The 576,716-nt window shown below is 39.2% G+C and overlaps 3 protein-coding genes and 1 pseudogene across 4 annotated transcripts; 2 read left to right on the top strand and 2 right to left on the bottom strand.

Annotated features, from left to right (window-relative positions):
* Positions 1-139,619: 139,619 nt before the first annotated feature.
* LOC127541490 (THUMP domain-containing protein 1-like) lies at positions 139,620-141,073 on the top strand (annotated as a pseudogene).
* Positions 141,074-143,905: 2,832 nt separating this feature from the next.
* TNKS (tankyrase) lies at positions 143,906-380,241 on the top strand. Of its 2 annotated transcripts, XM_051963916.1 has the most exons (28): positions 143,906-144,698; positions 176,827-177,051; positions 229,791-229,886; positions 273,035-273,071; positions 273,877-273,952; positions 305,147-305,241; positions 305,831-305,897; positions 307,188-307,374; positions 312,316-312,437; positions 313,883-313,974; positions 314,074-314,152; positions 317,580-317,751; positions 322,644-322,723; positions 332,298-332,443; positions 335,712-335,877; positions 337,312-337,531; positions 342,852-342,961; positions 351,998-352,186; positions 353,865-354,102; positions 354,784-354,866; positions 357,613-357,733; positions 359,164-359,358; positions 360,256-360,353; positions 364,629-364,703; positions 366,053-366,158; positions 370,687-370,873; positions 371,731-371,887; positions 374,538-380,241. In XM_051963916.1, exons 1-28 carry the CDS (start codon positions 143,960-143,962, stop codon positions 374,622-374,624), a joined length of 4,245 nt encoding a protein of 1,414 aa, XP_051819876.1. In that variant the 5' UTR covers positions 143,906-143,959; the 3' UTR covers positions 374,625-380,241. The 2 variants fall into 2 exon arrangements, with proteins under 2 accessions (XP_051819876.1, XP_051819877.1); XM_051963917.1 differs by lacking the exon at positions 359,164-359,358 and having other exon boundaries at positions 143,907-144,698.
* A 4,304-nt stretch (positions 380,242-384,545) lies between these two features.
* On the bottom strand, positions 384,546-401,660 carry DUSP4 (dual specificity phosphatase 4). The gene is made up of 4 exons (XM_051965057.1): positions 400,963-401,660; positions 390,568-390,713; positions 389,292-389,511; positions 384,546-387,658 (listed from the first exon to the last, which is right to left on the bottom strand). The coding sequence occupies exons 1-4, from the start codon at positions 401,405-401,407 to the stop codon at positions 387,285-387,287; spliced, it is 1,185 nt and encodes a 394-aa protein (XP_051821017.1). The 5' UTR covers positions 401,408-401,660; the 3' UTR covers positions 384,546-387,284.
* A 151,834-nt stretch (positions 401,661-553,494) lies between these two features.
* Positions 553,495-570,163, bottom strand: SARAF (store-operated calcium entry associated regulatory factor). The gene is made up of 6 exons (XM_051967552.1): positions 569,709-570,163; positions 559,812-559,990; positions 558,618-559,062; positions 557,451-557,580; positions 556,089-556,240; positions 553,495-555,481 (listed from the first exon to the last, which is right to left on the bottom strand). The coding sequence occupies exons 1-6, from the start codon at positions 569,827-569,829 to the stop codon at positions 555,456-555,458; spliced, it is 1,053 nt and encodes a 350-aa protein (XP_051823512.1). The 5' UTR covers positions 569,830-570,163; the 3' UTR covers positions 553,495-555,455.
* Positions 570,164-576,716: the final 6,553 nt, after the last annotated feature.

Here is a 576,716-nt window from a genome sequence, read left to right as displayed (position 1 = left end):
AATCTTTGGATTCCAGGCAGCCCTAAGAAGACTGAGAAGATTGCCACCATGTTGCCAAGTGGTAAGATCATCAGTCCTGGAATCAGGGCACCCATTTGAACTCTTCTTCTGCCATGAATTAAATGACCTTATCAAGTGCCTTAATCTGTACTTTATCTGTACCTCAGTTTCTTCATCTTTAAAATGGAACAAGATATGGACTAGAAGCATCTCTTTAAGAGCTTTGCAAGTCTTCAATGAATATGAGTCAGCACTGTAATATGAGCCTTAATCTATATCTTATCTGTATTTCAGTTTCCTCATCTTTAAAATGGAACAAGATGGACCACAAGCATCTCTTTAAGTGCTTTGTAAGTCTTCAATGAATGTAAGTCAATTTGGAACATCAACTACAAGAATTTGGCTGTGATAGGGAACCCTGATACTTGGGACCAAGTGTCCCAAGTCTCTCATCATAACATAAAGTGCACATCCAAAACTCAGGGATCTTGATTCAGATATTAGTTGCATGGGTTATAATTGTAGATAATAAAATGAATGTTATTTTGAAGGGACAAAAAGAATTAATTGAATGGAAGCAACTTTCCCAAGCTTTCCCAGACAAGGATCATGTGGATTAGAACTAGAAAGTCTTAGATATTGCCTAGTTTAAGGCTTTCATTTTATAGATAGAGAAACTCAGGCCATGAAAGGAGGGAAAGAGCTTCTTCAGGACCTATGGCTGGTCAGGATTTTAACTCAGATCAACTGATTCTTTAGGCCTTTGTTGTCCTTTGAAGTCATGGCCACAGAAGATCGGTGGGGACAGAGCCCTTTGGGGAGGGCTAGTTGGGTAACAGTTTGTGTACACATGGGAGAATATGTCTAGATGTGACTTAGAACGTGGCATGAATATATAACTAGAGTCTTCTGCATCCATTTTTTCCAAGTGAGACTTATCGACTCGTGCCAGGAGAGAAGGCAGGAGGTTGGCACTGGAGAATGGCCATTCTGTGCTTCTTGTAGAGGGACTTAGACCTAGAATCATATCTCTATGTGCTCTTAAATATTGTTAGTCTAGGAGAAATAATTTTTAAGTTCTAGCTGTGCTCTTGATCAAGGGTCCTTAAAGGGAAAGTATCAGTACCTGAAACTATGTATCTATACTATTTCCACAAAGAAACTATATACTTATATTATGTCCATAAAGAAACTATGTACCTATACTCTCTCCACAAAGATTCCCATGTAGTAAACAGCAAATGAACCTATTTATCAAAGCTAAGAAAAACAGAAATCAGAGAAGATATACAGATGAAAATACATACCAGACAAAAGACAGTGATTGAATTTTCCCACTTGGTTCCACCAAGAGAGATCCACTTCTTTTTTTTTTAATTAAGCATTTGCTAATTTTAATAATATTTTTATGTCCAAAATATATGCAAAAGACAACTTTCAACATTCACCCTTGCAAAGCTTTGTTTTCCAAATTGTTTTTCCCTCCCTTCCACCCCTCCCCTCCCCTAGATGGCAAGTAATCCTATATATGTTAAATATATGCAATTCTCCTATATATGATACAATTATCATGCTGTACAAGATATATCAGATCAAAAAAGAAAAAATGAGAAAAAACCCCAAAATGCTAGCAAACAAGAACAAAAAAGTAAAAATACTATATTGTAATCCACACACAGTTCCCACAGTCCTCTCTGTGGGTGCAGATGGCTCTCTTCATCACAAGACAGAAGTAGCCTAAATCAACTTGATGTTGAAAAGAGCCACATCGGTCAGAAATTGGAAACTGAATGGATGCCCATCAATTGGAGAATAGCTGAATAAATTGTGGCATAGGAATATTATGGAATATTATTGTTCTGTAAGAAATGACCAGCAGGATGATTTCAGAGAGGCCTGGAGAGACTTACATGAACCAATGCTGAGTGAAATGAGCAGGACCAGAAGATCATTATATACTTCAACAACAATACTATATGATGATCAATTCTGATGCACGTGGCCCTCTCCAGCAATGAGACAAACCAAATCAGTTCCAATAGAGCAGTAATGAACTGAACCAGCTACACCCAGTGAAAGAACTCTGGGAGATGACTATGAACCACTACATAGAATTCCTAATCCCTTTATTTTTGTCCGCCTGCATTTTGGATTTCTTTCGCAGGCTAATTGTACACTATTTCAGAGTCCGATTCTTTTTGTACAGAAAAAAAACTGTTTGGACATGTATACATATATTGTATTTAATTTATACTTTAACATATAACATGTATTGGTCAACTTGCCATCTGGGGGAAGGGATAGGGGGAAGGAGGGGAAAAATTGGAACAAAAAGTTTGGCAATTGTCAATGCTGAAAAATGACCCATGCATATAACTTGTGAATAAAAATCTATAATTAAAAAAAAAAAAGGAAAAAAAGAGCCACATCACTGTTGTTGTGTACAATGACCTTCTTTTCTTCTCACTTCACTGAGCATCAGTTTCTGTAAGTCTCTCCAGGCCTTTCTGAAATCATCCTGCTGATTGTTTCTTATAGAACAATAATATTTTGTAACATTCATATATCATAGCCTATTAGCCATTCTCCAACTGATGATACCATCTTATTTAACCCGTCATACTTTTCTTTTTGCTTTCCTCCTTTCCCTCCTCTCCAGAGTTTTTATTTTATTTTATTTTTATTAAAGCTTTTTATTTAGAAAACACATGCATGGGTAGTTTTTCCAACATTGATCCTTGCATAACCTTGTATTCCAAATTTTCCCTTCCTTCCCCTTACCCCGAATTCCCCGAAGCCTGTAGTGCAATAAACTGAGGAGAGCGATACTCGTTGAGACTGTGGCTTCTCCCCAGAATCTTTCTCTCCCTTCAGGGATCTCTCCCTGAAAAGAATCTCGAACCATGAGTCTTATCTATTGAAGTTGGAAGTTAGAAGATTCAAGCTCTCTCCTCTTCCAAGTTCTTGCCTAGATTTACAGGGATTTACATTTAACTCGTGGCTGTGTTAAAGTCTTTGAAAGTTTATCATGTGAAAGAGAGATTAGCTTTGTTCTTGGCATCGGTCGGTAACGAAAGCTATGAGTGGAAGCTGTCAGTGACTCAATCAACAATCAATTCTGTTCTGCTCCCTGCTGACTTGTGCCAGGTAATGAGGCTAAAAAAGCAGAAGGTGCAAAGTGCCTGCCCTCAGGGAATCTAAATTCTACAGAGGAAATAACGTGCTACATGTAAGCAGAAGTGTGCTAGAGACAGCTCAACTAGCTCCAGAGGGTTGGTTGTTAAATGTTCAGCAGGAGTATTTATACTTTGGAAATGGGCAAACGCTACAACTCGGAGCTTGACTTGCTGCTTTGTTGACTGTTTAAACTTAAGAAAGTGATAGAAAAAGGTTAATAATGTAAATTAAATTTAGAAGTGTGCTGTAAATATATCTATATGTATATATATACATACACACACACACACACACACACATATATACACACATATATCCACATATATGAAGAGATCTGGTTGTTAAACTTTTACCAGAATATGTGGTATTCTAGATAGACAAAATAAATATGTGGTCACTTAAGGGAGAAGTACCAGCAGCTGAAATGATGACGTTCAACAGGTCATGAAGGTGAGGAGTCATCTGGAATGAATTTACAGACTCAAACCATATTTAGGTCAAGAGGCAAAACTTTATTGTGTGTATTGCTTAACAAGCAGGCAAAATTTCTTAGCAGAACTCTTAATTAATAAGGGCGAAGGTGAGACCTTTTATGGGAAAAAACCCAAAACAAAACTGCTAAGTATGCTAATTGTATACATCAATAAATCAACTGATGATCTTGGTCATCCTGTTTGTGCAACATAGCCTCGGGAGGTGACGTCTATAGCTTAACTTCCAGATTGTATAAGGTAACAGTGAGAAGGCTGTACAAAATAATTCGATGGGGTCAGTTTGCTCCTCACTTGCCCACTTAGATGCTCCCTTACTAAGGGACATGGTCTTTTTTTTTTTTTTTTTTTGGCTGAGGCAATTGGGGTTAAGTGACTTGCCCAGGATCACACAGCCAGGAAGTGTTAAGTTTCTGAGACCAGATTTGAAAACTCAGGTCCTCCTGACTTCAGGGCTGGTGCTCTATCCACTGTGCCACCTAGCTGCCCTCCTTGCATATGTTTTAAAAATAAAAAAAAACTTCAATAAAAATATTTTTAAAAAGAATATCAAGTATAATAAGTAAGGTAAGGAAGTGGGAAAAGGCTGGAAAAAATGATGCCAATTCGTGGAGGGTCTGAGTGTCAAGTTAATGAATTTGATCCTCACTTTGTAGGCAGTTGGGAGCCACTGAACATTCTTGAGCAAAGGAACATCTTTGCCAAGTCTATATGTAAACTAGAGTGACATATTTAACATATATTGAGTTAATTGCTGTCTAGGAAAGGGGGTGGAGAGAAGGGAGGGGAAAAATTAAAACACAAGTTTATTTGAGGGTGAATGTTAAAAACTATCTTTGCATGTATTTTGAAAACAAAAAGCTGTTATCTCCTCAATAGGAAAAGAATGACAGAGGAAAAGGAATCAGTCAGGAAGGCTCCTTAGAAATAACCTAGATGGGGAAGCTGGGTGGTGCAGTGGATAAAGCACCAGCCCTGAAGTTAGGAGGACCTGAGTTCAAATGTGATCTCAGACACTTAACACTTCATAGCAGTGTGTCCCTGGGCTATTCTCTTAACCCCAATTACCTCAACAAAAATAAATAAATAACAATAACAAAAATAATCTAGATGTGTTTAAAATGATTGTATCTGTATAACCTATATCAGATGGTTTGCTGTTTTGAAAAGGGAAGATAAAGGAGAGAGAGAGGGAAAAAAAAACTGGAACACATGAAATTGGAAAAATAAAATACCATTGAAAAATTTTTAAAAAGAAGTCAAAAATAAAGGGTCATGTTTCAGGACATTTTTCTACTTCAGATCTGGTTACATCAAAATTTACTAAAAATTAAGCATTTAAAGAAAATAGTCCAGGTGGTGGTAATACCCTTAGCTTTGAGAGGAGGACCAGGTGAGAGAAGTGTCATAGGAGATTTTCCAAACCTTTGTCAAAGGGAATAACTTAGAGAGAACTCTAGCTCTGAGGTGAAAGGCTATGGGTTCAAATTCTACTTTGGATGCTCCCTTCTGTTGTTAGTTCCCTCTCCACTAAGAGAAGGGGGTTGGACTCCTGTGGCCTCTAAAGTTCCTTCCTCCCATCCTCCAATCTATAGGTTCCAGAAGGCCCCAAAGGCCTTCTCAGTGCTGGGAACCTGGGGCTCTTTCTAGTCCCATCCCTGGGGGACCATTACAGTCACCTTGGGAGAGAACTTCTGTGAGGTGGTTTTGGTTTTTACACGCAAAGAGGAGCAACTGCTACCTGCTGGCTTCCTATTGAGGTCATAACACATCAGGCTTCTAATCCCAAGAGCTTCTTCTCTCCTCCTTGGGCGAGAGGGGCCAGGCAGTGACCAGTGCTCCTGGGCCAGGCTGCTGCAGGTACACACGCTGGCCACCCAGAGCTCTTGCCGAGAGCACACCAGCCCTGAGAAGCGTCCTGGGTGCTGAGGAGAGAGGGCTGGGCAAAGCTGGCCCACTAACCACTTCCAGCGGAAGCCTGGGTCATGGGGAAACCACAAATCAACCACTGTCTGACGCTGCACATCCCACAGCCTCCCTTCTTGTTCTAACACCTTTTTTTCAGGTCCTGGAGGCAAACACGCACCGTCTCCTCTCTCTTAACCCCTTACAATCTAGTCTCATCTTTCCAACAAAACTGTTCTTTCCAAAGTGACTCATGATTTCTTAGTTGCCACATCCAAAGATCTTTTCTCACCCTCATTCTCTTCAATCTTTCAGTAGCCTTTGACAGTATTGGGTGTTTTTGTTTGTTTGTTTTTTGGGGGAATTGATAACTCTTTCCTCCTTGATATCCTCTATGCTCTGTTTTCAAGATACGGCCTTCCTTTCTGGTTCTCCTCATTCTCAATATCTTTTGCAGGACCCTTCCCCAGATCACGCTCCCTAACCATAGGTGTCCCTTGGGTCTCTGTCCTGAGCCCTCTTCCTTTCTCTCCCTCTACCCCTTTACTTGGTGATCCCATCAGCTCCCCTGGACTTAATAACCATCTCCAGTCTCTCCAATCTTGCCTTTCAAAGATAATTTGAATCAGATGTCCAGTGACCTCTTAAACTCATTATGTCCAAAACAGAACTCCTTATGGTTCCCTCCCCACATCTCCTACTTTCCTTACTACTATCAAGGGCAACAGCATCCTCCCAGTCCCCCAAGATTGAAGCCCAGGGATCATATGATACCTCTTTCTCTCTCTGACACTGCCACTCCCTGATGCAGATGCTTCTCATTCACCTTGGACTATTGTGAGGAGATGGGGTGGGGTGTCAAATCTCTCCCCATTCCTGCCCATCCTCCATTCAGCTGCCAAAGTGATCTTCCTAAAATACCAGGTCAAACAAGTCCTTCCCCACTCAATAACATTCACTGGCTCCCTATCACTTCCAGAATCAAATACAAAATGTTCTCTTCCAGGATCAAGGGGCCAGGTGCCCCTTCCTGCCTTTCCAATCTAGCTCCTTACTCTCTCTACCATACTCTCCTTGTTCCAATGACCTCGGCCTCCTGGATCCTCCATAAATAAGCCCTTCTACCTCTCAGCTTCTCTGACTGTCCCCAGGTCTGGAGCCCTCTCTGTTCTTATCTCATCCTTTTGGCCTTCCTGATTGTTTTCATGCCCCAGCTAACATCCCACCTTCTATGGGAAGCCTTTCCCAGGCCTCCTCCTTTATTGCCTGCCTTCTGTCCAGTTAGTCCACGGTCTCCTGCATTAGACTGTGAACTCCTCAGGGCAAGAAACTGAATTTTGGCTTTCTTTGTTTCTTTCTTTTCTCTTTCTCTCTGTCTCTGTCTATCTGTCTCTCTCTCTCTCCCCCCTCCCTCCTTCCCTCCCTCTCCTTTCTTTCTTTCTCTCTCTTTCCTTTTCTTTCTTTCTTTCTTTTTTTTTCTTTCTCTCTTTCCCTCTTTCCTTTTCTTTCTCTCTCTTTCATTTTCTTTCTCTTTCTCTCTTTCCCTCTTTCCTTTTCTTTCTCTTTCTCGCTTCCTTTTCTTTCTTTTTTCTTCCTTCCTTTTCTTTCTTTTTTCTTCCTTCCTTCCTTCCTTTCCCTTCCTTCCTTCCTTCCTTCCTTCCTTTTCTTTCTTTCTTTCTTTCTTTCTTTCTTTCTTTCTTTCTTTCTTTCTTTCTTTCTTTCTTTCTTTCTTTCTTTCTTTCTTTCTTTCTTTCTTTCTTTCTTCTTTCTTTTCTCAAAGAATCCTTTCCCCTGAGCTCTTGGAATCAAATCTTGGCTCTATTACTTATTGACTCTGTGGCACTTGATAAATCACTGTCCCTCTCAGGGTCTCCACCCCAGTTAAAACTATGCCCAAGGCTAGACATAACGAATGGCATGCTGGCTCTGTGACCAGAGCCCTGGGAGAAGCACAGGACATACAGAACAGCCGGGGAAAAGGCTCAGGTGACAGCAGCAGAGATTGAGAGCTGGCCATTCAGTCCAAGCCCTTCATATTTCAGACAAGGAAACTGAGATCAGGGTCACAAGGCCTGTAAGTGTCTGCAGCAGAATTCACACCCAAGTCTTCCTGGCTCCAAATATAGGACTCTTCATCCTTGCTCTGGACTCAGGCTGCCCCAGAGCTCATCTAGGAAGGCTGGGGGGTGGGAGGAACCATCATGAGGGCCACTGTACCCATTCTTCTTTCCCTTTGATTCAACAGCCCAACTATTCAGAACTTGGATGAGCTGGCCATCCGCAGTTCCTTCTAATGAGATGGGCCACCACCAGGCTTTGGGGGTCTGCCCTGTGCTTCCCTGGCACTGACTTTCAATGCACTGATGGACTTCTAAACCTGGCCTATGGAATCCTGAACACTTGTGGCCTTTCTAAAACCCTGCAGATGCCCCTCCTCTTTTATGTCTGTCTAGAGCCCACCATGCCTTACTCGGAAGCCATCTGTACATTGCATAAGCTCAGTTAGCTGAGACAATGGGAGTTGTGGGGATAATAACTACATCTGAGTGGGACCCAGTTGCTGGCTCTTCTGGCATCTGTTCTGGACTAACTGGGGCCAGAGGAGTAACAGAAGTCCCAGAAGCCCTACATGATGAGCAAGCAACAGCCCTCTGGGTGGTCTGCCACTTCAATGGTTGCATAGTCCTCTGTTGTCCCTCATTGTTCTTTGAGATCAATAGAAACAGGTCTTTGAGGGAAGGATGTTCCCTGTCCTCAAACAAAGTCACCTCCTGGTAGCAGCCAAACTTGAGGCTTCCGTGAGTCCTTCCATGCCTGGCGCCCTTTCCAAGGCAGTCCCATTTCCTAGTGTTTACTTCTCTCTCTGGTCTGGTCTGGTCTTCCACTGGAAGAGTCTTCAGGGTTATCTGAAAAGTCAGGATGGGGTAGTGCCCCAAGGAATGAATTTAAGGTTAGAGACAACTGGGTTCAAATGCCTTCTCAGACTCCTGCTAGACAAAAGACCCCAGGCAATTCTTTGTGCCTCAATTTCTTCATCTGTAAAATGCAGGGGCAGGACTCAGTGCCCTTTAAGATCCCTTCAAATCTATGATTTAGTTCAATCTTTCATTTTCAGATGTGGAAACTGAGGTCCAGTGAGACAAGCCTTCTCTCTCTGCAGGAAGAGACATGATTGGAGGGACCTCAGGTGGTTCCGTGCACACCTGGCATGTAACCTTGACCAGCAGTGATGGGGACCAAGAGAGAGGATGTCTGTAGCCGGGCATCCCCTGTCTCCTCTAACATGAGGAGGCAGGGACAGTTTGGGGTAGCCTCTCAAAATGGCTAGGACTTATGTTTGCCCTCCAGGACACCCGAAGAACTTCACTACCTCACTTCCTCTGATTCTCCAAAAGGGCTCTCTGCTTCCAGGAAAGCACTCAGTCTCACAAGGGTGCTGCAGAATAGGTTTTATTATTTAACAAACAGTACCAAAAGGATTCGTATCCAGGCATAAGGATAGATAAAGAAGGAGTGTGTTGCTTTTGATGCATTAGAGTAGTGCTGGGTTGTTCCCTCCCAAATGGGGAAAGAACTTGGGGCTGTTGGGGGTTCAAACAACTTTCTCCACACTTCCTCAAGAACCTATGCCGATAACTGCTTCCATCTGGTGACGTCCCATCCTTGAAGCTGGAGTCTACAATAGCATTTGAAGTATTGTGTTCATTTCTGGACACCACATTTTAGAAAGAATATTGATAAGATTGGAGCATTCAGAGGAGAAAATCAGGATGCTGAGGAGGCTGCTGAGGACACCAAGGATGTTTGGCTTGGAGAAAAGTCTCTGAAGGAAATAATAATTGCCTTTGAGGATTTGAAGGGATAGAAAAAGGATATAGCACTGTTCAGTATGACCCTGGCAGACACAACCAGGAGCTCCAGAGGGAAAGTTGTAGAGGCAGACTTAATTTCAGTAAGAGGAAAGCCCTAGTCTATTTATCTTGGCATTTGAAATCCAGTTTCCAAATAGCCAATGTCCAAAAGCACTCGGGGTCAGTTCTCCCACTGTGGGGTTGCCCCCAAGAGGAAAGGCCTGGTCCCAGCACAGCATGTACAAAGGAAGGTACAGTTAACATAATGCTTTGCCAACTTAGTTTCCCCCCCCCCCAACCTCCCCATCCCATCTGTTTCTCCCTTTCTTTGTTTCTCTGTCTCTGTCTGTCTCTGTTTCTCTCTCCCTCTCTCCCTCCCCCTCTCTAGAGAGGTTACCCTAATGTTCCAGGGCAGTAGGGAATGAGGATTTTGCCATTACAAACTTGCACATTCCTGAAGTCCAAAGGACAGGCCCCAGTCAATAGTGGGCCCTGGCCCAGGTGACCGGAGTCATTTTGGGTGGTAGAAACAGTAGTTATATAAGGTATATTTGGGAGCCTGATTTATTGGGGCCATTGAGCCCTCTGGGCCCTGCCAGCAAAGTAGTCCCTAGGCTTTCTTTCCATTTCCCATGTGTCTCCCCCTGTCCCCATCCCTTATAACAAAGGATAAAAGGAGGGCAAGGGTAGGAACTAACCCAAATATTAGCTGAGTCTGACATTTTTTATAAAATTCCACACCTGTAGTCCCCCACCTCTGCAAAGAAGGGAGGGAGCTAATATCCCTCTCTTCAATAGGACCAGAATTGGTTGTAGCAATTTTGTACCTTCTTGTAATGGGCTGAGGCTTGAGTTGATGCACTGAGGTCCCAAGCACATGAGGCTAAATAGTAATTGGACCATACTCTATTAATATATAAGCTTGGAGAAAGAATGGTCCCCAGCCACTCTTTGTGCAAGTCCTGATGTGTTGTATAGGAAATAACGATTTTGGTGGGTGGAGGCAGGGGAGTGGAAAAGGAAGGGGAAGGAGAGACTGCTGGCTGGCGTCTTGACACAGCTGCTCGCATTGCCGTTGCGACGGCCTGTCAGCTCAGATCTCCCTCTGCTAGCTGGCTTCCTATCGCAATTGCCCACATTGCTATCGCAATCCCCCCTCACCTCTACTGAGATTAAAGATTGAAGATTTTCCCCTTAACCTAAATTCCTGACTCCGGCTGATTTTAAATACGTGGTCATCACACCTTCTCTTCCTATTGTTGGGTCTTGTTTTTTCTGACAAAGTTTCTGTCACTGTATATATTGTTCTCCTGACTCTGCTCACTTTGCTGTCTTCTCATGATTCTCTGAATTCTGCATTGGAGTCAATTACCTTTGTCAAGTAGGAATGCCTCTAAATTCATTGGGTCAAGGGAGCTCCTGACAGGTTCAGAATGATTCAGATTGGGTGGAGGATTTACTTATGCCCTGGGGGTCATCAATTAAATAGCCTTTCCCTCTTCTAGGAAATGGGGATGAGAACCTCCCTTGTGCTTCCTAAGGTTGTGAAGGAAAGTGTTACATAATCCTAAAGGGATCAGATCGATGAAGTATGAACAGGTATGTCCATTATCTATCCTGTGGTGGAAAAGAAAAGGTTCATTTCTGTCTGGGTAAATATTAAGGCAACAGGCAGGTAGGTTAAATCAAAGACAATTCCAATCTCCTCCCTCTCTCTGTCTCTCTCTCACTTTCCCTGTCTTTCTATCTCTATCTCTGTCTCTCACTCTGTCTCTATCTTTCTCTATCTCTGTCTCTATCTCTCTGTGTTTCTGTCTCTCTGTGTATCTCTGTTTCTGTTTTTTTTCTCTCGTTGTCTCTGTCTCTGTCTCTCTCCCCCTTCTATCTCTCTCTATGTGTGGCTCTCTCTTTCTCTCTCTGCTTCTTTCTCTATCTCTGTCTCTCTGTGTATATCTCTGACTTTTTCTCTTTGCCTCTGTCTCTCTCTGTCTCTCTGTCTGTCTCTTTCTCTCTCTGCTTCTTTCTCTATCTCTGTCTCTGTGTGTATATCTCTGTCTCTTTCTCTTTGTCTCTGTCTCTCTCTGTCTCTATCTCTCTCTGTCTCTGTCTCTCTCTCTCTGTCTCTGTCTCTCCTTCTCTCTCTCTCTCTCTCTCTCTCTCTCTCTCTCTCTCTCACACACACACACACACACACACACACACACACACACACCAACATTTCTACTTTATCTACTATGTCCTAAGAGGTTAATACAAGGCAGTTAGGTAGTGCAAAAGATAGAGTGCTATATCTGGAGTCAGAAAGATCTGAGTTCAAATCTGGTCTCACACTTCTTAGCTGTGCAACCTTGGATAAGTCACTTAACTGTTTCCTTCAGTTTCCTCATCTATAAAATGAATTGGAAAAGGAAATGACCAACCACTCCATGTCTTTGCCAAGAAAACACCAAATGGGGTCACAAAGTGTCAGACAGGACTGAAATGACTGAACAATGGCAACAATCCCTAAATTCATAGAATCATATTTGAAACTGGAGGGGACTTTAAAGTCAGAGAGGGGATTGGAACAAAGGATTGGAACTTGTTCTCTGACTTGAGAGCTGTCATCCTTTCTCCAGACCATGCTGCCTTCCTAGGTCTAAGCAAAGAGCCCCAGCTGCAGTATTTCTTTTCCCCCAGCATTTCTTCCTACTTGTATGCCCCCCAGGTCTCCTACTCTTCCATGTTTTGTTTCTCTGTTTCTTCCCATCCTCTTTTATTAGTGGCCATCCTCCCAATTTGCCCAAGAGAGTGTTCTGCTTCAAGAAAGGGAGGGCTCGGGATGGTGATTCTTTTTACATTTAATTGAATTTTTTAATTAACAAATTTATTTTCTCTCATTTGATAAATGATCAAAGGAAATGAAAAGACAACCTGTGAAAGAAGAAATCTAAGCTACCAATAGCCATCAGCAAAAATGCTCTGAATCAGAATCCCAGTTGGTTGGCCATTGTTGGCGAGAAGAAATCCCCAGTGAGTTCCTTGCTGAGGTCTATTTCCAGGAAGCCAAACTCCAATTATCAGAGAATTCTGGATTCAGAGTTGGCTGGATCCTAGGAGGTCAGTGCGTCCAACCACACTCCTTTCTTCCCTATAGTCCCACATTTTACAGATGGGGAAATTGAGGCAGCCCAGAGAGAAGAGCTTTGCCTAATGTTACACAGCCAGCTTGGTAGGATGTTTAGCTTAGTCAGGAGAGAAGTTGCCTTTCTTCTGGGGCTCAAGAAGGAAGGCCAAGCTCAGAACAATGGAAACGATTGAAGAAGGCCAAGTCCTGAGGTAATCTTGGCTCTTCACAAGTTTGCCTGCTGGAATATCCCAGCATGGAAGGGAGCAAAGTGCCCTCCCTCAGACATTCCTCCCTGGCACTCACCACTCACCATGGTGGGCCAGCTTTCAACGCTCCAGTCTATGCATGTCTTCATAATGGCTATTCCGTTCTTTGGTCTTACCAAGAAATTGGTCTCATATGTCAGGACTCCTCTCCTTCTCTTCACTGACCTCCAGAACAGCAGAAAAATATCTTGATGTGAAAGTTCCTACAACTAATTTTTTTCTTTCACCTATAAATAAAATGTCAAATGGGAAGAACTCAGAGGAACATGGAAAAATATATGTGACTGATGCAGAGGGAAGGAAGCAATTCGAGGAGATGTATGGGCCAGCACAGTCAACTGACAAGACTGATTAAGCATTTACTTTATGCCAGGCTCTGTGCTGGGGATACAAAGAAAGGCAAAAAAAAAAAAAAAAAACTCTGGTCCTCCAGAAGGTCCATGTTTAATGAGGGAGACATAATCAGCTGCAAACTTAAAGACTTATATAGGATAACTGAGAGTTGATCTCTCAGGGAAAGGACCAAGAATGAAAGGGAGGAGGGACCAAGAATGATCTCTTGCAGAAGGCTGGGCTTGAGCGGAGATCTGAAGGGAACCAGGAGGCTATGAATTCCAAGCATCCATTTGTCGGGATTATCTTTGAGGTTATTCCTGGGGAGGTAAGGAAAACCTCTCTTGATGTTTGCTCTGAGGGAGCCTCCCCAACTTTTGCACCCCTATAATAAGAGACTTCAACATACATGATAATGATCCCTCAAATTCCTTAAACTTCCAGCTTCTTTACTTACCCATTTCCTATGACTTCCATCTGACTTCAAATAGTCCACATCCTTGATCTTGCCATCACCCATAAATGTCCCACCTCTATGATCACTAGCTCTCACATTTCCTTGTCTGATCAAAATCAATTCTCATTCTGGAAGACTCTTCCAGATCTGAGTCTCTGTGTCCTGGACTGCCCTGTTGTCAGACAGTTCTGAAACAACATAGGATTTAGTCACATGCTGTCAAGATTGCCTCAGTTTCCCCTCAAGGGTCCAAGATTTTTGCTACAAATATTCTGCTTAGTTTTAAGGATTAAATTGATTCCAAGCCCTAGGTTCTACAACCCTTTACCATACCAGTTGGGAAGGAGTTGAACAGGATTCATGGGAGAAAAATAAATCACTATTTATCTAATTTCATCCTACTCATCAATCCATTTTAAAATGGTGGGTCATGGTTCTTGGGAGAGGAAAACTGTATACCTAGATTGTGGCTTGTTGAGCACCAATGACTTCAGGAAATTCTTCTTTTGGTTGTAAATACTGGTGATCCCGTTAATAGGGGGAGAAACAGACAGACAGACAGAGAAACAGAAATAGAGTGACAGAGAGACAGAGACAAAGAAACAGAAACAGAGAGAAATAGAGAGAGACACAGAGAGAAAAAGAGAAAGACACAGAGAAAGAGAGAGAGGTGGAGACAGACAATGAGACACTGAACGAGAGACACAGAGAGAGGCAGAGATGGAAAGAGACAGAGAGATAGAGACAGACAAAAAGACAGAGAGAGACACACACACACAGAACTTGAATTTGTTGAGCTTGTGTAATTGCTTGAGGTTGGATTGGGAGCCAGCCCTCTGTGGCTTGGCACTCATTGAGGAGACTGGGCAGGCCACTGAGCTGCCCTTGCCTTCAACCTCTGCTCCCCTGGCCAAGACTTCAGATGTTTGTTGGTTTTTCATTAAAGATTGATTGGACCTTGCTTATTTCCAGGGTCTTTTTATTTGATGAGTCCATCTCAGCCTGGCAATTATTCAACAGGAAGCCAAGATATGGAATGAAGGGAAAGTGTACCAGAGGGCAGCCCAGGAAGAGCTGGAGGGACCTTAGAAATCATCTCACCCATTTTCTCATTCTGCTCTAATTCTAAGAGGGAGACTGAGATCCAGAGAGGTGGGACCCAGAATCACACAGTCAGGAAGAAGGACTTGGACCAGCTCCTCCAGCTTGAGGCCATTCCGAGCTCTTCCCAGTTTATCCTGCTGCATCCCATATCTTGCTAACAAAATGGTAAACGAATGTAGATGGACTCAGGGGTCAGCTATGAATTCAGGACTATCAGTCTTTGAGGTGATTCCTCAGAAGGTAGGGAAGTCCTCTCTTGCTGTTTGCTCTGAAGAAGTCTCCCCAACTTCTGCCCCCATAATAGACTTCAACATACATGATTGTGATCCCTCAAAAACCCCAAACTTTCAGCTCCTTAACTTACCCATTTCCCATGACTTCCACCTGATTTCAAATGGTCCATACCCTTCACCCACAAAATGTACCATAAATGTAACATTGCTTCTGACATTTTCTTATCTGATCACAATCAACTCTCATTCTCCCTCTCCCTATGCTATGCAACCCCAAGCTCTATTCCTTTTCTTCATTTCAACCTCCAATCCCTCTACCTATCCTTTCTTTTTCAAGTCATCACTCCTTCCCCATTTTGACTCCTCAAATCATCAGTCCAGCCTTACACTGTCCAATTCTCTATAGTCCCTTGCCCCTGATCCATGGAACACCTTGCCCTACAAAGTTTCAACTTTGGATCACTGCCACTCTTCCCTCCTACACTCAAATAGTAGAACAAAGCTAGAAAAAGTCAGGAAACTGCTGACTACATCATCAACAAATCTTCAAAACAAATCATCAAAACAAATTTCAACTGGATCCTGCCTATAGGAAAGCAATCTTGTCATACCCCCTAATTGATTCATTCTCCCACTCACAGAGGTTTCCTAAACTCTTCCTCTTCCCTCAAATCTTCCACAAACTCCTTTCCTCATATTCTCAGATGAAAACTTTGTCTTAGAATTCCCTCTTCTCCCATCCTTCTCAATCATACCATCCAGATTTCTTTTGCTATTGTCTCTTTCTTCACTACTGTCTCGTGTGAAAAGATGACCCTTCCTCTTGTCAAAGCAACCTACGTAGAAATGATCCCATTCAGTCCAATCTCCTCCCATAAACTAGCCCCTTCTCTTCCCAAATGCCTCATTAATTTTCAATCTCTCCCTCTCTACTGACTCTCTTAAACATGCCCATGTCTCCTTCATCTCCAAAAACCCTCACTTCATCCTTCCATCCCCACTAATCCATCCTTTCAGGGCTAAACTCCTTGAGAAGGCTTCTAAGCTTTAGAATGCCTCCATTTCCTCTCCTTTCACTCTCTTCTTAACTCTATAGTCTGACTCCTAACCTTATTATTCCCCCCAAATTGTTCTCTTCAACGTTGTCTGTGATTTGTCAGTTGACAAACATAATGACTTCTCTGCAACCTTGATACTGTCAATCACTCTTTCTTGCTTCTCCTGTCTTTCCAAGATACCCCTCTCTCAGGGTTCCCCCACTTCTCAAATAGAAAACCTTCTGTTTGACTTTTAAAGCCATCCACAATCTGACACCCTCCAACCCTTCCAATGTCCTTTCTTTTCATTTCTCACTATCCAATATTCCACAGTCTCTGTGTTGTCTCTCAAACAAAATAATGCATCTCTTATCTCCAGTTCTGAGATGTCCCCCATACCTGGTACTTTCTCTCCTATCTTTACCTCTTGGCTTTCCTGGCTTCCTTCGAACCCCAGTTAAAAGTTCTCCTCTAGAGGAAGTCTTTCCTGATCCCTCTTAACTTTATGCTTTCTAAAATCAAAAGAACACAGCAACAATAATATGTGATGATCAACTGTAATGGACGAGGCTCTTTTCAACAAAGAGAAGATTCAGGCCAATTCCAACAGATTTGTGACAGAGAGAGCCATCTATAACCAGAACAAGGACTATGTGGATCACAACAGTATTTTCACCTTTTTGTTATTACTGTTGTTTGCTAGCTTGTTTTTATTTCTCTCATTTCCCTTCTTTTTCACCTTTTTTTTTTTTAAATAAAATGCAGCATGGTAAATATGGAAATATATTTAGAAGAAAAAAAAACCTTTATGCTTTCCTTCTTAATTGTCTTCAAATTGTCTTGTATACAGCTTGTTGTTACCTAACTGGGAGCATGGTGTTTCCCCTGTTAGACCTTGAGAGCATTTTGTTTAGTTTTTGTCTTTCCTAGTATACCCTCACCTCCACCTCATGCTTAGCACTGGGCCTGTTACATATGAGGTGATTAATAAATGTTTCTTGACTAATTGACTGAAGAAGGGCTGGTGAGGAGGGCAGATGTCATGGAAAAGCCAGGTAAGGAAAACCAGAGTGCCTCCAAAGGAAATATGGAGAGCAGGCTGGGCAACAGAAACCTCCAGGAGGGATGTTAAGCTACCCAGCTAAGTGATCCAGCAAGGGCATTCTGCTCAGCTTCTTGTCTATGACGAGGTTATCTCCAACAATAAACAGAATGGAATTTTAACTTTTTACCTATTAAATTGTTCAAAATGTCTGTTTAAAAAGCACTGAACCACCGGGGTCAGGACTTCTTGGGGACATGAATTAGGCCTGGCCTGTCTGTATATAAGTGGAGGAGATGGAGAAGAGGTCAGGAAGCAATCTAGAGGTTGTGTGTATATGTATATGTACATGTATATGTATATGTGTGTGTATGTATGTGAATGGAAATGTGTGTATGAGTAAAAATGTGCATATGAGTGTGAATATATAATATATATATGTATATATATATATATCTCAGTGGGAGCATGTTTGATTCTGTGAGTGGGAATGCATTTGAGTGTGTTTGTGTGTATAAGTGTGAATGGAAATATGTGTATGAGTGAGAATATGTGTGAATGTATATTTGTGTATGTATGATAGAGAAAAGAGAAAAAAGAAAGAAAGAAAAAAGAAAGAAAGAAAGAAAGAAAGAAAAAAGGAAAGAAAAAAAGATAAAGAAGAAAGGAAGGAAGGAAGGAAGAAAGAAAGAAAGAAAGAAAGAAAGAAAGAAAGAAAGAAAGAAAGAAAGAAAGAAAGAAAGAAAGAAAGAAAGAGTACGTATTTGTACCGAGTAAAATTATTTTGTGGGATTTTAAGAAAAAGCATAAGCTACTTCTCATGGAATCCTAGTACACTGTAGAAATGGTTGCCCTTATTCTCATTGGAGGGGAGTAAATGAGCTATGTGCCAGAAACTGTGCTTTGCACAAATTCCAAATAAAAGTCAAAATGTGAGCTCCCTTCTAATGGGGGGGGCAGCCTCATGCAAACAAATCTGTACAAAGAAGACATAGCCCCAGAGGGAGGGCACCAACATGAAGGGAGGGGAGAGAAAAGGGTAGACTCTGTGAGAAGCCAAAACTTGGTCTATTGTGGTTTTCAAAATAGTCCTAGCTGGGGCTGGAGCCCATCTCTCCCAGGAAGAGATCTGCCCAGAGAGGTTTGCTAGTAAGGCTCACACCTAAATGTGAAACCCAGAAAGCCTGTAAAGGGGTAAAGGGGCAAAGGGCACTGTACCATTAGGGGTGGGTCAGTTCTATGAAAGCCCCCACAGCAGTGAATCATAACACACTTGAAGGAATTGCAAATCAGCCTTTACTGACGAAGATGTTGCCTGTGAACTGGGAATGAAATAAATTGGAGGGAAGAGGAGGGAGATCAGAGAATGCAATTGTCTCTCAGTCTCCTTGTATCATCATCATCCTCTCACATGAAGGGATCTATTCTGCTGGTCATAGATTCCCCAGCAGCCACTGGCAGGTACTCCCGTGACAGTTTGCTCCCCCCCAGGATTAAGGACACAAAGAGAATCAGTCAAGAAGCATCTATTGAGTGCCTACTGTGTGCCAAGCTCTGTAGTAAGGGCTAAGGAAATAGAGTCAATCAAGAAGCATTCATTGAGTGCCTACTGTGTGCCAGGCTCTGTAGTAGGGCTAAGGAGATAGAATCAATCAAGAAGCATCTATTGAGTGCCTACTGTGTGCCAAGCTCTGTAGTAAGGGCTAAGGAAATAGAGTCAATCAAGAAGCATTCATTGAGTGCCTACTGTGTGCCAGGCTCTGTAGTAGGGCTAAGGAGATAGAATCAATCAAGAAGCATCTATTGAGTGCCTACTGTGTGCCAAGCTCTGTAGTAAGGGCTAAGGAAATAGAGTCAATCAAGAAGCATTCATTGAGTGCTTACTGTGTGCCAGGCTCTGTAGTAGGGCTAAGGAGATAGAATCAATCAAGAAGCATCTATTGAGTGCCTGCTGTGTACCAGGCTTTGTGCTAAGAGCTTAGGACATGAAGAGAATCAGTCAAAAAGCATTTATTGAATGCCTAGTGTATTCTAGGCTTTGTGCTAAGAGCTAAGGAGACAAAGAGAGTCAGTCAAGAAGCATCTATTGAGTGCTAAGTAGATACAACAGAATGTTATTGGGCCTAGGAAAGAGTGTGAAGAACTCCTAGAAACAAGGGAAGAATGAAATTAATGCAGCCAAAAAATGTGAGCAGATCAAGGGAAACAATCTCTCCAGTGTCTACAACCATGTATATGTAAAGAATAAGAAAAAAGTGAAACAACATTGTGTGATTGTGACAGCCAAGCCTGGTCCTGGAGGAGATGAGGAGATCACCTTCCTTCTTTTTATGCAGAGGAGGATGATTTTGGGTGTGAAATTATGCCTCTATTACCAGACACATTGGATGCTTGGGGAAGTTTTGCAGAAATGATTGTTTTTCCTCTTTCTTCTCAAATCCTTGTCACCAGGGATGTTTCCCTGGCTATGGGAGGAGGAAGATGCTCAAAATTAGTGCCATAAAAACGAGTGATATTAATAGATTTATTTTAAAAAAAAAATGCAGCTAAATGGTACTTCAGCCACGGAGATCTGGCTTCCCTTTGGGCCAGGTGAATCTGGGCACTTTGTCCATCAGGTATTAGGGTATAGGTCTGTGCCAAGGTAAGCCAATAGGAGAAAGGACCTGGCCAGCCAATGGTCATCTCTGTATACCAGGGGTTTTAAAAAATTTGATATGGCTCTATGAACTTGATTTTAGATAAGGATGCCACGGTGGCTGATATCCAGGCCAAAGTCTTCCCCCTCATGCAATCTAATCAGATCACCCACAGATTAATCTGAATTTGAGGGGTAAGGGGAGATATCAAACTGGACTTTGGTTAAAAAGCCAAGCGGTACAAATTCCCTTTGGGGAACCCAAACTCAGCAGGGTGAGAGGGAGGGAGGGCTGAGGTGCTAAACATTCAAGCTACAAGACCCTTGAAGAGATTGACTTTCCACTCCCCTCCTTCATTAAGTCATCATCAAACTTCAGGTCTCTGAGAGGGCAATATTCAAGGGCCTGAGCTGGGGGGCCAGGAATGCCAAAGTGAATGAAGGGCAAAACACAGAAATACTGAAAAAATTGTAAGTTGTGGGTCCAGCACGAACTTTGGAGGTCAGTAATTTGATTTTATAAGGAAAGTGAAGGAAGAAAGAAGAGTTGACCTAAAAAAATCCCTGATCAACAGAACCAAAATGTTCACTTAAATCTAGGCTTGGAGCTAAGTCCCCAAATTCAATCCCTGACTCCAAAATTGTCTTCTTTCTCCCCAACCCATAACTTTCGGTCCTCCAAGGCTCATACTCCCAGAGCTTTAATTCTTTTCTTCTTTTTCTCTTTACCTTGCAACTAATTAGCAAGTCTTCTCTATTTAACCCCTATGATGAATTATAATCAATCAGGTTTTTATAAAAGTGCCCTCCCACTCTGTGCCAGGGACATCAGGAATGAATGAATGAATGAATGAAAAAAGCATGTTTAAGGTCCTACTGTACCCCAAACATTATGCTAAATGTTAGAATATTAATAAAAAAGTAAGACAGTTCCTGCTCTTAAGGAGTTTGAGTTTAATTGGAAGAGAGCATCATAAGAAAGAGTTTAGTTGAGGGTGCTTAAGGTGCAGTGACAGGGTATATTCTGGACAACATCCAGAGGTTCCTCATGGTCCATCAGAAGGTTGGATAACAGGGCCTGAGGGTGAGCAGAGGGTTACATCAGAAAGTGATTTAAGAGACCTGGAGAGACTTACACGAACTGATGCTGAGTGAAATGAGCAGGACCAGGAGATCATTATATACTTCAACAACAATACTATATGATGATCAATTCTGATGGACGTGGCCATCTTCAACAATGAGATGAACTAAATCAGTTCCAATGGAGCAGTAATGAACTGAACCAGCTACACCCAGAGAAAGAACTCTGGGAGATGACTATGAACCATTACATAGAATTCCCAATCCCTATATTTTTGCCTGCCTGCATTTTGGATTTCCTTCACAGGCTAATTGTACAATATTTCAGAGTCTGATTCTTTTTGTACAGCAAAACAAAGGTTTGGTCATGTATACTTATTGTGTATCTAATTTATACTTTAATATATTTAACACCTACTGGTCATCCTGCCATCTGGGGGAGGGGAAAAATAGGAACAAAAGTGAGTGCAAGGGATAATGCTGTAAAAAATTACCCTGGCATGGGTTCTGTCAATAAAAAGTTATTTAAAAAACAAACAAACAAACAAACAAAAAGAGGATTTGGCAATTGATTGTGGAGGCCAGGAGGAGGCAGTGAAGTTTACTGAGTATGTATATGTGGGGGGTGTGGGTGGGTGTGTTGGGGAGGGATGCCATGCTTGGATCTGTGTTTTAGGAAAAATCACTTTTGGAAGAAATAGAGGAAAGACTGGAATGGGGAAAGGCTTACGGCAGGTAGACCTCTCCCAACCCCCAACAAAGGTATTACAATGGTGAATTGATGAGGGTCTACAGGGTCTTCACCTCTACAGTAAGGTGAAGTCAGTGTCAGAGGAGAGAAGGGGTACAGGAAGACATCTAGTTTGTAAGCCTGAGGCCCCGGAAGGATGGTGTTGTTCTTTATAGTAATAGGGAAAGTGAGAGGGTGGGAAACATGGACATTTGGTTTGGGCCATGTTAAATTTAAGATGATATTCAGATGATAAACAAGCTGATTTCAGAAAAGCCTGGAAAGACTCAAATGAACTGATGCTGAGTGAATCGAGCAGAACCAGGAGAACGTTGTACACAGCAAGGGTAAGATTGTATGATGATCAATTTTAACAGACTTAGTTCTTCTCAACAATTCAACTATCCAAGACAATTCTAATAAACTTTGGATGAAAATGCCATCCACATCCAGAGAGAGAAAGAGTTATGGAAACTGGTTCTGGATTGAAACATACTATCACCCTTTTAAAATTCTGTTTTTTTTCTTGTAGTTTTTCCCTTTTGTCCTGATTTTTCTCTCCCAATATGACTCATATGGAATCATGTACAAAAAATGAATGTACATGTATAACCTAAAAAATTTAAAAATATTTTTAAAATTTAAAAAGATGATATTCAGTCTAAGATATCCAAAAGGTATTTGAAGATGTGAGATTGGAAGTCAGAAATCTGACTGGGGCAGGAGAGACAAATTTGAAAAATGTCACCATGAAGATGGTCAACAAATCCATGGGAACTGATGTGATAACCAAGTAAAGTAGTATGAAAGATGAAGAGAAAAGGATCCAGGATAGAAATCCTGATGGATGTCTATGGTTAGAGACATCATCTGGAGGAGGAGCCAGCAAAAGAGACAGAGGAGAAGTAGTCAGAAGGGTGGGAGAAGAACCAGGAAAGATGATGTCCTGAAAACCTAGAGAGAATAGAGGGTCGAGAAGGAGAGAGGGATAACAAGAAGGATTAAAAAGAATGAGGACTGAGAACAGGCTTTGGGATTTAGCAACTAAGAGATTCTTTTTTTTTTTATTAATTAAAAATTTTTTTCTGAGGCAGTTGGGGTTAAGTGACTTGCCCAGGGTCACACAGCCAGGAAGTGTTAAGTGTCTGAGGCCAGATTTAAACTCAGGTCCTCCTGACTTCAGGGCTGGTGCTCTATCCACTGCACCACCTAGCTGTCCCCAACTAAGAGATCCTTAATAACTTTGGAGAAAGCCATTTCAAAGAAGTGAAGTCAGAAGCCAGATTGTAAGGGGTTGAGGTTAGTGACAAAGAGCACAAGAGGATGATAGCAGAGATGGAGGATCAAATGAGATCAACTCTCATTTGATCCTCATTTCAGGGTAGGGAACATACAGGAATATTTGTAGGCAGTAGGGAAGGAGCTAGCTGGTACAGAGAGAGAGGTTCGATGAGTGCTGGTAGAGTGAAAATGGTAGATTCCCTTGTAGATCACCATAGTGAAAGAATAAAAAGAATTGAAAACCATTGATTGATCCATGGGATTCTGCCCATTTGAACATAGTTCTGTAGCATTTCTAACCTTTTTCAGGGGCTCAAGGCAAAAATTGTTGATGATCTGACACAAATGGAAGGGCTGACATCTGGGTGAGTTCATCTTTGGAAAGATGTTGGAGGAGCACACTCCAACTGAGGTGCAGAAGCTATCAATCAATAAACTCCCTATCAGCAGAGTCTTCAAGGAACTCTCAGTCTAACGGGGAAAATGGCATGCCACAGAAGAAAGCCATATGCAGGATAAATGAGAAATCATTGAGAGAGAAAGTACAGGAAGTAAGAAGATAGAGTAAGACTTCCAGTAACAGATAGGATTTTTAAATGGAGCTTAAGGAAAGCCAGCGAGATCAGTGATCATAGAAGAGGGGATTATTCCAGGCAGGGGGTGCAGCTGGAGAAAAAAGCAGAAGAGAGAAGCCTCCCAGATCTGACCTGTTTGTTTAGTAAGACTGCAAAAGGTTTTGCAACTGAGAAGCCTGGTGAGTATAACAGGATATTTGAGCATTTGAAATTTCCTGGACTTATTTTTGAACAAAGCCTTTGTGCATTATGCTGGTTGGATAAACATAGTACTTAATGCCTTGTTTGTCCTCCATTCTTAAATAAGAACATCAGGAAAATGATATTACTTGTAAGTGAATTGAATTTAAGTGAGATAGATTTATACAAAGTCACCAGCCTCACTCACTCTCTTCCAGAGGCAAGAAATAAATCAAAATAACTGGAGATGATGCTGTATGCTATGGGGGACAATGGCCTTTTTCACTTAATGTCAGGCATTGGGGTGAATGATGAGGATAGATATTCAAGGGACAATTCCCTCTAAAAATAATAGCAGCTTTTTATTTTTCAACATACATGGAAATATAGTTTTCAACATTCATTGTTGCAAAAACTGGTGTTCCAAATTTTTCTCCCTCCCTTAGACCACAAGTAATCCAATATAGGCTAAATATGTGCAATCGTTTTAAACATATTTCCACATTTATCATGCTGTGCAAGAAAAATCAGATCAAGTGGCAGCCCTTTTGTAATGGCGGGAAACTGAAAACTGAGTGGATGCCCATGAGTTATAGAATAGATGAATAAGTTGTGGTATATGAATGTTATAGAATATTATTGTTCTGTAAGAAACGATCAGCAGGATGGTTTCAGAGAGGCTTGGAAATGAACTGATACTAAGTGAAGTAAGTAGAACCAGGAGATCAACAAGATTATACGATGATCACTTCTAATGGATGTGACTTTTTCAACAATGAGATGGTTCAGGCCATTTCTAATGGTCTTGGGATAGAGAGCCATCTGCATCCAGAGAGAGGACTGTGGGAATTGAGTGTGATCACAACATAGTATTTTTACTCTTTTTATTGTTGTTTGCTTGCGATTTGTTTTCCTTCTCATTTTTTTTCCTTTTTTCCTTTTTCATCTGATTTTTCTTATGCAGCATGATGATTGTGGAAATATGTATAGAAGAATTGCGCATGTTTCACATGTATTGGATCACTTGCTGTCTAGGTGGGGGTGGGGGAAGGGAGGGAAAAATTAGAACATAAGGTTTTGCAAGGGTGAATGTTGAAAATTATGCATGTGTTTTGAAAATAAAAAGCTTTAATAATATTTAAAAAAGAAAAACCAGAGTAAAAGGGAAAATATGAAGGAAAAAACAAGTAAAAACAACAAAAAAGATGAAAATACTATTTTGTGATCCACTTTCAATCTCCATAGGCTTCTCTCTGAATGCCTATGGCTTTTTTCCATCACAAGTCTATTGGAATTGCTCAAGAGGCAATTTCTGCTCCCAAGAAATTTATGCTAAAGGAGGAAGAGGCAATAGAAATAGGAGCATGGAGACCAGGGACCTGGGATGGGATGGGGGGTTGCTGTGGAGCCCCAGGCAGTTAGATGATACATCCTTTCTAAAAGCCATAATGCTGTTGATTACTGTTGCTGGAATAAGAAGTGGAAAGGATTGGGGACTACAGCTACAAGGTGAGGGAGAACAGCAGTAGAAGCTGCTAGGAGATCTGGGAATGGCTAAGCTATGATGCTCTCTCATTAATCATGGCAGAAATATTAAAACTGAGGAGCCTTGCTTCCCCATGGCTTGGTCTCTGGAGGACCAGTCATAAACAACTCAGAGACTCCCATATCTGAATCTCAGTTTCCTTATCTGTAAAATGGGAGTAATAATTATTACCTAACTCTCAGAGTTGATATAAGCCAAGCATTTTGGAGAATGGAAACTGTGATTCTCAGTGGGATCCTTCTTGTGCCTTCAGCATTTCATGGATGAGAGCTTCCCTTCTGCCTTGAGCGCACCTCTCCTGGAGAAATGAATTTAACAGGAGCTTGTCCATCCTTCCTCTGAAAAAAGCTTTCCCTGAGTCTAGGGTGCTGTCAGACTAGACCTGCTTTCCCTCCCCTTCTCAGTCACCAGCACTAAGAGGGAGGAGTTTCACTTCCTTTTAAGAGTTCCCTTTAAGAGCTTCCTTTCTAGTTGCCAGTCCCCAACTTGTGAATGAGAATCAAGCCCACTCTTCTTTCACCATTGGAAGAAGGAATCCCTGAGCTACTATCCTGACCTCCAGTCTTCCCTTTTCCCACCGGTCCACACATAATCTGTCTGAATCAGACTAAGCCCTCCTGGTCACCTCTATCCTATCGTATCCTTTTCTCTCTGGATCTAGCTTTAAATGCCCTCCACTTCCCCTCTCATTCCCCCCATAAATAAATATTTAAGTTCAAGAGCAAGTTATGAAGGGAGTGGGGAACACATTCAGCACAAAAAATCAGAGATGGAGCCCTATGGGAGGCGGGGAGACCAGAGTCCCTCATCTATATCTGCTCTAGCCAGGGTCGATCCTGATTTCTGAGCCCTGGACCAGGGCACAGAATGAAGCACATAATAAGATGAATTTCCAGGGGGCACAGTTTTAGGAAAACACCAAGGGGTGGCCAAGGTTACACATCCAAACAAAGGTGGAGGCTGGGATTCTCCTTGGATCAGCAGCCCTTCTTCCTTTTATGGAATTGAAGCAGAGAAGTTTGACAAGTTCCATCCCTCGCACTTCATCTCTTAGGAAACATATTTGTAGTTAGTCTTTGTGCTGAAGAATTGTTTCATCACCTCTCTAACTTATTATATTTTGCTTCCAGTTTCTTTGACTGTGAATCCAACTTGTAGGCGGCCTGCTCAAGAGTTGCTATTATTCATCCCTCAATGAAAGTGATCTGATCTAGATAAAGTTGAAGTGCTGAATCTTTCTGGTTTAGGTCCTTTAGTTTCTGCTTATATTTAATGCAATATCTTTCATTTCTAGAAATTTCAAGCTGTCGGTTTATTAATATTTTTCCAGAAGTTTATAATCTTCACTGATAACTAACTGTCACCTCTTCCATCATGTATGCACCATTTGAGAGAACATGTATCTCCCTGAGAGTACCGGTTCTGCCATATACCAAATAGCCTGAATTGTATCCCAGTTCAGAGCCAGAAATTTAGGAGGTATCATCCCTAATGAGGTAAATTGAACTAAACTAAATTGAAAGGGCTGGTCTGGGTGGTCCCAGTTCCCTTCCGGAGCTGGATCCCCAGGCTAGGTTATGTTCAGAAATAGTTAATGTACAGAAAAAATTGGGGGGAGGGTCTTTTCTTTAAAAAAAAAAAAAAACTGATATCCTTAGTTTTTGCTTCAACATCTCCCAGTCTCAAGATCTTTTCCAAGCCTACACATTGAGCTTATCCTGGCAGAAGAAATTTTATGTTCACCACTTGGGAGTCACCAGCATGAAAACTGTTAGAATAGTGGTGCTTATGCAAGATGCCCAAGAGTTGCAGCATCCCTGGAGATCAAAGGCATGTGATTTAGAAATGGAAGAAGGCTTCTCCCCTGCTCCCATCAGACCAAGCAAAGCAGTCACTCAAGGCAAGCATCCCCAAGGAAGCTGTCCTGACCCCAATAGGGAGGAAACAAAATGTGAACACAATTCTGAACAGCATTGCATCAGAGACAGGGTCTGACTTGAGGGAATAGATTCAGGGTCACCACAGATGTAGTAAAAATATGAGATGGATATGGGAATAAAAATATTTCCTGAGCTCTAGCTGAGACAGATGGAGGGAGGCTCTTTAGCTATATTTTAATCCATCTCCTTCCCATCAGTCATATATGACATGAAGCTCCCCCAAAGAATCCAGTTTGTCCACAAGTCTGCATTCATGTGGCTCTGGTTACACAGCTAATGGAAATATATGATTTACAAGGCTGGGATGAAGACTGGACTTGTGGTCAGAGACTTGGCTCTGGAATCTGCTAGCTGTGGGACTCTGGAACAGTTCCTTTACCATTGACATTTTGTACTGTGCCCCCATAAACTGTGCTAAAACAAGCACAATGTGTGGGTCAGAAAAGGCATTCAAAAGTGGAAATGCAGGCGAAAAAACAAAGGATACTGAAATACATATACATATATATATATATATATATATAGAGAGAGAGAGAGAGAGAGAGAGAGAGAGAGAGAGACAGAGAGACAGAGACAGAGACATACATTTGCTTATATTTTATATGTATTTACATATTTGTATGTATTTACATATATTTTATATGTAAATTAAAAATATACAATTATATACATTTATCCATTTTTCCACTTATTTATTTATTCATTCATCTATTTTGCAAAAAAAGCCCCAAAATGTTCCCAAATTACCATCATTGATGGATATAATGCTCTCTTTCATTAGTCTTCTCCTGGCTTCCCTGGTCTCTTCAAGACTGAGTTCAAATTCCATTTTTTGCCCGAGGCCTTTCCCCTCTGGAAGGCTTCTTGTTATTTAGACTTCAAAAATATGCCTTATCTATCTTCTCATTTTTTCCCATTTACCCCTGAAGCTTTTTCACCCTAGATCATCCTTCTGCTGTGCTGAATCCTTCTCCAACGGGTGAACCTTACAGGGATCTCCCTTTTGAGGAACAGCTTGACCTAGATACTCTTCCTTCATCTTCCCAGCTGCGCTCCTGCCTTTCTGGACTTTAATACCATCTCCAGATCCAAGTCTCTTTATCTGTCCTCTCCTTTCTAGCTCTCTTATATAGGTAGTTATCCCCCATTAGATTATGAGCTTCTTGGGGAACAGGGACTCTCTTTTTTGGCTTCAATGGGAAACAATAAATACTTGCCTTACATGATCCCTGTATCCTATTCCCCCCAACATTCACAAATGTATATGCAGAATACATACATATATATTTTGTCCATATGTTTGTATATGTACATAATCATTAGCAAGTTCTCTTCACCATTAGAATGTATGCTCCTTGATGACAGGAAAAGTGTCTCAGTTAACCGTACTTGCTTTATATCCCTGTCATTTAGCAGAGTGACTGGCACAAGGAAAAGGCAGACTGGTTGGTTGCTTGTTTGATTGCTTCTCAGAACCTTGGTTTCTTTATATGTAAAATGAGAACAATCTACCCTACAGAGTAGTATTGTGCTGGGGCATGGAAGAGGGAGCCCTCTCACAAAGAACCCTCTCTTTTATCTTGATTCATATAAATCACATTCAGTTCTGGATAGTCTGACCCTAAAGAGTGGAAAGTAGGCTCATTATACTCTCTTCCATTCCAGATTAGAATTTTGGGGACAATTTCTCAAAGGTTGGGCTTGGGCCATGGCTAGGGTCTCCAGAGTAAGAATTAGAGGATCCCTACTTGTTAAAACACTTAAAGAACAAAGAAGTAGGAATATGAGGTATAGGGTGGCTATATTATAGATATTTCCTTCACCCCCCAAAAAATGCTTCACCAATTTACTCAAAGTTCATATCATCTGGCCAGCTGAAAACTTCATCCTCCCTACTTTATGTATCTGATGAAGCTGTGAGCTCTCTCTTATCTATATTTTTGGCCCCAAGCCAAAGAAAGGTGATTGCTTTAAATGTCTCAGGAGAGATACTACAGGTTTTTAAATTGCAATTTAATGTAATCCTTTTCTTAACCTGGGATCTGTGATCTTGTTTTAAAATATACTTTTGATAACAATATTTCAGTGCAATTGATTTCCTTTTTCATTATTTGTATTTTATTTTATGAATCTAAAAGCATTTTTCTGAGAAAGGGTTCACAGGCTTCCTTAGTCTATCCAAGAATTCCCCAAGGTAGTCTGGATTCATGTTTTCTTTCTTCTGAGCCTGCCTTTCACCTTAGATTCTGCTGAGGAGGAAAAATACCTCCTGAATCTTTAAAGAAGAAAAAAAACACTTTTTCTCTTTTCTAGTCTCTACCAGTTCTGCTGCTTTCCTCCAATGCTAAGTTCAATGTCACAAGCAATTGGGAATGTCTGCTTGGCTGCCATGGTTACATCCTGAGTTTCCATGGCAACATCTGTGAGGCCGGCAAGGGGAGGGAGGAGGCAGCAGGTAAAAAGCAAAATAGAAGGCACTAATGATGGACATATAAGAAGTGAAGAATGAGAGTTAAAGGATAAAGAATTCTTCAGAAAGAACTACTGTGATACATTATTTATTGACATTAAGCCATTCAAATGTCAATGGTTGCCAAGCAAATTTAGTTGTTTGCATTGATGTGGTTTCTAATAAAACATTTTCATAGAAAAAACCCTCAGACACACAACCCTTAAAACAGGTGAGTTGGCCCCCTGGGAAAGGAGAATTACAGAGCAGAGCTAGGATGCAGGTGAGGACTGTGATGTAGTAGGCAGAAGACCAGCCTTCTCTAGAAGTGAAGAAGGAAAAGATGGTGGCTATTGGAAGTGCTGCCAGGGAGCAGCAGTAATAGAAATCTGAGCAGAGGAGTTTATATGTGGGAAATCCCAGAACTCAAATGGAGAAGTCATCAATGAGAGCACCAAATCCTACTCAGTTTTGACTCTATGGTTAAAGGTGTATTTTATTTTATTTTGTGTGTATGGTGGGAGAGGTTTAAAACGTAATTGGAGTTAAGTGATTTGCCCCAAGGTCACGTAGCTAATAAGTTTCTGAAGCTGAATTTGACCTCAAATCCTCCTGATTCCAGGACTGGTGCTGTATCCACTATACCATCTAGCTACCCCATAAAGGAGTATTTAATATCTTTTAAAATCCCTTTTTAATACCTTCCTTCCAAGGCAATCCCAATAGACTTTGATTAGAAAATATATCTGTATCCAGAAAAAGAATATGGAAACTGATGTAAATTAACACATGCTATGTTTACTGCTTTTTCCTGTTTCTTTTTCTCCATTAGCTTTTCCCCCTTTGTCCTGATTTTTCTCTCTGAACATGATTCACAAAGAAATGTGTATTTAAAATAACTAAATAAATTTTAAAAGATAAACACCTTCTTTTCAGGGATTTGGGGTAATAGGACACATGGACACAGCAAATTTAAATTTCAGAGCTGGAGAGGACATGGAGGTCAGTCAGTCTTACACTTATATGACTAAGAAACCCTCCTACAGCATCCATGGCTAGTGGACATTCAGTCTCTGCTTGAAGAGCTCCAACAAAGGGATTATAACACCTTAGTACTCTCAGGTCTGCCTTCTAGGTCCATTCAAAGTAAGTAAGTCTGTTCCCTCTTCTCTATAACCTTTGGAATACTTAAAAATAATTATCCTATGTCCCCTGCATTGTCTCTTCTATAGGCTAAAAATCCCAAATTCCTCCAGCCAATCATAAATCATGACCTTGATGTGTTTCCCCATCCTGGTCACCCTCCTCTGGACACTTTTTAGATGAACAATATTCTTCCTGAGATATGATGCTCCCAAATGAGTACAACCCTTCAGATATGGCCCCATGAATGGACAAGGGAATAAAGGGAGGAAAAAAAATTGTTAAACCCTACTCTGTGCTAAGCTTTTTATAGTCTCTATGCTAAGCTTTTTTTATAAATATTATCTAGTTTGATCCCCATAACAGCTGGGAGGGAGGTATTATTATTACTCCCACTTTACAGTTGAGGAAACTAAGGAAAACGGATAAAGTGCCTTGCCCAGAGTTGTACGTCCATTAAGTGCCTGAGGAGTGATTTGAACTCAGCTCTTCAACTTCAGGGCTAGCTTTATGGGTACTCCAACCCCTATCTGCCACCTTTGGCTGTTGTTTAATGTCAGTTGTGGCAACTCCTTCATGATCCCACTTGGAGCAAAGGGACTGGAGAGGTTTACAATTTCTTTCTCCATTTCATTTTATAGATTAGGAACTGAGACAAATGGGGTCACACAGATAGAAAGTGTCTGTGGTCAGATTTGAATTCATAAAGATGAGTCTTCCTGAATGCAAACCCAAAGCTAGCTTCCTCAGTTGCCATCTAGCAGCAACCACCTTCCCCATCCTGGACACTATCTCTCCTATACTGTCTAGGATTGCTTGAGATTTCAGGGCACCCATTATCACACAGTCATTCATATATAGCTCAACATCTATTTTTCACTGATTTCTAATCACGTCTTCCCACCTTGAATTTGCGAAGTCAATTTTCTCATCCCAATGGTAAAATCATAATTTGTCCCTAATGCTTTTTCAATAAGAAGAAATTGGAGTGAGTGATGATTACCATAAGCACAGTAGCTCACTTTCTTTTTCCAGGCTTTGAATCACTGAGACATCTGACAAGCATCCTTCTGCTGTCTCATTGGAATCATTCAGAAAAGGGCTAAATTGGAAGTGTCCAAACCTAGATCTCTGGGTCAGCTTTAGAGAGCTACCCATGAAACACCATTAACTCCAACAGGAGCACTGCTTTTTGGACCTGGACATTCAACTAAGTCTGGATTGCCCTATCTCAACCATCATTGAGCCCCATCTCCCCAGTTTGTCCATGTAGACAGCATGAGCAATATCACCGAGTGCTTTGGTAAAATTGAAATATCTTCCATCTATCTTCTGTAGATTAGGCAAACTCATCTCCCTGTTCTAGAAAGGAAATAAGGTTAGTCTAGCATGGCTATTAATGAATGCTTCCCCTTTATTAAACAACCACAATACATGAACATTATGGAATATTATTGTTCTGTAATAAATGATCAGCAGGATGATTTCAGAAAGGCCTGGAGAGACTTACATGAATTGATGCTGAGTGAAATGAGCAGGACCAGAAGATCATTATATACTTCAACAACAATACTATACGATTATCAATTCTGATTGACACGGCTCTCTTCAGCAACGAGATGAACCAAATCAGTTCCATTTGTTCAATAATGAACAGAACCAACTATACCCAGCAAAAAAACTCTGGGAAATGAGTGTGAACCACTACATAACATTTCCACTCCCTCTGTTTTTGCCCACTTGCATTTATGATTTCTTTCTCAGGTTACTTTTACCTTAAAGTCTGATTTTTCTTGTGCAGCAAAATAACTGTATGGATATGTATACCTTAACATATATTTTAACATATTTAACATGCATTGAACTACCTGCCATCTAGGGGAAGGGATGGGGGAAGGAGGGAAAAAATTGAAAAAGAGGGTTTTGCAAGGGTCAATGCTGAAAAATTACCCATGCATATATTTTGTAAATAAAAAAGCTATTAAAAAACCCACAAACCACACCAGTAGGATGTTGGTAAAGGTTTAAAAATCAGTTTTCTGTCACACTTTCAAGTTTAACTTGCATTCGTAGCATTTTCTCCGTCACTTTCTTACATTCAACACTCAACATACAGACAAAATATAAATCAAGCACTGTTTTTTTTAGTGTTTGCTGCTTTCTGAAGCATGAGTGCTCACTGAAAATTTCCATTTGATTCTTCTGCTGAGCTAGTTCAATGTTTCCAGTCCCGTCCCCCAAATCCCCCTACATTAAGATCTTTCTCAGAGACCAGCTTGTCTGACACCCTGATTTTTAGTGGAGGAAACTAACCCCAGAGAAGCTAAGTGACTTTGGATTCCAGGTCCTTTGATGCTAAATCCATTGGTCCACCCATCCTTAATTGTTTGTCCTAGAATGTAGGCTGCCAGAGAAGTCAGGTGCTCTGAGCTATAACCTGAAGATGCCATGTTTTTAGCCAAATTTGGGATTTCATTGTCCTGAAGGAAGCACTCTGCCCATTGCTTCTGGAAAGGTTGGCCACTGCTTTCCCTATGATTCCTCTACTCAACATCTCTGTGACTACCCAGAAACTCCTTTCCTAGGTCACCCCTCCTCTGTATATCAGATGACTTAGCAGTACCTAGCACATAGTAGGCCCCCTCCCACATCTTCACCTGTTAAGGGAAGCGACCGCTCATTTTTTTTTTTTAATATCCCCAATATTTAGCGCAGGATTTGGCAAGTAGTATATACCTAATAAATGCCATTTCATTCATTCATCTACTATGTTCCAGATACTGTTATCTCATTGGGTATAAAGAGGGGTGGCCTGGGAAGGGGATTTCTTTCTGTGGAGTCACAGAGATGTTGAGTGGAGGAGCTATGGCTCTGCCCTTTCCAGAAGCAATGGAGAAGTTGGTTTGATTACTATTCCAAAACCAGAGGTAGACAAGCAGGCCAGGTGGCGAGGGCCCAAAGTGGGTGGAATGGAGAACATGGTCCTCAGCCAGCTACTGCCATTAGGAGGTCAGTTTGGACTCACTCACTCACTTAACAACTAAGCCAGCTTAGCCAGGAAAAGTTCCAAAAGGGAATGGATGAATCCACTCTGGGAAAGAGGTCTGGCTTCTGGGATTGGGTCAGAAGGGTGAGGGGGCAGATAGGGAAGAAAGCCAAGGTGATCAATAGAGACAATATTTGGGGGCCAACTTAAGAGTAAGAGAACCTTGCTTGGAGACTCCCCAGTCTGGTCAGGAGGGCTTGGGTGTGAATCCAGCCTCAGGCACTTACCAAGGGACGATCCCAGGTGAGTTATTTAATCTTTTCAAGCATTCTGTGCTCAATGGACTACAATCTCTTCTAGCAGTTGGCTTTTTGTTCTATTAAAATTATTATATAGCACATAACTTTAAAAACAAGGTACATGTGACCTCAATTGACTTTCTCAACAACCCTGGGAGGGAGATGCTATTATTACCCCCATTTTGTAGATAAAGAAACTGAGGATAAGAAAGGTAAAAAATCTTGCCTGTGGTCCCACAACTCTGTAAATTGTCTGAAAGAAAATTTGAACTCAGATTTTCCTGACTCCAGAATTTTTATACCCAGATGCTCCAAGATCCCTCTAGAACTGACATATTCAATTCCAACTCTGACATTCTATTACAAGAGTTTTCAGGATCCTTGTGGATTGCTGCCCAAATAAGCCAGCAAGGGCTCCAGATAGGTGACCTGCAGGTGACTGACTGATCGATCCATTCCAGTGAGAAAAACACTACCAAGGAAGTGATGGACATGTGCGTCCCACAACTCCATTTATATAACAGGACCAGTATATTTTTAGCAAAAGAAAAGGGATGCATGAAGACCTTTGGCATGGCTATTTACCCAAATCCAAAGAAAACAGAATCTTCTTATCATTCACTCAGCTAATTAACAATTTGTTAAGCTCCCACTGTGTACTTTATTAGAAAGGGTAAAGACAAGTAGGTGAGCTCTGTTCTGGTTGTTCAGCAGTGTCTGAACCCATTTGGGTTTTTCTTGGCAAAGATTCTGGAGGTGAGCAGTTAAATGACTTCCCTCTAATCACACAGTAAGTGTCTGTGGTCAGATTTAGGATTTTTCTTGATGGAGATACTGGAGTAAGTTTGTCATTTCCTTCTCCGAATGAGGAATTTTTACAAACAAGGAAACTGAGGCACGTAGTATTAAGTGACTTGCCCAGCATCACGTTGCTAGAAAGTGTCTGAAGCTGGATTTGAAATTCCAAAGACTCACCTTTTTGATTCAGGGTCCAGCGCTCTTTCCACTTGCATCCCAGTGAACTCCTAGAACCATTCAGAGTCCTTGTGTGTAAGGACTTGAGTCAATGCTGTGTAATTGTGTAATTATAAGTGATTGTGGGAAGTGAAATACCAAAGGAAACATACAGTATTGCACAGGAAAAAAACATAAAATATCAAAAAACAAATCTCAACAACAGCCCAGTATGCACTGTTCTGTTGTCCTTATCATCTTTTCGTAATGTTCTCAAGTCTATGGTGGAAGGTTTTTTCAGCTCTGACATTCTATGTTCTAGACATTTTAGCTCTAACATTATTTAACAACACTGGCTAATATTTACATAACTCTTAAAACACTTTATGTATGTTATCTCACTTGTTCTTAAAACAACCCTGGAAGATAAGTTATATTGCACAAATGAGGAAAGGGAAGTGTTGAGTAATTTGTTCAGAGATGCACAACTATTAAGTGTCTAAGGCAGAATTTGAATACACATCTTTTTTTTTTTAAATAACTTTTTATTAATAGAACCCATGCCAGGGTAATTTTTTACAGCATTATCCCTTGCACTCACTTCTGTTCCGATTTTTCCCCTCCCTCCCTTCACCCCCTCCCCCAGATGGCAAACAGTCCTTTATATGTTGAATAGGTTACAGTTGAATACAGGTCTTTTTAAGGCTGCCTCCATACCTTTGAAAAGAAAAAAATGAGAAGGAAAAAAAATCTCTGATTTACCTTCCCAGTTCAAAATTCTGTCTAGACCTAAAACTCTTGCTCTCTCCCAGAAGCCTTAGGTTTTGACTTGTCTTGAACTCTTGCTGCAAGAAACTCTTTGTATTTGAGTTCTTTTTATTTCTCAGGTGAATGTCTTCCACCACCCACTTCTGCCACAATATTCTCTCTTCTTTTAGGGACCTTCCCCTGAGTGTTCCATTCTATTTTCTGAGGTCCTCCACAGTCTGTGCTCCAAGGTCTTCATCAGCCTCGACATTCTGCACTCTTTCAGGCCTGACCCTCTCTATTTCTTGTTCTGAGGTCCCTTCTTGCTCCCCCTAGGCCCTTCTTTCTCCACTCTCCCATTCTAAAATCCTCCGAAGAAGCACTGACTGAAGGCAGAGCAGTGGCTCTGCTCCCCCCAAAACAGGGCCCCACAAAGGAACTTTTTCCCTTTCCCAGCCCTCCCAACCTCTACCTGTCATTCCCCAAGTCACCTTGATCCATTAACTCATACCTCAGTTATTAGTCACCACTTGGCTTAGCTCTAGACGACAGGTGATGGAATGGGGCCAAGGTTGAGGTACCTGCAGGATTAGGGGGACAGGGGCCTCTTTCAGGGGAGACCAGGCTTGTGATAAAGAAGTGGGCAGGGCCCTCACTTGACAGTTTTGATTTAGGGTTGACTCTGTCTGCAACCAGTTCTACCGGAATGGTGGGACTCTGCAGTCAGATGAAGAGGAAATCTTCCCATCCCCTGCGATCCCTTTCCCAAAGTGCAGACTTGTTAGACCTGGGCTGGAGGACCATAGGGAGCATCCCCACACTGGCCCTGCATCCCAGGAAAGAAATGCTATGGAGGCGCAGATTACTGGCTCTGTCCAAGCTTCCATACCATTTGGTCCCACCATATCTTACAAAGATGGAAACTGAGGCAGTCCCAAAAGCTAGTAGAAGGGTTAGAATTTGAACCTCTGACTCCCAATTTAGTGCCCTTCCTTCTCTCCTCCATCCATCCAAAAGCATTTCTGAGGACTTGCTATATCCCAGGCACTGAGATACGTCCTGGGGGCACAAATAGAAAAGTGAAGGAGACTCTGACCTGAAAAAGATTTGTCTCTTTGGGGCACAAAGTGGCCCCCACTGTGGGAAGTCTTGGTCTCTGCAGATTAGAGGCCCCAACCCGGCCATCCCTGTGCCCAGATGCTTCTTATTCTCTCTCTGCAAGGAGAGTGGCTCTTTCACAAGTGAACTTGGCCAAAACTCTGAAAGTCTTTAGTTCTCTCATCTGTCCTGCACTCTGCATTTTTCCTTCCTCACACTCTTCTAAACATCCTCATTAGCAGCAGTTTAGTGATCATCTCTATATAGACACCCAGATCTCTTAATCTAGCCCTAGTCTCTGTCTGTGACCTGTCTAGTACTAAAAACTACCTTAGAAAGGGTTGTCCTGCAGGCATTTCAAATTTGACCCAAATTGTCTTCTCCCCACACCAAACCCACCCTTCTTTCAGACTTCTCTATTCCTGTCAAGGGCTCCCCCAAGCTGTCTTTCTGGAGTTCTTACTTTCCCTCACCTCACATATCCAATGAACTGCCAGATCTTGCCATTTTTATCTCTACAAAGTGTCTTGCATCTACCCCCTTCTCCCCATGCTCACAGCCATACCTTTCATTTTCTATTTTTCTATTGGGATGGTGGTGATATAGGAGAAAGGGGAGCTAGAGATGGGGATGTCAAAAAAGGGAAAAGCGCAATTGCTTCAAAGAAGAAAGATCAGAAGGAAATGCAGAGAAGCATGGCAGTTTGGGTAGTTACAAATTGAATTTCTTATATATTTAAATAGAAAAATAAGCTTTCTGTAATAGAGATCTGCAGTTTCATGAGCAATCAATCCTCTTAGGCTGTTCTACTGCATATATAAAAATGCTCATTTTATTTCATGTTTATTAAGAATTAAATTAATCAAATTAATTAAATTAATAAAAATTAAAATTTTAATTAAAAAATATATTTAGAAAAGGAAAAGGAAAAAAATCTAGAATTTGTTGATAATTAATAAATACTTGCTCACTCATTGATTAATCTATGTTATCTGACTCCTGGTCCACAGATCTGGGCTGAACTTTGCGTTCAAGTTAGTTTCACCTTGGAGCCACTGGACCCAAGCAAGATATCCTGGTGTGTAGATGTTAGGCTGGCTCACCTGCCTATATATTCCCTGAGGTAGTCAGCTCCCTTTGGAGCTGCAGAGCTCTGGCTCCTTTCTTTGAAGAGCATCATTGACAGGTCTCCTGGGCAAATCATAAAAGCACACTTACAGAAGCATCCCACGTGTGGGTAAGCACACATACGTACAACATAGGAGGCTTTAATGTTTTTTCTTCCCACAAAAATATTTTATAGGGGAGCCAGAAACAGCACACAAGGCTCTTGGTTCTGTATGTGCCCAGTTAAAGCACCACGTAAGCCATACAGCTTACATCCTTCATCCCTCCATCTTTACCTTTATTTCAGGAAAACTTATGCAATATTATGCATTTCTACAGTCCTGTTAGATAGATAAAGCCCTTTTCACTCACTAAGTTATGGAATTAGAGTGAGATAGGGAGTCTAAGCTTATCATTATGTCCCTTTTATAGAAGAAAAAACTGAGGCACAGATAATTTAAGTGGCTTACATAAACTCATCCATGTAATAGACTTGCAATTTGAACCCGGATCCTTTTATTCTAAATCCAAGCCTCTTTGCCATCTGTATATTATAAATTTAGATATGGAACTTAGATCCAAGTCTCCTGAAAATGACAGGTCTTAGACAACAATAATGGAATGCACAATGATCACTAATAATCATGGAACAGGTGTTGAGAAAACCAGATTTACTGAGCCCAATCCAGCCATGTGATCATGTAGTCTTCCTTACATGATGAACATGTTCATACCTGTGTGGACAGATCCTAGGGAGGAAAAGAGCTTGACTTGGAATCTGCAACAGACTGAATAGGAATCATGATTTCACTCTGATAAAGCTCTTGAAAGTTAAACTCAATGGATTTATGAATCGTGGACTGTTCAGGTTATTTGATTTTCAATCACAAGCCCAGAAACTCTATACCTACCTGATCACGCCAATGATAGTGTTTTCACTATGCTATCTGGAAAAGACACTAATTAATGCAAGAGATAAAATACTGTTTATCATACTTCATATTAATGGAGATTTTATTTAAGCCCCTGAGAGCTTTCTTTGTTGCTCTGAAAAATAAGACGAAGTATATCAAAGACATCTGGGCTTACTTTCCATGACTATACCGAAGGAAAAATTCTTAACCAAATAATGGTAAACATAAACATGAACATAAAAAATAAAATCATTTTGATGACATAAAATTCAAAGATTTCTACATAAACAAAATCAACAAAACTAGAATAAGAAGAAAAACCATTGAATAAAGAAAAAAATCTTTGCATTAAATATCACAGTTAAAAATATCAAAGCCAAAAACACTTATGAAGCTCTTCACAAGCATTAAAGGTCCGTGTAAATGCTAGCTACTATTAGTATACATCTGCTATCTAAGATGTACAGGAAACTGACTCAAATAAATAAGATCAAGAGCCATTCCCCCCAAAAAAAAGTTAAAAAAAAAAAAAAAGATGTCAAGTTTTCAAAAGAAGAGTTGTCAATGACAATCAGAAAAATCCTATAAATCATAAATAATGTAAATTAAATGTAAATTAAAATTACTGAACGTTTCATTCCTCCCTTACAAATTGGCAAAGACAAGCAAATAGGAATACCAAATGTTATAAGGATTATGGGAATTTAAGCACACTAATGAGGACTACGAGGGCATAATATTGTTTTCATTCTCATATAAAGTCAAAGTACAATTTCAAGGTTCATTTATCTACAGCTGGAAAGAATCTTAAAAGTCTTGTACTCTAACATCTTCATTATACAGATGGGAAAACTAAAGTCCAAAGGCCCAATATCATATAGCCAATGAAGGCAAGATCTGGATTTGAAACAAAGTCCTCTGACTCCCAATTGAGAACCTGTTCCATTGCACAATCCTGCAATGTTGTCAAATCTGCAATCTATAGAAATGAACTTGAGACACATATTGAATTGTCTGTACTAACAAGGAAAATTCGATTCAGTGTTTATAGAAATGTGATTTCTATTCATTTAGACATTGTTTTGGTAAGCTTTTTTTTTCCTTTGTTACAAAAGATTGTGCTCTTTAACATATTTAACATGTATTGGTCAACCTGCCATCTGGGAGAGGGGATAGGGGGAAGGAGGGAAAAAGTTGGAACAAAAGGATTTGCAACTGTCAATGCTGAAAAATTACCCACACATATATCTTGCAAATAAAAAGCTATAATAAAAAACAACAACAACAACAAAAAAGTGTGCTAAGGAGTGATAGTAGGGAGCAATGGCATGACTAAAAAATTATGCAAAACAAAAGGCAGCTATAAAATTTATCTTTAAACACTAAACCCAAAACAACAACAAAAGACCTGGTATTTCAGAATTGTAGCCTTTTATGCATATCTAGATATGGAGTAATGTTGAAAAGAAAAAAAACTGACTCACTCCTTCCTCTGGAATGTGGAAGTTGCCAGCTAGATCCAGCCATACTTTCTTGTCCCTTTCCTCCTACCAGGTCCATCCTGTTCTTTAGGGAACTCCCTGGGCTCCTGCATATATGTGGAGGAAATGAGAAGAATGAGAGTGACCATGCATTGTTGCCAATTCTACTATTGCTGCCATTCACTTTTGTGATAAAGAAGAAAGAAAAATTTCCCAGACTATACAGCTTTCTCCCCGCTCCCCCTAACCTCCCCCCACAAAAAATCCATACTCTAAAAAATCCTAGTATGATAGAACTCCATCCCATTCCTTGTTCTCCCTAGTGTTCCCAAACTCATCCTTGTAACAGTAATCCCAGAGATTCCTTCTCTACCCATGAAACTTTAACTCTTATCATGCCATTTCAAAAAGAAAATGCTGGTTATAGAAAGAAGAGCATTCTGGCTTATAAAGTCAAATTATCTTCCTCCAGCTATTTGAGATGCAGTAATTCGAAACCACCTATTTATCCAACAAACATTTGTTTATTGAGTACCTGCTCTGTATAGTGTCTGTACAGAATGGTACTACCACCAAAATTTAAATTTCAATTCAACAAGCATTTATTAGATTCCTTCTTCTTCTTCTCCTCCTCCTCCTCCTCCTCCTCCTCCTCCTCCTCCTCCTCCTCCTCCTTCTCATCCTCCATGGGGTAGAAGAAACCAGGAGAAAGCAAGATCACAAAAGTTCAGATGGAAAAGTATTCAGGAAGAACAGTGCCAGATACAGCAAATAGCTGTAATAAGAAGGTTAAGGACCAAAATGACTATCTGACTTGGCATTTGAGAGATCTGGTAACTATGAGAAGACAAATTTCATCTGAGACTGGGAGAGAAGAGGAGAGAGTGGGAAATGCTGTCAAGGGGTCTTTAGCTGAAGAGAATAGAAGAGAGGTCATTCATGTTGAATAGCCTCAATTTTCTCAGTAAAATAAGAGGCAAGATCACAAGCTGAGGGGGGTGAAAGGGAGGTATGGGAGACTTAAGAAAGAAAGAGAAAGTTTTGAATGGATAGCTTCTATGGGGCATGAGAGAGGGAATCAATTAGGGTGGGATAAAAGGATTGTTTCGAAAACCCAGTTGAGGTTAGATGATGGATGTGATGTACTCGATCATCACAAGGAAAAATAAAGAAAATTGTAGTAATAGACATGAACTCTAGCAAGTGGCAGTAACAGCCTGACAGAGAGGCTATTAATAATCACTTTAGAAGGGAAAAATATTGAGATGCTATGCTCTTTGGCTGAGGGCTTGAATCTTACAACTGGAGTCCCTCCAAAATTTGTACCTGTCCTTCTAATTGGATCATGGGAAAGATCAGCTCAGGCCCATCCAGATTTAATTGCCTTTGCCTCAAAGGTCAATAGCTAAGTGCTTCTCAAGAATTGTCTGTTTGAGATACTGAACGGATGCCGGAAAGATCTTGTGTAGATCAGCTGAATTCACCTACAAATGAAGGGAATGAGGAGATGCCTCCAGATGAAAAGAGTGGGGATTTTATTACAATTCATTCTGTCTGTTTGAAATTGAGTGCTCCAAATTTCCAGGGATTTCACTTTGTTAGGGTCCCAGGAAAGTTTCTGTTGCAAAAGAATGACTTGCTTGGGATAGGAATCTGAGAAAGCTAGGTATGAGTGCTGAAAATTTGCACAGAAGCCCCGGAAGAGCTGCCCAGTCTTGTTCGGGCATCTTCCTTGCCTTCCTAGGTGGGTGGCCCTGAAGGGTGACTTGCACATCCTTCTAAGATAGGGGAGGTAACTCTCCAAAAAGTTGTAGTTGAGAGAGAATGAGGAATGGGGTACTTGTCCCTTCCCTACACGAGTCTACTGATCTACAGGAATCTACCCAGTCTCACTTCAACTCACTGAGACTTCTTACTCACTTGAGAGACACCAGCCACATGTACTCCAGGTTGTTTTTTAATCATCAAAGATTCACTTGGAATCTAAGGTCATTTGAGTTCTAAGTCTGCTTGCTGCCCAGAAATCTGCTTATTTATCTCCAGATAGCTCTCAACCTCACTCTCTCCAAAGGCTGTCCTATTCCTTACTCCTTAAGTTCTTACCCTCTCTTACCTAGCAGTCAATCACACTTCCTACTTTCCTGAGAAAATTGAGACTATCCATTTGGAGCACCTGATCTGTCTTCACAGGTCCAAACATCTCTCCATCTTCACCTTTCCTCTCCTCTCTTACTCTAGGTTCAGGGGTCCTTTCCTCTCTCAAGGCTCTGTTTGTGCTCTTAGGTCCTTTATCACCCATCTTATCACCTTCAAGAGGTTGGTCCATTGATCATTTCCTCTCTCTCTCTTCCTCCCCTCTAACTTCTTCTTATAGTCTTGCAAGAGAAGAGGACCTCTTTAGGAAAAGAATCATCAGAGCAGAGCCTTAGAATGTATGTTGTATCTTGCATTTTTTATTTGATATTGTAGGCAACAAGGAGCCATGGGTATTTTTTGAGTAACAGTAGCTTGGTTTCACATGTGTAATTGATATATTGCTCACCTTATGAAAAGATTGGGTAGGGGCTAGAGGGAGAGAGTGAATTTGAAGCTTATTTATAAAAAAATGAATATCAAAATTAAATAAATGCTGCTCAAGTGGTGAGTTGATAGCTGTGATATTGAGAGAAATTCTTGATTCTCACCAAAAGAGACTCTCAGTTTCTCAAATACAATGTCTTTCTTTTAAAGCTATTTTCCTCCCCTTTTATAAAATATACACAGTAAGACTGAAATGATAAAATACTAGACTATCAGATCTGCAGATATACTGAACGGTCACCCATTTCAGCCACTTGTTTTACTGATGTGGAAATTCAGTCTCAGAGGAGAAGAGCCTTGCCCAAGCCTCTAAGTAGCAGAGCTAAAATCAAGTGGTGACTGTTCTCACAGTCACAAAGTGATTCAACTCTAGACATCCATTGATTCCCCTATGTCAAAATAGCCCCCAAGGATCAAACTTGCCATTTCTTTGAGTCTGCCTCAAGTCCTACTACTAACTACAAAGCCCCAGCATACTTTTAAACTTTAGGCTTATAGAAGAGATTTCTTCTTAGTTTATCCTCCTTATAGCATTCTTAATATAGCACCTTGGACTCCTAAATGATAAACATACACACACACACCCCTGGCTACTCTCCAATGCTATTTAAGGGATATCTAGAGCTCACAAACCCCCATTTCCCTCTATCTCCTTTTTAAAGATTAACCTGCAATACTTTCTCCATCACCATTTTTCTTTTTTTAAATAGGACTTATTTTTCCAATTATAGGGAAAGACAATTTTAACAATTCATTTTTACAAAATTTTGAGTTCCAATTTTTTCTCCCTTCTTCCCTCCAAGTCCTTCTTCCTAAAACAGTAAGCAAATTGATATAGGTTATATATATACAATCAGTAAAACATTTCCATATTAGTCATAGTTGTGAAAAAAAAGACTAAAAGGAAAAAAAAGTAAAAATAGTGTGCAGAGTCCATCAGTTCTTTTTATGAATGTGGACAGGTGGGTGGCCCTGAAGGGTGACTTGCACATCCTTTTAAGGTAGGAGAGGTAATTCTCCTAAAAGGTTGTAGTAGAGAGAGAATGAGGAGTGGGGCACTTGTCTCTTCCCTATACAAGCCTACTGATCCACAGGAATCTACCCAGTCTCACTTCAACTCACTAAGATACTTCTTACTCACTTGAGAGATACCACCTACCTTAACTCCTTTGGAATTATCTTGTATCATCATATTGCTGAGAAGAACAAAGTCATTCTTAGTTGATCATCATACAATGCTGCTGTTACTGTGTACAATGTACTTCTTGTTCTGCTCATTTCATTTTGCATCAGTTCATACAAGTCTTTCTTCTAAAATCCATCTATTCATCATTTCTTATGTGCACAATAGTATCCCATAATATTACAGCTTGTTGAACCATATCCCAATTGATGGGCTCACCATCTCTCCTTGACCAAGCCACGATGAAACATGTGACATCATATCAAGGTGAAGGACATTTGGGTTTTTCTCAACAAAAATACTGGTTTGTCATTTCCTTCTCCAGGATGAGAAAACTGAAGCAAACAGTATTAAGTGACTTGTTCAGGGTCACACAGCTACTAAGTATCTGAGGTTTGAGTAATGGGAGCTTGATTTCACACGTATAATTGATACATTGCTTGCCTTCTCAATAGATGGAGTAGGGGCTAAAGGGAGGGAGTGAATTTGGAGCTTTTTTTTTTTTAAATGAATGTCAAAAATAAATAAATGCTATTAAAGTGATGAGTTGATGGCTGTGACATTAAATTCATGGCTTTCTGACTCCAAACCTGGATCTCTAGCCAAAGTGCCACATAGTTGCCTTGATTTTTTTTTTTTTTTTCTGTAGATTCCCACTACAATATATCTATGAAGGTAGCCTTCTTCTAGACTACTTGAAAATCTGCAGTCTAAAAATTTTGGACGCTGAAGTAGTTTGCAAGCTGGGACTCAAACTCTGACCTCTTGCTCTGAGCCCAGTGCTTTCTTTCCTGTGTTAGGCTTTTCTAATTATAGAACAATGCAGGAAAGAATTAAAATAGGAGAGAAAATTCCAAAGTCCTCTCTGAAGAAGGAAAGGGACTAGCCCTCTTTTCTCAGGGAAAGCTTGATAGACGACCAGAGAACATGGCTCTAGGATCAAGTCCTAACTTTAACACTATCCACATATGTGACTCCAGGAAAGTCACTTGCCTGAACCCCAAGTTCTTCAAATGAAGGGGTTGGATTAGAGGTTCTTTAAGATCTCTTCCAGCTCTAAAGTGATGATATTATGATGATCTGTAAGGGTTCTTCCAACATAAAATATGATCTAGGCATCAGGCTTAGGACAGTGGATTTTTTTTAATAAAAGCTTTTTATTTTTAAAAATACATACAAAGATAGTTTTCAACATTCGCTCTCTTACAAAACCTTGTGTTTCAATTTTTTCTCCTTCTCTTCCCCCTCCTAGACAGCAAACAATCTAAGATAGGTTAAACATGTGCAGTTTTTCTAAACGTATTTTCACATTTATCATACTAAATAAGAAAAACCAGATCAAAAGAGGAAAAAAAAAGAGAGGAAAAAAAAAAAAAACAAGCAAACAAACAAATTTTAGGACAGTGTTGTTAAGGTATCTGCCAGAAGGGAGAATTCACTTCTCTTCCCCTGCCCTCAGTCTTCTCACCATCCTGGGCTAGGGGAATGGTCAAAGCCAAAGGCACAAAGCCAACAAATGGCCCAGAAAGGTCTCAAGTTATTTCAGACTTTCTTGGCAGACCCTTATAGACCTGTCATACAAAAGAGGCAGTGGCTACACGACAAGTCAGAGTCAGAAAATACTACTTATACTTAACCTGAGGGCCGCTGTGCCTCAGGCTTCCTGCCAGTAAAGGGGTCAGCGGTTCACTGGGCAGAAACCAAGCCCCATACTTTCCAAACTCCTGTCCAGCAATGTCACTCTTGGACAGTCTGACCACAAAATGAGAAGAGCTAGCTTTGAGTCTCTCTTTTGTTATCAATTGATTGCACAGAATTTTTGCTCGCAGACAAGAAAAGGAAGATAAATGACACCATTTTTTTTTTATCAGCCAGTGGATGGCAAGTAGTGCCCCAGCTGTGTGAAGGAAGATTGAATTCCACAAGTCAATAAATCTGACACTTCATTTATCACATTCTGAGTGAGAAAAGGGAAAGGCTGCTGTGGTTCGCTTGAAAAAGTATTTCTCTCAGAGAGCCAGGCTCTAGAGTGAAAAACACATCCCACAACTTAGTCTGTGTCATCCAACCTGATTTTAGAGATGCCCAGAAAAGAAAAGAGACACTGGGCAGCTATAAATGCCAGTCAGGATTCAAACCCAGGATCTTTAAGTAAGTTTTATGGCTTATGTCTGAGCCATGGAGGAGGAGGCTTGTGTTATGGGAATTTTAAATTTTCTTTTATTATTTGGAACTCGACTATTTCTCCTGAAAATCTTGATTAAAGAATAGTCTGTTTTAATATTAACCTCACCTAAACAAAACTGTCCTATAAGATATAAAAATTTACTTAATATAAATCTATTAATAATATTTAAATCGGTATTAGATAAGATAGCCAGAGGAAGATAAGAATGAATAGAATAATAATAGAATGATAAGATGAAATATAAGATTAAAAGCCTGAGGAAGAATCCCAACAGTCCCTGATTCCTGGCAATCTGTCAAGCTTCCTCCTCAATCAATTTGTGAATCCTCTAAATGTAGTTTAATCTGAAACCTGGTTTAGTTTTCCTATGGAGTTTTCTGATCAAGTTTTTTTTTTTTTTTTTTTTTTTTTCCCTTAGAGGATGTGTGAGATTATGATTCTGTTTAACTAAATTTAATTCAACTTTTATATTGAAGAAATATGGGATTATGGATCTATCTCTTTTTTCATTTTTATGATATAAGAGGAATGTACAAGATTGTATTATGTAAAAGACTCTTTTCTCTGTCATGCTGATATAATGTTGCCTATGAGAAGCCTGGTTACAATCTTAATGATTATTCTGATTTTCTCTGAGGCCAGAGCCTATGCTTGAGCACAACAAAACCAAGGTTTTTATCTGCATAATTTTGGCATTGTGGACAATATGCAGGCACGATTTAATATCAATCACTCACTGCTGTGAGTTCAGGTTCACTTACTGCTTTGTTCATTGTTCAGGCCTAAGAATATGATGGAGAAAATGTTAATAATCCAGGTTAAATTTACCAGTACTGGTGCTCCACATTTTTAGAGAGTCACTTGTTAAATATTCATAGCACACAATATGAGAAACAGAGAGAGAGTAGAAGAGAGAGAACAGAGAGTGAGAAGGATTTACTGGCCTGAGTAACCAAGATGAAATTTGAACTAAAACTCAAAGGGTCAAGAAAAAAAAAAGCATAAATAAAAATTCTATCAGTATATCCAATTAGTCACCAGATCTTTTTGTTTTTATTTTTTCCCTACCTATTCTAGGTGGTGCAATGGAGAAGACATTGGACTTGGAATCTGGTGCACCTGAATTTGAATCTTGCTTCAGACATTTACTACTGTGGGACCCGATTTTTTTAACTTTCTTAAAATTTTGTTTTATTAAAAAAAAGAATAAGAAAAAAGAAAAACAAAAGGAATATAAAACAAAATGAAACAAAAAACAAAAGAAAATATTGTCATGTGCCTAGAATATCACATCATGGAAGATTCAAAATATATAATAATAAGTTATCAGATCAAGAAAGTATATATATTTAGTAGAAGAAATTATCTTTTCTTTACTTTCTTGTAAATTGTTCTTTTATTCTCTGCTATACCTTATTTACTTTATTCTTTTTCCCCCTTTCATCCTCCTTAACTCTTCCCAGCAGACTATCATTAAGAAAGGATATATTTATGTAGGAATATGTACACACACACACACACACACACACACACACACATACACACACATACATAAATCTTTCCTATCCCTGCTGACACTGCTTTACTTCTGCTTCTAACTTGCCTTATTATTATTAATTAGCCTCCTCCCAGCCATGGGTCCCTCCCTTGTCTTCTTCCCTCACCCTTTGCTTCCTGGTCCATTCATCCCTCCCCCCCTTATTTCTTTATAGATTTTGGAGGGTGCTATGCCCTTCATGGTATAAATGTAGCATTGCTTATTTAACCCATTCGCGTTGTAAGTACATTTTCAAAACTACAAGCCATCTTCTCTTCTCTAATGCCTCTGTGTTTATTTCTCCTCTGGATCTCATTTGTATGACATAATTTCTATTTTTACCTTAACTCTACCCTGATCTTTATTTTGAGCTGTCAATCTTAAAACAAATGCTATACATTCCCCATGTTAAAAAACAAAACAAAACATAAGTAATCTGTCCATGTTGAGTTCCTTCAAAATGGTCTTTTTTTATTGGCTCTTATATGTTAAATTTTCTGTTAAGTTTCTATTAAACTTCTATTAAGTTCATTTGATAAAAAGTCCTGAAAATCTGCAAGTTCATTGAATGTCCATTTTTTTCTCATTCAAAATTATATATAACTTTACTAGATAGTATATTTCTGGCTGCAGGCCTAGTTTTTTTGATTTTTGATAGATATGATTTCAGGACCTGTGGTCTTATATTGTGGCTGCTGATAAATCCCATACAATTTTAATTGTAGCTCCAGCATATTTGGATTTTTTTCTTGTTTCTTGCAAAATATTGTCTTTGATCTGGGGTTTTCAAAATTTGGCAATAATGTTCCTATGTGTTTTCCACTAAGGATCTCTCTGAGGTGGTGATGGATGGATTTTTTTTTCTATTTCTACTTTGTACCTCTCTTATTCTCTCACTCCAGGACAATTTTCCTGGAATATTTCTAGCATTATTGTTAAGGTCCTTTTTTTGGTCACAACTTTCAGGCAGTCCAAATATTGTTTATATTTTCTCTTCTTAATCTATTCTCCAGATCTGTCATTTTTCTCATACGACGTTTTACATTCTGTTCTGTTTTCTTATTTTATATAATCTGTTTTGCTATTTTTGTTCTCTTATAGCTTCACTGGCTTCCCCTTGCCCAATTTGAATTTTAAAAGAGTTATTTTCATCTTTAAGATTCTGTATCCCCTTTTCTAGTTGGTTAATTTTTTTTTCATAATCTTCTTGTTTTCTTGGATGGTTTTTAGTTTTAATTTTAGTTTTTCCTTAATGTCTCTCATTTGTTTTTTAAATTATTTTTTGAGTTCTCTGAATTCTCTCTGGGCAGGAGCCATTTCACATTATTCTTTGGGATAGAAGCTATTTTTACTTTAGTGTCTGCCTTTAAAGATGAACCCTGGCTTTCTCTGTTTCCATAATATATTTCTACATGGGGTTCTTTCTTCTTTGCTGGTTCATTTTTTTTTTTTTAAATGAGAGGTATTAGTGTAAGTACCTCTAATCATGGGGTGGGGAGATGATGCTTCTGGCTTCCCTTCAGCTTTCCTCTCTGACCAGGGAATCCCCCCTCCTTTAAGTGCCCACACCTAGCTAGCCCAAAGGTCCCCACTTAGTGTTTCTACAGAGCTAGTCCAAGATGTTAGCACTTCAGACAGGTTAATGCTCAGCCCCCAGATCTTTCTTCAGATTTTGTCAGGTTATACCAAGAAGATCTCTTTTCTGCCCTAAGTTTTCTTGATTTTTCACCAGCTTTGGTCTCCCTAAGGCACAAATTTGTTCTGGAGAGCTTGAAATTTACCAACCTATTCCACCATCTTGGCAGAATTCTTACCCCTGCCTGCCTCAGTTTCTTCATCTGTAAAATGCGCTGGAGAAGGAAATGGCAAACTAGTGTCTTTGCCAAGAAAATTCTAACTGAGGTCATGAAGAACCACACAAATGACTGAACAACAAAAATTCTTCTTCCCTTGTTTTCTCTTGCAACCAATCCCTTCTCCCCACTCACAAGGTCATCATCACCTTAGTAAGTATTCATCACTTCTTGCTCCTCATTGTCCCCTCATGTCCAGGATCTCTCTACAACCATCCCTCCTCCATACAGCTACCAACATAGTCTTCCTAAAGTACAAGTGTGGCCACATCTTTTCCCTGATCAAGAAGCTGCAGGAGCTCCCTACTGCCCCTAGAACCAAAAAACAGATGCCTTCATTTGGGCTGGAAAGTCCTTCCCAATCAGGCCCCTGCCCCTGCTGCAGGTTTATTCTATTTTAGACACTCCTTGGTTTAGCCAAACCACACTCAGTGGAGGGAGCACTCTTACTAGTGCTCCTGATGGAGAAGACAAGAATCCGACACCAGGGAGAGGCTGAGAGCCTCAGGGAGCATCTTGGAGAAAGGGGTGATTGGACACGGGGGACCTGCCCCTTTTATGAGTAAGGGGGCAGCAAGACCTTCTTTGTCCCTCTCCCAAGTTTCACAGGTGTCTGTCCTAGCAGAAGTGAGTTTGGTTGGAGCAGAACTTGAGGAATCTGCTGAGCATCTGATGCAATCTGGGGGCCCCACCCCTTCCCTGTTCATCGCTAATTTTAACCAGGGCAGAACAAGGAGATCTCTGGAGAAAGGAATGCGGGCAGGCGGGCTCACGAGCCACGAGCTGGTATGGACAGCTGGCCCCAGGGAGTCCTCTGGGGACCTAGGGCTGGGAAAGGTGGGACCCCAGGAGGAGGGGGCTGGGCTTCAGCATCATGTGGGCAAGGAAGAGGGGGCCCTTTCAAACCCAAGGAGGGGGTTGTCAAGTCCGGGTTAGAAAAAAACACAGGGTGGGGGTCAGGCAGGAGAGGGAAGGGTGACCCTGGGGCAGGGAGAGGAATTTCCTTGTGGTCAATCTCTTTGGCCTTGTCTAGGCCATAAAGGGTATGAGGGGTGGGGTCTGGGGAACAGCTTGTGAAAGCCTGTAAGAGGGAATTTGTCTATTTGTCTGCCTGGTGACACTCTCACTATATTTTTGGCTCTGTGACACTCTCTCTCTTTCTCTCTTTCTCTCTCTCTCTCTCTCTCTCTCTGTCTCCATAGCTCTGCCCGTCTATCTCTCCATCTGTCTGTCTCTTTGTTTTCTTTCTGTTTGTCTCTGTCCCTGTTTCTGTCTGCTTGTTTCTCTGTCTCTGCCTCTGGTCTGTCTCTGTTTCTCTGTCTCTCTCTGTGTCTGTCTGTCTCTCTGTGTGTCTCTCTTTTCCTCTCTCTCACTACGCCTTTTTGTCTCTGTCTCTGTGATTATGCCTTTCTTTCTCTCTGTCTCTGTCTCTGTGTTTCTATCTCTCTCTATCTCTCCCTGCTCTCCAATCCCCTAGCTACACTGAACACTAGAATCAGAAGCTCTGACAGTCACTGGGTATCCCCAGACATGTCTAACCTAGTCTATGAGCCTCAGTTTCCTTATCTGCAAAAGTGGACAATGATACATACAGTGCTTGCCTCCTGGGGTTGATGTGAGATTCAAATAAGTTGATGTTTGCATCTTAACGAAGTGAGCTCCTATTATTTCTCCTTTCCACTCCTCCCACCCTCACAGGTTCCCTGTTATTCCCTCCCTCTCCTCTTCCTCGTGGTTTCCCCATCTCTCTCTCCTCACTCCCAACTTCTGTCCCCCAAATCACCTTCTCCCTCCTGGTCCCCCTCCCTGAAGAAGCCCAGGCTCCTTCCTCTGGAGCCCAGCCCAGCTCCTTTCACTCTCCCCCCAACTCTCCAGCCCTCTTCAGGCCTGAAATTTCCTTAATTGTATAAATTGCATCTTCAGGCCACACAGTGTGGAAGGGCTCCCGATAGGAGAGGCCCCTGGAGTCCTGGGCAGACAGACCTGGCTCCTTACACTGGGTCAGTTCCACCTCCCCTCGGCCCTGGGGGCCTCCTCGGTGGGCCGGGCAGAACCTGGCTTCCATTCAAGCCCCAAACCTCGAGTGAGAAGGGGATGATACCCCTCCTTTCAGGCCTGAGATAAGGAAGTCCTCTGTATCCGTGAGTGGGACTGGCAATGGGCATCAGTGTGAGCTCCCTCTGAGAGGGGGCTGGTCAGTATGGCCCCGTGCCCACCACTCACACATGTGCACACACTCACTCACACAGTGTACACATCTTCCCACTCACACACACACATTCTTCCTTCTACCCCTCTTGGTCCACTTTCCCTCGGGTCTCAATAACTTTATGCAGTGGCCAACCTGCACTCAGGAAGCCTTATTTTCAAATCTTGTCCGACACTACTGAAGTCATTTGAGTTTTTAGTTTCCCAGACAGCTCTCAGAGACACTAAATTACTGACTACCAGGGCAGCCCAATCAGCACCAGGGGAGGGGGTTTCCATACCAGGGGTTCCGGACACTAGAGCTGAGCCTTTCCACCCCCCCCCCCACACTTCATGTAGGGTGGCAGCCCTGGATTCGATGCACAAAGGGCCACTTCAGGCCCAAGGCAGAGGGGCTTCTGGTGGTCAGACAGAGAGAACAAGCTCCTTTACAGAACAGCTGCCCGGGCCATTTGGCTCAGGCACAGAGACTCTCTGAGAAAGAGCCCAGTGGTCTGCGGTAGGCAATCCAGCCAAATAACGGGGCCATTCAGTCACATTCTGGGCTCTCCTGGACAAGCCAGGGCGGAGGGAAATGATGTTGCCTGGTGATCCATCACAGAATCCCCTGGTGGGCCAGGGCCCGGGGCTGGGCGGGGGCAGCAGGAGACCCTTGGACTCAGGCCTCCCAAGCGCTACTTGTTGGCCACTTGCAGCCGCCTCCCTGACTCCTCTCAGCCACCAGGTGGTGAAAAACGAGGGAGTGGTGATCAGCATTTGCCCATCCATGGGAGCCCCACTCTCCCCAGTGCAGAGAAGGGGCCAGGGAGAGTGGGCCACTCCCCTGAGGCAGCCCCCTCCCTGTGAAAATCCTCTCCAAATCCTGCCTGGGGCTCGGGCCTGACTCAGAAATGGGCTTGAAGACCCAGGATTCACAAGGACTCATGAGCAGCAAGGGTGATGGGCAGCATTTGAAAATCACTGGCTGAACCCATGCTAAGTCCTCGGTGTCTAGGACTCCCACATTTCATATCGTACCAAACCAGAAGCAGCTGAGGGCTATCCTGGTACACAGATCACAAGGTGTGGAGCCAGGAAGATTCTACCACAGATGCTTTCTAGCTGTATGACTTTAGGCAAATCACTGCATTTCTGGCTGCCTCAGTTTCCTCATCTGTAAAGTTGTGATAATAATAATAGCTCCTATCTCCCAGGGTTTCTGTGAGGACCAAATGAGATATTTATAAAGTGCCTTGTGAACTTAAAGCATTTTATAAATGCTGGCCATCATAAACCCAAGGAGAAGGGCATCTTGGGAAAGCTGGAAGACCTTTGCAGCCTTTTTTGACCCTTTTTGGAGTAAAGGAGAAGTTTACTCCAGTTTTATAGAAGGGGAAACAGAGCAAAATAGGGAATGTGGCCTGACCTGCCTGAGATCACACTAATCACACTGATGACTTTTTGTCTCCCCCATTAGAATGCAGACAAATCATTTTTGACTTTTTTGGGGGTAACTACCACTCAGCACAGAGCTGGTAAATAGTATTTAGGAAATGCCTATTTATCCACTGACTGAAGGGGAAAGATAACTCAGCAAAAGAGAGCCCTGGGTTTGGGTTGGGAATATATATATATTTATAATATGATATAATAATAATAAACTTACATTTATAAACATATTCATTTGCTAAGTGTTTCACATAATACATTATCATCTTATTTCAGCCTCACAACAATCCTGAGAGGTAAGAACTACAGGTGACTTGTTCAACTGATAAGTACCAGGACCAGAATGACAGGTCTTGTGACTCTAAACCTGATAGTCTGTCTAGCCAGTGTCCAGCCCTGCCTCTGACACTTACATGCTGAGTGATGTTAGATAACCCAGAGCTTATCTGTTATTTAAAGATAATGAAGGATACCTGTACTTCAGCCTGACAGGGCTGTTAGAAGGCTCAAACAAAATGGTGGAGAATATTCTCGTGCTCTAGGAATGTCAGTTATTTTTTCTTATTTCAATCAATCAACACATTTCACAGAACCATAGACTTGGGATTTCAGAGACCTCAGTGACCATCTAATCCAACAAATGCAGGAAGAAATTCTCACTATGGCCTCTAAAGAGAGGAAAGCCATGACCTTTGAGGCAGCTTATTCTATCTTGAAAAAACTCCCTTCATGGAAAAGTTTTTCTTGGCATCAAGTCTCAATTTTCCCTTTTGCAAATCTGTCTCCTCCCCCCATTACTTCCTGGTTTTAGCCTCTGAAGCCAAATGGAGCCAGTCCAATTTCTCCTCCACAAGCTAGCCTTTCAGTTACTTGAAGATAGATTTCTTGTTCCCTTCACCCAACCCAGCTTCTCCAAGTCAAATATTCCCAGTTCCATTAAACAATCCGTATATGACGTGGACTCAGTGCCCTTCACTAACATGGTTGCCCTTCTCTGTAGTCGCTTATCAATGCCCTTCTTGAACTAGTACCCAGAACTGAGCACACTAGTCCAGGTGAGTTCTGGTGAGAAAAAAAGCACAGTGGGATAATCTCCTTGTAATCTTGCTTAGATAATCAAAGATGGCATGAGCTTTTGGGACTGGGCCCTAACTCAGAACTACTGATTCATATGGAGTGCAAGAAGTCCACTAGAAGGCTCAGACCTGTTTCACAACAGAAGCTACTTATACTTTAAAAATTGGCTTTTTGTACTCAAGGGCAAGACTTTAATAAGAGTCAGCCAGGTGTAAGATGGATAGAATTCTGGGCTTGGAATTAGGAGGACCTGACTTCAAATCTAGTCTCAGACCCCACTAAGCAAATCATTTAATTCTTGTTTCTCTCAGTTTCTTCTTCTCTAAAGTGAGCTGGAGAAGGAAATAGAAAACCACTCCAGAATTTTTGCCAAAAAAACCCCAAAACAGGTCACCAAGAGTCCAACACAACTAATAGACTAAGCAACAAAAAAAGCAAGACTTCAAATTCATCCTAGTTGAATTTAATTTGATGATCAGATCCAGCTCAGCGTTTCTCTCATCAAGGTTTATTTAATCCTAGCCCTGTCATCCACTGTGTTACTCTCTCCAGCTTGGACATCGATAAACTTGAAGAACATATCAGTTCTGCCTTTGTTGAGTCATTGATAAAAAGTTGCAAACACTCCCTGGAGCCCTTCACTGGGGACTTCCAGTCAAGTTGATGCTGAATTGCTAACAACCAGTTCTGATTCTTTTGAGTGTATTATTGCCTAATTCGTTCCATGTTCCCTAGAGACATACTATGGAGTATTCTATGAAAAGTACTTTTCAGTGTTTTAGGAGTAAGTATTCTTTCAGTGTTTTAGGGGTAAGCGATCCTCATTTATAAGTCAAACCTGAAATGGAAAATGACAATTGCTGGAGAAAATGTGGAAAAACTGGGACACTGATGCTGTAAGTGGAGTTGTGGACTGGTTCAACCATTCTGGAGAATGACCTGGAACTAGACCCAAAGGATTATAAAACTGCACATTCACTGACCTACCCACTAGGTTTATATCTCAAAGAGCGAAGAATATGATATGATGTAAAGGCATGATACTATGGGGACCTGCCTATATCTTACACCTGAGGAGAAGGGTTGTCTCATTGAAGAGCTGAAGGACAAGTCTCTCTGGAGCAACTGAGAGAAAGTTATTCAGAGTGGCCAACATAACATGTTTTTATAGAAGTCAGACTTAGCAAGGGATTATGATGATGGGGTGGGGGAAATGGACTGTTGCTGGATAGTGTGATGATACAAATGTTCATTGTGCTTTTATTATTTTATAATTGAGGGCACTGAGGCAGACAGAGGCTGAGTGATTTATACAGAAACACATTGGTAAGTATCTGAGACTAAATTTGAACTTAGGTTTTGCTGACTCCAGGTGCAGTGATCTGTCTACTGTGGTACTACGTGGTTGCCTGATGATCTTTCCAGGGTGGAGTTAGAAATACGAAATATGGTTTCCTTTGTCCAAATATGATCTGAACTAGATTTTTCTTCAGATAAGTTTATGCAAAAGCCATAGGAGTCAACAGTAGTAGCAGCAGACCTAGAGGTCTTCATTAACAAAAGGAGAGTATTTATAATTTATATGTCAACATATGTATACATATATTCATATATATAATAGAAAATAGTTATACATATTTAGATCACTGATCCATTCAGAATTCATTATAGCATATGATATGAAATCTCATGATGTATTTTAAATTTTTTGCCATTGTTATCTAATAGTTTATCAATTTTATTGGTCTTTCTAAAAAGTCAGATCTTTATTTTATTGATTTCGTTTCAGTAATCTCTTCATTTGTTCTTAATTTGTTAGTATCAATTTGTTGATTTTTATCCTTTTTTTCCTTTTATTGATAAACAGGTAAATAAATTTTTAAAACTGCTTTAATTGCATCCTATACATTTGATATGTTATGTAAGTGTTGTCTTTACCTTTAAATTTTTTTTTATTTTTTTATATAATTTGATCTTTGATACATCTTAAGAAAATTTTTAAAAACTGTATTTAAGCTTGCATCTTTCAATTATATATCTTTTATTTATTGTCACTTTAATAGTCTTATAGTTTGTAAAGGTAGTATTTAAAAGGTCTATTTTCTTGCATTTATTTATGTCTCTTATGCCCTCAAATGCGAGCAGTTTTTATAAATGTTAATTTATAATTAAATTAAAAAATTAAATTGTCTAACAAATCCATACGGTACCCTTTACATAAACTTTGTCAGATTTTCTCACTTTCTTTCAAATTTTTAATCTTTTTCTTATTTTTATTTCTGTTTGACCTACCATATTCTGAAAGTGAAAAGTTGAAATATCCCATATTAATGGTCTTCTAATGTAATTTGCATTTCTATTAATTTTGTCATAAAATGTAGATCAGCATACCAAAAAGATGAGAGAAAAAAGAAAAGAAACCACATATGCAAAAACATATATAGCAGCTTTTTTATGGTAGTCCTTAACTGGAAACTAAGGGAATGCTCACCTATTAGAAAATGGTTAAACAACTTATGCTATGTGATTAAAATGAAATATTATTGTACCACATGAAATGACAAAATGTATAGTTTTAGAAGATACTGGGACAGTGGAGAAAATAAAAATATGATAATGTGTATGACAGCATTATTTTTTTTAAAAATTGAAAAATTTTATAGCTCTGATCAATGCAATGATAAACTACAAGAGGCTGCCAGAAAGGTGATGGATTTAAAATGCAGAATGAGACATACATTTTATTAATGACCAATGTGGAAACTGGTTCTGCTACATTAGATTTATTTGGTATGAAGATTTTCTTTTCTTATTTTTTATTGTTCATTTAATGAAAGAGGGATGATGAGGGAGAAAGAAAATAAATGTTTATAAAAAAAATAAATGTACTTTTAAAGTCAGTTTTCAAAAAAAAATAGAACCACTATGCAATCAGTTTTGTCTATACTGAATATTCAATACTGATAGACTTTCACTATGAATGTTTCCTTAAATTATGAAATATTTACCTTATCTTAGTGTATTATAACTTGAAATTAGATTTATCCAGTCATGACTGTGATTCCTGATTTTCTAGAATTAGCTAATTCATACTTCAATAAATCATGATTACAACTTTTAATTTTTTTTTTTTACAGAGATGATATATAACAAATTTTTGTCTAACTTGCAATTTTAACTTGCAAATGTCTTTTTAGATAGGGTATGTTTCTTGTAGACAATTGATCACTGGGTCTTTGTATCCATTTGGATAGTCTGTTTTGTCTTTACAGATGAATTTTAATTCATCAATTAATTGTGTGTCTCACCCACAGTGTCTCTTCACATATGAGTTTTCTTATTCCAGACATTTGTTTTTTTTTCTCTTTGGGGCAGTTATGTCTCAGTAATATTAGAGACAGTTTGGGAAGGGGGGAAAGAGATAATTTTTATTTTTAATTAATCATTTCAGGTTTTGCTGCTTTTTGAGCATTTTCTCTCTTTTCTTTCCTTTTCAAGTGCTTGTTTTGAAAACATATTACTGTTATTCACTGATATTGTTTCATTCTAATCCCAATTTCTGATAATTGTTTAAGTATATATCTTTTTTAAAAATTTTGTTTTCAACTTTTATGTACCACCTGACATCTTTTAGATTGGCTAAGATGACAAGAAAAGATAATGATAAATGTTGCAGTGCATATGGGAAAACTGGGACATTAATGCATTATTGGTGGAGTTGTGAACTTATCCAGCGCAAAGAGCTATGAGACCATGCACACCCTTTGATCCAGCAGTGTGACTGCTATGCAAAATTTTTGCACTTATGTATAAAAATGTTTGTAGCAGCTCTTTTTGTGGTGGCAAGAAATTGGAAATTGAGTAGATGCCCATCAATTAGGGAATGACTGAATAAGTTATAATATATGAATGTAATGAAATTTTTTTGTTCTACAAGAAATGACAAGGAGACGCATTTCAGAAAAGCCTAGAGAGACTTACATGAACTGATGCTGAGTAGGGTGAATAGAGCCAGGAGAACATTGTTCATAGTAACAGCAAGATTGTGTGATGATATAATGGATTTAGCTCTTCTCAGAAATGAAGTCATCCAGGATAGTTCCAATGGACTTGGGATGTAAAGTAGAGAAAGAACTATGGATACTGAATATGGATTGAAACATAATATTTTCACTTTTTTTGTTTGTTTTTTCTTTCTTTTGGTTTTTTCTTTTTGTTCTGAGTCTTCTTTCACAACACAACTAATATGGAAATATATTTAAAATGAGTGTATGTATGTGGTCTATATCAGATTACTTGTTGTCTTTGGGGAAGGGGGAGATAAGGAAGAAAGGAAGAAAAAAAATTGGAATTCAAAGTCATACCAAAAAATGAATGTTGAAAGTTATCTTTCCATATAATTAAAAAAAATAAAATACTATTAAGTAAAATTATAAAATAAAATAAAATTTGTTTTCCTAAGAAAATTCCTTCTTTCATGAATAATGCATTATATTTCATAGGCTATCCATGAATTATAAGGATTTTTTTTATTCTGTTGGTTATTAATATATAAAACTATGTACTTTTGGCTAAGTTGCTTTTCATTTGCATGTGCTATTGATTTTTGAGTATATCACACTAGACACATGCTATTTGTTGGTATATGTTGTGAAATTATTATTGTCTCTAACCGTAGCAGTAATAAGGGCAATCAACTGAGACTCCTCTCTCCTCCATCAAGTGCTCTAGCAAAAGTTCAGGCAGCCCATGAAGCATGTGTGGAGTTGAATAGAGCTTACCTGGAAACTTCTGGCGATACATTGCTCAAAACTGAAGAATTTATGCCTTTGAGGTGACAAAGCAACCCCCTTATTAGTCAACAGGAAGAGATGGCAACTCAGTAGACTTTAAAAAGAAAGAAATTTTCTATCTTCATTCTCTTCTTCCTGCTCTGGGATATGTGTTCTGGAATGCTCTTTTGGGGACTTCCTGTAGAGTCAGAAGGTCTTCCCTCTTTTACTTGGGCATCTATGGCATTGCACTCACATAGCAGCTAAAGTACAGCTTCATGTGAGCCGGCGTTAGAATTTCACAACCCTGTATGTTTCGCTGGCTTTCTTTCTTTTCTTTTTTTTTTTTTTCTTTTCTTTCTTTCTTTCTTTCTTTTTTTTAACGGTAAGCTTCTTGGTGGCAGGCATGTTTTTTGCCCTTTTTTAATTGAAATTTTTTATTTTCAACACATATGCAAGGATAATTTTTTCAACATCAACCCTTGCAAAACCTTGTGTTCCAATTTTCCCTCTTCCCTCACCCCCTCCCCAGATGGCATGTAATCCAATATATGTTAAATATGGTAAAAAAAAAAATATATATATATATATATATATATGTTAAATACAAAATAGACATACATATTTATAAAATTATCTTGCTGCACAAAGAAAAATCAAATTAAAAAATGAGAAAGAAAATAAAATTCAAGCAAACTACAACAAAAAGAGTGAAACGTTATAATCTTCTCTTGGTTCCCAGTCCTCTCTCTGGTTTATTGGCTTTCTGAACATAAGCAAATAAAGAGCGATCCTGAAATGGATATTTTGAATCTTGGAGGTAACCTCATGAGTTCAAGAAGTCCCTTTTAAAAAAAAAAAAAAAAGTCCCTGAGGCAGTATTGCCTAAACAGTGGAAGGTGCTCCCTGAAGCTATTGCCATACTTCCTGGAGAAAAGGACCATCACAAAAGAGGAGTCCTCACCAGTTCTAAGATAATGGATTTTGTTTAAATCTCTATCAAATGTGATTTTGTGTTTTAAGTCTTTCTTTTGTGTGAAGGAAATAAATAGCTGTCCTATGTCTGATCTACATTGTACAATAAACTCTTTTCTTATTTAAAAAAAAAAAAAAAAACGGTTCCATTCTATTCTCCTTGGGGGAAATCAAATAGACCAAAACCAAGTTGTGATTTTCTCTTATGTTTTGGGGCAGTATTTGAAAAGTCATACCCAGTGGAAAAAGAACCATAACCATCTCATCCTCAGTGCCTCCTGCATGCACCCCATGTGCACAGTTCTAGATGCCATTTTCCCCAGGAGCTCATCTCTCTCTTCTTCTAGGGTAAAGTGCTGCATTTGAAGATGTAACCCTCTGAGAAGGTGCTCTTTCATTGCCCAAGGCTAAACCTATCAGAAGATCCCAATATTTCATCATAAACACAGTGGATGGGAGTGGAACCTTTACACTCCTTTTAGGGTTAGACTCACTCCTGCAATCCCTTGGTCTCATTACATCCCAGCTGCTCCCCCAATAACTCCCTGACCAAGAGACTATAGGAATTTATACCAATCAAACAATCCATAAACATTTATTGTGTGTCATACTATGTGCTAGGGATTAAAGAGACACAAAAGACAATTCTTGCCCTCAAGAAGCTTGTAATATAATGTGGGAGACAACACGCAAATAAACATATGTAAAGCAAACTAGTAAGAAATAGTCAGCAGAAGAATTAAATGGCTTTGGGGAAGGCTTCCAATAAAAGGCGAGAGATGAGTGACTTGCTCAGAATCACCCAGACAAAACCTGTCAGTGACTGGACTTAAGTTCAGGTCTTCTTGACTTGGGATTGTCTCTCGAGCCCCAAGTTATGTTGGTACTCTACTTTAGTCTAATGGCTACAAAAACCTAGGCTGAATTAAAGGCAGAGAATGGTGTGTCCCTTCGGAGAGGATGGGGCTCTTCCCATGTCCCTAAAGAAGAGGATGAGGCTCTTCCCATGTCCCTAAAGAAAAGGATGGGGCTCTTCCCTGTGTCCCTAAAGGAGAGGATGGGGCTCTTCCCATGTCCCTAAAGGAGAGGATGGGGCTCTTCCCATGTCCCTAAAGAAAAGGATGGGACTCTTCCCCGTGTCCCTAAAGGAGAGGATGGGGCTTTTCCCATGTCTCTAAAGGAGAGGATGGGGCTCTTCCCATGGCCCTAAAGGAGAGGATGGGGCTCTTCCCATGTCCCTAAAGAAAAGGATGGGGCTCTTCCCATGTCCCTAAAGGAGAGGATGGGGCTCTTCCCCATGTCCCTTTGGAGAAGATGGGGCTCTTCCCATGTCCCTAAAGGAGAGGATGGGGCTCTTCCCCATGTCCCTTTGGAGAGGATGGGGCTCTTCCCTATGTCCCTTTGGAGAAGATGGGGCTCTTCCCATGTCCCTAAAGGAGAGGATGGGGCTCTTCCCTATATCCCTAAAGGAGAGGATGGGGCTCTTCCCTATATCCCTAAAGGAGAGGATGGGGCTCTTCCCCTGTCCCTAAAGGAGAGGATGGGGCTCTTTCCAAGCATTTTCCCAGTCAGGTCCCATCCAAGGAATGCTTTCTCTACCTGTTTGAAAGAGGTGGGAGAGGAGGTCATGGATATAACCATTGCAGGACAGAGAGACTGTGGCCAGAAAGAGACTCAAAGAACTGACAAGCCATAGAGTGACCCCCTTCACTCTGCTTCCTGTTGGCTTAGAAGGAGACAAAAGAAGGTGGGTTTGTTTGTCTGTTGGGTAACACACAGCCAGACTCTCTTTTAAACATTAACCATCCCATGTAATATGTGTGCTGGGGTCAAGGTCAAGGGGAGCTGAGGTCCATCCAAATGAGAGAAAGGGGAGAGCAAAGCCTTTGCCAGGTCCAGTTGCGGCTTCCATGTGTCATGAGTTGCTAAGAGAGACAAAAACTTCCCAGAGCACTTTAGCTGCACTCTTATTAAGATTCTGGACTTACTCTTTCAACACAGAATATACTCTCCAGAGTATACTCCGGCTCTCCAGGGTCTGGCTATATATTCCCTTCAGAACTATAGAGGTATTCTGAAGCATGATATTTTTTAATGGTTATTCATCTTATTTTTCACATTTCATTATTATTTATTTATTTTTAGCATTCACTAAAAATATTTTTTTAAGTTCTGAATTTTCTCTCTCCCCCTTCTACCCCTCCCCTACCCATTGAGGAGGCAAGCTATATGATACAAATTATGCACGTGAAATATCCAAAATAGGGCAGGGCCAAGATGTTGGATTAAGGTGGCCACCTAACCAAATTCTTCCAACATTCCTCTAAATGTGTTAAAATAATAAAATGTTTTAATTTGATTAAATAAATTTAAGTGTATTAATTAAATTAATTAAGATTAGATTTTTAAAAAAATTAATTAAAATTGAATTTATTGATTAAATTAATTAAAATTAAATTTATTATTTAAAATAATAAAATTTCTCTAAAGGTGCTGAAATAACAAGTCAAATAAAATTCTAGAATAGCAAAAATAACAGGGTGAGAATTTTTTCAGGCAAAGACAATTTAAGAGGTCAGTAGGAGAAGTCTGTGATGCTGGTATGAGAACCCATATGGCAGCAGCCCCATTGATCGGCCTTGGAATCTGTTGGGGTGGCAGTAGCAGCAGTTTTTGGAGCTCTCAGTCCAGAAATGGACAAGTGATCAAAAAGAGATTACAGGGCATCCTTTGCTGGCATTGGGTGCAGCTGCTGTTGATTGCCAATTCTATTGCCCATACGCAATTCTAAGTTACAGTTCCAGGATGGAGAGGAGCACTAGGGTCAGTCACAAAGGAGCAGAGCTATGGTCACACAGTCACATTAGACCTCTGGTAAAGACCAGAATGCAGACAAGGAGAACAGGGACCACATCTCTCTCTGGATCATATCACCTTAGAAGCATCAAAACTTCCTAAAGCTATTTCTGAAAACAGCAGCATACTAAAGCCTGAAGCTTGGGACAGTGCTTCCCCATCTCCAGAGTCAAACTTCAACATAAAATTCAAAGTCAAGAAATAAACTGGAAAAATGAGCAAGCAACAAAAAAAGAACTGAACCATTAAAATTTACTATGATAGCAGGTAAGACAAAGATATAAATTCAGAAGACAATAACATGAAAACAGCTAAAACTAAAGCTTCAAAAAAGATGCTAATTGAATACCAGCCCAATAATAATTTTTAGAACAACTAAACAAAGAGTTAAATAATAGAGAGAAAATTGGGGAAAGAAATGAGAATAATGCAGGAAAATTATGAAAAAAATTAATTTAGTAAAGGAAGCACAAAAAAATACTGAAGAAAGTAATACTTTAAAGTGTTTTAAAGTGGACCAATAATAGAATTGGTCCAATGGTAGAAGTGGCACTTTTGAAATAAAGAATTCCTTAAAATAAAAAATTAGGCTAGAGCAAATGGAAAAGGAGATACAAAAGCTCACTGAAAAAAATAATTCCTCAAAAATTAGAATTGAGCACATGGATTAATCAACAAATAATAAAATAGTCAAAAGAAGAAAAAATAGAAGAAAATGTGAAATCTTATTGGAAAAATAATTCATCTTGAAAAGATATCTGAAAGATAATTTAAGAATTATTGGATTACCTGAAAGCCATTATTAAAAAGAATCTAGATGTCATATTTCAAGAAATTATCAAGGAAAGCTGTTCTATTAGCCCAGATTCAGAGGGTAAAATCGACATTGACAGAATCTACTGATCACTTCTGAAAGAGATTCCAAAATAAAAATTCCCTAGAATATAATAGCTCTCCAAAATTCTAGCTCTCCAAAAATTCAACTATCCCAAAGTCACAGTCAAGATCACACAAGGTTTAGCAATTTACACTTTAAGGGAGAGGAGGACTTGGAACATGATATTCCAGAAAACAAAGCAACTAGAATTACAACCAAGAATAACCTACGCAGCAAAATTGACTATAGTCCTTCAAGGGGGGAAATGAATATTTAATGAAATAGAGAATTTTCATGTATTCCTGATGAAAAGACCAGAGCTGAATAGAAAATCTGACATTCAAATACAAGATTCAGGAGAAACACTAAAAGGTAAACATGAAAGAATAATCTTTAGATACTCAATAAAATTAAACTGTTTACAATCCTATATGGAAAGATGATACTTGTGACTCCTAAGAACTTTATTATTATTAGAGCAATAGAAAGATTGTACATCAAGGGCATCAATGTGAGTCAATTATGTTGAGATGATTTATATATATATATATATATATATATATATATATATATATGTGTGTGTGTGTGTGTATAAATAAGTAAGAAAGAGGGATACACTGGGAGAAGGGGAAAGGAGAGGCAAAAATGGTGGAAATTGTCTCACATGCAAGAGGTGCATAAGGAAGAACTATTAGAGCGGAGAGAAAGTTTTGAGGAGTGATAGATAAGGCTCATTGGAATTAATTAAAAGAGGAAAGAATACAAACATAGGTATATACATATATATGTACATATTTAGATATATAAACACATATACACACACTTATTTGGGTGTAGCAATTAAGAAAAATGTGAAAATTAGTGAGACTATCAAGGCTGGCTAATCAGGCTCCCTCAGGGACAACTTGTGGAGTTGCAGATTTAGGAAAAAGTTGAGGAGCCAGGTACAAGGGATGACACTAGGCAGGTACCAGAACCCTGGATATTCCTTAGGGTCAAACTGGGCTGATCCCAGGAACAGGAGTCAGGAATAGAAGAGCTGGGGACCTCTTCAGGGAGGGCTACTTCTACATAAAAGTGGGGCTGGGTGTTCCTACAAAGCCAACAGTCAAGCCCAAGGTCCCACCCAGAGATATTTACAGCTCAGTAACCAAGCTAAGGACAGATGTTGTTGGAGGGGAAGGAGGTGTTAAAGATTTGGGTGTCCCAGACAAATGAGTGAGAACAGAGACTGAGGGAGGCAGCTGGACAGGGGCTGGGAGTGCTAGTCTGGATAGGGGGCCCATAAGGAAATAGAAAAGCTTCTACCCACCCGGAAAAGGTGCCCACAAAAACCAGGAAATACCTGGAACCTGTTCTGGAGGTTTAACTTCTGTGAAGTCCACCTCCCACCTCTCCCCGAACTGCTGTCCCTTTAATCTAATCCCTAGGTGAGCTGGTAAAGGTGTTTTATCCACTCTCTCCCAACTGCTTCCCGAATGAGGTTCCTCCCATCTGGGAAAATCCACCGATCTTCCTGGCCCCTTATCCCTGCTTTTGCTTTGGCAAAGGAAGGGGTTTTCTACTCTGGTGCTTATCCAACGATCCTTCAAATAATTAGAAAGCAAGCTTTGCCATAACTGAACATCTTTCTTCATCAAAAATTTTTGAGCATTCTCCTTTTGTATTGAACTATATGTATTCTGAAGAGAAAATGTGTTCAATTAAATAATGCAAATATATTCTATAATTTGACAAACATCAAACTGAAGTTAATGTTTACTCCTTTTTCAGTAACATTTACCCAATTCTTAACCCAATGTTTTTCATCCTAAGTCCCAAATACATTGTAACAGGGGATCCTGCTCAGAATTTGGTGTCCATTCACCAACCAGTTCCAGCTCCTCCCCAAATTAATGGGGCCCAAAGTCCTTTGGAGCAGAGGCAATGGTCTCATCTTCTGTAATGGGGGGGTATGGAACCGGATCATCCTATTTTGGGGGATGGTATGCTGGAACTGATTGAAGCATTCAATGGGTCCAGGTCTCTGAAGCTGGTCAATACAGTTATAACTGATCAAAATCTAGAATAAAAACAAATCTAACAAATAGAGGTTAGAATAATCTGAGGGGCAGCTAGGTGGCCCAGGGGATAGAGCACCAGCCCTGAAGTCAGCAGGACCCGAGTTCAAATTTGATCTCAGACACTTAACACTTCCTAGCTGTGTGGTCCTGGGCAAGTCACTTAACCCCAATTGCCTCAGCCAAAAAAAATTAGTCTGAAAAATTGTTCCACAAGAACTACTATAAGATGTAGAGAAGCAGTAGAATTTGGCCAGTATATAAGGAAACATATTTGTGTCACAGAATACACAATACAAACAAATGTTAAAGATGTGTCAGCTTTAGTTCAATGAATAATAAAATAGCAGTTGGGTCTCAGACAATTGTGTCAATTGTTCTTACATTATTTTGGAAACCTTTAAGGACCTTATTTCTTACAGACACAAACACCTAGTAACTGATAGATAGCTAGGTCAAACATTCATTCAACTAATTCTTTAGGATATAGTGACTACATATATTCAGATTGAAAACAGCAAGGTATTACATAATTGAATTGTGCTCATGGCTTCTATTGACAATATGCTCTGATTATAGAAATTTGCTATGGGAGGAAAAAAACAGGGGCATGATTATACTATCAGAACTGGTCCTTGAGGCTTGGGAGCATACACATGATAGGATAAAACATCCTTAGCTCAGTTGGATAACCAGTTATAACAATTCCACCTCATGTCCAGACTCAGGAATAATTAGGTGGGAAATAAGGAAACAGAACTAGGAAACTGAGTCAGAAAGAGCCTACCTTAAGCAGAAGCCAAGGTTATCCTTTTAACTCATGTTTATATAAGACATCTACCCATTACAATTTAAGAATATTAAATATGCATCTAATTAATATTAAATTAAATAACAATCAATGATTAAATATTAATCATTTTCAGAGACCTTGCAGTTCTAACAAACTTCTTTAAAGTTTTTGTATTGCTAAGCAGTTGAATCTTTGATACATCAAAAATGACTTTGCCTTTATGCAAATGACTAATATACCATTTTCTTTTTTTCTTTTTTTTAAGCTTTTTATTTATAAAATATATGCACAGATAATTTTTCAACAATGACCTTTGCATGGCCTTGTGTTTCAGATCTTCCTCTCCTTCCCCCCCGCCCCACCTCCTCCCCTAGGCAAACAATCCAATATATGTTATACATGTTAAAATATATGTTAAATCCAATATGTGTAAACATATTTATATAATTCTCTTGCTGCACAAGAAAAATCAGATCAAAAAGGAAAGAAAATGATAAAGAAAATAAAATGCAAGCAAATAACAACATAGAAAATGAAAATGCTATGTTATAAACCATCCTCAGTTACCACAATTCTCTCTCTGGGTACAGATGACTCTCTTCATCACAAGATCATTGGAACTGGCAGCAATCATCTCATTGTTGAAGAGAGCCATGTCCATCAAAGTTGATTGTCATATAGTCTTGTTGCCATGTACAATAATCTCCTGGTTCTGCTCATTTCACTTAGCACCAGTTCATGTAAGTCTTGCCAGTCCTCTCTGTATTCATCCTGCTAGCCATTTCTTACAGAACAATAATATTCCATAACATTCATATGCTACAATTTATCCAACCATTCTCCAATGGTGGGCATCCTTTCATTTTCCAGCTTCTAGCCACTACAAACAGGGCTGCCACAAACATTTTGGCACATACAGGTCCCTTTCCCTTCTTTAAGCTCTCACTGCTAGATCAAAGGGTATGGGCAGTTTGATAACTTTTAGAACATAGTTCCAAATTGCTCTCCAGAATAGTTGGATCTATTTACAGTTCCACCTAATATATCATATTTAGTTTTCAATTTTAGATTTAGTAATTAACCTAATCGAAAGCCTCCAGAAACCTAAAAAAGGTGAAGTGACTGGAACTCCACACCCAGAACCAAGCTTTTTCCAAACCCGACAAGTTCACAAAGCAGGGACTGAAATTTACTTCCCCTGCCTATTCCACCAGAAATCCCACTACCCCAAAGCCAACCTATGGCTGTTAACACCGTGAAAAGATTGGAAATCTACATCCAGAAGCAAATGCTTTTCTGTTTTTCCCAAAGTTTCCAAACTCTTAAATCTTCTGTTAACAATCAGTTAACAGTGCAAAGAGATTACAATTTGTTTATGCCTTTAGTTTAAAATTACTTTTACTATCATTTCTCAAATAACATATCTTAAGGAAAAATCAAATATGAAACATTTCCAATAAAGCAGTTAACATTCACATAGCATTTATTTTATGCTAAGGGTCCTGGATTCAAATCATCAGCCTAGCCACTAACAAATTGTATGATCTTAGACAAATCCTTTCCATTTCTGGTCCTGTCCTCTTCACTTGCAAAATGAGGGGTTGGATTGGCTGGTCCATAAAGTCCCTTCCAGTTCTGCATACCCTAAGTCATTCTCTGCATAACAGGTGTGCCCTCCCCAAACCATTTAGTTTTCATACCAGTGACATCTACATATATGCCCTGCTGATAGTGTAAACATGTTCTTAGCTGATCCTTACCACAACCCCATGTTGTGGGGTGAGTTCATGAAGATCCGAGGACCAAAAATAACTACAATGACATCTTTGAATCCTACTTTCTAAGTCAAGCAATTTCTGAAATGTCAAAATGTTCCATGGTTCCCTATTGATTAAAGAATAAACTCTAATTTTTCTTAGCTCAGCCCTTGCTTTGAATCAGATTCCCAGAATGCAGAGGAAAGGATGTTTTTTGGGGGGAGGAAATTGGAGTTTATACATGTATTTCATGAGACTTACTGTTTTGTTAAAATTTTAGAGAAGAAAGAAAATGGAAAAGAAAAAGGCACAGAATTTTAATGGTAGGTGGATTTTCATCTGGAGAAGTGGACATGTAGGCTATATCAGTATCCCTGACATGCCTCCCAAGCCCTTGAATCCAGATGGACTATGAGAATGATAACTATAGAGACAGTGGAGTGAGACAGACACTCCTAAGTGTTATCAGCCCCAGTTCAACCACCACTTTGCAGCTATCAGCTCTGGCTGCTGTGGGATTCTTTAATGTCTATTCAGGCCTTTTGAAGTTTGCAGAGTCACCACCTGATTCATTCTCTCTCCAAACATCATTCATCTAGCAACAGGAAAGAATAGACATTGGGGCGAAAGAAACAGTGTTGGAGCCACATGGCCATGGCCACACAGCCATAGGGCAGCCAGGTGGGGAGATGAAGAAGCAGGTCATTGCCATTTTGGATGCTATTTTTTCTCCCTCCACCAGGAGACCTACAACACTTCTTGTCAAATTGGTCACCAGGGAGGGGAGAAAGATCCTTTCCTCAAAACTCTTATATGCACACTCAGTTCTAATTCAGGAGGGAATCAAAAGGCATTTCAGCATCATGCAATAAGCCAATAGGAAAGAGTCAGAGAATAACTGCTAATTATCAGGAGTGGGAGGCGAAGGGTATTTGGAACACCTTCACTTTTGTAAGCAAGTTTGCCTCTAGACTAATTGGCAGCAGGAAGAACAGAATTCTGCTGAAAGGACTGGCCCCTCCTTTGTCACTTGGCCAAACTCATACTGCTGCCATCCATGCAACATAGTATCTACAGGTCTACTTAGACCTCCAGCAACCACTGGCAGGTGGTTCCCATATCACAACATATGGCGCCCAATGTGGGGCATAAGAAACACAGGAAATAAAGAAGCAGCCCTTTCATACTAGGAGATCCATTCTACAGGTCTGAGTTAGACCTCCAGCACCCATTGGCAGGTGGCTCCCGTATCACAACAATGGTGCATCAGACAAACTACTCTCTTTTCCACAGATAAACCTTATTTTCTCCCTCCTCCCATTATTTGCTCTCCCTTGTTCCTTTCCTTGGAACATCCTCTTCTTTTAGCCTCTTCAACCCCTTGCTTGAACATTCTCCCAAGATGCTACTTGCTCCTTGATACTTTCTCTGCACCCACCTCCATGAAATTCTGTGTGTTATAGCTATCTTCAAAGCTGGTGTTTTATGAATGAAGAAAGTAATTATTAAGCACTTAGCACATGCCAGGCACTTCTCTTAAGTGCTAGGAATAAGATAGTTCCTGCCCTCAAAGAGCTTATATTCTAGGAGAGTAGATAGTGTATATAAGGGGAACAGTGGTCAGAGAATAGTATTTTGGAGGAGGACATCAGATAGATTGCAATAGTTGGAACTATTGTATCTCCTGTATCTTCAGGCCTTTGCAGATGTCCTGGCCAGGTGTGAGAGTACTGGCCCCATTATCAATCTGAGAGCCAAGACTAAGAAGAGGAATGGTGGTAGTAGTGTCCTGGGAATATGATGGCAGCTACTAAGTTACATGGTGACAGTAAAATGAGGCAAAACATTTAACAATCAGAGCCCAGCTGGCAAAGCAGGAGAGAATGTGAGTGAATTCTGATTCCAGTTACAGGTGGAAGCTGGAGCATGCACAAGGCCACAGATGGACAAATTACTTAAATTTCTGATATTTATCAAATATAGATAATATCAAGTACTTCCCAGAGTTGTTCTGAGGATCAAATGAGCCAACATATGGAAAGCATTTTGTAAACCCTGACATCAACATTAGCTATTATGACTGTCCAAGTTTGTATCTCCTACCCATAGAACTCTGCACCTAGCTGGTGCTTAATAATTGTTCATATTGTGGGACATAGTAGAGAGTGGGACACTTAGGTTGAATCCCAGCTTGCCACTTACTAGTTATTTCCCCTTGGAGAAGTTCCTCCTCTCTGAGCCCATTTCTCTGTTTAAAAACAAGGACACCCCATGTCTGACCCCCTGATGGTGATATTGTGGAGGTCAGTCACCCCGTAAGTAGCGGGCAGGTTGTACAAAGGTGAGAAATGAGGATGAAGATGAGAAAGACAAGAAATATAAATAAAAATAAAAAGCTTAAAAAAAAGAAGAAGCAGCAAAAGGTGATCAAGACGTGTGAAGAAGAAAGGCCTGGATCAGCCACCACAGGAAACTGGGGCATGAACTTGGCACCGGGCAGGAGTTTGGGCTCCACTGTCCAAAGGCCTTTTAGAAAGGCCTTTTTCTCTGGATGCCTGCTTGTCTGCGTGGGGCTAAAAATACTTGGCCAGATTCCTGCGGGGGCCCAGCCCAGCCTGGCCCAGCTCTGGGATGAAAAGGGCTCATACACCAGGGCTTCCCACCAGATGCTGAGGATGCAGTCATGGAGCCAAAACCCCACGCCAGGCTCTCAGCCAGGGCTCCTGCCGCCACATGCTGGTCCGCTTGACCCCTGTACCTTAAGTGTTTGGGCGAGGGCCGAAGCAAAACTGACCACAGAGGGAGAAATCAAATCAAGGCGTTGCAAGTGGGAGGGAGAGTCTCAGAACTTTCTCATTAGGTAAAGCAGTGTCAGCCCCCAGGAGCCACCTCTGGGCTCCCGGCCAAGGCCCCTCGGACTCCCAAAGAGTGTTTTCTGACACAACAGCCACATAGGGGTCTGGGAAGGACAAAAGCTACCCCAGGCAGCCCCGCTGTGGAGCAGAAAGGAGTCTGCTTTCCCGTCTTTCCTGGAGGTCTGAGACTGGCTGGGTCTTGGGGCATCATTGCCAAAAAGATCTGAGTGAGATACATCATCCAGTCCAGTCTGTGCTGAGAATGTCATTGGCTGACCTCCAGGCCAAGAGGCTCTGGGGACCCGTGGCAGGATGGCCAGCAGGACTGTGTGATGGGGGAGGAGAGGGAAGAAAAGGAAGGGCAGACCCAGAGAGGAAGGAAATCCACTGTGAGGTCTCACTGCCTCAGAGCACCCAACACAGGTCCCAGCTCTTGGAGGACAGGGTGGGAATCCTGATTCTGCCTTTTATTCCTGTGTGACTTTGGAGAAGCTATTTCCCTCTCTAAATATAATATAATATAATATAATATAATATAATATAATATAATATAATATAATATAATATAATATAATATGTTGGTGTGTTTGTGTGTGTGTATAATATATAATATATAAAAATATATAATTTAATATGTGTGTATATAATATATAATGTATACATATATATTTGTATATATAATATAAATGTATGTGTGTGTTTATATTATATATATATAAATTATACATAATATTACACCATATACATTATATATAATGTTGCATTATATAAAAAAGAGAGCCAGGAGAGGACCACATGATTGGATCTGCCTCTATCCAATCACTAGCTACTCCAGGCCAAATTCTGGTTAAAGCAGACAGGGTGGGACCCTGGCCTCCTGTTCTATCCTGACCTAGCCTGCATTGGAAGCAGCCTTAGGGGACAGGAACCACCCATTGTGCATCCAATGAGACTAATCCAGGGAAAATTGTTAAACTGGGAACACTTTGGTGCCTCCCCTGCTAGAAAAAGGGCTTAACAGTGCAAAAATTGGCTGGAAATACATGAAGAAAGACCTAAAGAAAAGGAGAGGAAGAAAGGGAAAGTGTTCTTTTTAATGGGCGAATTTTTTTTCTCCCAACAAATCATATAAATACCACCTGTCTCTGTCATGAACCCCACTTGATTCAATGCTCCCAGATGTTGAAACAGACCTACAGGTCCCAGGACTCCTTGGATAGATAGGCCCTAAGCCCCTGCTTCTTGAAGACATCTCTTGTAATTTGCAACTTTACTTTAATAAGTTGGTGCCCACATTGTCCCGGAGCTTTGAATTTGCCATGCAGCAGCTAGAAAGCAGGAACTGGATATTGCCAGTCAATACAGGAGAAACAGAGCTAACCTACTGTTCTCCTACTTCTCAAAGCAGTCAAGGGGTGAAGCTGACCTGTGCACAAAGCATTATGGTAGACACAATATACTATAACATCTTTATTTTGCTTCTAGGTGTTCATACCCAGATTTGGCTGCAAATCTACATTAAATCTTACAAGTCCCTTTTTTTCCTCTTCTCAATTCTTTTGACTTGTATAATATTCATTATATGACAGATAGCATGATATAATAAAGGAATCAAGATATTCTAAAAAAAGAAAGGAAGAAAAAGAAAGAAAGGAAAGAAGAAAGGAAGGAAGAAAGGAAGGAAGGAAGGAAGGAAGGAAGGAAGGAAGGAAGGAAGGAAGGAAGGAAGGAAGGAAGGAAGGAAGGAAGGAAGGAAGAAAGGAAGAAAGGAAGGAAGGAAGGAAGGAAGGAAGGAAGGAAGGAAGGAAGGAAGGAAGGAAGGAAGGAAGGAAGGAAGGAAGGAAGGAAACAGGAGCTTGTGTGTCTGAATTCTGTTTTAAATTTGATTCTTTTTGCTCTGTGAAAGAATAGAAGAAACCTGTTCAAGTGACATTCCAAATGCTCAGGTCTGACTACATCACATCCTGCTCAGTAGCACCCTGTTGCCTTCAGGATTTAATGCCTCTTTTTGGTATTTAAAGCCTTTCACAATCTGGCTTTAAAGTAACTTTCCAGTCTTATCGGACATATCTCCCCTCCCCAATATCTCCTCAAGGCAAATCATTCCATTATAATTGGCTCCCATTAGGACGGAGTTATTCACTTTATCTCTCCGAGTCCCATTTTCCTCCTCCATAAAATGGGGATAATGATAGTATCTAAGTCACCCAGCAGTTGTGAGGGTCAAGTGAGATAATATATGTAAAATGCTTTGAGACTTGCAGGGCTTATAGAAATGTCTGACATTATCATTATCTCTATTATTATTAGCTCTTTGAGTTGTATCCTTTTACACGTCTCCACCATCTTGTATGGTGTACTTTGGGTGTCTGTAGACTGGAGTGTTGGGATGTTGGAAGGAGAAGATGACTTTCTCTCTTGGTCTTTTGGGTTTCGATAAACTGGAAGAAGTCATTGAAGCTCCGGAGATGGGAAAGCATTCCCTGAGTGTAGTCAATAACTTGTTCCAGTCATTCTGAGGGAGAATTTGTGGGCCGGAGAGGAAGGAATTAGCACCATCTTCTGGAGGTAGCAGGGCAGCCGAGCTGAGGATGGGACCAGGTTCTCATCATCCCTGTGGGTGACAGAGGGCTATAGCAGACTGTTGGCACAGTGACTAGGACTTCTTAAACTTTTCCTACTTATGACCCCTTTTCATCCCAGAAATTTTTACACAGCCTTGGGCATATAGGGTTTATAAAACATATACAAATCAAACATTTACTGATAAATCATAAAGAAATTTATTATTTTTATTTTAGCTTTTTATTTTCAAACATATGCATGAATAATTTTTCAACATTGACCCTTGCAAAATCTTGTATTCCAAATTTTCCCCTCTTTCCCCCCACCCCCTCCCCTAGATGGCAGGTAATCCAATATATGTTAAACATGTTAAAATAAATGTAAACACATTTATACAATTATCTTGCTGCACAACAAAAATCAGATCAAAAAAGGAAAAAAATGAGAAAAGAAACAAAATAGAAGCAAACAACAACAAAAAGTGAAAATGTTATGTTGTGATCCACACTTAGTTCCCACAGTCCTCTCTGTGAGTATAGATGACTTTCTTCATCACAAGATCATTGGAACTGGCCTGAATCTTCTCATGGTTGAAGAGAGCCATGTCCATCAAAACTGATCATCGTATAATCTTGTTGTTGCCGTGTACAGTGATCTCCTGGAAGAAATTTATCTTAAAACAATTCTCTGGTATGCATATAATTTTATCATTTATTAAAGACAAATTAGCCGACTAATGAAATTGACGTGCTTGTTTATTTTTACATAAAAAATTAAATTTTGATACTTTTTAATGTTGTCAAATTTTTCACAACTCTCACATTCAGTTACATGACTTCATGTGGGGTGAGGACCCACAGTTTAAGAAGCTTTGGATTAGAGTATCAATGTAAAAGTGTGAACTATTTCCTTCTTTTAAAAATTAAAGTAATGTCTTTTGGCTTTAACTCACAAATTTGTCTTTGAGCCCCTTCTGCTCCACCTCTCAGAGAACCATCCATTATGTTTTACTGAAGTTTTATGTTTAGTTTCAATCATAAATGTATTTTTCTCTCTATCACCCTATCTACCCCATTAAAACAAAACAAAACAAAAAAATTGCCAGTAGGGCTGTGTCAAAAAAAATAAAAGTCTCATTCTACATGCAGAGTCCATCCCCTTACTATTGGGACATAACAAACATGCTTCTTCATCATTTCTCTGGATAGTCATTGCATTGATCAGAGATTACAGCTTTCTAGATCATTTGTTTTTATAGTATTCTTGTTATTGTATAAATTCTCTTCATTAGTTTACCAATCTTCAGAATTGCTCATTTTTATAATTTTGACATTATTAGTATGAATAGTTCTGCTTTTGCTCAGTTCCCCCACATCCATTCATACAAGTCTTTCCATGTCTCTTTGAAATCATTAATTTCCTCATTTCTTTCAGCACCATAGTACTTTATCTCATTCATCGATCATGGTTGATTAGATTGTTCTCCAATTGATGGGCATCCTCTTAGTTTTCTTTTTCAAAAAAAGTCACCACAGAAAAAGTGGCTATATATAGAATTGTATATATAGGATTTTTGCCTTTTTCTTTGATCTCTCATGTGCCTAGCAGGGATATAGTTGGATCCAAGGGCCCATACTTTGGACTTTGGATATAATTCCAAATTACTTTCTAGAATGGAAAGCTTCACCACCAGTGCATCAATGTGCTTCCCCCTTCCCCCCCCCCAAGTTTCTCCAGCATTTGTTTTTCCTTTTTTAGTCCTCCTTGCCAATTTGATGGGTTTCAGGTAGAATTTCAGAATTGTTTCTATGGTTTCTGGTGATAATTCTTTATGTTCTCTTTATTGTGTAAAAACTGGTGACAGATTTTAAAGACAGTGTTTGACTTGGTATTGAGGGCAGAAGTTTGAAGCAGGACAGAAAGTAGAGAAAAATCATAAGATCTATTAATTTAGAGTTATAAGGGACCTTACAGGTAATTGAGTATAATTCTTTAGCATATAAGAAAACTGAAGTCCTGAATGACTGTAACTTGCCTAGGTTCACACAGTATCTAAAGTAGGATTCAAATTTAGGTTTTCTTGGCTCTGTAACATAGAACAAAGGGAAAATGAGGGGGGTTGAAAATCTTCTTTATTAAGAAACAGCATGGTATGGAAGAAGGATGAGAGTGAGTCAGTGAAGACTCCCAGGTCTACCAGGAATTAATTAACTGTGTGACTATGACCAAATCATCTAATCTTTCTGGGAATTAGCTTCCTTGCTTCTAAAAGCAGAAAATAGCCCTTGATGGGCTCTAAAATCCTTCTAGCTCTGACTTACATGTCTCTTTGACCTAGCTGCAGAGTCCAGTGTTTGTTGGGGACAGGAGGCTTGGGAATGAGTAGAACCATCACTGTAGAGCCATTATCAACCAGACTCCCAGAAGCCTCCAACTTTTCCAGCTTAGTCTTCCCCTTAAATTCAAAAGTGTGGACTCAATTGTCCATAAGGTTCCTTCTGTCTCCAACATTATTTGACCTGTGTTTTAAGGTCTCTCTCAGCTTTTACAACTCATATTATTTTTAATTGACACTGGATCTCCTCATCTCACCCAACCTGAAAGTGCCACGGTTACTTAAGGGATTCATCCCACTGCTGCATGCAGGGAGGCTTCGACCTGGTTGCTCCATTGACAGGTCACAAGCCTGGAGCATTCTATGTGCTGCCCCACTCTACCTTACCATGTTTGTGGCAGACAATGCATACACCCCATTGGCTCGAATCCCACTGTATCTCACAATTCTCAAATTCAAGCAATTGCACTAGTCTCAGCTTCCCCAGTAGCAAAAATTAGGTGTATGACTATGTTCTAAGACCCTTTTCAGTTCTGACATTCCATATTCTAAGCTCTAGGGTGTCTCCTAAGACATTCCACATTCTCGATTCTAAGGTTTCTCCTAGCTAAGAGAGTTTATCTGCTAAATTCTAAGGTATCACCTCAAACATTTCATCTTCTAAGATCCCTTCCAATTCTGACATTCCATGTTCCATGTTCTAAGGCCCTTTCCAGTTCTGACATTCCATATTCTAGGCTCTAAGGTGTCTCCTAAAACATTCCATGTTCTTGATTCCAAGGTTTCTTCTAAGACAGTCAATCTGCTAAGTTCTAAGGTCTCGCCTAAAATATACCATTTTCTAAGATCCCTTCCAATTCTGACATTCCATGTTCCATGTTCTAAGACCTCTTCCAGTTCTGATATTCCATATTCTAGGCTCTAAGGAATCTCCTAAGACATTCTACATTCTAGGTTCTAAGGTTTCTCCTAGCTAAGACACTCAATCTGCTAAATTCTATGGTCTCTCCTAAAATATTCCATCTTCTAAGACCCCTTCCAGTCCTGACATTCCATATTTTAGCTTCTAAGGTTACTTCTATCTCTGACATTCCATCTTCTAAGTTCTAAGGTCTCTCCAAACTAAGACATTCCATGTTCTAGGTTCTAAGGTTTCTTTTAGCTAAGATAATCAATCTGCTAAGTTCTAAGGTCTCTCCCAAGACATTCCATCTTCTAAGCTCCCCTCTAGCTCTGACATTCCATGTTCTAGGTTCTAGCTAAGACAGTCCATCTTGTAAGGTTCCTTCCAATTTTGACATTCCATGTTCCATATTCTAAGATCCGTTCTAGCTCTAACACTTTATGTTATAGGGCTCCTTCCAGCTCTGGGACTCTTTGTTCTAAGGAGCCCACCTTTTCCCACACCCTACACCTCCCTTGGTTCTATGGAGTTCTTTTTCTGCATTCTAAAATTACTTTCAGCCTAGCACTGGTTAGAGACTGTCTTCCTTTTGTTTATATATGTATCCCTAGTGCTTAGCACAATACCCAGTAAGTACTTTAAAAAGTTTCTAGACTTGACTCTTGGTTCTGATGCTCTTTGTTCCAAGGCCTAAGATCCTGTCCAGCTCTACTTCTGAATGAGTCTAAGAGCTTTCTGCCATTTGTTTTAAGCAAAATTGAGCTGTCTCCCACCCCCCAGGCATTTGCACAGAACTTGGAGTGGGGGCTTCTGCTGCTCCCTCTTTCAGCTTCTATTAAATCTATTAAAAGGCAGGGGATTTGGACACAAAAGATTAAATTAAAATGTTCTTTTATAGTTAGAAACTCCATGGAAATTCACTGAGACAGAACATAGTTATCTCCTGAACATCTCACCTAAGCCTAGCTCCAGGGGTGGGGAAGGAGAGGGTCTGCTTACTCAGATTTATCTGATATTCTACAGAGCCCTTTTACCATCTCTAAGCAACCACAAGTTCATGTCCAGGGCAAGAGAAAAGGGGGGAAGGAGGCAGAGTGCTAGCTAAGATTAGCCCTTTTCCTGCTGTCTTACATCAATCAATTTTTAATGTGTTATGGGTAAGGAGTGGAGGACTCAAAAATCACTCCACCATTTCAAGTAAATAATAAAATGCTATAACTTTCAAGCACTTTAGTTAGGGCAAAACAATCAATCCATTTCCATTATAGATTTCAATGTCAATCTATCAGTCATAAACTTTAGACTAGGGGCCCACAATCCACAAGCTTGGATTTTAGTTCAGTACAAGTGGTTTTTTTGGTAATCCTGTAAATTTTATGCATTTAAAGACAATATTTGGAGTGGGAGTCCATAGGTTTTACCAGATAGCATCTCTAAGGGAGCTGGAATACTTTAGACTAAGTGTGAAAAGTCTTTGATGAACTGGAGTAACAACTAAGTTTAGATTGGCTAAGAACCTAGGAGTTACTTCTAAAATACCAAATTACTTTAGAATCAAGTTTATTAGATAAATCTGAGGAACTTTGAGGCAGGCAGATGAATTCCAGCAAAACCACAGAACCAAGGAGAGGGGAGAAAGGTCTTCCTTCCCCCTTCCCTTTGGCTAGCTTTCAAGTTTCCAAGAGTCTGGGGTGAGGGGGGATACTTCTCAATCTAGCATCATCCCCAGAACAGCAGCGTCAGTAACCAAAGATGGATTGGATATTTAGGGAGGGAATGTAGGGAAAAGTAGGACCATAGGTTTAGAGCCAGAAGACACCTTTGAAATCACTGAGTTTTTTCTCTTCTCTATTTGATGAGTGGCCCAAAGTTACACAGGCAGTAAGTGGCAGAGTTGGGATTTGAAACCAGGTCCTGGGACTCCAAATTCACTGTTCTTTTTGTTGCATCTCCTTATATGATGAAGCCTGGAAAGAGCTGCAGGAGCCAGCCTTGTAAAGACTGAAGAGGCAATTCTATAAAGTGATGAGATAGCTCATTATGGGATCTGTCAACAGGCTGATCTGAAGGTCATTCTGAAAGAGCACTTCTAGAAAAAAGTGATAAACCCATTCCAGTAAATTTCCAGCATCCCCAGGGGACTTCCCAGAGAGCATCCCAGGGAGTCTTCCTGTGGATGGACATTTGTCAAGATAACATTCTAGTCACATCTCCTGTTTTAATTGGGGCTCCTATTTATAACCATAACTGGAGAGCTAGAAATGGAAATAGCTAGCTTTCATTAGATTGTGAGACCAGACTCCTAGGAACTCTGTCTGCTGTGTTTAGCTCACTTATTTTAAAAACATAACCTGATGTGTACATGCTTGTCTTCCTCTTGCAGTCTTGCTAAAGTCCTTTATTAGTTTGCATTTTGTCTAGACCATCTCATTTGTAAGACTTTATTCAGGGAGCTAAGGTGGATGTGGGCAGGAGTGAGACTTCTAGGAACAACAACTTCACCATGCTCTCTCATCCCAGGTACCTCCAACATATGATTTTACAGGTATTCCAACACAATTCAATCTCACTTGTCAACTCATTTTTCTGGACTGTTAAAATGCTCTTGAATCCTGATGCTTTCATCCAGCAACCTACCTTGCTTGGTGTTGAAAAGTCAACCATTTCTGTCTCCAGCCATCCAACCAATCAATAAATGAGCTTTTATTAAGAGCTACTATGTGTATGTACTTGGCTAAGCACTGGTGATATAAAGAAAGATCAAAATAATCTTGTCCCTAAGAATTGCCATTCTAATGGGAGAGAAAACATACAAGCAAATATATATGTGTTTACACACATATATAACATATGTATATATACATATATAATATATTTACACATATATACAAAAATACAAATATAATATATATGTATATGTATGCATATATGTGTATGGTTATAGATAGATGGGTATATATGTATATGTATATAAGTATAGTATAAATGGGAAATAATCTCAGAGGGTCAGAATGGGGCTGTCCAAAAAAAAGCCTCCTGTAGAACATAGAATCTGAGCTGAATCATGAAGATAGAAAAAAGGTGAGAGAAAATTGGCAAAAGGGATAGTTAGTACCAAGATATTAAGTCAGGAGATAGTGTCTTGTTCAAGGTAAAGCAAGGAGGGTAGTATTACTGAATCACAGAGTATATGAAGGAAAGGTATAATAAAATGAAAAGTATATAAAAATATTGACGATTACAAGGTTGAAAAGATATCCTTAGGACACACAGTACCAGAACATCAAAACCTATCAACAACCCCTCTTCTGTTCAGTTTATTCAGTCAGTCCCCACTCTGTGTCATGTGGCCCATCTTTTCTACAAAAGCATCTTGAAAGACACAGTCAAATGCTTCAAGATCAAGTAAGAAATGAGAAAGTATTCAATCCCATAAATCTCTAGATTGACAATGAGAAGATCCTGATTTTATTCCAGTTTCTCACTGTATAGAGTTTTTATAAGCTTCAGAGAAGGTGCTAATTGAATTAGGAGAGGGGTTTTCTTCATCTGGGAGTTTCTTTTACTTGATTAATATCTTCCCTATTGTTTTAACTGCCCATGTTTAAAATCTTTAACTGAGTTTCCTTCCAACTAAGATCTTTCTCTTTTTTTTCCTTATCTTTGTCAGTTTTTGACTTCTTTCCCTTTCATGGCATTTCCCTAAGAACTGAACTTCAAAAATGTTTCAGCTTCCTCCTAGACCAAAGAATTCACATTTTACCTGTGACGCCAGCCCCAAGTGACTTTTGGAAAGACAAATCAGCGTCAGATGGATTCTAGTTCCCTTTATCTCAGGCCCAGCAGAGTTCAACTCTCACTAGCATCTTGTCCAGTTCTCTATTTTCTGCAGATCTCTGGCTGAGTACTGTTACAACACAGAGTTCTACCACTTTTCAGTTCCAGCCAGAATAAGCCTATTCATTTTGATTTTTTCATTGCAGAGAGGAAAGGGGATACAGACAGAGGCATTGAGTTCTAATGCAAACTTATGGATCAATTTTGCAGTCTTCTTGCTAGAATATGGTACCTGGTAAAAGAATGAGTGCTGAGTGAGTACATTAGGGGATAGAGATGGATGCCCATCAATTGGAGAATGGCTAAATAAGTTAGGATATATGAATATTATGGAATATTATTGTTTTATAAGAAATAATCAGCAGGAGGATTTCAGAAAAGCCTGGAGAGGCTTACATGAACTGATGGTAAGTAATGTGAGTAGAACCAAAAAAACATTGTATACAGCAACAAGATCACATGATGATCAATTCTGATGGACATGGCTCTTTTCAGCAATAAGGTGATTTACACCAGTTCCAATTGTCTTGTAAGGAAGAGAATCATCTGCACTTAGAGAGAAGACTGGGGGGAATGAGTGTGCATCACAACATAGTATTTTTACTTTTTTGCTGCATTTGCTTGTATTTTGTTTCCTTTCTCATTTTTTTTCCCTTTTTGATCAGATTTTCCTTGTGCAGCATGATAATTGTGGAAATATGTATAGAAGAATTGCATGTGTTTAGCATATATTGGATTACTTGCTGACTAGGGGAGGGGGAAAGGAAGGAAGGGAGAAAAAAAATTTGGACCACAAGATTTGGCACATGTGAATGTTGAAAACTATCTATGCATATGTTTTGAAAATAAAAAGTTTTAAACATAAAGAAGACATTACTCTCCTTTGCTGTTAGTTCTTTTCTTTTTTTTTTTTTTTTAACCTCATTAGGGTTCTTAGTGTCATAAACCATAGAGATAACTGAAATTGTTAGTATATAATTCCTATTTTGGAGAGGTTTGAGAGATTGTGAGAATCACAAAAAAGTGTCTAGTCCTCCAACTTATTAGTTACATCAGATTATGTTAGACAGATAAAATATACCAATTAAATCATATTTCTACTTCCTACATTTATCCTAACTCCTATTAGCATCTATGAGACTGAGTGTGTCACTTGGTTACTCTGAACTTCAATATCCTCTTCTGAATAATGAGAGAGCTGAACTCAATAACTCCTTCCCTCTAATATCCAGTGATTCAATTAAGGTTAGCCCCCTAGATATGTAGACATGTAAAATGACTCGTCTGCAACTTAAAGTAGGCTGTAAATATTATTCACCTAGTGGTTGCCAACCATTGGTAATTAGGAGAAATGTATCCTGACCCAGGAAGGTCCTTCTACATCTAGTGTTGTACTATAGCCAAGAATCACCCTTGCTAGGCCCTTCCCTAAGGGGTTGCCAGAGAGAGCAGCTGTGTTCTACCACTCCCAGATTTATCACTTTTAGAATCTTCCCAGAGGCCTCCCACTCTGGGAACCTGCCCATTCTCCTTGCTTTGTGGAACTGGTCCATTCTTGTTTCTATCTGTCAACAGTCGTCCCATCTATTCAAAGAATAACAGATTAGATAATTGGGGTTATGGAGTGATTCATGAGAGGAACTTATGTCCCGTTCATTGCCTTTTTCTTTCGTTTTCTCTAGTTCCCTTCCCTCTATCTCCAGATTTCTGCTCTTCTCACTGTCCTAACTTGGACTAGATCAGGGTCTCCTAACCTTTTTGTGTGTCATGACCCACCTCACCCCCTTTGTTAGTCTGGTGAACCCTTCTTAATAATAATAAAGAAGGTTCCTTCCAGTTCTTGATCCTCTGACCCTGTGATCTGATGAATATTGGGGCTGGAAGTGGGAAAGAGTAGCTACCAGACATAACTATGTATGAGTTTATTTCATTTCAGTCCAATTCAACAAACATTAAGTATCTACAACATTCAATGTCCTATGCTTGGTGCAGAAAGCACAAAACTAGAAAAGGAAGTTTTGACCCCAAAGAGTCACTCTCAACTGCATACTGGAAGACAGCGGGCCAAGTAAATGGTGAATGGAACTTTAGAGAGGATGATTGAGGCAAAAGAGAGCTAGGCTATGTCCTGGTTGTGATGGAAGAAGAAGAGAGCAAAATCTGGGAGGAAGGAGTCATATGGGTTCAGGAAAAAGTCATATCTGAGGGGAATCATGTAGGCAGGGAAAGGTTTCACTGGAAGAGCTGAAAGTGATGGTGAAGAGGAGTCCTCCATGCCTGGGAGGACATCATAAGCAAAATCATGGATCCAGGAGAGCAATAACATGACTGGGCAACATTAAAAGATTGTAACATGGACCTTTTTTTTTTTTTTAACAATATTTTTTAATAATAGTTTTTTATTTACAAGATATATGCATGGGTAATTTTTCAGCATTGACAGTTGCAAAACCTTTTGTTTCAGTTTTTCCCCTCTTTCCCCCCATCCCTTCCCCCGGATGGCAGGTTGACCAATACATGTTAAATATGTTAAAGTATTAGTTAAATACAATATATGTATACATGTCCATATAGATATTTTACTGCACAAAAAGAATTGGACTTTGAAATAGTATACAATTAGCCTGTGAAGGAAATCAAAAATGCAGACAGACAAAAATAGAGGGATTGGGAATGGTATGTAGTGGTTCATAGTCATCTCCCAGAGTTCTTTCGCTGGGTGTAGCTGCTTCAGTTCATTACTGCTCTATTGGAACTGATTTGGTTCATCTCATTGTTGAAGATGGCCATGTCCATCAGAATTGGTCATCATATATTATTGTTTGTGAAATGTATAATGATCTCCTGGTCCTGCTCATTTCCTTCAGCATCAATTCATGTAAGTCTCTTCAAATCTCTCTGAAGTCATCCTACTGGTCACTTCTTACAGAACAGTAATATCAGGAAAATCTTCTTTCAGAGAAAAGATAATAAATATGTCCTTCCACTCAATCAAAGAGGGCAAGAGCTCTGGTGATAATTGGTACTTTTGCCAATCATCACAGAGGCAGGGTAGGGCTGCTCTTCTGTTCCAGGGGGGTTGGGAAGAAGGTCATGGGTTTAATGATATTAAAAAATCATCATACACTATGACATAAAAAAATCTCCCCAGAGGTGATGAAATCTCAAGAGTGACACTCTAGTCATTGCAACACACACACACACACACACACACACACACACACCCAGAGGGTTTTTTTGGGTTTTTTTTGGCAACATGTCAGTGGGGAGTATGAAGTTTCCCAAATGTTGCAGGACAAGAAGCCAGTGAAAACAGCCTTGATATAAGAAAAAACACTTTAAAAGATGCCAGACCACTGATGAAAGTAAAGGCCAATCAGTCCTTGAGAAGACCAAAGGAGAAGCATTTTCCCAGCCCTTAGCAGAGGGGATAAAACAGAACCATGTTCCTCAACCATGGTTGGGGAGTTTAATTTGCTTCTTTTTCTCTTCACAAGGGAGGAGAAGGAAAGGTGGTTAATAGTTAGGGAGTGATGAAAAACAAGAAGAAAAAAATTAAGAAAGGAGCTGCAATGAAACATGAGAAAATAGCAGAGCAGAGGTTAGAAGGAGAACTGGACAAGCAGAATAGTGTGAGAATCACCATGTTAAATTTAATATATGCTTTAAAAAACAAACTGTCCCAAACAGAACAGGGGACTATGAGTTCACGTTCAATCCTCTTTGCTTTTCTTTGTATATTGAAATATTCATGTTTGTTGATGTGGGTCAAGGTCATAATAAAACAAAATTCAAGGAAAAAGAGGCATTCTTTGTAGATAGTCAGCTGTGTGCTGAAGCTCCCCAAAGTGCTTGGGAGGGGGAGGGGTGTAAAAATGAATGTGATGTTAGAGCCAGGGAAATGAGAGGCCTTCTGTATCACCCTGGGTGGAGAGTGTCCATCAGGGGCAATACTGAGAAGAGTAGAATGACTCTTTTAAAGTAAAGGGAGGATTCTGAGATCATTGTTCAAGGTAATTGTTACCCGATCCAACTGGGAAGGGAGAAGTCATAGGCTGAATGCTTTTAACCAGAAATCAAAAACAAAAAAATGAGTAGTCTAAAAAAGACCTCAATCTTCCAGAAATCAGCCTGAGAGAGAAGAAAGGGAGAAAGAATGAGTCCTGGGCAAAAGAAACCATGCTCCAGAGGCTGGGACTTGGACAAAGGGATGACAACAGGAAGAACTGAGAAATGGCTAGTTAAGATTTCAAACCTGAGATAGGGATTGGAAAGCTCTGCTGATGAGGAATCTCCTCCGCTTTTTAGAACACAGTAGGCTCTTAATAAGTGCTCATTGACTGACTGATCACTGCTGAAGTGACTTCATTCTGTTTGTCATGCAAGGAATGCACCATCATCCATCCAGTCACATAGGTTTGCCACCTCTGAGTCTTCCTCCCTTTTTCTCTCCCATTCATTCCAGATTTTTTGCCATGCTCCACTCAGTTACCAAGTCCTATCATTTCTATCTCTACAACATCTCCCAAATTCATCTGCTCCAATCCATTCTCATAACCAGGACCCTATCACCTCACATCTGGCCTCTTGCAATGGCCTCCTATTCCAAATCTCTGCCTTGGGTCTCTCCCCTCACCATTGCAAACTCAGAGATAATATTCTTAAGACACGCTCTCTAAGTATAATGTAGAGAATTCTTGAGTAAGGAAACTCCTTCTATCAATGAAAACTGGCACTTTCACTTCAACTTGTAACTGTGGCCCTTGAGAGTTGTCTAGAACATTGAGAAATGAAATTATTTACTCGGGACCACACAGACAGGATGTGTAAATGGCAAGATCTGAAACCAGCTCTCTAGCAAGGCTGTCTTTCTATATTTATATAATATAGATGTAAGATGATGTGATTGGTAGATGTCAATATATATACAGATGGCCCATATAAGGCCAGAATCAGATATCTGATATGTGTTACAATTTCTGTCTTTGAGGAGTGCTAAAGGGACTGAACGAGATAAGGTGAGATCTTTCAAGACAGTTGTGAAAATCGAGTAAGGCTTCATCTATTTAAAAGTTTGAGTAGGCCTGAAGGACTTTAAGCAGTAAGTCAAGGGCATACTTAAAGTGTTTCCTCCCTGCTATCTTCTTAAGGACAAAAGCCCCTTCTTGCTATCTTCTTAAAGACAAAAGCCCCTTCCTGCTATCTTCTTAAAGACAAAAGCTCCTTCCTGCTATCTTCTTAAATTCAAAAGCCCCTTCCTGCTATCTTCTTAAAGACATACTAAAAGTCTCCTGCCTGCTATCCCCTCCCTGTCATCCCCCTAAGGGCATACTTAAGCCCCCTTCCTGTTATCCTCCCTATTTCAGCCAAATATGGGCAACTATGTACTTGTTGGTCAAGTTCATTTTTTTTTTTTTTTGGAGTTTTGAACTAGTCTGGTCATTTGTTTTTGTTTTTGTTTTTGTTTTTGTTTTTGTTTTTTAATAATTTTTTATTGATAGAACCCATGCCAGGGTAATTTTTTACAGCATTATCCCTTGCATTCACTTCTGTTCCGATTTTTCCCCTCCCTTCCTCCACCCCCTCCCCCAGATGGGAAGTAGTTCTTTACATGTTAAATAGGTTACAGTATATCCTGGATACAATATACGTGTGCAGAACCAAACAGTTCTCTTGTTGCACAGGGAGAATTGGATTCAGAAGGTATAAATAACCCAGGAAGAAAAACAAAAATGCAAGCAGTTTATATTCATTTCCCAGTGTTCTTTCTTTGGGTGTAGCTGCTTCTGTTCATCTTTGATCAGTTAAAGCTCTCTTTATCGAAGAGATCCACTTCCATCAGAATACATCCTCAAACACTATCATTATTGAGGTATATAATGATCTCCTGGTTCTGCTCATTTCACTCAGCATCAGTTCATGTAAGTCTCACCAGTCCTCTCTGTATTCATCCTGCTGGTCGTTCCTTACAGAACAATAATATTCCATAACATTCATATACCACAATTTACTCAGCCATTCTCCAATTGATGGGCATCCATTCATTTTCCAGTTTTTAGCCACTACAAACAGGGCTGCCACAAACATTTTGGCACATACAGGTCCCTTTCCTTTCTTTAGTATCTCTTTGGGGTATAAGCCCAGTAGAAACACTGCTGGATCAAAGGGTATGCACAGTTTGATAACTTTTTGAGCATAGTTCCAAATTGCTCTCCAGAATGGCTGGATGTGTTCACAATACCACCAACAATGTATCAGTGTCCCTGTTTTCCCACATCCCCTCCAACATTCCCCATTATCTTTCCCTGTCATTCTAGCCAATCTGGCAGGTGTGTAGTGGTATCTCAGAGTTGTCTTAATTTGCATTTCTCTGATTAATAATGATTTGGAGCATATTTTCATATGTCTATAAATAGTTTCAATTTCTTCGTCTGAGAATTGTCTGTTCATATCCTTGGTCAAGTTCAATTTCTTGGATAGTTCCTGCGTTTAGAATGTAAGATCCTCAGCCAATAAGGATGAGGGTCAGTGGTAGGAGGGGGAATTTGCGGTTAGGGATAAAAGCACTGGACCCTGCCCCCTATGGTGCTTCCTCCCCTGGATTGTCTGCTCTAAGGGTGGGACGCCCGTTCTCGAGAGTGTAAATAAACTTTGCTTTGCTTCTAGAGATCTATCCAGTTGTTTTATAAATGGTTTCTGACCCATACAGGACTTGCCTGCATCAACTAGCCTGACCATACAGGTCCATACAATCCAGGACCATGTAGGCTGGGCAGTCTCACTTTCACTTTTATATTCCCCAGAGAAACTTTGGAAGAGAATGATAGCTCTCTACTACACAGCAGAAAGTCTGCTTTATAACTTAAGTATACAATTGGAATTCAGAGCCACAGGACTTCAGAATAAAAACCACCTTTCCTGATCTCTCCCTAGGAGAGAGTACAATTTAGCTTATTCTCACCTGCTTACTTGTTGTTGAGTTATTTTAGTCATGTCCAACTTTTCATGACCCCATCTGGAGTCAGGAAGGCCTGAGTTAAAATTCAGCTTCAGACACTTACTAACTTCATGACTCTGAGCAAGTCTCTTTTGCCGTTTGCCTTAATCTGCTGGAGAAGGAAATGGCAAATCATTCTAGTATCTTTGCCAAGAAAGCCCCATGGCCAGTATTGGCGCTCTTTGGTCCACAGGGTAATGAAGAATCAGACATAACTGAACAACAAGAACAATGAAAATTGGTCATTTCAGTAACTAATCCATTTTTACTATTTTAAATACACAAATTAAAAATAAAGTCAAATTTGACCTCAGCCACTTAATACTTCTTAGCTGTATGACCTGGGCAAGTCACTCAGCCAAAAAAAAAATTAATTAAAAAAATAAAGGACATATGGAGAAAAATATTATCTGCATCCAGAGAAAGAATTGATAAAGAAAAGTATAGAATAATTTTACGCATATAGGTAATATAGCTATTAAATATATATGTGTGTATATATATATGTGTATTTTATACACACACACACACACACACACACACACACACACTTATATGTATCTAATAGTAGCTACCTCTAAGGTGGGGCAAGGGAAAAGGGAAAGAAAAAAAAGAAAAAAAATTACATGATAATTTTATTATATATATAAAAGAAATAGCAAGTTGTACACAATAGATTTACAATTTCATGTGCAGTTATCTTTTTATTATACTACATTGTAGAAATACTTGTTTTATCCCATGAATGAAAAATAAAATAAATTTAATTTTAAAAATTAGGAGCCAGCTTCCCACATGTCCGTGGCTCTGGGAAACTTTCCAGATCTCCAGGGAGACAGAAACAGAGATAGAGATAGAGATAGAAATAAAGATAGAGATTAAATCTGTAACATATCTCCAATTAAGAAGAGCATCCAGGTCAACCTTCCCTTCCTTCCCTACCAACTCAGACTCCTCCAACATCCACTCCACCCCACAGGACACTTCCTCCCTTACTTCAGCTTCCTTTTATGTGTTGTCCTCCCCCAGTAGAATGCAAACTCCTTAAGGGCAGAAACTGTCTTTCTTTTCCATGCATTTATGTTCTCAGTGCTTATCACTGCCAGAAACTTAGTAAGTGCTTAATAAATGCTTGTTGATTCCAATTCAATCTCAATAAATTCTGGATAGAAAATTCCATCTGAAACCAGAAAAAGAACTGTGGAGATTGAATGTAAATCAACCTATGCCATGTTCATTTTTTTCTGTTTTTTTTCCCTCTTCTGTGGTTTTTCCTTTTTGTTCTGATTTTTCTTTCCCAACATGATTCATAAAGTAATGTGTATTAAAAATAAATTTAAAAAATAAAAAATAAAGTAGTTACTTGATCCTATCCTTAATGCAGGGGCAATTAAGAGGCACAGTAGATAGAGGGTCAGGGCCTGAAGTCTGGAAGACTCATCTTCCTGAATTCAAATCTATCCTCAGACACTTACGAGCTATGTAACCCTATTTGTCTCATTTTCCTCATCTGTAAAAATGAATTGGAGAAAGAAATGGCAAACCATGCCAGCATTTTTGCCAAAAAACAAACAAACAAACAAACAAAAAACGCATGAACTGTCAGACATGACTGAAAAACCCACATAAGATAAGGTATTCCCCTTAAGTATGGGGTAAAGGGAGAAGGTATAGACAAATTAAGTCTATAGTATCTTTTCTAAAAGCTTTTCACTGTGTGGATCATAACAAAATGTGGCAAGTGCTTAAAGAGATGGGAGCACTAAATCATCTTATTTGTATTGGGCCAAGAAGAAACAGTTAGAAACAAACATGGAACAACTAATTGGTTTAAGAGTAAAAAGGGAATATAACAAAAAGCTTTACATTGTCATTTTATTTATTTAACTTCTAGGCAGAGTATAACATGTAAAAATCAAAAGGTGGAATTAAGGTTGCCAAGAAAAATATCAACAATCTCAAATATGCTGATGATGTCACTTTAATGACAGAAACTGAAAAAGAATTAAGAAGTCTTTTAACAAAGGTGAAAAAAGCAGAATGTAAAATCTGACTTGAAGTTTTGCATTTTAAAAATCCCTGAGATCTTGCCAATTGGTCCCATCACTTCCTGGCAGAGGGAATTGCTATCAAGAATGCAAAGTGAAGACAGAAATTAGAAAAAAAAAAAAAAAGAAGAAAAAAGAAGGAGGAGGAGGTGGGGGTGAGGAAAGGAAGAGGAGGAAGGGAGGAGGAGGAGGAGGAGGAGGAGGAGGAGGAGGAAGAGGAGGAGGAGGAGGAGGAGGAGGAGGAAGAGGAGTTCCACATGGCTTTTCCAGTTGTGTTCCAATTTGATCTACCCAAAAACCAGACACTTTGGGGCAGCTGAAAAGAATTCAGCCAACCCAGACCCATAGAGTGTTGTTAAGTGGGATCCTTGGGATATTTTGGAGGAAACAAACAAATAGCCAGGGTATGACCAGGTATACAAAAAACTTTTCTTTTTTTTTTTTTTATTAAAGCTTTTTATTTTCAAAATTTATACATGGATAATTTTCAACATTCACCTTTACAATATCTTGTGTTCTAAATTGTTTCCTCCCTTCCCCTAGACAAGTGATTTAATATATGTTAAACACGTGTAATTCTTCTATACATATTTCCAAAAATATCTTGCTGTATAAGAAAAATCAGATCAAAAAGGAAAAAAAAAAGAGAAAGAAAACAAAATGCAAGCAAACGACAGTAAAAAAGTGAAAATACTATGTTGTGATCCACACTCAGTCCCCACAGTCCTCTGCCTGTGTGCAGATGGCTCTCTCCATCACAAGACCATTGGAACTGCCCTGAATCATCTCATTGTTGAAGAAAGCTACGTCAAAGGACTTTTCTAAGTCCAAGTCAGACAGAATGAGATGAGGAAACCTGAAATAAGCTAAAAGTAAAATAGTTGCAAGGGCAATCTCATTTGATGAGATCCCAGTGGCTTTTGTACCTAATTCATGGGTTGCTAATTATTGCTGTTTGTTCTTCATTCTCTGTCTCTCTCTCTCTCTCAAAGAGGACCATGGAGGGGGGTGATGTCATGACATGTAAGTGAAGGTGGGATGAGCAAAGTCACTTGAGTCACTTTCTCCTCCAAGTCAGATTTGGTTTTGCCCTTACACAAAGTTTCAGTTTCTGATATCTAGTAGATACTTAATAAAACTGTAACAAAATGTGGTAAGAACTTAAAGAGATGGGAGCACAAAATCGTCTTATTTGTAGCCAAAAAGAAATAGAGCCAAACATGAAATAATAATAAATACTGATTAAATTAAAATGAATGAAAATAAATAGTTAATCCCAAAGGACTAATGATGAAGCATTTAATTCACCTCCAGAGAAATAACTGGTATTGTTTGAATACAGACTAAAACATATTATTTCTCACTTTTTAAATTTTTTCTTTTATTTAAGTCTTCCTTTATCAAATGACTAATATGAAAACATTTTACATGATTGAACATATATAATCTATATCTGACTATTTGCCACCTCAAGGAGGAGGGAAGAAAGAGAAGGAGGGATAGAATTTGGAGCTCAAAACTTTAAAAAGTGTTTTGCCATAAATGGGGGGAAATTAAATACACTTAAAAATTGTAATAAATAGCTGCTAGATTTCTGCCTCTGGGGAGAAGCTGTCTAGTGCAAGCTGAGAATAGAACATGGCTCAGAGACAGCACATTAGAAAGCCAGCAGATGGCAGCAAAAAGCAACCCAGCTGAGCTATCCAGCATGTCTCAGAGAAGGCAGCTTTTCTAAGGGGAGACCGGCTTCTCTGTCACCTGGGAGTCAGGAGATCTTGATCTTCCCTATATGTGTCCTGTCCCCCAGGGGTCATATGGTAACTGGAAGGGGAATGCACTCTAGAGCATCTTCTACTTGCGACCCTTTTTCACCCCCCCAAAATTTTACACAATCCCAGGAATATAGCCATATAAAATAGGTATACAAATCAAACATTTACTTATAATAAATCATAAGGAAATTTATATTTAAAACAATTGTTTGACATATGTATAATTTTATCATTTATTAAAGGTAAAAGCAAATTTGCATACTAAAAAAGAATGAAAAGAATAAAATCTTGGCAGAATATTTGATACTGTAGGACATAAAGCATCTTCAATGTTTTTCAGAGTTGATCAGTATTTTGGTATTTTGCAACTCCCACATTCAGTTATGCAACCTATAATTTAAGAAGCTATATTCTAGAGTATAATTCAGTCATTTCACTTGTTTGTGACCTCATTTGAGGTTTTCTTGCAAAGATACTGGAGTGGTTCGCCATTTCCTTCTCTAGTTCCTTTTACAGATGGGGAAACTGAAGTAAACAGGTTTAAGTGACTTGCCCAGGGTTACACAACTAATAAGTGTCTGAGGCTGAATTTGAAGTCAGGTATTCCTGACTCCAGGCTCAGCACTCTATTCACTATAACACTTAGCTTCCCCCCTCTATGTGTACAGGGCACACATTTCTTGTCATTTATCTAGCAACACTTTAATTAAATATGTGTTAAACTAATGTGTCCTCTGATAGTATTGCTTACCAAAAGGCTTGAAATATAGCTACTGTGGTGGAAGAGATTACATCCTTGTTACCTACTTCAGCTTATTTCTATACTATTCTATACCCACACATTTACATGGAAAATAGAAGCTTATGTGTCAAAAATAATAATAATATATAAACCCTATAAACTTTAAAACCTAGGGCTTTCTAGTTATTGGACAAATAACTATTGTCTGGCTTATAATGGAACTTTCAGATATTGATTATTGAAAATAACCAATTCTCACCACAAATTTCTGTCTCTGATACAGGATCCAAAGTTACTAGACCAACAAATCCAAAGGAATCCAAGGAAAAGAGGCATTAGCTAAGAAGACTCAGCTTTTTATTCAAAAGCTTTCACTCAGGCTTTTCTTGACTTGTCCCAGAGGCATATTTTTCAATGTTTTTTTGTTTTTTTGTTTTTGCCAAACTCACCGGCTTCTGGAGCTCACCTATTTCATGGAAGTCATTGAGCTTTAAAGTATATATGGATTTAATTTGGAGAGTCTTGTTACTGAGTTATTTGCTGATTCTTTTTGTCTTTTTCAACAATGACTTTCATTAGTATTTTTGCAAATATGTATCGAGGACTCAGCAAGAAAATATGATTAAAATGCCATGAAACAACGGATTTTGTTACATTAAAGCATCTAGTTAAAAAATACTCTTTCATGTATCCTTTCAAGAGGAACATATGAGGCATCCTTGCTCTTAGCTACATTTTCCTTCTAGTTTTGTTATAACAAGAATGTCACGAGTGACACAATCATTTCACTTTCAGTCCATTGGATTATTCTATCACATTTAAAATTAGAACAATGAAGTTAAAACTTAAAGATGGTAATCTCCCTCCTCTAACATCAGGAGACCAGGATATATTTTGAACCAACAGCAGCACCAGACCCAACATGCAACCAGAAAATAGCTGGTGAAGGAGTTAAAAGTTAAAAGAAACTTCTAGATATGCAGGTTGATGAAGCTAATTTATTGACTTGACAAGGACTAATCATTCTTGATGACTCTCCATATGATAAGAGAACTTTCAGAATAAAAATCAATTTCCCAGAAGGCTATCTGTTCAAACCACCTAAGAGCACATTTAAAATAAAGATTTACTACTCTAGCATCAATTTTTTTTTTAAAGGGCAGGTCTGTCTGCCAGTAATTCATGTTGAAAACTTAAAGCCAAGTACCAAAATTAACCTAATCATCATTTCCTCATAGAGCCAGTTAACAACTCCGAACCTGAACTTCAGGCTGATTAAACTGGAAAATACTCTAAGGACTGGAAATAATGCTGAAGAGTTCATACAACAAAATCTTGGGGGAAGAGATGGAGGATTAAAACCTTCCATGATTAATTTTATCAAGGGCTACCACAGATCCAGAGCAGGGGATTTCTAACACCACACAAAGCTGGACTATCTGGAAAATGGCAGATACCATCACTTGGGGATAACTAGTGACAGGTCATCACTTTCCAATTTTCATAATCAAAAATGACCTAAGTGAACTTGTCATAAAAGAATTTGAAACTTAAGATGAATTGTTCCCTAGAGAACTAGTTATCAAGTAGCTAGCCTACTTCCTGGTAGGACTGAGATTCTGTATTTAGTTCATCTGTCATCTGAAAGTAGACTTGGCTTAGAACCTTTCCTGTAGTGCTTCTCTTATTCCCTATGACCTTTAAAAGTCATTTCCATTGGATCGGTGGTCAACCTCATTTGCCACATAGCTCTTTGGTTTCCCTTTTATTATCAATGACTGAAGTCACTTTGGAAGCTAGGTGCTCTCTTGCCATTTCCCTGCTTGTCTTGGATATCAGCTATTCCCCATCAGCCATTTTTTATCTTGTACTTTCCAAAAGACTATAAATTGTTTACTTTGGCAGGGAACCCAGAAGCCAAACAGGAATGGAGCAACTCTACTTTCTCTGTATCTTCCCTTATCATCTTTCCACTCACTTTTCCATTCTCTTTTGTGCTGAACTTCCATCCCTTCTCCTCCCTTTAGCTTTTTTTTTTTTTTAATACTTCTTTTTATTGTCTTCAGCTTGCCTTCAGACTAAACTCTTTCTCTTCTTACAGAAGCATCCCCTACATTCTGTATTTATCCTTCATTACCTGCTCTCAATTTGATATACTGGACATGTCTTATTTATTTATTTAGTATAGCTTTTTATTTACAAAAAATACGCATGGATAATTTTTCAACACTGATCCTTGCAAAACCTTCGGTTCAAATTTTCCCCTCCTTACCCCCATCCCCTTTTCTAGATAGCAAGTAATCCAATACATGTTAAAATATATGTTAAATCTAATATATGTATATATATATATATACACACACACACACACACATATCCATACAGTTAACTTGCTGCACAAGAAAAATCAGATCTAGAAAGGAAAAGAAACCTGAGAAGGAAAACAAAAATGCAAGCAAACAACAACAGAAGAATGGAAATGCTATATTGTGGTCCACACTCAGTTCCCACAGGCCTCTCTCTGGGTGTAGATGGCTCTTTTCATTACTGAACAATTGGAATTGGTCTGAATTAAGTTATTGTTGAAGAGAGCCATGGACCTGTCTTTTTTTAAAGCTGAATTGATTGTTAAAATCTCTGTGCAACCATATTGATTTCTTCACACTCCTCCCCTCACGTTCCTCTTGGAATAATTTCCATTTTTGTATCAGAATTTTATTTTTGAGGGTGGTATTGCAATTTTTATCATCCCCATTTAGTAGAAGATGAAGTAGAGGCTCGGAGAATAGAAATGATTTGTCGCGGGATCCTTAGTTAACAATGGCTAGTTCAAGATTGAAAATTCATTCCCTGGTAAATTGTTTATAAATCCTGTTAGCCCCTATTAGTGGAGCCTAATATATTGTGAGAACCAGACTCCCCCCCACCCCAAACGGTCTATCCAGGTACTACAGGACACAGACGTCTTTAAAATCATTGATAGTCAAGTGTTCTTTGGCATGAAAGCATACAGCAGAAAGAAGGTGTTGTCTCTGATCCCTCTCAATCTGCAATGTTTTTCCATGAACATCCTGTGCGACCTTTGAGAAGTGATTTTCCCTCTATGAGCTGTAGGTTCCATGGTGAGGAGGTGAGACTGGTTGATCTCTAAAGTAGTTCCCACCTCTTCAAATCCCCTGACTTCAAAAGTTTCCCCTTTTCTGGATCAATGCCAGGTGAGTTTCAGCCCCCATCTGCTGCCTGGAGTGGTCCAGGGCCCATACCCAATGATGCCATTCCAATATATCTCTATCCCCTTTGCATGAGGGGACCTCCTCACCTCCTCAAAGGTACAGATAATGAGATTTCTTGTGCAGCTCAATAATTGTGGCAATATATATAGAAGAATTGCACATGGTTAACATATATTGAATTACTTGCCATCTAGGGAAGGGGAGAAAATTGGAGTACAAGGTTATGCAAAAATAAATGCTGAAAATTATCCATGCATATGTTTTGAAAATAAAAAGTCTTAATAAAAAATAAATTATAAAAAAGGTACAGATAAAAGATGTTCAACTGAGCCCCTCCAGGACATACCCCCCAAAAAAGGATGTACTCTCAAGGAGTGTCTTCAGTAAAATTCCATTCCATTCCAGCCAATCTAGAGTAACTTTAGAGTTGCTGTTGGAACTTTTACTGTGAAAAAACACTTAGAATATCATTTCACTTGTGTGAGACTGAGAATACTAAAACTCTAGTCCAGAATTTGGGAACTAGAAATGGATTGGCACTTTGAGCAGACATAAATTCTGATGTAGACAAATGGGCAGGATTTTAATGTGCTTCACAGACTACCCAGAATCACCTTTGCCATATATCTTGAACACTCCTATAGGAAATCCTATAAGATTTCTATGAGGGAATGGCTCATTCTAATGAAGCCTTATTCTATTGCTACTCCCACCCCCACATTTCTGGGGCTCTCCCATGATCTAAGGAGCAAATTGAGAACTGAGACTCTCTTGAGGGGATTTGGGGGAGATAAATGCCCAGTACCCTGCAGGGGTTTTCACACAGTAGGTGTTCGATTCATGCTTGTTGATTGTTTGATTTAGGAATCTTTTTTATTTTTTATATGTGTGTGCAGTGTAGGCTTGCAAAGGATATAAATGATAACTGCAACATTTCATTTGATCCTCGCTGCAATGAGGATATTATTATCCCCTTTTTGCGGATGAGGAAATTGAAGCTGACAGATATAAAGTGACTTACCTGCCCAGGGTCACAGAGGTAGTAAATTTCTGAAGCTAAATTTGAACTCAGACCTTCTGACTTCATACCCAGCTCAATCCACTGAACAGTCTCACTGCCTAAGATATAAATTCCACATCCCTAGAGCCAGGCCCACAGATGCTAGCAGGTTGAATTGAAGTCATTTAACTAAGGTACCAAAGCCCAAGGCAGAGTTAAATCTGACTCAAAGGCTAGTTAGGGTCCCTCTGACTCATGCGGTCCCATCGACTTTTCTTTAAGAATTCAAGGAAGGAGTTTGGGAAAGGAGAGTCAAAGAGGGTTGTTACCTTCCCACTGTTTTCAATCAGATTGCATTCAAGGGTATTGGAAAAGAGGCACCCATCCCACTTTTCTATTCACTTCTCCAAATGAAAAATGACACATGCCATCCCCATCCCCACGATTTACTAGCACTCTCAGCTTTTGCTCTAGAAGGTCAAGCTCAAGGATATCCTTGAGGCATGGTGAGTATAAGGTTGCCAGAATCCTTTTCACTGCTCAGGGTACCCCCAACCAAGGTTTGAGGGCTAGGGTGGGAAGGAAACTCTTTTGGATTTTCTCTGTGCAAACTCTGAGACCCAGCTCTGCCCCTAACTCCCTCTTGATTTTAGATGATACGCTGTCTCTTTCTGAGCCTTTGTAAAATGAGAGAATGGGAAGTCTGTGTCTGGTCGCATTCAGAAGTGGCCGCAGGCATAAATGCCACCTGTTATTTGTCCTACAGGGCTCTAGTCTGCCAATCTCCTTTTGCTCGTTGAGTGCTGAGGTCAGCTCTCACTTAATTTTACAAATGCAATAAAACAGATCAGCAGAAAATTAAATGGACTTGCCTGGTCTTCTTCCACAGGGCTAATGAAAACAGGCAGACAGCAAGGAAGTCAAGAGCTGGGAGGCCTGGAGCCTCAGGCTTCCTTTCTCCCTTGGATCCCCACCACTTGGCAGGCTGCCTTGGGATTCCCAGGGCTCTAACGATCTGATCTGGAAGCCAGACATGGCAATAAATGGAGCCTGAGTTTTAGTGCTTCCCATGTTGGGGGAGAAGTCTGCACTCAGACATTGGGCAAAGTTGCCTTTTTATTTGATATCTTAGAAACTGGATTGGTCCCTGGCAATGTGTCTATGAGCTTGTCTCAATAACACCCTTCCCCATCCATACATTCATCAATAATCCATCATATAACTCACATTTAAATCAGATGTGGATCTCTATCATATTGTACAGATCAGGGAACTGAGGCTCTAAATGTAGGACAGTTAGGGGACCCAGGGGATAGAATGCTGAGCCTGGAGTCTCATCTTCCTCAGTTCAAATCTGATCTCAAACACTTCCTAGCTGTGTGACCCTGGGGGCAAGTCTCTTAACTGTGTTTGCCTCAGTTTCCTTTTCTGTAAAATGAGCTGGAGAAGAAAATGGCAAACCATTCCAGTATCTGCACCAAGAAAACTCCACAAAGGATCAGATATAACTGAACAATAATAAAAAACAAGTCAGTTAAACCCCTACATCCACTAGCATCTATTGACAAAAAGTGGCCAAGCATTTTCGCCAATTAGAGAAAGACATAAGTAAGCACTGGGTTCTTATGAGAAATGATGAGCTTGATGATTTTTTTTTTTTAATGGAAAATTTTGCATAAAATAATGAAGAGTGAAACAAGCAGAACCAAAAGAATGTTGTATATAGTAACAGTAATATAGTTCTAAGGACAACTTTGAACAATTAAATCATTTTAACTATTATAAATATCCCAATAAAATACAAAGGACCTATAAAAGAAGACATTGTCTGCATCCAGAGAAAGAAATGACAAATAAACATATATGTGTATATAGATTTATGCACATACACACATATTTATTTATGTTATATGGTAGTCATGGGGGTGAAGGAAGGGGGAAAAAAGAAAGTTACATGATAATTTTATTATATATTTTAAAAGAAAAGCAAATTGAACATAATAACTTTGCATTTTCATGTGCAATTCTCTTTTTTCTGTTCTACTTTATAATGGAAATGTTTATTTTATTTCTAAAAAAAATAAAAAGTGAAAAAATAAAATTAAAAATTAAAATAAAAGCAGTCACTAGACACACACACAACACACACACACACACACACACAACACACACACACACACACACACACAAAACAGGGGCCATGCCCTGGAAGATAAGGGTCACCACATGGGCTTAGAAATAGCACAAGTAAAAAATTAAGTTCTAATGACAGCAAAGAGTAATGAGCTGGGAGAGGAATATGATCTCAGAACCAAAATGAGTGGAACCCTCTGAGGCTCTAAAGGAAGAGAATGGGGGTAGAAGAAGATATTCTTGGACTAGACAGATACCAGACTACACCCTGAATCAACTTCTCCTCTGAAATCAGCAAGTCCTCTGAAACAAAGATGAATAATGAGAGTAATGTGTCCACTTGAACTAATGATATATCTTTTATGAATATGGTTACTATGTTTTTTATGCTTTCTATGTTTTGGTTAGATATTTTATAATCTATAAGTTTCTCATTTCATTCCAGTCCAAATAGCTTCCCTTCAAAATGAATGGATGCCCATCAATTGGAGAATGGCTGGGTAAATTGTGGTATATGAATGTTTTGGAATATTATTGTTCTGTAAGAAATGACCAGCAGGATGAATACAGAGAGGACTGGCGAGACTTACATGAACTGATGCTAAGTGAAATGAGCAGAACCAGGAGATCATTATACACTTCGACAACGATATTGTATGAGGACATATTTTGATGGAAGTGGATTTCTTTGACAAAGAGACCTGAGTTTCAATTGATAAACGATGGACAAAAGCAGCTACACCCAAAGAAAGAACACTGGGAAACGAATGTGAACTATCTGCATTTTTGTTTTTCTTCCCGGGTTATTTATACCTTCTGAATCCAATTCTCCCTATGCAACAAGAGAACTGTTCAGTTCTGCAAACATATATTGTATCTAGGATATACTGCAACATATCCAACATATAAAGGACTGCTTGCCATCTAGGGGAGGGGGTGGAGGGAGGGAGGGAAAAAAAAATCGGAACAGAAACGAGTGTCAATATAAAGTAATTATTAAATAAAAATTAAAAAAAAAAAACAAATAGCTTCCCTTCAAGATCCCTGCAACTCTTAGATTCTCTCTCTCTCTCTCTCTCTCTCTCTCTCTCTCTCTCTCTCTCTCTCTCTATATATATATATATATATATATATATATATATATATATATTTTCATGCTCAAAATTCCTATAAATGTTACCTCAAAATCAAATAAGGGTGAAATCCAATGAGAGAGAATGGGGGACATTTGGGACACAGATTAATGATCGTTCAATATGATTCTGGCCCACTTGAGCCTGAAAATGTAGAGTAACATTTTCTTTTTGGACTCTTCTAACAACGTACACATGACAACTTGTCTGTTTTGTTCAATTTTTATATGTCTTCTTCTAAGTTCACCTTGGAGAGTTCTCCCAGACATTGGAAGCTTTCCTTAATTTCTGCTGATATAGGATATATGATCTCTGTGGCTCTTTACTCTTGTCCTTCTTCCAAGAAATTCTCCCTCATCAATTCAATGTTGCAGCCTGCTCATGCCTACAATACACCACTCCATTGCCTTCTGGCTGATATTCATTTTAAACTCTTCCAAGATTTGCATGGCATATGTTACATCCAGATAGCATTACCAGTAGAAAATTAGCATTCACCAGAAGCCAGGGGTCATTGTGGGAGTTTTGCCATTTCCTGAAGATGAACCAATCCACTTTCCTCCTCCTGTTCAATTCTGAGTGTCTATCTGTCCTGTTTGTGCTAACACATTCTATAGATGTCTATTTAAGTGCATCTTGAAATCTGAGCACTAGACCTTCATCCACTTTGTCCTTCCCATATGAGTGGTCAGGCTAAACTCTGAGTGATTATGGATTTCTCTCAAGAGGCTTTGTAATGTTCCAAGGCTTGATGCCATCAGCACAAAGTTATCCACCAACAGGAGTGTTTGGAGGGCATTACCATCCACAGACAATCTTTCTTGTGTGATGAATCTCCTCCATCTCAATAATAAATACCTTGAATGAACATCTATCTTCCTATTTTATTCCTTCTTTGGGGGTTATAGTCAGAGGATAATTGGATAGAATGGTTTCTAGTATCATATATTTCAAAGGATAATTATTATGCATAGACAAGAGACACCTTGTGAAAAAAACCTATAAAAATCTATAAAAGAGATGTGTATACAAGTCCCATACCATCTTATAATCAATAAACAATAAGCACAAAAGGATCTACACATCTGAGGGACACCAGAGCACTAGGACTGGAGTCAGAAATATCTGAGTTCAAATCCAGCTTTAAATACTAGGTGTGACCCGGGCAAGGAACGCTGTGCTAACAAATATTTAACTGGTTCTTCAGAGGGAACAAGGTGTATTCTACACAATATTAAGATGAATCTGCATCATTAACACTTTTTTACATCTATACAATCAACAAAACAAGCTTTGATTTGTAGACTTTTTTGATTTCTGAGATGTAAATTCTCCCACTGAAAAATTTAACAATCTGCTCTTTGAATTATCTACAACATGGGCAATTCTGCCTCCATTTCCTCATCTATAAAAATTGAACACCTACATCCCAAGGTTATTGTAAGGATAAAATAGTGTTTATAAAGAGCTTTGCAAATTTCAAAATAATAAATAAATGTGAGCTACTATTATTGTTATTGTTAGCTTATAATGGCACAGATATGGTCCATTGTTCAGTATCACTTTCCTGTCCTCCTTGAAGGCTCCCTCATTCCATGGACAGATGACTTTCATAATGATTTTATATAAATATGAGATCAGCCATATAGGTCAATGGCTCTTGATTTCTCATTCCTTCTTTTTCATTATTAATAAGGTCTAAAGTTTTTCCCTCACATTCAGTATCTTTTTATAGCTATTAAAACTATGTTTATCTCATAAAAGAAGTTTGAGAGGGTAGAAATTTTTCCAGTTTTTGAAAATGAATTTATGTACTGAAGATGTGGGTTTTTCTTTTGTTTTATTCTTTTGCTCTTTAAGCTGTTGATAAAGTTCACCTATACATCTGGGCAAAAAATTTTTTAAAGTCTATGTAGACTGATAGGTCTCCTCACTTTTGAAAGTTTCTTTATGGCCTTTTTTTCCTTACAAAATGAGGGATAGTGGGGTTTAGGCTATCAGGGATTCAATGTAGTGGGGAGTAGAGAGTGGGCAGAGATGCCATTACCACATTACAAGCCTAAAGTTTTCTGGTGTTTGCTTTGTCCAACACACAGTGAGTTAGGAATTATAGGTGAGGCTACTGAGTGGGAGCGCTAAAAACTTAAGAGTTCCTTGATATTGTTTCATGAGATCTTTAGCTTTTGTGATGCCTTTGTCTTGTTATTGTTTGAATTGTGTATCAGTTACTCTCCATGATGTTTATTTTCCTCTTTTTGAGGTTTGTAGTCTGCTGACAGTCACCACTATGCCATCTTTTTTTTTTTTTAATTTTTATTTAATAATTACTTTATATTGACACTCGTTTCTGTTCCAATTTTTTTTTCCCTCCCTCCCTCCACCCCCTCCCCTAGATGGCAAGCAGTCCTTTATATGTTGGATATGTTGCAGTATATCCTAGATACATATATGTTTGCAGAACCGAACAGTTCTCTTGTTGCATAGGGAGAATTGGATTCAGAAGGTATAAATAACCCAGGAAGAAAAACAAAAATGCAGATAGTTCACATTCGTTTCCCAGTGTTCTTTCTTTGGGTGTAGCTGCTTTTGTCTGTCATTTATCAATTGAAACTCAGGTCTCTTTGTCAAAGAAATCCCCTTCCATCAAAATATGTCCTCATACAATATCGTTGTCGAAGTGTATAATGATCTCCTGGTTCTGCTCATTTCACTTAGCATCAGTTCATGTAAGTCTCGCCAGTCCTCTCTGTATTCATCCTGCTGGTCATTTCTTACAGAACAATAATATTCCATAACATTCATATACCATAATTTACCCAGCCATTCTCCAATTGATGGGCATCCATTCATTTTCCAGTTTCTAGCCACTACAAACACCACTATGCTATCTTGACAGTCACATTATTCTCCTCTTTCTTTTTCAGTTTAAAACCCATTTAATTTAGATTTTTGCTGGAAAAAAAATGGGGACTAGACTTGTGACATTCAGGTCATGAGGCCCTAGTAGCCTCTCCAGATCATACTCTGTGAGAATAAAGTTTCTAAATGGGACCATAGCACACAGAGTGCTGGACCTGAATTAAGAAAGATGAGTTCAAATCTACCTCAGTCATTTACTAGATATATGACCCTGGGCAAGTCCCTTAACCTGCTTCAATTTCTTCAACTGTAAAATAGAGATAATAATGGGACTCCTTATTGTTATGAGGAGATAATATTTGTAAAGTACCTTGCAAATCTTGAAGTGATATATAAATGCTAACTTATTATCAGGAATAAATGACCAGAGACAAAAAGGAGCTCCCAGGTGAATACAATACAGTCATCATCTTCTCTGAAACATATAGTACTATTTAGTACATAGAGATGAGGTAGCTTGCCCAGCATCATGGAACCAGTATGGTTCAGAGGCAATACTTGAAAGAAGGTCCTTTTAGCACCAAGGCTAGCTTTCTACCCACTAAAGCCAAGTTGCATCTCCAGAATGATTACTACTAGAGGCAAATGCATTCTTACCAAGCCCTGTCTAGGGTATGCCATATCTGCTCAGGAGTCAGTCATTCCTATATTATTAGTCAAGAAATCTTAATTTTGGTGTGTCTTAAATCTCTTTGGTAGACAGTCTTGAAACCTATGGACCTCTTCTCAGAATCATGTTGTTTATTTTAAACAAATTTGAAGGACATGCTAGATTTTGTTCCCATCCAAGTTCACGGGTTCCCTTGCCCCCATTTTATTCTACTTTATTGCTTTATTAGTATATTATATAATCATACTATATTCAATAACATCACTTTAATATTCCATACTAAAATTGCTCTGGAGGCTCATATCAAGCTCACCAAAATTTACCATTTTCTGAAATTTTTGAATTTGTGATAAATATCATCTTAATGCTCAAAAAATGTCATTCACAGATCCTGCTAAATCCTGTTTTTTATCCTTCCTTCAAACTACTTTCTTTTCCTGCCTCCATTTCAAATCACATCCAGAAAACCCCCACGAGCAAACACCATTTGCTTAATCAGCTGGTTTGTTTCACCTTGAATCCTTTTCTTTGATGGGCATCAATAATGAAAATAGCACCTATGTCCCCACCATCTTCAGTTTCACATCCAGGATTTGATAGCCCTTGATTCCTCCTGGCAGTATCCTTTGGACCCATATGAGTCATCAGAAGCAGGTCATGGCCATCCAGTTTGACTAGTCTTGGGAGGTGTCTGTCCTCTCTTGAATACATGCACCAGGACAATAACCAATTTCTTTTTTTTTTTCTTTTTTTAATTATAGCTTTTTATTTTCAAGATATAAACATGGACTATTTTCAACATTCATCCTTGTGTTTCAAATTTTTTCCTCCCTTCCCCTCACCTCCTTCCCTAGACAGCAAATAATCCAATATATATTAAACATGTGCAATTCTTCTATACATATTTTCAGAGTTATCATGCTGCACAAGAAAAATCACATCAAAAAGGAAAAGATGAGAAAGAAAACAAAATGCAAGCAAACAACAACAAAAAGACTGAAAACACTATGTTATGTTCCACACAGTTCCCACAGTCCTCTCTCTCAGTGCAGATGGCTTTATTCATCACAAGACCACTAGAACTGATCTGAATCACCTTATTGTTGATAAGAGCCATGTCCATCAGAATTGGTCACCACATAATCTTGTATAATGATCTCTTGGTTCTGCTCATTTCATTTAGCATCAGTTCATGTAGGTCTCTCCAGGCCTCTCTGAAATCATCCTGTTGGTCATTTCTTACAGAACAATAATATTCCATAATATTCACGTAACATGACTTATTCAGCCATTCTCCAAATGATGGGCCTCCATTCAGTTTCCACTTTCTTACAAAAAAGGCTGCTACAAACATTTTTGCACATGTTTTCCCTTTCCTTCCTTTATGATCTCTTTAGAATATAAGTCTAGTAGAAACATTGCTGGATCAAAGTTTGATAGCCCTTTGAGCATGGGTCCAAATTGGTCTCCAGAATAGTAACCAATTTCTTTAATGAAATGAGCTTTTATTAACCCTGACTGTGTCTTATATGTACACAGTTTTGTGGATGTTGCCTGTGAGGTCCCTGAGGGCAAGAACTGGTTTTGGTTTTGTTTTGCCTTTTTTATATCTCCAATGCTTAACACAGTGTCTGGTACATAATTGGTGCTTAATTAATACTTACTGACTTGACTTAACCAAGTCAGCAGATGACTGCCTCACTACTCTCAGAGGGAATCAATTACCCACCAGCACTCCTTAACTCCTCTTCTTCTGACCTTAATGAAATGAGTATTCATCAGACAGTATCCAAGGAGCCATATCATCATTCCTGTAATGACAGATGACTGCTTCTTCCCTGGGGTATCCCTTCATCCTTCCTTACTCTTTGGGAAGAGTCTCACATTTTTTTCCCTAGATTACCATGGATTCAAAAGTTCTCTTTCTTCTTCTTCTTCTCCCCTGTATGATATCCTTCTCCCTCCCACCTGATACAAGCCAGAATTTGTCTCTTTTTCTTCAGATGCTTTCATCTTGCTTTCCCAAACTACTGGGGGTATGTGCACACGCGCACGTGTGTGTGTGTTTGTGTGTGTGTGTGTGTGTGTGTGTGTGTGTGTGTGTGTGTACCTTCATTTAATCCTCACGACAACTCTGAAAAATAATGTTCATATTATCCCATTTTACAGATGTAGAAACTGAGGTTAATCCTGCCAGTATAGGAGACAAATAATGCCTAAATTAGTAAATGTTTGAAGCCACATTTCAAATTGAGTCTTTTTGTCTCCAGGACTAGTGCTCTGAGAGCTCCACCTAACATTGAAATAACTTATTCATGGTCTCCTAAGTGGTAAGGAACAGAGCCAGAATTCTAATTCAGACCTTTCGACTCCAAATCAGAGCTGTTTCCAGGACACCTTGTCTAGCATCTTGGGGAAAATCTTATCTATGAATATTTTGAGAAGAGACAGCTAAATGCCCTCATGACTCGTTCTGTGGCTCCCTGAAACATCATGATGAGCTTTTGTTCTTGGAGCTTTAAGATTTGTTTCTTGGGACTTTTCTTACAAGCAGATACAAGGTCACCTTGACATAAAGTGCCATTCTGTTCAGTTTCTAAAGAATAAAGTTTGGGAATAAATGGTTCTAAATTCATTATCTACTTCCTATACTGTCAGGATTAACCTTTAAAAGGGCTGTAATGAGCATCATCTCCATTATCTGCTGAATCATTTTTCAATAGAATTAATATTTCGGAGGCAATTGGGGAGAAATCAATTCTCTCCATAGCTTTTCCCTCACCCCAGATTTACTTCACAAAAGAATAAAATTAACATTACCTGAGGTAAAGGACACATCTACAGCCCTGAGCAATCAATTCCTTGACCAGGTCATTTTTGAATCTTTGTTCCTCCACTCAGGCGAACATGCACAGCATGCTGATGAAAGCTGGGGGACCTCCTCCCTTCACCTTCTCTTGGCAAGGATGGGAGAGATGGCTCTGCAGCGTTGGTTGCCCAGCAGCTATCTGTAACCTCACAAAAGAGGGGTACATATTTCCCTAAAAGGGGTCAGGAAAATGAACTTGGTTCTGAGAATATCACTTATCTGACTGCTTATGTTCTCCTATTAGGGATCAACATGGCCATACTCCCTGGCCTTGCAACCCATCAAGAGGGAGAACTGGGTGTTTGCCCCCATACTCATTTCTACTTTGTTCCCAGGAAGACCTGCTGCCCAAGCTTCCTTTATAAAGCAAGAACTGCCCAACCGAGGAAAACTTCTAGATCTGGCTCTTTTCAAAATTTAAACTCAGCAGAGTGGGCAAGACTTTGGAAAATGGGAAGCTATAAAGGATCTAAAGTGAGAAGAGCTAGGTCCAGTGGAGTCATGGGCCATAGGCTGGAATCTCTTCTTTAAGTCTCAGTTTCTTCCTCTTTGATTTTTGTTTATTTGTTAATTTGTTGGGCAAGTGACATGCCCAGCTAGATTTGAGTATTACTTTGTCACCAAAAAGCATTTTGCTGAACTATTTGGACAAGCATTGATGCTTGAAGGCTGATTCCTAGGAAACCTTCTAATCTAGAACAAGGAAAGTTGGGTCTATGGCTAGCCTGGAATCCCCCCGACCAGCAAAATCTTTTTCCAAATGTAGGAGATAATGGTGTCCACAAACAACCACAATTAGCCATTGTTAGGTTCTCTGGACTGCACTCCTGAAAGGGGAGGTAATACAGACCCTTTACCAGCAAGTGGCTACCTCTAAAGGCTGCCCCAGAGCCAGCCAGTTCTCCAGCAGTCACATAGGTTGGTGGTCCTACCTTTCAGACGAACAAGGTCTCAAAGCAGATATTCTGTTATTCCCAAGGTGATGGGTGCCTTCAAGCACCCTTTCCTGCCCATTCAGCTTGAAGGAAAACCCATGATGAGTAGCCTTGTCCATAAACTGGACAGAAATACTTTCAATCAAACACATGATACCTTGGTCTTGGCAAATCACTTTGCCTCTCTGACCCCACCTCTCTGAAAAATGAGGCTCACAACCATTAAGGGTATGACAAAATCTATAAAGAAATAAGGAAGGAGGAATGGGCAGATGGGGAACCAAAGGATAAGGAAAGAAGACAAGGGATGAGTCTATATATTGGTACTACATATACTATATGTGTGCTGTATATATAGTACTACATATAATAAGTGATATATATATATTATGTGTATATATATGTATATATACATAATATATATGTATATATAAGTATGTATACTAAGTTGTGATAAATTATGGAGCAGAATTAAAGCAAAGAGTCAGCAGGGATAGGAAAGATATGTGTGTATGTGGAGAGCAGAGTTTGTGTGTATGTATGTGTATGCATATATCTACACATGTATACATAAATATATCCTTTCTTAACTATAACCTGCTTGGGGCTTGAGGATTATTGCAATGGCTTCTTGGTAGACTCCCTGCCTCAAGTCTTTCTTACTTCAGTGCATCAGCTACCAAAATGATTTGATACTTATAAAAGATGTATTTTCTGAAGATGAGACTTCTTCTCTAGCCTAAATGACCCTAGTTCTATAACCAATGCTCATGTGATGTGGACTCAAGGTCCTTCTCTATCTTGGCTGTTCCCTTTGGACACCTACCCAATGTGTCATTGTCCGGCCATCATAGTACTGAGGACTGAGAACACTCTCTTGGTGAGGAATGATGAGGGCAGAGGAAGAGTGAGATTATCTCCTCCTTGCTCCTAATACCACCCAAGATGTCATCTTTTTTTTTTTTTTTTACTGCCACACTCATATTAAGTGTGCACTACACTAAAAACCCCTAGATCCTTTTCCTCCCAATTACTATCCCTCTATGACTCCCATAGATGTAACTGATTTATTGTGCCCGGGTACAAAATTTTACATTTATAAGACCGCTGAAACCATTGTCTGACCAAGCTTCCCCTAACCTGTACTTGTGAAGTTTATTTTTTTAAACCCCCAAAGATAATGATCATAATGAGATAATAAAGCCAGGCATTTGGAATACAACAAAAGTGGTTTTCAGAAGAAAATTTATGTCTCTGAAAACTTATAGTCTCAAAATAGGAAAACAGATCAATGAACTGAGCATGTAATTAAAAAGACTAGACATAAACAAATTAGCAAGCTTGTTTTAAGTACCAAAGAATAAATCTTGAAAATTAGAGAAGAAATGGAGAAACTTGAAAATAAAAAGATGATGAAGTGGGAGGTAGCTTTTTGAAAATACTAGCAAAATCAATAAGCCATTTAGCAAAGGAAAATAGAGAGGAAAATGAATGAAGCGAATTTACAACAGTGAACAAATGAAACTAATTATCAGAAATTATGAGACACAGAATGCAATCTCAGAAAAATAAACTGAGCAAGCTTTGAGTAAGTGCCCAAAACCTGAAACAAATATTATTTTTTAAATCAAATACTTAAAAAACAATTCATTTTTTCTAGTTGTTGCATTCTTTTCAACTATTTTAAATTTTATTATTTATTTATTGACACTTTTTAAAAGGTTGAATTCCAAATTTCAAGGAGCAGTTTATAATGATGATACAATAATTGCTATTTAAAAAAAAACATAGAAAGTATTCTACCAAAACACCTTTTATGAGATAAATTTTTTTTTTGTTTTTTTGCAGAGGCAATTGGGGTCAAGTGACTTGCCCAGGGTCACACAGCTAGAAAGTGTTAAGTGTCTGAGATCAGGTTTGATCTCAGGTCCTCCTAACTTCAGGGCTGGTGCTTTATCCACTGCACTACCTAGCTGCCCTCAAATATGGTCTTGATATTTTCCCCAATTAAGAATATTTTTTCCAATTACATATACAATTTTATTTTTTTATTATATCTTTTTTATTTATAAAACATATGCATGTGAATTTTTTTTCAACATTGACCCTTACAAAATCTTCTGTTCCAAATTTTCCCCTCCTTCTCCCCACCCCCTCCCCTAGATGGCAGGTAGTCCAATACATGTTAAATATGTTAAATTAACATATACAAATTTCAACATTCATTTTCTTTTTTGTTCTCAATAGTATTTTATTTTTCCAAGTCCTATGTAATCCTGACCATGGTTTCTTGATATTTGAATTAGTTTTTTTTTTCCTTAGTATTTTGCTTGTAGTATTTTATCTTTGACCTGATAATTCTGGATATTGGATACAATCTGGAATTTGGCTACAATTCCTTGGAGTTTTAATTTTGGAATTTCAGGAGACAATCAGTGAATTCCTTCAATTACTATTTTAATCTCTGATTCTAGGATATCAGGAAAGCTTTCCTTGAAAATTTCTTGAAAGATGCTATCCAAGCTATTTTTACCATGGCTTTCAGGTAGTCCAATATTTCTTAAATTGTCTCTTTTGAATTTATTTTCCAGGTCACTTGTTTTTCCAATGAGGTATTTTACATTTTCTTCTATTTTTTCATTCTTTTGATTTTGTTGAATTCTTGACTTTTCATAAACTTATTAGCTTCCATTTGACCAATTCTAATTTTAAGAAATTATTTTCTTTGGTTAGCCTTTGTACCTTCTTTTCCATTTGGTCAACTCTACCAGGATTTGTTTTCTTCAATGGATTTCCCCAATTGTATTGTATTGACCAATTGTATTTTTTAAGGAATTGTTTTCTTCATTTTTGTCCTTCCTTTTCCAAGCTATTGACTCTTTTACATAACTCTCATTTCTTTTCTCAATTTTTCTTCTACCTCTCTTATTTTATTTTTTAAATCCTTTTTTAGCTTTTTCAAGAAAACTTTTTGGGCTTGAGTCCAATTCATATTCCTCTCTGAGGCTTTGCATGTAGGTATTTTGACATTTTTGTCCTCTTCTGAGATTATATATATCTTGTGACATCTCCATAGTAGCTTCCTATGGTGATGGGTCTTTTCTGTTTTGTTTTGTTTTGAGCCTATCTTATGATTTTTAAAGTTGAGCTTTGCTACTGAGATACTGGGAACATTGCCTCAGCTCCTTTTGCTAGGGGCAGGGGCGTGGTCACTGGCTTTCTGCACTACTCCAGGGCTTGGGGTTTGTCCACTGTGTGGGGATGGCCCAGACTACTCACACTTATTGTGCTAGGGTTCCAGGTCTGAAAGTTTGCAATGGGCTGAAGGCCTCACAGGTCACCTTCTGCATCACTAGCCTGCTAAACCAGACTGCGAGCCCTCAGTTGCTGATCTGTATTACAACGAAAAGTCTCCCACTGGCTTGTCTGAGCACTTCTACACTGGGCTGTGCTACCCTTTTACCCAAATGGGACATACCTTTGCTGAAGTTATTTTAAGTCAGAAAATTGTTTTACTCCATCTTTTTGTAGATTCTATCTACAAAATCTGTTTAGAGGCTTGATTTAACACTGTTTCTGAGAAAAACTAGGGAGAGCTCAGGCAACTTCCAGGCTTCCATCTGCCATTTTCTGGATGGCATTGATGCAATGAACATTGATGCAAAAACTTTAAATAAAATCTTCACAAAGAGACTATATCCAGAAAATGAATCATTCTTCAGTAGCTGAATGGTCAAACACTAGGACCAGACAGTTCTCAAAAGGAAGAAGGCAAGTTATCAACAATCAGATGAAAAAAGCTCCAAATTGTTAATAATAAGGAAAATGAAAATTAAAACAAATCTAAGGTTCTACTTGTCACCCTCAGAAGGGTCAAAAAAAAAGTAAATAAAATGGTAGTTGTCAGGGAAACTATTAGAGCCTGAGCACATTTATTAATGCATTACTGGTGGAACTATGATTTATCTAGTCATTCTGAAAATTAATTTACAATAGAAGTCTCAAAGGCACTAAACTGCTCATACCCTTTGACCCAACCGTACCATTATCAGGTACATGCATAAAAGAAGGCAAAGGTAAGAGGGAAAGGATTCATTTTATAAGGCATATTTATAGTAGCTTTATGAACAAAATAGTCCCTATCCTCAAAGAGTATCCTTTCCTATTAAAAATAAAATGATTCTTACAAAAAGCCATATAATATTTTTATTAATAGAGGATTTTAAAGAGTCATTAGAATTACAGATTTAACACTGCATAAAAGAAGTGTCCCAAAGCCCTAATACTAGCATAATGTATAGAGTGCCATCTTCCTGAATTCAAATCTGGCCTCAGACACTTGCTAGCCATTTAATCCTGTTTGCCAACAAATGTATATATATATTTATTTTTAAAAATATGCATTCAATATTCACCCTTGCAAATCTTGTGTTCCAATTTTTTTTCTCCTTTCCCTAGAGAGCAAGTAATCCAATATATGTCAAACATGTGCAATTTCTCTATACATATTTCCACAATTATCATGCTGCACAAGAAAAATCAGGTCAAAAAGAAAAAAATGAGAAAGAAAACAAAAAGCAAACAAACAATAACCAAAAAAAGTGAAAATGCTATATTGTGATCCACTTTCAGTTCCTCTCTGGGTGCAGATGGCTCTCTCCATCGGAAGACCCTTGGAACTGGCCAGAATCACTTAGTGTTAAAAAGAGCCACATCCAGCAGAAATGATCATCACATAATCTTATTGTTGCTGTGTACGATGTTCTCTCGGTTCTACTCAAAAAATATATTCTTAGAAGCAGGAGCTACCATGTTTTTCAACAGAGAAAGTGTCCCTGTTCAGAGATTTAAATACTCATATTGGCCAATAAATGTGAACATAAAAGCTACATAATCTTTTTAGAAAATATGGATGTAGTAAGTTTTCTCTCTGAGGGCCACTCCCATGGAAGCTGGCACAGAATGTGAGACAGAGAGGGTACATCTCTAGACCACAAATGCCTAATGGACTCCCCTCTTGGGTAAGTCAGTCTCTACATCACTGCAGCTTTCCTGGCAAGAATGGTTTACAAAGAACAGACAGCTTGCTCTCTAGTTGAGGGCCCTGAATACTCATCATTAACCATGCATGATCCTGCTCCCATTCCCATCAGGCTGGGCTCTCATCGTCCCCTGCTTTGATCAAGGACAGCCATGGGTAGGTGGGAGGAAGGGGATCCCAACACTCAGGTGGAAGTCACTCTTATATTGTTGACCAGATGGGAGAAGTAGAATCTGGAGAGACCTGAGTTCCCTTCTCCTCCTCTGTTAGAGGGAACAATCTGTCAGAATGCTTGTGCTCCCTGAGTCCCAGAGCTGTCAGAGGGACTCGGGCAGCAGCCCTTCTGGCTGCTTTACTTTACAAATTCGTTTATCTCACAGGCATTAGGTTTTCCAAATTGTCTTGCCCAATGCCAGTCGTCATGACTGATGAGAAAGAGGATGAGTCCAAATTTGGGAAAACACCCCCAAAATAACTACCATCTTATCCATGGAATCCACAATAGTTGGGGACATACCACAAAATGGCCCAAGAGAGCAGGAACCTTAATTTCTTCAACTGTAAAAGGAGAACATTGGATTGGGGGACTGTGGAGATTTTCTGCAGCTCTAGTTCTATGAGTCTGAATCCTAAAAGATTTCTAGCAGCACTTAATGTGATAGCAAAACAAATCCAAACCAAACGAACAAAAACTGGCAATGAAAGGGATGCCCATGGGTTGAGGAGGGATTGGACCAATGGGAAGGCGAATGGGATGGATCCTGACTAAGTGAGAAGGACCAATAAATATGATGAATTCAGAGAAGCTGGGGAGGGAGGGTGTCTGTAGGTCGATGTAGACTAAAATGAGCAGAATTAGGAGAACAATGGATGACCAACGATATCCAAGGAAATAGCCCTGAAACATCTCAGAACTTCAATCAACATCATGAGCAGCTTAGATTGAGGACTCAAGAGGAAGTTCATTTCCCTACTCTCAGAAGAGAGGTGGTGGACTCAGGTGTGGAAGGAAGTGTATGTTTCCAGGAGTGGTAGCCTTGTTTGACTGGATTTTTGTTCTGTTGTGAGGGGGTTTTGGTGAAATGACAGCCTAGTAGAGAAAACCAGACATAAAACATGAATAAAAAAGATGAGAGCAGGAAAGATACATTATTTTCTTTTTTTTTTTTTTAAAGAATACTTTTTAATAGTGTTTTCCCCAATTACATGTCAAGACAATTTTTAACATTCAGTTTTACAAGGTTTTGAGTTACAATTTTTTTCCTCCTCCCCTTTCTTCCTCTCCATCTAAAATAGTAGACAATTTGATAAAGATTGTATATGTGCTATCAGTATATTCTTTTCCTAAGCAAGCAGGTGGTAGAGTTCTGGGTTTAAAATCAGAAATATCTGTATTCAAATGTAGCTCATTTTACAGCGGGGAAACTGAGGTCAACATGGTTAAGTGCCTTGCTCAGAGTCACACAGCTAGTATGTTTGAAACCAGGAAGATGAGATTTCCTGACCAATTGTGCTCCTTTCAAAGGTCCTCATCAAGTCCTGTTGTAGCAGGCAACATCTTTCCCCTACTAGATCATGAGCTCTCCAGGAGAAGAACCAGATCTTATGTGAGCTGCCAGTTTTTCCCAGTGATGGAGAGATGTAAGGTGAGGCTAATTAAGCTACAGCTTATGAGCAATAAAGAAGACACAATCAGAGAAATGTCCAACTGGAAAGGAGATGAATGAGCTGTGTTATAAGATCAAGGGAAAACAGATGGACAGCTCCCATGTTGCCCTGATACTTACCTGGGATTCCCAGCATAGGAGGGAGGGAGATTTATGGTGAGATTTATAAGAGGATATGGACAGGATAGGTGGGCAGGTATGGATGGGCAGCAATCTGCATTGGTGGAGGAAACATGGACTGCAATATTGAAGTATAAATGGTTCTGGAGAAATCTAAATATGTAGAGGAAATGTACCTGCCCTCAAGGATCTTATAATCTAGCATAGTGTTTAAAGCCCCAAAGAGGGGAAAACATGATTTCTAAGCAAGCAGAGATTACTGTTTATGGGGCACATGAAGGAAGGCTTCATAGATGGGTTGTCCCCTGGAGTTTGCCTTTGAAGGATGGCCAAGGCAAATCAACAAGCATTTATTAAACATCTACTATATACAACAAGCACAGTACCAAATGCTGCAAGTTCCATCTTTCACTGAAGTCCTGCATTACAGGAAGGCTGTTCCATTTCCCTCTCTCTATTCCCAATCTATCAAGCAGAGATGTTTTAGAACTGGAATTCCTGAGGGGCTGTGTGAAGGTTCCTGGGACTGATTTGTGGAGATTTCGGGGAGAAAAACATTAGAAAAAAGCTGACTGGAGAGTTGGAACTCAGAATTCACCCTCCATCTCAGTATCATGTGGGCTTTCCAAAGTAGATCCCTCAGTCTGTTCTCTGAGTTTGTTCTCTTCTGCCTTCCCTATAAAGAGGAGGAGGAGAGAATGGGAAAAGGAGGAAGAGAACTAACACTTGTATAGCCCCTCTGTGTCACAAGTTTTACAAATATCTCCCTTGATCCTCCCAACAACTCTGGTAGGTAATTGAGGAAATTGAAAGAAATATCAATGAAGTGATTTGCTCAGTCACCTGATAGTAAGTGTCTGAAGCTGCATTTGGAGTCTTCCTGACTCCAGGCTCAGTGATCTGTGCACGGCAGTGTTCCCTAGCTACCTCAGACAAAGATTCTGAAAGGTGTTACTAATTTTTGCTGAAGGCAATGGGAATTCACTTGGCATCTCAAGTGGTGAAAATGAGGAGTACCCAATGAATTGTCCCCATAAGGAGTACGTCTCTAGTCTACAGCCTAACCACCCTTCCCAATCCAGTTCCCCAAAGAGGCAAATGGGGCTCCAGCTCCTGAGAAATAAGCCAGCCCAGCCCAGCCTAGAAGGCTCTTCCCTGCTTGACCCAATTCATTTTCTAAGAAGAACCTTGACCTTTGTACTCTCTTTCCATCTCACCTTTCCAAGCTTCTTTGGGGAGGGGTACTTGGATCAACATCATAGACTTCAAACTATGATTTCCAACCTGACAGTCCAGCATTTCTTCCACCTTCACTGAGAGGAACTGTCCACTGCTAACGATAATGATGGAGGGGATTGGACAGTATCCCTGATCAACCGCATGTCCCTACTGCACAATGAAGACAACAAACAAGTGCCAATCAAGCATCAAGCACTGAAGCATTTTTTCTTTGTTTTTTATTTAAAGCTTTTCATTTTAAAAATATGCATAATTTTCAACATTTATCCTTCTAAAACCTTGTGTTCCAAATTTTTCTCTCCTTCTATTCCCTCCATCCCTTCTCTTAAATGGCAAGTAATCCAATAAATATTAAATATGTACAATTCTTCTATATGTATTTCCATAATAATCAAAGCAATTTTTTCTTGTTGAAATTCACTAATAGCAAGTTTTGAAACTGTCCTGTGCCAAGGTATATTTTGAGCTCTAATGGACCCAGGCTTGGGGAGATGATCCAGCTACCCAAATCAGACACAATCTCCTTCTTAGGTGACTATCTAAGGGGGAAGCAGGGACTATTAAATACTCCATTTATCCAGAATTTTGCCCTGACTCTTCACCAAGAAAGGAAGGAGCTAAAGCAAGGTGCAGGGTACAGCACCCAGCATTTACTGGTGACATGAAATGCCAGAATGTGCCCTTCCTCCCACATTCTTTATGAGACATCTATTCCCAATGTGATTTAGAGAAAATAGCAACCACTTCTGATTCTCAGTGTGTGTTAAACTCTAGCAACACCTGAGGAGACTGAGAAGGAATAAGCCTTCTGAGATCCACAGAGGCTCCTGGGGCAGGGGAGAGGGGTTCTCCCAAACAGTCTCCTTAGTCAGCCAAAGGGCGATTTATAGGAGAGAGCTGAGCCATCTCCCCGGGAGGTTTGCGAGTCTCAGATGAAAGAAGACACTACAGAGTTTTGCAAGCCTTAAAGGGATATATAAACACAAGCTGCTGCTGCTGCTGCTGTTAGCATAGAAAGATTAATAACCCAACTGTGAACTAAAAACTCCCAGACGTGAAGATCATTTGTGAGTCAGCCCTGAGCCAGGGAAAGGGGGCTACCTCAAATGGGCCCCAACTTGAGTTCCCATTTGTGGGTGAGTATTTATTGTTGCTTTTGTTCAGTCATATCTGATTATTTGTGACCCCATTTCAGGTTTTCTTGGCAGAGGTACTGGAATGATTTGCCATTTCCTTCTCTAGATCATTTTATAGATAAAGAACTGAGGGTAATAGGGTTTTGCCCAGAGTCACACAGTTAATAAGTGTCTGAGGCCAGATTTGAACTTATGAAGATAAGCCTTCCTGAGTCCCAGCCCCATATACACGTCATTTACTCCATACAGAATTCCCTTTTTAGCAGCTTACAAGTTGGGGAGTATTTTATATGGTTAGAAATGCCCAACTACCATTTCTTCCCCTTTCATATCTATGACTTGTAGAGACTACTTCCCATGAAGTTTAATTCTTCTCAGAGGTGGAGATATTATCATTCTTACTGGAGTATGCTTTAAAAAAAAAAAAAAAAAAAAGGGCACTAAAATGCCTTCCCTCTCTTGACTAAGAGATCCCACTACTAGAAATATAGCTCAAGGGACTTTAAGATAGGAAAAACTATTCTACTTCAATGTGGTAACAAGAACTAGACATAAAATCGACTCCTGTTGATTAGGAAATGAACAAATTCGGGTATATGAGGGTATTATTGCACAGTAGGAAGCAAAGCAGAGAACACGGGAAAGATGCACAGAAATTGGTGTACAACCAAGCCCAACTGCCGTGCCCAGGGATAACAGCTCTGGAAGTGAAGAGTTCAACAGCAGAAACAAAACTGAGGATTAGGTAACTGCAATGATCCATGTTGGCCCTGAAGAGAAGATAAAATTCATGAACCTCCCAGCCTTCTTTACAGAAGTGGGGGCTATAAGAATAGAATACACAGGTCTTCTTAAACTTTTTTCCATTCATGATTCCTTTTTGCCCAAGAAATTTTTATGCGATTAGAGATATATAGGCATATAAAATAGATATAAAAACAAACATTTATTGATAATAAATCACAATTTTGTGACCTTCCCCAAGTTCAGTTACAAAATATTGTAATAGGATCATAACCTATAGTTTAAGAGGCTAGGGAATACATCATGTCCTCCCAGAATAGGTTAAGGTACTATTTCATTATGTTGAAACCCTTTTTTTTCATTCTTAGTCACTCACAGATGATGAAGGCTCACAGACTCACAGGGCAAGGGAAGGGAAAGGAATATGTTTATAACCGAAGGTACTGGTACAACCAAAGATATCAATGCAGTTTTTGAAATAGAAATTGTGTCTTCTCTTTCCTTCAGTCCAGGGGAGGAGGGGCGATGTGAGGCCATTTTTTATTGTAATAACAAACCAAACCCCTGATGCCTTTTATGGCTCCCACTAAGTTTCCTCTTCATTATTATTTCATTTTCTTCTAAGAAACCAAACTTCATAGTTTATGGCTCAACAAGACAGAATGTGCTATTTCCAGTCTTCCAGTAAGTGACTCTACTGATAATTCTCTCTCTCTCTGTGTGTGTGTGTGTGTGTGTGTGTGTGTGTGTGCTCTTTGGAGGAAGGATGTGTACCCATGTGTCCCGAGGGGCACTCATGACCATATTTCACCAGGGACTGGGAAGTACACTCCTGGGCAAGTTTAAACAAAGTCCTGCAAATTCATTTCTTTGGAACATATGCACTGAGAAAGCAAATTCCATCAAAATCAGCCACTCTCTTGACCTGTACTTTCAAGGAAAAAAAGCTCCCTTAGGGAATAGGGAGACAAACCCACCAAATCCCCTCATGGCTTCCTACCTGACAGCATTTCCTATTCTCAAAATGGGGGGGAGCAGACTCCTCTTGGAATATACATTTACTGAATTGATTTTTTTCCTGTGAATTTTATAGACAAAACCTTAAGTACATCAGCTGAGGAAAAATCTTTAATTTGACTGTGAAATCATTATCCATCAGCACAGCCATACTCCTGTGTGCTAAAGTAAAAATGATTCTAGAAATAATGAAGATAATTTCCCCATCATACAGACATGTGTACACATGTCACACGTATACATTTCTTATGTGCTACCAGTCCTGGAGCTAAGCTTGAGTCCCATCACTTCCAAGAAGCCATCCCAGACTCAGGGGCTACCAGCCCACACAAGGTGATTTATTTCTTCTCTAAATTCTTTTTCCCTCAGGGTTTGTACTGTACACTTCCACACTCTCCTTCTTGTACAGAATGCTGCTAGTACACCCATACACCCACAGCCAGCCTCATTCATCCTAGCTTTCCCAGCCCATTATGTCGAGGTACTATATCTCCTACTTCCTTTTGTGGGCCCCATCACACAGGGGATACAGAGGCTGAATCAGACTGATTTGGAAGTGGCAATTGTTAAGTGTTGTGCTTAAGCCTCAGAAATCAGCCAGGGTTACAAATCAATGCTAAGATGATCATTTTATTGTCATCTAGACTTAAGAAAAGGGTGTGGAAAATATTAATAATGCAGGTTAAACTTAAACACGTATCATTGGTACTTTCTTCAAGAGAGATGGTTGTTAAACATTTACTTCCATACCCTAGCACCCAGCACAGGGCCAGGTCCATAGTAGACATTCAACAATCCTTGATTTATAGATAAAAAATTTGGAGATAGAAGGGAATAAAGATCATTTAGATTAACTCCTTCCTTTTACAGAGGGGGAAACTGAGACCCAAAGATTTGTCCAAGATCACACTGGTTAGAGGAAGTTGAGATGGAATTTGAACCTGGATGCTATGTATATAGCTATATGTGTATATATGTATATCTATATATCTATATTCTTACTTGGTGAGCAAGAGAGAATAAGGCTATTGACTCTGAACCACTCTGCCTCACTTAAATCCAATTCACACACCATTGAAGACATCATCCTATGATGTCATTGGACCTCTTTGAAAACAAAGGACAAGCAACAATAACATCATTCTTACTCTTCTATAATAGAGTTCTTTTGTTTTGCAAACCAGTGTTTTTTTTTTTCAAGCCTTTGAAAACTTACCCAACTGAATACCAGAATAACAGAATCAGTATTGACAAGCTTTGGCAGGAACCTTAAGCCTAGAAATCAGATCCTCTTCAGCTCTCTAACTGTAGAGAAACAACTTTCCATGAATCCATCCAAAAGAAAAGTCCCATGGTATTGACTTATTTTACTGGAACTCATCTATTTATTTTGTGAGAAGATGCTTCCTTACAAAAACATGTCATAGTCAATGGGTGGTAAGAGAAATGCTCTCCAAAGCATCACTAAAGTATTTTCAAATACACGAAAAAACAAAACAAAACAAAAAACCAAAACAATAGAGAAGTTTTGTTACTATCTTGCTTAATATCATATCTAGATATAGTTCTTAACATAAACTGTTTAGAAATTCCCAATATCTCAGAATATAAGCTTCTTTCATGTTCTTTGTATGAAGTTTTTTTTCTCATTTTATAGCAGTTTGTTTTTCCAGATACATTCAAAGATAGTTTTCCACATTTACCTTTGCAAAACCTTGTGTTCCAAATTTTTCTCCCTCTATCCTCCCTCCCCCCGTTCTAAGACAGCAAGCAATCTGATTATGAAGATGTTTTGATTGTTAAGTTCAAAATATTAAAAGAATATTTGATAAAAAAGAAAACCTCATTTTAAAGATAAACAGAACCTTAGAATATCAGAACAGGAAGGGACCTTAGAGGTCACCTCATCTAATTCTCTCATTTTAGAGAGAAAATGGCAAGCCTATGAGGTGTTGGTTGAAGATATTAACAGTGAGCATAATGGCTGAGGAGGGATGCTTTTCTGTAGTCAAATGGAAATACAATTTCAGACCCAAATCTCAATTCAATTGGCTCACTCGTTGCCAAGGCACCTTAGCAACCTCTCATGAAGATCTTGGTCCCAAATTGTGTTTCCTTTTAACTACAGAAAAATGAAATTCCAGAAAAAAATGAAATCCTAGTATCATGAAAGTGTCCCCAGATGGGCATTCTTTCTCAAGGAGAAAGGACTGAGATCAGCTGGGGAAAGTTAGTAAGGCAGCTCTCCAACTGAATAGACAGAACATGTGTCATCACTACGCAGTGCCCCTTAAAATAAGCTTTGCATGTTATCTCCCTAGCTGGGCAGAGACCCAGTAATGGTACATTAACTTCACAGTCCCCATCCAGGGGTACAATAGTCAGGGACTTGCATCCAAACACCGAAGGAGGCAGAAAGGAAAACAAACACCATATAATACTTCTCTGCTTGGGAGCTCAAACTTCACTCCCCAGCCTTTTCCCATATGTGGGGGACAGAGATAGATGGTCGTGGGAGTAAGGCTATGTGACTTGACAGCTCAGCCTCCTTCCTAGGCAACAAAATGTCATTCTGACTCATTGGATCTTCAGAGGCAGAAGGAAAATCCAGGATGCAGTTAGATTCTGCCCTTTAGAAAGTTTATCCAAAAATCAATAAATTCAAGCGTAAGATTCTCTTTTAATTTTTCCCCATATCAGCCAGGAGTAAGTCTGGTACTTTTGGAAGATACCTAAACTGTTGCCCTTTCTGTACCTCTCTTTTATAAAACTAAACACAGTTCCTTCCTCCTCCTGCCCATGGTCATGGTTTTATATATATACTTGAATCAAAAAGAGTTAAAATAGATTAAATTTTGGTGCTTAAATTTTTGCATCCTGGTTTTGGCAGACTGATAAGGCTGATAAACTCTTGCTCAGAATCATGATTTAAATGCCTCAAATATTTTTTTTAGTAAAGCTTTTTTAAAAAAACATATACATATATGATTTTCTTTTTTATTATTAAAGTTTTTATTTTCAAAATACATGCATAGATAATTTTCAACATTCATTTTTGCAAAACTTAGTGTTTCAAAATTTTCCCTCCATTCCCCTCATCTCCTTCCCTAGACAGCAAGTAATTCAATATATATTAAACATGTGCAATTCTTATATATATTTATATATGTATATCTACATATATCTCTACAATTATCAAGCTGCACAGAAAAATCAGATCAAAAAGGAAAAGATGAGAAAGAGAACAAAAATACAAGCAAACAACAACAAAAACAATGAAAATATTATATTGTGATCCACATTCAGTCCTCAGAATCCTCTCTCAGGGTGCAAGTGGCTCTTTCCATCACAAGACCTTTGGAACTGACTTGAATCACCTTGCTGTTGAAAAGAGCCAGGTCCATCAGAATTGATCATTTTATAATCTTTTTATTGCTGTGTACAATGCTCTTTTGGTTCTGCTCATTTCACTTAGCATCAGTTCATGTAAGTCACTCTAGGTCTCTCTGGAATCCTCCTTCTGTTCATTTCTTACAGAATAATAATATTCCATAACGTTCACAGACCATAACTTATTCAGCCATTCTCCAATTAATGGGCACCCATTCAGTTTCCAATTTCTTGCCACTACAAAAAGGGCTGCCACAAACATTTTTGCTCATGTGGGTCTCTTTCCCTCCTTTAAGATCTTTTGGGATATAGGCCCTGTAGAAACACTGCTGGGTCAAAGGGTATGCATATTTTTTAGCATAATTCCAAATTACTTTCCAGAATGGCTAGATCCATTCACAATTCCACCAATAATGTATCAGTGTCCCAGTTTCCCCACATCTCCTCCTTTGTCATTATCTTTTCCTGTCATTTTATCCAATTCGGGAAGTATGTAGTGATACTTCAGAGCTGTCTTAATTTGCATTTCTCTGATCAATAGTGATTTAGAGCATTTTTTCATATGACTAGAAATGGTTTTAATTTCTTCATTTGAAAATTGTCTGTTCATATCCTTTGACCATTTATTAATTGGAGAATGACTTGAATTCTTATAAGTTTGAGTTAATTCTCTATATATTTTAGAAATGAGGCCTTTATCAGAACCCTTGAATGTGAAAGTATTTTCCCAGTTTATTGCTTCCTTTCAAATCTTGTCTGCATTAGTTTTGTTTGTATAAAAACTTAGTTTAATATAATCAAAATTATCCATTTTGCATTCCATAATATATTCTAGAATTTCTTTGGCCACAAACTCCTTCCTTCTCCACAGATCTGAAAGGTAGGCTATCCTTTGTTCTTCTAATATGCTTATTAAATGCCTCAAATATCATCTGTAAGGTTACAAAGGAAAATAATTAAAATATAGTTATCCAAATACTTTTTAAAAAATGACAACAAAGTCATGGATCATTTTCTAGAGTGAGTTGGCTTTTAAAACTATTACTGAAGTGAACAGGTATATGATTTTAAGAAACTCAAAATTATACATGCTCCTCTGGAACAGAAAGGGAGAGAAGAAGGAGAAAAGTTATCTTCACTACAAGCTGGATTCTACCCAATATCAGGAACTCCTGTGGCTCTGGTCACATCTGGTTCATCTACTTTGGTGAAGCTGGTACCAGAGGCTCCAGGAGTCCTCATTCTACACAGGCTGTAGAGGGAGAGGGGAGCTCCAAGAGACTAGATCAATGATTCCTTCAAAGGAAGAGAGATTCTGAGGATCTGGAAAATCAGGCTTGAAGTGGGACTGGGAAAGCAGATAGCAAAACAAACCTCCCATGCTGAGGTGAGAAACTGGGCTTATGAGCCCAGAACAGCCCATGTATTTTTAGGTAAATACTTAGGGTTTGCTTAACTGATTTTCTTTATCCAAAAAGGGTTTGGAGGGAGATAATTTTATTGTATAAATCTCCAATAAATGTCAGTCTTCATAGAAATTATTGAATAGTGACTCTGTTGTCAAGACAAAAATCAGTGGGCAGGAGACCAGAGCTTACTCTTTCCATTTCAGTCATTCAGCCTCTCACTGTTCTGACCAATAGGGCATCCTTCCTTTTCCTCTAGGCTCTCACCACTTGAGCTTATTTCCACTTTATTAAATGTGCTGTTCTCCACGGCCCATTTATTGCGTGCTTCTGTATTTAATCTCATCCCCCACTCAACACTCTCCAAATTAATTGTTCTCTTATAAGTCCCTAAACCTCCCTACTCCCAAATCACTGCCGTGAGCATGCACAGGTTTCCCTAAGTTATGACAATAATTAATTTGCTTTAATTAAGGCATTCTTCCTCTCTTTCCTCCCTTAGCACTTCCATTCAGGGCATTTATTTCTCTTCTGCATGCTTGCTGGGGCTTGCTGGAAAAGAGGGACCTGTCCAGGAACACAGAGGAGATCTCTCAGTCCTTCAAGGGTATCATTTCAGGATCCTGCCCTAGATTCTAGCCCATGGGGCCTTTGTAAATTGGCATTCTGGCTTTCTGTCTCCCAGTCTTTTCTTCTAGGAAAGGTGGAACAGGGAGGCCCAACATCTCTAAATAAAGCAAATAAAGTAATATATAACAATTAGGCTAGGATTTTTTTTAACCTGGCTCTGTGAACTTGATTTTATTGCTAACATTTTGATAACTTTATTTCAATAGAATCAGTTTCCTTTTTAATCCAGTGTATTTTATTTTTTGCATTGAAAAATGTAATTTTATGGAGGAGACCGTAGGCTACCAAAGGGATTCAGGCCACAGACATGGAAAGAACCCCTAGATAGAATACTGGGTGGGCCTAGCATGAAAAAGACCTGAGTTCAAATCCAGACACAGATGCTTCCTAATTTCCTCAGGGAAGATAGGGTAGTAGGAGGTATGGAGAGTATGGAGCATATCCAGGGAAAGAGGGACATTCAGTGCTAGAGGAAGTCGTGTATGGGGAAGAGCCAGGAGATCAATGTCCAGGCCAGTGTATTACATAGGGAAAGGACTAAGGTATATGAAGACTAGGAAGGTAAAAAGAGGCAAGATTGTTAAAATGGTGTTATACTAAATAAAGGACTTTATATTTGATCCTGGAGGTAACAGGGAATCACTGGAGCCAGGATGGGCTAAAGTCTGCTCAAACTGGCTTCCAAAAGCCCCTGTTAAAATTTCCGTGTGAGCATTTATACTTTGAAAATCAGCAAATGCTACAAAGGAGGACTTGATTCATTGCTTTGTTATTTGTAGATACTTAAAAAAATGATGGAGAAAATGTTAATAAGACAAGTTAGATATAAAAGGATATTTCCCCCCAAAATTATTTTTTCCTGGAAAGACAGTTGTTAAACATTTACCAGCATACCCTGGCTCTCCAGCTTATCCCTATCCTTTTAAAATGTGGTACCCAGAACTGAACATCCTATCCCAGAAGAAGTCTGACCAGAGTACTTCAGGCCCATCATCACCCTTCCATCAGGCAGCCTAAGACCCATAAACTATGGGGGTCAGATGTCCCACTGTGTCTGACTCATGTGGAGCTTATGGTCCACTGAAACCCCCAAATCATTTTCACTATTCTTCCCCCAGTTAGCATTTGTGAAATGAATAATTCTGAGGTCAAGTGTAGGCTTATCAGATCTATCTTCTCTCTCCCCTGGACACTCTGCAGCTTGTCAGTGTCAAATGTGATTCCAAACTTCTTTTTTTCCCCCTGAGGTAATTGGGACTTGCCCAGGGTCACACACCTAGGAAGTGTTAAGTATCTGAGATCAAATTTGAACTCAGGTCCTCCTGACTTCAGGGCTGATGTTCTATCTAAAGGTTCCAAATGTTTTCAGGTCTGTTTTCCATTATCCCCTGTTACAGACTGTATTTTTCAGGGCACCTGGACCTTGAAGCATCTGTATCCTCCTACCTTCTGTCCTCAGTGTTAACTCTCCAGGATCAGATGTGAGCTCTGAGGGGCTCTCTCCTCAGCCTGGCTACCCCCTTCCTTGGTCCAGCCAAACAGGCCTTCTTGCTGTTCCCCACACATGACACGCTGAGCCCTATTTTCTTGCCTTTGAACCGGCTGTCCCTCATACCTGGAGTGCATACCTTACCTTTGTCCTGGAAATCTGTTTTCTTCAAGACTCGCACTTTCTCCATCTCTGGGGGCTCCTCCTTGCCTGGGTCACTCTGTTCCTGACTTGCCTATGTTTCATGCACCTGTGTGTACAAGCATGTGCATCAGAATGCATGGTCCCTGCCGGCAGGGCTGTTTCGCTTTTGTTCAAAGATCCCTAGCATCTATTCCCCAACAGGTGCATAAGCACTGATTGGTCGAAGGTGTGACAGGGTACCGGCCCCTCCATCTGTGGATCATCAGTGATGCTATTCCCCTTGGGAAGAGGTCAGGAGAGCTGTGCTTCTGAGAGAGCCATGATGATTATGAAAGTGTTTTGGAGATATGGAGCAGAATGCTTCGAAGTCTGTACCCAAGCATCTCTGCTATTGACAGCACTCCTTTACTGACAGCTCTAAAGCAGCCTGGACCCCCTCCCTACAAGGTTGACTTGTGGTCCTAAAAAATGGGCTTCAGTGCTTTGTCTGGCTTGGTATTCATTCTTTTGTTTAGGTGAACAAGATAAATATCTGGTACTTCTAACCTTGTGATTTTTGGAAGGTGAGGAGAGCCTGGAGTCCAGGGGTCTGGGGGTCAGAGTCCATGCTGGGTTTTGCAAACAGTCCAACTCCTCTGCTCCAAGGAATAAGGAGTGACCTTGCCTCAGAATGAATCTTTGGGATGCAGTCCAGTCATCTGCTACAATTAGATGTGAACTTGGCAGGATCACCACGTAGGAACTGTGTTAAGATTAAGCTCATTCTCATCAGCGAGTGAAGGGTATGGGAGACACTGTGCTCCCAAGCTGCTGTGGGGAAATGTTAGCTCTTCAAAGTAAATATCCCTCTCTGAAAGCTAATTGATTTTTAAATTTTAATTTAATTTTTATTTTCAGATTCAAGTTTTCTCCCTCTCTCTAACTATTCTTTTACCCGTTGAGAAAGCAAGAAATACAATACCCATTAGACATATAAAATCATGCAAAACATATTTTTTCATTGAAAGCAAATTAATATTAAATGATTAAATGGAATTGAATCCCTAATCTATCACCATTGGCTAACAGTAGAAAGAACACAACTGAGGGGTGCTTGAACTAATAGCATTAGAGAAGAGACACTTAATGCTCATTAGGGTAAGGGGCATAAAGCCATCTGGGCTCTGAGAGAGTGAGACAAACCCTATCTGCTACAAGAACATCCAGGCAAGGTCTGAACAGCATGATACAATATTAGAAGGGCTTTAAGAGGGGCACAAAGTGATCCAATATGTCCAAAGAAGGGCAACGATCTCTCTTCAATCTGGGGGAGTTACAGGAAGATTTTGAGCTGCTCCCTGGAGGATGGTCACAGTTTGGAACAAGTGAAGTAAAGGGAAGGCAGACAATGGATCACTAGACTGAGGTGTCTGGCCTTTATGAGTAAGTTGGAATAACCAAATAATGTTAGCAGGGAAGTGACATATCAGAGCTGGGTTTTGGGGAATCTACAGTGGCAAACGAATGGTGGAGGGGGACCAACTGGAGATAGGAGTTGGAATAACAGCCTAGGTGGGAGCACCTTATCTGTGAGGGACTCTGAAGTAAAGCAGAGGTGGTGGGCTGGGAAAAAGACAGGTTTCAGAGATCAGGCAGGCAAGGATTCAGGACTCAGCAGCTGGTTTTATCAGGGAGGTGGGGAATGAGGCTGAGGCCCCTTGAAGTCATTTTTGGAGCCAGAGGATGACTCAAGACTGTGAGTCTGGGTGACTGGGAAGGATGGATGGTGATTTTGACAGCAATACAGAAGTTTGGTAGGAGAGATGATTTGGAGGGAAAGATAAGAAGTTCTGTTTTGGATATGAGATTGTCATTGAGATGACTGATAGATTAATCTGGAGGTTACAGGCCAGGAGGGAGATCCCCACTTAGAGATACAATTAGGAGATAAATTTCAGGGAAATGCAAATATCTTGTTTTGCATATTCCAAGATGGTCCCTCAGCCAGGACCACACTTCCCACAAAAGCCAGATGGAAGGTTAAGTCGTCATTGAGGCATGGGGAGCAGTGCTCCTAGACCATCTGGCCCACTGAAGAAGTAAGGGATATTAGTGTCACAGATAATAACAATAACTAATAGTGAATTTGGACTTCAGTTTCCTCATCTATAAAATAAGAGAGGAGTGGAGAGAACACTAGGACCGGAATTGGAAAAACCTGAGTTCATATTTAATTTTCAGTTGAAAGTATTGCATCTGGGTGCAAAAATTAAAAAAAAAAAACCAACTTCAGAAGTTTAATGGAGAAAGGAGATTATTTTGACAGAGACCTTTGGGTCTGAGTGCCCTGCAAGCTCAATAAGAGTCAGCTATGTGACATGGCTACCAACAATGTTAATGGGATTTGGGGGAGGGAACAAACATTTATTAACTACCTATCATGTTCTGGGCACTGGGCTAAGTCCTTTATGAATATTATCTCTTTTGGTTCTCACAACAATTCTGGGAGGGAGATCCTGTCAAGATCACTATTCTAGGGTTTGGGAAGTTAAAATAGATAAGTGGTTTGTTCAGTATCTGACAGCAAGTAAATGCTTAAAGTTGGATTTGAACTCCATTTTTCCTGAGTCTAAGAAAGAAGTGCCATAATGCATAGAGCATTAGACCTGGAGCTGGGAAGACTTCAACCAGGAAATATTTTACTAGCTGTGTGACTTAAGCAAATCACTTAACCCTGTTTACCTCAGTTTCTTCATCTGCAAAATGAGCTGGAGAATGAAAAAGCAAACCGCTCCAGTATCTTTGCCAAGAAAATCCCGAGTTGGACACAACTTCCTGAGACCGGGTGCAGAGCTCTGAATACTGCACCACCTAACTGATTGCCTGAAGAACAGGTGGAAGTCCTTCCAAAAAGCTTGGCAAGCCCAATAAAACTGTCTTGGCAGAAGGGCTAAGCTGGGTTGAGGGCAACTGTCAGGTATCAAACCTAACTGTGAGCTGGCAGTATCTACCCCCAGAGGCAACAATTCCCCTGTGGAATGGGTAGATGAGAACAATTTGTTCCAATGTCCATGAAGGTGGCTGAGGTTGTGGAGGGCATGGAGCTTGGTCAGACCTGGAAGACTCAAGCTCATCCACTGCATCCATGGCCATGACCAGTCATCTCGACTTCTGTCCTGCCACTGGACGTCGCTGACCTTGAAAGAGAGAGAGCGTTGCTGCTGCCTTTGCAAAGCTCTGCCCCTAGAGTGTGTGTTCAGTTCTGGGCAGAAGAAGGAGCTTGATAATCTGGAGAGTCTCTAAGGCAACAAGGATGGTGAATATCTTTAAAATATCAGGATGTCTCTCTCCCCTGGAGTCAGTCAAGGAAATAATTGTTGGAAGGTTCCAGGTAAGGAGGACCTCAACCTAGGGGTTCTTCTTGAGGCCCAAGCCAACATAAAGTTGCCATGGCTGTTTTTCTATCTCATTTTTTTTTTTTTTTTTGGTGAATGAGTATCAGAGATGGAATGAACAGGGCTACAACCCTGAGAGCTTCAAAAGGTCAGAAGCCTACCAGAAAAGTGCAAGAACTGGAGTCCATGCTAGAAGTCATTGGCAACTGAGTCTCAGGGAGGAGCACAGCCCCAAGGTCTTACTGTGGGATTCAGCCCAACAATGCATCCATCCACCAATCAAGGGCCCTCTTCTGCATCAAGGGAGTGATTCCTCTAGCAGATACCTCCTGTGGAAGTGAATTTGAAAGGGCAAATACTCCAAGGACAATTGGGAAATGAGATGGTAGAGGGGATTGGGAGTAATGTGTGTATCCTTCTGTTCTTGTTAGATCTTCTCAGTAAATGTCTCCAATTTATGAGAATTACTTAATGTTATCATAGAGATAAACTGGCTAAATTGATAGAAGGGTCTCATCACTGGCTCAATCAATGATAGAGGAACGATACTGAGTATAATTGGCTATTGGTGGTGAGGAACTGGGGCTTGAGCTGAGGATATTACAGAGAGAACCTACTGCCTCTAAATGTTACCCTTAGGGCCTGAGGGAAATGTCTACCTGTTCACAGGGGATCTGACTCCCAGGACAAGTGGGAGTGAAGGAAGAGATCTGAAAGCCACAGAACTGAACTGTGGGAATGCGATGGCTCACAAAAACCTTACTCAAATTTCTGAATAGCGAGCTCATTTGTCTCTATGGGCAGTTGGCTTTAGCTGACAGATGATAAAATGAGGTGCTGGTAAATGTGCAGCGTGCAGCTCCTTAGCAGATTAATGACCTGCCAACAAACTGACCCAAGTCTGGAGGCTTTTCCAGACATGCTCAACTCAGTTTATAATCAGAAGCCAAGCAAAGTCTTGGTCTCAAATTCATTAGGGAAATTAATGTTCCATGTGGCATTTCTGCTATTGCCTTCCAAATTATGGAGGCTAATTAATAGAAAACGTGTTCTAGTAATAAATGGTATGTTATTAACCTTGTTGCCAGGCCATGTGGAAACCTGGGCCAGGGCTGCATAACAGCTTTTGCCAGTCCCTGGGGGGTGGACCACAGAGGGAAAACTTTTATTTTTCCTCTTTTTTATTATAGATTTAACAAACCCAATGATTTTAATAAAGACATAAAAATCAATGAAAAGACTTGTATATGAAACTGTAAATGTCTCTCTTGTATCTTTAAATATAAATTAAATTGACAGGCCAGTTTTAAAAAAAAATGCCCTTCTGAAGGCCCTGCTGTCTTCGATGTATTTTGTAAAAGGCTGCATTGATTCTCTTTCTTTCCTTCCTTCCTCCCTTCTTTCTTTTCTTTTCTTCTTTCTTTCTTTTCTCCCTCCCTTCCTTCTTTTTCTTCCTCTTTCCCTTCCTTCCTTCTTCCCTTCTTTCCATCCTCCCTTACATCCTTCCTTCCTTTCTCCATGCCTACTTTCCTCCCTCCCTTCCATTCTTTCTTCCTTTTTCCTTCCTTCCTTTTTTCTTTCTTTCCTTCCATCTTCCCTCCCTTCCTCCTTCTCTCCCTCTTTCCTTTCCTCCCTCCCTCCTTCCTTCCCTCACTTCCCTCCCTCTCTCCTTCCTTCCTTCCTTCCCTTTCCTTCCTCCCTTCCCTTTCTTTTCTTCCTTCCTTCCTTTCTTCTCTTCCTTCCTTCCTTCCTTCCTTCTTTTCTTCTCTCTCTCTCTCTCTCTCTCTTTCTTTCTATAAAGTGGAGATCATAATAGCACTATCTTAGGATTATCATAAGAAAAAAATCAGCTAATATTTATAAAGTAAATGCTTGTTTCCTTCTTCTTGGATCATTTTCCAAACAGAAGGTTTTTCCTATAACTAATACCTGGAGACAAGAGCAACCAATCCTCACATTACTTTGTTTGTTGGTTTTTGTCTTTTGGCATCTTTGCCAAGGAGAGGGAAGGCAGATTTCACCATTCCAGTTCAGTTCTGGGGGGAGAGCAGACATCCATCTTGTTTATATTTAACATGAGAACAGAAAGGGGAAATAACTTTCAATTGCTTCTACTGAAACCAGAGAATTTCAAATTTCTCTTTTTCCAGATGAAGAAGATGAGGCCCAGAGAAGATCAGGATTTCTCATCCTGATGCTCAAAATCTCAAAGCTAAGAAAGAACCAGGGTCCCTGGCTCCCAGTCTGGGGTTCTGGGCAGAATGCCACAGGATGCTCCTGCTAGTTGAAGGTTAAACAAGGTCTTGGACCAAAGGTGATCTGGAAGTAGGTGTTGAATGTCTGAGGTTTGGGCTCCTGCCATAGCCAAGCAGCTAAACTGACTGAAAGGCTGGGGTGAGAGAAGCTGATCTGGGTAAAGATGAGCGAAGGCCATGGGGGTGGAGTGTGGAGGCTGAGAACATACTGAGTAGCCCAAGGGAAGCAGAGCAGATAGTCCTCCTATTTTCTATGCAAACTCATTTGGTACAGATTGTGGCAGCCTTTCAGGGCTGGATGACTAGTTATCTGGCATTAGAACATTTTGGCCTGGAAAATTGGGGGGAGGGGAGAAGAAGAGAGGGATGCATTGGAGCTCAGGGGAGAGGATTCTTTGAGAAAGAGAGAGAGAGAGAGAAGGAGGGGAGGAGGAAAGAAGGAAGGAAGGGAGGGAGGAAGGGAGAAAGGAAAAGAAGAGAGAAAGGAAAGGAAGAAAGGAAGGAAAGAAGGAAGGAGGGAAGAAGGAAGGAGGGAAGGAAGGAGAGAAGAAAGGAAGGAAAGGAGGAAGGAAGGAAAGAGAAGAAAGAGAGAGAGGGAGGGAGGAAAGAAGGAAGGAAGAGAGAGAGAGGGAGGTAGGAAGGAAGGAAACAAAGAAGGAAGGAAGGAAGGAAGAAAAAGAAAGAAAGGAAGGAAGGAAGAAAGAAAAAAGAAAGAAAGAAAGAAAGAAAAAGTTCCATCTTTAAAAGCTTATATTGGAGTGGAGGAAGGAGACTTAGGTCTGGGGAGTCCCAAAAAACAGTGAGGGGAAATTTAGGGCAGCTTATTGACAAGCTCTTTCCAGAATAGGTGAAATGTTGATTTGATTATTCTGCCCAAAGATGTTGTAGAAAAAAGGAGTTTAATGCAAAGCAAGTTAACAAGATGTCAGAAGAGAAGTTTTCTCTAGGCCACTTGGGATTAGATGCTCCCAAATGGTGGAGCTCCCAACAGAGAGGCTTGATTCCTGTTAGATATAGTGTCTGGAGGTACTGGTTAAAGGGCACAGTGGCAAGGATACATGCCCTCCTAGGTAAGGAATCACGGAATTATAGAATCCAGAATGGACTTCAAAAATCAGATTCTCTCACCTTATCTGAGAGCTCTGCAGGTTTCTTTGCAAAAATATGAGCCCTGTTTTGCTCTGTGTGGTGGACTCAAGGGTTCAGCCCTGCCTCTTCTCTCCTCTGGTTACTCATTCTTCCTTCTCTTTAGCTCTCTATATGGTTGAGAGCCAGATCTGTACAGTCAGCTCACATATTCCTCCTGAACCCCAGTTCACATCTTTAACTGCCTGCTGGATCTCCCTGCCTGAAGTTCCTACAGGTAGCTCAAATACATGTCCAGAACACAACTAGGTTCTTTCCCCCAAAATGCGGGACAGCACTGGTTCAACCAACTGACTTGGACTAAAATCCCCAGTGCCTTGAAAAGGAATGAAGTCGGCATCCAAGACAGACCAGTTCATTTAGCTGTAGTCTGGGAGAGGGAAAATCTCTACATGTGTGTGTTTTCTTTTCTTTTCTTTCTTTTTTTTTTTTTTTAAAATAGTTTCTTTAGACTATCAAACTGTGCATACCTTTGATCTAGCAGTGTCTCTACTGGGCCTATATTCCAGAGAGATCATAAAAAAGGGGGAAAGACCCACTTGTGCAAAAGTGTTTGTAGCAGCCCTTTTTGTAGTGGCAAGGAACTGGAAACTCAGTTGGGGAATGGCTGAATAAGTTATAATATATAAATGTAGTGGAATTTTAATGTTCCATAAGAAATGATCAGCAGGATAATTTTGGAAAGATCTAGAGCATGAACTGATGCTGAGTGAAGTGAGTAGAACCAAGAGAAGATTGTGTACCCAACAATGAAAGATTATGTGATGTTCAATTCTGATGGACTTGGCTCTTTTCACCAATGAGGTGATTCAGACCAATTCCTATAGACTTGTGATGGAGAGAGCCATCTGCATCCAGAAAGAGGACTATGGGGACTGAATGTAGATCACAACATAGTATTTTCATCTTTTTTGTTGTTGTTTGCTTGCTTTTTTATTTTTCATTTTTTTCCCTTTTTGATCTGATTTTTTTTTTTTGTCTTGAAAAATGACTTTAAATGGCATACTTCATGGTTCAAATCATGATATTAAGGATATAATCATTTCCTAACAGTAAAATTCAGGGTATGTTATACTTTTTTTGTTAAACATTTCATAAAACTTTATTATTGGAAGAACAATTAATATCATTTTTTGCATACATTATTTTATTATACTTAATATTATACTCTAAGATACAGAGGAGGTAGTATGGAACAGTAGATAAAGCTTGATTTACCAATTTTCCCTGTGCAACAAGAGAACTGTTCAGTTCTGCAAATATATATTGTATCTAGGATATACTGCAACATATTTAACATATATAGGACTGCTTGCCATCTAGGGGAGGGGGTGGAGAGAGGGAGGGGAAAAGTCGGAACAGAAGTGAATGCAAAGGATAATGTTGTAAAAAATTACCCTGGCATGGGTTCTGTCAATAAAAAGTTATTATAAAATTTTTTTAAAAAGCTTGATTCACAAAGACTGCTTTCAAATCTTGAATCTGACCCATAATAACTGTGTGATCATTAACAAGTCACTTCATCTCTCTGTGCTCGGAAGATTTATAGCACTAAAATGAATGAATAAATCAATAAGTAAAATGGGAAACACACTGGTATGAGCTCAATATCCACCATGGCAACTAGTAAAAGTGAATCCTTCCCTACCCCACATATACACAAGCATTATCTCTGGGACTCTGAGAAAGTTTTAAGTTGTATCAATGCCGTGTGTTCTGCTCTGGGAATCCTAAGACTCCCCCGCACTAGGACAGGCTGGACACCAGCTCTGAGCACAGATAACCTAGACACAAATAACACAGGAGCTAAAGTGACTGAAATCACTGTTTATTTTAAATGGAATTTGTCCTTCTATCTCTTGCTACTGGACTTTATTGGTAATATACAGAAATGCTAAAGATTTGTGTGGATTTATTTTATATCCTGCAACTATGCTAAAATTAATTATTTCAAGTAGTTTTTTAGTTGATAATTTAGGAATATACCAAATACATCATTTATTAAGTACACCATCATATCATCCACAAGGAGTGATAAGTTTTGTTTCCTCATTGCCTCGACAATTCCTTCAATTTTTTTCTTCTCTTATTGCTAAAACTAACATTTCTAGTACAATATTAAATAATAATTGTGATAATGGGCATCCTTGTTTCCCTCCTGATCTCCTTTGGAATACTTCTAGCTTATCCCCATCATCTTCACATTATTTAACAAACACAGTCCATCCTTCCTTTTCCACTAGCTGGGTCTCCTAGTCAATTCTCCTCAGGGTTTTATTATTCCTTTGGAATTCCTTTATTATTCCTTGGGAATAATCTTCCCCAAGAGATCATTTCAACTCTATTCCTTCCCTGCTCAAAAAGTTTCAGTTTGATTTCCATTGCCAAAAATGGCTTTCTTACTATTCCTAGCAAGCAACACTATGCTCCTCTATTTGTGTTCTCATCACTTAGCACAGTGCTTTACACATACTGCTTAATTTATTCACTCATCTCCTATGTCAGTGCTTTGGCACTGACTCTCCTCCTTGCCTAGAATATATTTCCCTCCTCCACCTTCCTCTGCTTTGTAGAAATCCTTAATTCATTCAAGACTTGTTCCAAGCACTGACTTCTAAATGTAGCCTTTCCTTATCCTCCACTGGCTAGTGCTCTCCCTCCCAAATGTATTTATTCTGTATATACTTATATATGACCATGGGGTCTCCTTCAATAGAATTGTAAATGCCTTTAAGACTGAGACTGTTCCTTGAGGGGAGCTCAGAAGTTGAGGCAAGAGCCCCTATCCATCACCTTTGGCAACATGAGGAAGAAAACTGGGTTTGGGAAATGGACCATTGGTTTCCATGGAGAATGCTAGGTATTCAGTCCTCAATGGTTCGAAAATCACATTTTTCCTTCCAAATCTTTGTGCTGCTTGATTATATCTTAATTATTGACAGGAGTATGCGCAGCAGTCAGAGAACCACTGATTTCAGCCTCTTTAACCAAGGATGCCAAAAAGAGCAGGAATTTGTTCCCATCTACCCACGTTTGGATCCACAGGGTCTGTCTTGGCTTGCCCCCCACCATAGATAGTCAGGTAGGGGCTGAAAGCAAGGCAGCCTCTTCATTGGGTTATGAAAGAAAGAGAATCCGGTTTTGCCATTGTAATGAATTTCATTTGGAGTAAACATTTTGCTGTGAGATGTAAATTGGAAATCTTTTAATAGCCCAGAGACCAACTCAGGGAAATGACTTGACTGCTATTAACCAAAGCCCTAGTGGGAGGACCAGAGAGAGAGCTGCCTCTGTATTTGGCAAGCAAGGGAAGCATATTGAATGGCTTAGACTGCCAGGAAAGCAGAAGTGTATCAGCTCAGGATTCTCTAGGGTGTTTCTAGGACGATCACTCATATATTTCCACCTGTTATACTCCCCCAAAATTAACCAGTTGATTCAACTAGCTTTTACAAAGAGATACTTATTGAAAAGAGGGAGCAAGGACAGAAGTTTATAACTTCGGTTATAAGTTATAACGGTTAGTTTATAACCTGGACATGTACTTTCCCTCTGCATTTATTTTGTCCCCAGGAAAGGTAAGCTCAAACAAGACACAAAGATAAAAAGACACTGACAGGGGGTCTGGGTAGAGCTGGCTCTAGGAATTCTTTTCTTGCCCCCAGCACCCTCTACCAAGGGAGCTTCAGGGAGAGGCACTGGCAGCGAATGAGCCCCTCAGGCCCCGGCTCGGCCTTTTTGTGGGCTGAATTGGGCTGGACTAAGTAGGTCATTCTCAGGGTCACTGTCTCACTGGACTCAATTCCTGTGGCCGCTGGATCGGGTAATGGTGCTGCCAGTCCTGGGCAATATCCTCACTCAAGGCTCTTTTGATCTTTCTAAACTCATGATTGTAACGTATTCTGTTCTTTCTTTGCGCCCTCCTTTACATAAGATCAGAAAAAGGACAGACAGAAGCCAGGCTGTACTCAGGGACACATGGCAGCCAGGAGAGAGATAAGGGAGCCACAGCTCCTCCCTGACCCAGAAGCTCCCAGTAGTTCTGCCCCACTTTAAAGCCACCCGGAAGAGAGAAAAGCAGAGAAAGGGCTGATCCTGCCAGAGGTCAGTTCAGGTCTTTTTCTTTCATTAATACTTCCATCTTTGAAGGCAACCAGGAAACTTTTCCACACTAACATATTAGCTAATTAATTACGGCCAAAAGAAAGCCTCAAGAGTACCCATGCTGGCTTGAAATAAAGCTGGGGATTTTGTGCTTGCTCTGATAGCTGGAAGCTCTCTCCTGTATATAGGAGATCAAGATAGAGCTAGCATGGAAAATATAGGAATATACACATGGATAGACCCCAGATCACTCATTCCAATGCTTTCCAATATGCCATAAAAACTCATTCTTTAGCCTGTTTTCTTCTCTGCAAAATGGAAACAATAAGACCTGTTTAGATTTCATAATAGTTTGATTATGCAGAAAGCACATAGATAAAGCCCTTTGTTTTACACTTCATGCAAAATGGCTCAAAGAGGAGAAGGCCTTGCCTAAGATTATACAGCTAGTAAATGTCAAAGCAGTCATTTAAAATGAGGTCTCTGGACTCCAAGTGCGGGAAAGGGAAAGGGGAGAGACAGACAGAGACAGAGACAGAGAAACAGAAGCAGAGACAAAGAAGAAAGATACAGAGAAAGACAGAGACGTGGAGAGAGGACATTTTATCAAACACTTGCTATAAGGACAGGCAATGCACTTTCCAATTTAAAACAGGGGTTAAAAGGCAAAAAGGAACTAGTATTTTCTTATAGATGCATCAGGGAACCATTGAATATCTCTGAGCATGGAAGAGGCACAGAGAACAGAGTGTTAGATTTGGAATCAGGGTTTTTACCAGCTGTGTGACTGAGGAGTCACTTAAATTAAATATTTGTAAAAGATAGCCAGAAGTTCACAGTAGGTGCTAATCCACCTTGTATCCTTTCTCTCTTTGACCTTTGTCTCAGTTTTTCCCATCTGTAAAATGGGGATGATAATAGTACTCATTTCTCAGGCTTGTGAAGATCAAATAAAATAACATTTATAAAAGGCCAAGTGTTATATACTTGCTACTAGGAAGAGGAATGATTTTTTATCATTTAGTTGAGTAGAGGGTTGGTTCAAGAAGGAATCGTAGAAAGGGAGAGACAGGTAGAAGAGACCAGTGAGATAGAACTACTTTGGTTGTCTGAGGGAAAGGGAATGAGGGATTCAACTGGAATAGTGGCCATTGATTGAGTCAGGTTACCGGGATGGATTGACTACTGAGAAAAAAAAGGGAAAGAGAGAAGCCTTGGACTGATGCTACCACTTATCCCCTGCTCTCTCAGGATGGAAGATGGTTCTGAGAAAAGCTCCTCCATGGCCTAGCAATAGACACCAGTATAATACACTGATTCTTTCGCCAGATATTTTTCCTTACCTAAAATTGGCTTCAGACCAGCATGGATTGACAAAGGAGTATTAGTGTGGGAATAAAAAGACCTGGATTCAAATCCTGAATAGGTGGCATGATCTTGGGAACATTCACTAATTGTTCTGGCTTTTTAGCTTTTCTTTTCTGAAATGGAAGGATTTGGACACAGTGGCCTCTATGCTCTAAGAGTATGATCCCAAGTCCTGGGAGGGACTGGAAGATGGTTTGATTCTGAGGTGTCTGCTTAGAATTGGATTGTAGGACAAGGGAAAGAATACGAGCATTATTAAGCACTATTGTGTGCCAGGTACTGAGATAAATGCTGTACAAATATCTCATTTGAAACCCACAACAACCCTGAGAGGGAGGTGCTGTTATTACCATTCTATGGTTGAAGAAACTGAGGCAGACAGGGATGAAAGTGACTTGCCCAGGATATCACATAGTTAGGAAGTAAATGAGGCAGGATTTGTACTCAGCTCTCCTCTGTCCCTTAGTTGCCTCCTGGAGTGCCCAAAGCAATAATATATTCTAATCCCTAAAATATAGGGGAAACGTCATTTCACTCAAATAAAGGTAAAAATTTATATAGCCATAATTATAAACGTTGATATAAGTTGGGGAACAAGCCAGGGTTAAAAATATTAATAGATGGCATTTATATAGCTTCCACTATGTGCCAGGTGTGCTAAGTGCTTTACAAATATCTCACTTGTTCCTCATTACCACCCCGGGAAGCAGGTGCTATTGTCGTTCCAGTTTAGGAGTTGAGGAAACTCAAATAGAAGTTACATAAATTGCCCCAAATCTCTCAGCTATTAAGTGTCTGAGATCAAATTCGAACTAAATCCTTCCTGATTTTGGGCCCTCTACCCACTTCAGACCCTCCCTTACAGAAGGGAAGCTTTTTTTGGCCTCAACCATAAAAAGACCTGGGGTTAAGAAGAGATAGCTATAAAATGTAAATTAAGGCAGAGAGTTAAACCTCTAAATGTGAGGTGTTTCCTAATACTAGGCTTGAAGAAACTGTAATTGCAGTGTTTATCTAATATAAACTCCCTTAAAGAAGTAAGGAGATGAATTATATGGACCATGATATTGGCTGATGCTTAAAATGAGCTAGTTGTGTAACAAAATGTTTCACTAAATGTATCCCCTACTTATCTCTTAGAATCCCCTTATTTCCTGCAAAATTCTGCTCTGATAACACCTCAGGAAGCCTTATCTGACCTGCCAACTTCTATTATGATTCTCTCTCTGAAGTTACTTTGTATTTCTGTTGTACATATTTATATGCTAGTTTCCCAGTATTTGCCTCTCCTTGTGGAATGTAAATATTCTGAGGGCAAATTTCCTCAAAACAGTTTTTGTGTTTCCAGATGTAAGCATGTAGTAGTGCTTAGTATTTGCTGGCAAAAGCCTGGGGTTTGAATCCTAGCTTTACCACTTCTCTCTTGGGAGGTCTTGGAAAGTCTTTCACCCTCTCAGGGAATCATTTTCTCTCCTCTGCAAAATGAGGTTTTTTGACTAGATGAGCAACACCATATAATGGCTAAATCCCCAGATTTGAGACTGGAAGGCCAGAGTTCAAAAACTGCCTCAGATACTTATTTGACCACAAGCTGTCTCTAAAAGTAGCACCTACCTCACAGGATGGTTGTGAGGATCCAAAGAGATTTGCAAACTACTTTACGCTGTATAAATTTGTCAACCAACATTTATTAAGCCTATTATGTGTAAGGCACAGTGCTAAACAATAGGGACTGGAAGAAAGGCAAAAGATGGATCCTGCTCTCAAGTAGCTTACTCTCTAAAGGGAAGGAGGGAGAGGATCCTGCTCTCAAGTAGCTTACTCTCTAAAGGGAAGGAGGGAGAGGATCCTGCTCTCAAGTAGCTTACTCTCTAAAGGGAAGGAGGGAGAGGATCCTGCTCTCAAGTACCTTACTCTCTAAAGGGAAGGAGGGAGAGGATCCTGCTCTCAAGTAGCTTACTCTCTAAAGGGAAGGAGGGAGAGGATCCTGCTCTCAAGTACCTTACTCTCTAAAGGGAAGGAGGGAGAGATGATATACAAATAAGCTACAGACAGGGCCAATATGAGTGTTATTTCTGTCCCTCCAATTCTAAATTTCTGATTATTGCTGACTTGTCCCAGGTCAGGTCACCTATCTAGTATGAAGTAGAACCGGGACAGTAATGCCTTTTTCTAATTCTGCCTCCTGCCCCAAAGAAAGAGCATGTGGTTTGGAACTTCAGGGCAGCCTCATTACTTCCAATGGGCATGAGCTCCAGTGCATGGAGGCCTTACAGCCTTCTCAACAAGCACGAGGACGGCCTGAGAAGTTTATAGACAAGGATAAGCAACCATCTGGAAGTGAGGAGGAAGATAACGCAAAAGCTGCTTTGAAGAAAGAAGTCCGTGAGATTCAGGCTTCTATGGCTGAGAGGAAGACGATTCCAATCGTTGGAAAGTGGAGCAAATAATGTAGTCTCTGTTAGAGCACTTGGCATAGAACCTGAGAAACTTGTGCATCCTATCCTAAAGGACATGTATACAAGCAAGAAGAAAATGCGGGTTATTCTGCACATGCTGCCCATGTCTGGAACATGCAACGCTTTCTTAGAAGATATGAAAAAATATGCCGAAACTTTCTTGGAATCTTGGTTTGAAGCCCCAGATAAAGGGATATTCCAGATCATTTACAAAGTGCGAAATGATAGTCACAACTGATGCTAAGTGAAATGAGCAGAACCAGGAGATCATTATATAACTCAACAATGATACTGTTTGAGGATGTATTCTGATGGAAGTGGATCTCTTCCATAAAGAGAGCTAATTCAGTTTCAATTGATCAAGGATGGACAGAAGCAGCTACACCCAAAGAAAGAATACTGGGAAATGAATATAAACTGCCTGCATTTTTGTTTTTCTTCCCAGGTTATTTATACCTTCTGAATCCAATTCTCCCTGTGCAACAAGAGAACTGTTCGGTTCTGCACACATATATTGTATCTAGGATATACTGTAACCTATTTAACATGTAAAAGACTGCTTGCCATCTGAGGGAGGGAGGGAAAAAATCGGAACAGAAGTGAATGCAAGGGATAATGCTATAAAAAATTACCCTGGCATGGGTTAAAATTAAAAAAAGAAAAAGGAAAAAAAAAGAAATGATAGTCACAAGAGCAGAGAAGTTATTAAAGAATTAGCAGGCATAGTGGGCTGCCTCAATCCTGAAAATAAAATCGATTTTAGTAATCCCCAGTATACCATGGTGGTAGAAATCATTAAGGCTGTCTGCTGCCTGAGTGTTGTCAAAGATTACATGTTGTTCAGAAAATACAACCTTCAGGAAATGGTCAAAACTAACAAAGAGGGGTTCAGCCAAACCCTGGCCAGGATGCACAAGAAATGGAAACAAGGCAAAATTGGAGTTTGGAGACACACAAAAGGAGAATCTCAAGTCAAACGAAAGTGACTCTGCAGAAGAAAAAATAATCCCCAGGTGATAGTAGAGGGTCGGAAAGAGGAGGAGTCGCTTTCTGAGACCCAGGAGGAAAGTGAGAAAGGGGCCAAATCTGAAAATGGAAGTCAAGTTATGGAAGGTTCTAAATCAAAAGAAAACGATCTGGTCTTGGAGAAAAATTAATCAGTTGAGACAAAAACTAGTAAGAGAAGAGGCATATTCCAAACATGGGAACAAAATAAGTTATCCAAGTTGAGAATGTTATTGTGTAATGAAACTTGCCCTGCAGTGTGTTTAAAGTTTTTCAAAATTATGCAATGCCATATTTCATCAGCAGCACTGTGGGTTGAATCAGTGGACAAAATAGTGTGGTCATCCCCCAATAGGAAGTGATTAATTGGTTAAATTATTTACTCCCCAAAGTATTTTTTTATCATCTAGATTGTTAGTAGTGGGGACATCCTAAAATTCCTAAATGAAAATAGGATTTTAGTTTTGGGACTATTGTTTAAATAGGAAGATTAAACCCATTAGAACTTTTCATATATGATAAAGGTTTAATTTAGAAGTTGTTCAATTCTTAGAATGTCTGCTTTTTCAGGATTTCTGTAGAATAACTTGAAGGAAAAATTTATGCTTATTTAGGAAATAGGGGGGAAATGCTTTTTATATAAAGTTTCAGCTGATTCCCAGCTTCAAGAAAGAAGATATTTTAATGGTGTAGAAAAGATCACTTTCAGGATCCCTTGGAACTTAAAGATCTGAATGTATAAAGACAGCCATATTCATCTAGTCTGTATTATATATATATATGTATAGTATATAAATTTTCATTTTCAATTGTTTTAGTTCTTTCATATTAATTTCTGTCATTTTGGTGCTAACTGAATGCAGCACATTTTTCATAGGCAACTCTTACCTAAGTTAGTCATTGATACTACATCAAGTTTTATTAGTTCATATAAAGTGTTTTCAGTTTTATAAACTGTTTTCCCACATTGACATTTCACTTTTAAATGTTGAAATTCTATGGTGCACATTGGTTCTTTCACTTCATTGATAGGTTCAAATTATTTTATAGAGATATAAAGAACGCATAGAAAAAGTAAACTCTGTGTGTCTTCAGGTCAAGTTTTATTAATGTTAATGCTAACTGTAATTTTTTAAAGTCCTCAAAGCACAATTCATTTCCTTATCAACCTTATCATTAAATACTGGACTGTAACCCATAGCAAGATATTGTTTGTTTTTCATTGATACTTTTTCAGAAATGCAAAAGTAAATTTCCCTTATAGGAAAAAAAAGATTTTCCATTCTGCTACATTTTCTTAAAGATGGACGGGAACTATGGAGAGGGTGGGGAAAGTTTGGTGCAAACAACCATGAGCTCAAGAATTGTTGAGGGGAGTGAGGCTGAGGATGGAGGGCTGGGGGTGAGTAGGACCAAGTAGTGTGGGACTTTGGAAGAGAACGTGATAAAGGACTTGTGGCTCTACGTATCTTTATGACAGAGGTCAATAACTTCCTACTTTATGAGATTCCTTCACACTATCTGGTTCCATCCTGGCCCTCTGGACTAATCTTGGGTTACTGCTCACATTTTGTGCTGCAGGAAAACTGGACCACCATCCATCCTTGCCAGTTTTCTACCTCTGGTCCCTCCAGCCCATCCCTTTAATTGCATATGACCCCTTTTATAGACCCTTGCTCAGACTCCCTTCTCAGGAAACTGCACCAGGATCTCTCCGCCACTGAGGAGGTGTCATTCACCCCTCTTGGACCTCACATGATATCTCTATCACTCTTATGGGTTTTGTGTCTCATCTATATGAGGCGGCATCTTCCCCTACGAACAGCTTCTCTGCATAGCAGAAAACCTTTAGGAAATGTTTGGAGAGTATCAAGTGGCAGTCAGCCTCGGAGGCAGAAGGTGATCCCGACCCGCCCAACCGCCCCATTGCAGGGATAAGGACACAGAGGCCAAAAGAGCAGCAAGGATCGGATTACAATCCCCAGGACTGGGACCCGAGGGTCTTTCCATTCTGGCCCCCGCCCGACGGACAGCCCATCCAGGTGAGCTAGACCTGAGAGTCAAAGTCAAAAAGAAAGGTGGAGCAAGGAGAAACCACCTTGGGAGAGCGGGAGTTCTTGGAAGGCAGAGATCAGCCAACCTTCTAGGAATGAAGACATGGGGGCCTCGAAACAGCAGGGAAGCCAAAGGCTTTGCTGTAATAAATCTGGGCAGGGAGGGAGGCGGTCCTTGCAGCAACAACTCTTTTCCTCCAGCCCCGCCCTCTGGGAAGCTACCTCCCGGACCCCTCCCTCGGGTAATCCCTGGCTCTGGGTCTCTCCCATATTTCAGGGGGCAGCCAACCCCATTCGGTCCTTCAAGGGTTAAGCCCCCTGTTGCCAGAAGTTGGCCTTCTCCAATCTGTCCTTCTTACACAGCTCCTCCCCCGTCTGAGAGGCAGTTCTCCCACTCACTCTGTGGCTCCGCCCCCTGAGCGCTAAGACCCGCCTCCCCAGAGACGGCCTTCCTTTTTCTCTTTCTTGCATGGCTCCTTGCATGGACTAAGCTCCGCCTCCCCTCAGTCTCTGAGAGCTGGTTCTCGCTTTCTTGTTCATTCCTCCGTGACTCTGTCCTCCAAGTCTTAAGTCCCGCCTCCTCGAAGAAAGGGTTCTACTCATTCGGCCCTAGTGGAACGACTTCTTCCAGAGTTGAGCTCCGCCCCCTAATCTTCCCTCCCTCTCCCTTCCTGGAAGGTTCGTCCCACAGGGCTAAGCTCCGCCTCCTAACCGCTCCTATTTTCGAGGAGGAGGTCCTTGTCATTCACTCTCCGTCCTCCTACCCCGGGATCAAACCCGCCTCCTCGGATAGGCAGTCCTCTCCATTCGACTTTTCCTCAATGGCCCCGCCCTCCAGTTCCCGTCAATCCTTGCGGTGGCGGCCGTTGCTTCCCTCGGCGTCCTCGCTTCCGTGGCTGCGGACGCTGATTGGCCCCGCTCGGGCGGAAGTGGGGGTGGGCGCTGGCCCGGTTGCCGCAGTGACCGAGCTGAGGGAGTGGGGAGATGGCGGCGTCGCGTCGCTCTCAGCATCACCACCACAACCACCACGGTGTCCACCACCCGCCACCGCCACCGCCTCCGCTGCCGCCGCCTCTACCATTGCCACTGCCGCTATTGCCTCCGGGTGCCGCTGGAGCGGCCCCGCCGCCGCCGCCCTCGCTGAGCCCCGGGCCCGCGTCTCCCGCGGCCTCCCCGCGCCACGGCAGCCTCTCGGCGCTTCCCGACGCGGACGGGGGAGGAGGCGGCGGGCCCGGGGCCGGAGGTGGGGTTGGGCCCGGGCCTGAGAGGCCGCGTTCCCCCGAACCTGTTGAGAGCAGCGGCTCGGCCTCGGCCTCGGCCTCGGTCCCGGTCCCAGCTTCGGCGGCAGCGGCCCCCGTTCCCGGACCCGTACCCGGTCCCAGTTCCTGCCCCTGCTCGGGGCCCTGTCCGGCGTCTGCCGCCGCCTCTGCCGCCTCTGTATCCTCCTTGTCCTCGTGCTCCTCCTCGGCTTCCTCAACGTCCTCATCCTCATCCTCGGCCTCCTCCGCTTCGTCGTCCCCCGGCTCTCTGGGGCCCAGTCCCTCTGAGAGCCCGCCGGAGGCGGGTCCAGGGCCGGGGCCGGCGGTGAGCGGCGCCCTGCGCGAGCTGCTCGAGGCCTGCCGCAACGGGGACGTGGCCCGAGTGCGGAGGCTCGTGGACGCGGCCAACGTGAACGCCAAGGACCTAGCCGGCCGCAAGTCCTCCCCGCTGCACTTCGCCGCCGGTGAGGCTGGGCTCCGGGCGGGCGGGGAAACTGAGGCAGCCGAGCCGACCTGGCCGGGCTCAGCGGGCCCTCCTCCCCAGTACACACGCCCCTTCCCGATTGTTCCGTGACAGGGGCTGACCCTGATACTCCCGACCCTTACCAAGGTCCCATTCTGCTGGGCTTGTCCCGAGCTGCCCCCCTTAGGGAAGCGCTGATGGTGGAGCTATTTGGGTCTCGCCTTGCTTAGATAGATGGTTATTGATGACATTAGCAAACGTTTTTTAAAGCTCTCACTGTGTGCCAGGCACTGTGCTGAAGCTGGAGAACATAAATGCCCCCCTCTGGTAGCTTACATTCTAATGGGAGAAGATCACTGTAATTGACAGTAAGACGTTTTACACTACACCATTATTAATATGAATGGAATAGAATGAAAATGTGTGTCTTAGGTCTCTGGAGCCACCAAGAATGCTTAAAAAAGCTACAGAAGTTGTCGTTTCAATTGGGAACGATTTTTCATGATTCCATTTGGGCTGTTCTTGGCAGGGACAACTGGATTGGTTTGCCATTTCCTTTTTCAGTTTATTTTACTAATGTGAAAACTGTGTTAAGGGATTTGTCCAGTCATATAGCTAGTAAATATCTGAAGCCTGATTCGAACTCAGGAAATGGAGTCTTCCTGATATTTGTAGTTCAACACTCTATCCACTGTACCAAATATTGTGTTTACTATATCCACTGTTTACTATGTTCAAATCTTGATTTCAAAATTTACCGTAGAATTGTCACCATCCTCTCTCCCTGAGTAAACCTTTTAGTGCTTTACAAAGGTAACCTAATGTGGAGACTAGGAATATAGTTTTTTTTTTTTTTTTCCCCCAAACATTTGCTTTTAGAAAAGGAGAGATAAGATGATGAGATTGGAATTGAGGTGAAGATAGTCATGTGAAGGCTTTTGCCCCCCAAATCTAGGAACCTTGTTGTTTGTAGGCCAAAAGAGGAAGGATCCTGTACATGAGATAATGAACTTCTGAGAGGGGATGATTGGGGGAAATTGTGGGAGTGGGATGAAGGATGCCAGTTGAAGACTGCTGGCCATGTCAAAGACTACTATCTGAAACTAGAGCAAGGAATGAATTTTAAGATGTTGAGTGGGGAAATAGGGAGCAAATAGCCATATTTTTCTCAGTCAAGTATCTGGTGAAAGGGTAGGGGGAAGCAGAGGTGTGTGGGAGGCTTGGAGAGAGAAGATTGGAGCAGCTGCTGTAGGGGGTTTGATAGGAAATCTGTTGGGGAGATTGAAAGAGTTGCATTGTTGCAGTGAAAAAGGATTTATTTCTTTAAAAAAAAAAAGCTCTTTCTCCCATAGCACATTGGCTTCTGCTTTCTAGTTTAGTCTTAGAGAGTTACCTGGACACTGTTAAGTGATTTGATTTGTGAGGGTTTCATAACCCTTAAGTGGCAGAGACCAAACTTAAACTTAGATCTTTCGGGCATGGAGGCCTCCTTTTTATTAACAAAAGCCTTGCCATTTTATCTTGTTAGGAAAAAAATATCCAAGCCAGATTTTATGAATCAGGATTATTTATTTTGGGATTTTACATTGCTATATGCATTCTACACTGTATACTGCTGTTTCTCTTAATACCTTAATTTATTAAAACAACTTAATAGCCCTGCTGAGAAAAAGATACTTCTTTTATTCAAATGACACATTTATTTAGGTTATTATGTAGTCTTGGACTTGTCTTCAAAAATCTATATTTTATCCTTCTTTGATTCTGCAAACATTAAGTACATAGCATACCAGGACTTCTTAAACTTTTTCTACTTGAGCTCCCTTTTTGCCCAAGAAATTATTATGTGACCTTGGGTATATAGGTATATAAAATAGGTATAAAAATAAAATATTTACTGATAATCATAATTTCATGACTTCCACATTGTTATGAGATCCCCAGTTTAAGAAGCTGAGATATATACAATTGTTCCCAAAAACAGGAAAGTAGTAACATTCTAAGAGCCCTCATCCTACTAGGGAGCTTTGAGAGATGTACTATGGACTAAGATAAAGAAGTAGAAAGTAGTTTGCGGTGGAGGGGAGAACATTAAGAATTTTGGGGGATTTACAGAGGAAGTGACATCTCAGTGGAAACTAGTCAGTAAGCATTTAAGCAACTTCATGTATCAGGAACTGGATTTAGGTACCGAGGATACAAACAAAAAAAGGAGGCAGTGCCTGCATTGAGCTTATCCCCATTCAGGGCATAGGATAGGAGGAAGCAAGGAGTGTTCAGAGATTCAGACTGTCTATTATAATTTTGAATGGAGCTTTAGGGAAGTAGATTGTCACACTCTTTCCAAGAGTCATAGTACTGTTGACTTGATTATTGTTCTCTGAGAAAGGTGAAATGCTAGGCATTTGGCGGCTGCAATAGGAAATATGTCTGGATTGAATAATGTATGGTATGGGGTTTGGTTAAATGGGGGACTGAGCATCCACTCAACCCACAATATTGGTAGTTCCAAGAATCCTTAAACTTGAGTAGAGCGGGTTTAAGGGTCATTATTGCTAGTGGATATAAATACACAGTGGTAGAGATGCTCATATGCATCTTGTTGTCTTCTGCTCTATGCTTTTCCTATGTGGTTAGGCCCTGTGCATGGTAGGCCTTGGGATAAAACAAATGTTGGGAAGTCTGAGGCTGGCTAGATGGAGAGCTAAAGTAAGGATTGACTAATAATAATTTTGGCAATTCCATGACTACCAAACCTAAGTGGAAGTTCTTAAATACTAGGCTTCATTAATATTTTATTATAGAAACAATAAATAGGGAATTACTGATTGTTTTTGTTTTAAGCATAATAGTTATGTGGACAGATTAGTGCTTTTAGAGGAATATCATTTTGGCAGCTTTGTGAAGGATGAATTAGAGGGACTGGAAGCCAGGAAACCAATTAGGAGAATTCTATGTAGTAGCCTAGATCAGAAGTTATTGGAGTTGGAATTAGGGTAATAGAAATTTGAGTGAAAGAAGGATTGTATAGACAAGATATGACAAGTTATTGGTAACAGTGAGGCAGTGGGAAGACTCAGAAGTGACTGAGATTAATTTATCTTTGTGATCTGGAGTATGGATGTTAATACCCTTAGTGAAAGGGGGAAGCATGGTGAATTTGGGGTTATGGTAGAAATTTATGAAGTTTAAGATACTAACAGAACAATACTGTGGAAATATCCCATAGGAATTTGTTCAGGAGACAGATGAAGGGTGTGTGTGTGTATATCATATATGTAGTGATGATAGTTAAACAGTGATTTGAGAATTTTAGGAAAAGGCTTGGAAGTACAGGAATGAAGTAGAGTCAATCAGAGAAGAATATAATGATGATGGTTTCGAGTTCAGGTAACATACCATGGTATTTGCATTTGGAAGGTTTTATTGATTTCCAAGTAATGTTCAGCAATTCTATGAGCAAGAACAGAAGGCTCCTGTGGAGATTATGCAAGGTGAGATTCTTTAAGATTCAAGGAGAGTCTCATTAGTTAATGATTAACTATAGACTGGGCAGGAAGGAGGAAGAGTGGAATAGACTATGGTGAAAATGAAGACAAAGTTTAGGAGAAATGAGGCACAGAGTGTTTTTATGATAATTAGGAAAGGAATTTCAGATTTCCAGATCTAGAAGTTTTGGGTGACAGTGAGTCTAAGGTCTGAGCATGTCTGTGGGTGACGGAGAATAAAGGAAGCTATGTGTAGGTTATAATAGTTGAGATTGAACTGGAAGGCTTGAAGTGCTCAGGGAACTGAACTCCATAAGTAGTGTGATCTGGATTAACATTGTCAAACTCAGATCAAAATAAATAAAGATCCCTATGGTCTGCATATTATTTTAGTTTAAAATGTAATCAATATTGCTTATATTTTATTGTGCTTTTATTTATTTTATTAAATATTTCCAATTTATTTTAATCTGATTGTTATATTTGTGGACTATATATTGGATACCTCTGAACTAGAAAGGCAGAAGTGAATCTTAGGAGAAGGGATTGCAAAATGATGGTAATAGAGAAGAGAGAGAGTCTGGAAATAACAAGAGGGCATAGGATGTAGGCTCATTTTTCTTCTTGGATCTAAATTGGTGAGAATGGGAAAGAGTTAAGTGGAAGAAGGAAGGGAAAGAAAGAAGGCACAACTTGAAGTGGCCAGAGGTGAGAGAGCCAGATATCCAAAAACCCAAAACAATGGAAAATGTGACAGATCTCAGTTGTTTGTTAGATTAGGGATTTCAGAGGATAGAGGGGAGGAGATCAGAAGAGAATATGAATTGAAGAGGGACTAGGAGGAACTAGTTCACAGAAACTCAGAGGCTATCTATTTCAATTCATATTGGACCAAGATTCCTCTCTATGATGATATTGACAAGTGGCTAACCAACCTCAGCCCTACAGTGAAGAACCCATTGCACTTTAAGACAGCTCTCAGAGTTAGGAAATCTTTCCTTCCTTGATATCCAGCCAAAATCAACTTTTTCGTTACTTAGATTGTGTTTCTTTTTTCCACATGAAAATCTTTAAATACTTAATGACAGGGTTCATATCTATGAAGTCTTTTCATTTTCAGGGAAGTCAAGTCAATAGACATGTAAAATGTAAGTACCCATCATGTGTCAATCACGAAGCTAAGGCTTATTATCCTGAGTTTTTCCCACGAATCTTCATAAAACAAGGTGTTCAGTCATTCTGGTTGTTCTTTTATAGCCTGTCACCTGTGTCCTTACTAAAATGCTGTGCCTAGAACTCAATACAGCACCAACAAAAGCACAGAGGTCAATAAGTGTTTCTTTAGTTCCTATTGTGCTAAGCATTGGGATTTGAAGACAAGGGAGATAGCCCTCAGAAAGCTGCCAGTTTGTTCGGGAAGTTAACATGCAAATATCTGTGTACAAACTGGATATGGATGGATCCATTGGCAGTTGTTTCAGAGAAGGCACTGGAAAAGGCTTCCTGTAGAAGCAGAGACTTTAGCTGGGACGTCAAGGAAGCTAGGAAGTGGTGGTGAAGAGGGAAAGTATCCTAGGCATGGAGGGCAACTAGAAAAAATTCCTGGAGTAGCAAGTTATGGAATATCTTTTTCTAAGTACAGCAAGGAGACCCTGGATTACAAAGTAAGTGAAAGAGGAAGGGAAAAATAAGATATAACAAGATTGGAAAGGTAGGAAGGGAAAGGCTTAGGAAGGATTTTAAAAGCCAAACAGGATTTTATATTTAATCCTGGAGGCAAAAGAAAAATATTAGTTTATTGATGGGATTTAGGAGTGGAGTGAGGAAGGGTTTGATATCGTCACTCTCATTTTAGAAGATTTAGTTTTACAGCTGAGCAGAAGCTCAGTAGTGAGAGATATTTGGGGGGAGAGCCAGCAATAAACCATTGTAATAGCACAGGTATGAGGTAGTCAGGGCCTATATCAGGGTGGCCAAAGTATAAGAGGAGAGAAAGGGTAAGATATTTGAGAGATACTAAGAAAGTAGAAATGACAGAACTTGGCAACATAAAAAGAATATGAAGGATGAGAGAGAGGAATTGGGGATGACACCTAGATTGGGAGCTTGAGGGACTGGGAGGGTGATGGTACCCGACTATAGTAATAGAAAAAAAGTTTGGAAGGTGAAGAAGAGAGATAATGAGGTCAGCTTTGTACAGATTGAATAGCAAATGTCAAAGATTTTTTTTAATAGATGTCATTCACGATGTCTAATAAGCCATTGGAGATGTGAAAAGAGGTTGGGAGACAGGTTTGGACTGTATAAGTCAATCTGAGAGTCATTTCATAGTGCTGATAAATGAAGGTATAGAGACTGATGAGATCATAGTGAAATATAGTATAGAGGAAGAAGAGAAGAGACTCCAGAACATCCTGGTGTAGATGAAGATCTTTCAAAGGAGACAGGAGAAGTTGTCAATAGAATAAGGAGATTAAAAAAAGAAAACCTAAAAAATAAAAACTTAAAGAGAAGAGCATATCCAAAGAAGAGGGTGGTGAACAATGTTAAAGACTCCAGAGAAGTCAAGAAGCATTAGGCCTGAGAAAAGACACATTAGATTTGACAATTGAGATCATTATTAACTTGCAAAGAGGTAAGTGAAAGAAAAGAAACTGGAGGCACTCATTGTAGATGATCTTAGCCACAAAAGGGAGAAGAAATGTAGGATAATAGCAAGGATGAAGAGACTTAAGTAAAGGATTTTCATCATGAGGGGGAGACAATTATGTTTGTAGATAGAGATTGAAGATAAATTAGAGTGATAGGGGCAATCTATTGGATGAAATGTAATGGAATAAGATCCCTTGTGCATGCAGAGATATTCATTTTCAAGGAGAAGGTTCATCTCCATGTGAAACAAGGTTGAAGGAGGGGTAACTGCACAAGGCATTGGGGTGATATGAAATGAAGGTAAGGAGAGGAGGGAGAGCTCTGTGGCCTCATTTTTCCTCCATGAAAAGATAGGAAAAGGTTCTTAGCTGGAGGTAGGGATGGTTGGGAAGCAATGGAAAATTTGAGGAGGAATGAAAGTGTTTGATAAAGTTGCTGTGGTAAGATAATAAATGAATTAATTAGGAAGATGTGGAAAGATTGCCCTCCTGCATTGAGCGTCTAGCTGAGATTATGAAACACACTTGTGGACTCCGCCAGCACAGAGAAAGCTTTCCTGAGTCATAGAATATGTTATGGGAAGGAGTGAACAAAAAGGTTGGAAAAGTCTTTTGGATCTCATTTTGAAGCACTTTTTAAGTGCCAAGCTAAGTCTTTTGTCTCAGATGCTAGAGGTATAGGGAGCTACTGGAGTTTGACATGATTTAGATTGGCAGCTGGGTGGAGAAGAGAGAGAGGAAGGAGGGAGACCAGTTAAAGAGGCTTCCCAATTATTTGTGTGAGGAGTGATGAGAGACCTGAATTTGGGTGAGAGCTCTGTGAGTGGAGAGAATTGGGTTTTGTTATGGTAGAACTGACAAGATTTGGCAAATGATTGGTTATATGAAGTGAAAAGTAGATGATGATTGAGGTGGCAAACCTAGGTCATTGTAAGGAAAATGATTCATTTAATTGAAATTGAAAAATTCCGAAGAGGTATGGGGTTGTTTGTTATTTTGAGTTCTGTTTTGGACTTTTCAGGTTTGAATTATCTAGGAGACATCTGGCTGGACCAGAGCTTAGTTGGTGGTTGTTCTCCTTCTTTCTCAAGAGGAGCAGCAAGATAAGAGCTTGGAAGGCTCTACCACAGCTCAGGCACAAATAGTCCATGTAAACATTTGGAACTGAAATATCTCTAAAATGTGCATATCTCATGTTTCTTTGAGGTCTTACAAACAGAACACAGCATTTATCTTTGATGCAGTCCTGAGCCTGTCTCTTTTTTCTCACAATTGATTCCAAAGTTGTTGAAAAAGACCTTAAGAGAAGTCCTTTTATCACTTCTGACCTCCATGTGAGCGTTTGTTTGCCTTTGTGATTTCTCTGTAAACTAGTCTTTTAGGCAAACATACATTTGGAATTTGAATGTGACCAGTACATTGCTATTGAGTTCTCTGTAGCAGAGTTTGAATTTTGGCAGTTTAGTTTGAGAAAAGACCTCAGTGTTTGGTACCTTTATCTTGCCAGGTGCCAATGTCAGAATCTTCCTAATATAATTCAAATGAAAGCAATTCATTTTCCCATCATGGGCTGATAGACTATTTAGGTTTCACAGACATATAATAATGAGTTCAGCACAATGGCTTTTTAAACCATCAGTTTGGTCTAAAACTTCTGTCCTACCCTTTCCTTCAGTGCCTTCCAAATATTGAACTTGCTCTAGCAGTGCATGCCTCAACCTCATCATCTGTGTGGACATCCCTGAAAAGATAATTGAACTTAGTTGAAGCTTTCTAAATTTCTTCATTTGTTGTAACTGATGGTTCCACAAAACCATTGTTCATTTTCCAGAACTTGGACGCGCTTGCTACCATGAAATTAATGTATGATACTGATAAACTTCCCTGGGCAACCAAACTTTGCCATGATCTTCCATAGACCCTTACAACTGACAACTAACTGATTGATTATGTCAATGAACATTGTAGACTTCTCTTCTGCTCCTGGCATTCCTTTCTCTTAGAGTTGTTGGGTCACAAACATCATGTCTTCTGTATCTTGATTTTTTTTTAAAGCCAGGTTAACTCTTAAATGACCATCTTTCGGGGAGAGATCAATTGATTAAGTCTTTTGACAAGAATTTTTCCGGAAATGACAGAGAGAGAGAATGAAATCTACCCTCTCCCCACCAACCTGTTTCTTTTTCAAGATTGGTTGTTGGCCGTTCTTCTCAAAGAGGACAAAACGACATCTTTATGTTAGAGTTGAGTTACAGTGTGTCTGATTATGACCGATCAGATCAATATAAGCTTGGAATGCTCTGCCACAGGTTGGACACAAATATTCCCTATGAACATTTGGGGTAGCTTCTTTAACTTTGTACATCTGAGCTAATTCAGTTCTGCTTTGCTCATAGAGCTCACCACCTTTTCTGATAAGGACACGCCATGGTGGATGGTCCTGTGCCAGTGTCTCCTGTGTCATACAATGAATTCTAAAGTTTTTAAGAGAAACCTTCAGAGTGTCCTTATATCACTTTTTCTGACCACCTTGTAAGTACTTACCTTGTGTGAGCTCTCCATATTTTGGCAAGTGGGCATTTGAGCTACGTGGCCAGCCCAAAGGAGTTTGTGCTCTCTGTGATAGAATTGGAATGCTTAGCATTTTAGTTTGAGAGAGGACCTGGTATCTTATCCTGCCAGATGATCTTCAGAATCTTCCTAAAACAATTTAAATGGAAGTGGTTCAATTTCCTGGCATGGCGCTGGTTTACAGTCCAAGTTTCACAGGCATACAACATTGAGGTCAGCACATTGGCTCTGTAGACCTTCAGTTTGGTAGTCTAATAACTCTCCTCCAGAGCCTTCCAAACACTGAGCTGCTGGATGTCAATTCATGATAACATGCTTGTCTGGGTTCTGAACAATGCATAGTGTTCTTGAGCTTTCCTAGTCATCAGTGGAATGAAACAAAGCTGCATGCTTGCTCCCATGTTTTTAGCATTATGTTTTCAGCTACGTTTTAAATGCCTTCATTGAGGACAAATATGGAATCAAAGTTGGCAACCACACTGATGATAAATTCTTCAACTTGTAAAGGCTACAAGCCATAATGAAAATGGAATGTTGGTGCATGATTTTTTTGTTTGCAGATGATAATGCACTAAGTGTACCCACCAAAGCTGAGATGCATCAAAGTATGAATTGATTTTTTTGTGCTTGTGCTAAATTAGACTAACAACACCAAGAAAACCCAGGTACTCCATCAGCCAGCACCATACCATCCATATGTGGAAGCATCAGTTACAGCAAATGAAGTTTTGAATGCTGTGGATAAGTTCACTTTTCCTAGAACTTGGGAGAGACTAGGGCTAGCTAGAGAAGGAGCTCTGATTGATCAACTTGTCCAGACAATTGATTTTACTCATGCTTTGGAAAGGGCAGTGATCAGGTTGGAAATCAGATTGCTAGGGATGGAAGAGTGAATGAGAAGAGGACGTAAAGACAAAGAGCGTAATTAATAATTTCTTCTTGGAGTTTGACTGTGAAAAGGAGGGGAGCTACTTAGGAGCTAGCTGGAGGGGATGGAGAATAAAATGAGGACTGATTTGAAGATGGGGGATCCTAGACATTTGTAGGCATCTGGGAAGGCGTAAGGAGAGGGGGAGAGCTTTGATAGATGGGGTCAGAAACAAGTGATAAGACTTCTTTATCTGGATATTCTTTCATATAGGAATGGGGATTTTGAAAATATGGAAAATATTAACTGGAGAGAGAGGGCATTTGCCTCCTTTGACAATGACTGAACAATAATTAAAAGAGTAAGAAGTGGGACTTTCTTAGTCATGTATTTAGTTTATCTGCAAACATTTATTAAATGCCCACAATGTGTTAGAAAGTACAAAAGTTTCATTGAGGAGGCATGTATCCACACATATGTAATAAGTATATAGAGAATAAATACATACAAGAAATACAAAACACAAATTTAAGGTAGTTGAGGAGGGACAAAGAGTACTAACAGTTAGGGTTGAGGGGGTGGCCCAGAATGGATTTATAGAAGTTAGTAACTTGAGCTTTTTTCTTGAAGAGAGAGGGATTGTGTAACATGAAGATGAGGTGGGATTACAACAGATCTTCAGCTATCAGTAATTTGATATAGGGCCAGACTATTTTGAGTTCTGTGATTTGGGTGGTTATTTGGATATAGGGACAACAATGGATTTACTATGTTGTTCAACAGAGGAGTGTTGAGAAAGGTATAGTTGGAACACACTCATAATAAACTCTAGACCAATGAATACCTGATACTTGGTTCTTCCTTCAAAGACCGTATTGAACTCATTAGGGTTGTCAGCTCCTCTGTGGTTTACAACAGTAGCTTTTTTCAGTGGTGGTCTTTATAGGCCTTTATTGTGAAGACCCTCCCCTTCTCCTTCCCAGTTCTTCTCTCTAGGATGGGGAAAAACGAAGTCAGTTTGAGTTTTATAGTCCATTCCCTGGACTATGTGATAAAGGAGTCCTTTAATCTAAGGAGGGATGCCCTTGAATTCAAATGTACCCCAAAGTCTAATGAATTGAGGACTTTTACCTTCAGCTAGCTTTCTGACACTAATTTGTGTAGGTTAGCAGTGGCAAAAAAAGTCTATTCAGTTAAATGTGATACTTTACTTTTTGGGTCAAGGAAGTGACTCCTTGGATTTATTCTTTTTATTTTATTTTTTTAGGGGATTACTTAAAAAATTTTTTTTTATTAAAGCTTTTTAACTTTCAAAACATATGCATGGATAATTTTTCATCATTAACCCTTGCAAAGCCTTATGTTCCAATTTTTCCCCCATCTCCTTCCCTAGATGGCAAGTAATCCAATATATGTTAAGCATGGTAAAAATATGTTACAATATATTCATACATATTTATACAATTATCTTGCTGTACAAAGAAAGATCAAAAAGGAAAAAAAGGATAAAGAAAATAAAATGCAAGCAAAAAACAACAAAAAGAGTGAAAATGCTGTATTGTGAGCCACACTGTTCGCACAGTCCTCTATCCGGGTGTAGATGACTCTCTTCATCAAAAGATCATTGGAACTGGCCTCAATCATCTCAATATTGAAAAGAACCATGTTCATTAGACATGATCATTGTATAATCTTGTTGCCGTTAACAATGATCTCTCCATTCTTCTCATTTCACTTAGCATCAGTTCATATAAGTCTCTCCAGACCTTTCTGAAATATCCTGCTGATTGTTTCATATAGAACAATAATATTCCATAACTCATTCAGCCATTCTCCAGCTGATGGACATCCACTCCAGTTTCTAGCCACTACAAAAAGAGATGCCACAAAATTTTTGCACATGTGGGTCCCTTTCCCTTCTTTAAGAGCTCTTTGGGATATAAGCCCAATAGAAACACTTTCTGGGTCAAAGGGTATGTACAGTTTGGTAACTTTTGGGGCATAGTTCCAAATTGCTCTCCAGAATGGTTGGATCAGTTCACAGTTCTACCAGCAATATATTAGTGTCTCAGTTTTCATACATCTCCAACATTCGTCATTATCTTTTCCTGTCATCTTAGCCAATCTGACAGGTGTGTAGTGCTATCTCAGAGCTGTCTTAATTTGCATTTCTCTGATCAATAGTGATTTATAGCACCTTGTCTAGAAATGGTTTTAATTTCTTGGTCTGAAAATTGTTCGTATCTTTTAACCATTTATCAGTTGGAGAATGGCTTGAATTTGAATAAATTCTCTACATATTTTAGAAATAAAGCCTTTATTAGAACCCTTGAATGTAAAAATAATTTTCCCAATTTATTGCTTCCCTTCAAATCTTGTCTTCATTAGTTTTGTTTGTACAAAAACTTTTTAACTTTATATAATCAAAATTATCTACTTTTTGTTCAATAATGAATTTCAGTTCTTCTTTGGTCACAAATTCCTTCTCCACAGATCTGAGAGGTAAACTCTTGGATTTATTCTTTCATTACAAATTGGATAGCTAGTTGGGGCTGTGGATAGCATGCTGGAGTTCAAATCTGGGCCTCAGACACTAGCTATGTGATCCCAGATAGGGTTACAAATGGTCGGAATGGTGGAAAAAGGATTGCTCAGATGGCCTAATATTAGAATTGGTTCATAGGTCAGTGAATAAATCATGGGATGATTAGGCTAGGTTAGAGATAGAGACTGAAGGATAGAAATAAGCAGTTGCTTTTAGATGGAAAAATACTGTCTTTTACTGTTCCCTAGGGGATATGTGATATCTTCATATTACATTAATTTTTATCATTTATATCCTTTGCAGCCTTTTAAACCCTTTCCATTTCATAGCTGCAACCAGCTTGCTAGGGGCTTGATAGTTTATTACAAGAGCAGAGGAATGTGGTCAGTACCAGTTTGGGAAATATCCATAAACTAGATAGCCTTTTGATTATATCAGTGAACCCTGAATTTAGGTTTTAGTTTGCCAACTGAGTTGAAAGAATTCTACCCAAACAATTCCTTTGTAACATCCCTGACAAGTTGATTAACCTGAAGTATCCTAGCCCATTTGTGTTCAATTCTGTTAATCTTGGAGAGGTGTTTCTTATCTTGAACCAGATTCTTACCTTTATAGTTTTTATCTACTTACTCCTGCTTAAACATATATCTGAGCTATTTTTAAGTATGAGATAGCTACTGGAGGCAACATGACATAATGGCAGCTACGGGCATGGTAGATTGAACTCTGGGGCCTGGAATCAGGAAGGTCTGTAATAACAGTAACATAACATACATTTTCTTAAAAAAATTTTTTTTTCTTAATTACATAAAATTTTTTTTAATACTTTATTTTTAAAAAAAGTGTTCTAAATTCTTTCCTTCCCTTTTTTCCCTTCTTTCTCCTTGAGAAGGCAAGCAGTTTGATATGGATTATATATGTGTAATTATACAAAGAATTATCTTGGATCATTATATTGCTGAGAATAGTTAAGTCATTCACGGTTTTATAGAGTATTGCTGTTACTATGTATAATGTTCTCCTGATTCTGTTCTCTTGACTTTGCATCAGTTCTTATTAGTCTTCCCAGGTTTATCTGAAAGTTTCCTGCTTATCATTTCTTACAGCACAATAGTATTCCATTACAATCATATACTACAGCTTGTTCAGCCATTCCTCAGTTAAGATATAGCCTTTCAGTTTCCGGTTCTTTGCCACCACCAAAAAAGTCACTATAAATATTTTTGTACATATAAATTCTTTTCCATTAAAAAAAAAATCTCTTTAGGACACAGATCTAGTAGTGGTGTTCTGGGCTCAGAGGATATGCATAGTTATAACCCTTTGGGCATAATTCCTATTGCTCTCCTGAATGGTTAGATTAAGTCACAACTCCAACTACTCCAACTGATTTTTCCATGTTTCTCCCAACACTTGTCATTTTCCTTTTCTGTCACTTAGCCAATCTTACAGGTATGAGATGGTTCCTCAAAGTTTTAATTTGTATTTCTCTAATCATTAGTGATTTAGAGCATTGTTTCATATGGTTATGGACAGCTTTGATTTTTTTCTTCTGAAAACTCAACTATTCATATCCTTTGACTATCATTTGGGGAATTTGTATTCTTATAAATTTAATTCAGTTCTCTTCCTATTAAAGAACTGAGGGAAGTCTTGCATCACACATTTACTAGCTGTATGAGCTTGGGCAAGTCACTTAACTGCTGTCTGCCTCAGTTTCTGTATCTGTAAAATAGGGATAATAATAGCACCTATTTCATTGTGTTGTATATGTATAAGTATATATATGTATATATATGTGTGTGTATATATATTATATATATATAATATATATATACACACACATATACTTATATATAAATACTAGGTATTATTAATATGATAATATTTATAAATACCTTCTTCACAGACTTGTAGATTCAAGTAAGATGTGCTTTGTAAATTTTAAAGGGTATATAATTGCTAGTTACAACCCCTGTTTTTTTTTTCCTTCTGTAAGTCAACAATGTTAGCTCTTTAAATTAATCTTTGCATGGCTACACCCTGATTGCTTAGCCATAAGATATGCTCCATTTTTTAAAATAGCTTTTTATTGACAAAACATGTGCATGGGTAATTTTTCAACATTGACTCTTGCAAAAACTTCTATTCCAACTTTTCCCCTCCTTCCTTCTACCCCCACCCCTAGATGAAGGTAATCCCATACATGTTAATATATTAAAGTATATGTTAAATACAATATATGTATACATATTTATACAGTTATCTTGCTGCACAAGAAAAATCTGATTTAGAAAGAAAGTAAAAATAACCTGGGAAGAAAAACAAAAATGCAAGCAAACAATAAGAGAGTGGAAATGCTATGTTGTGGTCCACACTCATTTCCCAGTGTTCTTTTGCTAGGTGTAGCTGGTTCTGTTCATTATTGATCAATTGGAACTGATTTGGATCCTTTCATTGTTGAAGAGAGCCACATCCATCAGAATTGATCATCATGTAGTATTGTTGTTGAAGTGTATAATGATGTCCTGCTTGTGCTCATTTCACTTAGCATCAGTTCATATAAGTTTCTCCAGGCCTTTCTGAAATGATCCTGCTGGTCATTTCTTACAGAACAATAATATTCTATAACATTCATATACCACAAGTTATTCAGCCATTCTCCAATTGATGGGCATCCATTCAGTTTCCAATTTCTAGCCACTACGAAAAGGGCTGCCACAAACATTTTTGCACATACAGGTCCCTTTCCCTTCTTTAATATCTCTTTGGGATATAAGCCCAGTAGTGATTCTGCTGGATCAAAGGGTATGCACAGTTTGATAATTTTTTGAGCATAGTTCCAAATTGCTTTCCAGAATGGCTGGATGTATTCACATTTCCACCAATCAGTGTCCTAGTTTTCCCACATCCCCTCCAATATTCTGCATTATCTTTTCCTGTCATCTTAGCCAATCTGAGAAGTATATAGTGGTATCTTAGAGTTGTCTTAATTTGCATTTCTTTGATCAGTAATGATTTGGAACACTTTTTCATATGAGTAGAAATAGTTTCCATTTCTTCATCTGAAAATTGTCTGTTTATATCCTTTGACCATGTATCAATTGGAAAGTGACTGGATTTCTTATAAATTAAAGTCAGTTCTCTCTATATATTTTGAAAATGAGGCCTTTATCAGAACCTTTATAACTGTAAAAATGTTTTCCCAATTTATTGCTTCCCTTCCAATCTTGTCTGCATTAGTTTTGTTTGTACAAAAGCTTTTAACTTGATATAATCAAAATTTTCTATTTTGTGATCAATAATGATCTCTAGTTTTTCTTTGGTCACAAATCCCTCCCTCCTTCATAGGTCTGAGAGGTAAACTATCCTTTGTTGTTCTAATTTATTTATAATCTAATTCTTTATGCCTAGATCATTAACCCATTTTGACCTTATCTTGGTGTAAGGTGTTGAGTGTGGGTGCATGCCTAGTTTGCCATACTAATTTCAAATTTTCCCAGCAATTTTTGTCAAATAGTGAATTCTTATCCCAAAATCTGGGGTCTTTGCATTTGTCAAACACTAGATTGCTGTAGTTGACTATTTTGTCCTGTGAACCTCACCTGTTCCACTGATCAACTAATCTATTTCTTAGACAATATCAAATGGTTTTGGTGACCACTGCTTTATAATATAGTTTTAGATCTGGTACAGCTAGGCTACCTTCATTTGATTTTTTTTTTTTTTTTCATTAGTTCCCTTGAAAGTCTTGATCTTTTGTTCTTCCAGATGAATTTTGTTGTTACCTTTTCTAGGTCATTAAAGTAGTTTCTTGGGAGTCTGATTGGTATAGCACTAAATAAATAGATTAGGTAGTATTGTCATTTTTATTATATTCCCTCTACCTATCCAAGAGCACTTAATATTTTTTCCAATTGTTTAGCTCTGACTTTATTTGTGTGGCAAGTGTTTTTTTACTTTTGCTCATATAGTTCCTGACTTTCCCTTGGCAGAGAGATTCCCAAAGATTTTATACTATAAATAGTTATTTTAAATGGAATTTCTCTTTGTATCTCTTGCTGTTGGATTTTGTTAGTGATGTATAAAAATGCTAATGATTTATGTGGATTTATTTTGTATCCTGCAACTTTGCCAAAGTTGTGGGTTATTTCTAATAGCTTTTTTAGTAGAATCTCTGGGGTTCTCTAAATACACCATTATATCATCTGCAAAGAGTGATAATTTGGTTTCCTTATTACCTACTCTAATTCATTTAATCTCTTATTGCCAAAGCTATTATTTCTAATACAGTATTGCATAGTAATGGTGATAGTATGCAACCTTGTTTCACTCCTGATCTTATTGGGAATGGTTCCAGTTTATCCCATTACATATGATGCTTGCTGATGGTTTTAAATAGAGGCTATTGACTGTTTTATGGAAAAGTCCATTTATTCCTATACTCTCTAGTGTTTTTAATAGGAATGAGTGTTGGATTTTGTCATGCTTTTTCTGCATCTATTGAGATGATCATATGGTTTTTGTTAATTTGGTTATTGATATAGTCAATTATGCTAATAGTTTTGCTCCATGTTTTTGAGAATAAACTCTGGTGCTTATAAAGTGAGCATGGTCTTTCTAGGAAGAAATTAGACTGTATTTTATGTAGACAAGCAGGATCTCTGGTAGCTTAGGTTCTCACTGACTGTGATTTTCAAGTTTACCTCTTATCTATTAGACAAGTATTCTGGACATCCAGGACTCTCAAGTCCTATTTAGGGCCTGCTATTTCTTCTATTTTGCCTCCCAGTTAGGTTTCTTCATCCACCTTTGTATCTGCCCTATTTTATATGCTACAGCCTCACAGACAAGCCTAAAAAAGGTAAAGATAAAAGGTAAATTCAGAAATCTGGCAGCCAGAAGAAGTGTTCCTTAATGCCACTTGTGGTAGCATTTTAGGAAGGCAATTAACAAATCTAAAAACCCTGATATGTAGTCATTAATGTTCCAGTACAATTTTTTATTAAAATTATGTATGTGCAAGTAACTGAATTTTCCTAGGTCATAGCCCTGTCCTAGTTTTCATGACTGTTTTGGTTCTGATATGTTTAGATTTGATCTCTGATATCCTAGGGATATGGTTTATTTAGTGCTTCAGAAGATGTTTGTTACTTTTGTGAATAACTTCAAAAAGGAAGTACAGAGTTGATAGATGATTTTAGTGGTGAGATGTCAAACCTTTGGGAATAAAGGGCAGACATCTTTGGAGACAGACAAAGTTCACGTGGAAAAATGCAGGACAATTGCAAGAGAGAGAGGGAAACACTGAGCCTGATTGATTGATAATGTGTGTGGGAGATTTGGAGTCTCATTCTCATCTCTGCTGGGCAAGGTTCTTTAAGTTTTCTAAGGCTAATTCTTTACAAAGTTATTGTGTGATGAGAAAATGTGACAAGTGTATGTATATGTGTAGTATTTGATAAACTCTACAGCAATCTAAGCTGCTATATAATATTATATGTTATGTATTTAACATGTATTGATCATCTTGCCATCTAGGGGAAGGGGTGGGGGGAAGAAGGGGAAAAATTGGAACCGAAGGTTTGGCAATTGTCAGTGCTATAAAATTACCCATCCATATAATTTGTAAATAAAAAGCTATTAAAATAAAAAAAATACTCTAAATTTCAAAAAAAATTATATGTTATATATAACTTATTATAATTTATGATTCTGGAAAAAAGGTCCATAGGAGCTGGAATAGAATGTTGCTAGTAGAATGTCAGTTCATTAAGAGAAGGGACTGTTTTTATTTTTATCTATGCCTTGTCCATGTATAAAAACAGATATCTGTACTATATGATCACAAAACTTTAGAAAGGAGGGAACCTTGGAGAATGTCTGACTTCCTTACTTTACATGAGAGGATTCAGAAGCTGAAAACAATGAGAAAACATAGTGTACTGTTAGTGGAAAGAGAGCAGATTTTGGAGACAAGGGAGCTTGGTTACTCAGGCTAACTCAGGCCTGGCTGAAGTTTCCTGTTCTGTAAAGTAAGAAAGTTGGATTAAGTGACTTTTGAGCTCTGAATCCTTGGTATATTAAAGGATTTCCTTAAAATCAGTCACACAACATGGCAGTTGATAGTAAAATATGCCTACTTGCTGGTCTAAATTTATGATAAATTCAGCAGATATTATCTTGCCCTTGTGCCAAACTATGGTCTCTTTCCCTGCCAAAAGGCAGAGTGAAATGCTGAAGGATTTTTATTGCGAGGCAAGAAGGATAGAATAGGGCTCTAAAGCCTGAAGTGAAGAAAGCTGAAAGAACATGATTGCATTATGAAAAACCATGGGTGTTATTTTTGTGACAGTGAAAAGGTAGCATTCTTCACCAAATCCTCATGAATTAATAGAACTGTTGGCTTTCTTCTGTAGTTTTATTAAGGTGCAAATGAGAATTGAGGTTGGGAATCCCTTCTGGTCGGCACAGGTCCAATGCAAAAGAATTCACAAACCCAAAAAGTCTCTATGGCAAAAGGGAATTTTATTGTTCACTAAGAAGCCAGCCTGTTAGAAAGACAGACTTCTTAGTGGGTAAGGTTCTGTCAGGGAAATAATAAGGAGTTAACACTGAGAAGAGAATAGCTTCACAGTGGGCAAGAGTCCTGGAAGGCAGCTTTGCCAAAAAGAGAACTTCCTTGGCAAGCATAATCCTGTTTGAGACTTCTGCAAAAATTTGGAGTTCAGAGTTGTCTTTTATTATCAGTCTGAGGCTCGGGCTTCCATTCAAAATTGAATGAGATTCCTTCATTGTTATCAATACTCCAGGCTTAGATCTCCAATTGAAAAGAGATACTTATTTTAGAGTTTGAAGGCTTCTTCCTAGAGTCTGGAAATTCCCTGAAGGGGATTCAGGCCACTTCCAAAAGAGCTCAGTTTTAATGGAGAGTGATTTGACTAAGATCTCAGATTGAATGAAGCTACTTAACTTGGGAAAGGTTTGTCTGGAAAAAGTATGTTTTTTCCCAGGGTAGAGCCTGAGATCCCGAATCTTCCTTCTTTTACAGATTAAAGGGGACACAGTTTCAGAGTTCACCCCATCAGTTTTAGTTCAGTTGGAACTAATCTAATGTTTATAAGACCAGTTTGAGATGAATTAAAGAAATCAATGTATTATATGGAAAATAAACCATAATAAATTAATTACTTCCCAAAATGACAGTCACAAGGTTAGTCACACACTGAAGAATACTGGGATGTTGAGTCCTCTCAAACTCAGAATGCCAAAACTAGACTTCGTTGTTGCCTCAGGCCCCCACTTTTTAATTTTCTGGTTTCTTTTGATGGAGAAATCCAGTCATCTAGTTTCACAAATTGGTAGTTTATATGGGTCGGACTAGATAATACTGAGGTCCCTTCCAGTTCTCAAATCTGTGATTCTGAGTTATCCTTGACTCTGCTTTCAATTAGTTACCAAATCCTATCTACCTCCACAGCTTTTCTCCTATTTATTCCCTTCTTCCCAGTCACATGGCTGTCCTCTTAGTTTAAATCTTGTCTGGACTATTGCAAAAGCCTCCTGATGGGCTTGGTGCTTCCTGTCTCTGTTCTTTCATCCATCCTGCATATATTGCTGGCATATTTCAGGTACAAGCCTGAACCTGTTACTTCCCTATTTCAGACTATTCCATGTGGTTCCTTCCTTTTTCCTAAAGCCCTGAACAGTCTGGAGGCTGATTCCTGGTTGGGCTTGTAGTGAATTGTTCTCCTTAATGCCCTCTTTATTCTGGCTTCTCCCTGCCCCAGAAGTGCTTCTTTTAGCTCAATTTCCCTTTACTTTTTGGAGGTTTTGTGTTTACATTTATAAGGATCTTGTTTCCCTCTAGGAAAAGAAAACTCTGGGTAGCAAGCAGGAATTGTTTCCTTTTTGTCTTTGCTTCTCTGTATCTTAGCATAGCCTGGTTCTGAGTAAAGTTGGTGCTTAATAAAAGGCTTTTTTAGTGAATGATCTCTAAACTATTCTGGCAGTTAAAACCTTCCCTTTCCCCCTTCCTCTCTACCCTCCCTAACCTCCCACCCCCTGCCAGTACTACTCTGAGTTTTCTTTTTTGCTTTCTTCCAAATGAATTCCAAGATCTCTCCCAGGTTTCTTTTTTCCCCCTTACCTAGAACTTTTCTTTGCCCTAGTGTCTTTTCAAAATGGAGCAAGGTAAAATTCAGTGAATTGAGTGTCCAGTTTGGACTCAAAAAGAGTCTTCTGGTTTCAGACACTTTCTAGTAATGCCAGAGAAACTGAGGCAAGATAGAGATTAGAGAGTTCTTAATATTTTATTTGGGTTTCTGAGAGGGAGAGATTTTCTGGGACCCAAAGATCTATTTTGGTTCCAGGGCTGATGTTTTAAAGCATTCAGCATTGGATGTGAAATTCCAATGAATTATATATGGCTCCAGAGGTCAGGGAAGACAGAGGCAAGGGCTGGAGTCTGAACATTGTTGAGCTCAGGAATTTCCAGGAACGGACCATCAATTTGGTTCTGACAGGGTGGAGGGTGAGGACCATAAATTCTGATAAATTATGAGGGAACGAGGCAGTTAGTTAGACACAGAAAGTCTGGAACTTAGAGATATGTAAGCATGTCTCTTAGTAAATTATCTGCCTATGGAATGCTAATAGTCGGCACTCCCAGCCCTAATTAACTCAGTCCTAATGGTTAGGAAAAGGGGTTACAACCAGGGGGATTGAGGCAGAACAATTTCCTAAGTTGGGGAGGGAAATAGGCAACGACTGCAATATCTCTGCCAAGAAAATTCCGTACGGAGTCACAAATAATTTGATAACAATTGAAAACAACAAAAATTGTAGGGGGTTGCGGATCATTGTACCACTTATGATGGATATTAGTAGTCCGTAAACTTGAGGTCAGGATCTTTTGTTTTTCATCTTTTTATGTCAGTATCTTTGACCTTGTAAAAAAATTTTTTTTTCAATCAAGTGAAGTATCCAGGCCTCTCCAGTTGCATTCTCTCCTGGAGTATCACCTGCCCCCATAGGCAGAGTTCTGCTACAATGAGCCCAGTTTTCTGACCCAACATGGCATTTCTGAGAAGGTAGCTTGATTTTAGTCAGGAAGACTTGGATTCAAATCTTGCCTTTAAAAACCACTGACTTGTGGGGTTAGTGACTCTCAAATAGCCATGGGGCTTCCAATGTTTTCTTTGGTAGAGAATTTCCTTAAATCAATCAGGTTACATAAGTAACTCCCTCCCCCCAAAAAAAGAAGAAAAGAAAAGAAAAGAAAAACAAAAACATTTTTTAGGATTATAACATTGACATGGTGTGGCTCAGAAATGGTGAGGGGGTCACCATTTAATAAAAAAAAAAAAAAAAAGCTGGAGAGCTAGAAGCAAAGCAAAGTTTATTATACATTCTCGGGTGAAGGGTTCGAGCAGTTAGTGGAAAGAAGGAGCCCCTTCTGGGGCAAGGTTAGCACTTTTAATCCCTAACACAAATACCCCCTCCCACCACTGACCCTCATCCTTATTGGCTGAGGATCTTACATTCTAAACTCGGGAACTACCCAAGAAATTGAACTTGATCAGTAAGTACATAGTTGCCCATATTTGACTGAAATAGGGAGAAAATGATGTCATAGGAGGATAGCAGGAAGGGGACTTAGATATGCCCTTGACTCATCTTTTTTTTTTTTTTTTTTTGTGCCCATTCAATAGTCTGATCTTTTTATTATTGTATATTTAGGAAAGAATTCAATATTTATAGTTTTTCATATCCATGAGACAAGTTATCCCAAATAATCAACCCATTTTGCAGATAAGAAAATTGATTCCCAGAGAGTTAACATAATTTGCTCAACATCACAGAATCACTACATCTCAAAATTATCAATACCATAGAAGTCATCTAGTTTAACCTATACCTCAAGTAATGACCCAACATTTACTCTAAGACCTTTACTAATGACCTCACTTTTTTTTTTCTTGATTCAATCTTCAAAGTCCTTCAGGCCTACTCAAACTCTGAAGTAGATGAAGCCTAAGTCGATTTTCACAGCTGTCTTGAAAGATCTCACATTTTGTTCAACATGACTATAATCTCAGGAATACTATGGGAAAGGGAAATGATGTGATTATAATGCCAAGGATGCTATCATTTAGATTGTCTTAAATATATGCTTTTTGGCTTCAAGATATCTGCTTTAAGTATACAGTATTAGGTTAGCTACAATAGAATGCTGGTTTTATGGACTCAATTGTGCTGGCTCTGGAAGGAAGATGCCTAACTAATGGTAATGAAGGCTCTGAAAAGAAGATGACTAGTTGAATCTTGGAATTGAGCCTTTAGCATATCAGTAGCCTTTATTAAATAAACAAATCAAAGAGTTTCTTTGAAAGTAAGTCAACTCAAAGTTTTGGTCAAGTTAGTACCCTAAAACAAACAAACAAAACAACAGTAATCTAAACAAACTCCCAAACCAGAAAACTTTTTAACCTCTGTAGTTTCCCATTACTTATCTACTTTCCCTCTTACAATTTAGCTTGCTGCTAACTACAAAATAATAAAATCTTTGCCTCTTGAAGTGGAGATGGTCTAAGTGTACAAATTCTTTTTGCAACACCTCAAGACACCAGCCTAGAACCCCAACAATATTTTGGAATTCAGTTTTTAAACCTAAAATTTCTATATGCAAATAGTAAACATACACTTTTTACTGAAATGCTATCTGGATGGCTTGTTTTTTGTTTTTTTCTGAAGGATCCTTTCACTTTTGTTTCAAACATTTGAGTTTTCAAACTAAAGAAAACCAGTGCATTGTAGCATTGGCTTCCTTCTTTCCTTGCCCATTCGTCGTCTTGGCAATTTTCTTTACTCTCACAGTTTGAATCACCACCTTCCATTTCACAAATCTGCATTTCAAATTTTGACCAGTTTTCTCAGCTTCAGGGAATTTCCAACCCCCTACAAGATATATGCACCTAGATGTCCCAGCATTCCCTCAAGCTCCATGTATGAAAACTTTATCTTGGTTTTCCCCCAATCCTTTTTGTTGAGGTTATAGGCTGGTGTCTTGAGGTGCCCCTTAGGCAAGCAGGGAAGGGCACTGATAAGGATCAACTTACTAACCTTATAGGTCCACCCCAGTAAGTCTTGGGTAACCCCACCTTACTGAACTCAACTAGATGTCAAACCCGATGTTAAATTTTCCTTATAAATTTGCTTATTTACGGAAGCCACACCATCTTTGCTGAATCTCCTATTTTTGGTTTAGCCTGCCACTGTGTTCTGCCTCATGGTGCTTTCTCCTCCTCCTACCCCCATGCTTTAAGATACCTTTACCTTTTTACCTTCACCCCCCACCCCAAGCCTCATGGTGTCTTTTGCCTTCTTATAGCTGACTCTTTTAGGGTGCTAAATTCCTTTATAGATTTATGTACACTCCAGGTTCTCTAATCCTCAGGTCCCCAAATTCTTCACTTCTTGGAATGGAACTCATCCTCCAGCTGTCTTCCCCTGCTGAGTTCTTACCTAATTTTAAAGTCCAACCCGAATGCATCCATTTGAAGACTTTATTCAATTCAACAAACATTAAGCAGTTAGTACAGAAGCCACTGTGAAGGTTCATATGAGAGACACTTTGTTGTCATAGAATTCACAACTTATTTGTTACTTTGCATTAAACCCTTTTTCATGAAAGTAAACTATGCTACAATACTTGAAATTGTTTTTGATTGAATTTTTCTTCTAGTGATTTCTCATTTTTGTTGATGGTTCACAATTTTTATTTCTACTTCAATCCTTTGACTTCTTGCTTTTTGGAGGATACTTATATGCTTGAATCTGTATTGTTTATGTCGTGGAAGTCAGTCTCTTACTCCAGATATTTGATGTAAAAGATTTTCTCATTTGACTGTTTCTTCTACTCTTACTGCATTGATTTTGTTTGGACAAAATTTTTTTTAAATTTTTTATTTTTAATACACATTGTTTTGTTTTTGTTTTTGTTTTTTGTTTTTGTATTTTTTTTTAAATTTTTATTTAATAATTACTTTATATTGACAGAATCCAAGCCAGGGTAATTTTTTTTTTTTTTTTTTACAACATTATCCCTTGCACTCTTTTCTGTTCCGATTTTTTTTTTCCCCTCTCTTCCTCCACCCCCTCCCCTAGATGGCAAGCAGTCCTTTATATGTTGGATATGTTGCAGTATATCCTAGATACAATATATGTTTGCAGAACCGAACAGTTCTCTTGTTGCATAGGGAGAATTGGATTCAGAAGGTATAAATAACCCAGGAAGAAAAACAAAAATGCAGATCGTTCACATTCGTTTCCCAGTGTTCTTTCTTTGGGTGTAGCTGCTTTTGTCCATCGTTTATCAATTGAAACTTAGGTCTCTTTGTCAAAGAAATCCACTTCCATCAAAATATGTCTTCATACAATATCGTTGTCGAAGTGTATAATGATCTCCTGGTTCTGCTCATTTCACTTAGCATCAGTTCATGTAAGTCTCGCCAGTCCTCTCTGTATTCATCCTGCTGGTCATTTCTTACAGAACAATAATATTCCATAACATTCATCTACCACAATTTACCCAGCCATTCTCCAATTGATGGGCATCCATTCATTTTCCAGTTTCTAGCCACTACAAATAGGGCTGCTACAAACATTTTGGCACATACAGGTCCCTTTCCCTTCTTTAGTATTTCTTTGGGATATAAGCCCAATAGAAACACTGCTGGATCAAAGGGTATGCACAATTTGATAATTTTTTGGGCATAATTCCAGATTGCTCTCCAGAATGGTTGGATTCGTTCACAACTCCACCAACAATGCATTAGTGTCCCAGTTTTCCCGCATCTCCTCCAACATTCATCATTATTTTTTCCTGTCATCTTAGCCAATCTGACAGGTGAATACACATTGTTTTATGAATTATGTTGGGAGAGAAAAATCAAAGCAAAAGGAAAGAACCACGGAAGAGATCTAAAAAACAGAAAAAAGAAGTGAACATAGCATATGTTTGATTTACATTATCTCCTTAGTGCTTTTTCTGGTTGCAAATGACATTTCTGTCCAAAGTCAATTGGGATTGCTTTGGATCACTGAACTACTGAGAAGAACCAAGCCTTTCATAGTTAATCATCGCACATTCTTGCTGTTATTATGTATGATGTATTCCTGGTTCTGTTTATTTTGCTCAGCATCAGTTCATGTAAATCTTTCCAGGACTTTCTATAAGGCCTGTTTATCATTTTTTATAGAGCAATAATATTCCCTTATCTTAATGTACCACAACTTGTTCAGCCATCCCCCAATTGATGGGAATCCACTCCTTTTATAATTCTTGGACAAAAGCTTTTTAATCATATTTGTCTTTTGTGATCTTTTCTATTTCCTGGTTAATATTTTCCCTCATCCACAGTTATTAAAGACACTTTTTCTCTCTTTCATTGTTACTTTGTCACCTTTAGTATTTAGGTTGCCCCCAAGGAGAGTATAGTCTAATGAGGAAAAGACTACACATAAAGAGCTGAAATTGGATGGGAAGAACTTCTGTTAGGGGACTTGGTATTAAGTTTGAAGAATGAGGGGTGGCTGGTGTGTGCCCTCTCTTGCATGGAGGTTCTGGAAAAAGCCTACCAGTGGGAGAAGAAATCTTCAGGAGCAATATCGGGAGGCAGTAGATTGGAGAATGAGTAAAAGATGTCCTGGGATCCATCCCCAAAATGGAGAAGAGAGTCTTGAAAGGTTGGGTTATGGAAGTTTTTTTTTTTTTTTTAATTTAAACATAGGGTTTCTTTGTTTTTTAATTCTAAAATAAATTGGAGTTTATTGAGTAGGGGAGCTGAAACCATCAGATTTGTACTTAAGAAACTCACTTTGGTAGTATGTGGAGGGTGAACTTTTAAATTGGGAACAGGCAGGACTGCCAAGGAAGAGGCAAAGAGAATTACTTGAACTGTGTTGGAAAAGACAGTTCTGCTATTAAAACTGTCCAGACATCAGTTCATGTTTAAGTCCAGAAGTAACTTTTGATCAATAGATACTATTTTGAATACATGAATGAATGAATGAATGAATGAATGAATGAATGAATGAATGAAAAAACTTTTGGTAAGGGATTATTGTGGGCTAGGTGTTGGGGATTCCAATAGAAAAGCAAAGACATTTTCTCCTTTGAGATGCAATGGAGAGCACTTTGGGCCAAATTGACTAGGCCCCTTTTGTTAAATTATAGAACCATAATTAGGAGGGGGGAAAGAGCCAAGCAGGGAGAAGGCATGTGTAGATGCAAGATAGCTGGTAAGAATATGATAAGAGTAGGGAGTAAAGTTTGTGACCTTGGCCAAGTCACTTAAAATCTGTCAGCTTCAGTTTTCTCAGCTGTAAATCACACCTTTCTCCCTGGAATCTTGCCAGGATCGAATTATTAAAGTTGGGAAAGGAACCCCAAAAGTTTGGGGTCATAGACTGGTGTTGTGAGTGTCTCAAAAGAATTTGCAGGCTTGAACCCATTTACTGGTCAAGGGGCAAAGTTTATTGTAATTGTAAGACCAATTACAGTGGGCTAAGTTCTAAAATAATTTAGAAAAGTGCTGAGAGAAGAGACACCTTTATCCAGCTTTCTATCATTGACATGCCAATTATATGGCCCACAGGTAGGAAGAGGCGTGGTCTCAGGAGTTTGGTCCCTGGGATTATTCTCAGCCCAGAAGCTATCTGACTGCTGTCAATGAATTGAGCAGTGGTCTATTCAGAATCAGACAGATTGTCGCTCTTAAATTGGGTGTGGGAAGTCTCTGAGGCAGACTCCAAAGCCAGAAGATTTAGGATTACTGACTTATTGTTAGAACAGAAACCCTCCCTCCCCCCCCCCCCCCCACAAAATCAGGGGACTTCAAAATCATTGTTCTCTCTACAATGCCTGGCATATATAGTATGAGCTATATAGAGTTGTTGTGTTTGTTTTGTTTTGTTTTGTTTTTTTTAGTGTAGTATGACTAGGTCCTAGAACAGTGGTCCAGGATAGTTCCTCACCAATCTGGATAGTAGAGAGTAGGGAACACAGAAAGATGGGCATTCTAGAGCTGAGTGGGTGAGTCTCAAGGACCCCAGGCCCAAGGCAAAGATAGCTCCTTTGAAGGTGATTGAAGTAATGTCTTCATTTCTTTAAGCCTATCAGGACTAAGATGTGTTCGGCAGGTGCAACAAAAATGAATATTTAACATGTTAACTGAAGAAGTAATGGAGTTTTTGTTTTGGAATTCCATCTCTGCAGATATCTAGTGATAATAAGAATAATTAATAATAATCAACTGGCTGGCTTGCTTTGATGTCACCCTTTGAAATGTTCTAGGGTCTAATTTTTCATATTCTTTGAGTTGATCTCCAGAACTATCTTGTGACTCACTTGTTATTGCTATTTACCTTTTACAGTTTACTGAGAGAATAGGTGATTTACTCCATGGACATCTTTGTAGCCATTTGGAGCCTCTTATTCCTCCCTACCGCCATTCTTTCTTCACCCTTCTTTCCTCTCTCAGCTAAGTCACATTGACTCCTTCCATAGATTTTCTTCCAGCTTTTTACAATCATATGGAGGACCTGAAATGGAATATTTTTCTTCAAATTGATGCTAATGTGGTTGAATAATGGAGAGATGGGCACTGTACATTCGGGTAAATAGAGTTGTGATAAGGTGGGAAGAGTTCTAGTGTCTCAGGACTTGGATTCAGATCTCAGATAAATCTTCCCTCTATGATTTTGGGCAAGTCACTTAATCTCCCTTTCCTCATTGATAAAAGAAAGGATTAGTTAGTTCTTTAACCTAAAATAAGGGCCTTTCCTCTTGAAGGTAGTGGCACTTACATGAACTTGAGCCTTTAGGGAAACCTAGGCTGTCAGAGAGGTAAAAATTAGGAAGAAAAGCATGTTGGGCTTCAGGAACAGTTTTTACAGAGGTGGGAGAGAGGGGATATTATGTACAAGGACTGATATGCACAGAATCTCAGTTGAGGACCTTGTAGTATCTCCCTTAATGCCATAGACTTCCCTCTGAGATATATCCAGTTTATCTTGTCTATATCTTATTTGTACAAAGTTGTTTGCATATTTTCTCTCCCATTAGAATTAGTCTCCTTGAGAGGAAGGAATGTTTTTTTTTTTTTTCTTTTCTTTTTAAATTTCCAGGGCTTAGCACATGCTGTTGTTGAGTAGTTTCAGTTGTGTCCAATTCTTTGTGACCTCATTTGAGATTTTCTTGCCAAAGACACTGAAGTGGTTTGTCATTTTCTTTCTCAGCTCCTTTTTACAGATGAGAAAACTGAGGCAAACAGGGTTAAGTGATTTGCCTGTGGTCACACAGTAAATGTCTAAGGCCTGGCATATAGTAGATGCTTAATAAATGTTTGTTGACTTAATTTATGACTAGTTTGTCTGGTAAGGCAAGCTGGAGGTAGATTCTGAAGGGCTTTAAATACCAAATAAGGAAGCAACAGAGTAGTGTTGAAGTGTCTGAGACAAAGGAGTGACTTGTTAAAGCACTTGTCAAAATTAGAACAGCTGTGGGAAGGGAGGATTGGAGAAGACAGAGACTGTAACTAGAGGAAGCCATTGCAGTAGTCCAAAGGACAGCTGAGAAGGAACTCAGTTGTATGAGTCAAGAGAAAGGGATGCATGTTGAGAAAGTTGGGGAGGTGACTGTAAAAGATAAGTTGATGGGGGCATACAGTCTTCTACCCAACTTCTGTCGTCATACTAAGGGACTTTAACACATTGATATTCCCTCAAACATCTTAATCTTCCAGTTTTTCAACTTCTTATTTCCCATGACCTACTCATTCCTCCAGAGCTATACAAAGTAATAGCCATACCCATGAGTTAATTATATTATGAATTCTGAAGTGCTTTTATCTGATAAATCTGTTATCCCACTCCTCCTGCCGTACAGCCTTTTTTACTATACTTACTCCATTCTTTGTTCAAACCTCCAATCCTTTTAACCCTCAGTTCTTTTCTAAACTATCATCCCTGCTCTGGTTATATATTCTCCCCTTTTCCCATCTTGATCCTTTAGCAAAAGAAAGAACTCTTGTCTGTCTCTCTGTCTCCCCCTTCCTCAGTCTCCTCTGTCCATCCTCTCTATTCCCTTCCTTTCTCTACCCTTTTCTCTTCCTCACCTCCTCTTCCCTCTCCTCCCTGGTTAGATTTTAATTCAGGTCACTAATGATTGAGTTGTCTCCAGTTTTGTCCTGGGCACTTTTTCTCTTCTTCCTCTATACTTTTATACTTGTTGATCTTATTAGCTCCTATTAATTGATGACTCTCAGATCTATTTGTCTAAGAGCCCTAACTTTTCTCTCCTCACCTCCAGTCTCATATCTCCAACTGCATATTGAACCATCTCAAACTGGATGTCCTGTAGACATCTTAAACTCACTATGTCCAAAATTGAATTCTCCCTTTTCTCCCAACTTTATCCTCTCACTGTTAGTGTAGTACACGTCCTAGTTGCCTAAGCTCAACCTAGGTGTCATCCTCAACTCCTCTTTCTTACTCTTTATATACTATTAGTGATTGAGTCCTTTCTTTTTCACTTTTTCACTTTTTTTAAAAAAATATTTCTCTTCTCCATTGACACTATTGCCACCCTATGCAAACCTTAATCTCCTTTTGCTTAGACTGTTGTAATAGTTGCTGCCTGCTTTGAGTTTCTTCTCATTTTCGTCTGTCCACTCAGCTGTCAAAACGATCTTCTTAAATTTGTATCTGACTGACCATGTCACTTTCTGGCATTCTCAGCTCAGGAAATTCCAGTAGTTTCCCTGTCTACCTCCAAGATCACATATAAAATCCCATATTTGGCATCCAAAGACCTTCATTCATGCCTTGGTCCCCATCTGACAGCTCTTCCATCTCTTCCCAGTTACTCTTAGATCCAGGAAGGCTGGCCTCTTCCTTTTCTTTGAACAGGATATTCCACTTCCTGACTTGGAGCATTTTCTCTGGTTTTTCCCCATGCTTGACTTATCTCAGCTTCCTGGCTTCCTCTAAATCCAAACTAAAATCCCGTCTTCTACAAGAGGCTTTCCCAATCACCTTTACTTCTATTGCCTATTCTCTGTAGGTGATTTCCATTTTCTCCTACATATGGCTTGTTTGTAAGTGGTTGTTTGCATGTTGTTTCTACTATTAGAACTCCTTAAGGGTAGGGAACTCTCTTTCGTCTTTCGCCTTTTGTTTTTGTCTAGGTATTGTACTATTTCCCAGTGACTTCAGTTTGACAGTACTTGTACATTTTGAAGCCAGGCTGGCTTTTAGTGAAAACCATTTTCTCATTTTGATATTTGTGAAGTCCTAAGCATTCACAAATATGCTTTAGAATTTGAGCACTAGTTGAAATGTGCTCCAGGAGACAAAACCAAGAGTGGTGGATGGAAATTGGAAAGAAGCAAATGAAAGTTTGAGGCTTTAAAAAAAAAAAAAAAGCTTCCTCATCATTAGAGCTGTCCAGAAGTGGAATGGACTGACTGTCTTAAAAGGTGGAGAATTCTTCCCCTCTGAAAGGTCTTCATAAACAGACTGGATATCTGCCTTTTGGGGGTATATTATAGTGGAGGAATTCCTTTGTGTATAAGTTGGCCTAATGACTACTGGGGTCCCTTTCAGCTTTCAGATTCTGCAATTTCTGGTGTGGCTTGTGTCATCCAGTACTTTTATTGGAAGTCTCTCCAAGATATTGCTGGCCTTTCTATCTCTTAATATACCATGGGAAGCAGTGGAACAAATGGGTTAACAATTATTGATTCTCTTCTGTTATTAGCTCATCTTTTTCTTTTCTTTGCATCAGTTTTCCTGTGAGATTCCTAAAAAAGACCTGCCTTAAAAAAACAACACCCTCTCCCCCCATTAATATACTTTTGAAACTAATGTTTGGCATTGAGTCATGAAATCTACTGTCTGAAGAATTGAAGTCAAGGACAATGTGGTTATCAAAAAACTTGGTGCCAAATGTGTTTTTAGTCAGAAGTTAATTTTTTTTTGGCTGCTTCACAATCTGGTCTAGAAGTTTTCAATATCTGGATTCTCAATGAGTAAAGACAAATTAATTCTGTTTTTTGTTTTTTGTTTTTTCCCCTTAGCTTAATCGTAGCTTAATACAATTGTATTTTGCAAGTTGTCTATTATTTGATTAAGACCAAGTTCATCTCAAGGATGACTAGTTTAAAGTTGTCAGTGTAGTGCTTTATTTCCTTTTTCAGAAACATGACTTAACTACTTTTTAGAAGATTCGATTTGAATGGGAACTCAATCAACAAACATAAATGTCTACTATATGCCACATACTGTTAGATGTTGACTTATAGTTTGTGCCCTCAAGGTACTTAATTACATGGGGGAGATATACTGAGTGTTAGCAGCTGTGGTGCTCACTCCTAGTTCTGTTCCTGGGGAGAATGAGAGCATAGTTTGGTTTCAAGTTCTATTTTGCCACTCTGGTTTGACCTTGTTGACATGGAATTTTCAGACCAAATAAATTCTCTTGCTGATAATCTGTACAGACTAAAAACCTTATTGATGAAATAAAAAGATTGTTCCTTAGGGCCTTTTTAAGACATTTGAGACACTGTGTGTGTGTGTGTGTGTGTGTGTGTGTGTGTGTGTGTATAATGCTTTTTAATTTAAAAAAGACTATATAATATTGAGTGGACCATTTAATTATTTTTTATGGTTCAGATATCTTTCAGATATTAAGTAAAGTTAATATATAGAATTTTCATTGTATTGTGCAATAATATATCACATTAGATGATATCTCTTGGTACAGTATAGCATTGCAATGGAAAAATCAATTTTAATTTTTTTCCATCATGTTTTACTTATGTGAGAAGAATCAATCAGTCATATTTATTTATTTATATATTTTTAAAATTTCCTAAATCTTTTCTTTTTTGAAACAACAAAATCTAGATCACCACTTAAGATTCTTTTTTCTTTGTTTCTAGGTTTTGGAAGGAAGGATGTGGTAGAACACTTACTACAGATGGGCGCCAATGTCCATGCCCGAGATGATGGTGGACTGATTCCTCTCCACAATGCCTGCTCCTTTGGCCATGCTGAAGTTGTGAGCTTGTTGCTGTGCCAAGGGGCAGATCCAAATGCCCGCGACAATTGGAACTACACGCCCCTGCATGAAGCATCTATTAAGGGAAAGATAGACGTGTGCATTGGTGAGTGTGAGCAAGGGCATGCCTTAGGTCTTGCAGGCTGGACATTGTCTTACAAACATTTACTGCCACTCACAACTTATATAGAAAACTGAAATTTTCTCCTGTTCCTAATGTGGAAACCATTTCTCTTTAGAGAACATAGAGGAGAAATTGATTGCTTCTTCCTCTTTGGTTTAAGAAAACATCCTTTTCAGTTAAAAGTCAAATGGGAAGCTGGGAATTTGAAGTTAAAATCAGTATTAACTTTCTAAATACAAGCCAGATTATATCTGGCATGCAACTAAATTCAAATGGATTATAATTATCAGTCCTGTTAAATTTATACTCCTCTCTTCATCCTTGGCAGCCATGAAACCCAGATGTAATTAGACATATTGTTGAATTAGATGGTGTATTTTGGATACTTTTTCATGATGACTGACACGGTAGCTTAAAACGGAAATTCAGTTTTGTTTATTTATAAACATGTATGCTAACACTGAAATTGGTATCCATTTTATTAGTTTTTGGAGCATCTTGAATAAATAGTTCCACTGGAATTGTTGCCAAAGTTAGCTTTATGTTTTCAATATGGTTACTAATTCCAAGCTAGCTACCAGTCCACTTATTAAGCCCTTAACTCTGTATCAGAGCCTATTAACTCTGGAGATACAAATACAGGCCAAGAAGATAGTTGCACTCCAATGGGAAAAATTCTACTTAAAGAAGAACTTATAGGGAGAGAGGAAATAGATTGGAGTGTTGAACCTGCCTTGAGTCATGGTGAGGAGACAGCTGGGAAGTGACCTAGAGCTTGGGGCCTCAGCAGACTTGTGCCATGGCCTAGAGAAAAAGCCATTCCAAACAAAATTGTTCTTTTCAGTCATATTATATGTATCTAGATGATATTATATGGTGTTCAATCAGTGTGTCTTGTTTTAATTCTTTTAATATATTTACATTTTGAATTCTTATTTAGAATCCTTTATTTTAAAAATCTTAAATATAAGCTTCTAGAAGGTAGGGATGGTTTCTTTTAATAACTGCACTGCTTTTTTCACCATGCCTTCAGTAACTTCCTCACTGGCTTCTTTGTCATTCCTGCTTACTTTACTGTCGATATCAAGTTTTACTTTTCTTGGACCAACAGTATTGCTGGACACAGTCATGAAACTGTTGATTGCATTTACTCCGAAGCTGACCTGAAATTGCTTCTGTTGCTTGTGGGGCCTATGGCTTTATCTTCAGTTGGGCATTTGCCAAGTTTAGAATATTCATCTTTTATTGGTCCCCATTTCTTGTTATAATGACCACTCCAAACCTCTCCTGTTTCAGGCACTTAACCTCACCTCTATGGCCACCTCAGTTTTAGTGAGAAATCTCACCAAGAAGAGAAGATTGAGATCCGTCAACACAAGCTGCCCTAACTTCTCCTCTTTTTCATTTCAGAATTAATCTTTTGTCTTTATCTCCCTTTTCTTCTGTGGCTAAGAGTAAAACATCCCCCTTCATTTGCAATGTTATTTCCTCTCCACATGTGCTCTTAAACCTGCCTCTTTTTTGCTTCTTCACAAACGGTATCTCATTTGATCCTTATCTCTCTTTGAAGTGTAGGTAGTTTAGACGTTATATCCCCATTTTTCTGACTTGGGTACTTAGTAATATTATAAAATGAATAGCAAACAGTTTCATTTAAGTGGAACCCATCAGTAACTGACCAGAAATGCTTGTTCTGGGGTCTAATCATATCAGTTGGCAACGGGTCTGTCCTCCTGTGCTTTTAGACCAAGGGTTTGAGTTCTTTGAGGGCAGTAGATGATTGAGCAGGACGAAAGAGAGACTTTCTTGAACCTCAGTTACTCCTTATAATCATTAGTTTATGATGCCAAGAGCAGAGGGGCTCCCTGGCCTGGGTAAGCCTTCTTGTCTGTGAAGCTGTTATTAAAAAAAGAGGGTGAATCCTCTGAACTGCTTTTGGGGATAAAGAAACAAAAGTGGGCACAGGTTTACCCACCAGTCATTTGGGAAGTTTCAGGAGACAGGCCTTGAGAAGTTGTGGCCTTTCAGGAGGAGGCTGATAGCCTTGCAGAATTGCTTATTGGTTTTTCACTTTGCAATTTTACAGGTGAAATACTTACTCAGGTTCTAGAGGGAAGAATACAGAGTAAACTACCTGTATAGAGTTCTTAACAAGGGAGGAAAAAAAAACATCACTTAATATACTGTTGTGAAGTGGATATATCTTTATTTTTATTTTTTGTTTTTTATTTATTTACTTTTTAAATTAAAGCTTTTTATTTACAAAACATATGCATGAGTAATTTTTCAGCAGTGACCCTTTCAAAATCTTCTGTTCCAAATTTTCCCCTCCTTCCCCTCACCTCTTCTAGATGGTAGGTAGTCCAGTACATTAAATATGTTAAATCAAATATATGTGTACATATTTATACAGTTATTTTGCTGCACAAGAAAAATCAGATCAAGCAGGAAGAAAAAATAAAAAAAACAAACAAAATGCAAGTAAACAAAAACAGAGAGTGAGAATCCTATGTTGTGTTCCACACTCTGTTCCCCCGGTTCTTTCTCTAGGTGTAGGTGGCTCTCTTCATCATCGAACAATTGGAACTGGTTTGAATCATCTCATTGTTGAAGAGAGCCACGTCTATCAGAATTGATCATCTTATAGTCTTATTGTTGCTGTGTACAATGATCTGGTTCTGTTCATTTCACTCGGCATCAGTTCATCTAAGTCTCTCCAGGCCTCTCTGAAATCCTCCTGCTGGTCATTTCTTACAGAACAATAATATTCCATAACATTCATATACCATAATTGATGGGCATGAAATCGACATATCTCACAGCTTGCAATGTTAATTTATTTACATGCCTAAGTTAGCCAGTTAACATTTTTATGCAACACTTATATGCCGGGCACATTAAATGCAGGGAGTGAGAGCATTGTGGAAGGAAGTGCTCAGAGAATCATGAGTCAGGCAGTTTATTATATACAGGCATATGGGAGGATGCGGATGGGGTGGGCTACCTTACTCTTGAGTCTGATGGCTTAGTGTGCCTAAAAGGTGGACTGTATATACCCATGGGGAGAACCCAGATCTCCTGGCTTGCTGCCTTGTAACTGTGATTGTTGTTGCTGGGCAGATTCACAGGAAATAAGTAGGAGGTTGACCTAGTGAGTTGTCAGTTAGCCAGCCATTGGTCTGGACCATGATTGAAACCAAGTATACTGTGATTAAGAAAGGTTCCAAGTCTTGCATACCTGGATGGGAGGAAGTTGGCTATCCTAGTAATAGTTGGCAGTTAGATCCTAACTATAGGCCAATTCTCACACTGGACATAGAAGGAAAGGCAGAAAATGATTCCTCTGGGAGTGACAGTGTAATGGAGGAGACAACATAGAAACAATTGTTTACAGAATCATTTGCGGGTATTCTCAGAGTAAACACTAGGAATAAGAATTGGGAAAGACTTGCAGAAGGTAAAACTTCAGCTGAGTCTTGAAGAAAACCAGGAAGTGGAGATAAGGAGGGAGAAAATGCAGGCATGCAGGAAGACCAGCAAAAGTACCTAGAGTTGGAAGCTATGTGAGGAGCATCTAGGAGATCAGTAGTGTCTTCGGATCCGATAATATATGGTATATAAAGTGATACATGGTATATAAAGAGAACTGGAAATGTCTGGTGAAGGGATGTTAGAAGTACTTTTTTCTTGTCCCCACCCTCTTTACCTCCTTGCAGTCTCTCAAATATACTTTTCAGAATCCTGATGGGCCTTTAAAATTCTCCAGCATTTCTGGAAAGCTTCTTACTAGTGTGTGTTCTCTCTTCTCATAGGACTGTTTTGAATTGTTTCCCTATTGTGTCCCTCTGGAAAAGGTTTGAAGACAAGACAACTATTGAATGTCTCATCTTTAGACAAGCATGGTACTTTGTATGGATTAGGGACTTAATGCATTTTAAGCTTCTTCATCTTTTTTTTTTTTTTAAAGATCATCTAAAATTCATCCTTAAAGGTTTCTCTTTTAAGCCATTTCTTTTTTTTTTTTTTTTTTTTAAATTTTATTTTATTTAATAGTAACTTTGTATTGACAGAATCCATGCCAGGATAATTTTTACATGACATTATCCCTTGCAATCACTTATGTTTCGTTTTTTCCCCTCCCTCCCTCCTCCCCCCCCCCCCAAGATGGCAAGCAGTCCTATATATGTTAAATATGTTGCAGTATATCCTAGATACAATACATATTTGCAGAACCGAACAGTTCTCCGCTGCACAGGGAGAATTGGATTCAGAAGGTAAAAATAACTCGGGAAGAAAATCAAAAATGCAAATAGTTCACATTCATTTTCCAGTATTCCTTCTTTGGGTGTAGCTGTTTCTGTTCGTCATTTCTCCAATGAAACTCAGTTAAGTCTCTTTGTCAGAGAAATCCACTTCCATCAGAATACATCCTCATACAATATCGTTGTCGAAGTGTATAATGATCTCCTGGTTCTGCTCATCTCACTTAGCATCAGTCCATGTAGGTCTCTCCAAGCCTCTCTGTATTCATCCTGCTGGTCATTCCTTACAGAGCAATAATATTCCATAACATTCATATACCACAATTTACCCAGCCATTCTCCAATTGATGGGCATCCATTCATTTTCCAGTTTCTAGCCACTACAAACAGGGCTGCTACAAACATTTTGGCACATACAGGTCCCCTTCCCTTTTTTAGTATCTCTTTGGGGTATAAGCCCAATAGAAACACTGCTGGATCAAAGGGTATGCACAGTTTGGTAACTTTTTGGGCATAATTCCAGATCGCTCTCCAGAATGGCTGGATTCGTTCACAACTCCACCAACAATGCATCAGTGTCCCCGTTTTCCCGCATCCCCTCCAACATTCATCATTATTTTTTCCTGTCATCTTAGCCAATCTGACAGGTGTGTAGTGGTATCTCAGAGTTGTCTTAATTTGCATTTCTCTGATCAATAGTGATTTGGAACACTCTTTAATGTGAGTGGTAATAGTTTCAATTTCATCATCTGAAAATTGTCTGTTCATATCCTTTGACCATTTATCAATTGGAGAATGGTCTTAAGCCATTTCTTGGAGGAAAAATTATCATGTTTAAATTTTAAAGAAATAATTTATCCAACAACTAAGGTTTGGGGTAACATCTGAGGTCAGTCTTTAAAAGGCTGGCACTGGGAATTGCTTTTGAACTGGATATATGAATACATTTGCATTTTGATAGAGATACAAAATCCTGCTTTAAACTTAGTTAGATTAATGAATTTGTTACTTAAAGAATTTTGTGTGTCTTCTCTTCATTATGTTTTGGAGGAGAGAGAGAAAAGATAGCTCATCCCAGCATCTGTAGTATGCTTCTCTTTTCTTTGCTGTTTTTGAAGTCTGGTATAATCTTTGTATAACCCATTTGAAATTTGTTAGTTATGCAAATAGCTTTTCACATAAAACAGCTTCTGTCTGACACATTCACACTTTTTTTGGGGTATCATTTTAAATTGTTAATCTGATAGAAATAGAATTGACTTTCTCTTCATTAGTGCTTGGTCCTGGTGTGCTCGTTCAGTATCCCCTTATTCAGAAGCTTAGAATTGGAAGAGAACTCAGCTGCCATCTAAGTGCCCACATATGTAAAAGCTAGGCTGTCCAGGCTCTGCAAACTGCCCTATCCTAAAGGAGACTCTCAGGAGGGGCTTTCTCCTTTGCTCCAGACCTCTCTCTTTCTATATACTCTTCCTCCATCACTCTTGGATTTGCCTCGTGGGCTGACTGAACTGGCTTAATTCGTTACTTTTGCACATGACAACTTCTCGGGTACTTGGAGACAGTTGTCATAGTCCCTTCAGTCTTCTTTTTCTCTAGGCTTAACCAGCATCTGCTCTGTTTAGTCTGCTGTCCCTCTGACACTACACACTCAGCAGGTTTGTCATCTTCATGGAATTCTTTCCGAGATGATGAGAACAGTATTAGACAATTGCTGCTGGCATGGTCTTTTTGGTGACCCAAACTTGGGGATAAAGGGCCGTTCCTGGAAACATTTCCTTTCAGCGTGGCCTAGGTGGTGGCAAGAGCCTTTCAGACCTGGTGCAAATCACCCTGTGAGCACCCACATTCACTCCAGGGCATTCTGGATGACTATAAAATGAGGCAGAATTAAGGGAGCTTTTAAACACTACCTAAGATCTAAATCCTCAAAAATGAAATCAGCTTTTTAAAGACTTTAAAACATTCATGTCAACATCTTAATTTTTCTTTCTTTTTTTGTTTTTTTGTTTTTGGAGTTGTGATATCATTGATGTAGGAAACTCCCTATGAAGAAAATTCTATCTCTGCCAGGTCGCTCTCTTAGGATCTGAGTTGCCAAGAATAAGGGGGAAGGGAAAACAATTGGTCCTGAGTGAGGTGGCCTTTAATGTCAGAGATGGGATTGACTTCAGCCCTTCCTGACTCAGTGTCCCTCTTCTCTTCCACTTTGCCCTTGGGACCTCATATGGGTTCTCTTCTTGTGTGATTGAATAAAATTATTTAAATAAATAAGTCAACGTGATTTCTCTACATCCATTTAAAAGGATGTGTGCATATGTACATAGGCATGTACATTTAGAATTGTACCTTGTAATGTATTTCCATTTGAACTTGTCATTTACTCTCTGGATTTGAAATGTTAGCAGCTATTCTGGTCACGTTGGTGACTGGGCATTTGTCCTGAGTCATTCATTGCAAGAACCACATGAAAATTCCTTAAATATTTTTCTCAAAAACACTAATAATTGACATAGAATTGAACAAAACTGATTTCGGCTCCTGAAGATGTGGCTTACCTTTCACTGGAATCCACATTGAATTGTTGCTAGAGAAGTTCATAGTAATTGTCCAGAATCTTGCCCAGGAAAATTGATAGTGCTGCTGATTGACAAAGTTGTCATCTTTTAAGGCCATTTACCTTTGGACTCCCTTCCTGATGATAGTGGTAGGACAGCTTCCAAGAGGTATTCTATGAGGCCACAAGAAATGAAATTCTTTTATCTCTGGGTACATTTCATTCGTATTTAGTACATTTGCACATAAAGGTACACCAGGAAATTGGCATCTGAGGATGTAGAAAAGCATAGTCTTGGGAGAAGTGAAAGTCACTTTTTCTTTTGCTTATGTCCCAGAGACAGTCTCATTATACCTATGGGAATGTCTTTGGCTGATTTCCCAGTTCAACATGGACACTGCTTGGAGCAGGGGTAAGGGAGAGCAGTAACTTTTAAGGGTCTTGATAATGAATGATGTTTCTAAACTTGTATGAAAGAGGCGGAACCTGTTGGCTCCAGTTCCTTGACCTGTGTAGGAACCTTCAGAAGGGAAACACAAAAGGCCACAGCAAAGAAGAGCAGTGTCTCTATTCTAAGAGAATGTAATAGTTACAGATATTTTCCACGAAGGTCAGGGATGATGTGGTTCCCTGTATTCTTTGGGCTACTGCTATCCTCCTGTATAAGAAGACAATTTTTTTTTTCATCCACAAGATGCTATATATATTATAAGGAGACAGGAACAAGAGAATTCCCAACTATGGCTGCTTGTTATTTGTGTTACCTAGGGCAAGTCATTGGAATTCTCAGGGACTTTCTTTATTTCTAAAATGAGGCCACTAGAATCAATGACCTCTGAAGGCCCTTCCAGCTGAAACCTAAGATTCTCAGAACTCTGATCTGCATTAGGAATGCCTGTTTTCAATCAAGTAAAGAAGACCATGTGCAATTAGGTGACTCAGTAGATATTGTACCTGGAATCAGAAAGACCCAAGTTCAAATCTTCAGACACTTCTTAGTTGTGTGATTATGGGCAAGTCACTTAGTCTTGTTTGCCTCAGTTTCTTTGTCTGTAAAATGAGCTGGAGAATGAAATGACAAATGACAAGCCACTTTAGTATCTTTGCCAAGAAAACCCCAGATGAGGTCAGAAAGAGTTGCACACAACTGAAACTGAACAACAGTAACAAAAGAAGAACATCACCAGTGAAACTAGTGCTTTCTTAAACCCTTATACCTTTGCTTGGCATTCAAACAAGCCTGTTTCCAGTCCATCTTTCTAGGTTTGTTTTACTGAATACCCTTCTTGCACACTATAGTCCAGCACCCTTCTTACTATTTCTCACACATATTATGATAGACAATCTTTAATGGGTCTTTAATTGTAATTAAATCCTCAGTCTTTAGCACATGGTTTGGCACATTTTAGTTTTCTTTCAGTCCGTCTGACCTGAATGCTTAATATAAGCATTTTTATTCATTCCATTTCCTTCCTTGTCTCTTTGCCTTGCCAATAGGCTGTCCCTCAGATCTCTCATTTTTGCTTGACTTCTTCAGACCCCAGGTCAAGCATCACTTTCAATATGGAAAGCTTTCCTGATTACTTTAACTATTAACTATTTTATGAGCTTATTACCTTATTATATAATTTGTCTGGCCTGGTAACTTGAAATCATCAAAACCATTTAGATGCTCTCTTAATATTTCCCGGTTTATCTTGAGTTTCAAGAACTCTATTCACCACCTTTGTTCTGCCCTTTTTCAATCCAAAAGTCAATCTCTTTGGCAGAAATAACACATGCAAACTAATATTTGAGTTTTGCTTTCTGTCCAACATATATGTTGTGATGACCTCACTAAACCTTTCGGCAATCTTTCATCTTTTTTTTTCCTGTGGGATAAAAACAAAAACTTTTTTTAGCCTTACATTCCTTATCAGCCCTGCCTTATTATACTGAGTTTTTATTTCTGGATGGTTTTCTTTAAAAACAATACTCTACATTTTATTTTCACTTTCCATAAACTACTCTTAACTTTATCCATCTTATGTATACATTTCTTTTAAGAATTTAGGCTTGTTACTGAGTTCCATTTTCATTTTTAGTGATCCTTAGAAAATTCTTCCTTTTTCTCTCCATTGGAATTGTTTCTTTTTGTTTTCAGAATTCATTTTTGCAGTCATTTTCTCCCATTTAGACCAACTTTCTAAGTAGGATTTCAGTCCTTTTAAATTCTTTTTTATTTTTCCCCTCCTATTCCCTTGGAATCTACTCTGCACACATGTCTAAATCTTTTTCTCTGTCACAGATTCAAAAAATATAGTGGTCACTCTTTCCTAGAGTTCCCATCAATCCATTCAATCAACCAATTGATGACAATTAGGTCTGTGAAATATTTTATCCTTTTAAAAGAGGAAATGATTTAGTCCCTCTGCCAAGAAACTGAGTTTTGCTCTGCTTTGAGCCTAACAAAAGAAGGCCAGATTTTTGGAAGCCTTCTTTCCTGCCATATTATGTGCCTCTGCCAAGCTGATTTATTTCCCAACTCTACCTGTTTTCTTCTATTGGATATGGTCTTAGTTGAATCCTGAGGTTCTGAGCTATGGCCAAATTTTTTTTTTTTAATTCAGGAGTATTGTGGTGCTTGAAAAGTGATGTTTGTAACAGATGGTATTGAAAGTTAGATAATCCTTTGAGAAAAAGAATAAGGACTGTTGTATGACTGTAGAGGACCTGTTGAGATGAACTAGCAGAGATTTGTGGAAGACCCAGTCAGCTTGGTTGTATGGCTTCCTCAGTTCAGATGTTATGAGGAAAATATAGAAAAGACTGAACTGGTGATCAGATAGATGATATGAATGGGAATGGAAGATAGTGTACATTTGAACTGGTTAATTATAGGGTCAAAATTTTAAAGACTAGAAAGTGAAACCAGAGCAGAGATTTGGAAATGAAGGGTAGAAGTCCAGTGATTGAAGTTTGTGTTGTGGTGCAGCCTAGGTTTTGGACCAGTCTGCCACATGGGAGGTATTTCTGAATTCCATAGATTTTGGAGCTTTGGAGCACTTGTTCTTAATGATCATCAAATGTAGATCCTCCATCACTCTGTGTCCCTCCTTACTCCCTATGTGTTGGACAGATGTGGAAGAACAGCTCCTGGCATGAGAGGTAAGGTAGATTAACTGGGAACCCCTGGTATTGGAGGAAATTGCCCATCTAGACAGTCATAAATTGTTCCATGAATGAGCTAGATGACAGGTATCCCCTTGGTCATTCCTTTGCAGATAGTAGTTGCATACTCAGCCAAGTCTTTTGAATTTAATAACATAGATTTTAATTCCAGTCTCTTCTCATTTCCCATTCCTGCCAAAACATCTCTTTCCTCTTTACCTTAGCCTTTCTCCTATAAACACTGAATAGGGATCTTTTAAAGAGTTCTCACTTCAGTATTTTAGCTAAGTGCTAAGATTCTGTTGGCCAAATGCCCAAAGTGAAGTCTTATAAATGAGTGACCTCATCACAAGTTCTAGGAACCATTCCTCGCTGGAACATTTTCTGCTTACTCTTGAGCAGATCTGGCTTAGGTTGTTTAGTTCTTGTTCAAGAAGGAAGTGTCAGGTAATTTGGGGAACCTCCATAATGACTCATCTTGATAATGGAAATAAATATAAATACGTTGAACTTTAGCATCTTAGTTCATTGAAGTAAGTAGACCTAATTGATGACCTGGAAAATATTTTCTCTATATATTATTCAAACAATGTTTTTATCAAGTGCCAAATATTATCTTTAACCTCAATATAGAGATTTATATATGTGAAAAGAACATGAATGCATTTTTTTATTATAGCTTTTTATTTACAAGATATATGCATGGGTAATTTTTCAGCACTGACCCTTGCAAAACTTTATGTTCCAACTTTTCCCCTTCTTCCCCCCACCCTCTCCCCTAGATGGCAGATAGACCAATACATATTAAATATGTTAAAAGTATATGTTAAACACAATATATATATACATATCCATACATTTATTTTGCTGCATAAGAAAAATCAGACTTAAAAATAAGGTAAAAATAACCTGAGAAGGTAATCAAAAATGCAAGCAGACAAAAACAGGAGGAGTGGAAATGCTATGTAGTGGTTCACACTCATTTCCCAGAGTTCTTTCGCTGGGTGTAACTGGTTCTCTTCATTATTGAACAAATGGAACTGATTTGGTTCATCTCATTGTTGAAGGTGGCCACATCCATCATCAGAATTGATCATCATATAGTATTGTTGTTGAAGTATATAATGATCCTGATCCTGCTCATTTCACTCGGCATCAATTCATGTATGTCTCTCCAGGCCTTTCTGAAATCATCCTGCTGGTCATTTCCTACAGAACAAGAATAATGAATGCATTTTTATTTGATTTGCACTACAGCTGTTGTTGGTTTTTAGTTGAATCTGACTCATGGTGACCACCAAATAGAGGTTTTCTTAGCAAAGACACTGGAGTGGTTGGCCATTTTCTTCTCCAGCCCAGGTAACTGATGAAGAAACAGGCCAACAGGGTTAAGTCACTTTCCCAGAGTCACACAGCTAGGATGTATCTGAGAGTGAATTTGAACTTGGAAGATGAGTTTTCTTGACTCCAGGCCTGGCACTCCATCCGCTATGCCACCTCACTGCATGTGTGTGTACACACACACACACACACATTTATACCTATCTAGAGAAAGAAGCTTTCAAAAAAGTGACCAGTATTTTCTGTTTCTAATTTGTTTTTGATTCTTAGAGATCTGACCCTTTTTCTTTTAAGATTTCTTGAAATAGAATGTATAGACTCTTATGTTCATATGATTTAATGATTTTTACATTTTTTTCTTCTAGGAAAATTTCTAGGTTTTCCAGGTCATTTGTGTTTGTGTTTCTCTGTCTCTCTCTCTCTCTCTCTCTTTTTTTTTTTTTTTTTTTTTTTACGTTTTAACTTTGTTTAACTATTGTAGTCTTATAGGAGACATTGCCATCTTTTTTGTTCCTTTCTAATTTTCAGGAAATTTTTCTTCTACAGTTTTTTCTTCTTCATTTTTTTCTCAAATATTCATTCCATATATAAAAACACTTTTTAATTCTTTCTTGCTTCATCTTTTCCAAGAATTCTAGCTTGAGAATCTACACTGTTTTTCCCAAGATTTTGCTTGTAGATATTTTGGAATCATTCTCTTCTGTATTTGTGTCTTCCAGGGACTTGGTGTGAGGGCTGGGAAGGTCTTCTGAAGGGAAGGTCTAGCTAGTCCTACTGATGCTGCTTTGGGATTTTGATTGTTATGCTATTGCAAGTTCTCAGGGACAGTCTGGGAACCTTCAAGCTTTTGGTGTTCCCATAAGAGTCTGATCCAGGGCAAAGTCTTATTATTGCCCTTTGGTCTGAATAAAAGTAGATACTGCTGGACTCTGTCCCTGTCAGCCAACTGGAAAACTCCAGTGGTTCAGTGACAAAACTGTGGGCTTCCTTTTCTTCTGGGATTCCCATCTAGGATTTGAACTATACTGATGCAGCTGCTGCTACTGCTGGTGGTGTGTTCTGAACTTCTTTTTCCACACACTAGCCCAGGTCTCCCTGCTGGGAATGCTACTCCCCTGCACAGGTCCTCCCTTGATGTGGGATCTGGAATTGGTTCGTGATAAAGCTTTTAGTTTATACCTGTTCTCGTTGCCATGTCCTGTGGGTCTGGAGATGCCCAGGTATAAGCCTGGGACCTCTTCTTTCCCTGGTATCCAGCCTTTCTGTGTGTACAACCCCTATCTCCAGGATCTGCAAACCTCTCTGTCTCCCTGTACTAAGCTGGGCTGTCTAGAAAGACAAACTTTCTAGATGTTCCCATAAGGATTAAGTTTGGTACATTTTCAGTTAAGAGTTTGTGATGAAAGATTCCTCCACAGCTTCCCCTCACTTTACCATCTTGGCTCTGCCTTTTATCTATGCATTTTTACTGAAACTATTCACAACTCCTTTGATTTTATTGACAGTAAATTATTTCTATGTAGCCTGGCTCAGTTCTTTTCTCAGTTAAATTCAAAGCAAGAAATAAACAGGCTGAACGTGATGTATGGATATCTCTATAAAAAGCTGCCCAAATAATAAAACAGATGTTTTACAGGAAACAGAATTAAGGCTAACTAATTTGTGTTCTGGTACAATTTATATACTTTTATGATCCTAAAACTGTGTAATATACTTAATAAAGATTTCTTCATGAAAACAACAAATCTTTCATTTTTATTTTTTAAGTGCATATGCTAGGTTAGTTCTCAAATTTATTTCCTTATTGAATAGGAATGAAGATCATCATCTCATGAGGTATAGCACTGATACCTTGTAAGAATAGGGGCCAGCATTGATAGAGGAAGAATCAATTAATAGATACTTCTTAAGTATTTCCTGCCAAACCTTTGGGGCACAAAGACAAAATCAAACAAAAAGTGATTTTACTTTTTTTTTTAATTAAAAAAATGTTTTTTAGGATGATATTGGTAGCTGAGATGAGTGAGGAAAGGTAGTGTGCATTTATACTTGATAATAATCTTAAAGGAAACTATGGGTCTTAAAAAGCAGAATAGGGAAGAGCCAGAAGATAGGAGTTGCAGAATCCAGTAAAAGGGACAGTATGGCTAGAATGCCTATTAAGATTGAAGAGGTAAGTGTGACTCAGGTTGCCAAACTTTGCCAAAAACCATATTTTTTATTTCAAGGAGTTATTAGAGAGCCCCTGGAATTTATTGAATTAGCTGATTGTTGTAGTCAAACTTGTTCTGTGTTAATGATGAAATCATACCTCTTCCTTAAGTAGCACACACAGTGGCACAGTGGGTAGAGTGCTGGGCCTGGATTCAGGAAGACCAAAGTTCAAATGTGGCCTCAGATCCTGACTAGCTCTGTGACTCTGGACAAGTCACTTCACTCTCTTTGCCTCACTTCCTCATGCACGAAAGGAAATGGCAAACCTCTCCAGTATCTTTGCCAAGCAAAATCCGAATGGGGTCATAAAGAGCTGGACTCAACTCAGCAAAAGCAACAATGTCTTTCTCTTGAATTGTAATTTTACAACTAATTACCTATTGGAATTTCAAATGAGTTATCTTAGAATTGATTTCTTAAATTCATTTTGTCTGAAACAGAACTCATCTTTCCTACCTTACCATCTCATTTTTCAAACGTTTCCTCTTTTCTTGGAGGTGTCATTGTCCTTCCAATCTCCCAAGCTTATCTCTCAGCATTATCCTTAACTTCAGAATTATCTTGGATTTTACTCTTCCTCAGCTTGTATAAGAAATCACTTGCTAGATCTTGGTGTCTTCACCATCATTCACACAACTATCATTTTAGTTCAGGTCCTCGTCATCTTGCATCACCTAGATTATTTCATCAGTCTTCTCATTGGTTTATTTGCTTTAAATTGCTCCCCATTTCCCACCATCTACAGTGGCTTTTAATACATTGTGAATAATCTGACCCCTTTCCAGCCTCACTAGATGTTACTCTTCACTTCACATTCTAAGATGTAGTTTAATTGGCTTTCTACAATGCAATACACATTTATTAAGTACCTGCTGTATGCCTTTGCCCTGAGCCCTGTCTTGGTCTTCTATACTAAATCTTTTCTGCTAGTAGCCACTTAAAACTACTTTGCACAGATTTCTGTTTATTCATGTCATGATCATATATGAAAGGAGCAAGCAAGCATTTATTTAAGTCCTTACTATGTCCCAGGCACTTTACTAAGCAGTTTCCAAATATCTCATTTGATCCTTAAAACAACCCTGGAAGGAAGGCGTGGTTATCCTCCCAATCATACTCTCTCCACCTTCCTTTCCCCCTTCCCCTCTTCCCTGCCCCCTTTCCTCTTCTTTCCTCTCCTCCGCTCTCCTCCCCTCCCCTCTCCTCCGCTCTCCTCCCCTCCCCTCTCCTCCCCACCCCCCATGTTGATAAAACTGACACAGATAAGTTAAATGACTTGTCTAAAGTCAAACAGCTAGTAAGTATCTGAAATGAGATTTGAACTTGAGTCTTTTTAACTTCAGGTATGTGATCTCTGTGCCTTTTAATCTCTTTCCACATATATATGTGTGTGCACGTGCATTGTGCATGTGCACATGTATGTGTAATCTATTATTTCCGCCATGTAAACTCCATGGAAGTAAAGATTTTTTCGTTTACTTAGTCCCTAGAACCCAGCTTAGTGATTGCTCAATAACCTCTTGGGTTTTTTTTTTTTTTTTTTTTTTTGGTATGTTAAGACAATTTTATACAAATCTTGGTTGAGCAAATAATTTGAAAGTAACAAATCTGTTTAATTGCTAAGTTTATGAGAAGGCTCAAAAGGGAAGACCAACTGGTTTAACTGGAGGCGTCCAAAGGAGTTGGATGCAAGGGAAACAAAGGAAAGATATTAGGGTTGCCCACTAACTTCTTATATTATGATAGAACCTTTTCCCCTACCATCTTCATACTAGGGTGCTCACCAACCTCCCACCCCCAGATTGAGACAAAGCCTACTATCTTTAAAGGGAAATTGGGAAAGGAGATGGAAATGATATAAGTAGGTATGCCATCAATGTGTCATGGCAGATTATAGTCCTCCCTGTTCTAGCCTGGACTTGATTCCCCAAATCCAATAGTCTTCCATTAGTCCCCTAGTGGGTTGAGTCAATATTGGTACAAAATGAGATATGTATATATTATTAAACAGTAAGCACAGGAGATTTACTTAGTCCCCATAGGAAAAGAATATTCAGTAGGGAAAAGCATTAAGAATATTTCAAGTTGATTTAACTGAGTGACTGTATTTTGCCTTGCCTAAATTGACTGTATTTTTTTTTTGTTTGTTTGTTTTTTAGTGTATATGTGTATTATTTTATTTTTTTTCTTTTTTTGGGTGGTGGTGGTGGGAGAACAATTGAGATCAAATTAATGACTTGCCTAGGGTCACAGCTAGTAAGTGTGCCCGAGATCACATTTGAACTGAGATCTTCCTGACTTCAGGGCCTGTGCTCTATCCTTTATGCCATCTAGCTTCTCCTGACGATAGTTGTTGTTTTAATTAAAAAAAAAAAAAAAATTTAAACTAGCCAAGCATCAGAGATGGATCTCTAAACTGCTTTGTGTATTAGAGACAACCAAGATGCACTGGCAGTTGCCTGAGCCTTTAATCTCCAGAACCAATCAAGGTTCAAGGTAAGTCTCAATTCCCTTTAAGAGGAAATATTATGACTTCCAGGGACGGAGCCAAGATGGCAGAGAAGGCACACATGACTCTCTAAGCTCCTCTCATTCCTCATAACCAACTATTTAATTCAGCCTCAAAAATAGCTCTTCACTGCTTAAATTCATGAAGATTAGAAGCACTACAATTTATCAGCCAAGTCAATCTGGAAGATCGCCAGAAAAAGTTTGTCCTGAGGGGCCAGGAACAGACTAGCACAGGCAGTGAGAAACTAGCTTCCTGAGCAGACCAGGGGTGGGCGTGATCTCTGTAGCTAGAGAAGTTATAGAGACAACTCTGCTATAGGCTAACTGCTCTGCCTTGACTACAAAGCAGTAAACTGGCAGAGAAATTAAAGCCTAAAACAGAGGGTACTCTAAAAAACGCCAGAACCTAGCGAGATCTGGCTATAACCACTCAAACCTGGAAGTGACTCAGGGAGACTGTAACAGCCCTGCAGCCACATCCTGCAGTTAGGGGCTTTTGTGGGGGCAGTTACTAATCTGCACAGCATGGGGGCACAGCCTGGACAGCCTCTAATCAGCACAGTGGGGGACTCGGCCTGGGGCAATAGCACTTCCCCAGCAGACTGTGATTCCTGGGACAGATACTTCTGGTCCCTGCAAATCCACTCACTGCTCAACTGCTAATATCCACAGCCCCATGGCAGGCTTTGGCTTGGGGGGTGGTGAAACTCTCACTGCTCAGCATCTAGCCCCAGGGCAGTTGTTATCTCACACGGAGGGGGTTCTTTGCAGGCACTTTCCCAGCTCAGCCCTGCAGGCCTGAGTTACTCCGGAGTGGGGAACTCTTTCCCAGAGCACTCCAGTACCTCGCTGTTTTTTGTAGCTGGTTGGCAGGACAGCTACCCGTCCATACACCTTTCACTGCTCCGCAGAGGAAGCTGGTAACCACCTGGCTCTGAAGGCAGACCTTACAGGCTTTAACAAAATGAGTAAAGAAATAAAAAGAACGATTCATAGTTTCTATACAGAAAGAGAACAGCTTTTCAACCCTGAAGAGACTAATAGCAGACAGTCTCCAGACAATTGTTGGTCTCCAATACAAAAGGCTCTCCTAGAAGAGACTATTAAAAACCTTAAAAGAGAACTAGAAGAAAAATGGGGAAAGGAAAGAGAAGTTATGCAAGAGAGCAACAGCTTCCTAAAATATGAATTAGAAAAAGTAAAAAACTCCAAGAAGTGCAGGGAAACAAAATTTGTGAATTGGAAAAAGAAAATAACTCACTAAAAAAAAAAAAAAAAAATTAGTGAAATGGAAAAAAATTCCATAGAGCAAAACAACTCAATTGGACATATACAAAAAGAAGTAAAAAAAGCTAATGAAGAATAACTCACTAAAAATCAGAACTGAACAAATAGAAATGACTGATTCATTGAGACATCAAGAATCAGTCAAGCAAAACCAAAAAAATGAAAGATTGGAAAAAAATGTCAAATATTTACTTGGAAAAACAACAGACCTAGAAAATAGATCTAGGAGAGAGAACCTGAGGATCATCGGACTACCAGAAAATTATGATGAAAAAAAGAGCCTAGATACTATTTTACAGGAAATCATCAAAGAGAACTGCACAGAAGTAATAGAACTTGAAGGAAAAAATAGGCGTTGAAAGAATTCATCGAACACCTTCTGAAAAAGACCCTAAAATAAAAACTCCGAGGAATATTGTAGCCAAACTTCAGAATTTTCAGACTAAAGAAAAAATTTTACAAGCAGCCAGGAAAAACAGTTCAAATACCGCGATGCCACAATAAGGGTCACGTAAGATCTGACTGCCTCAACATTAAAGGATGGAAGGTCCTGGAATCAGATATTCCGAAAGGCAAAAGAGCTTAGAATGCAGCCAAGAATAAACTATCCAGCTAAGCTGAGTATTTTTTTCCATGGAAGAAGATGGACATTTAATGAAATAGAGGAATTCTATTTGTTTCTAAGGAAGAAACCAGATTTAAACAAAAAATTTGATCTCCAACAACAGAACTCAAGAGAAGTAGAAAAAGGTAAAAGGAACTCTTGAGAATTGTATTTCTATTGTGGATATACACAAAAACCACATGTATAATTTGATTTTACCGATATAACATAAAAAAGGGAAGTAGAAACGGAAAGGGGATAGTGTCAGAAAAAGGGAAAAGGGGAGATAAAAAGAGGGAAACTACATGTGACGACGAGGCAAAGGAAACCTATCATATCTGAGGGAACTTAAGAGAGGGGGAGGAACATTGTGTGAATCCTACTCTCATCAGAGTTGGCTCAAAGAGGCAATAATTGACATATAGGTTTTACAGAGATTCTTCTCTCACTTCATTAAAAAGTGGGAGAGGAAAAGGGAAAAGGAAAAAGATAATAAGGGAAGAGTACAAGAAAGGGGAAGGGATTCAAAGGGAGGAGGAAGGGATACTAAAAAGGGAGAGGTGTGTGACGCAAGTGGGACCAGTAAGTTTAATATTAGGGAAGAAGGGAAGGAGGGCAAGAAAAAGAAATGTATGCTGGGGATATTAGGATGGCAGAAATACAGAATTAGTAATTTTAACCATAAATGTGAATGGGATGAACTCTCCCATAAAGAGGAGGCGGATAGCAGACTGGATCAAAAGTCAGAACCCTACAATATGTTGTTTATAGGAAACACATTTAAAACAGGGAGATACATACAGAGTAAAGGTAAAAGGCTGGAGCAGAATCTATTATGCTTCAGATGAAGTCAAAAAAGCAAGGGTAGCCATCCTTAGATCAAGCAAAAGCAAAAATTGATCTAATTAAAAGAGATAAGGAAGGAAACTATATCTTCCTAAAGGATACTATAGACTATGAAGCAATATCAGCATTAAACATATATGCACCAAGTAGTATAACATCTAACTTCCAAGAGGAGAAGTTAAAAGAGTTGCGAGAAGAAATAGACAGCAATACTATAATAGTGGGAGATCTCAGTCTTGCATTCTCAGATTTAGATAAACCAAATCACAAAACAAATAAGAAAGAAATTAAAGAGGTAAATAGAATATTAGAAAAATTAGGTATGATAGATCTCTGGAGAAAACTGAATGGTGACAGAAAGGAATATACTTTCTTCTTAGCAGTTCATGGAACCTACACAAAAATTGACCATATATTAGGACATAAAGACCTCAAAATTAAATGCAGGAAGGCAGAAATAGTAAATGCTTTCTTTTCAGATCACAATGCAATAAAAATTGCATTCAACAAAAAGTTAGGTGTAAATAGACCAAAAAGTAATTGGAAACTAAATAATCTCATCTTAAAGAATGATTGGGTGAAACAGCGAATTATAGACACAATAATTTCACTCAAGATAATGACAGTGGTGAGACATCATACCAAAATTTATGGATGCAGCCAAAGTGGTAATAAGGGGAAATTTTATTTCCTTAGAGGCTTACTTGAATAAAATAGAGAAAGAGAAGATCAATCAATTGGGCCTGCGTCTTAAAAAGCTAGAAAAAGACCAAATTAAAAACCTCCAATCAATTACTAAACTTGAAATTCTAAAATTAAAAGGAGAAATTAATAATATAGAAAGTTAAAAAGCTATTTAGCTAATAAATAAAACTAAGAGTTGGTTATGAAAAAAACAATAAAATAGATAAACCTTTGGTAAATCTGATTAGAAAAAGGAGAGAGGGAAATCAAATTAGTAGTCTTAAAAATGAAAAGAGAGAACTTTCTACCAATGAAGAGGAAACTAAAAAAATAATAAGGGGTTACTTTGCCCAACTTATGCCAATAAATTTGATAACATAAGTGAAATGGATGACTACCTCCAAAATTATAGGCTTCCCATATTATCAGAAGAGGAAGTAAATTGCTTAAATAGTCCCATTTCAGAAAAAGAAATAGAACAAGCTATTAATCAACTCCCTAAAAAAAAAATCCCCAGGACCAGATGGATTTACATGTGAATTCTACCAAACATTCAAAGAACAATTAGACCCAATGCTTTATAAACTATTTGAAAAAATAGGGAATGAAGGAGTCCTACCAAATTCCTTTTATGACACAGACATGGTACTGATACCTAAACTAGGTAGGTTGAAAACAGAGAAAGAAAATTATAGACCAATCTCCCTAATGAATATTGATGCTAAAATCTTAAATAAGATATTAGCAAAAAGACTACAGAAAATAATCCCCAGGATAATACACCACGATCAAGTAGGATTTATACTAGGAATGCAGGGCTGATTCAATATAAGGAAAACTATCAGTATAATTGGCCATATTAATAATCAAATTAACAAAAACCATATGATCATCTCAATGATTGCAGAAAAAGCATTTGATAAAATCCAACATCCATTCCTATTAAAAACTCTTGAGAATATAGGAATAAATGGACTTTTCCTTAAAATAATCAATAGCATCTATTTAAAACCAGCAGTAAGCAATCATATGTAACGGGGACAAACTGCAACCATTCCCAATAAGATCAGGAATGAAACAAGGTTGCCCACTGTCACTGTTACGATTTAATATTATATTAAAAATGCTAGCTTTGGCAATAAGAGTTGAGAAAGAGATTAAAGGAATAAGAATAGGCAATGAGGAAACCAAATTATAACTCTTTGCTGATGATATGATGGTATACTTACCAGAAACTCTACTAAAAAGTTATTAGAAACAATCCACACCTTTAGCAAAGTTGCAGGATACAAAATAAACCCACATAAGTCATTAGCATTCTTATATATCACTAACAAAACCCAACAGTTAGAGTTACAAAGAGAAATTCCATTTAAAGTAACTACTGATTGTATAAAATATTTAGGAATCTATCTGCCAAGGGAAAATCAGAAACTTTATGAGCAAAACTACAAAACACTTTCCACATAAATTAAGTCTGATCTAACCAACTGGAAAAATATTAAATGCTTTTGGATTGGGTGAGCAAATATAATAAAGATGACCATACTACCTAAACTAATCTATTTATTTAGCGCTATACCAATCAGACTCCCAAAAAACTATTTTGATGACCTAGAAAAAGTAACAACAAATTTCATATGGAAAAACAAAAGGTCAAGAATTTCAAGGGAATTAATGAAAAAATAAATCAAATGAAAGTGGCCTAGCTGTATCAGATCTAAAATTATATTATAAAGCAGCAGTTACTAAAACCATCTGGTATTGGCTAAGAAATAGACTAGTTGATCAATGGAATAGGTTAGGTTCAAAGGACAAAACAGCCAATAACTTTAATAATATAGTGTTTGACAAACCCAAAAACCCCAGTTTTGGGGATAAGAACGCATTATTTGACAAAAATTGCTGGGAAAATTGGAAATTAGTATGGCAGAAACTAGGCATTGACCCACACTTAACATCGAACACCAAGATAAGGTCAAAATGGGTTCATGACCTAGGCATAAAGAATGAGATTATAAATAAATTGGAAGAGCATAGGATAGTTTACCTCTCAGACCTGTGGAAGAGAGAGGAATTTATGACCAAAGAAGAACTAGAGATCACTATTGACCACAAAATAGAAATTTTTGATTATATCAAATTGAAAAGTTTTTGTACAAACAAAACAAATGCAGACAAGATTAGAAGGGAAACAATAAACTGGGAAAACATTTTTACAGTCAAAAGTTCTGATAAAGGCCTCATTTCCAAAATATATAGAGAATTGACTCTAATTTATAAGAAATCAAGCCATTCTCCTATTGATAAATGGTCAAAGGATATGAACAGACAATTCTCAGATGAAGAAATTAAAACTATTTGTAGCCATATGAAAATATGCTCCAAATCATTATTAATCAGAGAAATGCAAATTAAGACAACTCTAAGATACCACTACGCTCCTGTCAGATTGGCTAGAATGACAGGGAAAGATAATGGGGAATGTTGGAGGGGATGTGGGAAAACTGGGACACTGATACATTATTGGTGGAATTGTGAACACATCCAGCTATTTTGGAGAGCAGTTTGGAACTATGCTCAAAAAGTTATCAAACTGCATACCCTTTGATCCAGCAGTGTTTCCACTGGGCCAAAGAGATACTAAAGAAGGGAAAGGGACTTGTATGTGCCAAAATGTTTGTGGCAGCCCTGTTTGTAGTGGCTAGAAGCTGGAAAATGAGTGGATACCCATCAATTGGAGAATGGTTGAGTAAATTGTGGTATATGAATGTTATGGAATATTATTGTTCTATAAGAAATGACCAGCAGGATGAATATAGAGAGGACTGGCGAAACTTACATGAACTGATGCTAAGTGAAATGAGCAGAACCAGGAGATCATTATATACCTCAACAACGATACTGTTTGAGAATGTATTCTGATGGAAGTGGATCTCTTCGATAAAGAGAGCTAATTCAGTTTCAATTGATCAAGGATGGACAGAAGCAGTTACACTCAAAGAAAGAATGCTGGGAAATGAATATAAACTGCTTGCATTTTTGTTTTTCTTCCCGGGTTATTTATATCTTCTGAATCCAATTCTCCCTGTGCACCAAGAGAACTGTTCGGTTCTGCACACACATATTGTATCTAGGATATACTGTAATCTATTTAACATGCAAAGGACTGCTTGCCATCTGGGGGAAGGGATGGAGGGAGGGAGGGGAAAAATCGGGACAGAAGTGAGTGCAAGGGATAATATTGTAAAAAATTACCCTGGCATGGATTCTGTCAATAAAAAGTTATTTAAAGGAAAAAAAAAAAAAAAGAGAGAGAGAGAGAGAGAAGGAAATGACAAAAAAAAAAAAAAAAAAAAAAGAAAAGAGCCATGTCTATCGCAATTGATCCTGATGTCAATTTTAAACATATTGTATACATTTCCGTGCCAAAAAACATAAACAATTTGTTCATTAAAAAAAAAAAAAAGAGGAAATATGAGCCTAGTTTACATTGGGGGAAGGATTAGGATATTGCTTTTAACAGTCTCCATCTTTTGGTTGTTAAGTTCTTAAAATCTTCTAAACTTTCCATCAATTAATTGATTTTAGAGTTGTTCCTAGTCAATCTTGACTTTTGTTTTTCAAGAAATCTAACATGGGGATTCCATCAGTTTTTTTCTTTCAAGTGCCTTCTCCAAAGTTTTGCAATAAAGAATAATATCCACATGGCAGAATTGCTGTGGGCCTCTCAAATTCCAAATTAGAAAAATAAACAAAACTCATTCTTCAGCATAGTTGTTAGACAGTTTTGAAATTCTAGAGACCTGCCTTGTTTTGCATCCCCACACTGTTGAGGTCCCTCAGATCATCTCTCAATGCTTAGTTATCTCTTTCTACACAAATTAGGATTTAGGATATGCTGGTTCAGCAGCCTGGCTATTTTTAGAAACTCATTAAAAATCAAATAATTTCTTCCTTGTTCATATATAATATGTACATATGTGATTCCCTTAAACCGAGGAAGGATCTTCTTTTAGTAAGTCTTCAGCTAATCAATTAATAGAACTCTTGACCTAGAATCAAGTTCAAATCCAGCCTCAGGCATTTAGTAGCTTTGTGGCTCTGAACAAGTCATTTAAATTCTATTTACTTCAGTATCTTCAACTGTAAATGGTGATTATGACAGTTTTTTAATTATCTATAAAGTGTTTATCACAGTGTCTGGTTCATCCTTTGTTTCTGAAGAGGACTAATGACCATAAATGATGTCTTGACTTGTGGTGAATTAGTTTTAAGTGAGGCAGAATTGTACATCAATCTCAGTCTGTTCAGTGATAGAGCAATGGGATGTAGTGGTTGACTTTTCTATGAGAAAAAGCAGGTCCTTCAGGCCTCAGCTTGAGAGCACACACATGACAGGGTAAAGCATCCTTAAATCTGTTTGACAGCAATCATGCAGTAATAATTCCACCTCATAACCAGACTTGGGAATAATCAAAACAAAGAAGCAGAACTGAGAAACTGAGTCAGAAGGATCCCACCTTAAAGACAGGCCAAGGTTGTCCTCCCAATTCTTACCCTGATAAGATATTCAGAAAGGCATTTCTCTGAGTGATTGATGGCATTTCTCTGGAATGGGGCTGCTGACTTAATGATCAAGGAGTCAAATTCAAAACTGAAAAGATTATTACAGTCAAGAGATTTTCTCTCTAATAGCAAATTCTACTCATCACAACTTAGGATTAGATACATTATTTTTAAAGTTTACCAGGACTTAAACCCATAGGATATTTTGTTTAACATGTTTGATATGTTTAAGCTTATTCTGATGCAAAGGATCAATCATTAAACAAGTTTACAGATTCTTAGTAAACACAATTTTCATTTAAAAACTATAAATCCTAAAGAGGCTCGTTCTCAGGGCTTGCTTACCCTGAGGTTTCAAGAAAACTGGCACGTTTACAAATTAAGGGGAGTTGACAGAGACTCCAGGGGGCTGAGCTTGTTGTTGCCCACCCCAACTATTCTTAGTGTTTTTGTGGGCTATGCTGTTTGTAAAAAACAACAACAACAAATTTGTAGAGTTTTTTTAAGTACTAGCAAACTGCTTTTCTGTTTTCCTAAAGTTCCCAAACTCTTTTGTTAACACTATCAGTGCAAATAGATTATAATTTACATATTTCTTTAGTGGGTTTTCATTAGAGCTCCTTTAAAATTGTTTTTACTATCATTTCAGACAAATTTCCCAATTACTTTACATACATAGAAATCATTTATCTTTTGGTCACATCTTAAAAACCTATAAAGTTATCAAATATAAATCAATTATATCCAACAAAGTAGTTAACATTTATATAGCACATTTTATGCTGAGTACCTTTGCAATCATGTGATCTTCACAATAACAACTATTATTTCTTTTTACAGTCAGAAAACTGGGCAAAGATAAAACAATTTACCATAAATTACATAGCTAATACATATCCACAATTGAAACAGAGAATGTTGGTCTTACCAAATAGAGGCTAACTGGCCTTCTCATCTCACACTGCCATGCTAGGTGGTGCCAGGGGTAGCTGAATTCTTCCCAGGCAGTTCCTAGACAGAACCTGCTGAAAGGTAGGAGGACTAGTGCTAGGATCTCCTTTTGATGGTTACCAGGGCTCAGGGAAGGTTGACCATTGGGCTTTAACCAAGCCCACTCCATCGCCATTCCCCCAAGCTGGGCTGGGGAGATGTTTGGGCAAGGTTGTGTGGGGTCACCATGGTTTTGCTGCTTTCCCTATTTCTACAGGTGATGCAGAATTTGACTTTCCCTATATTTCTGTGATGAGAGAAGAGTTAGCAAACAGAGGAATTTGGGCTATATTGATCTTAACAATCCTCACAACTGAGACCACTCAGGACCATTCTGGGGAGAGGAGTAGAGAAAGTCCCTTAAACCATTTCTGTGGTTCTTTCTCAGAAGAGGAAAGGAGGCACTCTGGACAAGATAGGAGGCAAGGAAGGGTTAGCGAAAAATTGCTATTTACCTAGTTTTTTTTTTCTTCTTCTTTTTCTTTTCTTTCAGAATGGTATAAATTCCTGGAATTATCCCCAATGTTTTAGGAATTTTTCTTGCTATATTAAAATGACTATTTGCCAAACTTCCTAATCATTGCTTTCAAAAATTTGAGAGTCTGCTATGATATTTAATTTTTAATTAGCTAACTTTATTTCTATAGCTTCCAGCTTGGCCAGAGCTGAAGTCCACAGGAAAAAGTTAGGCTTTTTAAGAAATTTTTCTAGCATTCTAATTACAGCATAGAAGTTTTTTCTTGCTGGTTGTGTTTTAAATCTTTTCCAGGTAGCAAAATCTAGCTCACAGAACGAATGTGACACAGACATTCTGCACAGAGATACAGACACAGACAAAATGACATGAAAGAATACTGTCATAAAATTTTGCCAAAAGGTATTCTATGGCATCCCAGAGAAGGTGAGAGTGTGGCAAAGGTCCCTAGGAACTTTGCTGAAAATTGCAAGAATTTCCCAGTCTGGATGTCCCCAGTCAAGGAAAATTTATTGAGTGTGGAGCTCATGATGACCTAGACAAGCCCAGTGGTTTGGGGTGTCTCAGCTATAGGATTGTGGGAGAAAAAAATGGGGGGGTTACCTTGACAAGAAGGGAATCAAGCCAGAGGAGGCCAGACTCTCCCCATACCAGGCCACCAAATGTTGAGGTTGGGAAGGGCCCCCAAAAGTTTGGAGATTACAGACCGGTATCACGAGCTTTCTCAAAAGAATTTGCAGGCTTGAACTCATCTCCTAGTCAAGGGACAAAGTTTATTGTAATTGTAATGCCAATTTAAGTAGTCTGAATTATAAGAGAATTCAGCAAAGAAAGAGAAGGAAAGAGACAGAAGTAGAGCCCAAAGAGTGGTCTCAGGAATTAGGTTATCACTGACTAACAGACAGTAAGTTTGTTAACAGATTGTTAGAACGATAATAGTATTCTTAGGTTGGGAGTGGGGGACCTTGGAGTCAGAGATTCCAAAGCCAGAGGACTTAGAATCACTGACTTATTGTTAGAACAGAAGCCCCCTACAGTCAAGGGATCTCAAAATTATTGCTGTCTCTAGAAGCTCTATTACATCAGTTCTACTGGGGAGTCTTCACATGCTTGAGGTTAGACATCCTTTTAATTCAGTGATGGGTTTGAGGCCTGTCAATCACCTTCAATCTGATTTATCCCTATCCATCAAGATGGTTTACTGGGATGTCATTGTTAGGTGTGCTCTAGCTTCTTGGAGCCACAGGAAAGAGTTGGGTGAAGAGGGATACCTAAGGTACATATGCAGTCCTGAAAACAGCTCTGTAGCCAGAGATGCTCACTGTCCTTTAAATCACCATATATCCTGGCACATGGATGCTAACTCACTTCCCCCAAATACTATTAAGAAAAGCAAAGGCCCTCAGTTTCAGTAATAACCAGTTTTTGTATAATCAAGTTTTGCAAAGCACTACACGCAATTGTCATTTGGTTCTCATAGCAATTCTTTGAAGAAGGTGCTTTAATTGTCTTTTTTATAGATGAGAAATTTAAGTTGAGTTCCAGTGACCTTCCCAGAGTCACATGTCTATCAAAGTAGATCTGATGTGAGGTAGGATTAGACTTAGGTCATCATGACTTCAAGTTTTGTTGTTCCTTCACTGGGACACCTTGCTGAGCAGAACCACCACAGGGAAGGGAAAATCTCCTAATCCCTCCACCTGAAGTTCCTTCAAACTGCTTTGAAGGTAAACTGAGTATTGCAGAGAGCTCAGAGTAGAGTTTGGAAGAAACTTAGATAACTTGGCAGGAATCCCAGCCCTCCTGGAGAAGAATTCTGAATGACTCAGCATATTCATCTTGATCTTTTCTTGGTGAATGGCCCCAGTTACCCTCTCTTTTCCCAGAACTGGAGTGGAGGTGCTCCCCACAGTTATTGACCCCTCTCTGGAGGCATCACCAAACCACCACTCAGAGTACAAAGGCCAGTTCAGGCTTGTCTTCTACCCATTCTCCATTCTCCAGTTCAAGGAGTGCCTTGTTTTCCAGTCCTGTCCTCCTGCTTCATTTGTTTGGACTAGGCTTGATTCAGACCAGTCTCCTGGCAGTTTGTGTTTAATATTAGAACCAAACGAGATACTTGTGGATCATTCATTGCCGATGGTAAGATATTTATTTACTTAGCCATGAATGAAGGATTTTAGCTATTGTGGACACTGAGGACAAATCAAGTGTTTCAGTTGAGTGAAGCTCAGTTACCTGAGTTGTCCTTGGTTTTCCAGTTTCTAGTATCAGAGAGACCCTAGAACTGTCCATGATAATCAGAAAGTGATGTTGCCATCCTGCCACAAGTATAGCCTCATCTAACTTCCAGAGGTTGGGAGATTGGTAATAGCTGCCATTTTTATGACGTGCTAAGGTTTGTAAAGTGCTTATACCTATCCTCTTACTCCTTCTGCATTCTCAAATCAAAAATGGGAAGTGGAATTCAGTTGTTCTAGGGCTTGAATTCTAGCTTGATGACAGTTCAGATAGTTTCTGGAAGAACTCTAGTGTCCAAGCCACCCTTAGAATCTCAGAACTTCTAATGTGATCAGAAGGAAGGCTCTTGTCATTTGCTTATTACCCCAGAAGTCTAGGTAAGGATTGGCTACCAAAGAAGGACTCCACAAGTATTGTCATGGAATGTCTTCATTTCCAGGTGGGAGCCATGAATAGAGGTTCCAGAGAACAGGACAAGGTAGAAGGAAGGGAGGATGAAATGAGAAGAGGGTCATAGCTAAGGAATAAATAGCATATAGGCTGACAAAAGACAAGGTTAAAAATTTTTTTTTCAAGGACCTAAGTAGCATTAAAAGATGGGACTTTTTCTTCTGGAAGGCAGGGGAATTAGGGTAGAAAGAGCAACTTGTGAGGGAAATAGCCATCCAGGGAAGGGAGGGATTATTTTTAGAAGCCAATATAAAAAGGCACAAAGAAGAGTCATCTTGGAATTTTAGCCCCAAAGAAAAGGATACTCAAGGCTCCACAAAAGAAATATCTTTCTCTTTTACTATAGAAATACTTGGAAAAGAAACTAGAAGAAATTCCACAGCTTTGCACAATGACCGACATATATAATAGATACTTAACAAATGTTTATTGACTGGAAAATAAAGTCTAACTTTAAATTTTAAAAAATAGATTTCAAGATATTTTAAATAAAATAAGTGACATGAGATTATTAATAGCATGAGCTGGCCTGATCAAATTCAGAAAAAACATACGTTCCAATAAGTTATTGTGTCCATTTATCTTCAGTTTTTCTGATTTAGGGCAAATTTCCAGGAAAAGCAAACTACATTAGAATATCTCCGAAGAATGATGGTAGTTCTGAATACTTGACACAGTTTTCAAAATCTCATTGTTTCCACTTGTGACATGCTAAATTACCTTGCAAAGGTAATAGATCAGAATATTGGGAATCCATGAAATCTTGTCTGTTTACTTCTAAGGAAGGATATATAGGAAGAGTAAATAATTAATTACTACAGGAAAAGATAGCTATTCTACCACTTTCCTCCTTAAGTGTAAATTGTGTCCAGTGTAAGCAGATCCTGCTGATTTCACAAATTCCTTCAAACTGCTCATTGCAAAGATCCATTGATTTTGGGTCTCTGAAATCAAAAACAATCTCTTTCAGGGACTCTTGGCACTTCAATTGATGCGCTCTACATTTTAATTATCTTCCTTTATAAGAAAAAAGTTGTAATAAGAAAAGAGTTGAAAATTAGACTCTTACCATGAAGAAATAATGAGAAAAAAACCACAGAAGCAGAGAACATTTAGGCATTAACCTACTAACACATATATAAATCAACTAGAAAATATTCTTTATAGAAATAAAGACCTAAAGATAGATTTATTATTCATAGCAAAACCCTATAAGAAAGACCTTATCAGTCAAAATAATTTTTAAGTGCCTGTGTGCCAGATATTGAATTACCTAAATTACAGATTTAGTGCTATGTTAGTAGATTGTCAAAGGATTACTTAAAGAAATAGACAAAGTATTATTCATTTGGAGGGGCAGTATGATGTAATGCTGGAGAGCTACCCTTGGAGCCAAAGTTCAAATCTCCCCTCTCCCCCAAAATGGTCGAATGACCAGTATCAAGCTTCTCCGTTATTTAACTGAGACAATCCTTTTGTTGTGGCAGCATCCAAGAGCTATGACTCAGGTGACCTTGTGGCTAGAGCATTATTTGGCATCTTGGCCACTTTACCTGTGCACAAGTATCTGGTTTTCTTTTTTAAAAAAAATATAATTTATATATTTAGCATGGCATTTATATATAGCATTAATTTATTTAAATAGCATTTCACAATTTACAGAGCACACAATAATAACTTTGTAGGACAGTGTGAGTTATTCTCCCTAGAATGTCTATGAAGAATGTCTCTTTTAAAAAAAAAATTTCTGGTTATATATATGTATATTAATTTTTAAAATATATATTTCTTCATGAATTATGGTGGGAGTGAAAAATTAGAATAAAAGGGAGAAACCATGAAAGGAGAAAAACCAAAAAAAAGTGAACATAGTTTATGTTGATTTATATTCAATCTTTATAGTTTTCTTTCTGGATGCAGATGGCATTTTCTGTTATAAAGTTTATTGGGATTACCTTGGATCTCTGTACCACTGAGAAGAACCAAATCTTTCATAATTGATCATTGTACAAGCTTGCTATTACTGTATACAATATATCCCTGGTTGTGCTTGTTTCACTCAGCATCAGTTCGTATAAATTTTTCCAGGCTTTTCTAAAATGAGCTTGTTCATCATTTTTTATAGAACAATACTTTCATATACCATAATTTATTCAGCCATTCCCCAATTGATGGGCATTTACTCACTTTCCAATTCTTTGCCACCATAAAAAGAGCTGCTACAAACATTTTTGCACATGTGGGTTCTTTTCTCTCCTTTATGACTTCTTTGGGATACAGACTCAGTAGTGGCACAGTTGGATCAAAGGGTATGCATAGTTTGATAGTTCTTTGAATGGCTGGATAATTTCACAACTTCATCATAACCCATTAATGTCCCAGTTTTCCCATAGCCCCATCAACATTTATCATTCTTTTTCTGTCATCTTAGCCCATCTGAGAGGTATGAAGTGGTACCTCAGAGTTGTTTTACTTTGCATTTCTCCAATCAACAATGACTTAGAACATTTTTATATGACTGTAGATGATGACTTTAATTTCATCATCTGAAAATTGTCTATTCATATCCTTTGACCATTTGTTCATTGTGGAATAACTTGTGTTATAAATTTGACACAGTTTTTTATATAGTTTAGAAATGTAGCCTTTATCTGAAACACTGGCTGTAAAAATTTTCCCCCAGCTTTGTACTTCCCTTTTAATTTTGCTTGCATTGGGTTTTGTGCAAAAGCTTTTTGATTTAATGTAATAAAAATTGTCCATTTTTTGCATTTCATAATGTTCTCTAGTTCTTCTTGGTTATAAATTCCTCCCTACTCCAAAGATCTGATAGGTAAACTATCCCTTGCTCTCCTATTTTGTGTATAGTAATTCCCTTGATACCCAAATCATATACACATTTTGAACTTATTTTGGTCTGGGGTGTGAGATGTAGATCTATGCCAAGTTTCCAGGTTTCCCAGCAATTTTCGTAAAATAGTGAGTTCTTATCCCAGAAGCTAGAGTTTGGGGGTTTATCAAATAGATTACTATAGTCATTGATTATTGTGTCGTGTGTGTGTAATCTATTCTACTGATTCATTATTTGATTTCTTAGTCAGTACCAAATGGTTTTGACAACTGCTTCTTTATAATATAGTGTTAGGTCTGATACTGCTAGGCCACTATCCTTTGTATTTTTTTTTTTTTTCATTCCCTTGGTATTCTTATTTTGTTTCTCCAGATGAATTTTTTTACTATTTTTCCAAGCTCTATAAAATTATTTTTTGGCAGTTTGATTGGTATGGCACTGAACAAGTAGATCAATTTTGGTAGAATTGTCATTTTTAATATATTGACTCGGCCTACCCGTGAGCAATTGATATTCTTCCAATTAGTTAGATTTTATTTGTGTGAGAAGTATTTTGTAATTGTGTTCATACAGTTCCTGGGTTTGTTTTGGCAGGTAGCTACCCAAATATTTTATTTTGCCTACAGTTATTTAAAATGGGATTTCTCTTTCTATCTCTTGCTGCCAGGCTTTGTCAGTAATATATAGAGATGCTGATGATTTATGTGGATTTATTTTATATCTGCAACTTTGCTAAATCTGTTAATTATTTCAAGTAGGTTTTTGGACAATTTTGTAAGATTTTCTAACTATATCATATCTTCTGCAAAGGGTGATAGTTTTATTTTCTCATTGCCTATTCTAATTCCTTTAATTTCTTTTTCTTTTCTTAATGCTAAAGCTGTTTCTAGTACAATATTGAATAATAGTGGTGATAATGGGCTTCCTTGTTTTTTTACCTCTTATCTTATTAGGAATACATCTAGTTTCTTTCCATTACAAATAATGCTTGCTGATGGTTTTAGATAGCATCTGGTTCTTTTGCAAGTTTTCATCTATAATCTGGACCACAATTGTAGCTTTTTGGTGGTGACACACAGAATGCCTTATGCGCCTTTATGAAAAGCTGAAGGGCTATGCAGTTGAGAGGGGAGGGACCCAACCAGAAGAATCACTGATTATTGAAGGATTGTCAGGATGAAGAAAAAGGACTTTTCAAGCAAAGTCCTCAATATTCCAATTTCCTAAACTGATTTGTGACTCCAAGTGGGAAGAGGGGGTTGCAGAATTATATTTTATCATCAATAAATGTTTAATTTATGTAACTATTTTATATACCTATATACCCAAAGCTACATAAAAATCTCTCAGATGAAAAGGGTCACTAGTGGAAAAAGTTTAAGAAGCCCTGCTACAAACCAAAATATAGTGCCTCAGACTACCTTGGCTCCTTTTGACTATGAAATCTCTTCAGGTCCTTGCTTTCATTTCATGGAATAGTTATGTTCTTGAAAAGAAACCCTGATCACTTTGGGCAGAAGGTCACTATTTAGTGGAACATATTATAAGGTTTGTTTTTGTTTTTGTTTTTGTTTTTGTTTTGTAAAATGGAAACCTTTCGCCTTCCTGTCTCCTCTCTCCCCCTTTCCCCCATATCTCCAGTCCATCTGTATTTGTAAATCCAAATTTGGCAATATTTGGCTTGTATTAATACAAATACTATTCAAGCAGGAAAAAACAATCAAAAGTTGTGGGGTATTTTCCTCCCAGAAAAAGCAGGAAAACATCTATCCTCACTCTCATTCTGGTAGTTGCCTGTGCTAGTGAAATCATAGCTTCTGCCCCTGTCCTGATAATAATATTAATAACTGAATCCTTAAGAATGAAGATCATTGGATATACTGTTGCAGCAGGGGCTATCTTGCTTGGGGTGAGGGTGGAGAGTTTCTCTGTGGCACTGAAAATGAAATCACAGGTCCAGTCTCTATTCATATCCTTGAAGGGGCCAAAGTTTATACATTTAAGTGCATTAATGGTAAGAAAAGCTGAAATCATCAGCTATAAGGCTGTGTTTTATTTTTATTTTTTTAAATAACTTTTTATTGATAGAACTCATGCCAGGGTAATTTTTTACAACATTATCCCTTGCATTCACTTCTGTTCCGATTTTTCCCCTCCCTCCCTCCACCCCCTCCCCCAGATGGCAAGCAATCCTTTACATGTTGAATAGGTTACATTACATCCTGGATACAATATACGTGTGCAGAACTGAACAGTTTTCTTGTTGTACAGGGAGAATTGAATTCAGAAGGTATAAATAACCGGGGAAGAAAAACAAAAATGCAAGCAGTTTATATTCATTTCCCAGTGTTCTTTCTTTGAGTGTAGCTGCTTCTGCCCATCTTTGATCAATTAAAACTGAATTAGCTCTCTTTATCGAAGAGATCCACTTCCATCAGAATACATCCTCAAACACAGTATCATTGTTGAGGTATATAATGATCTCCTGGTTCTGCTCATTTCACTTAGCATCAGTTCATGTAAGTCTCACCAATCCTCTCTGTATTCATCCTGCTGGTCATTTCTTACAGAACAATAATATTCCATAACATTCATATACCACAATTTACTCAACCATTCTCCAATTGATGGGTATCCATTCATTTTCCAGCTTCTAGCCACTACAAACAAAGCTGCCACAAACATTTTGGCACATACAGGTCCCTTTCCCTTCTTTAGTATCTCTTTGAGGTATAAGCCCAGTAGAAACACTGCTGGATCAAAGGGTACGCACAGTTTGATAACTTTTTGAGCATAGTTCCAAATTGCTCTCCAGAATGGCTGGATATGTTCACAATTCCACCAACAATGTATCAGTGTTCCTGTTTTCCCACATCCCCTCCAACATTCCACATTATCTTTCCCTGTCACTCTAGCCAATCTGACAGGTGTGTAGTGGTATCTCAGAGTTGTCTTAATTTGCATTTCTCTGATTAATAATGATTTGAAGCATATTTTCATATGTCTATAAATAGTTTCAATTTCTTCATCTGAGAATTGTCTGTTCATATCCTTTGACCACTTATCAATTGGAGAATGGTTTGATTTCTTATAAATTAGAGTCAATTCTCTATATATTTTGGAAATGAGGCCTTTATCAGAACCTTTGATTGTAAAAATGCTTGCCCAGTTTATTGTTTCCCTTCTAATCTTGTCTGCATTTGTTTTGTTTATACAAAAACTTTTCAATTTGATATAATCAAAATTTTCTATTTTGTGGTTAATAGTTTATTTTTATTTTTTTAAATAACTTTTTGTTGATAGAACCCATGCCAGGGTAATTTTTTACAGCATTATCCCTTGCACTCACTTCTGTTCCGATTTTTCCCCTCCCCCAGATGGCAAGCAGTCCTTTACATGTTGAATAGGTTACAATATATCCTAGATAAAATATATGTGGGCAGAACCAAACAATTTTCTTGTTGCACAGGGAGAACTGGATTCAGAAGGTATAAATAACCCGGGAAGAAAAACAAAAATGCAAGCAGTTTATATTCCTTTCCCAATGTTCTTTCTTTGGGTGTAGCTGCTTCTGTCCATCCTTGATCAATTGAAACTGAATTAGCTCTCTTTATGGAAGAGATCCACTTCCATCAGAATACATCCTCATACAGTATCGTTGTTGAGGTATATAATGATCTCCTGGTTCTGCTTATTTCACTTAGCATCAGTTCATGTAAGTCTCGCCAGTCCTCTCTGTATTTATCCTGCTGGTCATTTCTTACAGAACAATAATATTCCATAACGTTCATATACCACAATTTACTCAACCGTTCTCCAATTGATGGACATCCATTCATTTTCCAGCTTCTAGCCACTACAAACAGGGCTTCAGGCTGTGTTTTAAAGAAGTATTTATCAAAATTCTGGTATACTAATGAGAATATAAACTCCTTTTAAATGGGGATTATTTCATTAATGGTATTTGTGTCCACAAGTACAGCAGTGTTTGGCTTAGGATAGGTGTTCAATAAATATTTGTAAGGGTCAAGGAAAGGTCAAGCTCAGTGCTAACAGGCTGTGTAAACAGAGGCTTTGAATCTCTGAGATCCCCATCATGATTTGCCGTGTGCAAATAGGAACCAACTTCATGGGCGGGAACTCTGACCACATTGAGATCTAGTTGTTAATGGGAAGTGTCTCAGTCTGATTGTGTGACCTCATAGACTCTATATAAGCTCTATGGAGGAGGAGCCTCTATCTTTTTTCACCTGGAGCTCTACTTCGAGTAGGAATTAAGAGAATGCAGGAGTTCAATGGACATAGTGTAACATGTGAATAAAGTTCCTGAACTTGTATACAACTGCTCTGGAGTGCTCTATTGTGTTCCGACTATACTCTCGGGTTTGGTCATAGTTTGACCCATAATGTCTCTCTACCTTCTCTTCCAGACGAGAAATTGTTGCGTCTTCCAGAATATTAATTAATTTTTTTGGGTTCTGGCAATTTAATGTGCTAGCCCTCACATCTGGGGATCTTGGGGCTTCAAAGCCTCTATTTACAAACTGTTTGCACTGAGCTTGACCTTTCCTTGCCCTTACAGTTGTTTAACAAAAATAAAAAAGTATTTAACCCTATTAGTAGAAATTAAGTAAATAATGCCCAGAAGTAATATAATGCTGCTGTACAGTTTCTGATAAACTCAAGAATTAAGCTACTTTGGGGAAAAGATTCTTATTTTGTAGAAAGTAGTTTGAGTGAATTAAGCTGATTATTATCTCACCATTTTACAGATAAGGAAATTAAGGCTCAGAGAAAACCTTGCTCAGAGTGAAAGTATTATGTTTGAGGATTTGAATTCAGAGCCTTCTGCCTCTCCAGGGGAGTCTGATGTCCTAGCCTCTATCTAAACCAAGATGCTTTTTAAGGCAACTGTGTGCTAAAGTAGAGAGAGAACTGGACTGAGAGTCAGAAGACCTAAGTTCAAATTTGGCCTCAGAGACTTACTGGTTGTGTTATACCCTAGGCAACTTATTCCATCCCTATCTGCCTCAATTCATCTTTAAAATGGGGATAATAATAGTATCTACCTTCCAGAATTCTTGTAATCAAATTACTGGATATCAGTATCAAATAATCAAATAATATAATATTTGTAAAGTTCTCAACATAATACCTGAAATGTTGTGGGTACTATGTTTCTTTTCCCCCTTCTCTTCCTAAATAAATTGTATGTCATAGTAAACTCCAAGTGAATTCATGACTTAAATATAAAAATGTCATATGAAGTAGAGACTGCTTTTACAAAACTTGGGGAAAATGGATAACCCAAACAAGGGAGAGCCAAATAGACAGTTTGGGCTATAAAAGGTTTTGTATACAAGTCAAAGCAGCTAGGTTGTGCTATAGATAGAGCCTGGAGAGTGACTCTGGGCAAACCACTTAGCCTATTTGCCTTAGTTTCCTCATCTATAAAATGAGCTGGCTGAAGAAATGGCAAACCATTCCATATATTTTTGCCAAGAAAATTCCAAATGGGGCCATGGAGAGTTGAAAACTGAATGACAATAAAAATGAACAAGTCAATGTAGAAAAACAAGCAATTTTGAAACTACTATCAAGATACATATGGATGTGTGTATATCTCTTCTCTTTTCCCTCCCTTTGAGCTACTTTGGTTGTTTGTGTATGTTGTATACTTAATCGGTTTTTCTGATGAACCTTTTTTTTTTTTTTTTTAAACCAATAAACCTGTACCAAATGGTCTTAATGATTACTTTGTTGTAGTACAATAATTGATACTGATAGATCCTTTAACCACCATTCTTCATTATTACCCTGGAGCTTCTTGATCCTTTATTCTTCCATATCAATTTCATTTTCCCCCTATTTCTATAAAATTTTGTTGATAGTTACAGCATGTAGTATGTAAATCAATTTAGATAGTAGTCAAGAATGTAGTTTTTTTTTTTTAAGACTACAAATTCTTTTGTAGCATACAAAGAATACTTGTAAAGTACTAGCCAGAAGTAGTTATATTTGTTTCTCCAGTTATTTAGGTTGACCTTTATTTCTAGGGATGGTGAGAGTGATTTATAATTAGATTCATATGGTTTCCAGATACATCTTGGTACATTTATTTTCAAAAGAACAGTTCCAACCATAGAATAACCACGAGATTGCATCAAAATCACAATGAAAAAAAAAAAAAACCCAAGTTGAAAACCTTCTAACATATGTTTTCACTTTTCAAAAGTGATAAATTATGGAACTATAATTATCATTAGAGAAGATATCCTTTACTGAAACTCATTTAGGGGCTTCTCACAAGAATTAGATTGGTAAATCGCCTAGTTCTTTTTGTGGTGGCAAAGAATTGGAAAATTGGAAAATGCCCGTCAATTGGGATTTTTCCTTTTATTCTGATTTTTCTCTTCCAACGTGATTTATATGGAAATATGTAAAAAATGAGTGCACCAAAAAAAATGTTGTTTTACATGTAACAGGAGTGGGAGTTGGGGGAGAGTACTAGGTCTTGGCTAAGATAAAAGGAAGAGAAAGTGATAGGATTTGGGAAAACTGGGATACAAAAGCAGGCACTACTGGTGGAATTGTGAACTGATCCAACTCTTTTGAAGAGAATTTAGAAGTGCCCAGAAATCTATAACACTGTGCATACCCTTTGATCTAGCAATACCACTGCTAGGTCTGTATCTTAGAAAGATCAAAGAAAAAAAGGGGGGGGGGAGGAGCTATATTACAAAAAATGTTGTAGCAGCTCTTTTTGTGGTGTCAAGGAATTGGAAATTGAAGGGGATGCCCATCAATTGGGGAATGGCTGAATAAAGTTGTGGTATTTGAATGTAATTAAATACTGTTATGCTATTATAAGACATGATGAGCAATCAGATTTCAGAAAAACCTGGAAAAACTTATATGAACTGTTGCTGAAATGAAGGAGCAGAACCAGGAGCATGATGTACACAGTAAGACAACATGTGTTGTGATCAACTATGATACTCTCAGCTCTTGTTAGTACTACAGTGATCCAAGACAATGTCAGTAGACTTATGATGGAAAATATTCTCATCCAGAGAAAGAACTATGAAAACTTAATGCAGATGGAATCATACTATTTTCACCTTTTAAAAAATCTTTTCTTTCTCGTGGTTTTTCTCTTTAATTCTATTTTTTTTTCACAACATGACTAATATGGAATGTTTAAAATGATTGTACATGTATAATCTAAATCACATTGCTTGTTATCTTGGGAAGGGAAAAGGGAACAAAAGGAGGGGAAAAAATTTAGAGCTCAAAATCATATGAAAATGAATGTTGAAAACGATCTTTACAAGTAATTAGAATTTTATTTTATTTTATTTTAATAATGAGGCAATGGGAATAAGTCATTTACCCAGGATCACACAGCCAGGAAGTGTTAAGTATCTGAGACCAGATTTGAACTCAGGTTCTCCTGACTTCAGAGTTGGTGCTCTGTCCACTGCACCCACTAGCTGTCCCAGAAACTTTTTAAAAAAAGATATCAAGAAGTGGGGGAGAGGGGAAGAAAGTAGTTGGTCTGTTTATTTGGTATGCAAAAGGGAAAAGATTGTAAAGTTTATCTGGGGACACCCAAATAGGCGGGGGAATAACAATGGAAGGGTTATAATAAAGGAGCTCACTGACATATCAAGGGATTCTCATTAGGACTAGGATTGACCCCTTTAATGATTTAAAGATGTCCTGATGGACAACCCATTTGCTTCTCTAGACTGGGATAGCTTTGGTACTCTGCTTTCTTAATCTTAAATGTTCGTAGGGATATATAATCTCCAGAATGGGATTGGGTAAGGAGACAACTAGGTCTGTTGTGTAAGAGCCTTGTATACTCTGGTCTTCAGACCACAGCAAAGAGAGGTAGTTTAGGATGTTCTGGGATTCATGGATTTATTATGCTCAAAGGAAGTTCAGATACCTCTGAGATATGAAGGTAACTCCAAAACAGCTTAGGGCCTTCCCATTGTTGATGATCTCATTTTTCTTGTCTATATTTCATTTCTTTTACAGAGTTGTTTACATGTTATTTTGTCTGTTAGACTCTTGAGGGCTGGAGTTGTCTTTTGCCTTTCTTTGTATTCCTATTTTTTTAGTATAGTGCCTGGTACAAAAGAAATAATCTTTAAAACATGCTAGATGACTAACAAGGATTAGGCCCATTCTGTGCTCCTCAGGTATTTTTTCTGTGGAGGAGAAAGGACCCTGCTTAGGACCCTTTTCATCTTCAGGTTATAGGCAGGAAGATACTTTGGAATTTAACTATATTGTAGGATTTTCCATGTTTATTCTATTTGCTCTTATATTGGTCTTTTTTGTTTTCCTATAGGTTGAAGCTTTTTGGAAGGAGGGAATATATCATTTAGTGTATAATAATCCCATGCAGTGTTCAACACAATTCAGGGCAAATCTACTAAGCATTTAGGAATATTGATTGGGGCAGCTTACTGATTGGTTCAGCCTTCCAGAATCAGTAACTGAATTGATTTTACTCCCACAAGTGAGGTAGGTTGTATAGTGGATGGAGCACTGACCTGGAATCAGGACAAGGTGCAAGATCAAATGATCTTAGACACAGTAGTTTTGGGATTCTAAGCAGTCAATTGACCTCTGTCTGCTTCAGTTTGCTCATCTCAAATTGGGATAATAGCATCTATTTTGTAGTTTTGTTGTGAGAATTGAGGCCTGCAAGTTATATCTTGCAACATTTCACAAATATGCTCTATCTTTTCCCTGACACTGTCCTTCATCACCTCCTAAGACTTTTTGCAAAACTCCTGGTGAGGGAAGGGTCTGATCTCCTCTCCCCATTCCAATTCATCTTCCATTCAGCCACTGAAGTGATTTTCCTGAAGTACAGGTTTGATCATAGCATAGCATCTCCTTACTCAATAAACTCCAGTGGTTCCCTCAACCAGGATCAAGTACAAAATGTTCTCTTTGGCGTTCATAGTTCTTTATCACTCTTTCCTTCTTGGTCTTTTATTTTCCACAAACAAAAACCATATGATCATCTCAATAGATGCAGAAAAAGCATTTGATAAAATCCAATATCCATTCCTAATAAAAACACTTGAGAGCATAGGAATAAATGGACTTTTCCTTAAAATAGTCAGGAGCATATATTTAAAACCATCAGTAAGCATCATATGCAATGGGGAAAAACTGGAACCTTTCCCAGTAAGATCTGGAGTGAAGCAAGGTTGCCCACTTTCACCATTATTATTTAATATCGTATTAGAAACACTAGCCTCGGCAATAAGAGTTGAGAAAGATATTAAAGGAATTAGAGTAGGCAATGAGGAAACCAAACTATCATTCTTTGCAGATGATATGATGGTATACATAGAGAACCCCAGAGATTCTACTAAAAAGCTATTAGAAATAATTCATAATTTTAGCAAAGTAGCTGGCTACAAAATAAATCCCCATAAATCCTCAGCATTTTTATACATCACCAACAAAACCCAACAGCAAGAGATACAAAGAGAAATTCCATTCAGAATAACTGTTGATACCATAAAATATTTGGGAATCTATCTACCAAAGGAAAGTCAGGAATTATATGAGCAAAATTATAAAAAAAGTCTCCACACAAATAAAGTCAGACTTAAATAATTGGAAAAATATTAAGTGCTCTTGGATCAGCCGAGCGAACATAATAAAGATGACAATACTCCCTAAACTAATCTATTTATTTAGTGCTATACCAATCAGACTTCCAAGAAAATATTTTATTGATCTAGAAAAAATAACAACAAAATTCATATGGAACAATAAAAAGTCGAGAATCTCAAGGGAATTAATGAAAAAAAAAAATCAAATGAAGGTGGCCTAGCTGTACCTGATCTAAAATTATATTATAAAGCAGCAGTCACCAAAACCATTTGGTATTGGCTAAGAAATAGATTAATGGATCAGTGGAAAAGGTTAGGTTCACAAGACAGAATAGTCAACTATAGCAATCTAGTGTTTGACAAACCCAAAGACCCTAACTTCTGGGAAAAGAATTCATTATTTGATAAAAACTGCTGGGATAATTGGAAATTAGTATGGCAGAAATTAGGCATGGACCCACACTTAACACCATATACCAAGATAAGATCAAAATGGGTCAATGACCTAGGCATAAAGAACGAGATTATAAATAAATTAGAGGAACATAGGATAGTTTATCTCTCAGACTTGTGGAGGAGAAAGAAATTTGTGACCAAAGATGAACTAGAGACCATTATTTTCCTCCCTGACATGTATTTTTTTATTCATTAATACTAACCTATTCCATAAATGAGACTAGCCATCTTTTCCTCCAGCCATTTTCTCTAGCTATCTTCCATGTCTGTAATATTCTCCCTTCTTCTCTCTGCCTTTCTTTAAATTAATACAAAAATTCCATTTTCTACAGCAATCTTTCCCTAACCTTTCTTAATTTTACTGCCTTCTCACTTGTTTTGTTATTCTTTCGAGCTGCTAGAGGGATATGTTAGTGGTTGAATGGAGGATGGAGTGGAGTGGGACAAAACTGAGACAAGCAGACACCCCCAGCATCTATTGGAATAATCCAGACATGAAGTAAAAAGGATCTGGGGAGTAGGTGTAGTGTGAGGACAGTGTCAGAAAAGAGAAGGGGTCATATTTGTGATATCTTGCCAGTGTAAAATTGACATGTCTTGGCAACAACTTGTATATGGAGGATGAAAGGGAGGAATCCAGGATGACTCCTAGGTTGGGAATTCTACAGGAGTGAGAGGATGGCAGTGATCTTGAAAGTTAATTGGGAATGTTGGAGGTGGGGGGAGTTAAGGGGAAAGAGAACGAGAATGAGTTCTGTTTTGGACATTTGAGGATATGTACTATGTACAGGATGTCCAATTCAAAATAGCTAAAAGGCAGTTGGTAGAGCAAGACAAAAAGATCAGAAAGTGAACTGTACTTTTATATTCTAAGTAAATAATATTAAATATATTAATTGTCATAGTATACTAAATAAAATGGCAGATTAATGAACAGGTTACTAATTTCTGTTTTAATATTTCTGAAAATATGTAATAAATATTAAGAACCACAGAGCTCAAACTAGAAAGGACCTTTAGAGGTTGTCTAGTCCAACCCTCACTTAACCTAGTTAAGTAACTTGTCCAAAATCATACACATCTTAAATAACAGGTGATTTGAAACCAGCTGCTCTATATTTGGACTCATATCCAAGGTTTAGCATAAAATAGGAGCTTATTAAATGCTTGTTGACCTGACTTACTGCAAATGAATATTATTTCCCTTTTTTTATATTATATGACGTTTGAGTCCTGCCTGACTGCCTCTTAGGATCCCTATGTGATTTTGGTCAAGGCAAATCCTTAAGAAAGAATCTAATTTCATGAAACCCATATAACATTTAAGTTAGCTGTATATATTTAATATTAGCTATATCTTTTAATATATAGATATTATTCAAATATAGTCTTTATTTTTCTTTTCTTTTCTGTTCTTTCTCTTTTCCCTTCCCCTTCTCTTCCTTTTCCAGATTTCTGGTTTTGTTATTTATTTCAATAGATTTTTTAAATTGATATATCTTGTTTTTGCATAGCCTACATATATCCCTTTTTTTTAAACCACTTCCCTAAGCCTTAGTTTAAAAAAAAAAAAGGAAGAAGAGACTAACAGAAAAATCTTCAGGCAAGCCAATCAACACATTGGAAAAAAATGTACCATGTTCCATATTTACCTTCTCCCTCTCCCCCAAGTAAAAGACCTGAGGGATATATCTTGTTTCTCCTTTTGACAACAGGCTTTTCTGTCACAAGGCTCTTTTGGTTTCCCATCTCTCTCCCTTTCCGTCTGGTTTCCATTGCCTGGGGCATTATTCATATCTCAACCCTACAGTCTTTGGAGTGTATTCCAAGCCTCTATTCTAGAATCTTTTTTATTTTTATTTTTATTCTCTACATTTTTATTGACTTCACTAGCATTCATGTAGTCAATTATTGTCTTTATGATTTCTACACCTAGATAATAGAGTTTAGGCTCCCCTGATGTCCAATCTTGTATAATTTACTGCTGGATATTATGAGCTAGAGGAATCTCAAGCTGAAGGTCTCCAAAATGGAACTCAGTGTTTTCCCTAATTCTCTTCTCATCCAGACTTGCCTTTTTTGGATAAGGGTACCGCCATTCCTTCCATATTTTCAGATCCATAAAAATGGATCTATTAATAACCTGTTTTTAACATCAGTTTCAGTAGATGCTGTCATACTGAATGCTCACTCTACAATGTGTGTAGTAAAAAAAAAAAAAAACTTTCAAAATGCAGAGATCTAATAGAAGAAATCAAAATCATATGGGAATAGTATTAGCTATATATAATATATATTAGCTGTTGTGTAGATGGTGGGGACTGTCTTACTCTCACTGAATTTACTGATGAGCTTATATCTGGATACTTTTATTCACTTACAAAAACACAGTTTACTTGCAGTTTACACAGAATTTTAAATTTAGGAGGATACCTTTTTTTTTCCTCCCCAATAACTACACTGAGCATGATCAGAAAGACTTTCAGTAATAACCCTCTCAGAGCCACATTCATTGTGTGTGTATGTATACATACATATATACATACATACATATATATGGGGGGTATAGATAAGGTAAATCAGCCCCAACTGATTCTACTGTATAGTCAGGACTTGGGGGATTTCATTGGTAGGGAGAAACCCTGGCTCCTGAGAGAGAACTTTTCCTGTGACTTCAAGAGGTGGACATGCTGATGTGGCAGGGAAGACTAACTCTACTTGGAACCTTGTCAGGAGAATCAGCTTTTCTCAGTGAATTGGGACATCTGGAGGGCTCCTTTATGTTTGCCTACCAGAAGATGGCAAGATATAGTGTGACAGAGTGTGCTACTTTCTGGAAGTTTTTAAGTGCAGATTATGCTGATCCCTAATATAGGCAAAGGATAAGTGTGCATGAAATGGACTGAAGATATGACCGCTTTTTAAAAATATTAAATCTTACTGTTTTTAGATAATGAAAATCAACCTTGTCTTTCTCCTGGAATTCATTCAACTTCTTTTTTTTTTTTAATTTTTTATTTAATAATTACTTTATATCAACTTCCTTTAAGAAAGAAACAAAACCCCTAACAAATGTGTATGTAGTCAAACAAAACAAGTTACTGCATCTATCATGTTAAATTTTTTAAAGTGTCTTTGCTGAACTCTGTACCCCTCAGTGAGGAGGTGGGGTAGCATGTTTCATCATGAATTCTCTTGAATCATGCTTGGTCATTACATTGATCAGAGTTCCTAAATTTTTCAAAATTATTTGTCTTTACAGTATTGTTGTTATTGTATAAATGAATTTCCTGGTTCTACTCACTTTACTCTTCAATTAATACAAAACTTCTCACATTTCTCTGAAACCATCTCCTTCATTATTTCTTACAGTATATAATATTTCATCACATTTACACACCATAATTCCCAGTTGATAGGCAGCTCCTCAGTTTCCAATTCTTTTATTGCAAAAAGAAACAGTACAAATATTTGTGTACGTTCTCAAGACTTTGTTTAGGACTAATCTCTCTTTTATTCTCCTTCTCGCTTGCCCATTATATTTGATTGTTTTCCTGTTTAATCAAATGTATTTGTATATGCAAATTGTGTGTGTATTTCCCTTCTTTGACCAGTTTAAATAAGTTAAGTTCAAATGTCAACTGTTTCCCCCTTCCTTTCTAACTTATTTCTCTTTGTTTCCATTTTCATATTCTGATTATGTGAGATAATTTTCTTTAACTTTCCCATTTTCCCCATTCCTTTCTCTTCCCTTTCTATATTTTAAGATCATCAAGTGACTCCCACCCCCATCACCAGTGTTGACAGAATTCTAAGGGGACACATGGATCAGGCTCTCCATATTAGAATATAAATTAATTTTTTTTTTTGGGGGGGGGCAATTTTGTTCATTATTTTTGCCATTTATAATACTATTGACTAGTGTGTTTATACTTCACAGTTTCTATGTTGTGCTGGGCTTTTCATCAGAAATATTTAGAAGTCCTCTATTTAGTTACAGATCCATTTTTTTTTCCTCCTGTAACATTATACTCGGTTTTGTTGGTAATTATTTTTGGTTGTAAGCCTATGTCTTTTGGGTTCTGGAATATTATATTTTAAGCTCTTTGCTCATTGATAGTTGTTGCTCATTCCTTCAGTCATATTCTTCATGATCCCATGGATCATTCTTGCCAGGTCCTTCAGTGTTCTACATTCTTCTGAAGTCTAAGTTCATGTTCATTTGCTTCCATGACCCTCTATCCATCTCATTCTCTGCTGTTTCTGCTTTTGACTTTAGTCTTTCTTTATAGGATCTGTGGTGTTCTCTTCTTTATAATATAATGGTTCTCTCTGGGAGCAGATTTCTCAGGAAGGTTTCCTGGAGGCAGCCTTAGTATCAGTTCAGATCAATAATCACCCCAAATTCAGCCAGGTGTTAAAAGTTCAGATCTTTTGTTGCTTCCTCCAAAATAGCCCTGTTAGTTTTCTTGGAGGCCTATCTCTCTGCGTGGTTCCAAGAGCTCCCTCCGGATGTCTCCAAATCCACAGGTTTGTCCTTCCTCCTCCAGCCAGCACCAAGGTGAAAGTTGGAATGAATCTGACTCCACTTCCAAGAGTGGGCTTGTGAGCTTCCTCCCAGAGTCCTCTGTGTCTGTCCCAGAGTGCTCTCCTCTCTGTCAATCTTCGGAAGGAACTAAGCTGAAGCTCTAAAGAGCTACTTTATATATGATCTCCCAAAGGTTGACTCCTCCTCTGAGGGAGGGATTAAGGGAGGTGTGAATTCACCAAGTTAACTTTGTGAATCTCCCATACTTGTGAACTCCAATGAGTACTTAAATACATTAGTGAGTTAGAGAATTTGCTAAGTACCATGCTAAATTAGATAATTATTGTTTCTATCAATTCTAATGAGTTAACACTTTGTAAGGATTCCAACAAGGAATTCCAGTTGAGTCCCTTCTTTTTATTATGTGGCTGAGTAAATACTCACTATCTCTTCATCCAGTGAGTACTCTTGAATTAATTTAAGTATTGATTTAATTTCTTTGCTGTCCAAGGGATTTTCAGAAGTTTTATTTTAGCACTACAATTTTGAAAGTATTGATTCTGTCTTTGTATAAGGCATATACCATAAGTGGAACAATTGAAGGAAATGAGAATGTTTACTTAGGAAAAGAAGAGTTTGGGAACTTGGAGGTGGGGGCGGGGGATTGATAACTGTCTTCTAGTATAAAAAGGGTTGTCATGATTGGGGAGCAGGGTGACCCTTGAAGAATGAAAAAGGAACAGTGGGTAGAAATTGCAGAGACCAATTTCATTTTGATGTTTAGTAAATGTTTCTAACATTTAGAGATGTCCCAAAAGGAAAAGGGAGAATAATGGCTTTCCTTTCACATTGAGATCTTTTATCAGATTAGTTGGCTTGATTTGAACTATGTCCTTGGGATTTTCTGCTCTTTCAGGTGGGACGAGTTATACTACATGACCTCAAAAGTTCTTTCCAACTTTGAGATACTGTGAAGGATTTAATAGTAGTAAGACCTTAGTCTCTAAATCCTATAAATCTGACCTTCTTTGGTGTCTTAAACATTAACAGGAATTTCACAAGATCTTAGAGGTGCAGTGAGCCTTATAATTGAGCTTCACAGAGATGAAGTGACAGGTTTACAAAGCCTATGGCTAGTTTGTGATAGTTAAGGAATAGAATGTGGACCGATTATAGCAGCTGACGTATTTTTAGGTACCAATGAAGAAAAGTCAGAATAGTTAGCAATTGCTATTCTCTTCCTCTCCAGGCTCAAGACTCTCTTGAGAGTCTAATCAGTGTCTCTGTGTTCTGAATGTACTTAAACAGAAGGCAGGTGCACCTTTCCATCCTCAATGCTTGGCAGGTATCTTGGAGCCTGTGGCCTGCTGCTGTGATAGAGAAGAGTTTGGGCACAATTGACGTATCTTTGACTCTTGAGAAGTAGAAAGAAAGACAGAGTAAGGTTCTTGCAATGTTTCCTCTCAGAAGTTCTAGCTTGATTTTGATTTTGGTTTTAAAATGGTGCTAAAGTGAAACAGGTTTCAGCTTTCTCCTCTGCCTCATTGTAGCATTGATTCTGTGTTGGAAGAGATTAAGGCACGGTGTGTTTTTGTATCAAATTGAGCTGCAGAGACTTTCTTTTTTTTTTTTTTTTAAATTTTTTATTTAATAATTACTTTATATTGACACTCGTTTCTGTTCCGATTTTTTTTCCCCCTCCCTCCCTCCACCCCCTCCCCTGGATGGCAAGCAGTCCTTTATATGTTGGATATGTTGCAGTATATCCTAGATACAATATATGTTTGCAGAACCGAACAGTTCTCTTGTTGCTTAGGGAGAATTGGATTCAGAAGGTATAAATAACCCGGGAAGAAAAACAAAAATGCAGATAGTTTACATTCGTTTCCCAGTGTTCTTTCTTTGGGTGTAGCTGCTTTTGTCCGTCATTTATCAATTGAAACTCAGGTCTCTTTGTCAAAGAAATCCACTTCCATCAAAATATGTCCTCATACAACATCGTTGTCGAAGTGTATAATGATCTCCTGGTTCTGCTCATTTCACTTAGCATCAGTTCATGTAAGTCTCGCCAGTCCTCTCTGTATTCATCCTGCTGGTCATTTCTTACAGAACAATAATATTCCATAACATTCATATACCACAATTTACCCAGCCATTCTCCAATTGATGGGCATCCATTCATTTTCCAGTTTCTAGCCACTACAAACAGGGCTGCTACAAACATTTTGGCACATACAGGTCCCTTTCCTTTCTTTAGTATTTCTTTGGGATATAAGCCCAATAGAAACACTGCTGGATCAAAGGGTATGCACAATTTGATAATTTTTTGGGCATAATTCCAGATTGCTCTCCAGAATGGTTGGATTCGTTCACAACTCCACCAACAATGCATTAGTGTCCCAGTTTTCCCGCATCCCCTCCAACATTCATCATTATTTTTTCCTGTCATCTTAGCCAATCTGACAGGTGTGTAGTGGTATCTCAGAGTTGTCTTAATTTGCATTTCTCTGATCAATAATGATTTGGAACACTCTTTCATATGAGTGGTAATAGTTTCAATCTCATCCTCTGAAAATTGTCTGTTCAAATTTGAGTCAGTTCTCTATATATTTTGGAAATGAGGCCTTTATCAGAACCTTTAACTGTGAAAATGTTTTCCCAGTTTGTTGCTTCCCTTCTAATCTTGTTTGCATTAGTTTTATTTGTACAAAGGCTTTTTAATTTGATGTAATCGAAATTTTCTATTCTGTGATCAGTAATGGTCTCTAGTTCATCTTTGGTCACAAATTTCTTTCTCCTCCACAAGTCTGAGAGATAAACTATTCTATGTTCCTCTAATTTATTTATAATCTCGTTCTTTATGCCTAGGTCATAGACCCATTTTGATCTTATCTTGGTATATGGTGTTAAGTGTGGGTCCATGCCTAATTTCTGCAGAGACTTTCTAGGAGTGTCCTAAGAGCAGGTGTTTTCAGTGAGATTCTTGCCCTTTTGGAGGTAGTGATTTTTAAACAACTGTCCTTGAGGACATACAACACATGGTTGGGAGGGGGACTGTTTCATAGTAGTAAAGTAGTTTGGAGCAGAGTTCAGCATATTGGATAGTGACATTTGCTAAACAGAATAATGGGGTTTCTGTTACTTTCAGAGGAAAAAGTATAAATTGAAAAGGCTTGTTCTTTCTCTCCAACCCATGGCACATATACAGAATTCTAAGAGATGACAAACTCCTTGGATGTTATTCTATTTATTTCCCTGATAAGGAAATGAAAGTTTTTGCAGATTGCTTTGCATCCTGTGCCTTTAATATTATCATCGAATGACAAAATTGGGGAATTAGAGAGAACCTTAGAGCAATTCAATACAACCCATACACAGAGGGATCTCCCTCTTGTTGACAGCATGGGTATGTTGGAGGAGCCCACCACTACCTAAGGCAGTGTAGGCCACATGGAGACAACTTTCATGGTCAGGACATTCTTGCTGGCATCAAACCCATATTAACCTTTCTGTAATCTGCACCTAGTGCTTTTCATTCTGCCTCTAAAGAGCTACAGAACAAATTCAGTTCCTCTTTCTGGACAGTTCTTCAAAAACATGTCATTTTCATGTAGTAAACTACATGAATACAGCTCTCCTATAGGTGCTGAATATGCACAATCCTTTTGATTGGTCCTAATATGGCAGGAACTTAAAGGCTCTTCATCATCATTTTTGCTTGCCTTGATGCCTTCCCACTAATCAGTATCCTTTATTTCATGTTCAAGATATCTAAAACCAAGCTCCAGGCCTCCAGCTGAGGGCCAACAAGGGCAGAACAAAGGAGGAGCTTCCTGTTCCTGGTACCTGTATTTTTCTGTTGTTTCATCGCATGGCTGACTCATTGAACTTGGAGTCCACTCAGACTCCCAGATCCTTTTCACAATAGCTGCTATCCATCCAGATCTTCCCCATCTTACAATTGTAGAGCTGATTTGTTGAACCCAAGTGGTAGATTTGTTAATGATGTTAACTTCAGTATCAGTTTATCCTAATTATATGCATTCTTAGTAGCAAAAGAAAAAATTTGAACACTCAGGCATTTGATATGATTCGGCTAAATAATTCAAAGAACTTCTCTAAGGTTGTTTTTTAAAAACAACAATTTATTTTTAGTTACAAATTCCCCTCCCCCCCTTTTTTACTCCTCTCACACCCACTAGAAGTCACAAAACCTTTCTGCATTAGCTATGTGTAAAGAGAGAACAAGAAAAATAAAAGAAAAAATATGCTTCATTTGGCAATTTTGAGTCCATCAGTTAGTTCTTCATTTGGAAATGGGTAGTCACATTTTTTTTTTTTTTTTTATCATGAACCTTTGGAATTATTGTGATTCATTGTATTGATCAGAGTTACTAGTAAGTCTTTCACAGATTATCATTAAAATATAGCTTTTATTATATTCTTCATTCTTTTGGTTGTACTTACTTCATTTTGTATCATTTCATAGAGGTCTTTCTGTTTTTTTCAGAGAGCATCCTGCTCATCATTTCTTTTCTTTCCCTCCTTCCCTTACTCCCTTCCTGCCTTCCTTCCTTCTTCCTCCCTCCCTCCCTTCCTTCCTTTTTAAATAATAGCTTTTTAGTTTCAAAATATATGCAAAGATAGTTTTCAGCATTCACTTTTTTTTTTTTTTTAATGCTAACACAATTGGGGTTAAGTGACTTGCCTAGGGTTGTGATCTAGGAAGGGTTAAGTGGCTGAGGCTGGATTTGAACTCAGGTCCTCCTGACTTCAGGGTGGGTGCTCTATCCACTGCACCACTTAGCTGCTCCATCAGCATTTATTCTTGCAAAATCTTGTGTTCCAAATTTTTTCTCCCTCCCTTCTCTCCCTTCGCTAAACAGCAAATAATCTAATATATATTAAATATATGCAGTTCTTCTATCCATATTTTCACAATTAAGCAGCACAAGAAAACTCATTAAAAAGAATAAAAAAAAAAGAAAACAAAAAGCAAGCAAACAACAAAAAAAAGGATGAAAATACTATGTTGTGGTCCATATCCACACTCCTCTTTCTGGATACAGATAACTCTCTCTATCACAAGTCTATTAGAATTGACTTGAATCACCTCATTGGTGAAAAGCTACTCATCATTTCTTATGGCACAATCTTATCACAATTATATACCACAAGTTCAGCCATTCCCAAAAAGATGTGCCCTGTCTCCTCAATTATCAGTTCTTTGTCTCCATAAAAGAACTAGGTAATAAAACTATTTTTGTATATATGGGTCCTTTTCCTTTTCCTTTGCTCCTCTAATGGTACAGACTTAGTGCCATAACCTCAAGTTCTTAATTATGTGTTAGGTTTGCTTATATTTCCTATCTGGAGGCTACTGCTATAAAGGAATACTGCTACACTTTGGTAAGAAGTGAGGTGGCATATTTTCCCTGTGCCCCTATTGACTTTTGCTCTCTCATGGGGAATACCAATCAAAGTTATTATGCCAGTGGGTTTCACATCACATACAGGAAGGCTTACTGTCCTAGCTCAACATCCCTCTTCATTTAGGTATAAGAAAAGATGTTTTAGATGAATAGTCATATATTCAAAGACTTAACAATATTTAGGGAGCTCTTATTGTATTTGGGTCTGTCTCTTTACATTCATTGAATCTTGTTGTGTTTAAGGAAAGCAGCTGTTTTTTTTTTTTTTTTTTTTTTTTTTTTTATCAAATCCTTGACATTTGGTAATCCTTGAAGGTTTTCTCTGAATGCCTTTAGAGGGGAGGTGGTGTTTTGGAATGGTGATGTTGATGAAAAACAAAAAATAGAAATACCCCTGGCTCAGTGGTTCTTGGAAATGTTATGAGTAGACCAAAATTTTGTCCTCTTAGTTAATATTCTGCTTTGTTTAAATTTGTTGAGTGAAATTTAGTAGAAATGGTCAATTTTATTTCTCATCCAAAAGACATCCCTGATCATCTTGATTTAACTGACCACAGTGTGGAATAATAAATAGGGTGTGAAATTTGGAATCAACCAGACTTGAGCCTACATTTGATCTTAGATACTTGCCAATTGTGTGACTCTGGGCAACACAAGTATATTCTCAATTTGTTCTGTTGTCTGTAAAATTAGGGAGAAAATTATCTAATCATTGGGGCTGTTGTCAAAATCAAATGAATGTAAGTTAAGTAAGTGCTTGACTGATTTTGAAATATGAGTTATTCTTATTCCTTCTCATAGTAGTATTTTGTCTTCATTTTTCTTCTTTGTAATTGAGTTGTGCACTTCCTAACTTCTTTTCATACAGAAAAAGAATTGTTGCCTGTTGAGGAATAAAAGGATAAATCTGGATTTTACCTAACTTGTGTTTAGAGGAGCTTCCTCATCTAATGGTTTCCCATGGTTGTGTGTGATTGAGATGCAGGCTCTTCTTTAAAATTCTTTATAGTAATTAAATTTCTATATACAAACATTTTTTAAAGAAAAGTATATTTGAGAAGACAACCACCCTTTTGAAGCTAGGCTGCAGGGGGCTTGAGTAGCATCTAGTTTTTTCTCTATTAAACTTCTTGGATACAGGCCAGCACGTTATGTCAAGTTCCATGTGCAAGCCGGGAACCACTAAAAAGCTTGTTCTTCGTTACGGCTGTTCTGTGGGAGGGAGGAAGCGTTTGGAAATTGAACGCTATAGAAGCAGCAGCTTCCACAGAGGTAATAAAAAAGCTAGAGCAGGCTCCCAGAGAGCAGGTTTCACAGCATGAGTCAGGCTAGACAGTGCAGCCTGTCCAGCTTGTAGAGGTGAGAGACCCAAGGTGGGCATAATAACATCTCTTGCCTTGGTGTTTGCCATGGTGAATCACATGATCTTCCCGTATCATAAGTTGCCAACTTAGCTTTACTCCAGAGAGAAATCTTTGCTGCAGTGTTTTTTGTAAAACAGAGAAAGAGAGAGAGAAGAAGATTGTGCAATGTATGTGTTTGCCTACACCATGCCGAGGAGACACTTAACAGTCCATAATGTGTGTCCCCCCGAGGTAAGAGACTGTTTCTGCTTTCCCTGCACAGTTCTGCTGCAGCACGGAGCTGATCCAAACATTCGCAACACTGATGGGAAATCAGCCCTGGACCTGGCAGACCCTTCCGCAAAAGCTGTCCTCACAGGTAAGAGGCTTTAGAACTGCCAGAGGGGCTCTTTGGGGGTGGGGGAAGGTTGCTGGATCCTCGCATCTTTTTGGTTGGATTTCATTTTCTTTCATTGGTAAAACTATACAAAGATAGATCCTTATCTGGTTTTTTATTTATTTTATCTTGTCTGGTTTTTTATTATAATTTTGAAGGGTTACTAGTCATTAATTGCTGTGCTATTGCAGGCACAAATTGCTTCTTCCACTTATTTCTGAGCATTATGGCATTGGGCAACAATGTCATTCGTTATTCACTGCGTTGCCTTCTATGTTTCGGATTTCCATCTGCCTGCCCCTCTTCCTTCTTGATTCTTTTTAAGACCTTCACTATTGAACTAGCAAGGACATTTGTATTAGAGAAAAGTAGTTTTTATGGGAAAACAACCTACTGCCTAGAGTGATTAAAGTAACAAAAAAATGTTGTTATTCACCCAGAGATTCCCTTCCTCCCCACTCATTTATCTGTATGTCTTCTGTACACTTTAGCATTGTCTCTAAACTCTTATTGTAATTCAGGCAGGAGATTATCTTTTGTGCTCCAAGTTAATAAAAATAATAATTTAAACAGCAATAAGAGAAATGGTTAACTAGAGAAGAAAATATGGCTTGAGTTGTATTTCATAATCAAATATAAGTCAGAAAATGAAGCTGTGAGATATTTGAATCTGAGCAGTTGTTTTCCTTCCGAAACTGCTGCATTGGCTCAGTTTTTGTTTTTATTCTTAGCTTCAGAGTCTTTTGCCTTTGCCCTCTTCCACTTGTAGCAGACCTTTTACTTTGGCTCTTGTGCCAATGCAGCGCTTTCCATATTGTTTTATTTAGATGGCATGAAATGAAACAATTTAAATTCCTTCTCAAATTATCCCTTTGGAAGAAAACAAATATTTGTTTTGAAAAGTTGAGCATGGTATATGTGTCCTTAATAGAAATGCTTAGCTGAACTGGCACAAGTCTATGTTCAGAGCTCTGAAAATATATGAGTTGGATGCATTGTATCAAAATCTAGTCTCCTAATGGGATAAAATTAATATAATCTCTTGTAATTTACAGCAGTATCATTTTTCTCAACTAACTAAAGGCTGTGGATTATAAAGTTATTGAATCCATTTTATGCACACTTGAAAATAAGGCTGCTTAATTGTAATAAGATAAACATAATTTAAATAGAAATGTAAAATTTTAAATAGTGAGATTTAAAAACATGCTACCTTAGTCCTACATTAGGTATTGACCTTAAAGAAATCCTGGAGGTTTTGATTGTTGTCTTGCAAAGGGAGAACGATATTCCACACCTATAAAGTCTTGCTGCCAATATTGATCCTGGCTTTCTGCTTTCTTAGACTCAAGTAAGTATCTACATTCTGGCCATTTCTCAGGTCTTAACTTCCACATCCTATTCTCCTTCATCTCCTTCTCCCTTTCCTTTTCCTAACACATGAAATTAAGTTATTCTGGTTTATGCCAGTTCTTTGGAGTTATGCTTGTTTTCACTGAACTTTATGCCTTTTTCTTTCTGATTCCTCATTATGTTATTTTCATAGGGAGAGCAGGGTTGTTGGTAAAGCTAGAATATGCTCTGCTGGGAATATCTTCCAAAGAAGGGCAGCTTATCAAAAGGCAGAAGTCATGTTTCTGAAACTTCTATTACAAAAGCAGAGGTGTCAGACATGCAGGCACAGCCCACAGCACCCTCCAGTATAACTTAAACCAAATAATAATGTTATTGGGAATATTTAACAAAATAAAATAGATAACATGACATTTAAAAAATTTAAGTCAAAATGTGTTCTATAAGGATTCTTATGGATAAATTATTGGAAGTTTGACATCACTATGGAAAAAATTTTATTTTTGGTAATGATGGTAATGCTTAGTCTCCATTGCTCATGTTGTGAAATTTGACTTTTTGGAAATTGGCACTCTTTTTTTTTCCCCCTCCCTTTAGGCCAGTGCAAGGTACCTCATAGAATAGGTTATAGGATGACAGAAATTATATGTATAAACAGAGTTTGTTATAATCAAATGTATAGCAATAATGAGCTGTGTATAATTCCATGACTGATCATGGACTTGTATATAAATAAGTCCAAAATGCTTTAGAATATATCTATATATATATATGTGGTTTCTCTTATCAATCCATCTTTTTTTTTTTTTTTTTTTTGAAAATAGCATTTTTTCTTCTTTATTCTGCATCAGTGAAATTGCTAAGACTAAACAAGAAACTTATAGATATGACTATGCCATCCTATGACTAATATAATTCAGTTTAGGTTTATTTTAGTTTTTTATCTTTAATGTTTTATCATCTTCTTTGATGTAAATCATAGTTCTGGTATTTCTGATTTACAGTGCCAATTTACATTTTAACCTTACCCCTAACCCTCCACTGCAAGCTTACTTAGATGTTTCAAAGACAGCTTCAACTAAAGCAGCTAGATAGAGCTCTGGGACTGGAGTCAAAAAGGACCAGAATTCAAATTCAGCTTCAGACACTTTATTAGTTCTTTAACCTTGGACAAGGCCCTTACCCTTTGTTTGCCTCAGTTTCCTCAACTATAAAATGGGTATGATAATATCATCTATCTCTAAGGATAGAACTCTTCTCTCATGGTCAGCTGGCATTTATTAAGTGCCCGCTATATATCAGGCACTATGCTAATCTTTGGGAATACATAGAAAGATAAAGTTCCTATTCTTAAGGAACTCACATTCTAATGGTGGAATATAACAAGCAAACACCATATACAAATAAGATAGTTATGATAAATTACATTATCTTAAGGGGAAAGCATAAAGATTAAAGGAGTATCTGGAAAGGCTTCCTAGAGAGGGTGGAATTTTAGCTCAGAATGAAAGGGGGGGAAGTATCTCTAGGAATGGAGAAATTTCTCCAAGTCAGATAATGGATTGTTTTATATGAGGAAAAGCAGATTGTACATAGAAAAGAGTATAATAGGAATAAGAAGACCAGAGAGATAGGAGAGGGTACAGTTATGAAGGGATTTACAAATAAAAGATTTATATTTCATCATGGAGATAATAACAGAGAGCTATTGAGATTTATTGAATAGGGTGGTTGATCATTTTGATAGCTGAGTGGAAGATGAACCAGAAACAACAACATCATCATCTTCATCATCATCATCATCATCATCATCACAGTATTGTTTAGAAGGAATCTGAGTAAAGCATTTATGAAATATACCAAACAGAAAGGTATTGCTCTGTTGCTATAATATCCTTAGCTCTTAAACAAAAATTAATATTTAAATGGGACTTCGGTAAAAATCTTCCTGGGTTGCTCATTGACCTTGTTCTTAAAGGTTTTGACAATAGAACATAAGCTTTTAAAGATCATTTCTTGTGGGCATGACATAAAGTGTAGAGGTGGTAAAAGACTTCAGAGGGACTCTCAGAATGCAAATGCTCATCCATCACTTGGTCATGAATTTTTGTCAGTTGCAACCCATGAGACAAAGACATAGGCCAAATGGTCCCCAATCCTGCCTGACTCTTTTGTGCTTCTGCATAATATATATTTTTTAGAAATTGAAAAAAAAATTGATTGTGAAGAATCATTGTTTTGAAACTGTCTAAATCTTCAATTGTTGTTCCTCGTCATGGAAAATATGTATCCGATGAAATAAATGGAAATAAAGAAGTTGATGAAGTTGTTTCTATTTATGCAAAGGCACCAAGAGATACCAATTCATAGAATGCTTGCTAGTTTTATACTTGGTATGAAGTTGATACTTGGTAAACGTTCATTGGAATTGGACTGAATGGGAACAGAACAAACTAAGCAGATGAAAAAAGCCTTCAGGGATCCAAATTAGGATAGCCCTTTGAATGGACAGCCCTTAGAACTAATCCATCTATCTTTGTCTCTAGGAAATATACTTCTGGTTGAAAGTGAATAGGTTCCAAATTTAGTAGGAGGAAGTAAGTGGCCAACATTAGCACAATCTCTCAAATGCATACTTTTCATGATGCTAAGTCAATTTTAGAAAATAACCTTATTCTTCTGGTGATAGTACATGGCTGTGCAATATGGAATGCCACAGCCTCCAAGAAATCAGAATTATAAAGGGCAATAGGAAGTTGTGCCACTTGCCCTCTATAGGTCAAACATACCAACCTAACTGAAACAGTGAGGAGTCCTGAGGAGAAATAGGAAACTAGATGGACCAGGGGAATCAAATCACTACCACCTCAAATCTAAAAGACTGCTAGAACTTGAGCCCAAGAACCTTGGAGATAATAGTACCCCCAGATCACTGGCTTGTTACCATCATAGAGGAAAGCAAGCCCTCTGAAGAAAGGGCTTGTTAATCCTCCTCCTCATCAGCACCAACTGCTTGTTAGCTGCCATGGGCAGATATGTCTTTGTGCCCAAGGTAGAGCAGGACCCTCAAAGCCACTAACTAATTTCCAGCTCAGTTCATATAGTTTCTGACCATCATTCTAGGAAGCAACCCATTTGCTCAAGTGAATTATCTTGGGGTATTGGTGATGCATACCATTTTATATCCTTTGTTGAATAGTCTTTAATTTTATGCCATGGCTGAGTAAATTTCCTTTTTTGTTAAATAATCTAGAAGTTTCTCATTTCATTCAAACCTTGAATATAAACTACCAAAGAACTGACCTGAGTCTTGCCCAGCCAGTTTAGAGCACCTGCAACTTTGATTTTCTGGAGATTTATAGTGCATTATTCAGAGCCACATAGAATCATCAGAACAACAGTGGTGTGTGTGTGTATATATATATATATATATACATATATATATATATATTTAATGGCTTTGTGTTGCAGAGAGAAGCTTCTTGGGATAGAGAGCTAAAAAGGGCATAGATAAAATGCATAAAGCTCTAGATTGTATGGTATCATGGATGTTGCTATGGAAAGATGATCCTTAGTTGTGAGAGGTTTTTGGTAATCATTTAGAGAAAATAGTAGGAAGAAAATCAGAATCATTCTTATGCCCTTAAATAGCCAAAAACTTGTTCCTTGAATATGACTAATAGATTAATTTAAAATTTCAGTCGGGTGGTCACTAATATTATTACAGAAACTAGATAAGAACATATGCTTGAAAACAGTGGCAGAGTAAACGTCATCCAAAAGAGACACAGATCTAAGAGAATAGGAGAGCAAACAGTCCTGAATGTTATAGATGCATTCATCCATAGGATAATGTCTAAAGAGGATGGTAGTGATGGAGTAGAGAGAGGAGATAGTGATATGAGCTAGGGAAAAACTCAAGTATCTTTGTATCTTAATCTCAATATTTATATGTTGGGGCAAGTAGATGGTGCATTAATGGAGTGTCAGGCCTGGAGTCAGAAAGATAACTCTTCCAGAATTCACATCTGGGCAAGTCACTTTACCATGTTTGCCTCAGTTTCCTAATATACAAAATGAGCTGGATAAGGAAATGGTAAATCACACCCACATTTTTATCAAGAAAACCCCAAAAGCGGTCACAAAAAAAATCAGACATGACTAAAATGACTGAATAACATAATTTTAATTGGCTGTTTGTACAGATATTGAGATAGAAAGACAGCTTGAATGCACTCATTTTCCTATTTAAAAAGGAAAATAGTACTAAAGGTTGGAAATGCTATTCAAAATAAGTTTAAAAATTAAGATGATTCTAAGCATTTGGTCATCGTGTTTAAATTATAATCATATGTTGCAGGATGAATCTATTAAATTCTAAATAGAGGCTGGGATAAAAAAAAAAGCTGAACTAGAGATTGTGTAGTATCTTATTTTAATTGCCCTTTTATTAAGAGCAGCATATAAATCATGCAAGCATATTTGCCAGTTGATTCTTTTTTTAAAAAAAGTAGCTTTTTATTTTTCTTACTATTTTTCAAAATACATGCAAAGATAGTTTTCAACATTCACCTTTACAAAACTTGTGTTGCAAAATTTTTTCCTTTTCTCCCTACCTCTCCCTTCCCCCTAGACAGCAAGTAATTCAGTATAGGTTAAATGTATGCAATTCTTCAAACATTTATCGTGCTACACAAGAAAAATCAGATCAAAGGGGAAAAAATGAGAAAGGAAAAACAGGCAAGCAAACAAACAAAAAAGGTGAAAATACCATGTTGTGATCAATATTCAGGCCCTGTATTCCCTTCCTTGAATATACATAGTTCTCTCTCTCACAAGATTATTGGAATTGACCTGAATCATCTCATTATTGAAAAGAGTTTAATCAATTATAGTTGATCATCACGTGATCTTTTTGTTGCTGCTTAAAATATTCTCTTGGTTCCACTCACTTCACTTAGCATCAGTTCGTGTAAAAATTCAAGCCTTTCTGAAATCATCCTACTGTAAGTTTCTTACAGAACAATAATATTCCATTATCTTCGTATATCATAACTTACCCAGCCCTTCCCTAACTGATGGGCATCTGCTCAGTTTCCAGTTCCTTGCCACTATAAAAAGTTGCCAATTGATTTTGGTCAATGTGCAAATAATCCCAGTGAGAGATATGAATGGATTTTGTTATCTATTTTGAAAGTTTATAGTTACAACATTTACTTTTCCATCAACTGTATAAGCTTACATCAAACTAAAGAAATCTTAATGATTCATTAGAAAACTTTCTGTGAAAGTAAAAGATAGTTGGAGTGTCAATTATATTATTGACATTACAAAAAGAATATCTTCATGCTATCCAGAATTTTTTTTTCTAGTAAATTTATTTATTTTTAATGTTCATTGCTTTACAAATCATATTGGGAGAGAAAAATCAGAGCAAAAGGGAAACATCCATGGGAGAGATTAAAAAAACACAGAAAAGAGAAGTGAACATAGTATGTGTTGATTTACATTCAATCTCCTTAGTTCTTTTTCTGGGTGCAGATGGCATTTTCTATCCAAAGTCTAATGGGATTGCTTTGGATCACTTGAACCAATGAGAAGAACCAAGTCATTCACAGTTGATCATCATGCATCCCTACTGTTACTGTGTACAATGTATTCCTGGTTCTGCTGATTTAGCTCAGCATCAGTTCATGTCACTCCAGGCTTTTCTAAAATCAGATTGTTCATCATTTTTTATACAACAATAATATTCTATTACTTTGATATATCGCTTATATTCACCATTCCCCAATTGATGGGTATCCACTCCTTTTCCAATTCTTTGCTACCACAAAAGGAGCTGCTACAAACATTTTTGCACATGTGGGTTCTTTTCCCTCCTTTATGATTTCCTTGGAATATTGACTCAGCACTCAGCAATGACACTGCTGGATCAAAGGGTATGCACAGTTTGATAGTCCTTTGGACATAGTTCCAGATTGTTCTCCAGAATGGTTGGATCATTTCACAATTCCACCAATAATGTTGTATTAGTGTTACAGTTTTCCCACATTCCATTTAACATTTATCATTATCTTTTCCTGTCATCTTAGCCATTATCCAGAAATTTAAAAAAAAAAAAAAAACTTCATTTAAGAAAATGTCCATTTCTAATACCTTTTGCTGAAATAACAATTCCAGGATAAACTTGATTATCTTTTTCTCTATTCATTTCCATTTAGATTTCTTTATGTTTTTTTTTCATAAGCTTTAAAATGTAGGGTTCCAAATGGGGTCTAGGGTCCAATAAAGACTGATTACTTCTCAAATTTTACATTATAGTCCTATTGATATATCCCTTCAGTCATTCTGTGAAATAAGTATATAGATACTAAAGTCAGTAAGAAGATGAGTTCAGATCTTGTCTTTGATAAATTTTTGTAACTAACCAATGTCCCAGGTACCTCTCTTATGACTTCAGTTATAGAATATGCTGGGCTGTATCTGCGGCAGGAGTTGACACACTGGGATCTCTTTCATGCAATGATGTGCATTGTTCTAGAGATTTTAGGGGCAATAAAGCCACAATTCAGGACAGCCTTGTTGTTAAAGAGTGTACACGAGGGTATTCAAGTTCTACTTTTTCTTCATTAAGGAGACTTCTGAGCATGTTGACTCATTTTTCTTTACATGAGGCTTTTCCCATCCTGTATCTATGCAGTTTGCTTTTGGACAATTAAGACATTTCCTTATTTAACACCTCCTTTTAGTTAAGGCTGTTTAATTTATTAAGGCTACTTTTAATTTCCTAATACTCAGAGGAATTTTATTTTGTCTCATTGATTTGGGAATTTCTGCAGCAGTGCCTGTTACAGCCCATGCATCCCTATTCCTGCTTTTCTCCTTTAGTCCATGCTTTACCAGAAATTTTCTATAGGGGTCTGCTGGAAGCCTTCCCTTTTAGGAGTTAGCTAAGGAGTTTCTAGAGCACTAGACTCAAATTGGGAAGATTCTAGGCCTACTGGAGCTCAAATTCAATCTTCCATATTCATTAGTTATGTAAGTTTGGACAGTCACTTAAACTCTACTTCTCTCTTCTCTTCTCTTCTCTTCTCTCTCTTCTCTTCTCTTCTCTTCTCTTCTCTTCCTCTTCTCTTCTCTTCTCTTCTCTTCTCTTCTCTTCTCTTCTCTTCTCTTCTCTTCTCTTCTCTTCTCTTCTCTTCTCTTCTCTTCTCTTCTCTTCTCTTCTCTTCTCTTCTCTTCTCTTCTCTTCTCTTCTCTTCTCTTCTCTTCTCTTCTCTTCTCTTCTCTTCTCTTCTCTTCTCTTCTCTTCTCTTCTCTTCTCTTCTCTTCTCTTCTCTTCTCTTCTCTTCTCTTCTTCTCTTCTCTTCTCTTCTCTTCTCTTCTCTTCTTTTTTTCAACTTTTTATTGATAGAACCCATGCCAGGGTAATTTTTTACAACATTATCCCTTGCATTCACTTCTGTTCCGATTTTTCCCCTCCACCCCCTCCCCAGATGGCAAGCAGTCCCTTACATGTTGAATAGGTTACAATATATCCTAGATACAATATATGTGGGCAGAACTAAATTTTCTTGTTGCACAGGGAGAATTGAATTCAGAAGGTATAAATAACCCAGGAAGAAAAACAAAAATGCAAGCAGTTTATATTCATTTCCCAGTGTTCTTTCTTTGAGTGTAGCTGCTTCTGTCCATCCTTGATCAATTGAAACTGAATTAGCTCTCTTTATCAAAGAGATCCACTTCCATCAGAATACATCCTCAAACAGTATCGTTGTTGAGGTATATAATGATCTCCTGGTTCTGCTCATTACTTCACTTTCTTTAGTTGTGGCATGGTGATAATAATAGCACCTCTCTCTTAGGATTGTTGTAAGGATCAAATGAGATTATAATTTTAAAGTGCTTAGCAGAGTACTGGCACGTAGTAGTGCTGCTATATAAATACCAACAACAATAATATTTATCAATATAATTAAATAATGTTAGTCATTGTATTATATTGATTCACATTAATTTTTAATATTTAAAGATTTAACATTTAATTTTTTTTATTTTTTAAAAATATTTTAAATTTTAGTTTTACTATTTAAATTTAAATATTTTTATTCTTTTGACTGTATTGTGTTGATTGAAATATTAACTTTTAAGACAAATAATTAATTTTAACTATAGTATTAAAATATATATAAAAGTGCTATATAAATTCTGGTAGTTATTATTTTAACTGACCAAAAGTTGTAGGTCAAATACAACTCAGCTCAGTGTTGTGCTTATATTTGCAACAGCGCTGCATGGAGCTCTGGCCACATGACTAAACCCTCTGACACACAATCACTCAATGATATGCATCTTTGTATTTCCCTAATTTGGGAAATTTGGGATGTTTCTTGATTGTACATGGAAGTTGCTTGAGCCTATTGAGCTCTTACCCATTGCCCTTTCTGTTCCCGTCTTTAGTCCTTCCAAGTCAGAGTGTGTGTGTTTGAGGGGTGGGGGGTTGTCCCTGGGCTTAGTGCCTTAAAGAAATATCAGTAAAATATTTGTGTTGAATAGGTATTCTTCTGCTTTTCTGGGAAGTTTGGAATTAGTAAATATAGGAGCTTTTCAATTTCCCCAAACCAGTTCAGCCTCCTCTCCTCTTCCTTGAGACTAACTCGTTAGCTGTCTGTCCAACTTGTGCAGCTTTTCCCTAGGTACACAGACTGTTGCATAAGTTTAGATTTTGTTATAGTCATTATGTATATAAGTATTATGTAAGTCTGACTCTGCTGACTTCACTCTGCATCAGTTCCTGTATAGTTTTTTCATGCTTCTCTGGATTTATCACAGCTGACATTTCTTATAATACATCAGTAATAACTTGCATTCATTCGTTGTCCATTCCTCAATTGTTGCATCTCCACTTTCTTTCCAATCTTTTTGTTGCCACAAAAAGTACTACTATAAATATTTTATTGTGCATGGAGATTTTTAAAAGATTTTTTCTTCTTGTCCATTTCCCATTTTTTTTATTCTCAATTGACTTCTTGTGGAAAACTGAGGAATGAGTCTTAATTGTGAGCTGTATCTTTTTTCATTACAGTTTTTTTTTTCTTCTTTGTCAATTCCCATCTTATCTCTAATCCTTTGATGGACTAGATACCTGATTTTAATTTCCAGGCTTGTAACTTCCACCAAACCTTTCATTTTCTCTTTTAAAAGTTATGTTATTTGGGACTTTTCCTGAAAATGTTCATGATATAGTGATGTTAAGGCTTCTGTGTCTCTTCAAGACTTTTTGCCTCTCCTATTTCTGTATCCTAAACCAGATTTTCTTACATATTTTATCCAGTCTTGTCTTTTCTCACTTTTGTATTGAAGTACTCTGAGTACTCAATACTCAAGAGTATATGGATTTCATTTGTAGGGGCTTATAAATTACTCATGGAATTTATCTACCATTTCATCTTTAACAACTGATATTGGTACATAGTTAGAAATTATTTTGAATTCTTTTCTCCCAGATTATTCATTTTTTTCACCTTAGTGCTGCTAATACGATTTCCAAATAATGGCAGCTCAGGGGTGGTACTTGATAGACTCTTAGCTGGCAGTCTGAAGACTTGATTCAAGTCACTTACTAACAGTGTGACTTTGGGCACATCATGATCTGTGCTTCAGTTTCATTGCCTTTAAAAATATTAAGTTGGATTTAATGGTCCCTAAAAGCCATAGTGTTAAAAATATAGTCTTAGGATTGTGTGACCTAGGATTCTATGACTCCTACATAAAATGGGAGTAATTATGTCTGTATCATCTTTTTTAAATGATTATTTTAAGTCTCCAAAAATGTCATAAATGGAAAGTGCTTTGATTACTTTAAACACTGTGTTGCTGTCATATTCTTCTTTTCTATTCTAGAAATAGTCATCAATTCATCATTATCTTCCCATTCCTTTTCCAAGTCATTGAAAAATATATTTAATTATATTGATTCCAGAGCAAATTGGTTTGTCCCAGACAAAATTTATATGATATATATATATATATATATACATAATCCACATATGCATACTTGTAAATCCTTATATATGCATGTGTATATATACGTTTGCACCCGTGTGCGCACACACATTTGTGTTAATTGACTCTCCTGCCTTGCAAGAGATGTTTCTCACATTCGTAGGATAAATAGCAAAAGACAGAAGATAATGGCCTTCGCTTATTATCAATTACATGTCTGTCTTGGACATTTTTTCATACATGTCTTGGACAAATATTCATTCACTTTGTTTTTTCATTATAAATGATTTCTAGTATAATGTTAATACAAAGCATTTTAATGTATGGACTTATTTATATTATTCTGTTTTATATTTTCCCTTTCTTTGGAATTTTTATTTGTACATTTATTTATTTTTGTTAGGCATTTCCCTGTTTTTATTTTATTTTATTTTGGTGAGGCAGTTGGGATTAAGTGACTTGCCCAGGTCACACAGTAAGGAAGTGTTTTGAATTCAGGTCCTCCTGACTTCAGTGCCAATAATCTATCCACTGTAACATCTAGTTGCCCTTCTTTGGTATTTTTAATCCCAAAATTTCATCAAAGCCTTTTCAAAGATACTGATAAAACAGTCCAATATAACCAGTTGGCTGATTTTTTTTTTGTGAAAAGGGAGACATATTATTATTATTTTTTTAAATTTAAATTTTATTTTATTTAATAATAACTTTGTATTGACAGAATCCATGCCAGGGTAGTTTTTTACAACATTATCCCTTGCACTCACTTATGTTTCGTTTTTTCCCCTCCCTCCCTCCACATCCCCCCCCCCCCCAAGATGGCAAGCAGTCCTATATATGTTAAATATGTTGCAGAATATCCTAGATACAATACATATTTGCAGAACCGAACAGTTCAGGGAGACATATTATTAAGGATATTCAGCATGAGCTAAAATATGGAATAAGTGAACTATCCTTAATGTTTCATTATTATTTCTTTAAAAAGAAAAAGTAGTTTGCCTGTTCATTTACGAATATTTAATCAAATTCAACAGTGAAGTTGCATTTAAGACAGATCTTAGTGGCAGTTTTATTTGCTATACTGGTATATGTGTGTGTGACATAGACAGACAGACACACACACACTCACACACCTTGGAAAGCTTAATAGTGATATTATAAAGATGATAATTATGCCCTGTACATTTTGGAAAACAATGACAATAATTTATGTATTGAGATAGGAAACTTGTTTTTGAACAGTTCATTAGATATTAAATATAGCAACTCCCATTTGTGTCAGAAAATGACATTTTAAAATGTATGCTGATGAAATTAAACTAAAATTAATATGGTTTGTATGTAACTGAGTATCATGCTTCCAGTTTTCAAAGATAGATTGTTGACCTTTGGAAGTATATATGTATTAATTTAAAGTGATTTAGAAATTATCTTTGAAACCTATTTATTTGCTCTTCTCTATCTAGTAAGAATAAGATTTTATTGGAAAAATACTCCCTTGTCCTTGGCCACAGATTTTCTTCTTCACAGTCCATACACATGGAATTTGCTTGTAATTTCCTTCCTATGACAAAGTGACAACAGTGAGAATCACTGTTATGAGCTGGTGAAAAAAGAACTATACGGTATGTTATGAGGCTACAGGAGCTGCTGGGAAAGAGATAAGTACTTCACAGGCAAGTCACTTACAGAGGGTGATTGGCCTCAATGTGGGATCAAGTGGTCCAGTTATATAAATGGATGTGACTCAGATTTGGAGCTAGTAGTATTATCCTTCTTTACTGCTCTTCAGTTTAGAACTTCTAGAGAAGTCAGTGCTTTTGTCAGAGGACCAAAATGTAAGTAAATAAAGGCAAAATTTAAGGGGAAATATGATATGATTTTCTTAATCCTAGATTCAGGAATTAGTAACCTGACTTTCTTGACACATATTAGCTTTTTTGCGGTTGTGGAACTGAACCAGAGATTATCCAACTCCTCCCTCCCCCCCAAAAAAAAAATAAAAAAAACAAAAAAACAACTCTTTGAGAGTGTTGGCATACAGGAGCCACCTGACCGTGGCTGCTGGAGATCCAATCCAGACCTGAAGAATGGATCTCCTCTTTTGAGAGGATGGTACAAGGAGACTGAGAGGCAGATGCTGTTCTCTGACCTCTCTCCTCTTCCCTCTGCCTCCAAGTTATCTCATTCCCAGTCCATAACACCTGTGTCAGCAAAGGCTGCTCTACAACTCCTTCAAATGTTATTAGTTGAATCCACAGATGTGGAGGCTCTCAGAGATTGACCTGTCCCTTAACATGAGAGTTTCTAGTTTCTTTAGTTCTGTTGTATCCAAAATAAACTCAATATTGTGGTTGTTTTCCTTTCTGAGCTTAAAGTATGAGATAATGAAATATTTATTCTTTCCCTTGGCATTGGATTTGCTGAGCACATGGCTTTATCTGAAACTTCCCGGTTTTTTTTTTTTCCCAGTGGGTGACTTTAAAGTCTTGACTCTTCCATATGAGCAACCTGTCTTTACTTCCCTCCTGTCGAATTGTCTGAATCCTGTGCTGAAAATTCCCATATCCCATGTCCATTTTTGTATTGGTTGTCCTTAGTATTTGAATGTACTCCCTCTTCATTTCTGGCAGAAGAAATCATTGGTCTCCCATCTACTCCTTCTAATCAATCTTTCCTTTCACTATTCCAAAGTGACTACATATGTTTTGTGCATACATATACAGATATACACATTTGTACATGTGTGTGTATTGTCATTTCCTGTTATGATCTAAGCTCCTTGAGGGCAAAGACTGTCTTTCCCCCCACTATTTAGCATAGTTCCTGTTTCAGAGTAGGTGCTTAATAAATGCTTCTTAAAGATGCTTCTCTTGGCATAGTCTTGTAGCACAATCAGGTAACTGATGAGTTGGCTGTCTCTAGAGAAGATTCTTGAAGAATATAATGCTTTGGGTATTAATCTTTAAATATTTAGAAAATCTTGGTGTGTCTGTGTGAAATAAACTTAAATGCTTTTTAAACAAATGACTCAGAGGACACAGAGAGGGATAATATTTCTTGTAGATTCTTGGATAAGTAGTTGAAGTTGAATCAACAATCAATATTTATTTGGGTATCTGACTTCTCTTAGGTTCTGTGGTCAGGGTTTTTTATTGGCTGAAGCATGCAGATTTAATTTTCACTTCATCAACTAGCAGGGAAAGTGTTTCCATACCAAGTCCATATTTCTTGGACTGGCTGGTGTCTATATCCTTGGATAGAGGAGAAGGGAGAGGTTGGAGAGAGAGTCATAACATAATTTCTATGGGGATCAAGTAGCCATGATGATACCTGAATGGGCTTGGCCTCAGTGAAGCTCTTAAAGCAGAGGCTTGATAGAAATCCTGATTCAAATGGGTCTTGAATTAAGTTGCATCTTCTAAGTGGAGATTCTATGATCAGAGAAAGAGTAGCTTTGAAACTTTATGAGGTAGGCACCTTTGCTGAAATGTTCCACCCTACTATCCTAATGCCTCTGTTGTCAAACAGTTATTTGGCACTGTGTACCTCCACAGATATATATCTCTTATCACTTTCTTAGAATTTATATTTAATTCTAATTTAAAAGAAAAACATTTATTTTTGGGGTGGTGATTATGGGTGGGCCTACTCGGTTAAAAGAACCTTACCTTGCCCATATGGATGGGATAAGGTACAAGGGAATTTCCTCTGTAATTATCTCTCTTACCCTCCCTTGATCTCTTTTTTTTAAACTTTGAGACTAAATTAAGGCAGGTGTGTAAAGATGCACATAGTAAAAACCAAAGTAAACTAAAAAAGTAGTTTAGTGTCCCTCCAGAAGGAAGAATATGTGCCCTTGAAGACATTTAGAATATGAGAATTTGTGGAACAGAGCATTTTTTTCCTATTTGTCAACAGAGAGCGTTTGCATGAACATAGAATTATTCCTCTTATTCCCCCTCCCTCAATTCCTATCCACAGATGATTGCAGGTGTTCTTTGGTTTGCAATCAGTAGTTTTTTGGCACATTTAATTTCACCAATTAAATGACTTTTTATGAAATTTGCATTATGAAAAATTATTTGTAACTCGCTAGACTTTAGCCAGGTAATTAAATATTGCTGATCTGACCTAATGATTATGTGGTGATAGGAAAGATCCACACAAACTCAGAAGATAAAACTATGTGAAAACAGCTATAAACAAAGGCTTAAAGAAAAATGCTTTGGACCCAACCATAACAAGAATTCCTGGAAGAATTAAAGGAAAAAATAACAGTAATAGAGGAAAAATTGGGAAATGAAATGAATAATGTAAGAAAGTTATGGAAAGAAAATTGATCGTTTAATTAAAAAAAAGAGAGAGAACAAAAAAATTGAAGAAAATAACATTTAAAAAAAAAAAAAACCAGAATTGGCCAAATGTAAAAGAAGCACAAAACTCACTGAAGAACTCCGTCAGAAGCAGAATAGGCCAAATGGAAAAGGAGGGTACAAACACTCACTGAGGTAAATAATTCCTTAAAAATTAAAACTGGGCAAGTAGAAGTTATAATTCCATGCGACATCAAGAAGTAGTAAAACAAAATCAAAAGAAAAAATAAAAGAAAATATGAACTATATCATTGGAAAAACAACTGACCTGGAAAACAGATCAGGAGAGATAATTTAAGGAGGATAATTTCAGGAAAGATAATTTAAGAATTATTGAATGAAATATCTGAAATCCCTGATCAAAGAGAGAGCTACAGAGAGACGGACGAGAAATACTTCCAGAATTGTAAAGGAAAACTACCCTTGATCCTTAGGTTCAGAAGATAAAATAGAAAGTTGAAATAATCTATCCATCATATCCTGAGAGATCATGAAATGAAAACTCCCAGAAAGGTTAAAGCAAAATTCCAGGAGGAATCAAGAAGGAAATATTACAAGCAACCAGATAGAAACTATTCAGGTATTGTAGAACACAGTCCAGATCATATAAGATTTAGTGGCTTCCATGTTAGAGGAGTAGAGGCTTGGAATATGGTATTCTAGAAGGCAAAAGAGTACAGATTAAAACCAAGAATCAGCCTCTCTCAGTAAATCCAAGTGCAGTCATTCAGGGGAAAATGGATATTTCATGAAAAATATTTATAGCAGCTCTTCTTGTGGTGGCAAAGAATTAGACATTGAAAGGATACTCATCAGTTGGGAAATGACTGAACAAGTTCTGTATATAATTGTAATGCAATACTATTTTGTTATAAGAAATGGTGATGAAATTAATTTCTGGAAAACTTGGGAAGACCTATATGAACTGATGCAAAATGAACTGAGCAGAACTAGATCATTGTGTGCATAATAGCAGTACGATCAATTGTGAGAAGTATAACAACTCTGATCAATACGACAATCTAAGACAATTCAGAAAGACTCATGATAAAAATTGCTATCCATTTCCAAAGAGAGAACTGGTAAACTCTTGAGTGCAAATTGAATTGTAATTTTCTCACTTTATTTTTCTTGGTTCTGTAATCTGTTTTCTACAGTTGTCAAGAAATATAAACATAACCAAATAGATAGGCCAGCATTATTCTTACTAATATAAAATAAAAACCTACTGGTAATAAAGTATACCTAAAGACTTATATAATGAGCAAAGAGGGAAGAGGAAAGGAAGAAGAACTCTGTATATGATTAATAAATAAATATTTTCTTGCCCTCCTTCTCTTCTTCCCTATTGGTCCCACTAACGTCACGCAGCTCTCCCTCTTTAGTATTCCTCCCTCCTCCCTTTGAATCCCTTCCCCTTTCTTGTACCCTTCCCTTATTACTCTTTAAATAAATGTTCAGAGACTTGAAATTATGGCATTTTAGCAGTACAAGAGAATTTACCCTTCAAACCATTTCAAAGACAAAGAAGTGATACACAGAAAGTTAGGACTTAGCTGAGGTCATACCAACAGTAACTGTAGCCAGCATGGGAACTCAGGTCTTTTCATTAAATATGTGTTAGAAAGATTCCCATCAAAATTAGTAGAATGGCATTCTAGTGGGAAATGAATAATTTTAATCTTTATTATTGTGGAATCAATCAGCTAGGTGGTGCGATGGATAGACTTGCCAGGGCTGGAGTCAAGAAGACTCCAGTTTTCCTGTGTGATCCTGAGCAAGTCACTTAACCCTGTTTGGTTCAGTTTTCTCATCTTTAAAATGAGCTGCAGAAGGAAAAGGCGAACTACTCCAGTATTTCTGTGAAGAAAATCTCAAATAAGGTCACAAAATATTATGATCAAAAGGACAGAAAAACAACATGGAATCAAGACATACTTAATTCTTTAAAACATACACTGGTATATTTAGGTGAGTGACTAAAAATTCATTTTTTAAAAAATCTTCTCTTTGAAACACTTGAACTTTGCTCTAGAAAGAAGTAATATTTATTATTTCATCCTTTCCATTTATTACTTTTGCACAGTCTCTTGGCCTCTAAAGAACACTTAAAATTTTTTATTATTTTTCTGTACAAACATTAAAAAAGAAGCTCTAGTGATAGTGTAACTGCATGGAAGCAGTTTTCTTTTGAAACTTTTGTTTATCCCTTTTGTTTACATTTGGTATACTTCTTTAAGTGATTACTACTTTAAAGGGATACCACAAAGTATCCTGAAAAGTTGGAGAGCTGACACGGTCTTAAACAGGATATTGGAAGCAGGAAGGGAAATTAGGTTACTGCAATCATTCAGGTGAAAAGATAAGAACCCAAACTTAGTAATGACTGAATAGCTAGAGAGAGACAGGGGGGCAGAGATGTTGTGGAATTAAAGTGGACTGAATTTGGCAATTAACCCTAGAGGTCACCCATATAGCCTCATTTTACAAATTGAGAAAACAGACCCAGGAAAATCACAAGACTTTCTGAAAATATACAGGTATTAGTGGTTCAGTCAGAATTCAAATCCCTTCTTTCCATTCCAAATCCAGCATAATTTCTGCTCCAAATCTCTTTGAATAATTAAACATTGGTTAGGAAGAAGGGTTTTTCTCCTCCAGGCATTGTAGTGAAGGAAGGAGAAGATGAATGAGGATACAGGAACTTAAAAATACCTTCTAAGTTACTACTCAAGATAGAGTAGAAATTACTATTGTCAGCAATATGCAGAGGCTCTAAAGTGAGACAAGTCAAAATACACAGGCAATGTGCAAGCTTGAAACCATCCTTCCCCAGAAGGAGATAGGGCCAAGCCAACCTCCAGGCAGCCAAACTAGAACAATAGTGGAATTCCTGGGAAGCAAAGCAACTTGAATCTTTAGGAGGCCTGCTGCCAAAATAATCTGTAATGTCTGATCGAGCTTGTCCATTGCAAGGGATAGATTGGGAACTATGTAAAAAGAAGTAGACAGAAGGAGAGAAGCTAAAATTTAAATCCAATCAGTCAGTCAATGAGCATTTATTAGGTAACTATTGTGTGCCAGGCACCATGCTAAGCACTGGTGGTACAAAGAAAGGCCAATGACTGAGCCTCAAACCATATGTTCCAGCAAAAGAAAGAGCCTGGTCTTAGCCTACACATCCTGCCTGACTTTCTAAAAGTAAAGGAGAGAACAGAGTTTGACCTATGCTCAGAACCTTGAATCAGAGACTGAGGCAGGGAATATGAATCAATAAGTCTATTTTCTTCAAAATGCCCAACACAATTAAGAAATAGATGTTTTGTTTGTTTGTTTTTTTTTAAAGAGAGACAGACAAGTTTCGGAGACAAAGAATTAACCAGTGCATCAGGCCTACAAAAATAACCAGAAATGTAAAGTAAAATAAGAACTAAGGAGGAAAATAAAATGATATGAAGGAGAATTAATAGTTTAAAGCAGAGGGTAGTAAATATGAACAATAGAATGGGTCAAATAGAAAGTAATTCTGTGAAAACCCTCAACAACATCTGAACTCCCAGAGTTTCCAGATGAAAAAAATTTTTTACTACAGCCAGAAAGAAAGAGTTGAAGTATTATAGAACCAGAGTTGAGATCTCAAGACTTGGCGTTTACCATGAAAGAAAAGAAAATATCTGAATCTGGTAACTAAACCCAGAATAACTGCAAAATTAAGTATACTCCAACGTGAGGGAAAATTTATTTGTAATAGAGTAAAAATGAGTTTCTGGCATCCTTGATGAAGGGTCTGAAACTGAGAGGAAGCTTTGAAATATAAATAAAGTTGTGAAAAGAAAACAATGCTAACAATAGATAGCATTTAGAAGGTGTTTATACATCCTAATGGGGGAGAATAAGCAAGTATCCAAAACTCTAATGTTACAAGGTTAAAAAAGGTTAACAAAAAGTTAAATAAAATTAACAAAAAGATTTGGAAGTAATTTTGTTTTCTTTTGATGGTCTCAAGAGGGAAAGGGAGAGAAAAGGGAATATAGCGAAAAAGAGAAGAAAAGGAAGAAGACCATCTTTAAAAATATATGAGACGAGGGGCAACTAGGTGGTACAGTGAATAGAGTACTGACCTGGAAGTCAGGGGGATCTAAATTCAAATTTGACCTCAGATACTTGACTCTTACTAGCTGTGTGACCCTAGGCAGAGGAAATTCTTTGCCTCGATTGCTACCTAGCCTTAATCATTGAATGGGTACAGCCTCAGTCAGATTGAGACCTATTAAAGACCTTAGTTTAAAAAGGCCAAGATCTCCCATGCATCCAGGACCATCTCCAGTCATCCTGATTTGTGTCTTGCCACTGGACCCAGATGGCCCTGAAAGAGAAAGTGAGGCAGGAGACCTTGCTCAGTCCTCCCTCATTTCAGTCCAATTCATTTGCATGTCATAGCATCAGCTCCCTGATGTTATGGTCCTCTTCAGAACTAAGGACGAAGAAGAACAACAATAATAATGCTGGGAAAATCACTTAATCCTAATTGCCTTGCAAGTAAATAAAAATATGAACATAGAGGAAGAATTGGGGAAATGGATATCCCATGATCATTTTATCTGAACCACACAAAAGAGGATTAAATTCACACATACTTATAAATAGTTTTGTTTAAAAATACATAAAGCCCAATAGGGAAATGGAGGGGATTTAAAAGGGAGAATAGGGTTAGTGAAAAATCAGTTATGAATAAATTACACCAAGCAAGGTTCATGAAGTAGGTATTAGAAGGAATGAAAGAAAAGAAAAAATAATTGGGGGAGGTCAGAGACAAAGAGAAATGGAATATGAAGCAGAAACAGATCTCTTCAATTATAGGTTATTAAAGTTAAGTATTCTCTTTTAGGACCTCCTGGGTTTGGAAAAAACACAAAAGAGAGCAGTTTGTAGGGAAATACATAGTTGACTATCAATTGTGAATTCATCTATAAACTGAAGAGAGTAGCTGAATGTATTAGAAAGCAAATCCAGTTTTAAGTTAGAAGTTTTTTAATAGGTCATTTAGACTAGAACCTTCCTTTATAGGTTAGGAAACAAGAACCTAAAGATCATGACTTAGTAAAAGTCAAATGGGTAGGAAAGCTAGGATTTGAACTTGGTCCATGTAATTTCAGCTCCAGTGCTTTTGCTCTATCAGTTGGTCTTACCAGGTTCTCCTGCCCCTTGTTTCATTCAAGATTATCATTTCATTTTTTAGTTAGTGCAAGATTTGCCTTATTTATTTGTTAACCAGATTGTTTAAACTCGGGACAAAGGGAATATAGATCCAAGTCGATCAAGATCCTTGGGATAATTTTTTTGGTTTTATTTTTTCATTTAATAGTATTTTATTTTTTCCAATTATATGTAAAGATAGTTTTCAGCATTCACTTTTGAAAGATTTTGAGTTCCAAATTTTTCTCCTCTCCCTTTTCTCCCCCTTCCCCAAAACAACAAGCAATGTGATTTAGGTTATACACGTACAATCAGTTATTTTAAACATGTTTTCATATTGGTCATGGTGTGAAAGAAAATTAAAGGGAAAAACCATGAGAAAGAAAAAACAACAACAAAAAAAAGTGAATGGCATTTTCCATCATAAATCTGTTAAAATTGTCTTGGATCATCATTTTACTGAGAAGAGTTTAATTTATCATAGTTGATCATCACACAATATTGCTGTTTCTGTGTGTATTCTTCTAGTTCTACTCATTTTATTCAGCATCAATTCATATGTTTCTTTTGAGATTTTCCTTAAGCCTGCCTATTCATCATTTCTTAGAATAGCATAATAGTATTTCATTACATTCATATGCCATATCTTGTTCAGCCATTCCTCAGTTGATGGATGTCCGTTCAGTTTCCAATTTTTTTTGTCACCACTAAAAGAGCTACTATAAATATTTTTATACACGTGGGCCCTTCCCTCTTTTTTATGATCTCTTTGGGATACAGACTTAATAGAGACACTGCTGGATCAAAGGGTATATGCATAGTTTGGTAGCCTTAGGTGGTATCCTAGAGTTGTTTTAATGTGCTTTTCTCTAACTAATAGTGATTTAGTGCATTTTTTCCACATAACTATAGGTAGCTTTCATTTCTTTATCTGAAAACTGCTCTTCATATCTTTTGACCATTTGTCAGTTGGGGAATGACTTGAATTTTTATTCTTATAAATTTGACTCAGTTCTCTATATATTTTTAGAAATGAAGCCTTTAGAAGAAATACTGTCTATAAAAATTGTTTCCCAACTTTCTGCTTTCCTTCTTGCCTGCACTGGTTTTGTTTGTGCAAAAACTTGTCAGTTTAATGTAATCAAAATTATCCATTTTGGATTTCACACTGTTCTTTAGTTTTTGTTTGGGTATAAATTCCTCTCTTCTCCAAAGATCTGACAAATCTGATAGGTAAATTATCCCTTGCTTTCCTAATTTATTTATAGTATCACCCTTTATATCTAAATCTTAAACTCATTTTTTGGAGGGAGATTTTGGTGCTAGTTATTTTTATTTTCAAAATATTTATTTACAAATTTACAAAATATTATTTACAAAAAGTAAATTTATTTTTAAAACATATGCATGAATATTTTTCAACATTGACCCTTGCAAAACCTTGTGTTCCAGATTTTTCTGGTGGCATATCCTAAGCGTTCTTCTCTTTCTAGGGAAGTGCTTTATATTGATTTTTTTAAGATATGGCCCTAAGTAATAATCTATGTTTCCTTGTAGTACTGTTATTATCTTAGAAAAAACAGCTTGTAGTATTCTACAATCAGATATTCATTTACACCTGATTGGCTGAAGTGCATCCCAAGAAAATTTTCATCTTAGTTAACCCAAAATAGTGTCAAAGCTTTTTCTTTTTTAAAGGTTGTCAGAAGGAGTGGGGAATCCACCTTCCCCTCCTGAAGCCTTGGGTTTCAGATCCCAGTGTCTCTACTGATAACTGCTAGATATGCGACCTCAGGTTGCCATCACTCGTTTTCCTGAGGTTTTAGATTATTCATCTGTAAAAATAAAGGGAAATTCAAGAGTGCAATTCTGATATACTGGATCTATAAACATTGTTTCTAAACTAGTTCTATAAACATGTATTAAATGCCCGCATGTTTTCATGTCTCTGCCTTAGGCACTGAGGATGCAGCAACAAAAGGAAAAACAAAAACCGTGCTACTCTGTTAAACACTTGATGGGAAAGGCAAAGCAGAGCAGTGGAAAAAGGAAAAGGTCTTCCCCTTCTTCCCAGAGGTTTCTACTTTGATTTTTAGATGGAGTATGAGATGCACATGAATTTTTAATAGAAGCTTAGAACAATGACTTTTGAATGTTAGCACCATCTACAGATTGCTAGTACATTTTTTTTATTTAAAAAAGAAAATCCTCAAAACAGCAGTTTTGCAAGCCAGTTTTCAGTCTAGGCATTTATATAAATGATTCATGTAGTATTTTGTAGTAACTGCTCTTATCTATACAGAGAAAATCTTGCCTGCAGTTCTTGCTCTTATCAAGGTATGTAAATCCCTCACTGAATCAGACTACTGAGGCCCTGTTGATCTGTGCAGCCCCTATTTATAGACTGCCAAGTTTCTGAAGGAACCTGCATAGTCCTTAGGATTTTGAGGTTCCCAAAGAACTTCAGATGTGAAAGTATTTTGGATGACTTAATAAGTACTATCTGCTGTTGTTAATATTGTAGTGTTTGTATTCTGTTTTTTATATCTATTACTTTGGATTTATAGAATGTTTTTCTCTGAAAGATGGAATGCCTTTTGGCAATGTGACATCCATGTCCCTAGGCCCTCTTAATTCTTTAGTGATTTGCTACTTGAGTAAGATATGTGAGTTTTTCCACTTAAATTAACCTTTTTGAAATATTTCTGAATTCTGGCTTTGGATTGTCTATAATATTTCAACTACCCTGATCAGTCTTGTCATGAGCAGTATTTTTAATTTTGGCCCTTGTTACTCGAGCTCTTCTGAAGTTGCCTAAGCCAGTTACCATAGGATTGGTTATTCTTTCAACTCTTTGAGAGTCAAGGTGCTTTGGAGGATATAAAGATGAATAAGATTGATACTTGTTCTTCAAGGAGGTTACAGCCATGAGAAAGAATGCCTATACAATGTTTTAGTAAAAATCAATATGCATTAGGTGTCATTAGAAAGATATCTGGTTCTAAGTGTTCAAAGGAGGAAAGTGCCTTTGAAAGGAATCCACTTGAGCTTGAAGGGTGGTCTCTAACAGGAGGCTTCCCAGATTTTTTGGCCCTGGAATAGTGGCATTTTTACCAGGAACCAGATGGAGGTATTTCTGTCATTTATTACACACATCTAGGGTTGGAGGGCTAGCACCCTGAATGATGCTATCAAGCTGACAGGCCAGAATACTGAGTGGAACCACCCTGAACAGATGCAGAGTACTAGTAGCAAAGATCCCATTCTACACTGTATGAGTATGAGAGAGGGCAAGGCCCAAGCTTAGGCAGCAGCTTTTATTCTGAGCTCCCCATTTTGGTAATGCACAGAGCTCTGACCTGGAGTCAGAAGACCTGAGCTTAAGTCCAGCTTCAGACAAACATTTGACACACTGAAGGACCCTAAGCAAGTCTCTTCATCTTCTAGTTCCCCTGACTTTCAACTGGGGAGTTATCCCAGACTCCTCACTCTATCTCACCCCCAAATCCAAGAGGTTACTAAGATGCCTTATTGACTTTACCACAGCAACATCTCAAACATATTCTCTTCCCTCCCTTTGTCACTGCCACCATGCAAATTCGGGCTCCCATTACCTCATTGACTGCAATACTATGCTGGTGGGGCTGCCTCCCTTAAGTCTCTTCCCATTCTAATCCATCCTCCAGATTCAGCCACCAAAGTGATTTTTCCTAAACCACATCCATTCATGTCACATTCCTATTTAATAAACTCCATTGGCTCCTTGTTCCCTCTAGGATCAAATACAAAATATTCCATTCTGTATGCAAAGTCCATAATTTAACCCCCTCTTGCCTTTCCAGTCTTCTTACATCTTATTCTCCCTTTTCTTTGATTCAGTAACACTGGCTTCTAACTCTTCCATTTCTCACTTCAGGCATTTTCTCTGGCTACTTCCATATTTGGAATGTTCTCCATTCTCATTTGTGCTATAGTCTTCTCTGGCTTCCTTCAAGTCCCAACTAAAAGAAGCTTTTCTGAACCTTTCTTTAATCTAGTGACTTCCCCCTGTTAATTTTACTATTTATCCTGCATGGAGCTTACTTTGTACTCGTTTCTTTGTTGGCCCCTCCATTATATTGTAAGCTCCTTGAAGATAGAGACTGTGTTTTGATTTTTTTTTTTTTTTTTTTTTTTGGTATCAGCAGTGTCTAGGGTAATACCTGATCCATGATAGGTACTTAAAAGATTACTGATTGATTTGACTTCACCTCTTTGCTTCTGTTTCCTTAACCTTAAAAATGAAATGAACAATAATTATTAATGGTGCTTAATAATAAGTACCCATGTACTAGGGCTCTGAGATGAGCACATATACATATAATAGGTGCTATATAAATGTTAACTTATTATTTGTGATAGTAGACTAGAATACCCAAAAAAAGCAGTGTGGTATAGGGCAGTGGTGTCAAATTCAAATAGAAAACAATCCTTATTGACTACATGTTAATTTAGAAAACCACAAATTTATTTATCTTGTATTGTATGATGATTTTATGGAATATTTCACAATTACATGGTTGGGTAGCACTTGGTATGGGTCAGGAGTTTGACACTTCTGGTGAAGGAATAAAGAATTGAGAACTCCCACCAGTGTGGCAGCTAGGTTCACAGTGGATAGAGCACCAGCCCTGAAGTCAGGAGGACCCGAGTTCAAATGTAGCCTCAGACACTTATACTTCCTAGCTGTGTGATCCTGTGCAAGTCACTTAACCCCAATTACCTTAGGAAAAAAAAAGAGAGAACTCCCACAGGTTTGTGATTCTGTGTCCCTTTACCTCTCAGTGCCCTTGATAACTCTCTAAAGCCTGTATGTTACAATGGATACAAAAAAGGGGCTAGTTTGTATTGGGGGTAAGATTTTCCATACTGTGGGTCTCTCAGGTAGGTCCAAAGCAGATTGATACCAAATGCAGTATAGGCCAGCAGTACTACTGAGGAACCTGAAAATCTAATGGGATTTGGACTGTGGATCATCCCTGTCCAGAACAAAAAGGTTGCTAGTCCCTGCTTTCCTTTCTTTTGTCAGGAAGCAGGAATAAAATAGACCCTGAAAACATCTTCAAGATCAGAATAAATGTAATCCAGATAATTGTGGTGAGAGGATGAGAAGAAAGGTCTCGTGTAATTCATGAATTACAAAAGAAGCTAGGGCTTTTGAGAAGGGAGATTAGGAGGGAAAATACTCTAGAACCAGAAAAATACCCCATGTCTGCCCTCTCTGTATGGACTATTATTGTATGTAAACGAGAGCACAAGGACCATAAGTGTGGGAGGAGAAGTGATGATTAATAATTTTGGAAAGATAGATTGGAGTTAGATTCTGAAAGGTGTTTTGTACTAAACAGAAGTTTTTTTAAATGTATTCAAGAATGAACAAATAGGGAGCCACTGGAGTTTATTGAGCAGGGGAATGGTATGGCCCAACCTAGGCTGTCAGATGTTGTTTTGGTAACTAGAAGATTTCACAGGAAAAAGTGAAGGACTGGAGCTGAGGGTTCCAATTATGTAACTATTTCAGCAGTCCAATCAAGAAACAAATTGGGATGGTGACTGAGTGGGGAAAAAATAGGTGCTGGGCTATGAGATTATGTCAGAAAGAATCATAATGAAGAAAACATCTGAATTGTAAGTTACTCAGTTGTTGTTGGCTCTGGAGAGGGCAGTTTCTGTTGAGCAATAAGATTAGAAGTCACTCGGTAAAGGATTGAGAAATAGATGAAAGGAGAGAATATGAAAGTCGGGAGAAGTAGGATCAGTTTTGGGGGGAATTAGTGAGAGGAAAGAGAAGGAAGAAATCTTAAGAAGATGGTTGGATCAGGAAAGGGTTTCTTTTTTTTTTTTTTTTCCTATTAAAGTTTTTTTATTTTTTAAAACATACGCATGGACAATTCTTCAATATTAGCCCTTGCAAAAACCCTGTGTTCCTATGCTTCCCCACTTCTTCCACACCCTCCCCTAGATGGGCAAATAGTCCAATAAATGTTAAACATGGTAGAAATATATGTTAAATCCAATTTATGTATATTTATTTTATTTATACAATTTATCATGCTGCACAAGAAAAAAAGAGCAGCAAAATAAGATGCAAGCAAACAACAAAGAAAAGAGTAAAAATACTATGTGGTGGTCCACACTAAGTTCCCACAGGCCTCTCTCTGGGTGTAGATGTCTCTCTTCGTCACTGAACAATTGGAACTGATTTGAATCATCTCATTGTTAAGAGAGCCACGTCCATCAGAATTGATCATTATATAATCTTGTTATTGTCATGTACAATGATCTCCTGGTTTTAATCGTTTCACTCAGCATCAGTTTGTGTAATTCTCTCCAGGACACTCTAAAATCATCCTGATGATTGTTTCTTACGGAACAATAATATTCCATAACATTCATATACCATAATTTATTTAGCCATTCTCTAACTGATGGGCATCCACTCAGTTTCCAGTTTCTTGCCGTTACAAAAAAGGCTGCCACAAACATTTTTGTACATGTAGTTCCAGGAAAAGGTTTCTTAAGGATGAAAATGCTGGGTATATTTAGGCAGCAGGGAAGAAGTCATTAGAAGGGTAAAGATTTCATCTAGTCCAAACCCCTTGTTTTACAGACTAAACTGAAGCTTTGACCAAGGTCACATAGAGAGCATAATAAGCCATATCTCTTCCATATCCATATCCAAACTGAGTCTAAAAACATATACTTTAGACTTTGTAAACTTATCCAGCATCTTAAAGCAATCTTTGAACATTACTTGACAGGGCTTGAAAGTCATGCATGGTATGGTTGGCCAATAAATGCATGGATTTATTCGGTCAGTCCTTAAAGACAATACTGGAAGAAAAACTTTTTTAGTGAACTTAGAAAGTGCTACCAGATGGCGTGATTGAAAGTTCTTGGGACATAAGTAATATGGGGAAGTGGGAGAATTAATTAATGTGAGGGAAAAAATAGATTACAGGGATGGGGTCTTAGCTGATATCACTGAATTGTTTCATTACTCTTTGTCCTTTTTATTAAAAGGGATGGCTCAGAATGTGTGTATTTTGTATATGTTTAGGGCAAGGGAAGAATAGATTTATTCAGAAATGAGGTTGATATAAAAACCACTCAAGATTTTTTTAAAAAAGAGATATTAAATGTTACATGTATGTATATGTAAATGTGGTGGGAGTAATCTGGGATTGAGTTTGGTGAGGCATGTAGATAAGACAAGGGGCCAAGGAATTAGGAGAGAATAGTGTGGAATGAACTGGTTAACTATATTTTTGGGTCAAAATTGGAAAGAAAAGAAAGTTAAAGCAGAAGAGGAGAAAAAAGGAGATGAGATTATGATGAGAATAAAGAATGGTTTAGGGATAATGTGGCATTGGGAGAAATGGAATGTTTGTAGGCTGGCAAAGAAAAGGAATTCATAATGTGTGAGGTGACCACAGATTGGGGAATCATGATACTAGCATATTTGAAGGACATAAACATCATACTCTAATGGCCAGGGTTTGGTGGCACACAGGACTGTAAACTAGGAACATAGGGTGGGCCTGCTAGATAATAGTTACTAGGTTTTGGATTGTGTGGTGTGTTTGAATAAGTGACTCAAAGAAGGAGAGTTGCTAAATTTAGTGAGTGGCAGAGAGAGGATCTGTAAATGGTCATTTGAATAAGGAATTTGTCTATTTCTCAGCCAAGATCATTGTGTTTAAGATATGTTGTTGTTCATATTTAACATATATAGGACTGCTTGCCATCTTGGGGGGGGGGAGGAGGGAGGGAGGAGGAAAAAACGAAACATAAGTGATTGCAAGGGATAATGCTGTGTAAAAATTATCCTGGCATGGATTCTGTCAATACAAAGTTATTATTAAATAAAATTAAATTTAAAAAAAAAAAAGATATGTTGTTGTTTGTGCTTGGTTCTCAAAGAAGTCCAGGACATCAGGGAGATGATGCCATGACATGCACATGAATTGGATTGAAGTGAGGGAGGCTATGTGAGGTCACCTGCCTCACTTTCCCCTCCAGAGCCCTCTGGGTCCAGTGGCCAGACATAGGCAGGACAAGTGGAGATGGTCCTGGGTGCAGAGGGAGACTGGTCTTTTTAAGTTAAGTCTTCAATAGGTATCAGTTTGACTGAGGCTGCACCTATTCCTTGATTAAGGCTTGGTAGCAATTGAAGCAAGGAATTTCCCTATGGTTCTTAAGAAAGAAATCTAGCCAGTACCCCAAGATATCTTGGGAGAGATATGAGGCTAGTATTAGATAGTGGCAAAGGATGACTTAGTATCTTCTGTAGAATCTAGGTGTCAGTGAGTGCCAAAAGGTAGAAGAATTCTAAGTCAAAGGAAGATGGTTTGATTTCAGATGCCACAGGACAAAGCTGGAATAAGAAATGAAAAAGGGAAGGCATGTGCTTGAGGTAGATGGACATGAGGGAATAGGGGCTGGAAGGTGACAGCTGAGACATATGGTAGCCAGGGATTCACCATCACTAGGATGGGGAGAGTTAAGCATTGGTGAGGATTTGTTCATCACAGGAAATGAATTCAAACAGTAGTAACTGGTTCATAATAGCTCTGCAAAGGATAACAGGTACAGAATGCCACATGAAAAGGCTAGGCTTCTCTGGAGTCTGGTTCTCAAGACTTAGAGGCTGCTGCATGTAGCACAGTGCTACATGCTACATGCTACATGCTACAACCTTATTTAAAGCATTGTGTTCAGTTTTCAGTCAATCAGTAAGGATTTATCCAGTACCTCCTACTATCCAGGAGCTTCCATTCTCCATCAGGAAGATATGTGCATATGTAAGTATAGATAAAATGATTCCAGGGTTAAATGTTTTGGTTTGTCATTGTTGGTTTTTGTTGGAAATAAGATGGAATGGGATAGTTGGAGGCATCAGGAAAGACTGGGTAACACCTGAACTGGGAGCTTTAAAAGAAATGAGGAGTGCTAAGAGACAAAGCCTAAAAATGGATATCTTCCAGGCATGGGAAAAGATAGCAAAGGTAGATTGGGTCTGGTTGGTTATAAAAGACATCAGAAGATTTTTGGTTTGATTCTAAAGGCTATAAGGAGCCATTAGAATGTGTTGAGTAGATGAGTAATAGAAAAATCTCTTTAGAGCTGTGTGGAGAGAAAGGGGCGATAATGTAGGCTAGGGGGTCATTGCAGTAGTTCAGGCTACAGGATAGGAGGAAGGGCTTTGATTATCTTGAGAGTTCAGAGGAGATTCATTCAAAATGATAAAGAGTGCTGAGGTCATACCACATTCTTGATTGCCTAGTAAACATTAATAAATGGTATGTATTTCAACAAAGGATTTAAATGGGTGGAACTAGAAGGGGTTATGTGAAGAAGAGAAAACTTCCAAGAAAAACTACACTATCCCTTCTTTAAGTAGTTGAACAATGGAAATGTGCAGAATATGATGATTATTCTTGACTTGAGTATGCCAAGCTAGAAGCAATGGGTACAAGTTGTGACAAGTTAGAATTAGGCCCAATACTGGATAAGAAGGGGAAGGAAGAGACAAACCAACTTCCCAATAATAAATGATAGCTTTCCACACTGGTATGGATTTCCTTAGATCCTCTTTTGGTGGAGCTCTTCAAGCAAATGCTGGATGATGACTCACTGGGAGTACCATAGAAGAGAGTCTTATTCAGGGCAGAGCAGACCTTATGAACTCTGAGGTACAGATATCTTTCCGACTCTTCAAATCTTTGATATAGATCCATGAAATTTGAACTTTTATACATGAGAAAATTGGGGTCCGGGCAGAGATCTCTTTCTCAAGATCAGATAGATAATACTCAAATTACATTCTGAATTCACATCTAGTTTCTCCAAGCACAGCTGATTAAAGCAGGCCTCCTGGAAGAGATGGAAAGGGATGACAACACACAGGGATATATAATGCTGTATAGGAAGAGGGGATAGAATGAGCAAAAGCAAGGAAGGTCTGTGGAAGTACAAGTGACTGGGTTTGATCGAGGCATACAGTTCAGAAGTCAGACTGGAACTAATCCTCTCTTTTTAGAATTGGAGAAATGGAGACTTCCTAATGTGACTTAGCTACAATATCAGAACCAGAATTCAAAACCAATGTATCTACTTCTAATTCCAATGTTCTTTGCATTGTACTTCACTTCAGAGTCACCATATAAGTGATGAACAAGCTATTTATTTTATTACCTGACACATATTGTTGAATGTAAAAAAAATCTCTCTCTAGATGTATTCAATTAAAGATTACTTTGTGGGATTATAGAGTTCAAACAAATGGAAGTGACCTGGGTCATCTCTCAGAGGTTAGGATACCAAAGCCAGGTAAACCACATTTGAAGCCTGTACTTTGTCTTTTGTGCCATGTTGCTTCTGGAAGGTTATAATATTGTGACTTTAAGTTTCTTAATGTCTGTGGGTAAATCCTAAGATAGTTCAGATTCATAGCCAAGTGTTCTTTGGGAATCAGTAAACATTTAAGTGTCTGCTGTAGGCCCAATTTGGCACTTGAATTACAGAGGTGAAAAGATACTGCTTGTCTTTAAGGAGTTTACATTCTAAGGAAGTAGGGAGGAAAATCAGTTGTGAGTACATATGAGAAGATACCACGTATATTTATAGTGCATAAAACAAAATTTTTTTGTGAGGGGAGAACATGACAATTAGTAACTGGAGGGATTAGGAAAAGAATGGAACTTAAGACCAGGGATGTCCTTAAAAGTTCACTGTCCACCATAACTGGAATTATGTTGTTTTTCAGTCATATAGGACTCTTTGTAACTCCATTTAGGATTTTCTTGGCAAAGATGCTGGAGTGGTTGTCATTTTCTTCTCCATTTCATTTTACAAATGAAGAAACTGAGGCAAATGAGGTTAAGTGACTTGCCCAGGATCACACAGCTAGTAAGTTTTTGCGGCCAGATTTGAACTCAGGAAGATGAGTCTTTCTGCTTCCCAGCTTGGCACTTTATCCACTGCATCACCTAGGTGCCATCTGAAAATACAGGTAGTCATTATATTAGTTGTGTTCACTTTGTCACATGTAAGGCACTAAGATGATATGTAAAGCTAACAAGGCTATATGCAAGCTGGGGAAAGGTGAAGCACTGGAGATTTTTGACTTAGTAATATCTATTATGGCCTTTTAGGTTTGCAGTGTTTGCATGTTAACTCATTTGATCTTTGCAACAACCTTAGAAGATAGTACTATTGTTATCTCTTACAGATGACGAAACTGATTCACAGAGTTGTTTAGGGATTTTCCTAGAATCAGTCTGCTATTTAAAGCAGAATTTGAACTCATATTTTCCTGATTGCTGATGGTAAATATTATATGCTCTGAAAAATTCATCGAGCCCCAGAGAGCAAAAGTAATTCAATAACTCCTAAGTCTTGAGTAGACACTTAGAGCATTCATTTATTAAGTGTTTACTCTGTACCAGGTAATTTGCTAAATGTTGGTGACACCTATATTAGGTAGTACTACAAGGGTTTCCATGGTAATGGAGGACATTGACTTCTAAAGGTCCACACTGAAGGTGAAGGATAGGGCAAATCTTGGAGCTGGGAGTCAGAAAATGAAGAGGAAATCTAGTTCTGGCAAAATAAAATGAAAGCTTATTTGCCTGTGACAAACATGAGTGAACAAATCATTCTTATTAAAAATTGTTTTACATTTTTGGATTGGTCAAGTGATGGAGAGAATAGTGGACTGGGTTTCAGAAAGTCCTGAGATCAGATCTTGCCTCTGATACTAGCTATAAAGGGAAGTCTTTTAACCTTTCTGTGCCTCTCTATCTTCACTTGCAAAATAAGGAAGTTGTCATCAATTACTTCCCTCTCTCTTCTAAAACCCATGATCCCATGATCATGATCGATAACCAGTGGGGGACAGTCAGCATCTAAGATCTCTTACCCAGATCTCTGCTTACTAGTTCCAGTTCTTCCTATCTGTGTTGTATTTGTACTTTTTTTCTTTTTCTTTTTTGGCACATCATCTCATTAAAAGAGTTCCTTGAGAGCAGAGGGACTCCCTTGTCTTTCTTTATATGCTCTGCATTTAGCACAATGCTTGGCACTTAATAGGTATTTAATTATTTATTGACTTGATTGCCTAACTTGTTATTACAGCCAAATGAGCTTTCCTAGTTGAAGACTTTTAACTTATATAAACTTGAATCTAGCTGTTGAAACTTTTAGAAGGAAGTAAAAAGCTTTGTGCTTTACATTGGTTGGATGACCATCAGCAATAAACATGTATAAAACACAAATGTGAGATGTGAGATAGCAGACCCCAGTGAATTCTCTTTATTGTAGGTTGTCTACTGTGCTCCCTAGCACTTGCAGCTAATAAAGTTACTAGTGATCTTTTAATTGCCAAATCCAGTAGCCTTTTCTCAGTACTTGCATGTCCTTGACCTCTTTGCAAGCTTTGACATTGTTGACAATCATTCTTTCCTCCTTGATACTCTATTCTCTTTATGTTTTCAAGACACTCCCTTATGAACATCTCTTGGCTACAGACTTTTCCATGTCTGGAACACTTTCCATTCTCATCTACTTGCTGATTTCCCTGCCTTCCTTTAAATCTCAACTTTTATAGAAAGTTTCCAATTCCTGATTCTAGTACCTTCCATCTGAGATTTCCTAATTATCCTGAATGTAATTTGTTTGTTTGTACTTGTATATCTTCTCCATTAAATTGTGAGCTTCTTGAGGACCCAAGACAATTTTTTGCCTCTTTTTATATCCCTAGCATTTAGCACAGTGCCTGATACTTAATAAATATTGATTGATTGATTGAAAAAAAAATCATCACTGTCTATAAGGAGTGTTTTTCTGCTGGTATTTGAATGGTTACTAATGGGCAAGTGGACTATATATGTAGAGCCTAGTGCTGGTCAGATTCTCCAAGTCATTGCCTCATCAGTTGTACCTTCTCTAGATAGTATTAAATGGAGACCTTGAGCTTCCTTAAAAACAGGAAAGCGCCTTCTACTTTCCAAATCTAGAATTCTAAGTCCAAAACATTTCACCCTGTTCTACTGAAACAGCAATATCATTTTTAGTTTTCAATAAATCTCACATTTTTGTTAGATTTTAATATTAAGATAACCCGGAATTCAAACAACCCTCTAAGATAAGGTTAATTCTGTTTTACAGTAATGTACTCAGGATGAGAGAATGAAATTAGGGGTCTGACCTGACTGAGCTTATACATCTGAGTTAGAGCCACTATTTGACCCCATTGTCTACTGATTCTTATGTATAATTTTTTTTTCCCTTCAGAAGAATAATGAAAGATGTTCAAAGAAAAGGCAAAAAAGTCTCAAAAATGAGATCAGTAGTTACATATTCTGTTTCCTGATCTAAGTGTTTATTTGTATTCAGTCTCTTCTGCTTGAGACTTTAAAAATAATATGTAATAAGTTTATTTTAGTGTAATTATTTTGATTTTGACATAGTTAAGGAAATTCAAATTTTAAGTTATTTCTTAAAGGGATTTAATTGATATATTTTTTTACTGTCTTATTTCTGAATATCTCCCACTCCCCTACATACCTCAAAGGGGAGAAACCAATAAAAGGAATAATAAATAAAATTTATATAGTACCTTGAGGCTTGCAAAACTTATTACGTATATTATCTCATTTAAGTCTTACAACGAACCTATTGGAGAGCTGTTATTACTATACCCATTTTTCCAGTTAGGAAACTGAGGATAAGAAGTTAAGTGACTTTCCAGGGTTAACACAAATTGATTGGTAAACATTTGAGGCTGATTTTAAACCAATTTTTTGACTCTGATCACTTTTATCTACATTGTTGGTGGAATTGTGAATACATCCAGCCATTCTGGATTTTTGCTTTACATTGGTTGGATAACCATCAGCAATAAACATGTATAACTATGCTCAAAAAGTTATCAAACTGTGCATACCCTTTGATCCAGCAGTGTTTCTACTGGGCTTATACTCCAAAGAGATACTAAAGAAGGGAAAGAGACCTGTATGTGCCAAAATGTTTGTGGCAGTCCTGTTTGTAGTGGCTAGAAACTGGAAAATGAATGGATGCCCATCAATTGGAGAATGGTTGGGTAAATTGTGGTATATGAATGTTATGGAATATTATTGTTCTATTAGAAATGACCAGCAGGATGAATAGAGAGAGGCTTGGAGAGACTTACATGAACTGATGCTAAGTGAAATGAGCAGAACCAGGAGATCATTATATACCTCAACAATGATACTGTATGGAGGATGTATTCTGAATACCTCCTCTTCCATCCACTTTCATCGGAATAGCATTTCTTCGACAAAGAGATCTAATTCAGTTTCAATTGATCAACGATGGACAGAAGCGGCTGCACCCAAAGAAAGAACACTGGGAAATGAATGTAAACTGTTTGCATTTTTGTTTTTCTTCCCAGGTTATTTTTTACCTTCTGAATCCAATTCTTCCAGAACTTCAGTTCTGCACACATATATTGTATCTAGGATATATGGTGACATATTCAACATGTATAGGACTGCTTGCCATCTGGGGAAGAGGGTGGGGTGAAGGGAGGGAGGGGAAAAGTTGGAACAGAAGTGAGTGCAAGGGATAATGTTGTTAAAAAAAAAGAAAAAAAATCACTTTTATCTGTTGTCCTGTCTCTCACCATGAGCATACATTTTACAGTCCCATAGCAACATTGTCCCTCTCTGCATTTTCTCTTCTCCCTTTGTTGCCAAGCTTAGTCATTGTAATTTCTGAATGTGCAGTTTGTTTTCTGTTTTTTTAAGTTTTTGTTGATATTATGTTTATTACTTTCCTGATTCTGCTTGATTTACTCATCATCATCAATTCTTCATAAGTTTTCTCTTGCCTTTCTGTATTCTTCATATTCATATTTTCTTTTCATGGAACAATATTTCATTAAATTTATTTATCACAGTTTGTGTAGCCATTCCTCACTGAATGGACATCTGTTTTATTTCTAGCTCTTCATTAGGACAGAGAGGACTGAAATACATATAGGAAGGGGGAGTTATTAGGGATTGTTCTTTTTGTCTTTAATTTTCTTGGCATATATGTGTGTCAGTAGGATCTGTGGATTAAAGGGTAAGGATATTTAGCCAGTTTCTTAGAATAATATTTGGGCCAGTTCCATAACTCCAAACAAAAGTGTATTCTGTTTTTTTACCTTTGACAGTATGATCAGTGTTACTGTCAAACCTCCAAGATGTTTTGTACTTTTCTTTTTAGTAATCTGGGATAATCTCTCATGCTTGTTACTAGTTTGTAATGAGAACTGTTCTTTCCTATCCTTTTTAAAAATAATAATAGCTTTTTATTTTTCAAAATACATGCCAAGATAGTTTTCAACATTCACTTTTGCAAAATCTTGTCTTCCAAAATTTTCTCCTTCATGAATATAAACTGCTTGCATTTTTGTTTTTCTTCCCAGGTTATTTATATCTTCTGAATCCAATTCTCCCTGTGCAACAAGAGAATTGTTTGGTTCTGCACACATATATTGGATCTAGGATATACTGTAACCTATTTAACATGTATAGGACTGCTTGCCATCTGGGGGAGGGGGTGGAGGGAGAGAGGGGAAAAATCGGAACAGAAGAGAGTGCAAGGGATAATGTTGTAAAAAATTATCCTGGCATGGGTTCTGTCAATAAAAAGTTATTTTAAAAAAATTCTTCTTTTTTCCCCTTCTATTCCCTTTCCTAGACAGCAAGTAATCCAATATAGATTAAACATATGCAGTGCTTTTAAACATATTTCCACATTTATCATTCTGTACAAGAAAAATCAGATCAAAAGGGGGGGAAAGAAAGAAAAAAAAAAGCAAGTAAACAATAACAAAGGTTAAAATACTATGTTGTGATCCACATTCAGTCCCCATAGTCCTCTCTCTGGATGCACATAGCTCTTTCCATCACAAGTCTATTAGAATTGGTCTGAATCACCTCATTGGTGAAAAGAACCAAGTCCATCACAATACCTTCACATAATCTTATTGTTGCTATGTACAATGTTTTCTTGGTTCTACTCATTTCACTTAGCACCAGTTCATGTAAGTTTCTCCAGACCATTCAGTTTTCAGTTCCTTGCTACTACAGAAAAGGCTGCTGTAGATATTTTTGCACACATAGAACCTTTTCCCTTTTTTATGATCTCTTTGGGCTACAGACTCAGTAGAAACACTGCTGGATCAAAGGAATATGCATAATTTGATAGCCCTTTACCAAATTTCTCTTCAGAATGGTTGGATCAGTTCACAGTTCCACCAACAATGTATCAGTGTCCCAATTTTCCCACATTCCCTCCAACATTTATCATTATCTTTTCCTGTCACCTTAGCCAATCTGACAGGTGTGTAGTGGTATCTCAGAGTTGTCTTAATTTGCATTTCTCTAATCAATAGTGATTTAGAGCATTTTTTCTTATGATTAGAAATGGCTTTAATTTCTTTGTCTGAAAATTGTCTTTTCATGTCCTTTGACCATTTATCCGTTGGAAAATGAATCTTGGTTTTATTTATTCAGATCCAAAAAAACTGGCTGTGTTTACATAATGGTCTCAGTTTTTTTCTGTCTTTGACGTTCATTTTTTATCTCGTTGAACATAAGGCTTCTTTTCTAGGCCCCTTTTTTCCTTTTTAATGATCTTATCAACTCCCATCAGTTCAAATCTGAAAGCCAAATATTATAGGAACTAGACTTATCATTTCATTGACTAGAGTCCTGCCTAGATAAGGAAAGCTGCTTCTACCAATGCAGGCTAGTACTTTCTCTGAAGTTTACAATCCTAGAGAGTTGCTTAGAAGAAGGAGAAGTTACCACAAGGACACAACCACTATATGTGTATCCACTTCTAAAGCTAACTTTCTATTCACTGTGTCATGATGGCTATGGAGAGGATGCTCAGTAGTGTGAGATGTTGCAGAAAGGAAGATTAAGAAAGGGCCATTACAAGAAACTGGAAACTGAGTGGCTGCCCATCATCTGGAGAATGGATGAATAAGTTATGGTATGTGAATGTTGTGGAATATTATTGTTCTATAAGAAATGATTAGGAGGATGATTTCAGAAAGGCCTGGAGAGACTTGTATGAACTGATGTTAAGTTGAATGAGCAGAACCAAGAGACCATTATACATGGTAATAGCAAGATTATACAGTGATTTTGATGGACATGGCTCTCTTCGATAATGAGGTGATTCAGACTAGTTCCAATGATTTTTGTGATGAAGAAAGCCATCTATACCTAGAGAGAGGATTGTGGGAACTGAGTAGCATTCTCACTTTTTGTTGTTTGATCTGATTTTTCTTGTGCAACATGGTATTTGTGGAAATATGTATAGAAGAATTGCACATATTTAACATATTGGAATACTTGCTGTCTAGGGGAGCGGGTAGGAAGGAAGGGAGAAAAAAATTTTGTAGCACACTAGGTTTTACAAGGGAATGTTGAAAATTATCCATGTATATATTTTTAAAATAAAAAGTTTTAATTAAAAATTTTTTAAAGGGCCATCATTAGATTTGAAAATTAGATCATCATTAACTTTGGAGAATATTATTTGTTGAAGTTGGAAGCCATATTGTAAAGGATTTTGTAAGAAGTGATCTTAGGGGGGTAGCTAGGTGGCGCAGTGGATAGAGCACCAGACCTGAAGTAAGGAGGACCTGGATTCAAATTTGGCCTTAGACACTTAACACTTTCTAGTTGTGTGACCCTGAGCAAGTCACTTAACCCCAATTACCTCAGCCAAAAAAAAAAAAAAAAAAAAAGATGTGATCTAAGGAAGAGAAAGTAGAAACAGTGAACATAAAGTATTTCCTAAGAATTTAACGATGATAGGGAGAAGAGTGAGAGAGAATGGTAGCTTATGAGCATGGTAACTTCCCTCTCTTTAAGTGTACTAAAATAATCATAACAATAACTAACATTTCTATATGGATTTAAGATTTGTAGAACACTTTAAAAATATCTCATTCAATCTAACAACCCTGAGAGGTAGGTATTATTATCTTCCTTTTATGGATATGGAAATTGAGGCAGAGATTAACTTATCCAGGGTCACACTGCTTGTCAGTACCTGATGGTGCATGTGACTTCAGGCCCAGAACTCTTATTTACTATGCCACCATCTTTCCCCAATAATTATTCAGGTCACCCTTTACTTTTCCTTATTTCCCTCAAACCTCCATATCCAATGAGTTTCAAATTCTATTGATTACACCTCTGCAGCATCTTGGGCATGCTTCCTTTTCTCTCCCTCATGACCAACATCTTCATTCAGATTCTGATCACCTCTTATATCTAAACTGTTACCCATAATTTGTTTTCTTGTCTCATCCCCAAGGTGGCCTCTATCAGTTGCAAAATTCTCATTCATATATCATATTTGACTATATCACTTCCTTGTGTAAACTTCAGTGGCTCCCAAATGTACATAGAGTCAAAAGAAAATTTTGGCACCTAGTCTTTACAAATCTGTCTTTTATTGTTCATCCTGACTTCTCTTGAACATAGATATGTACATGGACACACATACACATACTACATACACTCTATTCAGGTTGAATAGGTCCACTTTTTCTCTGTGTTTCTTCGCAGCCCACCAGCCTTTTGCTTTGGCTGCCCCTCATTCCTGGAAGACTTTCTTAACTGCCTCCCTACAGTGCCCAGCTCGGGGTCCCTGACCAATAAGTTGTTGTTGTTGGTTTTTTTTTTTTGGTTTTTTGTTTCTTTTTTTTTTTTTTTTTTTTATGTCCCCTGTTAGTATAGTGTTTTCTTTCAGCTTCTTCTTCCCTTCCATTATGTTGCATTTGTTCTATTTACATTGAGTATGCACATCTCTCTGCACATGTTCACACAGAAGAATGGAAACTCCTTGAGGACGGACTGTATGAAATGTAAGATTGTAGAAGAAATAAATATACAGTTTCTTTCACCTCTATTTTGTCATATGTAATGAGCAATAAAAGTAGTTCAAAACTTTTTGGAGAGTTAACATAGGAAATTACACTCTTTTGGGGGGAGGGGGTGCTCATTTTTTAAAATTCCACTTAATTTTTTTAATCAAATAAAAAATATTTTAACCTATTTATTCTCACCATTTCTGGATGCTATTATCTTGACTGTAATTGCAGAGTTTCCTCCCTGGCTGATGTATTGCAAATTTTTATCTGTCTATTATTACAGAATATAAATGCTCCACAGAGCATCATAGCCAGAATATTTTCAGCTCCTTAGCAAACAGGAAAAAGCTGGAGGTTGAATGATTAAAAATAAGTTGCTCAGATTTGTTGTCAGTGTTGTGAGAAGCTTTGAATTCATTATGTTCCTGGTTCGTGAAGGGTTATATGTGAAAAGTAATTCTTGCTGTTTATAGATGGTGGTCCTTGGGCACCAGATAGTGGATGTTAGAATATATTGCAGATACTGATTAAAAACCAGAGCACAGAAGACAATGAACAAAGAGTCATTTTAACACCTATGTCTTTTGTGTGCACACAGTTGTGGATTTCTGTGAAAATTTAGAGGGTTTTTGCTTTCTTATTTAAAAACAACAGCTGTATATGCTGTCATGTACAGTATGTATGTACTGTGTATATATATAGTACTGTACAGTATTTGGTATCTAGGTTGACACATTAGAATGGATGTTTTAGATGGAGCTTCTAGATAAAGTTGTATGAATTAGGAGATCCGGTATCTTAGATGATGCCAGGATTTATAGGTACACACTCTCGTTCCCTCCTATTCATTGTTTGGGACCCATTTCATATCTAATGATGTCATTACTAGCTTAGCTTACAATACAAGTTATGGTAAGCTAAAAGGGATTTTTAAATCTCTTTTTACTGCAAAACAAACACAAGCACTTATAGCATGAAAGTGAATATACTTTGTTGTGTTACTGTATTCATAATTTTGCTGTATTTTATATTAGCATTATTATATCCTTGCAGTTAAGATGGGTTTAGTTGTATCCCTCTAGCATTTGTCTGCTGAAGCCTTCAACTCTTAAAACAGATTTAGGTTGTAGGTTTCAAATAATTACATTTCAGGCCTTATTTAGCTTCATTAAATTTGTGTCTGGTTTTCAAGAAGGATCTTTTAATTTATGCACTTTATAACATTGGGCAAATGAGTTCAAATATTAACATCTTAATACATGTGGTACTTTTTAAGCAGTCCATCTTCCTTTCAGGGATGTCAGGTTCCTTATCTATAGAATGTTGATATTGGGCTGGTTCAAATATTCTTAATTCTCAATCTTTTTTTGTCTTGGACTCTTTTTGCAGTTTGGTGAAATATATGGAACCCTTCCCAGACTTGAGTTTTAAATGCATAAAATAAAACATTATTATTCAGTTATATTGAAACAAAAAATATTTTCCCATTCTAGTTCAAGGACTAACTGAAATCCACCTGTAGACCTACATCAAGACTACATGAACTAGTTTATTGAGTTTTTGTGATCGTGCATTTGTGTCCTTATAACAAAGCTGTTCTGCCTTCTGAACTTAGCTAGTAGGTACTAGTGGCCAGATTTGAAACTTGTGCCATGTTGTTGAAGTGATCTGTCCATCAAGTCTCCTTAATCCATTGTTGAACCTGGATCTGTCTGGGCATACTACATCAAATTGTAAGTTTGGACACCCATTTATTTAAATGTTTTTATACTACTCTTTAAAAAATATGAAAGCCTATAGTTAGGGTTTCTTAATGTTAAATTAATCTTGGTCTGGTGTAACACAGAGCCAGGTGCAGATGTATGCTAGTGATTGATGGGATTTGGCCACACAGGTGAGACTCTATTGCTGTAGTCCCAGAGCAAAACATGGAACAAGTCTGTAGGTAAATGGTTACATATTTTAAACAAACTTCTGTTTGATGTCATTGTTTTTTAGAATAAAACATCCTTTGCTTCTGTTGACTTTTTCTTTTGTAAAGTGAATTTTAAAAATGCTTCCATATATTTACAGTCTTTGGGGAAATCATTTTTGTTTTAATTATGTAACAAACTGAGGCAATGTATTAATGCTGAGTCACAGCTAGTGTTTCTCATTTTTCAAGTGATACATTTTTTAAAATCCTTTGTCCTTCACTTGACATTACAAAAGAAATCTGGTATTTTGAGTCCTTAAACAATTTGGCTATTGAGTTGCTAAAACTATGGTGAATTCAAAAATCCAGTCTTTTATATGTAATAATTAAAAAAACAAAACAAAACTAGACCAGAATCTCTCAACTGGAAGGCTTTGGTTCCTGCCCAGGTGATAGAATACTCTGCTTTCATTTGGATTGAGTTTGTTAAAGGATTGCCCACGCCCATTCCCAGATTGTGCTAAATCCTCTATTAGAACTCTGGAAGGAAAGGACATTTGGTGACATATACCAAGCATTTCCCTGTGTTTGCTGATGTGAGGGAGCGCTGCCTTATAAAAGGGTCATCCCATTCTGTGCATGTTTCCCTGGATTTTTCTCCTACAGACCCATCCTCTCTCTATGAAGGCGAGACTTCTCTGCTTCTTCTATTTGCAGTTTATTTAGGGACTGTGAAGCCCCGGCATGGATACTTACAGAGTAATAACAACCATCTTAAAAACAAACTTTCTTTGTCCTTCTAAATAAATCAGGAGTGTATTTTGGAGGGGGATAAGGAAGGGAGTGTTTCAAAGATGATTATATTTTGTCCCTTTAAAGAGCTGCACTGTGTTTGGCTTTTGGTTCAGAATTGATTATGCTCCACGAGTCTAGTGTGACAGCCTGAATAAGGGAGGGGGGGGAGAAGGAGGGGAAGGGACATTGTCTTCCGCTGGCCTGCTGTTAGTAGAGGGGAATGTGTTTCTGGATCCAAGATTGCACATTCATTGGTTGTCTGAAGCAAGCCATTTCATCGGAGGATTGGACAAGAAGCTGCGTCAATTTGCTGCCGGTCTCCAAGGCACTGGTGATGCTGCCTGCTTCACAAGCTGGCTCACGTCACGGCTCCATCACCCAGCGGGGTGTGGGCTCTTTTTTTTTTTTTTTTTCTCCCGTTCTTCCTCTGTTTAATTCTGTATTTGCTGCCTGCTGCATTTCTTCATCTGTCTTCTGCCAAATGCTAACAGCATGATATTTTGCAATCATCTAGGTGAATACAAGAAGGACGAACTCCTAGAAGCTGCTAGGTAAGTGATTTCATTCAATTTAAATAAGTACAATGCATTTGAAAGAAAGAAGGGGGTGGGGGAACTGTATACATGTTATGCTATCCCTGTCTTGCTTTGACCGTATGAGATAATGTGGTTAGATTGGCCAGTACAGCTCTGAAGATTTTGTCTTTGTTATAAATGGGTAAGGATGTTTAATGAAATTATCTTTAAATATGGTGTTGGTTATAAGCATTATTAATTAGATTGGCTTATAAGATAGTGCCAGGAAGCCTCATACCTCTAAGACACCTAGGTTTTTAGAACTGAATAGTATATTAAGAACATGTTTTTGTCAGTTCCTATGTCTTAAAGCTTTATTATCAGGATGTTTTTCTTTGAGTTTTTTTTTCAAAGAAAGCCTGAGTAGCAAGTATATGGCAAATATTCAGTCAGAAAAAATCTTTCTTTCTCTCTTTTGTTTTTTAGAGCTTTTAAAATTTAACCACTAGCTTTTTCCTTTTCATAGCATTTTATTTATTTTTCCAGCTCTAATGCTATTGGTCACATGATAGCAGTATGAAGTTCATTTTGATCATCAAGAAAATGGCTTTGTGTAGGTCTGTGACGGAGGTGCCCGGAGCCCAAGGCTCTATTAGGACATTCTGGAATAGGAAGAATGAGAGGGATTATTTGGAAAAATACTGATGACATTGGAAAATACTAGTAATCCCGATTCATGTGAAAGAAATAACAGCAAATAGAGATTTTAGTGTAAAAAAATACCAGTATGTGGCCATATGAAACTATTTTTTATGGATTAATGATTGATTTTATTTTTTAGGAGTGGTAATGAAGAGAAACTGATGGCTTTACTGACACCTCTAAATGTGAATTGCCATGCAAGTGATGGGCGGAAGGTAAGTTAGTAAAAATAGAGTATTTTGTTTGTTAAAAAGGAAAACGGCCGTGCACATCCAAATTTGTATCTTTTTTACCACAGTGTTCATTGCTATAAATATTATTGGCAATTATGACCGATTTTTGGAGCTGCCAAAGTAGATTTCAAGGAAATCTTTGAAATGTCAAGCATTGACAACGGTTACTTATCTAAAAGATTTGATTTGTCAGTAATGAAATTCATACTTACACGGTGCTTTTTTCCACATGTGCTAATGGAAATTAGAAAATAAAAGCTGTTGTTTACTTCTTATTAAGTTTTAGTCATCTTCCTATTAATTTTTAGCAGAAGTAGGATTTCTTTTAACATGTTAATATTTTGACTTTTCAAGTTGAGGGGAAATATTTGTAAGATTTTTTTTTTTTTTTGAGATACACAGTTTTCCTGCTTTTTTCTTTGACTAAGATTGAGTATTGATGTGTTGAACTTAATTTTTTAAAAAAAGAACCTAGATTAAGAGGGGGGAGGCAGATAAGTTTACTTGTTATAATTTTAAGGCATTATACATAATGTATAATTAGTTGTTGCCTAGTCTATTATCTTCATGTATTTTTATGATGTTTTACGCTATCATAGTGCTTGGGAACTACATCTGCAAAGTTTTTCTAAGGATTTACAGAGTAGACATTAAGAGCATGGTGCCTTGGACTGTCGGGATTTCAAAAATAACTGATATTTATGTGTCAAAGATTAAAAGAAAGATTTTTCATTGTTAATTTTTATTTATTTTAAAAGAAACATCTTCTACCTGTTAAGGTAAATCATCATGTGCCTTTCCGAGAAATTGCCTAATTTGTGGATAAAATAGTAATAGTGTCTTCTCATTTAGATTTATCTTTTAGATAAATGACATCCAGTTAAAATGATAAAAATAAGGGAATCCTCTTATTTTTAAAAATGCTTTGCCTTGATTTGGCATTTTATAGATTAGACATAGTCTTTCTTGATCACCTTTCAATTAATTCTTATGAAAGCATGTTTTTGGGAGAGTTTCAACTTAAGGAAGCTTCTGAGAGTACAGAAGCAATGTCCTCAGACACTGTTCAGGATCTTTACTTAGTAATATCTGCAATATAGATTAGGATAGAAAGTTCACTGTTCTTTATGACCCACTAGAAGCTGTGAATAGGGGAAAAGGTGGTCTCAACAGCTCAGAAAACAGTTCGTCCTATTTCTGGGAGTTTGAACTGAGGCAGAAGGTTTAGAACTAGAAGGGCACATGAAATCATTTGGTTCAACTCCCTAAGGCTCAGAAAAGTTTGCCAGAACCTCGTGGGCAGTTAAGTGCCAGAACCAGTTGAATGAACACAGCTATACTGATGCCAAGTTGAACATTTTTTCCTCCTGCCCCATTGACACATTTTTATTTCCATCCTAAGAAGCTGCTTGTTGCTCTTCAGTGACTCCTTGGAGGCAAGTTGGCATCTAAACCCTCTCAGACAATTCATGAACTTTATTAATGGCACACACACCCAAGTCTAGGTTCTTGATCCATTTAGAGAACATGTGGTTAAAGTAGACAGGGAGCCCTTGGTTGGAAGTCAATGTCCTGAGTTTTTGAATGCTGCCTCTAACGTAGATTAGGTTTGTGACTCTCAACAAGTCTCCTCCTTTGAGCCTCAGTTTCTGTTCCATAGACTACAAATAATAACAAAGCCTAGAGCTCTTAGTTTATAGAGTTGTTTTGAGGTGTGAATGAGAGACTGGGTAAAGAGCTTTACAAACTCTCAGGGGTCCTGGGAATGGGAATGGTGATAGTGGTGGGTGATTGAACATTTCTTAAGTATCAGCTTTAGGAGAGCATAGTACTATTCTTTGGAGCCTGGGGGAAATGAAAAGTAATTCAGTAAAACATGATCTTTTCCCACATGGAATGTGTAGTATATATAGGAGACAGCTAAGTAGATCAAGGCAGCTGTCATATACAATATCAAAGTGGGCTCAGTCTGGAAGACAAAGATTGAGGAAGCTCTTTACAAATGACTTTGATGTTAAAGGGGAAAAATATTTAGGTAAAGCTTTTGTTTTCAAAGAAAGTCTTCTTCCACCCCACCAAAAAATTAACTTGAGAATTCAAATTCCAGGAGAGGTTTGAGTGACAGATGCTTTCAAGCTCCCTCTGCCCACAAAGCTTTCTCAAGCCAGCTTTGTAGGGCTTCTACCATATATCATCTTATTCTTCCTGTCCTTACCACCATAATGCCTTTTCTCTGTCCTCCTCCTTCCCTCCCTCCCTTATTTTCCCTCTCTCCTTCCCTTCTTCCCTCTCTCCCTTCCTTCGTCCTTCTCCCCCCTCTCTCTTTCTGTCCCTCCTCCCCTCCCCCTCACGCATGTGCGTGCCCACACACGAGCTCTTTCTCACACATACACACACACACACACTCTCTCTCTCTCACTCACATCACACTCACACTCACACTCACTTCCCTATTTCAGGCTTCTCACATCTCTACCAGACTACACTGGTCGGCACTAGTTCAGCCTACCTTGTATCATAGTTACTTGGCTCCCCCTAGGAGATTGGAAACTATTTAGAGATAGAGTTACATTTTACTTTACGTTGTTATCTTCTATATCTGAAGCACTTAGATATTATCAAATGAATAAATTTCCTTTCTAAGAAACAAGAATTGTTAATATGGAAGAAAAGCACTTTTCTTTAAATTTTTTTTATTTCTAATTTAGAGCATTTAGGGAAGAATGTTTTATACTCAGTTATTTTTGACATTTATACCACCGTGAAAAATGGTATGTTTAGTCTGATTTTATAGCATACCTCAAATATTAATACAAAACTAAAGAATGCATAATAAGTTTATGCATACTAGTATAATTCTCCAGACATATACTAAGCTTATCATTTCTCTAAAATTTAAAGTGAATAGGAAACAAAATAAGTTAAATCCAAATATTAACTGAACTTTATTTACTTTTCAGTAAAAAAAAAAAAAGTTTATTTTCAGAAACATCCCTCGATATCTAAAGGCCAAACACTATTTTACAGTTTTAATTGAATAATGTTGACATTTAGAAGCTGATTTGGTTTGTATATTACAATTAAGTCTGTATCATGAAACTTCTACAAAAGCTAGTTGCCAAATTGAGTATCATCCTCCTAGGTCTAACTACAAAGTTATTCTTCCTCCCCCCCGACCCTAATTTAGATTATATAAAGTTAGGAATACAGATTGTGCATTGAAATTAAAAGATGTTTTGCTTAATTTTTTTTTTTTTTCATTTTTTAGGATATGTCATGGAATCCACATGAATGTATGTGTTGATTTTCTGACTTACTGGTGTGAATGTTCTGTTGAGGCCATGCCCACATTTCTTGGCTTCTTCGCTTGACAGCACTGTCACTCTTTCTAGGTTGCTGTCAGGCTCAGAGCTTGATAAATAACAAAGACCTGCATAAATTTCAATTTCTCAGTGGTATAGACCCAAAATGCACCTTCTATATTAAATAGTAGGCAAGAAAATAAGTGGCATTGTGTGGGCTTTTTTGTTTTTCAAATCCCTTTTTATGTAATAAAATGGGATTATATAGTGACAGTACAAGTTTTAAATAGTCTCTCTGTCTTTTCAACTTGGTGATTATCTAATTAGGTAATGCTAACTATTCTACTCTTTGTGCCCCATAGACATTGTTTATCTTACCTTTAATGTTCTAAAGAGAATGACTAAGAACTATTCTTTTCACTTTATGCCATTTATAATGTTTTTCTCAGTAGTCATTCTTCATGAAAAGCACTATATGTACAAAGCAGAGTCAGATCCTGATTTCTTCACTTAAGGCACTTCAGTCCAAATGAAAGTATTATTTTTTATAAATATTCTGTATTTTTTTAAAAATGGGTACCTCTCTTGAAAAGCTGGGCATCACAAACCACAGTTACTTTGTGCCTTCCAATGTTTTCTCCCCACTGACTCTATGGGTCATTTAACCTGGAAGTGGCCTCCATTCTGTTTTTCAGTCTTTCTATCATTGGCTCTAGAATTTTGCTCTTCTGTTTACTGAACTCTGAATTCATATGCTACCCAATGTTAGGGCCTTAAGTTCTTCCGTGTGAGGGTTCCATTTTTCTAACAGGAGTGGAACACAGCTTTTAAGCAAATGAAAAGAAATAATTTGATGAGAGCTTCTTTATGTAGACCCTTAAGTATATCCTTCTCTTTCCTCTCTCCCGATGTACTGTCCCTTGGAGTGGAGGGCCCAAATTCATCTTTGTTTCATTTTAATCTGTTTCAGTTAGTCAATTAACATTTATTTAAATGTCAAGCACTATACTAAGTGCTGAGCATACAAAGAAAGGCTTAAGAAAACACTGCCTTCACAAAGCTCTCAGTCCTTTTTTTTTTTTTTTTTTTGTTATTTATTATAGCTTTTTATTTGCAAAACATATGCATGGGTAATTTTTCAACATTGTTTCTTGCAAAAAATCTTCTGTTTCAAATTTTCCCCTCCTCCTCCCCATCCTAGCTGGCAGGTAGTCCAATACAGGTTAAATATATTAAAATATATGTTAAGTCCAATATATGTATACATATTTATGCAGTTAAATTGCTGCACAAGAAAAATCGATATAGAAAGAAAAAATAAACCTGAGAGGGAAAACAAAAATGCAAGCAGACAATAACAGAAAGAGTAAAAATGCTATGTTGTGGTCCATACTCATTTCCCCACAGTCCTCTCTCTGGGTGTAGATAACTCTTTTCATTACTGAACAATTAGAACTGGTTTGAATCATCTCATTGTTGAAGAGAGCTACAAAGATCAGAATTGATCATCAATAAATCTTGTTGTTGCCATGTACAATGATCTCCTGATTCTAGTCATTACACTGAGCATCAGTTCGTGTAAGTTCATGTAAATCTCTCCAGGTCTCTCTGAAATCATCCTGCTGGTCATTTCTTACAGAACAATAATATTCCATAATATTCATATACCACAATTTATTCAGCCATTCTCTAAGTGATAGGCATCCACTCAGTATCCAGTTTCTAGCCACTACAAAAAGGGCTGCCACAAACATTTTTGCACATATGTGTCCTTTTCCCTCCTTTAAGATCTCTTTGGGATATAAGCCCAGTAGTAACACTGCTGGGTCAAAGGGTATGTACAATTTGATAACTTTTTGAAAGCTCTCAGTCTAATCAGAGAAGACAACACATATAAAAAGATGAAAAGTGGTAGGAGAGGGGAGAAAAGGGAAGTGCTGGAGGAGTAGAAAGGAGAGGAAGTTACCTGGCATGTTTCTACAACCAAGTGGCAAAGCGATCTGAAGAAGTGAATGTATTTCGTCTTATAAAATGATGAGTTTCTGGAGATCGTAAGATCCAGAAAAGCAGCTATGTGAAAAGTGATAAAATACATTCCTGTTGGAATCCTTACTAACTGCTAAGTAATTAGAGTTGATCTAATCTTACAAGAAGTTGTTTTGGCCAGAACCTGAAACTAGGTACTAAGTAGAACTAATCAAGACAAGGCTTGTGTTCCCACCTTTACTCATTGGAGTCCACAAGTATGCTAGCTTCACAAAGTACACTTTCTAACTTCAAGGGAGTCCACACCTTAAAGCTCTCTGGCCCAAAGAGCTTCAAGGGAGGTATGAACTCATTGAACTCCAATGAGTAAAGGTGGGAACACAAGCCTTGTATTGATTAGTTCTACTTAGTACCTAGTTTCAGGTTCTAGCCAAAACATCTTCTTGTAAGATTAGATCAACTCTAATTAGTTAGCAGTTAGTAAGGATTCCAACACATTCCCATACCTTTTGTGAAGAGTTTGTGAAGAACCGCCATCCAGAGGGATGTAGGGGCCTCAGAGCAGGGAGTGCCAAATAACTGTGAGTTTCACACTTGTTTTCATATTATAGAATGATGAGTTTCTGGATATCAGAAAGTTCAAGAAAGTAATTGAGGGAGAAATAGTACAGCAAATAAATACCCAAGGTTCACAATCATGGAGAAAAGACAGAAGAGACATAAGAAGCTTCATCGTTCATTACTTAACATTTGTGCTCTCACGATTTAGCATAGTGCCTGGCACAAAGCAAAAGCTAAATAGATCCTTCTTGCCTTGCCTTCATTACTGTCACTATATCTCCAGAGCCTTGCATCTATGAAGTACTTAATAAATTTTGTTCATGTGAAATTTCTATTTCTAGTCCTTGAAGTCTATGAAGTACTTAATAAATTTTGTTCATGTGAAATTTCTATTTCTAGTCCTTAAAACTTCATTAAATGTAGAACTTACAGATCTTTATGAATGTCATAGCTTTACAGATGATCTAAATTTGAAAGAATATTTTGAAATCAGGAGTTCTTATCTGAGGATCAGTGAAATTATCTATTATTAGTTTCCTTTTTAATCCTTTGCATTTTATTTTCTTAAAAGTCATGATTCTAAGAAGGGGTCTGGAGCCCACAGGCTCACCACCAGGTCCATAACACAGAAAAGAATTCTTGTTTCAAATCATCTGACTATCCAGCTATTTTTGAGATGAGGAAACTAAGACCCAGAAAGTTAAATGAACTTTCTAATGTCATATAGAACTTAATTTCAGAGATAGATCTCAGGTCCATATGCTGGCTTCAATTTCAAAGCCACTTCTTCACTGATCTGAAAAGCTCTGACTTAGACTAAAAAAGCAATAGGAAACTAAAAATTGTGGACTCAGGCCATGAGTCTCTGACTGATGAACCCTATTATACATTTAAGTGCCAAATATTGCTGGACTCCATGTCCCATAGTAGTACATTGTCACTATCAATATCTGTTAATAAGTGGTTTATGTTTATTTTATGTTAGTTGATAGCTATGTCATTTCTGTTTGAATATCTTCTAAGACCCTATATTAGGTACTCTAGATAGAATGAGTCAGGACTTTTTTTCAAAGAGCTTGAAGCAAATCACTATTGATCAGAGAAATGCAAATTAAGACAACTCTGAGATACCACTACACACCTGTCAGATTGGCTAAGATGACAGGAAAAGATAATGACCAGTGTTGGAGGGGATATGGGAAAACTGGAACACTGATACATTGTTGGTGGAACTGTGAACGGATCCAACTATTCTGGAGAGCAGTTTGGAATTATGCTCAAAAAGTTATCAAACTGTGCATATCCTTTGACCCAGCTGTGTTTCTATTGGGCTTGTATCCCAAAGAGATCCTAAAGGAGGGAAAGAGACCCACATGTGCAAAAATGTTTGTGGCAGCCCTTTTTGTAGTGGCTAGAAACTGGAAATTGAGTGGATGCCCATCAGTTGAAGAATGGCTGAATAAGCTATAATATATGCTATGAAATATTATTATTCTATAAGAATAGACCAGCAGGATGACTTCAGAAAGATCTGGAGAGACTTACATGAACTGATACTGAGTGAAATGAGCAGGACCAGGAGATCATTATATATACTTCAACAACAATACTATGTGATGATCAATTCTGGTGGACGTGGCACTCTTCAACATTGAAATGATTCAAACTAGTTCCACTTGTTTAGTGATGAAGAGAGCCATCTACACCAGAGAGGGAACTGTAGGAACTGAGTGTGAAACACAACATAGCATTTTCACTCTCTCTGTTGTTATTTGCTTGCATTTTGTTTTCTTTCTTAGTTTTTTTTTCCCTTCCTTGTTTTTCCTTCTTGATCTGATTTTTCTTGTGCAATAAGATAACTGTATAAATATGTATACATATATTGGATCTAACATGTATTTCAACATATTTAACATGTATGGGACTACCTGCCAGCTAGGGGCGGGGGTGGGGGGAAAGAGGGGAAAATTTGGAACAAAAGGATTGTGCAAGGGTCAATGTTGGAAAAATTACCCATGCATATGCTTTGTAAATATAAAACTTTAATAATAATAAAAAAAACCACAAAATCATATCCAAACAACCAAAAAAACCCAAAACAAAACCCAAAACAAAATCAAAAGAGTTTGGAGCTGACTGGGGGAATTAAGACATAAATAATGTAGTAAATGAAATAAGTAGCCATAATTGCCTTTGGAGTAAGTTTTGCTCTTTATCCAAGAATGTTCCCTTCTCTCTCTTCTCCCACCTCCAAGGTCTCATTAGTAAGTAAGTTAAGGCCTTTAGTTTCTTATGAAGATTCACTGTGTGGTGGTTAGGAAGAAATTGCCAAAGAGCTTATTTTAGAGGCTTAAACTTTAACATTTGTAATTTTTCAGGCTTCTATCTGCTGAGAGTTTTTTTTTTTTTTTTAAACAAGCAAAAAACTACTCATGCTTCTTAAGGGTTGAGAAATAGTGATTACTATATGGAACCTGGCCACAACCATTTATGGTCATCAAATCAGTTACCAGGTACGGAACATCCCTACTAGTCATGAAGAGCTGTTAATTCTGACTCAATCCAGCTGCTTATGTACATTACTTCTCTACCCTTTTCATACACTACTTTATTCAACAAATTATATTCTTACCTCTGAGAGCCAAATAGGTGCTGTTGACTGTCAGTGCTAGTTATGTATTAGGCTCTTTGTAAATTCCTAAATAAAGAACTTAATTCCCTACCTTCAAAGAGTTTAAAATACCAGAAACAGCTTCTTAGGTGAGCCTGTACTATGCATTTCTTTTTCATGTCTTTTTATGAATTCTCCTTCAAGAATCCATCCTACGTCCTAGAGGCCCCCTATTATGATTTGCTTATTATTTCAGGACTGTTGATCCAGCACTTGGTTTCTCTCTCCACTCCCCTCTGTCTATGAGTCTATCTCTCTCTAGTTTCTCTGGCTTTCTCTTCTTCATCCTTCTCTAGGCATTCATATTATCTATGACTACAGTTCTGCTACCTGCTGGGTTATGAAGTTACTGTGCATTTATAATGATTCCTTTGTGTATGATAACAGTGTTAAAATGAAGGTGTTTACACTGACATTTTATAACATCTAACTGGATTTCAAAATATTTCTGCTTGGGAAATTATTATTTGTATGTAATACTCTAAGAAAACCTAACCACCCACCCATCTATAAAGAGAGACACAAAAATGTGAGGATTTATATTTAGATTCACTTGAAAAAGTTATTTTTAAGTGTAAATCTCCTATAGCCTTGGGAATAGTTGTACTCTTTAGACCACCTTTCCTGCCTCCCTTATCTCCTCAGCAGCCACAGCTCCTGAAGATACAGAAAAGAATTTTCTCACCACCACATCAAAGTCCTTATTATTATGAAAATGGCTCAGTGTGAGAAACTGATTTAGTTTTATGAATGGAAATGAAATTAAAGGAAAATGATATGTTACCATCTGCTTTTCAGATATACCTAAGGACCATAGGACCTTTTCATCCACTGTGCCATTAAAATCTCTAATATATGTTGTCTTCCTTGAGAATAGGGTTCTCTCTGCTTTTTTATTTGTATCAAGTGCTTAGTAAATGTTTCTATATATATGGGACTTTTCCCTCTTTCTTTGATCTCTTTGAGGTGTCAAGGATTATAAAAAAGTTGAAGGACTTCTCAACTATGGTTGCTTTCTAGAAGGATTGAATCAATTCAAAGCTCCAATAATGCTCTAATATACCTGTCTTCCCACAGTCCTTTCAACAACTCCTCTTCTCTCTTTCTCCTTCCGTTTTTTTCCTCCCTTGTCTTTGCCTATCTGGTAGATGTGAGATAGAATTTTAGAGACTTTGTGAGATTAGCTTTAATTTGCATTTCTCTAGAGATGATTTCAGATTTTTTGCTATGGTTGGTGATAGCTAGAATTTCTTCCTTTGAGGACTGCCTGTTAATAATCTTTGACCATTTATTGAAGTATATGTCTTATAATGTATTTCTGTCATTTTCTCATAGATTTCAGATTTTTTCCTTCTTAATTTATATAAGCAAAATTGTTCATTTTATTTTCTGTAATCCTCTGTTCTTTGTCAAATTAGGAACTCTTTTCCTATTCATAGTTGCAAAAAGTATTTTCATCTTTGTTTTTCTATTTTGTTAATGATATATGACTTTTGAGATCTAAGCCATGAATCTATTTAGACCTCATCTTGGTATATAGTTGTGAAACATTGGTCTGGTCCTAATTCCTGCCAGCTCTCTTTCTCATTTTCTTAGCAACTTTTGTCAAATTGAGAATCCTTAATATAGGACCTGGAGTCTTTGGGTTTCTTGGGTACTGTGCTACTCTGTTGATTTGCTTCTAGATGTATATGCCAATCTGTTTATGTATGTAGCATTTAAAATAGTGCTTGGAATAACACTGAAGCATTTTAAAGCAACTAACATAATAATTTAACAAGAAGGAAAATAATTAAATGGGATCTAAACCTGAGACATGACAACGTGCTTATGTCTTCTGTGTTTTTTTTTTTTTTAACTTTTACCTTATCTGCTGTTTGTTTATATATATATCGTCATATTTGGACAAACTATCTTGGTCTGAAAATATAAAGACAGACTTTTTAAAAAGGGAAATAGCTTTTAAAATCTTAAGTTATGAAGGACAAAAGGAAATAAAGAATATCTTCTTTCCATTCTCCTCCCTCCCTTCATCATGGATTATTGATAGAGAACTGTAGGAAATCTTCCAGCCTTCTTGTTTACACATAGGGAAACTAAGAGCCATAGTGGGGATGTGTGACTGGTTTTGTTCACACAGGTAGAAAATAGAGTGGGGATTTGAACCTCAAGCCCTATATATTCCAAATTCAACAGTCTTCCCATTCTACCACAGAAAAATTTTGAAGTGAATAATTGGAATAAAATTAAAGACTTGTCCTTAGTGTACATTTGTGGATTGCATTCAATGAAGAGGAAATACTGGGTTAGAAACACACAATAGCTATGATTGTTTCTTAGATTCCCTTTCCTGTCCTGATTTCTCCCCCTCCCATCTTCTCACCCCCAATCACTAGCAATTTGCTTTTTTAGATCTAGGTACAAGAAAAAGCTGTTTATACAAAGAGATACCCACGGTGCTGTGGGCTGCTACAAAACAGAAGTCTCTCTGTTCTTTTCCATGAGACATTATTAAGTGGAGCGTCCCATGGACCAGAAAATGACTTTACTAATTCTAATATCATTTGCTATGCTTATCACATTTACAGATGATCCCAAACTAAGAGGAACTGCTATGATACTGGATGAATCAGTATCCCAAGGAATCTTCTTAGGCTAAAGATTGTATTGCATTTTCTAAGATAAAAAATTTTTTTAAGGATCCATAATGGTGAAATGGGGGAGACCTGAGTGGGAGAATTGCTCTGAAAATGATCTGGAGTTTTTAAGGGACCTATAAATTCAGTATGAGTCAGCTATATGATATAGCAGTCTCCAAAGCTAATATCATCTTGAGCTACATTAGGAAAGATAATTGGTTTTAGTGATAATCCCAATATATTCTGCTTTTAATCACTGAAATCCCTTCAGATTATCAGATTCTGGGATTGTTATTGGTTTGCTTTTTACCTTTAATGAAGGTGTCACTTTCCTTGAAATATTCTGCTTGTGTTGACATACTTCTTTGTACCATTGACCACCTTTCTCTTTTCCTCTATAATGTTTGGTTAAATCACACAACAATTCTGACTGTTTCATAACCTCATCTGGTCCCTTATTGCTGTTAGGCAATCCTATTATACTTTCCTTATCAAATCACTATCCCACTCTCTACTTTGGCTTTTCAGAACCTTCTCATCCCTCCTTAGTTCTCCCTGTACTCTCTTAGCTGAGAATCTTGCTTCATTTTTACAGGAAAAAAAAAAGAGACCATTTAGCATGACCTTTGTCTTTTCCCCTCTTCTTCTTCCTTAACTCAGATTCCTTCTTCCACACTCTCCTTCATTTCTGTTTTACGTGATGAAATGGACTTATTCCTTACCAAGGCTCTCCTCTACCTGTAAAAGCGATCCCATTCAATCCTGTCTCTTTCAATAAATTACTCTCCATTTATCTCCACACTTATTTTTAGTTTCTTCCCTTTTCTTCATAACCCCTTATAATCTGGTTTATGACCTTATCATTCTACTGAAACTGCCCTCTCCAAAGTTAACAGTTATCTCTTAATTGCCAGATTTAGTAACCTTTTCTTAATGTTCATTCTATTCAGCCTCTCTGCAACCTTTGACACTATTAATCACTCTCTTCTCCTTCATACTCTTTTCTGTCTTGGTTTTCAGAACACCACTTTTTCCTGATTCTCTTGTCTATCTGATTACTCATTTGTCTCCTTTGCTACACCCTTATCTAGATCACACCCTCTAATCATAAATGACCCCTCAGAGTTCAATTTGCTTGCTGATTTTAAAAGCTGTGGATTTAATGACTGTCTTTCTACTAATGATTCTCAAATTTTTCAATTCTGCCCTTAACTGTCAGCTGACCTCCAATCTCACATCTCAAACTGGATGTCCAGTAGACATCTTAAACTAACTATATCCGAATCATCTTTCCCCCTAAGCTCCTTACTTTCCTGCCTTCCTTATCATTTTTGAGGCCATTACCATGTTTCTAATCCCTTAATCTTGCAACCTAGGGAGACAGCCTAGATTCTTTACTCTATCTCTGTTTAAATTGTTGTCAAGATCTACTGATTTTTTAACCTTTGCAGCATCACTCAAACATATCTCCTTTTCTCCTCTGACACTGCCCCCAACTGGTACAGGCCCTCATCACCTCACACTTAGACTTTTGAACTCTGGTGGGTAGATCTACCTTAAGTCTTTCCTCACTCCATCTATCCTCCATTCAGCCACTAAAGTGATTTTCCTCAAGCTCGGGGCTATTCCTATCATCCCTCTATTCAATAAATTTCTGTGGCTCCATTTCACTTCCACGTGCAAAAGCAAAATATCCAATCCCTTCCTACCTTTTCAGTCTTCTTACACCTTACTCCCTGATATAATCTCTTGCCTCCAGATAGTTCTTCTGGATATTCCCCAGTACCTGGAATACTCTCCCTCCTTTGCTTGACTCCTGATCTCTCTGACTTCCTTTTAAGTCCCAACTAAAATCCCATTTTATGTAGGAAACTCCCTAGTCTTATTTCCACTATTTCCCCTTTTAATTACTTTCTATTTATCCTCTATATAACTCATTTTGTTGTACATATGTGTATGTTGTCTCCCCCATCAAATTATAAATGTCTTGATGATAGAGACTATTTTGGGCCTCATTGTGTCCCTAGTACTTAGCACAGTGTCTGGCATATAGTAGATACTTGATAGATAGATAGATAGATAGATAGATAGATAGATAGATAGATAGATAGATAGATAGATAGATAGATAGATGTTTGCATGGATGGATGGATGGATGGATAGATGGAAGGAAGGAAAGAAGGAAGGAAGGAAATACCCATTAATTATTATTCCAGCTGTTCTATATGCAGTACTTAATGAATGCATTTCTAAGTTGTTTTTCAGAAAGGATGAACCAGTTCCTATTACTCTCACCAAATTCACTCTTCCTAACTTTTGTACTTCTATTTGTACAAATAATAAAATGTTACGAAATCTCAGATATCAATTATTCCCTCGCCCTTACTACTCATATCTATTTGCTGAGTCTTGACAGTTTGGCCTTCTCTTTAGACACATGGTCACCACCATAGGTGTTTGCAAAACTATTGAATCAGTTCTTCATTTGTCTCTCAGAATCTTTATGTCACTGCTTTTCTCAAAGGTCCCAGTGCCTACTGTTCTGGCTATTTCCAGATTGCGGCAAGCCACTTGATGTTGGAATAAGAGAAGATATTCATTGATCGTTGCCACATTCCCCTTTCTCACCTGGGAGTATCTTTAATACAGAGATGAATATCTTTTGGTTTCTCTTCCTCTTTACTGTTTTATTTACTTTTAAAGCCAAAGGGTTTTGCCTGGAGATTTGTCTTCCAGGCTGCCTAGATTGATTCCCCATTATTGGCAAGTTTATTTATAGTTGCCTTTTTTTAGACACTCCTATATATTGATGTAATTTCAGTGTGAGTAATCATACTGAGCCCAGAACATGACAAAGACTTTAAAACCCGTACAGTACATGGGAAGTTTGTCAGTCAAAACCTTTTATGGAACATCTGCTATGTGCTAGGTGCTATTCTAAGCATTGAGGATATAAAGAAAGACAAAAACCAGACTCTACCTCACAAGAATTCACCATCTAATGGGAGAGAGGACATGCAAATAGCTGTGTATTACAAGTTATATATGCACAAGATAAATTAGAAGTATATAGAGGGATAGCACTATAATTACAAATATTAGGAAAGACTTCTTATACAAGGTGGGATTATTTCCCCAGCAAACATTTATTGAGTGCCTATCATATGCTATCAAAGATATCTGGAAGGAAAAGTAAGGTATAAAAAGACTAGAAAGGCAGAGTGAGAAGAACAGGTTAGAAAAGGCTTTTGTTACCAAATAGAGGATTTTGTTTGATCCTGGAGATATTAGGGAACCACTAGAATTTTTTGAGCAAGAGGATAACATGTTCTGATCTATACTTTACAAAAAATATTTTGATAGGTCATTTGGAAGATGGATTGGATTCAGGAGAAACTTAAGGCAGGCATACCACTAGTAGCTATTGCAATAGTCCAGATGTGAGGTGAAGATGGTTGGTGGAGGGAACTTGTATCAGTTGAGAGGAGACATCTTCAAGAGATCTTATAAAAGCAAAGCCGCAAGGCCTTGGTGATAATTTGGATATGGTGAAAGAGAGTGCTGATTTTAGGCAGACTCACATTGCAAGTCTAATGGACAGAGAGAATGGTGGTGCTCTCAATAGTAAGAGAAAATATTGAGCCAGGGGTTTGGTTAAGTTGTCATTTAACTACCTATACTTCTAAAAAAAGAAATGCAGGTTGCCTAATTTCTAATAGTTAATTGAATTTATATACTTAGATGTCTTTATATATTACTTATATTCACATATGTGTCTTTTTTCAAAATAGCTTTTTATTTTCAAAATATGTGCAAAGATAGTTTTCAACATTCACTCTTTTACAAAACTTTGTGTTCCAAATTTTTTTCTCTCTCTCTTCCCCTACCCCTCTACTAGGCAGCAAGTAATTCAATATATGTTAAAATTTGCAGTTCTATACATATTTCCACAATCATCATGCTATACAAGAAAAATCAGATCAAAAAGGGGGGAAGTGAGAAAGAAAAAAAGCAAACAAACAACAAAGGTGAAAATACTATATTGTGATCCACATTCAGTCCCCACAGTGCTCTCTCTGTGTGCAGATGGCTCTCTCCATCACAAGATCATTGGAATTGGCCTGAATTACCTCACTGTTGAAAATAGCCACATCCATCAGAATTGGTCATCACGTAATCTTGCTGTTGCTGTATACAATGTTTTCTTGGATCTCATTTCACTTAGCATCAGTTCATGTAAGTCACTCCAGGCCTTTCATTACATCCATATATCATAACTTATTCAATCATTCCCCATCTGATGGGCAACCACTCAGTTTCCAGTTCCTTGCCACTTCAAAAAAGAGCTGCTACAAACATTTTTTGCACATGTGGGTCCTTTCCCTTTTTTTATGATCTCTTTGGGATACAAGCCCAGTGGAGACATTGCTGGTTCCAAGGTTATGCACAGTTTGATAGCCCTCTGGATATAGTTCCAAATTGCTTTCCAGAGTGGTCAGATCAATTCACAGTTTCACCAACAATGTATTCATGTCCCAGTTTTCACATATCTTCTCCAGCGTTTATCATTTTCTTTTGCTTTCATTTTAACTAGTCTGAGAGGTGTAAGGTTGTACCCCATAGTTGTTTTAATTTTCATTTCTCTGATAGTGATTTAGAGCATTGTTTCATATGACTATAGATAACTTTCATTTCTTCATCCGAAAATTGCCTGTTCATTTCCTTTGACCATTTATCAATTGGGGAATGATTTGTATAAATTTGATTCAGTTCTCCATCATTATAAAGTTCTTATACATTAATGCCTAAAAATCTTGGTAGTCAAAATCCTAATTAGAGAAAGGAATCTACTTAAAGTTCAGATTATAAGAGTCACTGATTTTTCTCCTAAAATTTGAAATGTTGAATTTTCTTCAGTTGCAGAAATGTAATCTCTCTTAGAAGCACTTAGCAGTTTCTCATTTTAAAGTGTTGCTACAGCTGTAGAGCCTTCTTCCTTCTCATATCAATCCTCTGAGAGTTGAGTAGAAGTCCATATCCCTATCTCCATTTTCACCCTCATGATTTTTTGGTGTTGGCTTAAGTGAATTGCTGGAGCTTGAAGAATCACTCAGGAGCTTCCAAATTGATCATTTTAGTTTAGTCAAAAGCTCACTAGGCATTTGAAACATTATTCTCCCATAGATTTCCTCTGTAGACTTCCCCTTTTTCTTCACTTTTCCTCTCCCTTTATTTGCCCTTGTATTCCCAGTCATTCCCAATAAAAAGATTCCCTTTGTAATTTGTTTGGATAAAAGTACCAACATGTAGGACTTGAATAAATGGCATGTCTCATCAAATGTCATGAATTTCTTCCTGCTCAAAGACTGAGGATTCCTTTTCTGCATCACACCATGTCTACCTTAACTTTAAGAGTCTTCCACCTCTGGTCATCTGTCTTTCTGGAACTGACAACACTATTTGATGAATTTCCAAGTTGTTCACTACAATAAACATTTATTAAGACATTACTCTTTGCAAGGTCCTTTGCTGCTTTGTGTAAAAAGGAAAAAAGTGACCCAGTCCCTATGCTTAAGGTACCAGGTCATTGTAGGGAATTAAACATGAATTTTTGTGATACAATATTAGGAAGTGGATATGCAATTAGTAAAAGGCCCACACAGTGCTCTGGATTTGATCAGTCATTTCAGCTGTGAAAATTGAGGGGGTGGGGGGAAAAGGAAGGAAGCTTGGTAGAGCAGCTAGCACCTGAGCCAAGATTTGAAGGAAAATAAACATTTTACTAGGTGAGATTGAATATTAAGAACATTTCAGGAAGAGGGCATGAGATCACAAATGCATACTCATAAGAGACTTCACAGTATTATCAAGGAGCAATTAGGAGTAATCCATTTTGACTGAAATATCAAGCATGGGAAGGAAAGTCACAGATGAGTGACTTAAGACTGAAAATGTGACTATTGGAGTACATTATTTTCCTGGTTAAGGAATATTTGCATTTTAGCCAATAGGCAGTTAGTTAAACCTTTATATGATGAGTCCTTTTGGCATTTATGACAAGGAAGGATTGGAGAAGAAAATACAAAAATTAAAAAACTAATAACTATAAAAGCTGGAGTTATTGGAGCTAGGGGGGGATAGCAATGATAGAGAAAAGGATAGGGATAATTTTATTTCTTAAAGAACTTCCAGATTGTATCAGCTAGATATTTTGGAAGTGGAATTGATACTTGGTTTCTGATTGGAGTAGCAGTGATTGGCAGCAAGTGGAATCCATTGGGAGAGTTAGATTGCAAACCAGGAAGCTTATTTACCAAGGACCTAGACTAATGACTAGGGAAATTAGATAGAATACCTTTTTTTGCATTTAGTTTGTTGCATGTTAAATATAGGACCTTAAGTAATTTTTTTTTTTAATATTCTCATAAATAGCTCCCAGTTAGATATCCCCAAGAGACTTCATTAAGGCATCCATTTGTTTTCAGGGGCTCTTGCCAAGTTTTATTTATTTCATGAACTCTTAAAACCAGTATTGATTCTCTTTTTTATTCATCCAGACTCAGCTATAAGCATTTTAAATTGACAAACAAGACTACTGTAATATTCATTAACAAATTGGAATGTTCTTTTGTGCTTAAAAAACAAAACAAAACAAACAAACAAAAAAAAAAAAAACCATGGCTCAGTCCTAAAAGGAATTATTTTCTGTATATGAGTTTTCCTTGGGAACTTGAGTTAGTGATTAAAATATTGTTGTAGCTACAAAAGAAAAACATTAGTGGTTTTAAAAAGCTTAACCGTAGGTTGTCACAAGAATAGAGTAGATTAGAAATAGGAAGACTTGGAACAGTGATGGTGAAATTCATAATTCATGTGATTTGAAAATTTTATTGGCAAAATTGAAGGAATGGAGATGTTTTATTGTCGATATAAATATATATATATATATATATATAAGGTGTGAGTGTGTGTGTGTATGTGTGTGTGCGCATTTTCACCCTAGCAAAAACAATTTACTCAGAAGATATTGAATGTGACTTTTTGGTATTCAAAGTCTTCTCTAACCTTCTCTCTCCTCCTTCCAATCTTTTTGCATATTATTTTCCCCTACACAGTGTCATTCAGGGATCCTGACTTCCTTGTGGCTGCTGTCACAAGACCCTCCATCTTCTGCCTTCTGGTTCTCCCTGGCTATTGTTCCTGGTTGCAATTGTCTTCCTTATCACACTCTGGATTCCTTTTAATTAAATCCCAGCTAAAAACCCATTCCTCATTATCTCAGCTCTGGTGCCTTCCTTCCATTGATTATATCTAGTTTGTCCTTGTTTGTACATAGTTGTTTGTTTTTGTTTTTGCTTCCCTTGTTAGACTATGAACTCCTTGAGAGCAAGCAGGATGCCTTGTACCTCTTTGTAACCCAGCACTTAACTCAGTTGTACTTGCTTCTTCACTGATCCTTTGTTAGGCAGCATAGTAAAGAGAACATTAAGTGAATGTTACACAACAGAATTAGGCACTGGGGATACAAAGACAAACAAATAGTTCTTGTTTCTAAGGAGTTTTCAGTCTATCAAGGAAGGCAACATCTTCATCAGAAGTACTTTCATATTCACTAACAGGCAGTTTGAGATAGAAAGGCAGTACGGTTCCATTTAGAAAGTGGTGACTGAACTGGTCTTTGAAGATAAGTATAAGAGGAAGGAGAGAATGCAAAGACAGAGAAACAGATACATTAACATACATAAGAGGCTATATAGTATACTTGTTTGAATGGAAGTAATGTATAAAAATGCTGGAAAAGTAGAATGGAGATATGTTGGGAAGGGCTTTTATGTGATAGAGGTAAAAGAGGGGCCACTGGAATTCATTGAGTTGGGGATACTGTAGTCAAAACTGTGCTTTTTTACTTCAGCAGTGGAGTGGAGGATAGTTTGGAAGAGGGGAGACACTTGAGGCAGAGAGAGACTGGTTGGGAGTTTAGTCACAATATTGGAGAGAAATAATTAGAATCTGAATTAGTCTGGTGAGCATGTGAGTAGAGGGAATGAAGTCAAGAAATAATGGTAGCAGCGACAAGAATTGACAACTGATTGGACATATTGGATGAAGTTGAGTGAGTATAACCCTGAGGTTGCATAGCATGGTGACCAGAAGAATCTCTGGAGGGGAATGATAATGACTGAGTTTGAGTTTGGATACATTGAATCTCAGATGACTATAGTACATGTAGTTTGAACTGTCCAATAAGCAGTTGGTAATGAAAAACTTGTTCTTGTGGAGCGACTCTCTCTCTCGGTAACCTCAGCTCCAAAAGTTTAGTTTTCATCTCATTGCAGATCATACCCACATCAATATTGTCAACTATAGTGTTTCATCGGAGGCACCTAAATGGTTCAGTAGATAGTTCAGTGGACCTAGAGTCAGGACTGGAGTTCAAATGTGGCCTCATCATATACTTACTAGTTGTGTAACCCTAGGAAGTTACTTTACCCTGTTTGCCTGATCAATTAGAGAAGAATGATATACTGTACTTCTGAGGTTTACAGATTGGAAACAATTACCACCTTCCAGTATTTTTTCTGCTACTTTGTTTTAGCTAACCTCAGTTAATTTCAACTGAAGAAATTATCAAATGAGACATATATAACTTTGTCATTATTAGGTGAATCAAATTTTTTTAGAAGGATTTTTTTATTCCCAAAGCAATAGGCAAGTGCTATAGTGAATGGAGCACACTGGGCTTGAAATCAAGAAGACTCATTCTCATGAGTTCAAATCTGGCATCAGATGCTTATTAGCTATACGACCCTGAGCAAGTCACTTAACTCTGTTTGCCACAGTTTCCTCCTCTCTGTAAAATGAGTTGGAGAAGGAAATGGCTAACTCCAGTATCTTTACCAAGAAAACCCCAAATGGGGTCGTGAAGAGTCAGAGATGGCTGAAGTGACTCAACAACTAACCTACTATTTGAGAACAAAGTTTGCTTTTCTCATCCCAGTTGTTGTAACCTGTTCATTCCTTGACGATGTTGATTGCTTATCTTGTAATAGGATCATGAAGACCTGGAAGGGCCATTAGACATTACCTGGTCTAGTAGATCCAGTGATTTGCCAAAGGTTATACAAGCAATAAAAAAAACACCACCTTGATTCAACCCAAGATCTAAATTTAGGGTTTTTTCTTGCTGAGAAGCCAAAATCCTGTTATTTGCTTTGATCCTGTTATACATTGGATTCTTTTATTGGTTAATAGTTTCAAATAGAAACATAAATAGGTACTATTACAGGCTAGATTTTGGAGCTATTTGATATTGAGTTATTTGGATTCAATGTCCATAATAATAGAAAGCCTTGAGAGTATTTTCTTAAGCATGTACAGTTATAATTTAGCAAGGCACTGAGATAGGGAAACTCAGAAACCCAATACATGGACAGGATTTCTATTGACATTTCTATTTATAAAATATTTTGGCTTTCTCCAAAACTATAGATGTACTATACTAAAATCTTAATTTAAAAGTACACTTTCACTGTGTGAGGCATATGGTGAATAAAGCAAATGATCACTATATGGCAAACTATATTTATCAGTGATAAATCACTGATGATACAAACTGAAAAGTCAGTCAGAACCCTAGAAGTTCCCATTTTAATGGGAAAGAAATAATAGGAGGGAGGGTTTCTACTATATGTCAGATAGGAAGTTCCCCTGGTCCTTGGGATGCAACAGCAGAGAAAATGTGGTGCCTCATATTTCATGTCATTTCCACTTACATATTATTATTGATTTTTGATGTTACAAGACCACTGACTTTGGTGCTGTAAGAGTTTTCTTCATTGAGTCTTTGGAAGCTGTGACTGGAACAGTTGTGGCCCTGCCTGAGCAATAGTCAGGTGGCTACATCCACCTCCCTGTGAGCTACTTCTTAGGATGAGGCCTGAGGGCACTAAGCTGCTTGAAGCCTGGCTGCCAGTTCACCAAGGGAGATGGTAGCTAAGGCTGTGGTTTGACTTGGCTGCCCTGTGCTGCCTCCTGCCTCCCTGTCAGGATGTCTGGCTTTTCAGCTAGCCTGAGTTGTGTGCCCTGGAAGTGATAGTTGGTGAGGATGACTGGTCCCTTCTCAACAGAAGCTCTCTCTCCAGATAATGGCTGTGAGGGCTGGGCTGGAAGCAGCGACGGGGGTCTGCCAATGCTTCCACTCCCAGGGTTCCAGTGCCTGTCTGCCTGTTGATGGCAGTTGGTTAGCAGTTATTGCTGGTGGTAATGAGGAAGGTGGGCCCCTTTTCCGTGATAATTTATGGCTATGGGGGGAGGGGGTTGAGTTGGAAGCAGGTCAGTAGACTTTAATTTGGCTCCTTAATATTTCAGGGAAACCAGTGTAACCCATGACCTGTCCATACCTTCTTCCTCACTCTTTATATATTACTGGCCCATCTCCTGTGCTACCACCATGCTTCCAGTTTACACAGGTTTGTAATCTTTGTGGTATCCTTGACTCTTCTTTTTCATTCATTCTACATAGCTAATCACTGAGAGAGTAGTTTTGGTTGAAAGCCTGGTCCTTAAGAAAGAAATCTAACCAGTAAATGCCAACATATCTTGGGCTTCAACCATCCAAAAAAACAAAGTTTTTAAGAGCTTCTATAGATAAGGGTATATGATACCCTATGTGGAAGGAAGGAGTTTCCCAACTGACCAGTTCCAGTTGGGTCACCAGCAGAGCAGCTCTACTCACAGATTGTGGGCTTATGGTTTGTCCTTTGTTCTTGAAGGGGACCATCCATGACATCAGGAAGGCAACATCATGACACGCAAGTGAATTAGATTTAAGTGAGGGAAGATTGGGCACCTGCCTCTCTTCCCCTCTAGGGCCATCTGGGTCCAGTGGCCAGAAATGGATCAGGATGACTGGCCTGACCAAGCTCCAGTTGGTCAATGTTTGAGTCCTAATTGACTCAGTGAATGTAAATAGCAAGAAATTGGTCAGAGACCTTGAAATCTTAACCTCTTCGAATTATTTATATTTTTGGGCATGGTGAAACAGGCCATTCTTTGCCGAAATTGCTACCTGTCCTTAATCACTGAATGGATGCAGCCTCAGTCAAACTGAGACTTGTTAAAAACCTGAGCTTAAAAAAGGCCAGTGTCTCCCACTACATCCAGGGCTGTTTCCAGTCATCCTTATCTATGTCTGGCCACTGGACCTAGATGGCTCTGGAGGGTGACCTTGCACAATTCTCCCTTATTTAATGCAATTCACTTGCCCTGTCCTGGCTGCACCTCCCTGGTGTCATGATCCTCTTCAGTTATGAAGGATGAACAACAACAACATAGCTCATCAGTTATCAGACTTTGCCTGTCTTCACAACTTCTCTCTTTTTGCTCTTGGGGATAAAATTTGATCTATGACAATTCTCATCAGTTGTCATTGAAACAAGACTTTTTTTGTGAATATTTGTTGATAATTCTGAAAATATTAGAAACATTTCTTTTAAAATATAATTAATAATATTAGGATAGCACCGTAGCGACTTCTTAACAATTCTATCTCCCCGGAGGGACAATTAAGAGAAGCTCCAAATGAATTATTAAAATGAAACAACACTGAGCTCCTCTTTTGCATAAACAATGTAACTGAAACAAGGACTGCCCTAGTCCTTCTTTCATTCGATGACAGTGCAAAGAAATTGGGCGAGGGCCAGTGTACCCTGGATCCAGATCAATCTAAAGCAAGAATTAGTTCTAGTAAGTTAATAGAATGTAGATGTTAAAGTGAAAATAGAAAGAATTCACTGTTTGCTACCTGACAAAAGTCTGAAATTAAACACACTGAAAAATGTCCTTGTGTACATTCAGATTTTCATTTATGATAAAATATTACAAAAGACCAGGAAGAAAGAAAAACAAGGGACCAAGGACTGGATTCAGGAATATATAAGACTTAGTAATAGCTAATTTGAAGAAAAGGAAATCTTGTATTGTTGCCAGAAGTCAATTGAAAAAAGGCTTACAAATGAAGGAAACTTAGCTTGTGCCTAATTTTACCCCATTTTGCAAGGGAGAAAATGTACTTTTAATGAAGACTTCAAAGCATTTTTGTTTATGTAGGATTCCATAGAATCTTTGAAATGCAAACTTAATGCATAAGAAAAATTTCAACAGTTAACATTCTTTAAACATTTTGAAAAGTCCAAGGTGCTAAGAATTTACCTCATAATGAAGAGAAAGAAAATCATTCATTATTCCTTGAAAACATACTGGCTTGAAGAACCAAAGAAGCTTGGGATCTACATAAATTTTATGCTGTTATGTTTGATTTAAGAGAATTGAGAAAAAAAGGAAGGGAAAGTAATATTTTAGGAAAGAAATAAGGAAGAAGGTATACCTTAATATTTTTCCTAAATGGGACGTAATAGATCACAATATATGTCTAACATAATTAACTACTATATAACTTAATATTAAAATCAATATAGTAGTATTGAGGATAGGGAGAGAGAAAACTACAGATTGGAGGGAGGATTGTCTTGAGCAAAATAAATAATCTGTGGAGGATGAAAATTTTTTTAAAAAGAAGTTTAGTTCTGGATGGATTGAAGAAGAGAGATAGGACAAAGAAATGAAATCCAAGAAAAATATAGTTAATAATTATAATCATGAATGTGAATTGTTGTATCCATCCCTAAAATGGAAAAAGCAGCCAATAGCCTTTTAAATAATTGGAGATGGTTACCGAGTTTTTATTTTTTCAAACAAAACATCTTCAGATCATTTAACCAATCTGAGCTGAAAGCCCTTCATCTTTCTGATTGCTTTCTTCTGGATCCTTGCCACTTTATCATGTCTTAAACTGTCACACCAATACCTGAACATGATATTCCAGATATTATCTAAACAGGACAGAAAGCAATTGCCTTCTGATTCCTAGAAACTGTTCTTTTTTCATTGTACCTTACAATTTGATAGCTTTTTGCCTGTCACATCATGTTGCTGCCCCATCAAGCTTCAAAACACCCGGTATTTTTCTGAGCAATTACTCTCTTATTGTGCTGTCCCTATCTTATACTTGTAAGGTTGAGTTTTTGTACTCAAGCTTAAAAACTTTATATTTATCTCTGCTTTAGCCCGGAAGTTTTTAATTTGGGAACTGTAAACTTGTGTTTATTTTTGTCTTACATTTTGATAACTTTGTTTCAGTATTATTGTTTTCCTTTGCAATTCTATGTATTTTATTTCATACTTTCAAAAACATTTTTCTGTGAAGGCCTTTATAGGTCTCATCTCTCTGCCAAAGAGGTTCATGAAACAAAAATAGAGTAAGAATCCTAACTCATACCTATCCTTTAGCCTTTAGACTCTCTCATCAGGTGTTAGTGTTGTTCTATCCCTAACACATGTATGTGATCTTCACATTTGATGAGCATGACATTTCTCCACTATTAAAAAATACAGGACCAGGCACAATTCCCCAAGGGACAATCTACAGGAAATTGACATGAATCATTAAGACCTACTCTTTCATCATGGCCATCTAATTTGTATTCTCATCTAATCTGTATTTCTCCATTTTTTTTCATAACAATAGTAGGATATACTTTCTGAAGCTTTGCTCAAATACAGATGAACTACATCTACTAGTTTAATAATAAATAATTCTTTAAGTCATGTGAATTATGAATATAAATAAATTCCAGTTTAAATGGAGATTCAATAACATAATTCTAAGACATTTGTGGGCAAAAGAACAAATTACAGACACAAATAATTTTATCAGAGAACATTATAATAATGAGATAAACTACTAAAACTTAATGGGATGCAAATAAAACTACTTATAGGAAAATTTATATCTAAACACATCTTTAGCAAAAGAGAAGAGATCAATAATCGATGCATTCAGTTTATAAAAGCAATCAGTAATTCAAAAGGTTCCCCAAAATGAATTTGGAAAGTAAGATTAAATTGCAAACAAAAATCTTTGATTTTAAAAATAAAACTATTCAGTTCATTTAAAACCTAACAAAAAAAGAAAAACTATTAGTTAATGTATTTTTTTGAGCTGAGAGTAAATCTTCACCACTAGACTAAAAAAAAATAAAAAACAGATGAAGAGAATGCCAATTAAATTATTAGAAGTTATTTTACCCCAATATATGCCAGCAAAACCATTAACTTCAAGAGTCAGATGAATACTAGATATAAAGAAATTAAGCAGTTTCAAAACAAGAAAGTGAACAGGTTATAAGTTAACTCCCAGTGGAAAAAGCATCACAGACATTTCAAATATTATAATCAATCAGCATTTATTAAGTGATTAATAAATCAGCAAGATAGATTTGCAAGAAACATTGAATATTTTAAAGATGCTTAACTTCAATATTGTACAGATTTGATGGAAAAGCCATTCTATCAAATTCTTTTTATGAAATACATATGATCTGGATATTTACACTGGAGAGATATAAAGCAGAGGAAGAAAACTATATACTGATGAATATTGAAAATTTTGAATAAAATATTTAGTGCTATAGGAACATGTTCAAAAGGTCATTGCATCAGTAATGGTTCAATATTAAAAACAATATGAGTATAATAGATCATATTAATAACAATAAAATTACTTCAATAGATGAAGTCTTTTTTACAAAATTCAGTATTTATGTAAAAAGCACTTAAATAGGAATAAATACACTTTTCTTTAAAAGTATAAACAAAACTTAACAAAGTAATAAAGTTATCTCTAATGGAGAAAGACTAGAGGACTTTTTGGTAGGATCAATAGGAAAGTAAGAATGCCTACTATCATTCAGTAAATATAATATGCTTCTCTTTGTGCTTATTATAGCAATATCTGTGAAAAATAGTTTCAGTGACTATACATTGGCTGTAAAAATCAAATTATTACTATTTGCAGATTACAATGCTTTTACTTAGAGAATCTCACGTTAAACTAAAAATTAGGTAACATAATAAAACTTCATTTAAGGATCAAAATATGAAGTTATTTCATAAAATGATTCATTAGTATTTCTGAATATTTTAAACAAAATCTGGTAGGAAGAGCTAGAAAAAGAAATATCAAGTAATTATTATAACTAATTAGACTATAAAGAACTTGAGGACAGGGGGCTGTCTTCTGACTTTTTATATCCCTAGCTTGGCCTAGTGCTTAGCAATAGTAGGAGTTAATAAATGCTGCTTGATTTATTTATAAAGTATATAAAATGTAGTAGATATGAAATATCTACCAATACATACTTACAACTAGTAGGAATGCAACTGTAAAATAGCAGCTTTTACAAAAATAAAGGAAATAATAATTGGAGATTAAGTAGTTGTTTATGGTGGACCTTTCTAATAAGAATAATTACATTACCTAAATAAACTGATAGATTTGATTTAATTCTAATCATACTATCAAAAAGTTATTTTATATATTTTGATAAAATGGTAAGAATTTATCTAAAAAAACAAAAAGTCAGGAAAGGAAATAATGAGAAAGAAATTAAGGATATTTAGCTATGCAAAATCTCATCAAAATAGTACTACTTAAGAAAAGAAAATTGATCAGTATAAGGTCAAATAAGACTAGAAGTGGTAGAACATAGTAGCATATATAATATTTGATAAAAACACAGGGACACAAAAATCTGTGGTAAGGAATCTGTTTTAATTGTTGGGGGAATGGAAAAAGAGCCTGGGAAAAGTTGTGATTGGAACAGCACTTTATGGCACATACCACATTATTCTCTAAATGGACATATGACTTAAATTAGGAAAAGAGAAAAGGATATAGAAACTGTGAATTCATTGATAATAGGGTTAAATTCTCTGGTGAGATTAAATTTCATTTACCAATGCAGGAACAGCAACTTCTCTACAGTTTATAGCCTTAGAAAGTGCCATTAGAATAGAGCACTAAGAGGTTAATTAACTTTTTCAATTTCTGTCAGAAGCCAGAACTGGACTAAAATCTTTCTGGCTTCGAGGTTAGCTCATTATTCGATAGAATAAAGAGCCAACATTCAAGATTTCTTGGGGTGGAAATTAAACTCCCAACTGAGAGTCTCTGCCTGGGTTCTCATCTCAGCTCTGCTCCAAGAAACTGTGTTTACATCCCAGTTCTGTTCTACGGTGCCTGGATTCTCATCACGTCTCTGCTTCATGTGGCCTGGATTTTCATCTCAGTTCTGTTGCATGCAGCTTGGCTCCTCATCTGAGCTCTGCTTTGTACTACCTGGGTTCCTTTGAGAAATGCAACTCTCTCTGCCAGATGTTAGCAACTGTGTGATGCTCTGTGACTCAACTTGTTTTTTTGGAATCCACAATGACAAACCTGAAATGCCTGTGGATCAGTGATACATGCTATTGGGGGAGAGGTGGACATCAAATATGAAGACCTCTTGGTGGTTCCCTATCATGACTTAACTGACTTTGGACTTAGCAGTGGTTCTGGAAGTCAAGCTGCTTTGTTAAAGCACATTGTGAATGTGCTGCATGTTAACTTGATCAGTTTCCAAGCTAGTGAGTGGAGTAGTCATTTAAATCAGAACATCCCAGATTTAGAGCTCCCTTGAGCCACCCCATTCCAAATTGAGGAACATGCAGATTAAATGATTTGCCAAGTTAACAAGATAGGATTTGAACTCAGGTCTTTTTTCCACCCAACCCAGTACTCTTTCTCTCATGCTGGCTTAGAGCTGAAAAATGGGCATCGATATCATAGAAGGAAAGGGGGATCTAGAGGCTGGTTATGCTCTGAGAAAATAAATTATTATAAAGATTAGATTTGATCAATATGCATACAGAGATCAGCATGGATTATAAATTAGATACATGGTATAAAGTAGGTAAGACCTTGTTGGTATGGAATGCTTTTAACATTTTCATCATACTTTACAAATAAGATCTCATTTTATCCTGGTGATGTTATGTTTGCTTTACATTTGAAGAAATTACGTCTCAGATTAAGCAGATTTCATAAGGCTTCACTGGAGGTTACTTAAAAGGACTAAAAATAAATGCAAAATTTCCTGACTTGCTGCTGCTCAATTATCCCCTTATGGTGGATTATGGTGGAAAGAAAATTCACATTTTTGTCTTAGTAATATTATATATGGTGTTGTAGCAGTTCTTTTGTGTGTTGACCTTAGTTCAAAGAAAATAAATTTGAAAGACTGTACTCATATCATGTCACCAAATTGTGAGGTAGGAATTCTGAAAGAAATAACCTTGAGAAACGAGCAGAAATATGCCTTGCATAAAGTGCTATTATAGTAATTAAATTTTTTCTTAGTAAATGAATGGAGGTGCTGCTGACACAAAGAAGCTTTTAATTAAAAAAAAAAAGTTCTGACATTTTATAAAAAGGGTTTAAAACATTTGATCCTTTTTATTACCCTGCTAATTTTAAGCAGTGAATTCTTTAATAACCTCATTCCAGTGTTACTGTAGGCAGAAATCAGCTTTGACAGAAACTCCCTTTTCCTATTTTATGTATGTTGAACCTGTTGATATAGAAGTACATGAACACTGAATGATATACCATATAGTAAATTTATTTAGAGAGTCTGCCAGTTAACTCCTTGACATAGTGGATGACTTATCATCATCCACATTATCAGCACCCAATCCTCCATACCTAGTTCTTAGGGACTCCTTGTCCCCTCCCTTACCTTCTTTTTGCTACAGTACCTGATACTCCCATGTAAACAGTCCTGTAAACAGGTATGTAGAAGGTGATGTACTTATAAATTTGAGTACTTTTGTTTTTAAGAGGAACTTGTAGGATAAAGTTATCAAAGATGATTTAGTTCAGGATATAGAACTTGAACAATGATTACAATTTCAGCGGAAGGTAAAAGGGTTTTTAGAGTAGGAGAAAAACATGCTCAGAGATGTAATGTATTTTTGAAACAGAGAGAAGACCTAACTAATTCATTAAAGGCTAATAGGAAATATGTAGCTTTGTTTTGCAAAGTCATTTATAAATATCTCATTCGATGTCTCAGAAACCCCATTTTACATTGAGGAGACTGAGGCAAACAGGATCATAGAACCATTAAATAACCGTGGCCAGATTGATCTTCCTGACTCCAGGCTCAGTACTCTTATCTGCTGCACCACCCAGGTGCCTCGTCTTGAAAGCCAACTAGAGGAATTTAGACCTGATGTGGTAGGCTGCTTTATTCCTGAAGTAAAACAATCCCTAGGTCCCTGATCTAGAGTTTTTGAAAGGACCCAATCCAATATCTTATTTAAAAAAGGAGAAAACTGAAAACAAAGAGGTTAAGTGCCACACCCAAATTCACATATGTCTTTAGGATCAAGTGAGGTTTGAATCCTGGTTGTCTGACTCCAGAGAACTTTTTCCAACATACCACCCACTCTCATCAGAACTTTTCCTGAATGGTCCCTTCAGAGAGTTGCACTGAATATAGCAGTAATCTGATACCCTTTTGACATGGGGAATTTTGGAGAATAAGAAAAATTATGCCCCTATCAGAATCATATTCTTCCTCAGGCCATAAGGACAGATTCTCTTAGTCAATCTGTAATATGAGACTCTCCTCCCAGCAGTGAAGTGAGTCTGTTCCACTTGCTTAACCTGATTAGGTCCAGTCATTCTAACATACAAAGGGTTCATTTTGGAAGAGAAGCCCCCAAATGTTCTCCATAGCAGTCAGACTTTGTTTTTCTGATAAAGATTCCACTTCTCAAATATATAGAGAACTTGAGTCAAATTTATTTTTAAGAAAAAAAATTGCTATTCCTTATCGAAAGGATATGAATAGGCAGTTTTCAGACAAAGTAAGCAGAGCTATCTATAATTATATGAAAAAAATGCCCTAAATCACTATTAAAGAAAAGCAAATTAAAGCAACTGAGCTACCACCCTACATGTATCAAATTGGCTAGTATGACAGAAAAAGAAAATGACAAATGTTGGAGTTGGGGGAAAACTAATGCATTATTAGTGAAGCTGTATACTGAGTTAACCATTCTGTAGAGCAAAGGGCTATAAAACCATGCATACCTTTTGACCAAGGAATACCACTACTAGATTTATACTCCAGAGAGATTTGGGGGGTGGGAGGGAAGAGACTTATTTGTACAAAAATATCCATAGCAGCTCTTTAGTGGTAGCAAAGAATTGAAAATTGAGGAATGGTTGAACAAGTTGTATATGATTTTGATGGAATACTATTGTGCTATAAGAAATAATGAGCAGGATGCTCTTAGGAAAAATTTAAGACTTGACTTACAGGAACAATGCAAAGTAAAATGAGCAGAAGCACATGTACATTGTACATGCACATTGTACACAGTAACAGCAATATTGTATGATTTTCAATTGTGAATAATTTAGCTATTCTCAGTAATACAATGATCTGACACAATTCCAAAGGACTCTAGATGAAAAATGCTATTCACTTCCAAAGAACTAATGGAGGCTGAAGATCGGAGCATACTTTTCTTTATTTTTCTTGGGTCTTTTTGTCTTGTTTTCTTTTACAACATGACTAATACGGAAATATGTTTTACGTGACTACATATGTAAACTATATCAAATTGCTTGCCTTTTCAAATGAGAAAGGAGAGAGGCAATAAGAAAAAAAAGATTTGTTTTAAAGGATGCTAAAAATTGTTTTTATATGTAATGGAAAAAATAAATCATTTTAAAAAAAGGAAAATGTGTTTTTAAGACAGCTTTGGTATATTTTGTAAAATTATATCTAGGAAGATATACTACCCACTATTGGAGTGAAAAGATATTTGTTTAAAAGAATAAATAAAACATAGGCTTGACTAGGGAAGGGTTAAGACAAAGAGGATTCATAACTCCAGCAGGTAACACCATCAAAAAGGAAAGAAGAGCTACTAAAATATAAAAATTTTTCTCTTCTTGTTAGCATCCTTATGTCTCAGCAGGTTGACAATCTCATTGTTGTTGGACTTTTGAATGTTTACTTACTGGTACACAGATCTTATTTGTTTTTTTTTTTTCATTTCCCAGTCTACTCCTTTACACCTGGCTGCAGGCTATAATCGTGTCCGGATAGTCCAGCTTCTCCTTCAGCACGGTGCTGATGTACACGCCAAAGACAAAGGGTATGTGATGTGAACCCAGTGTTCATATCCTGAAGATTGTGGGCATAGCTTCCTAGATGGGGCCTCAAAATAGTGGGGGGTGCTATGTTGTGTGGGTGCCATCTCCATGTAATTTCACTAGACTCAAGATTGTTATCCTTATTTCATCTTATCTCCTCTCCCTTATCTAATATGCCTCTGACCAAGAAGCCATCCTCCACACGTACCAAGTGGTCATATAGAGACAGGCTTGCTAGTTGTCATCAAGCCACAAGGAAACTCTTGCCATGTGCCTGGGCACTATGTGGAATAGCACTGAGAGTTCCAAGGGCATTAAAGCAAAGAGACAAAATTTTTAAAAAGAAAATGTCCTTTTTAAGGACTTAAGTATCTTAGGGTACTTCACCAGTAGAGCAGGTTTGAATGGGATTTTTAGCACCTCATTTGATGAATTGTCATTGCCTTAGTGGAATGAACCACAGTGTTTTAAAAACATATTGTGTCTGGTCAGTGTTTGTTTTTCAGATTCCTAACAGAGTGTTTTTGTTTTGTTTTGTTTTTGTTTTTTTGCTCTCTTAATTGTTTTTTGTCATTTGATTTCTTCACTCAGTGGACTTGTGCCTCTGCATAATGCATGTTCATATGGACATTATGAAGTCACTGAATTGCTTTTAAAGGTAAGAGAATTAGAATGCATTGCTACTTTGTCTTTGACAGTTTTAATTAAGAGATGTAAAGTTTGAATAAAGTTAAAAATAACTTGTATATACTATGTCCCCATGTATTTTCTAATGAAATTTTATCACTAGACATTTTGAAGTTCTAACCATTTTTTTAATTAAAAAATTTAAATAAAAAAATTAAAAACATAGCCTCAAATTATTTTGTACTTTATAATTCTTTGGATAAAGTTTTTTTCATTGATTTATTTTCTCTTCTTCCCTGCCTTTCCCCTCTGTTGGGGGGAAAAAAAAAGAAAAGAAAAATAAAACTTGTAACAAATTGCAGTCAGGCTTGCCATTTGGGAGAGGGAGTGGAGGGAGGGACGAGAAAAATTGGAACAGAAGTGAGTGCAAGGGATAATGTAAAAAATTACCCCGGCATGGGTTCTGTCAATAAAAAGTTATTTAAAAAAAAAAATTCAGAGAGAACTGATAGAATTTGGAATACAGGTAAGATAAAGGAGGTACACAGGGAGGAAAGAAAATTTGGAACTCAAAATTTTATATTTATAAAAAAAACATTAAAAGGGTGGTTTTTGTTTGGTGTTTTTTTTTTTTTTTTTCTTTAAGAGCAGTTCAGTCTTGGTTGAATCGGATTTGTACATGAAGTTGTCCTTTTTGGCTTAGCCAGGAAGTACAAATACTTAAATCCAGAATTACTCTATTTTGAAATGACATAGATTAATGGAGAAGAAAAGGTTTCTTCCTTCTTTACCTCTGCTTAACCTCACTCTTTTCCTAGATAATTTAATTTGGATTCTATCCTCCCTTTCTTTCCAACTTAGTAGATCAGAGTCCTAAAACTGTGAAATTGAAGTGAAGGATTGCTGGATAAAGTTGAGCAAAGTTGTTGACAAAACAAAAAGACCCCCTTTTGGAGTCCAGAGATCAAATTAAATGTCTTCTGTTTCAGATATTAGGCTATTTAAAAAGAAAAAAAAAAACAAATTGCAGTCAGACAACATACATTCCCACATTGGCCATGCCCCAAATCTGCCTTCTCTTGGAAAGGTGGCTAGTGTGCTTTGTTATTGCGATTATGGCTTGATCAGAGCCATTTCTGATGGCTGGTTTGATATTTATCAGAGCTTTCAATTTGTCTTTCCTATATTGCCATAATTGTATTAACTATTCTTATTGCAGTAACATTTCACAGTTGTATTTCAGGCTTATCATTTATAGCGAAATAAACTTGTCCCTAAGCTGCTCACTAATCTGCAGCCTCTCTCTCTCTCCCCATTCTAGCACGGAGCTTGTGTCAATGCTATGGATCTCTGGCAGTTCACCCCTCTCCATGAGGCTGCCTCCAAGAATCGTGTGGAAGTTTGTTCTTTGCTGCTTAGTCATGGAGCTGACCCCACATTGGTCAATTGTCATGGCAAAAGTGCTGTGGACATGGCTCCTACACCTGAGTTGCGGGAGAGGCTCACATGTATGTATCTCAGTTCTCTTCAGTTCAGCCTGTATTGGCTCTTGTCACCTCACTTACCTCACTTCTTGTTGGGTATCTATATCCTGAATGGTCCTTCTGATTCTCATCTGTCTAGTTGTTTTATACTTCTTATCACAAGTTTTGGTCCTTATATTCTTCATATTTATTACACTCATGTCTACAGGGAGAGTTTGTGAGCATCTCTGAAAGGGGAACATTTGAAATCCATATATTCAAGATTATATTTTGCACAAGTTTTTGGAGCTTGAGCTCTTGATTTTTAGGCATTTTTAATCTTGACTGTTTACCTTTTGGTCAATGAATGTGGCTATCTTATCAGAAGGTGTTTATTGAAAACAAGTATCTCAGCACATCTTACCCTGACATATTTATGAAGCAAAATATAAGTGGATTACACAGATTATACTGATGGAGTGAATTTATGTGATGGCATTTTGGAATGGTGTGTAAGTATAACTGACTGTGGAGAGTCCTAAATATCATTAGCTTTTCTAAGGCTACAGATTTAGCATTACTCTTAGCCTCCCCTTTTCTCTCCTTCCCTCCATATATTCTCTCCATATTCTATGGTATTTGATGCTATTTTAAACCAGGCATACTTAACTTAGAGGGCTGTGGACTTCAAGGGATGATTTATAGGGGGTTCATGACTTTGAATGGTGGAAGAAAAATACGTCTTTGTTTTTACATTTAACTTTATTTTCATGAACTTCTATTTGAAATATGTAGCACTTCCTTCAGTTACAATTTGGGTTCCCAAGATTCACCAGACTGATGAAGACTTGGGACACAAAAAAGTAGGATCTCTTAACCCTACTTTTTAACTCTATTTTTTGCTAGGTAATTTATATTTTGAAGATTGTGCCATGAGTTAATTGATTTAATTCTTGATCTTTCCTTGAGTTAATTGATTTAATTCTTGATCTTTCCTTGAGTGGCCCATTCCTTTGACTTTTTTACCCGCTATCAAAAAGTACTAATAATTAATAGAACTAGTCCCCCTCTTTTTTTCTATTCTTATTCCAGATCTTTTGTTCCTTCACATGAGTTTGTGTTAACTGTTTTCTCTAGCTTTGTAAAACATTTCTTTGGTAGCTTGATTGTTAAAATATTAAAATTTTAAAAGTTGATAAGGTAGCATTATTTTATTTTTTTATGTTGGCACGATCCATTTTTGAGCACCAGACTTCTAGTCAGTCATAAGACATTCTTTATTCTTGAAACAATGCTTTTTAAGTGGATTTATATAAGCCTCAAATGTGCCTAATCTTGAATGTTTTCTCTGGAAAGTTTTCATTATTTTGAATGGGATCCTCTTTTATGTTATTCTCTCCGGAATTTTGTTTTATTATGTTTAGCTATGCTCCTGATTTTTCAGGATACATTTTGTGTCATGCTACTTTACTGAAACTGTTATTACTAATTGCATCCTCACCAGTAAATAGAGGATAGTTTTGTCCTTTTGCCTATTTTTATAGCTTTTAATTTCTTTTTCTTATGTTTTTTGCTGGTATTTCTATACTTTCATCAAATAGCAGAGGGAAAAGGTGGTATCCTTTCTTTATTTCTGTCTTTATTGCAAAGATTTCTGTTATTTTCCCCTTTGCATATAAGGCTAGCTTTGGATTTTAGATATTTAGATTTTTTTTTTCTGAAACAGAATCTAAATATGCCCATACTTTGTAGGTTTTTCAGAACAAATGACCATTGTGTTTTGTCAAAACCTTCTTCTGTATCAGTTAATACAGGAATTTGGATATATTTGTTTTTAATATGATATTACATGTTAATTGTCAAACTTGTTTCAGCGTGACTTGTTTCTGAGATGTATAAATTGCCTTCTGTGTGTATAAGATCTTAATTGATTATAAATCTTATGGTCAATCTAGTTTCCAGAGAATGAGACTTTTTTTTTTTCAAAAAAACAAAATGGCATGAGAGATTTTGTCAATTACAGGGACACTTTTTGAAATGATCATGGCACCGAAAAAATCAACTCTGTATTTTGACTCTGTAAGGAATTAAGGTATCTCTCCAATCTACTATAGGACAAAGTCTCAAAAAAGCTCTAGTTCCAAGTCCGTATCAGAGTATTAAGGCTCAACATGGAAAACTTTTTCCATGTCTTATTGCAGTAATGACCAAAGTCCCATCAATGAAAAGCCAGCTTTCCAGATGGGCTTCCATGAGTCCCCTCAAGTCTGAGCTCTTCCAAGTCTAGAGCATTAAGGTCAATTTTAAAAAGCCTTTAAAAGCCCTCAGTTTCACCAGTTTGGAATACCTCATTCTGCTTGTACATGTACATAGTCTGTCCTTCCTGATCACCCCTTGGTGTATGGTACCTCACTCAATTTTGTTTCCCCTTCTTTTTGTTCTCTCCTATCTCGTGCTGTTCTGCCTAGCAATAGTGCAGGCCAAGCTGCAACTCAAAGGCCTGTTAGTCTCAGCTTCTTCCCCAGCCTCTCCAGTATCACTTAGGGAAAAATAGCAGGGCTTCATCCTTGACTAAGAGAGTAGGATTTCTCTCCTCCTCTCACCAGACTCCCACCAAGGCTTGCCCTATTCAAGCTTTTTTCTTAGCAACATAAAGAGCAGCTTAAGTGATATGGCCATTTGTCCTGGGGGATTGCCCTTGGGAATCATAACTCTTATTTAACCAATATGTAGACAACTCCTTTTCCCCAGTTTTAGTGACAGCATTATAACCCTTGGTGATTGGGTCCATGTTCCTCCAGGAGCCAATATGATAGTGATTAGAGGGCTGGATTAAAGTTGGGGAGACTTGGGTTCAAATCAACTTCAGACATGAAGTAGCGGTCATAGAGCTCCTGGACAAGTTATTTCACCTTGGTTTGCCTCAATTCCTTACCGGTAAAGTGAGAGGGTTGGAATTATTGACATTTCAGGTCCTTTCCTGATCAGTGAGCCTATGATTGTTAATTGATATCTTTTCTTCACACAAACATTTGCATTGAAACACACAAGGATCACTTCAATATGAGGTTAATAGCCACTTGAACAAGAGCCAAGAGAACAAGCCATCAAGCATTTGTGAAGCATTTGGGCGCCAAGGCTCTGGAATTGTAAAACATGCTATTGGGCCTGCTTTGCCCTCCTACAGGAATTCTTGGATCTTTTCTTTGTGTCCTCAGCACACAAAGGAGTATGATTGGTTCTAGAAGAGAAAATAAGATCCAGACCTGAGAATACAAAATGAAGACATGGAAATGACAAAGTGATCAGAATGGTAGGAGGAGGCACTAATATCTGGGAGGGGGCAGGGATCAAAGGAGATACTAAGAGTTATTGGTGAGGAGGAAGTCTTCCAGATAACTCCCCATTTTCTATCATTATCTCTGCTTGGTTTAGTTTCCATTGCATGGAATGTTATGTCCGTGCCAAGTGTCTGCTGGTGCCCTGCTACTTCTCAGTTTCCTTTTGTGTGTTGTCTTCCCTTTTAGATTATAAGCCTCTTGAGGGCAGGAACTGGCTTTCATTTTCTTATTTCTAATGAATTCTTATTTATTCTCCATTCTTATATGTGGACTAGGCACATAGAAGGTCCTTAAATGATGTTTATTGAACTAAGAGAACCAGACAGGAGGGATGGCCTGAACAAAGGGGCATCAATGGGAGATGGAATGCTGTGTTTGAACTATCAGAAATAGATGAGTTTGCTTATAATATCGTAAATAGATGAAATAATGTAAATAATCCTGAAAGACTGGCTGTGGCTTAATTTTAAAGAACTCAAAATGTCAAGTAAAGGAGTTTGCATTTAGTCCAAGGACACTAGGGAAACCACTGAAGCTTTTTGAGAAGGAGGGCCACAGTCAAACCTGTGAGTGAGCATTAGGAAAAATACTTTGGCTGTTTTGTGAAATTGCAAGGATTGACATGGAGAGAGATGAAATCTAGAGTGATGGGAAGGTCAGTCAGGAGGGTATAGTCCAAACAAAAGAAAGCTGATGAGGGCCTGGGGCAAAAGAGTGGTTGTGTGAGAAGGAAGAAGATTTCAGGGACCCCAAGAAGAAGGTCAAGGAACTTCCCCTCTATGGCTCCAAAGTCTATGCCCTTTTCTCATTTTTGACTAACATCTTGTAGTTCCCTTCTGTGAATAACTGAAATTTGTATGGGATTTTACTTGCAAAGTCATTGGAGAATATGTTGGAACCAAGCGATGCCCTTTTACTGGGAGTCTTGACTGGCAGGCTAAAGCCAGTCCACAGCACAGTAAAAGAATCTTGGGTCTAAAGGTAGAGGCCATAGGTTCAAGTCCTGGCTTTACCATTTACTCCCTTTGTTCTCTTGGCAACAGGGCTCTGTACTGTTTAGTACCAAATCTGGGGAACTTGTCAAATCCTAAAGAGACTAATTTAGGATAAAATTCCTAGGAATTAGAACTTCAGACAGAAAAACTACCCTTGAGGCCAGTAAACACTTTTCATTTGTACTGCTTAGGCAGTAGTTGGTCAGCTATAGATTGTGTTCATTGTATTCCTTAATTTTGCAAGATACTTGAGTGTGTGTGTGTGTGTATACACAGTGGCTTTTTGCTTCTGCTATGGAACTATTTTATTTTCTGGTTCCGTTAATTGTTTTGGAAATGATCAGTTCTATGGAATTGCCCCATACCTCTTAAATTAGAATATTCATGCTTAATTGAAAGTCATCATTTGTCCACTTCGTTTCTACACCTTCCATTCCCCCTTAGAATGTAAACAGTTTTTGAGGAACCAGGATTATTTCATTCTTTGTATCCATATTCCTTCATCTCCCACTCCTAATCCCCATAGCACTGTGCCTGATACAAAGTAGAAGGGGAAAAAGAGGAGTGTTAAATATTTCCTATTTAATTTTAATAATGATAAACAATCTTATGTTCTTTGCTTTAATCTTGCCTGTATGTTTTATTAATAGATGAATTTAAAGGTCACTCTTTACTACAAGCAGCCAGAGAAGCAGACCTGGCCAAAGTAAAAAAAACACTTGCTTTGGAGATCATCAATTTCAAGCAGCCTCAGTCTCATGAGACAGCTCTGGTGAGAGATTTCAACTATTTCATTGCTTTGATAGAACTGGGCTTTCAGAGGTGGTGTATTTGTTTTTGTTTTAAGTCTGAAGTCTACACTTTTTTTTTTTTTTTAAGCACCATTGGGGCACTTCACTAAGCTGCTTTTCAATAACAGACACCTAAGTTTTGCAAACAATTGGCTTTATTGGGCCTTGTTTCCAAGAATTAAAAAGATGCAGTGGACAGCACAGTTGTTAAGCTTTGTCTTTGGGACACTTAGACCTCGGTTTGTATCTAATCTCATTTTAGCTCTTTGTTTATGATCTAGTACTTTATAAATATAAACTTGATTTGCATAGAGGATCCATGTGAATTTTTGAATTAACCAATTTGATTACTTATGCAATAGGTGTCAGGCTGTTTCATCTAACCTGTATAAATTAGTTCTATTTCAATTTTAGTGATTGTTCTTCTTAGTTTTCTTTCCATTCACTCTCAAAATGTATTTGGACATATGTTAACATCATCATCAGCTTCCTGACAATTCATGTCTAATGTCTTTACTAATCAGCACCATATATGGAGAAAAAGGTATAATATAGAAGGCCAGTCAGCCTTCTTGTTCCCAGTGGCACCAATAGCTCAGTAGATGGATGCCCTCCAATAGGCAGGCTTTTGATGAACCCATCCAAAGAATAGTGAAAAAACTGTGAATTAATATAACTTTTGGTCCTGGGCTACAGAAGCTTCCTGATGAGATTTTTGAGCCTTAGCTTTCTCTGGCTTGGGAGTAGAGAAGAGAATTCAGTCTCAAGCTAATTGACAGAATAGACTTTTGCTGGCTGTTTTCTCACAGATACAGAATGGCAGGTCTGCTAGAAATAAGACTATATTGTCTTCATGATTGCTTCTCTGGAAGAAGTAGGCAGCATGTATGGATGTAGAATTAGTATCTGGCTTTCAGTGCTGTCGTGGCCATGGATGCCCACTGCCCTTTGGCCTTGGCCAAATCCTCTAATCTCTTTAGTCTTCATTTTCCTTATAATGAAAAACAAGAAGGTTAGAATGGAAGACCTTTTAAGTTTCCTTCCTGTTCTTAATATAATGACTTCTGAATCTATAACAATTATCTATGCAGTTTATTTTCAGGAGTTAATCTCATATTGTATAGTTCCTAACACCCCAGTTGTTTCATTTGAAAAATGGAAAAAATACATATTTCATAAGCTTGAAGATAGTGGCTAGCCTGGAATCCCTCTTTTAACTTTAAAATCACTGTATTTTGGTTTTAAATCAACCTAAAATTTCATTTATCTCTATTAAGCATTCAAGTACATGGTTTTTATGGCATTTGGAATATGGCCAAGGCTTTTAGCTAAAGACAGAAAGGTAGGGTTCACATATATTTTTAAAAAGATCAGTATTAACCTTGATTCATTCCCCCTCTTTGTTTTATGTTTTTTTGTCTTCCAGCATTGTGCTGTGGCCTCCTTACACCCCAAACGTAAACAAGTGACAGAGCTCTTACTGCGGAAAGGAGCAAATGTGAATGAAAAGAATAAAGAGTATGTTCACTTCATTAAAAACAGTTTTTCAGATTTTAAGCGCTAACCCCCTGCTTTTCTTAGAATGACATTTCATTCTTCCATTTTTTCCCCATTTAGCTTCATGACTCCCTTACATGTTGCAGCAGAAAGAGCTCACAATGATGTCATAGAGGTTCTCCACAAACATGGAGCCAAGGTGAGCTGTACCAACTACAGATATACCATGCTCAAAATTGACAAAATTGAAAGTTTTGTTTGCAGGATTTGGGGTAGTAGGCATTCCCATGACTGATTTGTTCTGCACAAATAATGGTCTTGACTGCCCTCAGATGACATAGGAGCTCAAGAACAAAAACTGGTATAAGGCATGCAGAACCAATTACTGAGCTCTAGCCAAGTCTTAATAGTTACCCATCCTTCTCATCTAGAGAGCTTTATAAGCCTCTCTTCATTTTCAGATTGTCTCCTTTGTCTTCTCTTCATCACTTCTTGTTTCTTTGGTCTTTCCCCCATCTCTCTTCCTACCTATCTCCTTTCCGTTGCTGCATGTACTCATGAGGTTGGACCCTCATGGAGGGTAGGAAAGTGTGGGCACTTTCCCAGTGAAAATCCCAATAGTAAAATGCAGAAATAGAACCCAAGATAAAAAGCTTCATGAAATCCCACTGGAAAACTTCAATGCACAGAGCTCCCCCTCATATAGTCAGTCAGTCAATAAACATTTAAGTACCTACTGTGTACCAGACTCTGTACTACATACTGGGGATTAAAAAAGAAGCCAAAGGCCAATGGGGGATATAATACAACCTACGCTGCATCCCAGGCCCAGAAAGTGCCAACTATATCACTGACTTATGGTTCAAGACTGGCCTCTGTGACCCCTTCCTGATGCCCACAGCACTTCTTTAAACTTAGAGAGCCCAGCACTCTTGGTGATTTAGTGCCCTACTCCTTGATGGCCTTTTCCATAACTTCGCTTGACAGGAGCAATGTTTATCATCTCTTCTGAGTATCAAGTTATGGGATGGGACCTGTCCATATGACCCACAACCTTGTGTCCCTGTTCTTGACTGTGTTGTTCCATGCCCACATACCCCACTTGCACTGAGAGGTGGTCAGGCTTATCATGAAGTTCCACAGCTGTCACGTTCATTAAATATTTATACCCCACGGAGCTCCAGGGAGGCAGATGCACTCAGTCAGGCATGTGTTAAGGGTTTATTGTGTGCCAACCATTCTGATGATGCGGTTATTCTTATATTAGAGTAGATGGGATATAGTCGAAACTTTTTCAATAATTTTTTTTTTGAATATTTCCAATCCAGTTTTGTTAGTGTTCCTTGGGCAGAGGGATTAATTTTAATTTTGTTTCTCTTGAGAGAGAGAGTGGCAGAATGAATAATGAACTGATCTCCAAGCCAAGAATATATGAGTTCAAGTCCTAGCTCATATACATGCTGGCAGTGTGACCCCAGAGAGGCCTTTGCCATCTCAGTGCCCCAGACAACCCTCTAAGACTTGAAGTTGATAGCTTTCCCTGGGCATGCCAGAGGTATATTGGAATGGCTAGTCCTTATGGCTCTCCCTTTTGTTAGATTATACAAATTAACCACTATGCTTTTGTGGCCTTTGAAGCCAAGTCTTCTAACTTGAAGTGCAGTCATTCATCTTTTCCCACAGAAGCAGAATACAGGTTTCTGGAACCTATATATTCCTTCCTGGCTTAAAAAGACAAAGGAAAATTACCTTGGGGTCTCTTGGAGCCCATGGGAAATGAATTTTCATGTGTCAAGTTCCACACTGGAGATAAATTCTTTTTCAGAAGAGCTGAGAGGATCTTTATAAATTCTTGAGTTCAGTATCAGCAGCATTATTGACAGCTCAAAATTTTACTATCTTTTTTACTTTGGTAGCATTGGTGGGGTGTTCTGAGGAATAGCCATACCTGCAAGTTCACAGATTTGGGAAACTCCTAGCACCTACCCAGATAAAGTCACTCATTTTTAGTTTGTTGTCTTGAAGCTTTTCCTGTATCACCCATAGATTAAGTGCCGCCTTCTTGACTCTGGTCTCAGAGCCACTTTGCATCTGAAACAGAATTTGAAACCAAATGTTCCTTATTCCCAAGCTAACCTGCTAACATTCCATGGTTCCTTTTCGGTACCCCAAGGTACATCAATACAAGCATGCTGTAGCTGGTGGGAGAGCACATAGAAAGACTTCACATAGTAGCTATTGCTTGAAATGAGTCTTCAAAGAGGAACAAGATTCTGTCAGGTGAACATGAAGCAGGAGAGCCCTCCAGGTATGGGAGAACCCACCTAGTAACAAAGGCAAAAAGATGAAATAAATGCTGTATGTGAAGAAACAGGGGGAAAAAAAAACACAGAGTGTGAGGAGGATAGTAAGTAATGTCCCGGGACCCAGAAATTTAGCATGGAGCCAGATTATGAAAAGCCTAAAAATTAAACAAAAGAGTTTATGCTTGATCCTGGAGGCAGCAAGGAACTCTAGGAGTTTCTTGAGTTAAAAGAATGTCAGGATGAAAAACTATTGAAGGAATTGTGGATGTGTCCTTTGAAGAAGAAATAGCCTCTGCTGTGTTCCAGCTGTCGTGTGGCACAAGGATGGGCCCATTCTGTTTGTATCTAAAGGTCAGAAAGCACCAGAGTCAGTGTGCCAACATCGTAGAGCCAGCTCAGGTTAAGTGCCAGGAAAGTTTCATGACCACTTGAGTTGTCTATCAGACGAATGGAGTACTTTGGAGGGGGAAGGGTATCCTTTGTCATTGAAGCCTTCAATTGGAGTTTGAAGAACGACTATGTAACTCCAAACCCTGTTTCCTTCTTAGTAACTTGTGCCCTCACAAGCTACTTTGAACAATCCACCTTCTACCCCATTTTGAAAGTTTCCTCATCTCCAAACCCATGGTTTGCCTGCACTTCCTTTTGGGTTTTCAGAAGTCATTAAAATTGGTGAAGGTATTACCTTCTCTGAAGTCTTCAGAAGAGAGAAGATAGGAGAAAGAAGAGAAATCTAAACCTTGGGCCTTAGGATATGAGTCTTATTGTGAAAGATAGTGGGGAAAAGCCATGAGTCAGTCTGGTGCCACTGGAGCAGAAATGACCTTTATGTGGGTTGAGAATTAAACTGAAGGGGGAAGATAGATTTTACAGATAGAATGTGAAGATGATGGCAGGTTCTCATCTTCATCGGTTCTACACAGACTTAAGAAAATGATTCAAATGTCTTAAAATCAGCTAAATAGTTCTCTCCTGGACAATTATTCAGATATTGAATAATGAAACAGCTAATTATTAGTTAGTCGTTTTCAGTCTGTATTTTCATTTTTGCTTTGCTTTTGGGAAAGCATTATGATTGTTCATTATAATTCTCTCATAATGAACAGTAATCTTAGAAACATCAAGTGTTCCCAGGTGGTTAAAGATTAATTGATCTCATTTTCTTTGGCCTGGACATTAGAACTGTAGTTGTTTGTGAAATTATTTCTGTGGTGATTTTTAAAAGAGCCATTGTTATTTCTTTTTAATCATAAAAGGCTCTTTGAAAAGAAAATATAAAGGAGAGAGCATAAGAGATGCTTTATTTCAATGCTTTTTCAGATGAATGCACTGGACACACTTGGTCAGACGGCTTTGCACAGAGCAGCCTTGGCAGGCCACTTGCAGACTTGCCGCCTCCTGCTGAGTTATGGCTCTGATCCTTCCATCATCTCCCTACAAGGTTTTACAGCTGCCCAGATGGGAAATGAAGCCGTGCAGCAGATTCTAAGTGGTGAGTCCCAGGAGTCATTTTTAACTCTACCATTCTCATTTGTGCTACTAATGTCCACCACACTAATGCAATTGGATGGTAATGAGTGCCATAACTGTTTTCCCTACTTTCATTTGGCTTTCTGTTTCTTTTTATTGCCATCTTTAATACCAAGGAAGCAAACAATATGATATTAGCAAGCAGGAGGATAAAGAACACCTTCATTTAAAAAAAAAAAAAAAGATTAACATGAGAATAGCAAGTTCTTTCTGTAATGTGATACCAAGTATGGGAGGCCATAAGTTAATATATAAGATGGAAAAACAGTAGAAGTATTCCCATTAAAACCAGATAAAGAAAATCTTTTATAGAGAAGTTGTCATGTTTATCCTTAGGGATCTTCTTGACCTTGAGGCCATCTTATAATACTGAAGAAATTTGTGCTGATCATTATTATAGTTGTAAACTCTTGGGCCTTTGAACACACATGTGCTGTGCATCTATTTTGATATGCACTATGATCAATATAGATTTCTTCATCAGAGTTCTGTATAATATGTTTTTCCTCTTAATATTAATATTAAAACAGAGAACTTGTGCATGAGTGACTTCTTCCTACCTGAGAATGGGTTCAGATGAAAGTCATCCTTGCAACCTTAGAGATATAGAGTCTTCAATTTGTGTCTTCCTTTTCCTAGGTGCAGCTAAAAACAGGTTGGTTTGTTCAAAAATTCTTCAGACTTTATTCTTAGCCCACTACCCCATGCTTTCTATAGCAATTTACCAAAAACAAATCATCATTGATCATTGATCATCTCAATCCAGCAGAACAGGAGTTGGGATGTATTTCAGAAACATTGGTAGTTCTATGTACAACTATCTGATTTATAAGACAAATAAATGTATTTTAATATAAAAAGTTACTTACAAACTTCAGAAATCAGAGCCACATGCTCATGTTACTTTCAAGTAACACCACTAGAGATTGCCAGAATTTTATGTTTATATAAATATACAGACCATCTTAGATACGGAGAAGTTTCATTCTGCATTAGCAAAAGGAATATCCATTCCCTTGAATTCATAGATCCTTGAAGTATTGTGTGTAGTTATCTACTCTAATAAGTATTATGCTTGGATAAGACTCCTTGAAGTGTCTTTCTATGCATTCTTAATTTGTAATTTCAGTAGGAGCAGACATTTCAAATCAAAGGACACAATGGCTTGTGTATATTTCGTGTGTGTGTGTGTGTGTGTGTGTCTTTTCATACATTGTAGGCTTATGTGACATTTTGCTCAACATCGCTTGAAGTTATTCTAACATCAATATAGAAAAAACCGTTTTGTTCCTCCCCACCTTATTGATTCTCTGTCACACCCCCTTCCTGTCCTCTCTGTTCCTCCCTCTTTCACCTTAGAAAGAGAAATCATTCACTTTGAACTCTCTAGTTCTATTCATCTTAAAATTCCTAGAAGTTATGCTCCTACCCGTTATTCCTTTGAACTCTTCTTCTTTTTCCTCTGGCTAATTTGCCTCTTAGTCATCTGTCTGAAAACTATTCTTTATTCTATTCCTTTCTGCCAACTTCTCTGCTCTAAAAACATGCCCAAGGGTTCATGTTTTGGAAACTTTCACTTAACTCTTGCCATCCTTTCACACTGTTGTTTAGTATCTTTCTTACCTCTCTTCCCAAACTCTTAGAAAAAGTTGTGACTTATGCTTGCCTCCATTTCTCTCACTTCTCAAACCTTAGCAAATCTTCTTTAGCATTATCAATAATCTCTTTATTGCCAGATCTTTTCATGTTGTTTTCAATTTGAATGCTTCTCTATCTTTATAGAATTTGCCACTGTTGCATGCCCCCTCTCTCCCCAACCTTTTCTTTTCAAAGACTTATTCATTTCCTTTCTCTGTGTTTATGACCATTTCTTCTAGTTGTGTTTTTCCTATATGACCATTCCTCAGCCTCCTCTATTGGATCATTATTTATGTATATATGTAACATGCCTTAATTGTGAGTGCATACCAGTACTTTGACCTGGGTTCTCTACTCTCTATATTTTCCTCTCCTGTTGACTTAATTCTCATAGATGTAATTAGCTCTATGAATATCATTCTCCATATCTATATGTCACCCCACCCCCAAGTCTTGCATCACTAGCTACATATTAGACATTTCAAATTGGATGTCCCAAAGGAATTTTTAATTCTTCTTAGAAACACACAGAATTCATTGTTATCTCTCTAAACCGCTCTTCTTTTCTGCTTATGGCATCACTGAAATTATTATATCAATTCCCTGATAAAAATGCTAAAGGAATTTTTCTGTAACTCTGGTCTGAACATATCACAGACTTGCTAAAAAACCTTCTGTGGCTCCCTACTACTTTTAGGATTTATCAGTTAGCAAACACTTATTCTTCAATCTCTATATGTACATTTCTGGGGATTCAAAGAAAAACATGAAACTTGCCAAAATTCTAATGGATGAGATAACAACTCCGTAAATAACTATATACATGATGTAAACAGTACTAGAAGAGTCTTCATAAGTAGTAGGGAAACCAAGCTTCTAAGCCAACTGGGCATTTTAAAAGGCAGAAGGGAGGAGGAAGAGGATTCCAGAACTGTAGCCTTAATGAAAAAAATCTTTAGATTGTAACAGTGTCTTCAATTGATGATGATAGACCTTGAAGGCTAGACATAGTAAATATGAACTCTTTTGGTAGACTGCCAGGCCTCTGCCAGTCTTTTTACCCTCATTTCCAAAATTCATTTCTCTTCATTCGTTCTATGGGTTTAAAGTAAAACTGTTTACCATACATGACACTCCATTTCCCCTTTTTCCTTTTAACCTCTCATCAAAGGTCCATGGATAGTAACCTCCATGAAGCTGTTCCTTGTCCCCATACCCCAGGCTTCTATATTTTCCTCATCAAAATGTTCACTGATGGGTGAACATAATCATCATGGACAATAGACTCCTTAAGCTTTTTTCATGTTTGTTTTTGAACCTCCAGTGCTTTGAATATATAATGTAGGTGATTAATAAATGCTTATTGACTGATTGATTGTAGTCCATCCCCTCTGGGCTCAAACTATAGTTTATGCAATTCCTACCTGTTGGATTCATCCTTCTAGGCTCCATTGCAGCTTCATCTGATATCTAATATTCAAGGATATCTATGCATATAGAGCCTTGAAGGGTATACATCCATCTACCTATCCCTCCCAGGACTGTATCTCCAGCTGTCAGTTTGGATGGCATCTCTGCCAAAAATATCTTAAAACAGACCTAGATATCATTCCTCTGAAGCTTCCCCTTCTCCAAACTGGCCCATTCCTGTTGAGTTCAGCCCCAAACACCAAAGTGCGTAACCTTTTAAGAATTGTCAGTTCTTCAGGTTCTTTTCTGGCTTTCTTTGTGTGACACACACTTCCACCCTGCTCCCCATTACCCCCATCCTCCATCACCGTATCTGAGAAGTGTTGGAATCTTTACAAACTGCTAACTCATTAGAGTTGATAGATTATTGATCTGCTCTTACAAGAAGATGTTTTGGGCCAGAACCTGAAACAAGGTACTAAGTAGAACTAATTGATACAATGCTTGTGTTTGCACCTTTACTCATTGGAGTTCATACATTTGGGAAATTTCAAGGTTTAGTATGAGATATCTGAATTCACACCTCCCTTGAAGCTCTTAGGGCCAGAGAGCACTATGGGAGAAAACCCTTATTCCCATTCTTTCAGAAGAGTCATATATAAGCCAGTGAAGAGTGATTCATTAAAGAATATTTTCCACTTGGCTGGCTGGTGGCGGAAGAAGAGTTTTCAGAAGCAGAAGCTACAAGTCGAGAGTTCAGTGAAGATTGACAAGGCTCTCTCAGAGGAGATTCCCAATTTTGTCAATTCCAATTCTTCATCATCTGTCCCCTTCTCCCTTTGCTACCAAACACAGCCCCCCCAGTGTAGCCCCTCACCATTCCAGCAGCAATGTTCTCATTGGTTTGGGGGCTAGCAGATCACATTTGATTTCCCTTCCTGCACTCCCAGCTCTGACCAAGGGATGATCTTTCTTTGTCCCAGAGATGAGGCTCTACCTCCTGTCTCCCTGCTTTTATAGAGGCTGTGTCCCAGGCCTAAAGGTCTGCTTTTCCTCTTCCTCTCAACTTTGTAAAAATCTGACTCAAATACTATTCTCCTCAAACTGTCTTCCCTGAATTTCCTCACATCATAATACCTTCCCCTAGTCATAGTTGATTTAGTTTTTAAAAATATATTCTACATTTACTTAATCTGTGAATAGGTAACTTTCCTCCAGTAATACATGATCACCCTGAAGGGAAGGATTATCTCACTTCTATATTTCTCTTCCTAGCACCAACCATGCCAAGCCCCCTTCACTGGCTATTGTTAGTAGTGATTTCTCTGCTTTATCATTGAATAATTTGAAAGTGAATGCTAGATAAGGGGTTACACAATAACTCACCATGAAATGTGAATGACAGATTAGTCAGAACTTCAATTAAAACATTCTTGTCCATATTATGTATTACAGATGTAACTTTGAATGATCACAAGGCCACAGCCAGAAAAGTTGAGAGCAGTGGTGATATTGTAAAGGAAGGAGCAAGGGGTTTTGTTTTCCACAGTGTCTGTAATCTTGTATAAAAATATTACCTTGTATAAAAATATAAAAATAAAAATATCACCTTGACTGATGGCTGTATGTGTTGGAAAAATAAGACCCTACTCGTCCCCGGGGCATCACTTTCAAGATCACCATGGGTATTGTGCCTTGCCAAACACTGGTTTGGAATACATATGTCTTTGCTGTCCTCTAACCCTCCTCCTCTCAGTTATCCTGTGCTTTTTCCTTATCTCCAACTTGTCTCAACCTGTTTTGCAGAAAGTACACCTGTGCGCACTTCGGATGTTGACTACCGGCTCCTAGAGGCATCCAAAGCAGGAGACTTAGAAACTGTGAAGGTAAGTCAAAACACTATTAACTTACTCCACCATCATTACCTGCAGGACAGTAGACATCACACTGTATCAGAACATTCTGCAGTTGTTTAACATTGCTCAGTGCCATGATCTTCCAATATTTATGTCATTCTATCTCCTCCTTTCTCAGAGACTTCAGCTGGACACATAGCCATCTTCACTCCAACCTTTTCTCTTAACACGGGGAACTTCAGTATGCACATCTATGTTTCTTCAAACAGATTCCATGGCCTGCTTCCCTCCTGTACTTCCAATGCCCATGGGGTGGTGGGAAATAAGAGTCACTCATAACCCTTCTGGACCTATCTTTCATCCCTTACTGGGACCTGGAACTCCTCCATTCCCCAATACTCTCAAAGCTATCAGCCCTGCTCCGATGACTTCACTTTACTTCCTTCCCAATCTCAAACCTAACTTTGATCAGTTCGATATTCAGTTCCATATTCCTTCATTCTCTGTTCTTAAATCCCTTGCCCTCTTGTCCAGTTGTTGTATGTTTCTTAGAAAACACCAGTATTAGAGGAAATCGAGACCTTGATTATTGGCTTCATGAAGAACAAAAGCATCAGACATGTGGTCTACAATACTACCAAATCAGGCTTGAGTTAGATTAAAATGTATTTGGGAAATATTACAAAAATTAATAAAAATACAATAAAACATAGTTATTACATGATCTAAGTCAATAGGGATCCTTATGTACAGATCATTACTCATTGAAATATTTTCCTTTGAGTTTGACACCTCTGATCGAGAAAGTATGTGAATACTTTGACTTCTCTCTTTTGGTTAACTATCATATCCCCAGTAGCTATCCCAAATCCTTGTACCTTCTTCCCAAGCCTCCCACACTACCACTTTCAGAAGATCTCATTTAGTGAGAAAATAGAAATAATTAACAGTGAGGTCCTTCCTCTTCACTTCTCTAGATCTCAGAACCCCTTAGCATCAGCCCCCAGTCTCTTCATTTGTGCCAGTCTCTGATAAAGAAATGATCTTTCTCCTCGTGAAGATCAACACTTCACTTTGTGCTCTTTTTTCCCCCTCCAAATTTATTAATTTTAACTTGCTTTTCTAAAAATTTTATTTTTAATATTTAATATTAATAATTAAAATAAAGTTTAAATTAAAATTAAAATAATTTAAAAGATTTAAATTTTTAAATTTATAGTTCCAAATTCTCTTGTCATCCCACCCTTCCCCCACCCACTTTGAAGACAAGCAAAATGACATTAACAATATATGTGAAATCATAACAAAATCTCTTTCCATATTGGCCATACTACCAAAAAAAATGAGAAAATTTTACTTCACTTTGCATTCAGTTCTCTCTCTGGTGGCGTATAGCCTTTTTTTTTTTTTTAATCTTTAGTCCTTCAGAATTGTCTTAGTTTATTGTATTGATTAGAGTTGCCAGTTCTTTCACAGCTGATTGTCATTACAACATTACTGTTATATATAGCATCAGTTCATAATAGGTCAAAGATACTGAAGTGGTTTGCATTTTCTTCTCCATTTTACAGATGAAAACTGAGGCAAATTAGGGTGGGAGTTACTTGGCCAGAGTTACACAAGCTGCTAAACATCTGAGTTTGCATTTGCATTCAAGTCCTCTGATTCCAGAGCTAGTGCTCTACTTCACCATCTAACTGCCCCAAACAATATATTAATATGCCCTATTCTTCTCATCCCATCTCCAACATTTATTATTTCTAATAGGTGTGAGGTGATAGTCCAAAGTGGTTTGCATTTCTCTAATGAGCATTGATTTAGGGCATTTTTTTTTTTAGGATTGTAAATATTTTTGATTTCTTCTGAAAACTGCTAGTTCATATTCTTTGACTATCAATTGGACAGTGGTTTTTGTTTTTATAATTTGACTCCATTCCCTGTATATTTGAGAAATGAGACCTTTATCAAAGAAATTTCCTGTAAAAATTCTTAAAAGTACTTTATTGTCTAAGGGATCTTTAAACAAAATGTAGTTTACCTGACTATTTCTTCTAATTAGGTCTATTTTATTTTACTTTTCATTTTTTTGATATTATGATTGCTACCCCTCCATCTTTTAATTCTGCTGAAGCATAATAGATTCTATTCCAACTCTTAATTTTAGCATTGTGTTTGAAATGTGTCTCACATATTTTTGGATTTGGGCTTTTAATTCATTCTCCTATTCCCTTCTCTTTTATGGGTGAGTTCATTACATTTTCAGATTCAGTTATGATTCCTGTGTTTTTCTCTCCATCCTATTTTCTTTTGTTTATCCTTTTCTCTTTTTTATCATTTCTCTCCTCAAAAGTCTGTTTTCCTTCTGACCACTGCCTCCCTTAATCCACCTTTCCTTTTATCATCCCTCCCCCCAGCCCATATGTCTTATTCTTTTCTCCTATTTACCTACTAAGATAGGTATTTCTGTCTATATCCAGTTGAGTGTGTGTGTATATATATTCATATGTGTGTATGTTTTTCCCTCTTTGAACCACTTCATGACATTGCAATTCAAATATTACTTGTCACCCTACCATTTTCTTTTCTTTTCATGCCTTTTTTTAAAATTTCCCCATTCTACATCTCCTCAAGTCCTTTATGAATGTTCCTTCATATTTATCTTTTTGTGTTTCTTGTGAGTCTTGTATTTGAAAATCAGATTTTCTATTCAGTTCTGGTCTTTTCATCAGGAATGCTTCTTTCATTAAATATCTATTTTTTTCCCTTGAAGGATTATACTCAGTTTTGCTGGGTAGGTTATTCTTGATTGTAATTCTAGCTCCTTTCCATTCTAACAAATCATTCTTAAACCCTTCACTTCTTTAATGTGGAAATTGCTAAATCTTGTGTGATCCTTGATTATAAGTTCCATAATATTTGAATTGTTTCTTTCTGGCTTCTTGCAATATTTTTTCTGCGGTGGTATCTCAGAGTTTCTCTAATTTGCATTTCTCTAATGAGCAGTGATTTGGAGCATTTTTTCCGATGAAAGTAAGTAGTTTTGATTTATTTTGAAAACTGCTACTTCATATCCTTTGACTTATGCACTCTGGAATTTGGCTATAAGTTTTGGGGTTTTCATTTTGTCATTTCTTGAAGGAGGTAATCTGTGGATTCTTGCAGTTAAATTTACCCCCTAGAGCTAAGATATTGGGACAGATTTTTCTTTATAATTTCTTGAAATATGATGTCTAGGCTCATTTGTTGATCATGGCTTTCAACTAATTTATTCACAAATTACCTCCTGAATCTGTTTTCCAGATGAATTATTTTCCTAATAAGGTTTTCCATTCTTTTTTGTTTGTTTGTTTCTTGATGTCTCATGAAGTCAATAGCTTCTACTTGCCCAACCCTAATTTTTAAGGATCATTTTCTTAAGTGAATTTTTTGTGCCTCCTTTTCCATTTGGCCTATTCCGCTTTTTTTTTATAAAATATTTTTTCTTCAGTGAATATTTTGTGCATCTTTTTTCCATTTGGTAAGTTCTGCTTTTTAAAGAATTCTACTTTTCAGTGGATTTTTGTGCTTTTGCCAGTTGACCAATACTATTTTTTAAGATGTAATTTTCTTTAGGTTTTTTTTTCTTTTTTAATTGCCTCTTTTACTAAGCTGTTAATTCTCTTTTCATAATCTGTTTGCATTACTCTCATTTCTTTTCCCAATTTTTCTTCTATGGTTCTTATTTTACTATTCTAGGAATTCTTGTTGAGTTTGTCTCCTATTAGCATTTTTCTTCAAGAATTTGATTGTAACTTTTTCACATTGTTGTTGTCTTCCAAGTTTTGTTCTTGGTCTTTCCTGCCTGCTTACTAGCTTTTTAGGATCAAGTTCTTTTTTGGTTATTTCTTCATTTTTCCACTTTATTTTTAAACTTCGAGCCTTATATGTTATTGTCAGTCTGTGCTTACTTGGAATTGGGGAGGCATTGTCCCAAGTTTCAGGAATTTTCTTCCTTCTGTTGTCAATATTAGTTTTGGGGGTCTGCAAGTTTTCTATGTTTCCAAAATGATATGAGCCTGAGAAGGGCTGTGGTTACTGCTCTCCTGGTCTGTGTTCCGGTCTTTACTCAGGAAGGGCCTCTGGTTCCCTGCAACTATAAATGCTTAGAACTTCTCCTGGCCCTGGAACTGTTGTCCCTGCTTTCTTGGAACCAACCTCCAGTGCTCATCTCCACCCTTGAAACTGCAACCTAGAACTTAATATGGGCAGTTGAGTTGCCTATCAGTGCTAGCTGTATTTATTGCCAGTAAATTGAGGTAATCTCCTTCTGACCAATTATCTGATCCCCTCACATGAAACCACACTTCTCTCCAGAGTATTGCCTTTATTTCGTGTCTGATATTTTTCCCCCTACATTTTCAGTTCCAAATTTTTTCTCTGCTTCCAATTCTTCCCCACTCATTGAGAAAAGAAATAAGATACTCATTATACATTTGTCGTCATACGAAATATTTCCTTATTAGACATGTTACTTAAAACAATAAAAAGCAAAAAGAACAAGAAAAAGAAACCAAAAAATGCTTCAATTTGCATTGAGTTCATCAGTTTTCTCTCTTAAGGTGAATAACATTTTTCATCTTGAATATTAGGGAATTGTCTTGTATCATTGTCGTTGTTATTATGTTGCTGTTACTATGTATAGTGTTCAAGTTCTGCTCACTTCACTTTACCTCAGTTCATATACGATTTCTGTTTTTTCTGAAACTATCCCCTTCATCATTTCTAATAGTATTATAGCACAATACATGTATTATATTGGTATATATATGGTAGCATAATAGTATTCCATTGCAGTCATATGCAGAATTTATTTGATGATTCCCCCTACTGATGGGCTTCTCCTCAATTTCCATTTCTTTGCCACTACAAAACAAACTGTTATAAAAATTTTTGTTCAAATAGGTCTTTTTCTCTTTTCTTTGATTTTTTTGGAGATACCTACCTGGTTATAATATTATTGGGTAAAAGGGTATGGTTTTATAGCCCTTTGGGCATTGTTATCGATTGTTTTCCAGAGTCATTAGACCAGTTCACAACTTGTTCCATATCCCCTCAATATTTGTCATTTTCCTTCTCTGTCATGTTAGCTAATATGGTGACTCTGAGTGGTACCTCCATGTTGTTTTAATTTGTATATCTCTAATGAATAGTGATGTGAGGCATTCTTTTTTTTTTTTTTAATATAAGGATAGATAGCTTTGATTTCTGCTTCCAAAAACTACCTATTTTTATCCATGTACCATTTATCAGTTGGGGAATGGCTCTTTTTTTTTTTTTTTAAATTTGGCTCATTTTCCTATATTTGAGAAATGAAGTCTTTATCAGAGAAATTTGCTATAAATTTTTCCTCACAGTTTCCAGTTCTTCATCTTCTAAATGTGCCATTTTTAACTATAAATCAAATCCTATTTACAAACAGTATGGTCCATGTTGTAGTAACAGATGCATCTATACATTCTCCAAAGTTCATATTTTAGAAATCACAATTCCTCCATCAGTATATTTTGTGAAAAGCCAGGCTTTTTTCCAGCTCTTTTCACAGTACCTGGCACATAGGGTTTAATGAAAGTTTATTAATTGTATTAATAGTTGAGTATTTTGTTCTTTTACATATCAGTATTCTTAAGATGGCCCAAAAGTTTATGTGGTATTTACCTGGTCAGTTTTTTTTTTCAAAAATTTCCTTATTCAGTGTCATGAGGATTCAGCCTATGGGTTGCCAGTGACTGGAAATGGCATTCAAAAACTATATCTAGTTACTAAATTCAAAATTGCATCCTTCCAAGTATATCATCACATAGAAAAGGGTCAGTTATTATCATCATCCGAGTTTGCAAAATGGTCTTTAGATGTTATCTCATTTTGACCCTCATAATAATCCTGCAAGGAAACTAAAATGAGAGCTTAAATGACCTACCTATTGCACTTAGCTAGTAAGTACTGGAGACAGCTCTTCTGACTTCTCATTCCATCTTCTGTTCACTCTTCCAGTGAGTTGCTTCTATGCATGTGATTCTCTGTTTTATACATTTAACCCTCTATATATGTGTGTATATCATGTAATACAGTTTTCTTCAGCAGTAAAATGGGATTAATTATAGCACCTCTCTCCCAGAATTTATTAGGAGGATCAAAGGAGACAGTATTTATAGTAAATCACTTAGCACAATGCATTTAGTAGACACTATATAAATGCTTTTTCCCTTCCTCTGCTTTGCCCTTGCATTAAGCTATCTCCTAATTGCCAATCGTGTATTGCCTACTATCTGTTAGACATTTCAAATATAGTTATCTTAAGTTCAAACAAGCCAGAACAGAGCTCACTCATTTTTCCTCCCAAACTGACTCTTTTTTACTGATGGCACCACCATTCCTTCTGTCATTCAGATTCACAAGCTTAATGTCATCCTCACTATCTCCTTCACCTTGCATCTCTATTTAGTTGGCAAGTCTTATCAATCCTGGCAAGTCTTGTCAGTCCTATTTCCATAGTATATCTCATACATATTTTTTCCTACCTTCCCATGGTCACTATCCTAGTTAAGACCCTCTATATCTTTCAACCAAACTTTGATAGTGGCCTGATTCTTATTGGTCTCCTTCCCATTCCTTTATAACCTCCTCACAATTGTTGGTTATCTTCCTAAAATATAGCTTTCACCAGGTAACTCTCCTGCTGAAAGAATTCCAGTGGCTCTCTCTAGCCTTTGGGATAAATACAAACTGATGCATTTGGCATTTAAAGCCTTTTGTAAATGGGTTCCAACCTACTTAATCCATTAATCCCTTTTACATGTACTCTTTGATCTTGCCAAATTAACATTTTGAAAATTCTTCACCCATCCCAGTTACTTGTATTAGGTAGAACCTGAAATGGCTAAGGAAATGAGTTTAAACTTCTGACCATATTCATTTATTATATAGTGCATGCCAATTCAATAATGAGTTAGAACTAGGCCTCCTCGGTCTGGCACTGGATCCTGAATATAGGAAGGAACAGATTTTTATGCATTAAAAGATAATAATGAGCAGACTATAAAGCAGAATATATGAGATTAATTAATCTGGTTTCTAATTGAAGGAAAGAGTAAGGACTTTCTAAGTTGGGAGAGGTAGAGTGAGTAAGTATAGTTTCCTAAAATCAGAAAAAGAAGTGTCCCACTCCCTCCAAATATCTGTATTCAGTCAAAGGAACATGGAAACAGAAACTGACCAGTATGGGGCCAGTTAATGTGTTGTTGAAGATGTCTAATTGCAAGAAAATTACTTGCTGGTTCTGATTGAATTTTTGGTCAGCCTAACCTAAGGATCTCTAGGCATGTAGGGAGAGATGATCTAGCTTCTTGCTTGCAAGCTAAGTTAAAACAATCCCTAGGTTTCTCATAATTCCTGTTATTCAATAAAATTTTCTAACAAGACAAATATTGTACTAGACCCATAATTAAGTAGAAGGGGAACTGAACTAGATTCAGAATTGAGTCCCAAGATGGAGTCACTGTGGGTTACTCAATCTTCCCAATTCCCCCACTTTGATTTCTGGGAAAGGGGCTTCCCCTGTGGCAAGTAGAATCTGAAATGACTCCAAAGACCCCAAATACCTGTTTAGCTAAAAAAATTGTACAATTCTTTCCTCACTTCTTATTGCATACCTTTGTAGTATACTACATGTTACTCTTGTCTGTAATGGATTACACTCGCTTTTCCACCACTTTGGGAAACCTATCAGTTTCCTTCAATATTCATACCAAGTGTCACTACACTCCTTCTTAAGTAAGATCAGTACATCCCAGATTCTTCAGAAGCTTGTGCTCCTCTTCCAATTATCTTATGTTTCATTTGTGTATACTTGTATGCTCAGCTGAGATAATATCTAGCCAGTGCTTCACACAGTACCTGTCACATAGAAAACACTTGATAAATGCTTCTTCTCTTTCCTTTTCCCTTATATGTATTTGAGGCATTAATTTCATTGTTCTTATATGGTTTTTCTTCATTCGTCTTCTCTTTTCCCCTTTAGTCTAAAGTAGAGCACAAAAAATGCAAGCATCCTTCTCCTCTCTCATCCAGCATCAATTTATTGTCCTTTGTCCCTTCCTAATTCTGTTTTTGTGCATCTATCCCAGAATGAGAAAAGCTATTTAGATTGTATAATTTTTATTGATACCTTTTTATTTTTACATTGTCTTTGCCTCCAGATCTATTCATGATTCCTCCTTCCACCCAGGGAGCCATCTTTTATAACAAAGAATAAAAAGGAAAGAAGATTCTTTACAACTATTATATATATATATATATTGTTGACATTGTGTCATCACTTTCCTAATTGGATTTATTGCTTTATTCTTTATCAGTTAGCAATAAGTCTTTTCATGCTTTTCCACATGATTCATAATTAGAATTTCTTACAGTGCATCCCCATTGGTGTACTTGATATACATCTGCTTGATTTCCCTTTCTCTGTAACTACAGAAAGTATTGCTCTGCATATGTAGGAGACTTTCCTTCTATCTTTCATCTCTGACATAGATCCAGCAGTCAGGTCTTGGAGCTACAGTATGGAGACTGTGGTTGCTTTCCAGAGTTGGTGTCAGACACCAGTATTTCTCTACTAATATTTCAATGTGGCTATCTTTTTGCAGCTCATTCAGCATCAACAGTTGACATCTTTTGTTAATTTGCCAGTTTCTCATTCTAAAATAAAATTTGGGGGGCATTTGATTTTCATCTCTTATTATTTTGGTTTTGTAGCCATAATAGTTTGAAATACTTTTGTCATTTCATTTGATCACTTATATGCTTATAAGCTCTCTTGAGTTGCCTGAGTTTTTTTTTTTTTTTATCAGATATATAAGATATAAATATTGTTTTCTGTTTTTAATCCTGGCTATACTGATTTGGTTCTGGGAAAAACTTCTTGATTTCATGCACTTTATCATTTTTGAGTACTATTGTCTCTGTTTCATTAAAGCCCCCGTTGGGGTGGCTAGGTGGTGCAGTGGATAAAGCATCAACCCTGAAGTCAGGAAGACGTCTTCCTGATCTGGCCTCAGACACTACTACTTCCTAGCTGTGTGACCCTGGGCAAGTCACTTAACCGATTGCCTCAGCAGGAAAAAAAAAAAAAAGCCCCCCATTACTTATTTAGGCAAAAAAGTTCCTGCTCAAACTTTGTTCTTAATTTTTTTTTTTTATGACCTGACTTAATATTAAAGTTGCATATCCATTTTAAGTTTATTATTATATCTGGTAAAATAGTTTGGTCCCCGTTTGATTTCTGACAAACTACTTTCCAGTTTTCCCAATAATTCCTGTCAAACACAGAGTTCTTTATGCCTTCAGATTTACTGACCACCATATTATTGGATTCAGTTGTTTCTTGAGTCATGAATCAGTTTTTAAATGTTGAGTTTATTACTTCATTTTTTTTTTTTTGTGGGGAGAAGCATTTGCTAGGAAATATTATAATTCAATCAAAAACTGCAGTATTATAAAGGTAAATCTAAAATTGAAATTAAATGTCACTCTTTTCACATTTCTGCCCCATTTCTCTCCCTTCTTCCTCAAGCAACTTTGTAGCCCGCAGAATGTGAACTGCCGAGATTTAGAAGGCCGCCACTCAACCCCCCTTCATTTTGCTGCTGGCTACAACCGAGTGTCGGTGGTGGAGTTTCTCCTCCATCACGGAGCAGATGTTCATGCCAAAGACAAGGGGTAGGTGTCTCACACACTCACTCTCTCTCTCTCTCTCTCTCTCTCTCTCTCTCTCTCTCTCTCTCTCTCTCTCTCTCTCTCTCTCTCTCTCTCTGCATGAGCCCAGCAAGTGTCCCCTTCTGTGGCCTCTGCCTCACCTGAGCAATTTCCAAATTGGTTTTGGTTCCAGGTCATCATCCCAGAGTGCAAAAAGCAGGACTTTTCTGGTTATCTTTATCTATTTAAAACTATATTCCCACAATTAAATCAGAGGCCAACAGTTGATACAGATTTTATATATATAGGTTTTAAATGTACAGAAATATTGTCATCTTCATAGTGAAAGGGAAGTTATGAAGTTAGACAAGAATGGTGTTGAGGTTTTATCCACTGGGCCAGCTAATCAGTTAATCAGTATTTATTGAGCACATGCTTTATGCTAAGTACTGGAAATACAAAAAGAGGCAAAAGATAATAAAGGGATTTCTTTTTGGAGAAAATGGAGTTTGGGATGAGGCTTAAAAGGAAGCCAGGGAGGTCCAAAAGAGTGCCTGGAGACTTCACCCAGTCGCTCTCTTGCCTCTGAACAATTCTCTCTGGCTGTTCCATGTCTAGGACACATTCCTCTGCCTTTGACTACTGACATCCATGACTTCCTTTCAGTCCAAATAAAATTCCACCTTCTACAAGAAGCCTCCCCTAAACCCCTCTTTCTTCCAGTGTCTTCTGTCCATTATTTTCTAATCATTTTATATAGTTTATTTTGTATATGTTTGTTTACATGTTGTCTCCCACATTTAATTGTGAGCACCTTGAGGGCAGGAACTGTCTTTTGCCTCATTTTGCATTCCCCATACTTAGCTATGCCTTGCACATAGAAGGCATGTAATAAAATGTTTGTTAATTATATGTATATATTTGTTTTCATATTACTTCAATAGGATGCAAGCTTTTTGAGAACAGGAACCATACTTTTGCCTTTCTTTGTATCTCTAGCATTTGGTAGAGTACTTGGAACATTCTAATGATGTGAGGATGATGATGTTAGCAGCTAACCATAGTGCTTACATTGTGCTAAGCAATGTGCAAAGCACTTTACAGATATCTCCATTGATCCTCAAAATAATCTTGGGGGAGGTAGTTGCTATTATTATTGCCATTTTATGGATGAATAACAGACAAATACAGCTGGGGCATGTCTGAGGTCAGATTTAAATTCAAGTCTTATTTTTTAAAAAATAATAATAATAAAGAGGGGGCAGCCAGGTGGCACAGTGGATAGAGCTCCAACTCTGAAGTCAGGAAGACCCGATTTCAAATATTGTCTCAGATACTTAATACTTCCTAACTGTGTGACCCTGGGCAAGTCACTTAACCCCAACTGCCTCAGCGAAAAGCAAAACAAAACAAAAATCAAGTTTTCCTTATTTTAGCCCCAACATGCTTAAGAATTGAATGGCCAAGTGGTCATTCAGCTTCCTCTTAAAGACCTGTAGGGATGGGGGTCACTTCTTCTTGAGCTAGAATTTTCATTTTAAACTTTAAAGGAGATTCCAAATGAGAGAGTCCATTTAAATCGTGAGATTCTCCATATGCATTTGATTGTGAATAACAAGGTCATGTGTTGATTACATGAACCTGGAATATTACAGAGCCTTCCAGATGTGCTAATGTACCTACTTAAAAGAATTCAGCCTTACTGTGAGAGAAAGAATGAAAGGAAAAAGCAGAGCTGGGGTGCTCAGACATCGATCTTCTGGAGCTCATTCATCAGTGCATGTCTCTGGGTAAACTGTCCAAGCCTCTAGCACTCCAGACGCTCAAGGAAAGAGGAGTGGATTATCTTCTCTGAGGGAAATTTTAGAGCTTTCTCAATGACCTTATGTTTCTTATTAAAAGAGGCACCTCTGTTTATCTGGGATCCAGGATAGCAAGTGCTACAATCCAAAGAATTAAGTGGCAGCTCATCCAAACCAAGAGGTCAAGAGGCAGCTGGAGGGTAGGAGTGGAGTATTACACAGTAGCCATTGGATTCTCCAAGAAAAGTGGCAGAAGAAAGCACCAAGAAGTTTGCAAAGTGAAATGGACAGGATGGATGGATTTTAATAACTCAAAAAAACCTTTTTTTTTAACTCAAGTGGAGGGAGTGGACATGGAAGAAATTCTTGGGCCAAAGCACATTGACAAGGTCAAGGAATTGTCTTCTTTTGGTCTGGCTCTTGAACATTTAACCTTCAACACATGTGGCAAACAGTTGGGGTTGTTCCCAGGAGGACAGAAACCTTAGGGGAACAGCTTGTTGGGAAATCATCCCATTTCTGACTTTGGTGCCTGTGGGCAGAACAGAAAGTTCTGTTCTGAGCTAGTGTTGATAATTCTAATAACTTCTAATCATATTCCAGGGAAAAGTCTGCAAAGCATTTGACAATGTCCTTTCATTTGATCCTCACACCAACCTTGGAAGATCCTATTACTTTCCCCATTTTACAGATGAGGAAACTGAAACCAAAGTGATCTGTCCATGATCAGTCATCTAGCTGGGAAGGAAGGGCTAAGAGATAGGTGTGAATGCAAACCTTGCTAACTTGGGTTGTACCGAGTATACCCCATGGACCTAAACTTAATTAAGATGTTTGAGCTTGAGCCAAGATAGCAACAGTCACGTGGAGGATGTATCTTACCGAGTTCCATTGCTGAGTTTATCATTTTTAACAAGAGTAATGATCTTCCCTTGGAAACTTGGAACCAGAGAGGATTTTTTAAATTTTAGTTTTTGAAGTTGATGAATATAATAATAATCTATATTTTGGATTGATTTGAAATAGAAAGAATCAGGAAAAAAGAATCAGAAATAATCCACCCCAGTACAGTGAAAAGAACTCTAGCTTCAGACTGTGGACCAAGATTTAAATCCTGCCTCTGATTCTTAGAAATAACTGTGTGAGGGGCAGCTAGGTGGTGCAGTGAATAGAGCACTAGCCCTGAAGTCAGAAGGACCTGAGTTCAAATCTGACTTCACACACTTAACACTTCCTAGCTGTGTGACCCTGGGCAAGTCACTTAATCCCATTTGCCTCAGCAAAAAAAAAAAAAAGAAAAAAGAAATAACTGTGTGACTTTGGTTAACTTACCTTCCTGTGCCTTTTATTTTCCCTTCTGTAAAATGAGGGGAACAGTTGCTGAAATCCCTTCTGACTCTTCTGTGAATCTGTATATTTTATGTACATAATATTTTAGGAGCTTTCTTTTAGTTATGTGAATTTGAAAATGCTTTTTGTCCCCCAATCAGTGGCTTGGTGCCCCTTCACAATGCCTGTTCCTATGGCCACTATGAGGTAGCAGAGCTCTTAGTGAGACACGGAGCATCTGTCAATGTCGCTGACCTGTGGAAATTTACACCTCTGCATGAAGCAGCCGCTAAAGGAAAATATGAGATCTGTAAGCTTCTCTTAAAGGTATGCTGCACCCCCTCTGCTTCCCCAGAATCATTAGATCAAGTCACTTGCATTCACTTTTGCTCTGCTTTTAGATGCTTGATGTGTATTTTGTTCTCTTCTGAGTTACGGGGTTTTTTTTTTTTTGGTTTGTTTTTGTAAAATTTGCTTTCATTTAAAATTATAGAAGCCGATTTTCCCATGGTTTCATGTTACTTGTAATATCTGCCTTTCAAAATTAGATTTTGAACATGTTTAGATCATTAGGATTCATTAAAGTAAGCTGTAGTCTTAGATTCTTTATCTTCTATGTCTCTAATTGAAATACCCGAAAATTATTTTGTACAGATTAAGAAAAAAGTACCTATAGAAAGTGCCCCCCAAAATCAAATTTTGCTTTTTGTATTGGTTACTTAAATTCTATTATCACTTCATTTTAGGAATCATGATAATTATAAACCACAGATTCTTGTGTATTTTACACAAATTTGTTTTGGAATAAGAAGCTGATAAAATTGGAGTAATGAGTTTCCTAATAAAGTTATTATATGCATTTATTTCAAGAGAAACTCAAAATGAGGTGAATATTCTTTACCTCTCTCAATTCAAAAAAGTGGAACGTGCCTGTAATTTTAGACTTTTTAATTGTAGTTTTATAACATAAACTTTATCATGCCATACCTCCTCCTTCTGTGTTTTGGGGAAAATGTTTACTACTCTTATAAACTAAATGTGAGGGTAGGGAGACTTTTGCACATTTCTTCTTGTTACTAGACAAATTTGCCTGGTTTTTGTCTCTAGCTGTTAAACTGTGTATCTAAAGCTTCTTGGTCAGCTTCTTGTTTCTTTAATGGTCAAGAATCTTGATTTTGTTTGGTCCTTCACTTCATGGGTAGGATGGTAAGGAAAAGACTTGATCAAGGTGCCTGATCATTGATGGGTACCCGACTTCCTTCAATGCTACATGGATTTAAACAAAAATAAAACATAAGAATCTCCATTCAAAGACTTCAATGGAAGAAGTGGCCACTGAGGAAACTCTTAGGCTAAGACATGTCGACATCAAATTAATCAACTAGCCTTGGGAGATCCTGTTATAGTATCCCTATTTGACAGATAAGGAAACTGAAACCAAAGTATTCTGTAGTCAGTCACCCAGCTGGGAAGGAAGGACTAAGAAACAGGTTTGAACTCAGACTTTGCTAACCATTGAATGGACCTAAAATTTAATTAAGATATTTGAACTTGAGCTAAAAGTAGCAGCAGTCACATGGAGGGATCCCCAAGATGATCCTAAGAATACAGAGATTATTGGATTTAAAATGGATGATATCCCCAGTGAGATATGAACAGTATTGGGAGAGAAAAGAGTTTGGGATGAAAGCAAATAAAATAGCAAGAGAGTGTTTGAAGAGGCCAGACTCAGCAGTTTCATGTTTCCCTCTTCCTTGGTAGCATGGAGCAGACCCAACTAAGAAGAACAGAGATGGCAACACGCCTTTAGACTTGGTGAAGGAAGGGGACACCGATATCCAGGACTTGCTCAGAGGAGATGCTGCCTTGTTGGATGCTGCCAAAAAGGGTTGCCTGGCCCGGGTACAGAAGCTGTGCACTCCTGAGAACATCAACTGCAGAGACACACAGGGCAGAAATTCCACTCCACTGCACCTGGCAGGTGAGCTTCCAGCAGGGGCTGGTCCCAGGCCCAGTTGTGCTTTCTCTTTTCCCTGGTCTGGTCAAGGATGGTTGACTTCCATGGAGCAGGTTTGCTGGTTTCTTGCAAGAGAGAGGGGGAGGACAGAGGAAGGAGAAGAGACAGAAAGACAGAGAGAGAGAGACAGCGAGAGTGTGCGCCCGCGCGCATGTGCACACATGTGTGTGTGGTAGCCCATGAGAAAACTGTGTCAGGATGGGCTGGACTTAGCAAACTGCTGCAGGTCCCACCAGGGGAAATGACTAGCCCAGGCAAGGTAACAGTGTCAGACAAAATAGGACTGGACCCCAGAGCTTCCTTCCTACCTCCAAAGCTAGTTCTCTATCCATGATATCTTGCAGCTTCTCAGCAAATACTCAGCAGGCACTTATAGAGGCTCTACTTTTATTTCATATACATCTCTATCCATGATCCTATGCTAAGACCTCCAGCAAGACAAAATGAAACAGCCCTTCTTCAAAGGAAGGCTAGAATTCAGAGAACTCTGAGGGGTATTGGGCCCACTTTCTCAGAGGAGGCCAGGCCAGACTAGACAAGGCACAACCAATGGGGTATGGAATTGGGAAAAGAACTTGGAGGAGCTGCAACACAGTGTATTATAAAAAAGCAAATACTCTTAGGAATAAAGGGGAAGGCGTTTTAGTTCTAGGACATGGAAGTAGGATTTGATTCCAGTAGCAGGGGAATGTTGAAAACTTTTGAGCAGGGAAGTGACTTAGAGCAGTGCCTAAGAAACTTTACTTTGGAAGCTAAGTGGAGGATAAATTGGGAAGTCTAAAGACTAGAAGAGAAATCGTTGAGGAAGCCATTGTAGATGCCCCAAAGCCTTCTCCAAACTAAGCAGCCCATCTTGCAAAGAACACTGATAGCTCTGTGGATGAGCCAGAAAGGGCAACCTGCCCTGCCTTAACACCTCCACCTCCATTTCCAACCACATGAGCTCGTTCTTTAGTGGTTAGTGTATTCCCACTCTCCTTGTGTTCTCTTTCCCTCTCTTCCTATGATTCTAAAGCCTTAGATGCCAAGTTACTAGCCCTTTTTGGCATTGTTTGCTGTGTGCTGCTTTCTCCTATCTTATTTAAACCCTGTCCCAAAATGTCCCTTCATATCTGCTACCCACTCCTTTAATAATGGAGCCCTCTGTAATGTCTGCTCTGTAATTAACAAACTTCCTTTCTTCTCCATCTCTTCCTTTTCTCATCACTTTCATATTCTGGCTCCCTCCTGATGACTCTGTCTTGTTCCATTTTATAGTTGTTCCCACTCAGAGTTTAAGGTTGAAATAAGCATTCTCTTTCTTTTTTTTTTTGGTTGGGGGAAGGGAGGTATTTATTTTTAATTATAACTTTGTATTGATAGAACATATGCATGGGTAATTTTTACATTGCCTTTGCACTCACTTCTGTTCCAACTTTTCCCTTTCCTCCCTCCACTCCCTCCCCTAGATGGCAGGCAGTCTTATATATGTTGAGCATGTTAAAGTTTATCCTAGATACAATACATGTGTGCAGATCCATACAGTTCTCTTGTTGCACAAGAAAAATTGGATTCAGAAAGTAAAAATAACCTTGAAAGAAAGACAAAAATAAAAATGCAAGCAGTCCATACTCATTTCCCAGTGTTCCTTCTCTGGGTATAGCTGCTTCTGTCCATCATTGATCAATTGGAATTGAATTAGATCTTTGTTGAAGATATGCACTTCCATCAGAATACATCCTCATACAGTATTGTTGTTGTCATATATAATGATCTCCTGGTTCTGATCATTTCACTCAGCATCAGTTCATGTAAGTCTCTCCAAGCCTCTCTGTATTCATCCTGCTGGTCGTTTCTTACAGAACAATAATATTCCATAACATTCGTATACCACAATTTGCCCAACCATTCTCCAATTGATGGGCATCCATTCAGTTTCCTTTTGCCATAACAAAGAGGGCTGCCACAAACATTTTTGCACATGTGGTTCCCTTTCTCTTCTTTAATATCTCTCTGGGATATAAGCCCAGTAGTAACACTGCTAGGTCAAAGGATATGCACAGTTTGATAACTTTTTGAACATAGTTCCAAATTGCTTTCCAGAATGGCTGTATCCATTCACAGTTCCACCAACAATGTATTAGTTTTCCCACATCCCCTCCAGCATTCATCATTACCTTTTCATGTCATCTTAGCCAATCTGAGAGATGTAAAGTGTTATTTCAGAGTTGCATGACCATGTTTTTTTAAGTTTTAAAATTTATTTTATATTTCATCATCTGAAAATTGTTCATATCCTTTGACCATTTATCAATTGGAGAATGACTTGATTTCTTATAGAGTTCAATTCTCTTTGTATTTTGGAAATGAGGCATTTATCAGAACCTTTAACTGTAAAAATGTTTCCCAGTTTATTGCTTCCCTTCTAATCTTGTTTGCATTAGTTTTGTTTGTTCAAAAGCTTTTTAATTTGATATAATCAAAATTTTCTATTTTGTAATCAATAATGATCTCTAGTTCTTCTTTGGTCATAAATTCCTTTCTCCACAAATCTGAGAGGTAAACTATCCTATGTTCCTCTAATTTATTTATAATCTTATTCTTTATGCCTAAATCATGAACTCATTTTGATCTTATTTTGGTGTATGGTGTTGTGTGGATCCAAAACATTCTCTTCAGAAAAACACCTTCATAACTGCACATGTTTAACCTATGTTGTATAACTTGCTGTCCACGGGAGAGGGTTGGGGGGAAAGAGGGAGAAAAGTTGGAAACACAAGATTTTTTCAAAGGTAAATGTGGAAAACTATCTTTGCATATAATAAAAATAAAAAGTTTTTTTTTAAAAATGTTTAAATCATATATCCACAGCTCAGGACAGGGAGAAAACTGGGGCACTTAATTACGTTGTTAGAGTTGTGAATTGATCGAACTATTCTGGAGAGTAGTTTGGAACTATCAAACTTCATACTCTTTGATCCATCAGTGTCTTTTGGATCTGTATCCCAGAGAGATCATAAAAGAGGGAAAAGAATTTACATATGCAAAAAATGTTTGTAGCAGCTCTCTTTGTAGTGGCAAGGAACTGGATGCCCATCAATTGGAATAACTGAAAAAATTATGGTATATGAATGAAATGGAATATTATTGTTCTTAAGAAATGATGAGCAGGCTCATTTCAGAGAGGCCTAGAGAGACTTCCATGAACTGATGCTGAATGAAGTGAATAGAACCAAGAGAACACTATACACAGTAACAAGATTATGTGATGAACAGCTATGATAGACTTGACTCTTTTCAACAGTGCGGTGATTCAAGACAATTCCAATAGACTTGTAATTGAGCCATCCACATTCAGGAAGAGAACTGTGGAGACTGTATATCAAAGCATAGTATTTTTTAAAATATTATTTATTTTTCTAGTTATACATGTCCATTAATTTGTTTTAATAGACTTTTCCTTATGAATCATGTTGGAAGAGAAAAGTCAGAACAAAAGGGGAAAAAAGGAATAAAATAGAAGAAAAAGGGAGGAAAAAAGCCAACACAGCATGTGTTGATTTACATTCATATCTCATTTAGCATGAACTCTTTCCCTCTTTACAGATCTGACATATGATTTCTTCCATACTTCCCTAATGTGCTTATGATGTCAAATACCAGATCACCATGGCCATTTATTACTGTATATGTGTACCTAATTAGTTGCGTTGATTAATTATTTTATTTCTTGGCCAATACCAGATTGTTTTGATGATTGCTTCTCACTTCATTGCTCCACTGAAATTGCTCTCTACAGATTTGCCAAAGTTATTTGGCAAATCTCAATCTTCATTCTTTCTGATCTCTTCAACCTCTTAACTTTACTGACTACCTTTTCCTTCTAAATGCTCACTTCCTCTATAGATTTCAAGACACCATTTTTCTCCTAGGTTCTCTTCTTACTTATATGACTGTTCCTTATCAGACTCCTTTGTTTTTCATGTCATACCCATTAACTGTGAATGGTTTCCTAGACTCTATCTTGGGCTCTCTTCTCTTTTCCCTCTATCCTATTTTATTTTGTGATCTCATCAGCTACCATAGATTCAATTATCATCTCTATATAGATGATTCCTAGATCTGCATATTCAGCTCTAATCTCTGCTGAGCTATAGTCATGAACTACCTATCTCATAATACAATTACTCCATAGTTATCTCAAACTCATCATGTCCAAAACAAAAATCATTTCCTTTTGTCTTCCCCCCTTCGGTTTTTTTTAATTACTTTTGAAGATACCACCATCTTCTCAGACACCCAGGTTTACACCCTTTGTGTCATCCTCAACTTTTCATTCCCTATATATTTATTCCTTTGCCAAATCTTATCATCTTTACCTTCATAACATCCCTAGTATATATGACCCCTTATCTCTACCCATTTTCCTAGATCAGGCCCTCATCTTGTCTCCCTTAGAGTAATCCAGCAACGTTCAAATTTGTCTCTCAGCCTCAAATCTTTTCCATTCCAATTTACCTTTCACTAAGTTGCCAAAGGGATTTTCCTCAAGGATAGGTTTTTAGGTCTTCCCATGTTACCTTTCTCCCCTGTTCAATATATACCAACTGATTTCTTTTGACCTCTAGGATCAAATGCAAAGTTATGTTTGGCATTTAAACCTTTGTAACCTGGTCCTTTCTTCCTTTGCATATCTTATACTTTATTTCAACTGCATGATCAGCCTATTCCAATCTCTTATTGTTTCTTACACAAAATGCTCTACAACTCTCCCAAATCTTTGTCTTTGGCTAGGCTTTTCTCCCATGTCTAGAATATTCTCCCTGCTTCTTAGAAGCCTTCAAGACTCAGCTGAAATACCAGCTTCTGTGGGAGGCCTTTACCTATCCCCCCCATTGCTATTCTTATTATCTTCTCTCAACCCTAAGATTTATTTCCCTCCAGCTGTGTGTGCCTTGAACATGTCATCTCCTACTCATTGTGACTGGCATGTGATTCAGTGCTTTGAAAGTAAGTTTTTGTTGACTGATTCCAGAAGAGAGATGATGGGGCCTGAACTAGACCATTAGGATGTTGTGCAAATTGGTGTAGAAGAGAGAATGGTTGTAAGAGATCGATCCAGTTGTATGGGGAAATATGTGATATCATGCCCTCTGATAGTACTGCCTGTCTCAGAATGAAGCAATGTGCTAGGAGACCATAAACACAGAAAGTTCAAACACTTATTCCTTCCTTTAAATGTATCTCCTAGTGCATCATTCCAGTGAAATCTTGCTCTGATATCTTTGCCTTTTTATTCCTACAGCAGGTTATAATAACCTGGAAGTCGCCGAATATCTTTTAGAACACGGAGCAGACGTTAATGCTCAAGACAAAGGAGGCCTTATTCCTTTACATAACGCTGCATCATATGGGGTAAGCATATGAAAGGTCATGGCATGAACTCTCACTGCCATTCCTTACTTGAGTCGTTATTTGTACATGAATGGGCATTTGCCATGATGGGCTAGTTCCTTGAGCTACAGATACAAAAGCAAAAGTGTCTCTACCCTCAAGACCTAGTGGTGGACAGCCAGAAAGAAAGAATGCTTTGGTTTATAAAGTGATAAGATGTTAATGGAGCTATAAGGGATTAGATTGGCACCCTTTCTCTTGGAGCAATGACAGTGGTTTCAAAGATGGGAGATTCTGGAAGGTAAATGTAGACATAGATGGCCAGGCCAGCTGTCTGTGATGGGCCATTTGTTGTTCTGCAAAAAGCACAACTTTATTTTATTCTGGGGCCCATTATGACTCTTGATATTATTCTGTGATTGATTTTTCCCATTTAGAACATAGCATTGTTCATATAAATGTCCAGTCAGTAATTGCTTTCTGTGGGCCAATAATTGCATTAAACAGGGGTATACCAAGAAGGTTTTGTGTGTGTGTGTTATCTCCTCAGAATGTGACCTGATTGTGGGCTGGGACCTGGAGATTTCCTGCTTTCAGGACTCCATGTCTTCCCTAAAGGTCAAGTCCTCTGTACCTTGTGCATCTATGTGTTGAATGAATGGATTTAAATGCTCACTAAATAACTGTTGAAGGCTTTGATTGAGAATAATGATCAATTTGGGCTTTTTATCCTGATGATTTCTCAATCAGGAAGCTATTTCATGCCTTTATCAGTTCAAGTGAGTCATGGATGACATCAAGACATCAGTTATTGCCAGTGATCTCATCACACTATGGATACACTATGGTTGGCAGGCTAAAAATCCATGAAAGTCCAAAATTTCTCTCTCTTTTGTAAGCCAGTAATTTACCAATTGTGGTCATATCTATGAGATGAATGCCTCCTTGCTGATTGCTAGCATTTCCCCATTTTGGCCCTTGTCAGGAAGACCACGATGACATTATTCCCATATATGGGCTATTTCATTCAGGGGCTCAGATGGCTCCCTAAGACTAGAGCTGATGCACAGGTATATTCTGGTGAATGTTCCCTTACAACTCTGAAATCACATATCTTGGGAGGGGAGGAATCTCCCCCAGAAAGTCTGCAACAGGGCCAGCAAAATATTGAAGGCAGGCCAGCTCAGACCTTAAGCAAGGGGAAAACAGGGCTGGGCTTTGCAGGACTATTCTAGGGTAAACAAGAAGGCCCCAGGTGCTGAGCCAGCAGGCAGGGAAGAAGGCATCATGTTGAAACCCAGAGTATTAAAAAAGGCCAGGCTTTTCTTTTGTTAAGACAGATTATTATTGTACTTGCAACATTCTAATGGTATTTAAACATATGCTGCAGAGTTCACATGGAAAACAAGACAAATTCTATACCCTTACAAGCATCATTTACACTTCTCTTTTTAATTTGCCATGAATGAATGAATGAATGAATAAGCATTTGTTATGAAGCATTTATTCTGTGCTAAGCCCTGTGGCAGTTGCTGAGATAGAAGCAGTTTCTGTTGTCAGAAAGTTCTAATTACTGGGGGGAAATACATAAAAGAAAGTTTTGCTAGGGGGATGGCAAGTACCCAGAATCCTCCAGGGTATCAGTGAGGGGGAAGGAAAGGAAGGCCCAGAGGTTACCTCAGGATTTGCCACTGATGATATGGGGTCAGGACAGAAGGCCTTAGGAGACAATGGCAATATAGATTTCACTGACCACATACCTGACCCACCAAGTCGTTCCTAAATGCTTGTTATCAATAGTTACCTAAATAAACACACATCCATCCTATCAGAATTCCTTAAAATGCTGTGTGGGTCTTCTGTCACACAGGTATGTGTATAAATGCTTTGGATACTTGGAAGCTCTCTTTCAAAGCTCTGCTTCTCAGTCTAGTAATAGTATTGCCCACCCCACTTCTTAATTTTTCTACTCATTAATTGAAACTGATTGACTCAAGCAGTAGCCAAACTTTGATTCTGATGATAAGCAGGGTGCCTGATCGTTGTAGAATTACCATTTGTGGCCCGGTCCCAATTATATGATTTATGTACCACTTGTCAACTCGTCAAAGATTAGTTAACTTTGGAAAAAGCCTGAAGCAGAATCCCTTGTGAAATGTTCTTTCTCCTGTCCTTTCATCATTTTTTACCAAAAAGAGAATTTTTGATGAGAAGTGAGTGCCAAGAACTATTAGTCTTGTTCAGCTTATTCCATTCCATGACTGAGCGACTAAGGCTAAAATGTGTTTTTAGCAAATAGTTTTAAATGGACTCTTTGTTTGAAGGCTTCCCCAGTATCAGAGACAAGGACTTATGAAATTCCTGCTCAGGATGAACTGAGGAAGGCTTAGGGAACCAAAAAGGAATGGATTTTTTTAACTATATTGAGGAAGAGAAATAAACCCCCTCTGCTGTGATCTCTGCTGTCAATGTGTCATGAGGTGGTAGACAATAGGGAGAAATTGCTTTTTTTTTTTTTTTAAATAACTCTTTATTGACAGAACCCATGCCAGGGTAATTTTTTACAACATTATCTCTTGCACTCACTTCTGTTCCGATTTTTCCCTTCTCTCCCTCCACTCCCTCCCCGAGATGGCAAGCAATCTTATACATGTTAAATAGGTTACAGTATATCCTAGATACAATATATATGTGCAGAACTGAACAGTTCTCTTGTTGGACAGGGAGAATAGGATTCAGAAGGTATAAATAACCTGGGAAGAAAAACAAAAATGCAAATAGTTTATATTCATTTTCCAGTGTTCTTTCTTTGGGTGTAGCTGCTTCTGTCCATCATTGATCAATTGAAACTGAGTTAGATCTTCTCTTTGTCGAAGAAATCCACTTCCATAGGATACATCCTCATACAGTATCGTTCTTGAGGTATATAATGATCTCCTGGTTCTGCTCATTTCACTTAGCATCAGTTCATGTAAGTCTCTCCAAGCTTCTCTGTATTCATCCTGCTGGTCATTTCTTACAGAACAATAATATGCCATCACATTCATATATCACAATTTACTCAATCATTCTCCAATTGATGGGCATCCATTCATTTTCCAGCTTCTAGCCACTACAAACAGAGCTGCCACAAACATTTTGGCATAAACAGGTCCCTTTCCCTTCTTTAGTATCTCTTTGGGATATAAGCCCAGTAGCAGCACTTCTGGATCAAAGGGTATGCACAGTTTGATAACTTTTTGGGCATAACTCCAGATTGCTCTCCAGAATGGTTGGATTCGTTCACAACTCCATCAACAATGCATCAGTATCCCAGTTTTCCCTCATCCCCTCCAACATTCATCATTATTTTTTTCCTGTCATCTTAGCCAATCTAACAGGTGTGTAGTGGTATCTCAGAGTTGTCTTAATTTGCATTTCTCTGATCAATAGTGATTTGTGCTTTTTTTTTTTCCCTCTGCCAATGAAAATTATTTAAAGATAAGACAAAAATTACTAATGGATTGATCACAGGGGCAAATAAAAAAATAGTTCAACCACACCCAACTCCTCTAGAGTTGGAGCCACCTGGTTGTTGAGCACATCTTTAAAGAAATGGCAAGTATGGTTGCTGGGCCATATCTGTGAACTTGGCAGATCCCGGAGGAGATGTGCTCCATTTGGGGGAAAGGGAGAAAGGAATAATTGAAATGGCAAACTATTTATGGCCCAGGAAACTTGACTTGGATTCCTGGCAATATTCTAAAATCTCATATAGAAGGGATGATTAGAAAACTTGTAGAAAAAGAGTATGATACCCACCAAGTGTGTCATCATCAAATATAGGTCATGCAGAACTATCTAATTTGGTTTTTTTGATGGGGTTACCAGATGGCAATAAATGCTTTAGATAGTTGCTCAAATATCACAGATACCCACCATATGACATCACCATTCTGTGACAAGTCTTTCACATGTTATTCTTATGGACAAGATGGAGAGATGTGCTGTTGGGTTGGCTAGGGTCCCAAGAGTGATTGTTACCTATGAATGGCTAAGTATAACTAGAAAGCCATTCATCTAAACATAGTATTGGCATTCAAGAGGCTTGATAGTAAAGTATGAAACAGCAATGGGGACATGGTTTTCAGCAGTCTTGGACTTGCATAATCCATGGCAGGATGGCCAGATTTGGGGAACTAGCAATTCCACTGTAATCCTTCTGAGTCAAACCACAATGGAAGCATTGAATTAAGAGTACAAAAAGAAGAAAAACTAACAGAAAAAGAACTTAGCTTTGTACCATGTACAGATCAGATAAACCAATTAGGTATCTTTGCTGGTGAGGAGAAAATTTAAGTTGAGAAACCTGAAACAGCTCCTTTTTGTCTAAAATTCCTCTCTTTTGTCCTACTACAGAGCTGACACTTTCTTAGTGCTCATTGACACCAGAGGCCGAACTTAGAACTTGCAAAAAGGCAGAGAGGCAGATTTAGGCTTGAGTTGAGATAGAAAACCACTCTAGCCCTGCCCAACCAAAGTAGAAAAGCTTCCTGAGCAAGAAGTTGTTCCTCTTCATTGGAAGCCTTGAAGCAAAGTATTTTTATTGTGTGGCCAACAACTGGCTATATAGGTTGTGATGAGGATTCTTGGGTGGTTTGGGCTAGATTGTCTTTGAGTGGTCCATCTGCCTATGTGATTCTCTGCTTGCGCTTATAGAATGAGCTAAAAAGATCATTTTTCATCTCTCTAGAGAGATGTACTTTCAGAGCTCTACTTGAAGGAAAGCCAAAGAATTAAGTACCAATATATTAAAAGCCTGAATATAAAGTAAGTCGTCAGGGATGTTTGCTGCAATTCCCTAGGTAGGTTCATGGGGTCCCCTGGGTGCTCATGTTGGCTGCAAATAGATGATATCATGCTGGTTATATCATTACTCAGAACTTTAACTTTGTAGGATAACCACAGTTTTCAGGAGTTTAAGAATTCACATACTAAAGACCAAATGAATGGCATCATTTATTCACGCTATGATTTGTAATCAGACAGACATTCTAAGAGATGGTCTAACAGTATGTTCATCTTGGATAGTCACCGATGATTGCACTAGCTAGACAACTGGGTAAGAGAAAAAAAGCAAATGATAAGTTCAGAGCTAAAAAGAACCTCAAAGTTCCTCTAAGCCCAATCCTCTCATTTTAATGAAACAATTGGGGTTAAGTGACTTGCCCAGGGTTGCACAGCTAGGAAATGTTAAGTGTCTGAAGCCAGATTTGAACTTAGGTCCTCCTGACTTCAGGGCTGGTGCTGTATCCACTGTGCCACCTAGTTGCTCCCAACCCTCTCATTTTACAAAGAAAGTTAAATGACTTGCCTCAGATGACATGGAAAACAATTTGAGTTTAAGCTTTAAAATGACTAAAATGTCATTGCTTTTTTATTAAAGAGATTCTGCTTCTAGGTTTTTATTCCAAAAAGGTAAAAGACAGAAAAGGTAGCACTTGTGATCATACTATATAAACCAGGTACAAGGTTGATGGCCATTATTTGGGCATTATTCTGATCTGGAATTTAATCAATTTTACTCCCACCACACCAGTAGTCACCATTCATGTCTGCGCATGTGTAATTCTTGTCCATGTTTTCCTCTACCTTCATCCACCAGAGAGAATCATCCCCTTTCTCCCCCTCCCCCCCTCCAATGTGCTAAATGAAAACTTTTGTTTCTTTCTGACACTGTAGACCAGGGGTCCTCAAATTTTTTAAATAGGGGGCCAGTTCACTGTCCCTCAGATTGTTGGAGGGCCAGACTATAGTAAAAACAAAAACTTTGTTTTGTGGGCCTTTAAATAAAGAAACTTCATAGCCTGGATGAGGGGGATAAATATCTTCAACTGCTGCATCTAGCCCGCCGGCCGTAGTTTGAGGACTCCTGCTGTAGGGATACCTCTTTACCTGTTGTCCCTTGATCTTGCTATATAATCATCTCATCTTCTCTTCCTCTCATTCATTTCACCTGATGACATTTTTCTAAGCCTAGTCAATACATTCAATAAACATCTGTTAAGTTCCTATATATGCTAAGCACTAAATAGACAGTGAAGATGGACTAGGAGAACAAGGATAGAGAGGGATTTACAGTCATAGTGAGGTAAGGAATTGATCAGATAGAAGGAAAAATGAATGAGTAAAGATTGTGAAGAAAGAAAGTTCTTGCTTCAGGATCCTTGAAGTGCCATAGTTCTGAACGATTGTAGTAAAATGTAGTGTCTCCATTCCTGAGGACTGGAGATTGTGGGAGTGAGAAAGTTAATGAATTGAGAAGCTCAAGTGTTAAAAATTACTTGAAACTGAAATGCATCTTTTCCTCTTCAGTATTATAGGTACCTTATTCCATAACAGCTGGCAATTTGATATAGCTGTTACATCTGACCAGAATAGAATCTCTAAAGAGTAATAGACTAGATTCATTTTAATAAGAAAAATCATTCCTGGCAGATATAGGAATGAGATAGCAGGATGGGATGACAGTGAAACCTTGCATTTATATCCTACCTTTTCCTGCTCCACTGAAGCAGAGTATATCATATCACCTTTCCTAACTTACCACTGAGAAGTTAGGAATGCAAATTTTATTAATTTATTGGAGGACAAAATAGTAATACTATTTCATATTTCTATAACATTCACATTTTTTGAAGGGGGATAAAGAGTATAACATGGTAAGGCCTGGGTTAGGAAAATCATGTTGACAGCTGAGTGGAGGATAGATGTGAGTAGAGAAAGATCTGAGACAGAGACCAACCAGCAGCTTTTGCAGTAATCTAGGCAGGAGGTGATACAAGCTTGCACCAGGGCCATGACACCATCTGTGTAGAGAAGAGAATAAACATATATACCAGACATGTTGCAAAGCTGAAAATTGCTTTAAAACTAATTGGATCTGGGGACTGAGAGAGTATGGGCAGTTTGAAGATGATACCTAGACTGTAATAATTAGAAAGTTGGCACAGAAGTTTGGAAGGAGGGTGGGTTTGAGGGTATATGATAATGAATTCAGTTTTGGACATAATGAGTGTCAGATATCTCCAGGACATCCAGTTCAAGATGTCCAGTAGACAGACATAGACATAAAAGCCAGCAAAGAGGTTAGAACTGGATACATAGATCTGTGAATCATCAGCATAGAGATGACATCAAGTCCACGGTAGCTAATGAAATCACCAAGTGAAATAGTACATAGAGGGAGAAGAGAGCTCAAAACACCTAGTTAGTGATTGGGAACCAACAAAGGAGCCTGAGAAGGAGTATTCAGGAGGTAGGAAAAGCCAGGATAGAGAAATGTCATAGAAAATTAGTGTCCAGGAGTTGGTGATAATGTCGTAGGCTTCAAAGGGGTCGAGAATGATGAGAAAAGGCCATTAGATGGGAAAGTAGTTTTTGCCTCAATGATTAAGTTGGAAGCCAGACTTCAGATTTAAGAACAGAATGAGAGGAAAGAAGTAGAGGCATCTATATCTCTATACAAGACAATAGCTGGCAGAGATAGATGGTCGAATAGGGTAGTGTTTTTGTTTTGAAGATGAAGAAGAAATGGTTAGATGTGTAAGCAGTAAGGAAGCAGCCAGTAAATGGGGAGAGAATGCAGGTGACCAAGACTTGTTCCATTCAGGATTACATAAACGTAGTTGGCCAACACAATCTACCCTCCAACTGCTCGTGGGCAATGCAATATTTTGATAATCTAGTGAACATCTGGATGAAAATCATTTGGAGGAACAAAGGACTCAAGATGGAGGGCAGGGCAGCTGAGAGGGCTGAGGAAAACAGTAAATCATAGGCCTTTATTAAGTCCCTACTATGTTCTAGGCACTGTGATAAGAGCAGAGGATATAGACCAAGTTCTTCTCAAGGATTTGGTATTCATTCTAATATAAGGACACCACAGATACTTCAGAAGTGAAAAAGGCCCTAGATCATTACACTCTGCTGTCTTCTCGCAGCAGCATGCCGATTTTTTTTTTTTTTCTTTTTTTTTTTTTTTTTTTGCCTAATCAAGAGGTGAAAGCCAAGGTGAAGGTTGTTTGCCTGTAGGCATCAGGGAAGGTGTCAGTGCCCCTGATGGGTAAGCTAGGTAGGATGAAGCACAGGCAACAGCTGTCTAAATAAAGGAATGGGGCTACTTTCCTTAGGTAGGGAGGCGGGGTGTAGTCTCTGTAGGCTCAAGTCCAGGGGTTTGCTCTTCTATTGGGATGAGGCGGGCAGCAGCAGGGCAGGTGATAAAATGTCCCTAAAAGGTCCCTGATGTCCTAGTAAATGGCAGGAGTCCAAAACAGGCTTGGTAAAAAGGAAAACTGCCAGTTCTCCCAAAGTGTGATGGACTGCTTTCTGAGGTTTGAGGGCTTTGCCTAAGGGCTGCAGGAGGATTCCTTTTGGTCACAGTAAGGGGGATTCTTGTTCTAGTGTGGAATTCAAGGCACTGACCTTTTCTTATTTCCAAGATTTTGTGTGATTTAGCAACAGAAAGCTGGAGTGTGTATGAGAAGCAGAGCTCATGGACAATTGGCTCATTTCAAGGATTAACTTGTGAAAAGGGGGTTCCCTTAATTCTATTTGATCCCAGAGGGCAGAGCCAGGAGTATGCCAGTGAATAGAAAGGGCTATCTTGAGGAATGAGCCCTCCTTAGAGATCTTTGGGCAACTGCTTATATGTTAGAGTGAGAACTCTTTTCATGAATGGTCTCTTCAACTCTGAGGTCCCTTCAACTTTCAAATACTGTGATTTTTGTGAGTTATAGTTACAAGCAATACCTTCAAAGTGTTCTGGCTTCAAAAGAAAGAAATGATGGACAGGCTATCATTTGTGGGTTGAATTTGTAGGTGAGGAATTAGCCTGAAGATGAGGGAGGCTGAGTGTATTAGAAAGGAAAAGAGCTAGAGTCCATTGGGGAGAGCAGAAGATGGTAAGGGAAGGAGAGAGTCCAGAATATGAGTCAGGAGGTTGAGAGAAAGATGACATACCCAAAGGGGCAAATCAAGGCCATATTGTCACTGGTTTCATTCCTTTTGTCTTTGCAGCATGTGGACATTGCAGCATTGTTGATCAAATACAACACATGTGTGAATGCTACAGATAAATGGGCCTTCACTCCGTTACATGAAGCAGCCCAGAAAGGAAGGACACAGCTGTGTGCCCTGCTTCTAGCCCATGGTGCAGATCCAACCATGAAGAATCAAGAAGGGCAGACTCCTTTAGACCTTGCAACGGCAAGTTCATGTTTCACTGGGTCATCTAGTTAAGAATTGGAAGGGACCTCAGAGATCAAAGTCCAGGTCCCTCGATTTACAAAGGAGAAAACTCGGATCCGTAAGAGGCAAAGTGGCTTGCCAAGAGTCTGATTTAGAGCCCTGAAGCTGATCAGGGCAGGATTCTACCCACTTCAGAGTCTCAAATTGTCTCTCTTCATTTTGGGGTTTCTGAAGGTCTACAATCACAATCCAAGCATTGTGGATTATCTAGGTTTGTTGTTGTTACGGTTTTTAATAGTGGTGATTTAGAACAGAGACCAACTTCCTTGGATCGTTTTTTGGTTAAGGTAAAATTTGTTGGTAAGAACAGTAAACCTATGATTGATATTGATAATTAGAACTCATGGTTCAACTAGAATTTTTATAGAACTTTAATAACTAAGAAAAAAAATCACAAAAGAGGCTACTAACGGTTTTTGTCTCCCCTAAATGTCAATTTATAGCTTGTATCTTGTGATCAGTAGACATTGGGGTAAGTGAAATTTGAAATAACTAAGGCAACGAAGATCTGACTTCCAAGCATATTGATTATCAGGGTATACAGTTGAACCACAAATTGGGGCCAATATCCCCCATCAGGCATTGAACCCAGTAAAGATTTTGTATAATTTTTTTTTACATTATATGAATATAAGATATAATACATACAGATAAAGTACATAATAAATACAGGATATAAATCAGGATGTAACATTAAGTAATGTGATTTTTTATTGTAGGAAGGATTATAGACTTTCTAAGTTGGGAAGAGAGAGCAAGTTTTAGGACTTTTTATCAGATGTGAAACAGGATGTCACTCAGTTTCCATAGCTAGGAGTAAGGTTAGGGAGGGGAGGCTGTAAAAAGTGAAATCCAAGTCTCAAAATGGAATCGGTGTTATAAGATAGAATTTTGTTTCCGCAATTCCCACAGCATTCATTGTCATTTCCCATAAGCATATATTTACAATATAAGCTTGATGATTTGGTAAAGTCACATCACTGACACTGATCCATGCTAAAATCTGCAGACATTAAAGAAAGGCAAAATTAGTTTTGATAACCTACATTTTTACTAAGGCAAAAAAGTACATTCAGGTATTAAACGTTTTAAACAAGTAAATTTTTTAAAGTTTTCTATTGAAAGTCTAATAATGAATCCTGATTTGACCAAAATATACTATTCCCCATGCATATTGATTGATCATTCTCATTCTGCAATCCATGGATCTTCATGGATGTTGACTTGAATGACTAAATCAAACTAATGGTCTTTGAAACTATATTTCCTCTTCAATTTAACAAAGAAACCAAATGAAAAAGCTTGTATTTAAACATCTGGTTTTAATGATACTAAAACTGAAATTGAAAGTCCAAAATTATCATACGTGCCTGCTTTTGAAAAAAAAAATTTGATAGTTATGGGTGGTCTTAACTGTCCAGTGAAAAAAGTGAAGGTTCAGCCCTTAAAATCTGTGATGATCATCAAGATCACCTGGAGAACTTCTCCACAAAAGTAGCACTTCTACTGAAACAAACTGGTAAAGGAAAAGTCAGAAATAAAAAGAAAGAGAGGGGAGGCAAGTGGAACAGACTTGGGCAAGACTTGAGGAAAGAAAAAGAGGCTTCTGAAATCCTGGATGTCCTTTTTGTTGTAGGCTGATGATATCCGGGCTTTGCTGATTGATGCCATGCCTCCAGAGGCTTTGCCGACATGTTTCAAGCCTCAAGCTACTGTTGTGAGTGCCTCTCTCATCTCTCCAGCCTCCACCCCATCCTGTCTTTCTGCTGCAAGCAGCTTAGACAACCTTGCTGGCCCCTTGGCAGAATTAGCAGTAGGAGGGACTTCTAATGCTGGGGATGGAGCAGCAGGGGCGCAAAGGAAAGAAGGGGAAGGTAAGTTGTCATGGGGGGTGAGGGGGCTTGTGAAAATGGCAAGAATGATGTTATAAGGATAAAGAGCCCTGTTTTCCTGGTGAGAATTGTGGGAAGATCACTTGAAGGTGGCCTGTTTGTGAAGAATAGCTGCATATAATACATGCCTAATGAGATGATAATAAGCTGCTTCCTGAACATCTTCAGCTGCTAAGTCTCTTGGAAACTACTCTTCTTAATTATCGCTCTCTTCCAATAATTCAGAGACCAGTCCTGGTAGTTCACTGACCTGCTAAGCAATCTTTGCTGTTTAAAGTTAGCTTAGAGAGGATTGCAGTGATTTATTTGCTGGGTGAGGGGCGGGGGGGGAGGGAGGGGGGGAGGAGCAGAGATGAGAGGCAATTATGAAATTTGTATTTGCTTGCATGATGTAAAAACCAGTAGTTATAGATAAAAAAGTAAATGTACACACCCACCCACCACCCCACCACCACCATTTATAACTGAAGAATTTTCCATGGAATCTTTTATATGGGTTTAGTTCCATAGGACCTGTTAGAATCCACTGTGATTTCTTGACTGGGCAATGTGGATAAGGCAGCCCAAATGTCCAGATTACATACTTTGAATGAAATTACAACATTTACTTGAAATGGCCAAGAATCCTTGCTAAAAGACTTTCCCACATTTGTGTTGTTACAGTGACAGGTCTTGACATGAATATCAGCCAGTTCCTCAAAAGCCTAGGCCTTGAACACCTCCGAGATATATTTGAAACGGAACAGGTAAGAAGGGTCTTTTTAAAACAGTGCAATGTAGGGTTTGATAGAGAATTAGTTCTCCTGTGTGCTCATTCCAGAGATGGCCTCTTCTTTGATTTTGGATTTCCAATCATTCTCTACAAGCAAAATACTAAAGCAAGTAAATGGGCTTCAAGCAATTTTCGGTATATAAACTAATCTTCACAATTATCAGACAAGGAAATTCTATTTTGATTTAAAATGTTGGCAAATGTTTTTAGAAATCAGGATGGTGAGATGATCCCTTCTGAAGGCCTCTTTTTGTGACACCATCTCACCAACCTTCTCATTAGCTTCCTCCAAATGCATTCATTCAGCAGTACTCTATCTGAAAAGTGTGGTACCCAGAACTTGACCCATTAGCACAGACATGCCTCTGAGGAAGATGTCATAGAAGGAGTCCTTTGTAGCACCAGCAAGGAACTTTTTAAGATCAGTTGATAGATGTGAGAAAAGAACCATGATTTCATTATGTGTGCAGTCTTATTTCAACTAGTGTACTATTAACCCTCTTCAGCTTTTTAGTAGGCAATGGACATTGCTTGCTATGGCCAGAAAAGTTTATACTTCGAATCAGGTCTTCTGGTGATGAGAAGTCCTGAACTGAACCATGCATAGGCTGGGTATGATCAGCTTGTATGCCAGCTTGGTATTTACACACAGAATTTATGTGTCATCTCCCAACTATAATGGAGTGCAGTACTAGAGTAGAACTCTAATCTAGAATTGGAGTAGATCACTAATTAACCAATCATATGTCTCTCTAAATGAACCTTAGTTCTCCATCTTGTCTGCAAGAATGTCCTGAATAATTTTGCTGCCTCACATGAGAACTAGGCCAGAGTCACATCTTATCTTAAATTCCTGCTGATTTACACTTTCTTCATCCTATACTATTGATAGGATAATTAGATGTCAGTTCACCAACTCTTAGCTTTTCCTCCTTTTTTGGACATGTAGAGAGTTGCCTTTCTCTAGTCTTTGCATTTCTCCTCTTTTCCATTGTTTTATTAAAAGTGAATGAAAGGGATTGTATAGGGTAACTAAGACGGTGCAGTGGATAGAGCGCTGGCCCTAAAGTCAGAAGGACTTATAAATTCAAATCAGACTTCACTTAACACTTACTAACTATTCTAGCTATGGGTAATTCACTTACCCCAATTGTCTTAAGAAAAATAAGAGTAAGGGGAGTTCCATGATGACATCTGCAAGTATACTTCAGTATCTTAGGAAAGAGTAAGTTTGAACTCTTAACCACATGTTTAAAGGAGTCAGTATGCCATGAAATATTAAATTAACCTTTATGCTCTCCATCTGATTCTTTTGAATCCCTTTGAAATTCAGTCATTTTCATGTTCTTTGTTATGGTCTTCAAAGAGTAGAAAAACTTTAAAAAAAAATTTCTTAATAGCCCTGTCTTACCTTAGCAGTATGAAAGCATTGACTTAATTTTCACTGCTTAATCTTTTCTGCTGTATGCTTTTATCTTTATTGTTTCTTTTGTTTGATGTTTGTCTTACCTGGTTTCCTTTAGAGCAATGTCCCTAAGTTCTTATATCATCTTTTTTTCTTAGTAATCAGCTCAGTTTTGCATGATATATTAACAAATCTGTTTTTGAAGTGGCATATTCTAGTTCTCCTTTGCTTTCTTATTATGAATCAGTGGTCTTGAACAACCTTAGCTAATCACTTTAGCAGCTACATAAATTATGGCTTAAAGAAAGGGAAGGGAATAAGGAGTTCCTTGTGCTGTGCTTTCTACATGATAGCTAAAGGAACCCAGCTCTCATCACAGCAAGAAACCACCAAATGAAAGGAAGTAAGGGAAAAGGACATTTTTAAGGGGAAGGGTGGAAAGAGTGCAGAAATGCCAGTAGAGACAGTAAGTTGGTCAGTAAAAGAGAATCCCTAACATAATGAAGAGATAGGAGCCATCTGTATGCTGCCTCCATTGCCTTCTGAACCCCTCATACTATGGCTCCAGACATAGCCATTTCACTGACCCAGCTCCCTCTGAAACAACCAACTAGTAGTTCATGTTTTTTCCTGCAGACAACCTCCCCTTTACAAGGCAGTTCTTTCCAGTTTTAGAGAGTTCTGATTATCAGATAGCTCTTGAACAGAAGTAATTTCTCTAACTTGCATCCTTTCATCCTGATTCCACCACCTTTCAGGTAGTGAGTGTCAAAACACCTTTCTTTCACCACCTTCTCCTATTAGATCATAGTTTAAATCGTCCTTGCTGGTCATCTTCCTCTAGACCTGTATTGGCTTTGCTCGTGTCATTTCCTAGATGTGATCTGGTGAAAGAGTAACATGGGTACTCTTAGCCCACTTATTGGTGACACGCTTTCTGTGAAGGCACTCTAAAGTCTCCTTGATTGATTGGTCTGCCATGACATGTAGATCTGGACTGAGGTTTTGTGTGCTTTGAATCTTCCCCCACCACCCTTCTCCCAAAGTAAGCTTGGCTTTCTGGCTGGGGCTCCTCTGAATTCTAATTGGGCATTTCATTTTTTTGCTCAAGGACATTCAAAGAAAAAAATGATTGACTACATTTGATATATTTCAGTGCATTTTTTAAAAGGAGTGAATTCTTAATAATCAAAAAGCAAATAGAAGAAAATGGGAACATTCATGGGAACAATTATCAATCATAGACTCTAAAGTTCTGGTGTTTCCTAAATAACTGGTGAAGTCCTAACTACTAATTTTCATTTCAATTTTTCAGATAACCCTAGATGTATTGGCAGATATGGGTCATGAAGAGTTGAAAGAAATAGGCATCAATGCATATGGGCATCGTCACAAATTAATCAAGGGGGTGGAAAGACTTTTAGGAGGGCAGCAAGGTAAGATATTTATGATGTATGAATGCCAAGAACCTATGGCATATTTATTGTTTTTATTACTGAAGAATCAATGGAGAAATCATTCATTAAATAATTAATCTGTGCCCAGCCCTATGCTGCAGAAACCATGGAGGACACAGAACAGTGGGGACACAAAAACAGAAGCGAGACAACCCCTGCGCTTAAGGAGCTCACACTCTCATGGAGGTTGCTGGCCCTGAATTACTATTTTGTTCAGGGAAATCACAGAATCAGTTACTACCCCCTTTCCAGAAGTAGTGATTTGATTTGAATGATGGTTCCCAGAGGAAGAAGCAGAAAGGGGTGGAGGTAGGGGGAGCAAACTAGAAAATTATTTTTCTTGTTATTGATTAGTGTTGGAGTAAGGAAGACTGGAGTTAAGATTCAGCCTCAGATGCAGACTAGCTAGGTGACTCTGGGTGCATGGCTTCTCCCCTGCCAGGGCTCTTGTTAGGAGGATCTTGTGGTTTGGCACATGGACGATGCTTTTCCAGCCTTAGAGAACTTGGGGGAGAAGTGACATGCCAGGCTCACCCAGCTGAGTCAGGTTCTGAGGCTGCATTGAAATTCTGTCCAGCCTTTTTCCCTAACTCGAGGCTCAGGAGCCGCACCCCTGAGTTGCCAGTGGGAGTTAGTTCTCCCATCTAGGAAACGGTGTCAGGGCCCAGCGGAGCACCTGGGGTGGGCTGGCACAGCTCACCGGGGGATGGGGGGAAAGCTCACCGACTGGGGCTCAGGGGCGCTCTGGCCAGGGGCTCCAGTGCTTCTGACCTGTGTGACCTCTTCTAGAAATCGAGGCATGTGGCCCCCTCCTGGGACTCTGAAACCTCTTCTCCACCAGTTGTTGAGAAACCTTAGCTCTTTTCTGTTGCATAACTCATGTTAGCGTGGTGCACTGGAAAGACCCCTGGGTTTGGAGTCTGAGGACCAGGGTTCAAGTTCCGGCTCTGCCATCTACCCCTTGTATGACCTTGGGCAAATCCCTTCCCTGCTCCGGGCCTGAGTCCCCTCCTCTCTAAAGTGAAAAATGAGATGCGTGACCTCCGAGACGCCGCTCTCTAGTCCTAGCCCCTGTATCACAGACCCAGAGACACCGTACGAGGATGGGTCCACAGAATGACTTGGGGGATTTAGAGGGCCTCAGGTTAGATTGTCCTTGGGCTGTGGGTTCCTTGCGTCTCCCTGCAGCTTCTAGTTCGGGGACTCGACCCATGATGTCACTGCCCTGGATGAAGAAGGCGCAGGCCCCAGCTTCTCCTTAGTGCCAGCACATAGGGACCAATTACCTGGTCTGGGTCATTGTCAGAGAGTCTTGTTCAGCCTTTCTCTGGTGTCTCATTGTAATAGTAGGGTCATATCATCCATGTTCTAGAGCTAGAAGGGACCTCAGAGGCCTCTTCATTTTACAGATGAGGAAACTGAGGCCCAGAGGGTGAAAGTGACTTACCCAAGGTCTACCAAGAAGTGGCAGAGCTGGGATTCGCACCCAGGTCCTTTGACTTCAAATCTAGCCCTCTTCCCATTACCTCATCCCGATCAGAGGAGTGAGTGTACCAGCCAGCTAGCTAGCGAAGGAGGAAGCAGCACAGTTGGCAGCGTTTTCAGTGAGTACACACCAAATGGAGAGGAAATAAAGAAAATGATCAGATATCTGAGGAGTGATCAGTCAAGCTTGTTCCGGAGAGACGAGTGGTCAAAGGATATGAACAGATACAAAAAACAAATGCTACTCATATCTGCCTGAACAGTGGTTCAAAATTACTGATAAATCAGGAAAAAAATAACTTAAAACAGCCACATGATATCCTTTTGCAGCCACGAAATAAAGACAGATGGTAAAAGATAGGAAATGAGACATTCTCCTTCCCTACTGGTTCAGTGTTCTGGAGAACATGATGAGACTTTGTCTTTAGGAAAAGTTACATACCCTTTGACCAGAGACTCCATGAGTGGGATTATGGCCCAGAGAAGTAATTTATGATAACCAAAAGCTGGAAAGTGAGAGGATTGTGGACCCTTGTATGTATATTGTTAAACATTGAGAGTGACCAAGAGGCCAGGAGAGTATAGGCAGAGCCAAAGACATGCCCCCTGGGAGGCAGATATAGGGTACTTTCAGAAAGTATTACTTTGGGATACATGGGGGGAAGGGTGGGGAAGGACCACAGGGACTGACCTGTAGAATTTTAAAAAACACAGCCTTTTTCCCTGGGACTAGTGATTGATGGGGGGGATTAATTTTAAACTACATTGTCAGATAATTTCTCCTAACTTTATAAATCAAACAACATCAGTAATTGAACTCTATCCACACTTGCTCTGTCTTATCTTGTTGGAAGTTCACACATTAGGCTATTAATAGCCTGAGCTGCTTTTCTGGGTGTTTGGGGTATAGCTTTTGGTTTTGGGGATATTTTTACTTGACATGTTGGGTTTTGCCTAAAAAATGAGGTATAGTGGTATCAGAACAGTGACGGTCTCTGTTTCTTTTCCCTTTGTAGGCACCAATCCTTATTTGACTTTTCACTGTGTTAATCAGGGAACGATCCTGTTAGACCTTGCTCCGGACGACAAGGAATATCAGTCGGTAGAAGAAGAGGTGATGTATTTCCAAGAATGTGCTAATCAGTCAGTAAGCAAGCATTTCTGTGCCTTGCAAGGATAATGACAAGCTTATAGCAGGGAGCTTGAATTCTTGTGGATTAAGCCACTATGCATTGGGACTTTGTTTAGGTGTGTTCTGTAGGTGCTGCCGATGGGCCCAAGAGAGAACAGAAGGAAAGGTTGGACTACAGTGCTTGTGACTCTGGTTGTTGCAGTTTTTATGAGAAATTCACACTGTGGGTGACCCAGAGAAAAGTGAATTGAACACCTGTGGTGCCCTCAAATAGACTTTCCAGGAAATGGATTCACAAAAAGGGAGGCCATGAGGAAGCTAGAATGACCCAGCTGATGTCTAGGAACTTCACATGATACCCCTGTGGGAAGGGCAAGGTTCTAGAGGAACACCCACATTAGTGAAGGGATAGATCCCTGGAAAGATCTGTACTTTATTAGAATTAATTCTTCTTGTCCTGTGCACATAGGAGAACTTACAGGCTAGGTAATTACTCCTAGACCTCAGAACTCTTCCTCAAAAACGCCAAGAGATTTGAATGAAAATATAATCAAAACCTTGTAAGACCTGACAGGCATAGCTTGGCTTCATGTGGACCATGTGACTAGGGACCACAGAGGTCCTTGGTTTTACATTAAGAATCCTCTCAAATATCTTGAGACAGCCATCTTGGTCTCTAGAATACCTCCAATGACAAGGAAATCATTTTTTGAACCAGTAGAGTCCATTTTTGCACAATTCTCCCTTATAGTGAGCCAAAATCTGCTATCAGTTCTGCCCATTAGTTGCAGTCTCTAGGCCAAGCAATTGACCCTGATCCATATTCTTTGTGGCAGCCTTCTGAGATATATCATGTACCCTGTAAGATAGGTCTTTTACTTGGATTCCATGCATAGATTTCAGGGATCTTTGGATTTGGATAGGGGAAAAATGCCACTTTTTTATCTTCACTAATCTCTAATGGAAATGTTACCTTTCCTTCTATTATTTAAAAACATTCATAAATGGTTCACTGCCAGAAATAGATATCTCTAGCTGGTTGATCCAAGAACTGTGAAATCTTGAAAATCATATCCCCTCCAGACCAGTGAATAAATTGACATCTTTTATTTAAAAAATAAAAAATTCATAAAAGAGATGATCTCTAGGCTTTTCCAGACTACACAAGAATACAGGACAAAACAAAACAGTGTTAAAAGAAAAAACCCCACTTTGAGGCAAGCATCTCTTGTCCAAGCTAATGTCACTTGTCCTCACCTCTTCTAGGTACACTTTCTACAAAGTAATTCCCAGAGCTGACCCCAGCACTTGGGACTAGAACGGGGGACAGCGTGGACAATTTCTTGAATCAGTGAACTTGGACTTATATAAAACATGGGTCCTTTTAACACAAACTACTGTCTGTCCATATCTCTTTTGTCATTTCAGTTTGTCCAATATCAATGCAGCACCTCCTATGGGCAAGGCCCTTTAAGGCACTGGGCAGAAATAAAACCATCCCTGTCCTCAGTCTGTGTCCCGCTGGGGACAAGGGAGGGCACAACATAGAAACACACAGGTTTCTTTGGTAATTTGAGGATAGAGAGATAATGTGAATTCTGATGGGATCCAAACTGCAGAAATGGTAAGCTAGCTATGCCTAGAAGGGAGCCCTCAATATTCTGAAAGTGGGGTAAGAATGACAAGGGAATGGAGAAAAGCACAAAAATGAGGGATGTCATAGCAGATTTGGGGAGCCAGAGTAGTTAGGAAATAGAGCATAATAAAGGAACAAGACAAAATCAAGCTGGAACTGTGGGCAAGAGCCACCAACCAGGTTGTGAAGGACTTTAAATGCCAAGTTGAGTTAAACAGTGACATAATCAGACCTGTGGAATATGGTTTGGAGAGTGGAAAGACGAGTTGTATACTAGTGTGCAGGTCAGAGGACATCCCAGCCAGGGCAGTGTAGAGGGTTGGGGAGAAGAGACAGACAAACATGTGTGTATACATGTATATGTATGTAAATGACTTTATTCTTAAAGCAGCATTAGGATGAAGAGGAAGACTGGGATTAGGATAGATATAATAATATTTAGATTAGGAAAGGGATCTGCAAAGAAGAAGGAATGACTTGAGCTTTTAGATGCTAGAGATTTGGACTAGATGGTAGATAAATGGATGGAGTAAATCTCAGGATGGAACAGTTGCTGTGATTTCAAAGGAACTTTGTTGTAGTGGTGGTGAGGAGCAAAGGTATGTCTGCTCTTCTGTTTTGAGGGCATTAGGAGTAGCTAGATTGTTTTGGTACTGAGCAGTGATTCTTGGACATACCACTTTTCATCTGAAGAAAGAAGCTGAGAAAATGGAATGAAGAACAACTAGAAAGGATGTTAATAAAGAAATCTTACTTTCCTGCCCAAATAATGCCATGGACACATGAATCAGACCATCTTAGGTTCAACTACAAGAAGGGAAACTAGAAAAATACCAGCTATCCATAGCATTTTTTAAAAGAACATTACCTGCACTAGGGATGATGAGAAGAACACAGGTGAAAGTCACAAGAGAGATTGTATGATCCAGAATAAGAAGAATCTAGAGCATTTCACCTGAAAGAGGTCACTGATACAAACAGTCTTAAGGAGGAAGGCAGAGCAAGAAGATCCCGGGTAATGAGAGCTGGAAGGGACATGAGTGGCCATATAAAAGGGAACTGATGCCTACTGAAAGTAAGTGATTTGTTCAGGGTCACCCCAACTAGTATGGGACATAGCCAGGATTGAAACACAGGACTTGCCCCAAATGCAGCGTACTTTGCACTGCACTATGACTTCTGGCATCCATTTATGACACCAAGAATCAAAGATCACAAGAATATCTTCCACAGCCTCAGGAAACAATCACTGCATGTGGAAGAAGGGAGGTGGTAAGTGTTCTCAGGTTTCACCAGATAGAAACAGTCCTGCTTCTGCACAATCCTGATTCTTAAGGATGAATGTGTCCAGGACTTTTGGTTCCCTTGCTTTCCTCTTAAAAATCAGTATTGTGAGTGCTTCAGTTGAGCCATACTCTTTGTGCTTCTGAAAGAATTGTAAAAGTCCCAGCAGCCCGACAGCATTCTGTGCCAACTTTTCCATCATGTGTTCAATCTAGCAAGTTCATAGTGAATTGCAAAAGACCTTCCTATGAGTGACACATTTACAAACCCCAAAATAGCATCATGTGACTGGAAGGAAAGGGGAGAGAATAAGAGGGTGTGGTTTACACAATGAATAGTAGTGCAGCAATTCCACTGAGAGGAGGGACACCAGATGCAAACTCCGAATCAGACCATTTGTGGAAGCAGCATTCACAAAAAAGTCCAACAAGAGCATCATCTCCCCAAATTGCTTCCAGCTGTTTTCATCAGGCATCCACACAAGCTGAAAAGAGAGAATGATGATTGATGGTAAATACCTCTCCTACCCCACTGGCTCTTTTTTTGCACATTAACAGGTGTCCAATCTCACTGTGGGGCCAAGCCACAAAAAAAGAAATTCCACAGAGGGATGTGAGAAACAGGTGCCTCACAGGTGGTTTTTCACAGAGACCTTATACAAGTGATGTAGCAAAGAGTATGGCCATCTGACAGATGGGGTCATAAATTGTCCATCAGATGGTGAGCAGTAAACCTAGGGGATCTGGACAAAGATGGAAGCAGTGGCTGCATTTCTGGCATTGATTTGTGACAAATGACAGCAGACCAATAAAGAAGACATTTCCAGGGAATTGTTTTCTGAAATAAAAAAATGGAATGTGCCAACTATGACAAAATAGCCACATGGATGGAGAGTCTTTTGGTACAATGTGATTTTTATTCTTCTGTTTTTCTCCTTGGAGTCTTTATGACAGTGTCAGCAGAATGTTAGCAATGTTTAAAATTCAAGTATCTCTTCATGACTGCTTTACTCCCTCATTTCCTTACTGCTAGACACTTAGTAAAGTATTTGTAGATAAGTAATTAGTAGAAGAATCTAAATGCTTTTGTGATATTTATCATGTTTAACACCCAAGAAAAAATAGGGTAGAGGTGAAATGTTGAAAGGAACGAGAGGAGAGAGACCAAGTGGTCCAGGAATACATCTTCACACATGAAGCTTTGGCACATAAGACGTGACCAACTGGCTTGGTCTCCCATTTATCTGGCACAGCTCTATAATCCTATCAAGATGCCTCCTAGAATTACTGGTCCTTTTGGCGATGCTGTTACTTTGGCCATTTCATTCTTTTATACAGATGCAGAGTACAATCAGAGAACACAGGGATGGAGGTAATGCTGGAGGTATCTTCAACCGATACAACGTCATTAGGGTAAGTTTGGTAAAAGTCGCACTTGATGGTGCACTCCACATGGGCCGTAAACAGGTTTTCCTACTCTTGGGACTACCTAGAGCCAAGTGTCCCCATTTGGCAATAGACAGGGCCTCCCTTTCCCTCCTCCCGGGCCCTAGTGTGACTGGGAGGGACTTCACCAAGGGTTGGAAGGAGATGGAAGTGTTTTGGGAATATAAGTGCTTACCCACAGGGTGATACTGGCAGGGATGCATGGGTGTCACCCACTGGCACACACCCAGGTTTGTACCAACAATAATGACAAGTGATAGACTGAGGAGTTTAGGCAGGGAAGGCTCCCATGTGAATTCTGATTCTTGTTATGTGTCCTCTCTTGTGGTTTCCTCTCATCTATAGCACGAGTCCAAGTTTCCTACTTTGTTTATACAGGGATGAATAGATAGAGGGTGCATAAAAATTGTGCACCCATTGGGTGGAAAAACAGCTTCTGTAAAGCACATTCCCTTCTTCACTAAGATCCTTCTGCCCCTCCTCGGCTGCCTGGTCGGGGAGTGTCTGTGCTTCTAGCAGGTCCTTCCAAGCAGGAAGGTCTCCAGGGGCAAGCCTGGTAAGAAGCCTGAGGTGCCTACTGAATGTAGGCCAGCCTAGCACCATGGAGAGCGACCGTGACCAGCTTGGCTGCTGCTGGGGGAGGGTGCTGGGAGGACCTCTCTTGTCTGTCTGTCTGTCTGTGTCTGTCTGCTGCCGCTTACAGTAACAGTCTGAGCAGGTCCTTGAAGCAAGGAGGGTGTGCTGTCACCACGACCCAGCAGAGGCAGAGGGAGGAAAAGCTTCCTGGCCCAGCAGTACAAGAGGGCAAGGAACTGCCGACCACAGGGCGTTTGACAGGTTCCCCCCCCTCCTCCCTGGAGCTGTAGAAGCCCCATGGGAGAGCAACTTGTCAGAGGCATGGTGGGCCTCCAGAATGAGACCCTAAAAGCCAGAGGGCAGGACCTGGGGAGGGATCTGGGCATGCATTAGCTGCCATGAGCAGGACTAGGTGTGGGTATTCTCTCCACCAACTAACATAACAGGGGAGGACAAGGGATTTGCTTGAGATATATAGGGGAGTTATGGCTTGCCACTGGTCATACAGCTAATAAGTGTCAGTGGTAGGACTTAGTACCCAGGACTTAGTAGGTCATGCTACCTAACAAAAATCAGAGTGCCGTTACATTTTGACATAAAGATATCTTTTACTGGAACAAAAATGATTCCACTAAGTAGAAAAATGTTAGGTTAATCCTTTCACTTTCTCAGTCTCACAGTGTCAGTTTGAACACATACTTGACTGATGGTCCATGCCTGATATTGTCTCACTGCTGCAGATTCAGAAGGTCGTGAACAAGAAATTACGGGAACGATTCTGTCACAGACAGAAGGAGGTGTCAGAAGAGAACCACAACCATCACAATGAACGCATGCTTTTCCATGGTGAGGAACCTTTCCACCCTGTCTGTCGGACAGATCCCCAAGGTCAAGGGGTTTGCAGTGGGGAAGCTGAGTGGTTCCTGCCTGTTCAAAATCTGGGAGCCCACAGAGGGCAGTGAGAGGTCATGGGAAGTCTCTAGCAACGGCAATGTTTACTTCACTGGATCTCGTTGATCCATTTAAGACAACAGCACAGAAACCAGGAGTTCATCACCTTTGTGAGTCTCTGGTGAAACCTGTGGGTAGACCTTTCTTAAAACTGTAAATGCTTAAGAGAAAGGGTCACAAAGACACAATTCTGTCAAATGTAGTTAATTGTGAAAAGAGTTAAGAAACAAGCTCACAAACCCCAGGTTATGAATCCTGATCTAAATAAACAGTTCATTAAATATACAATATTTGTACATTGTAGTTCTATTCATTTTCTACACAGAAACTAATGATTTGTGGTTTGTTTCCATTTTCTGGGTTTTTTTGGGGTTTTTTTTGATTTTCATATTTTTTTTAAATCAGGGACTTCTAAGCCCCATAAATAGTATTCTAATTTCAGTGATAAAGGAAACCTTAGAGGCCATAGAAACTGCTCCCACTTTTTTGCTAAGTAGAAAAACTGAGGCCCAAAGACATTGTGATTTGCTAAGGTCCCTTAGCTAGTGTCTGAGCTGAGAATTCAGCCAAGCTTATCTTGACTTTAACCAGACCATTCACATCATGTCACATATGCTGATGGAGGCAGAAGCTTCTGGACCAAGCCCTCTTGCTACTGGTATAGTTAGCAACTCATTCATCATCTTCACTCGATAGCCCGATTCTTATCTAAAGAAAATAGTCATCATACTGCAGATCTTTCTTTAGGACCTGGTATCCCAAGCTAATACATGTACTGTCATTTCTTCATACCTCATTCTTTTTAGCACAATAGCAGCTGCCAACTTTTACAGTGTCTTGGTAAAATCTTCATGCCTCCACTTCATGCCACAGCCTTTGAATTACTTGCCTTGGTGTTTGCTTTCAGAATCTTCAGAGATATTATTAGCATTCCATGCAGTAGTGTAACTGGGAAAATATGGGTGTTCCAGAAAGCATCTTGGTTTATTTAAAGGTCTGGGCAGTTTTCCAAGTATAGTCCAACCAACTTTCTTCTTTATGAGCTCTTCTAGGCTCAGCCCATTGGCGTTCTGTAGTATATGCCCAAGAAAAGTACACTCACAGACTCATTCATCCTTAATAAGCCATACTCTTGATTTACTGATTGTAAACCGCTAGTCTTATAATGTTTGTTAGTCTGATCTGTTTTGAATAGCAATCAGTCTGGAGCTTGATATCCTCAGCACAAAGTTATTCACAAATAGAAGTGTCTGGAGTACTTTAGCTTTTCAACGAATCATTCTTCTCTCTTAAAACTTTTTCAATCAGCAAAAAACCAATTTCTTTCCCTCTCACCCAGTCCCCATTCCCCTCCTTTGAGAAAGAAAGATTTGCATCCATAAAATTCTTTTATAAATTTATATTGCCAAACAAAACAAATTTAATTTGTTCAATTATATATAGGCATGCATACATATATTAAATAAATGGATGAATGGATGCAACTCATGTTTCTTTATGAATCCTTTGGAATAATGCTTGGTCATTCCAAATTTTTTCCTCCTCCCTCCCTTACCTCCCCACTTTCCAAGACACCAAGCAATCTGATAGAGGTTATACTAAATGTGCGATCATTTTAACCATATTTTTATATTAGTCATGTTGTGAGAGAAAAATCAACAAAAGGGAAAAACCATGAGGAAAAAACAAAACAAAAAAGGTAAAAACAATATACTTCTACTAGCATTCAGTTATTGTCTTGGATCATTGCATTACTGAGAAGAGCTGAGTCTATCTTAGTTGATCTTCACATAATCTTGTTGTTACTGTGTTAGTCCTCGAATGATGGACAGTCCCTCAACTTCCAATTCTTTGCTACCACAAAGACAACTTCTACAATTGTGAGTCCTTTTCCCTCTTTTTATGATTTCTTTGGGATACAGACCCAGTAGTGACAGTGCTGGATGAAAGGGTATGCAGAGTTTTATAGCCCTTTGGGCATAATTCTTGAATTCTTACTAGATGCTAGCACAATTTTTTTTCCTTTGACCTGAAAACTCTAAATTTGGACTACAATATTCCTGGGAGTTTTATTTTAGGGTTTTTTGTGCCAAATAACTAGTGGGTTTTAGTTCTGCTTTTTTCTCACTTTAGTTATAAAGATCTGAGCAGTTTTCTTTGATCATTTCTTGAAAAATGATGTATCTTGACTATTGTTTTGGTTAAGTTTCTGTGTGCAGGTGGTCCAGTGATGATAAAGTCAGGGACTATCTTTTTCCTCTTATTGTATCTTTAGCACTTAGCAAAGTGCCGGGCACTCAGTAGGTGAGACTCAATAAATATTGAATGATTGATTTTTTAAAATTATTGCTATTCATTCTGTTTTCCATATCAGTTGGTTTTTTGCTATGAGAGATACTTTATCTTTTCTTCTATTTTTCTCAGTATTTTGACTGTTTATATCATTTTTGTGGTCTCATGAAGTCATTGGTTCTGTTTGGTCTGTTCTAATTTTCAGGGAATTTTATTTTTGAACTAAGTTTTATATCTTGAGACATACTATTATATTCCTTTCCAATTCTTTCTTCCTTAACTCTTATTTGTTTGGAATTTTTGCTTTTGTGCTTGTGTTCTTATTTCATTATTCAAACATTTTTGTCTCTGTTAAAAAAAAAAAAAAACCGTGCTTCATCTCTTCTGGGGATTGTAGTTGAAACTGTGCCCGAGTTGTGAAAAGTGCCAAGTTGGTGTGGTGGTAGTGTTTTTAAATGAGGCTCTTTTTACAGATGTTTTGAAGTCATTCTCTTCCTCTGGGCATAAAGGTGTTCTGTGTTGTTTTGTTCTTTGGTGCTCATTTTTCCAGCCTGTTTCCTGGCTTGAGACTTGATATCAAGATTTGGTTCTTCATACTTCTGGAGGGAAATAGCTGGGCTAATTCTACTGCTTTTGCTTTCTTGGGGGTGTTAAATATTGTGTTATTCCAGGATTTTAGACATAACTCAGAATGGGGATTTGTAAGCTTTCAGGGCTCCCAAGGTGATATGATCTAGCATACAGTCTGATCACTAACCCACTGGTCTTGAATTCAGCAAGGTTTGAGAATAGGTTTGTGGACTTGCCCTATTTGTATTTTAGTCACTTTCAACCAGAGTGATAAAATTGCAGTTTTCCATTTGGACTGGAAGCTTTAGATTGGGCTAGGACTTGGAAATGAATCTCTGCCCCACTCTTAAGGTCACATAGCTGTTGCTGCTTCTTGGCTTGCTCAAGACACAATCTAGGACTAAAGACCATTCCTTATCTTGGAATGCCACTCAGTAAAGATCTCTTCCTTAGTCTATCTTGAATCTGGGATCTGGAGCTGGGAAATGAGCTGTCAATTGGAGTTGCAATCAGTTCCTGTACACTGTACAAATATACATCCTTTGTGGTGAATCTGAGTCCTCTTATTGCTCTGATACATAGACACTTTTCCCAGCACTAGAATCATCTGCATGAGATATCTGGCTAGGCCTTGTTCTCATTGTCCACAAGCCTTTCTCTCTTTCTTTGCTACCCTGGACTAGAAAAGAGAGAGAGAGAGAGAGAGAGAGAGAGAGAGAGAGAGAGAGAGAGAGAGAGAGAGAGAGAGAGAGAGAGAGAGTGTGTGTGTGTTTGGATTTCATTCATTCCAAAAAAGAAGGCTTTTTTCTAAATCTGTTTTGGGGTATTTTGGGAGAGCTCTATATTTCTTCTTAAAGTCAGAGTCTGCATAGTGCATCCACCATGAGAGTAGCAAATACCTTTCCCAGATTTGGGTCTCCGCGTATGTACCTAACTAGATATTACCAAACAACTAGCAATTGAGCAAAATTTTGTAAGTAGTTATATCTTTCAAGGAATTTGCATTTCTGAGGGGACACTGATGTACCTATTTGAAGTGGTTCCATCGTCTCCCCAAAGGAAACAATATAGAATGGTACACTTGATCACTACACCTTACATGAACCTCTGGGAATCCAATCAACAAAGATCACTAAAAATAATTTACCTCTAATGGTCTGCAAAAATTAGATAAGATCTTCCAAACCAAACCAATACTTACTGTTTCTACAGTGAGAAGGTAGTAGACATTATTGAACTATGGTTCTGGATTAAGAAATGAAAAAGAATGGGTTGCAATGATCTATATTTGAATATAAGCAGATTGACAAACTATTTTGGGAAGATGCACTCTCAGATGTGTGAGAGATGGGTTTTAAGGTTTGTGAAATCTATATAACAGCTTTCTTTGTCAAGCTTCAAAAAGTCCTTGATGGTGTGAGATTTTCTCCCAGAATTATAATCTCCAAACAGAACATCTTAGGTAAGCCTGCTGCATACAAGGTATGTAAGACCACACAGCCCAAATATTATATAAACAATCAAGGCTCACAATAGCTCCTTTTGTCTCCCTCTGTCCTAGGCTCTCCTTTCATTAATGCCATTATTCACAAAGGATTCGATGAGAGACATGCATATATAGGGGGCATGTTTGGTGCCGGGATTTATTTTGCAGAGAATTCTTCTAAAAGTAACCAGTATGTTTATGGAATTGGAGGTGGTACTGGCTGCCCCACACACAAAGACAGGTCCTGTTACATCTGTCACAGGTGAGCATCTGATGTCATTGCTATCCAAGGGTCAGTGATTTTTCTGAAAAGCTCTGCAGCCACTGCAGGTACTGAACAAGGAAGGGGAAGCAAGAACATCATCTTCAGAAAAGATGTCACAAACTTGGGGAGAGGGGGAGGAGAAGGAGGAGAGTGTGCATGGGACTTAGAGGCAGTAGAGAACTGGGCCCAGATCTCATTTCTGACACTGTCCAGCCCTGGGCACGTTGCCAGCCATCCAAACCCCAGTCAGTGTCTCTACAACCATTCAGTCAGCTAATATTATTAAGAATGTGTGCCAATAATAAAGGTACACAAAAAGCAGAAGACAGTCCCTGCCCTCAAAGAGCTCACAGTCTAATAGAAGAGACAGCATGCAAACAGTTTTGTGCTGACAAGATAGAAACAGGATCAATTGGAGATAATCAAAAGAGGGAAGGCACTGGCATTTAAGGGCCAGGAAAGGCTCCAAAAGCAGCCAGAGAAGCTAGGAGGTAGAAGTAAGGAGAGAGCGTTCTAGGCATGCAGGACAGCCAAAAAAAATGCCTGCGAGTTGAGAATGGAGGGTCTTATAAGAAGGGAGGGGAAGGAGCATTGATAGAGCACCTATCGTGTGACAGGACTAGTTACAAATATGATCTCATTGAATCCTCAAAACAGCCCTCTGTTGTTAGTGCTATTCTGATTCACTTTGGTAGTTGAGCAGCCAAAGCAAGCCATGTGACTCACCTAGGGCCACATAGCTGGGCAGTGTCTGAGACCAGATTTGAACAAAACCCAGTGTTGCATCCATGATGCCATTGTCTGCCTCCTTGATAAAACTAAATGAAACTATATTTTATTCTTCTTGTCCATAGGCAAATGCTTTTCTGTCGAGTGACTCTTGGGAAGTCCTTTCTCCAGTTCAGCACCATGAAAATGGCCCATGCACCCCCTGGCCATCACTCTGTTATTGGTAGACCTAGTGTCAATGGTCTCGCATATGCAGAGTATGTGATCTACAGAGGGGAACAGGTATGTTGGGCAAGCATAGACACAAATGGTCTGACCTGGACTGGGAAACTTAGTTTTCTCTGTAAATGTATGTGTTCAGTTTTATACATTTAGAAGCATTCTCCAGAGAAGAGGCCCCCAGGCTTCATCCTGCCAAAGGGATCCATAACACAGCTCCCCAGGTCAGCTCCTCAGACAAAGATGATGTCTTGACAGCTCAAAATCACGGAGGAAGGACTGGGAACTGGAATTTCCTGATGCCACAGCCAGCCCCTTTTTCACTACAACAGGCTGTCTGTCATAAACAGGCAGAGCCATGAAGAAGAGACAGCTGAAGAGCACTTGGAGGTCACTAGTGTTTTAGGGTATTGTCTGTGTAGACTGAAGAGAGATCAGATGATCCATGCTAGAATTGAGAAGTGGAGACTTCTGCTCTCACAGGAGGCTAGAACAAGTCTGTGATGATAGGTCAACAGAAGCCAGAGTAGGGGTTGAGATTTATTGAATATCTGTCCATTTGGTCTTTTGGAAAGCCATAATTGGTCTAAGTTTATGTTGTAAATATAGAAGAAGAAGAAAATTCACAACATAAGGAGGAAGCTTTTGCTCAAAGTCTCCCAAAGGAAGATAGGAGAGAAGGGAAAAGCTGATTCATTGGGCACCAATCCTAAGCATCTACAGAGACAATGTGTCTGGCAAAGTTCCAGCCAAAGATCATGCTGAAGTCTTGAACCCGATGAAGAGGAAGCTAAAGCACAGAGTAAAAGTCTACACTATAGGCTGTTCAGGTCATGACCCTTCCTTCTTCAAGAATTGCCTGCCGAGAACAGGCTGAGAAATTGAGCTTGATTGTAACCTGAAGAATTTAGGGGAGCTCCAAGAAGAGTTATCTGATGCCAAGAATTCAACACTAAAATGAGTTAAGAAGTATGATAAAATTTCCTGTGGTGGAAGTTTTCCAAAAATGTATTCTATTTTTGTTTTAGAATAGGTTCGGTGTAGCTCTACCTGCCTGAGCTTTCCATTTGAGTAAATTATGTAGATCCTGCGGGTCTTGAAAGATTTATTCATTCAACAAAGATTCATGAAGTGTGCCTCTTTTAACCCTACTGCTCCAGGACACTGGTAGGCCTGGAGAGAGAGAAAAAAGAAAAATGACAAAAGCCTTGCCCTCAAGGAGTTTACTCCCAACTTAATAAAAGTTATCCACAGATGATTATATAAATTGGCCTGTGAAGTTGTTGAGTGTCTACAGAAAGTAAAAAATACTACAAGGGCAACATGGCTGAAGAAAAGGTCACTTCCCAAAGGGAATTTGGCAAAGTTTTATGAATAAGGTTTTATTTGAATTTGACTTTAGAGGATGGGTGACAGCAGAGAGGTAATCATTGAAACAATAGGAATAAAAGGTAAAGAAAATAGGGCTAAGGGACCATTCTCCAACTTAAGGGTGAGAAATTAGAAAGAAAACAAAAACAGCCAAGTTGGGCAAAGGAGGAGCTTCCAAAGAAATAGGAGGCCAAAACATAAAAATGGCCTATTGGGGAAGCCAAGGAAGAGCCAATAGAAGAAAGATGAGGACTAAGATGGAAAAGTTTTTGGAACTGGCAATGGGGAAGGCAGGGATTAGATTGTAGGAGGCTGAATGAGTGGCTGATTAAAAAGTAGGTGATAATTCTTTCTAGAGATGTAGCCATGCTCTTAAAATTCTGCATACCCTTTGGCCCAGGGATACCTATTAGAACTATACTCCAAGGAAGTCAGAGAAAGGTTCCTTAGGGCAAAAACATTTATGGCAGATCTTTTTGTGGTAGCAAGTTATTGGATGCCCATCTATTGGGGAATTGTTGCACAAATTGTGACATATGACTGTTATAGAATACTATTATGCTATAAGAAACAATGAAAGGGGTATGGTTTCAGAAAAGCTTTCCTGGAAGACTTATGTGAACTGATACAAAGTGAAGTGAACAGAGTCAGGAGAACATTGTACAAAGTAACAGCAAGATTTTAAAGGTGATCAACCATGAAAGACTTAGCTACTCTGATTGATACAGTGATCCAAAAGAGTTCCAAAGAACTACATGATGAAAAGTACTATCCAACTCCAGAGATAGAACTGATGGATTCTAGGTGCAGATTGAAGCAATTTCTTTATTTAATGAGGGGATTTGTTTTTTATGATTGTAGATTATACATAATAAGTTTGGAGGGTTTTGCCTTCTTATTTGATGGGGAATGGAGAATTTGGAACTGAGGCAAAAAAGATTTTAAATATCTCTGTAACAGGAAGGGCTTTTAGGAGGGCTATTTGGGAATACTAAAAATGGCCCATGATCTAAAGTAACTGCCATCCTTGGGTGATTGGTTCTAATGAAATTTTACACCCTTCCTGTTCTATAGGTTTCCCTCTATTTCTTCCGTTAAAGTCCAGTCTAGAGCATTAGAGCATCTGATCTACTGATAACAAGTAAAGGCAGCCTAACAAAATAAGGGTGAGGATTAATCAGTAATGATTCTCAAAAGAGAGAGCCAATTTTAACTTAGCTATTAGCTAAGACTACATTGCCTTCGCCATCCTGATTTGTACAGATGTGTCCATTCCTCTGAGAGTATAGTTCTTACCAAGGTATCAGCCACACACCCTTGATGCATCTGTGTTCCTCCTTAGGCGTATCCAGAATATCTCATCACATACCAGATCATGAAGCCTGATGCCCCTGCCCAGACAGCAACAACAGCAGAACAGAAGACCTAGGAAAGCCCGGGCTGAAGCCAAATGGGACTTAAACCTGAGACTGGATTACATGTGATTGTTTCCCAAAACCAAGACACCCTATAAAAATCCTGACAGCCTAGAAACCAGCCGTTTGTCTTTTCTAAAGCATTGCTCAAGTGATGACTCTGGTCAAACTCACTGGTCCCTTTATGGAAACATTGACCAGGGCGGCCTTTTTCCCCTGGCTCAGGCAGGTTCATCCTCCTTGCATGTAGCCAGGTCAATAGAGAACAAGATTGCTTGGGTCTAGACTGAGGGACACTACAAGCAGTAGTGTTCTCAGGGTCAAAACTTCAGACATACCTGCTCGGGCTGTTTCATTTGCATACAAATTACATGAAGCCCATGCCCATGGACCACACATTTTTAAAGATGCATAATCAGCTATTTATTTTTTGGGGGTGGATGAGGGGAATAATATTTGAAAATGAGCCAGGACCTTCTTGAGAATATTTTGCACAGTCCAAATGACTAAAATCCTCAGCAATGCAAAGCAAACTTGTATCCTTACCAAGAAGGGTTTGGGTCCGATTCTTCTCTGGTTTTTGTTTTTATGTTTGTGCTTGGCATAGAATGCTTTGCTGTAAAGAACAAAATGAGCTTTTTCTTTTAAATCTGGCCTGTTTTTCAAGGGAAGGGTATCAAAATATCTAGGGCTTCATGAGCCTGATATAAAGTTTACAGCTGCCCAAGGGCTGGTGAAAAGCAGGTAATTTCCCTCTGCTGTTCAAAGTGCCAGTGTGTCCTCACTGAGTTTGATCCAGGGAGGGAGCTGTCTATCAGTAGAGTAAAGCGCACCGGAGGTGACAGGGTCTGAGGCATGCCAGGGTTTTCAGAGGCAGAGGCCTCCTTGCCAAAAGTAAGTCCATATAGGCAGTCAACAGAGTAGCTGATATCTACATTAACAGGGAGGGAAGTAATACTTAACCTTGTGCTGAAGGTATACCCTTTTTAATCAAGGGACAGAGAAGAAATGAAATGCCAAGTGGAGGAAAAACCTTTCAGCTGTGAAAAGCTCTTTTTGGGAGGACTGGGTGAGTGTGTGAGCACGTGAGGCAAGGCAGGTTTCCTTCCCTTAAGTTTCCTGCCCTTAAGTTTGAGGTTCATCTCAGTTCATTTGTTTAGTTGGTTTCGAATGTTCCCGACATTTTTTTAATCAAAAGTGTGAACATCTCAACCCTTGCTGATATGTTTCAGAAGTATACTCAATGGAGATGTCACTGGTATGAGACAGAATTGGCTTGACTCAGCTTTTCAGTCCATGCATCAGGGTCTTGAGGTGGGGAAGACGGAGCCTCTTCAGCTTCTTCTGGAACCCTCTGGCATTTGATTTAAAGTTTAATTGTCTCTTCCTCATGTTGTGTTTGCCCATGACTTTATTGACCTTGAAGCAGGAATAGCCAACCTTGAATGAGAATGCTAGAGTAGTTGTCTAAAGCAAAGTCTTCTTTTTTTTTTTTTAAGAGCCTGATAGTAAATTCCCCTGATAGTCATCTAAAAACAGCCTAAGGTGTGTCTCAGTCCTGTCCAAAAGGTTGGAGACAATGTACCTAAGTTTCTTTTTTGGATGCTTTCCAAATTAAGCCCCTGCTAGCTACCCTGAGCAGCTAGTCCTAGCTGGGCATTGGGGGCCTCCAGATGTGTCATCAGGAGAGAGCATTAGGGCAGCTTCCTCTAAAGAGACTTCATGTGGGGATCCAACTTGGCTACTCTGGGCCTATTGCATGAAAGTCCCAGTAGCTACATACATAAAAGTTTGACCTTCATTTTCAGTTTTCTGATGTGAATGTTCAACAAATGAGAGGAAATTCTTTTGTCCATAGTAGTTTTCCCTTATTGTGAGAAGTGCCCACTACCTTCCCTCCCTATGTAGGTGTAGTTCTCCATGTTAAATATAGCTATAGACCTCAGTGAAGCAACAGGGTTCCTTAGCATAGTGACTATAGGAAAGGATTCCAGAAGAAAGCCAACTTCTGAGTCTGTGTCTGTCTGTGGTTTCCCCAGTGCCTATGAGATTATTGGGAGTCCTAAATTTGGACTTGCTCCTTAGAAAAAGGAAGTGTGTCTAACCTTGGGCATCTGAAGTGGTGAGAAGAGGGGCAAGTACATGCAGGAAGATGACTTGAACTAGCTCTTATCTGGTGATGCTTGGAGACTGCAGTTGTCCTACAGAAAGTAGGAATAGGAAAGGATTTTGGGGTTGATGAAGTGCATGAGATTACTGTGCTGCAAGGGCAGGTTGAGCAAAACCTCAATGATCTTTCTGAAACTTGCATCACTTTGCCTTCTTGGCCACATAGAAAATATTGATAGAAAACACAAAATTGTTGTGCTTCTAGAGCCTGACTGGTGGATCTGAGAAATGGCCTTCCTAGCATAGATATTTCTCCTTTTGCTCAAACTCCTACATCCTTTGCCCCTCTTCTGCATTCTCCTTTGGCCCTGTTCACCGTCCCCTTTCCTTCCCCTAGAACCAGAAAAAGGATATTGTTCTTGTTCCTACTCTGTGGTACCCTTCAGCTGCAATTAGGTGATTGTCATGTTAGCCCTGCCCCCGGACTCAGCTGCAAATTAGCTAGGTCACTGTATATTACAGCAGACCAACCATAACTCTTCACATTCTCCTACTTCAAATTAAACATTTCCAGACATTTAATCTTTCAAGCAAGCAAAATAGAATAATCACCCTAAGAAGTTTTCTTAGATCAAAAGACCATGTGCAGAAACTACAAATAAATGGGCTTAGCTCTAACTCCATGATAACCAAGGTAAATCTTGAATTCTATCCTTCTCAGAATGACTTTATGCATTGGAACATAGAAGAAAGTGCCTAAAAGAAGGGGAAAAAAAGCAAAAATGGAGGTCCTATTTATTGTCATTACCATTATATTGCTATAGAAAACTGTGCTTAACATTGCCTTCTATTACGTTTCGTTTCCCCATTCCTTTGAACCCTGTGCACACCTTGTATGTAATTTTCATGGTCCCCAGTGTCAAGATTCTTGTAAACTGTCTTTGAAAGCATTCGTGATTTATTCTAAACATTTTTCTCTAGTCTAGCGAGACCCCAGTCCTCTCCAACCAGCCCTACCTTTCTACCTTCCTACCTTCTTTGCTCTTTGCTAAAGAGAGTCTGTGAAAATAGAATCTTTTTAGCAGTCTGGGCTAACTCTCTTGACTGACATAATAGTAGAATTTACCTCATAAATTTACTTTGTAAAACAGTAGTTAGATTTTTCAGATGTCACATTGGTACTAGTATTAGGAAACACTGAAATTTGGGGTGAAATTAATGTGTGGTACTTAAGGTATACCCAACCTTTTAAAATGAATTTCTCAAAATTGTCATCAAATGAAGACGTCCTAAGTTTTTTGCTCATTTCTGAAAGCTGTAAAAGCTCTGATTAGACAGAAACTTTTGTCACTGTGCTCTATTGAGATGAAAATAAATCCATCCATGAGAATATTCCTTCTGCTGGCATACATCAACTTGTCACCCTGATCTCTTCTTGTGCCAATTATTCATTCTTTCTGACCTTATAAAATAGCCACTTTTTATGGCCTAACAAACCAATGGATGCCCTCACCAGGCCTGTTTATTTTAGTACGAATACGAAACTGGATTGTGAGGTAAGCAATAGGTTCATTATCTCCCTTTGCCATATAGTTTGCAGCAGGCCTCCCATTCACTCGGAAGGATGTGAAAACATTTCTTATTGGATATGATTGCTATCTTTCAATATTAAAAGAGAGGGATCATGGGAAAGAGGCAGGAGATATGTTGTGCAGAGTCCATTCCAGAAGGTAGAATGGGTACCAACTGGTAGATATGCCAGGGAAGTTGTTTTCAGCACAATCTAAATGGAAAGAAGCTCTTATGATTGCGACTATCTAGTGAGTTGGCTGTGAGATTGTGAGTTCCCTGTCATATTGAGGGATAACTTGGGGGTGTGGTTGGGACCTCTCTGGTCTTGTCCAAATTGAAGATTCTATTCCAATTACACAACTTCTGATAGATGCCAGTTGGGCATTTTGTGGGAACACATTTCCTTCTGGGGCGGGGCGGGGGGGTGGTGCTTATACTTGTCATCTGCTTCTCTATCTTGCCCTATACTAAAGCCTCCCATTTAATCAACTTCATGTAAGGGTTTGAGAAAATGCTAGGAAAATGGCCAAAATGTCCTGAAGAGGCTACTGTGGGGCATGAAACCCCATAGGATGGAAGTCTTTAATGGACTATCTTTGCTAATTTGAAACAGGTCCCTGAATGAAGTGGAAGGGAAAGTTGCAAGACAGAATTTAGGTGTTGCTAGGGCCAGCAGAGTCATGTGAGGGCCAGGTTGGAAAGAGTTTTCCAGATAGAATCCAATCAGGTGTTTAAACCTTGTCATTCATGAAACATACTTTGGTTGGACTCCAAATGTTTGGGGTTTTGGGATCATCTCCCCAAGACCAAGGGTAGTGTTAGGGTCCTTTTCCTGATTCAAAAGCCTGGATAGATAAAGAGCTATAAGACCAAAAGCAAGAGTCTTCCGATGTACCCCAGGTAGAATTTGGGCTCAATCTGCAAGAAAGACATCCATCTTTTTGCCTCCTGCTTTTGAGACCGGGGCTCTGGAAGCTGAGTTGATGCATAAACAGCCGATATGTGACTGGGCCCCCAGTTTTATCTGTGGGGAAGGAGGGTGCAGGGACAGCTCCCACAAAGGCCCTGCTTCCTCTTGCAGTGCAGCCCCATAGCTGTCTGTTTTCTCAGATGTGAGCCCCCATGCTGATCATGTCTTTCATGCCATTTCTCACTCATATACTAGTTGTCCTTGGTAAAATGTGGTGGGCTGCTTGCCACACATGACAACGCAGGCTTCTCTGTCATTTTGGCTCTTCCAGAACCAGGGGGTGATTGATTCACAGCCATAAAACAGCTTAGGAGATTAGTAATGTCAGAAGATGGGGGTCGGCAGCAGCTGCAGCTGGGTTTCAGAAAAGTGCCGTGAGATTTCTTAAATGGGTTTGTCGTGAAGTCATCTGTCCCTTTGCGCTCTCCTTGGGAGTGCTCAGACCCCACTGCTAGTGCTTTTTTCCCTTTTTGGTGGCCATATTTGTACTTGTTTACCTTTTAGTGAAATGATGTACTCCTAGGAGGAGGTGGTGTGTTAGGAGCTTTTGCGGAGAGCGGCTTTTCCTCAGCAACAGCCGTGGCTGGATGATTCTTTGAGTTGTGTTCTGTGCTGGTGTTTGTCATGTGCCCAGGCCCCAGCCAGGGGGTTTTGTTGTCTGTGTTCAGTCTGTCTGTGACTCCCTTGTAGTTTTGGTTCTGACCCGTTGACCCCTGTCTGCGGATGCCACGGAGGAACGCTTCACAGGCCTGTGAAGTCTTTTGTCCCGTGGAGCTACTGCAGTGACCACCTTTTCTTTGGCTTCCTCCCCAACCCCTTCCTTCCTGCTGTAAGAGGCTATCTCCCAAGGTAACCTCCCTGTCTGGCAGGTTTCTGTTCAGACATGGTCGTGTTGATTTTAACTTGTAACTGCTTTGGCTTTATGTCTAACCTGCAGTACTTGTTACCATTTAATAACCAATAAAGACATTTTTGAAGCAGCTCTGGTGTGTGTGCGGTAAGTGCTGGGTATGGGGGGGGGGAGCAGTGCCGATGTGGTTGCAAAGCAGGGACCTTCACTGGGGCTTCCAATTCTCACTGGACCCTGCTGGTTGTCCTCCACTCACTATAAGCATGTGAGAGGGAGATGGCTATTGGCAGTTCATCTTTATCTTGGGGGGTGTCCCGAACCAGGCACAAAGGACAGAGACATCTGTTTAGGAAGATTCTTTAGACTGAGATAGCACCTGCTGTGGTAGGAGAGATCAGATGGGAGCCGCCGGCCCCCTCCACCTTGTGGCCCGGGACTTCGATGAAGAGTCCAACATGTGCCTGGCTGCCAACATCCAGGCATCCAGCTGAGCCTACCCTAAAAGCAGAGTATTTGTGCCCTGGCCTACTTTGATCCTGTCTTCCTAGCCTTGTTACACCTGACTCCCTTTCTCACACACCAAGGCCCAAAAAATAGTTATACCCTTGTGTCTGCAAGGCTCTGAACAGTTCACACAGGTCCCATCCCCCATTCCGCATTCTCTTCCCTTCCTTTCCTGCTCAGCCACGGCCTTCTCTTTGAAATCCTCTTCAGTTGTCTCATTCCTTCCTAGCACCTTTTGACTGGTTCTTCTTGATTTCTTTATTGTTTTATTTATTTAAGTCTGAGCCATATCCATCCAATAGGCTAGGAGGTCCCTAAGGGACTATCAAATTTTTTAAATTTGTGTTGTCCCAATTCTGACATAGTGGTCAGGCACTTTCAAAAAAATTATTTGAACTGGATCTAATTTCTATGTACCAATTGAATAGAATGATTTTTCCTCTTTGACAGGATTTTATTTAATACTTTTCAATACACATTAGTAATTTTATTATAATAAATCATTTTTATGGTGCCAGTGTATCCACATTGCAGGAGGAATATTGTAGGAGGTGGTTTCCAAGTGACTGAGCCCAGGCACTGGGCCTTCACTGTACAAAGCAAATGGTGGCCTCCACTGGAGAATGTATTGTTTTGAAAAGATGCTCCCTACAATCTCTAGATGCAATTGTGGGCTCATAGAAAACCACCACTGAAGTTAACCCCATGAAATGGTCCAACTTTGTAGTGATTTGAGAATCTGCCAGAGCATCAAAAAGTCCTGCAGCTGAATTTCCTCTCCTTTGCTAAAAATCACTTTCCAGGCCATACAAAATGGCTTGGCCTATATCAGGGGCACCGTAGGGGAATTCATACATTCCACACAATCGTCTCAGCTGGACTGGGCTCCACGGAGATAGAAAGCCGGGATAGAGCAGGACCTTTACCGACTCTGGGTTTGGAGTTGGGGAGCAGTATCTAAGGCTCAGCTCAGCTAGGAGCTGGAGAAAGTGCCCCCCTTTCTCTGGGGTTCTATATAAAGGTTTGTCTTTGATGGAGTTTCAGAGGTACCTCCCCCATCCCAGTTGTCAATATGTTGTTGTGCTATATGAGTATGTCCATATAACAACCTTGGCTTTGAAGCAAGAAAAATTTTCTTCTGAGCCTCCAGAGGGATGATGTAGACCGTACCCTGGAAGGAAACTGGACCTGAATGCTAAGAACAGAAACCTGGCTTCACCAAAGAGGAACAATAGCTAGATATGCTTTAAGAATAAAGCTTTACCTGTTTTTCACAAAGAGCTTTACACATTAGTCACTTGCCCTTCAACAATGCTGGGGGGTAAATACTGCTGTTATTCCCATGTTACAGTTGAGGAAACTGAGGTAAGGAAGAAGTCTTTCTGATTCCAACACTATGCATTGACTCGAGTAGAGCTAGCCTAAATAACTAAAGGGGATGTGGCTGATCCACCATTTGACAAATTGATGTTTGTGAATGGAATGAGAAATCTTTATATTCTCAGTTCTGAGCAGGGCCCAATATTTTCTAAATGTTAAAAACAAATTGGATGATTAAGTATTAAATGAAATTTCTTACTAAAGTAAATTAAAAAGTAAAGTAAGAAAAATTCAGTAAAACTTGAAAAAACATGAAAGCAGTGAAGTGAGCAGAATTAGAAAAACTTTAAATGAGATAGATGGAATAGCTAATTGTTAGTCAATGCAGAGAATTGACATTCAAGCATCCCCTACCTCAGAAGTAAGAACTGGCCCGGAGTCTAGGTTTTGAATGAGACATGTTGCAGCCATGCTCAATATGTGATTTCATTCAGCTTGGCTTCTCAGTTTGCAAAGAATTCCCTTTGGGCTAATGTGGAATAAATCACTTAAAATCGTGGTATTAGAAATAAAATATTTTAAAGGACATTTTCTGTGCCAAAAAATTAAGTGAAAATGCCTTATACGTATAATTTGTAAATAATTGGTTATTCAGCTAGAGTCCTAGGCCTAGTATCAAGAAGATAGGTTCTAATCTAGTCTCAGATACTGTATGACCTTGAACAAGTCACTTAATCCTATTTGCTTCAGTGTATATATGGGGTGGGGAGGGAAAGAGGGACACAGAATCTTGTCTATTCCCTGAAGGAATAAGTAGTTCACAAAGCACCTTACCCTACCTCGTTGTCCTGAACATTCTCAAGCCTGATAGGATACACATTGGAAATATTGCTATCCTGCTTATGATTGAGGAACCAAAGGGTCCAAACCCTTCATTTTCTCAAGAGGGAAACTGAGGCTGACTTGTAGTCAGTGATAGAGCTAGGATTCAAAAATGGATCTTCAGGCTCTAAGCCCCACACTTGTCGCTGGAACAGCAAATGAAGACTGGCCAAGATCATTAGTAACCAGGCCTTCTGACTCCCAGGATCAATTGATCTTCTTGTACATCAGTTAAAGCAGTTATGGGCCAGGACCCTAGAGCACCAGGATAACCAGCCTGGACCTGAATGATCATAGTGCTGAGAGCCAGGGATCAACAACTGTAACCGGTGGAGTCTGCTCAGAGAACATGCCCTGATATTGGAACCCAGGTCTCTCTCCTCCTAGATAGTACTTCCGAGAAGGGATAAGGACCTAGAAGCACAGAACCTTGGGGTGGAAGATAGTAGCCATCCAGGCCAACCTAAGTACTGTCCCAGACTGGACCGGTGGTGGTCATCCTCTGCTTGCAGGCCCCCAAGGAGGGGAGTCCCCCATTCTTCCAGTGCCACGGGAGGACAGCTTCAGTGATTAACATCTTGTTGACACCTTATAGACTGGCCTCTTAGCAACTTCTCCCCTACTCACTGCTTTTGGTTCTGCCCCACCTCTGGAAGCCAAAATCAATCTGGTCCCTCCACCTGGGAGTCTGAAATGCTACAGCCATCATGCCCCCACTCAGCCTTCTCTGTAGCCCATTCCTTCAAGCAGTCCGCCCAGGACACACTCGAGGTTCACCATCCTGGTTGCTGCTCTCTGGACACCGTCCAGTCTTAAACCAGGGCAGACTGACTGCCCCCTCCCTCCTCTAGCAGCTGTCTGCCCTTCCTAAGGTAGCCCCACATCCCAGGACCTCATTTTTGCACCCCACGTTGCCAATTCATTGATTCATCCCTGATGATTTCTACTGGGCTCGTGCTGTCTGTCCTTGACCTATACTTATCCCTATTGCACCTCACCTTATTCTCAGCCTGCCAGAATTCTTGAGGATGCCAGTGTCCATTTGTTAGCTGCCCTTCCCAGCTTAGTCAGCGCGTCTCCTCCCAACAGACTTAGAATCAGGACCAAGTGCAGTCTTCCGTGGGCTGGAAACCCAGGTAGCTCATTCATTGCCGCATCCACACCGGGTTAGGACAAGAGCCGGGGTCGAAATATCAGATTGAAACCACAGAGCCAGTGGGACTGGGGTGCCCATCTGCAATGGAGTCTGACCCTGAGCTTCCCACAAGTTTTCGGAAGATCCTACCTTGTTCCCACTGACAAGGGTCGGACAAGTTATCACAGAGCACAAGGAGAACCAGGCCATGAAGGTCGGCCCCGCCCATGGTCCCCCCCACTTCCCTCTGGGCCATCTGAGGGGGGGAGCTTAGGGATTTACACGTGCACGTGGATAGATTGCCCAACCCCCTCGTTTTATAGTTGAGAAACCTGGAAGTAATGGGAGGGGCTCAGGCCTGAGCTGTCACCAGACTAGAGCACAGAGTTTAGCCTAATAAGCTGCCGAGTAACAAGAACAAACAGGAAGACTCTGTGAGGGTCCAAAGCCATGGACTCTGGAAACGAGATTGAGGAAATGTGTCTAGAGAGCCTACATCCAAAAACGGGTCTCCTAGGCCGGGGTGGGGCGGCTGGTCCTTGGGAAAGGCCCGAAGTGAGGGGAAGGAGTTTGCAGCAGCACCGTTTGTTGAAAATGCATTTATTTTTCTTCAGATGGTCGTCTTCGAGCAATAAATAAAAACCACCAAGGAAACAAGCAGAGAACAAAGCGAAACCCAAACGATACACACCACACAGGCACAGCAGACACAAGACACATCAAGACACAATCTTCCTCTGCAAGAGGAGGGAGGCTATTTACAGAAGGGAGGAGGGGAGTATTGCTTTGCTCCCTCCGCTCTCCAGAAAGGCATTTTCCTTCTTGGTCTCTGGGAGGAAGACCAGTGTGGAGGAGGAGAGGAATTCCCTGGGATAGTCGCCGGGCCCCAGAGTCCCGGTCATCAAGGCTGAGCCCCCAGAGCTTTCTAGCCACGCTGGTTCTCTCCTTTGCTCAGCTCTCAACCTCTAGCCCTTCTTCCCCAGAAACCGGCCCCCCAAACTGTCTTCCCAAATAGGCAAAGAACAAATCCTTTCTGAAACTTGGAGCCATTCCCCTGCCTACCTCTCCCCACCCAGAGAACTAAGGCCTGGTTCCTCCCAGGGAAGGCATCCACTAATACATCTACCCCGGAACTGCCAGGCTTAGGAGAGAAGGTTCCTGGCATTCGTGATCTCACCGGGAGAGGTTCCGTATAAGGAACCATACAAGGTCTGGGAAAGCCCAGAGGAAACGCAGCGGGCAGGATTTCTCCCTAGGATGGACGTCTCCCCACCCCCATGCCCAGGAGCCGGGGGGGAACCTCTTGGCTTGTGACCGAGTAAATTATAGGTGGTGCCCTTTTGTGCCCAGGTTCCGCCTTCTGGTCCCAGGCAGCTGTAACCGGATGTCCGAGGGACCCAAAGGACTCGTCATCCATAAGAACAGTAGTTTGCTAGAGGGCTCCTTTCCGGGAAGACAAATGTTCCAAAGGAATGGAACAACATGGAAGAGAGTTCCTTTTTCACTGGGCATGTTAGTGGCTCGGAGGCTCCTGGTGAGCCAATTTCCAGGTACCGTGCATATACGCCTACAGATTTCTGCACCTACCACAGGTATCTCGAGGCGACAAGGATGCTCAGAGTGTGTGACATGGTGGAGGACTAGTCTTAGTCAACCATTCCTGGATCAAGGCCTGACCCCCATGCCATAGACCGTAATGTGTTTTGCATTTGAGAACTCTTTTACATGACATTTGGGCAGGCAGGAGAGAGATTATCCCCCTTGCCCAGTCAGGTCACACGTGGATGCGAAGGGCGGGGGCAAGAGGGTTACCAGGAGGGCCCTCCCTGGAGGCCGGGTCAGAGCAGGCTGGGAGCTGGGCAGCCCGAGCCAGGCTCAGAGGAGGTTCGGGGAAACCATGACGGTTGTCTTCCAAAATCTCTCCCAGAGAAGAGGTTGGTCTAGTTCTGCTTGACCCCAGAGGGCAGAACCAAGAGGAATTGGTGAAGGGAGTTGTGGAGAAGTGATTTGTTTGCTCAATACTAATAGTAACAGGATCCATTCCAAAAGGGATTGAAGGTCTACAGTTTCATCAAGCAGCATGGCCAGAGTTCCCCCTCAGTGAATGGCCATTTTCGAGAACTGTTCTCAGTTCCCTGAGAATAAGGGATGCATTGTGGGCTTGCTCCTGTTGCTACAAGTCTCAGGTGAATAACTTTCAGGGGCTGCTATCATTTTGAGGAAGGGACAGACGTCACAAGGGACTGTCTCGGCCCCGGGTGTGCGCAGTGAGCGCTGCTGGGCGCGCCTCCCTTTTAGCCAACCCATGAGATAGTCATGGAGAAGATGGAGAGCTGATTCATCCTAACCAAGAGCCTAGGGCCATCAGATAGGGTTTATGGCCCTCATGAAGCTTGGACATCTCAGGGACATAATGTCCCCCGTGCTTGTAAGGGGAGAGCATCTTCATAGGATCAGGGGAACAGAAGCTCCACCCACCAGGTGGGGTCTCCATCCCAGGAGTGTTCTTTCCATTGCCACCAGCACCTGGGAACCCTCTCGGGGGAGACCCCAGCCACCAAGTCCATTCTTGGAAAAAAGCTGCGTGAGGTTCTAAAAGCACCACAGGCCCCGGTGCCCCCCGCGCCCAAGACCTGCTGGACCACACGCCTCCCCCTTGCTGACCCCTGGCCGGCTGCACTTCACACTCTGAGGAAACAGGTTCCTCAACATCTGGGCAGTTTGTTATCCTGACGTGCCCGTCTGTGACTTCTGGAACGAAAACGATTCTTTAGACACAGACGTGACGGCAGCCACCGAAGCCGGCAGGAGCGAGGGAAGGGACCACCAACCCGCCGCCCGTGGGCCCAGGCCTTGGGGCTGCACAAAAAGAGGCTCTTAAGACATTTCTGCTGGAAAAGGGGAAGCTGCCCTTCCCAGTGTCCAGCTGAGACAGGGGGTCCAGTAGCGGCGACGCGCCATTATTGCTGTGTCGGAGCGGCCGTGAGCTTAGTCCCGGTTTGTCCCGGCCGGCCTGTCTGGGGGGCTGGGGCCAGGCAGGAGGAGGAGGAGGCCCGCGGTGGCCCGGGGACGGGAGGAGGGAGGAAGCTGAGCGGCCCCTCGCCGGGCAGCAGGCTCACACCGGGCAGCAGGCTCACACAGGGCCGGCGGCAGAGCCAGGGTTTGAAGGGGAGCTCTGACAGCCCTGCACTTCTCAAGAGCAGTCCGATCAGACCCAGGGTGACTGCAGGGGGGGCCCCAGCGTGGAAGCAAGCTGATGGGGCCCCTACCCACCCCAGGAGGCCCGGGGCTGCAGCCTCAACACGGGGGAGTGAGAGCCCTCCCCGGAGCGTCTAGCAGCTGGGGGAGGTGGTGATGGGACTGGGGAGGTAGGGGAGGCTGCTGGGGGCCGAGACGGGGAAGCTGAAGACAAGCTGGGCCGCCGAGGGGGAGGTCTTGGCCGGCTCCCCCCGAGCCACCGTCACCGAGGGGCTGGCGGCCTCGGCGGCGCAGGACGTGGCCAGCACCTGGGACTCGAACTGCAGCAGCTGCCCCATGAAGCTGAAATTGGGGGAGATGATGCTTCGACGCTGCTTGACAAACTCGAAGGCCGCCTCCAACCGCACCTTCTTCTTCATCATCAGGTAGGCCAGGCAGATGGTGGCCGAGCGCGAGATCCCAGCCTGGCAGTGCACCAGCACCCGCCCCTGGCGGGCTTGGACTGAGTCTGGGGGAAGGAGAGCAGAGGGAAGGGGAGAGGGGAGTGAGGGAGAGGGGGGAGAGAGGGGGGAGAGGGAGGGGAGTGAGGGAGAGGGGCGAGAGAGGGGGGAGAGGGGAGTGAGGAGAGGGGGGAGAGGGGGGAGAGGGGAGTGAGGGAGGGGGGGGGAGAGAGGGGGGAGAGGGGAGAGGGGAGAGAGGGGGGAGAGGGGGAAGAGAGGGAAGGGGAGAGAGAGGGGGGAGAGGAGGAGAGGGGGAAGAGAGGGGGGAGAGGGGAGTGAGGGAGAGGGGGGAGTGAGGGAGGAGAGGGGGAGAGGGGAGTGAGTGAGAGGGAGGAGAGGGGAGTGAGGGAGAGGGGGGAGAGAGGGGGGAGAGAGGGGAGTGAGGGAGAGGGGCGAGAGAGGGGGGAGAGGGGAGTGAGGGAGAGGGGGAGAGAGGGGGGAGAGGGGAGTGAGGGAGGGGGGAGAGGGGGGAGAGGGGAGTGAGGGAGAGGGGGGAGAGAAGGAGGAGAGGGGAGTGAGGGAGAGGGGGAAGAGAGGGGGGAGAGGGGGGAGTGAGGGAGAGGGGGGAGTGAGGGAGGAGAGGGGAGTGAGTGAGAGGGAGGAGAGGGGAGTGAAGGAGAGGGGGAGAGAGGGGGGAGAGGGGAGTGAGGGAGAGGAAGGAGGGAAGAAAGAAGGGGGGAAGGAGGAGGAGGAGAGAGAAAAGGAGAAAGGCAGGAGAAGAGGGAAGAGAGGGAAGGGGAAAGGGAGTAGAAAAGGAAAAAGGAAGAGGGAAGAGGAAGGAATGGGGAAGAAAAGGTAGGAAGCAATGAGGGGAGTATGAGGGAAGAAAAATAAAGGAGGAAAGAAGAGGGGAGAGAGAAAGGAAGAGGAGAAAGGAGAGAATGGATGGGGAAGAAAGGAAGAGAGGAAAGAGAAGGGAGGAAAGAAGAGAGGGAAACAAGAGAAGAAGAGGGAAAAAGGAGAGGAAGAGGAGGTGGAGGGGTGAAGAGAGATAAGGGGGATTTAGCCAAGCTTCAAGCCATCAGCTCCCTCATCAGAGAGGCAATGTGTGCTACTTCTTCCCCACCTCCCACCTCTCCCAGGGAGCTCGTTTCTGCCTTTCTCTGGATCCCTGGCGCCGGCCCAGAGTAACCCGAGCTTGCCACCCACATAGTAATCAATCACTCCATCCTCACTGCAAGGACTGGCCCTATAGGCAATTCTTGGAACAAGCCTGGGGAGCGCCTAGTGTTCTCTGGAAATTTTTCCTGGTTTAAAAAACAGTTTTAGAGGGGCTGCAGGTCACGGTTTGCTAACCTTTGACCTGGGACAATAGAACTGAGAGCTGGCAAAGCCCCAGAGACCTGCCAGTCTGGATCTTGCATTTTGAGGGGAGGAAATCAAGGCCCGAAGGCAGGATGGGAAGCCAGGCCTCTCAATTCTGCCCCAGAGTCCTTTCCTCCAGCCATCCTTGGGCAGCAAAGACAAGGGAACGTGCTCACTGCCCCCTGCCGCCAGTCACCCCCGCGGTGGGGACAGAAGGAAGAGGGCCGCGTCTTGTCCTCGGAGAACAGGTAAAGGGGGCTCTCAGTGGGGGAAAGGGCTCTGTCCTGTGGGGCCCAGATGTCACACACCCCTGTCACCCCTAATCAACCAACGTACCAATGAACTCGATGGCGTCCATGAACCAGGAACCAATGTCTGCCTTGTGATTATCTTCCACGGGGATGCACTTGTACTGGTAATGGGCCTCGAAGTGGTTCGGGCAGTCCAAGGACACATTCAGCAGTGCAGTGATCCCCAGGGCATCCAGGGTGTCCCTCCGGGCTGCGTGCTGGGCACTGCCCAGGTAGAGGAAGGGAAGGATCTCCACGGGCCCGCCCTGCGCAAGGTAGGAGACAGCTCTCAGAGGCCGTGCAGAGGGAGAACAGGGCAGGGGAGGGACAAATGCCAACAGTCAGAGTGGGGAACGGGGCCTTCTCCTACGATGGGAGATTGGGAGCTGAGAATAACCTTGGAAATATTCAACAGGCTTGAGAGGAAGGGAGCAATCTTGCTTTAATTGTTCAGTCAGTTACCTTGCCAATCAATCACTAGCATTTACCCAGTATCAGACACAAAAAGTCATCTTATCTGGCCCATCTCGGACTCATTCCCAGCCACTTTCTGGGAGTACCCTCCCCACCCCACCCCCCATACCTCTCCCCACTCTCCAGTTTTGGGAATGACAATCTGATCCATATGATCCTTCCCAGAAAGGCCAAGCCCTTGCCCCGGCTAGATCCCTCAACACTCAAATCCCAATTTCCCGTTAGATTGTGAACTCCCCGAGGGCAGGAGGTAACAGCTGGCTAGTCCACTACCCTCCCCACGCACAAAGCGCTCGCTGATGGAGTGACCGAAAGATGCCCCAGCACAGGAGCGTCCCCTCGGTGCTCCTTGACCAGCCTGCTGCTCCCCGGCCTTTGCCAGGCTCACTACAGCTGGGGCCCGCACGCCAGTCTTGCCTCCCAGTGAGCCTGCATCCTGGACATCCTGGCCCAAGGACGGCCATCCTGGACCCAACCCAGCCCTCAAAGTCAGCCAGACCTTTTTCCCAAATCCCCCTCCAGGGGCCCAAGGCAGTCAGATGGGTCAGCCCAGAAAGCGTCCTGTTGGCACAGCAGGAGCAGTGGATGGATGCGTGGAAAAGCATCACAGAGAGATTCTCAAGTGAGGTACAGGGACACCACATGCTCCCACAGCAGGAAACCCTTCCCCACTGAGGAAATCCCAGGGCCTTGAATGCACGTTATTTTTGTGGAGACATCTGGGCTGACCCAGAAGCCGGGGGTCCTTAGCTGTTGCCCTCTTGCCAATTCCGATCCCCATTGACCACCTGGGACAGCTGCCTTCACCCACCTTTCTCTCCCATCCCGGGGCCCTTTCCCAAATGTACCTGGTCATGCAGCGGGGTGCCGCAGGAGCTGGAGCCCAGGTCAGGAGGCTCTGGGACGGTGGTGGGGATGGGGGAAGAAACGGTGGCCAGGGACTTGGCTTGGGAACAGAATTCTGGGTACTCAGAGGAAAACTTCTCATAACCACCTGCAAAGGAGAGCCAAGAGTCAGGGTGAGGGCTGGCAGCAGCACATCCAGCCCCCTGGGATGAGAGCCTGTGGCAGACTAACTGGGCCGCCCTCCGCCCCTACTGCCACCCTGCCCTTTCAGTCTGTTCGTGTCGTCCTCTATACCACCTCCCTCCCATCCAACCTCCATCTTCTACGGGATTTCAAGAGCCAATTACACTGAAATAGAGTGACAATAAAGAGATTAAAAGAAGACGGAGATTGGTGCAGTGGAGAGAGCACCAACTCTGGAGCTAGAGCCTAAATTCACATTGAGCCTCAGATACTTGCTGTGACCTGAGTGAGTCACGTCACCCTGTGTGCCTCAGTTTCCCTTTTCTCTAAAAGGAGCCGAAGAAGGGAATGCGAACCACTCCAATACTGTGGCCAAGGAAACCCCAACTGTAGTCACAGACAGTCGGGCACAACTGAAATGCCTTAATAACAACATCAAGGTTACCTGTATCTATTCTATAGACAAAAATGAGCTCCTGAAGCTTCTTGAGCAGGGGAACCCCATAGCCACATCCATAATAACAGACTGGCCACCTGGAGAACTTTCCTGAAAGAACTAGACAGAGACTTCGCAGGCTTCTCCCCTTCTTCTGGCTCCCTTGCTGCCAATACACATCCTCCCAAGCCAACAATAAAAATAGGCCATCTCCCATCATCACCTGCCAGCATCTCCCATCACCTGCCAGCGTCTCCCATCACCTGCCAGCATCTCCCATCACCTGCCAGTGTCTCCCATCACCTGCCAGCATCTCCCATCACCTGCCAGTGTCTCCCATCACCTGCCAGCATCTCCCGCGGTCTCTATAAATACTGAACGGACTAAAACACATTCCAGCAGCACAGGGAGAGGGGATTGGTCCAGGGCCCATGTTCCATAATAGTCGCTAACTAAAAGCAGACCCAGGGGAGCTGGAGGGACCTTAGTGGAAGGGATCCTGGAAAAAGAAAGAGACTAAGATTCGGAGCTAAATGAGAGCGCAGAGGATTTAAGATTAACCTCTCGTTTCACAGACAGAAAACTAAGAATCAAAAAGAGAAGGGTCTTGGCCAGTGTTATCCAGGCCTCTGGCCTCTCTGAGCTTCAGGAAAACATTTGTGGAGAGGAGAGAAGGGAAGGGTGGGATGGAATCTCTTTGGGGACCGTTCAAGCTCTAACCTAGGTACTGAGAGCACCCTCTGGAGACAACGTCTCCTTGTTCTGAGCATATCCTGGCAATCACCATTCTGCTTCTCAAAGCTATCGGTTTAGAGGTACACTGCACTAAGAAACCTGTAACTGAGGATATGTCCTCCCTCACTCTGGGTCTGTTTCCCCACTATGGCCATCAAAACATGTATAAAACATGTACATGTACATGTACAATATTTTTAAACATTAGTCATGTTGTAAAAGAAACTTCAAACCAAAAGAGAAAAAAAAAACCATAAGAAAGAAAAGGCAAACAAATGAAAGGTGAAAATAGTATGTTTCAATCCACAATCAGCCTCCATGGTTCTTACTCTGGATACAGATGGCATTTTCCATCCCAAGTCTACTCACGATCATGACTTTCATAACTTTGGCAAATAACTCACTACATCCCAGATCTCAGGTTTTCCTTATCTGTAAAACACAGGCATTGGACCAGATGACCTCTTAAGTTTCCTTTATATGAAAATGAATCCCAGCTTTTCTTTCCAGCACTGGTCACATTCTCCCCTGATTAACTCAAGGTGGAGGCATAGGAATACTCATTGCTTCCCATTGCTACTTCTATGCTTTCCCTTGACCACCATCATTTCTTCTGTGAGGTTCACACTATACATCCCTCAACCTAGATGCTTGTGGCTATTATCTACCAACCCCTACAACATTCTTCTTCCTTGGGCAATGAGTTCAGTGGCTGGCTCACCATCTTTCTTCTCCACCCCCAAATGATGCACACAAGAGAACTTCACCATACATACCAATTCTTCCTTTAACACCTTTACCTCCCTGTCTCCTCAGTCACACCATATTCTCCCATCACCACCTCTATTTACATATAGGAATGATAACCCCCTTGATTTCTGCTTCCATGATCATCAACTCTGAATTTCCTTTATGATGATGATAATTACTCATAATTCCATTTCTCCTTCCTCACTCCTCCAATACTTTTGGATACTAACAGCAATACTGTATGATGATCAACTGGGAACGATGTCTCTACTCTCAGGAATACAATGATCCAAGACAATTAAGGACTTATGTTATCTACCTCCAAAAAAAAAAAAAAAGAACTAACAAATTCCGAATGCAGATCAAAGCAGGCTTTAAAAAAAAAAAACTTTTTCTTGCTTTTTTTTGGTCTGTCTTTTCTTTCACATGATTAAAATGGAAATATTTTGCATGGTGGCACATGTATAATTTATATCAAATTGCTTGTTTTCTCAATAAAGGAGGGAAAGAAGGGAGAGAATTTGGAACTCAATTTTTTTAAATGATTGTTTAAAAATGTTTTTACATGTAATTGGGGGGAAATCAAACATTAAATGTTTTTAAAATCCTTGAGGTCTTTTTGACTCTGCAAGCTACCTTCCTATATGTAGATCTCTTTTCTTTTTCAGTCAAATTGCTAGGGAAAAAAATCTACATCTGGTAATTCCATTTCCTCTCCTCTCACTGTCTTTTCAAACCCAAATATTTTGAGACCTTTGCAAAGATCTACATTCTAGCTTCTGACCTCCTCAATTGGAATTCCCTCTTCAAAATTACTAGCAATACTACTAGGGCTTATATCCCAAAGAGATACTAAAGACGGGAAAGGGACCTGTATGTGCCAAAATTTTTGTGGCAGCCCTGTTTGTAGTGGCTAGAAACTCGAAAATGAATGGTTGCCCATCAATTGGAGAATGGTTAAGTAAATTATGGTATATGAACGTTATGGAATATTATTGTTCTGTAAGAAATGACCAGTAGGATGAATACAGAGAATCCTGGAGAGACTTACATGAACTGAGTGAAATGAGCAGAACCAGGAGATCATTATATACCTCAACAACAAAACTGTATGAGGATGTATTCTGGTGGAAGTGGATTTCTTCGACAAAGAGAAGACCTAACTCAGTTCCAATTGATAATGGACAGAAGCAGCTACACCCAAAGATAGAACACTGGGAAATGAATGTAAACTGTTTGCATTTTTGTTTTTCTTCCCAGGTTATTTTTACCTTCTGAATCCAATTCTTGTGCAATAAGAGAACTGTTAGATTCTGCACACATATATTTTTTCAAGGATATACTGCGACATATTTAACACATATAGGACTGCTTGCCAGCTAGGGGAGGGGAGTAGAAGGGAAAAATTGGAACAGAAGTGAGTACAAGGGATAATGTTGTAAAAAAATTACCCAGGCATGGGTTTTGTCAATCAAAAGTTATAATTATTTTTTAAATACCAAAAAAAATTACTAGCAATCTCTTAATTCCTAACTCCAAAGGTCTTTTCTCAATCATTATCCTTTCTTAACCTCTTTGCAGGCTTTGATATCATAAATCTTTCATCCTTGATAAATTCTCTTCTCTAGGTTTCCATGACACTGCTCTCTCTCTCGGTTCTCCTCCTATAAGTGTATCTCTGTTCCTCAGTCTCTTTTATAAGATTAGCATTTATATCACATACATTAAACAACAGTATATCACAAGTGTTTTCTTTTACTTGATGACTTAATAAGCTTTTATGGGTTCAATTATTATCAATGCAGATAATTCCAAAATTTATATATTCAGCCCCGGATCTCTCTCTGGAGCTCTACTCCTGCATCACCAACTGCCTCTTGGACATTTTCTTTTTTTTCTTAGACATTTTCAAATGGATTTCCAATAGGCATCTCAAACTCAAGGCATCCCAAACAAAATTCATTATCTTCTCCTTGTCCCCTAATTCACTGCCCCTTTTTGAACTTCTCTATTTCTGTCAAGGAGTAACCATTCTTTTAGATATCCACATTCACAAACATGGTGCCATCCTTGACTCCTCATCATTCTCATTCATTCCACACAGTCACAATCAGTTGTCAAATCTTGTTGTTTCTATCTCTATAATATCTTTTGCATATCATCACTTTCCTGGCACACAGTCACTACTCCAATTCAGTCTCTCACCAACTTTCAATAGTCTCCTAACTGATCTATCCTCTCTGGGGTTTCTCTCCTCTCCAGTCTTTTATATAGGAAAGTGATTTTCCTAAAGTGCAGGTCTGACAGTGTCATTCTCTTTCTCAATAAACTCTAGTAACTCCCTATTACCTCCAAAAAAAGTCCTCTCTGGCATTTAAACCTCTACTATCTGGTCCTTTCTTACCTTTCTAGCCTTCTTACACTTTACACCACTCCACTCATTCTATGATCCAGCCATATTAACCCACTCGGGGATTTTTGCAGAAAGGAGGCCCCATCTCTCATCTCCATGCCATTGTTTAAGCTGCCCCTTACCTTATCTCCAATTCCTGGAATCCCTGGCTTCCTTTAAGATTTAGCTCAAGTTCTACCTTGTGCAGAAGACCTTTCCTGTCCTCCCCTCAATCTATTAGAACTTTCTTTTGTCCAAAGTTCCCTTGTTTTGAATTTGTATCAGTCTTATATATATATCAAAATATCTACATGTTTTTCCCCAATAAAATGTAAGCTCATAAAGATTAAGAACTATTTACTCTTTATCCTTGTATCCCCCCCCCAATGCCTAGAACCCAGTAGACACTTAATGATATATTTACAGACTGAGTCTTCACTTCCTCCTGTCTTTTAAAGGAGACAATAATACCCATATTACCTATCACACTATGTTCTACATAAACATGATACTATATGGAAAGTGCTTTGCAAATCTTAAGAGCTGGTGTATACATCAGATATTCTCATCATCCCTGGGGCCTAAGAAAATTCCATTCACCTCCATGGAGCAGGCTTGGGTTATTTTTTTTAAATGAACAAATAGATGATGGATAGAAATATGGATGAATGATAGATAATGACTTGTGATGAAGATAATAACTTGTATTGAAATAAGGGCACTTTTCATCATGAACTCATTTAGCAATTTCCTAATAAGAGTTTTGTGAAATTGGCAACACCAGTAGGATTGTCCCCATTTGACAGCTGAGGAAATTAACCCTATAGAAAGCAAGTGATCTGTCCACCCAATGTCCAATAAGGAGTGTAGCCATGGTCCAATTCAGCTCTCCCATATGTAGCACTAGTCTAGAGCTCTTGCTTGTATCTTCCAAGATTCCTCTCCCAGATGCTGGTGAATCAGTGAGTATCACTCCATTCCACTACCACTAAAGGCAACTGTTGGTCACAAGCACTATAAAATCAAGAGGCTAAGGAGAATGAGCAGGTGTAGTTCCATCATCACTCCTTCGGATCACAGGCCAGGAGGACTTGCTTGGGATAATAGAGATCCCTGTAAGCTGATGGTGTCTGCTGATCAAATGTCTACTACTTCCACCTAATTTTTTAGGTGACATTTCTAGAAGCTACTCTTCCCAGCCATATTCTATTCTGTCAAGCCTTGTCCAAGTTGATGTTCTTGGAAAGAAATTTTGAGAAATCTATTCTAGCTCTAAAAATATACTGCTCACATGGGCTTCAGTATTCTAAATGGGCACACAGGGCTTTTCTCAGCCCCAAATCCTGTAACTGTAAGCTGCAGTCCAGCAATTCTTAATCTAAGAACCCAGGGTAAAAGAAGTGATCCTTAGAAAAATTTCAGTAGATTCATGAACTTAAATTGGGTAGAAGAATAGAACTGCATCTTAATTTCAATATAATGTTTTATTTGTGATGCTGTATATTCTATTTTAAGCATTTAAAAAACATATTTCCAAGAAAAGATCCACAAGCTTCACTTTCATTGTCAAAGAAGTCCAGGATATAAAAAGATCTAACCCTAATCTATCCCAACAGTAATGGCTTACTGCCCACACCAAGTAGGAAAATACCTATTCCATCCCAGACAGCAGGACAATGACATCAAATATGACATCAAACAAGCTATAGCCAAGTTTTAGCAGAACTGAAACCATATAGAAAGAGGGTACCCTGCCAGATTTATATATAGCCAGCATTCAGTATTCAACAAATAGGCAGCATATTCTTTGTGCCAATACTTATGTTTGTTTTCATTCTGACCATATCTGAGCACAATTGTGACATTCTCATAAGAGTTCTGTCATATTATTTGATGTGCAAACAGGTGGTGTATATACAAAAAGAAGTGCTCATTAAAAGTACTTATGATAGAAAAAAGTGGGCAGGTTAAATAGCAAAAGGAAGAAATAGCAAAGGAATCATATAACTTGCACAGCAAAGCGATCAGCACCTTGGGCAGCTCCCCTTGGGCAATATTCCAGAAGATAGCAAAAGCTTCAGAAACACCTTCTAGAAAATACAGAATCAAAGTTAATTTGGGGGGGAGGGTGGTAATGGACTTGGGTAGGGGGAGGAAGGCTAGATTCAAGACTCCAGCCTGGTCTTTTAAATTTCTATTCTAGCCACTGAAAGAGAGAATTTCTGGGTAATATGGAGACTGCTTTGGATATTAAGTCTCTCCTATGTATATCATTTCTCTGTCATCCTCTCATTTTACAAACCAAGGTAGCTCCAAAGGATCATAGTCAAATGTTACTGAGACTTTCAATAGGGAAAAATCCTCAACAGATGATTAAAGAGATGGTTGGTGAATGTGTAGAATAGGAAGCAGTAATTACAAAGAGATCATCCAGTTTTTAAATCCAGTCATGGCACACCTCATTTCCTTTTTGGTAAGACTACTATATTGGTTAATGAGGGGGCTTTCTATAATTATAGCATACCTTCATTTTAGAACCATGTTTGGAAAAGATTTTACTTCTTGTGGAGAAAAAAAGGAAAAGTGTTAATCCAGAAATACAGTCCCTGACAGAGCAAGACAGCAGCAACCTTTGTGGCCCAAAGTTAAATGGCTCTGTGGCTCCTTGGGATAAAACAGGTAAAATCAGTAGTGGTGAATAAAATTCCAAGAGAAAACTTGGATGGATGGTTTAATACTTCCCAGAGCCTGACCCTGGAGTTGTTCATCCCACCCGTCTACTCTAATTAAGCCTGAAAGAAGGCAGTAAGAGGAACTAAAGGGGGTGATAGAGGGGCAGAAACACAAAAATGTCTATTTTGCAGTCACAGGGGTTTGAGAGACTGCAGTCCCAACCTCTCAAATTGCCAAGGGCTTAGAGACTGACCCTGATTGTCCTATTATTCTCCCTGCTCCATCCCCTTCAGGGGCAGAGGATGCCAGAAAGGTACAGGAAACAAGAGGGAGCCAGAAAGGAAGGTCACTTCTCTTTTCTGGGCCTCAACTTCCTCTGTAAAAAGATGGAAATCGGACTTGGTCTCTGAGGTCCCTTTCCATTTCTAGAGAGAGAATCCATCCTAGGACTGCCAAGTGGTACAATGGATGGGGTCCTGGGCTTGGAGCCAGAAAGTCTCATCTTCTTGAATTCAAATCTGGTTTCAGATACTTCTTAATTGTATGACACTGGACAAGAAGTCACTTAACCCTATTTGCCTCAGTTTCCTCATCTGTAAAATGAGCTGGGGAAAGAAATGGCAAACCCCTCCAGTATCTTTGCCAAGAAAATTTCAAATGGGATCATAAAGAGTCGAATTACAAGGCCTCTGAGGTCCCTTTTCCAGCTAGCTATAAGATCCAGGAGCCTATAAAGTTCTCATCAATAACTTCCAAAGGAAAGAGCCCCTACTAGTGGAACTCTATGGAACTGCTGGCTTCTAAAGGTAGCAAATTCAAATAGAAATAAATGGGGGGTATATGTAAATATACATAAGGTATATATATTTATTTTGCTAAATATTTCCCAATTACATTTTAAAATATGGTTTGAGCCATACGTGGCGGTTTTACAGGCCTGCTGGTGAGACTGAAACTTCCGTTCTAAAACCATCAATGAATCACACATGACTTGGAGCAGCTGTCTCCAGACAAAACTCCAAAGAATACGACATAGTTTGTCTTCTCCCTCTCTCCCTCCTCTCTCTCATGAGCCCTACAACCTTACCAGCAAGAGAGAATACAAATTGCTGGGAATTTTCAACCATGTTACACTGAAAAAAGTAATAATCCACTCCAACTGGACCAAAGCACAGGAAAAAAAAAAATCAAAGAACAGCACTGTCTTCTTCAACCTTTGCTATAGTAACCTGGTGAAGGTAGGGCAGGGATTGCTGTTTCTCACAGGAGTGAAAAAGCTGTTTCTCACTGCTTTTTTAGCCAGCAGATGACCGTCGGTATATATAGCATGAAGGAGTTGGAACGGAGGAACTCCCCTGATTCTGCCACTTCCTGTGTGACTATCTTAGTTACAACTAATCTTTTAGAAAACTAATCTTTTGGAGTTCCTCCTACTTCTATAAGAAGGTCCAACGTGTTTGACATTCCATTTAAGTCAGACACTCTATCTACAATGAATCCTTCTAAGGCCACTCCAGTCCTAACTTCCATTCTAAGGCCCCTTCCACCTCTGACATTTTGTTCTAAGACATGTTCTGTTCTCAGATCCTTTCAGCTCTGATATTCTGTCAGCTCCTTCCCACCTCTGACGTTCCCTGTTCTAGATCCTTTCACAACTCTGATAAAACTCTGTTCTAAACTCCTGCCCACTGATAATCCCTGTTCTAGATCCCTTCACAACTCTGATAAAACTCTGTTCTATGCCACCTTTGATGTTCTCTGTTCTAGATCCTTTCACAACCCTGATAAAACTCTGTTCTAAGCTCCTGCCCACCTCTGATGTTCCCTGTTCTAGATCCTTTCACAACTCTGATAAAACTGTTCTAAGCTCCTGCCCACCTCTGATGTTCCCTGTTCTAGATCCTTTCACAACTCTGATAAAACTCTGTTCTAAGCTCCTGCCCACCTCTGACGTTCCCTGTTCCAAGCCAGTGACACCCTGCCCCCTCCCCATCACCTTCTGTGATTCGGTCAAGGTTGCACAGCCTTCTTTCTTTGGCTTAGTGGCATATGGGGGAATAAGGGAGAATCACGGCTGCAGGAGGTGAAACCACCTCAAAAGAGATGTTAGTTCATCCATAGGTCACTGGCCTTTTTCAACAGCTGATGGGGCAAATGGCCCGGAAGCATGTGTGGTAACCAGAGCCCCTGTGGCTGCAGGGCCACTTGGCTGGGCTAGGAGACTAAGAAATGGCCCGCTGGTCTCCTCCCTGCTTCCCTTCCCCCTCCCCCCCATCTGCGGGGGGAGGGGGTGGGATTTGGGGGCATAAGGAAGCTGGTCTGACGAAAGAGGAAGCAGTGAGGAAGATAGCCCCCTCACTTGGCCTCAAGGTGCAAGCTCCCAAGAAACAGCTGGCCTGGAGATATGGCATGATAGGTGAAAGTTTCCTGGAAAGTGGGGAAGGGGACAGAGGGCTTCATAGAACTGGAAAGGATCCTTAAGAAAATATCTGTTCCCATCCTTCATTTTACAGATGGGAAAACTGAGGCCCAGCGAAAGGACTTGTCCATATTAATCTCAGAATGAGTTGCAGTTGGAAGGGGCTCGCTCATCATTGGACAGGTGGAGAAACCGAGGCCACGAAGGGCCTTGCCCATAGTTTCGGGAGTACTGAGTGTCGGAACACAGAACTCCAAACGCGGTGAGCTTTTTCACACCCCAACACGCTCGCGGAGGAGGCTCAGAGTCTGAATCCCGGTTCTTGGCTCCAGGTCCATCTGGTGCCCACCAGACTTGTGGGTCGGAGAGGACTCAGAGTCGGAAGGACCCTAAGGGATCGCTCGGTCCCAGCCCCGCAGCTGTGCCAGGCTGTGCCAGGCTGGGGACGGTCTGGCCGTGCTTGGCTTTCTGGTCCAACCAGAAACGTGGTCAAACAAAGGGGGCCCAGGAGCACACGGTCCTGCCCCGACGGGGGGATCAGGTGGCAGCCACCTAGCAAGGGGCCCTCGACTCCCCACAGCCAACTCCCCTCCCCCTCCTCCCTCTGGCACTGCGCGCCCCACACCCCTGAACAGCCTGAGCCTGCCTGTCTCCAGACAAGGGTCCGAGAGACCTACCCTCCCCGGCTCCCGGTGGCGACTAGCACGGGCTCACATGCAAACATACGCGGCGCGAAAGGTGCCCTCTGGCAGGGAATGGAGAGCAGGACCCCCACCCCGTCCCGGGCCAGGTACAGCTCCCGCGCTCACCTCGAAGCAGGTAAAGCGGGGCGGGCGCGCGCGGCACGGCCCCTCGCAGCGCGCGCACCACCCAGGCCAGAGCGCCGTCAGGAGCGCGCAGAGCCTCGGCGGCGCGCCGGCTCCGCTGGTCGTACAGCACCACCGCCCCATAGAGACCGGCGCGCAGGCGGCGGCTCCGGGCCTCGGCGTCGGGCCCGTCGGTGGCCGGCAGCAGCTGCTCCAGGCGGCCCGGGCCGTCGGGCGCGCGCCTGCGCGCGATCGTGTGGCAACGCACGGGGAGCGCGCCGCGGATGCTGCCCGTGCTATGGGCCAGGAAGGGCCGGCAGTCCAGCAGCAGGCACGTGCCCTCGCCCGGCCCGACGCCCGAACCGCCGGTGCGCTCGCGCTCGTCCCGGCTCAGGAGCCGCCGCAACGCGCTCCCCTCCAGCTCCCGGAGCTCTCCGGCCGTCACCATGGTCTCGGCAGACCGGTCTCCAGCAGGGCTGCACGCAGTGCCGCCGCCGCGACTGCTGTCTCCCCGTGTCGGCGGCGGGTCCCCCGGGAGACTCTGGCCGCTGCCGCCGTGTCCGCGCACCGCGCCCGTCGCCCCCGCTGCTCCCGGATTTATCCTCTAGCTCCCGGCGGCCTGGGGGAAGGAGGGCGGTGGGGGCCGGCCCCGCCCCCTCCAGGCCCCGCCCCTCCCCCTCGTGAATGGAGCGACGCCGGGATGGGGGCGGGGGGGCGAGGGCTGACGTCACAATGGGCCCGAGGAACCCCGGCTCGCGACCATTCATAAATCGGAGCGAGAGGCCGAGCTGGGACCTGGCTCCACAAAGCGGGCTGGCCTTGGGCCGCGAAGGGGGGCCACCCCCGAGGCATTGTGTGATTAGAGCCGGGGGCCGGAGGGAGAGTGTTGTAGAGCGGATTCTGTCTATTTAGTTCGGGGCTCCCTGTGGACTGTTTAACTACCGTTCCTCTCCCCCACCCGGCTGAGAGAAGCGATCGGTAGCTTGGAGAAGATCCAGGATGGAGACTCAGAGGACACTGTATCTGTCCCTGGGCCCTGGGTCTCTGCTCCTTGAGCGAATTCCATCCCCCTTTGTGAGCCTCGGTTTCCTTTTCTGTACAATGGGGGGGCGGGACTCCTAGATGCTCTCTAAGGGCCCTTCCAGCGCTGAACTCCACGATCTGATGCCCCACGAAAGACGAGCCCCACATTCAGCCAACACAAGGAAGGGCCAGCCCGGGACCCGCGGGCCAGGCACAAATCAGCCGCCGCCCTCCCCCCTCTGTCTCTGAACAAGAGACCTGGGGCACAGGCCGGGCTCTGGGAGGCAAAGAAGCCTCAGACTTCAGAAGCGCTGGAGTTTTTCCTTCGCCCCTACCGGTCTGGGCACCGGTTTGGCGACTGGCTCAACCGGGCAGGTGCCAGGAACCTTCGCCAAGCCCGGGGGAGGGAAGGGGGCAGAACCTAGTTTCTTCGGCTCAGGATTCGTTGGGGCCCGAGGGATTAGAGAGCCCGTGTGCCAGCCCAGCCCCCAGCACCTCTCCCCTACTTCCCCTGCCTCTCCCAGTCGGGTCTGAGCCCTCCTCACTCTTCCCCCCTTGGGTTTTCTCCTGCGTGGGTCAGCCCCTAACTCCACACTGCTGTGGTTTTAAAATCCCACGTAGTCCTTTCCTTCCTGTCCCTCCCCCATCTCTCTGGCCTCTCCTCTCCCTTTCCCCCTCCCTGTGCACCCATAGCTGTTGCAATCTTCCCTTGTGGCCATTTTGGCCCTGACAGACATTGGGGGAAAGATGGGGGAGGAAGCTGCTGTGTAACTCAGTCCAACCGATCTAGACAGTCTTGAAAGAAACTTAGACCTTCCACTTATTTTCCCACTCCCTCAATGGAGGAGGAAGAAGCGTGAACGTCCCTTACCACTTTGTGACCAGAATTTGCCTTGAAAGAGACTTTTGGGGTCACTCACTCCAAGACCAAGGACCCCTTAATATCTCTGACACATGGTCAGCAGCCAGAGCCGGAAGATCTGCTTGAGGGCACACCGCTCCCCCTCCCCCATCTCAACTCCAGACCATTCCACTTTTGGACAGTCCTAACTGGTAGAAAACGTTGACAGAGCCAGAGCCCAAGTCAGCCAATCAATCAACATTTATGAAATACCCAGTGTGTGACCAGGACTGCGTTAGGCCCTTTCTCCAGATTCTCCTTTTAGCTCTTCCCCACAGGGGACACCCCTTCGAACACATAAAACAAGGCTCCTGTCCCCCTTCCTCAGACTTATCCAGGCCCAACACCCCTTTAGCTCATTCATCTATAATCCAAGATCTCTTAACCGTTGGTGGGAGTCTTGCACTTTTTACTCTGAATATGCATAAAAGACATGGGGTTACAGTAGAAGCCAAAGATGTTCCCATCCACAGTCACCAATTCCCTGAATCCATTCAAGGCCCCCCAGGGGTTTAAGAGCCCATGGTCCAGTGTGGCCACTTCATTTCACAGAAGCTCGCCTCCACCCTTAAAGGAGAGAATGTGAAATGAAGTCATTGATTGTGAAAGCAGTAGGGCCCTAAAGGGAGGTGATTCTTGGCCACAGGGACTGGATAGCATCAGGGATAACCCTCTGGAAGTGCTACCTTTGGCTGGCTGACCAGGCAGGGCCATGGTATGGGCTTTACAATGCCTCAGGGTCTGAAAAACCAGCCCAACATCTCCCGGTTTCCTAGAAAAGCACTGCCCAGCCCAGAAATGATGGCGCTGCCAGCTGGCACCCGTGGCACCTACTTTGGGGTTTGTTCCCAACTTTTTCCAATAGAACTTCTGCTAGAAGGGGAGGCCCTAGAAAATCAACAGCTGCCTTGAATGTAAGTTTTCAGGTACATTTGCATTCCTTCCTGCTGCCTGCCTGCTCTCTGGCTGGCATCCTTGCTTCAAGCAGGGTATAGCTAGCCATGGTGGTGGGTGGCCAGCCTGGGCGAGAGGCAGGTGTTTGTCAAATGTGTCCTTGGAGTCTCTATGTGGGCATTGGATCAGAGCCTTGAGGACTGGAAGAAAAGGACTGGCACTGGGTACTTGGCGTCAGGCAGGGAGTAGGGAGGGTGTCTGCCCTGCTGGGGGAGGTCACTCTAAGGCAGTCGGCCACTTGAGCCTGGTTGGTTGATTTTTCTGTCGATGTACTAAAATTTTCTCACCTAGATGAGAGCCTTGGAGCCTATAGGCAAACACTAGGTTTTACTTAAATACCCAGAAGGCACTGAGCACAGTGCCAGGAACAGAGTAAGTGCTTAATAAATGTCCGTTGCCCAACTGACTGAAAGAACTGGGACTTGTCTGTGATTACACAATTAGGGACATGAGAGTATTGGAAGTGCAACCCAGATCAAAGCAGAATGAGCTAGCCCAGACAGGTAGAGAGTCCCTCATCACTGGAAGTATTTTAGTGATACTGGGAGCATCGGATCACCTCCCTGGAGCTGGAAGGGGCTTTCAAGACTCTCATTTTACAAACAAACTGAGACTCAAAGAATAGAACTGACTTACCTGCAGTCACACATAGAAAGAGGCTGGGACAGGATAGCCTCTAACTCTTGAGTCTGAAAGAGGGAAAATTCAATGAATTCAGTCTCTTCCAGCCTAGAGAGACTACATGGCCAGCCCGCGTTCTCAGGCAGCTATGGTGGCAGGGAGCGGCCTTCCTCAGCCTGAAAAGACTGGGCCTGCGGGAGGTGCCGCCTTCCCACAGAGCTTTAGAGTGATGAATGACCCTGACTACCCATGGAAGCTAGTCGCCCTCCCAACTCACTCCCCGTGGCGCCGGGTCAAAGCACAACACATTTGTCTTTGGGGGGTGTAGGGACCAGCCAGAGCAGAGAGCGGCCTCCGCAGTTCCGGATCACCTTGAGGTCCCTCATTCCCCTTTTATCAGTCTCACCGGACAAGGAAACCACAGATAGTGGGACTGGACTCCCAGCAGAGGACAGGTCCTTGGGTGTATGACCTGGGTGACCAGGGATGGGTCCTTCCCTTGGGATTGGACGGGGTGATCTCCAAGGGGTCTTCCAGCACCAGAGCCCAAGCCTGCCCACTGCTCCCGCCATCTTGCCTCCAGACTTACCTGAGCTTGGCAGAGAAGCCTCATGGAGCTGCCTGGAAAAGCAGACCATAAAACCAGATGTTCTCCATCGGGCAGTGATTAACAGTTATTAAGTGCCCAGTAGGTCCCAGGCACTGTGCTGAGGGGGAGAGCTCCCTAGCTAAGGAAGTTGGCTGGTTCTGCTATTTTCTGATCTCCTCTGGTTCTGTCCCGGCCCTGCCAGCTCGGCGTGGTGCCCCAAGAGGCCTGGATCACAGCCCTGGCACACACTCCTATGCATGAGCCCAACTCGGTCCCAAGGCTGCCACCAGCGGGCCCCATATCTGGCTCAAACCCACTCAAGGATCAGTAATGCGCTGGTTTCCATTTGGCAGCAAGAGTCTGTGGCTCTTTAAAGGGGCAAAGCGATTTCCTCCCAACCGCAGGATGTCCCCATTATTATCCTCTGAGGATCCAGAAAAATTACAGAACTCAGGCTCAAAACTTCCTTTCCATTGGGGCACCGTGGCATAGTCAGCTGAGAGCCGGCTTTGATTCCCTCCACCAGAGATCCTGCGGGTGACGAGCCTAATCTACCACAGAGAGAGAGAACCAATCCAGCCTCCGAGGATGACTGGCTGTGTGACCCTGGATAAGTCACTCTGCTCTCCTGCCTCAGCTTCCTTATCTGTAAAACGGGGGTTTACATGTCTCAGGGTTAGTTTGAGAATCCAGTGAAATAAACTATATAAAGTGCTTGGCAAACTTTCAAGCCCTATATAAATGCTTATTAGTATTAACATCATTATCCTGGAAAAGTCACAAAGTTCTGAGTGTCCCAGACCCTCAGTCACAGAGAGGTTTCCTCGCTAGGAGGACCTCTGTCCTTGAAGCATCTGCTCTGGGATTGCTGGCCTTTCTGGCCTCCCTCTGAGACCCCCATCCATGTCGCCTGGCTCAGGACGGTGACCCAGGGCTGTGAGGGAGCATCCATAAGGGAATGGGGGGCTCCAGGATCTCCTGGGAATCCCTGGTTTGGGCAAGGCACAACAAGGACCCCTTGGCTCTGTGAATGTCCAGGGATACAAGAGCTCAGCGGCAAGAGTGCCTGGCTTGGATCCAGAACTCCTGCCATCATGTCCAAGCTGAGGAATCCTGGGAAAGACCTCTTCCTTCCAGATCTCAATATTCTCCTGTGTAGCACGAGTAGCTCTGACAGAGGCAAGGTCCCCTGGGGTCAGAGCCACCCCTTGCACCAAGACCCAGGTAGCCTGGGAGCCCCCTCTCACACACCGGTTCTCCAGGCCCTCCTTCCCCCGGGGAAATCCTGGAGCTGTCAGCACCTGGCTTCCTGTCCCTGGGCTACAGTTCAACCGGATCGAATCCTATCCACTTCAATTCAACAAGCAGATTAAACTCTTCCTCTGTGGGAGGGACTGAGCCTGCTGAGACCCTGCCAATCAAAGAACTCGCTCGGGCTAATCGCTAACCTTGGGAAAGGCCTTACTTACTCAGGGAGAAATCCGCAGGTTTGTGGGTGAGCTGGGCCATGCTGGGAAACGCTCCCCTGCGCCTCAGGAGAGCGGGGTCCGGCCGGGCGGCCTGCCCAGGCTTGCCTGATTCTCCGGTACCAGAGAGGCAGGGCCCAAAGGCTTCCTCCTCAGTATCTGTAATACCAGAGAAACTGAGGCAAGACAGATTGGTTTTTAATCTTTTCATGTGGAGAGTTTTAGACCAGGCCCAGGGGACTCGTGTCCAAAGCCTTCAGCACAGATAAACCGAGGCAGGGGTCTTGTATGGTTTTAGCCAACTAGGGTTTAACAAAGGCAGATAAGGGAGGGGCAAGGACGTTGGGAAGGATGGACAAGCCGGGATTCCAGGAAAGGATCATAACTTAATCCTGATAGGAAGGGTCAAGATAAGAAGGTCCCCAGGGGTGATACTCAAACGGAGGAGGAATCATCCTGGCAAGGATTGAGATAAGCCCCTGGAGTTTGTGACTCAGTGGTATGTAAGGGTGCTCAGAGCGCCAAGGTTTTTCGGTCCTAATGGCAAGGAAGGGGCGGGCATAATTTTTTTATTCAGGATATATCATCACTGCCCTGAGTCTCTCCTCCCTGCCCAAACTCCTTGAATTAATGCCCCTCCTTGATGCTAAATTTCCTTTGCCTCTTTTTCTGATTATGGAATAATACCTACTTTACAGAAGAGGACACTGAGGGACTAACTGTGCTCTTTTTTTTTTTAAATAATTATAACTTTTTATTGATAGAACCCATGCCGGGGTAATTTTTTTACAGCATTATCCCTTGCACTCACTTCTGTTCTGACTTTTCCCCTCCCTCCCTCCATCCCCTCCCCCAGATGGCAAGCAGTTCTTTACATGTTAAATAGGTTACAGTATATTCTAGATACAATATATGTGGGCAGGACTGAACAGTTCTCTTGTTGCACAGGGAGAATTGGATTCAGAAGGTAGAAATAACTCGGAAAGAAAAACAAAAATGCAACTAACTGTGCTCTTAACCACTATGCTACACTTTCTAGTCACTCCATAAAAACTGATTAAAGGAACTGGAGATGTTTAGTCCGGAGAGAAAATGTAGTGGAGGACAGAGGAATTGTGTTTACATGAACAGACACATGGGAGGGAGATGCTCTATGTTCTGCTTAATCCCGGAGGACAAAACTTGGAGCTTTGGGGGCAAACCAGTTAGTCTGAGGTTTGCTGGACTGGCACTATCGGGAAGTGAGCAGATGATCTTAGAAGGGTGACATAGGTCCAGTGGCCTGGGACATCCCAGGGGGCTTCTGGCTAGGAGACAGGTCAGTCTAGCTGGCTGCCGAGATCCCCTATCTTGGGGAGACTTTGGATTTAGAAGCAATGTCCAAATTCCCTCCCCCATTTTTCTCCGCAGAATATGGGGGGGGCAGGCAGGTCTTACGCCCTCCCCAACTGCTTTCCATCCTCCTTCTTCGGGGTCACTCATAGGTCCCGTTCTTCTGGGCCTCTGGGGTGAGACGTGTCCAGAGCTTCCTTACCCTCCTTGCCTCCTCTTGATCACTCGGCATTGAACTCATGGGTGCCTCCCCGTACTGGTGGGGCCCCTGCCCGGCCCAGCAGGGCTAGTGTGTGACCAGCACCCAGGCCCCCACCCCGGGCCGCCCAGCTGCTTCCTCGGAGCTCCAACACAAAGGACATCTCATGGAAGTTTGCTTATGCTGGGAGACAGCTGTTCAGAAATTAACCCAAACTAAAGGGTTCTCAGTACTTCCTGCCTCCAGGCAGCACCAGCACACTCCCCTCCCATTCAAAAGGATTTCTTTCCGTTAGAGAGGAAATGTGATCCTCTCAAAATCCATACATCCAGTCAGGTGGGGGCGGAGAGGAGGAGACCCTGGCCTTATAGACTGAGTTCTGGCTGGGTTCCAACTGCTCTCTGGGCAGTTCCCTTCAGCTCTGAGTCTCAGTTTTCTAATCTGTAGAATGGGGGTGATAAGGCAGCCCCTGATTCACCGAGCTGCATAAATGAGAAGGCATTTAGTAAGCACTGACTGCACTCAACAGTGGGTGCAAAACCCCAGCAAGCCCCTGCCCTCTAGGACACTCTGCCAGCAGGAGATAACACTCACCAAGGGCCAGAGGAAGGGGTCATTTGCACCTAGAGATGGCCATGGTTGCTGTCCTTGGACCTAGAGCTTCAAGGTGGGAGGGGGGGTAAAAGAAAGCGGAGCCCCCGTCCTCAGGACCTCAGCCTGGAGATGGCTGGGAGCTGGTCGGTCCAGGCAGAGTGGGGACTGCTGCCAACCAGAAAGCCAGAGCCTGGGAGTTTGGCTCTCGGGAGGAAAGGCTGGGTCAGGTAGCTCTCCTGGTCCTCAGCCCCATCTTTTGCCTTAGTCTGTGTGACCAGACATGTCCACAGTCCTAGGGGCTGGGAGTCCAGCTTGGCCAGATCCTTCCAGGGCCGGCCCTTCCTGCCTGAAGGTGTGAGTACATGAACAAGCCGTCCCTCAGCTGCCAAAAGCCCTGCTCATCCCGACTAATCCTGGGGCCCCACGAAGTCTGACCCTGAGCCCTCCCCAGGAAGTGTCCCCAGCCAGAGCTCTGGGAGGCCTGCTTAGGACCCTGCTAAGTGATTTTTCTCTCCAGGGTTCTCTCTAACTGAGGGGGCAAGAGGCGATGGTGTCCCGGGGACCCTTGCTCTGCCCCATACCCTGAATTAGGGGAGAATCCCTTTCAAAGGGTGTTGATGGATCCCGCAGCCGATTCTTCTGCTGGCTCTGGTGGCCCAAGAAGGGCCCAGCTCTACTCTGGCTCCTCTGGGGCCACCGCCGCCCTTAGAGAAAGAAACACTTGCCTGGTGAGGGGGAGAAGAGTGACTTTATCGTTGCCTGTGTAACAGCATCCTGCCAGCTTTAGGGAGTCCCAAGAACCCAAAATGTTACAAAGGGAGAGCCCACAGCAGAAGCTCTGGGACTTGGGATGTCAGTAAAGGGGCACCTACGAGGACTCTCAGATACCAGGCATTGTGCTGACCGTGCAAGGCCCCAGTTGTAATGCAGGAGAACCTGAGGCAAGGTAGAGATTGGAGAGTTTTTAATATTTTATTTGAGAGGGAGAGATTGTGCTGGGGGCATGCTGCCCCCAGGTCTGGTGTCTCAAAGCATCCAGCAGCGAATGTGAGTTCTCAATGATTTATATATGGCTCTAAGCTCAGGTGGCTAAACAAAGTGGGGGAGAGACCCAACTCTGGTGAGCAGGAATCTCCAGGCAGGGACCATCCATCCGGTTCTGCAAGTTGGAGGTAGGATCATAAATTCTTACTAATTGGGAGCACTTAGGAGGTGTCCAACTAGAGCCAAAAAATCTAGGACTTAGAGATAGCAATTAGGTATCTGAGATAAGACATCTGGAGTCTTATCTTCTGGAATGTCAGATCTCCCCAGCCCTGATTATCTCAGTTCTAATGAGCAGAAAAAGGGCGAGGGGGGGGGGAGGTTTGAAATCAGGGGAATTGAGGCAGAACAATTTAGAGAAACTGAGGCAGGACAATTAGAGCAGACTGTAGCACAACACAATGTGGGTCACCTTATTCCTCTGGTCTTATTTTCTGAGGGCTTCAAGGAGGTGACTTTCCCAGTTTTCAGATTCCATCCAGGCCTGAGTCACCCATGTACTCAGTCCCATCCATCAAGTACTGGGTCACAGCTAGTCCAATTCTGGCTTTCGGAGAAACTAAACGTAAGCCTTAGACTCTGTCCCACCCAGAGGAGGCGGTCATTTATGGCAGGCCAGCAGACAGGTTGGTGCGGCTCAAATGTATGTTCCCAATCAAAGGGCCCAGTCATGGAGAAGAGTGGAGGCGAGCCCTAGATGACTGATGCCCCAGTGTATGTTCTTTAGCTATTTTCCATTCTATCTATCCCAGGGATAAAGGGAATTTTGGCATTTTGGGCATCTCGTGGGATAGGAGGTTGAGATGTGGGGTGGAAGGCGGAAGGAGAGAAGTTGTTGGAAATATATACTAAACATAGATCATTCAGACAAATTTTGTGAAAGACAATTGTTGGAGAGGATCGTCTGGGGAGAGAGCCAGTTTTTTGCCTCTACAAGGCTAATCCAGAGCTAGAGAAAGGGTCATATGGCCCTGCACGGGCAGCTGTACAGAGTCAGGGGGCATGGAGTGACCATGAGAAAGTTATTTATCTTGAGCCTCCAGATCTGTTTTTCTGGTACTCAGTAAACCAGGAGTCAGAAAGCCTCCCTCATATCAGGGCTTGGTTGCTGTAAGACTCCTCTGTGCAAATCCTAGAAACCACAGGAAAAATCAATTAGATTGTGAGCTCTTCCATTAGATTGTAAACTTAAGGACAGGGACTGTTTTTGACCTCTCTTTGTAAGTATTACACTTGCCATTCACTCCTGTTAAATTTCATCCAAGGCTCAGCCGTCCCCCTTCTAGCCCGGATCTTTTAGAATTTTCAGTCTGTCACCCAGCACAACAGCTATCCCTGCTCCCTTTGCCATCCATCCATTGACAAGAATTCCTGCAGAATCATTGACCAGTTTTGAATGAAGGATTCTTTGTGTCATGTCTGGTTTATTCTAAGCCAAAGCGACCTGGAATAACAACTTCAGTTATCGCAGATAGTTCATAAATGTACTGAAAAGAAGTAAATATCTGAGTCAATGAGTTCTCTTAGATCATGGAGGAGCCCAAGTTCTGGACCTGAAACAGTCCGACCCCAAATGAAACTCCCAGATTCACTTAGACCAAAGTCATCCTAGATGCCCAGTACGGACATCACAAAGGTGAGCCATGAAGATTTCTATTGCAGGTATGCTGCGTCTCTGGGGGTCTCTACTAAATGAGGGGACAGAACCTGGAATTCCCACTCTACTCTTTGATATTCCCCCTCTCCATCCTATCTTCTCCCCACAAAACCCCCAAAGCTACTTTCAAACACGCCAGGTGTAAGGAGTCAGAAGTCCTTACATGGCAACTAGTTCTGGAGGCCATTTTTTTGGATGCTGCTGTAGAAAAATCCAGGAAAGGGCTGTCAAACCAGCATGGAGGAAGGATGACTTGAAGAAAATAGACCCAGAGAAGAGCTGGCTCAGGCAGCATTCTCTTTTTTTTTTTTTTTAATTTTTATTTAATAATTACTTTATATTGACAGAATCCATGCCAGGGTAATTTTTTTTTTTACAACATTATCCCTTGCACTCGTTTCTGTTCTGATTTCCCCCCCCCCCTCCCTCCACCCCCTCCCCTAGATGGCAAGCAGTCCTTTATATGTTGGGTATGTTGCAGTATATCCTAGATACAATATATGTTTGCAGAACCGAACAGTTCTCTTGTTGCATAGGGAGAATTGGATTCAGAAGGTATAAATAACCCGGGAAGAAAAACAAAAATGCAGATAGTTCACATTCGTTTCCCAGTGTTCCTTCTCTGGGTGTAGCTGCTTCTGTCCATCATTTATCAATTGAAACTCAGTTAGGTCTCTTTGTCAAAGAAATCCACTTTCAGGCAGCATTCTCAAAAAGCACCAATGATATCAGCAGGAGGATGGGTTGATGTGCAAGACCACCTTAGCTGCCTGTAAATATTTATAGAGAATCAGGAAGAATTAGAAGCTGCACAGAAGAGTTTGGAGGAGTCAGATTCAGCCTTGAAGTCAACAAAGATTCTTAAAGGGTGCAAATGTACAGCTTTGGCTTTGAGCTCCTCATCCTTGAAGGTATTAGGTCATCTGTAGGCAGGGGATGACTTATGAGAACTCTTCCTGCTAGGATGGAGTGAGGAACAGAATGTTTGTAGCACAGAAAATGGAATGACTGGGAACAGGAGGAACGTGTGTGTGTAATTCCACTGAGGTCCCTGAAGAGTGATTTCCATTCTCGAGTCTCTGTGAAAAAATGTTATGCAGACATAAATGGGGTATTTTTAGCCTCTCTTCAGCATCTCTAGCAGGTGAGTAGGAGGGTGAGTAACAGAGAGGCGGGATAGGCATGAGAAGACAGGAAAGGGAATCAGGAGCCAAAAGGCCATTTAAAAATAGAGATCAGAGAAAGTCAGCTCATTGACTGAATTCTCTCCTTTTATAGAAAGAAACTGAAGCTAGCAGAAACCTGAAGTCAATGAAGAGAGAGAGTGGGGATGCTTCTGTCCAGCTTCCTTTCCTTTCTTACTAATTCTTCATTGAAAAGTTTTCCAGATTGAAGGGTTCCCCAGTTTAGTTGGCCAGGGAGGAGAGGAGAGGGTTAGTTCTTGGACCATATAATTAGTATTTAGGGTCACCTACTCTGTCCCAGGCTTTGTACTAAGAGCTGGGGATTCAAGAAGAGACCTCTGTTCTCAAAGAACTCACAATTTAAAAGGCAAAAACAGAGGGATTACTTTTGAGTTGCCTTATGAATAAAATTATTTCAGAACAGCCCCATTACCTCAGGGATAGAGACAAAACTGAAATGATCTTTGCTCTCAGGAGCTTACATTTTCTGTAAAACTCAAGAAGTACATTGATATATTCAGAGCAACTGCAAATTAATTTGGAAAGGGGATGGACTAAGATCTGGGGAAATCAATGAAAGTTGTATTGGAACTGAGTCTCAAAGAGTGTTCCAAGTGGTAGAGAAAGGTGATGAATTTTGTGGATGAAGAATGTACCACTTTGGATGGAAGGCAGAAGGCATCAAGGAGGCTGCACTGGAGGCAGATTAGGAAAGGAGACCTAATTTCAGTCCCCTGGCCCCAGTATACATACTGGCCACATGACCCTAGGCAGGTGACCATACTCCTCAGTACCCCTGACTCAGAGTTCCCAACTAGGGAGTCTGGGGTATTTCCTGTGAGTATGCTCAGGGATACCTCCCCTCGAGGGGAGAGGCTATGATTGAGCAGAATAGACACCAGACTTTCACCTGATTTCAGTTGTACAAGCGGCTCCCTTGATTTCTGAGGGAAAGGGACTGCTTCTGTTGTGCCACAGTCCTCTTTTATTATCCTGACTCAGTTTCCCTAAATTGTCCTGCCTCGGTTTATCTAACTGTTCTGCTGGATTCTGTTGGCTGGATTCTTGGAGACAATAGTCTCATTCAGCCCTGGGACCAAATTATGGATTCATTTGGTCCCAGTAAATCTCTCCCTTTCAAATAAAATATTAAATACTCTCTCATCTTTTATCTTGCCTCAGTTTCTCCACATTACACTTTCTCCTGATTAACCAAAGGTCTCAGCACAGCAGATGAAGAGGATTTCCTCCCTTCAGTCCTGACCCCTATTTCTGAATTTCTCTTTCTTGTACCACCTGTGATGTAAATTTCCAGAAGCATCAAACACTCACTCGCTAGGACAGCTGTTCTCCTGGGAGGGTGGAGTGCGGCAGGACAGACCACCAAGGGGACCAGCGAACATAGCAGATGATCTTTCCCAAAGACACCGGCCCCTCTAAATTATGTGATGGGCTCGGGGATCCTCTCTGGCCTCAGTTTCCCTCCTAGGAATATTTGGTGGCTGGAGGAGGGCAGAGGGGCAGCAAGTTCAGCCCTTCCCATCTTAGAGCTATGGAAGCTTTAGAGTAGGCAAGTGGGGCCCAGTCTCACACAGCTGATCATTGGGTCATATCAGTGCTTGAATTCAGGTCTTCGGCCTACAAAGCCTTCTTGCTCCCCCTCCACCCCAAGGCCAAGCCTTCTGCCCTAGGTTACACTTACCAGGGCTTTGGGGAAGAGCCCCCCAGCCTGGTCCAGATCCCAGAATGCACTCAGGGTGGGAGGAGGGGGTCAGGGAGGCAGGGAGAGTGAGACAGAGACAGAGAGAGAACTGAGACAGAGACAGAGAGAGAACTGAGACAGAGACAGAGAAAAGCAGAGTCAGAGACAGAGGAGAGACATATTAAGACAAAAGTCAGAGAGAAAGGTATAGAGGGGCAGAGACTGCCAGACAAACAGAGACAAAGAGACAAAAAGAGATCAGAGAGGGATGGGAGACAGAGATAGAGACTGCCAGACAAACGGAGACAAAAAGATCAGAGAGAGGGGAAACAGAGACAGAGACTGCCAGACAAACAGAGACAAAGAGACAAAAAGAGATCAGAGAGGGATGGGAGACACAGAGAGGGGAGACAGAGATAGAGACTGCCAGACAAACAGAGACAAAGAGACAAAAAGAGATCAGAGAGGGATGGGAGACAGAGATAGAGACTGCCAGACAAACAGAGACAAAAAGATCAGAGAGAGAGGGGAAACAGAGACAGAGACTGCCAGACAAACAGAGACAAAGAGACAAAAAGAGATCAGAGAGGGAGGGGAGACACAGAGAGGGGAGACAGAGATAGAGACTGACAGACAAACAGAGACAAAGAGACAAAAAGAGATCAGAGAGGGAGGGGAGACACAGAGAGGGGAGACAGAGATAGAGACTGCCAGACAAACAGAGACAAAGAGACAAAAAGAGATCAGAGAGGGATGGGAGACAGAGATAGAGACTGCCAGACAAACAGAGACAAAAAGATCAGAGAGAGGGGAGACACAGAGAGGGGAAACAGAGATAGAGACTGCCAGACAAACAGAGACAAAGAGACAAAAAGAGATCAGAGAGGGATGGGAGACAGAGATAGAGACTGCCAGACAAACAGAGACAAAGAGACAAAAAGAGATCAGAGAGGGGAGACACAGAGAGGGGAGATAGAAATAGAGACTGCCAGACAAACAGAGACAAAAAGATCAGAGAGAGGGGAAACAGAGACAGAGACTGCCAGACAAACAGAGACAAAAAGATCAGAGAGAGGGGAAACAGAGACAGAGACTGCCAGACAAACAGAGACAAAGAGACAAAAAGAGATCAGAGAGGGAGGGGAGACACAGAGAGGGGAGACAGAGATAGAGACTGCCAGACAAACAGAAACAAAGAGACAAAAAGAGATCAGAGAGGGATGGGAGACAGAGATAGAGACTGCCAGACAGAGACAAAGAGACCAAAAGAGATTAGAGAGGGGAGACACAGAGAGGGGAGATAGAGATAGAGACTGCTAGACAAACAGAGACAAAAAGATCAGAGAGAGGGGAAACAGAGATAGAGACTGCCAGCCAAACAGAGACAAAGAGACAAAAAGAGATTAGAGAGGGGAATCAGAGAGGGGAGACACAGAGAGGGGAGATAGAGATAGAGACTGCCAGACAAACAGAGACAAAAAGATCAGAGAGAGAGGAGACACAGAGAAAGGAGACAGAGATAGATACTGCCAGACAAACAGAGACAAAGACACAAAAAGAGATCAGAGAGAGAGAGAGAGGGGAGACAGAGATAGAGACTGCCAAACAAACAGAGACAAAAAGATCAGAGAGAGGGGAGACACAGACAAGGAGACTGAAAGGAGAGACACACTCATGGCGAGATCGAAGAGCGCCAGGCAGTTCCCTTCCCCCAACAGGAAATAGCTAATGAGATTACTGAGGCTTTGGTTTCTGCCCAGGCCAGGAAAACAAACACAGCAGCTGGGGGAGGGGGCAGTGGGCTAGATGATTCAGGGTGATTAAGATTTCTGGGAGCTGCAGAAATCTAATCCATCACCACTCCTGTTCCATTCCTCCAGCTGCTCACCTTTATGGAAAAAGGAGACTGAGATTTAGCAGAGGGAAGGATGGAGGGCCTGGCACCCAGTGCCTCCAGTTCTAAGTGGGGCACTCTCTGCCCTTTCTGACCCAAAGCCCTCCATCTTCCTCTTCTACCTGGTGGTACAGTGAGTTGCACTCCCTACGATCTGTGTGAGTGAGACAAACCCTTCCCCTTTGGTGGGGTCTGAGGAGGAACTAAGTTCAAATCCCACTGTTGCTATTTATGACTTGACTGACCTCTGGGCCTCAGTTTTCAATTCTATAAAATGAGAAGGTTGGTCATCTCTAATGACCTTTCCGCAGGTCATCTATAATGTGGACAAACTTGACTTCCAGTCTCCTGTGAATGTAAAGTACTTTGAAATCCCTAAATAAAAGTAGCTTCCACTGATAGAGTATTTTACAGATATGATCTCCTTCCAACCCCAGGAAGCATTTATTGAGCGCCTACTGCTTATTAGGGAAGCCAGAGCAATGCCTGCTTTCAAGAAACTCACTAGATTGTGAACTGACATTCAAACTCCATACAAACAAGCCACAGACCATTAACCCTTATTCTGTGCTAAACATTAGAACACAAAGAGAAAGAAGATTCAATTCTGCCTTTAAGGTTGTTTGCTGTTCAGTCATTTCTGATTTGTGGCCCTGTGGACCATTTCATGGCAATGTCATCCAGGGAGTTCTCTTGGCAAAGGTAACGGCGTGGTTTGCCATATTCTTCTCTGGTAGGTTAAAGCAAACAGAGGTAAAGGGATGCCCAGAATCACACACCTAGTAAGGTTACATTTGAACTCAGGTCTCCTTGACTCTGGGCCCAGCTTTCCATCTGTCCCATGAGCCACCTAGCAGCCTACTAGCTACTTCCATGATAATTGGGGAAAAACACACTTAAAAGGGAACCCCAAAGCTTGTGTAGGGTGGGGGGAGAGCCAGATGGCTAGGTAGAGAAATGGCAGCCTGGAGAGGAATCCTATCTGCTTTAAGGGGAATTAGGGAAAAGGTCCCTTAGAGCTGGGACTGGCAGGAAGCCTGGAGGAGGAGGAGAGGCACTTGGAGTTTGGAAATGGAGCGTCTCCTTCGAGGAATGGCCAAGAGGCCAATGCCACTGATTGCTGCACAGTGTGGGAGTGGGGAGAGAGACAAGCTGTAAGGAATCTAGAACGGTAAGAGATCCAGGGAGGATATAATGGGCTCTGACTGCCAAACAGAGCATTCTGTATTTGATCCTGGAAGTGATAGGGAGCTACTGGAGGTGGTTGAGTGGTGGCGTGTGTGACATCAACCTGTGCTTTAGGAAAATCATTGTAGTGGCTGAATGAAGGATGGACTCCAGTAAGGAAGGACTTACCACAGCTAATGACCCGTGGGTTACTGCAATAGTCCAGGTGTGGGGTGATAAGAGCCTGCTTCAGGGTGGAGGCAGGATCAGGGGAGTGGGGAGGCTTATTCTAGAGATTTTATGAAGGTAGAAAAAACAGCAGATTAGCCAGGATTGATCCAGGGAGTTGTAGGGGAGGCCCTCGGAGCAGAGTTTTTGGAGGGGAGAACTGATGTGGCTCTTATTTGCAGCAAGCTGCCAACTGTCGCCTCCGTAGATCTGTCCACATGAAAAGATTCATGCAGAGGGAAATTAAGGCTTTTCACTGGCCAAAATACAACAGGCTTTGCTGCTCACAAACCTATATAATAAACACTAGCAATGTGGGCGAGGGGAATGGCAACCACTGACTTTGCCTCCTCAGGTTACTTTTTCTCCTGATTCAAACTAATTGGTAGCTAAATCAAAGAAGAGCTGGGGGGAGGGGAACCTTCCCCCCTATACATATATGAATGGCTATTCCTAGGTAAAGCGGTCACCTATAACAGATGCCTTTGATGTTGTCACTGTTCCTGGCCAGAAGTGATGGAGGAGTTGCAATCTGCTTCATTGAAAGGAGTTTCGGCAAAAGGTTCTCCATGTGGATGAAATTAGAGGTCCAGATTTCTCCCTGAAACTATCCAGTAGATAATCTATTAAAAAAAAAAAATCTGGAAAAAGAAGGAAAGAAAATGTGATGGAAGAAAAAAACAAAACAACAAAAAAAGAATAGACAGGGAAGGAAGGCTGAGAGAGAAAGAAGGATGTCAAGGAAGGCAGCCTTGACCAAATAAGAGGGCCACAGCATTAAATTTAAGGCATTGAATTTGTGATGGGGCTAAATTGTCTTTTCCCCAGCCAAGGTATGATCTCCTGCCGGCAGAGCCCTGGATGGTTGGCAATGCCTTTTCCTTCCTCTAAATGGGTATTCTCAATTGGAATGGAGCTTGGTGTGGCTACCGGGTAGATAATGGTTCAGCTCTCCCATCTTGCTTTATCCCTTTACAGCTTCCTTTTCCCTTTTAAATACTTATAAAGACATAATTATATTCAATTTTTAATCTGTATATTAGAAATGCATGGAAGCCAGTACTAATCATCCAAAATGCCCATTCCTAAATGGATGACTCTTATACACTCTCACATCTACACCCCAGAGAAAGGAAGTCCAAAGCAGAAATGTAGTTTCTCCTGGGCTGGGATCTAGCTAGGATGACTATTTTCCCTTGAGTTTTTTTTTTTTTCCAGATAACCTCACTTAAGGGTAGATCAGTACATGGGGGGAGTGCCGTTGGACTGAGAGGAACTCAAAGTAGACACCAACTATGCAGGCAGATCTGTCTCCATTCTCCTGGAGCCATCCACACTCCCTTCCACAAGCCCCAAATATTCCTTCAAAATTCCTAGTGCCCTAAAGCCTGTGCTCCTATAGTACTATTTAGTTTCAAGAGCACTGAGCCCATATCCCATAAAAACTATGGCAATCATAGTCCTGCCAAGGCAGTCAGGGGTAGAAAGACCCTGGCTTTCAGAATCAGGCCATCTCTACCTTCTAACCTCTCTCTTAAACCCCTACAATCTCGGCTTCCTCATAAGTTGCACTATCAGCCATATTTACTTAGTCTTCAGATATATACCCCTCTAAAAAATTATGGATGACAGTTGATAAATGGTCAAAGGATATGAACAGACAATTTTCAGATGAAATTAAAACCATAAGATGACAGGAAAAGATAATAATGAACATTAGAGGGGATATGGGAAAACTGGGACACTGATACATTGTTGGTGGAATTGTGAATGGATCCAAACCATTCTGGAGAGCAATTTGGAAATATGCTCAAAAAGTTATGAAACTATGCATACTCTTTGATCCTACAGTGTTTCTATTAAGCCTATATCCCAAAGAGATTTTAAAGGAAGGAAACCTATATTGTTATGCTGGAGAAGCTAAGGCAATATAGAGATTAGAGAGTTTTTTATTTTATTTATTGAAGTATTTTATTTTTTAGAGAGCTTAATTGATTGACTGGATTGGACTCGAGTCTTAAAGTATCCTGTATTGAATGTGAGATTCCAAAGATTTTTATAGGACTTCAGGGAGAAGAGAAACAAAGGCAGAAGGCAGAGAGCAGGAATTTTCAGGGACGGATCACAAATTCGCTTCTGACAGGTTGGGGGTAAGAACTGTAAATTCTTGTGAATTGGGAGTGAAGGAGGTATTCAGCTAGAGACAGGAAGTCTGGAAAAATAAGAGGTAGAGGATGCCAATTAGGTATCTAAGATAGGACATCTGGAGTTTTATCTTTTGGAATGTCAAAGTGTCCAGATCTCCACAGCCCTAATTATTTCAGTCCTATTGAACAGGAAAGGGAGGAGAAGGGGGAGAGAAGCATAGCATACTAACTCAGGGAAATTGAAATATTATAATTCAGGGAAACTAATACAGGGAAGCTAATGCAGGGAAACTGAGGTAGAATAATTCAAGGAGACTATGGAGTAACAACATGTACAAAAATGCTTGTAGCAGCCCTTTTTGTAGTGGCTAGAAACTGGAAATTGAATGGATGCCCATCAATTGGAGAAAGGCTGAGTAAATTATGGTTACTCATGGTACATATGGTTACATATGGTAACATGAATGTTATGGAATATTATTGTTCTGTAAGAAACAACTAGCAGGATGATTTCAGAAAAGCCTGGAGAGACATACATGAACTGATTCTATTGAAATGAGTAGAACCAGGAGATTATTGTATGCGGCAACATTTTTTATAGGAGGATCAACTCTGATGAATGTGACTCTTTCCAATGATCTTGTGATGAAGAGAGCCATCTACACCCAGAGAGAGAGCTGTGGGAATTGAATGTGAACACAACATAATATTCTCACTATTTTTTGTTGTTCATTTGCATTTCATTTTCTTATTCATTTTCTTTCCTTTTTGATCTGATTTTTCTTGTGCAGCAAGAGAATTGTATAAATATGTTTATACATATTGGATTTAACATATATTTTGATATGTTTAATATATATTGGATTGTTTGCTATCTAGAGGAGGGTGTGGGGAGGAGGGAAAAATCTGAAACACAAGGTTATGCAAGGGTCAATTGAAAAATTATCCTTGCATGTGTTTTTAAAATAAAAAGCTTTTAAAAAATGAAATTAAAACCATGTCTAGATGTATGAAAAAATGCTCTAAAACACTATTGATTAGAGAAATGCAAATTAAGACAACTCTGAGGTACTACTTCACACTTCTCAAACTGTCCATATATTCTTTGATCCAGTAGTATCACAACTGGATCTACATCCCAAAGAAATTCCCCCCCCCCAAAAAAAAGGGAAAAGGATCCATGTGTTCATAAATTTTTGTAGTGGCAAGAATCTGGAAATTGAGTGGATGTTCATCAGTTGGAGAATGGTTTAATAAATTAAGGAATATGAATGTGATGGAATATTATTGTTCTATAAGAAATAACCAGGTTAATTTCAGAAAAGCCTGGAAAAATTTAATATGAAATGATGCTGAGTGAAATGAGCAGAACCAAGTGAACTATGGTACAAGATTATGTGATGATCAACTATGATGGATTTGATTCTTCTCAACAATGCAAGAATTCAAAGAATTTCAATAGGCTTGGTATATATAGAAAATTAAGAGAAATATGGAGACTAAATGTGCATCAAAGCATAGTATTTTCACTTTTTTGTTTATTTTTTTTCTCATTTTTTTCCCCTTTAGTCTGATTTTTCTTACACAGCTTGACAAATATGGAAATAGGTTTTAAAAGATTACACACATTTAACCAATATCAGGGGTGAGATTAGGGAGGAAGGCAGAAAAATTTGGAACACAAGATTTTTTTTATTAAAGCTTTTTATTTACAAAATACATGCATGGGTAATTTTTCCAACATTGACCCTTGCATAACCTTTTGTTCTAAATTTTTCCCTTCTCCTCCCACCCTCTCCTCAGCCAGCAGGTAGTCCAATACATGTTAAATATGTTGAAATACATGTTAGGTCCAATATATTATACATATTTATAAAGTTATCTTGTTGCACAAGAAAAACCAGATCAAGAAAGAAGAAAAAGAAAAACTGAGAAAAAAAATAAAATGAAAACCAATAACAGAGAGAGTGAGAATGCTATGTTGTGTGGAACATAATAGCTTACAAAAATGAATGTTGAAAACTATATTTACATGTATTTGGTAAAAAATAAAAATAAAATATTTTTCATTACGAATGAGGTCCAAGTGATCCCCAAGAAATCATTGCTCATCTTGGAGGGAGCAACTCTTCTCAGAGTTGGAAGCCAGTTAATGAGGAGCTCATGAGCAAGTGAGTATTTAACTATTTGGGTGTGAAAGAAGGCAAGAAAAAAGAGAGAAGGTGAGAGTAAATGATTAGGCCAGGACGATCAAGTTTTGAAAAGGCCTGTCCTTATCAGCCACAGTAAGTGTCCTCTCTTTGGTTTTAAGGAATCAGGCAGTGGCATGAAAGCTACAATATTTTCTGTCATTGTTGTTGCTGAGGCACTTAGGGTTAAGTGACTTGCCCAGGGTCACATAGCTAGGATTTGTTGAGTATCTGAAACCAGATTTTAACTCAGGTCCTCCTGATTTTAGGGCTGTGCTCTATCCACTGAGCCACCTAGCTGCTCCAACCTACAATATTCTTGTTGTCAATCTCTGGTACCCAGAGCTGGCATGAACACTTGATTGAAAGTGTTTTTTGTAGCCTCTTAAGGCAACTCCCAGATGCCATTCTCCTAAGCAAAATGACTTTTCCTTCTTTTCCCCAATTCCTGCCCTCATCCTAGGATCCTGCCCCTCAAATACCCAGATCAATCAGTTCCTTAACCTCCTCACCTTCCATGACCTACTTTTCCATTCCACCTCAGCCACATCTAATGATGGTCGTATATACCCTTGATCTTGCCATCACTCAAAAACACTTCACCTCCATATCCAAGAATTCTGAAATGCTAGTATCATCCACAAACTCTTGACTTTTCATCTCTCTCTGACTTCCCTTATATGTGACCTCCAACTCCTTGACCCTCAGTTTTCTCCCTGGTTATTTCCCCTGCAGTCATTTTTTCTCTCCATTTCGATCGCTTAGTGAACCAATTCAACTCTACACAGCCTTACTCTCTTGAATCCCAACCTGCCTCCTCATCATATCACTGGAAATGGTCAGCCAACTCTCAGCTCTGGACACTCCCACCATTTATCATCTTCACTCCTACATACTTCTGAATGAAGAAAAAAAATCATGGAATGTTATGACTAGGTGAACTACAAATTTCTGTTACACAAGCTCAACTGGGCCCTCGTTGCAACCAAACAATACTATTATACCTCCCCTAACTGCTAACTCTCTACCATGATTTTTCTCTCCTTCTTATCCCTACTCAAGTCTCCCATGACTTCCCCTCTTCCCCACTCCCATCTGAGAACCATGTCTCATGTTTTACAGAAAAGACTGAGGTCATTTGCCATGAGCTCCCTCTTCTCTCCTCTTCCTTATCTCCTACCTTTTATCCCTCTCATCTCCTTCACCCCAGTCTTACATGATGAGATGGTCTCACTCCTTATCCTACTTATTCAAGTGATCCCATTCCATCCTGTCTCCTCCAATAGAGTGCCCCATTCTTCGTTTTTACTCTTGTTTAATTTCAGTTTCTCCTTCTCTACTTACTCCTTTCTTATTGCCTGAAAACATGCTCATATCTCACCCATCCTGAAGAATCCTCCTACTCTTCTCTCTCTGCTAACTATCATCCTATATCTTCTCTATCTTTTGTAGCTAAACTTCTCCAAAAGGCCATCTACAATGTGAGCCTTCACTTTCTTCCCATTTTCAAACCCTTACAATTTAGCTTATAACCTTATCATGCCATCAAAACTGCTCTCTCCAGAGTTACCAGTGAGTTCTTAGTTGCCAAATCTAATGGCCTTTCTCTCTCTCTTTTTTAAAATAATGTTTTATTTTTCCAAATATACGCAAAGATATTTTTCATCATTCACCTTTGTAAAACCTAGTGTTCCAAATTTTTCTCCCTCTCCTCCTCCCTTTCTTCTCCTCAAGAAAATAAGCAATCTGATATAGGTTAAACATATGCAGTTCTTCTAAATATATTTCCATATTTGTCATGTTACGCAAAAAAAAAAAATCAGATCAAAAAGGGGGGAAAAAAACATGAGAAAGGAAAAACAACAAAAAACAAGCAAAGAATAACAACACAAAAAGGTGAAAATGTTTATTGATTGGTTTCATTCTATTACACCAACATTGAAAAAATTACTGGTTGTGTTCAGAGTCTGGAGTGGGTGGTAAGTGGGCAGGTGGGCAGAATGGGGCAGAAAGTTTAGGTAAGACTTGGTTGCATCTTCTTGGTTCTCATATTTTGGTGGGTTTGGGATGCAGACAATAAATCACCATTATAGCTAAAACAGTGTGAGAAGCTAGGGGAAATGTGGGTGAAGGGGAAGGGTATGGAACAAAGTATATAAGCAGAAAGAAGGTGGTTCAAACTTTCATAGAGCAGGCTGGGAAAATTCTCACCAAGCCCAGGCTATTGTGTTGAAGTCATGTGTCACTGATGCTCTTTCCCCTGGATGGAGGAATCTGGGTCTTGGAGCAAAAGTGCCCTGAGACCTAATAAGCCTGGTATGAAGGCCTACAAGTCACTGGTTAACATGGAACCAATGTTGGACTTTGTTTCAGACTTTAAAAGCTCTTCTCTTCCCCAACCCCCATGTCCTGGAAGTGGCTTTGGTCTAGAGTTTTGTAACCATGTTATTTAGAAATGAAATAATCTCCAGAAAATCTGGGCAGGTTTAGAGAGAGGATTATCATAAAGCTTTTTCTTTCCCTGGGATCCCATTAAGAGAATCAGTGGGCTGGTCTTTTGACTTTTCTATGCTTATGGTCATAACCCCCCAAAACTCAGGTCTCACTATCTACTCTTTGGGGCAGAACACATAAGGATGAAAGGAGCTTTCTGGAACATTGGCTATATGGGGTAAATGGCTGCCCGGTGGGAAGCATTGTGGGCAATGGGAAGGAGACTTTTCAGTAGGAGTGGGTTATGTGTGAATAGTTCCCAGCAGTAGAAATGATTCTAAGAAAAGGATAGTTTACCTAAGGTGAGGCCATATTTCTGATTCAGGATAGGGGGAAATAGTCTTCATACTTGACAGATCCATTTCTCTTAAATTAAATTCATTTTAATTCAAAAAAACATTCACAAAAGCCCCCTGTGCAGGGCTCACACACTTTGTGGGTTTTAGTGTTCATCAGTGGTTTTAGAATTAGACCTCCTAAGTGAATTGTACAAAGGATAGGGTACAGCTGGCTTTTATGGGGATAGTCAGATCTGGTTTTAAGATGATACTTGGACCTTACTGTTGAAATAATATCAACAAAAGGTGATATTTGACCCCAACTTACTATAACCCATAGTTCATAATCCTCTCAAGGGCTCATCAGATGACATCACGGCAACTTGACTTCAAAGGGTCAACTTCTGTCCTTTGACTCATTGTCCCCACCTGAGTGACGAATGGAAAGTCTCCGACATCAAACACAAATACAGATCTAGAGTGTCTTCCATTATGGATGGTAGAATCCCCTATTGTCATTCAAAATATGTATATCAAGAAGATGCCAAGAGAGGAGAAGGTTTCCTAAGCCTGAATCTGCCTCTCTGTGGCTTCCAAGTCTTGCTCCTGGTTCTATAGTCTGAGACCAAGCTGAACAAGCCCGCTGAGCTCTCTTCTTCATGTCCCACAACTGAATCACTCCTCAAAAGTAGCCAGCGTGTCTTGTTCAAGACCAGGATGCCCAATCCAGTTCCTCATTTGAGAATTTCCTTCTCATCCTGTTTGTTTTCTTACAGACACCCCAGTACATGCATGCACCTCCGCTCTAACTGCCGACGGCTGTCTTCAGCTTTATCTTTTTACCTAGAACTAATCCTTTATGGGAAGGGCTGAAATGGTCTGAAGTAGCCCATTGGAACATTGATTTATTAGCTGCCATAGTTTAAAGTTAATGGCTCTTGAAATCCCTAAGAGCAGAATCTAAATTGAGGGAAGGGGAACACCCAAGTCATCTCCTCAATATGCAGAGAGAATCCAGGGCACCGCTCCCCACCAAGAACAATCCAGGTTGCTGCAGCTGAATGGCTGGTTAATGAATCTTAGATTCAGCAAACTTTTATTTTAGACAGTTGAAAACTGTATCAGTTAAGTTTTCACAAGGACCAAACTCTTTACTTTAGGCACAAAAAATTGTGATGCATTTGGTAGAAGAGAACAGAAATCCAGCCCTTAAAGTGATCAATATTCCTCATTCCAAACAACACAATTTTTCATAAGAGGAAAAGGAGAGGTAAAGATGGAGGAGGACAGGGAAAGACAGACCTTGCTTTTTTGCTGATTCCCTCAATTTTTTTTACCATGATCAGGAAGGTATAACAGTTGATCCATAGAGCTGCTAGAAACAGCCTTGAGGTGAATAGCAGCCTTACACCCACTCTGGGGCAGCTTATTAAAGCAAAGAGAAATTAGGAAAGTCATTCTAACCATTAGAACTATCTCAAAGGGTAATGGGCTAGCTCAGGAGGTCATGGATTTCCTTTCATTTGGGGTAAAGTAAAAAGTGCTTGATCTCTTATCTATTTTGTAGCATGACTGGGACAATAGGCTGCAAGGGCCCTTTCAACTATGAGAGTGATTTCATGAGGTCACCCAAATAAGCTAAAGAAGTAATGACCAAATAAAGAGGAAGGGGCGAGGAGAAAAGTTCATTAGAATCCAGAGGATTTGCCAACTGGCTCAGTGGGGATTGAGGGAATCAGTAGTGTTAAGGATGACTCTAACATCCTGAGTCTGGGTCACTGGAAAGATGATGCGATTGTTGACTGAGAAAAGGAAGTGAGAAAAGGGAACAAGGTCAGAGGGAAAGCTGATGAGTTCAGTCTCTGTCTCCTCTCATTCCCATTCTCCTTCCCCACCTCCCCCCATCTTGCAACATGACTTATTTGCCATTTTTGGAAAATGAGGTACTTCACAGAAATGAAGTTTCCAGAGAACTCATTGGCCAGGGCCAAACTCTTATGACAAATTTAGACTTCTTGATTGGAAATGTTTTTCGTTTTAAGATGATATTCTTCCCGATGTCCTAAAGTAGAGAATAATGAATATAGTTTCCCTTTTCTGGATGACTCTTCACATACATATCTGGGGGGCTTTGTTTCTTTAGCTATAAAATAGTGGACTTGGGCTCCAAGAATTGCTGATGTTATTTCCATTTCCAACATTCAGGGGTCCTGTGTTCAGTTTATCAATCAATCAACAAGCATTTTAAGCACCTATTGTGCTCACCAAGTACCAAGTAATTACTAATGCAGGAAATATAAAGAAAAGCAAAAGATCATTGCCTGTTCCCAAAGACTTCATAGTCTAAAGAAGGAGACAAAATCTAAATGACATGTATGTGTACACATGTTTATAAACAAGTGCATGCATTTGTACATATACATCTATCTATCTATAAACACACATGTAAACTTACCTGTGTATATACACGCATAAATATATACACATATGTTTGCTATATATCGCATATATGTTTATACGTACTCCATCATGCACTCAAGAACCATCAGGAATTTTATTCTAAATGATCTCAGTGTGGCTCTGTTCATTGAGTTCTTGTCTGACCTTCATACTCTTTCTATCTCCTCCTTTGCCATCATTGCATCTTCTTTTTTTCTTTTACTTTTGAATAGTGGTTTATTTTTCTAATTACATGTAAAGATAGTTATCAACATTAATTTTTTTACTATAGCTGTTTAGTGACAGAACATATGCATGGATAATTTTTCAACATTGTCTCTTGCAGTTACTTCGGTTCCAACTTTCCCCTCCCTCCCTCCACTCCCTCCCCTAGATGGCAGGCAGTCTTATATATGTTAAATATGTTGCAGTATATCCTAGATACAATATAGGTGTGCAGATCCGTACAGTTTTCTTGTTGCACAAGAAAAATCGGATTCAGAAGGTAAAAATAACCTGGGAAGAAAAACAAAAATGCAAGTAGTCCACATTCAATTCCCAGTGTTCCTTCTCTGGGTGTAGCTGATTCTGTCCATCATTGATCAATTGGAACTGAATTCAACATTAATTTTTGTAAAACTTTGTTGTCCAATTTTTTTTCCTCCTTCCTTTCCCTCCCTCTCCCCAAGACAGCAAGCAATCTGATATAGGTTATACATGTGCAATCATTTTAAACATATTCCATACATGTCATGTCCTTAAAGAAAAAATCAAAACAAAAGGGGAAAAGTCATGAGAAAGAAAAAGCAAAAAGTTGAAAATAGTATGCTTTGATCCATTTTTAGTTCTCTATAGTTCTCTCTCTGGATGCAGATGATATTTTCCATCCCGAGTCTTTTGGAATTGCCTTGCATCATTCATTGCTGAGAAGAGCTAAGTCTATCATAGTTTATTGTTGGAATCCTTACTAACTGCTAACTAATTAGAGTTGATCTAATCTTACAAGAAGATGTTTTGGCCAGAACCTGAAACTAGGTACTAAGTAGAACTAATCAATACAAGGCTTGTGTTCACACTTTTACTCATTGGAGTTCAATGAGTTCATACCTCCCATGTGCTCATGTAAATTATGTATAATGCCTCCCATATTGATGGATTTATGTGTACCCCCTCAGAAACCCCCTATGTTTTAAAACAAAAGAAAGGGGGAGATGTTGGAATCCTTACTAACTACTAAGTAATTAGAGTTGATCTAATCTTACAAGAAGTTGTTTTGGCCAGAACCTGAAACAAGGTACTAAGTAGAACTAATCAAGACAAGGCTTGTGTTCCCACCTTTACTCATTGGAGTCCACAAGTATGCTAGCTTCACAAAGTACACTTTCTAACTTCAAGAGAGTCCACACCTTAAAGCTCTTTGGGCCAGAGAGCACTATGTGCTTGTAAGATTAGATCAACTCTAATTAGTTAGCAGTTAGTAAGGATTCCAACAGTTTATCATCATATAATCTTGCTGTTTCTGTATACAATGTTCTCCTGATTCTGCTCACTTCACTCAGCATCATTTCATCTAAGTCTTTCCAGGCTTTTCTGAAATCATCCTGCTCATCATTTCTTTTTTTAAATAATAGTTTTTTTATTTTCAAAATATATGCAAAGATAGTTTTTAACATTCACCCTTGTAAAACCTTATGATCCAAATTTTTCTCCCTCCTTCTCCCAGTGCCCTCTCCTAGACAGCAATATATGTTAAATATGTTCAATTCTTCTATACATATTTCCACATTTATCATGCTGTACAAGAAAAATATCAAAAAGGAAAAAATATGGGAAAGAAAAAAAAGCAAGCAAACAGCAACAAAAAATGTGAAAATATATTGTGAGCCATATTCAGTCCTCATAGTCCTTTCTGTGGATGCAGATGGCTTTTTCCATCATAAGACCACTGCAACTGGCCTGAAAAGTACCAAGTCTATCATGATTGATCATCCCATAATCTTGTTGCTGTATATAGTGTTCTCTTGATTCTACTCACTTCACTCAGCATCAATTCATGTAAATCTCTCCAGGTCTCTATAAAATCATCCTGCTTATTGTTTCTTATAGAACAATAATATTCCATAACATTCATATATCATTATTCAGTCATTTCTCAACTGACGGGCAACCACTTAGTTTCTAGTTCCCTGCCACTACAAACAAAAGGCTGCTACAAGCATTTTTTGCACATGTGGGTCCTTTTCCCTTTTTTATGATCTCTTTGGGATATAGACTCAGCAGACACAGCAGTGTCAAAGCAGGATCAAGGGGTTTCACAGTTTGATAGTTCTTTGGGCATAGTTCCAAGTTACTCTCCAAAATGATTGGATCAGTTCACAACCAACCATGTATCAGTGTCCCAGTTTTCCTCCAATCTTCATCATTATCTTTTCCTGTCATCTTAGCCAATTTGACAGGTACCTCACCTTGTACCGCTGTAGTGGTACTTCAGAGTTGTCTTAATTTGCATTTCTCTGATTAATAGTGTTTTAGCTACTCATCATTTCTAATAGAACAATAATATTCCATAACATTCATATACCGCAACTTATTCCTCCATTCCTCAACTGAGGGGCATCCACTCAATTTCAAATTCTTTGCTAGTACAAAAAGAGCAGCTACAAACATTTTTGTATATGTGGGTCCTTTCCCCTCTTCTACATTATATCTTCTTGTATCATACTGTTGTCACTATCAGTTTCTCCTTTTATTTTTCACTTCCTACTAAATCCAATGAGGTGCTTCCAATCTGACAATTGGAATTGTGAATGGATCCAGCAAAAAATTCCCCTCTCCTACTACATTTCATCTTTTTATATGTGTTATCTTCTCTGATTAGACTGAGAGCTTTTAAAAAGTCATCAAACTTTTTTGGTTTGTCCATACCATTTGATCCAGCAGTGTTACTATTGGGCTGATATCCCAAAGAAATCTTAAAGAAGGGAAATATTATTGTTTGTTAGTTGTTCTATTATTGTTCTACAAGAAATAATCAGGAAGATGATTTCAGAAAGTCCTGGAGAGACTTAAATGAACTGATGTTAAGTGAAATGAGCAAAACCAGGAGATCATTATGCACAGCAACAGCAAGATTATACAATGATCAATTCTGTTGGACATGGCTCTCTTCCACAATGAGATGATTCAGGTCAGTTCCAATGATCTTGTGATGAAGAGAGCCACCTGCACTCAGAGAGAGGACTGTGGGAACGGAGGGTGGATTACAACATAGCATTTTCACTCTTTTTGTTGTGGTTTGCTTGAATTTTTTTTTCTATTTGATCTGATTTTTCTTGTGCAGCAAGATAATTGTATAAATATGTATGCCTATATTGGGTTTAACATATATATATATATTTTTTTTTTTTACCATATTTAACATCTATTGGATTATTGCCATCTAGGGGAGGGAGTATGATGAAGGGGGGATAATCTAAAACACAAGGTTTTTCAAGAATCAATGTCAAAAAATTATCCTTGCATATGTTTTGAAAATTAAAAAAAGCTTCAATAAAAAATAACAAATTAGCAAAAAAGAAGGAAAAAAAAGAAAACAATTGCTAGAACTCTGTAAATTTTGAGTGAACAGGCTCTAAATAAGCGCCTATAAGGTCATGTTATAAGTACCATGTTATGCTTGCTTAAAAAAAAAAAAAAACAACCTTGCTTTGTTCAGTGAGTTGAAAATAAAAGCAATTTAAAAATAAGTACATGAATGTAATATTTTGACATTTACTTATTTGTACTATAAAAGGTCATTCCCCACTTTTCTTTGCTCAATATAACAATTATTATAGCTAGTTTTTATACTGCATTTTAAGATTTGTGAAACATTTTATCTATGTTAACTCGTTTGATTCTCACAATTACCCTGGGAGGGCAGTGCTGTTATTGATATTTTACAGAAAAGGAAACTGAGATTGAGCGACAGTGAGACTGAGAAGTGTCCAGGATTATATAGCTAGAAAGACAAGATTTAGGTCTTTTTGACTCCCATGTCTTGGACACGATGCAGGGCAACACACAGCACTTGTTTTATTTAGGAGAATCTTCCTTGAGAGCATCATTTGCGACATTATTTGGGCTGGGGGAATTCACAACTTGTTTCTACATCTCTTGTAATGCTCCCTGGGAATCTGGGACAAGGATGCCAATCATTTTTCCTACTTCCACAAAAGAGATAAGGAAGGGAGCACTGTCCATGCCACGTGATGAGTCTTATTTTGCCTTTTACTCATAAGCCTTCTCATGTGAGTGTGGGAGTGATGGAGACACTTATGACCTCGTGTAGACAGCAGAATGGAAAATCCTTCATAGGACATTCTTCCATGAGCCCACTTTTGCTCATCCCTGGGGGCCAAGTTCTCCATGGCGGGTAACTGATCCCCAAACTTATTCCAGCAAACACGGAACAGATGGACAAAGAGATAGTCTGTCCCATCAGGGGGTGTAGAGTCTTTTTGAGGGAGATGAGAAGGATGCACTCATGTCCATAATGAAGTGACAAGTATAACAATGACATAACAAAGGTTTAGAGAAAGAGCTTTTAAAATTAACCCAAATTCACTGGGAAAAACCCCAAAAGCCTGTGAAGTAAGCACCATGGCAGGATGATAATTCCTATTTTGTGAATGAGAATACTGAGACTCATGGTCACTTAGCTAGGTATTCCTGACTCCCAGGCCGCAGCTAAAACTCTGAATGGAGGAAATGAACCCATCTTAGCCCCCATAGGGGGATGAATGCTATTCAAGGTGCATCATTAAGTGTCACCAGCTGGCAAGGCTGCCAGTCAAATGCCAAGGCAGGAGGAGAAATCCTCAGCACTTCTGATCTTTCTGGCCAGTTCCATGACCCTCCTCTTTGGCTAGTGTAGCAGGTATAATTGCCCTTATTTCCCCTCTGAATGCACTCCTTTCTTGTTCTGAAGCAGCTAACAGACTGGAAGCCTATGAAAGATGGAGACTTTTATTTTTGTCATTTTGTCCTTCCGAGGAGATAGAGCTGGTGGTAATGCATTCAGCAGAGCACCAGACCTAAAGGATGGAAGATCTGAATTCAAATCTAGCCTCAGACCCTTACTAGCTATATGACCTTTTTGTGTCTCAATTTCCCCAGATGTAAAATGGGGATAATAAAAGCACTCACCTTCCAGGATTGTTGTAAGAATCAAATAAAATAATATTTGTAACAGCAAAATAGCTGTTTCCAAACAGTTATTTTGCTGTTACAAATATTATTTTATTTGATTCTTACAACAACAAATATGTTAAAGTATAAGTTAAATACTATATATATATTTAACTTATACTTTAAATACTATATATATATGTATATATAGTATTTAACTTATACTTTAACATATTTAACATGTATTGGTCAACCTGCCATCTAGGGGAAGGGGTGGGGGGAAGGAGGGAAAAAGTTGGAACAAAAGGGGAAAAAAAGAAAAAGAAAAAAAAAAGAAGAAAGGAAGGATGGGGGCTGAAAGTAAAAACAATCAGGAAGTTCTCCTTCCCCAGAGGGTCTCTTCAACAAAATATACCCTCAGCCATTCAGCCAATTAATTTGCAAAGCTGCTTCAGGGTATAGGAAGCACAGGGTACAGGCTATAAAGTTTGACTAGACAAGTTACAGGTATAAGGTGTCAAATTCATAAAGATACAGAATTAAAAAAAAAAAAAGAAACAATATTTGTAAATCACATAGCCCAAGGCCTGGCCCATAATAGGGACTATGTAAATATTCATTTCTTCCCCTTTTACTTCTAGATCATTAGAGAGTACATAATAATAATAACAATACTTAAATATGTGCCATGCACTGGGCTAAGCACTTTAAAAATATTATAACATAACAGGGTAGTGTCTGCCTAAACCCACCAGCTGTTCCCACAGAAACAAGTCCTATGGGACTGTTTGCTCAGGAGTACCCGCAATTATTCGTTCAGGGCTTGAGGGTCAGAGCTGGAGCTGCCCTCAGAGGGCATCCAATCTCACTCCTGGAGGCACCTGTTCAGTCAGACAGGTAGTAAGGGGTAGGAGTTGGACCCTTGTCAAGCTCTGCTGAACTGTGGGTGAGTGACTGAAAAACCTCATGGCAGGGAAGGGAGGGGGACGTAACTTCCAACACCATCATAGAGAAAAACAGGGTCTTCCCCTGGGGTCCCAGTGCAGGGATGATTGCTTGACACTGGGCTAGCAGCAGAGCCTTGTGAATGGTTCGGCTTTCCTCGCCAGTACTGTACCCTGCCAAGTTCGTTGGGAGCCGCTGGAGTTTTAGTTTTGGGGTTTGGGGCCAAAACAATCAATTAGAGTGTCTACTAAGGCTAGTAGAGGGCCCATCCCAAGGTGAGTGCACCTGTCCGCGGAGCCTTGGCAAGTATTTTTCAGTCATGTCGCTTGGGGCCCACTCTTGTGAAGGATACTTAGCATGATATGAAGAGGGTCTCTGGACAAGAGCCCCTCCTGCCCCCATCAGGCATGTAGCAAATACTTGCTGTCTGTAGGTACTGTGTGCTACGTGCTGGGATATGAAGAGAACAGGTGTAATGGCGCACCAGCTTTAATCTTTTGGATGCCATGGGAGGCGTTCATCAGTGTCACTGACCAAGACTTAGTAGTTGGTAACCAGCCGGGAATAAGCCAGGGATCTCACAATAAGTTGTGGTAGAAGGAATGATGGGGAAGGAGAAGGACTTTCAAACATCACATCTCACCTGGGGATTGTCCTGCCCAGGTGTTCCCTCACAGCATCTCAGAGGGATTTGGGGAAGGCCATTGGTCCCACTGGGAGAGCCACCATTACAGCCACTGTCCAAAGCTTAAAAAACCTTCAGGAAAAGACTTACCTCTGTTGTCCTATCTGGAAGCCAAGCATTCTGGCAAGAACCTGACCGTCCTACATCCTCTGTGTTTATAAACAGATCATAGGACAGGGCAATCAGAAAGCAAGCAGAGGTGGGGGAGGGCCTTGTCCACTGGGTGGGGGGCTCAGCTTGGACAGGAGGGGGAGAGACCCCCAGGAAAAGGGTTCGGGCTTCACCAAGGGCCTGTCGGTGGTGACGGAGTCAGGCCCTCAAGGGCAGCAGAGCCTCAGGCCCTCAGCCAAGGAAGGCGCAACTAGTCGCCTGGCACAAACGTCCCCACCACCCCAGTTCCTTTTGCTTTGAGTCAGATGCTCAGGTAAGTGGGCTGTCTTTTCCCCAGGGAAGTGGTTCTTGGCCCTGGATGTAGGGCAGATGATTGATCATGGCAGTCACTTCCAGGCTTCCCAAATCTGGGCTGAGACACACGGCCTGGCTTTCATAAGTGATCTCCAGCCATGTCAGGCCAGCCTGGAGGCAGTTGAAGGAAGTGGGTTTCTTTGCCTTCCATCTGCCTCCCGGGGCTTTTCCCAGAGCAACAGGGAGGGCCAAAACACAGTCTGGGTTTTCGAGGGAAGCGATCTGAGGCTGAGCGTGTGGGCAGAGGCCGCCCAGGTTCCTCTCCTTCCTTCTCTCTGCCTGCTGGGAAGGTGGCATTTTTCTGCCTGGAGATCTTGGTCTTTCCATTTACTCTGTCTCCTCCCTCCAATCCCAGACCCACCAGAATTAAAGTAGCCCAGCTCAGCCCTAGAAAATTCCCTATCATAAAGAGAAGAGACAAAGGATGAGTGGGACAATAGTTTCTACTTACATTCTCCCCCCAAACCTTGAGGGCATTAGTCCTACTCTATAAATAAATAAGCTGAGGCTTGGGGAAGGGCCTTTCTCATTAGGACAAACCAAAGAAGCATTTATTAAGTGCTTAGGCATAGTACAAGTTCTGAGAATAGAGTCAGACCTGGAGTCAGGAAAAGCCGACCTCAGACACTAGTGATATAACTCTGGATGTGTCACTTAACCTTGTTTGCCTCAGCTTCCTCATCTATAAAATGAACGGAGAAGGAAATGGTAAACCACTCTGCCAAGGTAACCCCAAGCATGGTCAAAGGGAGTCAAAGGATGGGGATTGACTGAAAAGACTGAATTACAAAGTCCAAGAATTGTACAAATTCTGTACAAATAGGAAAAAGGTAGTCTCTACCCTCAAAGAATTCATACTCCAAAGGAGGATGACCACTCATTAAAGGGAGCTGAGAAAGGTGGGTAAGCTGAGGCAAGGGCACAGTTGAGAAAATCTAGACTTAGATTTAGTTAGCCATGGCCTCTTCTTCTAAATGGAGGTTCTGAGAAAAGGGAAGGGGAGAAGTAGGGAGGCAAGCAGGTCCTAACCCTGTGGAGGTCTTGGGAAACCCCACCTTCCTGTGTCCAGTCAGAAGGCCAGGTTATGATAGCAAACCCCTGAGGTTAAATTTCCCTGATGGATCTGCCCGGGGTGAGCCCACCAGTCAATGGTGTAATCTTTCCCTTGATAACTAACCCCTTTGTGGTCTGCTAAACTCTTCTATGGATTTAGCTTGCTAGTTAATCGTATACTTCCACTTCATTAATTGACTATCTCTCCAGATAAGAAATCATTGGTTACTCAAATTGGGGTTATTTCTGAATCTTTCCATGATTCTGACAGGATTAACCAATCCTGGTTAATTGTGAGTCCTACTGAGGAACTTGTTTTTTCCCTAGTAATTGTTAAAAACCTCTTTCCTTGCTAATGATAATTTTTCTACTGCTCTCACGATTCTATTTCAGATTTACTTATTTTACCTCTTCATTTTGTCTGTAACCTCATCTCATAAATACATTTTGGCAAAGATTACTCCATTGGGAATTCTCCACATGTGCCTTGTGCCTCATATTCACACTAGGAATTGCTACCCCAACCTCATCATTTGGTGCCCAACGTTATCAGTGGAAGCAGAAGGTGAGGTTCTAGACACCCTGAAACTGCCAGGGAAAAAGCTCAGAGCAGAGAGATGGGGGGTCTTGTTCTAAGCACAGCAAAGGGGCCAGTGTTACACATAGCAGAGTATGTCTACAGCAGTAAGGCTTAAGAAGACCAGGCAAATAGCAAGAGGCCATATTCTGAATAGCTTTAAAAGTCAAATAGTGGGTTGTTATATTTGATAGAGAGCCACCAGAGTTTACTGAATACAAGGGTGACAGGGACAGACCTGAGCTTTAGGAAGATCAGTTTGACAGATTTGTGGCGGATGGATGGGAGTGGGAGAGAGATCTGAGGCAGGCTATGACCAGCAGGTTATTGCAATGGTCCAGGAATGGGATGATGAGGAACCGCACCAGGAGATGGGTGCATAGGGTTAGAGGAGAGAAGGAGACATATTTAAGAGATCTGTGAAGGTAAAAACAGCAGACTTGGTAAAAGAATACACAAAAGCTTATCCAAGAACTAAATGAGCTCTTCCGTTGGAGGCAAGATAAGATCAGCTCAAACAGAGCTGGTTTTCAACCCAGCTCAACCTGATAAATGTGTGTGAAGCATCTCCAGTGCACCTGGCAGTGCCAGGCTCAGGACACCATCCCTGTCCCCTCAGGGGAAACTAGAATAAGTACACAGATCAATCAGTCCAAGACAGTTTAAAGGGGAAAGGACCTTGATAACTAATTTGGGCCATGGGGCATGGAGGTGGAGATAAGGGAGGTGGAGAACAGGAAGCATCTTCTGTTGGAGATGGCATATGAATGAAACCCTGAAGCCAATAAATGATTCTAGGAGGCAGAGGTGAGTAGGATGAGGGAACCCATCTGGGCAGAGGCATGGAGTCAGAGATATCCCCCCTCCCATAGAGTCTTGAGGACCCCCGGGATTGGGAGTGGTGAGGGATGATGCTGCAGGGAGACAGGTGTGGACCGACAAGGAGCCATCTCCCAGAAGATAATGGAGGTATGGTAGGGAGAAGAGGGTGGTTCATAATGCCCCAAGATTCAGAGGAGTCCAGGAGGATGAGGATGAGATTTAGCAGATTTTAAGAGATTCTTGGTTATCCAAAGAGAATAATCGCAATGAAATGGCATGCAGGTAGGTGAACTTCAAGCGGTTGAAAAATGAGGGGGGTGTTAAGGGCACTGGAGGAAATTAGCACAATTTCTGGGATTTTTTCTATGAAAGTAAGAAGATATAGGTTGCTGGTTTGAGAGATTCCAGGATCAAGTGAAGATTTTTAGTTGGTTGGTTGTTTTTTTAAAGCACGGTCTTTTTGTAGGTAGTTGAGGAGATAGAAGAAGATCAAAGAAAACTGAATAAGAAGGATTGATTGTAGCTCTTGAAGATATAAGAAGGAATAGCGTCAAGGACATAAGTAGAGGGAGCATAAAACCATCAAATTGGAGCTAGAAGAGACCTTGAATCCATTGAGTCCAACTCTTCCATTTATAGATGAACAAACTAGGCAGATGACTCATCCAGAGTCGCACAGTTAGTGGATATCTGAGGCAGGGTTCGAATCCTCATCTTCCAAATCTATCCAATGTTCTAGGCTTGGGCCTGGCACAGAAAAGGATACTGAAGAGAGACCAGTTTGAGATCAGAGAACATGAATATGTAAAGACAGATAACAGAGGAAGTGGAGTTTGTGATTCTACAAAACAAATAGTGAATGTTGAGAATGAAGAGACAAAAGATGGTCCTGATTAGGGATCAGAGCTGATGAATTGGGAGACTAAGAGGGATAGAGGGACTAGATGCCGATGTGTGGAAGGCACATTAATTGAGGAAGGGTACGTAAGAGGGAGAGATGCAACGACATGTGATTTTAAGGGAGGGGTGTAGAATAAGAAGCAGAACCATTATGTGAGAGGTTGAGAGTTAAGGTAGGTGAGTTGGAGTGAAGGCCCAAGTCCTGTGAATTTCGGAGATCAATGACTTGGGAGTACAGGGTGATCAAAGGGACGCTGATGAGTAGTTTGGACTTGCCTTGAAAGGGAAAGGAAAAATATGAATGAGAAAATGGGAACTAGGATGGAGAAGTGTAGGGAAGAGGAGGTTGGAAGTGCCTGCAGCAGCAACCTGGACAAGGCCCAGAAATGTAGACAGATGGGTGGAACAGCAACAGGTACTGAATGATGGAGGAAGTGGAAGGGAAGGTTTGGAAGTGGCGGAGAGGAGCAAGAAGCATGTTTCAGGGTGTCAGGAGTATAAGAGGAGGGCTTCTCAATCTCAGAAATGCAGTATTATCTGGAGGAAATCTGGGAAACATCCTGACAAGAGTTACAGGAAAATGGATTAAGCTCAGGATGGGAGACATGCGTGGGGATCTTGGGAAAGGAAGAAGGGAGGAGCTGTTTTAGTTCCTCACTATTACATGGCTTCTAACAGAAAGTGGATGGCCACTCAGTGAGGCAATATGTCTTCCAACTACATTACTCAATTGAAACTGCTTTCACCAATGATCTCTCCATTGGCAAATCTGATGGTCTTTCCTCAGTCCTAATACTTCCTGATCTCTCTGTTGCATTTTTGAAACCATCACCCCCTTCTCTAAATGCTCTTTCTTCTCCAGGTTTTCATGACACTACTCTTTCTTCGTTCTGACTTCTCAGCTTTGTTTGCTGGCGTCTCCATACAGTTACAGCTGGCATTTACATAGCACTTTGGTGTTTGCAAACCCCTTTTACATGGGTTATCTTATTCGAGCTTCACGACAACTTCATGAGGTAGGTGCTATACCCATTTTTACAGATGAGAAAATTGAAGCTAAAAAAGAATTGCCTAGGATCACCCAGCTTGCGTGACACGGGGGATTTAAATCCAGGTCTTCCCATCTCTTGGTTCAAAAATAATAGCTCAAGAGAGAAAGAGCGGGGCTTCCCATCCATTCTCCACAGAGAATCTATTCAGGGAGCTGAAACTCACCTATCTCCCTTTGGGATCTGTGGGTTTCTAAGATGACGGGGCAGGAAGTGGGCCATTCATCTGTCATTCTCCTCTCCCACCACAGGACCAAGCCATTTCCTCTGTGACATTACTTTCACACAAGTCATTGTTGACTGTATGCTCCAGTTCACTTACTCCACAGTAAGAGGAAATTGCCCCATTCCCAATTTTTTTTAATAAATTGAGTATGTTTCTAATTTTAACTATTGTAGTTCAGAACTACTAAAAAAAAATTAATTTAATTGACTATCTCTCCAGATAAGAAATCATTGGTTACTCAAATTGGGGTTATTTCTGAATCTTTCCATGATTCTGACAAATAAAAGGTCCAAAAGATATAATTTTTGGATAATTAACAATTTTATTAATTATGCTAGCAGATAATTAATAAAAAGGGTCAGTGGCACTCTCAAATGCCAAATACCAACATAGAACCCACTTATTACTTATAAGCCTTTAAAAGAGTGGGTGTTTCTGAGAGTAGCAATCAATTCTAAATGGCTAACAATTAATGAGAAGAATAAATATTATAATGAAAGCTGGGCTTATTCTAATAAGGCTAGAAGGCTCAACTCTGATTTCTCATATTGGTCAAAGAGATTTATCTTTTATCCAAACTAACCCTGCCTGGAGCAATGTAGAGAAAGGAGGTCCTCCTCTATTTAGAAATGGCTGACTAAAATACAGTGGGCCAAATTTCACCAGAAATCACCAGAATCTCTTTGTAAGATTTCTTTTGTCAGGAGGGGTAACAACTCCAAATAGATAAGATGGTGTAGGTGAGATAAATTTGGGGTAAGGTCAGAAATCTCCCTGATAATTTGTTACTTAATAATAGTTTCTCTCATTGTTTAGGTCACAAGCAATTTGGATTCTTTTAAAAGAATTTAATTGTTTTCCCTTAAAAGTTTATTTTTTCCTTTTTTCTACCATCCTTGTTGGGAAAAAAAAAAAGAAGAGAACAAAATCCTTGTAACAAATATGCATACTCAAGCACAACAAATTCCCACACTGGCCATGTCCAAAAAGTCTATGTCTCAATTTGAATCCATCATGACATTTGGATTCTTTGGAAACTATGGGTCCTATTCTGTTCAGCCATATGACAGCAACAGAAAAATACTGATATTTTAGAAAATAGTTTTTTATGGCCAAGAATATCTTGGGATTGCATAGTATAACATCTTCAATGTGATTCAGTCTACTTTCTCTTTTCTAGACTTTCTGTATCTTCCCCATTTGGGGATATCTTGAAAATTTATACCTCAGTGTTTTGTGAATTACATCACTGCCAGTAGGTTTGCATAACTTTGCTCTGATCTGGTTTTCATCTTCTTCTCTTCCGTTTTTCTCTTCCTCATTCATCATGTCAGAGACTGAAATATTGAGTACAAAGGGGATGGTTTCACTGTTGTAAAACAAGAGAAATAGTGTGTTGCAGAAATACTGACCTCTTGTCTCCTCCCCTCCCCTTTTCTACCTATAATGGCTATTGGGATGATTTGGTTTATTTAGGATTAGACATTAAGCTCACTATTGATTTGGCTTCCTCTCTACTGATTTCCATTTTGTGTACTAGCAGGGTTCATCACATTTTACCATCCTCTGATGTAAGGTTTGCAGGTAAATTTGTATTTTAAAAAGGTTTTAGCCTTGGAGCCAATGGTTCTTCCTCAAACAAGAAGGTCAAATATTTGCTAAGCTGCCATTTGGGGACTCTTTTGTCTTCTTTACTGTGGTGCCTGGATTTATAATAATTAATTTTTGGTAGAAAATGGTGATAATCCTTGTTCATGTCTCTTCTTCTGCCCATAATCCATTTATCAATAACTTCCTTGAATACATCAGATGGTATTTTCACATGATCTATATTCAGCTTTATCCTTTCTTTTTAACTGGATGGTCTGACTACAGGGCTGATTCAGAAATTAGAAATTAGAAATTATATGGTTAATCAGTCATTTCCTATCTAGGAAAAAGTTGATTTCATTTAAAATTTTTTGTAGTTCTAAACTATAAATTATGAAAAAATACCTAATGTATTTTTTAGAATGGAGGTATGGAGTGTATGTTTGTTTCCTTTTCACAAAAGAAGTATTAAGCAAAAGACATTCACAGTTACTTTTTAAATAGGGGACTAGTTCACTGTCCCTCAGACTGTTGGAGGGCCGGACTATAGTAAAAACAAAAACTTTGTTTTGTGGGCCTTTAAATAAAGAAACTTCATAGCTCTGGGTAAGGGGGATAATCGTCCTCAGCTGCTGCATCTGGCCCGCGGGCCGTAGTTTGAGGACCCCTGTAACACTGACAGAAAGCTAATACAGGACTGAATAACTTAATTTATTACTATAATTATATGGAAAATTGCTACTCAATCTTTATATAAACATACAGTATTTTATGAGACAGCTAAGCAAAAACATTTTACATTTCATTTTGGCTCTATATTTGCCAGCTAAGTGTTAGAATGGAAAGAAAGCTAGACTTGGAGTTAAAAAAAAAAAATCTGAGTTCAAATATGACCTCAATAATTTACTAGCTTTATGATCTTAAACAATTCCAAAGAATCCAAGAATCCAAAATAACTGAGGTGTCTCAGTTTCCTCACCTGTAGAATGGGTATAATAACAGCACCTTCCTCCCAGAGTTGTTGCAAGGATTAAATGAGATAAGAATTGTAAGGTGTTTTATAAACTTTAAATGCTAATTATTTTTATTATTGTCCCCCTTGTGGAAGATGTCTTCTAGAAAGCCAAGGCAAAGTTTGGGCTCTTTGAGTCATCTGCTCCAAGAGCATTAAACTAGTTAGGAAGAGCTCATTCCCTTGCTGTCAGTCAGCTCCAAAATTTCCAGGAGTGCTGAACCTCACTTGCTTATAAGGCAGCCCTCAAGTCTGGACATATCCATGTTGGGATGAATAGGAAAGAAAAACAGAAGGAGCTCCAAATCCAGACTCAGGCTCTCCTGGGCAGGACATGTATTTTAGCTGCCATATGTGTGTGGCCACATGACTGCCAATTTGAAGACTAAAAGTTTTCCTTCCCCCACCCTTCATAGAAAGTGACTCAAAATAATTTTGACGAGACCTTCAGTCAATAAGAAAAAAGAAACTAGCAGTAAGTGGGTCTCTCATTTTTAAAGGTTCACTGAATTATTTCATTTTTGAGCTTGTCAACCCAATGTGAGATTGCTTTGTCATCCTCCAAACACCAAGCTCCCTCAGTACTTAATCACTCATGAAGATGACTGGAAGCATCCAGGGTTTTTTCCTTTTTGTCTGATTTTTCTTGCACAACATGACAAATATGGTTTAAAAGGACTACACATACTTAACATATCAGATTGCTTGCTGTCTTGGGGAGGGGAAGGTAGGGGGAGAGGAAAATGTGGAATACTAAGTTTTATGAAAATGAATGTTGAAAACTATCTTTACATATATTAGGAAAAATAAAATCCTATTGAGAAAAAAATTAGTCACACCCTCTACAGCATCCCCAGTAGGTGGCCTTCACCTGAACATTTCTAGTGATTAGAAGTTCACTATCTTATAAGGAAGCCCATTTTACAATGAAATAGTTCTAATGATTAAGAATTTTTTCCAGAATTTTTTTCTTCCTTCATTCCTTCCCTTCTCCTTTCTGGCCTTTTCTTTGCCATACCTATTTTTCCTACTTTCCCCTTTCCCTTCTTTTTCTTCTCTCAATTCACATCTATCTCCCTACTTTTTCTCTTTCTTTCCCCCTATTCTAAATGTCACTGTGCATAAAGGATTGGTCTTGAAGTTAAGAGAGACCCAAAATAAAATCCAGTCTCAGACACTAGCTGTATAACTCTGGACAAGTAACTTTACCTCTGCCTCAGTTAGCTCAATTGTAAAATGAGAAAAATATCTATTTCCCAAGGTTGTTGAAAGGATCAAATGAACTGATATTTGTTTACTTACAAACTTCAAAGTGCTCTACAAATGCTATTGTTATTTCCTTATTCTGATCAAGCAGATGTTTTCTTTAAAAGTCTGCTTCCTCCTCCTCCTCCTCCTCCTAACCGTTCTTATGTGTGTGTCAGTGAGCATGGGAAACTGTCCTTTAAGGTTCCCACACATCTCTGATGTGTCAATCCCAACTGAAAATTAAACAAATGTGCTGCAGAAAATAGGATTGGGAAACTCTACCCCTAAATGGCAGCCCTTCTCACAGACATGTTCATGGGAAAGGAGGGCATCTGAGAAAACAAAAAAGCTTCCAACCAACTTTCCCCCTGGGTGACACTCTTTCCAGCTGGCCAATCCTGAGAGCCAGCAGTCAGAAGAATGGCACCCTACACATGAGCAGTGTCTGGTAGGAAGTAGGAAGTTGGGTTGGCTTTGGCTGCCCCTGGGTGCAAGCAGTGGGATAGGCAAAGTCGGGACCAGGGTCCAATTGGTGGTCTCTATAACCAGAGAGAGCCCTATGTCTATTGTATGTTTGTCTGTTCTCTGCTTTGGCCAAATCAGAACTGAGGCATTATGCTCTCTCCTAGTAATATTTTGAGAAGGGCAACTCAGACTATCCAGTGAGGAACATCCAAGATGATGAAGGGGAAGGCGTCAAGTCTTTGCCATATGGGGATCAGCTGAAGAAACTGAGCATTTTTAGCCTAAATAAGAGAAAGCTTCAGGAGAATATGACAACTGTCTTTAAATGTTTGAAGAATTGTCCTGTGAAGGAGGAATTCACCTTCCCCTACTGGACCCCAGAGGGTAGAACCTGGAGCAATCCTGGGAGAGGGGCAAATATTAAAAACAGACCAATTTAGGCTTGATATCAGGAAAATCTTCCTTATAATTAGAGACATCCTTGGGAATAATCACTTTTTAAATTTTTTAATTAATATAATAAGCATTTTCATAAAATAGTATAATAAATATGATTGCACATGAAACTGCAAATATATTATATATAGTTCTTAAATACACAACAAAGTTATCATGAAAATTTCTTATTTATTCTCAGAATTCCCTCCCCCTGCCCTAGAGATAGCCACCATTAGACACAAATAGTGTGTGTGTGTATGTGTGTGTGTGTGTGTGTGTGTGTGTACTCTAAATCTTTTATTAATTAGAGAAATGCAGATTAAAACAACCTTGAGATGTTCTTTTACACCTATAAGATTCACTAAAGTTCTTTATAGGGAAGCTCAGTGACTGGACACTTGTCAGAGATTCTGCAGAGGAGACTCCTGCTTGGATTGGGCTGGACTGAATGGGTCCATTGGTCTTGTTGATAGTTCTTTCCAATTCAGAGGCTCAGGGATCTAAGAGTTTCAGAGTTGGATCAGAGCAGGGGATTGACTAGTGTAACCCTTGTCTAAAGCGGGAATCATTGTGTCTATCATGTAATAAATTCCTATTAAGGACTGAGTAGATCTGTGTATATATTTATATAATTATAAATTATAAAGTAAGTTTTGCTAGGTAGGTAGTTCTTGGTTGTAATCCTAGTACCTTTGCCTTTTGTAATATCATATTCCAAGGCCTCTGATCCTTTAATGTAGAAGCTGCTAAATCTTATGTTATTCTGACTTCACAATATTTGAATTGTTTCTTTCTGGCTGCTTGAAATATTTTCTCCTTAACCTGGGACTTCTGGAATTTAGCTAGAATATTTCTGGGAATTTTCCTTTTAAGATCTCAGGACATTATCAGTGAATTATTTCCCTTTCTATTTTGCCCTCTAGTTCCAGAAAATCAGGGCAATTATCTCCATGAAAACTTTTTGAAAGATGATGTCTTGACTGTTTTTTGTAATGGATTTCAGATCATCCAATAATTTTAAATTTTTTCTCCTGGATCTATTTTCCAGATCAATTGTTTTTCCAATAAAATATTTCATGTTGTCTTCTATTTTTTTATTCTTTTAGTTTTGTTTTATTGTTTCTTGATTTCTTGTAATGATTTCTCATTAGCTTCCATCTGCTCAATTCTAATTTTTAAGGAATTGTTTTCTCAATAAGCTTTGTATCTCCTTTTCCACTTGTCCTAATCTACTTTTTAAGAAGTTTTTTTCTTTCAGTGAATTTTGTGTCTTTTTTTTTTTGCTGTATAAAGAGTTTTTCTCTTTAGTGAACTTCTGTATATCTTTTTTTCATTTGGACAATTTTCTTTCCAAGGCATTCTTCTCCGCATTTGATTTTTGTACCTCTTCTACCATTTGGTTTAGTCCTTTTAAGATGTTATTTTCTTCAGCACTTTTGTGCCTTAATACTAAGCTGTTGACTCTTTTTTTCATGATTTTCTTAATTCATTCTTATTTCTTTTCCCACTTTTTTCTCTTTCTCTCTTGATTTTCAAAAATGTTTTTGAGCTCTTGCATGGCCTGAGATCAATTCATATATTTTTTGAAGCTTCGGATGGAGTTTTCACTTTGTTGTCTTCTGAGTGTATGTTTTGATTTTCCTTGTCAGCATAGTAACTCTCTATGGTCAGAATTTTTTTCTGTCATTTGCTCATTTTCCAGCCTTTTTGTTTTAACTCTTTGGTAAAGTCGAGCTTTGCTTCCAGAGTGGAGGCTATAACTGTCCCAAGTTTCAAAGGTTTTGTGCAGCTGTTTTCAGAGATATTTCTAGGGATCTGTAAATTTTCAATTCTTCCAAGATGGTATAATTTAAGGAGAGGTGTTTACTACTCTCCTGGCCTGTACTCCAGTCTGTGAATGACCTTAAGTACTTTTTCTGCCCTAGAACTGTGATGAAGAAACTTTGGTTTTGGTCCTTCTGACCAATTGTTCAACCCCCTTACTTTCTTTGGGCTGAGAGTTCTTGAAGCTGCCGCTGTCACTGATAATTCAATCACTCCCAAGACCTGTTCTTGGTTTGTAAGGGTTCAGTCTGTGCTCGCCTGGCCTGGGCTAAACTGTATTACATTCTTCTCCAGTTTGATAGACATTTCCTGTCAACCATATCAGAGGTCCTCAAACTCTTTAAATAGGGGGCCAGTTCACTGTCCCTCAGACTGTTGGAGGGCCGGACTGTAGTAAAAACAAAAACTTTGTTTTGTGGGCCTTTAAATAAAGAAACTTCATAGCCCTGGGTGAGGAGGATAAATGTCCTCAGCTGCTGCACCTGGCCTGCGGGTTGTAGTTTGAGGACCCCTGAAGTTGTCTTTAACTGGAAAATTATGTTACCCCAATCCTTTTGTAAATTCTACAACTCCAAAATTTGTTTGGGGGCATTATTTAATTTAAAGGTATTCTGAAGGGTTTGGGGCAGAGCTCAGATGAGTCCAGCCTTTAATTTGCCATTTCAGCTCTGCCTGTTTATTCTCAGTAACAGTTAAGAGACATTGGCTTGAGGTAATACATTCAAACAAGTGTTGGAACCTGAAAATCTTATTGGTGAAGACAGGGTTCAGATTTATCAAACAAAGAAAGGCAAATTTTATCACATTCATGAGGGTTTATTTGTGTGAAATACAGTTTTCATATGTAATTGTCATAAAGACAAAATTCTTATCTCTATAAAATGATTAGTTGTAACATGATGGCTAATTTTGTGTTGTTTTGTTTTGTTTTGAAAATCCTTATACCAAAAAAGAAGGAAGGTCATCTGTCTTATTAATATTATTATTATGATTGTTATTTGTGAAATATAACTGTGACAATTATAACTATTATTTTATTATAAATATGTTATAATAAATAAAATACTTTTAAGATATGTTTGTGTGTTCCTATAAAGTTATGTTATATTTTGTCAAAGAATTAACCCAGAACCTTGTGATTATTTGCTTTGTGAGAGCATAGCTTTATTTTTTTATAGTTGGCAGGGAGAAAACATTTGACACAGAGTCAGTGCCAGGAAGAGATTTTTCCCTAAAATGGGAAAGGCTGAACATTTCTATACTCTCTGAAACCAAAAAATCAAATTGTAAAAATCATAGGTAAATAGGATGAATGAAGGTTTACAAAGTTGGTAGATTAATGGAGGTATTTCCAGGGAGATAAGATTATGTGGGAATTCAAAATGAAATCCTTGAGGCTCAGTAACCATGAGACGATCTTCAGAATATTCAGAGAAAAGGGTAAAGCCATAGTGAAGAATTGATTACACCAAGTTGCCCAAGCATGTTTTGCAAGCATGCCCATTGTCCTGCCTGAAGGCATCACAATTTCCCACGGGAAAGTACTTTCCCATAGTCCTTCAACATAACAATATCTAGTTTACCCATAGCCCTTTGCAACAAAGCCAAGGTTCTAAAAGCACATTAAAATTAGGTAGCCTAGAACCTGAATAGATAATGCTCCACTTTTTTAAAAAAATAAAATATAGACAAAAGTCATTTGTGTGTAGATTGTTTTATGGAAATAAGGGAGTGATAATTTTTTTTTTTTTTTTTGTAAATGAGAGTGGGGTATCGCTACATTAAATTTGGAAACGGCTTCCAAGTTCTCTGACTGCCTAGAGTTGCTGCAAGCCAGGATAGAATGGAGGGGAAGCCCTGGCTGGGTGAGTTGGGCAGAATAGGCTAACCACAGATAACAGATACTGTCTTTCTCTGGGTGATCAGGGCTGGTTCCATTTTGACTTGCCTTCCGTTTCTGGTGCGCAGGTCAATGAAGGGACTGTCATTGCCCTTCTTCACACCCACCGGCCACCTTTCTGGTGGTATTCACACCGGGCTTCCTTTCTGAATAAATCTTACTGACTGGGGTTTTCAGATGCAAACAGAAGGGAGAATGGGGCCAGCAAAAGCCTTTATTTTTGTCACCCTCTCTCAGTTTTTTGAACCAAGTTCATCCACTTGGAAGCCTCAAAGACACAGGATCCTGGCATATTTGGGGTTCATAGCACCATCTGACAGGCTGCCCCAGTTTCTTATTTTGTGGAGATTGTTACAAGCTAGTTCTGCAGTCTGAACACAGTCCAGCCCCCCATCCTACCCTCCCTGAAACACTCTTGTCTCCCTTCATCCATCCACATTAGCTTTGTTCACATGGGAGGTGTCCAAGGAGAGTTTTGTTGAATTAGTGAGGGAAGAAAAACAGGAAGGAAGGAAGAAAGAGAGGGAGGAAGGAAAGAAGGAAGGAAGGAAGGAAGGAAGAAAGGAAGGAAGGAAGGAAGGAAGAAAAGAAGGAAGGAAGGGAGAGACGGAGGAAGAAAGGGAGGGAGGAAAGAGGGAGGGAGGGAGGGAGGAAGGAAGAGAGGGAGGAAGGAAGAGAGGGAGGGAGGGAGGAAGGAGGAAGAGAGAAAGGAAGGAGGGAGGAAGGAAGAAAGGAAGGAGGGAGGAAGGAAGAAAGGAAGGAAGGAAAGAAGGAAGGAAGGAAGGAAGAGAGGGAGGAAGGAAGGAAGGAAAGAAGGAAATTAGGAAGGAAGGAAGGAAGAGAGGGAGGAAGGAAGGAAGGAGGAAGGAAGGAAGGAAGAGAGGAAGAGAAGGAAGGAAAGAAGGAAGAAAGAAGGAAGGAAGAAGGAAAGAAAGAAGGAAGGAAGAAGGAAGGAAAGAAGGAAGGAAGAAGGAAGGAAGGAAGGAAGGAAGGAGGAAAGGAAGGAAGAAGGAAAGAAAGAAGGAAGGAAGGAAGGAAGGAAGGAAGGAAGGAAGGAAGGAAGGAAGGAAGAAAGGAAGGAAGGAAGGAAGGAAGAAAGGAAGGAAGGAAGGAAGGAAGAAAGGAGGGAAGGAAGGAAGGAAGAAAGGAAGGAAGGAAGGAAGGAAGAAAGGAAGGAAGGAAGGAAGGAAGGAAGGAAGGAAGGAAGGAAGGAAGGAAGGAAGGAAGGAAGGAAGGAAGAAAGGAAGAGAAGGAAGGAAGGAAGGAAGGAAGGAAGGAAGGAAGGAAGGAAAGAGAGAGGGAAGGAAGGAAGAAAGAAAAAAAGGGAGAGAGAAGGAGGGAAGCAGAGAGGGATCAAGGCAAAGCTGCTGGACAGATCATATTTTCCTCCATCTTTTCTTCTGTCTGTGATAGCAGTGTGTCTCAGTAGAGATCACGGCATATGGAAAATCCATTAGAAATGCAGGAAGTACTTGAGATTTGGATGATAAGGGTGACTCCTATGGAGCAAAAGGCTGGGGACAGGGCATGCTAATGTCATGGGATTCCAAGCCTGAACCTCTTTTCCATGATGATTTTAGGATCTTGCAAGAACCATTTACATTTTGACATTTAGAACTTCCCAAGAAGCCTTTTGTCTGTTGGTCAATCTCTGACATGGCAGATGGGCAATCACAGGGGAAAAATAGAGAGGAACTGGCTTAGTCTGTGTATATGTGAGAAAACACATGGAGCTGTGTGACTCTGGGAACCGGATAAGTCACACATACACTCCCAGGGCCCAGTTTCCTCAGCTATAAAATGATGTGATCCCTAAGGATGTGAGGGAGGGCAGGGAGAGAGAGGGAAGAAGAGAGAGATAGGAGATAAAGACAGAGATAGGGGTAGAAAGGAAAAAGAAAGACCCTAACACATTGAGTGGACCCTGTGTGGCAAACCCTTAGGACAACATAGCTAGTATCAACATGTTGTAATTTGTTTCATTGGAGGGAACCTCTAAATTCATGAGGATTGACGTTTTCTACTAAATTTTTTTTGGCAGATCACTCCCCAGCTCCAATCCTCAGATTCTGGGATCATTTTCCCCAAAGCTCACATGAGAACCAAATTAGACAATATCTGTAAAGTACTTTGCAAACTTGAAATCTGATCTCATTCCTCCTCATGGTCATGCAAGTAAATACTGGCTTGCCCACTATTCCTTCGGTTCAAAATTTCTCTCTTTTTTTTTTTTTCTTTTCCTAGACTCTATATCATCATTTCTGCTTTAATTGATGCCTTCGATTTTAACAATACACTTTTTGCAATCTGACACATTTGGGGTTTTTTTACACATTTTTATTCTGAATCTAAAATACAAAGTGTTTTCCTATAGTCTATAAAACAGATTTCTATAAAGTTTGTTTTTTCTTTTAAGTCTAAAACATATTGCCTAACTTTCAAAGCCACTCTGTTTGTCATGATTACATCTTGCCTTCCTTCTATTCTCTTTTTATTTGGGAGGAAGCACTGAATCCGCATCTCCCTTTTCTTCCTACCTCCTTTTCCCCCCCAAAACTGAAAAAATAAAAGCAAACTCCTTGTAACAAATAATAATAATTTTAAAAACCCAAAGTTTCACATTGGCTGTGTCTTTGTCCAGTGGTAAGTAGCATGTTTCATCACTGATTCTCTGGAACCATGATTAATCATTTTGCTGATAAGAGTTTTTAAGTCTTTCCAGGATTGTTATTTGTACAAATATGACTTTGGTAAAAATGTCTTCATATCTCTGCTCAAGTTCAAGTCAGTCTTCCCAAGTTTTTCCAAAATCACCGCTTTCATTCTTTATTTGGATATAATAGTATTCCATTATATTCATAAACCATAATTTGTATGATCAATCTCCAACTAATAGGTATCCACTAAGTTTTCAATTCTTTGCTACTACAAAAAAGGCTGGTATAAAGACTATTGTACAGATGGATTTTCTTTTCTTTTCTCTTTTTTTTTTTCAAATTCTCTGGGGTTTGAGCCTAGAAGTGGTATTATTGGGTCAAAGAGTATTTATAATTTAGTAACTTTTTGAGTGTTAAGCTCCAAATTGATTCTTAGAATGGTTGCACCAATTCACAGCTCCATCATTGTAGATAACTATAACATATATAACAGTAGATTAATGTGCCTATTTTCCCACAGTTACTCCCAGAATTTGTCATTTTCTTCTTTTTGTCATGTCAGCCAATCTGATAATTTGGAGTATTGAAGTTGCTTTAATTTTCAGTTTTCTAGTTATTAGTTCTTTGGAGAGCTTTTAATATGAAACACAATTTATAAATATACTCTCTTCAGTTCTTAACCAGAAAAGTATCCATTATAAGAAAAATTCATTAAAAAGGCAGAAAAACATTACTTACTAGTCAAAGTCCTGACTTTGTCAGTCTATACAATATTCCATATTCATAGGCCCCCACCTTTACACAGAATGGAATAAAATCCATTTTCTCAACTCTCTTTGGAGCCATGCTTTATCATTGTAAATACACAGTAATTATTTCATCCTCCCTCCCTTCCCAGGCTTTTCTGAATTGATCATTTCTGATAGTACCTATTGTAAGCAGACCTTTTATAATCAAGTGCCATAGTTTGGTTAGTCATCTTCATCATTTTTTAAGGAAAAATACTATGCTTTCATCCACATTCAGTCTCCATAGTTCTTCCTCTGGAATTGGATGGCATTTTCCATCAAAAATTGTTTAGTTATCTTCTAATTAATAAGCATCTACTTAATACATCTTTGACAAATTTTAAGAAAAAATGTTTTTTATTTTAATATATTTAACCTGCCATCTGGGGGCAAGGAGGGGAAATTTTGGAATAGATTTTGCAAAGATCAAAGTTGAAAAATTACCCATGCATATGTTTTGTAAATAAAAAGTTATAATAATAATAAAAAAGAAAAAAAATTTTGTTGTAGTTTTTTTATATTACTATCATTTCCTATGACCACCTACCTCTAATAGAGCCCTTTTTCATAACACATCAACCACACACTAAGCAGTGTGAGCTTTATTCTGCCCCTGTCATTTTCCATCTTGCTACCAAAAAGAGGGAAGTGACAAGTTCTCTGAAAGGACAGGATCATTAGACTATAGATATATATCTCAAGGGACCATTTTACATGTGGCCCAATCTACTCGTTTCACAAATGAGATAACTGAGGCCCAGAAAGTCAAAATCAATCTATTCTGATGTCTTTTAATTCAACAGATATTTTTGCACACACAACCTTCCAATCTTTGTAGAGATAAATAATGTTCATCTTGAATTAGCCCCGTGATTTATCAGTGAAAGATGAACTTTGGGACTCAACATGGTTCTAGTATTAGGTCTATATACTTCATAATGGATTGAAATTATCTCACACACACACACTCACACACACACAAATCCCCAACAGATAGACCCAATGCTCTATGGCAGGGATGCAGCTTTTGGAATCAGCAGCCATGGGTTCCCAGCTCTACCCTTTTTGGGGGCATGTGTGCCTAGGAAAAGTCCCTTTATTCCTGTGAGCCTCAGTTTCCTCAGCTGTACAATGAGTAGGGTTAGGTATCTGCTCCAATGCCTTTCAACTCTAGATCTTTGACTCCATGAACTCAAAACTCAATCAAAGATTTTAAGGATTTTCTGGGAAGTCTTTTTCTTGGCATGTGGCTTGGGGTTGTATATATATATATATATATATATATATATATATATATATAATATATATATATATATATTATATATATATATATATATATATATTTATAAGAGAGAGAGAGAGACAGAGAGAGAGAGAGAGAGAGAGAGAGAGACAGAGAGAGAGAGAGAGAGAGAGAGAGAGAGAGAGAGAAAGAGAGAGAGAGAGAGAGAGACAGAGACAGAGACAGAGACAGAGACAGAGAGAGAGAGAGAGAGAGAGAGAGAGAGAGAGAGAGAGAGGGAGAGGGAGAGAAAGAGTATATACAACTCTGTATCTGTTTAAATCACAAATATTTACGTTATAAATAGCTAGGGAGACATGCCCCCAATCCAAGCCACGTGCCAATCACTGTATGGCTCTCTCTGTTAAGAAGAGCATCCATTCTGTGACTAGAACTGGGATGGAGTCAGAAGGAGCTGGAATGCCTTTGTTTTCCTCCCCCAGATTTCCCAGCCAGCTCACATGCACTCAGGATGGAGAACAGTTGGGAAATCTCAAATGAGCGCGGTGCTCCCCTTTGCTCCAGTCCCAAACCTGCTGCTATCTAAGGTTAATGGGCTCAGCTCTCCAGATTCTGCTTTCTCTCTGAACTGACGAGCAGGCCTGGGAGCTCCGGCCCCCTCCTGCCTCCCAGGCTGCCCTAGGACTGCCTGCTTTCTGGGCTCTGGTGAAAGACTTTCATGGCCCAGGGGTCAGCCTCTTGGCCCCTAGCCCTCTCATACTGGAACCTTCTTTTCCTCCTCCATATACCAGGTCTTGTCCCTCTCTCTACCTCTTGCAGGGGTCCTCAAACTACGGTCTGCGGGCCAGATGCGACAGCTGAGAACGTTTATCCCCCTCACCCAGGGCTATGAATTTTCTTTATTTAAAGGTCCACAAAACAAAGTTTTTGTTTTTAACTATAGTCCGGCCCTCCAACAGTCTGAGGGACAATGAACTGCCCCCCTATTTAAAAAGTTTGAGGACCCCTAATTGGATCAGCTGGCCTGGCTCAGTCTCCTAGGGTCTGTATCTTGGGACCCTTTGTTCATTCACACTTCCTAAGGATCTTTCTCTCCTCCTTCAATTTGCCTTCTTCATCATCTCATTCAATTCAGCCTTCTAGAACACCTGATTGGTGTAGGCCCCTCTCCAGAGCAGAGTGCAGCCCCTTAAAGCTCCAATTTTCTTTATGTAGTTTTCAATAGTCATTTTTGTAAGATTTTGAGTTCCAAATTTTTCTCTCCCTCCCTCCCTTACACAAGACAGCAAGCAATCTGATATAGGTTATAAGTGTATAATACTTTTAAACACTCCAAAGAGATACTAAAGAAGGGAAAGGGACCTGTATGTGCCAAAATGTTTGTGGCAGCTCTCTTTGTAGTGGCCAGAAACTGGAAAATGAAAGGATGTCCATCAATTGGAGAATGGTTGAGTAAATTGTGGTATGTGAATGTTATGGAATATTATTGTTCTGTAAGGAATGACCAGCAGGATGAATACAGAGAGGACTGGAGAGACTTACATGAACTGATGCTGAGTGAAATGAGCAGAACCAGAAGATCATTAGATACCTCAACAATGATACTGTTTGAGGATGTATTCTGATGGAAGTGGATCTCTTCGATAAAGAGACCTAACTCAGTTTCAATTGATCAAAGATGGACAGAAGCAGCTACACCCAGAGAAAGAACACTGGGAAACGAATGTGAACTATCTGCATTTATGTTTTTCCTCCCGGGTTATTTCTACCTTCTGAATCCAATTCTCCCTGTGCAACAAGAAAACTGTTCGGTTCTGCACACGTATATTGTATCTAGGATATCCTGTACCCTATTTAACATGTAAAGGACTACTTGCCATCTGGGGGAGGGAGTGGAGGGAGGAAGGGGAAAAATCAGAACAGAAGTGAATGCAAGGGATAATGCTGTAAAAAATTACCCTGGCATGGGTTCTGTCAATAAAAAGTTTAAATAAATAAATAAATAAAGATTAAAAAAATACTTTTAAAACATATTTATCATGTTGGGAAAAAATCATGAAAGAGGGGGAAAAAAACACAAGATAGAAAAAGCAAGCAAAAAAGGGGGAAATGGTGTGCTTCAACCTGAATTCAGTCTCCATAGTTCCTTGTCTGGGATGCAGATAGCATTTTCCAAACCAAGTCTATTGGAATTGTCTTGGATCATTGTATTGCTGAGAAGAGTCAAGTCTATCATAATTGTTCATTATACCATCTTACTGCTGTTAAATACAATTCACTTCACTCAGCATCAGTTCATGTAAGTCTTTCCAGGCTTTTTTGAAATCCTCCTGCTTATTATTTCTTACAGAACAATAATATTCCATAACATTCATATAACATAACTTATTCAGTCATTCCCCAATTGATGGGCATCCACTCCATTTCCAATTCCTCGCCACCACAAAAAGGGCTGCCACAAACATTTTTGCACACATAGATCTTTTTCCCTTTTTTATGATCTCTTTGGGATACAGACCCAGCAAAGGCACTGCTGGATCAAAGGGTACGCAGTTTGAGAGCCCTTTGGGCATAGTTCCAAATTATTCTCCAGAATGGTTGGATCAATTCACAACTCCACCGACAATGAAGTTCAGTTTTCAATCTACGGGATGTTGTTCCCCCTAAAGGCAAGGCAGTAATGAGTCTCTCTACACTTAATCTGGTCCTTCTATGATGGACACACAGCTATTTCTGAGCCCCACATTTAAAGCCTTTCCAACTCAGTAGGAGCTTTGAAAGAAATATTTCACAAGCACCTTCTTAGAGAGCTCTGCACCCTGAGGAGGCCCTGAAGCTGAAGGCCTGCTAGGTGGTTGGAATGCACTCAGTAGGCCTTTAATAAGCACTTTCACTCCTCAAGTCTATGGAAGGAGAAAGGCTGGGAAGCAAAAGGATTTGTTGTTAACTGCTAAATAGGAGTCAGTTGATCAAATCCATTGCTGGAAAAAAAAAATCAAGGAAATTGAATGGACCACAAGATCAATAAGAGTCAACTGTGAGCCTCAGCAACCCACAAAGAGCATCCAGAGCCTGGAGATAATGGCCCAACTAATCTCTGAACCTGGTGGGGTCTTACCTGGATTCCTTCATCAGTCTGGGGGCCCCAAGTCATTGAGAAGCCGATGAGCATAGAAAGGAGGTCAAGGAAGGAAATTAAAGGCTTCAAGAGCAGATCAGAGGAGGACGAGCTGAAAGAATTGGGCGTGTTTTTTCAGAATTTAGAATTATCCAGAAGAGAAAAGTAAAATAGGATGAAATCCTTTTTCCAGATATTTGGAACTGTTTGGGGAACTGTCCCTGGAAGCAGGATTTGGTTTGTTCTGCTCGCCGGAGGCAGTGGGGGAAGCGGGAGAGAAGCAGCCTCCCCTCCTCCAGCTTCTCCTTCTCTCCCTCTTCTCCTGCCCACTTGACCAGGGGCTGGGCCCTCACAATGGGGTAGAAAGCTTCCACAGACACCCCTTGTTTTTGTTTGTGGCGCTGGACAGGCTCATTTGGGAAGGGGCAGGCAACCTCGGCTCAGAGGCCATCCTCTCTCCCACTTCATGGGCTGCAACTCCAAAGCCAGGGTTCCTACGAGGTCCTGGCCAGGGAGCCCTGATTGTCAGGGCTCCCGGCCAATCGGGCCCTGGTTCATCCACAGGCAGAAGCAGCATGTGTCTCTGCATGCAGGGGGTGGGTGTGCACATTCTAGGTGCCAGGTCCCAGGCTGGATCCCTTTGGCCCACAAATGACTGTCACGCTGCAGGCGATCCCAGTCACTCGGTCAAAGGGAAATCCGGTGCCAGCTGTGTCTCAGGAGCACCCAGGTCTAAAACCCTTCCCCAAACTTCCCAGACCTGAAATTCTGACCAGCACGAAGAAATGCACAGGAGGTGCTTTCTGTCTCAGACTTTCTCTGGGGTCTGAATTAAATATAAAATTTATAAAATTATAAACTAGCAAATAGTAGATATTTAATAAATGTGTGTTTCCTTCCTGACAATGAGAACTGTCCAACATGGAACAGTCTGCCTGGAGAGATGATAAGCTATTTTTCCGTGGAGGGATTCAAGCAAAGTCTGGATGGATAACCATTAGTCTTTTTTAAAAATACCTTTTTATTTACATTATTAAATATTAATTTAATATCAATAATATTAAATTTATATTATATATTATATAAATAAAATTAATTTAATATTAATAATATTAAAGCATATGCATGGGTAATTTTTTTCAACATTGATCCTTGCAAAACCTTTTGTTCCAAATTTTCCCCTCCTTCCCTTCACCCCCACTCCTAAATGGCAGGTAGCCCAATACATGTTAAATATGATAACCATTAGTCTTGATAAAATATAGGAGGATAGGCAGGGTTTCTTAAACTTTTTCCACTTTCTATTCTTTTTTGCTCCAGACTCCAAGCATATTGTAGACTCCAAGCATATTGGCAGATAAAACAGGTATACAAATCGAATATTTACTGATAATAAATCATAAAGAAATTTGTTTTAAAACAATTCTTTGGTGTATATTATATATATTATTTTACCATTTATTAAAGATAAAAGCAAATTTGCACATTAATAAGATGGATGTGCTTGTTTATGTTTACATAGAGAATTAAATCTTTATGAATGCCCATCACTTGGAGAATGGTTGAATAAATTGTGGTATATGAATGTTATGGAATATTATTGTTCTGTAAGGAATGACCAGCAGGATGAATACAGAGAGGCCTGGTGAGACTTACATGAACTGATGCTAAGTGAAATGAGCAGGACCAGGAGATCATTATATACCTCAACAACGATACTGTTTGAGGATGTATTCTGATGGAAGTGTATCTCTTCGATAAAGAGAGCTAATTCAGTTTCAATTGATCAAGGATAGACAGAAGCAGCTACACTCAAAGAAAGAACACTGGGAAATGACTATAAACTGCTTGCATTTTTGTTTTTCTTCCCGGGTTATTTATACCTTCTGAATCCAATTCTCCCTGTGCAACAAGAGAACTGTTTGGTTCTGCACACATATATTGTATCTAGGATATACTGTAACCTATTTAACATGTAAAGGACTGCTTGCCATCTGGGGGAGGGGGTGGAGGGAGGGAGAGGAAAAATCGGAACAGAAGTGAGTGCAAGGGATAATGCTATAAAAAATTACCCTAGCATGGGTTCTGTCAATAAAAAGTTATAAAAAAAAAAAAGAGAGAGAGAGAGAATTAAATCTTTGCAAAATGTTTGATACCTTTTACTGTTGCTAAATTTTTCACCATCCTCATATTCAGGTTGAGACCCACAGTTTAAGAAGCTTTGCTTTGGTGTATGATTTGGACAAGGTGATCCCTGAACTGCTCCCCAGCTCTGAATCATAGGTTTTCATGAGTCTGAAAGCATCTCAGAGCTGGAGAGACTTCAGGGACCGCTTAGTCCAATCCATGTCTGAATAATACTCCTTTATGATGTCCTCATTTTCCAAGTGGGGAAAAAGGAGAGTTCTGGTGGCAGGATCAAGGTCGTCCAAGGTCACCTGAGGACCCCACATGGGCTTGCAGCCCCTTGGTGATGGAGAGCTCACTATCTGTTGAGAGAAGTTCAGCTTGGCTGTTTTTACTGTTTTTGCAACGCCAGATTACCATGCTTGGGGACCTGCTTTGTGCAGCCAGGGAAGCAGGAGTTCTGGAGAATTTTAATACCTTCCCACAGGTCACAGAATTCTTATAGTCTCAGTCATTGGCTGGATGCGATGCTCTTTGGTCAACCACAGCCAAGGAAATCTCCCAGCTAGGGAGAAAGAGCCGGGTGAGTTAAATTAGATGGTCTCTAAGGTCCCCTCTGACCCTCAAATTCTATAATTTGGTGATTCCAAGATCAGGAAACACTAACAGATGCAGGACTGTTTCCGCTCCCCCTCTGCTCCCCTGGCCCGAAGTCCAGAGGGCAGCCTGGGCTGGCAACAGTTTGCCATGCCCAGCTTTTGGTGGGCAGAGAAGGTGAAGGTGTAGGAGTGATGCCCTATCCTACATTTGCATGGACCCTATCACTATTTCTAGGGCAACAGCCACATCATTTGTGCCCCTTGTCCTTTCCAAGGCTGGCTAGTTCCAAGATTGGGATGTAGTCAGGATTTGTCTTGAGTTAAGAGACTGAGAGTGGTGATAGTTACCCTGCCCTGTCCCAGTCATCCTTTTCTCCTCCTATGTGTTCCCATACTTTTGTACCCACTGCCCCATTCAAGTGATCAGTGGAGCATCAACGTGCCCCTGACAGTGTCCCATTGAACAGTCATGGCTGGAAACTGGGATAGGGAAGGAGGCAAGGAGGGAGTGGAAACGCTGGATTAGGGGTCGGATGACTAGGTTTAGCTTTAAAGCTCTTCTCACTCTGGCTACAGACTGGCTTTCCAGATTGATTTCACAAATAGCTCATAGTAACTGAAGGGGCTCCCATCGTCATCTAATTGAGCCCCCCTTCATTTTGCAAATAGGGAAACTGAAACAAAAGTTGGTTAATCAACTAGACCATGGTCACACAAAGAATAAATGTCCAAGCTAGGATTTGAACCTGTGGCTTCACATTTAGACAATCCCAATCTACTTCCTCATTCATGGAAGGGAATAACTTGGGGAAGAGAATGATTAATGAACTCTTCAGCGTAGGGTCCAAGATGGGACATGGTGTCCAAATAAAGGAAGATGAGAAGCTAATGTTCCCCATCCTGGTCCCACCTCCTTCAGAGAACGGTGGTCAGTCCTGGGCACAATGTCTAGGAGAGGGGTTTAAGAACAGGGTCAGAGCAGAGGAGGGCATCCAGGATAGAGATGGAGGCTGTTCCATCTGGGGATCCGATGAAGGAGCCAGGGAGATTTATCCTGGAGAAGAGAAGACTCAGGAGACCCCGACAGAACCTTCATATATCTGGAGGGCTTTCATGCAAGGCAAAGAGGAAGAGATGTGGCTTCTTGACCCCAGAGGATGGAGGCTGATCAGTGTTTGGTATCAGGAGCAATTTTATAACCTTTGAGGACATCTAACAATGGCATGGCTCCCTTTGAAAGGAGCAAGCTTTCCAACCCTGAAGGTTCTGCAGCAGAGGTTGCGGACTCTTTGTGGAGGCTGCTATGAAGTGGGTGCCCAGAATGGATTTGACTGAAAGTCAGGAAGATCTGAATTCAAATCCAGCCGCAGACATTTATAATCAGGCTGTGTGACCCTGGACAAGCTATTTAATCTCTGTTTAATTCAATATCCTCATCTGTATAAATGGGATAACAGCACTTGCAAGGTGGTTGTGAGGATTCAGTGAGATAATATTTGTAAAGAGCTTAATATATTGCCTGGCATATAGTAAGTGTTTAATAAATGCTTCTTTACTTAAATGTCTAACCCTAACCCCCATTTTACACATAAGAAAACTGAGACACATAACAGGATGCACAAGTTCATCTCATTTTCCTTGACACAGACAGTTGTCAATAGAAGGACATTTAATAAGAGAGCCATTCCTAAGATTTTCAGTTGGGGCACTCCCAGACCAGGCTTCTTCCAGGACCTCCCCACTGGGCTTTAGAAAGGCTGACTTGACATAGATTTACAGCAATGCATCCCATATGTCAGCAGGGCTCAAGATGGGACAGTCTGGTTTTTGTCTCTTTTTCTTCAGGCTGAAATTTGACATTTGTGGAGCTGAGCCTGTCTGATCTTATCTGTGGGGAGGGGTTGGCACAGGACAAGAATTTGTTCCAGGTAGAACAAAGCCGGTCTGTGTGGGCTGAAGTTTCCTGGCCCTTTCAGGGGGTCTCCAGAGTGGCTCCCGACCCGAGTGGAGGCTGCACGAGGCTGTAGGAAGTGAGCCTTTGGCAAGCGTTCAGACATCAGCTGTAGGTCTTGTGGCCATGTGGAGAGTGGGTAGGATGGGGGCTGGGGCGAGATGGGGGCTTCTTCACTGACATCCCAGAGCAGACAGAGCCAGCTCTAGGCAGCCTTCGGAGAGCCGTCCCACCCTCCTGTTCCCTCAGTGGGAGGCCCACTCTGCCCCTATGGCCTCTCTTTGGGCCTTTGGTTTTGAGAAGGGTGAGAAGAACTGAAATCCTGGAAGAGATGGGTGGAGGTTGGATCAAGGACTCGAGCAGAGGGGCAGCCTCTGTAAGGAGAAGCCCTGAATCGTCCTCTGAGCCTGGAATAAAGTAAAGAATGAGGCAAATGGAACTGGGGACTTGGGGAAGAGAGGGAGCTCTTGACAGATAGCCTTGGGACCTGGTCCTCTGCAGAGACAAGGAAGAGAGTTGGAGATGGCTTGGAAAGGAGATGATCTGAATCAGATACTGAAAGAAGAACAAAATCAGAAATCAGGAAAATGAGGCTTGCTGGAGTAAGTATTGTAGAAAGGTTGCTGTCAGCCTGGGACTGATGACATTCATGGAGAGCCTTAAAAGTGTTTATAGGTCCCTGTGCCCCCAAACAATTCTTTTGGTCTTCAGTCTGGACCTGTAAATGATTTCTTCATCACAGGGGAGTCTCCTCTGGAAATCTCCTCCACCTGCCACAGATCCTCAATGTGTTTGAAATTTAGGTTCTTAGTGATCTGCCAAGAATACGAAGATGTCAGCAGTATACACTTCATACATGCTAGTGGAATTGGATCGCCTGGGTTGGCAAAAATCCACGGTGAGCCAGGCAGAAAGAACAGCTGCTGGGTTTCCTGACTCATGCAGGTCAAGCAGCCCTTAGAAAGGAGTGGGCTGAGAAAACGTGTGGTAGATTGGCAAATTTGGTTTGTCTTTTGTTTTTTTCCCCCTGCTGAGGTTTATTATAGAAACAAGCATCCCTGTGAGTAACTCCAAGCCCTGATGAGCACTCTCACTGAATCACAACTTGTGAACTAAATATTAAAGTTTTATCTTACGTGAGATGGAAAAGGGGAGAGGTAGGGAGAGTGAAGCAAAGAAAATGTGATTTAGTGCTGCCCAAATCATCCTGTGGTGATGGTCTGCAGTCCTGACAGTGTCTTTAGGGGAAACTGAGTCTTTACAATCATGAAAGTGGGACTGTCTGAGCTCCCACATGCAGGAGGTAGAGTGAGATGGGATGCATTTTTTGGCAGTCCCCTTTTCTCTTGAGAAATCCTTCTGCTTCACTATTTAACTTGGGTCCTGGGACCAGGAAGGGCAAGATGGAGAAGCCCTGGACTTGGTCAGGAAAAGGCCCTGGGACAAAGAGGAAATGGAGATACCAACACTGTTCCTTCTAGAGAAATTCTGGAATCAAAGGGACAGCCAAGATTCAAACTCAAGACTTTTAACTCCAAATCCAGTGCTGTTTCCACTGTCTCTACTGCCTCCCCACATCCTGATAATGAGTCTAGGCAAATATGGTACAGGGTGGGGAAGGAGTAAGGTCTAAATAGAAATGAATCCTCAGAAACCTGTTTCCCTAGGGATGTCCACTTTGGTATGTGAGCCCCTAAAATTAGATCTGAAATTAGATGAGACCAAGGAGGGAGAAGTTTCAGATAAATCATGAAAATCAAACTTAGTTCTGGGTCTAGAAGTAGGTATCAGAGCTCTGGATTAAGGAACTTGAGATGATGGGGATAATTCTAGAATTACAATGTCAAAGCTGGGAAGATTTTGTATGTATGTATCTATGTGTGTATGTGTGTGTGTATATATATATATATATATATATATATACACATATATATATTCCAAACTCTTCATTGAACCAATATAGCCCAGAGAAGGAGAATAATTTGCCAAGGGTCACACAGCTGTCAAATAATGGAGCTGGAATTTGGCTGGGCAAAGCTTTTCTAAGTTTTATGTAACCAAAATTATCCATTTCATTTTCCAAGTTCCTCTTTCTCCTTTGTTTGATGAGGAATTTTTTTTCCTAGACATAGTTCCAAGAGATACTTTCTTCCTTGGTGTTCTAATTTGATTAAGCTATCTCCTTTTACATGTGAATTATGAGGATATTTGGAGCTTATCTTGGTATGTGATATAAGATGTTGGTCTCTACCTAGTTTCTGCCAAACTGCTTTCCAATTTTCCCAGCAGTTTTGATCAAAGATTGAGTCCTTTGTCCAATAACTGGAGACTTTGAGCTATCACACACTAAATTTCTATGTTTACTCTCATCTGCTGTATACCTCATCTATTCATTGACTGACTTATTTCTATTTTAATGCTAACTGCTTTGTAGTATAACTTGAGGTTTGGTCCTGCTAAGTCCTCTTCCTTCCCATTTTTTTCCATTATTTTCTTTGACATTTCTGGCCTTTTGTTCCTCTAGATTTTTCATATTTTTTCCTAGTACCATAAAATAACTCTTTGGCGTTTCAATAGTGTGGCAGTGAATGAGTAAGTTAATTTAGTAGTGCTGTCATTTTTATTATATGTTCGTCCTACCTATGAGCAATTAAGATTTCTCCATTATTTAGATCTGCCTCTGTTACTATAAAGAATGTTTAACAGTTATGTTCATATTTCTGTATGTATCTTGCTAGATGGACTCCCAAATATTTTATATTTTCTGTATTCCTTTCCATCTCTTTCTTCTAACATTTGTTAGTAACATACAGAAAGGGTATATATACAACTTTGCTGAAATTATTGTTTCACGTTCTCTTAGATTTTCATATTACCTAGAAAAAGTAATGGATTTCTTTCTTACTTCTCTAGTTTTATTCCCTTGATTTCTTTTACTTCTTGTCACTCTAGCTAGTATTCCTAGAATTTATCAAATACTACTGGTAGTTAGGTGGTATAATGGATAGATCACTGGGCCTAGAGTCAGAAGACTTGGGTTCATTTACAGTTTCAACCCCTTACTAACTGAATAACCCTGGGTAAGTCACTTAATCTTTCTCTTCCTCGGTTTCCTCAGCTGTAAAATAGGGATAATATTACATTAGGATTGTTGTGAAGATCATATGAGATAATATTGATAAGGCACTTAACATAGTACTTGCATATTAGATAGTTAATAAATGAGAGCTATTATTGTTAATGGACATTATTGCTTTACTCCTTATCTTATTGAAAAGGTCTTTAGTCTTCCTCTAATATATGTAATATTTACTTTTGGTTTTAGATAGATATTTTTTATTATTCAAAGTACCGATATTGCTGTGCTTTCTAGTGCTTCTAACAGAAACAGATGTTGGCTTTGTCAAATACTTTCCCAGCACTTATGGATACAATAATGTGTTTTTTTCTTGGGAATCATATGAAATGATACAAAGAAAAGGAGAGTAATTTATACAGTTAACAGCAATATTATAAAGATAATCAACTGTGAAAGACATAGTAATTCTTGTCAATATAATAATCCATCACAACTCCAAAGATTCATGATGAAAAATGCTATCCACTTCCAAACAGAGGAAGAGGAACAAACTTCCAAGAGAGGAAGTTCAAACACAGAACTGATGGACTCAGAATATGATTAAAGAATTTTTTTCTTTTTCTTTTCTTTTTTTTTTTTTTTAACATGGTCAATGTGGAAATTTGTTTTGCATGACTTTATATTTGAAATTGGTTTTGTATTTCTTGCTTTCCTAATAGGGAAATAGAGAGTTTGGAACTGAAAGCAAAATACGTTTAAGTAGAAAAATTAGTAATGTGGTTTTATTAAAATTTTTGTTATTAAGTGGTTCATTGTGTTAATAGTTTTCCTCTATTTTTCTAACACAAATTCAATCTGGTCATATTGCATGTGTTTTTTCCTTGGTAATCATATGAACTGAACAATATGTACTTTTATATTTCATGATAACATTTCATTTAGCATTTTTGCACCAATGTTCATTGGGGCTACTGGTCTACAGTTTACACTGAATTTGCTTTCCTTGGTTTGTATATCAAGACCATTTTCGAATGATAGAAAAATTATAGAAGAATGCTTTTCTTTCCTATTTTTCCAAATGGTTTCAATAAAATCGAAACTAATTGCTCTGTTAATGTTTGATAGAATTGACTTGTAAAGCCATCTGTTCCTACATTTTTTTCCTTTGAGAGTTGGTTTATGACTTATTTGACTTCTTGTTCTGATATTGGGTTATTTAAATGATCTATTTTAGTTATATCAACATGGACAATTTATTTTTTGTAAATATTTATATATATTATCTAACTTACTAGTTTGGTTGACATATAATTGGACAAAATAGTTTCTGGTAATTTGTTTTTATTTAATCTTCCTTTGTTGTGAATACTCTTTTTTTCTTTTAATGAAGAATTTTTCTCAGTCTTTTTTCATCAGATTATCTAATTATAATTTATTAGTTTCCCCCCTCACCCATCAGTAAACAAAACTTGATACTACTCATATTTATTAATCTTGTTGGGCTTTCTCATTTCAATTTTATTAATCACTTCTTAAATTTTCAAAATGTATTTACTTGATGGTTTTTATTTCTTTTCTAGAATTCTAGAATTGAATTCCCAATTCATTGCTCTGTTCTTTTTCATTTTTGTTGATAAAAAAAGCTTAGAAATATAAATTTCCCCAAAGGACTATTTGAATTGCAGCCCCCCAAAATAGTAAATTTTCTCATTGTAGTTATTTTCTTTGATGAGATTTTCTTTTGTTTTTATCCTTCTTTAACACACTAATTCTTTAGTACTGTTTTTTAGTCTCCAATTAAATTTGTTCCTTTCTTCAAAGGACTTTCATTGAATATAATTTTATTACTTTGTGGTCAATAAAGGATATGTTTAACATACCCACTGTGGTTTCTAGGTTCCAAACCTGCTTCCTTTTTGTGAATGAGTCATTCCAGGAAGAGCTGGGCAGACTCTTTTCTTTCAAATCACATAGTCTCTCCACCCTACTCAGAGAGTCTGTGCCATAGAGGTGACTCAACCTGGAACCTCTACATTGGGAAGTATGGGCAGTGGGGAGGGTGCCATAATGATGTAGTGATGATATTAGCTTCCACAATCCGACTAAATGAAGAAGCCCCGGGAATGACCAAAAAAATCAAGTCACCCTGGCAGGATAAGATGAGCAGTTAAGCACCCAAAGCTCTTTTTCCCCCATTGTTGGAGAGTTAGAATGTCAACCAGCCTCCAATTCCTTAGAAAGCTTCTCTCCCTCTACTATCATAAATCAGCACCAGTCCCCAAGCTCAGGCTCATGTGCCTAATCCAAGAACCCTATAATCTGCCTCCTCACTCCTACCCGTGACTTTGCTGAACTGAGGAGAGTGTACCATCCCCTCCAAAGTTCCATGAAAGCACCCAGTTCCACCTGGGTCCCAAATAGACCTGCCCTATTTGATCATTCTCCCTAACTGTCTTTCACTGTGGAAATTTTCTACAGAAAGCTGACTTGCTTTGCTGTCTGATTCTACATTCCATGTTTCCTGCTTTTGATTTTTGGAATTCTAATCTTTCTTAAGTCTGTGTTAAAACAGTTGGATCCTAGGGACACCAATGACTGACTGAGCCAGATGTTGGGAAGGCATGGGAGCTCTTCAAATTATAGTAACTCTTTACTTTCATTTCTTATTTTTTTTATTAAAACTTTATTTTCAAAACATATACATGGATAATTTTTCAACAATTTGCAAAACCTTGTATTCCAATTTTCCCTCCCATCCCCCACTCCCTCCTATAGATGGCAAGTAATCCAATATGTTAAACATGGTAGAAATATATGTTAACTCCAATATATGCATATATATTTATACAATTATCTTAGTGCACAAGAAAACTCAAATAGGAAAAAATGAGAAAGAAAATAAAATACAAGCAAACAACAACAAAAAGAGTGAAAATGCTATGTTTTTCACTTCTTATTTCATCTGATCTAGGTTTAGGATTATTCTTCACTATTGTCCTGAATAGATGAGTAGTATATTATTATGTGACTTGGAACTAAATAAAGTATTAATATAAAATATGCTGGTTCAAGTATAAGCTGTTGTGTCCAACACTGCAAAATAAGTCTATTAGAGAGGGGCAAATGGAGGGACATTGACTGAGAGTTAGATAGGGCCCCTTATGGTCTGATGACATCTTTCCTGTTGTCATCTTAATTACCTGTTCACACATTTAGGTCTCAGCTCAATGTGCAACTGTAAGAGATTTCCTCTGTTTTTTCATTCCAAATTCTTTGATTCTTGTCACCTTCAAAGTCTGGAAGTTTCCTGAGAAGGAGGGTAGACAGCAGGCAGGTACAGTGTCTCATATCTCTTTGTTTCTTTCCATTCTGCCTTCACCCCAGGATTCTGCCCATAGTGCAAGTCTCTTAAATCTTTTGATCTGATAAGATTCCATATAATTTAGTTCTTACATTAAAATAACCCTTACTGAAGAACACTTTGTTATCAATGGATTTGGAGCTGAAAGAAACCTTATAGATCATCAAGTCCCTTAACTTTACAGAAGAAGAAACTGAAGCAAAGTGACTCACTCCAAATAAGTGGTAACTGGCAGGATTTGAACTGAGATCACTTGACAGTCAAGCTAATGCTCTTTCCTTACCATCTCATATTCTAAAGCTATTCTTCATATATGGTGCTCTATCTCCTACCTCCAGGACCTTATACAGGCTGCCTCATGTTTCTCCCTTTTCATCTCTACCTCTTAAGAATCTTTTACTTCCTTCAAAACTCAGATCATCTACTGCCTTTGGCACTCTATAAGGCAGATGAGGGGGGGGGGGGTCAGCCCAGTGCATTTTGGGATAGTTGTAATTATTAAAAGTTGTTCCTTCTATCCAGCTATAATATACTTCCTGGAAATTACAACCACTAGTCCTAATTTTAGCTCCCCAAGGAAACATTTCAAAGATTTCTAATCCCTTTCCATGAGAAACCCTTTGCCAATATTTGAAAACAACTTCCATTTCCCATAGCCTTCTTTTCTCTTAGAAAGACATTCTAAGCTTTTTCAAATCTGTCCTATGAAATGGTTGCTCTATCGTGGTATTCTTCCACCAGGCATGTACCACATAGAAGTTTTCCTCTGAAATTGCTATTTGATATATATTTGTATTGTGATATGTCATCTCTTCTAATATACCATAAGCTCCTTGAAGGCAACTAAGGTTCAGAGAGGAAAAAGTTTTTGCCTAAATTTATTATAAAAAATGAAAAGGAGTCCTTGCTCTCAAAAAACTTACCTTCTACATAAGGATGGGATGGGAAATATATGCTTTATGACTTCTAGTGACAAGGAATTCACTCTAGGAACAAGGAACTAGAAGAAACTACCTCCGGAGACAATCATTATAAGCAGACTTACCCTTACATCCAGTCTGTAGTCATTCTCTAGTGCTTAGGATTCTTCCTTGTGGGACCAAGAAGAATAGATCAATTCCCTCCTCCTTCTGTAGCCTGATGCTTAAGAAGAGCCATTTTGATTGCTGTTAATATTCTCTTCTCCAATTTCTACATCTGAGGACCTCAAGCTGATGGAAGTCAACCTGTTTTTGGATATTACTCAGGTTATTGTCTGTACAGAGTTGTGGTTACCAAATGCAGTCACTCTCAGTTCTACTCCTTTTTTGCCATGGCTTCTATTGCTTTCTTCCCTCCTCTCAGGTGTGAGAAAAAGAGAGAACACCAATTGGCTATATGGTAATGTAAGAGAAGGGGAAAGAATGTCCAATGAGGTTGGGAAGAAAAGCTGAGACTGGGGTGTGAAGGGCTTCAAAGCCTGGACAGAAGAGTTTTTTTTATATATAATCCTAGAAGCAATAGGATTGCACTAGAATTTTTTTAAGTAGGAGAGTCATTGGTCAGATACACTACCCCTTGACAATACTTGTAGGATGGAATGGAGTGAGGAGAGATTTGAGCAGGGAGACCAAATTGGAGGCTCTTGAGGCAAGAAGGGCCTAAATGAGTATAGTAGCGATGTGGGAGTACAGGAGATGTCAGCTCTGAAAGATGTTTAGGGAAAACAACAAGATTGACAACTGATTAGACATGTGGTAAGTGAGGAAGAATGAACCTGGGACACTATAGGCTAAGCATTATGCCTTGCATATGGTAGATGCTTAATAAATGATTGACTTAATTTCACTAGAAAGATGGTTGCTTCTTTGACAGAAATAGAGAAGAATAGAAGAGAGAAGGAAAAGAGTGCAGGACACATAATAAGGTCAGTTTTAGACTTATAGAGATTTAGATATCCCTATTTGAAATGTCCAGTGTATAATTGGTGATTTGAAATTGAGGCTGAGAGAAAAATTTGGGGCTGGATATAGAGAACTGGGAGTCACTTGCATAAAGATGATAAATCTATGCTTGTTACACTGCATAACTCCAGAAACTCCAGAAAAATATTGAGATAGTAATTTGGTCCATTGGTTCTCAAAGTGGGGAATGAAGAACCCTTGGGGTCCCTGATCTCTTTCAAGAAATCTGGAAGGTCAAAATTCATGTTTTAATTCATAATATGATTAGTAGCAATAGATATAACCCACATAAATAAGCTTTCTTGGAGAGGGATCCTCAATGTTATCTAAGAATTCAAAGAGATTCTGAGAACAAAATATTCAAGAACATCTGCTTTTATCTAGTCTTTGGTTGAGATATGCTCATTAGTTTTTCTTTAAAATAGACCTTTGAAACAATGCCCTGCACAAAATCCTTTTTTCCCCTATCAATAACCTAACCACCTTCTTGGAGAAAATTGAGTTCAAGGACAAACTCTCTCTTCTGTTTCAATAGAATTAAGCTAGTGCAGACAATGGCAAGTACCCTGGCAAAGACAAGGGGAAAAAAGGGTTTAAGTCCCTTAGGGACAGCCTCCTCTTTTCATGTCTCTCTGTAAGAATAAGGATGGTGTTCACAGGAAGAGAAGGAAGGTGTTTTTGAATACTTCAGATAATGGAAGTGTCTCTTGAGTTCATTTTTGACTCTGAGGTCCAGCACTCTTATTGTATAGCCAGGAAACTGAGTCTCGGAGAAGGAAGTGGCTTGCTCAGTATCACAAAGCATGCAGGATAATCTGGATTAGACCCCATGATTCTGATTTTCAGATCCTCATATTGATATGGTCTCCAGCCTTCCCTACCTTCCCCTGGACAAACCTAGGTTTGCAACTTGGAAAAGACCCTAATACTGCATGAGATCTGAGGGGGTAGAAAATAGCAGGATTGAAAATAGAGTCACCTGTATAGATATGACAATTAAGCCCCAGGGAGACTGCACAAGACTTTCCACCCCCTTAATCTGCTCTACATTTGTCTCTGAGACATCATGGTTGGTTTAGTCTTCCATGAAGGGAAAAGGTAGGGGAAGGAGCCCTAAATGATGAATCACAGAATCACAGAGTGAGGACATATAGAGTGTATGTGGTTTAGGGCCCAATCACGTCTCTGGCTAGATTTCCACTCCCACCACCCAAAGGAGGTGATAAGTTATAAATGAAGTGAGAGTTGCAAACATGTTCTGTGATATTTGGAAGGCTGTTGCTATAGAGACCCAAGGTAAGGATGTGAAAAAAAGAGCCATCTCTCTGGGCCACCCACAATGTTACACCCACACTCTGGAATTCAAAGAGATGTTTTTCAGGTAATTCAAATGGAAAGAACTTATCATTGAAGCCCCTCTAGCCTTTAAACGTACTCTTATTTCATGTTCTCCAAATCAGTGATCAGTGGGGCTCTTTGGAAGTCAACAAATTAACTCAAAATACAAGCCCACCAAGCCATCAGCATCACAGTTCCCCAGAACCTCAAAAGGGGTATAGGACAGCTGTGTAAAGTCCAAACTGGATAGCCTAGTAAAAGCTTTGTCAAGTGGTCCTCCAGGAGCAAATATGTGGCCAGTAAGGGACACAAATATAGAGACATAGGTAGCCAGATCACATGTCTAAGAAGGCTATTCTTACTTGCACTAGATTTTGGAAAGATCATTACCTTGGTACACTATGCCATGATACACAGATACATAGAGTTCCTGCTGTTTCATGGTTGGCATTAGGCATTGCCCTACTGGGTACCTAGGACATAGTAGACACCTAACTTTCTTGACTGATTAATTGGGTATATATGACTGGGGCTCCTTTCTGCTTGTCTTCTTTCCTCCTCTGGACAATTCAGCTGAGGTTCCACTTAAGAAGAGTGATAGACTCTACTATCTTTTCCTACTTTGAGACCAAAGGTTTAATCTTTGGTTCTTTAATTGAGTAGGTAGATCCTTTGCAATTCAGTAGCAAATAGGGAAATATTCTTAGCTACTTAGCTCATAAGGCGATGAAATTACTTGTTCTCATGACCTTAGCTGTATATGACTTTCTCCACAAAAAGAGAGTCAACTCTTAAAAGGAAACTGCCCAGATATCTTAGAACAGGAGGCCAAAGTAGTAATGGAAAGTATTCATTGGTCTCTTCCCCAAAGTCAAAATTCCCTGAAGTATTATAGCCCATATTTACAGTTTCTTAGTTAAAGAAAAATGCTACAAGCAGTCAGAAAGAAACAATTCAAGTACCAAGAAATCAAGACCACAATCTGGGTCAAGATCACATAAGCTTAGTAGCTACCACCATAAAGAAACAGAGATCTTGTAATATGATATTCCAGAAGGCAAAGAATATGAAATTGCAGTCAAAAATAATTTTCCTAGAAAAAGTGAGTATAATAATAACCCTATTATCATCAGGGTTCATAGAGGAAATCCAATTAAACAAGATTTTGTTGTGTCTTGATGAGTCTAAGAAAAGAGTAGAAAGAATGGAAGAGGAATGGAGCAAGGTGAGTGAAGGAAGGTTAGGGGAAATTATGTCACATAATGAGGGTGAATTTACACAATAAGGAAACATTTACACAAGCAAGGAGGAGGGAATGATAGAGTGGAGAGGCTAACATCTGAACTTCACTATTATCTGAATTGGTCAAAAGAAGGAAGATATCCACACACACAGTTGGGTACAGAAATACATTTCACTCAGGAAAAATAGAAAGAAAGGAGAGAAGGAAGAAGAAGGAATTAGAGGAAGGGTAAATTAAGGGAGGAATTAGTTCCAAGAAAAACAAACTCCACAGATGTACAAATATATCTGTAGCTCTTTTTTAAGTGCTAAATTTAGAATGAGAACCTGAGAAAAATTGGGGAATGGATGGACAAGTGACCATATGTAAATATGAACTCTTATCAACAGAAGACTAATGATGAAACATAGTTGCAGAATGCATAATGAGACAAAATTTTTTGATATGTCAATGTGGAAGGTTAGTTTGATTGACTATACATATGTAACGGGTTTGGTTTTTTTTTTTTTTTTTTTTTTTTTTTTTGGTATTCTCAATGAGGAGGGGGACAGTGAAAGGTAGTACAAAGCTGATTAAAACAAATAACAGATTTTTTCTTTTTAATTAAATAGTATTTTATTTTTCCCCAGTTACCAATCAAAAAAACTTTTGGCATTCATTTTTGCAAGATCTTTAATTTTTTTCTCCCTCCCTCCCTTTCCTTCTCTATTCTAAAGAGGGTAGGCAGTTTAATATAATTTATACATATGACATCATATAAAACATATTCCATATTAGTCACAGTTATGAAAGAAGAAATGGATCAAAAGTATGAAAAAGAATAAGGTAAGTGAAAAAAATATGCTTCAATCTGCATTCAGAATCCATCAGTTCTTTATTTGGATTTTTCTTCATAAAAACTTTGTACTTGTCTTGGATCATTATGTTGTTCAGAAGAGCTAAATCATCCTAGCTGATCGTGAGACAATGTAACTAAGGCTGTGTACAATGTTTTCCTAGTTCTGCTCATATCACTTTGCATCAGTTCATACAAATCTTTCCAAGTTTTTCTGAAATCTGCACAATAGTATTTCATTGCATTCATATATAAGTTTGTTCAGCCATTCTATAATCTGTGAGCATTCCTTCAATTTCCAATTCTTTGACCCAACAAAAAGGGCTGCTATGAATATTTTTTGCACTTGCAGGGCCTTTCCTCTTTTTTATGATCATTTTGGGATACAGACCTAGTAGTGGTATTGCTGGATCAAAGGGTTTGGTTGCCCTTTGAGCATAGCTCCAAATTGCTCTCCAAAGTGGTTGATCCATTCACAATTCACAGTTCTACCAACAGTGCATTAGTGTTCCAATTTTCCCTTATCCTTTCCAAAATTTATTTTTTTTTTGTCATCTTAGCCGATCTGATAGGTATGAGGTGGTATCTCAGAGTTATTTTAATTTTCATTTCTCTAATCAAAATTGATTTAGAACACTTTTTCATATGCTTATAGATAGCTTTGATCTCTTTATTTGAAAAATGCCTGTTCGCATTCTTTGACCATTTATCAATAGGGGAATGATTTGTATAAATTTTACTCAATTCTCTATTTATATGAGAAATGAGGCCTTTATCAGAGACACAGATTGTAAAGATTGTTTCCCAGCTTTCTGCTTTCCTTCTAATCTAGATTGCATTGATTTTGTTTGTATAAAAGCTTTTAAATTTAATCTAATCAAATGATCTTGCATTTTGTAATGCTCTCTATTTCTTGTCATGAAATTTTCTTTTCCCCATATGTCTCACAGGTAGACTATATCTTGCTCTTCTAATTTGATTATGGTGTCACTCTTTATGTTTAAAACATGCACCTATTTTGACCTTATGTTGGTACATGGTGTGAGATGTTGATATATACTTAGTTTATATCCTATTATTTACCAGTTTTCCTCAGAAGTTTTTATCAAATAATGAGTTCTTAATCCAGAAGCTGGGATCATTGGGTTTATCAAAAACTAAGTTACTAAGATCATTGCTTATGTATCAAATCTATTCTACTGATCTGCCACTCTTATTTCTTGCAAAAGGCCGGAACTCTGGAGAAGTATACTTAAAACAAGGATACTTACAACAAGGTGTTTACTCAGTGTGATTGATGAGATAATGGTTCTCTAGTTCACATATACCTAATATGATATAATGATATAATCTAGTTTGACATAATGATATAATCACTCTAGTTGGCATATACTCAGTATGCTGTAATGATGTAATTGTAATAGTGTATTTAAGGGCTGAGAGAACTGGGGACACAGTCAATCAGAGTGAACAGACTGTGAAGGAGACAGACTGTAACAGACACAAACTGTGAAGGAGATAACACTATGGAGGAAACAATAAAGACTTTAGACTCTATTCCTGATTATCCTAGGATAATCAATCCTCAATGATTCCTTCCTCATTAAGAATGCAAAAAAAAAAAAAAAAACCCAAACCCGTTACATATGTATAGTCAATCAAACTAATCTTCCACATTGACCATATCCTGCTAAGACCAAGGCCATCTGGAGGATCTCCAGAAAGTAGCCCGAATATTGCAATTTCTAAACCATACCAGATAGTTTTGATGATTACTGCTTTAAAACATAGTTTGAGATCTGGTATTGCTAGACTACCTTCCTTTATATATCTTTCATTAATTCCCTTGATATTCTTGGCCTTTGTTCTTCCAGATGAATTTTGTTATTTTTTTCTAACTCTATCAGATAATTTTTGGTAGTTTGAATAGTATGGCATTGTATTAATAAATTATTTTAGGCAGAATTGTCATTTTTATTATATTAGATCAGCCTCCCCAAAATAATTGATATTTTTCCTAATTGTTTAGATGTCTTTATTTGTGCAAAAAGTGTTTTTAATTGTGTTCATATAGTTTCCTTAGTTTGTCTTGGCAGACAGACTCCCAAGTATTTTATATTGTTTATAATTATTTTAAATATAATTTCTCTTTCTATTGCTTGGTGCTGAACTTTATTGATCATATAAAGAAATGCTGATAATTTATGTAGATTTATATTATATCCTGCAACTTTGATAAATTTATTATTTCAAGTACTTTTTTCTAGTTGATGCTCTAGGATTCTAAAGGGATATCATTATATCATATCAAAGATATATCATTACCATATCATCTGCAAAGAATAATAGTTTTATTTTCTCTTTGTCTTTAAATGAATGCTAATTCATTTAATTTCTTCTTTCTTCTTTTATTCTAAAGTTAACATATTTAGTGGCAATAATGGGCATCCTTGTTACACCTCTGATCTTATTGGGAAGGCTTCTATCTTATCTGCATTATAGATAATACTTGCTGATGATTTTAGTTAAATCTTGATTGTCTTTTAAGGAATGCTCCCTTTATTCCTATGCTATCTAATGTTTTAATAGAAATGTGTGCTACATTTTGTCAAAAGCTTTTTCTGTTATCTAGTGAGATAATCATATAGTTTCTGTTAGTTTTCTTATTGATATAGCCAATTATATTGATGGTTTTCCTAATATTGAATTGATCCTGTATTCCTGGTATAAATCCTACCTGGTCATAGTGATCTAATCATAATCCTTATGATAGTTTTGCTAGTGGATTTTTACATTTTTTTGTTAATATTCATTAGGAAAATTGGTTTATCGCAAGATCATTTTTTATAAATTTTTATATTTGATTTTGAAATTTTTATGCCCTATTACATGGTCAGTTTTTGTGTAGATGCCATGTACTGCTAAGAAAAAGGCATTTTCCTTTCTATTCCTATTCAGTTTTTTTCCAAAAGTCTATCATATCTAACATTCCTAATATTCAATTTATCTCCTTAGTTTCTTTCATTTAGTTTTTGGTTGGATTTATTGAGTTCTGACAATTGAACATTTCCCACTGGTAGAGTTTTTCTGTCTATTTCTTCCTGTAGCTCACTTAACTCTCTTTTAAGAATTTGAGTGCTATTTTTTAGTATTACTATTGCTTCAACATCTATAGTACTTTTTAGCAAGATGTAGTTTCCTTTCTTTTCTCATTTAATTAGGTCTATTTTTGTTTTGGATGAAATCAGAATTGCTATCTCTGGTGTTTATTTGTATGTTTTTTTGTATATTCAGCTGAAGCATAATAGTCTGTTCCAGTCCCCTACCTTTTTTCTTTTTGTGTCGCTCTGCTTCATATGTTTCTTGTAAGCAACATATTGTAAGATTGTATTTATTATTCCCTCTTTGAGCCAATACTAATGAGAATATGGTCCAAGCAGTGTTCAACATCCACTCTCCCATCTTCCCTACCATTCTAATAGTTTTTTCATGCTTCTTCATATAAAATAATTTATATCATTTTACCTCTCCCTTCTGCACTAAGTGAACTCCTCTTTTTCATCCCTTAATTTTTTTTATTTCATTCCCATATCTGCTGTCTATGTATATTTCTTCTAGTTGTACTATTAGTGACACAATTATTAAGAATTATAAGTATCGGGGCAGCTAGATGGTATAGTGAATAGAGCACCAGCCCTGAAGTCAGGAAGACCTGAATTAAAATCTGGGCTCAGACGCTCAATACTTCCTAGCTGTGTGACCCTAGGCAAGTCACTTAACCCATGTTTTCTTTTCCCTTTTAACCTGTCTATGCTTTTTTTTTTTCACTGCAACTACCTAGCTGCCCCATCTATGCTTCTTGAGTACTGATATTAGATGTAAAATTTTTGGTTTAGTTCTGGCCTTCTTATAAAAGTTTGAAATCCTTCTATTTCATTAAAAAGCCTTTCCCCCCCTTGAAGTTATTATACTTCATTTCATTAGGTACGTGATCCTTAGTCATATTCCTAGTTCCTTTGCCTTTTGGAATATTTATTATATTCCATAACCTTTAATGTTGCAGCTGTCAAGTTCTATATAATCCTAATTGTGACTCCTTGATATTTGAATTGTTTATTTCTGGCCACTTGTGATATTTTTCCTTGACTTCTGAAATTTGATTATTAATGTTTCTTGAAGCTCAAAACTGAGTGGATGCCCATCAGTTGGAGAATGGTTGAATAAGTTATGGTATATGAATATTATGTAATATTATTGTTCTATAAGAAACGATCAGGAGGATGCTTTCAGAGAGGTCTGGAGAGACTTACATGAACTGATGCTGAGTGAAATGAGCAGAACCAGGATATCATTGTACACAGCAATAGCAAGATTATACAATGAGCAATTCTGATGAACGTGGCTCTTTCCAACAATGAAATGATTGATGTCCATTCCAATGATCTTGTGATAAAGAGAGCCATCTGCACCCAGAGAGAGGACTGTGGGAACTGAATGTAGATAACATTCTCACTCTTTTTGTTGTTATTCATTTGCATTTTGTTTTCTTACTCATTTTCTTTCCTTTTTAATCTGATTTTTCTTGTGCAGTAAGAGAATTGTATAAATATGTTTACACATATTGGATTTAACATATATTTTAACATGTATAACATATTTTGGATTGCTTGCCATCTAGAGGAGGGGGAGGAGAAAGAAGGGGAAAATCTGAAACACAAGGCTATGCAAGGGTCAATGTTGGAAAATTATCCATGCATATGTTTTGAAAATAAAAAGCTTTAAAAATTTTAAAAAATGTTTCTTGAAATTTTTATTTTGGGATGTCTTTCCTGAGATGATCAGTGGGTTCTTTCAGTGACTATTTTGCTCATGATAATTTCTTGAAAAATACTGTCCAAGCCCTCCTTTTGATTACGGCTTTCAGGTATTCCAGTGATTCTGATAGTGTATTCCAGTGATTCTGATATTGTCTCTCTTGGTTCTATTTTCCAGGTCAGTTGTTTTTCCCTTAACATTTTCCCTTTACATTTTCTTCCATTTTTCATTTTTTTGAATGTTTGGTTTATTCTTGATATCTCATAGAGTGGCTTCCACATGGACAATTCTGATTTTTATGTACTTTCCTTTCCATTTGGTTAATTGTACTCTTTAAGAAGTTGTTTTCTTCGGAACAGAAGTGAGTGCAAGGGATAATGTTGTAAAAAATTACCCTGGCATGGGTTCTGTCAATAAAAAGTTATTTTAAAAAAAGATCTATAGGCATAGCAATTCAAGCCACTTAGTGAGAAAAACATGAGATTTTGTAGATCAAGAACCTAGATTCAAATCTAACATACTTGGAATAGGAAATGTAAGACCATAGGTAGAGAATTATTATTGTACTTTTGGTCCTAATTTTTCTTTACTATGGAATGAGGAAGTTGGACTTACTGATTTCTGAGTTCCCTATCAAATTTCAATCCCATAAGTCTAAATAAAGGCAGAATGATCTCTATTTAAAAAAAAGAAGAAGAAAAAGAAGAAGTTGTTTTCTTCAGTGGATTTTTGTATTTCTTTTCCATTTGACCAATTCTATTTTCTGAGAAGTTTTCTAAGCTGTTGTCTCTTTTTTCATAATTCTCTTACATCAGTTTCATTTCTTTTCCCAATTTTTCTTCTACCTCTTTTATATGATTTTAAAGCTCTTTTTTGAAACTTCCATGAATTCTTTCTGGGCTTGAGACCACTTTTCATCAATCTGGGTTTTTACGCATAGATGTTTTGACACTGTTATCTTCTTCTGAGTTTCTGTCTTGTTCTTCCTTGTCACTATAATAACTTTTTATGGTCAGATTCTTTTGTTTTTGTTTTTTGCTTCTCTGTCTCCATTACTGAAAAGTGAATATGGGAGAGTTAAAGTGATTCACCATCTTGGCTCTCAGAAATAGAATCTAAAATATTTTTTAAAATAAAAAGAATTTACTTCTGACAGACTTTTAAGTTTAATCTGCATTATAACATTTTCTTTGTCACTTTCTTCAGTGTAGATTGGGAACTGGCAAACTTCAGTCCATGGACCCAATACATAAAACTACATTTTGCTTCAGGGACACATTAAAAACAGACAGTAAGATGAATTTGGCCCATAGACTAGTTTTCTCCATGTTTAGACAATCAACAAAATAATATATCAAACCTTGGTTTGGAGTATTTGCCAGTTTCTAAGGTATAAATGTTCATACTGAAAATTTTAAAATTGGGCTCCTATAAGGGTTCTATCCTTGGACAATAACCTTCATAACTCTCTATGCTCTGATTCTCTGAATGAAGTTTGAGTACATTTGTGGTTTTGAATATCATATCATAGTGAAATAGGTGAAATTTATGGTCCATTAAAAAAACAGCTTTTTTTTTTCAGATGGACTATTAACTAGCTTACATTTATAGCTATTACAAAAGTAGTCATGACTCCTTGACAGTGTTCACTGTCATGGCCCTAAGCTATTGGAATCTAAAGAGCTATCACCTTTCCCTGTAAATATGTAAAAGGCATATTTACAAATCTTGGCTCTTCTCCCAACACACTTGCTATTAAATAATTAAAACTATAACTTGAGGATATACTTCAGTATTCCATTCATCAGACCTCAAACTCTCCAAGCATATCCAAGAATTATTTTCCACACCCTGAGCTCCCATCTGGCAACTGATTGATGGAACCCAAGGCTGCTTCCAAAGGGGTCTCTTAAGAGCAGCTAGGGTCCCAGGATTGGGAGGCATTTCCTGATGCAAGATAAAAGACCATACATTGAAAAGGAAGCAAAGATTGTAAAGAATGACTGTTGGTACTGGTGTTTATACCCAAACCTCCACTTTCTCAATTCCTGCCTATTTCTCAATCCTACATCCTCTGCTTTTCTCTACAAAGTCACCAAACTTATCAGTTGCTAAATACCAATACTAATGTTCCTTAACCACTCTTCATGGGGTATATCCGCCTTCTCCTTCCTGTTCTGCCTTTGGAGTCTTCTTCCTTGCTTAATCCATTTCTCTTGGACTCCATTGCAGACCTCCATGTGCTATATCCAATGTGTTAGTACAGGGGCAAGAGGTGGGTGGGTCTGATCTGGGTCTTCTCTTCTCTCTCTACATTCTCTCTTGCTAATCTCATCAGCTCCTATGGGTTCGGTTATTGGAATGTACCAGGTGTTCCAGAAGGACTAACACCTCTGGCATAAGCACTTACTCAGTTGGTTCCAAGAAGTTATATCACATATAGTGGCCACACTTCACTATCTCAGTTAGTGGGCTAAACTAGGTTGAGAGTAACCAACAAGTCTCAAACCAGTTGGTAAGTTAAGAGAGATCTCCCTCAAACATCTAAAGACATCCCTCTGTGGAATAGGCAGATGAGAACAATTGGTTTCAATGGCCATGAAGACCAGCTGAAGTAAGGGCTCAGAGTTTGCTCACCAAGGTCCTACACACCATTGCCAGTTATCCTGATTTTTTGTGTCACTGGACTTTGATGACATTGGAACAGACAGTGATGCTGACTCCATTGTGCAATTCTGCCTCACTTAAATCCAGTTTGTACACACATCAAGACATCATCTATAATGTCTCTGGTCCTTTTCACAAATGAAGGATGAACAATAACAACAATAGCCTCAGCTCACATCCCTATGTAGTTAAATGACAGTGTATACTCTTTGAGAATCACACACACCCCTCTTAGAGACTATAGTGCAAGAGAAGGATGCATGGCTCCTATTGAGTCAAAATTCCAAAGAGATCAAAAAAAGGATCCACATGTGCAAAAATGTTTATAGCAGCCCTTTTGGTAGTGGCAAGGAATTGGAAACTGAATGCATGCCCATCGATTGGAGAATGGCTGAATAAGTTGTGGTAGGATGTTATAGAATATTATTGTTCTATAAGAAATGATTTCAACATTTTTTACATTTAAGGGTTTTGATAAAGGCCTCATTTCTAAAATATAGAGGGAATTGACTCAATTCAAGCCATTCTTCAACTGATAAATGTTCAAAGGATAGGAACAATTTTCAGATGAAGAAATTAAAACCACTTCTAGTCATATGAAAAGCTGCTCTAAATCACTATTAATCAGAGAAATGCAAATTAAGACAACTCTGAGATACCACTATACACCTCTCAGATTGGCTAAGATGACAGGAAAAGATAATGATGAATGTTGGAGGACATGTGGGAAAACTGGAACACTGATACATTGTTGATGGAGTTGTGAACTGTTCCAACCATTCTGGAGAGCTATTTGGAACTATGCGCAAAGGGCTATCATAATATACTATGTGCTAGTCTTTGACCCAGCAGTGTTACTACTGGGCTTATATCCCAAAGAGATCTCAAAGAAGGGAAAGGGAACCACATGTGCAAAAATGTTTGTGGCACCTCTTTTTGTAGTGGCTAGAAATTGGAAAATGAATGGATGCCCATCAATTGGAGACTGGCTGAATAAATTGTGGTCTATGAATATTATGGAATATTATTGTTCTGTAAGAAACGATCAGCAGCATGATTTCAGAGATTCCTGGAGAGACTTACATGAACTAAGGCAAAGTGAAATGAGCAGAACTCTTTCCAAACTGAAATGATCAATGCCAGTTCCAATGATCTTGTGATGAAGAGAGTCATCTGCACCCAGAGAGACCTCTGTGGGAACTGAATGTGTATCACAACATAAAATTCTCACTCTTTTCATTGTTGTACACTTGCATTTTGTTTTCTTACTCATTTTCTTTCCTTTTTGATTTGATTTTTCTTGTGCAGTAAGAGAATTGTATAAATACGCAAATATTTTTTCTTTTTGATCTGATTTTTCTTGTGCATCATGATAAATGTGGAAAAATGTTTAGAAGAAAAAAGAAAAGGACACATAATAGATAGGTCATATTCCTGACTCCCAGTGGCTGAGCTGGTGAGCCCATGATTGGTTGTGTTTACATGTTTCAGTTGCTAGCTAGATGAATGCTTTAAAACTCCTCATATTTTATAGTCTAATTATTAACTTACTGGGTTTTTTTTACAAACCTTGAAAGAAAAATCAGTTTTCAATCCCCAGCTGCCACTAACGCATAGCTCATATGACCCTGATGCTTCTGAGCTCTTAAAATTTCCTTAAGTCCTTCCTGAGGAGCTTCTCCTCCTGGCATTCTTCTCCAGGGTGAGCATCTTACTGACAGGGTGAGCATTTTACTGACAGGAAATCCATTGATCAAGCCTCTACGAAACAAGTCAGGCCTTGGAGATATGAACAAAGCCTTATTATTTAACATTTAAATTGACATTGGTACTCTTAATTTTAAAAAATATCCTCTCCCAAATTAAAAATAAATGTGAAACGGAAACAGGAAGATTGTGTGATGATCAACTATATAGACTTTGCTCTTCTCAATAATACAGCGATCCAAGACAATTTCAATAGATTTGGAATGGAAAATCCCATTCACACCCAGATAAAGAACTATGGAGATTTAATGTGGATGGAAGCATATACTATTTTCACTTTTTTGTTATTGTTTCTTTGTGGTTTTCCCTTTTCTGATTTTTTCTTTGCTAACACTCATGTAGAAATGTTAAAAAATTTATTGTACATATATAACTTATATGTTTGCTTAATGACTTGGAGAGGGGGGAGAAACTCAAAATCTTACAAAAATGAATATTGAAAACCATCTTTACTTGTAATTGGAAAATTAATATATCATTAAAATAAAAAAAAATTTAAAGCGTAAAAAGCATGTCAGCCCAGTAAGTTTTTGAATATCTATTTCAATGCTAATAATGCTAATATTGAGGGTCAGTGTTGTGTAATTGTTAAAGAGCTAACCTCAGAGCCAAGAAAGCAGAGATTCAAATATTCTCTCTGATACATAGAGAGTTGTGGACCCTGCCAAGTCAATTCCCCTCATTGTTCCCCCTCTTACCTCCCTCCAGAAGCTCTATAAAAAATTATTAACAATAACAGTTACTTTGTAGCACTTTAATGTTTCCAAAAATCTTTATGTATATTAGTATCTCATCTGTCCCTTATAACAGCCTCAGAGGTTATTACTATCCCCATTTTGATGAGGAAACTGAAGTCCAAGAGTAAAGTGATTTGCCTAAGATCATGGAGCTAATAAATAGCTGTAGCAGGATTTGAATTCTGATCTTCCTGAATCTATTACCCAATCCCTTAAACCACTTTTAACAAACAATAATAAATTGCAGAAAAGGTACTGACCTCTTTTGAGGGAATTTCCTGACCTAGGAGTTCCTTATACAAATGGAATCACAGTTCCAGTCCCTATAATTTTAAAATATTTTTAATTTAATTTAAAATTTTTTTTAATTTCAAATATCCTATATTTTTAAAATATCATTAATTTCATCTTTATTTCCTCTTTTCATTTGTTTTTGATACATGTTTTATGCTATCAGGGATAGCAAACTCAAATAGAACTAGATCCTTGTTTCTCAACTGGTCCATACTCTTCAATCTGCCTGATCACCCTTTCCCCTGTGTATTCCAGTCAAATTGAACTACTTTATTCTCTCTCTTTATCCAATCCATACCTAGAACCCTGTCAGAGGATCCCCAAATCACAAACTAACCTGTTTGGAAAGGACAAACCCAACCCCTACCTGAAAAAACGAGCTTTTTTACCTCACCTGGGGAAGGTAGGTGGTACAGTGGATAGAGTGCTGGACCTGGATCAGGAAGACTCGCCTTCCTGCGTTCAAATTCAGCCTCCACTACTTTCTAACTCTGACCCTGGGAGAATCATGTAATCCTGTTTGCCTCGGTTTCCTATCTGTAAAATCATCTGGAGAAAGAAGCCCCACTGGAGTTACCAAAAGTCAGACACGACTGAAAACGACTGGACAATAGGAAACATAGCTGATGTGTGCTCATGATGCAGCCTTTACTAAGAGAGCTCAGATAAGGGGGCTCCCACCACCTGGGGATCATTCTCATTGCTGAGGAGTTTCTCCCAGTGTCCAGCCTAAATTGGCCTCTTGGAAGCTTCTCCCTTTGAACCTAGCTCTGGCTTCTGGAGCCCAGCAGAATAAAATCCATTCCTTCCTTCAAATACTTCAAGGTGGCTCACAGTTCCCTCCCATCTTCCTTTCTCCATACTAAACATGCTTACTTCCTTTAAATTCACTCTTCTACAACCCCATCACCAACTCTTCCCCCTTGCCCCTTCTCCAGCTTCCCAATGGCTATCCTTAAAAGTGGTGTTGTTAGAACGTGAGTACCAGAAGTATTTCTAAATTCAGGTTGATACAATGCTTTCCATCCTCAATCTCATTCATCCCAGACAGCCAGGTAGATATCATCATCAGATCATCATCATCAACCCCATTTTAGAGATGAGGAAACTGAGATCTAAAGAGGCAATAACTTGCCAATGGGCCAATGGCCATTGAGCTTAGAAAGTCCAGTACTTTTCTATGTGCTTTATGGAAAAAAGATAGATAGAATGTATGGGTGCCAATCGTCATAGCAACAACCACGACATCACAGAGGGAGTCACATTAGCAGCTTGGCTGAGCCAGCCAAGGTTTCTTTAGGTTCTAGTCCCCGGAAGTAGTAGAGGCATGAATTTATGATGGAGCCACAATGAGACTTGTCCTTTCGTGCTTGGAGAAGCAAGGTGAGTCTCTTCTCTGTTCTCTGCCTCAGGTCTCTGTGGACTCTTGGGAACTCAGTCTGTGAAAGGGGGTGCCACAGGAGGCCAGCCCAGCCCAGCCTGACCCAGAGACTGTGTTCCTGGCTCTTTTTTCTTCTCTGGTTTTCTATTTCTTTCTGTGTAGAATAAGGGGTAGGATCAGATCACAGGGGCCATGGATTTGGGGTTGGAAGGGACCTTCCTTAGTGGTCACTCTGGTCATCTCAGAAACAGAGGCTCAGACAGGTTAAATGATTGGCATAAGGCTCCACTTGGATTTCAATCCCATCCCCTGACTCCAAATCCTATTTCCTGAATAAATCAGAGGGACAGACATTAAGCTGGGGACCACCAAGATTTCTCCAAGCAGTTTTCCTGAAGGAGCAAGTGGACACAGACAGCAATGCATAGAGTATGAGGGCTTCCAAGATTTCCAAGTGACCTAAGAATCCTTCAGTGGGCAAGCTGGGTACAAGGAGATATCGATGGGGTTTTAGCTAGGATAAACCACTCCTTTGAACCTCAATTTCCTTTTTGAGCAAAAAGAGTATATTAACACTTGTATTCCCTTGATTTCTAGGATTTGTGCATAACATCCTCAGAGAAATATGACTTGTCATTTTTATTTCCAACTTATACTTCCCTGTGAGAAAGCAAAGTGCTCCAACACTGTTGTTACTTTTTAACAAAAAGTTTGTTGAATGAATACATTTCTGAAGTGCTGAAAGGAAGTTTGGTATAGTGGAAAAGGCACTAAGTCTTAGAAGCAGAGCATCTGAATTGTAATTCTGGTTCTGTCCTTTCCGTTTGTGAGAGGCAACATGGCACAGTGGATCAAGCTTTGGACCCCGCATCAGAAAGACCCAAATTCAAATTCTGCCTCAGAAATATACTATGTATGTGAATCTGGTCACCTATCCTCTCCCAGGCTCATTGTCATGGGACAGTAACAATTGTTATAGAACAGAATGGTTCAAAAAATGAAATGAAATACATAAAAGAAAACTTAGAAATAAATTCAAGGCTGAATCAGAATTGTCAATACAGAATTTCAAAATATAAAGTGCAAAATTGGAAAAATTTTAAACATGCTAGGAATCTCACTAAAGGCTTAGAAGCTGAGAGAAAGAAAGAGCAAATAACATACTAAGACATAAGAATACTAATGTGAAAGAATAATAGAAGAAAATGAAAGTCCTCACAAATTATATCTCTCAGAATAAGAAACAAAAGAAAGAAGGCAGGATATGTGACATGCAAAAATAATACCATTAAAATTGGATAAAAGAGGTAACTCAAACTTGGTTCTCCCCTTGCCTATCAAATCTTTCCCGCAAACTCTTAGGGGAATAGAGGGAATAAGTATAACTCATCAATAAGAGAATAAAACTTAGAATAACTGGAAAGGAAGATACACGGGAAAGGAAGATACAAAAGAGGAAAACTTCTTGAAAAAGGAAACAAAAAGGGGGATCCTGAAATAAGCAATTGGAAGAGAGGAAAGGAAAAATTTTGAAACTCTCATCTAAGTATAAGAGGAGAAAAGGAGATAAAAGAAAGGAGGAGAGATAGATTAATTAAATTTTTTTAGAGTGAAGTGAATAATAGACGACATAAAGGTAATCAAAAGAAAAGATAATTTTGATTACATGGTATTTTTATTATATCCCCCCAATTACATGTAAAAACAATTTTTAACATTCATTTTTTAAAAGTTTTTAATTACAAATTCTCTCCTGCCCTTCCTCCTTTCTTCTCTTCCCTCCCCATTCTCTGAGATGGCAAGCAACCAGATGTAGGTTGTACTATGAACAATGAACAACTATGTAAAACAAATTTGTACATTAGTAATTTTATAGAAGAAAACTTAAACTTCTAAAAAATACAAAACAAAGAAAGTAAAAACAGTCTGCATTCAAACTCCATCAGTACTTTCCCTGGAGGGAGATAATCATCATCAAGAGTCCTTTGAGATTGTATTACCAAGAATAGCTAAGTCATTCACAGTTGTTCATTATATAATATTGCTATAACTGTACACTGATCTACTGATTCTGCTTACTTCACTTTTTTAACAGTTCATATAAGTCTTTCCAGCTTTTTCTGAACTTTACATAAATAGAGGGATGGAGGAATACATGGACATATAACTATGAATTAATATAACTAATATATAACTAAGGACCATTCTTCAATGGAGAAAAGAATAGTAAACTATTGGTAACCATTTGAAAGATTGTTCCAAATCACTAAAAATAGAAATATTAATTTAAAAGCTCTTGAGTTTCAACTTTATATCTAATAAACTGGAAAAATTTTTAAAAGTATATAAGTAGATAATGAAAGAGGGATTATAGAAGGAAAGGCAGAGTAACGCACTCTTGGTAGAAATGCAAATTCTGAAAAACAATTTGAAATTATGCTTTAAAAATTATTAAAATGTCCATACATTTGATCACACTGCTAGATAGATAGATAGATAGATAGATAGATAGATAGATAGATATACAAAAGACAGAAAGAAAGGGTCATTGCATACCAAAACAACACTTTTTGTTGTGGATAGCTGAGATCTGGAAACCAAGTAAATGCCCCTCAGCAGTGAAATAGCAAATCAAATGATGATATATGAACATGATAGAATTTTAGTAGGATATAAATTTAATCCTTGTTCCAAAACCATTAATATGGAATTCTCTCCTGATTGGTGGAAATGAAAGCTCTGGCCTGCATGAGGGGTCGGGTAGAATTGATGAGAAATCTCCAGTCTTCATGAATCCCCTTTTGTGCTCTTCAAGTTCTAGTTCCCTGTGAGATTCATCAGGCTTTAAAGAGAGTTGCTTTGGGCTTAGCTTTCAGAGAGAAAATGGAAGAGCCCAATTTCACTTCAGATTGTTGGAGGAAAAGACCAGGCAGACATTCAAGTTTTAGGCAGTCTCCATCATGTCCCTATATCCAGCTCCCCTAGAGATTTTAGAGAGTTTCTCCTTGGATGAGATCCAGGACATTTTCTTGGTTGAGCTAAGCTATCTCATTCCCAGTGGGAGAGCTCCTTCACTCTATTATCTGGCATATATTCTCCTATGTATACTTTTTTTCATTTGTTTTGTTGCCAATTTAAACATATGGGTTTATTTGCCATTTGTTATATGTATTCATTGTGGAACTGTTATTTGGTGGGAAATAGGGTCAAGTCTAGGATATAGAACTTGAGATCCTCCTTCCCCCTACTAATAATGAGACAAAGTGACCAGAAGTTAGAGTGAATCAGAAATCATATCCCACAAACTAACAACATTTAAAGGAACAGAAAGGTTTACTCTAGATATAACAACAGATAAAATAGCTAAAGACATAATAATAACAATAATATAGATATTATCTAGATATAATTCTAATCCTCCTTCTTAGGAAAGCAGAATGGCCTCCAGCCCCAGCTTTCTGCTTCGTCTCTTAACAGGAATGATAAGTCTCCCTTAGAGAAAGGTGGAGGAAGAAGAGGCTAGAGTTGTCTCTACTGTCTCCCTTCAAGCCCCACAATGACGTGCCTTACCACAAAATGGGACTCATTGTTCCTACATATGGGCCCAGGACCCTCTACATGTGGGGTTCTTCCCTATATAAAAAAATTAAGAATATGAAGAATTCAGAGGAGCATAGAAAGTGCTGATGAGGAATAATGTAAGGGCTAGCGAAAAGACAAGATGCCCAGTGAAAACAATTTAAATGGAAAGGGCAACCGAAAATAGAAACACTAAGAAACTGAGCTCTTTAATTATGGTGTCCTATCTTGGCCAAAAGTGGGAAAAAATGGATACATCTTTCTTCCTTCTTTGTAAATCAAAGGGATGAAATATGGCAAATACTCCCTGACTCAGTTGATCTATCGGGTAGTTTAACTGAACCACTTTTTTCTTATTATTTAATATTTGTAATGAATGTAATTTGTAATATTTGTGAAAGATGGCAAATACTCCCTGACTCAGATGATTTGTTGGGCAGTTTGACTGAACCACTTTTTCTTGTTTCTTATTTAATATTAGTAATGAGGGGAAGAAGACAATTACTGAAAAAATTGTGGTGAGGCAAAAACAAAAGGGATTCATAAAAATATGTTCTGGTTCAATCAAGTTAGACTTGATGAAGGCTTAAAAAGTCCCTGTCTTGGAATGGGCCTCAGTGGCCATCTTGTCCCACTCACACCTGTATGAGAGTCCTCTGGATGATGACCTAGGTTAGTCAGACAGTCTCTGTACAGAGGAATCCAGTGAGGGAGAAGTTACTCCCTCCCAATATTGCCCATTCCAATTTGGAAAAATGCTCTCAAAAATAAAAGAACTCTCACATTTTCTGTTGCCATGGTGTATCCTCCTGTTATCTCCTAGTGCATTCTTCCCCCGAGCTAGGTCACCTGTGATCATCTGCCGAAGTCCACTTGTCTGAGGGACTGCTCAGGAAACGCTACTAAGGTTCACAAGAAGAATAAGCAGCATGACGGCAATCCTGTCCAGTGGGCCTCCAGGTTCCATTTCAGCAACAGCTCCTGTGGAAGTCCTGAGTACTCTGGGGAAGTGATCCCCCACCATCTTGGTCTTCCCAAATCAGACTTCGGCCATTGTGGGCAGGCTTCTTCTTCTTCGGGAAGTTGAATCATCCTTTCTGACAACTGTATTGGAATCCCCAGAGCACTCAGGGACTTCCAGGTTGCTCATCACACAATCACCTGTAACCTGGCTCAGGTGGCTATGAGCTAATGTCAGTGAGCCCAGCAAAACCAGCACTGAACTTTTTGCATGAGTGACAGCTCCTTGCCACTCAATCCACTTCTGAAATATGATAGACATCAGAACCCATTTCTCTGATCCTCCTCCTTTCCCTCTTTCCCCCTTCCCTCTCCTATCCATTCCTTTAGAATAGACAAGCTGCTTAAGTGTAGAAGTAATTGTGTTATATGTGGTTTTTGGTTGTTGTTAAAGGAAAACAAAAGCAAAACACCCAAAAACAAGTAAAAGAAATCACACGATTGTTTCGATCTGAATCTGAATCACTTGTGTGCTTTCCAGCAGCCTCAGTAACTTTGTTCACTTTGTACTCAACAGAATCAAATAAACTTTGAGCAGCCTTTTTAAAAAGTGCTCTTGATCAGAAACTTTTTCACAACATTCCCCCTGAATTTTCCTCTCTTTAATTTCTTCCCCTGATCTTTCATTCCACCTTCAGGCCCTTGAAAAGAGCCCTCCCACCCCCTGACTTCCCTTCTCTGGGCTCATCCTCCCTATTTCAGTCATTCATCATATGACAGGATCTCTCAGGCCTTCACCATGAGAGTCATTCTGGCTAGCGTTTATATATTAAGCATCTCAATGTTCATCTCACTGAGTCCTCTTAACCATATTCTAGAATATAGAGATGAATTATTATTCTCATTTTATAGACAAGGAAACTTAGACTCAGAGAGATTAAACTGTTTGCCTCCAGAATAACCTGTTAAGTTTATCTGAGACAGATTTTAAATCCAGATCTTCTTACTTAAAAATTTAGTTCTCTGTCCACTATGCCAACAGAATTGAAGTACCCTTCTCCTGGGAGTACCCTCTTCCTTGGATCCCTCTTAAACTCTTTCATATCTCTGGCATATCTCTGCAACCAATGAGTCCATTGACTGTATCAAAGGAGCAACTATCCTGTTTTCGGATTTCTCTGATTAATCAAACAAAATCTAGTGAACAAAACTCAGCCTAGAGAGTTGCTTTTTCCAAAGCACCAGAGACAAGTTCCTTGCTACATACTGGAAAGTTCTGCTCAAAAATAAAGAGCAAATGGGACTTGAATCCATCTCATTTGACACAGGAGGAAACTAAGGACTGGATACAAACATGTAAACCAACATTTCCAGTGTACTAAGCCTTCCCCAAAAAGCTCACTTTCTTGAAACTGGAAATCTCAGGGATACCCATCAATTAGGGAATGACTGAACAAGTTGTGGTATGTTATTATGCCGTAAAAATGACAAGGGGGGATTGATTTCAAAAAAAATCTGGGAAGTTCTATATGAACTGACAAAGTGAAGTAAGCCTCTAATCTCTACTCTAATCAAGACAATGATCCAAAACAATTCTGAAGAACTTATTTTGAAAAATGTTTTCCACCACCAGTGAGAGAGCTGATGAATTCTAAGTGCAAAACGAAGCATAATTTTTTTCTCTTTATTATATATTCCTTACAACATGGCTAATATGAAAATATGTTCTGCATGATTTCACATATATAATTAATGTTTCTTATCTTCTCAATGGGTCATAGGGGAGCTAGAACATAGAAAATAATTCAAAACTTTAAAAAATTAATATCAAGAATAAGAAAATCATAAAAGAATAATTCAACTGAGTAAACTATACGAGAGTAGGATGGGATGAGCTCTTCCTCACCAATGAATGGCCTTGTATCAGTTTCTCTCCCTCCTCTGAAGCAGGGTTATATAACTACCTTTGGCTCAATGAAGGTTAAATTTCAGCTTAGTACTTATTTGGGCAGAGAAATTTCTGGCTATGAAAAGTTTAACCCAGTGAGGAAGACAAATTAATTATTTTTATCACTTATAAAATAGAGATAATAACTTTGTACCTTCTTCCTTGCATAATTATTGCAGGAAGCCTTTGCCATTTCAAAGTGCTTCACAGTTTAGGCTAGTAAATAAGGAAAGAAGGAAGGAAGGAAGGAAGGAAGGAAGGAAGGAAGGAAGGAAGGAAGGAAGGGAGGAAGGAAGGAAGGAAGGAAGGAAGGAAGGGAGGAGGGAGGGAGGGAGGGAGGAGGAAGGAAGGAAGGAAGGAAGGAAGGGAGGAAGGAAGGAAGGAAGGAAGGAAGGAAGGAGGGAGGAAGGAAGGAAGGAAGGGAGGAAGGAAGGAGGGAGGGAGGAAGGGAGGGAAGAAGGAAAGAGGGAGAAAAGGGTTTAGTTTAGGCTAGTATTTTTTCTACTATTATTTAAGAATGTAGAAAGGAAAGAAGGAAGGAAGAAAGGAAGAAGAGAAGAAAAAGGTTTAATTTAGGCTAGTATTTTTCTCCTATATTTAAGAATGTAGAAAGGAAGGAAGGAAGTTGGATCACTACCATCTCGAGAGTTTCCTAGGAGGGCTCCACAGACTCTGATTGCATCACAGAGACCCTTGGAGAAATTCTAGAACCACTCTTGTTGGCCAAAGAAGCATTATTAGCTGAAAGAACCAAGGCATTCAGTAGTGGCGTGGAAAAGAGGCCATTGCAGCTGAATGCTAGCTGGAGACCTACCCTATGAGCAGCCCTCTCCACTAGTGGCTTAAGAAACCCCAAGGCTGCCTATGCAGCCAAAGTTAGCCTTTAAATCTTAACTTCCTGCTGAGTCCCCAATGCCCACTCTGGACCCAGCCTTACTAGGGATACAAAACTCACAGATCAGCCCTCATCCCCCATCATCAAGATGGTGACCAGACCTTTCAGCCTTCCCTTTCTCTGTTCAAAGGTTGCCCCAATTTACACCGGAGGGACCAGGCTGAATGCCAGATGTCCGTAGAGACACCTGCGGAAAACTCTCCTGGCATCTGTAAAGCTAACAAGTTCCAAAATGGCCCTTCAAGCCCTCAGAACATTATGACAACCTTCTCTTTCTCCGAGCACGCCCTTTGTGATGGAGGGGTGGTATTCGGTAAGTCCACTGTGTCATGGATTATGTATTTTCTTTTGCACGACTCAAAGCTTATTTGGGCTTCTCCTGCTGGTCTGGTCAAACTCTGACATTCACCAATGGGTCAAGTTTTGGCCCCTATTTCCTGGGAGAAAGCCCCAAGAATGTGGGTGTTCAGGTCACCTCCCCCTCATACCATGGGGTCCTAAGGAGCCATTGAACAGCCAATAAAATTCATCAGTGCCATAATCTCCGGCTCAACCAAGAAGCCATTGCTCACAGAGAACTACCCAAAATAGGAGCTACTTTTTTATACTATGATTGCTCTGGGCATTGACTGAGCCCCAAACTATGTGTTTTTAAAATTGTGAACCCAATCCTTTTTTTTAATCCACTTCATGCACACTAAGAAACAAAATAATATAATGTGGTCCAGTGAATAGGGTCCGGGACTTGGGAAGGAGGACACTTGGTGTCTTCTCTATAGTTAACCCTGATAATCAGGATTCAAGAGGGGAAAAGAACTGCATGCTGGGAAAGAGACCAAGAAAGTGCTTTTTGTTTGCTTTCTAGAGCTTCTCTGCGCACCTGCCAAACGCTGCACGGAGGATTTCTCTAGGACCACCTGTGCCGTGTGCCTCACTTAGTTGGGAAGTCACCTTGGGGATAGGACCTATCTATACCTCCTTCTGACAAAGTAATGAAGTCACCACCAGGAAGAAGAAAAAATTTGTGCTGTAACCGGAGAATGGGGTCCTGAAGGGCCCATAGGATGGCAAGAATTTGAAAAGAAGGGGTTAAGCAACAATTTAGCTTCCTTTGTGTTTGAGTGGTGTTTGATACGGGGGCAAGGAAGAGATGGGGGAGGGGGAGGACTCGTACACTCTGACAACAGGGAGAGGGGTCAGCATACCTGCGAGGTCCAGGGTAAGTACTGAGGCAACTGAGGAAGCGGAGATGGCTTTCTCTCTCTGGGTTTCACAGGAGAGGTATTACAATGGCTTCATAATGGAATGGAGAACTTCAGCAGAGATAGGGGTCCACTCTAAGCTGGCACAGGGTGTAAGCAAAGGCCTGGAGATGGTGGAGAGTTGGGGCAGTTGGACTGGAGAGGAATCCTGTACAGATAATACATGAAGAGGAGTAATCCGAAGTAAGATGTTGCTGAGAGGTTGGGATTCAGATTTGAGTCCAGGTCTTGCTTACTGACTTCCGTTTCAGGTCACTTTCCACTAGGCCACTGGTTATATTTTATAAATGAATTTTATAAAGATATTTGTTTTATAAATGTAAATGCCAGGCTTAGGAAGCATTGGGCAGCCACTGAGTATATAATAGGGCATTAAAGGCCACAGGAAATGGGGATTTTCCATAATTTCATTGGGCTTAATTATCCAAAGGATAATGCTAAGAAATTGTCCTAATGAGCTACTTTTAGTAGATGCAGAAAGGTATAGATGTAGGGGAAGGGAAAAGGGGGGAGGAAGGAGTAAGTGCATACATAAATATGTGTGCATGTAGGTGCGTGTCAGGTCTAGGAGAAAGGCACTGCCAGGCCCCTTCTAGGCACTGCTTCCTCAGAAGCAGTTGGCAGAACTCCAGGGTTTGAGAATTAAACCATGGGGAGAGAACTAAAGACAAAAGAATGGAAGCTCCACCGAGAGCCAGAAAGGAGGAAACAGTGACAGTTTAAGCAGGACCCACCCAGAGCAGTGCCCATCCAAAGCAGTGCCCACCAGGAGCAACACCCACTTAGGGCAGGACCCACCCTGGCCAATGCCTACCTACACTAGTGCCTACTCAGGGCAAAGTCCATCCAGAACTGGACCCAAGCAATTTTTAAATGCCAAAGCCCATTGGAAATACTCCCCTTTTCCTCCCCAACTCAGCATCTTCCCAGATTTTGTCAAGTATCCCAAGAAGAAAGAAGAGAGGGAAAGAGGGAAGAAGGAAGGGAGTTGGATCACCATTTCAAGGGTTTCCTGGAAGGGCTCCACAAATTCTGCATCACAGATTCTTGGAAAAACCTAGACCCACTCTTGTTGGCCAAAAAACCCTTTAGGAAGCTTATTTTCCAGAATTTGGAGCCCTTGACCATTTGTACAGGTCTCTACCTAGACATCCTCCTTGTCTCCCATGCCTATCTTAATGACCATCTCCTGAGTGTTCTGTGTGTGTGCTCTGTGTACATTAATAGCTTATTTTCCATCCTCCCACCTTTCATTAAAAGACAGAGGGGATCTGGCTGATCCAAGGTCCTAATACTGCCTTTTGCCTGTTTCTCAGAGCCTCAGTTTCTTCCTCCAGGCTCCGAGAAGGTTAAAGTTAATCCACCCTGCTCCCCTCTGGTAGAAAGGCAGGGACAGACAGAAGTAGAGAGATCAGGAGGCGCACCTCAGAATATTCCTTCTCTCTGGATGCCCATGGAAGCCAAGATCTTGCTTACTGACTTCCATTTCAGGTCACTTTCCACTAGACCACAGTTTCCATTTTATAAAGATATATTTTATATTTTTATTCCCCTATGATCATCCTGCATTATAGACACTATGAGTGTCTTTATTCCTATTTTGCAGATAGGGAAACTACAAGTCTGAATAAGGGAAATGACATGGCAGGTGAGTAACAGACTGGGGACTCAGAGACAGGTACCCTAATTCTGAATTCCACACTTTCCTCCCAAACCCTCCCCTACCAATGTGAACCTCATGCTCAGAGGTTGGGGGCAGGAGTTAAATATAAGCTGATCTAATAAAAATCCCCTCTATTAATTTGTTTTACAGATTTTAAGGGTTGTGATGGTTTATTTGAGCAGAAATGATCTTGGTTCTGCTTTTCCAATGAGACAGTGAAAGCCTGAAGTCCCTGATGGCACTTCCCCCACCCAAAGTAGAAGTACAACAGGAAGCCTCCAGGTCATAGCCATAGTACAATTGTCCTGGAGACTGCTTCCCTATCTCCAGTGTAGCTCACTCCATGGTGAACCCACTATTTGGGGCTCTTTAATGGGACAACAGTGAAATCCTGGAGAGGGGAGGCAGATCCCAGGCAGCCACTAGGACCTGAGTGTTAAGTATGTGTCCATTCCTCAAAGCCAAGCATGGGTGACCTTATCCACATGGGTCCTGCTGAGCCAGCGAGGGATTCACCCAAACCTGAGCAGGGTAACTTTACACAGGGACAATGTGGTAGAATGGGCAGTGCGCTGCCTTTTCAGTCCTCTGACTTTATGAGCCATGACACTTCGGACCAAGTCATTTTCTCTTTCTGAGCCTTAGTTTCCTAATTTGTCAAATGGGGATAAGAACACTTATTGAAGACACCTGGCGGGGTGGTTGTGAAGTGATAAAGCAATCATGGCAGGAAAGGTTAGAGCTGGGAGCTCTCCAAACTACAGAGTGCTTGAGGAAGTCTAAGGGCTTGGGAGATCCTTCCCCCCTCCCCCTGCTGTTGTCATTCAATGAGCATTTATCCCATCCCTAGTGTGTGCTAGGTGCTAAAGGATCATCCATATATATATGTATGTGATAGATACAAAGACACAGAGACACACAGAGAAACAGACATAGAGACAGAGACAGAGAAAAAACAAGAGTCGAGGATAAATGGGGTGGGCCGAAGGAAAATTAAAGGTCCTCTGAGTGGCAAAAGAAATGCAACCCATCAGGATGGAAGGATTAATTGCTATTTACACTGCGAATACACTTTAATTCAAGGAGTCTCTCCCATGGGAAAACAAGCCATTTGAGGATAAGGACTCTTTCTCTGTATCTCCAAAATCAGTCCCTGGTATGTAGTATACACTAAATAAATGCTTGTCAACTACTTAACTGATACTGGTCCCTTGCCCTCCTCCTACCTGTTTGCACCATCAATTGATTAGTCTACTGCCCTTCTATCTGCCAGTTACTGTGCTGGATACTAGAGATACAAAGTGCTTGACTGGAGGGACCTCACACTCTGTAACCCTTATCCCATATACACAGCATGTGTATGTGTAGCCAAAGCTATAGGCAGGTGGATACACCCAAGCAGCCATGGAGATGTCTACATTTCCTAATTTTTTAGATTACTGCAGACAGCATAGATCTGCTCTTCTCATTGTGGTGGTGGTGGAGTGGTGGTTAATCACCAATGACTCAGAATCATTCTCTATCTGAACAAAAGGATACAGAATCCATCAGCAGAGTAGGGGCTTTAGTTGCTAAGCAGAAATACACAAGGAAAAACAGAAACACGAGGTGAGACAAAGGGGGAAGCGAAGCACGGAGAAAGGGGGCAGAAACAAGGAAAGGGAGAGAGAAAAGAGAAGGAAACTAAAGAAGAATGAAGGAGGAGGAGAAGAGAGACACAAGGCTGAGAAGAAAGGAAAAGGAGCTGGAGGGAGGAAAGAGGCAAAAAGAGACAGGGATGGAGAAAGAAAAAAAAACAGCAAAAGAAAAAAGATTAAAAAGGGACTTAATTGGGAACAAATCCACAGTGCTGGATGCCAACCTGAACAGTGAAAGAAGCATCAATCATACAGTCCAGGCTGATGTGACAAGGGGAAACAATATCCAAAGCAGTGACCTTAAGAGTTTTAGAGATAGAAAGCAGTTCATAAATGAAGGCTTTTGGTATATTATCATCAGAGAGGAGTTTTAGCAATCACAGAGGCCACAGGGATCTAGATCTCCCATTAAGTCTAGATCTGTAGATGAGCAGAGTTAGATCAAAAGTAGGTACAGTAAAACTTGTGGGGGGAAAACTCATCGAGTTCCTAAGCTGCCCTCATGGAGATATCCACAGTGAAACTGAGACAACCAGGGGCTGGTCTGCACTCCTCACTGGATATTCTTAAGGAGTCAGACCCAGAAATCTGCAAAACAGGATGACTAGAGGAGGTCACTCTCTCCCCAGTTACCCCAGACTGTGCCTGTCAGGTCAATGAGGTAAACAAGTCAGTGGTTGGGGAAGACTTCATCTTCTCACCTCTTAAAGGGAAGCAAGGGAAAAGGAGGAAATGTTCTCTCTTTCCCACTACTAGTGGTGGTTTCCAGCAGTTTAGCACATCACCCAGAAAGACTGACTTCATCTAGCTGCTAGAGAGCCAGTTCAAATAACTTCTGAGGAAGCATACAAACAGGAGAGACAGAGATACAGAAGCAGTCACTGAAGACTGGAAAGCACTTCAAAGAAGGAACTTCTGACAGCAAAGAAGGAACCTCTGACAGCAAAGAAGGGAATTAGACACGGACTCATGAGAGGAAACGTGCTATCCCTTGGCAGCTGAGAGTCCTCCGGAGAGGAGAAGATGCTGGCAGTCCAGTTAAAATACTTAACCAAGCAAGTGGTTGCTCCCAGAAGGGAATTTTAGGAGGATTCCACCAAGAGAGAATGGAAGGACATCAAGGCTCTATAGTATAAGAAGTCTTGGTCATACGGGTTCCCTGGCTCACTTCTATTGCATTCATCCTTTTCAGTTTCTACTCTTGCTGAGAAGTCTCTGTAAAAGAATATGGCTCATGGAAACTGAGTGGATGCTCATCAATTGGAGAATGACTGAATAAATTGTGGTATATGAATGTTATCGAATATTATTGTTCAGTAAGAAATGACCAGAAGGATGAATACAGAGAGATTTGGAGAGACTGACATGAACTGATGCTGAGTGAAATGAGCAGAACCAGATCATTATATACTTCAACAACAATACTATATGATGATCGATTCTGATGGACCTGGCCATCTTCAGCAATGAGATGAACCAAATCAGTTCCAATGGAGCAGTAATGAACTGAACCAGCTACACCCAGCAACAGAACTCTGGGAGACGACTATGAACCACTACATAGATTTCCCAATCCCTCTATTTTTGTCCGCCTGCATTTTTTTGTTTCCTTCATAGGCTAATTATGTATTATTTCAGAGTCCGATTCTTTTTGTATAACAAAATAACTGTATGGACATGTATACTTATTTTGTATTTAATATTTTAACATATTTAACATGTATTGGTCAACTTGCCATCTGGGGAGGGGGTGGGGGAAGGAAGGGAAAAATTGGAACAAAAGGTTTGGCAATTGTCAATACTGTAAAATTACCCATGCATATAACTTGTAAATAAAAAGCTATAAGTAAAATTAAATAAAATGTCCAAGAGGATTTCCACAAGGCACAAAATATTTTTTAAAAAGAATATGGTTCAGATTTATTGTGCAAATGTTTTTATAACTACTCACTGTGACATTTCTAGAAATGCCTTTCTTTGAGCAAATTTTATTTATTGGCTCTGTGGTGTCAAACTCCAATAGAAATGATGCCATTAAACTATACATAAATATCTGTTGACTCAGAAAATCACTTACTAACATTATCTGTGATCTATTGCATTTTTATCTATTTTGTGAATATGTCCCAATTATATTTTAATTTGGTTCTGACCCCTCTTCAAAGTGTTACTGCCACAACAATGCCTGTAGCCTGTGTGTTTAAAAACCTCTGCACTAGCTGACTTATTTATATGAAATATGCCAGTAGGGGCTCATAAGCTAAGGTCACAGAAGTGGGTACTCACTTGATCCTAAGGTCGCATTGGCCCTCTTGTGATACAACTTGCATATAGGAGTATGAGTTGTAAAAGTGGTTAGTTCAGTAGCTGCCTTATGATCTTGGGAACAAGAGACACCAAAAGGCTAGGAAATTTTGAAAAGATCAAAATTTATATTCCCTCAGATTTCTGCTGTATTGATTTTTACAATGTAATTGATTGTGTGCTGTATTGATTTTCATAATTGAGTTAGTATCTGCTAGAACTCAGCTTGCTCAGGAATGCAGATTTCTTTCCACCTTAAGACACAATTAAAAACAACAATGTTGTTACTCATACAATTAGCCCCTGGGACAGCTGCTTGTTGTCTGTAAGCTCCAACTAGCTTAACCTGGTACCATCCCTCAAAAAATAGGTCTTCTGTTCTTGAGCATCCAAGGGAGATTCAATTTCCTCCAAGGGGGCTAGTCTGTTAATACTGATCTCCTAGCAAAGATCACAAGAGGCGGATGAGTCTCCAAAACAATTAATATTCTTTAATTGTCAGAGCGGGTGTGATTAGCTTCACTTGAATAACAGTCCACTTTTCTTAATATAGCCAATTGTAATGTTCCATGACTGCCTAGACCTCCTTCTTTCCCAAGTTGGATCACTGGCTTGACTGAGACTGCAAGTCTGTCCCACTTTGTTAATAGTTGAATGCATCACAGTTAATAAACTATTCTCATTTGGAATGTGTACACCAGCGTACTTTTAGTAAATTTGGTGAGACAAAACAATGACTCTGGATCACAAGGTCAATGAGAAATACATCCCTCATTTCAATCACTCTCAGATTTCTCTTGGACATGAATGGTCCTGCTGAAGTCCTGGAATCCTAACAGCAAAAATTCCCATGCCCCAACCCAGTACATCCTGCTTTAAGCTAAAAAGTCACAGCCACACTAAACTCCAGGCTCAGGAAGCTCTCCAATGTCTCCAGCATGTAGAGAACTCATTGGCCTCCACAATGACCTCTTGTGTTTCTACAGTCTTTGCCACCTATTCCAACTGTCTCACTCCCCCTCATACCCAAAGGAGTTGTCTCTGGGGTTTTACAAGATTGTGCACTTACCAGCCAGCTTTTTAGTCCCTCATCACTGCACAGGGAAGGTCTGAGTAAAAGACAAAGACAAAGAGGCTATATCAGAGCAGATAAACTGAGGCAAAGAAGGGTTTTTTCCTAGTCTGAAGTCAATGCAGCACAGAATTTATTAATGGAGAAAATGGGTAACCACCATCTTTGTGTAAGTCTAATTAAGACAGCGTGGAGACCTGCATGAGAACCACCTTTGCCACTTCTTGGCTGGTTAAACATGGTACCCCCTTCCTTTCTCTAGGTCTCAATTTCCTCCTCTAAAAAGTAAAAGTTTTAATTAAATGATCTTTTCTGCTCAGTGATCCTATCTGTGCATTATATTTGGAACCTGTTTCTAGTTCTAGAAAACAAGAGAGTCAAAGTGAAAGCTATTATTGGTTTATTTTTGCTGAAAATCCACTCAACGTAGATGCTAAAAGTAAATAGCCCAAATGCATCCAAGAGGCAGCCCCTTCAGAGGAATGCTTGAACCAGTGGAACTGTCCAATATGTTATGTGCCTCTGAAAGAGTCATTCCTTCTCTCCAAGCACTAGCTGCAAGATCCCTTAGCAGGTGTGTTTAGTTGTTCTCATTTGAGTATGAATTGAATCAGCTCAGTTCCCTTCCAGTTGTGAAATTCTGTGTGAGATAGAAGCAAAGGACCATAGGAGCCTCCTGTTTGCTCCAATGGGTCACATGATTTCACTGATTTCTTTATGCCTTCTGAGTGCTGTATAAAATATCTAGTTATCTAGGATGAGAAGAAAATACAGAAATGGGAGTATTCAGCAGCTACTTAATGTTGATTTACTAAACAATTCTTAGCTGATCATCTTGAGAATGAGTAGTATACCAGTAGAGACTCAAGTCAGTATGAAAAAAATCACTCCTGACTCCTCAGAGGGTTCCTGGAGAAATCTGAGGTCCACCTAGTTCCAAGAATCTGATTCATCAGTGAAAGTGGAAGTTGAATTAAGAATCCTTCTAGCTTCCTAGCACACCAGCTCAGACTTTCCCCGTAAATAGGCTTTTAAGGACTATATATTAGATGGAATTGGATCTGGTCTGTTTAAAGACAGTTGTAATGGAATTGGAAAATAGAACTGATGGATTTTTAACTTACCCCATCTGCTTATGAAATTTGTCTTGTCCACAGAGAGAAAGAGATAAAAATTCTTTAAAATAGTAATTGCTTCTCTCTCCAGGGAAAGGAAACTTCTGTCATGTTTTTAGTATGTGGGTTGGGAAGGTAGAGAACTCACTGGGAAATGGAGAGAGAGAGAAGTAGGAGATACCGACACAAGCTCAAAATAGTATCTGCTGAATAGTACCCGCTGCCTCCTGCCTACCTACGTCATGCCCTGTGCCTTTGAGGTGGGGACCAGATTGCAATGTCATCTTAAAAAGGCACAAAAGCAATGAGTAATTCAGTCCTATATCTGAGTGCGCTCAGTCTTTCTCCTCTTTTTTCTCCTTCTTTGTCACAAGCTGATACTTCTATGTACTACCTCATTTTCTGACAGCCCCAGAATGATTCCCATCATGGAAACTATCTGGCCCACTCTTTGTCATCAGCATTCACAGGCCAGAGACAGGGGTCTCTTTTTCTTGAACACAACTTCTCAGGTGTGGGAGGCCCAGCCCAACCTCCAAGAGATCTGAAGTCTTTCCATCCAGCATCTGTTGGCAAACATCTCATTCTCTATTAGCTGGCATGGATGACAGAACTCCAGACCCTTCTGTCCTTTACTCTTTCCTAAAGTATGTCCAAGCTCATGTTCATTGCTTCCATGACATTCTTTGTTCATTGTAATGACCATGTATTTAAAACCAGCCAGAATCAGGAACTCAGGTTAAGGGGAAAATCTTCAGTCTTTATTGAAGTGAAGAGGTGAAAAAAGATTGCGACAGCAATATGGGCAAAAAGGATTGCAATAGCAATATGGGCAGCTGCGACAGGAAGCCAGCTAGTAGAGAGAGAGAGATCTGAGCTGAAAAGCCGTCGCAGTCACAATCGCAATCGCAAAATGCTAGCAGCAGTCTCTCCTTCCCCTTCCTTTTCCATTCCCCTGCCTCCACCCACCAAAATCGTCATTTCCTATACAACACATCAGGACTTGCACAAAGAGTGGGTGGGGGCCATTCTTTCTCCAAGCTTATATATTAATAGAGTATGGTCCAATTACTATTTAGCCTCATGTGCTTGGGTCCTCAGTGCATCAACTCAAGCCTCAGCCCATTACAGTTCATCTCTCCTCTGTCATTCCCTTCTCCTTTTGCAAAACTTGAATCAAGGTATTTTCCAACGAGTCCTACTTCTCATCACGTGGCCAAAGTATTTAAGTTCCATCTTCAGTATTTGTCCTTCCAATAAATAGTCTGAATTAATTTAGAATTTCAATCAGTGAGGTCATCTAGTATTGAATAACCAGCATTTATATGGTGCTTTAAGGTCTGCAGAGCACTTTACAGATAATGTCTCATTTGATTTTCAGCCGTGAGAAGTGGATGCTATGATTATTCTTATTTTACCTTTGAGGAAATTGAGACATTTGAGGGAGCTCATGTCCAAGGTGAGATTTTAAACCTGGGTGATCTGAGGGTCAAAGCTTAGAAGGCATGGCCAAGAGAGGCACTGCAGTCTAAAACAATGGAAAGGATGGGAAATTTGGAGTGAGAGCACTTGGTGTGACTCTTGCCTTTCACAATTCTTGTATGACTATGGGAAAGTTATTTTACTTCTCTGGACCTCTGTTTATTTTCTGTAAAATGAGAGGAACTTGGTGATTTCTTCTGGTACCAAGTCTATGATATTATAACATCAATAGGGCTTAACAGGAACAAAGAAGGGGGCATGGCTAAGTGGTCCAAAGCTCGCCATCTGCTCCAAGATTGCTACTAGGGATCCTTAGGCTGTTGGGAGAGAAGTCAAAGGGAAAGAGTCAAGCTGAGTTAGGCAACCAGGCATTTGTTCCATGTACCATCTGACTAAGCCTTCATCTCATAAGAAATGGCCTTCATCTCATAAAAGCACACCTTCTAGGCACTTCTAGAGTTCCAGGTAGCTCAGAGGCTACAAGGAATCCCTTACCCATAAATATCCTGGAGCCAGCCAGAGTTTGCTGGCAAGATCTTGTTGTTAAATTTTTAGAGTTTGCTTTACACCTCAGAAATTGGCTATAAATCAGGGCCTGATTAATTGTTTTATTGCATTACTTGCTGTCTTGGGAAGAGGGAACAAGATTTTGCAAAGGTGAATGTTGAAAGCTATCTTTGCATGTATTTGAAAAAATAAAATGCCATTAATTGTTTTATTGCTTTCTAGACTTAAGAAAGTAACGGAGAAATAGTTAACAACACAAGCTAAACCTTAAAGGATGTCCTATATAAAATAATTTTCAGAAAAGCCAGATGTTAAACGTTGACTAGCACTTCCTGCCATGCCCCAACCTTAAACTTGATTTGATTTTTCTCATTAAGACTTGTCTGGCCATATATAGAAAAGGAAATCTGTCTGCTTAGAGTCAAGGATGCTCTTTAATTAAGTCTAGAACTGTTACAGCTTCACAGGGGGTCTCAATCATCACTGCTGGTGGCACGCTTTGAGATAAAATCAGTTGGAGAAACAAAGGCACAGTAAGACAAGGGCCAAATTCCCAGGCAAATAGAATGATCTAGGTGTACTGCCTACCATCACCCCTAGCCATCATCCTACTCAAATTAATCCAGAAATCCACAGGTAAACCCCTGGGCCCCACCTCTCTTTCCAATCATCTCTACCCACTGTGCAGTCTAGCCCTAATATTCTAGTTGCTGTTCCAATTATATGGTGTTCATAAAATGTGAACTATTATCCCAACAATTCCTCTGTGAATCAGTGTTGCTATTGACGATAGGCAGGTTCCTGGACTGGCCTGAAAAAGCCTGTTTAAACCACACAAAAGCTGAACTCATTCTTTCATGAAAATTCCTTCTACATTATAGACTGAAATAGCAGGAATATAATCACCTTTTAATGGAATCCTGGGTATAAAAAAAGGCCCTCCCCACCTCATGAACTGGGCCATTGCATCTGCATAAAGTCCCAGAGATTTCAAGGAAAGATGATGAGAAAGTAAGGTTTCAGAGAATGTAAACAAGGATGGGGAGGGTTTCAGTGTTCCATCCCAAAACATCAAGGAGGTAAGCCCCAACTTATGTCTGGACCATTGTTTCCATGTAGAGATGTCTATAAGCTCAGAAACAAAATTGTATTGGAAAAAATATCGTAGCAACCTTTAATCCAGTTCATACTTGAAAGGAAGTCCCATTAAAACCTACTGAACAATCACTGAGTTTCTGCTTGAAGACCTCCAAGGAGAAGGAATTTACCAACTCGAGTCAAATCATTCCAGCACTGGACAGCTCCAAATGTTAGGAAGTTGTTCCAAATATGCAGCTTAAATCACTTTCTTAAGTCTAGAAATCAATAATTTTTAATTCCCTTCACTGTCACCAGTTGCACCCTCTGACCAAACAGGATCAGTCTAATCCTTCTGGGGGGCAGCCCTTCAAGCAAGCAGTTTCTAAGGGGCTGCTTATATTACAAACCCAGCAACAATATCTTCATTAACACTTTAATATGTCAGTGATTTCATCTCCATGGGTCTTCACACCTGGGCTCAGCATTCACTATCTTTTATCAAACCATGCCCATGCTATCCTAGCAATCTCCCACAGGTCCCCTTTCTCTAAATTTTGTGACACTATGAAGATACTATTAGAGCAGTGGGCAGTCCATTAGTTATCCTGTGTTCTCATTACAAAGCCAGTCTATCTCTTTTCTGGTCATTCATCTCTCTAATGGCATTCTTTATGGGATTTCTTATGAACACAGCTAGATCCCAAAGGAAAGTGTCAAATTATCTGAATTCATGTTGCATATTTCCATTGGACTAAAACCAATGACCATATATAACAAATAGAATGCATGCAGCCATTTTGTGGGGATTCATTATTCACACTAATCAAGATCTAATTATAATTTCTTCTATATAATGTAATGCAGCCAGCCCACATCCACCATGCACCTCTCCATTGACCTTTGGATGATCCCTTTGGAGACTGTGGTAGTCTGTGATTCATAATCATACAAATATCATTGAAAGCTTATTGCATTAAATAGATGTCTGTCTTAAGGGCAGACTTAGAATCATTTTAAGAATGGTACAACCTCCCAAATGCAAGCCAACCCTCCTTCTTCCTTCTGTCCCTTCCATGTGGAAAAACAACCTCGATTCACATGTCTAGAGAGACAGTGATTGTGGAGTCACACAACCTGTATTTAAAGCATGGCTTTGCCACTCACTAATTGATATGAACATGAGAAAAAAATCTTTTTCCCTCTTTGGGAATTAGATTTTTGATCTGTGAAATAAATATAAATAGATTCATGTTAACTTCATTCAAAGATTAAAGTGGGATTGTGGAAGTATGTGGCAAGTCCCAGGCAAACATTTCTTTTTTATCAGCTTTAAATCTAATCCAACCAGAGAGCATTCATGTTGCAGGTCAACTTCTCAAGCTCTTTTTCCATCTCCCATTAAACAGGACTTTTAAGGAGCAACAGCACTGCAGACTTTGTTCCTTTTACCTTGTTTCCTGGGAGCAAACAACAAAAGATCCAGATACTAATAATAAGAATAACAATATTTACATTGTGATTTGAGGTTTACAAAGTATTTTACTCATGTTTTCTCATCTCATCTTCAAAACAACCCTGTAAACAGTAGGTGTTATTATTTCCATTTTACAGATGAGGAAATTGAGTTTGAGAAGGTGACATGACTTACCCAGAACTTAGAGGTGGAGCTGTTCAAGTATCAGAAAGACAGTCATGTAGAAGGATGGGACTGGTCAGCCCCAGGGGGCAGAATTAATCATTTGGTCAATAAATTTCTGAATGGCAGGGGGGCTGGTTTTGAGTTCTGTGGGCACTGGGAACTTTATGATCAATCATGATTGGGTCTCTTACCTTCCCTGGCCACCAATAAAGCAGAAACTATAGGATTCTTATTATTTATAAATAGTAAAAGTGATTGTGCAAAAATCTAATGCTGCTAGCTTAAGTCCCCTTTGATACTCCCTGGTCCCAAAATGATCAGTTGAGAATCATTTAGTCAATCTGCTCTAAATAGCTTTTTTGAAAGGGACATTTACTAATATGGGTACTGACACAAAAATACACAGATGACACAAAACATTACCCCTCCTAAATACTCTGTCCCTTAAGTACATACAGATGAGGAAATTGAGTTTGAGAAGGTGACATGACTTACCCAGAACTTAGAGGGGGAACACTATAGCGCTGTTCAAGTATCAGAAAGGCAGTCATGTAGAAGAAGGATGGGACTGGTCAGCCCTAGGGGGCAGAACTAATCATTTGGTCAATAAACTTCTGAATGGCAGGGGGCTGGTTTTGAGTTCTGTGGGCACTAAATAGGCTCAAGCCATTTAGAGGACACAAAGGGGAAAGTCAAAGCCCCAGGTGACTGAAAATCTTTTGATAAATTCTCTTTAGGAATGGTGTGGTCTCTTTTTTTGAATCCCTTGGAGAATCAAGAATTCAATCTGTCTTCAGCTCTTGATGATATAGATGCTGCAGCCAACCAAACTAGGGGTGCCATTTAGAACTTTGATGAGAAGATGAGAACTACAACATCTTCACAGACCCTTTGGATCTGGAGGATTTGTCTGGTTCCAGATAAGTAGAAGTAGGGGGAAGATTCTACCAGCAAAGCTGCTCTATCTCCTTCTTTCTCTGAAGGAATTTCTCCTCAAGGATGTTCTAGAAAGCCACGTTCTCTCATTTCTGCATTTTCTTTCCATCCTATCCAACTCAATGATTTTAAATGTTAATTTACGAATGAACAAAAGATTTACTAAGCATCTACATAAATTCAAAGCATTGTGCAAAGCAATGGAGATATAGAATAGAAAGACATCCCATGTTCTCTAGGAGAGCATTTTCTGATGTAGGAAACAACACATATGGAAGTTTTCAGCTGCAAGTCAAATGAAAAGATATATACATAAATATAGACTACCCTTTCTAAGAGTTCCATTGTTAAAAAAAAAAAAAAGGGAGGGGGGAGGGCATTATGCCATCATTCAACAAGTGATGGCAAGAATCAAGCGAAGAGGTCGAGGATTCTCATCTAGAAACTACATATAAAGTAAATATGCCCACGGAGTTCAAATCTCTCTTCAGACTTTTACTAGCTGTGTCGCTCTAAGCAAGTCTCTTAAAATCTCTGAGCCTCTGTTTCCTCATCTGTAAATTTAGGGAAATAGCACCATCTCTCTCTCTAGATGGTTTTAAGTGTCAAGGGAGTTAAGATAGGTAATATTTGGGAAGCTTTGGCTACATAAATGGGCTATTAACAGCATGATCATCATCAGCATCCCACACAATAGGTAATCCAGAAAAGAAACGCATGTCTGAAGAAAGATGGCTAAGAAAAATGCCTTCCTCCTCCTCCCCCACAACCTCACAGGTTTATAGAAACAACAAACGACTAAACAAGAAGCGCCCCCTGGTTGGCTTCTCCCCCACTTCTTAACCCCCCACCGCCCCATCTTTTCTCAGCTTTGTTCATAGCCTCCCTCCGACTGAGAATGAAAATCCTTTGAGGATGGGGGGAGGGGAATTTCCTGCTGCTATGGCAATGGTCACCATAGCAACAGCTAATTAATTGTACGCTGATGAAGTGAAGGGGAAAGGCAAGAAAGTCAGCCCGAGGGAGATGATTCCTGGGGAAGTCAAAGTGGGTGGGGATGATGGATAGCCCATTCCGCAAAAGCCCGGAGGCGGAGGTGGGGGGTGGGGTCAGAAATGCAAATGACCCCGGTCCCGTCAGACAAAGACCCCGGGGCACTGGCGCCAGGCCACTGGGGGAGGGGGATAGTGGGGATAGAAGTGAGAGAAGAGCTCACCGGAGATGCCATCTGCTCGTTTCTTAATTTAACTAATTATTCTAGCTTACCGGGTCCTAAGCTCTGTAGTTTCCATCTGCTAAGGGTCTTATACGCTATCTGCATATGGCAGATTCAGCCCCCATGGGGCAAAGCCCAGCGCGTGATGCTTGACTCTCAGCGGAGGGGACCCTCGGCCCGCGCGGAAGGAAATGCTTCGGCGAAGCTGATTCCCCTCCGCGTGGTGCCTTTTCACACATTTATACAGAGCTTTAATGTGAATAGACTTAGAAGCGGCATCCCGTTGCTCCTGCTACAGCCCTCGGAGGTGGGCTCTGCAGGTTATATTATTTTCATTTTGTGGATGAGAAAACAGAGTTTAAAAGAGCCTATGGCCACTGGCATTGGATCTCAGATCTTTCCTGTCTCCAACTCTGATCTTGCCCTTTAATCTCTATTACCTCCTGGTACCAGGAAAGCGCTGTGTGTAAACTCTGCCCGAAATCTCCCCTAGCATCTCTACACCGTTAGCGCTTGCCTTAAATGCTTGCAGAATTAATGAATGGCCCTTTTCCCATGAATGGCTTCCTCCTCTTGCCACTGCCATAAATCAATAGGATAATACAAGCCAGGAGGAAAGTAAAGTCCACATGGGGCAGAAGAGGCCGCGTATCCTCATTGGTGGGATACTGAACATAGCCTTCATTGGATTTTCTGCTCCAGATCACCCATTACTACTCGTGGTTTCGAAAAAGAAAAAGGTGGGGCGAGGAGGGCAAAGATCAATGACCTACTAACGGAACTGGAGACCATCTGGCCTCCCTCGGTTTCCTCCCAGTTCCGGGTGGGCCATATGCCTTCTGTGAAGGCTTCATTTGTTGTAGAAGAATGAGCCGAGAAGGACCCCCAGGGCTAGCTGTGGGGGAGGAAACCTCCAAGGCTTCTCCAATTTTAGGTGATCCTCTGCACCCATGTGGACCCCTCAATGCGTCAGAGTAGCAATAAGCCCCACCACCTTCACAGTATGACTAGCAGACGGAGATGGGAAGCGGTCCCTGGTATACATAAGAGGTACTGTTGCCTCCTCCCTTCCACCAGCTTGTAAACCCAAAGTCCAAAGCTACAGTTCAGATTGGATTGTTTCCTGATCCAACGGTCATCTATTGAGAATTTGTTATATGCAAAGCACTGTACAGTGCCAGAGATACAGAATAGACATGGGGGAAAACAGCATAGACTCTATCCTTAAGCATTTTGAATTCTCAGTAGGGATGAGCATCACCTGCACACAGGCAAATAGAACATGGGACTTTGTAAGAACAAAGAAAAGGATATCTGAGGTAAGATAGATCACTTTCATCTGAACAATCAGGGAGGGCTTCAGTGAAGAGGTGGCAACTGAGTGAAACTGTGAAAAATGAGAATTTCAAGAGGTAGAGAAAAGAGGAAGAAATCATCTCTGTCAGTGGACCAAGGGGAAGAAGGGCAGAATAAAACTAGGGAACAATAGTTATTTAAACTCATTCCTCTTTTTATTCTTCTCATGATGGTATTAGGCTGGGTCCTAGATGATCCCTCAAGTGTCTTCCAGTCAATGATTAACCACTGGCTTTCTGGGGGAAAAATGAAGATGAGACACTTTAATTTAATTGTATTATTAACATTTTTTCCCATTGCTTTCTTAAACTTAGACCATCAATAAAACAAGAAACCAAGGTCTAATTGGTGGTGTTGGTTGATTTCTGAGGTGTAAATGCTCATACAGAAAAATTAACAATCAGCTCCAGCACATCCCTGGTTCAGATCTAGCTGAACCTCTCCTAAGGTCAATACGTCAGTAAATATTTATTAAATGCCTGTTATGTGAAGAGCAGGAGGAAAGTAAAGCCCACACGGGGTGAAGAGCACTAAACTATCATGTACAAGATAACTATCAAATAATCAACAGAAGGAAGGCACTAGAATTAAGAAAGTAGAAAGTAGACTTTTAGCTGGGCCTTAAAGGAAACCAAAGAAACCAGGAGGCAGAGATGAGGAGGGAGAAAATTTCAGGTGTGGGGGACAGCCAGGAAAAATGTCTGAAACCAAAAAATTAGAATGTCCAGTTTGGATAGAAACAGCCCAGTTCTACTGATCATTTCCATAACATATGTTTCTAAAGAGCCCACAATGTTCTAAAACATGCTTTTAAAAAGCATGATATTCTATGTATTTTGACATTTTATGGTCTATGTTTTAAGGTCATTAATACCCCTAATGTTCTGTTATAGGGTCTCTTCTAACTCTGATTTTAGATATTCTAAGATCATTTCCAGCTCCAACACTGTTCCTGTCTAAAAAAGAATTAGAATTTGTACCACCAATCCTATATGTGAATGTATAGGGCATGAATAAGTCAAAGATGGCCCTAGGTTTCCTGGTTTAGCATGAGAGAAAATAAACTGGGAGAAAGAATCTGAGAAAGCTGTGTAAGAAATAAAAAGCCACATCTCTACAATGTTCAACCAGGCTTAACAATGCCTATATTATCAGGAATGTTTGCTCTACTAAGTTGGGCATGAAACTCAAACAAGAATATCAATTGGCATATTGAAACCATTGCCACAGCTTCTTAATTAGCATCATCCTATTTCTGCTCTCTTTTTTCTTCAACCCATCCGCTGCACATCTGCAAAATTTATATTACAAAAGAATCGACTGTATTACTCTTTTGCTCAAGAAGCACCATTGGCTCCCTATTACTTTAAGGATAAACTACAAACTTCTTTTCTGGCATTACAATAGGGCTCCAGTCTATCTTACAAACTGATTTCACATTAATCCCCCTTACCCACTCTATGTTCTAAGCAGATCAGTCTGCTTTCTGTTGCCTGTCCATAACAGTTCATTTTTCTGCCTCCATGGCTTTACACAGATCCCATTTCTGGGATGCTCTCTCCTCATATCTTGCCTCTAAGAATCCCTAGTTTCCTTTAAGACTTAACCTAAGAATTACTTTATATAAGGGAACTTTCCTGATTCCCTCAGTTACTAGTGTAATCTCCAGATTATAGGATCAGGAACAGGATTTGTGATCTCACTTGCCTAGTGAATTCTCTGATGAGGACATTCCCTCTGTCAGTACAGGTAGAATCCTTCTTTGCCAGATAGGGAGTCTTAGAGAGCTACTCAGGCCAGAGGGAGGTGAAGTGATTTGCCAGGTTATGTCAGAAGTAGTGTCCTTGATGGGGGTCCAATTCTTGTTCCCAGGATATCCTCTCTCCAAAAGACAGAAAGGGAAGGAGGAGATGGGTCAGAGCCAATGATCTACTCAAAACTTCATACCTAGTTAAGGAATGTGGAGCAATAAAACCTCTTATCTGTTTCTCCTTATTTGTCCTCCACAAAAAAACCTGTTCTGTCTGATTGACAATACCTTGCTAAAAGACATCCTGTCTCCTCACTTGGATAAAAAGACAACCTGGCTCCTTCTTATCTTTCTTTTTACAATTTACTAACCTTGTAGGCTGTTAGTCTGCTAGCTAAGCCCCAAATTTTCAGTACATAAAGCTCTCTATGAACTATTTATAATTTGCTAGATTTCATTTAGAAACTAGCTCAACTATGATGTAAAAAAACTCTTTTATGACTGTAAGAGAATCTCGTTGAATTTTTTCAAACTATGAACCATAACTCTTCATCCTGACTCCAAGTTAGTTACACACTTTATATTCATATAATCATATATCCCCAAATTTTTACATATATACATATATGTATTCGGAGAGAGACAGAGACAGACACGAGAGGAGAGGAAAGAGAGAGAGTAGAGACAGATAGAAAAAGATAGAGACAGCCACAGAAACAAAGAGAGAGTGAGAGACAGACAAGAAAGAGAAAGGAGGAGAAAGGAAAAGAGAGGGGAGAGAGGAAGAAAAAAAGAAAGACAAAGGAGAGGGAAGGGATAAAGAATGGGGAGAAGGAAAGAAAGAAAGGAGATGAGATCCTGTTGTTATCTCTGTGTGTGAAATTTTCCTCTCACATCTTCCCTTCCATATGATATAAATTATCAAAGTGCAGGGACAAGTATTTTTTTTGTTTCTGCATACTCAATGCCTAGTACAGTGCCTAGCATGTGGATAAAAGCTTTTTGACTCAGCCAGTAGGTTAGTATATTATTACCTTCCCAATAATAAGTTAGCATTTATAAGGTGCTTCTATTGCAAGCACTTTTCTGATATTATCTCATTTCTCATACTATTTTTGCCTTAATATAGGCTGTCCCTTTAAGATGAGGTTTCTTTGAAAGGAAAAAGATATTTTGAACCCCTGTTGTGGGATATTTGCTCCTCTCTTGTTAAAAAAAAAAAAAATGATGGAGTAGATAAGCTCTGCACTTGGAGCCAGAAATGTGTCTCTTGTGCCACCTTAAAAGGTCACCTGCATGACTTTAAGCAATCCTTTCCCCTTTCTGGGTCAAAGTTTTTTACTCCTTTAACAAGGAGATTTGCAAATTCTACCAGGGGGTCAATGGGCTATAGGTGCAGAATGAGACATGTATTTTTGGACATGGAAACTATACAGACTTGATTTGTTTAGCTATGATTATTTATTACAAATATTGTGCTTTTCTTTCTTCATGGAAGGAGATGGATGGGAAGGGAAAATAAAGGAACTGGTGACAATGCTGCTACAAGGAAGAAAGAAAGAGGATGGAGGGAGGGATAGAAGGGGAAGAGGAAAGGGAGGGAGAGAGAGAAAAATGGAGAGACAGAGAGAGATATACACAGAGAGAAAAAGAAAGGGATACAGACAGAGACACAGAGAGAGAGACAGAGAAAGAGAAGAGAGACAGAGACAGATGTGAGGAGATCTATGATGTGGGGTTTGGCACAAAAAGTTGGGGTTCAGTCATGTGAAGAATTCACAATGGCCATTCTCTTTGACAAAAGGTAAATTTATTTAGGGAATAAATTACAGACAAAATGAAGGATACAAAGGACATCAGGAATGGTAAATATGAAATAAGAGTGGGAGAGCATGTGAAAGACAAGTTCTTCAGTGGAATTCACAATTACTCAGTATAAAGGGAGCACCCCATGAGATTAGGGTTAGCTGGCAGGCTAAATCCTGAAAGGGATTTATACCCTAAAAGAATTAGCTATAATGAGGAGAAATGGGGCTGTCCACTCGACATAATGGAAACAGAAGAAATGACACATGGCATGAGGAAGGGGTGAGGAGAAAGATACCATAAGGCCATACCAGACTGACCTTATTTGTCCTCTGGGGGGAAAAAAACATTCTGTTGATTGACAATACTTTGTTAAAAGACATTCTTAGGGAAAACTTAACTTCAGAAACATGACTGGGACTGTTAACAGGACATGGCAAGGTGAGAGTGCTCGAGACACCTACAAAGGGTGGGTCTCAGGGTCTCTCTCCCTAAGAAGGGATCAGACTAGATCACTTCCCTAAGAGGTGGAACCATGGAGCTAAACTGATTTATATCAGAACCTTCTGCCTGCTTGTCTTAGGAATCAATTCTTATTTCTTTTGGTTGAAAACACCAAAGAGGGAGGGAGGAAAAGAGAGAAAGAGGAAGAGAATGAGGAGGAGGAAAGGAGGTAGAAAAGAAGAGAGAAAAAATGGAAGGAAGGAAGCAAAGAAATATCATTGGAGGATTCTTTTTAATACGCAAAAAAGAGCAGAGGAAATTCAGAAAACACACCGATGAGCTTTGAAAGCAATATAATGAATTTATTACATATTTTTAGAAAAGTGATCAGTATATAATAGAGTTTTATAATTTCACACATAATCCTCTTTTTCAACTCTGTTTTGTATTTGGAAATGTTCATTTTCAATGGTATTTAAATGCAGAATTTAAAAAATTAAAGTAGGGTGTTGGATTGAATGATCTCTGGAACCCCTTCCAGATCTAGACCCCCTAACCCTATAAAAGTAATCCAAAAATCCAAAATGGAAATTTTCCAGATAACCCCCGCCCCCCAAAAAATTATATCTAATCAACATAAAAACTTGTATCTCTTGTCCGGGAATGGGATTTGATTTTGTTTTTACACTTATTTCAGTTTAAAGAAAGCTGTTTTCTTTTTATTTATTTATTTTTTGCCATTTCTGCTCTGGGCTATAATCACTCAAATTATTCTCCTCTGCCTAAGGGCCCTGCTATAATACTATACTCCAATCTGTTATAAACCTTGTTGGAAGAAGCCTGTAGTCAAACCAATCTGAGAGTAAGATTATCCACTATCCAGGGTCCTGATGCGTTTTTAACTGACTACAATACAAGGCTCAGGGAGAACATTAGTAATGCAACTGCAGAATCAGCTTCTCTTTTGAATTTTGGTAAGACTAGCAATGCAGGATTGAGGATATTCTGAACCCCACTTCACAACTGCCAAGTATTTCTGTTCAGCTTTGTTCTGCATGCAGCTCTGAGCTATACTGAATTTCCTCAAATACCTATCCTCGACCATATTCCCTATTTGCAGACATCATTCATTTCATTACATGATTTTTCTGTCATGATTTGATTCCCCAATCAAGTTTTGACAGATTTATAGCCCCTCTCTGTACCATCACCACCCCTCCTCCTTCACACTCAATTCAATAAAGCCACTGTAGCTTCATTTCATATCTCCCTTTAATAGAGTTACTCATCTTACTGTTCCCTAAATAGTCATTTCCTGGCCTCCAGCATAATTAGTCACTGAAGAGCTGGAATGGCTCAGTCTTCTAATCTGCAGCCCAATCGTCTCTTCCAGACCCTGGTGAAACATAAACAGATTAAAGTATATCATTATTTCCTGCGCCATTCGAATATGTGACTGCTTATCAGGATTCCCTCCCTTGATGAAACTAAAATTTCTAAGGAGTTTCCTATGATTGTGGATTCACAAACAAATCTAAAGAAGCTCATAGAATTTAGAACTGGAAGAAACTGCAGATGTAGTTTACAAACCCCCTACTTCAACAAATAAAGAAACTGAGTCTCAGAAAGTGAAGTTATTCACTCATATCTTCATCACAAGGTCACTGGAACTCGCATCAGTCATCTCATTGTTGAAAAGAGCCACGTCCATTAGAATTGATCATCCTATAATATTGATGTTTCCACACACAAAGATCTTCTGGTTCTGCTCACTCCACTCAGCATCAGTTCATGTAAGTCTCTCCAGGACTCTCTGAAATCATCCTGCTGGTCATTTCTCATAGAGCAATAATATTCTATAACATTCATATACTATAACTTATTCAGCCATTCTCCAATTGATGGGCATCCACTCAGTTTCCAGTTTCTAGCCACTACAAAGAGGGCTGCCACAAATATTTTTGCACATGTGGGTCCCTGTTCCTCCTTTAAGATCTCTTTAGGATATAAGTCCAGTAGTTACACTGCTGAATCAAAGGGTATACTCAGTTTGATAACTTTTTGAACATAGTTCCAAATTGCTTTCCAGAATGGCTGTATCCGTTCACAGTTCCACCAACAATGTATTAGTTTTCCTACATCCCCTCCAGCATTCATCATTATCTTTTCATGTCATCTTAGCCAATCTGAGAGGTATAAAGTGGTATTTCGAAGTTGCATGATATTGTTTTTTAAATTTTTAAATTATTTTATATTAAAATACAAAATAAGAAAAGAAAAAAATCACTGTCATGTACACAGCAGAACAATATAAAGCAATATATTCAATAGAAAGCAATAAATTTCCATTTCAAGAAAACCCATATAAAAATACTCTTCATTATGTTCAGAACTATCATTCTATGCTTGTTTCCACTTCTCATCTATTTTTTTGGAGGTGGATGGCATCTTCCTTCATAAGCCCAAGTCTTTCCATGTTTTTCTAAATCAGATTATGATTTCCTAAATCACAACAACCCAAGCACATTTTATCAAAAAGATTGTCTATAAAAGTTTTTCCCCATTTTTCTGCATTGCTCCTATTTTTCACCAGGTAAATGTGATTTTTACTTTTTATTTATTTATATATTTTTAAAAACAAAAATTACTTTTCAAAGATTAAGATGTCCTTGAAGAATTTATCAAAAAATCTACATAACTTTGGATTTCATAACAAAGATTAGAGAATTCCAAACTGAAGGATGTTTTCAACAAAAATATTAATATATTTTGTCAGTTATTACTTTTTAATAGAAAAATACAATTAAGAATTTTGTTTATATAATATAAAGCAGTGGTCATCAAATCATTTGGTACTGGCTAAGAAATAGAGAAGTTGATCAGTGGAATAGGTTAGGTCCATAGAACAAAATAGTCAATATCTATAGCAATCTAGTATTTGACAAACCCAAAGACCCCAGCTTTGGGGATAAGAATTCCCTATTTGACAAAAACTGCTGGGAAAATTGGAAACTAGAATGGCAGAAACTAGGGATAGACCCACACCTAACCCCATATACCAAGATAAGGTCAAAGTGGGTTCATGATCTAGACATAAAGAATGATATTATAAACAAATTAGAAGAACACATGATAATTTATCTCTCAAATCTGTGGAGGAGCAAGGAATTTGTGACCAAAGAAGAGCTAGAGATCATTATTGATCACAAAATGGATAATTTTGATTATATTAAGTTAAAAAATTTTGTACAAACAAAACTAATGTGGACAAGATTAGAAAGGAAGCAATAAACTGGGAAAATATTTTTACATCCAAAGGTTCTGATAAAGGCCTCATTTCCAAAATATATGGAGAATTGACTCAAATTAATAATAGTTTAAGCCATTTTCTAATTGATAAATGGATAAAGGATATGAACAGACAATTTTCAGATGAAGAAATTGAAACTATTTGTAATCACATGAAAAGGTGCTCTAAATCACTATTGATCAGAGAAATGCAAATTAAGACAACTCTGAGATACCACTACATACCTGTCAGATTGGCTAAGATGACAGGAAACAATAATGACCAATTTTGGAGAGGATGTGGGAAAACTGGACACTGATACATTGTTGGTGGAACTGTGAATGGATCCAACCATTTTGGAGAGCAATTTGGAATTATACTCAAAAAGTTATCAAACTGTGCAGACCTTTTGACCTAGCAGTGTTTTTACTGGGTTTATATCCCAAAGAGATCTTAAAGGAGGGAAAGGAATCCACATGTGCAAAAATGGCAGCCCTCTTTGTAGTGGCTAGAAACTGGAAACTGAATGGATGCCCATCAGTTGGAGAATGACTGAATAAATTATAGTATATGAATGTTATGGAATAGTATTGTACTGTAAGAAGCAACCAGCAGGATGATTTCAGGGAGGCTTGGAAAGACCTACATGAACTGATGTTAAGTAAAATGAGCAGAACCCGGAGATCATTATACACAGCAACAAGACTATACGACTATCAATTCTGATGGACGTGGCTCTCTTCAAAAATGAGATGATTCAAACCAGTTCCACTTGTTCAGTGATGAAGAAAATCATCCACACCCAGAGACAGAACTGAAGGAACAGAGTATGGGACACAATATAGCACTCTCACTCTTTCTGTTGTTATTTGCTTGCATTTTGTTTTCTTTATCAGGTTTTTTCTTTCTAGATCTGATTTTTCTTGTGCAGCAAGATAACTGTATAAATATATGTACATATATTGGATTTAACATGTATTAGACTATCTGCCAGCTAGGGGAAGGGGTGGGGGAAGGAGGAGAAAATTTGGAACAAAAGGTTTTGCAAGGGTCAATGATGAAAAAATTCCCCATGCATATGATTTGTAAATAAAAAGCTTTAGTTAAAAAAAAAAGAATTTTGTTTAAAATTTATATTATGAACAACACAAAAGGAGAGCATTGAGATAAATCCATAGTTACTATAGAATATTTAAGATGAATGAAAAATGATGATTTTTTGAGTCTAATCTTCACTTTTTATTTATTTTAACATCATTTTCTTTTTAAATCTTGAGTTTCAAATTCTCTTTCTCCCTTCCACTCTTCTTTGACTCGTTGAGAATGTAAACAATATGATATCAGTTATTCATTTGAAATCATGCAAAACATTTTCACATTAACCAGATTGCAAAACAAAGCAAAAAAAAAAAAAGAAAGAAAGAAAGAAAGAAAACAAGAAAATTATACTTCAGTTGCACTCAAAACTTATCTCTGGAAGTGAAGAATATTTTTCATCTTGCATAAGCTCACCCCATTTCTATTTAGTTATGATTATTAACTTGTATTTTCTTCCATCCCATTTTCTTCTGTTTCTTCTTCCTTTCTTTTTATCCTGTCCTTCCCTAACAGTCTACTTTTCTTCTAATCACTGCCTCCCTTATTCTGCTCTCCCTTTTATCATTCCCCGTTTTTCTTTTCTCTTTGTTCTCCTATTTCCCCATTAGGCAAGTTGCATTTCTACTGCGTGGGTGTCTTTCTTGTGTGTATATATATTCTTTCTGAATTTGATTCCAGTATGGTGTGTGTGTGTGTGTGTGTGAAGAAATGGACCTATTTTACAAGTTAGGCCTTTATGATTTTTTGTTTGTTTGTTTGTTTTAAGATTCTTCCATTACAAGGAACATATGACCAAAGAGAACTAGAAGAGAATATGAAATTCATTATTTTGGATTACAATTACAATTGCAAATGGATAATTTGGATTACAATAAATTTAAAAGGTTTTTCACAAAAAAGACCAATTCAGTCAAATTAGAAGGAAAGCAGAAAGCTGGGAAACAATTTTTACAGGCTGTGTTTCTGATAAAAGCCTCATTTCTAAAATATATGGAGGACTGGATCAAATTTATAAGATTACAAATCATTTCCCAATTGATAAATAATCAAATGATATGAACATGCAATTTTCAGATGAAGAAATTAAAGCTATTTTTAGTCATATAAAAAATGTTCTAAATCACTATTGATTAGGGAAATGTAAATTAAGACAACTCGGAGGTACCACATTACACCTCTCAGATTGGCTATGACAGGAAAAGATGATGATGAATGTTGGAGGGTTTGTGGGAAAACTGGGACATTAATTCATTATTGGCAGAGTTAGGAAATGATCCAACCATTCCGGAGAGCAAATTGCAACTATTTCCAAAGACCTACCAAACTGTGCATACCCTTTGATCCAGCAGTGTCTCTACTGGGCCTGTATCCCAAAAAGATCATAAAAAAGGGAAAAGAACCCACACGTGCAAAAAATATTTGTAACAGCTCTTTTTGTAGTGGCAAAGAACTGGAAATTGAGTGGATGCCCATTAATTAGGCATAGATGAATAAGTTATGGTATATGAATGTAATGGAATATTGTTCTATAAAAAATTCTGAGCAGGCTGATTACTGAAAAGCCTTGAAAGACATGAATTGATGCTGAGTGAAGTGAGCAGAATCAGAACATTGTATACAGTAACCGCAAGATTATGTGATGATCATCTTGAGGGATTTAGCTCTTCTCAGCAATGCAGTGATCCAAGACCATTCCAATGGACTTGGAATGGAAAATGTTATCCACATCCAGAGAGAGAACTATGGAGACTGAATGTGGATAACTTTTTTTGTTTTGCTTGTTTGTGCTTTCTTTTGTGTCTTTTTCCCCCTTTTGGTCTGATTTTTCTTGCACAACATGACAATTATGGAAATATGTTTAAAAGTATTGTACATGTATAACCTATATCATATAGCTTGTTGTCTTGGGGAGGGAGGAGGTAAGAAGGGGAGGGGAAAAAAATTGGGAACACAAAATCTTACAAAAATGAATTCTTCAGTCTCTTTGTGCAATCAGGTACAGAGTTTAGGTAAAGACAGAAAGAGTAATAGTATATTTTTAAAAGGCTGAAGCTTCTGGTGAATTATGGATTCCTAACTTGCTCCTCTGATAGATCTGTTTTTAATAAGGTTAGATCCATATAGTTTGAGACATGAACTAGTTATTGAAAAAGCAAACTTAGGAAGTTGCATAAATTGTATTGAGTCTTGTTATTAGCAGGCAGATTTTAGCAGAATTATCTAGAAATCCCTGCAAAGTAACTTGGAACCAGAGATTAGATCTTCTAGGAAAAGTCCCCTCCAGAATTGCCTTGAACCCAAGCCCTATTTCAGAATGCCCAAGGAAAGTGTTTCCAGGGACCAGGCAACTACATGGGACATCTGGGACTCAAGATGAAATGTTCTGATTAAATGGACACAGAAATAGCTTACCCGGTTATAGGGAGACTTGATATTATTTAATATTATCGTTATATTACTTTGGCTTTTTGTTTTGTTTTGTTTTGTGGTATTTATGTTTCCTGAGTTTTTTTGGTGACCTTGGAGATAAATAAATCTCCCCTTTCAAATTAGTACATGGTAAACCCTCTAAAAGGTTTAATCTATAACCTGACTTAGTTTACTTATAAAAACCTAATTAAGAAATTTTGTCTCCTCAAGGAATATATGAGATTATGACTGCAGAGTTTGTTTAACTTTTATAGCATTGAAAGAAACATAAGATAATGATTTTGTAATACTCGTGGCCATGGTACCCTTGTCTCCTGTTGTAAATTTAAGTTCCCTAGTTTATAGCCACTAAGGCTTACTCAAATTGATTTGGCACAAGCAACAGAGATTAGGATAATGCAATTGAGGATAGAGGAATGATACAAATCTGATTGTGGGGCTGCACCATGAGCATAGGTAGCACCTTAGCAGGCATATTGTGAAAAATCAGTCACTAATGCAGTCATTCTGAAATGACCCCATGTTTTAACCTTGCTTGACTTTGGGCAGGGTGATCCTGGAGGAAAGAGCAGTCTTCAGCACTCTAAATATATCTCCTTAGTACTAATCTCATCTCCTCATAATGAGCACAGGGCAGAGCATACTCATTAACCCCATCTCCTCATTTGAAACATGGGCCAATCAAAATAATTAGAGAGGAACTGAGGTGACATTAATCCATTCAAAATATCTTTGCCCTTACATGGAAGCTTCTCCTTTACTGTCCAGTCTACACTGCTGTACTAGGAGAATCTGGTATTCTATGTAGAGCAGACTAAATAGAATAACCTCAGAGAATTGGGACCCAGAGGCCCCAGTTCTCTCCTCAGCGTATTTTCTCCCTGATTCAAAGGAGGTCAATGCAGGAAAGATATTCATATAGTTGAAGAATAGTATCAAAAAAACAAAAAAAAAAAAAAAGATGAAACAAAAAAAGGTTTTCTGCTCAATCCTTGGTTAACAACTACTAAAAAAGCAAGCAAACAAATAAAAACCATCAGTCTTTTCCAAAATAGTTAGAATATAGTTTCAGCACATTGTTCAAAAGGAAGCTTCAATGGTTCCAGAGTCCCCTTCTCCCTGGCAGCCCCTGCACCCTCCTCCCATCCTTTTGGGTCAGTTTTACCCAATGTTGATTTCTCTCCTTTCTTTCCATCCCTTTGGTCTCCATTTCTTGAAGTCTTTGGAAGTGATGTCAGATGATTAATTAACATCATGATTGACCCTCTCTGGACATTTCAATTTATCAAGGTCCTTCTTAAACCATGTTGCCTGCAACTAAACTGAAACAAAACTCTGTCTGAAGAGAGAAAAGTAGAATGGGACCACCACTTCCTTATTCCTGGTAAGCAATCATGCTTTTGGGGGAGTTTCTTGATCTATTTATCTGTTGCCTATTAGCAACCTCAAGTAGAGAAAAGCTATTATCCTTCTTTGGAAGACTGACAGGAGCTGCTGTCTTTTTTCCCACGATGCCACTGTCCTGTCTCCCTGGTTATCCTAACAATAACTAAGTTAGCAAAAGATGTCCTGGGTTTGTACACCAGAAAAGAAAATCATTCTTTAAAGTTTAATGGTTTAATGTTAATGGAAAATGAGCATCCAAATGTTCTACACATGCAATTATATATTTAAGGTTATGTTAATGACAGAATGAAATTTTCAACTCAGAAAAACTTAGGTTCTATAAGTCTGGCTGTTCATTCAGAGATTTAAACTGGAGTCTCTCATTCTATGATAATAACCCATGTGTACAGGAAATTAATGACCCTGGAGAGGATATATAACCTACAAGAGCCAATGACATTATTTTGTCATAAATAAAAGTCACTTTCCCCAATCAATACAAAAAGGAAATCATTTAAATGATTCTGTTCCAGGCAAAACCATAGATAATACTTTTAGAAAATAACTGATTACCAAGGGCACTAAAAAGGTTAACCGAGAGGAATGTTTGCTGAATTGAATTGAACTGAATGGAATGGAAAGGAATGAGGTGCTCTATCTATGCTGCTCATTCCCCAGCTTTTGCTAGATAACATAACGTAATCCTAATGAAATTCATTCCCTGATATTTTCCAATTATTCCCGAAAGTAGATTATCTGGTATCATTTTGAAAATTAAAAAAAAAAAAAAAAACAGAGCTTAGCCATTGATACTCTGTAAATGCTTTTGTTGACAGTTTTATTCAGGTTCTTGTTTTCTGGTGTGGATTAGAAGATGGCCATTTTTAGGGGGCTTCTTCCATCCTTTCTGCTTAGATAGCCACCACTCTAGTCCAAGCTCTTTTCTGTCCTCACCCAATTAAAATGGCTTCCTAACTAACCTACCTTCTTGCCTCCATTCTCCTACCACCCATCACAATCTGCCAAATATGTCTTCATTGTGTGCAATGTTGACCCCGCCTTTTCCCTGCTTCAGTGGTTCTCTACTATTTCCTAAATGAGATCTAAACTCCTTAACCAGGTATTCAAGGCTCCCTGCTCTCTGGATTCATTTTATCCTGACATAGCTCTCATTTCTCCCTTCTGTGTGCTCTGCACTCAGATTAGTGACTATTCCTTTAACTCACTCTCTAGATTTATTTCATTCAGTTTGTTCGTGCCTGGAACATTCATCTCCAAATCAATATGAGGCCCTCCCTGATCCCTCTACCAGGAATTATCCTCCCTTCTTTGAAGGATCCTAAACCTCTGAGAGTGATATCACTTTCAGAGATGTTGTATCATAATTCATTTATTTCCTCCTTAGTAAAGATAGGGCATCATGGGAGGTGACAGGCCTTCCTCATAGCACCGTAAGGGAGAAATAGGAAGCAGCATAGACCAGGCAAGCTAATCCTTCACCATCTTGACCACCATCTGCCTCAGAACCTGTCAGAAACAACCCAGGACTCTAAACCCAAGAGCAATGCTTCCAGACCATTGACCTCAGCACTCACCTAGGAAAGCAGTCCCTGGGAAGATGTAGCATTATCACTGCTCCTACCTGGCCTGCAGTCTTAGATTCTAAACCTTCCCCCCCAAAAAAAAAATTTATTGTCATAGAAGTTCTTGGTTCTGTTGAATGGTTCAACATCAGACAATGACATGATTTTATTGGTGGAAATGATGTAAAAGAAAAGGCAAAGGCAAGACTATCTGCTTTGCTACTATACCCTACTTCTCCCAAGGACCAGGGAACCTGTTTATCTGATTTGTAGCTGGAACTTACCCTTGGGGTCATCTTCTCATTAAAATAGGAAATCTTGGGGCAGCTAGGTGGATAGAGCACCAACCCTGAAGTCAGGAGGACCTGAGTTCAAATTTGATCTCAAGACATTTAATACTTCCTAGCTGTGTGATCCTGGGCAAGTCACTTAACCCCAATTGCTTCAGCAAAAATAAATAAATAAACAAATAAATAAAATAAAATAAAATAGGAAATCCTGAAGAACCCAAACTAGCTGACTTTGCCATATGTATCTCCAGCATCTAGGGCAAGTCTTTGTAGTGCTTAGTAAGTGCTTAATAAATGCTTTATTATTCATTAATTGATGGGGGTAATTCATAGACACATTGAATAAGGTTTACAGAAGACTCCTTACCATTGCCAGGCCAAAGGACAATTATCTTCATTTTCACTGGATTCAAGGTGCTTTATAGTTAAAGAATCCAAATGGTAGAAAGAATGGGATATTGGAGGACAGTCAGTCCAATGCCTTGATTTTGAATAATAATATCTTTTATTTCTCCATCACTTTAAGGTTTGCAAAATACTTTCTATAGGCTATCTTATTTAATCCTCACAACAACTTTGCAAGGTATTATTATTCCCATTTTATAGATAAGGAAACTGAGGCTAAGGGAGACTGAATGGATCTACAAGGTCACATAGTTAGTAAATGTCTGAAACAGGATTCAGATTCAAGTTTTTCTGTTATCAAGGCCCAGCTTTCTATCAACTGCATAATCTAGCTGCCCAAGCAAGAACAAGAAAGAATTCCAAAAGTCAAAACACTTCAACTCCAAAAACATCTATTAAGTCCCTACTATGTGCAAGGATTGTGGATACAAAAAGGAAAGTGACATAAGTTATTTAGTTTAGGGGGATCTTTTGTTGTTGTTGTTGTTGTTGTTGTTTTATTTTTTTTTAATTTTATAATAACTTTTTATTGACAGAATCCATGCCAGGGTAATTTTTTACAACATTATCCCTTGCACTTGCTTCTGTTCCCATTTTTCCCCTCCCTCCCTCCACCCCCTCCCCTAGATAGCAAGCAGTCCTATATATGTTAGATATGTTGCAGTATATCCTAGATACAATATATGTTTGCAGAACCGAGCAGTCCTCTTGTTGCACAGGGAGAATTGGATTCAGAAGGTAAAAATAACCCGGGAAGAAAAACAAAAATGCAAATAGTTTACATTCATTTCAGTTTAGGGGGATCTTGAAAGGGACCTCAAGGATTCTTTCATCCAACATGGTTGTTTTACAAACCAAGACACTAAAGCCAGTGACCCCACCTGGGAAACCCACATACTAAGGACATTCTGGATGGAAATATGATGCAAGAATAGGCAAGCTTTCTTTCACAGGTGATTTTTCATTAGCAGACCACATCTTAGCAGGCACACAGTACACAGAATCCAAGATTTTCTAGTTCCCTGTAATAACAAACAAGCCTCAAAATATCATTTGATTGCATAAAGCACCTCAAAGATTCTCCTCCAGCAAGACATCTTGAGTGTGTGTGTTAAGATCATAGAAGTGTCCTCGACAGAAGCAACCATACTAAGAATTATTCAATGAAACACCATTTAATGCACATGCACATACCTAACTACCTATCTATCTAGTCTCCAAGCTAGAGGCTGTTTGACTTTGAACTCTATGTTCTCAGAATCTACCACTAGTACTCATAATTGCTTATTGATTGATTAAATGGGAGGATATAGAGTCAGGAACACCTGAGTTCAAACCTAGCCTGAGAAACTTATTAGAGGTGTGACCCTGGACTTAGCCTCCAATGGCCTTAAAGAGAAGTAAATAAGCATTTATTTAATACCTACTATGTGGCAGGTACTGTGCTAAGCTCTTTTTTAATATTCAAATATTATTTTATCTAGTCTTCATAAGAACCTGTAAAATGGAAATAACAGGGCTATTGTGAAGATCAAATGAGAATATTTGTAAAACGTTTTGCAAATTTTGAAAAGCTATTTAAATATCAGCTAATATTATTAATAAATAATGATAATCAAGGATGGCTAAGCTTTAAAGTGAACGCAAGGAAAAGCATTTGGGAAATTATTAAATTTTTCCTATAAAGAAAATATCAACCAGTCTCCAAAATTGAGATACATACATCCCTTTCGAAATGGACAGCTACTTTATAGGTTTTTGCTTTAATAGACAATAGCAATTTATATCCCCATTTCACAACATGGACTACTGTTCATCAGCATAGCTAAATTCCTCTATATAGAAGACATGAGACACATAGAGAGATTTTTTAAATATGTATTTTCACCTCAGGAGAGTTTTTGCAAAGCAAATTTCATCTGTAGAGCAAAGGATGGATTCATTTTCTCTGTGTTGCTGAAGTTTTCTTCAATGGAACCCAAAAGCCCAGCAACAGACTAATTCTAGGAGGAGAAAAACCTCTTCAGACCATTCATATGCCAGAATCAGACACCTGAAAATATATCCACTAATGAAGCCTTCTTCCTGGGATCATTAAACCTTCATTCCATTAAACCAGAGGAAGCCTCGGATGTTACATAATTTCTTCATGACTTCCCAGGGAAGCAAAAGGAAGCAAACAGCTGTAACTCATTGTCACCCATCCCATTGTACCAGGTGTCAATTAAGTAAATGCTCTCAATTAAGTTTGTGGAGGATTAATTACTTAATTCAAGTTACAAATCATAAGCCATTAGTGGTGCTCCCATTATGCTGCACTAGGTTCACAGCACTTCACTCAGCTCTTAATTAGCACCTGATGAATTTCTGTTCAAGTACTTTGTCCTCTTATTTTGTTTTATGAGCAGAATTCCCTGTACATCCTTCTACTCTTTAAAATTCTTTCCAAATGGGGGAAAGCTTGGACTCAAGGGAGAGCTTAGCTGAAATCCTGGCTCTGTGACCTTGGGTAAATCATTAATAACCCTGAGTCTCAGTTTCCTCATCTGTAAAATGAGAACAATTATACTTGTTCTACCTACATCACAGGGTTGTTATGTGAAATCACAAGGTGGATGTTAATGCATTTTGTCAGTGTTAATTCTCATTTTTAATAGCATTTTTTATTTGGTAGGAACAGAAAACCTTCACTAAGCTCTTTTATGGGTCCATTTATTCAAGATTTCAAAGCAGATGACCCTGGGTCAGTCTCTCTTCCAGCTCTAGCAGGAAAGCCCTCTCCTTGAGATTCTTTAAATTTCCAAAGTTTCTCCTAATGCAGACAAGATTAGAAGGGAAGCAATAAACTGGGAAAACATTTTTACAATCAAAGGTTCTGATAAAGGCCTCATTTCCAAAATATATAGAGAATTGACTCTAATTTATAAGAAATCAAGCCATTCTCCAATTAATAAATGGTCAAAGGATACAAACAGACAATTTTCTGATGAAGAAATAGAAAAATTTCTAGCCATATGAAAAGATACTCCAAATCACTATTGCTCAGAGAAATGCAAATTAAGATAATTCTGAGATACCACTACACACCTGTCAGATTGGCTAAGATGACAGGAAAAGATAATGACGAATGTTGGAGGGGATGTGGGAAAACTGGGACACTAATGCATTGTTGGTGGAATTGTGAATGGATCCAGCCATTCTGGAGAACGATTTGGAACTATGCTCAAAAAGTTATCAAACTGTGCATACCCTTTGATGCAACAGTGCTACTACTGGGCTTATATCCCAAAGAGATCTTAAAGAAGGGAAAGGGACCCACATGTGCAAAAGTGTTTGTGGCAGCCCTCTTTGTAGTGGCCAGAAACTGGGAATTGAATGGATGCCCATCAATTGGAGAATGGCTGAATAAATTGTGATATATGAATGTTATGGACTATTATTGTTCTGTAAGAAACAATCAGCAGGATGAATACAGAGAGGCCTGGAGAGACTTACATGAACTGATGTTGAGTAAAATGAGCAGAATCAGGAGATCATTATACACTTCAACAATGCTATATGATGATCTGGAAGGAATTATGCCCCAAAAGTTATCAAACTGTGCATACCCTTTGATCCAGCAATGCTACTACTGGGCTTATACCCCAAAAAGATACGAAAGAAGGAAAAGGGACCTATATGTGCCAAAATGTTTGTGGCAGCCCTGTTTGTAGTGGCTAGAAACTGGAAAATGAATGGATGCCCATCAATTGGAGAATGGTTGGGTAAATTGTGGTATATGAATACTATGGAATATTATTGTTCGGTAAGAAGTGACCAGCAGGATGAATACAGAGAGGCTTGGAGAGACTTACATGAACTGATGCTAAGTGAAATGAGTAGAACCAGATCATTATATACCTCAACAACGATACTGTATGAAGATGTATTCTGATGGAAGTGGATTTCTTTGACAAAGAGAAGATCTAACTCAGTTCCAACTGATCAATGATGGACAGAAGCAGCTACACCCAAAGAAAGAACACTGGGAAATGAATGTAAATTTTTTGCATTTTTGTTTTTCTTCCTGGGTTATTTCTACCTTCTGAATCCAATTCTCCCTGTGCAACAAGGGAACTGTTCGGTTCTGCACACATATATTATATCTAGGATATACTGAGACATATTTAACATATATAGGACTGCTTGCCATCTCCGGGAGGGGGTGGAGGGAGGGAGGGGAAAAATCGGAACAGAAGTAAGTGCAAGGGATAACGTTGTAAAAAATTACCCTGGCATGGGTTCTGTCAATAAAAAGTTATTTAAAAAAAAAAAAAAAAAAAAAAGGAGTTCTAAGACAGTGGCTCTTGAGGGGATTCCATTCAGCACCATGGTCAGGGGAGAGCAGACAAGGGAGGCATTGGAAAGCATCCATTATCAAGCAATAATTTCTTGAACTCTGGGTGCTCAGCACCAAGTATACTCAGGTTATAAAGATAAAATGAAATAGTATGTGCCCTCCAGGAACTTAGATTCTACCAAAGGAGACAATATATGCATATACAGGATGTCCCAAAAGATGTAGTACAGTTTATAGCTATTAAACTAAAGTTTAAATTAAAGCTTGAAGTAATAAAACTAGAGGAAGCCAGGTTGTACTGTTGGATTCAAATAACAAATTAGAGGATTCTCTAATTCTCATTAGAGAAATGAAGACCTAAGTTCAAATACAGCCTCATTTATTTGCTAGCTGAGTGACCTCAGGAAATTCATTTAATTTCTGTCTGCCTTGGTTTCCTTCAGTGCAAAATGAAACAATAACCTTATTTGCCAGTTGTGGTCAATCAAATGAGATATGATATTTGTAAAGTGCTCAGTGTTTAGCAATAGAAACATTTATATTGAGAATTCACAATCTGTGGAAATGCCAGAAATCAGACCAGCTGCTCTGGCTCTCATGAAAAAACGAAAGAAAGACAAATAGACACTGGAGTTTTCCAAGTGAAGTAAAGTAAAGAAGCTCTTTATTATCATTAATTCTACCCTTAATTTTTTTCTAACCACAATGTTCCTAAGGAAACACAAATGAAAACAAAAAGTAGATAAATCAGTCAGTGTATGAAGGGACTATGTGAAAGTTGGGTTCAAGAAGAAATTTTAGCATTCTCAGACAAACTGTCTCTCCTCCTATCCAGGCAGGTGGCTTTATTGCTCTTGCAGATAAACCTTCAAGCATATCTACTCCCAAAGCTTCCTGGCCTCCACCAGCCAATGAGCAAACTGAAGTGGGAGTTTAGTGCCAGGTCAGAATGACATGAATTACTACAGATTGAGTGCAGATTAAGCAGGCAAAAATGCCTGGGAAAGTACAGCTTGGAATATAGCAAGCTATGCACAGGCTAAGCAGGTGTGATTACATCACCAAGCAGGTGTGTGATTACCTGAGAGGTCACATTATACATACATACATATATAAGTATTTATCTCCTTTCTCCCTAAGCCACATATATACATTTGTTGGAGTCCAGCTCCAATGAGTCTCGAGTGTGTGGTTGGGTATGAATATGCACGAGCCAGGTGGAAAATATGTTGAGCAATTTTTGTTTATTAATCTGAGAGCCAGAGTTTATATACCCTTTAAACTCGTGTTGCATTATCACCAGCTCTCTCCAGGTGGCACTATGTACATTCCATGGTTAATGTATAGACCCACACTTCGACATTTAGGTTTGACCTTAACTAGCAATAACAAGGTATCAATCATAACAGAATCATAAATAGCAATAAATATCCACAACAAGGCATTTATCAAAAGAGAGTCATAAATAGCAGAGTTGTGAAGACTTGTTCCTGTTACATGTATTCTTTATCAAGACTATCCTAAATTTATCTCAAGCATGTCTGTTAAGGGAGATGGTGAGCCAGTGCTTTGAATTGTATGCCCCTATAGAGAGCAAGTCTCAAGTAATTTCTGTACATGGACTTCTTCAATACTGGCCCTTTACATACATCTATACATATATTTACATCAATACATATATCTAGATATATATACATGTCTGTGTACATATGTGTATACTTATTCCCCCCTAAACAAAGATTTGGGGGCACCCTATGAAATAATTAGGAACAGGACCTGTGATCTCAACCATAGAGGAAACTCTAGTCTTCTGAAGCAGTTTAGTCCCTGCTTACAGTCTTAAGAAAACTACCTATAACACTGAGAGGTTATGTGATGCACAGGGTTGTACTATCAGCAGGTGGCAGGATCTGAAGTCAAGCCTTCTGGCTTGGACCAACTCTCTAGCCACTATGCCATGTTGCCCCTCAGTATATAAATATACACAAATCAGTGTACAACAAATTTGGGGGGAGGGCAGTACTAAGGAGAAGAGGGGAACCAGAAAGGCTTTATGATGCTAGAGCAGAGTTTTGAAAGAAGAAAGAATGTGTACGAGCTGGAAGAGAGATAGGAGTACCTTCCAGACATGAGAGACAGCAACACAAAAGTTCAGAAATAGAAAATGAAGGATCATGTGTGAGAAATAACAAGGATAAGTTGGCTATCTAAACAATGCAAGAAGGGAAGTAAAGCATAAGGCTGGAAAGGTAGGTGAGGGCCAGATTGTGAAGGGTTCTGAAAGTGAAGCCAGAGTGAGCTATGTCTGATGCTGGAGGCGATAGGGAACCCATGGAGTTTATTGAGTGGAAGAGTAACATGATTAGGCCGGAGCCTCAGGGAAATCACTTTGATGACTATACAAGGAACAGTTTGGAAAATGGAGAGAGTTTAAAAAGAGGGCCTGTCGTAATAATTTAGGCAAGATATAAGTGCTTGAACTAGGCTGGCAACTGTGTGAATGAGGAGAATGGGATGATAATTGGGAAAGATCTTATGGGAGAGACATGTTGTAAGAGTCAAGGAAAAGAGACTTTTGAGACTAAGATTGGGGAAAGCTTCATTTCAGAGCTTAAGTGGCTTGCTCAGAGTCACTCATTTAGTAATCAAATTAGTTTTAGTGTCAAGGTCATGAGGCTTTAGAGCTAGAAGGTAACTAACAATCATTTGGTTCCATCTTTTCAAAGATGAAGAAATTAGAACCTAGAAAGGAAAGGGGGTTTGTTCAAGGTTACACAAGAAATAAGGACCAGGAAATTACTTTAGCTCCATATTAGTATTCTTCCTCTTAGATCCAGCTCTTCACTAGAAAAAAAAGTAAATATTGGAGACCAATGAGGAGTCCCCATCAAAGTGAGTATTTTTCCAAAAGAACCAATAAATGAGACTCCTTAAATCAGGATATGGGCAATGGAATCATGCATGTCATTGGTGAGGAAGTAATATGTAGACCTTGCAAAGTAGAAATGTATCATCCAGTAGCCAAGTTCAAGTCTTTTATCCTCTTCCAGACTTGGGTCCTCACAGCCCCAGTTAGAAGCCTTTACCATCAGCTCTAGTCTGCTCAGTCATCTCACTCAAGGATAGCCAACTTCAGCCTGATTTTAGAAATGGTTCCTGCCTTCAAGTCTCCAAGTTCTTCTTGTTCTCTTCTCTCTAAATTAGAAGAGCAGCTCCCTGGCTCCTGGCTCTGATACAGGGTAGCCATATAACAAAACTCACTTTTATTATCTATAAAATGGGTGGGTTTGTCTAGATAAATCCTAAAGTTCCTCCTATTTCTAAGGTTAATGATTCTAAGATCTAAAGAACTTTTTATTTTAAACTATCAATGAGACACATCTAGCTACTAACCAATATAAGAACAATATATCCACTTTACTGTAATTGTGGGTTAGGATTAGGGTTAATGATTATCAAGGTTGTGGACACATAAGGCATAGATTGAAACCCATTCTTTTAGTAAACAATTCCATTCATGAATAACTGTGAATAAAGAAAAGACTCACAGCATGATGACTATGGAAATATGTTTAGAAGAATTACACATGTTTAACCCATATTGGATTTCCTGCTGTCTTTGGGTGAGGGAGGAAGAGAGAAAAATTTGCAAAACAAGGTTTTGCAAAAGTGAATGTTGAAAACTATCTTTGCATGTACTTGGTAAAAATAAAATACTATTAAAAAGAGAAGAAAGCATTCCACCTGATGATAAGCTCCCTTATTATATTTCTGTTAGACCCAGCTAAGCCTCAGACTTCGTGACTGCCACCATTCATCACCTTCGTGCCTTTTCATGTGCTGCTGAATGAAAGTGGAGAAAATCGCACAGTCATTCTGACTGGGACCACTATAACTTTTTATTATAAACTGGGCTCTCACTGAAGCCAGACAACATACTCTACTTCACATCATCATCACTCATCACATTTTACTCTCCACAGCAACTCTTCCAAACCTTTTCATATGCCTTCAAACCTCCCCTGGCTCTGTCTCCCACCATTTTCTCAGATGAGAACCCCACCTGATTTTTTTACAGAAATGCAAAAACACTATGATTAGATTTAGGTTAATGGGTAGCATTGAGACCAGTCAGCAAGAACTTGTTCTCCCCTCTTTCTCATTTCCTATAACCTCATTTCCTTCTGCCATTGTCTCTTCCTTCATCCCTGTTTCACATGATGAGGTGGCCTTAGTCTTTACCAGGGCTAACCCCTCTATTTGTTCAAGTAATCTCCTTCCAAGCTGTCTCTTCTAACAGATTGCCCTTTCTGTCATCTCCTCTCATGCATTCATTTTCAATCTCTCCCTGTCCACTGGCTCATTTACTGCTGCCTGCAAAAATGCCCATGTCTCAAACAAATCCCCTGCTTGACTCTTTCATCCTTGCTAACTATTGTCTTATATTTCTTCAGCCCTTGTAGCTAAACTCTTCAAAAAGGCTGTCATCTGCAATAGATGGCTCTACTTTCTCTTTTCTCACTCTCATATAATCTGGCTTCCAACATTATCATTCCAACCAAACTGCTCTCTCTAATTTTACCAATGACCTCTTAGTTGCCAAATCCAGTGGCCTTTCCTCAGTCCTCATTCTCCTGGACCTCTTTGAGCTATTGGCCCTATTGATTACGCTCTTCTCCTTGATATTCTCTGTAGGTTTGGGGACAAATCTTTCTCTCCTGGTTTTCTTCCTGTGTTTATGATTGCTCCTTCTCTGCCTCGTTTGCTGGATCCTTTTCCAGATCACACTATCTAGCCATAGGTGTCCATAAAGGTTTTGTCCTGGATCCTCTCCTCTTCTCCCTGTACACTACTTCAGCTGGATTTAAGTATCTTATGCTGATGATGACCCCAAATCATTGCTGACTTCCAATCTTATATTTCCAACTGACTTTCAGACACATCAAACTGGATATCCAATAGACATTTTAAACTGTGTTCAAAGGAGAACCCATTATCTTTCCCTGTTACTCTAAAGGGCAACACTGTCCTACCAGTCTCTCAGGATCAATTCTCAGGAGTCATCCTAAATTCCTTATTACTTCTCACCATCCCCATTCCAATATCCCCCCCTCAAAGGTAGGAAAATAGAGATCTTGGATCAGGGAAAACATTCAAAAGGATTGTTCTGAGACTGTTTGGTTCTTTGACACTTCTGGTTTTAATTCTAAGTGCCATAGAGGGAGGAAAAATGGTTCCCAGCACAAGATCCAAACCCTCAATCCTTTTATTCTGAAGACATGGTGCTCAGTGACAGTTCCTGAAACTATAGACAATTTCTCAGCAAGTTCCTTTTAAAAACTTTAAGTTCATTTTCTCTTTTCACAGCCCCACAACCTTTTTAAACCCTCTGTCCCCAGATCCTCAACACTATAATTCTTTGCATCCCCAAAGGCCAAGGCTTAAAACTTAACTTCAATTGGAGCCCACCCATCCTTGGAGTTTCATCCCTACTGGAAGCATCTAATGAAAATCCTTTGTACTCCAAAGCATGTAGACATGTCACCACTCAGCACTGAATTCCTCAAAAAGAAAAAGATACATAATCTTTAGAATGTAAACCCTGATCCGCTGAGGGGATGTCAGTGCATGACATACACGATATTTTTATTTGGCAGAAAGAGGCCTGTGGGGCTGTTGAGGGTTTCCTTGAAAGAGATAATCCTTATAAAAACAGTGAAACAAGGTTAAAGTGAACAAGAGTAGCCCTGCAGCTTGGTGATTAAAAGCCCTATGGTCCTCCCCAGATACCTGTAGCCTTGACAATGTGTTTATTAGAGCATCTCTACAGTTTCTGCAGTGGAGAGACTCATAGATATGAGGGGCACTTATGCAGAGCTGACTGCTGACCACAGATCTGGAGTGAAAAGAAGGGGATTTGCCCCTATAGATAAGGATTTATTTCTAAAGGTAATCTGTGGGGCTCATTGTATCCTCACTTTTCTAAGCTTTCCATCATCCAAGAGCCAGAGGTCATGTCCATGGAAGCTGGCAGACCAAGCTGACTCGCTGCAGGATTATTGGACCTAATCACCCTCCTCTGCCTTATCATAGTTTGGCCACTATTTGGCCCTGGACATGTGACTTCAGGCAAATTGATGATCTCAAGGGTTTATTTCTGAAGGCTGAGATTAACCTAATTAATTTATTAAGCTTCTTTATGCCCAACGGTTACATATGTTGCAATCCCAAACTGTTTAGGAAAGCTGAAAAATGGCTATATAGAAATCAGGCTTAGGTCAGCATTTCACACAATGTACTATCATAAACTCCAAATGGATATGTGACTTCAATATAAAAGGTTACACAATAGTCAAAACAGAAGAACAAAGGAGATACATATCACAGCTACTGATAGAGGAAGAGTTCCTGATCCCATAAGGGAGAAAGAGGGTCATAGGAGATAAACTGGATATTTTTTGCACAAAAGTGAAAAGATTTTGCACAAACAAAAAATTCAACTAGCATTAGAATAGAAAGTTAAACTAGGAAAAAATATTGTCAGAAAAACTCATTAGAATGAAAATACAATAAAAAGGACTGATCAGAAAAAATAATGAAGAGATCACTAATATGAAACATAACAGAAAACCTTTATGAATTAACAATAATTTTATCATCCAAAAACAGACTTGCCAGTGGAGACCAAGTCAAAATGAAGGTTCTGTAAATCACTGAATTATTGAAAAAACTGACAAACTTGAAGTCAAATAACCACACTAAGAGATAGGCTAACAAGAAACTATGGGATTACTAACTTTCCAGAAAATAGGGGAAAACAAAAGAATTTTAATCCTCTACTCCAGGAAATTATTCTAGAATTAAAACACAAAAATAGGATCTGTTTTTCTATTTTTAAATAAGTTTTTATTGATATCTTATATCATCCTAGCTATCCCCAATGACCTTCCCTCTCTATCTCCCAGACAGCCATTCCATATTAACAAATAGTACTTTTTTAAAAAGAAAAAAAAATCAACCCAACTGATTGATACATTGACAAATTCCAAAAACATGTGATTTTCACACATGTGCTTTTTCACCTCCAAAACAAGTGGGTTAGGAGTGTCTTGTTCTGTCTCTTCATTCAAGTCAACATTAATCTATATTTTTTACTACATTCACTTTTGATTTCCCTGGGTGTGGTTGTTCTCTCCATTTGAATTGTTGCAGTCATTTGTGTATATTTTTTTTTCTTGGCTCTGTTGACTTCTCTTTACATCAGTTATGTTAATCTTTCTATATTTCTTCTTCAAACACACATATGTCATTTCTTATAGCTTAGTAACATACCACTATATCTGTGCAACATAACTTGTCCAGTGATTTCCCCAATTGTCTCCAATTCTCCACCATCACAAAAAGTGCTGTTATAAATATTCTGTTTTACATAGGAACCCCCTTCCCATCAATAGCATCCTTGAAGCACAAGTCCATTAATGGAGTGTCTGGAACAAAGATTATGATTATCTCAATCACTTTATTTGCATAATTCTAAACTGCCCTCCAAAACAACTTCATCATTTCACAATTCCACTAACAATGCACTAGTACATTCATCATTCTACACTGAGTGTTGCCTTTTTTTTGTCTTCCTTACTGGTTTGTAAGTATGAGTAATATCTTGCATTTGTCTTCTTATTCATGATTTGGAACATTCTTTCATGTGGTTATAAATATTTTGTGCTTTAAGAAAACTATTTGGTTTTTTTTTTCCTTTGAAAATGTATCTATTGGGGAATGGTCATCAATCCTATGTATAATGGGATTTTTTTCATTTAAATATGTATCTCAATGATGTAGCACAATGCCTTGCACAAAGTGTCCAAAAATATTTAATAAACCTGAATTGGATTGAAAAGTAAACTTCAACATTACAATAATAAGGGGAAAACATCTATAACCTGCAAGAAGAAATATGGAAAAAGCCAACCAAAGAACATAATAAAAATGACAGAAGACTTCTGAAGAATATAAAGAATGCAAAAAAAATAGAAAGTTATCAGCAGAGTAGAATACAATTTTGGGGGATGGGGGGTCAAGACTGTGACTTAGGCAAATTCAGTGATGAATCTCTCAGCAATGCTGCCTGCTGATTAACAGCTGTTAGGTAATTTGTAGTTTAAGAAATTTTCCAAGGGTACTGTGAGAATGAGCATTTTACCCAGAATCACCCGGCTAGAATATGTCAAAAGTAACATACAAACCTAAGTTGTCCTGACTCAAAGGTTGGCTTTCTATCTATTACACTACACTGTAATTCTGTTTTACATAGGAACCCCCTTCCCATCAATAGCATCCTTGAGGCACAAGTCCAGTAATGGAGTGTCTGGTTCAAAGGTTATGACCATCCTAATCACTTTATTTGCATAATTCTACCTATGTAATTACAATTAGACAGTATACTCCACTCTGTTCTTTAATGGCTGAAGGCTGGGCATGTTAGATTTTACTATTTTCCCCAGAAATTTACAATTTCTGGTTCTCTTTTAAGGAAATTAGAAGGTGTCCAAGCTCTCTGTAATTGCTTCAGCTGTCACAAATGGTCTTCCCCCATTTGTGAATGGTGATCCCCTGTACTCTTATTTTATTGAACCATTAACAGTCAGTTTAGCTTTTATATAGAAATATTTGCTTGAAAAGATATAATCACCAATATGCAAATTCACTCTCCCAATATATGGGAGGTAAAATCTTCCTTCTCCCTCAGTCTCTGGAGAGGAGACTGAGTTCCTAAACTGCCCAGTCCCAGTTCCAAGTGTCCAGGCTTCCTGGCTTCTCTGGGCTTCTGTGTCAGGCAGTGTCAACCAATTGCAATCCTGCCTCCAAGATTTCAGTGTCTCAGACTCCCAGATCATAGGGATCATCTCCAGCACCTGAACCAACAACTCAAAACAGACACAAACACTCTCATTTATTAGAGTCAAAGTAAAAGAGGGATATCAGGGAAAGGAAAGTCCTTCCCCCTCTGAGGAGTTCATTTCATGGTTTCCACACTGAGTGCAACAGCTAGAAGTTGTCAGAAAGGACTCAGTAAAAAGAGGAAGAAAAGAGCAGCTGACAAAGACTGACCAGCTCAATCTTACTAGTCTTGAAGACATAGGCAGTCAATCATGGGCTATGTCCATCCTATGCCCACCTATAGCACGTGCAACAAGCATCATGTTGGGCAAATTGAGGATGCTCCATAGGACTGTCAGGGCACCTCCTTGTTAGACAACTAATCTTGCCTAGGCAAGGAGAGTCACAACTAGAACTATTTATATTATTTTTTTTCATTGTGAACAAAATCATCAATAAGCCTTTCAATGTATTTGTAAAAAACAAAGAAAAAGATTTAAATAAGAAACCATATGAAGTTTATTTTTAAAATATATGTATATACATATATAGCAAATATTTGATATACTCATAGACACATATATATAAATCTGTGTATATGCAGCCACACCTAGATATATGTGCATATATATAAAAACATATACATTTATATGATCATATCTGGTTTATAAATGTGTATGACATATGTATGTGCACATTTGTTATATATATATTTGTATCAATATACATTGTATACATTATATATATATACAATACAATTATAAATAATAGTTATAAATAATAGGTATAATATACTGCATAAATATATATGCAGTATATTATACCTATTATTTATAACTATTATATGTATAATAACATGCATATATACACATAGGTGCATTTTACCCCATTTACAGATGTGTATTTGTATGCACTCTATATATGTACATAAGATGTGCATGTCTGCATATATGTACTCAATATGCATATAAGTATTATATACATACATATATAAGAATACTTATATATAAGTATACACATATCTCTCTATATATTATACTTTATATGTGTCTGTGTTTTGTACACACATATATATGAATATGCACTTAGAATTCCATATCTAAACATATATATATATAGTTGATTTTAATTATTTGTAGTGCTTATGTCCTATGAAATCACCATAAACACTGAAGTAGCAATTAATGAATCATTGAACCATCCTCGAGGAAATAAGTGGTTAGCTGCTAGTGAGCCGCTGGTCATGGCATTTCTTTATTTTAGCTCTTTCTGGAATAGCCTCCTATAAAGTTGGCAAATTTCCTCTTCCTTTTTCTGGTTCTCCTCTCTTAATGAAATTCAGTTCCTAGCCAACAGCACAGCCACTTATGCTTGAATGAAGCTTATCTAACACATATATTTTCTCTGTAAGACACAGCCCAACCTTCTTGCACTTAGGAGCACCACAAAGAACTTCAGTATTATCCTTGGAGGCCATTTTAAAGAAAAATTATCAACAAAAAGCAGAAAAATATGAAGGAAAAATCCACGGTGCTAAATACACAGCATAAAGGCCAGTTGTTTATAGCCTGAGAGCTAAAACAAGAAGGTGGAACATTGAAGTGGGAATGTGGGCAATTTTTAGTCATTCTGCATGTGTCCACTAATGCCTGGGAAAATCATAAGCAATGAATATTAATTTGGGGATAACAAATAAACTTTAGTGGGTAGGTGAATTTGCAAATATAGAATCTACAAATAATAAGGATCAATATGTATATACATACACATATTCATATATATCCTATATACTTTGGAACATATATGTGATTTTGTTTTCTTCTGTGCATTTTAAAAAATACTTTTTTGATTCTATTCACTCCACCATATCTATCTCTACCCACTAATCTACCACCACATGTAATAAAGAGATGTGCTCCAACAAAACCAGTCCTCACGTAGTCAGGTCTGAGAACGCTCAGCTCATTCATCCTACTTCTCTCTAGTCCATTTCCTCCCTGCCAAGACAGAAGCTAGGTTGGATGTTCATTAGTCTTTCAAAGGCATTGCAATTTCCTGCTAAGATCAGACTTCTGAGGCCTTTCCAAGTTATTTTTCTTCATGTTAAAGTCATTGCCTTATAAATTCTCCTGATCCTACTCATTTCATTCTGCATTAACTCCTACAAGTATTTTATGTACAAAAGGGGAGAATGAGACAACATTGTGTAATGGTTTGAGAGATAGGGAAGGCAAAGCAAACAAAGGGAAGCCAAAGGAAGGGAAAGGAAGGGAAAGAAGACAAGGCACGGCAAATGAAAGGAAAAGAAGGCAAGGGGAAGAGAAGCAAAAGGAAGAAAAAGGGAAGAGAAGGGCAGGGAAAGGAAAGGAGGGGATAGAAAAAAAGAGAAGGAAAGGAAATGGAAGGCAAGGAAAGGAAGAGAAGACAAGGGAAAGAAAGACAAGGAAAGGAAAGGTAAGAGAAAATAAGATAAGGGAAGGCAACATAAGGAAAAACAATGCAAGAGGGAGGAAGTTGAAGGTAATAAAACCAAGAAATAATCATATCCATTTTGATTTGTTTGTTGTTTGTTAATTGATCTGGATCTATTTTGTTAAAATGTTTGGTATAATATGCCTAATTCTATTATAATCTTATTTCTTATTTTGCATGTTTATTTTGTGAATAGTTTTTAAACTTAAAATAATTTTAAATAATTGGGATTTATTTTTAAATAACTAGAAAGAGGCTCAAAAGAAAAAAAAAGATGTTTTATCAAAAGCTAAAAATATAAGTACAAATTTACCTAAACATGTTTGAAAAGTTTTCCTAAAGCCCAAACACTCTTTTGATTATTCGTCCTAGACCAATCCACCTTGCACAAAATTCCTAGTGTCCAGGAAGATTTTTCCAGCTAAATTCCTAAATTTGGGAGGGAGGGTCTTCTTTCTCAGCCAGTCTGTCCTTCTTTCACCCATTTTTAGATTCACTTGCTTTAGCAGGTGAGCCTTCTCCTCCTTCTCCCAATTTCTATAATTATAGGATGTAAAATTTGAATATGTAAAATTCAAAATATGAATTCTATCATTTTATAAATGGAATAATTGAGACTCAGAGAGGGTGATAAATCACAAAGCTGGCATTCAAACCCAAGTCTTCTGTCATTTCAGTTCATTAACCTAGTCCATCATTGCTCTGGATATCAAAAAAGGAGAGGACAAAATAGCAAGTAAAGGGGGAAAAGAGGTCAGGGAAGAGGGGAAGAAGAGATAGCTGGAGTTAAAGAGAAGGCACTCAAATCTACAAACAAGTTAAAATGCTTATTTTATATCCTGGTTCTGGACACTAAGGACACAAAAACATGAAGGGATGAGAGAATGGGGAAGCAAGATAATCCTTGCCCTCAAGAAGCTTACAGTCTACTCAAAAGATTCAACATGTATACAAATAATGATAACATAAATTAGAAAATATGGTCTGACTAATTTATTGTTAGTGGAATTGTGAGCTGATCCAACTATTATGGAAAACAACTATGTCCAAAGGGCCATAAAACTCTGCACACCTTTTGATCTAGCAGTGCCATTACTGGGTCTGTATCTCAAAAAGATCATAAAAAAGGGGAAAAGACCCACATATGCAAAAATGCAGCTCTATATGTGGTGGCAAAGAATTGAAAAATGAATGGATGCCCATCAAATGGCTTTGTAAGATATAGTATATGAAAGTAATGGAATATGATTGTTCTATAAGAAATGATGAACAGGTTGATTTCAAAAATGCCTAGAAAGACTTACATAGACTGATGCTTAGTGAAGCAAACAGAACCAAGAAAACATTGTACACAGCAATAGCAAAACTTGGTGATGATCAACTATGAAAGACTTAGCAATTCAGTGATTCAAGGAAATTACAATAAACTTTGGATGAAAAATGTCATGCCTATCTAAGAGAGAGATCTATGAAGACTGAATGTGAATTGAAGCATATTGTTTCACCTTTCCTTTCCTTTTGTTCTGATTTTTCCCTTCCAACATGACACATGGAAATATGTAAAAAGTGAATGTACATGTATAACCTAAAGAAATACATTTTGGGGCATTTTATTTATTTATTTTGTTAAAGATTTTTTAATTTTAAAAACATATGCATAGATAATTTTCAACATTAACTCTTGCAAAACCTTGTGTTCCAAAATTTTTTCCCTCTCTTCCATCCATGTCCTCCCCTAAATGGCAAATAATCTAATATATGTTAAATGTGCAATTCTTCTATATGTATTTCCACAATTGTCATCCTACACAAGAAAAATCAAATCAAAAAAAAAAAAAAAGAAAGAAAGAAAGAAAGAAAAAACTGAGAAAGAAAACAAAATGCAAGCAAACAACAATAAAAAAGTGAAAATGCTATGATGTGATCCACACTCCATCCCCACAATCCTCTCTCTGGGTGCAGATGGCTCTCTCTATCACATGACTATTGGAATTGGCCTGAATCACCTCATTGTTGAAAAGAGCCACATCCATATGAATTGATCATCACATAATTTTGTTGTTGCCGTGTACAATGATCTCCTGGTTCTGCTCATTTCACTCAGCATCAGTTCATGTAAGTCTCTCCAGGCCTTTCTGAAATCATCCTGCTGGTCGTTTCTTATAGAACAATTATATTCCACAATATTCACATACCACAACTTATTCCCCAACTGATGGGCATCCACTCAGTTTCCAGTAAGAAATACATTTAAAAAAATAAAATGATGATCTATGTATATAGCAGAAAACAAGACAAGAGGATTCTTCTAGCTACAATGATAAGGAATAGGAATCTAACTAGAGACTCAATTGCCAAAACCCAGGCATATTTGTGTGGCCTCCTAGTCCCTGGTCCACTGTTTTCACCCATCATCTTTCCAGCCTGTCAAAATCCCTTTAGAAAGAGCTCAGGGAGTTGGTTCTTGGAAGAAAGAAAGAAAGAGAAGGAGGGAAGGAAGGAAGGAAGGAAGGAAGGAAGGAAGGAAGGAAGGAAGGAAGGAAGGAAGGAAAAAAGGAAGGAAGGAAGGAAGGAAGGAAAGAAGGAAGGAAGAAGGAAGGAAGGAAGGAAGGAAGGAAGGAAGGAAGGAAGGAAGGAAGGAAGAAAGAAAGAAAGAAAGAAAGAAAGGAAGGAAGAAAGAAAGAAAGAAAGAAAGAAAGAAAGAAAGAGAAGGAGGGAGGAAGGAGAGAGGGAAGGAGAGAAGGGAGGGAGAGAAGGGAGGAGTGGAGGGGTGAGGTATGGAGGGGTGAGGAAGAAAGGAGGAGAGAGAGAGAGAAGAGAGAGAAGAGAGAGAGAGAGAAGAGAAGAGAAGAGAAGAGAAGAGAAGAGAAGAGAAGAGAAGAGAAGAGAAGAGAAGAGAAGAGAAGAGAAGAGAAAAAGAAAAGAAAGATACGATTCATTCATATAGCATAGAAAATTAGGAGATAAGGATTCCTCTCATGTATTCACGGCAAACACTCCGGGTTATCTCATTATCAATGGAGAAGACAGAATCCATGTGATCAGGAAATTGCTTGAGTGTGTGTGACACACACACATGTAGAAGAGAATACACACATGGATGATTATGTGTGTGTGTGTGAAGGTTGCTGGTCATTCACACTTGTAACATCAAAGAGCTGCTCATCTCTAGGGACAGGAAGTTTCCAGCTCCTTTCAGGTAAGCGTGCTAGAATTCCCACCTTGCCTGCGCTGGGCTTCTTTGCTGGGTCTGAGTCACTGCTCTCTGCTACCATCTGCTGGGCTTCAGCTCTCCAGGACCACCTGCTTTTCTGTGTTCCTGGAACACTATTACAAGGAAGCCTTCCCAGACTAGAGCAGGCTAACGTTCTTTGAGTAAAAGATACTAGAAACGACGCAGAAGAATGTTCCTCACTAAGATAGTCTATCTTTCAGACTACATTTGTCTTGGACTAATTCTTGGTTCCCAAATTACCTGACTTAGTTTTGCAAATTTTCATTAAACAGCAATTAGATTTTAATGTACGATTCCAAGATTTTTGGTCCCAAACAATTACCCGGCTTAGTTTTACAAATTTTCATTAAACAGCTATTAGATGTTCTGAGTGTACAACTCCATCCTTGAAATCTATTTGGTGGCTTCTACATCCCTCCAAAAAACCCCACTGGTCCTTTGTGGGGACGCTTGAGTACTGAGGTGAGTCTCCATTGTAAGATCCTCTCCAGTCTATTCTGGGAATCTGCAAGTTAAAGATCAACCCTGCCAATGCAGGAAAGAAGAAAGCCTTGAATTTACTTATAGAGGGCTCTCATCAATCAATTATTCAATCACTGGTTATTAAATGCCTCTTTTTCATCTGGCACTGTCCATATATATGCTGGGTATACACTTATAAAGAATAAACCAATCTTTTAAATATTTTGTACATAAATGGGCACACAGGCATAAAGGCATATATAATCACTGATGTTGTCTTTGTGGGGATTAGCAAGGTCCAAGATTTTTTCCATGCCTTTGATATCTTCCCTTCTTTCAAATATCTGATGTCTCAGCATTGTCTCAATTCCAGCTTGGATCACCTTCATGTGTCCTGGATCCACTCCAGCTCCTCCTCTTTGTTTTGGATATAGGAAGACAGTTTGGTATACCATATACCATATACCATAACTTATTCAGCCATTCCTCAACTGATGGACATCCACTCAGTTTCCATTTCCTTGCTAGTACAAAAAGGGCTGCCATACAGCCCTGTTTGTAGTGGCTAGAAACTGGAAATTGAATGGATGCCCATCAGTTGAGGAATGGCTGAATAAGTTATGGTATATGAATGTTATGGAATATTATTGTTCTGTAAGAAACAATCAGCAGGATGATTTTAGAGAGGCCTGGAGAAACTTACATGAACTGAGGCTTAGAGAAATGAGCAGAACCAGAACATCATTATACATGACAACAGCAAGATTATACAATGATCAATTTTGATGGACGTGGCTCTTCTGAACAATGACATGATTCAGACCAGTTCCAATGATGTTGTTATGAAGAGAACATCTACACCCAGAGAGAGGACTGTAGGAATTGAATGTGGATCCAGCATAACATTCTCACTCTTTTTGTTGTTGTTTGCTTGCATTTTGTTTTCTTATTCATTTTCTTTTCTTTTGGATCTAATTTTTCTTGTGCAGCAAGATAATTGTACAAATATATTTACATATATTGGAGCTGATATATATTTTAACATGTATAACATATTGAATTATTTGCCATCTAGGGGAGGGAGTTGGGGGAAGAAGGGGAAAATTTGGAACACAAGGCTATGGAAGGATCAATGTTAAAAATTTACCTGTGTATATGTTTTGAAAATAAAAAGCTTTAATAATTTAAAAAATCATTAAAACAGAGATAATAATAGCACCCATTTCCTAGGGTGGTGATGAGGACCAAATGAGATATTAGTAAAACACTTTGCATAAAGGCTGGCAAATAATAAGTACTTAATAAATGCTAGCTCTTAATGTTTAAAAAATGTGCAGTTCTTCTATACATATTTCCATAATTATCATGCACAATCAGATAAAATGAGAAAAAAAACAAAAAGGAAGCAAACAACAACAAAAAAGGTGAAAATACTATATTGTGAACCACACTCAAGTTCCCACAGTCCTCTCTCTGGGTGCAGATGACTCTCTCCATCACAAATTCATTCAAATTGACCTCAATCATCTCATTGTTGAGAACAGCCAGGTCCATCATAATTGCTCTTCGTATAGTCTTGTTGTTGCTGTGTACAATGATCTCCTGGCTCTGCTCATTTCATTCGGCATTAGCTCATGTAGCTCCAGGCCTCTCTGAAATAAATCATCCTGCTGATCGTTTCTTATAAAACAATAATATTCCATAACATTCATATACCATAATTTGTTCAGCCACTCCCCGCCTGATGAGCATCCACTCCAGTTTCTAGTTCCACACTACCAGAAACATTTTTGCATAGGTGAATCTTTTTTCCTTTTTTATGATCTCTTTGGGATACAGGTTGGGAAATACAGAGGGAAGAAGCAGCTCACAGTGAAAGCCAGCTGAAGATGAGGGTGCAATGTTGCATCCTGTAAGAGCAGCACCACGCTATAATCAAGGCTCTTCTACATTAGTTCTCTGAGAAAATCTATATGGCCCCCATTTCCTCCATGGATTAGCAAGACCCTGTGGCCCTCCCCTACCACTATTACTTCCTCCTCCCCCCAAAAAAACAAGCTAAGGGAAGAGCCTTGCAGGATGAAGGCTTTTGAAGGGCAGAGAAGACCTTGGCATTGAGCCTGTGTTTCTGGCCACTCCCAGAGTTAGGCAGTGGGGTCTTGTTGCCCTCTAGTGATTAAAAAAGACAATAGACATAGAAAAACTGAATTGAGCCAGGAAGGATAGTACCATGGTCATAGAAATTCCACAGACATCTGCCCAGAGCAGCTCTGCTGTTAGAAAACACTGACCATTGGAGATGGGAGAATTGTCAGAGGTCACAGAGCCCAACCCCAATATTTCTCTGAGGAGTAAACTGAGGCTCAGGGAAATTGGGAGGCTTGACCAAGTCATTCAGGCAGTAGGATCCTAAGTCTAGGAATGAAGTGACTCAGACTGGGAAAAAATTCTAGGTTTTCTAAATCTGGATCCCACATGGCAGAAAGATTCAAGGTATTAAGAATTTTAAGTTAGAAAGTGCCAGGATCTTAGCCAGCCATTCATCTCAATTCCACAGACATCTGTGGAGCAGGAAGAAAAAAGGAAGGTGAAGGGCTCGGCACAAGAGATACAAAGATGGAACACCAGACAGCTGTCATCTTCAAGGGGCTTCGAGTGGGATCCAAAGCTGTTTGCAAGGACAGGACAGGACAAAGCTGTCAGTATCATCAATGATAATCATCAACCTGCTGCATTCTCTTCCCTCAACTGCAGGGCCAAAACTAGAGAAAAATTGAAAGAAGGGAAAGGAACAAGCATTTATTAAGTGATTACTATGTACCAGGTACTGTGCTAAGCACTTTACAAATATTTTCTCATATGATTTTTATAACAACCCTGGCAGGTATTATCCCCATGTTATTAATCCCCACAGTGCATATTTCAGACAGAGATTAAATGACTTGGCCATAATCACATAACTATGAAGTGTCTGAAGTGAGAGTTTTCTTGACTCCAGGTTCGGCACACTAGCCATAGACCACCTGGATACCTTTAATAATAGAGAAAAAATGCAAAGGTCATGGATTAAGATCTAAAACATCAATTGTTCACAAATAGGAAAGGGGAAACCTGACCTAATGGTAGGTCATTCGAGAGACACTCCAGATCCCTTTTTTTCCAAACAAATAAATCAAAACTTCACTGGGAGCCAATCATGTGTCTCAGTGACCTCAAACAATAAAAATGCTACAATGTAAGCTTTTTTTAAAACAATGGCTTTTTATTTTCAAAATATATATGCAAAGATAATTTTCAACATTCACTCTTACAAAACCTTGTGTTTCAAATTTTTCCTGCCCTTCCTCCACCCCTCCCCTAGATGGCAAGTAAAACAATATAGGTTAAACATGTGAACTTCTTCTATACATGTTTCCATAATTATCATGCTTCACAAGAAAAATCAGATCAAAAAGGAAAAAAATGAGAAACAAAATAGAAAGCAAGCAAAATAACAAAAAAAAAAAAGGTGAAAATACTATGTTGTGATCCACATTCAGTCCCCATATTCCTCTTTCTAGATGCAGATGGCTTTCTCCATAATTAGTCTATTAGAGTTGGCCTGAATCACTTCATTGTTGGAAAAAAAGCTACATCCATCAGTATTGATCATCATATAATCTAACTGTTGCTGTGTACAATGTTCTCTTGGTTCTTCTCACTTCCCTTAGCATCAGTACATGTAAGTCTCTCCAGGCTTTCTGAAATTATCCTCTTGATCATTTCTTAGAGAACAATAATATTCCATAACATTCATATACCATAATTTATTCAACCATTCCCCAATTGATGGTCATCCATTCAGTTTTCAATTCCTCGCCACTACTAAAAGGGCTGCCACATTTTTGTTATATCTCTTTTTTATGATCTCTTTTGAATGTAGGCCCAGTAGAGACACTGCTAGATCAAAGGGTATGTACAGTTTGATAGCCCTTTGAGCATAGTTCCAAATTGCTCTCCAGAATGGTTGGATCAGTTCACAACTCCACCAACAATGCATTAGTGTCCCAGTTTTCCCACTTCCCCTCCACCATTTATCATTATCCTTTCCTGTCATCTTAGCCAATCTGAGAGGTAAGTAGTGGATTTTTTTAAATTTCTCTGATCAGTAGTGATTTAGAGAATTTTTTCATATGACTAGAAATGGTTCTAATTTCTTCATCTGAAAATTGTCTGTTCATATCCTTTGACCATTTATCAATTGGAGAATGGCTTGTTAGAATGTAATCTTGAGCAGTATGGTACCATTTTCTGGTTCTTCATCTTTCTCTCTCAGTCCGCAATAGTGATTAGAGGATCAATTTTAGAGCAAAAAGAGATTGGGTTCCAGCCCTGTCTCTGACATATCCCAGCTGGAACACAGTAGGTGCTTAATAAATGTTGATTGAATTGAATTCAGTTCACCTCTCAATTCTCTAGGAAGCTTTCCAGGACTCTTAAGTACTGATCTGCACTGGTTGGAGTTTTCTCATCTGGGAAGTCCCTAAATCAATGAAATCCCCAACCAGATCTTATCTCTAAAGAACCAATAAAGAGAAGGCACATCCTTGATGATCTTTGTCAGCACCCACACAATTCTGCCTCCACAAACCACAACTATGAAGTTTCCTTTATTGCACTGTAACCATTTGTCCTTCCAGCCTTTCCTGTGCTTCACCTCCTCATAAATCTATTCCCTGACTTGACTACACCCTTCAGGTCCCTTCAGGACCTTGCTTTTCTTCAAAATCTCAGTCTTTTAGCTATCCAGATACACTTTATTTCTGCCATAAAATCCCTCATGCCTTTGCCTCCTATTACTGCTCATCCCTTTCTATACCTCATCCCTGGCTTACTTCTAAATGTACCTATTCTACCTCACATCACATACAGTTCAAAAGGAGTGTGAGAAAGTTATTTAACAACAATGGCCATACCTGTTCATTCTTAACTAGGCTCTCATCACTGTACAGCAATCTTTAATTCATCCTTGATCAACTTTCCTCCATGGAACACCAAGGGGAGTTCTAAACCTTCTCTTCTCTTTTTTGCTTTATTAAAAATATTATTTATTTGTGAAACTCATTTTTGAAAAGTCTTAAGATTTGAATTCTCTCCCTCCTGCCCTTCTCTCACCTATCGAACAGGTAAGCAATATATCAATTATAAGTGTTAAATCATGCAAAACATATTTCCCTATTAGGCACATTGCAAAATAAAAATAAAGTGGAAAAATAAGTACTTCTTTTTGTACTCAGAATTCATTAGTTCTTTATTTCTGGAAGAAGACAGTATTTTTTATCATGAGTCTTTTGGAGTTTTCTGGGATCATTATATGTTAAAGGACGGGTCAATTCTCCAAGAGCCTTCACCACTGTGGATCATAGCATCTGAAAGAATTGCAGGACAGCCTTTGCTAATGCAGGTGTTGCAGACTGGGAATGAGATAAATTAGAGGTAGAGGGAAGAGGAAAGAGGTCAGACAAAGCAACAGTCTCTCATTCAGAGAGATCAGAGAACAACAACTCCTCTCAGTTTCCTTGTACCATTCTCTCACAAGAGGAGATCCATTCTGGGTTGGATCTCCAGCAGCCACTGTCAGGTGGCTCCCTTGTATTCCAACAGCTCTGCCATGTATTCCAACAATTACATTGATCCAAGTCTCTAGGTTTTTCATAGGTATGATAGTGCTGTTACTGTGTACAATGTTCTTCTGAGTGTGCTCACTTCACTTTACATCAGTTCATATAAGTCTTCCCAGGTTTTTCTGAAACTATCCTACTCATGATTTTTATAGCACAGCATGTCCCATCACAACTTGTTGAAGCATTCCCTGATTAATGAGCATTCCCTCAATTTCCACTTCTTTGCCACCACAAGTTGAGCTGCTATAAATATTGTTGTACATATCACTTGTTTTTCTTTCTCTTTGATCTCTTTGGATATAGACCTAGTAGTGGTATTGCTGAGTCAAAGGGTATATGCACGGTTTTATAGCCCTTTTAGTTTAATTCCAAATTGTTCTCCAGAATGATTGTAACTCTCTTCTCAAGCCCCATATTCCACCTCCTTCCCTCTCCTATTTCATTTAAAAAAGAAAAAGAAAAAAAGCTATCTGTAGCAAGCTCTCCCCTCCTCCATAATCCCACACTTGAAATCATTTCAACACTACCCCTCTCTTCTCTACTCCTCATAAAATGAGGTGACCATTCTTCTTAAAAGCACTAACCCCCTCAAATGGATCCTATCCCTCATTTGTCCCCTCAAAAGCATCTCTTTCTTCATAACTTCCTATCTCTTCTTGCTCCTCCATACTTTCTACAAACTTGGGGTCATAATATTAAGGCTGGAAGGACTCTCAGAGGCTATTGATATCATTGCCTCATATTACAGATGAGGAACCTTAATCCAGAGAGATTTCATAATTTACTCATTAGCAGTAAACCTCAGAAATGGGATGCCCAGCTCTCACTCATCCTTAAAAACCTCTATATGACCCTACCATCCTCTCATGTTCTGATCTCTTCCCTTTCATAGCCAAGTTTCTAGTCAAAGCCATCTATCTCATTGCCTCCACTTTCTGACTTCGCAATCCTCTGCAAACTGAAGTTGCTCTCTCCAAGATGGCCAATAATGACTTCAATGCTAAATATGACTTGCTTTTCTTATTCTTCTTTCTTCTTGATCAGTTCGCTATCTTTAATATTGTTCAATAACCCCTTCCATTGTATACTTCCCCCCTCCCTTGGTTTTCATGACACTTGCTCCAGAACTATTCTATTCTTTAGAACTTTTTCTGATCATCAAACATATGTGATTATATCCTAGCATTCTGCCCTAGGTCCTATTCTCTCCCTCTCACTCTCTCCTTCCTTCCTTTCCTCCCTCCTTTCTTTTTCCCCCCTCCTCTTTCTTCTTCTTCTCTGTCTCTATCTCTGTCTCTTTCTGTATGTCTCTCTCTCTCTCTCTCTCTCTCTCTCTCTCTCTCTCTCTCACACACACACACACACACACACACACACACACACACTCCTCCCTCTACAGTGATCTTTTCATCTCCTATAGTTTCAATGATCATCTCTATGTATTTAATTCATAATGATAATATCTATGTAGCACTTAAGGTTGCAAAGCATTTTAATATGCTATCTCATTTTATCTTCACAACAATCCTATGAGGTACATACTATTATTGTTGCCAACTTTATAGATGAGAAAACTAAGGCTAATAGAAATTATGACTTCAAATCCAGTATCTATCTTTCCCCTTCACCAGATTTCTCAAACTCAATATGCCCCCAAGGAGAGCTCATTATCTCTCCACCTAAATGTATACCTTCTCTTAGCTCCTTATTTCTTATAAGTTCCTTATAACTATTCTTCTAGTCACTCCTCAATAGTTACTCCTTTTCCTTAGACACTATAAAAGTTCAGACAACAAGTTTTATGGAGTCTACCTCCTACAAATAATTCTCATGATCCCTTTCTTCTTATTCTCACCTTCATTGCCTTTATCTCATCTAAATCTCCAAATGGTCTCCCTGAATCCAGTCTACATCTCTTTCCAATCCAATTCCCCAGATGTGCTCACTGATATTCCTAAAGCATAGATCTGACCACATGTCTCCTTTTCTTGAGAAGTTCCCATTGCTTGCATTTTTGTTTTTCTTCCCGGGTTATTTATACCTTCTGAATCCAATTCTCCCTGTGCAACAAGAGAACTGTTCGGTTCTGCACACATATATTGTATCTAGGATATACTGTAACCTATTCAACATGTAAAGGACTGCTTGCCATCTGGGGAAGGGGGTGGAGGGAGGGAGGGGAAAAATCGGAACAGAAGTGAGTGCAAAGGATAATGCTAAAAAATTACCCTGGCATGTGTTCTATCAATAAAAAGTTATTAAAAAAAAAAAAAAAGAAAAAAAGAAGCTCTGGGGACTTCTTGATGCTTTTGGAATGCAATTTAAGCTCCTGTAGTACTTAAAAACCCTTTACCAATTTGGTTCCAGTCGATTTTTCCAAGCTGATTAGAGATTCCACCTTTTCACACATCAAATGCTATAATCACAAAAGCCCATTTGCTTTTCCCTATATATACTATCCCATCTCCTACTTCCATACCTTTGCATAGATTATATTTCTTCTTTCATCTACCTAAAATGTTCTACCATTTTCCCTCTGCCTCTTGGAACCCTTAGCTCCCTTCAGTGCTCCAGCTCATGGCCTTCTCCTTCACAATGCTTTTCCTGATTCTCCTAGTTGTTATTGCTCCTAAAAAAAAAAAAAAAAAAATTAACAAACCAAAAAAACATTGCTTTTACTTTGTGGATATTATGTATTTGCTCATGTATTAATATTGTACCTTCTTGGAAACTGAGTCTTAGGGGGCAGGGTTAGATTCACTTTCATCTTTATATTCTCATTTTATTATACACTGCCTAGCAAGAAGGAGGTGCTTAGAAAAGGGTAGTAGTCCCACTCTACTCTGCCCCTAGTTAATCAAAATCAGGAGCACCATGCGACCTTCTGGGTACTGTTATCAATAAGACATTGAGAAACAGGATTGTGTGAAGAGAGTATCACCATAATGAGGAGAGTCTGGAAACATGTGAGAAGTGAATAAGGAAGCTGTCTTTAAATATTTATAGGGCTGTTAGGTGAAACTAACTGTTGACTTTGTCCTGTGTAGCTTCTGAAGACAGGACTAAGTCCAATGAGTGAAAATTGGATGTACATAGATACTGGCTTTAATTGTTATAATTGTCTGACAAAGGAATGGACTGCCTCACAAAATAGGGATTTTCCAAAATTGAGAATGTGCAGGCAGAGGCCAAGACTTGCAAGCTTTGGATGGGAGCTTGGGCAACATAGTCACTCTTCCAAACTGCAGTCTCTGATTGAAGATGTGCTCTATATGAAAGTTACATATAAATTGAGTTTTTATAAAAGATCACAGAGTAGAAAAATTCATCTACAGAAATCCTTTTGTGAAATGATCATTTCCTAACGCAACCACTTTTCATCCTCCAGGAAACCTCCTCTATTACCTCATTATGAAGGTGACCCTGAGCTTTCAAAGATTGTCAGTGAGGGCCAGCTTGGGCAAGTTCTGCAAGACTGAATGTGGAATCCTGGCAATAAAGTGGCTCTGATTTCTGAGAATCAGAAGCTTATCACCAGCAGACTGGACACTTAATGACGCCTCCTTTGGCTATTGCAATTCATGAAACAAAATTCTTTTAAAATAAAATAAACCTTCATTTCAGCATGGTCATCTTTTACTTAAAAGGTGGCCAGGGCAGAAGAAGCATTTTGAAGTGTTAATCAGTTTTCAGATCATCTATAGACACTAATTTAACTACAGGTACTCTCAATGTGAAAACTTTATGCAACAAGGAACTGACAGATGAATTGAGCTGTGACAGATCTGGAACATGACAGATAAAACCAGAAGCCCAGGAGAAGTTGTGGCTCAGTGAAAGGATGACTCTCAGGCTCTTCTGAGAGAGAAAAACAAGAGTCAGTTCCATCAAGCACCCAGAGAATTTCCATTTGGCAGTAAATACTTGTTCCCTTCCCTCTCCTCGTGATCAAAAAAAGAAAAAAAAAAAAGGGGGGGGGGGGATTAGGAGAGCATAACAGCCTGAATGCTGCTATTCCTTCCACCAGGAAAACTCTCATATGTGTTATCAGAATACAAGATTGATTGATAAAGGCAATCACAATGGCCCTCTATCATCATGTAAGGCATAAAACAGGAAACCAATAGTTATGAAGGATGCCTCAAACAATGTCCTAACGGAAGTCTTTGCAACTGGAGAAGCTCTTCAGATGCTTATTTACGGAAGAAACAAATCTCAGTAAGATCTATGAACACTCAAGAGCTTAGGCCAATAGTCTATATAGGAAAAACTAAACTACCTGCCATCTAGACTGTGGTTCTCAAATCTTTTTTGTGTCACAGATCCCTATAGGGGCAGGTGAAGTGTTGTGATTTTCTTCTTTTAAAATAATAATGGTTCTCTCTGGGAGCAGGTTTCTCGGGGAGGTTTTCTGGAGGCAGCCTTAGTTGTAGTTGAAAGTAATAATCACCCAAAATGCAGTCAGGCGGTTAAAAGTTCAGATCTTTTATTGTGTCCTTCAATATAGCCCAGTTAGCTTAGAGGCCTATCTCTCTGCTTGGTTCCAAGAGCTCCTCTGAATGTCTCCAAATGTAAAGGTTTGTCCTTCAGCCTCTTGGTTCCAAGAGCTCTTGCAGCTTTGTCCTTTGCTTCTGCATCTGCCTCCAGCCAGCACCAAGGTAAAAGTTGTAATGAATCTTTCTTGACTCTGAGAGAGGGCTTCTGGCTCTCCCAGAGTGCTCTGTGTCTGGCCTAGAATGCTCCTCTCCAAACTAATTCAGCTGAACTCCTTTAACTGGGCCTCTGCTTTCTTCTTATATGGAAGAGGGATTATGGGTTTCTCCCAGCATGCTCTCTGGCCCTGAGAGCTTCAAGGGAGGTGTGAATTCAGATATCTCATACTAAACCCTGAAATCTCCCAAACGTGTGAACTCCAGTGAGTAAAGGTGTGAACACAAGCATTCTATCAATTCTACTTAGTACCTTGTTTCAGGTTCTGGCCCAAAACATCTCTTTGTAAGATCAGATCAATGATACTGAACCATGCTAAATTAGATAATTATTGTCTCTATCAACTCTAATGACTTAACAGTTTGTAAAGATCCCAACAGTGAAGCTTATGGACCTCTCCTCAAAGTAATGTAGGTCACTGTTCGTAGTTGGGTCACCAGAGAAATCTAGGTGTAATATAGCATATGTACTATACAGAAATATTCTTCTTAGACATTTGTCTACTTTGTAGGCACTACAATTAGAACTATTTACAGGTTTTCCAGGAGGAAATGTAGAAGGGATTTGCCCTACCGTTCACCCCTGCTTCACATGGAATGTGTCAAGTAGGGCTGCCTGGTCTCAACCTCCCTCACCCCAGCTCCCAGGCAAGTGCCTGATCCCGCTCATGCTTTAGTGGGCACACCTTTTATCATTCTGAGCTACATAATTCATTTTCCTTCACAAAAAGCCCATGGGCCACATGGTAGTCCAAATTATGATCCTCATTATACAACTGATTTAGATTTAGATTAGGCCACAGCTTTAGAACCAGGCTGCTTCATTTTTCAGAATCTAAGGCCCTGGGAACATCAGTTATTTGCTCTGGGTAACAGACAGGCACTTAATGTCCATTGACCGATACCCATTCTTTTCCCTAAGACCTCACAAAGCGCTGACATTTGTGGCTTCATAGGATCCTGTATCAGCTGCAGGAGGGCAAGGTTCTTTCTCACAGCCATCATGACTGAGACCATCACAGTCTCTTTGAAAACTGAGCTTCTAAGGATCTGTTTAACTCCACAAGGGTAGTGTGAATCAAGCCACCCCACCTCCCCCAACCTCACTACAATAAGCTTGTGGCAGCACATGTGGCAACCAATGCCAACAAGGCCAGGCCAGGCTAATCTTGTTGGAGACCCTCCCACTGCAAAGGGACAATGGGAATAAACTGGAGCCAGGAACTTTCCCTTGGGGCCAAGCTTAGTTTATTGAAGTTGAAGAAAGGGAAAAAGAGCAAAGATATGTCTTACAGAACACAACACGAACATAACAAGCACGAGCAGCTGTGGGCACCAACAGCAAAGACACAGATTTAGAAGGGAATAAAGGTTCTGAAACACCCTTGACACCAGGTCAATCAAAGCGGCAGCAGGTCAGCTGTGCCTCGAGGCACTTCCTCCCTACCCCCCCCCACTCCCTTCTGGGCAGACCAGTCTTCCCTGACACCCCCTCTCTCCCTCCCTTGCCAGTGACCGCCCGACCCTCCCTCCCTTCACTACTTCAGATAATCACCTTCATTGTCTACACTCATGCTATGTACAAGCTGTCTCCTGTTCGAATGAAAGTAAATCCTGTGAGGGCACCCAGTGCAGTGCCCGGCACAGAATGTGCAAAATTGATCTAGTGATTGATCGGAGCCCTCAGGTTTCCTTAATAGCACCATGGACAGTGGTGGTGCATTAGCAGGCTGGGCTTCTGAGGGCTGAGGTGCAATAGGTCCCTAGCCATCCCCTAATCTAGTACATGCCTACAACAAGCCAAGAATTCCCCTCTGTCTGAAGACCTCCAAGGAAAGGCTTCCCAACCATACTCCTGAAGCACCCCAACATGGACCCCAAACTAGTCCCGATTCCTCCCTGAAAAATAGCTGCCTGATACCAGAAAGTCACCAGTGCTTGGGAAAAAAAAAAAAAACTAACAAAACCACACATCCCCTGCTACTCAGAAAGGATAAGGGGCCAGGCCTAAACAAGCTCACCTGATCAAAAGAAAAAGGGCTCTTCCCAATTTCAATTCTGCCGAGGCAGCCAAGATGAGTCTACTTACACTACCCAACAACCTGCTTCCAATCCACATCTCAAAGTCAAGCTGCTGACAGCGTACAAGTAGGTGCTTTCCAGCTGTCTGATGCAGCTGTAATATTTGCCTTGTCTCCAAGGACAACTAGCCCAAGGAGATTGGTCCAGAGGCAACAAAAAGCATAGGGACTGTGAGAGGCTGTGAGATCACAACCAGCTCTTTCAGAATCTTCCATTTCCAGCCTGGGACCTGAGAAACTAAGTCTTACAATATAATGGGCTACAAACGGCTAAGGGAAGCAGGAATGGGGTGTAAAAATATCAAAAAGGGACTCCAGAAAAGAAAAAAAAAGTGGAATCCAAATTCATTTCTCAGTGGCTCAAATAGGGCACACCACACTTCCCCCAGGTTGGGAGGAATTCCTCCTTCCTCCTTCACGCTGGCAGCATGAGCTGCCCTTAAAAAGTCCTCTCCTTTAGCATCTAAAAGTCACCTCTCAAAGTTTGCTGCCTATATCCCCTGTCCCAATCTCCCCATTCTGACTCCATTACCACCATGGCTAGAAGTTTCACTTTATACCAACAGCCTGATCCAATTAGTTAGCCCAAGCTTGGGCAATGCTTGAAAACCCTGCCCCAATTACCAAACTCTATACGGCAAAGGAGTAAAACTGCATATATGGGAGATGGGGTCTTGAGGTCAATTTCCCATAACTATTTATAGTAATCCCTTTAAATGGAAACCAAGCTGGAGAAAAACTTCTCCCAGTTGGCATTTGCCAGGGGCTTTGGTGGTCCTGTCTGCTGTGGGATAGTGACAGGAAGAGGGGCAAGTGGAGGGCAGACATTCCAGCGGCCCGAGCAGCATGCATTCTTCCAGAAGCTGCCAAAAGCACTTGGCTGAGGCGGCCCAGGGTCAACAAACCTGCCTACAGACAAGCCCGTGAGCTCAGCCCACCAACTCTTAGCTATATTACAGAACTGATGACGAAGAGTGTTACAAGCAATCATCCACCTCTAAACTTGAATAATTTTTCTTCCCACAGTTCTTAGTACATAGCTTTTTAAAGAGAAAATGACCCCAAAATAAGAAATTTGCGTCTGAAGGTTTTATTCATCCGCCTTATCTTCTTAACGTCTTTTGGTGGCGGCAAACCCTAGAACAAGAACAACAAAAACTCCATTAGGCTTATCCCAACCCACATTGAGCAGCAGCTCAGTGAACCCTATGGCACTAGTCTTTTTATAGAGTCTGGGATGGCACCAGTCTTTTATAAAGGACTGAACACTGAGGGCCAACTCCAGACGGCGTAGATGTAACAGGTATACCACAACTTCAATTAAGTTATTTTTTTCCTAAGGTCAGCGTTTTCAGGCTTTCATCAAACACTTCATATAAGATAGAACTTAAAATTTTCCATTCCTCATTAACTTGATTGGTCAGAAGTCAACCTGTGGAGCAGGAAATAACATTTAACTGCCCTTCATCATCCCTGAGTCTGAGATCTCACTCTGGTCATTCTTACTTGTGTGCCCCTGCACAGGAGAATGCCCACCTTCTTCAAAGAGAGGGAACTGCCTCATCAGGCACCATTCCCTAGATCTGCATGGAAATGACCATGCCAGATTCAGTCACTTTAAAATAAAAAAAGCAGAGACAGGAAAAAGCTACCTGTTTTATCAGTTGCAGTGACCTGTACTCTAAGGATCACCAGCGGGGAGCCCAGGCTGAAAAAGAAATGACCATCAAGGCTCATAACTCACCTGACGTGGTCCTAGTCCCCGTGTCGGAGCCCGAGGAAGACCCAGAGCTCCGGGAATTAACGGGCGCGGACGGGGGCACCGGATTGTTCCAGGTGTTGAAGTACGGGGGAGGATACGCAGGATGAGTCCAGTTGTTCGACAGGGGCGTGGCTCTAGAAAACAAGAAGGAACAACAGGGGAGGTTCAGCTCTGAAGGGTTTGCCTTGAGTTGGCAGAGCAGACCCAATTTCAGAAACATCATGTTTTATATTTCAAGTTAATGTGATCATTTGGCACAAAGGGGCGGGGATCCAATGTTTACTGAAGAGCAAGCTCAGAAATAAAATCTATCTAAACAGTGTCAGGCCCCTTCATTCTATTTTATCCTGAGACCCTCAATCTCCAGGAGCTCCTCTAAATGGACTTCACCATTCTTTTTTCTAGCTTTCTAAAGGCTCCATCTCATAGCATAAATCTGCTTCAGTGCTCTGGATGTTCTTGTCCTTTTAACGATATTGGCAAATAGCTAGTTATTTAAGTCACTTGGTATATCCTTGTTGTGTCTGGAGACCAGGTCTCCCTGCCTCACCCAGGTTGAAAGTGCAGCAACCATTCCCAGATCCAACCTCACTGCCCATCAGCACAGTACCTCTGATCTGTTCCTTATCAAACATGGCCAGTCTGGAACCCCCTGGGCTCCTGGGGGCTTGCCATACTAGTGCCCAACTTGGTGCAGAAAGCTGATGGCTTAATCCACTGCAGCCAGAACTTCTGAGCTCAAGCAATCCACCAATTTCTGCCTTCCTAAGAGTAGGAACTACAGGAGCTTAAGAGCTTAAGGAGCCTTTTATAATACAGCTATACAGGTGTATTAAGTATGACTTGATAGGGTCTGACTCCCACAAATCTGATATTTGTTGTAGTTGTTTTTGAGTATGGATTCTTTCTGTATTCCACAATTCGTGGAATTTATTATCATAATGTCAAAATGCTGACGGTTTTTATGAATTTTATTAACGCCTACTATGTGCCAAGAGCTGTGTCAATTACTGCTAATTACTAATTTCTCTGACACATTCTAACTATTGCATCTTAAGCAAATAAGAACAATGTTATTAACACCTCTTTGCCTATCTTTAATGCTTTTGTTTCTTATTTTTGTCTTATTACTATTGTCAGCATTTCTAAAGCACATCAAGTAACAGCAGGAAAAGGAGTCTTACTCCTATATTTATAGAGAAAGTCTGACCTCAAAATCCTCAGCTCTTCCTCCTACTTTCATGAAACCAGCTGAATAAAGCGTAATTCGGTCAAAACTGAAAAAGATTTCCAGATACAGAGCTCAAAAAGGAGAGAAGGAAGGTAACAGTGAATAAAGTATACCTGTTGTTTCCGAACAAGTAGCCTAAAAGGCCACCAGTCCCCAATCCAGTCCAGAATCCAGGGCCAGATTGGCCAAACGCTTGGGGACCCGTGAAAGAGTTGCCAAAGCCCCATCCGGGGGTACCCGATGCTAATGCAAACAGCAGAGACAAGTGTTAGCTCAGAATCCCCCTTCCTAGTGGAGGCCACCCCAGGACAAACCAAGCCCCATAGCCCAGGAGGAGATTGCCTTCACACTGCCTCTAACCAATCAGCTCTTAGAAAGCTTCCCCCCAAGCCAAGATTTTCTATGAAGACTCCTAGGACAAGACTCAAAGCCAGTTGATTTCCAATCTACTCTTCTTTTCTCTATAATACACAGTTCATAAAAAGGAAGTTTTCTCCCAAAGGGAGACTTTTAAAGTAAAACAAAATGTGTCTTGATTTTCCTTGTGGCCCCTCATCCCCATTTCTCTACCCCTTTTTACCAGGTTCCCAAGTCAGTGATCCCTCTCCCTATGGAGGTCTTCCTGACCATCAGATTCTCTGACTCAGCTCCCTTAACTGAGCTGAACCTCAGTTTCTTGATCAGTAAAATGAAGGGACTGGACAGGACCATCTACAAGGTTGCTCCACCTGAGATTTCACAGGATCAAGAGATTATTGCTGGAAGGAACTCTGAAGATCACCTACTTTACAAATGAAAAAAATGATCACCATTCTGGTGTGACAACATTTGTTGTTCAGTTATTTCCCATGTGGAGTTTTCTTGGCAAAGATACTGCAGTGGTTTGCCGTTTCCTTCTCCAGTTCATTTTATAGATGAGGAAACTGAGGCAGACAGGGTCAAGTGATTTGTTCAGGGGGTAACACAGCTAGGAAGAGTCTGGGGTGAAATTTGAGTCTTTCTGACTGCAGATCCAGCGCAATACCAATCCACCACCAGTGTGACAACACAGCCAAGCCATATGAACACCCTAAGCCATGGCCAATGCTTCAGTCCCCCTCCAGTCTTGTTTTTTACTCTGGGGATCATAGAGTCTTCAAACTGCCCTGAAACCACCCCAACCCAGCGAGCTCTGGGGGGATGGTGACATTCAGTCCTTTCCAGGGATACAGCAACAGTCACCACGCTCACAAGAGACACTGGAAGCCATCCCTTGGGGGAAAGTAGCCATAGCAACATACCTGTGAAATAGGACTTGAAGCCTGGGGGAGGAGGAGGCGGGGGTGGGGACGCCTGGAAGAACCTCTGGTGGTCCTGGGGATGCTCAGTGTAGGGCGGGGGGAGATCCTCATTCTGGGCTTTCAGAAAGAGCTTATAAACGCCCAATGCCAGCACCAGCAGGATGACGACGGCCAACAGGCCTCTGGTACTGGAGGGTACGGGGGAATCCATCTTCTCAACGTACCCGGGGAAGTAATTGGAGCCGTAGGTATTCCCATGGCTGTTGGTGTTGCTGCTGCCAGCATCTTTGTATTTCTTTCGGCCTTGCTCGGTCAACTCCAAGTTGAATTCCAAGCCACAGGAGCCACGGAGCACGTAGGGGTCATCAGGGTAATCATAACCTTCGCAGCTCACAGCGGTCTTGCCAAATCGGTAGGACGTGTCAAGCTCTGCTTTACACTCCCACTGCAGAGGGGCCAAGAAAAGACAGTCACTCTCCTCTTGTTATCAGGAAAGGTCCTCCCATTTCCTGGGAAGGGTACAAGCAAAAAGCTGCAGGCAAACCTCTGGGCTCTGATTCTGTCTCCCTATATAAAGTGAGAACCTGGACTAGAGGGTCTCTCCAGTCTCCACAGCTAGGATCTAATAATCCTGACATTTCCTCAAGTGAGCATAAGCAAAAGCTTCCTGATTCTATGATGTATTAAATCTATTCTGCCTTTTTCTTGGGAGGAGATGGGAGGAGAACTAGACCATGAGATTCCAGTGAAGAAACTCCCTTTTCTAAAGCAGATCAGCAGCTGCTTTCCCTCTGTATTTCCCAGGACCCTGGGGGAAGGGGAGAGAAACCCCACCAGTACATATGGAAGTCAGAGCTTGAACCCAAAGAAGACTCTGAGCAGCTGAACATGCTGCTTCTCCTGACAGCAAATAAGTCCAAACCCTCTGAAGCTGAATGGTCACAGTACATCAAGAGGAGTGAAGGAAAGGCAATAGAGGTAGCACATTCTGAGTGATCCCCTGCATGACCCTGGCAACCCATTTCCCTTCCTGCAACTTGAGTTTCTGCTTCTGTGAGACAGAAGGTATTCTGTCCTAGACCCATGACTGACCAAGCAACAGCTAGCCCTGATGGTAAGCAAGCTCCCCCTGGGAGTTTCCCCATAGCACCCCAGCCCACCTACCCCACCTCCCGGCCCTCCCGCTGCCGGTACCTGAACGTCAAAACCGTCCCAGCCTTTGTTGCGGCACTGCACGATTTCAGGGATGTGGGCCGGACATCCGGCAGAGCCACCCAGGCACTGCAGCTGAGGGATGGGCGCAGTCCTGCGGGCAGTGGTGAAGCGGTCTCGGTGGAGGGTCAAGGCCTGGATGTCCCGTAGAAGAATTTTCTCTATAGAGCAAAAGAGAGAACATCAGCATGATACAGACAGAGGACAAAGGATCCCCAGCCTGGCTACTGCACAGTGGGGCTTCTCAGTCTCTCTCGGCCACCTCCACAGTCAGTACAGTTCCCTTGGCCCAGGGTCTGTTGCCAGATTGACATGAAGCTCAGGGACAGAATCTGACCAGGTCAGAAAAGGCAGAGGAGTTCCAGTAAAGATACAGGACAGGCAAAGTCTAAACCCCAGCCTTGATAGGGGAAAAGCAAGGGGCCAGAGCAGCTGATCTCTAGGATCTGTTCCAGCTAGAAATTCAGAGATCCGGGTACTTAGGTTAGATTACAAGGAAGGGCTTAGAGATGCCACCACCTAGCATAGGGACTCATCTGACGACTTCACACATAACAGAACACATAGGAGAGAATTTTTTTACATGAAAAAAAATGTGTCTTTTAAAAAAAGTGTAATCCTGAAAAGAAATGTCAACTAAGAGATAACCATCAACTGGAAAATAAAAGATCAATAATGGTATATGAATGCTGTGAGAAATGACAAAAACCTATGTGGACTGATGCAGAGGGAAGGGAGCAGAACCACAAGAACCATTTATACAATTAGAGCAACATTGCAAAAATGAACAACTGTGAAAGAATTAGGAATTCTAATCAATGCAATGATCATCTGCTATTCCAGAGAACTGATGAGATAGCATGCTACTCACCTCCTGACAAACAGTGGATGGACTCAACATGCATAAACAGATGCTTTCTGAACATAGCCAGAATAGGCATTTGTTTTGCTTAACTATATTTATGACAAAAACTATATGTAACAATATTTATTACAAAAGTTTTATAGAGATAATTTTGTGGTTTCAAAAGGTAGAAAGGAAAGAAAATAAATGCTCATGGATTTTAAAAAATTAGCTAAAAAATGAAAGAAAAAGAATGACTGCTGAGGTAGAAATTATGGGAGCCCTGTGAGGAAGCAACCATTCCACCCTAGAATTCCATTCCTAGAAAAAAAGGAAATTTTATCATAATTTGAAATGATCCCAAAATCTGAGCAAAGCAGATTTCAAAGGGTTCAAAGAAAAGATAGCTGGCATCTCATAGACTAAGATGCTTCAGAAGGAGCCAATCCAGAAAAGATGAAGATGCTCAAACATAAAATTCTAAAGACACAAAAGGAAACAATTTTAATGAAGAAGAAAAAATGAAATCAATCTAGAGATCTATGTGGATGCACAGGGAAGTCACCAACTCAAAGATTTTAAAAAGAAATGCACAGCAGATGGAAGCAAGGCCAGTGACAGGAAATGAATATGAAAGCCTGGTACTTTCCTATAAAAACAGTGTCAGGACAATTAATGGCTTTGACAAAGAAACAGGTTACAAAAGATACCCTCAAAAAGCAACAGCATTTTTATAGGATAATAATAAAATGGAAAATTCCATTCCAAATAACTACAAATTGCATAAAGTAACTGGGGATATATCTAACAAAGCACGTGAGACTTGTACAAATTGCTCCTTCACAGAAATAAAGAACAACTTAAACAGTTGGAGGACTACTAGGTACACATGGAGCTGAGTCCATATCAAAACTGTCAATGGTAATTTATACTTTTAATACATTTCAATCAAATTATCAAAGGAATATTTTATAAAATGATAAAATTCATGTGGAAAAAAATAAGAGATGCAGAATATCACATGAAAGGAGAAAAAGAGATAGGGATGAGGTGGGGAGGTATATAAAACTTCAGTCATCAAAACTATCTGGTGTTGGTTAGAAAAGAGAGGCAGCTCAGTTAGAATAGACTAGACTGGAAAGAACCAGGAATAACAGAATTCAAAAAAACCTGGAAAACATCAACTATTTGGGAAACAACTCCTAAGTTACATTAAGAAATATATTCTTAATAAAAAACTATGTATAAAATTCTTGCAATAAAAATTTGGTTTACATAAATAATTCTATTTCAAAAGAAGAAATCCAAAACTATCAACAGCCATGTGAAAATGCTTCAAATTGCTAATAAAGGAGAGAACTACAAATTTAAACAATTCTGGGGTTCCACCTCATACCCATCAGATTGGCAAAAACAAAACAAACAAACAAACAAACAAACAAAAAAAAAAAAAAAACAGAAAATAACACTGCTGGAAGAGCTGTGGGGAAACGGGCATGATGATATGTTTGTTGTTGCTGGAACTGTAATGTAGTTCAACACCTCTGGAAATTATGTTTCCCTTAATCCAATTCCTAGGCATATTTATACATCCCAAAGAAAGAGGTATATACAAAGATATTTAAAGCACTTTTTTGTTATAGCAAAGAACTAGCAACAAAGTAAATTCCTACTAACTGGAAGGACCAAATTATGGCATATAAATATAATGAAATTATTACTGTACCCTATGAAATGATAGAAGGGATAAATTCAAAGTAATCTGGGAAGAAGACTTACATGAACTGATGCAGGGTGAAGAAAGCAGATCCAGAACAATTCACATAATGACTACAATAATGCAAAGGAAGACAAATTCCAGAGGAGCAGAGCATGCCCCCCACCCCTTATATGGTGGTGGAATAGAGATGCACATTGGTACTTACCTTTTCAGACATGGCCAAGTAGAGAGCAGAAGGAAAGGTTAGGAGAGGACACAAACAAGTACTGCCACTATGTTGTTAAATTTAATACACAGTTTTAAAAAGCAAGCTGTATATAGCAAAGATTCACGCTTTGTGTGGACAAAATCATCTTTTTTTCTTTTTCAAACACAATGCTCTTTTTTCTGCTCTTTGTAAATAAAAATGTTTGTGTTTATTGGAGTTTGTTTTGTATATTCATGTGCCCAAGCTGTCTCCTTTAGAATGTAATCTCCTTGAGGGCAGGATCTCTTCCATTCTTCACTTTTGTATCCCCAGCCACTAGCACAACACCTGGCTGGCTCTTAAGAAGCACTTGCTGACTGAGTTCATTGGAACACTTATTAGCTTTGAGACCCTGAACAGGTCACTGGACCTTCCTGATTTCCTCATCTGTAAAATGAGGTGGTTGGCCTCCTTTCCAGCTCTAAATTTATGGCCTTTCTAAGTCACTCCCCTGAGTCTCAGGAGAGCACTTTATATACTTTGAAGCCCAACAAAAATAATAGTGCTTGTTATGTGAGCACTTAAAATAAGGATATAAAGTTATCCAAACGTCCCATCAATGGGCTGCTGCTAAAAAAGAAAATATTCATATGATAATAATAAGTATACAAAGCTTTAAGATAGGCAAAGCATTTTAAATACCTCATGTGATCCCAATAACAACCCTCAGAAGCGGGGACTATTGTAATCTCCATTTTACAAATGAGGAAACAATTTGGAGTGTTAATTATGTAGGGTCACATGGTTAAATATGTCCAAGGTCAGCTTAGAATTCAGGCCTCCCTGACACCAGGAAATGGCTCTATCTACTGTGCTGCACAGTTGACTTGTATATGAAGTATCTTCCAGGAATGATAAAGTGATTGATTTGAAATAAGAAGGTTATTTGATACACTAAAAAGATGATATCTGAGAATTATTTTTGGATACCTGGATCCCTGACTTAAAATATGAAGTTGCTGGATTCCTGGTCAGAGATGGAATCTGATATCTAACAACAAAAAATGTATTTGCCAGGCATTTTAAAAATCTACTCATAAGGACTTTAAACCAAAAAGAATGGAGGAAGAAGAGTATCCCTCTGTAAGCTAGATATTATGGAAAGTAACCACAAAAAAAAAAAAAAAGAAAAATAACCCAAGACACTCAGAAATTCACGAGACAAAACACAAGAAAGAAGTACTACTAAAAATAAAACAAACGAAAATCCGTGACCTAGAGAGCACACATACAAATATAGATCTAGGGGTTCTCAAACTACGACCGCGGGCCAGATGCGGTAGCTGAGGACGATTATCCCCCTCACTCAGGGCTATGAAGTTTCTTTATTTAAAGGCCCACAAACAAAGTTTTTGTTTTTACTATAGTCTGGCCCTCCAACAGTCTGAGGGACAATGGACTGGCCCCTTATTTAAAAAGTTTGAGGACCCATAATCTAGAGTTTAGGCAACAAACAAGAATCCTCACTCAAGAGGAAATATTTGATCTCAAAGAAGGTATCACTGAGGCTCGGTGGGATGAAACCTATAACTGTACCATGGCTCTGGATAGGCACACCTTATTTGACATAACAAAGTAAATATAAGCAGGGCTTAGATGAGAAGATATTCAGAAACCACAAAGGAAAGGAAGCATGGTAAAGATTATTTGGACAAAGGTCAAAGGAGAGAGAAACAACACTGAATTTGTCACTAGAATATGCCAGAAACTACCTGGCCAGAAGGAAGAAATAGATGAAGAGGAACAGATTCCAAACCTGACACAGAAGTATCATACATGAGTGATGAAAAACTTCAATATCCTGACATGTGCTGAACTTAAAAGAAGCTGAGCCACAATTAACTTCTTGATCTGCCTTAATGATTATTTCATCCTTCAAAAGGGCCAAAAAAGGGAAATTATATTCTGAATCTCATTCTCACTCACAAGGAGAAACAGGTTGCTGAGGCAGAAATGATGAAAAACCTGAAGAATAAGTGACCACACAGTCAGACAAGATCAAGAAAAAACATATTTTGAAGACTTCAGAGGGAACATAGGGAGGATGAGGAGGATCCCATAGCTTAGGAGATTCTCACAGATAAAATTTTAAAGACCCATGGAAACAATTCCAAATAGGAATAATAATAATTGGCATTTCTATAGTACTTTAAGGTCTGCAAAGCATTTATATCTCATTTGCTCCTCACAATATACCACCTCTATAGAGGTAGATGCTATGATAACCCTCATTTTACAACTGAGAACATTGAGACTAAGAGACATCAAATGATTTGTCCAGGGTCACAAAGCTCAAAGACCTAAATCTTAAATGTTAGAAATGGATTTGAATTCAGGTCATCTTGATTCCAAGTCCAGTGATCTACACTGTGCTACCTAAAACATATTTGTTTGAGAATGATATGCAAAGGGAATACAAAGGGAACTCCAAAGCCAACTTAAATAATAAAAAGAAACATAAAGAAGATAAAATCAAGGTCAAGGAACAGAGAATGACAACAAGAGTGTAATGCAGTCTCATAAAAAAATAGTGTCATTAGGCTTAGATATTGAGTTAGAATTCTAACTCTAATTCCACATTAAAGATGCTAAAGCACAGAATGTGCAGAAGTTAGGAAAGAAATTTAAGAGCAACAACAACAAAAAAAGAATTTTTGGTACACTGAGAGAAATGAGAGGATTAAAGAAGAGTTCATAGAATCTTTGTATGGTATGGGAAGATGACAAATGGCAAAAGAGAGAAAGTAATTCTTATTTTGTTTGTTTTTTTTCCCAAAAAAGGGAATGGCCTTGACTGCAAATGACAGAACAAAAATGACTAATAAAGAAGAGATATTGAACATAAGACACTCAAGATAAGTAAGGAGATGGTAAGAAACAGCTAGCTACACTGGATGAATTTAAGTCACTTAGTGTAAAAGAGCATCTAACATGATGGCTGAATCACCATCAGTGATAGTTCAAAGAACAAAGGAGAGACTGCAAAAGGGCAGATGTCATCTGGATTTTCCAAAAAGGGAAGATAATAGTCATTGAACTATAGGACCAGTGATCTCCCTGATGATACATTCTATAATTGTCCCAGAACTGAAACAGATGATTGGTGCATAACTAGAAAGAAGCGATAATTCCAAGAAGCCAGCCTAGTGTCATCATCAACCACAAGTCATGCCAGACTAACCTCACTTCCTTTTGAGGAAAGGATTACTAAACTAGGTGGATTGCAAGCTTTTGATATAATAACTCCTGCTATTCTTGGGGAGAAAATAGTAAGATATAAACTATTTATAATATAATCGAGTAGATTCCAAGCTTGTTAGATGGCAGGATTCAAGGAGTAATTGTTAATGGTTCAATATTAGGGTGGCATACCTAAGCAATCATGCAGGCCCATTTGTCAATAGAGTAATAGTAGCTTAGGAAGCTGTGTTTGGTCCATTACTGTGCAACATCTTTGATAAAAATTTGGATAAAGGTATGATGGTAAGAGTTCATCAAGTTTGCAAACGGCACAAAGTTGAAGAGATGGGTAAATCAGAATTCAGAAGTCCCTTGACTACCTAGAACTTTGGGCTAAGATTAATAAAAGTAAAGTTCAAGAGGCCTCAACGTAAAGCTGTGCACCTGGGTTCAAAAAGCCAATTTCACAAATATAAAACAAAGAGACATGGATAAAGAACAATGATTCTGAAAGAGGTGGGGGTGGATTTTAGGGGTCTATAAGCTCAATGAGTTAGTGATGTGATGTAGTAGCCAAAAAAGTTCATGGGAGCATGGGCAGAGCTGCCAGGAAGAAGGAAATAAATGACAGTCCAATTGGACTTTAGACCTCATCTAAAAGAAAATGTTCTCATTCTGACCATCACAAATTTAAAAGGGCATGAATAAGCTGGAGAGGACTCAAAAGAGGGCAACCATGAAGGCCTTCAAGTCCATGACATGAGGAATTGCTAAAGGAATTGGGGATGTCTACAGCCTGGAGAAGAAAAGACTGGTGAGGAAGAGATGAGCTTGGGGACAGAATCGGCAGCAGTAGGTAGAAAGAAATTGCATGGAAGCCAATTTAAGCCTGATCTCCAACTATCCCACTGAAAGTGGAATGGCATATCTGCCTGAAGTGTTGGGTTCCCCTAAATTAGAAAATCACTTGTCATAATGGGAATTCCTTTTGCATGTGGGTTTGGAGATAGCCACTCATATTCTGTGACCAGGTTCAAACCCTAATTCTACTGCTTGCAGAGAAGGTGCTAACCCACATTGGGAGAGGGGTATCCTCATCCAAAAGCTCCCTATGCCAGAGAAATCAAAGGTCCAGCCTAACCTTGGCCCTCTTCTCTCCTGCTCTATACCTTTCTCAGTGAGCTCATCAGATCCAATGTTCATCTCCTCCATGTACATGACATCCAGTCCCAGCCTCTCTCCTGAGAGACAGCCAATACATGACCAACTGCCTCATGGAACATATGTCACACAGACATCCCAACTCAATGTGTTCAAAAAAGAACTCCTCTCTCCCCCAAAACCACTCCTTGTTCTTAATTGTCAAGAGGATCACCATCTTCCCAGTTACCTCAGCTTACAACCTGGATGCCATCCTCAACTCCCACAGTCAACCAGCTGCTAAATCTTATCTTGGAGTTTCAAAATACCTCTTTTATCCATTTTCTCTTCACTAACCTATCAAAATCCTACCTCAAGATTTCATCATTTCCTAGCTAGACCATTACAATAGCCTCCTAATTGGTTTCCTTTCTTCGGAGTTTTTTCCCCCTCCAATTCATCCTCTACTCAGCTACCAACATGATTTTTCCAAAGCACAAGTCTGACCTTGCTAATTTACTGACTCATCTATATGCTTCTCACCAATCACAGCCATCTTTGGACTACCATAGGAAGTAGTCCAGGCTCAAAAAAGGGCTGGGCCATGAGTAAGGAAAGCACCAAGGATAGTGATCCAAAAGCCACACAACCCAGACAGACCACATCAAACTGTTACTCAGGAGAAATGCCTAATGGCCACTCAACTGAGCATGACCTAAAAATTACGCAAAAAACAGCAAGCTTCCACATTGTACATATAGACTTCCATGCTAAAAACCCCAGGACACCTCTGTAAAGAAATTATTATTGTAGATGTTTTTATCCCCATTTGACAAGTGAGGAAACTGAGGCACACAGAAATGAGATGACTAGTCAAGGGTTACTTATATAAAAGTATGAAAGATAAAGGGGACTTACTTATACCCCAGTAACTCTTTAAAGGGTAGTGTAATTCATTATGAAAAATAAATTAATCACCCTATCTTCAATTTAGATAACACTAGGTGGTTAAACACCCTGAGAATGGGGACTGTATTTGCTTTTTTTTCCATTGTAATACAAATAGTTAGTAGGGTCTGGCATCTAGTTAACACTTAATACATGACTGTTGCTTAACTGATTGAATTTCATTCTGGAAACAACTAGTAGCCACAGTCAGCATGCAAAAGATGGCTTAAAGAAAAGGATCCAGTGGATGAAGTACTGGGATTTAAATCAGCAGGATCTGTGTTCAAATCCAACCTTAGATCCTTACTAACAATGTGACCAGGATCAAATAAGTCACTTTACTTCTCTGCCTCAGATTCATCTGTAAAATGGAATAACATCTATTTCACAGGACTGCAATGAGGATTTTCTAAAATACCATAATGCTTGTAAAAACATGATAGTTGCCACTATCATTCAGTGTAGACCAGGAACAATAGAGCTAATCCACTAAACCTTTAAATTAAATTTAAATTTTACCACTAGGTAAGGGTATAGAGACAAAGCATCTTGGCTTCTCAGCTAAGTCACAACAGAACACGCTTCTTTCCTCAACTGTAAAATGAGGATAAAGGGACCTGGCTCATCCACCTCACAGGACCAGGTAAAGTGCCACTATAAAAAATAAAAAGCACGGTGAATAAAATCAGCCAGCCAGCAAGGGCCAATCAGTGCCCCACCTCTTCTCTTCCTCCCCTCCCTTGTCTTTTCCCTTCCCCACCCCCACCCCCATTTTGTCAGACAAAGGATTTCTGTCGATTTCATCAGCCAAAGACAGGTGAACAAAGGGGAACAAAGCCAGCACTAGAAGAAGCCCGGGGTGGCTCACAGGCCAATGGGGAAGCATAGAGGGAAGGGGGAAGCAGAAACATGGAGGATCTGAATAATACGCATTATGGCAACAGAGGACCAGACCCCACCCCCACTTTCACCCGCAGTGTGGGAGGGGGGAAGAGGAGCAGAGGGGCGGGGATTAGAAAGGAGGGGCAAAGGGATGGATGGATGGCTGCGGCCAGAGGGGAGGGGGGCCTCAAAAAGAAGGAATGGGGATGGTGGCAGGGGATGGAAAGAACAGGGGAGGAGGAATGACACTGGAGGGGAAAGAAGGAGAGGAGCATGAAGAGGCGAAGGAAGGGGGCCAGGAACAGATGGAGGGAGGAGATAATGTCAGGGAGGATGGAGAGAAAAGGGGAGAAGGATGGAAGTAGGGGAAGTCAGTCGAGAAGGATTACAGCTGAGAGAATGGAGTGAGAAGGGGAGAGAGATGGGGTGGGGGGCAGACTAAAGGAGAATGAGGAGGGTAGAGAAAGAGAGAGAAGGGAGTCAGACGGGAGAAGGTAAAAAGCACTGAGGATGGCGAGGAGGGGGGTGACGTCGAAAAAGCTGGGGAGGAAAGAAGGAGGGAGACAGTGGAGGGGGATGACAGCAGGGAGGATGGAGAGAGGGGAATCAGACAGTGAAGGGGGATAATGGATGGAGGCTGGAGAGAAGAGGGGAGAGGATAGAGAAGGGGGAGGGAGATGAACAGTAGAAGAGGAAGGAGATACGCATATTATAAGTACTACTACTTCCATCTGAAGATTGGGAGAGAAGGTGATGGAGAGCTGGAGAAGAGGGGGAATGAGGACAAGGAGACTTCGAGAAGAGGAGGATGACGGGGGCTCCTCCACGGAGAGCCAAGGAGGGCTGGAGGACTCCTCCAGAGGGGAGCGATGGAGGGGTTCCTTGGAGAAGGGGAGGGGGTTGGAGCAGGGGCCTCACCGGACTGGTCCCAGGCGAGGGCGGGGCTGGGCCGCGGCAGCAGCAACAGCACGAAGAGTGCGCAGAGCAGGGGCAGGCAGCGACGGCCCCCCCAGAGCGGGGCCAGGGCTGCGGGCGCCATGGAGCCGGCGCGCGGGGGTCGGGTGGCCAGTGGACTAGCGCAGAGACTCGGCGGGGGGCGATGGAAGGAGCTCAACGAAATCTGACGGTGCGAAGCTGCAGACGTTCTAGAATGGTGCAGCAGCCAGACTGCGGCGAGAGGCGGAGGAAGCTCGCGACTCTCGCCTCGGTCCCGTTTGCTGCGACACTGGGGCGGTGCCACGTCTCGGCCTCTGAATGGCTGCTTCTGCCTCACGCCCCGCCTACTCTCCGCCCTGGGCCCGCCCGCCGCCGCCTGCTTCCGAGAGGAACGAGACCCAGCCCGAGATCTCCGCCCCGACGCGGACCGACGGGCAGGTGCGCAGGCGCCTTGGGAAGCGAGTCGAGCTTCATCACCCTGTCACTCCATACTTCCCTCCCTTCCCCTCCATCTCCCTCGGCCTAGAGCTACCCCCTACGGAGCAGCCTCGGGCCGGCCGAGCCCGGTAACGAAGAGATCACAGCCCTCTTTTCCGGGACTTTCCTGCACTAGCAAAGCTTGTCTTCGTCCTCTCCCCCGCCCCTTTCTCCTATGTACCCATCTCTCCCTGCACGCACAAGCACTTACGTATCAACAATCGCTTGTCTCAATAGAGACGGCGCTTTGGAGGGGAGGCGGCTGGTATTACTTTAACAAATAATACAAATAACGTCAGCTAGCATTTCTAGAACTCTGCAAAACCCCTTACAAATAATACCTTATTTGATCTTCATTACAACCCTGGAAAATTCGGGGAAATTCTCCATTTCACAGATGAGGAAACTGAGGCAAGCGGTGATTACCCGACTTGCCCAGGATCACACCATTAGTGTCTGAGGCAGTATTTGAACTCAAATCCTCTTAAGCACTTTGAGCACTGCAGCATATGTACCTGCCTTATTAATGCCCACTACGTGCTGGGCACTCTATATAAATGTGAAGAAAAGGCAACGTGTATATTAATAGGTGGTCTCAAAAGTCTTAGTACAGTTTGAACTATCAAAATTTAATTAATACAAAGTTATTATTAAATAAAATAAAATTTTAAAAAAATTTAATTAATACTTAATGATTGGTCAATTTATAATTATATTAATAGAATCATTTTATATTAGACTATGACATGGTTTAATATGATAGATTATTATATTGCACATAATTGATAAACAATACATATATTAAATATATATTAAAGTATATTAAAGCTTAAAACTAAATTAAAATTTTGGGGACTGCCTTTATTAGCATATATAGTATATATACATTGTATAGTTCACACACAGCTATATAGATTGTGTGTGTCCTAGATACATACTGTATCTCTCCATAAATAAGATACAAAATAAACAAAGGAATATTGGGGAGAAGCCACCTAAGGACTAGAAGAGGAAAGGCTTGGGTAGAAGGGGGCAGCAACAAATGGAAGGGGAGGGTCACAATCTCAGAGCTGGAAAGACTATCAGAAGCATCTGGTCTTACCTAGAACTAAACATGTATAATGCACCCAAACAGTGGTCTACCAGCATCACCTGAAAGATGGCATGTGAGGGCTTCTGGAGTAAACTGGAATCTTAGGACTTAGCCTGTCTCAGGATCCTACATCTAGAATTGAAAGATCATCTACAACAGCCCCTCATTTTACAGATGAAGAAACAGAAAGAGCGACTCCTCCCAGGTCACACAGGTTACAAGTAGCATTATGTAGGTTTGGATTATCAGCCTTTTGACCCTGAATACAAGTAGTTCACATGTCTTTTGAGATAGTTGTATGTAGGATTATAGATCTTAAATCTGTCTCTACAACATTCACCCAGGATACTTAGCTCTGCTCTCTAGGGCTAAACAGGGCAAAGCTTAATCTTTCTGCTGGACAGCTCTTTGAATGCTTGGAGTCAGCTACCCTGCTGAATTTAGAGGTAGTGCTTTCAGCCTAGGTAAGAAAGATTGGAGACTTTATCTAAAAACAAATTCACTTAAGTTTTCTCTTCTCTTCAATTTCTTCAGCCAGTTTCTTCAGCTTTCAACATTATTCCTGCACAGACTACATCTGGTACTCCAGATATAGGCTGAAAAGGAAAGAATGCAAGAGAATCATGACCTCACCATCATTCTGAATGACTCCTTGCCTCTCTATATGCATGGACTTGAGGGATAAAAGAAATACTGGGAGGTCAACCGCAACTGAGAGTACCAAGGGTAGATGAATGGATTCTGGAATGCAAAACTTCAAGGAAAAAAATGGATGTTTAATGAAATAGAGGACTTCCTAGCATTCCTGAGGGAAAAAAAACAGAAGCAAGCAGACAACTTGACATTCAAAAACAAGATTCAGGAGAAACATAAAAAGGTAACATCAAAGAGGAAATATAAGGGATTTAATAAGGTTAAATTGTTTACATTCCAATAGATGAGACATGGAAGTCCCTAAGAATTTTGTCATTACTGAGGCAATTAGGTATTTACAAAGAAGAGAGTTCATGAATGTGAGTTAAGTATGTAGCAATGATCACAACAACAATTAAAAAATGGAGAAATGAGAAAGCAGAATTGACTAGGGAAAAAAGGGAAGGCAGAGGAAGAAAAGGGGAAATTATCTCACATAAAAGAAGCATTCAAGAAGAGCTTTTACAAAAGAGGAGATGGCTAACACTTGAACCTCATTTCCATCTAAATTGCTTCAAAAGGGAAGAATATATAAACATGCATATGTAGTTGGATATGGAAATCTATTTTAACCAAGAGGGAAGTAAGAGAGGAAGAAAGTAAGAGGAGGGGGGCCAGGGAGGGTGTGATAAACAGGAAGCTAGATTAAAAGAAAGAAGGGTCAGAAGCAAAACAAATTTAGGAAAATGGATGAGATAAAATAAGAGAAGTATAAAGGAAGAAAATAGGCTGGAGGGGAAAAGAATTAGTTATCATAACTGTAAATATGAATGGAATGAATTTGCCCATTAAACAGAAGCAGATAGCAGAATAACTTAAAAACTAGAATCCAACATCCAACAATATGTGTATGAGAAACACACTTGAAACAAAAACACACAGAGCTGAAGTAGAATCTATTGTGCTTAAACTGAAGTAAAAAAGACAGGCTTAACTGTCATGCTCCTCAGATAAAGCAAAAGCAAAAATAGCCCTAATAATAAGAGATAACTAGAGACTATATATTTTTCTTTGTTAAAAGGTACCATAGACAGTGAAATAATATCACTACTAAATATATGTGCATTAAATAATGGCAAACATCTAGATTCTAATACTGTCTATTCTAATAGACAGTAAAACTATACTAGTAGGGACTTCAATTTTTCCCTTTTAGGATTAGATAAATCAAAACATAAAGTAAATAAGAAAGATATTAAGGAGATTATAAAATTTTAGAAAATTTAGATATTACAAACCTTTAAAGAAAGTTGAGTGGGAAGAGAAAGGTCATGGGAAACTAGATTAAAAATTAATTGGAAACTAGAGAGGCTAATTCTAAATAATGAGTGGGTCAAAGAATAAATCATAGAAACAATCAAGTGGCATTGCCCGCCACTTCCTTGCCATTAGAAATGGAAATTGAGTTTTACATACCATTGAAGGATAGAAAAGAAAAACAATATTGAGGTGCCCGCCACTCTGACTCCATCCTTGTCCAAAACTATCCTGAAATAGAATTGTTATCTCACCTCCTGACTAAAAAATCTAAGTTATAGTCCGTATCTATCCAAGAATGATCCTCCTCCCTTGTCTGACAGGGCCTGAGCCACAATCCAAAGCTATAAATCCCAAGTTAACTCCTTTCTCTCCTCTGAAATAAAGATAACAGTTACAAAAGGTTAGACTAATTGCATTATTGGCTTCTGTATCCTGCTTGCAAACCCTAGTTAGCTAAAACAGGGAACTGTGAGAAGTTCCATCTCAGTTTTTCTGGGCCAGAATGATTTTGGATGTTAGTCCCATCCAGTCAGCTACCCTAAAACTCTTCACATTAAAAGATTAAAAACCAATCTTTCTCTTGCCTCAGTTTCTCTGATATTGCAATACCAAAGTTGTAAATCAACAAAATCAATAAAAAAAAGAAAGAGTGGATCAATGAATTGGGCATGCAACTAAAAAAAAAATAGAAAAAGAATAAATTAAAATTTCCCTACTAAACACTGAAAAAGAAATCCTGAAAAAGCAAAGGAGAGATTAGCAAAGTGAAAAAACAACCCATTGAACTAACAAGTAAAACTAGAAACTGATTTGGGAAGGGAGAGAATAATAAAAAAATAGATAAACTAATGATTATCTTGATTTAAGAAATAAAGACAAAGAAATTGAAAGAATAAGAATAAGAATCAAGGAAACAAATTTTAACTCCTTGCAGACCACTATGGTATTCTTGTAAAACTCTAGATAATTAACTAAAAAAAAATTGAAATAATTAACAACATTAGCAAAGTTGCAGGATGTAAAATAAATCCACACAAATCATCAACATTTTCATATATTGCCAACAAAATCTAGCAGGAAGAGATAGATAAATTCCACTTAAAATAATTACAGACAATATAAAATGCTTGAGAGTCTACCTGCCAAGAGAGACCTAGGAACTATATGAACCCAATTACAAAGCACTTTTTATCCAAATAAAAATAGGTCTAAATAATTAGAAAAATAGTCATTGTTCATAGGTATATCAAGCCAATATAATAAAAATGACAATTTTATTTAAATTATTTTACTTATTCAGTGCATGCTGAATTATTTTATATAGCAAGAAAAAAATAATTCATCTAGAAGCATAAAAGATCAAGAATATCAAGGGAATCAGTGAAAAAATTGTTAAAGTTCACCTAGCAATACTAGATTTCAAATTATATTAGAAAGTAATAATCATCAAAACAATCTGCTGCTGGATAAGAAATAGTGGTGGATCAGTGGAATCAATTAAGTATACAATATACAGAAGTAAATGTCCACTATAATGTGTTTGATAAATCCAAAGACCCAAGCTTGAGGGGTCTTTATTTGACTCATTATTTGACAAAAAAAAATTTCTAGGAAAGCTGGAATGCAGTATGGCACTGGACAGAGATCAACATCTCACATTGTATACCAAGGTAAGTTTAAAAAGGATACACAATTTTCACACAAACATGTAATATCATAAGCAAATTAGGGAGTGTCAGAACTACATATAGGGGACGTGTTTGTGACCAACCAAGAGATAGACAGGATCAGGGGAAGTAAAATGGATGATTTTGACTACATGAAATTAAAGAGTTTTAGCAGAGACAAAAATAATGCAGTCAAAATTAGAAGAAAAATAGAAAACTTAGAATGAATTTTTATATCAAGTTTCTCTGATAAAGATCTTATTTATCAAATATATAGAGAATTGAACTGAATTTATATTACAAAAAAAGAGCCATTCCCCAAATGATCCAGGGTCAAAAGATATGACAAATTTGCAGAAGAATAAATCAAGGCTATCAATAATAATATAAAAATGCTCTAAACCAGTATTGATAAGTGAAATGCAAATTAAAACAAATCTGAGATACTACTTCATACTTATCATGTTGGCTAACATGACAAATACTGGAGAAGATGTAGAAAAATAGGTACACTATAGATGGAGTTGTGAATTGATTCAACGATTCTGGAGAATAATTTAGAAATATGCCCCAAGGACTATAAAACTATATGTATATATACACACACACATACACACACATATATATCCTTTGATTTGACAATATCATTATTAGATCTGCATCCAAAGAGATTTTGGGGGAAAGAAAACAATATATCTGTATAAAAATATTTATAGCAATACTTTTTGTGATGGCATAGAATTGGAAATTGAGAGAATGCTTATTAATTGGGGAATGATTGAATAGGTTATGATACATGATTGTGATAGAATATTACTATAGTGTTATAAGAAATGATGAACAGGAGGCATTGAGAAAAACCTGGAAAGACATACCTAAACTGATGCAAAGTAAAGTGAAAAGAACCAAGAGAACATTGAACACAGTAACAGGAATATTGTTATAATGATCAACTGGGAATGATTTAACTATTCTCAATAACAGAATGATCCAAGATAATTCTGAACTTAAGATGAAAAATGCTATCTGTCTCCAGAGAGACAATGAATGTTAAAAATATGTAATGGCCAAAAATTTATTTATTTATTTATTTTTGCTTAGGTGATTGGGGTTAAGTGACATGCCCAGAGTCAGACCCTCCTGACTTCAGGGCTGGTACTCTATTCACTGTGCCACCCAGCTGCCCCTATGGATGAATATTTAGAAAGTTAATGCTTAAAGAAAAAGTATATGTTTTCCTATGCACTCCTGCGATATGTATATGAAGAAATACAGATTCTAGGTAGGATTTGGGACACTTTCAGAGAGAAAATGATTTGTGGTATGGATTGGAGTGCTAGGGTTGAGGCAGTTAGAAGCAGTCAACTGAAAGAAGGCTTCATTTGAGTGATTCCTAATTAAGTACAGTTGATTTTATTTGCCAAGATCTCCAGTGATATTTCCTTCTAACGCCACATAAAGTTGTAGAAGAGTAATAATAAGTATCTAGTTTCTGCTGACATTTCTGAGAAGTCTATGAGCTCCAAGTAGGTGAGTGAATTATTGACTGCAATAAGCAGAGAAAACCAAACATTCCAGCCAATGCTCCAAAGCTGCACCATGAGGTTTTTTTTCCCCTTCCTGTGTTTCCTTGGAAGGTTCTTTTTAAATATGCCAACTTTTCACCACAGTTATTGAGTACATCCGTGAAAAGATGTAATCTAGGTTTATATGCATATTGTAATGTATATATTTTCTTTAATATTTTAGTATCTATTGTTTTATTATTTTGCATTATTATTAAGTAAATGGTTATGTTTC

Source organism: Antechinus flavipes, chromosome 6 (genome assembly GCF_016432865.1).
Source record: "Antechinus flavipes isolate AdamAnt ecotype Samford, QLD, Australia chromosome 6, AdamAnt_v2, whole genome shotgun sequence".
Lineage (NCBI taxonomy): Eukaryota > Metazoa > Chordata > Mammalia > Dasyuromorphia > Dasyuridae > Antechinus > Antechinus flavipes.
This window is presented reverse-complemented; position numbering and strand designations above follow the sequence as displayed.

Coding starts and splice junctions, on each gene's coding strand:
- DUSP4 (XM_051965057.1), bottom strand. CDS start 401,407: ATGGTGACGGCCGGAGAGCTCCGGGAGCTGGAGGGGAGCGCGTTGCGG. Junction 390,714..400,962: donor CCCGCTTTACCTGCTTCGAG/GTGAGCGCGGGA, acceptor TCTCCTTTGCAG/GTGGTTATGAGAAGTTTTCC. Junction 389,512..390,567: donor GCACCCCGCTGCATGACCAG/GTACATTTGGGA, acceptor TACCTTGCGCAG/GGCGGGCCCGTGGAGATCCT.
- TNKS (XM_051963916.1), top strand. CDS start 143,960: ATGGCGGCGTCGCGTCGCTCTCAGCATCACCACCACAACCACCACGGT. Junction 354,867..357,612: donor ATATATTTGAAACGGAACAG/GTAAGAAGGGTC, acceptor TCAATTTTTCAG/ATAACCCTAGATGTATTGGC. Junction 371,888..374,537: donor TGATCTACAGAGGGGAACAG/GTATGTTGGGCA, acceptor GTTCCTCCTTAG/GCGTATCCAGAATATCTCAT.
- SARAF (XM_051967552.1), bottom strand. CDS start 569,829: ATGGCGCCCGCAGCCCTGGCCCCGCTCTGGGGGGGCCGTCGCTGCCTG. Junction 557,581..558,617: donor CTTCAAGTCCTATTTCACAG/GTATGTTGCTAT, acceptor TGTTTGCATTAG/CATCGGGTACCCCCGGATGG. Junction 555,482..556,088: donor GGGGACTAGGACCACGTCAG/GTGAGTTATGAG, acceptor TTCTTGTTCTAG/GGTTTGCCGCCACCAAAAGA.